Source organism: Bolinopsis microptera, chromosome 4 (assembly GCF_026151205.1).
Source record: "Bolinopsis microptera isolate Bmic1 chromosome 4, MBARI_Bmic_1.0, whole genome shotgun sequence".
Taxonomy (NCBI): Eukaryota; Metazoa; Ctenophora; class Tentaculata; order Lobata; family Bolinopsidae; genus Bolinopsis; species Bolinopsis microptera.
In genome coordinates this window covers 12,194,241-12,736,211 of record NC_087075.1, presented here as the reverse complement: position 1 = coordinate 12,736,211, position 541,971 = coordinate 12,194,241, and the positions used below count along the sequence as shown (strand labels likewise).

The following is a 541,971-nucleotide window of genomic DNA, read 5'->3' as shown; positions in this document are numbered from 1 at the left end:
CTCCGAAGCCATATTGTGGGCACCACTATCACTAGAGTTGGAGTTTTCTCTTGTTAGCGATCGATTCGGCCTTATTTTTGATTTGATCCTCTCCAACACTCCTAAAATTGCGTGGTGAGTCGAGTAATCAAGAAATACAACTCTTGCAGAAATTTCACATCATAGTAAAAAGTGGTTTCGGTAAAATTGATCAGATCTACCTGTGATGTGATTTTCAGCGATAGAAACTCCGTCAAACTCTGAGTTAGAAGTACAGAATCTCAGACTATCTTTATCTGTGTTATTATCAACAGCACGACTGCCTCTTCTCCCACGAGTGTAGATAGTTCTGAAGTGCCATGTACCTGACAGGGTGTGATTTGCAGAATCAGCAATAAAATTGGAATACATGTTCCAGTTTTCGGAGAAAATGTTAGAATTTGTAACAAATTAGGATCAGTCCCCTGATAATTATATATTCGTCAACTGCACCTACAGGGTTAAACAACAGGTTTATAGATTTAAAATAAACTTCCTGGCTCGCCACTCGCCAGTCCCTGTGCGCTCTTTTCAAGCTTCCTATAATACGTGAGAGAAGCGAGCAATAGACTAGACTAGCAAGTAGCAAGCAATAGACGAGCAAGCAATAGACGAGCAAGCAATAGACGAGCAAGCAATAGTTATAGACTAGCAAGCAATAGACTAGCAAGCTAAAGAATAAACATGCACCCGCGTACCTGTCATGTCCTGCCATATAAACTCTCCTTCGCTCTCCACCAGGTTCACCAGCTCTTCCGGTTCTAAAGGAAATAAGAAAGCTAAGAATTTGGATGATATTACAAATATACCTCAAATAAATATACAGTAAAACCTCAATTTACTGCGGAGTTTGGGAGAAAGAAAAATCCGCAGTAAATGATCGGGGATTTTAATTTTACACATGTTGATTGTTGAGGCATCGCTATTACTATTAGTATTACATGTATTGGGTAATACTAATAGATAGTTAATATATAACGTCAAATGCGGAATCCTATTCATTTCTGATTTTACCAATACCGGTGAAGATATCAATGTTAATGCTAGAAGCTGTAGAGATGCATCATTGAACACATTATTTCATTGATATTCAAGTTGAGAGTGCCGCTAATTATGATTAGCTGCAATAATTACTAATTTAGTAATAATTTCCTCGAGTGCCCCAGTGATCCAAAATTTGTTTTCCCAATTGCCTCAAAGTGGTGCCTCGGCCCTCGAGTGCCTCAATGCGCGTAACAACTACAAGGTCGTGTCCGGAAATGGCCGTTGTATATCGGGGTTTGCGGTAAATCGGGATTTACTTTACCGACTAATAATATAATTATAAGTTGTAACTTTGTAATAACTACTCACCACACGTGCTCAGATGGCTAGCCACACTGAGATCCAATCCAGACCCCCTGAACGAGTTCTCTGACATTCCTTTCATGGTATCATCTTCAAAATCAGGTATAGAGAACTCTGCAGCCACGGTGTCGAATTTATTTCCGATCCGCGAGAAAAATCCTGGGTCGATCACAGATCAGTTGGTAACTTGCGTAAAAATGACAGTTCAGAAGGACTTTATACCTATTAGTCTATGTAATAAGCGCCATGAGTTGGCACAGAATTTGTTGTCTCTGATTTTGATAAATTTGGTACCAAAAGTTGCCTTTAACTGTGAATAATGAAAATTCACCGTGTAGCACGATAACGTCGAGATGTATGTGGGCCTCCTGTGCATTGCAAAAGTGTACAAAGGACGAAAAATGGTTAATTTATTGCTTAAAATGCCTATTACTCCTAAAATATTGAATATTTTGAAATAATTCTTACAGGATCGTAATGAGCTTAATCAGACGCAACTTTTGGTACAAAAATTATAATATTTAAAGCACCAAATTTTTCGAAAATTTGTTCAACATTTTACACAAGGGGGGACCCTTGTGTTCAGATTTAAAACTTTTGAAAAAAAAATTCCTTTAAATCTTAAATTATTAGTACTAAAAGTTTTGTCTCAATGAGCTGATTACGATACCATAATAACTGTGTGATAATAATTGAAAATGTGAAAGTTATAGGCCAAAAACTAAAAATTTGCGCGAAAAAAGCACGCGCGGCGAACAAGCGCCGTGTAGCATTTTTTGCGAAAATTGCTACACGGTGGATTTATTTTATTCACATTTTAAGACAACTTTTGGTACCAAATTTATCGAAATCGGAGAAAAAAGTTCTGTGCTCGCGCTTGGCGCTTATTACACTGACTATATTTGTTTAGATAATACTTTTATTTGTTCTTAATCAATTTTATGTTTCAATCAAAATATCTATATCCGGACCTGTGTTACTAGTTTTAGAAGATATTTCTGATTTTTCCGTGTTACTTCCAAACAAGTAGTTGTATCGTGGGACGAAGCTTTGATCAAACTCGAAGTTCACCATATCTGATCCAAAAAAGTTACTGGATTCAGGGCTCTTCAATATACTACACCCACCTGAATTTTATATGTGTTTAGGTTGTGTGTTAAAAATGCTGGTGTATTATAGGTAGTGCGCCATCGACAGTGAGCCGCGCGTGCCGACTGTAGGATGGTTTTTTAGCGCTAATTTCGGCCAGCACAATTTTCTTCAAACAAATAAATATTGAGTATCCTTCCCGACCTCCGATTGCAACAAAAATTGGTAAGCTTACTCATAGACTTACAAGGAAGGTGTCCGAAAAATTTAAAGCATATCCAACCATCAGACATTATGTTACAGCTAAAAGCAGCGTATTTTGCCCCATTTTGATCACTATATCAACTCCGATATCCACCAAATTTTTGGGACAGTTGTGAAAGCCTTATTGGAAGGTCGTCGCCAATTTTCAGAATGATCCCATTCAATGAACTAAAGATATATCCAAATAATACGACAAAAATCAACGAATTTGGTCAAATTACGCGACTTTTACAGCTACTTTTGCTCCAAAAGCCGCGCACCATCAAATATGGCACCTAGGCGAAATTCAATGATCTTTCCAAAAAGGTATAACAAATTTGGTATTGTGAAAATTCTCACAGTCTCTAGAAAACAATGGTACAAAAATTTTTAAAATCCGAGCAAGTTTATTTTTATCGTGCACCCCCTAGGTGTAATCACGACCCAACCCTACTGCTTTACTGACTCTTGGCCCCTTGTCAGCAATATTACGTACCTACCTAATCAAAGCCAGACCCCTCAACAGTAAAATTTTTTGATAGGTTTACAATTTTACTGAAACGTTTTGACATTTCCGACCTTTGAAGTTTGAATAGATGGCAGATAATTTCCCGAAAAATTCCAATATCGAGCGCTTTTTATTCGACCCTGAGGTCCGAAGCTAAGGACCCAGTAATGGTATTGGTATGTAACTTAATAACACGACGCGCCATCAGATCCCAAGATTCATTCGGATTTCGGCCCTAACAATGTTAGGGCCGATGTTAGTAACATCCAAACATAATATAAGGCCCGGCTTGCTACACCTGGAAAAAAGGTATACAACGTGTAATTGTATTACTATTAACTTTAAAACCCGGCATGTTTGATGTTACTCAATCACTCGAAATCAAATTTCCGATAGTTATAAAACTGTTAATCAAACAGCTTTGAAATTTCCTGCTGATAATTTTTATAAACCGGATCACCGTAACTAAGTCTAAATATTGAATCCGGAACTGAATTCATCAAGACTAGTAATTAGCCGTCAGCATTTGAGAACATTTGAGAAGTGAGAAGTGAGAACTATAACCCTAAGATAAGTATAGTGGGGGTCACGATATGGGTGTGGTCAAAAAGGGCGAGATTCCGGAAAAAGTCCCACTCGTGAAAAAGTGTACCTACCCGAGTCAATTGTGTTATTTGGGGTCATATAATGTATAAGTCGGATTACAACGAGAAACTTAGCGCGAGTCCCAATGTGAGCGGGACTTTTTCCAGTTCCAGGATTAATATTATTAAGGTTTGACTATCATTTAAATACCCCACAAATTAGAAATGAACAAAAACCAAAACTAGGAGTTTAAAATACCTGATGTGGTCTGATCTGGATGGGTGTAAACAGAGAACTCCGTCAGCTCCTCCTCCCTCCCTAACACCAGGTACTCCCTCTCCTCCAACCCCCTAGCTCCAAGCAGCACGTACCGTAACTTGTCTACTCCCAGGTTGTACCTATGTTAATAAATCATGATCTGCAAGTTTTAGTTTTTAAAGTTTTGGTTTTTTTAAAATTTTACTGTTTTTAAAATTAATTAACGTAAAAGGTTACATCATAATTTTCAATTTTCATATTCGCGTATATTAAATAAAATTATATTGTTATGTATCATATGATTTTGTAAACATTGGCCGGTGTACCAAAAAAAGTGAAAGTGAAAGTGAAAGTGAAAGTGAAAGTGAAAGTGAAAGTGAAAGTGAAAGTGAAAGTGAAAGTGAAAGTGAAAGTGAAAGTGAAAGTGAAAGTGAAAGTGAAAGTGAAAGTGGAAGTGAAAGTGAAAGTGAAAGTGAAAGTGCTAAAGTGTACCAAACAAACAAACCTGGTATTCTCAGTCTCACGTGACATGAAGTGTTGAGCGCTGTCTAATGAGCAGGAAGGAGTGGTACAGAGTGGTTCTTTGAATGTCCTTATATGGGCAAGCTTCCTTATATGGGCAGGCTTCGTTGATTTGTTGATTTCTATTTCTTGGTTAAATCCCCAGACAGGTTGAGTCTGCAGAGGAACAGTTTCGGTACGGGAGTTCTGGATAAAGAAATCAGTGTCACCCTGTATTGAGTCAGTGGCTTCAATTTTATCCTTAAAACCCGAAATCTTTTCACGGATCCTCATGTAATCATTTGCAGTTCTTTGGTCTGAGTTATATGAATCTCCTTTCTCCGAGGAACAATGCAGACTCAGTGAATCATTCCTGTCCTCCAACTGGACTACCGTTATTTCTGCCCGTCTCAATTCAATGCCCAAATTAGAGAGATCTAGACTTTTTCTCGTATCTTTCTCATCATAATGGTCTTCCTTTAAATTTACCAGTGTCTGCTTATTATCCAAACAATTGAAACAAGAGAGATTAATATTTTTCTTTGAAGATTTATCGTCATGCTCTTCTAGCTCATCGTTATCTAAGTACTCATGTAAAAATGACTTTTCTGTTTTTGCCAAAGAATCCTCCGACCGTTGACTGGATAAAACTTCCTTTCTGACGTTCGAAATAGTTTGATGAGAATTACTAAGAGTTATTTCCTTGGCGTCTATTTCGTTCAGTTCTGTGTCCATGTCCTCGTGCCGGTGGCCTAGAAGGGTATCGTTTAACTTTTTAGAGAACTCCGTCTTTAATCTGTCGCAGTGTCTAGTTGTGAAGAGAAGACTGATAAAATCATTCATCTCAGGTTCGTCGCTAATGAACTCTTGGGAATACCAATCCACATCCTGGACTAGGGTTTCAAATAGGAAGTCATGATCAGGGTTGATATCTAACTGGAAAGGAAAAACTTCAGGAAATAATCCAAAATCCTTGACGAAATCGTCCAGTGTAAGGTGAAGTCCTTGTGCTTGGATCTTATCACCCTCTCTAGGAGCAGAAACAGTTTTTCCTTCATAGTGCTCTTCACCAGAATCATCTAATTCGCTCTTCGTAGCAAAGGAATGATAACTATCTTCCTTTATGAATGAAGAATTTGTGCCCATGCTCTCACTTTCTTCTTTCTTTATTTCATTTCGCTTCTCCGTTATCGTGCTGTCAGATTCAGTTGATTCCGATTGAATTTGCTGATGAATATCTCTGATGAAACCAATTACAGGTGCCTCGCTTTCTTGGTCACCATCATCTACAATAAAAAGCACATTCTTTGCCACTTTCATAAACTTTATTTGCTGAGCAGCGTGACCACCAGAGAGGTCTGTTGGAGAAACTTCCTGAAGATGAAACGTCTCCCTAAACCACTGATTGTCTCTTTTAGCCATTGAGATTATTGATGGAATTGTGCTTTGACTACTTTTTATAGAAGAATCTTCGTTTTCAATTTCGAGCTTATTTTCACTGTCACTTTCATCTTCATTTTCTTCATCTGATGACACTAACGAACTATCATCAGAAATTTCTTCTGCTGTCGTTTCGTCATCTGATTGCCCAACTTCGATGGTTTCCGCATCACTTGATTCATCAGTACGATCGGAATCAGAATATAAGGAATAATTTTCCGACTTCTTTGCTGATTTATCCTTCCGTTTTGAATCAATCGCGGACGGTTCGACTTCTTCAACGCCAGTTATCTTAAAAATCGTCTGCGCTCTTCCGATAATGCTTTGCTGTCTTTCTACCTGTTGTTTAGATAGTTCCAGTGGAGAAACGTTTTGTAGCTGGAAGGTTTCTTGGAACCATTGATTGTCAAGTTCTTCTTGTGAATCCATTCTGTCAACCGAAAAATGTTCTATTGTCGTGGTGATACTTTCAACTTCATCGAGTTGGCTTGATGAACCTGACTTTTCTTCAAAGTCGTTTATATTTGATCTTTCATCTCTTAGGGTCGTTTCGTCATCGGATTGACTGCTTGATTCTTGCGAGGAACTGACCTGACGATGCTTCTTTCTGATTGCTTTTATTGATTTTGTCAGGTATTTTGAATACGATTTTTCACGTACTGGGGTATTAGTGATAGCAAATTCTTCAGTAAACCACTTTTTATCTTGATCTTCTAAATCTTCTATTCTCAGAGTCCGATTGATATCTCGTCTCCTTTTCCTGTACTCAAATATGTCGGGCTTCTTTTCGATAGGTGACAACTCTTTTTCGAAAGGTGACCCAGTTGTAGACTCGAATTCAGTTGATGACTCATATTCACTTGAGGACTCGTACTCACTTGAGGATTCGTATTCACTTGAGGACTCGTATTCACTGGAGGAGTCATATTCACTCGAAGATTCTTCGTCAGATTCTTCTTCGCTTGATGATTCTTCCTCAGAGGAGGTTTCTTCTTTGCTTGAACTGTCTTCTTCACTTGTGCTCTCCTCTTCACTGTAACTTTGTACTTTAATTGCACTCTGTTCTTCTGTAACCTGATGAGTTTCTGGAGCGGCTTCTGATTTGGTCACCAACTCCTCCGAGATGTCACTACTTTCAGTCAGGCTACTAATTCCTGATATTGTTGTTAAACTGCTGACGTTGGAGTCTTCGGAGTCAGAATTCCTGGTGGGTCGTTTGGGAGGAGCGAACAGATTTTGGTCCTGGATCGTTTCTTTAGGTTTGTCTAGGAACACAACTTCAATTTTCACCAAACCTTGCAAATCTTTAGGGACAATATCCTTCACCAGCTCATTCACATCAATTTTCTTATTTTCATATGGAAGATCTTTCTGTAACTCCTGTTCTTCCTTCTGCTGTTTGTGCTTCTCAGTCAATCTATGTCTTTCCCTTCGCCATTTTCTCGTCCTTTTTCTACTCCCTGTTTTAATTGAGAGACCATCGTTCAACATGTCCTCAAAATCATCTTCCGCTCCCTCTCTCCAGACCTCATATATCTTTTTCTCCACCGTCTTCACTTTATCACGGATATCTTGATCAGAATCAGAATCTCCGGAAGAAGACTGGTCGATGATATCTGAAAGGTTGTCCTCTGCTTCTTGGCAGTATTTGAAGGACTTTTCTCGGTTTCTAGGAGCTTTTGTTTCAGTTTGGTCTTTTCTATTGTCTTCTAGTTCTGTTTCAGGTTTAGCAACATTCTGAGCAACATGACTATGAGTCTCAACTGAATCAGTTTTAATAATCGCCAGATCGTTTTGCTTATTGATGTTTTCTACAATGGACATATCTACAGAAATGGTATTTTCACTTTTTGTTAGGATATACGGAGACAAGTGATCAGTAGTACATTTGATCTCGTCCAAGGATACCATTGATTCCTTTTCTTCCTCGGATGTAGTTTCTTTAAACATTTTCTTGGCTGAAGTTATCAGCTTAGCAATCAGCTTTTCTTCCTTAGGTTCATCGACGGTTGGGATGCATTTTTCGTTCTCTGAAATACTTTGAACTTTATTCTCTTCCGGGAGAGTAACTTCTTTTTGTATCGAGGGAGGGTTAGAGTTAGATATCTTTGTTTTCTCTCTCTCAAGTTCCTCCTTCATTGTTTTATACTTGGATCGCACATCCATTCTTTGTTTTTGCCACTTTTTCTTCTTCTTGGACCTTGAAGATGACTTAGTTGATTTTATTTCATCAATGATATCCTTGTTTTCAGCCCTTTTTCCGTCCTTAAGAGCAACCAGGATTCGCTCTTCCAATTGGTCGAGATGTTTTGAATCACTGTCCTCTGAATCACTTATCAGCTTCCTATGAGCATGCTTTGTTGGTGGCATGATTTCATCAGCTCTCTCGGAATCCTCAACTCCATTATCAATCAGTTTAAAACATAAGGAAAAGTCGGGAAGAATTGAAGTGTCTTCTTTTGCTTTAGCACGGATATTGTATAGTTTATGGTTGAGCCTTTGAGCTCTCCAGTTTTCTTCGTCGTCATCAACAGTATTCGAATATTTGCCTGGTAAAGATGCTTCTTCATCATTCATTTTTTCCTGCAGCAAGTTCAACTTGGTGTTGATCATCCACTCCTCTTCAGATAAAATTACATTTTCTTCCGCTTTTCTCCGTTCTTTCTCCCTTGTTATCTCTTCTACAGCCACAATTCTTTGTTCCTTGAAATCACTGTATTTAAACTCAGAACTCTGCATATCTGTGTCTTCTCTGTTCCTGAAAGAATCTAAATTGAGATTCCCATTCTTTTGCCAGGCAGATGTGAGTTTCTTTTCCAACTTCTTAAATGTGCTCATGTTTGAGCTTTTGGTTCTCACTCGAATCTGTCTGAATGGTTTGGGCGGTGTTCGTGTTTCGTTGTAGTTCATCCGATAATTTTGTAGAACTTCGAATCGTTTAGCCCTCCAGAATTCTTTAGGTTTCACCTTTTTCGCCCGTTTTTTGCAACTTTTCAAGTTTCTTCCACGATTTTTCAGGCTCCCTTTGAGTATCCCCCAATAAGAATTCAATTTTCCGAATATCTTTTTCTAGAAGAGGAGAATCCAATTCCTTTTCTAAATATTGTCTCAATCTCCCTTTAGAAGATACGATTCGCGAAATGTTCATATCATTCTGACCAGTTTTTCTCAACAAAGAAACCAGCCCATCCGTTAACTCTTCCTTGTGCATTCCACTCTCATCAGCAATCAATTGTTCTGCATACCACTTCACTTTAAGGTTTCTATCCACAGACAGAATCATGTTGTCCACTGAGTCAAGAGGGGAAGCAATGTCCTCTTCCAAAATATGTGAGTAGATTGGAGGGTTTATTACACCTCGGTTTTCCAATCGCTTCGTCATGAAATCTGGACTTTCCCTTGTGTTCTCAAGTTCATCTTCGGCTATTCTTTTTATCCACTTGTTCGAGTTTAAACGTGATCCTTTTGCCCAGTTCTGCTGTAGGATCTTATCAAAGTGGAACAACTTAATGTCAAGTTCGTCTAACGAATCACTTGCATCAGAATCAAATTCATACTCTTCTCCTCCGATTGATTCGACATAAGTATGAGTTGGAGGTTCCAGATCTAACTCATCCTCTTCATTCTCGCGGTACCGGACCATTCTAATGCACTTTGGCTGTCTAGAACCTTCTTCCATATCAGACCAGATCATGTCTTTGACTCTCTGCTTAAACCTCTCCCAAGCTCCCTCTTCTTCTAGACTTTTTGTGTTGAGCGGCACTTCGATCAGGACGCTCTCGTATTGAAGAGGTTTCTTTAGATTTGTCATAGGTGGTGGTGTAGGTTTGACGTAAGGTTCTACTGTAAACGTTTTTCCATCTTTTGCCCCCGAAATATTTCGTTTTAAGAACCCTTTGTGGTCAAAGACTTCGCCGCTTTTAAGGCCGATAAGAAGTCTCTCTTCTAATGAGTCTATCTCCTCCACACCAGAGGCTTCAGATCTATCAGTGACATGGGAACTACCCGAGGAATATACGTTAAGTTTGTTATCATTCTCCATTGTGTCAGCACCCAAGAAGTCCAGTCTCATTACATTCATGTAGTCAATATCAGAAACATCTTCCTGCTCAGAGTTCACTTTGGTAGGCTGATCAGGACTGACTTCTATCATGTTTTTACTTTCCTCCGTCTTTGAGTCCTCTACAGTCTCGTCAGCATCTAATTGCGATGTTGCCTCCTTTTCTCTAGGAAGTTCTGATTGATCACTTTTATAAGCAACCGAGATTTCCGTCTCATTTTCCTCCTCGTCAACAACTTCTTTCGGCCGATCTATTCTTATACTCACGCTCCTCTCCAAGTCAAAATCTTGTTTCATCATTTCTTCAAAATCAATTTCTTTTGTGTCCGTTAAACATAAGGATTCAGAAGACTGCGAGTATAAAGTAACACTGTCCTGGTCCCAATTTTTCAGCACCCTCCTTTCTAACCGACTTACTTTCTCATCAACGTCTTCTCTCTGTTTCTTCTTTTCTTCTCTTTGTTTCTTCTTTGGCTTTCCTTTATTCCTCTCTGAAACTTTATTTTCTGACATCTCTGTTACGGGGGGTTGTACTTCTACTGCCGGTAGGTTTATAATTTGTTGTCGATACTTGTTAAGTTCCTCGTTAGTGATTTCCAAGTTTTGTACCGTCAAGGTCACGGCATCAGTCGCTACTTCTTTATTTTCTTGCAACGGAGTTGGAGCATCTGGAGTCGGTTTTGGGCTATCCAACGGCTCTATTTTCTTTGCGTCTGACTCTTGCAGTTCTTTCAATTTTTTGTCGAAATCGTCTGTCGACTTCTTAAACTTCTTTTTCTTTGTAAGGTCACTAGTATTTTGAGACTTCAACTCGGGTGTTATTAAATCTGGTTTAACATACTGAAATTCATAGCTCCTGTCTGATAAATCACGTGGTTCTGGTTCTTCTCTGACCGGGATCAGCCCTGTAATCTGCTCAACTGTAGGTTGGGTTATATCTCTTTCTCTTTCTCTTTCTCTTTTAGGGGGTGTCAGCATGTTATGGTATCTCACTTTTACCCTGTTCATAGTGTTGGACAGATTTGGATCACCAGGCTTCGTTTCTATCTTCGTGACCTTGTAAGTGGGTATGTCATCTTGATGCAATGCTGCTTCGAACCTTTTGAAAATAGTATTTTCAGTTGACTCAGGAAGTACCAAATGTTTGTCCTGTAGAAGTTTCCTCCTCTGTAGAGCGTACTGTGTATCAGGTGACCGTGTTTCTTCTTCTCTCTTTAGTAAATTAATTGTATTTAGATCTATTTCCATTTTTAGAGGTATTACTTCTGCCTGTTTGGTTGGTTTTAGACCCTTTGTGTTTAGAACCTTGAGTGATGGTGTTTTTGTGAGTTCATCCTCACTTGCCGTTTTCTCCTCTTCGTCATAAATATTTTCTCTTCTCTCTGCTTCCGTAGCATCTTCAGGATTAATTTTCCTCTGCTTTCCTCCTCTGGGAACTCCGTGCTGGAAGATGTTTCAAATTGTTGTTTTCTTGTTTAATCACAGAATCTTCGTGCGTTACAACTTGCGTTACTTCACATGGATCAGGTGACTTGAGCCAGTCTCTCAGCTCATCTTCCAACCCGTCATCACCAAACACGTTTGTTTTCCCTGATCCCATCATGTCTTTAATCCTCACACTATTCCTTGACCTTTTCTTTCTCTTTCCAGAAGTTTTCCTTGATCTCCCACTCATTTTGGAGTGATCATCCTTTTTATCGTCAACTTCTGAAGTGTGTTTCTTTGTCCTTTCTTTGCTTAATGATCTCGAATGTCTCACTTTACGCTTTGAATCTCGATCTCTTTCTGATATCTTTCCCCCGTCATCTTTACTGAAGTGGTCACTTGATTGTTTCACCGATCTATGTTTTACTGCTGCTGACTTGTTTTCTTTTGAAGATGCTTCTTTAGATTTAGAGGATCTTCTAGATCTCTTCTCAGTATTATTTTTACTTTCCCTCTCTTTATCTGAATGTCTTTTTGATCGGCTCTTGTCTGATGATTCCATTTTTGATCTTGATTTATGTGGTCCCTCTGACCTCTCCTTTGATTTTGAAGTTCCTGACTGTTCTCTTCTTTCTTTCGACTTTTTTGACCGCTCTGAATTTTCAACCCCTCCGGACTCGTCCTTTGATTTTGGTCTGTGCGATCTTTCTGACCTTTTTCTTGATTTTGATCGTTCTGATTCGTGTAATCTGTCAGAGTTACGGACATAGTGCTCTGACCTATGAGACTTGGTTAAGTTTTCACGACTTTTGTGGGATCTATCAGCTTCTTCTTCTGGCACAATCATTTTCCGTTCATTTTTAGAGTCTGACCTGCGAGATCTCTTAGATTTGGATCTGCGAGAACTTTTATCAGGTTCAGATTCATGTCTTGATCTGGTTCCTTGATTGGTGTAATCCTCCGCAGACTTTCTTGTTCTTCTAGAATGTTCACTTCTTGTTCTAGACCTGCCATCTTTACTTTTTCTTCTTGACCGGCCTGATTTTTCTGACGACTTTTCTGTTTTATTCGGTTTACTTTCAATCTGTTCGTCACTCTCCATGACTTTATACTGAAAGAGATGCGAGAAAATAATAGCCTTAAATATGTTTATATTAGCATGGAAGTTCAAATTCAGAAATAAATTTCAGATACAGATTTCGAATTGAAACTTTACAAAACGTGAAGCAGCTAAACTTAATGAGCTTAGGGAATAAAGTTCGGCTTAAAACCTAATATATTGTATCTTAGCCATTATATAACTACTATATATAATATATATAATTTATATATAATATAACTACTATATATAATATAACTACTATATAATATAACTACTATATAATATATAACTACTATATATTATATAACTACTATATATAATATAACTACTATATATTATATAACTACTATATATGATATAACTACTATATATAATATAACTACTATATATAATATATATAATTTATCTACACATCAACAAGAACAAACCGTGGTTAGCTAACTGTCTACTTTCCGCTGGTTCTCTGCTGAAATAGCACACATATCTTATTATCCGTATTCCGTCAGCAAATCAAGCTATTCTTACAAAATACACAAACTGCCTATATGTGCTATTATAGCCCACAGCATTTTATCCAATTATTATTAGGTATTTTAAACCCTTAGAGTGAGTAGACAGCCCCCTTATTAACATACACCGTACTATTTGTTGGAAATTAGGCCCTCTCTGAAGACAGTATAACAATACACTAGGATCCCATCAGAGTCAATTTATAGACAGAAGCAAATATAATTATTGACTTTATTTATATCTATTGTCATTTATTAATCAACCAAGATGATTTATCTATTTATTACCGCTTATTGCGGATATCCCTCCCCCTCCCTCGCTTATTGCAGAATCAGTCTGTACAACTTGTTAATTGTTATGTGTTAAGTAATCATCATTGTAAAAATAAATGATGTAATCGCCCTAAATCATCAAGATTCCTTTATTTAACAAATATGTCGGCTCATCAAGAATTTCAACTAATGGTAATTTAATGATTTAATGGCTTGCTACAATGAACAAAGAATAATTTGCTCGTAACATTTCGTAATCTATCAAGACGTATTGTTACTTGTTATCTATATCGTATTGTTACCTATCATATTGTATCAGTGTACCCTGTCAATCAGCTATATAACGTTCAATGAAGGGTTTCGTTACTTTGTTTTGACACGAGACAGTGAGCGAGGAATTTGCTTGATCCATTCCGCCACCTGATAATAGGATAATTACTAGATAATAGGATAATTACTAGATAATAGGGTAATTACTGTCTAGTTTAATGAAAAGAAGCGCCACACCCAGCGGGATTACCATGTATATAAGCAGAGTCAGCAGGGTCGAGTTCATTGGCTTATCATTGTAAATTAAGTGGTTTACTTAGTTTATTTAAGTTTAATTGCGCTTGAAATATTGACTATCAGTTTATTGAAGTCACACCGTGGTTTCATTATTTAGTGGAACCTTTATTTTATTTGGACACCCATGTCCCATGTCAGCGTTTTGATTATCGTTACTTAAGTTAAAAGAGCATTAGTGAACAAAATTAAGGAAATTTGACAAAAAATAAGATTTATTTTGATCAATCTCTTTCCATAATTACAGTTCACGTGAAAAATGAATATTAAATGGTTTTACAGTTCACATATTATATTGATAAAAATTAACATGTAACTTGTGTCACCACTTTTATTAACGTAATATTCAAGAAATGTATTGTTTTCTCATTTGCTCCTTTTAATTCTAAATTTAATTTTTAACACCATATTATAGGTTTAGGATACTACTGAAGATAACAATGAAGATTACTATAGTGCTCGTTCTTGCGTTTATTGGGTAACAGCACTTTTAATTTAATTGATGAAAATCATCTTCAATATGATCATACAACTATACAAACTACACGTTTATAAAAATATTACGAAGAAATGTTCAAAACAGACACTCGTTTGTTAGTTTGATTTACCATCAAATAGATAGATTAAAATCAAATACATTTCTCAAGTACATTTCTCAAAGTACATTTCTCAAAAGTACATTTCTCGAAAGTACATTTCTCAAAAGCACATTTCTTACAGGCTGGTAATGGTTGCTGAATCTAAGAACATACCCGAATACGCCGACGATTATTATCTCCAATCCGTTAAAAGGGCCGACGAGGAGATCGCTATGGCCGAGAGAGGGTAGGAATTGTTTTGTAAACTTTTATACTATTACCAGTATATTAATGCTTTTCATACAAAGTTACAACAAAGTCTTCATGTTATGTATCCTGGGTTTGGACAGGATATTACCCGCTTAAATATTTCCATCGCGTTACATAATACTAAATAAATGTAATAGATTCGTAGTGTTGTAATTAGTTTAAAATATATTACAGGTTATTGTGTAAAGTAATTGTCAGCTTTAGTAATCTCGCTACAGTTTACTTTACACAATAAATGAAATAGTATTAATTCAATTATAACGATCAATATTTACATTAAAAATTTGACGACGAAATTTATTTCAAACAAAATATATAATTGTAAAATATAATGCTTTTGGACACGAAGGGAAACACACACACGTAAGGCTTGAAATCTTCGTACAACTACATCGCTTAGAGCCTGTAAAAACATTTAACTTTAATTGTAAAATAGTTATCCACTGTAAAATAGTTTTTAACGAAATCGGAGCAAATATGAACATACAATTTATCAAATACTAAATAGGACTATAACTGATGAATCTGTGCTAAAGAACCTGAAACCTGTAATCTCAATACAGGTATACAGAAGAAATTGCAGCCTTGAAAAGAGATATTGAGAAGAGTGAACAAGTTAAAGAGGCTGAAGTCGAAGCTATCAAAAAAAGATGGTGCTATCCGATATTTACCTGCGGAGGGTAGAGGGAATAGAAAGAAAAATAGAAATGACTTTTTGAAGCTTTGGACTTATTATCATATCGTACCTTTAGCTCCTAAATTATGATTTTAATCGGTGTGTCTGACTTTTCTGGATAATATGTTGACTAGTTTTATAATTCTTGATCACAAAAAGTAAAAGGTTTATTCATTATACATGGGTAGAGTTAATATTACATGCTTTGTTCAATGCAATGTTAAAAATGAAAAATATCATTAACACAAAATTCAAACTGAAATCGTGTTTTTATTCGCCTAAATTTCTGCAATTGATAAAATCTAAAACATTTGTGAGCACATATCCATCTTTAAGGTAATAATTATAAGTAAAGAAGTTGAATACAACGAAAGTGGTATAACTGTAAACAAGCGGTTTCATATTATTTCGTTACACCTGTTTTTGACGAGTCAAGTTATTCAAAGTACAGCAAGGCCGACCAAGACAAAGCTACTTGTCTTTGTTACTGAAGGAAGTTGGGACAAACTCTAAAGAGGAACTGCGAACCCTGATGCGGGACAGGGATATATGGAGGGGGTTTTCTGGCGTAGATCGGACTTAGCTCCGACATAGTAGTAGTAGTAGTAGTTGATTTGAATTGGTAGTGGTCAAAGTAAATCGGTTGATAGTAAATCAGTTGAACTTGAAGGTTTTGGTTGATCATCATCCACTGGAATCAGGCCATCACCCCCTTTTGAGTGGAATAGTAACCATATCAACAGTTACGTAACCATAGCAACAGTTACGTAACCATAGCAACAGCATTGTTGCTGTCTCTAAGATGCTTTCTTAAGCGGATGCGCTTGTTTTGTTTCCTGTAGAGATTAGAATATAAAAATAGAGACAGATCAGTAATATAAAACTTCCCATTCAATAATTGCAATCAGGGTTCAGATAAAACCAAAATCGAGTACATCGACACAGCTTTGTTATTTGGCTATTTTAAGTTACGCAAATTACCTGATTTTCAGGAAAATCGAACTCAAGCCTCGGCTTGATACATGTTTCGTATTCAAATATCGCCTTCGCGCGCGAAAAGTGGCATGCAACGACCAACGTATGTCAAGCCTCGGCAAGCAACTTCTTAATCTCGTGAGCAGATTTCTCGGTTACCAACTGAAAAGTCTAGTTGTGACGTCATGTTATAACGTCACCACACGGTTCTATGACGTCATAGTGACGTCATGGTGATTAACCTAAAGTAAAGGTATATTTGCCATGCAGGGTGGTGTGAAATATATCCTTGTGTTTAACCTAAAGTAAAGGTATATTTGCCATGCAGGGTGGGAGTACCTTTACAAAACGAGTGCTGACACTGACAGTGTAATTCTGTGCTTTCTTTTCGTCATTAACTGCTATCAGATCGTTTAGAACTTTCTAAAATAACGCAGTTAACAACTCAACTATTAACGGGTGATACTCGTTAAATATTTGTTCCAAATATAAGGTTGTCATGCAGAGTCCTATCAACTATTAGTTAGGGATTTATGCAAAATGTCTGCGAACAAATTTGCGACAAGCAGTTTTCTGCAGGAATGTGTTGTCCATAGTGGAACCACAAAAAATATTCAATCTGGATCTGATGGGGAAAAAAGTTAGAGCAAATTTTTTCCAGGCGCCTAAGTCATCCTAAAAATCGCACTTAAAAAACTTGTAACTGTCGTTAAAAACTATAGGAGGTTAGGCGGGGTCATCTTATTGCAACTCAACAAACAGGCGGCCGATTCAGATGACAAAGAATTTGTGGCAACTTCTGTCGAGGGAAAGATAAGATTAGTCTTTGAAAATATATACCATAATCTGACTTATTGCACAATGGTAACACCACAAAACTGATAGTAATTTATAAGATATCATAAAAAATATGGGAAAGGTAGGTTTCTGGTAAACAAAGCAGGTATAACGGAATGAAATCGACCTGTCACAGTGATATAAAAACTAAATGTTACCTAAATGTTACCTAAATGTTACCTAAATGTTACCTAAATGTTACCTAAATGTTACCTAAATGTTACCTAAATGTTACCTAAATGTTACCTTAAGTTCCGGGTTCCTATTCGGGCTCCTCTTCCCCTTCAATAGTTCCAGAATAAAGACTATAACAGACAGTGCAACAACAGGCAGGATGATAGCCATAGTTCCTACTACGGAAAAGACTACATCACGTGTGTTACAGATAATACCTTATTTGGGCATCACGTGTGTTACAGTTATTACCTTATTTGGGCATCACGTGTGTTTCAGTTATTACCTTATTTGGGCATCATCTGATTTTTGGAGTGCTATAATTTTGCTTCACATAATCAATCAATACAGACTAATTATGAAATTATTTATAGTTTATAAACAATAATCTTATCTTGTAAGTATAAAGGCCCAGTCCCAGAGAGATTAACATCTCACTTCATTAGCGTACGGACGTCAGGACGTGTAATAATAATAAACACGCAGCAGTGGCGTAACGTTGCCTGTTGGCGCCACCCCCCCCCCCTGCTGAAAAAGCGCCCCCCTGTTGGCGCCCCCCCCCCCTTCCCCTTTTGGCACCGAAAATTGAACAAATTAGGTGATTTTATACGTACTTAGAGGATACGCCGATAAAATCTCTAAAAAAGTGTGTTTCTAGATATATATTCCTCCCTGTGACCACGGGTTTTCTAGTCTTCTTACTCTTTCTTATAATTCAAAAAATTATTTCTGTATAATGTAGAATGTACGACCGCCCACGTGCAAATTAGATAAAAAGCAAAAGGTTGCAAAGTAACCATGGTAACGGTGTTCAAAAGCGCACGTGCACGTGCAAAGATTTGCGAGCGACATTTTGATCGGTTTTGTGGTAATTACGTTGTGTTCAGTGTGATCAGCTACATTTTAATCGGCTGTATCTTCGGTTGTGACGGATGTTTTTTGAACTTACTAACAAAAAAAATTAATCGACCCTTTTTTTACAATTCGTAAGCCGTGAATGAATGGGAAAAGCGAGCGACCGATTTCATTTTCGGTATCATTTTGCATTTGCAGACGGTCAATCAAATTAATATCATTTCCTTTTGTTTGGGAAAAAGAGACACTGACGATTTATAAGGACAAACAATTAAAATCAAATGTCGTAGGCTATTTATTTCATTTCATTTTAAATTGCTGGCACTGGGTTTACTGTTTTATTAGAAATTTCTTTGAAACTTTGAAAGAATCATCTGCAGTTGAAATTGTAGTACGTTGTTTTTCATAAAGTAGAGAGCAATTGGAATTTGTGTTACCTGGACAATTAGATTACCAGTCTGTAGGACTGGTAATACTTATATTAATATACAGATATACTGATAAAGTCCTACTAGCTTGCACTCCTGCAGACTTGTAGGGACTTTTAATTGAATTATACAATCAAAAGTTCGGATGAGATCCAATTGCCTCGTAAAATTGCTTCTGCGGAACACTCCTGGCTTCTCAATACTCCTTCCCCGGAAAAATTGTTGTGACGGATATTTGATGATGCGATAAAAACTGACTATCAGAGAATATTATAGACCAAAACCCATAATCATGGGTAGAGTGGACCGCTGCCAGTGTCTCTCTTTCTCAAACAAAAGGAAATGATATTTATTTGATTGACCGTCTGCAATTAATGCAAAATGATACCGATAATGAAATCGGTCGCTCGCTTTTCCCATTCATTTACAATGAAATAATAATTGTAATAATAGTAATAGATTAAGAAGAACTACCCGAAGGCAGTTGTACTCGGTAATAAAGATTCAATAAACTTCAGCTAATTCACTAACTACCACCCTTATCCCGAAATACTAGGTATTGACCCGAACGCAACCCAAAGAGATTTTTACAGCATGTGATTGATGTAATTAATCAAAACTTTTTTTACAATTCGTAAGCCGTGAATGAATGGGAAAAGTGAGCGACCGATTTCATTCTCGGTATCATTTTGCATTTGCAGACGGTCAATCAAATTAATATCATTTCCTTTTGTTTGGGAAAGAGAGACACTGACGATTTCTAAGGCCAAACAATTAAAATCAAATGTCGTAACGCGATTTATTTGATTTCATTTTAAATTGTTGGCATGGCACTGAGTTTACTGTTTTATTAGAAATTTCTTTGAAAGAATCATCAGCAGTTGAAATTGTAGTACGTGTTTTTTTATAAAAGGAGAGAGCAGTTGGAATTTGTGTTACCTGGACAATTAGATTACCAGTCTTTAGGACTGGTAATACCTTAATACTTATACACCTTAATGTTATATACAGAATACAGATATACTGATATATTCCTACTCCTGCACTCCTGCAGACTGGTGGCTTATAATTGAATTCCACAATCAAAAGGTCGGATGAGATCTAATTGCCTCGTAATATTGCTTCTGCGGAACACTCCTGGCTTCTCAATACTCCTTCCCCGGAAAAATTAGTGGAACGAAAAGTCTAACTGATAGTGCTGATTACTGATTAGTGCACCGGTCCTGCTAAGTTCAAGCAGGAACTGTTACTTTCCTCCTTGAACTCATAGTTACCTCCTGAGGCATCCTGACGTGACCTCTTCGGTTATCTCCGATTCGTCGGGTTTCTGGTTATGGTTTGGATTGGGGTAAGGGTTTATGTAAAACAGTTTTTATCAACAGCTTCTTCATATTATTTTACTTTGACCGGGATTAGCCGGTACGCTATTATCAGACCCTTCTGTACGTTGGAAAATCGTACCATCTAATTGCAGCGCGGTTCCAGTCTTAAGTCAATTACCACCAGAAATAAAATCATGTTTTTCAATTAAAGTATCACGCGTTGCAAGGAACGTAGCCATCTATAAAACTGGCTACGTTGCAGGGTACGATGTCGATAGATTGAGAGTAATTTAGTATGGCTCCTGTCTTGCGGGCCATATTGCATGTTTCAAGTAATGCTTTAAATTCTTTCTGTTCGTCCTGTGTCTTTCCCCAACGTCTACTACAACCGACAATACTATTGTAAAGTTTTATGGTTTTAAGTTAAGATACAGTTATTACTATAAAAGTATAAGTAAAGAAGTAAAGCACCGCTACTGTGTCATACGCCCGTAATTGTAGAGCCAGATCGAACGCAAAAATATAGCTTGAATAAATTAAAACTTAACGGCCAGGTAGAGCAGTCGGTTAGAGCACCAGCTTTGCAATCGTGAGGTTGCGAGTTCGAATCCCGCTGTCTGCCTGATCGTGGGGTGAGCCTGAGCGCCGTCGACGTTCTGCTAAGGATTCAATAGAATCTATGCAGCCTCCCGGTCCACCCAGCCAAATGCTTGAGAAATTGTGTGTGACGGTTAAATGGGGAGCTGTGCAATGTAGTACAGCGAAAAGCAAAAACCTTCAATGGATGGTTAGGTACTGTAATGGGTGCCACATGCCTAGCATGAAATATTTACTTACTTGTACTTGTCTAGGTCTATAGAAGCATTAGTATCGGGCGTTGCCTGCTATAATAGGCTATCCCGAAACTAGAAGCTCGCTTTAATAAATTAAAACATAAGTTCAACAGTAAATTGTCTCAAAATCTGATGATTCTTGAGCCAACTTAGTAAACGTGTGATCTATTATAACCGCTAGTAATTTATTACGGATAATAAAGAAGCTGATTGCTCATGTGGACAACCAAACTTAAGCGCAGGTGTTTTAGTAATCTTCTCATCTTTTCTCCGCATTCTTCATGGAATTATGCAATTATTTTGCGCTCTGCTTTGATTCATTTTGGCGTCTACAATTGAGTTGTAAAATGGACTTGACATCACTTTTTTCGGATCTTTCTCCTGAAGCTGCCACGGAGAATTAAACCACTGTCATCCAAAACCGGCAGATTTGTATTGTTTTATCACAGTGAAGTGCCACAAGGACTTAGGACGTTGGCTTTAGCCAAGCAACTTTATAGTGTATACCCTTTATATCATCAGCAGAAAGTTTGTTTATATAGTTTTGGAATTTGCATACTTATCCTTCTTATCTTACTCGGCACTGGATGCACTTTGCTAGGCAACCAAACAAAAACACGTTACATGCCGACTTTCAAAGTAATCGGGAAATTCTAATTTGGAAAAATGCTAATTACACGTTTGGAATGAAGTGACACATATGAATTATGCTTAATGCTTTAGTAAACAACGCATAGACTATTATATAATCAAGAGGCTTACATATGAACATATGACATGGGTGTAGAGTTGAGCCTGTACGGAACCTAGTAGTTTCAGTTCCTTGTTTAACTTGCCGTACAGCAAGGACATTCACTACTTTAGCCCGGCGAGGCACATAGCTCACCCCACAACTCCGTGTCAAATGTTTCATATATACTAGCCAAGAACACAAGATATATCCTTGTTATAGCGTAAACGGCAAATTTGTATCCAAACTGACATCAATCAGTTAGTGTCAAAGCATACGATTAACCAATGCAAATGGGTAGATCCAAGTACGGCGAATATAAGTATAACAGTAACGTGATAAGAAGACATGGCAGAAAGGATCTCTTTGAATGCTGTAGTAATTCTTGCTGTAGTAATTCTTAACCAGTTGACTCAACTTGGTCCAGTTTTCGATAGATTGTTAGTTTAATTCAAAGATTCGTTTAAAAAATGTATCTGTTTATGTGGATAAAATATTTGTTGCCGATTATTAAAAGCCTATGACCGACCATAAACTGACGAATCTCTGATAATGCCTAATTATCTAATAATTATCTGATAATCATCTGATAATTATCGGATAATTATCTAATAATATAATATCTTTTCCCCGCATTTAAATTAATACTGTACTAATAGTATAATGTGGTAATTTAGTCACTATAATTTTAACAAAATAAGGAAGTTATGTTAGTCAAGATGCAGATGACGATGATGATGGCCCTGACAATGTTAGCTGGCATTGCTTTGGCTGACGCAGAGATCTTCTGTAAGTTAAAGTTCATACTATATAATTTATTGAAAGACGTTTCTTTGATGTATTTTATAAGTACATTTATTTTGTTCGCTTTTGAAATTCGTATGAAGAATTTATAGTGCTTCCGTATCCGTGTAATTTAATGATGACGTAATAATGATAAAGAAATTATTTTTTAAAAAGGAATCGGGAATTTGACGGACTTTTACATTCTGTTTGAACAATATCGATTAAACGACTTTAAACCGCGATTAATCTAGGAAACTGTTTTTTTTTCAAATCATCAGGTCTGTCAGAAGTTTTACAATACATTTACTGTAGTCTTTACAAAACAACTATTATAATATTGTTCCTCGCCAGCGGAAGAGATAGGGGAAAACTTAATTCTAACCCTGTCGTGTGATGATGGAGAACACCTAAAGATAGTGAAGGCAAAATACTGGGCACCTCATTCATGGTTCTGTAGTGATCAACATAATGCTTTTAGTGTAACTAGCGATTACTGCAATCATCAGGTTTGGAGACATTGAAGAAAATGTGTAATGAGCAGACATAAAACATTGAAACTAATGAGATCATAGACAATTTAATTAGGACTGGACGTGTGAAAAGTTTTGATTTTAAATTCTTCACGAATCAACATTCTTCTTAACTTCTAACTCCCAAAACGGTAAACCGTTTCGTCATCCTCACGACCTGCTGCTCTCACAGGAATCATGTTCGATAAACACGAGCCCGAATAGTTTATATGGTGATCCATGCTTTGGTGCGTGGAAGAAACTGGCAGTATCGTACACGTGCCAGACATGTGACGAGGGAAAACTGTTAGTTAAGGGGCCAGGGTGTATAGGTTAGTGATAATTAGTAAGGAAATAAGAGCAGCGCCTTATATATTATAAAGCAATGAAAGGCATTAGTTTGGTCAAATCAAACGGAACATATGCTATCAGACTTTCAACTGACTATGGCAGGGTTAAAACAGGGTTATGTCTTTTTACACAAAAATTGTATTTCGTATACGAAATACAATTTTTGTGTAAAAAGACAAGTTTATAAACAGATATTTATATTCAGATTGACGTTCTTATAATATGGGCAATAGAATCAGTGAACCTTACGACTTTTGTGGCCACTTTTGCTGACTGTGCTGTTATAGAAGAGTTATAAGACCATTATTTTTTCAACCTCAGATCCCTGTGAAGGTGGCAATTACATTGACCAAGAGAACGGATGTACACCATGTGAAGAAGGAACATACAGCCCTGGAGGAAGTGCTTCATCGTGTTCTAACTGTCCTTCTGGGAAAGAAGTGGCAATGGGTTATATTGGTACTTCAGAAAGTGACTGTTCTTTGAGTAAGTCTGATTATTTCATACACTTTATGTATCAACATTCCAGCTATATCAATTCAATATATGAAGTAAACAAATTTGATGATGTAATAATGATAAAGACATTATTTTTAAGTAATTTTTAAACGGAATCGGGAATTTGACAGACTTTTACATCCTGTTTGAACAATATCGATTTAATGACTTCAAACCGCGATTAATTTGGGACACTGTTTTTTATTCAAATCATCAGGTCTGTCAGAAGTTTTACAATACATTTACTGTAGTCTGTTATACAAAACAACTATTATAAAATTGTTCCACACCAGGGGAAGAGATAGGGGAAAACAAAATTCTAAACCTGTCGTGTGATGCTGGAGAATACCTAGAAATAGAGAACGCAAAATACTGGGCACCTTATTTTTCGTTATGTACTCCACTTGAAAATGCTTTTCCTAAAACTAGGGATCACTGCCGTTTTAAGGTTTGGAGACATTGAAGAAAATTTTTAATGAGACATAAATCATTGAAACTTATAGACAATTTTAGGACTGGACGTGAAAAGTATTGATTTTAAATTCTTCACGAATCAACTTCTAAACTTCTAACTCCCAAAACGGTAAATCGTTTCGTCATCCTCACGACCTGCTGCTCTCACAGGGATCATGTGAGCTAGACACGTCCCCGGATAGATTCTATGTTGAACCATGCTGGGGTCAGTGGAAGCAACTGGTAGTATGGTACAAATGCCAGGCATGTGACGCGGGAGAACTGTTAGTTGAGGGGGTAGGGTGTCAAGGTTAGTGATAATTAGTAAGGAAATAAGAGCAGCGCCTTACGAAAAAAACTTTTTGTGTAAAAAGAAAAGTTTATAAACTGATGTATTGAGATTGACGCTCTGATAATATGGGCAATAGAATCAATGAACCTTACGACTTTTGTGGCCACTTAATTTTTTAAAATAGTTTCAGAAGTTCCTGAAGTTCCCGAAGTTCCTGAAGAAGTTCCTGTAGTTTATAGAGACGACAATCGATGTGGTCCAAAGTTCCCCCTCGCCGATGGCTCTCTCAGTCAGTGTAACCCTGACGACCGAAAAGGTGCTGTTTGCTGTTCTAAGTGGGGACGGTGCTCAAAACAAAAGAAAAATTGTTCTTGTCCTACCTGCGTCAACTACGGCCGAAGTAAGTCTTATCATGAAAGGCAGAAACTATTTCTTGGTCGATTGTATGGTTGGTTGAGTATTTTTAGTAGAAGACCGACACTTTTCAACCAACTTTTCAATCAACCGATGCGAAGACACATGTACGCTAATTAGCTATAAATTTGATTGTTACCTTTTAAAAAGTGACTTCCTGGTCCGTTTATAAAAATCCGCTCAATTATGATCGCAACACTACACATCGATTTTTGCTCCCATTACAAGAACAAATGAATTTAACAATTATTTTTATTATTGCTTTATTACTTTATTAACATCCCCTCACCTCAGAATAGAATTTGAGAACATATCGTCGTCCAGAAAAACAGCAGATGGGTGTAAACGAATTTGAAGCATGATTTGGACAATTTCTCGTCGAGAAAGCAATAATATTTGGATATTTGTAGAGAGGTCAACCATATTTGTTTGATATATGACAGTGCTATTCTGGGTTTCATTATTCAATTATACTAGAAGCTTATTTGTAGTTATTCGCTGTCATCTGTCAGAAAACATGGATGTCATCCCATTAATAGTACCCAAATATATACAATGCATTGAAAAAATTTACAACATATATTTTAGTTTTGTGTATTTTTATTACTATTAATATCATAATTTCGAACTTGTTTTATTTCTGTTCCATTTTACAATTCACGTTAACGTTAAATAAAAGCTCAACGGAAAAAATGTGTTTTGTTGGCAAAGTTTTTAAGATCCCAAATTTTCGGATCAAGTTCGACAAACTAGTTTGTATCACCTTAAACTATAAAAGCATGGGCCTTACGGGTATTTTCTGTTACGTATTTTCTGCTACGCAAGGGAGTCAAGGACCGGCCATACTCACTTCACTTGGCGTATTTTTGACCGTAGAATGAATTGAAAGTATTCCTGAGATGTTCAAACTGAATTTACCCGGTTAAAAATTTTAACTACGTTATCGAAATTTGGTTTGATTAAGCTTAAGCCAAAAATTGATGAAAATTACATAACACGGCTGCTGTAAGCTCGAAATTAATATGAAATTCCATTGAAACTCTTGAAATTGATTAGAGGTCAGTTTTTTAGGTTTCTCTATATAATTTAGCGATTTTGTTCGTGCTTAGTGTTAAATGTTGTTTAGAGCACAAATGTGCAGAGACAAAAACACAAACGGATGATGCTGAGGTCATAAGAGTGAACAAGAAAACTAAAGTAGAATATGGAAAGGAGGAAATGATAGTCACACCATCCAAACGGTCTCAACAAACAGTGTAACAAGTGAAGTACAAACAAGATGTTCATACCTGTGCTAGGGTTCATACCTGTGCTAGATTCTAATGCTAGATTCCAATTCCTACTCTATAAATTACTCAAGTTCAGCAATTACCAAACCACAAAATATGCGACAAATACTCGTAATAACACTATAGACATTCCCCCTGAAGTAGATCAGTCGTGAAGACTCAGAAATCTGAAATATAATCACTGACCAAGTTTCGCTAATCCGAGTGGTCTTGAAAGCTGATGAGGAATATAAATCATCGCCACTCTGGTATACAACTTAGCCTTTGAACATAGGAGGAATTCTGGAGCGGTTTGAAAAAAGTGTAATTGAGCTGCAAATTTGGATTACTTTCTCACTCGCTTTTGGATAAGATTATCAATATTGATTTTTGTTTTTTAAAATATATTTTTTTGTATTTTAAATTCTTTGATAAAAGTAAAACACGCTAGTTAGAAAATTGAATCAAAATCTGATATTTCGAACACTAACAAGCTATCAAAACAAATGAATGAAAATTAAAAATATAAATGTAATTTAATCAAATGGGAATCAAAACAACACATCAGTCACATAATTGATTTAAAATTATAAGCTTGGAGTTAAACTATAACTTCAAAACTAAAAACGATTCTAATTCACCAAGTGAAAAAATTGCTATCGGATACTGCCTAAACGAAATGTCATAACTTAATATAAAACTTATTGCAACAGAAAGCAACTTGTCGCTAAATTAATTTATATTTTACTTAATAATTCACTTTGCCGCTCCGAACATGCCATGCAAATTTACTGAAGTTGTAATGATCGCTAAATTCTAATGACCACAGTTCAAATACTACTAAGTTGGTCATGAGCTACTGATTACGATAAGTACCAGAGATAATAGGTAAGTTTCATATGTACTGATACTTATAGTACTTATCTAAAGTTATAATACGTACTATTACTTATAGTTCGCACCTTATGTACATCAAGCGAATTGAAGAACAATTATTTACATAAGTAGTTCACAATTCCTATTATTCTTGACGGTTGCACTGAATTCGTACTCAACTATAACTCTCGAGTTGTACGTGATTCGTACTTAACTCTCGAGTTGTATAGTTACGTGATTCGCCACCTCACTTTACTATATATCGCACATCATTTTGGTTTCAGGAATCAAATGATAAACATGACATAAAATTCTCAATTTGAACCTCACAGTGCATTATTATCATTTGATCCGAGCAACCCGATAACTTCTCAATTACGTGGGCCATACACGTTTAAAATACGACAAAGCACAAATACTCAAATATAAGAATCCGTTGTACTATATAGCTCATCATGTGACCTATATAGCTCATCATGTGACCTATATAGTTCATTATGTGACCTATATAGTTCATTATGTGACCTATATAGTTCATCATATGACCTATATAGTTCATCACGTGACCTATATAGCTCATCATATGACCTATATAGTTCATTATGTGACCTATATAGTTTATCATGTGACCTATATAGTTCATTATGTGACCTATATAGTTCATTATGTGACCTATATAGTTCATCACGTGACCTATATAGCTCATCATATGACCTATATAGTTCATCACGTGACCTATATAGTTTATCATGTGACCTATATAGTTCATCATGTGACCTATATAGTTCATCATATGACCTATATAGTTCATCACGTGACCTCTAAAGTTGTCCGTGTGACCTATATAGTTCATCATGTGACCTCTAGAGTTGTCCATGTGACCTCTAGAGTTCTTCATGTGACCTATAGAGTTGTCCGTGTGACCTATATAGTTCATCATGTGACCTTTAGAGTTCATTACTTGACCTCTACAGTTCGTCATGTGACCCAGTACGGCATGTATCATTACACTCATGTTCAGCAGTTTTCTTTCTCCTCTTTGATATCTCCCTCTTCTTTCTGTCAGAGGTCAGGTACAAGCTCCTCTCTAACCCTCCTCTGTTTCCTTCGTCATATCTGAAGAGATTTGGCATCAGCACTATATCTTAAAAACATTTTTGTAATTCACTTCAGTATTTCTCCATAATCGGTGAATGTATTATAAATTTAAATTTTATTTATACATTGTGTTCACAAAACAATTATAAGTGTTACAAGCAGTTATTATAGTGTTTAAGTTTTCAGTTGTTATCATGAAATTCAAATTAATAAAGAGAATTTATAAAGCGAAACGATTTATTATAATTATATAGGTGCATCTGTTGCCATTTTACTGACGCCACAAAATCAACTTAAACTGGAAAAATCGTCAAAAAACGAGGTCCGAAATTTTCAAAATCGAAGAAAAAAAAAGGACTATCTTAAAATTCTGATAAAAAATGAATCTCCTAAATGGTCCTTAGAACATATCCTGAAAGTTTCAAGGTGATTGCTCAAAAAATGTAGGAGAAGATAGATTTTTAGACTTGAGTTTCTGGCGCTTCGCCTGAATTTCGAGGGTAAGGACAAAAGGAAATTACAGCATGTGCGGTATCGCGATTTATCACGTTTTTCGCGACAAATCTATATAAGGACGATACAGTTGATTTTATACGAAAAAAATTATACGAAATCGTTAATAGGTTAAATTTCGAAACAATGATAACCAATTAACCATTAGGAAGGTTTATAAAACCAAAACATATCCAAATAATTTTTGAACAAAGCTTATCTGACGTTCATAAGGCTAAATAACAACCAAACATTTTCAAGTTCCAACTCCACCGGGAAAGTCGATCACATGCCACGCCCATGTTTTTCACTGAACGAGGTCCGAAATTTTCAAAATCGAAGAAAAAAAAAGGACTATCTTAAAATTCTGATAAAAAATGAATCTCCTAAATGGTCCTTAGAACATATCCTGAAAGTTTCAAGGTGATTGCTCAAAAAATGTAGGAGAAGATAGATTTTTAGACTCGAGTTTCTGGCGCTTCGCCTGAATTTCGAGGGTAAGGACAAAAGGAAATTACAGCATGTGCGGTATCGCGATTTATTACGTTTTTCGCGACAAATCGCGATTTTTCAGATCCTGGCCTCACGACAAATCGCGATTTTTTCAGTTCTCCGCGTCAAATTGCGCATTTTCCTTTAAATCTGAGGACCAAATTCGCGTATTTTCCTTTAAACCTGTGGGCCAAATATCACGTTTTCTATAATTAGTATATGAAACCAATCAGTATCACATCCACAACCTTCCGAACAACAAACCGAAAAATATATTTTCGGCTCAGAATGATCAGGGTAGCATAAGCATGAAATTAAAATATGAACAAAAGTACTTTCCAAGAAAACTTTGAAAATTTTTGACTCCGAGTCATTTCGGTCCGAGTCATTCTCGATACGTACCTCTGAAAGCAGAGCTCCCGCTTCCGAGCTCGTATTGCGAAGGGGAGGCCTGCCTTCCGAGATCGCATTACAAAGGGGAACCCTCTAGTCCAAAATCGTATATCGAACTTAGAAAACCGAAAAAAATATTTTTGGCTCATAATGATCAGGGTAACATGAAACATGAACAAAAGTAGTTTCCAAGAAAACTTTTTTCCCCAAACATTTTTAGAAACCTAAATTAAAAAGTTGGCCCTTTTTGGCCCCTTGCCCAGATTTCATGGGGGGCGATGCCCCCCCCCTGCCCCCCCCCCGCTTCCTACACCCCTGCCGTACCCCCTGCCACCTTAATCTAGCATGTTCAGAAGTTCTGACCATTTGTTAACTATTATAGCTGCCCAATTAGCATTCCTTAGTCTAATATATAGTAGATTATTATAGGTCGATCTAACAATTATGATACAACATTGGTTTAAGGGCACGGATCAAGCGGTTATAAGACAGTATTTCGTCAATTTTGTCACACTCAGAATATGGTACCTCTTTTTTACTGTGAGGTGTCCCCAAAACCCTTTCAACTCATTATTTTATGGTTCTTCTACCGATCATAGCCATAAAATATGTTGTTCTGAAAAGTTAGCTAATACAGGCACTTGGTTATTGGGAAATGAGGTAAATTCTGTCACATGATATTATGGAATTTGAAATTTTCGGTGAATTGCCGAAATCATTTATATCTGATTTTGGTTTGAAAGGCGGGAAAACTCTATATAAGGACGATACAGTTGATTTTATACGAAAAAAATTGTACGAAATCGTTAATAGGTTAAATTTCGAAACAATGATAACCAATTAACCCTCTCCACTTGTGTAGACAAATACGTGAATAACAAAGGACAAAGACTTTATGCTTGTTTCGTGGACTTTCGCAAAGCTTTCGACTCCATCAGTCGTGAAGCTCTTCTGTATAAGCTCTCAACCCTTGGCATAGATGGAAAATTCCTTAAATGCATAGAACATATGTACAAGAATTCCAAAGCAAAGATCAAGCTGATCGCTAAAATATCAGACTCATTCGATATTCTAGCAGGCACGAAGCAGGGCCACCCAATGAGCCCCGAACTTTTCAAGACTTACATCCATGAACTTTCAGAACGTCTGAACAGTTTTCTAGACCTCTCAAGTCCATTGCTGAATAATACTGTCCTGACCCACCTCCTGTGGGCAGATGATCTTGTCCTCCTCGCACTCTCAAAAAAAAGTCTTCAGGTCATGATCGGTGAACTTGAGTCATTCTGCAGAGACTGGGGGCTCTCGGTGAACACCAAGAAAACTGCTATTATCTTATTATGATCTTCAATAAAAGTGGACGGCAACTCAAAGAAAGTTACAACTTTCAGTACATGGGGGCCACGATCCCGTCAGCGAAAACATATTGCTATCTAGGGATCACCTTCTCACTGTCGGGCAGCTTCAAGATAGCATTAAATCTTCTGCGACAAAAAGCTCTCCGGGCAAACTTTGGACTGAAAAGTGAGGTAGACCTTAACAATATATCCAAGGTCGCAGTACTCAAACTGCTTGACTCCCTCATCCTGCCAGTTGTGTCCTATGGAATAGAAGTCTGGATCAGTAGTAGCTCAGGAATAAAGGCGTTTGCCAGCACAACTGACAATCCGATGCAATCCCTACTGGCAGGCATTGCAGCTGACCCATTCGAAAGAATGCATCTCACCATCCTTAAATGGACCCTTGGAGTTGGCAAAACTACATCCAACGCAGCGGTTTGGGAGACTGCGGAAGAACCCCTATTGTAGTTCAATATGTCAAACAAGTCACTGATTTCCATAATCGACTTGCAAGACTTAACCTAGAAGACTCGCCAGCTCTGGCCAGGCACGCATTTGTGGAGCAGAAGAAACTTGACCTAGGATGGTTCAGAGCACTAGAATCGATGCTAATGATACTCGACGAGAACAAACTAGAACATCAACTTTACAACCCATTGCTGTGTCAAGAAAGGGCACACAATCGATTTATTAATCTATGGGAAAGAGAAAGAAAAAGCAATAAGAAGCTTACTTTCTACAATAAAGTTAAAGAGGCTTTCAAAGCAGAGCCGTACCTCACTCTACCGTCGAGAACTGGAAGCAACCTCGTGGCTAGGATCCGAATGAGTGGACATAAGCTCAACGTAGAAACAGGAAGATATGGGAGACGAACTGGTAGTCGTCATTATAGAATCTGTGAATTCTGCAGCGAGAAGCCCGTGATGGAGCTCCTCTTTAACCTTCCAGGTGTCGACCCGATCATAGAAGATGAAGAACACTTCCTTAGAACATGTCCCAGGTACCATTCCAGTAGGACTAACATGAAGGAGCCCACAAAGTCCTTGCTATTTCATGACATGAAGAGCCTCTTTCTCCCGGAACATATAGTGGAATTCACCAAGTTCGTCGCTCAGCTATGCAGAACACGATTTCCTGCGAAGAAGAAACACAAACACTAGTATCACAGTACGACACATCACCTTTACATCGCATCACCTTCATCTGCACTTTACATTTGCACTCCACTCCAACACAATCACATCGTCGACTACACAAACACACATCAAGCATCTTTATTTTTCACACTTCACTTTGATGTTGTTTTCCTGCTAGGGTTTGCGTGCTTTTCTCGCTCTTTTTGGTAGCTTCTATCTTGATCGATTTGCACTCGACTCTGGCTTCAGAGTGACAACAAGACATTTTGGTAATGGTTTTCTCTCCCATTTGGATTACGGAATTTGGATTTATTTTAGCAACGCCGATCTAACGTTATTATACTGTAATATATAGATCTATATTTGTAAACCTTGTAAACCTTGTAAACCTTGTAAACCTTGTTAGGAAGGTTAATAAAACCAAAACATATCCAAATAATTTTTGAACAAAGCTTATCTGACGTTCATAAGGCTAAATAACAACCAAACATTTTCAAGTTCCAACTCCACCGGGAAAGACGATCACATGCCACGCCCATGTTTTTCACTGATTTTTAACAGGTAAAAATTTCTAAATCGTCAATTTAGGCATGAAGGAGCATGGTTGGAGCTCTAACCTACCTAATAAGCATACCTTGATAAGAATTCAATATTCTTCCAGAAATTATGGGTAGGTTATTATTCAGCAAATTGGAACTCAAGTTTTAAAATGTTGAGGCTAATTTTGCTAAGATACCGAAATGTGACAAAATTCACTTTTCCTGCCCCAACAGTAAAAATTCAATGTGACAAAAATTGGCATGAGTTTCTATATAAATATTTCCTGTATAAATCAATTCAAACTATAATCAGAACAGCTCTTGATGTGAAAGAAAATGTATCTAACTTTTACAACAACTTATGTGACGAAATTTACATTTCTTGCCCCTGCCCCCTATTTTGAAGAATCAGATTAAAATACAATGTTACCTCACCATCACACCTATGTCGATAAATTAGTTATTTTGCCGACAAGGAGCAATTAATAGAGTTATAATTTGTTTTGTGACAAAATTGACATATTTTTACCATGTTGAGATGGTACATATAATTGTGCCAATGTTAACAAATTACTGCCACATAATATTTAATGTGACCGGTGAGCGGTGCGTGGTTGAAATAGTGTTGTTTGATCCATAGTGCTTAAGCTGGTAGTGGTATATCAATATTTGCCCAATTTTACACATGTTGAGATCAGAAATAACTATAAAATCGATTTCGAGAGAATTTTGATAGAGACCCCCCGGCCCCCTTAATGTACTTCAAGTTTTACAACTGTGACAGAAAGTTACAATTGTCAGTATTTTATAGAAGTAAAGAAAATCTGGTAGATCTTGCTCTCCTCTTTTAGAAAACGTCACAAAATCAATCCATAATCGAACCCCACACCGAAACAAGGTTCCGGTAAAGCAGCAGTACACAGTTTAAATTTATTGGTGATCTCCATGGTACCTAGAATGGGATGTGTAACTTGAATTTAAACGATCCACAGATTTTACTTGCCAGAGCTCAGAGTTGATATCATATTTGATGATGAATCAATAATTTCGAATTATTTGTACGTTTAGTTACATCTGATTGAAAGAGAAACAGAAAAATGAGGCGAATTGAATAATAATCTAAATATTTTGAAAAAATTTAAATTCCCGCAATCAGGAAGCTTTTCTCTCCGCAGGTGACGGTGAGTAGCTATAGGAGTCACTATGATGCAGTAACTGATGTGATTAGGGCATATTAATACAAAAGTCTTTCTCCTTTATCAAACTAATTATACAAGCCCTCTTAGAAACTCCTTCCGCTCTATTTCTTTTCTTGCATTGACCCTCATCTATCTCATCGAAGCACCATTTCAAGTCTCCGCACCAACCTTTTCTCTTGCATTTTCTGAAATTATCCTTGCACTTCTGTTTCTCGCATTTTATTGCTGCGACATTCAAAGTTTCAATCAATTTTTCATCGCTTACATCCTCATCCTCATCTAAATTACCCCAACCAGTATCGTCGTCTTCTTCGAATTCAGACTGCACCAGGAAGACGAGAGAGGAGACAAGGAGGATTAGTATCAGAGTGCGCTTCATCGCCAAGTTGTAGAGAAGTGTAGAGTGCTGAGTTGAGGAAGAGTGAGGGCGTAGAGTCCAGTATCCAGGAGGAGTAGCAGAAAAGTGAGTGGAGTGTCTAGGTTGGGTGGGAATACACCTCAGGTCGCGAACTAAACAGTAAACAGACACTTCCCTGGGAGGTGTAAACAACTCTCTGGGAGTTGTAAACAATAAAAAGTAGTTCAGGTAACTCTAGGATAGCTGTTTAAGTAAAATATACCCTGTCTTATTTTATTTCTTGTTAAACTACTACACGTTTATGCACTAACCTCGGTGTTTTATTTTTGCTCCGATGGGAATGATCAATGTTTATGGGTTAAACGTTAGCCACGGATGGGTAGCTAAGTTGAGTAATCAATAGTTACCAGGGTGCTGCGTTGGTCACGTGTTAAAAGGTTTGACAATAAGCATGGCTTTATGTTACCATAGTAACAGTGTTATCAACAGGTAGCAATACACTAAAACACGGACCATGTCTTTAAATACCCCACCACAAGTCTAGCTTAAAACTAACAATAGTAAGATAATATAATACAAGTTATAAAATAATATAGATATTATTTGAGATGATGGATCTGACCTGTACATTTGTCCCATTACAGCGCTTTTAACGACTGGGGGAGAAGTGTAGAATCTGTGTTCAGTACTGATACCTGTATTGTTTCTATGGTTATTGTTACTATTATATATGGTTGAAACTCTATCATGAAAAAGCAATCTTAATTTCATATTTTCATGATACATAATTTTACTAGATTAGTATTTACTAGATATCTTTATAACTATAAGAATAAGATGAACATATCCTTATGTACTTGTTACATCCACACTACACTATCATATTTAACATTGAAAAATGGTGAGTTAAATGATAAGTTGTGACGACATGACACATGTAAAAACTCAAGGAGTGCAAGAAAGTCTACACAGTTAGTTAACCTAACCATAGTTATGCAATTTAACCATGCCAATAAAATAACACAGCATCAAATTAATAACCCAAATACCTGAATATTCTCCAACACATCTACAATCTCATCTCTGTCAAAGTTGAGATGAGCCCCGATCAGTCTCATCTTATCCTCTCTGGCAAGTGAGGGTTTGAACAGCAGTGTGTACAAGTAGTCCTCCTCGTGTATCAGTCTGTGTATGATGCGTATTTCGTCTATCTGTCCTGTAGAGTTTAAATTTCGTCACCATGGTGATACCAAGTCGTAACCATGGTGATACAAAGTACGAGATACATGGTCAGTTGACGACATGGTGATAACATGACGACGACATGGCGTTTTGATTTTGGCCCCGAAAACAGTTGTTAAGGGGGCCGGGGGGGTCTTCATCAAAATTCTCTCAAAGTTGACTTTATAGTTGTTTCTGGTAGAAGGGAGTGATATCTACCAGCTGCTTTTGGTCCCATGGAAAAATATTGTTCCTAGCCGAAATTATCGCCGGTCTAAGGTCAGCGCTTATGTGTAATTGTATTGCGCGAGCGATTTTCAATCGCAAATTCTGAAAATCGAGTCTAAAAATCTATCTTCTCCTAAATTTTTTGAGCAATCACCCTGAAACTTTCAGGATATATTCTGGGACCATTTAAAAGAGATCGTTCAAGCCAAAATTTTGAGATAGGCCTTTAAACAATTTTTATTCAATTTTGAAAATCTTGAACCTCGTTTTTTTACGATTTTTTGAGGTCCAAGATTTTCAAAATTGAATAAAAATTGTTTAAAGGCCTATCTTAAAATTTTGGCTTAAACGATCTCTTCTAAATGGTCCCTAGAAAATATCCTGAAAGTCTCAGGGTGATTGCTCAAAAAATGTAGGAGAAGATAGATTTCTAGACTCGATTTTCAGAATTTGCGATTGAAAATCGCTTGCGCAATACAATTACACATAAGCGCTGACCTTAGACCGGCGATAATTTCGGCTAGGAACAATATTTTTCCATGGGACCAAAAGCAGCTGGTAGATATCACTCCCTTCTACTAGAAACAACTATAAAGTCAATTTTGAGAGAATTTTGATGAAGACCCCCCCGGCCCCCTTAACCGAAATAGAAAGAAACAAAACACCCTGGATTTTTATCACAAAACATTTCTGAAACATGTCTCCCGCTGGGGTCAAAAGCTTGACTAACCACTACAAAATATTTGTGTTTGAGTATTAATTACCCTTGAAGTACTGGTCCCCATCAGACCCCACAACTAACTCCTCACTGACCGGGCCCACATTAACAAACTCCTCACTCTCGACGTACTGTTTAGTTTCACCCATGTTGTGGTAGAGTCTGATGTTCTTATACTGCATATCGTACCTGTGATTATATAGTGGAGGTTATACCGTTAGCGAGGTGGAGGTTGCTATGGTTACTGTCGCAGTCAGGTACCACGGTTACTGATTGGTACTGCACGGTTACTGATTGGGACATAAGAATGAATTTGTGGTATCACGGTTACTGAACGGTACCTAATAACGAAGTAAAGCCAAGTGTCGAGAGTGACTTCTTCCTCAGATTCTACAGTAAACTCTGCGTACTCGCCAACCAGCTTAAGCTCTGAGAATAGGATTTATTTATCTACTTTATATACGAATATATTGTAAATTGTTACGGCTGAAAGTGAGAATCCAAAAATTTCCATCGTCAATCTCAGTTATCGAAAATTTCACAGATGATAAAAAGTTCAACAATTACGACTAAATGTGCACATTATTTTACCAGAAGTTATGGAAACGCAAAGAGTCTGTAGGTTTGTCTGTTTGTTTTTACAAATAATAGGATAACTTGTTCCGTTTTCTGGAGGTTGTGCGATCTTGAACCAAGCACTACAGGGAAGATTGGTCAAGATAGGGGCCATTCCAAAGGCCAGGGTCGTAATTCAAATTCCTTAATATATTCTTAATATCATTATCATCAATCTGATACGAAACACGAGCATTATAATTGTTACTAAATGACTAAAATTACACAAGTGAAGATAAACAGTGGATATTCTCCTAGCATATCTAATAACAAAACATACAATAATAAAAACCTGATCTGGAAGCTCCTACTGATGCCCAATCCAGACAACTCCCCTAAGTTTATCACGTGACTATTCCCGTTCAGATCAGCAGCGTAGTTCTGCGGAGTAAGACACCGGGCAGCTGTATTAGCGAAGGTAACGTTCCACTGACCAAACGAGTAGAGACCTGCCGTTGTGAGGTCAGTGTTATTACTGTTGAATTGGAGGTTCGTAGTAAGATATCTTTTAAGGTCCATTAAAAAGATATTTGATATTTTCGTCGCTTTTGAGTTTTGACCCTTTCATAGAATGTTTTATGTTGGAACATGCTAAACTATTTCTTTTTATTCTTACAATTTTGTAAATCAGATTTAATAAACTTACCGATCCTGCCTCCTCGTATCCTCTTATCGTATAGGTCGCCAGTATCTACAACTGAAGTGACTGTGTCTACACTGTCCACTTGTTGTACTGTCTTACTGTGTGTATAGAGAGGTGTATTCTACCAGTTGAGGGGTGGTGGTGTAGTCTCCATCTGGGTGGTAACCATGGTAACGGGGTGGTTATCATAGTAATAGGCTGGTTACCATATATGGTAAAGGGGTGGTTATCATAGTAACTTATAACTACAAAGCTACATGGCTAGAACTAGAAGTACCCGACTTACCCCCAATAGTTAATCATATTCATTATTTCTAGTACTGAATCAGTTATACTACTGATATCGACACAAGATGCTACCAAAGCCTCTCTCACGCTACTAAAATTTGGATTTTTTTAAACGGGTCGTCAGCATTTAAACGTGGAGTGCCTTACCAGCATTTCTAAACGCTTTTTGATCAAAGTGATTCGAAGCTTCTGAGTTCAGTTGGCCTTGCATATGTGAACCATGTGTGAACCACTCTGGCAGTGCTAAAGAAAATAACACGTGATACCGAGAGAGGGCTCACCGTAACAGAGAGAGTGGTTTTGTTGAGTAAATGATATAAAATGAGCAAGGTTACTACTTATCCCGCGCGGAGTTCAGGTGGTCTTCAGTATCGAAGTTTCCTCGCATAGCAGAAGAAAACTTACTTACTTTCATTGCTTGTGCGGCAATATTGGTTATTTTAACTCGTAATTTTTCTCTTTTCGCGCTTTAAAAATATTTCACTACTTCAGAGTACTTGAAAGAAAACTCAAGAATACATCGATTTAAGGAGTTTGTAAAATATAAAAAAACATAAATAACTATCGGCTATTATCCAGAGTTCGGCATAAAACTACAGTCACCGCGATAACTGACAATGGTACCCTACTTACTGCCTACTAGGCTATGGCTACCATGGTATCCCCTCCAGAACCAGCTAATTGTCGCCATGGTCACTATTATTTCCAGATGATACTAAAAAGTTGTGATTATTCCTGACCCGTAAAGGTCGACCAGTTTGCAATACTGAATACACCCTATTGACTCTGCGAGTGTGCAGGTACTTTTACTTGTTTATTTGTGCCAACACGAAGAGGTACAGGGGGTACAGTTACCTCTCCGTGCTCAATGTTATGGGTTCAACTGGAGCACAGTATAAACATATCCACCAATGATATGAACAAACCCTCAGGGATAATATGTTTTAATGGAGGCCAAATTGTGTATCTTATCAGCTCTGTTTGTTTTGTCTGTGCAAACAGCCTCAGTTTTAAAAGACACTAATCATCAGTGGATTGTTTACACATTGGAATCAGTCACTCCTCTAGGAGCAAAGAGTAGTGTTACAGCTCAACCTTTACGGGTTAAAATATTGTTAACATAAGCACTTCAGCAGACAGCTTGTATCAACTATAACAACTCATGAGGAGGGACCCTGCCAAGATATCTTGAATCTTATAAGCAGGGTAGTGGGCACCCTTCAGGCCTTCAGAACACATACTTTATAGTGAACTGTAGACAATAGTACCAAACTAAGCAAGCTGTAGCGCGTTACTAGTAAAACTAGCAGTCCTTCTGTTCCTCATAATCCTCTTTCTCACACTTTGTCTCTTTCTCTTACCCTCTAGTTCCATGGCCAATTTGTCACTGTATTAATACGCTCAAAAAATATATATCCGATTTTTTGGCTCTCTCTTAGTCAGTTTGCGGGGACTCTGGTGGGTGTCTGGTTACTACAGTAACAGGGTGGTTACTGGTTACTATAATAACAGGGTGGTTACTGGTTACCATAGTCCCTCTATAGTCTATAAGAACTGTATAAAACTAAGCAAGCTGTAGCGCGTTACTAGTAAAACTAGCAGTCCTTCTGTTCCTCATACTCCCCTTTCTCACACTTTGTCTCTTTCTCTTAGTCAGTCTCCGAAGACTGGCCCTGATAGCCCTACTAGACACCACATACAGAAAGGGGTTTGCAAAACACCCGATATAGTAGACAGAATACCCGATCATCTTGAGGTCTAGAGAACTGCTCGGGATCAGGATAATGATGGAGTAAGGGGTACAGGAGCAGAAGATGACCAGGCAGACCAGAGCTGCTCTGATGATGACAACGAGGTTGTTGGTGGTGTGGACCTCGCGGTGCTTGCCTGCTAGGATCTTGCTGATGATGAAGCCGTAGATGATGACGTCGAGGGTGATGGCGCATAGGAAGAAGATGATGAAGCGGGATAGTTGGAAGGGGAGGTGTAGAGGGGAGTCCGGGGTGAAGTCGCAGTAGTGGTAGTGGAGAGTAGGGTGGGTCAGGTTGGATACTAACGGTGTTTTTAGTCCCTGGAAGGAGAGTATCATTAGTATTATCGAGCCAAGTGACAAAAAATGAACTTATAAATTAATTAATCACTTAACCGTCTCGCCATACTAAGATACCCATTTTTATTTTAAAAAGATAATCTTCGCAAGATAACAAGATAAGTTACATGTTCAATAAATATCGAGGGTATACTTTCTACAGTAGCACTATTTTGTTAAGTTAGCTACTAGCGGACTCACCAAAGCAATAATAAAGACAAGGATAGTGTAGACGGCGGGTATTATCCAGCCAAGAGCCATTGCTGTTTGCAAAATGACGCAGTACCTCTTGTTTGCTATTCCTGACTTGTACCTGACATATTTGCAAGGTAAAACTATGGTATCGTAGCAGGAACAATAGTTTTTGATGATTACGATGGTTACAAAAACAATGTATGTGTAAAGAAAACAGAAAACTTATATATAAGTATATATACATATATATATGTTTACATTTATATGTACCTTACAAGACATATTTATGGCGGCCTAATTTGCGACGACCGAAATTTTGGCGGTCGAAAATATGGCGAAATTGAACAAAAACCGTCAAATTTCGGACGTCACAGAAAATAAGGGTATTTTTCATCATTTTTGGTGACAGTAAGCAGTAAGGAAATTTCTGAAATTCGGTAAAATCATGTTCAAACTTAGTCTGTATTAGGACTGTAAGACTTTCATGTTAGCACATACATGTATTTTAATGCAAATTTAAACTGTATTGCTTGACATTCAATTCGTCATTGGTGTGGTGATAATTTGTCTCAAGATGCCAGAATTTATTTATTTATTTTACTTGATATTACTTTTTAGAAACAAAATGAAGCAGTGAAGGCACAGTCATTGAAATAAGCTAAAAGATAATGCGACGGATTCTATTACGACGACCGAAATTTTGGCGGTCCGAAAATATGGCGAAATTTTCGGAAAACCGCCACATTTCGTACGTTATAAATATGTCTTGTAAGGTAGCCAAGCAAAATTAACTCTCACTCGAAAACCACCTAGGAATCCCACTATAAGTAATTTACGATTCAATTCAAACTAACAGATGTTAATTGAACTACAATATACATTACCTCATAGGCGAGTAAACCGCTACCAGTCTATCCACAGCGATAGGAAGAACAGAGGACAAGTTAACTGTGAACAGATAGCTCCCTATCAGTGGGATGGCGGTGCACATTACTCCTTCATCTCTACCGAAGAAGTAGTCTGGGGAGAGAGCGGTTTTAGATATCTTAACAAATGTTGAACGCCACCTTCACCAGACACCATATGCGATCTTTTTAAGGAGAATGGATACTTTATGAAGAAATTTATGGAAGAAAATTTATGGAAGAAATTTATGGAAAAAATTTCTAAAATATGAGGGAGGGGATTTTTTAGACGTTTTGAACTTTATAAATGCAGTTAAGCCCAACTTCCACTCCTCCCTTCCTCCGCAAGAGGTTAAACTGAGATCTAACCTCAACCTTTACTTACTAGGAGCGGTAAAAGCAACTCCCCACAATGAGAAGGCCAGATCACTGCAGGCTAAGTTGATGTAGGCTTGATGGTAGGACTTCTTATATCGGCCCTTGATACAGAACAGAGACACCAAACTAGCGTTTATCAGAACTGAACTACCTGCCGGAGTTGGAACATTTTGTTAGTTTATTTAATTTTAACAGGATGACCCAGTCTCCGCCCTTGAAAGGGAGCTTAATACTCTGATATAAGACTATATGGACCAGTTCCATTATTTCCTGGTATTGACTACTCTAACATGTTTAATACACCGGTAAATTCAGTTGTAATGCTTCCAAGAGAGTCCTTAAAACAGTTACAGTATTATATTACTTAAGTTATAATACACTTTACACTGAATGGAGCCTTACAACCTTTAGTAAAACCCTCGTATCTTATCAAAGATATTATTAGTTTTATGGTAATAAAATCACCCGGGTATTCAGCTGAAAGTTATAATGCAACTGCAAGGGTATTCTAGGACAATGTGAATCCTAGACAAAGGAATCCTAGACAAGGGGATCCTAGGACAATGTATTGAGTATGTAAAGCACCCTGATAAGCAATGCTGAGTAGTGTAGGTTTATTTAATGGCCTGGAAGTGCTAGGAATTGTTATTATATCATATAGTCGTAAGGAATTAAAACACAGAAGGCACAAACAAGTTTACTTTGTCACATAATCTTGATGATATCTGAACATGTGTGAAATTGAACAAATAATGATATACCAGCTTAAACCCCTTATATTATGTACTATGGATCAAACAACACTGCTAGTACCACGCACCAGTCACATAAGTCATTATCGGGTGGTAATATGTTAACAGTGTCACAATTAAAGTACTGCAACATGGTCAAAAATAGGGTTATTTCGTCACAAAAAAATTCTTATAACTCTGTTAGCTCCTTGCTGGCAAAATAAATAGTTCATTGATGATAAAGTTACATAGTATTCTAATAGAGGTATAGCTCTTCAAAATAGGGGCAAGACATGTTTACTTTGTCACATCAGTAATTATTATAGGAGTTAGGTAATTGTCATCAGATTAACAGATCTTTTTTTGTAGTTTGGATCGATTAATATAGGCAATTAAGCATCATATGTCAATTTTAACACACTATCTTGATATTGTTGGGGCAGGGAAAGTTAATTTTGTTACATTTTCAGTGTCTTTGACAAATTAATCTAAAATTGTTAAACTTGAGCTCTGATGTTCTGGACAATATTCTACCAATCGTTTCTGAAAGAATGCTGAATTCTAATAGAGTTATAGATCTTCAAAATAGGGGCAAGACATGTTTACTTTGTCACATCAGTTATTATTAGAGTTAGGTAATCGTCATCAGATTAACAGATCTTTTTCGTAGTTTGGATTGATTTATATAGGCAATAAAGCAGCCTTTGCTAATTTTTACACACTATCTTGAAATTGTTGGGGCAGGAAAAGTTAATTTTGTCACATTTTTAGTGACTTTGACAAATTTAACCTAAAATTGTTAAACTTGAGCTCTGATGTTCTGGACAATATTCTACCGATTTTTTTCTGGAAGAATGTTGAATTCTAATAGAGTCATAGAATATATAGATCTTCAAAATAGGGGCAAGACATGTTTACTTTGTCACATCAGTTATTATAATATATATAGTTATTATAAGAGTTATTATAAGAGACTATTTCATTCTATAATCATTGTTTTTAACCTATTTACGACATATCATTTTTTGTGACAATGTAAACATCAACTGATCTTAACTTGCATCAACTACATTGTCATCATATAAAGTTTTTCCGCCTTTCAAACCCAAATCAGATATAAATAATTCGCCCAAAATTTAAAATTCCATATATTGTGACAGAATTAACCTCATTTCCCAATAAATAAGTGCCTGTATTAGCTAACTATTCGAAACAAAATGTTTTAGGGCTATGATTGGTAGATCAACCATCAAATAATGAGTTAAAAGGTTTTTAAGGACACCTCACAGTAGAATAGAGGTATGGTATTCTGAGTGTGACAAAGTTACCCAAATATTGCCTTGTAACCGTTCGATCCGTGCCCTTTAACCAATGTTGTATCATAATTGTTAGATTGACCTAATCTACTATATTTCAGACCAAGGAATGATAATTAGACAACTGCAGTTAACTAAGTCACACAAAATGTGACATTTGAACCATTATAGTGCCTAACAACATTAAATTTTCTTTCTGAGCAGTGCATATGGGAGTATGGGTTACGTGGCTAATGTTCAGAACTTCTGAACGTGCTAGGTTAATATATGTCAAAATTAAGCCATTTTTTTGACATATTTTTTTAACGGCCAGGTAGCGCAGTTGGTTAGAACGCCTGTCTTACAATCGTTAGGTTGCGAGTTCGAAACCCACTGACTGCCTGGTCGTGGGGTGAGCGTCGTCGACGTTCAGCTAAGGATCATGACTGGTCTATGCAGCCCCCCGGTCTACTCAGCCGAATACTCGAGAAATCGGGTGTGAGGGTTAAATGAGGAGCTGCAGATTGCAGCAAAGTCTCGGACGAAGAAAGTATGGTACACACTACCTTAACCGTCACTGGCCAAGAAGATCCTTCGGCTTCCTGTAATTGGCTGGTTGCACTTGTGTAACATTGTGGCTGTTGGAATACACCGAAGTAAAATAAGTGTCTAGATAAAAAAAAAATCGTCGAAAACGCTATCATTTTTGTTTACCAATATCCTGAAACTCAACAACAATTGACCCCCCGATAATTGACCCCCGACAATTGACCCTATGTAATTACCATAACCATAACCATAACCATAACCATAACCATAACCATAACCATAACCATAACCATAACCATAACCATAACCATAACCATAACCATAACCATAACCATAACCATAACCATAACCATAACCATAACCATAACCATAACCATAACCATAACCATAACCATAACCATAACCATAACCATAACCATAACCATAACCATAACCATAACCATAACCATAACCATAACCATAACCATAACTAATTGTCATGCTAAGCCCTAGATTTCACAATTGACCCCAGTGTAATTACATAGGGTCAATTGTCGGGGGGTCAATTGTCGCGGTACCATCTGATCATTTGTCGACTTTCTCTACGCCCGCGATTTCTTATCTTTGCACCTGAACCTTGCACCTGAACCTTTCCAGTGTTTTTATGTAATAAGAAGACTCGTGCATTCTCTAGGGAGGCTCTGGGTCCATTGATTTCGTCCATTAGACAGAAGAGTACCATGTCAGGAATTGGAATAGTTGTTGATGATGGCAACTGATAATACTCCACCAAAAACGAACGACTTATATACCACATTTAAATCGTAATCATTTATATCATTGAGCAATATACTACGCTACAATCAATGCTATTCGTAACTAATTATATCTGAGAGACCACATTTGAATCGAAATCGATAGTTTGTTCCAGCAATTTACTACGCTACAATTAATGGCAAATTATGCTAGTCGTAAATTGCATCCAAGATACCATACATACCATTCAATTTCATAAAATTTGCGGTCATATGATCTGGTAACCAATCAACTATTCACGAACACCTGTTCGGAGAACAACTGTTCGGCGAACAGGGGTTGGGCTATCTGGATACTGCCTAGTATTGTTGAATAAGCGCTTCAAAAGTAAATGCATGGTTTTTAGCTAAGGCATCTAATTTTATACTTTTGTAAAAAAACATTTGAACAACGTTTTGATTGTAACTATAAATATAATACTACAACTTACAGCAATAAATCATTATATACTTACTCTTTATTGACTGACCTGGAATCTATTGTATTGATCATGGTTACTTTCTACAGAGCAAGCAGATCAATCTATTCAACAGCGAAGGAATCAAAATGAGATTAGATGGAGACCAAATTTTAGCTAAGGTAGCTTCCAACTAAATATACGTGCTAAAAATCTTTCATTTGGTATTTATCTTTACGATTGTATCGTCCGATTTGCAAGAATAACGCGTGTGCAATAAAATGCATTTGACTGGCATGGTTTTCTTGGCGCGATAGACAAATTGCTGGGTAATAATGGTGATCGCGCGCTTGAACCGCGCACACCGTGCGCGTATATTTGATGTTAGCCCGGCGAAAATTTTAGCCCGACGAATGTGCGGACACCTTAACCCGGCGAAAGGCTGCTTTCGCCTGGCGAGTTATCCCGGCGAAAATCTTCGTTCGCCGGCGAATGGGCTGACTGGGAGGGCGATCAATGCAGGCAAAGTAAGGAAATATTAGAGGTTAAAATGCAAATGTAAACACGATTATCTAATATAATAAGCTAATTTGACCAAAACCCATAATTATGGGTAGAGTGGACCGCTGCCGGTGTCTCTCTTTCCCAAACAAAAGTAAATGATATTAATTTGGATGACCGTCTGCAATTAATGCAAAATGATACGGAGAATAAAATCGGTCGCTCGCTTTTCCCATTCATTTACAATTGCAATTGTAATAGATTAAGCTAGAAGAACTTCCCGAAGGCAGCTGTACTCGGCAATAAAGATTCAATAAACTTCAGCTTATTCACTAACTACCACCCTTATCCCGAAATACTATAGGGTTCTCCTGAATCTCCATTACCGTTGCCAAGTGTCTCCGTCACTATCCGGAAGTGCGGCACACGTATTCCCGTGACAACTGTTCACACAACAACGGACTGTCTAAACAAGCGTGTGTCGCCTCCCTGACCCCTGTACTCCGACTAGACTCCGATATCTTATTATCCGCGGTTCCTCCTTCAGTTACTTACAAGCTCAACTTTGTTACGACCTAGAAATGTTTCTAGTATGTTGTATATTTTATAGCTTGTTCCAAGTGTTACCCGTGTGAGAAATATTGTTTTCTCCGCCTTGTTTTGAAAAATTGTAATTATCAAAAACCCTTTTTTTCTTTTCGTACATCCCACTTCCTCCGCCCTATTTTCATTGAAATTAAGCAACATTTTTATTTTTCTACAGTTGTTAGTAAGTAGACCTCAGCGGGTTTACATTGAGAGTGAGACCCGCCTTCCTTCCGACTAGACTACATAAATATCCAAAATTATTTCCCACTCATTCAACTCTTTTCACTGCTCTCATTAATTATTTAATCTTTACAATTGTCTTGTTAACAACAATACCGTCTCCACTAATTTCCGTTCCACTTCTTATCCTCGATCTTATTTTCATATTTTGTCCTCACGCCAGACACTTTAATTTGGCACATCACAATATCTTGTATTAGGTATCTGCCAAATCTAGTATCTACCTGAATAACCCGATCTAGTATAGTAGTATCTGCTCCAGTGAGCAGGTAAATTAAACTCCTGTCTCCAGCGCCGTAGTCTATTACAGTCCTCCAGAAAGTCTGTTCATGACCTAGATCTGGATGAGCATGAAAAGGAGAAGATGAAACTTCCTCGTGGAGTGAGGTACGGATATCGCGGGAGGTAGAGGTAGATACAGTGGTACTCAGTACTGTCTCCGTGAATCCTCCTGGAAGGAGAGAAGAAGTGAATCTGTTGAAGTACAAGGGAACTGTCTTCCCCGAACACCGGGCTTGAGTTGAGCTTGAGTTGAGCTTCAGTCACTTCATGTGGTGTGACGTCACGTGATATGGCGTCAGGGACGTAGCCAGGATTTTTCTTTGAGGGGGGCTGTCGGCGAGCGAAGCGAGCCGACGCGTCCAATCAAGGTGCGCAGCGAGCGAAGCGATCAAGCTGTGGCAGGGGTCTGGGGGCGCAGCCCCCAGCGGGGTCCAGGGGCGGAGCCCCTTGGCGGGGGCTAGGGGGGCGCAGCTCCCCGGAAATTTTTTGCGAAACAGGGTGTTTTAGACGACATTTGGCATTAAAGAAATTTGTAGGACAGCAATAAACTGGGATTGAAAAGAATCAAGTACTCACGTAAATTTGGTAACTTCACAACAGCAATCTGCATTCTCCAATCAGAATTTACGACTTACTCAGGCCTCATCGTCTTAAGATTTTTACATTTCCTACGGTCTAGGGGACACTATTGACTATAATTATAGAAGTCTTCAAGAATGTTTGCTTGGATTTAATGACATATATTTACTAATCCACAGTTCAAATCTTTGACTGACTGCAGTCATAAACACAGCCCAGTTACCAGGCGACCATGGGGACTAGGGGGCTTATCTTTTTTCTGGGGTTCGATTTTTTCCGGGGGGGGGCTGCCGCCCCCCTAGCCCCCCCCCCCCCTGGCTACGTGCCTGTATGGCGTCACAATGAGGAGTCCTCAGTCACATTCTAGAGTTCAGAAAAAGAGTAGAACAATTATTAAAAAATTACCAAAAATGTTCTCAATTTTTTGGGCGGTCATGAGCGTGAATAATTATTAAATTATTTCCGTGGAAGACTAACATTTTAACCGTTTGTGATCTTGAGTCTGGCTTCTTGGAACACTTTAAAACCTTAGACCTGTAACATAAGTCCCTAGAGAGTTATGGGCAAAAACTGTTTTGGTCACGTGACATGCTAGTAAAACACGTGAATTCGATTGTTTCGGGCTCGGATTAGGATAGGGTCTGGCCACTCCGGACGTTGGCCTTAACGGGCGATACCTACTCGTAAAATATTTGTTTCAAATAGACGACGAGTCAAATTACTCGACGAGTCCAACTTGGCGTTTACTGGGCGGCGCTCAGCCTGTCATTCCGCCTAATCTCTATTCATGTTTATGAACATGATAGCCTGAGATCCCCAGGTAACTTGGCGTGCGTCTTGGTAGGTTATACTTATAAACCTACAACGTTCGCTAAAATCTAGCATTTTTAGACCACCCCACTACACCCTTTCCTTGCCCGGGTTTGTCCCAATTTAAAAAACCCACATACCAAATACGGTGGTAAAGATTCTTAGTCTAGATTTGTATGGGATTTGACCTGTATTTCAGCTAATTAATGTTGTGCATTGTTCGTGGAGGTCGAAACTTTGGTTTTCTGATGGTTTTGGACAGGTACTACTTATTTAACATGAAACATGGGCCACCTACCCCGGAACACAAATCGCAAACGGGGGTAAAGATTCTCAGTCTGTATTTGACCTGAATCTCAGCTATTTGACCTGGATTTCAGCTAATTAAAGTTGTGCATTGTTCCTGGGCGTGGCTTGAATGGGCCAAACTTAATATTTCTGATGGTTTGGGATAGGTACTAGTAATTATTCAACCACCAAAACATTTGCTACTTACCCGGGAACATAAATCGCATACGGGGGTAAAGATTCTCAGTCTGGATTTGTATGGAATTTTCAGATATTTTGGGTTAGGCGTGGCCCCTGGAAGTGGCCTGAGTGGGTCTAGAGGTCAAAACTTTGTTTTTCTGATGGTTTGGGACAGGTACTACTTATTTACCCTCCGGAACACATGCCACCTACCCGGGAACACAAATCGCATACAGGGCCGAGTAAAGATTTATGACTTGAATTATAGCTTTTAAGACAAAGACAAAGACAAAGACAAAGACAAAGACAAAGACAAAGACAAAGACAAAGACAAAGACAAAGACAAAGACAAAGACAAAGACAAAGACAAAGACAAAGACAAAGACAAAGACAAAGACAAAGACAAAGACAAAGACAAAGACAAAGACAAAGACAAAGACAAAGACAAAGACAAAGACAAAGACAAAGACAAAGACAAAGACAAAGACAAAGACAAAGACAAAGACAAAGACAAAGACAAAGACAAAGACAAAGACAAAGACAAAGACAAAGACAAAGACAAAGACAAAGACAAAGACAAAGACAAAGACAAAGACAAAGACAAAGACAAAGACAAAGACAAAGACAAAGACAAAGACAAAGACAAAGACAAAGACAAAGACAAAGACAAAGACAAAGACAAAGACAAAGACAAAGACAAAGACAAAGACAAAGACAAAGACAAAGACAAAGACAAAGATCCTGTTCTTGATAAAGACTTCATCTTTGATAATTTCTCTGAGATAACAGCTGATGAACTCAAAGACCTGGTATCGAAGATGTCCAACAAGTTCTGCTGCTTGGATCCAATCCCAGCATTTCTCTTAAAAAACTGTGTCGCTGAACTGACACCTATTTTACTCCACGTCTTGAACTCATCCTTAAAGACTGGAATCTTTCCCTCAGATATGAAGAAAGCAGTCATCAAGCCGACTTTGAAGAAGGAAAATGCTGATGTTGATATTCTCAGTAACTATCGACCAGTCTCTAACCTCTCTGCCTTCTCCAAGATCCTAGAGAGAACTGTACTTAACCAGCTCAATGTCCATCTCACGACACATAGCCTTTACTCGGACGTCCAATCTGGATACCGCCCTAACCACAGCTGTGAAACATTACTTGTAAGAATGTGTGATGATCTTAACAAAGAAATTGAAGCTGGGAATGTTGTTATTGTTGTACTTCTCGACTTAAGTGCAGCGTTTGATACCATTGACCACACAGTCTTATTGGAAAAGCTTATGAAAGACTATGGAATTACTGGAAGTGCACTGCAATGGATAAAGTCCTACCTTGAGAAGAGACACTTCTGTGTGAATATTGACGATACTCTTTCTACTTTCTTGGAGCTTTTGTTTGGAGTTCCCCAGGGATCACTCTTGGGGCCTATTCTTTTCATCCTCTATATCAAAGCTCTCCAAAAAATTGCTGCCAAATATGGTCTTGATATACAGCTATATGCAGATGATTCCCAACTGTACATCTCGTTTCAACCAAACCATGTGGTACAGTTCACTGATGTCCAAGACAGGACAAACAAATGTCTTGCAGAGATCAAAACATGGATGGTGAACAATTACATGAAACTGAATGAAACAAAGACAGAACTACTGGTGTTAGGAAAGAGCCATGTTCTAAAAAAGTGTGAACTCAGTGTCAGACTACAATTCGGAAGCACTGAAATTCTACCTACGGAGTGCAAAGGAGACAGCTGGAAGAGTCTAGGTGTCAAATTTGATGAAACTTTAAACATGGAAAGACAAATAAATAATGTGAAAAGGAAATGTAGCTGGACAATGATGAACTTAAGAACTATTGGTCGTTACCTGGATGAAGGCATTAAATTGATGTTGGTGAAACAACTGGTTATATCTAAATTAGATTACTGTAATTCTCTGTACATGAATCTACCCAAGACCAGATTAAACAAACTCAGATCCACCCTTAATGGGGCAGTTCGTTTCATCTATAACATAGAAGACAGAACCACGGACTTGGTTCCCTTCTATAAGAAGGCCCACATACTCCCTATAGACCAACGAATCTTCTTTAAGGTTTGTCTTTTAACCCACAAATCAGTTCACGGTACTGCACCTGATTACCTAAAAGCATTACTAGATGTGGCTGTAGTGGATACAGAACTTTCAAACACCATGACCAGGTCGAAAAGATCTGGTGACCATCTCATGTTAAAGGTACCAAAGAATAAAAGGTCCAAAGTTGATGACAGACGTTTCTCAAGCCATGCACCGATTGCATGGAACTCTCTTCCAATGATGTTGAGATGTATTACTGATACCAACTGCTTCAAGCGAATGTTAAAGAACCATTTATATAATCAGTTTTGATGTTTTTTCTTCCCATTTGTCTTCACTTTGCAAGACACATTGGCTTTTATTTTTTACTGCACTCCATTTTATGTCTTGATCTCTACCTTTCTAGGATCTGTCTCTCTTTTTTGTTGATCATGTCACTGTATTATCATTTATAGTACCTACACGTATTGTATGGTTTCTGCTTCTTTTTTGTTTAGTGTGGTGTTTACAATAAAAGATGTTTTAATTTTGTCTTAAGCCTTTTTGAGTTATACTTTTGTTCATTTTACACATTTGCTCACATTACTCACAGTCAGCCGCTCTGACATGGTTAATCTCTTCCTTGTGTTGTTGGTTAATCATATGAGCGGGATATAAATACCTCATTTCATTTCATTTCATTTCATTTCATTTCTTCTTCGTAGGCTGTGGTCATTATCACTAATGGAAAGTTCGTGACCACTGTAAGATGTTATTCGTATCAAAGTCTTCATAAATACGAGCAGTTTAGGGAGACCTCTGAAAGCTTATTTTCGTAAATTTTACAAATATACGTACGTGCGGCGGGTAAAATGCATATTGCATACAAAATCGCATATACAATTCAAGGAAACGTCTTCTGTAATGGATCATCACGTAACGTGATCTGATCAGCTATAAGGTATGTTAGTTAGCACAATGTTATACTAAGTGGACAAAGACTCCTAGCTCCGACTTCAAACATCGCTTTGACTCCTCTCTCAATCCCTCCTTAACTCCTACCACGCCTCCTTAGACGTCCAATCCTTGTACACCTCCTGTGACATGCACCTTGCCCTCAAAACTGTCATCTCCTCCGTTGAACAGAATCCCTCTCGTCTTCCCTTCAATGTCACCACCACCACCAAAGGCTCCCTCATCAACTGACGGCTCCTTCTACTCCCAAGACGAAGGTGGTACAATGGGATCCCCCCTCATTGTTGAACTAGCTGAAATCCGCCTAGCTGAAATCGAGACCTTAGCTTTATCTTCATTTCCTGACCCTCCGAACACTTACTCCCATTTCGTCGACGACGGCCTTGGATCTTTCAGAGATAGAAACCACGCAGAATCCTTCCTTACATTCCTTAACTCCCTTACTGAAGACCTCAACTTTACCCAAGAACATCCCTCTACTATACCCTTCCTTGACGTTCTCATCCACCCTGACAAATCCACATCAGTCTACAGAAAACCCACCCACACCAACATCTACACCAAGTACTCCTCCTGCACCACCAACTCATCTAAGAACGCAGTCATCCGATCACTGACCAGAAGAGCCCACAACATCTGCTCACCCCAACACCTTGACGACGAACTCCAGACAGTACGACACGTTTGCCTCCAGAACGGCTTCCCTCCCCACCGCATCACCACCATCATGGACGAAGTACAACAGAAATTCACCAACCCCCCTCGCCACCAATCCCTAGCCACATTCAACCGACAGACCCGTGAACATTCCCTTAATGTTTCTCTTCTTTTCCATCCCTCCCTATCCAAACCCATCTCCAGTCACCCACTCCTTGGCTACCTCCCTCCGCAACCTCCTCACCAAAACGAAGACCACACCCCCCACTCATCTCACTCCCAACACCATCTACGAAATTTCCTGCTCACAGTGCCCCTCAAAATACACCGGACAGACTTACAGACCGGCTTGATTCACCGCATGAATGAACACGAACGATGTTACAGACTCAACAACGCCATTGCATTGACGAATCCACAGACAGAATCAAATCAGCCCCTGCACATCATGCCCTGACCACCGGCCACACCATCTCCTGGAACAACATCGAAGTCCTCAAATCCCTCACCTCACGCTCCCAACTTGACCTTACAGAACACACAGCTATACAAATACGACAACCAGCCATGAACAGAACAGACCACGCACCTAAATGTAGTTCCCTCTGGGACCCCATCCTTCCTAAAATTGTCAAATCCTTAAAGTCCAAACCATCTGGCATTTCCTTCTCAACCTCAACAGAAGCCTAAATTTGTATTAACATTGTACTGTAATTTTCACTTTCCCACCCATACCACCCCCACCCTCCATCCTTGACACCACTCCATCACATATAAGCATTGTCAACCCCATCACATTCAGCTGACGACGATTAACACATGTTTATTGAAAGTTTCTACAAGTTAAACCATCGTATCTCTTATATGATTCTAACCCAACTCCATTCAGTTTTAAGTGGACAAATAAAAGGCTATCGTGGTGTCCCAGGTAACTCGTACTCCGTTTTATAGATCTAGATTGTAAAATGTTACCTTAACATAAAGATTCGGCGGAATAACAGGCCGAGCGCCGCCCAAAATTGATAAAAAGATAAGGATCAAGTTGTCAACATAACATTGTTCATGAACTAATTTGTTCTGCACGATAAGTGCACTGTGTATAATTAAATTTAAAAGTAAGGACTTTTGTCAAATTCAATTTGTGATTAATGCGTACTCCATTTTACCGATTTATAAAAATTTCACATGAAACGAAATTAAATCACGATTCTAAATTTCATGTGCAACAGCATTACACATACGCGCTGACCTTCAGTACAGACCCACAATTTTGGGCAAGATCAATATTTTGAGGTAAAATTTAAGAATATGTCATGAGTTATAAAGCAATGAAAGGCATTAGTTTGGTCAAATCAAACGGAACATATGCTATCAGACTTTCAACTGACTAAGTCATATTTTGTGTCGGATGATATGATTTGAGATCAGTATCACATCATCCATCATCATGGGACATGAGCCGATCAAATTAAAGGGGAGCTGGTCGTTTAGCTCCGGACAGTCTACGCACGGTCCCTGCACGGTCCATGCAACAACAAAAGAACACTCCATGCACGGTCCCTGCACGGTCCCTGCACAATAAAAACTTGATGCACGGTCCCTGCACGGTCAGTCCCTGCACGGTCTATGCACAGTCCCTGCACACTCCCTGCACGGTCTATGCACGGTCCCTGCACAGTAACATATGAACACCGGCTACTAGCCACTTTTGTAATAACAGCTCCTCATTTTCACATTACCAAACCGGCTACTAACCAGCACTGAAAAAGTGGTCATTAGCCGGCTACTAACCGGCTACTAGCTGGCTAGCGACTACAAAGTGGCTAAGAACCGGCTACTAGGCGGTCACTAGCCGGCTATTAGCTGAGCTCTAAAGCATACCTACTTTCTCGAGGTTCCAAACCGGCTACTAGCCGGCACTTAACTAGCCGGCTACTAACCGGCTACTAACCGGCTAGTAGCCACCATGTGGCTACTAACCGGTCACTAGCCGGCTATTAGCTTGGCTCTAAAGCAGGCCTGCTTAGTAAGTCTGCCTAGTAGGTTAGTAGCCAGTAGGTCTGCTTTAAAGCTCAGCTAATAGCCGGCTAGTGACCGCCTAGTAGCCGGTTAGTAGCCACTTTGTGGTCACTAGCCGGTTAGTAGCCGGTTAGTAGCCGGTTAGTAGCCGGTTAGGTAATGTGAAGTTGAGGAGCTGTTATTACAACGGACGTACATATGGGTACTGCTCTAAATGACTGTGACTCATTTCCGGGTATTGACAGAGCCTTCCTTATTTCTAGCAACAAGAAGGAACTGCTGAAGTCCAGCTGTAAAGTCCCCGCTACACCTCAACAGAACTCCTTTGCGGATACGTGACGATCAAGTCGAGCTGTAAAGTCCCCGCTACACCTCAACAGAACTACTTTGCGGATACGTGACGATCAAGTCGAGCTGAATTTCATTTTTATCATATCATCATATCATACCATTAGCTAATAACAAACCATGGCGAAGTAACAAGTCACTAGGTTCCTTACTCTGCACTGAGAAGGACATTCAAAGAAGGAGAATCCTAGCTGAGATTGCTTTCAAGAACTTTGGAAAAGTATGGTTGTCCGGTAAGAAAATTTCCCTTGAAAGAAAGCTGAGGTTATATGATTCTCAAGTTGTATCTGTATTGATTTACAACTCAAAATAGTTGGAGTCCTAAGAAAGCAACCATGGAGAAAATGGACACACTTCATCGTAGACACCTCAGGTCCATTTTAAACATCAAATGGCCTAAAGGTATGATAAGCAACAAATCATTGTATGAACGGTGCAAAGTTGAAAAGTTATCCAAGCGTATTGAACACCAGCGGTGGAAGATGTTTGGACACATTCTCAGGAGTATGAAGAACACCCCAGCCCAAACGGCTCTCTCTTTTGCAATTGAATCAGATAATTTATTCATTGGTAGATTGGGGAGACCTAGAATGAACTTGTTATCGGTTTTAAGAAGTGATTTAAGTAGCAGAAATTTGCGAATGGACAACTTGCATGAATTGAACGAAATTAGAGATATAGCTGCATGCAAAAGATGTTGGGGGAATCTTTTTCAATGGTACAGTTTACCGCATTAAGGTATTTTTAAGAATCATTTTTGTCGGTAAGATCCTGTTTTATAATAATAATAATAATCCTATCATACTAATTCATATCATCATATCATATCATTATGGAACATGCTCATGGGAGGGAATTAAATTATTATATTCACACTTGTTTCTCTTTCGACAAAGATGTGACGACGTTAAATTTTAATGAATTTTTAAATTTTTGTTGTAAGAAGACTCTTGCACATTATTTATTTAGTCTCTATTGATGTATAGTCAAGACGGGAGTGGTTGGTCATGATGATGTGATACTGATCTCGAATCATATCATCCGCCACAAAATATGAAATAACTCATGACATGATCTTAAATTTTGCCATCAGCTATGTTCTTTACCTTAAAATATTGATCCTGCCTAAAATTGTGGGTCTATGAAGGTCAGCGCGTATGTGCAATACTGTTGCACACGCAATTTGAATTTAGAATCGTGAGGTTATCTTCATTGGTTCTTTGTAACATAATTATGCGACGCCAGAAATATTACTTTGATGAATTATTATTTTATGAATTATAAGTCGAACATATAATTGGGGTAACAAACTAATTTGTGAACAACTGTGGTGTCTCGGGAAATGAACGGTAACAAATGGTTTTTTATAAAATAATCAAAAACTTGTTCCTGTTTATATTATCAATGATTTCTCTTCGTGGTTATCTCAGTGCTAATTATCTGATAGTGATAATTCATCAAAGTAATATTTCTCGCGTCGCATAATTATATTACAAAGAACCAATGAAGTCTACCATGAGTGAGCTGAGTCATGCGTGGGGTGACTCAGGTGAGTATTCATATAAAATGATCTTTATTGCGAGTTTTCTCTTTGTGATTGTGTTCCAATGTATAACAATTGCGTTAAGTTACTTTCTTAGCTTATAGGAATGACTCGGATCACTCATTCAATTTGTTTTATTGCTCATTATGCTTCTAAATTCACTCATTTCGATCGAGCATCGCCCAAAGTCAAGTAAGTAAGTATGCTTCTCAAAGTCGTTACATAGAGCACTTTACATTTTTTCTGAGATTAATTGTAACTTTAATTCAATTCCCTTACTTTAAATTTAACTCTTCCAGTACGTTGCAGTTTGCACAAAATACTATTACACTCAGGTATATTTAAAGGGACATACACCAAAACCTTTTTTGCCGGGACCCGGGAATTGACTTCATATTATGAAAGTATAGATTACAACTGTAAGTTTTGAGGCATTGAAAACTTTTTTGAGAGTACGCACATTCGAAAACAAAATTCTTTTTCGAAAGTTTTGGAAATTTTGAGAAGTCTGTCACTGTAATACTGATATTTCAGTCATTTTACAAGTTTTTTGGCTCATTTTTAATAATTAAAGACACAACATTAATAATTAAAAACACAACATTTATAAAAATATGTGTAGCTAGAAAATTATTTATAACAATTTGTTTTCTATAAAAATAACCTATTTGGTAATAAAAGATTTGTCTTATTAATATAATATAAGCTGATTACGATTCGATCTGTAGAAATTATTTCAAAAAACTGATCCTTTTTGAATTATAGGCATTTTAAGCCTTAAATTTGCCATTTTTGGCCCTTTTTTACGATGAATTTTATTAAATACCAAGTCGTTTGAGCGGCCACATTTCATACCTTAAAATTAAAAATTGAGAGAGATCCTGTTTCAAAAAGTTGGATATGATCATCAGCTACACTCACAAGAATTTTTGAACTAGGAAATGCTCGATTACAAAAAAAGATATTCTCAAAATAATTTTGTTTGGTGTGGAAACGGTGCGCTAGCTAGGGTCACTGAACTGCCTATGAGGTCATTTGGGTTGGACATGTTTAGTGTATGCTCCCTTAAACCTGTCTTGACCATGCAACAATGAACGTGATACGACAAATAATAATATATCTAAAAATATTTAACACTGTTCACACGTAGTGACAGTACGTGTATATACCTGGCCAAAAATAACATCAGTTTTAAATATGCAGTAAAACCACTTGATATACAGTATAAAAACGAACGGCGTACGGTATAGAAAAAACCCCACGTACCGAACTGATAACCCCCCCCCCCCCCCCCCCTTAAAAGCCTATGACCAACCATAAACTGATGAATCTCTGATAATGCCTAATTATCTAATAATTATCTGATAATTATCTGATAATTATCTGATAATTATCTGTAAATTATCTGATAATTATCTAATAATATAATGTCCTTTCCCCGCATTTAAATTAATACTGTACTCCACTAGTATAATTTGGTTTATTTATTTTTAGTCACTATAATTTTAACAAAATAAGGAAGTTATGTTAGTCAAGATGCAGATGACGATGATGATGGTCCTGACAATGTTAGCTGGCATTGCTTTGGCTGACTCAGAGATCATGTGTATTGGTACTTCAGAAAGTGACTGCACTTTCAGTAAGTCTGATTATTTCATACACTTTATGTATCAACATTCCAGCTATATATCAATTCAATATATGAAGTAAACAAATTTGATGATATAATAATAATAAAGACATTATTTTTCAAGTAATTTTTAAAAGGAATCGGGAATTTGACGGACTTTTACATTCTGTTTGAACAATATCGATTAAACGACTTCAAACCGCGATTAATTTGGGACACTGTTTTTTTTTCTCCAAATCATCAGGTCTGTCAGAAGTTTTACAATACATTTACTGTAGTCTTTACAAAACAGCTATTATAATATTGTTCCTCGCCAGCGGAAGAGATAGGGGAAAATTTAATTCTAACCCTGTCGTGTGATGATGGGAGGCACCTAAAGATAGTGAGCGCAAAATACTGGGCACCTCATTCATGGACATGTACTGACCAACATGATGCTTTTAGTAAAACTAGCGATCACTGCAATCATAAGGTTTGTAGACATTGAAGAAAATGTGTAATGAGCAAACATAAAACATTGAAACTAATGAGATCATAGACAATTTAAGGACTGGACGTGTGAAAAGTTTTGATTTTAAATTCTTCACGAATCAACATTCTTCTAAATTTCTAACTCCCAAAACGGTAAACCATTTCGTCATCCTCACGACCTGCTGCTCTCACAGGAATCATGTTCGATAAACACGAGCCCGAATAGTTTCTATGGTGATCCATGCTGGGGTGCGGGGAAGAAACTGGCAGTATCGTACACGTGCCAGACATGTGACGAGGGAGAACTGTTAGTTGAGGGGCCAGGGTGTATAGGTTAGTGATAATTAGTAAGGAAATAAGAGCAGCGCCTTACGAAATACAATTTGTGTGTAAAAAGACAAGTTTATAAACAGATGTATTCAGATTGACGTTATCATAATATGGGCAATAGAATCAGTGAAACTTACAACTTTTGTGGCCACTTAATTTTTTTTTGCTGACTGTGCTGTTATAGAAGAGTTATAAGATCATAATTTTTTCAACTTCAGATCCCTGTGAAGGTGGCAATTACATTGACCAAGAGAACGGATGTACACCATGTGAAGAAGGAACATACAGCCCTGGAGGAAGTGCTTCATCGTGTTCTAACTGTCCTTCTGGGAAAGAAGTGGCACCTGGTTATATTGGTTCTTCAGAAAATGACTGTTCTTTCAGTAAGTCTGATTATTTCATACACTTTATGTATCAACATTACAGCTATATCGATTCAATATATGACGTAAACAAATTTGATGATGTAATAATGATAAAGACATTATTTTTCAGGTAATTTTTAAAAGGAATCGGGAATTTGACGGACTTTTATATTCTGTTTGAACAATATCGATTTAACGACTTCAAACCGCGATTAATTTGGGACACTGTTTTCTTTCTTCAAATCATCAGGTCTGTCAGAAGTTTTACAATACATTTACTGTAGTCTGTTATACAAAACAACTATTATGATATTGTTCCTCGCCAGCGGAAGAGATAGGGGAAAACTTAATTCTAACCCTGTCGTGTGATGATGGAGAACACCTAGAGATAGAGAACGCAAAATACTGGGCACCTCATTCATGGTTATGTACTGAACAACATGATGCTTTTCCTAAAACTTGGAATCACTGCAGTTATAAGGTTTGGAGACATTGAAGAAAATTTTTAATGAGACATAAAACATTGAAACTTAAGAGATCATACTCATAGACAATTTAAGGACTGGACGTGTGAAAAGTTTTAATTTTAAATTCTTCACGAATCAACATTCGTCTAAACTTCTAACTCCCAAAACGGTAAACCGTTTCGTTATCCTCACCACCTGCTGCTCTCACAGGAATCATGTTCGATAAACACGAGCCCGAATAGTTTCTATGGTGATCCATGCTGGGGTTCGTGGAAGAAACTTGCAGTATGGTACAAGTGCCAGACATGTGACGAGGGAGAACTGTTAGTTGAGGGGGTAGGGTGTAAAGGTTAGTGATAATTTGTAAGGAAATAAGAGCATGTACGAAATACAAGTTTTGTGTAAAAAGAAAAGTTTATAAACAGATGTATTGAGATTGACGTTCTGATAGTTTCAGAAGTTCCAGTGGACGGAGGCTGGTCTGAATTCTCGGAATGGTATGAGTGCTCGGCTGCATGCGGAGGAGGTTCTCAAATTAGGAGCAGAAGTTGTTCAAACCCTGCTCCAGAAAATGGAGGGGCTGATTGCGATGGAGACGGATTGGAATCTCAAGATTGCAATGCTGACCCGTGCCCTGTTGACGGAGGATGGTCTGACTTTTCTGATTGGTCTGATTGCTCGGTTGCATGCGGAGGAGGATCTCAAAGTAGAAGCAGAAGTTGTTCCAACCCTGCTCAAGAAAATGGAGGGGCTGGTTGCGATGAATACGATTCGGAATCTCAAGACTGCAACGCTGACCCTTGCCTTTGGAGAGACGACAATCGATGTGGTCCGACGTTCCCCCTCGCTAATGGCTCTCCCAGTCAGTGTAACCCTGACCACCCAAAAGGCGCTGTTTGCTGTTCTAAGTGGGGACGGTGCTCATCCCAAGAAAAATGGTGTACTTGTCATACCTGCGTCAACTACGGCCGAAGTTAGTCTTAACGCGAAAGGCAAAAACTCTTTCTCGGTCGATTGAATGGTTGGTTGAGTAGTTATAGTGGAAGACCGACACTTTTCAACCAACTTTTCAATCAACTGATGCGAAGACACATGTATGCTAATTAGTTATAAATTTGATTAGTTACCTTTTAAAAAGTGACTCACCTGGTCCGTTATACACGTCTTTAAAATCCCCTCAATTATGATCGCAATAAGAACATTTTACTTCACATCGCTTTTTGCTCCCATTTCAAGAACACTTGAATTTAACAGTTATTTTTTATTAATGTTTTATTAACATCCCTTCACCTCAGAAGAATTATCTCAAGACCTTTGGAGAGACGACAATCGATGTGGTGCGACGTTCCCCCTCGCGGATGGCTCTCCCAGTCAGTGTAACCCTGATCATCCAAAAGGCGCTGTTTGCTGTTCTAAGTGGGGACGGTGCTCATCCCAAGAAAAATGGTGTATTTGTCCTTCTTGCGTCAACTACGGTCGAAGTAAGTGTTAACATGGAAGGCAGAAACTCTTTCTTGGTCGATTGAATGGTTGGTTAAGTTCCTTATCGGACCTTATTTGAACGGACATTAATTAGTTAATTGAACGCTGGAAGTCCTAGCGTTCATGTTAATTTCCGTTCACTAATCACTATGAATGTCCGTTCATAATTATATCCGTTCATTTAATGTCCGGTCAAATAGTGTCCGATAAGGTAGTTATATAATAGAAGACCGACACTTTTCAACCAACTTTTCAATCAACCGATGCGAAGACACATGTACGCTAATTAGCTATAAATTTGATTGGTTACCTTTTAAAAAGTGACTCCCTGGTCCGTTATACACGTCTTTAAAATCCCCTCGATTATGAATTATGATCGCAATAAGAACATTTTACTTCACATCGCTTTTTGCTCCCTGCATTACAAGAACACTTGAATTTAACAATTATTCTTTATTAATTTTTTATTAAAATCCCTTCACCTCAGAATAGAATTTGAGAACATATCGTCAACTAGAAAAACAGCAGATGGGTGTGAACGAATTTGAAGCAGGATTTGGACAATTTCTCGTCGAGAGAGCACTAAGATTTGGATATTTGTAGAGCATAGAGAGGTCAACCATATTTGTTTGATATATGACAGTGCAATTCTGGGTTTCATTATTCAATATTGGAAGCTTATTTGTAGTTATTGATCGCTGTCATCTGTCAGAAAACATGGATGTTATCCCCATTAATAGTACCCAGATCTATACAACGCATTGAAAAAATGTACAACAAATATTTCCGTTTTGTGTATTTTTATTACTATTAATATCATAATTTCGAAAAAAATTGTTTTATTCATGTTCCAATTTACAATTCACGTTAATGTTAAATAAAAGCGCAACGGAAAAATGTGTTTTGTTGGCAAAGTTTTTTGAATCCCAAATTTTCGGATCAAGTTCGACAGACTAGTTTGTATCACCTAAAACTATAAAAGCAGGCTTTACGGGCATTTTCTGTTATGTATTTTCTGCTACGCAAGGGAGTCAGGGACCCCATGCTCACTTCATGTATTTTTTTCCCGATCCATGACTCAAAAGAGTCAAGGACAAGGGTTATCGAACGAAGTTTTTTTTTGTATATGGTAGCTTTGCAACCGTGCTTGCCTGCGAGTGTAGTGCGTACGTGCCCTATTAGTTATAACTTTGCGGAGTTTGTCACTCTGCAAAGTTATTGTTTGGGGAGTAAATCGTTAATTTCACCATAGTATCCAACTAGCTAGGCACTAATTGATAGCATATTATTTCGAGTTAGTATTACTAGCAGGAACTCGTTTAACCCTAAAATGATGTCATGACTCAAGACTCAAGAGACTAAAATAATTATTACCTATTTAATTCGCGTTTTTGACACCACGGTGGTCCAAATTTTGGGCTCTAAAATTCCTATTCCTTGGCCAATTTTTTATTTTTTCATGCTGATTTGGAGGGCATTAAAGCATTTGACCCAGTCAAAAAAGCGACGATTTTATTTTCGGTATCATTTTGCATTTGCAGACGGTCATTCAAATTATTATCATTTATTTTTGTTTGGGAAAGAGAGAAGGCAGCGGTCCACTCTACCCATGATTATAGGTTATGGTCAAATATCATATCTTTTTGATTATAATGTCAGGCCGGTACTTAAAAAAGTTGAAATGTAAACTCGTAACGGCAAGTTTCCATATAACTTCATTAAATTTATGATTTAAAAAGGAGGTAATTTCAATGATTTCGAACTTTTACCTTTGAAACATTTCCTTGTGTTCAGGTAAGCACATTTGTCGATCACTGACTGAATATGCTACTTTATACTCATTCAAGTTGGCATTAAATTAAAATATAATGCCATTTAACTGTCGTGGGAAAGCAAAATTTCAAATTTGTTCGAAATCAGGAATGAGCAAAATTCTCACCTTTCGCACGTGCAAAGTAAGTAACCATGTTAACGAGGGTTGTTTACAGTTACACGCACGTGCACGTGAAAAGATTGTTAGAAGAACGGCATTTTTATCGGTTTTGTTGATATTACAATGTGTTTAGTGCGAGCAACATTTTAATCGGCTGTATCTTCGGTTGTGTATAAGAGGTGTAGGATATTTTTTGACGCGATTTAAACTTACTAACAAAAAATATAATAAGCTTTCTCCCTCTGACCACGGGTTTTCTAGTCTATATTATAATCCAAAGAATTATTTATGTACGTATCACAATACTATAATTCAAAGAATTATTTCTGCTGTATAAAAATGTATAATGTACGACCACCCAGGCACCCACGTGCAAATTATAGGTAAAAAGCAAAAGGTTGCAAAGTAACCATGGTAACGAGGGTTGTTAGTGTTACACGCACGTACACGTGCAAATATTGATAGAACGGCATTTTTATCGGTTTTGTTGATATTACGTTCTTACGTTGTGTTTAGTGCGAGCAACATTTTAATCGGCTGTATCTTCGGTTGTGTAGGACCTTTTTTGACGGGATTTAAACTTACTTACAACTTTACAAAAAATACTATTAGAGTATTATCTTCCTCCCTGTGACCACGGGTTTTCTGTTTGTTTGTTTGTTTATAGAACCCGTCCCCAATCTCGTATCGGAAAATGACTAAACTCAGGTCTGAGTGTGAATACGGGTGGTACCTGCAAGAGTGTTCATTAAGCATTTAGAGTTCTGTAAAACTGCAGTTACAATTGTGCTAGAGTATTTTTAGTATATACGATTGGTATCAGATATATATCCCTACATGCTTCCAAAATTTGTAAAGCCGTAGTACATACATATCACATTACACCGGAGCCTACACAGTGCAATCTCCTCCAGTCGATCTGCGCCGCGTATGTTTATATAATTATAAGCGCGCGGCGCAGACTGGAGGAAACCACACTCTGCAAGTTCGATCTAGTGCAATGCTAAATGTACGTACTACGGCTTCATCTCCAACTTTCTGCACAATGTACTGGAATGTTTTGAAGGAAAAGAAAGAACAAAAAAAATGATATATATAAATAAAATCAGCGATTTAATGTTAGCCTTAGTATAGGAGGGTAACTTTAATTCCCTGGTTTCTAAAAACAGCTTTAAAAAAAAATAATAAAGTATGTAACGTCGATACCAAACCGATTATTGAGCGATAATAACTGAGTAGTTGATTCCTGGGTTGCGGAGTCATCCAGTTTTTTAATGTGGTTCTTGTTCAGTTCTTGACCAGAAGTGTCTAATGAAGTAAGTCAGACAAGCAAACTCTTCCTTAAATGCTGATATAAGTCGTCTCAATCCCAGAAATTATGAATGATGACCCAGTGTAAAAGTGCAGAAATCGGCCGAAAATAACAAAGACTAAAAATAGTTAAAAAGTGACAGGATTCAAACACAAGGAAAATTAATAACTTAGAGCGTAATAAGGAATATCTCCAAACGGAGTTTTCTGAGAGGGCGAGATGTTCTTTAATTAGAGCTAATGATTAAATGAGACCCACTAAAGGTACTAAATTAACCGGACTGCTAGCAAGGAATCGAGAGTGGGAATAAAAATAAAAGCGGAATAAATTTTAAGATAATGAAACAGAAACTGAAAGCTAAAATATATACCGTTCTAGAATGCCTCCGCAAACTATTGCTCCTTTGTAATGCCCACGTGTTAGTAAGTGTAGTAAAAAGATAAAAATAATAAAGCTATAAAAATGAACGGAGCGGTGAAAATCTGAGAGGGTGAGAGGTTCTTTAATTAGAGCTAATGATTAAATGAGACCCACTAAAGGTACTAAATTAACCGGACTGCTAGCAAGGAATCGAGAGTGGGAATAAAAATAAAAGCGGAATAAATTTTAAGATAATGAAACAGAAACTGAAAGCTAAAATATATACCGTTCTAGAATGCCTCCGCAAACTATTGCTCCTTTGTAATGCCCACGTGTTAGTAAGTGTAGTAAAAAGATAAAAATAATAAAGCTATAAAAATGAACGGAGCGGTGAAAATCTGAGAGGGTGAGAGGTTCTTTAATTAGAGCTAATGATTAAATGAGACCCACTAAAGGTACTAAATTAACCGGACTGCTAGCAAGGAATCGAGAGTGGGCCCACGGGTTTTCTAGTCTATATTATAATTCAAAGAATTATTTCTGCATAATAATGTATGTACGACCGCCCACGTGCAAATTAGACGAGAAATATGAAGTTGCAAAGTAACCACGGTAACGGTGTTCAAAAGTGCACGTGCACGTGCAAAGATTTGCGAGCGACATTTTGATCGGTTTTGAGGTAATTATACGTTGTGTTCAGGACCCTGTCAGTGTCTCTCTTTCCCAAACAAATGGAAATGATATTAATTTGATTGACCGTGTGCAAATGCAAAATGATACCGAGAATGAAATCGGTCGCTCGATTTTCCCAATCATTCACGGCTTACGAATTGTATTAAACAGTTTCGATTAATTACATCAATCAAATGCTGTAAAAATCTCTTTGGGTTGCGTTCGGGGCGATACTTAGTAGTAGTTTTTCTACAGACGGTCAATCAAATTGATATCATTTCCTTTTGTTTGAGAAAGAGAGACACTGGCAGCGGTCCACTCTACCCATGATTATGGGTTTTGGTCAAATACCCAATCGATTTCTCAGGACAAACAATTAAAATCAAATGTCGTAACGCGCTTTATTTGATTTCATTTTAAATTGTTGGCACTGAGGTTACTGTTTTATTAGAAATTTATTTGAGAGAATCATCAGCAGTTGAAATTGTAGTACGTGTTTTTTATAAAGGAGAGAGCAGTTGGAATTTGTGTTACCTGGACAATTAGATTACCAGTCTGTAGGACTGGTAATAGTCCTACTCCTGCACTCCTGCAGACTGGTAGAGGCTTTTAATTGAATTCCACAATCAAAAGGTCGGATGAGATCCAATTACCTCGTAATATTGCTTCTGCGGAACACTCCTGGCTTCTCAATACTCCTTCCCCAGAAAAATTAGTGAAACGAAAAGTCTAACTGATACTGATAGTGCTGATTACTGATTAGTGCACCGGTCCTGTTAGGTTCAAGCAGGAACTGTTACTTTCCTTCTTGAACTCATAGTTACCTCCTGAGGCATCCTGACGTGCAGACTTCTTCGGTTATCTCCGATCAAATGGTTGGGTACAACGCACAATGCTAATTGCAGCGCGGTGCCAGTCTTTGATCAATTACCACCAGAAATTTAATTTCATGCTTTTCAGTTAAAGGATCACGCGTTGCAAGGAACGTAGCCATCTATAAAACTGGCTACGTTGCAGGGTCGAGCATAGATTTAGAGCAATTTAGTATGGCTCCTGTTTTGCGAGTCATATTGCATGTTTTAAGTAATGCTTTAAATTCTTTCTGTTCGTCCTGTGTCTTTCCCCAACATCTACTAGAACGGACAGTACTGTTGTAAAGTTCTATGGTTTTAAGTTAAGATACAGTTATTAGGTACTAGTTAAGTACCGCTACTGTGTCATACGCCCGTTATTGTAGAGCCAGATCGAACGCAAAAATATAGCTTGAATAAATTAAAACTTAACGGCCAGGTAGCTAGCAGTCGGTTAGAGCACCAGCTTTGCAATCGTGAGGTTGCGAGTTCGAATCCCGCTGTCTGCCTGATCGTGGGGTGAACGTCGTCGACGTTCTGCTAAGGATCCAATAGGATCTATGCAGCCTCCCGGTTCACCCAGCCAAATGCTCGAGAAATCGTGTGACGGTTAAATGGGGAGCTGTGCAATGTAGTACAGCGAAAAGCAAAAACCTTCAAGTTCAATGGATGGTTACCGTGATGGGTGCCACATGCCTATATTGCCTGGCATGAAATATATATACCTACTTACTTGTACTTGTCTAGGTCTATATAAGCATTAGTATCGGGCGTTGCCTGCTATCCCGAAACTAGAAGCTGCTATTGTTTTATCACAGTGAAGTGCCACAAGGACTTAGGACGTTAGGACGTTGGCTTTAGCCAAGCAACTTTATAGTGTATACCCTTTATATCATCAGCAGAAAGTTTGTTTCTATAGCTTTTGGAATTTGCATACTTATCATTCTTATCTTACTCAGCACTCATGGATGCACTTTGCTAGGCAACCAAACAAAAACACGTTACATGTCGACTAATTACAAAGTAATCGGGTTATTGGAATTTGGAAAAATGTTAAATACACGTTAGGAATGAAGTGACACATATGAATTATGCTTAATGCTTTAGTAAACAACGCATAGACTATTATGGCGATCTCTTTGAATGCTGTACAAATTCTTGCTGTAGTAATTCTTAACCAGTTGACTCAACTCGGTCCAGTTTTCGATAGATTGTTAGAGCTTTTGATTCGTTTAAAAAATGTATCTGTTTATGTGGATAAAATATTTGTTGCCGAATATTAAAAGGATATTACCAACCATAAACTGATGAATCTCTGATAATGCCTAATTATCTAATAATTATCTGATAATTATTTGATAATTATCTGATGATTATCTGATAATTATCTGATAATTATCTGATAATTATCTGATAATTATCTGATAATTATCTGATAATTATCTGATAATTATCTGATAATTATATGATAATTATTTGATGATTATATGATAATTATCTGATAATTATCTGATATTTATCTAATAATATAATATCTTTTCCCCGCATTTAAATTAACTAGCAGGAACCCGTATAACCCTAAAATGGTGTCAAGACTCAAGAGACTAAAATAATTATACCTATTTAATTCGCGTTTTTGACACCACTTGGGGGTCCAAATTTTGGGCTCTAAAACTCCTATTCCTTGGCCAATTTTTTATTTTTTCATGCTGATTTGGAGGCCATTAAAGCATTTGACCCAGTCAAAAAAAGTTTCAGTTGTATATCTTTTACGGTTTTTGCGGAAAGTCGCGTTAAAGTTGATGCCGTGGTGTCAGTAAAATGGTACGGATAAACACATCCATAAACAGGATTAAACAGGATTAAACAGGATTAAACATAAATTTGTCAATGAGAGCCCTAACACTCACGTCTTGACTATACATCAATATGATAGAAATAAATAAATAAATAATGTGCAAGGGTTTTCTTAAAATAAAAATTTAAAAATCATAAAAATTTAACTTCGTCACATCTATATATATCGTCTCGCTTTATATATAGTAAGATACTGTACTAATAGTATAATGTGGTTATTTAGTCACTATAATTTTAACAAAATTAGGAATTTATGTTAGTCAAGATGCAGATGACGATGATGATGGCCCTGACAATGTTAGCTGGCATTGGTTTGACTGACGCAGCGTTGTGTAAGTTCAAGTTCATATTATATAATTTATTGGAAGAAGTTTCTTTGATGTATTTTATAAGTACATTTATTTTGTGTGCTTTTTGAATTCGTATGGAGATTTTTTAGTGCCTCCGTATTAGTGTAATTTAATGATGACGTAGTAATGATAAAGAAATCATTTTTCAAGTAGTTTTAAAAGGAATCGGAACTTGACAGACTTTTACATTCTGTTTGAACAATATTAATTTAGCGTCTTCAAACCGCAATTAATTGGGACACTGTTTTTTTTTCCAAATCATCAGGTCTGTCAGAAGATTTACAATACATTTACTGTAGTATGTACAAAACAACTATTATAGTATTATTCCACACCAGATAAAGAGATAGGGGAAAACTTAATTCTAAACCTGTCGTGTGATGATGGAGAATACCTAAGGATAGTGAACGCAAAATACTGGGCACCTCATTATTGGTTTTGTACTGTACAACATGATGCTTTACCTAAAACTCAGAATCACTGCGATTATAAGGTTTGGAGACATTGAAGAAAATGTGCAATGAGACATAAAACATTGAAAAAAACAATTTAAGGACTGGGCGTGTGAAACGTTTCGATTTTAAATTCTTCATGAATCAACATTCTTCTAAACTTCTAACTCCCAAAACGGTAAACCGTTTCGTCATCCTCACGACCTGCTGCTCTCACAGGGATCATGTTCGATAAACACGAGCCCGAATAGTTTCTATGGTGATCCATGCTGGGGTTCGTGGAAGAAACTGGCAGTATGGTACACGTGCCAGACATGTGACGAGGGAGAACTGTTAGTTGAGGGGGTAGGGTGTGAAGGTTAGTGATAATTAATAAGGAAATAAGAGCATGTAAGAAATAAAACATTATTGTGTAAAAAGAAAAGTTTATAAACAGATGTATTCAGATTGACGTTCTGATTGTTTCAGAAGTTCCAGTTGACGGAGGCTGGTCTGAATTCTCGGAATGGTCTGAGTGCTCGGCTGCATGCGGAGGAGGATCTCAAAGTAGAAGCAAAAGTTGTTCCAACCCTGCTCCAGAAAATGGAGGGGCTGATTGCGATGGAGACGATTCGGAATCTCAAAACTGCAACGCTGACCCTTGCCCCGTTGACGGAGGATGGTCTGACTTTTCTGATTGGTCTGAGTGCTCGGTTGCATGCGGAGGAGGATCTCAAAGTAGAAGCAAAAGTTGTTCCAACCCTGCTCCAGAAAATGGAGGGGCTGATTGCGATGGAGACGATTCGGAATCTCAAGACTGCAACGCTGACCCTTGCCCCGTTGACGGAGGATGGTCTGACTTTTCTGATTGGTCTGAGTGCTCGGTTGCATGCGGAGGAGGATCTCAAAGTAGAAGCAAAAGTTGTACCAACCCTGCTCCAGAAAATGGAGGGGCTGATTGCGATGGAGATGATTCGGAATCTCAAGACTGCAACGCTGACCCTTGCTCAGTTGACGGAGGTTGGTCTGAATTCGGGGAATGGTCGGAGTGCTCGGTTACATGCGGAGGAGGATCTCAAAGTAGAAGTAGAAGTTGTTCCAACCCTGCTCCAGAAAAAGGAGGGGCTCATTGCGATGGAGACGATTCGGAATCTCAAGCCTGCAACGCTGACCCTTGCCTTTGGAGAGACGACGGTAAATGTGGTCCGACGGTCCCCCTCGCGGATGGCTCTCCCAGTCAGTGTAACCCTGACCACCCATTAGGCGCTGTTTGCTGTTCTAAGTGGGGACGATGCACAAACAAACAAAAATGGTGTACTTGTCTTGCCTGCGTCAACTACGGCCGAAGTAAGTCTAAACATGAAAGGCAGAAACTCTTACTTGGCCGATTGAATAGTTGGTTAAGTAGTTATTCACTTATAGTTATAGTGGAAGGCCGATACTCTTCAACCAACTTTTCAATCAACCGATGCAAAGACACATGTACGCTAATTAGCTATCAATTTTCTTGGTTACCTTTTAAAAAGTGACTCCCCTGGTCCGTTATACACGTCTTTAAATAACCTCAATTATGATCGCAATAAGAACATTTTCTTCACATCACTTTTTGATCCCATTACAAGAACACTTGAATTTAACAGTAATTTTTTTATTAATGTTTCATTAACATCCCTTCACCTCAGAAGAATTAGCTCAAAACTTTTGGAGAGACGACAATCGATGTGGTTCGATGTTCCCCCTCCCGGATGGCTCTCCCAGTCAGTGCAACCCTGACCACCCAAAAGGCGCTGTTTGCTGTTCAAAGGGTGGACGGTGCTCATCCCAAGAAAAATGGTGTACTTGTCCTACCTGCGTCAACTACGGTCGAAGTAAGTGTTAACATGAAAGGCAGAAACTCTTTCTTTACTGTTTCTGTTTCTTTACGTCGATAGAATGGTTGGTTAAGTAGTAATACTTATAGTGGAAGGCCGACACTTTTCAATCAATTTTTCAATCAACCGATGCAAAGACACATGTACGCTAATTAGCTATAAATTTGTTTTGGTTACCTTTTAAAAAGTGACTCCCCTGGTATGTTATACACGTCTTTAAAATACCCACAATTATGATTGCAATAAGACCATTTTACTTCACATCGTTTTTTGCTCCCATTACAAGAACACTTGAATTTAACAGTTTTATTAACATCCCTTCACCTCAGAATAGAAGTTGAGAACATATCGTCGACTAGAAAAACAGCAGATGGGCGTAAACGAATTTGAAGCAGGATTTGGACAATTTCTCGTCGAGAGAGCACTAAGATTTTGATATTTGTAAAGAGGTCAACCATATTTGTTTGATATATGACACTAGTGCAATTCTGGGTTTGATCATTATTCAATACTGGAAGCTTATTTGTAGTTATTCGCTGTCATCTGTCACTGTCAGGAAATATGGATTTCATCCCCATTTATTATAGTAGTAGTACCCAGATCTGTACAATGCATTGAAAAAATGTACAACAAACATTTTCGTCTTGTGTATTTTTATCACTATTAATATCATAACTTATGTTAGTCAAGATGCAGATGACGATGATGATGGCCCTGACAATGTTAGCTGGCATTGGTTTGGCTGACGCAGAGATCTTCTGTAAGTTCAAGTTCATATTATATAATTTATTGAAAGACGTTTCTTTGATGTATTTTATAAGTACATTTATTTTGTTCGGTTTTGAAATTCGTATCGAGAATTTTTAGTGCTTCCGTATCAGTGTAATTTAATGATGACGTAATAATGATAAAGAAATTATTTTTTAAAAAGGAATCGGGAATTTGACGGATTTTTACATTCTGTTTGAACAATATCGATTAAACGACTTCAAACCGCGATTAATTTGGGACACTGTTTTTTTTCAAATCATCAGGTCTGTCAGAAGTTTTACAATACATTTACTGTAGTCTTTAAAAAACAACTATCATAATATTGTCCCTCACCAGCGGAAGAGATAGGGGAAAACTTAATTCTAACCCTGTCGTGTGATGATGGAGAACACCTAAAGATAGTGAGCGCAAAATACTGGGCACCTCATTCATGGTTCTGTAGTGATCAACATGATGCTTTTAGTGTAACTAGCGATTACTGCAATCATCAGGTTTGGAGACATTGAAGAAAATGTGTAATGAGACATAAAACATTGAAACTAATGAGATCATAGACAATTTAATTAGGACTGGACGTGTGAAAAGTTTTGATTTTAAATTCTTCACGAATCAACATTCTATTAAATTTCTAACTCCCAAAACGGTAAACCGTTTCGTCATCCTCACGACCTGCTGCTCTCACAGGAATCATGTTCGATAAACACGAGCCCGAATAGTTTATATGGTGATCCATGCTGGGGTGCGTGGAAGAAACTGGCAGTATCGTACACGTGCCAGACATGTGACGAGGGAAAACTGTTAGTTAAGGGGCCAGGGTGTATAGGTTAGTGATAATTAGTAAGGAAATAAGAGCAGCGCCTTACGAAATACAATATTTGTGTAAAAAGACAAGTTTATAAACAGATGTATTCAGATTGACGTTCTCATAATATGGGCAATAGAATCAGTGAACCTTACGACTTTTGTGGCCACTTAATTTTGTTTGCTGACAGTGCTGTTATAGTAGAGTTATGAGATAATAATTTGTTCAACCTCAGATCCCTGTGAAGGTGGAAATTACATTAACCAAGAGAACGGATGTACACCATGTGAAGAAGGAACATACAGCCCTGGAGGAAGTGCTTCATCGTGTTCTAACTGTCCTTCTGGGAAAGAAGTGGCACCTAGTTATATTGGTACTTCAGAAAGTGACTGTTCTTTCAGTAAGTAATTTTTAAAAGGAATCGGGAATTTGACGGACTTTTATATTTTTTTTGAACAATATCGATTTAACGACTTCAAACCGCGATTAATTTGGGACACTTTTTTTTCTTCAAATCATCAGGTCTGTCAGAAGTTTTACAATACATTTACTGTAGTCTGTTATACAAAACAACTATTATAATATTGTTCCACACCAGGGGAAGAGATAGGGGAAAACTTAATTCTAAACCTGTCGTGTGATGATGGAGAATACCTAGAGATAGAGAACGCAAAATACTGGGCACCTCATTTTTCGTTATGTACTATACTTGAAAATGCTTTTCCTCAAACTAGGGATCATTGCCGTTATAAGGTTTGGAGACATTAAAGAACATTTTTAATGAGACATAAATCATTGAAACTAATGAGATCATAGACAATTGAAGGACTGGACGTGAAAAGTATTGATTTTAAATTCTTCACGAATCAACATTCCTCTAAACTTCTAAATCCCAAAACGGTAAATCGTTTCATCATCCTCACGACCTGCTGCTCTCACAGGGATCATGTTCGCTAGACACGACCCCGGATAGATTCTATGTTGATCCATGCTGGGGTCAGTGGAAGAAACTGATAGTATGGTACAAGTGCCAGACATGTGACGAGGGAGAACTGTTACTTGAGGGGGCAGGGTGTGAAGGTTAGTGATAATTAATAAGGAAATAAGAGCATGTAAGAAATGAAACATTTTTGTGTAAAAAGAAAAGTTTATAAACAGATGTATTCAGATTGACGTTCTGATTGTTTCAGAAGTTCCAGTTGACGGAGGCTGGTCTGAATTCTCGGAATGGTCTGAGTGCTCGGCTGCATGCGGAGGAGGATCTCAAAGTAGAAGCAAAAGTTGTTCCAACCCTGCTCCAGAAAATGGAGGGGCTGATTGCGATGGAGACGATTCGGAATCTCAAGGCTGCAATGCTGACCCTTGCCCAGTTGACGGAGGATGGTCTGACTTTTCTGATTGGTCTGAGTGCTCGGTTGCATGCGGAGGAGGATCTCAAAGTAGAAGCAAAAGTTGTTCCAACCCTGCTCCAAAAAATGGAGGGGCTGATTGCGATGGAGACGATTCGGAATCTCAAGACTGCAACGCTGACCCTTGCCCCGTTGACGGAGGATGGTCTGACTTTTCTGATTGGTCTGATTGCTCGGTTGCATGCGGAGGAGGATCTCAAAGTAGAAGTAAAAGTTGTTCCAACCCTGCTCCAGAAAATGGAGGGGCTGATTGCGATGGAGACGATTCGGAATCTCAAGACTGCAATGCTGACCCTTGCCCAGTTGACGGAGGATGGTCTGACTTTTCTGATTGGTCTGAGTGCTCGGTTGCATGCGGAGGAGGATCTCAAAGTAGAAGCAAAAGTTGTTCCAACCCTGCTCCAGAAAATGGAGGGGCTGATTGCGATGGAGACGATTCGGAATCTCAAGACTGCAACGCTGACCCTTGCCCCGTTGACGGAGGATGGTCTGACTTTTCTGATTGGTCTGAGTGCTCGGTTGCATGCGGAGGAGGATCTCAAAGTAGAAGCAAAAGTTGTTCCAACCCTGCTCCAGAAAATGGAGGGGCTGATTGCGATGGAGATGATTCGGAATCTCAAGACTGCAACGCTGACCCTTGCTCAGTTGACGGAGGTTGGTCTGAATTCGGGGAATGGTCTGAGTGCTCGGTTACATGCGGAGGAGGATCTCAAAGTAGAAGTAGAAGTTGTTCCAACCCTGCTCCAGAAAAAGGAGGGGCTGATTGCGATGGAGACGATTCGGAATCTCAAGCCTGCAACGCTGACCCTTGCCTTTGGAGAGACGACAGTAAATGTGGTCCGACGGTCCCCCTCGCGGATGGCTCTCCCAGTCAGTGTAACCCTGACCACCCATTAGGCGCTGTTTGCTGTTCTAAGTGGGGACGATGCACAAACAAACAAAAATGGTGTACTTGTCTTACCTGCGTCAACTACGGCCGAAGTAAGTCTAAACATAAAAGGCAGAAACTCTTACTTGGTCGATTGAATAGTTGGTTAAGTAGTTATTCACTTATAGTGGAAGGCCGATACTCTTCAACCAACTTTTCAATCAACCGATGCGAAGACACATGTACGCTAGTTAGCTATCAATTTTCTTGGTTACCTTTTAAAAAGTGACTCCCCTGGTCCGTTATACACGTCTTTAAATAACCTCAATTATGATCGCAATAACAACATTTTCTTCACATCACTTTTTGATCCCATTACAAGAACACTTGAATTTAACAGTTATTTTTTATTAATGTTTCATTAACATCCCTTCACCTCAGAAGAATTATCTCAAAACCTTTGGAGAGACGACAATCGATGTGGTTCGATGTTCCCCCTCCCGGATGGCTCTCCCAGTCAGTGCAACCCTGACCACCCAAAAGGCGCTGTTTGCTGTTCAAAGGGTGGACGGTGCTCATCCCAAGAAAAATGGTGTACTTGTCCTACCTGCGTCAACTACGGTCGATGTAAGTGTTAACATGAAAGGCAGAAACTCTTTCTTTACGTCGATAGAATGGTTGGTTAAGTAGTAATACTTATAGTGGAAGGCCGACACTTTTCAAAGACATATGTACGCTAATTAGCTATAAATTTGTTTTGGTTACCTTTTAAAAAGTGACTCCCCTGGTATATTATACACGTCTTTAAAATACCCACAATTATGATTGCAATAAAGCAAAAAGACCATTTTATTTCACATCGTTTTTTTGCTCGCATTACAAGAACACTTGAATTCAACAGTTTTATTAACATCCCTTCACCTCAGAATAGAAGTTGAGAACATATCGTCGCTTAGAAAAACAGCAGATGGGCGTAAACGAATTTGAAGCAGGATTTGGACAATTTCTCGTCTAGAGAGCACTAAGATTTTGATATTTGTAAAGAGGTCAAACATATTTGTTTGATATATGACAGTGCAATTCTGAGTTTCATCATTATTCAATACTGGAAGCTTATTTGTAGTTATTCGCTGTCATCTGTCACTGTCAGGAAATATGGATTTCATCCCCATTTATTATAGTAGTAGTACCCAGATCTGTACAATGCATTGAAAATATTTACAACAAACATTTTCGTTTTGTGTATTTTTATTACTATTAATATCATAACTTCGAAAAACTTTTTTTATTTCTGTTCCATTTTATAATTCATGTTAATATTAAATAAAAGTTCAACGGAAAAATGTGTTTTGTTTTTTTTGTTTTATAGATCCCAAATTTTCGGATCAAGTTCGTCAGACTAGTTTTTATCACCTTAAACTATAAAAGCATGGGCCTTACGGGTATTTTCTGTTGCGTTTTTTTACCGTACAATGAATTGAAAATATTTGACCAAAACCCATAATAGGGCCGGTAAAGTGGACCACTGCCGGTGTCTCTCTTTCCCAAACAAAAGGAAATGATATTAATTGGAATGACCGTATGCAATTACAAAATGATACCGAGAATGAAATCGATCGCTCGCTTTTCCCATTCATTTACAATTGTAATAGATTAAGAAGAACTACCCGAAGGCAGCTGTACACTGTACAGTGTACTCGGTAATAAAGATTCAATAAACTTCAGCCAATTCACTAAATACTACTACTAGGTATTGACCCGAACGCAACCCAAAGATATTTTACAGCATGTGATTGATGTTAATTAATTACATTTTAATTAATTGCAACTTTTTACAATTTAACAGAAATTTAGAAGAAATTTAAACTTCCTGCAAAATTTCTCAAATATTTCCTCATCTGACTCTAATTTCGTTTAGGCGGACTCTAGATTTTCATTCACTACTGCAACTTTATATAGTTATAGTGAATGGTTATAGTGCGCCTGGTATAAGCTCTAATCAGCTCACTTCATAATAATAATATTAATAAATTATACTTTAACTAGCTTAGGGAAACATTTGAAATTAAATTTAATTGCTGTAGAACTTAACTTATTTAACGTATTTTAACGTATCTGTAATTGGTAATTCAAGAAATTCTAAGTAAAAGTAAACTTATGTTTTATACACGTCAGTAGACTATATAGTAGTAGTACGCGTGCCACGTACAAATTTGGCTCATTACCTAATACTATACATTACATAGCATATACTAGTAATAGTATACATTAAAATACAATTGCGCCGCGCATTCATTGAATGTACAGGCTAGCAGCCCGGTAGCTTTTTGACGGATGTTACTCGTCTAAATTTCTTCGAAGTAGCGCGTGCCGCTTTCTTCTCGAAATGGCCGAGGCAAGTACGTAGCCGTGCTACGAAGTAGCGCGCGCACCGGGCTAGTCCATTAACAATGATGGACAACTTGATTCACAATGTCAATCCTTCGCATCTCGGCGAGATGCGAAGGATTGACATCGTTAATCATTGATCATTGTTAATGATTTGGCCCAGCGCGCGCTACTTCGTAGCACTTGCCATCGAGAAGAAAGCGGCGCGCTACTTCGAAGAAATTTTGGACGAGTAACATCCGTCAACGTGAATCAACGCAAAACGCTAAAATCTAAATATGTCCTACCGTACCCGGGTACGTTCACATAGCCATGTGTATCGTACGCGTACTGCATGACGCGCTACTGCAAGCGAGAGGGCATTTGGTTAGAGCAACCGGGTACGGTAAGACATTCACATATTTTGTATAATTATATTTTAGCGTTTTGCGAACCAAATTTCGATGTTTTGCAGCTGAAGTCAGAACTTTTTTTTGAATGATCATTTAGCAAGGTCACTGAAGATGGTACAAGACAAAATTGAACTTGAGGAAATGAAAGTTCTATTCCCAAAGTAGGTAGTGCGCCATCGACAGCGAGCCGCGCGTGCCGACTGTAGGATGGTTTTTTAGCGATAATTTCGGCCAGCACAAAATTCTTGAAACAAATGCGTATTGAGTAACCTTCCCTTAATCCAATTTTAACAAAAATTGGTAAGCTTACTCATAGACTTACAGGGAAAGCTAAAGTGTCCGAAAAATTCCCAGCAAACTAAATAAAAGATCACAGCGTTTAAACTTTGCAAATTAATGTCGTTGTCATAACTACTAGTACTGGCTTTTACTAATTCGCTCGCCCAAAAATTTCACGTGACTTTGGTTTTTTCTTAAAATTTGGGCGAGCGATTTAGTAGGAGCGACTAGTACTAGGCTAAATGCAGCGTGCGAAAAGTAAACTTGATGTGACGCGCGACGACAAACGCGCTCCTACTAAATCGCTCGCCCAAATTTTAAGAAAATTCTTGTGAAAAGGCCCTTTAGGCATGAAAGTGATCTAAATCGGTGTATTTTTGGACGCTGATTCCGAATCTCCCCCCATGACGTAGGGTTAAAATGCTTCCCTGGAGAGTTATGGGCAAAAAACTGTTTTGGTCACGTGACAGGCTAGTAAAACGTGAATTCGGTTATTTAAGGCTCGGGTTAGGGTTGTCATACGTTGTATGACCCGCCGCGCACGAAGTGCGCGGCTCCCCCTGTAGCGTCGAAGACGCTACAGTGAAACGACGCTACAGTGAAACGACGCTATAGTGAAACGACCGTGGGGGTCACCACGTGATACAAGGTTAGGGTTGTAGTTAAGATTATGGATAGCTTCGGGGTTATGATTATGGTTAGGGTTAGGGTTGGGATTAGAGTTTATGTAAAACCGTTTTGCACGGCTGCAAAACCAAAAAAACCAAAGTGTCGTGAAATTTTTGGGCGAGCGATTTAGTTGACGGATGTTACTCGTCTAAATTTCTTCGAAGTAGCGCGCGCCGCTTTCTTCTCGAAATGGCCCGATGGCAAGTGCTACGAAGTAGCGCGCGCCGGGCCAGACCATTAACAATGGTCAAGCGATTTCGTAAAAGCCCCTCTGGCGAGCCCAGCAGGTGGTAAGGTTTTTTGGGTTTAAAGCATATCCAACCATCAAAAATTATGTTACAGCTAAAAGTAGCGTATTTTGCCCCATTTTCATCACTATATGATACATCAACTCCGATATCTTTGGATCACGTGGTGACCCCCACTGTCGCTTCACTATAGTGAGTTTCTACGATACAGGGGAGCCGCGCACTCGTGCGCGGCGGGTCATACAACGTATGACAACGATATCCACCAAATTTTTCGGACAGTTGTGAAAGCCCTATTGGAAGGTCGTCGCCAATTTTCAGAATGATCGAATTCAAGGAACTAAAGATATATCAGAATAATACGACAAAAATTAACGAATTTGGTCAAATTACGCGACTTTTACAGTTACTTTTGCTCCGAAAGCTGCGCACCATAAAATATGGCACCTAGGCGTCAGGCAAAACTCACTGATCTTTCCAAAAAGGTATAACAAGTTTTACCTGGGGACCTCACTCCTCAGTCTATCATGTTTATAAACATAGCCGAATAGAGATTAGGCGGAATGACGGGCTGAGCGCAGCCCAGTAAAACAAATTTGGTACTGTGAAAATTCTCATGCAGTCTCTACTTCTAGAAAACAATGGTAAAATTTTTAAAATCCGAGCAAGTTTATTTTTATCGTGCACCCCCTACCCAAAGAAAGCTTTGATAAACGGACAATCATCAAAACACAGAAAGGAAAATCAAAAAGAGATTTTGGATGATTTAAAAAAAAAAGCTTTTCTGCCGCGTGCCGTTTTGCGTTTCCTTGACCAAAATTTCGCAGTTTTGGCTGAATTTGTTACCAGTGACCAATCAGTGAGGTCAATGAAAGTGACACCTAGCAAGGTCACTGAGAACTAGCGTGCTAAAGATCACTCTACATACCAGGGACAAAAGGATTTCGCGATTATTTTGGCCAAAAATCGCGATACCGCGAAATTTAACAGGCTATACATTAAACTATACATGAAATTTGTCGCAAATAATGGGAAAAATCGCGATTCCGTGCATGCCGCGATTTCCTTTTGTCCCTGCTACATACAGTCGATCTTAACGAGATTGTTCTAAAAGGCCCCTCGACAGTTGAAACCAACTTTAATCGATGTATTTTTGGACGCTGATTCCCAATTACCCCCAATTGCCCATGCAATGACATAAGGTTAAAATTCTCCCCTGACGATTGACGAGATATTGCCAATAATAATATTATTGGCGAAAAAATGTCTCGATCACGTGATATGACCGTATAAGGAAGTTAGTCTAATTTCTCGTTAGAGTTATGGTTTCGGCATATGCGTTTGTTAAGGATTGGGTTAGGGTTTGACGGATGTTACTCGTCTAAATTTCTTCGAAGTAGCGCGCGCCGCTTTCTTCTCGACGGCACGAGCTACGAAGTAGCGCGCGCCGGGCCAGATCATTAACAATGGTCAAGTTAGGGTTAGAGTTGTGATCAGATTATAGAGGGTTAAGGTTTCGAATAATCGTTCAAGGCCAGCTAGAGAACGGGTTGAAAAAGTCACGTGACAGTTGAGTGTAGAGTGATTAATCATCATCCCACTGAGGATGACACAAGACAAAATTGAGGTAATGAAAGTTCTATTCCGAAAGGAAGCTTTGATAAACGGAAAATAATCAGAAAGGAAAAAGAGATTTTTGAAGAGACGCTTTTCTGCCGTTTCCTAATTCCTTGACCGAAATTTCGCGGTTTTGGCTGAATTTTTTACCAGTGACCAACCAAAGTGAGGTCGGTGAAGAGACGCTTTTCTGCCGTTCGGTGAGAGTAACACCTAGCAAGGTCACTGAGGATGGCACAAGACAAGATTGAGCAACTGAAAGTTGAAAGTTCTATTCCCAATCAAATTATTTATTCATAAATATGACTACCTTACTCGGGAACTATGACTGGGATAAAGTAGTGGATTTTGGAAAATTCCGCCATATTTTTCCCGGTCATTAATTTTCCCAGTCATAAATCAACCCGCTATAATATTCCCGAGTAAGGTAATTAATTCGTTGCATACCAATAATTAATTTATCCACACTTATGATAAATTCAGTCACAATTATGATTGATTGACGACAAGTAAAAGTATTAACTTATAAGAACCAGTAAATCAAATAAGTTTTAAAATATTTACATTGTCAAAAAAAACATTACAACACTGTTCAGAGGTATATAATCAGCAGATATATTCAAATTAACGCTGTTTTCTGTTAAAAGTAATTAACAGCCAGTATATCTATATTCGGCATTATGCATTATTATTATTCTACGTCAAAGTGTTGTTTCCAATCATGATAAGAAGGTTAAGAGCCTTGGATCACATAATTAAAAACAAGACTGCAGTTAAATTACAAAACTAATTTTTTATTAATTAAGGTAATTTAAGTAGAGAATTAGTTTTCTTTGTTATCTAATCGGAGTCTATCGTTCTGATTTAAACATCTAATATCTATTAGTATTAAATGCCAGCATGAAGATTATGGTTAATGACGTGAAAGTAATAACTAAAAGCAATATTAATTAATATGTCGAAATCACGATAGTATATTAATTATTAAAGCTATCTTGTATGCATCATAGAATGAAATAAGTCACATTTTTCATAACATATTCTCGTCGTCAAATATCAATAACCAATGGTAACTAGCAAAATTGCTATAGAAAAGTCCTTACCATTTACAGTGAAAAGTAAAAGAATAAATAAATAAAAATTATCATATAATATATCATTTTCAAGATAAAAATATTATACATGATTTCATTAAAACAGCAATTGCTACTGTGTTACACTTTATAAGCGATACATGCAGTTAGTGCAGGGCCAGCGTGTTTGACAAGCAGTTTGACTTACTATTAGTAAATCAAACTGCTTGTATTTACTGTAAATTACCCAAATTACTTATTTACGGTAAAACGCCGCAAACCGAACTTGGGAAAAATTCATGATCAGACCAGCTAAATTCACTTCAATCTAACATCGATTATTTATTTTTTGGGCAACTTATTTCATTTCCAGGTGAAATCTATATTTTCATGAAATAAAGCTGGTTTGTCGCTTGAGGTATCCTCGCAAATTAGCAGTGTTATTAAATTGATAACAAAAACGCCTCTTTTTGTATCAATATCATAGGCCCATATCAGGTGACGCACTCATGTGTCACGTGTGCGTCACGAGTGCGTCACGTGTGTAACACAGTAAACCAATCATTGTGCCTGTGGCGCGCTAGAGAAATAAATATATCAAGTCTCACATCCATGCTTAATTCTGGATTCAAATACAATCAAAATAAAGGTCAGAGAAATCATCACTCGTCATTCTACAGTGGCCCATTCGGGTGAGTTTGATAATCTAATCCTAAAGTTGTTTCGTCATTCAACTCCAGTCAAGGTAGATTCTAACAATGTGTATCCTATTAATTCCTATTAAATCTACCGGTCTCCCAAGTTTCGTGAGACATTTTCTCGAACGAGCAGTAGGATTTTACGAAATAGACGGGATTGTACGCAGCCGACACCTTTCAACTCAAAAGAAATCAGTATAGATAATCGGGCACTAAATAAAATCATCTCGTTTTCAGGTTGCGTAGGATGGTTTATTTGAGGCCATTTGATCGTTCTTACTTTTGTTATGTGAGCATACTGCACTGATTGCTACTGTAGGGGATTGTAAGGGTATGCTTACTTATACTACTGCGGCGTACAGACACGGCGTACAGACGCGGCGTACAGACGCGGCGTACAGACCTATAGTTATACTCGCTCGGAGTTTCTGTGATTGGGGCACGCCGATACCGACTTCTTGTGAATAGTTCCAGGTTGTAAATCAGAGCTCCTAATGACAGTTCTATTGTTGGGGTCCCGCGGGATATAAGGAGGAGGTTCTGATGACGTCATGTGGTGGAGTGATGACGTCATGTGGGGATGGTTGACACGTGAAGGGTCTGGGATGGGGTGGGTCACGGAGGCGGTGATGGGTTTTAGTTGGGTGTGGGAGTAAGGGGTCCCGTCACGGTATCGGAGTGATTCAATGCTGCTGAAATAAAAGAGTTGTCAGGACTGAAATGGAAAAGAGAAAGGAAGTCATGTTGAGATTTAGATCGTTAATTTGAAGATAATTCGAATACAATTTAGCAAACAATAAAAGGATGAACTTACCCGCTCTTGTATTTTCTGTAGTGATGCATGCTGATTACAAGGACAACAATAATCAGTAAGCACATAAAGATTACCACAATGATAATGTACATCGCATCTCCTGTAATAATAAAACATTCAAATAAAGATGGGCTACTACTAGTACTATATATTAGCCTTTTCCAGAACTTCCATTGCATTGGCGTTAAAATTGTATTTACATCAGTGTATAATAGATAACAAGCAATAATTGAATGACACGTGATCACATCACGTGACCTACCTTTGTACCAAGCCTGACCAGGGGGGGTCTTCTTACAGAGTTGACCACGTAGTTTACTATCTGATACAGTGTGATCCTCTGGACACTCACTCACGCACTTGTGCTCTTCTGTGTAGAAAGGGTTCTTTAATGTTGGGCAGGCTTGATATTTTTACAGTTTTTTTGTAGTTAACGTAATAGGGCAGGTGCGTAATGGGGCAGGTACGTAATGGGGCAGGTACGTAATGGGGCAGGTACGTAATGGGGCAGGTACGTAATGGGGCAGGTACGTAATGGGGCAGGTACGTAATGGGGCAGGTACGTAATGGGGCAGGTACGTAATGGGGCAGGTACGTAATGGGGCAGGTACGTAATGGGGCAGGTACGTAATGGGGCAGGTACGTAATGGGGCAGGTACGTAATGGGGCAGGTACGTAATGGGGCAGGTACGTAATGGGGCAGGTAAGTAATGGGGCAGGTACGTAATGGGGCAGGTACGTAATGGGGCAGGTACGTAATGGGGCAGGTACGTAATGGGGCAGGTACGTAATGGGGCAGGTACGTAATGGGGCAGGTACGTAATGGGGCAGGTACGTAATGGGGCAGGTACGTAATGGGGCAGATACGTAATGGCCAATGGGGCAGGTACGTAATGGGGCAGGTACGTAATGGGGCAGGTACGTAATGGGGCAGGTACGTAATGGGGCAGGTACGTAATGGGGCAGATACGTAATAGGGCAGGTGCGTAATGGGGCAGGTACGTAATGGGGCAGGTACGTAATGGGGCAGGTACGTAATGGGGCAGGTACGTAATGGGGCAGGTACGTAATGGGGCAGGTACGTAATGGGGCAGGTACGTAATGGGGCAGGTACGTAATGGGGCAGGTACGTAATGGGGCAGGTACGTAATGGGGCAGGTACGTAATGGGGCAGGTACGTAATGGGGCAGGTACGTAATGGGGCAGGTACGTAATGGGGCAGGTACGTAATGGGGCAGGTACGTAATGGGGCAGGTACGCAATGGGGCAGGTACGTAATGGGGCAGGTACGTAATGGGGCAGGTACGTAATGGGGCAGGTACTTAATGGGGCAGGTACGTAATGGCGCAGGTATACGTCTGATGTTAGATAAACCAATTCTTTAACCTGGTCCTAACAGTAAACTTAAAAACTCTGATTCTGACTCAAACCTCATAGTAAACATCACATCTCTACTCACATCACTCTCAAGAAGGACAATAATAGTAAAGATAAGATAATATATTAGAGATAGTAACCATAGTTACTATGGTTACTATGGTTACTACGGTAGTACTGACCGTAGTTAAGGAAGAGTTGATCAGGACAGCTAGTACAGACATTGTAGTCAGTACAGGAGGCACACGTCACGTGACAAGGCAGACACATTGTTTTGGAGGTGTAATACCCGAACTCAGGACACTCCTCTACACATGTCTTGGATCCCGTGTCGTCTGTGGAGTGAGGGGGAGTTGAGGAGGGTACTGTAGCCCGAGTTAACTTTCAAAATCGCACAATTTTATAATACAGTGCAATTTTACAATACAGTACAATTTTATAATACAGTGCAAAAGTCATATTTTTTGAGTTTCCTTGTTTCTAATCTGCTGTTTTGAAGAACCTCTAACATAAATACATAAATCTTACCTGATGAAATTAGGGAAAAGTGTTCACATTGCTGTGTAGAGTTGGTTGTGTACTTTGTTCCGTACAATATCAGTTCCACGTACGTTAGCTCACCTGCCAACAACAACTATCAGCAATCAAAATTAATCTCTGGAACAAAAGTTAAACATTCTGCGAACAAAATAAATCGAGTCAAAAGCAATGACTATCAACCAAACTTTTAAAAAAAAGAAAAAAAAGGGGAATATTCTCACCGTCGCCCTTGCTCTCGATGGTAAGAGTCCACTGCCCAGGTGCAACCTCTCCCCACATCTGCACGGAAAGGAAACTCCACTTGAAGAAACCCTGGTTATTTGTGTCAGACGGCCGTTCTGTGAGCAGAGCTGACTCTGTTCCGGCTGGAGATTCTAGGATTATCTTGAGGGAACCTGGAACATTGAATTAATATATTATTACGATCAGAATTATCTAAGAGTTTCGTTTAATAATTATTATAAACCCTGTGAAGTGGAAAAAGGTCAAATGTTACTAAAAGGATAATTACAGCAATACATCACATTTGATTTATCAGAAAGCTTATTAAAGAATGTTGATTAAAGAATGCTTAGTAATGAATTTATAAATTCGTTACTAAGCATTCTTTAAAAAATTCAAAATCGGTATCCATTGTATATTGTCTATTTCCAAACTGTCGTACTCCTGCAAATACCTCTAAAATCGTGGTTGACACTCAGGACAACTTGGACATGTTCCAACACAGCGACCTCACGTGAGCTCCCTTTACAAGCGTCAGTTGTTATCCGTACCTCCAACTTCTGTCCCTCTTGTTTCCTGATCTGAGCGTTCCTGACAGCACAAACACTAATTATTCATTAATTACTAATTAATTACTAATTAAGAGTCAATTGGTGCTTGCTATCAGTCGAGCACGGCTCCATTATTATAGGCCTCGTAGAGATAATCTTTCTAGCTAGTCCGTGAGTGTGATTAGAGCAAACAAAAATGAAAAATAAACTAGCGTTGTCAAAAACAGAAGACAATGTTTGGTGCTATACTATGTCTTGTACTGACTCGTGAGCGAGAGATTGTCGGTCTGATACAATGGAACAAACATGTTGTTCTCCCACGTTGATCCAAGTTTTTGCAGTTTCAACCATTCTCAACGAGTCTAGAATTCCGAAGCCTATCTTGTTGTTGACCCGCCTGGCAGTAACATTTGATAAGTGCGTGATATTGTCACGTGATATTGTCACGTGATATTGTAACGTGATATTGTCACGTGATATTGTCACGTGATATTGTGCGTGATATTGTGCGTGATATTGTGCGTGATATTGTGCGTGATATTGTGCGTGATATTGTGCGTGATATTGTCACGTGATATTGTGCGTGATATTGTGCGTGATATTGTGATATATATTGTGCGTGATATTGTGATGCATACCACGGTGTTTTGATAGGGATTCCGCCATGTTCAAAATCTAGAATAATCGTCACAATGATAATCCATTCTGCGACAATTTTAATTTCGATAGGAAATCGAGACAATGGCTGAATGGAATGTAATATGTATCGTCTGGCTTTAATAAGAATGGTGTGTCGCTTACCTGCCAGCACCGTTAACATCAGAGTTGTCGTGAGTAGGATGAGTTGAGCTCTCGACAATAATGTGCTGTACATCCCTCCACCCTAACTCCGGACTGAAGGCAGATAATTGGTTTAATTGCTAATTAATTAGGGTGATGAACATTTAGTGATTTTGAAAACAGGGAGGTGTTAATTGGTAAATTGGCTGTTAGCGTTGACTAACTTGGCACTGAGAGCGAGTGCGATGACTCCTGCAGCTAGGGGCGCTGCAGCAGATGTACCGCCGTGCTGTTCAGTGCAACCTGAGTTCAGATCCGTGGTGGCCTGACGAATGTAGTTTTAATTTGTTATATTGATCAAACTTCTCCGGGTTAATTTTCTACGTTATTGCTATGGAGAGGAAAGTAGTGATGGATGAAGAAATATAGACGAGGGTTCTAGATCTTATAATAAAGAAATGTGACAGCCAACACAGGAACAAATGGGAATTGTACATGTTAGCAACTATGTGTACTAAAAATAGTTTTCTAAGGTTTTTATGCAGGGGAGTTTTCAGGCACTCGCTACTTACAATCCTGCGCTCGTTGTTGGTACCGGAACTGTATGCTGCCGCCAATGTAGCACTACATTCCTCAACATAAGCCGGTATTTGGCCCTTATCGTTAACCGCACTGATACTGTAAGGTACTGTCGTTACTTCCTTTACACTTTCTCCCGTAACGAAAGTGTAATAACAAACCTTTTTAATTTTTAACTTTTTAACTCAATTCTAAATTTTATCTGTTTCGTCACAGATGTGAAACAGTTTATCGTCGCGGAGATTTACTGGTAAGGCGACTAACAAAACGATTAACCAAACTAAAAGGTATAGAAGTCCAACCTTATGGTGTAGATGGAGCTGCAGTAACATTTGATAAGTGCGTGATATTGTCACGTGATATTGTCACGTGATATTGTCACGTGATATTGTCACTAAAAGATATAGCAGTCCAACCTTATGGTGTAGATGGAGCTGCAGTAACCATCACAGTTACAGTTATCCTTGTTTAAACCACCATTGCCGCTAGCCCACACGTATATTGAACCTTTTCCTTCCCTTCCCTGATAAGTCAGTTCATTAATATGTAAAGTAATAACAAGTGCTCGCCTCTTGTTCCATGGTAAGACTCTAAACTTTAAGACTCTAAGTTTTAAGAATTATTTTAGAGTTTCAAAAGGATTGCTTAGATCATTAACAAATTAAACACATGTTTGTTATGCCTGGGGACAACGAACTCCCTCTAGCCAGTCTTAAGCTAGTCGCCCTGAATCCTGATGAAACAATGAGCTGTCTGTAACATGAATCAATTAAGAAATATCATTAACTTAACTTATGCAACTACTACATAGCTATTCCAGTACATACAAGATTACTATTAACTTTAAGACCGTTTAGGCGTTTACGTCAGCATGATGAATCAATTCGAGTAAGATGTTGTAATATGGTATTTAGAGATATCTTTTAGGATATCTTAGTTTTAGTATAACGTTTAAGGGACGTAGAATTTAGTATGTGTTTCCGGGTATATAATAACCAATGTTTTATTATGTTCGTATTTGGGAGTTACACATTTTGAGTGTAAGTCGGTTGGCTGGCAGACCTGCTGTCAGACCTACTGTCTGGAATGAGCCGTCTGCTCACCTTTGCACCTGACTTACAGCCAGGCCTGTGGTTGGTCCTCGCGGACGCAGGGTGACTGCTAGTGGAGTGCTCATTGGCGAGACGGCGTGTCACGTGGTGCAAGCAGATGCGTTGTGCCGTCACGCAGTGTGGCGTGACGAGTTTTGAGAGTATACCCGGAGAGCCGGATGTGGAGAGCTCACTTCTTAGTTGCCCCTTAATCATTTGAAGGGATTCTAATTGACGATAGCCAGTCTGACTGAGCACTATCTTTTGTGATTAGACACGTCGAGTGATCTATAATCACGTCAATTGACTAGAGCTTGACTAGCATACACTAAACACTAGGAGACCTGAGGAACGGAGACAACCTGATCGTCTAGGATACAACGTTAGACTAGTTACGGATCTCATAAAACTCTTCAACCAGTAGAAGACGAGGAGATGCCCGGATAGGGAAGTACACTTACTTTTGGAATCTAGTTTCAGAACAGTAATGTCTTACTCGCATAGATAGACTTTCTATTTAGTACCTTACTTAGGTATAACACGTGTATCTTTCAGAACAGTACTGATAGGGATATTAGGATCTTTACTCGCAACACGAACCGTTCAGGGCTGCTTTAGTGGCGGAAACGTAGAAACTTTCGAATTTATTTTGACTTCTCTGTTTGCTTGTCAAGGACGTTTTAGAGATTCCGATACATCTCTATTTAATGATGAAGACTCAACACCAAAGACTCTACAACTTGGTGCAAGAGGGAAGTATTTGAAAGTTTTGGAAAGTTTTGAAAGATTTGTGGAAGTCAATTTCAGTTTTAACTTTAGGATTTTGAGGATTTAAATTTAATGCACAGGGTTAGGGCCGTGTATTTTATTTTGAGACTTGACTTATTTTTAAGTATTGGACTTTTGATGCGTGGGAGCATTAAAATTTGATTTATTGAAAAGGGCGATTATTTTATTGTTTTAAAATATTCGAAAAAAATTTTTGGGTAGAGATGTTGTAATATGGTATTTAGAGATATCTTTTAGGATATCTTAGTTTTAGTATAACGTTTAAGGGACGTAGAATTTAGTATGTGTTTCCGGGTATATAATAACCAATGTTTTATTATGTTCGTATTTGGGAGTTACACATTTTGAGTGTAAGTCGGTTGGCTGGCAGACCTGCTGTCAGACCTACTGTCTGGAATGAGCCGTCTGCTCACCTTTGCACCTGACTTACAGCCAGGCCTGTGGTTGGTCCTCGCGGACGCAGGGTGACTGCTAGTGGAGTGCTCATTGGCGAGACGGCGTGTCACGTGGTGCAAGCAGATGCGTTGTGCCGTCACGCAGTGTGGCGTGACGAGTTTTGAGAGTATACCCGGAGAGCCGGATGTGGAGAGCTCACTTCTTAGTTGCCCCTTAATCATTTGAAGGGATTCTAATTGACGATAGCCAGTCTGACTGAGCACTATCTTTTGTGATTAGACACGTCGAGTGATCTATAATCACGTCAATTGACTAGAGCTTGACTAGCATACACTAAACACTAAGAGAACGCGGTTTTCTATAAAGAATCTTCGTCCAGGTCTAGCATAAATTATAAAACTTATTGTATGGTAACTCTGTGACGGCTCTCCACAACCCGGTTTCAGACACGGTAGTCAGATCTTGGGCCTTCCAGCCCTTATGCAAAATTAATAATAATACGGAAGCTAGACAGCGGTATATCAAATGACTCACATATCTGACGCCGTCCTCAAATGCTTTCTTCACCAGGAGCCCTGGGCCGTCCATCTTTTTACCATCATCCACTGGCCCCCAGCTAGAGCTGTAAATATCAATCTTTTCTGTTTTAAACCTTAAAGCTTGAGCCTCCATGGAGTCCTCGACTTTGTTTTTTAGCATTCTTATTCCTGGAGTAATTGTGAGTTGTGTTAGAAATAAATTGTGATCAACAAATTACCAACTCATCTATTTTTGGTCGACATTCTGACAATCTAAAATGACAAACAAGCATGCTTCTGTGAACAATAACAAGCTGCGCGCGCCGCGCGTAAATTGTGCTTGCAGTGAAAAACGTCAACAAGAATACACTTGGCGCGTTCCATTCTCAATGAAAAAGTGACCACACTCGTCCCACTTAGCACCTGCAATTTTAGCGTTGTAAGCCACTCCAACGCCACAAACATCGTTCTTGCTTGCAGCTACCTGACCAGCACATCTTGTACCATGACTGAAATAAATTCGAACGATTATATTCCCAGACCGGGTAACCATATCCTTTTATTCGATCAATTTAACAATTCCAAACCTTAGTTTATTGATAAAAAGAAACCGAATCTGTCTAATAATAACATATAATATATATATATATAATCTAATAACACAACTTTTGAACTTTCAACAACAGAAAAGTATTGATATTGAACATACTCTACATCTTTGTCAGCCTGCGAGGGTATGGGTGTTGGATCGTCATCGTCATCCAAGAAATCCCAACTAACACTACCTGCCTAGAGAAAATAATATTCAAAACGTAAATAAGTTGGAAAAAACGTAAAAATGATGAGTATCAAGAAAATGAACACAACGTAAGAAAATCAATGCATGGTAATTAGAAAGAACCCGCATGAAATTATCTGGAATACAAAAATCAGAATACCGTACCTAGGTGAAATATTTACCCTATTGAATACCCTATTGTTTGGATTTGCGGGCGTGTAATACAGTAATGTACGTGTATTGGGAGGTAATTCCTGGAGTTGATACTATATCTAGGAATGTAGCTATATTGTTCGTTTACAGCAGGCATTTAAGAGGCTGGAGGATCATTTAAGAGGGGTACAATTTCGGGGGTGTAGGCATGTAAGTATGCGGGGAGATTTGATACCTAAGAATGTATTGGGTTCAAATACGTGGTAATGACAAATGATTAGGTAAGTATCCCAAAATACGTTTAATGCTCCCCTTCAAAAATTGGGCCGTATTAGATAATAGCCGTACAAATTGTTAGCGGCTTTGATGTGAAAATGTCGCTCAAGACTGGTAAACTTAGTAATCGTCGGGACGTGACACGAGATTACACAGGGCTTCTGGTTGGTTGGGTTTAGGCACGTGAGTGGTGTAAGTGGCTGTGATTGGTTTACTCACATAGTTATCCTTGATGTCTGGATGCGTGTGTTCAACCCCTGGAGATAAATAGGTCACGCCAGTGTAACACCGCCACTCCTCACAGCGTGTTTTAACCATATAATATTGTGTGCAATACCCGTAATAAGACTTATATTATATACTCAATACTTATATACTTATAAAGGAAACAGACAACATCCTTTTAGAAAGACCACTTAGCGAGACCTTTTATTTCATTTTCATTTCATAACTGAGCTAGACGCCATAAAAACAGACACATCAACTGTAACCAATCAATAACCCCGACCACACACAGACACACTCGTATTATATGTAATATATATTTGTTATATAAATATTATTTACCATCGTCGAGGATAGCTACGATTACACCTTGCCCTGTTATATTGTTCGCCCAAACCGGCAGTACGTTCAGGTCCTTTCCGTACACTTCTCTGTTGTACTGCAAGATAAAGGGTGAAAGGATTTGAACTTTAAACAATTGTGGGTTAGTAATGAAACTTCTCCGTCAATATCAACTAAGATCAGACAATATGTTAATAAGAACTAGACTTTCATTGAACATGAGTTCGTTTTAGACAGAAATTTTGATACATTCCGAGTGATTTTAAAGAATGTAACCGACAATGTTGGTTACACTTCAACAATATTGCAAAGTACTGAATATTTAAAGTCATGTGCAAAACCGACTTGAACACACAGAAATATTCGGAAGACTTTGAAGAGCTCCCGGTTTAACTACTTCATATCACCTTGTTTTTAACCTAACCGCTGTCCTGAGATTGTGATTGGTTCGCATCATCACATTAAAACGTTACAACTAACCCTTGTGAGCATTCCAGCTCTCCAACCCTAATTCAGGACCCATTCTAAACCCTCTAAACCCTCGCTAAACTAAACACACCCACAGAGATTTTGAATAAATTAACTTTCCCCAAAGCTATAATTTGTAGGGCGTGATATCGGCGAGCTGCACATATGCTGACTTTATAAAGGAGTACAATAACAGCCGCTGGAGAGGGAGTTTAATAAGCTGGATACAAATTCAATACCAGTGACGTCATGAATAGAGTACATACGGGGGATATTCAATTTACAACTTTAATGATACTAATTACTGATATATATATATATATATACATATTTGTGTAGTAGTACACCTCCCCGCTGATGGATATAGACTATAGAGGTGTACTTACATTGTAGAGTTAGAGAGATACTCACTGGGTTCTCGCTGAGTAGCGTAGTAAGTTTTGTTAGTTTTAGTGTGATTATAGTGTGATTCCTTAAGTGATTATTAGTTTGATTATATTGTGATTATAGTGTGATTATAAGAATGATTATAGTGTTATGCATTAGTGTCTTAGTTAATGTTATGAGTACTATCAAGTATTTTATATTTACTGACGGTATCATTCAGTATTTTTTGTCAAGTATTTAAATAAGGTAAACAATTATAATACAGTAAAATCCCCTTTTTACCGCGGAGAGGCGGAGTTTGAGGGAAAGTAAACAGCCGCGGTAAATCGAGGTTTGCGGTAAATCGGGGTTACGGTAAATCGGGGTTACGTTTGTTCACATCATGTAAATTAAGCCCTATTTGGGGGAAGGAAAAGGAAGAAATCGGGCCGCAGTAAATCGTGGTTTTTCTACATATAATAAAACCTGTAAACCGAACATGACCCAAAGTCAAAATCGTGCATCACGATGCGAAATCCTTTTAAGAGGAAATATGTTAAGGGATGATATGACGGAAATAACGGGAACGACCGGCATATTTATTTAAACAATGATTCTGGGATTTGATTTATAACGTCAATACTAAGAGTGAAGGAGTACGTTAATTATAAGGTAAACATTAGAGAATACGCAGAAAATAATGTTTAAAATATATCAGTTCCACATATTAATTCTCGCTCATTTAACATTGATTCCCCACTGTTTATATCCATTTTGATTTCAGTACTAAGGCACCAACTTATGGTTAGGCAGATCACAACATGTTATTCTCTCGTGGGCTGTAGGCCCAACCCCTCCTTTTTCTTGAATAACAAATACTAAATACTTAGCAAATACTTACCAAATGCCATTGTCGAGTGAAGATGGGGTCGTTAAACGTCGCTGCCAGAGCGTTCAATCCCTGCACGTCAGCAGATCGTCTGTTACCGCTCGGTGGCTCCCTGGCTGAGCTGCCACCTCGTGGCTCCCTTGCCGAGCTGCCACCTCTTTTCACTCTTACTTTGGGGACTGATACCTCCGCTTCCAGCACCTGGAGTTGAAATATAGGTTATACATCAAACCAGGAAATTGAGGTGTTATAGTTTTTGAAAATGTGAAAAAAGTAAGAAATTCATAATCATTGAGGACAAGGAAGTTCTAGAATAAATTTAGCATTTAAATGCAGTATTCTACAGTAGAACCACGATTTACCGCGGAATTTTGGGAAAGGAAACAGACGCGGTAAATCAGGGTTTGCGGTAAATCGGGGTTTTACTGTACATTTATTTATGAGCACGAAAGAAATATTAAAGCTGCTATCCCTTTTTCTTGGTTTCTTAATTTATTGGTAGGTATATAATGTAACCTTGACACTCAGTTCATTACCATCATAAATATGTAACATGATTTCATATGTTTAATTTGTCAATATGTTAAATCTCATATTCAAGTCATGGGTTGGTGTTAACAGGGTCAAAAGATAACCATGACTAAAGCAAGCGTCATTCTAGAACTCTAGAAGAAACTGAGAAAGAAAGCTATGAGGGAATACAACATATTAATGGTAAAATGTAATTTCAATTCAACAGCCAAATTCTTATCTTAAAATCAGATTATTACATTATTTTTGAATAAGAACGATGATAAGCTGACAAATTTTGAGATTCCTAACAATATTGAATTACCCGAATACCATTGTTCCGGAATGAATGATGATTAAATTCTAAACCTAAACTGACATACCTATAAATACCTTACATTTCCTCCCAACATCATGTTACACATAAATTCTGCAAACAATTACACAAATCTTCAAGAAGGCCAAGGCTTAAAGTACTTCTAATTACCCCAAGCTATGCATATTAATTATGCATCATTACTCATTATGTATGCAACACACGGTCACGTACCATACCATATATCCCCCTAGACAACATTATTTCGTGAACTTATCCGAGTGTGGTGAAATTGAGCGCCTCAACAAAATACATGACTTAATACATTTGGATTTCAACACGTTAGAGGCTGAGCTCTGATGTATTATTATAACTGTATAGAATATATTATAAGAGTATTGCAGGACTGGGGAGTACGTAATGCAACATGGTATCATCTCCACACTGTAGTAGTATACAATACTGTGTATCCTACTACTACTGTTGTATCCTACAACTGTTGTATCCTACACCAAGTGTTGTAACTTGTATCCTACAACTATAGTATCCTACACATCTGTAATATACTACACCAAGTGTTGTAACTTGTATCCTACAACTAAAGTATCCTACACCAAGTGTTGTAACTTGTATCCTACAACTAAAGTATCCTACACCAAGTGTTGTATCCTACTACTACTGTTGTATCCTACAACTAAAGTATCCTACGACAGCTGCAGTATCCTACACCAAGTGTTGTATCCTACTACTACTGTTGTATCCTACAACTAAAGTATCCTACAACTATTATAGTATCCTACACCAAGTGTTGTATCCTACTGCTACTGTTGTATCCTACAACTATAGTATCCTACAACAGCTGCAGTATCCTACACCAAGTGTTGTATCCTACTACTACTGTTGTATCCAGTGTGATCCTACTACTACTGTTGTATCCTACAACTATAGTATCCTACAACAGCTGCAGTATCCTACACCAAGTGTTGTATCCTACTACTACTGTTGTATCCTACAACTAAAGTATCCTACAACAGCTGCAGTATCCTACACCAAGTGTTGTATCCTACAAATAAAAGACTGCAACGACTACACAGTACACACTGGTACATTACGCTAGTTGAGATAGCAGACGTTACAGGCCAGGACAGTGGTGTGATATTGGACGGTAGCTCTGCTTGATGTGGCGCGGAATGTGTGATATATGTGTGTGTGTGGTAATAGTTCAGGTCGTGCTCGTGGTGGAGTATTTGAAGTATGCAGAGAGAGAGAGAGAAGGAGAGAGGAGAGCAAGCTATCAGTTGGTGTAGAAACTTAAAATGTAGTATGCTCCTTTCTTCTGATGAATTATAAGATCATAGTTCGTTATTTGACAGGCTATTTGTAATTTGTCACTGTGACCATTATTACAGCACATCATATTGTAGAGACGGGTTCTGCTGAGAGAGCTTAGTAATTTAATTTAAACGGCCAGCCTGTAACCTGAGTATTTAATGAGTGAATAGTCAGTATTATATAATGAATAACTGAGTAACGTACTGAGTATCACCTCACCACATACCCCAAGCTGGCCCTTGAATTTCTGTTGAAAGCAAAAAATTTGGAGATTCTGATGGAAAAAAGTTGGTTTGGGCTACCAAGGTCAAGCTTCAAGGAGCGGCCATTAACAATCAGTTGGCTGAAATTCATGTCTAAGATGTCTCATTAATAAAAAATGCGTCCAAAACAAGCACGATATAAAGATACCGGAAAGCCGGCACGGTTTCCTATAGAGTCACCAATTAAACGCCATGTTTCTAGATCTTTCCATCGGTAGTTCTTGTAAAACGGAAAATACTTCGGATTCCTTATTGACATGACTCAATAATCAATATATGACTCAATATAATATGACTCAATGATAGACAATTTACAATTTTAATTCACGAAAATAAGCAAGTTTAAAGACTGTAATTTAGAATTGTTGAGTTTGTGGCAGCGTTATTCCGATAACTTGTCGGTTCATCACACACCCAGCAAACTTATAAATTATTCATTTAACCCCTATTACGTAAAGATGATGTTATTTAAAAGGCAAGTAAATAACAATATTAATGTACATCAGAGTGTCTGCTTTTCCCAGAACCCACCCCGATTCCCCGAAACCGCACAGTTTATCCTATATTTGAGATCAGTTATTTTCTTTGTAGATGTACCCACCATAACGGCTGTAAATTAACGTAAAAGGTAAGATTGGATGTTAGAAGCAGACTGTGTTCTGTGCTGCTTCATACAGTGCTTTGTAGACGAGATAACTCAGATATTACAGCAGATGACGGAATTACCGGGGATGGTCGTGGTGTTTTGGGATAGGATTTTGTGATATCTGTACTCTCAGATCTTACTGGCTGATACGACCAGAAAACATTCAGCTTTCTTTATTTTACCTTAATAATGAAGGAGTTATCCTCTTACATCATCCCAAATTATCTCACAATTTCAAAATATTTATAATTTAATAATGACGGTTTCAACATTTTTACTGTCTTGTTTACTGTCATTTCTGAGTTGTCTAGCCTACAAACAGAGGCAACATGTAAGTGCGGCGAAATTTATATATAAATATTATAAAAATATTATATAAATATTAAACATAATATATATTATATTTAGTCACGTTTTATCTTAAATTTCTTTGTCGGAAGATCTCAAATTTACTTGACACTAAAGTTTAATATTTTGACTACAATAGAATTGTCTGAATCTTTCATTCAGTATAGTCATGTTATGTATAGTCTTGTAATGTATAGTCAAGTTCAGTATAGTCAAGTTATGTATAATCACATGTATAGTCAAGTTAAATAACACTGACACTCAAACCAACATCGGCACAGTTTGCAGCGCTTGAGAAACGATTGTCATTATTTTAATATTTCTAAGGAGTCTAAGGCTCTAAGCTATTTTTAAGCCGCTCTTATGTTGTCTAATGATAGAGTCTATCACATTTTAGTATCTCATTGTAACAATTTTAGATACATAACGTTACACAGGCTAACAATAAATTCGCACGTGTATTTTTAATATTCTTATTAAACACTCGCGAATATTTTTATCTTTTATCAAAACCCGTTTGTATTTTTATCTCATATAATATATTTATTTTCCTCCCACACCGTACCAGTGACAAACGTGTGATTCCAGGATTAGGTAGGTAGAAAATAGAAAATCTCATTGTATCATCGTATTTTGTGGGGGTATAATGGCGTACAAACACACAAAGCTACCCTCCAGGCGAGTTATTATCCTCATTACAGCTACCCTCCTGTCGAGCTATTATCCTCATTGTAGCTTCATTAACGGCACTTATTGTGTAGCCTCTCCGAGCGGGAGAGTGGCGTTATTATCACGACCGCACCTCCCACCCTCTCTCATTGTTCATAACAAACCACTGACAAGAGTACAGTCACGTGGTGCATTATAGGTCACGTGGTATATTAACATATTATAGGTTATGTGCAGAATCAGATACGTGCAAGACGTTTGATTGGCTGGACGGTCTAACGCGTCAAATTGATTTGATTGAATGGTTTTTATAATCAGTCGATAAGATGTTAAATATTGAGTATGTGTTATACTGGTGTAAAGTAAAAATCAACACTGTCGCTGGTGGGTTTTGTTGGAGCCAAGTTAAAGCCAAGTTAAAGTCAAGTTAAAGCCAAGTTAAAGCCAAGTTAAAGCCAAGTAAAGTCGGTGAATATTGGATAGCTTTGTCTGCAAACACCCAATTTATTTAATGAACAGTATATTAGAACCTGAAAGAAACAAATGATAAACAGCCTCTCCCAACAAGAACTATAAGTCCTGTTGATGTTAACAGTCAACATTTTTGTCTATTACAACAAAACATTTCCTTCCCATACTACGGAAATCCACTGAAATATGTAGTAGTGTTGAAAGTTATAACCTGCTCAGGCTCAAGTAACTTTAATACTTAGCTTTTATTCAAGATATTTTATTTTTTTATTTATTCAAGATAATAAAATCTTTTAGATTTATGTCACTTATGATGGCTCCGGCTGAAAGTACTATGACTCATTTTATCTAGAAGATTGTAGTTTCATTGCTTCTGAAGTAGCTATCAGTTCGCCGGTCAATGTTGGGTATAATACTCTTATAATAAAATAAATATTATTCCCCATCTATTTGCTGTAAAATGTCGAGGATCATGCCAGAGTCTCCACAGTTCTATTAATAGCCGCGCTAGTGTCCCTGTCTCCACAGTTCTATTAATAGCCGCGCTAGTGTCCCTGTCTCCACAGTTCTATTAATAGCAGCGCTAGTGTCCCTGTCTCCACAGTTCTATTAATAGCCGCGCTAGTGTCCCTGTCTCCACAGTTCTATTAATAGCAGCGCTAGTGTCCCTGTCTCCACAGTAGCAGCGCTAGTGTCCCTGTCTCCACAGTTCTATTAATAGCAGCGCTAGTGTCCCTGTCTCCGCAGTTCTATTAATAGCAGCGCTAGTGTCCGTGTCTCCACAGTTCTATTAATAGCAGCGCTAGTGTCCCTGTCTCCACAGTTCTATTAATAGCAGCGCTAGTGTCCCTGTCTCCACAGTTCTATTAATAGCAGCGCTAGTGTCCCTGTCTCCACAGTTCTATTAATAGCAGCGCTAGTGTCCCTGTCTCCACAGTTCTATTAATAGCAGCGCTAGTGTCCCTGTCTCCACAGTTCTATTAATAGCCGCGCTAGTGTCCCTGTCTCCACAGTTCTATTAATAGCAGCGCTAGTGTCCCTGTCTCCAGGTAGACATCTCTCATATAATCATATGAGAAGCAATGCTGAATGCATGGTAGAGCGCAGCAAGGCCGACCGAGATGAAGCTATTTGTCTATGTTACTGAAGGAAGTTGGGACAAACTCTAAAGAGGAACTGCGAACCCTGATGCGGGACAGGGATATTTGGAGGGGTTATCTGGCGTAGATCGGACTTAGTTCTGACCTAGTAGTAGTAGTAGTAGTAGTAGTAGTAGTAGTAGTAGTAGTAGTAGTAGTAGTAGTAGTAGTAGTAGTAGTAGTAGTAGTAGTAGTAGTAGTAGAAGTAGTAGTAGTAGTAGTAGTAGTAGAAGTAGTAGTAGTAGTAGTAGTAGTAGTAGTAGTAGTAGTAGTAGTAGTAGTAGTAGTAGTAGTAGTAGTAGTAGTAGTAGTAGTAGTAGTAGTAGTAGTAGTAGTAGTAGTAGTAGTAGTAGTAGTAGTAGTAGTAGTAGTAGTAGTAGTAGTAGTAGTAGTAGTAGTAATAGTAGTAGTAGTAGTAGTAGTAGAAGTAATAGTAGTAGTAGTAGTAGTAACTAGTAGTAGTAGTAGTAGTAGAAGTAGTACTGTAGTAGTAGTACTTTTAATATTTTCCATCCTTGAATACAGAGAGTACTTTGTTGCTTTGAATCGCAGGAGTGGCTTTTCAAATCCTACGGACGTCTGCACTCTAACACTCTGCTTTAAGTAGTTAGCTAGTTTATACGATAGTAGTAGTAGTATAGTATATATAGTAGTAGTATACACACACATACACACATAAACCCGTTACTCGACACTACATATCAGCATTATCTCAATTTAACGCAAGACAATGGCTCACACCACACTCCACCACACTAGTGACATATCGGTAGTAAATATATTGTACATTAGATTATATAGATAGACAACAATAGGTACAGGTGACAAAGGAGAGTGGCGCTTCTTGCAAGGAAGATATTGTGATTTTGTGAAACCAGCTGCACTTCAAGAATTCTACTCAGATAATTTACATTTATATTTTAAATACCATGGGGGTGTGAGGGAGGATGTAAGCAGATTTGGTGGATTGATCTACAATTCTATAATTTATGGAGAGGTGGAAGATTGTCAACAAATGCCCCCACCGCTTCCCAGTTCCTCGAATAATACTAAAATATGTGCCGATAATGATGTCGGTGAAGATAAGTTACGTAATAGTGGGACATATTATAAACAATAGGGCTTCATAGTACTCCGCGACCATTCCCAGGCCATATTGTTGGTTGACAGATTCGTCAATTGTCTGTCAGATCTAATTGCAGATCCTAGTGCGAATTACGTAAATTAATATTTGAGTAGTGTGCCAAAAGAGAACGTAATTCGTGCCACTTTAATCGGTATGTTGAGCCTAATATTACACAGCAACATATTCCAACCATGACAATGTTTTCAGAGTGGGATGGTAAATGTTTATTTTACTTACAACATAACATACTAACTCGATAATCTGGCGTAATAATTTACCAGAGCCTTAGAGCCTACTTTAGAGCCTACTTTAGAGCCTACTTTAGAGCCTACCTTAGAACCTACTTTAGAGCCTACTTTAGAGCCTACTTTAGAGCCTACTTTAGAGCCTACCTTAGAGCCTACTTTAGAGCCTACTTTAGAGCCTACTTTAGAGCCTACTTAGAGCCTACTTTAGAGCCTACTTTAGAGCCTACTTTAGAGCCTACTTTAGAGCCTACTTTAGAGCCTACTTTAGAGCCTACTTTAGAGCCTACTTTAGAGCCTACTTTAGAGCCTACTTTAGAGCCTACTTTAGAGCCTACTTTAGAGCCTACTTTAGAGCCTACTTTAGAGCCTACTTTAGAGCCTACTTTAGAGCCTACTTTAGAGCCTACTTTAGAGCCTACTTTAGAGCCTACTTTAGAGCCTACTTTAGAGCCTACTTTAGAGCCTACTTTAGAGCCTACTTTAGAGCCTACTTTAGAGCCTACTTTAGAGCCTACTTTAGAGCCTACTTTAGAGCCTACTTTAGAGCCTACTTTAGAGCCTACTTTAGAGCCTACTTTAGAGCCTACTTTAGAGCCTACTTTAGAGCCTACTTTAGAGCCTACTTTAGAGCCTACTTTAGAGCCTACTTTAGAGCCTACTTTAGAGCCTACTTTAGAGCCTACTTTAGAGCCTACTTTAGAGCCTACTTTAGAGCCTACTTTAGAGCCTACTTTAGAGCCTACTTTAGAGCCTACTTTAGAGCCTACTTTAGAGCCTACTTTAGAGCCTACTTTAGAGCCTACTTTAGAGCCTACTTTAGAGCCTACTTTAGAGCCTACTTTAGAGCCTACTTTAGAGCCTACTTTAGAGCCTACTTTAGAGCCTACTTTAGAGCCTACTTTAGAGCCTACTTTAGAGCCTACTTTAGAGCCTACTTTAGAGCCTACTTTAGAGCCTACTTTAGAGCCTACTTTAGAGCCTACTTTAGAGCCTACTTTAGAGCCTACTTTAGAGCCTACTTTAGAGCCTACTTTAGAGCCTACTTTAGAGCCTACTTTAGAGCCTACTTTAGAGCCTACTTTAGAGCCTACTTTAGAGCCTACTTTAGAGCCTACTTTAGAGCCTACTTTAGAGCCTACTTTAGAGCCTACTTTAGAGCCTACTTTAGAGCCTACTTTAGAGCCTACTTTAGAGCCTACTTTAGAGCCTACTTTAGAGCCTACTTTAGAGCCTACTTTAGAGCCTACTTTAGAGCCTACTTTAGAGCCTACTTTGGAGCCTACTTTAGAGCCTACTTTGGAGCCTACATTAGAGCCTACTTTAGAGCCTACTTTAGAGCCTACTTTAGAGCCTACTTTAGAGCCTACTTCAGAGCCTACTTTGGAGCCTACTTTAGAGCCTACTTTGGAGCCTACTTTAGAGCCTACTTTGGAGCCTACTTTAGAGCCTACTTTGGAGCCTACTTTAGAGCCTACTTTGGAGCCTACTTTAGAGCCTACTTTAGAGCCTACTTTAGAGCCTACTTTAGAGCCTACTTTAGAGCCTACTTTAGAGCCTACTTTAGAGCCTACTTTAGAGCCTACTTTAGAGCCTACTTTAGAGCCTACTTTAGAGCCTACTTTAGAGCCTACTTTAGAGCCTACTTTAGAGCCTACTTTAGAGCCTACTTTAGAGCCTACTTTAGAGCCTACTTTAGAGCCTACTTTAGAGCCTACTTTAGAGCCTACTTTAGAGCCTACTTTAGAGCCTACTTTAGAGCCTACTTTAGAGCCTACTTTAGAGCCTACTTTAGAGCCTACTTTAGAGCCTACTTTAGAGCCTACTTTAGAGCCTACTTTAGAGCCTACTTTAGAGCCTACTTTAGAGCCTACTTTAGAGCCTACTTTAGAGCCTACTTTAGAGCCTACTTTAGAGCCTACTTTAGAGCCTACTTTAGAGCCTACTTTAGAGCCTACTTTAGAGCCTACTTTAGAGCCTACTTTAGAGCCTACTTTAGAGCCTACTTTAGAGCCTACTTTAGAGCCTACTTTAGAGCCTACTTTAGAGCCTACTTTAGAGCCTACTTTAGAGCCTACTTTAGAGCCTACTTTAGAGCCTACTTTAGAGCCTACTTTAGAGCCTACTTTAGAGCCTACTTTAGAGCCTACTTTAGAGCCTACTTTAGAGCCTACTTTAGAGCCTACTTTAGAGCCTACTTTAGAGCCTACTTTAGAGCCTACTTTAGAGCCTACTTTAGAGCCTACTTTAGAGCCTACTTTAGAGCCTACTTTAGAGCCTACTTTAGAGCCTACTTTAGAGCCTACTTTAGAGCCTACTTTAGAGCCTACTTTAGAGCCTACTTTAGAGCCTACTTTAGAGCCTACTTTAGAGCCTACTTTAGAGCCTACTTTAGAGCCTACTTTAGAGCCTACTTTAGAGCCTACTTTAGAGCCTACTTTAGAGCCTACTTTAGAGCCTACTTTAGAGCCTACTTTAGAGCCTACTTTAGAGCCTACTTTAGAGCCTACTTTAGAGCCTACTTTAGAGCCTACTTTACAGCCTACTTTAGAGCCTACTTTAGAGCCTACTTTAGAGCCTACTTTAGAGCCTACTTTAGAGCCTACTTTACAGCCTACTTTAGAGCCTACTTTAGAGCCTACTTTAGAGCCTACTTTTCATCTCCTAATTTATATAACATGGTCACCATAAAAAACCACCACGAGGCCTAGAGTCACAAATCACCATTTTTACACGCAGGATAACTGGTCGACATTGTAGTGTTTCTTTCACCAACTTACCGGTCGATTACCACATGACTGGTCGATTACCACGTGATTACCACGTGACTGGTTTCTGTTACAAGGTTTTCCGGGACGGCTTCCTTAAAGTGAGTTACTAAGTTAGTGACCTGTGACACATAATTAAAATACGGTGTATTTAGAGTTTAGACAATACACCCGTAGGTTGTAACGTTGAAGGGCACTGGTTACATGTTGCCTATCAACATGAGTTCATATGGTTGGTATTTCATATATTATGCAACCTCACAAAGAATATTTTGACTGTAAATTTCATTCTTAATAAATACGTACACCACCATTCTTAAATCAGTGTCAGATCCAATGAATAAGGACATTCCTTATCAAATTGAAGTAACTTGAAGTGCAAATTGATCACAGAGCTTTAAGTACAGGCTTACTTTGTCGCCCCTTACCTAATCACCTCCTAGTTCCAGTTTCACGGATAGTTCAGGGGATCTATTTACATTACCTGCCCGTGTCTTGTTATTTGGCTGACTGAGCAGATGAGATCATGACTAAAGTTTTAAGCTAGTCGAACCTACATACTGAATTGTTAACTGAACCTTCCATGCGTACTGAAAAGGAACCTTAAGAAATTAGGACGGGGAGAAAAGGTATTTCATATTGCTGATAGCTAATTAAATTGACTTACATTTAAAAAACTAAATCGCCAATGAAAATTAAAGACTGAAGACTCAATTTCGAGATTGTAACTTTGAATGACAGCTAGCCGCTAGGCTGTTCCAATGAATATTTATCAAACACTCGCAATGACAAACGTTATAAATAGTTATTATGCTTTTAGTGTTTATCGTCACTACTTTAACAAGAATTCTTAGCGTTATCAATTTACAGTAATGGGGCACAGCAGTGTCCAAAAGCGTTATACGTTCTAAATAGTGGAACATACGAACAACGTTATGGGTATTATCCGCACAGTTGGCGTATTATTATAGAGGTCAATTACTCATGAAGCAGGGTATAGGACACGAGGGCGGAAGTCACGAAGGCGGAGGACCTAAGGGACTTCCGCCCTCGTGACTGGTTACCATGAAGCAGTTTCAAAGCTTCGACTATAATTTGAAGTTCGCTTCATAAATTCACTAGATTTCAAGTTCAGGGAGTGACAACCTCACACAGAATATTGAACGATATTCACTGCATTGTACGATAATAATTATAATATCTACTTTAATTAATTAATGAATTACTAATACCACAACAGTATACAGCTAGTTTACACTTATAGCTGGTGTCTGCAGCTGACCCTCCTAATTTGCTAGGTACACTAATTAACTAATTAACTAATTAACTAATCAATTAATGAATTACTTAAAACACAACAGCTAGTTTACACTTTACAGGTGGTGTCTGCAGCTGACCCTCCTAATTTGGTAGGCAGACTGTCCACTTCCGTCCAAGTAACGGGGGCTTGTTATATTAACAGGTAATAAATATTACTCATACCGTACCAGGTACTACACTTGTATTGTACTACACAAGGTAACTAACGAAGGTTTGTTATATTAACAGGTAATAAATATTACTCATACCGTACCAGGTACTACACTTGTATTGTACTACACAAGGTAACTAACGAGGGTTTGCTATATTAACAGGTAATAAATATTACTCATACCGTACCAGGTACTACACTTGTATTGTACTACAGAAGGTAACTAACGAGGGTTTGCTATATTAACAGGTAATAAATATTACTCATACCGTACCAGGTACTACACTTGTATTGTACTACACAAGGTAACTAACGGGGGCTTGTTATATTAACAGGTAATAAATATCACTCATACTGTACCTGGTACTACACTTGTATTGTACTACACAAGGTAACTAACGAGGGTTTGCTATATTAACAGGTAATAAATATTACTCATACCGTACCAGGTACTACACTTGTATTGTACTACAGAAGGTAACTAACGAGGGTTTGCTATATTAACAGGTAATAAATATTACTCATACCGTACCAGGTACTACACTTGTATTGTACTACACAAGGTAACTAACGAGGGTTTGTTATATTAACAGGTAATAAATATTACTCATACCGTACCAGGTACTACACTTGTATTGTACTACACAAGGTAACTAACGAGGGTTTGTTATATTAACAGGTAATAAATATTACTCATACCGTACCAGGTACTACACTTGTATTGTACTACAGAAGGTAACTAACGAGCAGGGACAAAAGGATTTCGCGGCATGTACGAAACCGCGAAATTTCCCATTCTCCGCGACAAATCGCGATTTTTTACGTTTTCCGCGACAGATCGCGAAATTTCCCATTCTCCGCGACAAATCGCGATTTTTTCAGTCCTCCGCGAAAAATCGCGCATTTTCCTTTAAATCTGAAGACCAAATTTGTGCATTTTCCTTTAAATCTGAGGACCAAGTTTGCGTATTTCCATAAAATCTGCGGGCCAAATGTCACGTTTTCTACAAGTATTAAGTATAATATGAAACTAATCACATTTACAGCCTTCCGTGAGTTCCGATTGTAGGTACATTCTCGATACGTACCTCTTAGTCTTAAGGCGGAGCTTCCGAGCTTCCGGAGCTTCCGAGCTCGTATTGCGAAGGGAAGGCCTGCCTTCCGAGATCGCATTACAAGGGGAGCCCTCGAGTCCAAAATCGTGTATCGAAGCGTATGTGACCTTTGAAAACCGAAAAAAATATTTTCGGCTCATAATGATCAGGGTAGCATGAAACATGAACAAAACTAGTTTCCAGAAAAACTTTGAAAAATGTTGACTTAGAAAATTTTCTGTCCGAGTCATTCTCGATACGTACCTCTGAAGGCGGAGCTTCCGCTTCCGAGCTCGTATTGCGAAGGGGAGGCCTGCCTTCCGAGATCGCATTACAAGGTCCAAAATCGAGTCCAAAATCGTGTATCGAAGGGTATGTGTGACCTTTGAAAACCGAAAAAATATTTTCGGCTCATAATGATCAGGGTAGCATGAAACATGAACAAAAGTAGTTTCCAGAAAAACTTTGAAAAATTTTGACTTAGAAAATTTTCTGTCCGAGTCATTCTCGATACGTACCTCTGAAGGCGGAGCTGCCGCTTCCGAGCTCGTATTGCGAAGGCCAAGGGGAGGTCTGCCTTCCGAGATCTTATATCGAAGTTGACCAGTAGACATATAAAACTTGACCAGACGACATAAAGTTGACCAGTAGACATATAAAACTTGACCAGACGACATAAAGTTGACCAAACGACATATAAAACTTGACCAGACGACATAAAGTTGACCAGACGACATAAAGTTGACCAGTAGACATAAAAAACTTGACCAAACGACATAAAGTTGACCAGAAGACATACAATGGATTAAGAAATCGAACAGTATGTTATATCAGTGTTGTTATTGAATCGTCACTTGTCAGATATTTCGTCATAGTTATTCGCTTGGTATTGTATTCGCTTGTTATAATGCATGGACCGCTTTGTCAAACGGCCTGCCGACAAACCGGCTGGACCTTCGTCTAGCAAACGCTCGAAACAGGCTAAACAGGGCAATGTAACAGCTTCCACGAGAGTGGCTGAATTTGGCAAATCATCGTTTTATGCTGACAATGGGAAGCTATTTTGTAGAGCATGTAATCTCGTCGTAGACCACATAAGGAACAATCATGGGCTTCCCTCGGGATGTGGTTAGAACTTCTAAAAGGTTCGTGCAGGGGGCCGGGGTAAGGATGTCGTCCAGGTTGATGTAAGCTTCAAGGGGTAGAGGTTGGATACTAGATGGGGATAGACTAGGTAGGGATATGGGAATTGGGTTGAAAAGTTCGTAGTATTCCATTGCTATAGTTGTGAAGTGTAGATGGTCGTTCATGATGATGTCTCCTGTCGTCTGTTGAAAGTTATATAGTATCGATAACGAGATATGTCATACAGTACGTATGACATTGCAACATTTGAGATCATGTCAAAAGTTATGGCAGCTCTTGTTGTTATGGACCCCCATCAGCCTGTATCAGATCATATGATGAGATCACATCCTCATGGGACATGAGCCGATCAAATAGAATAGTCAAAGAATATGTGAACTCTAACTAAGCACTGTAAATACATTATTTTTTGCCGCGAATTCGCCGCGATTTTTCGATTTTTTGCCGCGAATATGGCGCGATTTTTGAAATTCCCGCCGCGAATTAGCCGCGAATTAGCCTAGTTTGGCTTGTCGCGGTGCCGCGATTTTTGGCCAAAATAACCGCGAAATCCTTTTGTCCCTGCTAACGAGGGTTTGTTATATTAACAGGTAATAAATATTACTCATACCGTACCAGGTACTACACTTGTATTGTACTACACAAGGTAACTAACGAGGGTTTGCTATATTAACAGGTAATAAATATTACTCATACCGTACCAGGTACTACACTTGTATTGTACTACACAAGGTAACTAACGAGGGTTTGCTATATTAACAGGTAATAAATATTACTCATACCGTACCAGGTACTACACTTGTATTGTACTAGACAAGGTAAGTAACGAGGGTTTGCTATATTAACAGGTAATAAATATTACTCATACCGTACCAGGTACTACACTTGTATTGTACTACACAAGGTAACTAACGAGGGTTTTTTATATTAACAGGTAATAAATATTACTCATACCGTACCAGGTACTACACTTGTATTGTACTACACAAGGTAACTAACGAAGGTTTGCTATATTAACAGGTAATAAATATTACTCATACTGTACCTGGTACTACACTTGTATTGTACTACACAAGGTAACTAACGAGGGTTTGCTATATTAACAGGTAATAAATATTACTCATACCGTACCAGGTACTACACTTGTATTGTACTACACAAGGTAACTAACGAGGGTTTGTTATATTAACAGGTAATAAATATTACTCATACCGTACCAGGTACTACACTTGTATTGTACTACACAAGGTAACTAACGAGGGTTTGCTATATTAACAGGTAATAAATATTACTCATACCGTACCAGGTACTACACTTGTATTGTACTACACAAGGTAACTAACGAGGGTTTGCTATATTAACAGGTAATAAATATCACTCATACCGTACCAGGTACTACACTTGTATTGTACTACACCAGATAGACTTGTATACTTTCTACTTAGACGGCTTGCAAGTAATGTGTGTGTAATGGCCAACATTTCAGGTACAAGTGTAACAACCCTCGACCTGATAAATCCCAATTATTACCGGAACAGTTCTGTAATTTGGCATTCAGAGTAAAATGCAGAATTTTGTTAGTCTCTAGAAAAGTTGTAGTTTTTAATGGAATTTAACTGATCCGGAGATTTAAGTTTCGCTGTAAAATCTGAATTTGATGGTTGAATCGCTGAAACTAGTTAACCGAACATATACCACTTATTTGGCAGAACCCGTGGTATTGAACTACCCGTAACATTTCACCTTATCAGCGCATCTTGATATGTATCATTACAGTAACTCCTCATAATCCCGTGGGAAGTGGTGGAAGATAACAATATTTATATAAACCCTTAATAACCATACAGTAGCCACACGTATCAAACTCTGTTTAAGTGGTTTAGATATATCATTGCAAGAGTTACACGGCTCATGTTTTGATTACTGAATCGGCTAAATGCAAGTTTTGAGCGACAGCCAATTTGGCTTCAGCGGAAACAGTAAATTTAGAATTATCTCGGCTGAAAATTACGTAATATATGTGCTAAAGTAATATGCTTCAGTTCTATAATTCCGAAATTTGTAGTAAGTGGTAAACTGTAATGCTTTTGGACACGAAGGGAAACACACAACATAAGGCTTGTGTAAACTTTCTTGTGATGGTGTCAGGTATAAAACACGCTTAAACCTGAACAAAATCAGAAATATAACATAATCAACCATATTTAATTTAGTCGGTGTTCCCATTAAAAATACCAGCGCAGGCTATAAATAAAACTTGGAAATTTCCCATATATATCAGACGCACGGGTTGCATTTTTCCATAAACAGTGCAGTTAAGCCGGTTAACGCCTAGCAATAACACTTATACCTGTTAAATTGTTCCGGTATTGACGTTAGCTAATTGTGTGATAATGAGTTAGCTAATTGTGAAGCCCAATTAATCGGAGCAGTGGAATATTCCCAGAATTTAAATTGGAGGAAACAATCTATTAAGATATACAAAGAAAAAAAGTCGTGACAAATAATAAATAATAAAGGGCTATTAGGGAGCTTACTGGGTGTTTTTACCTCACAAATTGCGCTGATAAAGTGATAATATGGCAGATTCCGAGAAATAAGATGTTAAAACGTTAAATGACAAATTCACAGTTTATTTAGTTTCAACGAGATAATAGACGTGTCACACGTCTAAGACGTGTATTATCCAATATCTTCAGCAAACATAATTGATATTTAGAGAATCGTACAGTTAGTATTGTAATACAGTAAGTATTGTAAGAGAATTGTAAGTTAATAAGTATAAGTTAACATATCTTATGATGCATACATCTTATTTTTGAATATTAAATCCAATATGACCAGTGGTGCATAAATCACTTTGATACAACCAAAAACATTAATATAATGTATCATACCTAATTTTGACAAAACATTGAAGTTGAAAAAGGTTTGTGATTTTTCACATTGGCAGAGTGGTTTTTGCTAGACCTTCCATATTTATATCTGACAATTAATTGTTTCCCCAGATACAGGGTGGGTCAGAAGCAACTACCCACACGCAACTCACGTAATTCGTATCAGAATTGCTTAAAAATTTCAAAGGATATAGATATGGGTCAAACTTAGATTTCCTGAAAATTTCGTAAAATTTCATCGATTACCATTACAGAGGGTGTGACACGCCACTCCCTCTTTTTCTTTATTGTCACCATAAAGTGAGAACGCTTTGAGTAAGGAACTCCAAAATTTCCAGACACATTTGGTTTGATAATTAAAGTGCGTTCCCAAAAGTTCAAGTTGGTTGTTTACAACTAAACCGAGTTTTGACCAATTTAAGATCTGGCGGATACATGATCCCGACACTTAATCTGTGATTTCTATTTTCTTCACTCAATCAATGGCCTGATTGGTTGGAACCTGCTCATTTGACAGTAACCGAAGCGCTATAACGAAAATTTCTTTGATTGTAAGGAGATTCACAATCAGTATTCACTTAAAGTGATCAGATCGTCATCCCCCATAATGCTTGGTACCGCATAATGAGGCGGAACCAAAATTTTCAGAAAATTTAAGTTTGATCCAGATCTATATTCTCTGAAATTTGTAAGTAATTCTGATACGAATTACGTGAGTTATTAAAGGGTTGTGTGTGGGTAGTTACTTCTGGGCCACCCTGTATATTATGTTCACCATAATAATTCAACCTAATGTAGTCAAGATGTGAACTTACCAATGGGTTTAAGCTCAAACTGCTCTCCACCAAATGTTCTTCTGTCTCAACATCGCGCGTACTACGACCTGTCTTCTCGAACAGAAAGCAGTTCCTTCCAACCTGCAGAATCATATCACAGTTTAAAGTAGAGTAACTTTGACTTCAATTTTAATTTGAAAACTAATTAGTAAGAGTAATTAAAAATGTTGAGAGCTATGTATCCCCATGTATCCCTATATTTAATCCAACATTATTAGATTATGATGTGGATTAATTTGTTAACTGATTTGTTACAGGAACAGTAAGTTTATTAGTCTAACTCATTAAGACTTTAATATAATATCAATACAACAAGCTTACATTTAATATAAAGATAAATGCTGCAATGACTGAATTTTTAAACCTAATTTAAGACCAAACGTTTAATCAGAATAATTTTATGTACCTGTTTTGTCACTGCGTAACCATTATCAAGAGCTAAATTCTTTGCGTCACTGTAGCTTGAACCAAGCTGAAGACAAACAGCTACTTTCTTGCTCTGAAATATAATAAAATAACAAAAATATAACATCAATTAGTTCATTAATTTAAGTAATTTAAAAAGTCCAAGGATTTGATTTAAATGATATAATATCAATGGAAGGTTGTGAGATTTCAAAGCAGATGAATGTGCTTAAGGATTTTACATACCTCTGCTGTATAGAAAAGCAATGAAATCAACAGCAATTTCAAGCTATGAGAGGGGCACCATTCCATATAAATAATTCTGAGTCACTTCTACAGTCTACACAGGACTATAATTGAGCAGAAACTCCACTTGCTTTACTTGACATTTCTTGCTTAGAAGAAATTTGAATTAAACATCATATTATAGCAACAAACCTAAAAGGGCATTACTAAGGTCCACAGTGTCACTTTAAAGAAAACATATTTATATTAAGAAATTGGATACAAATTGTCATCACTATAATTTATAAAACACTACACCAGGGTAGACACCTTAGGAGGGACCGAGAACAGAGAAAATTAACTAGATTTTATGAGCTGTGAGGTTTTGATTATTATAGGAGATAAATCTTGTTGAGTTCAATGAAACTAGATTAGTGCTAAACTAGTGCAATGATGGGATAATTCACAATGTTAGACATGTTTAACATAGAATAAGCTTAAGGGAGAGGATGTCTTTAGTTAACACTAAGACAATGAAATAGGCTGACAAAGCTAAGGTCCAGTTTCCGGTAGTGCACTATGTACATAAAATGTGGCCTGTGGTATCTACCTTGCAAGTTCTGGAGTGAAATAGTAGCCTCACATCACATGCCTTTCGATGGACAACAAAAGATTAGTACATTTACAACAGACAATTAACTTACAATAAATCTTTATAATAAATCTCAATAAACTGTCAAGTGTCACTAGCTTATAGCTAATAGTTTTTATTCATCTCTTTATTCCTCCTGTAACCCAGCATAATACTCTGAGTCTGACAATGGAATAAGCAGCATATGAAATCAGACCAGTCAGGATTATTTGTTGGTATTGCTGACTAGTGACTGCTGAGCGAGGGGTCCCAAGAAGTAATACATGGGCCTTAGTTTGATTTCTGCTAACATCCAAAAAATGTATCTGTATAGGTTAAATGCCACTGATGACAGTTTTCACTGATGACAGTTTTCACTGATGACAGTTTTTGCGCTCAGCCTGTCATTCCGCCGAATCTTTATTTATATGAACATTATAGCCTGGGGTCCCCAGGTAACTAAGGATTGGGGTAGGGTTAGGGTTGGGATCAGATTAAAGGGTTAGGGTTTCGAAGAGTCATTCAGGGCCACCTAGAGAACGTTTTAAAAAGTTACAGTACAGTCAAGTGTAGAGTGATAACTGATAAATCATTATTCGGTTATTTCGGCATTCACTTTTTTGCTTTGTGTCCTGTCTTCTGTTTAGTTTTCTTCCTGATTAAAAATAGCTCCCTTTAAGTGTTTTGTTGCTTGACAGGATAATTCTTGCCACATCTTACAGTTGACAATTTATTACTTTAAAAATCATTCGCTGTAACGTGTAATAATTACCCTTTTAAAGTAAAGTAAAACTAAAGTAAAGTAAAGTAAAATTTATGACATAACATTATCACACATGTCTACAAAATATCATCGCATTATGTGAAAAAATATAAAATTAATATTTCCCCACCAACATTAATTATTAAATTAAAAAATGTATCTAATAACATTATCCCATTTTGAAAACCAAATCAAACTTCCCAGTGGAATAAAGATTTATAAAACGTTTCTTCGCCACATAGGGATGAAACCACAGATAATCACGTTAAGTTCTTCTTTATTACTGACATAACTGGCTCCCTCAATTCTTACTAAAACTTCATTAGATACATTCCAAAAATAGCAATCATTTGTAATACTTTTAGAAATCATATCTTTCTTGAATCCTTCTAACTTAATTTTAAAGCCTTAAACTGTCACAGAGTTTTTGAGGTCAGGAGGGATTTTGTTCCAATATGGAATAACACGCTCCGCTTACTGACATAACTGGCTCCCTCAATTCTTACTAAAACTTCATTAGATACATTCCAAAAATAGCAATCATTTGTAATACTTTTAGAAATCATATCTTTCTTGAATCCTTCTAACTTAATTTTAAAGCCTTAAACTGTCACAGAGTTCTTGAGGTCAGGAGGGATTTTGTTCCAATATGGAATAACACGCTCCGGGGGCAATTACTTCTGGATATTCTTGATTTTAGTTAAACTTCTACTACATCTGTTGCTTGAAACAAGATTAAGACCGGATCTGCTAACATTTAACATCCCCGATCCATACACCTCAACAGAACTCCTCTGCAGATACGCGACGGTCAAGTCGAGCTTCATTTCATTTCATATCACGATCACCATATCATATCATTTCGGAACATGTTCATGAGAATTAAATTATTTTATTTGCACTTGTTTCTCTTTCAACAAAGATGTGACGAAGTTAAATTTTTATAATTTTTAAATTTTTATTTTAAGAACACTCTTGCACATTATTTATTTATGTATTTCTATTATATTGATGTATAGTCAAGACGTGAGTGTTAGGGCTCTCATTGACAAATTTATGTTTAATCCTGTTTAATCCTCTTTAATCGGTCAAACCACTTATTCCTTTAAAAGCTTCTATGAGGTCCCCGCGTATTCGCCGCTCTGCCAGCGTTGTCAAATTGAGGATTTCCAGTTTACGGCTGTAAGGTAGAGTACCCACCTCATCAATCAAATGGGTAAACCGCCTCTGGACGCTCTCCAGCTCCAAAACAGTCCCCCAACTTCCATGAGCCGCAGGCGGATTCCACAATTGGACAAAATACTCAAAATGAGGTCTTATCTTATTAAAGCTTTATATATCGCAATCATGACAACATTTTCTCTAATAACTAAATTCCTTACAATCCAACAGATAATACGATTTGCCTTAGAGATACACGCTTTGATCGATTCGTTACAAAGCAGGAAGCTGTGGGTAATAACCTTGACCATTGTTAATGGTCTGGCCCGGCGCGCGCTACTTCGTAACACTTGCCGTCGGGCATTTCGAGAAGAAAGCGGCGCGCGCTACTTCGAAGAAATTTAGACGAGTAACATCTGTCAAGTAATAACCTTGGAGGACTTCGCCGCTTCGACGCGCCGCGCAAACTAGCATTCTTGCACTTCAGTTAAACAAAAATTCAGTTAAACAAAAAATCAATTTTATGCCATTTATTACAGAGTAAACAAGTTTACAATAAATCAATTTGATATTTAAAGGAATCCTAATTCAATGTGTAGTATGGTTGTCACTCTTTAAATAGATTAGATATGGGTTGACGGGGCAAAGGAGTGTTCGTGCTGTTCGCTATTGCTCACACCAAACGGCAACCTAGTAAAATTTTTGTATGGACACCGGTCTCCATCACGATACAAAATTAGGATTGTAGAATTTATTGTATAACTTTTAGTGCAGTGGAGGAAGCGGTGTGGTGCATTAATAGAGTGACAGCCTACTGATTTAGAGTTGTTTTTACGTGAGCATAATGGGTATATTTTTGGACCTAAAGGCTTTACTATGGCAACTTTAAAATTGGTTCTTTTAATCATTTATTAAATATCACTTAAAAAATATATAAATCTGGAATCTGTTCACACTGTGAACCAGTCCTATAAAAAAAACCTCTTAAATCAAATATTTAAAACGTCTCAATAATGGAAATAGTCATACAATTAAGAAATTTACCAAATTCTTAATATCTACCTTAAGAGAAAAATACTTACCTAAGTCAATGTCTACCTGTAATACACTAAATATTAGGTTAAATACATCGGTGGTGGAGTCAGCACACATTTACCAAAATCAAAAATTTTTTAATAGGAGGAACCTGTGGGCCGAGAAGTGAGAACACTGGATTACATTTGTTGAAGGGGATTGTTTTCAAATGACAGCTGCATTATGTCATAATCGCTTGAAGTCCATGCTGAATCATTATAAGCATGTTGCAGCTTTAGAAGTGCCCTTTTCAGGCGACTTTTAGCAAGGCTAATCTTGTAGGAGTAGTCAAAAAGCTTAAGTTTAGGTGCAATTGTGCTCCAGATTTTTGTGGATCTTGATATGAAGTCATTAGATGGGAGTTGTGAAATGAGAGTGGTTTCCTTTCTAGAAGATGGCTGATAATGCTGTTGCAGTGATGCTGGGCATCTTAATTTCAGTATTTTAAAAACTTCCATAAAAGTGTGATATGTATATAAATTTTTGAAAGCCAGGATGTTTTGTTGCTTGAAAAGTGGTTTACAGTGCTCTAGTTGGAAGAATGTATGGTCAAGTGCCTGGCTGTCAAACTCTCTTGTTCTTGCACATGTTAGGAACTTGTTTAGGTATGCCTCTTTATCACCAAAGAGGACCCGTACGCAGTGCTTCTGAGACAACCAGATACTTGCTGTCCTAAAGAGTGCTGCATCACCCCAAACTGAGATACAATATGTAAGGTGGGATTCAAATAGTGTGTGGTATAGGTCTTTATGGAGTTCCTTCGGTACAGAGTCCCTAATTCTATTTAAGGTGGCAGAGGCATAGTTTAACTTTCGTTTAAGTGCTGTTATATGAGGCCCCCAGGAAAGCTGTTCATCAATAACAACTCCAAGAAACTTTGTTGCTTTGGTTTTTTTAATCGGAAAGCCATCAATATGGAGTTGAAGCGAATCTGGAAATTCTACTGGGTTACTAGCCTTTGGTTTAAAATGCATATAACAGCACTTTGACTTGTTGATGTGTAGTTTGTTAAGGATCATATACTTTTTTATACAGCTTAGCAATTTGTTGCCTTTCTCATAAGCTTCTTCTACAGTTTTGCCATTAATAAAAATGTTGGTGTCGTCGGCAAATAGTATGAAAGTTCCTAAATCTGAGGAATTGGAAATATCATTTATGTATAGAAGAAAAAGGAGCGGTCCCAAAACAGAGCCTTGTGGAACTCCATATTTAATGATGAGGTTTTCGGATTTTTCATTGAGGACTTCTGTGTACTGTGTTCTATTTGATAAGTAGCTTTTAATGAGACAGTTTGCATTGCCTCTTATTCCATACCTATCTAGTTTTGTTAGGAGTGTACTATGATCGATTGTATCAAATGCTTTACTCAAATCTATAAATATTCCTAGAACATGGTTTCGTTTTTTTATGCTCTCTTCAATAATCCTAACAGAGTAGTTAACAGCATGGCTAGTAGAATGGGACTTGCGGAAGCCAAATTGGTTTTCATCAAGGATATTTTGTGACAAAGCGAAACTATAGATACGGCTGTATATCACCTTTTCAAATATCTTACCAAATATGGGCAGAGTAGAGACAGGTCTGTAGTTTCCTACATCCTCTTCGTTTCCTTTCTTAAATATAGGAGTAACTTTCCCAACTTTCAATACATCGGGAAATACCCCGCTCATCATCAGTTTGTTGAAATGTTGGGCTAAAACAGGGCAGATTAGATGAGCTGACTTTTTGATCACACGGATTGGGATATCACTAGATTTGCCATTTTCCAACTTGGAAATTATTTCCATGAGCTCAGTATGTGAACAGTCAGTTAGAAATATAGAGTTGTTGTTGGATGGCAGGAGGTAGTCTTCAAATGTTGAAAATTCAGAAGCCTGTATAGGCAGGTCAGCTATTGATTCATTTAGAGTGGAGGCAATGGAGTTAAAGTATTTGTTGAACTCGTTTGCAATAACCCTTCTATCTGTTATTTTTCTGTTGTCGATTATAAATGAGGGTTTGATACTCTTTTTACACTTCCCTCTGAGTTCATTAATGATTTGCCATGTCTTCTTACGGTCGTGCTTATTTTCTATGATTTGGTTGCAAGAGTAAGTATTTTTTGCAGTGTTAATTACAGATTTGAGGATCCTTCGGTATACCTTGAAGGTTTGCTCGAGATCCTGGTTTCCATCAGGGTTTGCCTTAGTTTTAGATGTAATCCAGGCATCTTTTAATTCATGTTTTTTTTCAACGGCTGATGAAATACTATCTGTTATCCAGGGGTTATTGATAGGATTCCGTTTAGTAGTTTTTGGCTTTACAAGTTTGCATGTTGAATCAAGTACATGATCAAATAATTTAGTAAAATCCGAGAATTCATGAGAAGTGTGGAGCTTTGAGAGGTCAGTGTTCAGTAGGGTTAGGAATTTATTAAGGTTGGCATTGCTGAAGTCGTAGTACTGGACATGTTTTTCACTTTTTGGACCAACCTCGAATTCGATGTCAGTGAATTCAAATGTTGGAGCATGGTCACCAATTCTATCTGTTATACAACCTGAGAGAACACAGTTACCAGGGTCATTTGTGAGGATGTTGTCAATACAAGATGGTTTGCAATTTGGTCTCTCATGTGTAGGTATCGAAATAACAGGAGCGAAACCATTTCTAAATAAGCATTCTTCAAAAAGAGTATAGTTGCCATGACCAGCGTCACCATTCACTTTAAGAAGGTCAACATTAAAGTCCCCCATTATACGTACACCAGATTTAGGGAGGAGTTTACATATGTGATCAAATGACATAAGGAAATTATGAATGTCACCATTTGGAGGGCGATAGATGACCCCTGAGATGAGTGTGAGCTTGCTGGATGATTGAGTGATCCTAACAAAGATTGATTCAATATCAGGCGTGCAGTAGCCAAGATTTTCTATGACTTCTGCATTAAGGTGATTTGCTACATAGAGGGCAACACCAGTCCCTTTCAGCTTGTTTTCCTGAGTGACCTGATAAAAACTGTTGTATTGCGGTATTCTGTATAGTTCTTTAAGAGGTTCATCTGTGTTTGTTTCAGCGATACCAATTACAGAGAAATTTAGTTCAATTCGTTTGAGTTCAACGTTAAGACAATCGAAGTTGGTTTTGTTACCATCTAAGTTGACAAAGTAGGATGTGAATTTTGAGTGTGTGGATGAAAGGTTACATGAGTTTTGAAGCTCCTTGACTACCCTATTAAGATCAGCTGTGGAGTAGCTCTGACATTGGTCTAGAACATTCGAAATTTTTTGAATAGTTTCGTCATCACATCCACCTTCATCATCGTAGAATTTATCACCACCATCACTAATCATCCCAGAGAAGGGGTTGTAGCGTGGTATCACGTTCAGTGAACAAACCTTACATACCCATAGACCATTGGTGGTGCAGAAACCTGCTACTTTAAAACATTTAGTATGAATAGCTGTCCGACAGGCTTCACATTCTAGTAGGGGCTGCCCAATGTTGATGGGCCTTGAGCATGGCTTCGCATCGAAGCATCGTCGTCGATCGTCGTCGATCGATGTCAATCCGTCGAGATCGTTGCTCTGCGAAGCAAAGCAACGATCTCAACGGATTGACATCGTTAATCAAGTAATTAATTATTTGGTGAGGTCTCCCTGTTTCAATGGTAAGTATTTAAGGTTAAAGTGCACAAATTAGTACTTTAACTTTTTATATTATCACAATTAATTATTTTAATACCAAAAACTAATTCTAATCTTAAAGCATAAAAGTTGTATATTATTATGCGCGGCGCGCGGTTAAGTTTTAAAATTACACAAAATTATAAAAAATTGCATGTGGGTTTTTATTTGATATCTTTAAAAAACATCTTTTAAAATTGTTTAATTTGTAAAACATCGATCTTAAGTAAGTAAGTAAGTAAGTAAAGATTATGACATAACATCATCTTACCTGGGGAACCCAGGCTATTATTTTGATAATGATTTGGCGGAATGACAGGCTTATCACCGCGCAGTAAAACATCATCACAAGTGTCTACAAAATATCATTGCACTAAATAAAAAAATTTAAATAAGTAAAAGTAAAAGTAAAAGTAAAAATTATGACAGAACATCATCATTCATCAGTAATGTCTTCAAAATATCATTGCACTACATGGAAAAATATACAGTAACTATTCCTCATCAAATTTAAAAGTTATACTTTATCAAATATCAATCACGAATAACAAGGACATTAAACAATTTAATTTATTCATACATAAGGATGAAACCAAAGATAATCATTGTGTTTTTCCTTATTACTGACATAACTAGTACCTCTAATTTTTGTTAAAACTTCTTTCGAAACATTCCAAAAATGCAGAAGGTCATTTACATGTTAGATGTTAGATAAACATCCCATGACGTGTTTATTTACACAAAATGCAAAAGTAACAATCTTGGGGGTGACAGAAGAACTTCGCTGAGACTGTGCAGCCACCACAGTAAACTCAGTCATATGGTTTAGGATTGTCGAGGAAGGAACCTGCCAAAAAATTTTAATCGTGTGTGGCCTGGGAACCTCTTTCAGTCCACCTACTATAAGGGATACACATTTTTTACATCAACTGTCTTTTTCTTTAAAAAGGCAATAGATGTATAGAAGTGGAAGGATTTGAGAATGGGTATAGTGGGTAGGTAGCTTTTTCGTGTCACGTGAGTCATGAATCGTGTCACAAAGGAAAACATGCATTACCCTCCGCATACGTTATTTTAATGCATATTCTCTGCGCGCAGAGCAGTTATGGTGTAGTCGCCATGGTTACCCTCCGCATACGTTTGCACGATTTGACGATTGATCGAATTACACTTTCGATTGCGCGGCGCCAATTGATTTGTTTGTTTGTTTGTTTGTTTATAGAACCCGTCCCCAATCTCGTATCGGAAAATGACTAAACTCAGGTCTGAGTGTGAATACGGGCGGTACCTGCAAGAGTGTTCATTAAGCATTTAGAGTTCTGTAAAACTGCAGTTACAATTGTGCTAGAGTATTTTTAGTATATACGATTGGTATCAGATATATATATCCCTACATGCTTCCAAAATTTGTAAAGCCGTAGTACATACATATCACATTACACCGGAGCCTACACAGTGCAATCTCCTCCAGTCGATCTGCGCCGCATATGTTTATATAAGCGCGCGGCGCAGACTGCAGACTGGATGAAACCACACTCTGCAAGTTTGATCCAGTGCAATGCTACATGTACGTACTACGGCTTCATCTCCAACTTTCTGCACAATGTACTGGAATGTTTTGAAGGAAAAGAAAAAACAAAAAAAAAGTGATACATATAAATAAAATCAGCGATTTAATGTTACTGTTAGCCTTAGGAGGGTAACTTTAATTCCCTGGTTTCTAAAATCAGCTATTAAAAAAAAATAATAAAGTATGTAACGTCGATACCAAACCGATTATTGAGCGATAATAACTGAGTAGTTGATTCCTGGGTTGCGGAGTCATTCAGATGTTCCAGTTTTCGAATGTGGTTCTTGTTCAGTTCTTGACCAGAAGTGTCTAATGAAGTAAGTCAGACAAGCAAACTCTTCCTTAAATGCTGATATAAGTCGTCTCAATCCCAGAAATTATGAATGATGACCCAGTGTAAAAGTGCAGAAATCGGCCGAAAATAACAAAGACTAAAAACAGTTAAAAAGTGACAGGATTCAAACACAAGGAAAATTAATAACTTAGAGCGTGATAAGGAATATCTCCAAACGGAGTTTTCTGAGAGGGTGAGAGGTTCTTTAATAAGAGCTAAAGATTAAATGAGAGTTGAGACCCACTAAAGGTACTAAATTAACCGGACTGCTAGCAAGGAATCGAGAGTGGGAATAAAAATAAAAGCGGAATAAATTTTAAGATAATGAAACAGAAACTGAAAGCTAAAATATATACCGTTCTAGAATGCCTCCGCAAACTATTGCTCCTTTGTAATGTGCACGTGTTAGTAAGTGTAGTAAAAAGATAAAAATAATAAAGCTATAAAAATGAGCCAATTGATTTAGATAACAAGCGATTTCCCGGATGTGTTAAGTAGCTCACGCTTTTCTTCACTTGATCATTGATCATGATGCGGAACAACGTACTAACTTCTCGTTTTGTTGTGAGTGCTTGATTTGTTATACGAAATGGACCATAAATGTTATTATGAGTTGCATTACCTACTACGGATTTCACGACTTTTAACTGCATATCACCACACAGGCGCAGGCGCTACGGTGTCCGGTCATTTAGCTTTTTAAATTTGACTAATTGACAATGGCAACCCCTCCATTTTCTGTTCCGTAGCGCCCCAAGAATGGTGAATAAAGAACCATTATTTAATATTTTGACCAACATGAAACTATCGTTAATTTTAATTTTAAATTTTAAAAGGCATAGCAATCACTACGGTTGATGGAAATCTAGCGTCCGCTAACCGGCGCAATTCTTGTTTAAGGAATAAATATTTGAATTTTGATCTTTATTACAGATTATACACATAGTACAGTCAAATCCGTCTTTTTGTCGGACAAAATTCGCAACAAAGCGATTTTAACGGGATATGGTCGGGACAGGTCCCAGGATTCATTCCAGAGAGTTCCCAAAATCCTCGACTTCAGGAAAATCCACAATTACCACTTTTTTACCACCTTTTTACCACTTTGGTTTTCCGCAAATAAGTCACGTTCTGAATATCCTAGAAGATTCTAGTTTAAAGCATTGTGTTAAGAAAACAAAGAAGAACAACTTTTTCTTTAACAACTTTTTCAAAAATAAATTATTTATTTAATTAATTAAATAATTAATAAATTTTAAAATATTTCAAAAATACATTTTCATAAAAAATGTTCACAATTACATTCCACGAATATTGAACTAATTTTTATGAAAATTTTGAAAATTTTCACTTACAATATTTTGAACTTGTAAAATTTACGAAATTTGAGAAGAAAAACCACTATTTACCACTTTTTACCACATTGAATCTCCGCTAATAAAACGACTTCTGAATATCGTAGAAGGTTCTAGATTGAACTAATGTGTTCAAAATATAAAGAGAACAACGTTTTATCTGACAACCTTTGGATTAGATAATTAATTAATTAGTTAATTCGATTATTAAACAAATATCCAAAAATTATAAAAATTATTTTTGATCAAAATATTTTAAAATTACATATCACGAATAATTAACAAATTTCCATTAAATTAATCGGGAAATCGAAGTAGTACTTTATATAACCATATATATTAGATAAGAGTCTAACTTATGAGTCCTCAGCTGGCACATTGCTGCAATTGTCCTGACATTTGAGGCAGGTTGATCCACAATGTATTCCTGCTTTTCTGCATGAACAAGCATTGCCACAACCTGACTTTAAACATTTGCAACTGATTTTTTGAATGAGCTTTTTCGGAGCTGTACTCATAAGAGTGGTCACTGGTACATGTGTCCCATTGTTCATCTTCCATCCCCAGCTTATCGGATCTAGGTCATTCTCATCCCACGCCTGCAGCTGATGATAAACACGATAAGAATGTTGTTCAGCTGCCCCAGATGTTGGCGGGAGCTGTTCGCACTTGATGTCTGCTGTTGAAGATTGCGACTTCTGTTCAAGAACTGAAAGTCTAGCTTCATCTAGTGATCTCGATTTTTATGAAATCAGCTATTCTTAACCAATACAATGTTTTAATTTACCAGGCAAATGAGGAGTTAGTTTCGGTGAATAGCTTTAAGAGGGCGAATGATCGACAATGTAAATTTGCATGGAATGAAATATGGAAAGGGTTGCTGTCCTCAGGTACTATTTAAACTATTTATCTTTTAAGTAAGTGCACTAACTTTTAAACTATGCCCAGCAAATTTGAAACGGATACGTACAGTCCTATTCTTTATCCTGACGCCTCTCATACCTTGTATAAATAAAGAAATCAACGCACCACAGGTTGGATCAACAACCCCTGGTCACTGAACGAAATTAAACGGCAGTACAACGGCATGACTGATTCAGCTCTGAGTGACGTCTTGTGTGTATTATTGCAGACAGTGACCATAGACCAGTTCCAAAGATTCATATCTAGCCTAGCGGTTAGAGCATCCGCCTTCTGCGCAGAGGTTCAGGGTTCGAATCCCAGTGTCACCTAGTCTAGGGAGTAGCTAAGGATCCATTGGATCTAAGGGATCTCAACGGTCGACTCAACCGAATGATAGGAAACTTAATTGAGGTTTAAATGAAGCGGGGCACCTGTTAAAAGTTCAAGCAACTAGGATACCCCTTCAGTGCATACTGTAAACATAGTGCTATTAACTATTATATCGGCCAATGAAGAGGAGTTCGTTGTAACTGATCGTTCTGAATAGCCGATCCTTACCAACTCCGTGGATCCGACTGGTGGTGTCTGATCCAGTGAAAGCGTGGCACAGAAATCGTGCAGAAAGCCCAATTACGGTATCCTAGCACCCTGTCACGTGATAAGCGATTAGGTAATCATCGATAACCCAATCAATTTCGCTAACGAGATAAACAAATTGCTTGATAACTTCGTCATTTTCAATCCGTTTCGCACATCGTTTTGCAAATGTTTTGATTTGCAGAGAGGCAGTTCTGTGGTCTAATCCAGTTGATGTTTCTGTAATTGGTGATGATACTGATTTGCTTGTCATTTTACTGCACATGACAAAACACTTTGGATTTTACCACCAACTGTTTCTCACCACCAAAAGCTACATCTATGACATTGAGAAAATTCAAAGTACGCTCTCCACTGACATCAAACTTAAAAGTAAAACGGTAAAAACATAATATTACTATTATTGTATAATAGTTAACAGCTACTTACATAGAATCTGCACGCGTACAGTATCAGGCACACGATGTGTTCTTCTTTTGTCAAAATATTAACTATTTCGCGTGTGATTTTAGTCCTCGATTTTTAGCAGATTCAACTTTTTTACGAAGAGAAGTCAACATAAAGTAAAGTAAAGCTGAAGCTTACTCTTCCAAACAAACCAGTTTAACAATCTAGTTAAGCACAACACTAAGTCGAAAGATATGATGTGTAAATATTTATAAGCTATAATAGTATCGTACAAATTTGGATATTTTACCGTTTATTCCATTTATCTGAATTTTTAAATCTGTTATCTAATCTATGTGACGGTGTATGTTCTGTTATTCAAGTAAATTCATTTTACGTCACGGCAAATATTTTTGATAAAAAGTATATTTTGAAATTTTTAAAAATTTAATTATTATTTAATTAATAAATCAATTAATTATCTAATCCAAAGGTTGTCAGATAAAAAGTTGTTCTCTTTTATATTTTGAACACATTGGTTCAATCTAGAACTTTCTACGACATTCAGAAGTCGTTTTATTAGCGGAGATTCAATGTGGTAAAAAGTGATAAATAGTGGTTATTCTTTACGAATTTCGAAAATTTTACAAGTCCAAAATATTGAAAGTGAAAACTTTTATAAAAATTAGTTCATTGCACGTGGAATGTAATTGTGAACATTTTTTATGAAAATATATTTTTGAAATATTTGAAATTTTATAAATTATTTAATTTATTAATTAAATAATTTATTTTTGAAAAAGTTGTTTACGGAAAAGTTGTTCTTCTTTGTTTTCTAAACACAATGCTTTAAACTAGAATCTTCTAGGATATTCAGAACGTGACTTATTTGCAGAAAACCAAAGTGGTAAAAAGGTGGTAAAAAAGTGGTAATTGTGGATTTTCCTGAAGTCGAGGATTTTGGGAACTCTCTGGAATGATTCCTGGGACCTGTCCCGACCATATCCCGTTAAAAACGCTTTGTTGCGAATTTTGTCCGACAAAGGCTTAAATTAGGACGGATTTGACTGTACTAACATCATAGATAACCATAAATGCCGCACGTCGGCTGTTTGCCTCAATTTGGATTAATGATTACATAGGAGTGTAATCTAAATCATATCGATTTACGATTTACATTATGTAAGGACTTGACTCAAGCAATTGTAATCTCATCGCTTGACTACTGCGATGCGCTTTACTATGGTTGTAGTCAAGCCTCAATTACGCAGCTGCAGAACATTCAGAACTGAGCATACCGTCTAGTTTTTGGATTAAAGAAGAGAGACTCAGTCGAGGAGAAGCTCAAATCCCTTCATTGGCTCAAGGTGAAGGAGAGGATTGAGTTTAAGTTATGCTTACTGATTTTCAAAGCAGTCAATGGTGTTGCTCCTGCATATCTGTGTGATCTAGTAACATTTGTTAGTTCGAGTAGCAGAAGAACTTCCTCCTTTCACCTACCCGTTGGATCTACAAGATCGCACCCAAGAGCGTTTCAGACTGTTGCTCCGAAAATCTGGAACCAACTACCAATTGAAATTAAGACTTGTTCCGATGTTGATCTGTTCAAAACATTATTAAAAACTCACCTGTTTAAGAAAAGTTATGGCATGAGCGATTAATTGACAATATAACTTTATGTTATTTGCTTAAACTGTTTAGGATGCAACCTAATGTCATGATCTTTTTGAACTTATTAGCAATTAGACTGTTAGCTCGCTTCACAAGCATGTCATCTTCGTTCCAAACTTTTTATGTCCTATGCATACACTCCTTGATAGTATCTTTGTTTCACACAATAGAGCATAAGTTTTGTGGTTTATCCACTGGGCTTAGAGTTTGTGTTTAAGCTACCAAATTTTATTATTATTATTATTTATTATTTCAGATGTAGATTAGAATTATAATTAGAATTAAATTTACACAGCAATACAATAAGGATACAAATATTTTAAAGAAGCTTTAAACTGCTGTGCAGGGCATTCAAGTCAGTCAAGAACTGCAGAATACCCTACTAGATAGTTTTTATTTTGGCTTTGATGACGAAATTGTAAAGGATGTACAACTATCAGTATTTCAACTATCATTATTTTATCATGAGATTAATAAACAGCAAACTACTCCAACATTTGATGTACAAATTCTGTGTAAAAACCTAATCAGCGACAGCCAACCTCCTTACAATTTAAAATTTTATTTTTCCACTGTGTTAAGCTCACGGTTTCTAAATTTATGCCCTTCACGAAAAGATAATACAAGAACCAGCTATGAGATTTTTGGGCCTTGATTACTCAATCAATTCTCCCTTAATGCTATTTTATTTAGCCTGTTCATGGTATGATTTTGCAAGAAAACAACGATTTTTAAAACTCTCTAGCAGAAACCGGATGTTAATTAAGCTGACTAAAGATGTCAAGTGCATCTCGTTTCGTTGATGAGATGCACTATTTATTCAAAATAGAATTATTACGAAAGTGATTGCTGTTCCCCTGAGGTTTATAATTTCCTTACAGTAATATCGTTTTTTTTTACAGGTGATGTCTTTGAAAAGGAATGAGAGTAAATCAGAATCCTTTAGGCAGAAACCATCAGTCGAGGAAAATACTTATTTTGTTCACATGCCACTAACCTTGCAAGACAAATATGACATTGCCTGCAGCACCTCTAGAGACCAAGCTTTTATTCAGGAGTTCTTATACATCTATTTGATTGTGAAATATACTGGAAAAGTTCCCAGTGTTATGTATGAAGAATGGAAAGCATCACTTCTCAATTTGAAAATTGCAGTCGAAGTTAGTTCACAAGAAGAAAACCAGGACAGTTCTCGGGGTAGTGTAGATGGGATGGCTCATTGCAAGATTTATGCAGCAGAGAACAAGCATCCTGCACACAACAATCAAGATTATTTTACTCCCCAAGTGACTAGTGATGGTCATGTTCTTTTTCCCTTGTGCACAAGTCTTGGCAATCTATCTCCAAACAGCAAGAAGACAAAACTACTTTTTACAGGAATTCACAAGCAAGATGAAAACGTTGTTAATATCATTGATAGTTTTGTCAATGGTAGGAATATGAACAACTTGTTACGAAATCCTGTCGAATTTAAAGTTTATGTTGACATAAAGTTGGTCAATCCTTTGAATGTTTATTGCTCATTTTCAAAGACAACCAAAGATGACTTGATAAAAGTCATGGTCACCAACACTATTCAGATGCCAGTTATCATCAATCAAATTCAAATTTTTCCCAACAAAACAGGGATTGACTCAGACATGGACCAGGATTGCGTTATAAGACAGGTCACAAAGATGAAACTCCCTAAGATGATAGCTCCTCTTGAGCAGTTTGTTTTCATCTATAAGTACCTTCCTGGTAATACATGGTATACAAAGTTTTGCTCTCAGATCATATGGACTGCTGAACCGATCAAGTCTCGCGGGCAGTCTATAATGACATATTATGAGCTGCCAACTCACCAACCTGAATGAATTTGATTATTATAAAATTAGCCAACTTATGATTATGACCATTTTTTGAGACAATTTTGTATTTTTAATACTTTAATTAGAACTTTTGAAAGAGTTCATATTTTCCAAGTTATATCGTTACTTCATTTATGGACCAATGTGAACTGATTTTAATTGTTGTAAAATTGCTACATTGTTGTAGATTTAGTGTTGAATATTGAGGTAATTGATGTCAAGATGATAATATTATGTTAACTGTAAATAATGTTATGATGCAAGAAATTTGTGTGAAATGCAGTTTTTCACAGTATAAAAATCCCTTGATATATTTTTACTATTTCAGTAAATATTAAAACCAGGCTCTTCGAAATCCATTCCCAATGAATAGAAATATTTAAATCATAAAGGTTATATAGATACCCAATGTTAGAACGTTTATAGCTACAAATTCTCTCTAACCAACTATCCATTACATCTAATGAATCTCTCTTGACAGCTGTTTCCAACCATGGATACAGACAGCACGACAGCTGGAGCAAAAGCTGTGTCTGACAGCCATCCAGACAGTTTCAGAGAGTTTGACAAAGAAAATGCAGAACGCAGTGGAACAAACAAAGAAAATACCAAAAAGAAGAAACAAGCCTGGACAATTGATGACTTTGAAATAGGTTGGTTTCGAACTTCATCATTATTATAAGCTATTATCTTCTTGAACAATATTAAATTGATAATAGTAAATTAAGAAATATGTTTAAAACCAATAATTTATACTTAACGTTCGGTAATATCATTTAACAGATTAGCAATATTTCATAATAGATTTTTTTAAATGTACATGTTTATTCTTTGCAGGTAAACCACTAGGTAAAGGGAAGTTTGGCAAAGTGTACCTTGCCCGTGAGAAAAAGAGTCGGTTTGTCGTTGCCATCAAATGTCTCGATAAGGTGGATCTGGAGAGAAACGAGGTGATGCATCAGTTAAAACGGGAGTTGGAGATTCAGTGTAGACTCAGACATCCTAATATCATCCGATTGTATGGTTACTTTCACGATGCTGGTAAGTCAAACTAGTAAATCCCTTTTAATACTTTTGATTATAACCTGAAATATTGCCACTAAACTCATTTCTGTGGTGAAAATAGTTTACATTTTTCCTATTTTGTGGAAGAAATTTGTGTGCTTGTAATATTGCTCCAGTTTTGAGCAGGTGCCTGGTACTTCTTACTTCACCGGGTGTATTTTCCTACAATTTATCCCATAATTTTCCGAGACAAATTCTTATGATTTTTAAAATTCAATAATTTTTCAGCGAAAATATACATAGTGTTAGAATATGCGAGGGAAGGTGACATTTATCGTCATCTGAAGAAAATGGAACGGTTTGACGACAAGACTGCCGCAACTCTGGTAAAACAGCTGGCCAACGCCCTAGATTACATTCACAAACACAACGTTCTCCACCGAGACATCAAACCTGAGAACATACTACTCGGCACTGAGCCAGGTAGCTATACTTGTTAAGTTGAAAACTCTTGGTTACACATTTTACAGGGCAGCTTTCCTTTTTATTCTTAATTTTCCTCTGAGTATAACAGTCGTGTCCAAAATCAATCACAGTCGAAACTTATCACTGACAACAAAATATTATGTAGAAACCTAACTTCTAGAATGTAGATGGGTTACTATAAGCTATAACTGGGCAGAATGTGCGAACTTGGTGTCATCCTTTTGATAAATTTGCTGTAAAACTATGATTTTATTTGGGACTATATTTCGACTGGCAATATTTATGAAGACAAATTAATTAAATCAAAACAGAACACACCCTCCAGGTTCCAACGAGAACTTGCTGCTGAAGCTCGGAGACTTTGGTTGGTCAATCCATTCTCCCGACTCAAGAAGGACTACACTTTGTGGAACTGTTGATTACTTGCCTCCTGAGATGATAGACAATGTTCAGGTTAGAATGAGTTAGAAATTATAACTATACTGTATATATAATACATTGTTCAGGTTAGAATGAGTTAGAAATTATAACTATACTGTATATAATACATTGTTCAGGTTAGAATGATCAGAGATTATAACTACACTGTATATACAATGATTTTAGAATATTTTGAGAATACATAGATAATTTTTTCTGTTCAAATCAGAATTATAATCTCCGTTTTTCAGTACGATGAGAATGTTGATATTTGGTGTCTTGGTATTCTGACTTACGAGTTCTTGGTGGGAAAACCACCGTTTGAGTTGAAAACAACAGCTGAAACTATGTCTCACATTAAACATTGCAAGGTGATTTAAATGATGCAGAGGTTTCAGTTAGAAGATTTAATACATATAAACACATAGTGCAAGTGGTAAAATCATCCCAACTTAAATGAGGTATAATTTTGGAATTGGGACGCTTCAAAAACTCTCATTTAATGAAAAATAGCAAAATTATCAAAAACTAAGAACTTTTGAGATGTACCAACACCAGAGGTTAATTTTTGAAAATAAAACCGACTAACAGACTATTGTTTCAGTACTCAATTCCAGAATACGTAAACCCTGAAGCAGCCGAGCTAATTTCAAAGATTCTCGTATCAAATGCTAAACTGAGACCCTCGTTAAACGATATCATGAATCATCCATGGATTGTGAATAATGCGCAAGAGAAACTGAACTTTTTGAGGAGTTGAACGTCGAAACATTGAGTAACGTTTTTAGGATATATTCATTGATAGTATTTTGACTAAGCATCTCGAGTCTCGACTTAATTCTTTTTAATGTTTTATGGTCTGTTATAATGACTGTATAAATTTGTTAGAATCGGGTTCCTGGTGGGCTTCATTTTATTTGGTGACTTTTTTTGAGTTGTGAGTTCCTACGTTGGTTTTGGTGTAATTTAAGTGTTTGTATTCCATACGTCATAGTCATTTATAGTTTGTTTGAACGATAAATCTTATATTATGACATAATCTTATGACATTTTGAATATAAAAATGTAAATAATGATGGAATATATAGATTTAATAGTTTCGAGTTTTTTGACATTATGAATATAATAATATTCTAATATAATTAAATATTATATCAAATTTATTATTATATTATTTATAATATTCTATTGTTAAATCATACACTATGTTTACATTGTTCTATGATTGTAGAATTATTTATTTATCACTGATGTTAGATATCAATATTGTTCGTATCATATAATTTATTTTGCAAGAAAATAGAGCTATTCGTTTTATTTTATGTCAATTTGTAGTAAGACCGAACGACTGATTAAATTTATTCTTCGTATAATTCAACCTAATTTTTGTTTGAACATAGTCTATTAACGATAATTAGTAGTAAATGAACTTCCTTCTCCAGCTTACAGAATGATTACTTCACTATAAAGTTTGACTAGCTTTTCAAGACATCCTAGCGTTTCAACTTCTTTATAAAATCTTCTTGTCGTCCTGGAATCTCTTCACCTCAAATGATCCTTTTGCGGCACGTGTATCAGAAATAATATATCAAACCTATAAGACACCATGGACACGTCTACGTCCAAAGGGTCAATGTTTGATGGTCTTCAACTGTTCGGCAAAACCGACGCCAAATTCTCCATGACAAACTCCCTACAAAGCTACGGATCATCAAGCAGTCGTCCTCTCCACAACTCCAACTACCAGTTCGACAATTCCTCCTCCGTCCTCCTCCCCCCAGGTCCATCCCACGAGGGCACTTCTCTGCCGAGTAACCTGATCGAAGAAGAGGAACTTCCTCCAGACAGCTACCCTTTAGAACCTCACTCTCTTGATCCCCGCCAGATGGGTCCTCGGAGAGACATGACCCCTGGTAATCGACCAAGGAGCAGTTCAGGGGAGCGACAGATGTCACAAAGTGCAGCTTCTGGGTTACCAAAAACCTGGACCAGATCCAGTAAACCTGTGGTACGTGAGCATGGCAGTACTCCAGCAGTTAATAAAGCCTCTCAGGATGAGCTTGCTCCTTTACCAACAATTTCATTCAGAGGATCTGCACCTGCCTCTAGGGAGGTATCAAAAGAGAAACCACCAAACCTTCCCAGATTTTCACCGGAACCGATGAAAGAGTCTAACAAAACAACGTTCTTCTTTGATAGAGCCTCATCTGAGATCGAGCATTTTGAGCTTGATTTGAATGGTATAAAGATCGATCATGATTCTGGTAGCAGTGAGATATTAGAGGAGATGAAACTGTGTGAAGACACTATCAGAGCTAGTTCATTGTTGTCAATTCATAAACTGCTTAAGTTTGAGAAATCTGCCAGTCTGGTTAAGGAACTGCAGACAAAAATAAAAACAGCTATTGATACGAACTCATACGATGAGGCCGATAAACTGCAGAATTCTTTAGATGATGTCCTCAAAGACGTACAGCAATCTCAACTATTACAATTCCAGCCTCCCAGACAACTTGACTCAACTGAAGACAAGCTCAGAAGTCTGAATACAAAAAGGAAACATCACGTTGAGTCTTTGAAGAATTTCTGTGTTGGACTGGACGAACTATCAACGAGATTCAGATCAATAACAAAAAAGATAGAAGTTCAGTGTTCGTCCAAGATCGACAAACAAAAGCAGGAATTAGCTAGTGCTCAGAACGCTCTAGATTGTCGGATGAAACATCTTACAATTGACACGGACTATTTGGAGCAAAGGGAAACTAATTTATTGAATGAACTTCGAGTCAGTACAGACGACCATAATCTACAGGTAAGCACAGTATTATCACTCAATGCTATGTTACCTATTTCCATTTAGCAAGTACCATTCATATTTTTGTTATCGTGAATGAAATATTGTTTTCTTGGCATCAAATTTGTCGGTGTATCACAAATTATTCGTTGCTTACCCATTTTACTTTTCTTCTCGTTTTTGACCTTTTAATTAATCCCTGGTTATTTCAGATGCAATACCAAGATGAGCTGCTTGTAGGTGTACAATCTGAGATCAAAATTCTTGAAGAGCGACTTAGAAAACTCAAGTCGCAAGAAAATGCAATCCTTGAAGAAAAGAAGAAACTTATCGTCGACAAAGTTGAAGCTGAAAAACTACATCAACAAAAGCTGTTGGACATGAAAAAGGAAAAAGACAGTTGTCATATTAAATCAGTTTCCTTGGAGAATGATAAATCAAACCTTGCCAAGCAGACAGCCGATTTTGAAACCTACTCCTCAAAACTTGATAAAATAAACTCAATTCAGGACAGAGTGAACGACAACCTTACCGAACTGAAGACCAAAACATGCGATTCAATTTCTGCCAACGAAGGTTTAATAATCAACGAAGTGCACGTCTCAGTCTCTACTGACGTTTCTAATAAACTCTCTATCCCGGAGTCTCTGTCTGATATTATCAATGAAATATCTACTCAAGAAAAGCTCATTGAGTTGAAATCAAGTGATGTGTTTGACCATCAGCGGAAGATTTCTCAGTTGAAAAGTGATGAGCTCATGGCAAAGACAAATTTACAGAATTGTCAAGGTTTAAAGAGTGAAGCCATTAATAAAAAGCGTTTTCAGGACGCTGCTAAACTATCAAAAGAGGAAGCCGAAATCGATTCCCACCTAAATTCACTTACTGAAAACATTGCTGAAGTTGAAAAAACAAGGCAAGAAGACGAGTCAGAGCTGGAAAACTACTCCAAAGCATTAGGAGAACTCTTAGACAAAGCTGCGATACAACAATCGTTATTCGACAAAGAATGCTACAAAGCTTTAATATCAAACCTTATCTCCACTCTAACCTCTCTGAAGGCAATACCCTCCGACATCAGCACAATATCTCGATCTCTTCTAGAATACGATGCTTGCTACACCTACTCCTTCCTAAACATGGTTAAACGCAGGACTGTAGGAGTTGTTGAAGGAGCTGATGAGCTGAGTACTGAATGTGAGGAGAGTGTTGAGCTATTGCTGAGGAAAATAGGAGAGGAAACTAAGCTGTTTAACTCTGAGGTGGTCAGGTTGAAAAATGAGATTGATGAAGCTTTGAAGAATAACGATTTTGTGAAAGCTGAGAAGTTGAGTCCTAAGTATGATTTGATAGCAAATTTACATGGTTGTAAAGACTCTTAGCTGTCTGGCAAAGTTTTAAATTATAATATTATATTCTTTTGTTTAAGTCATGATTTAGTGACGGTGCGTTGTCAACTTTTACATATTGTGGCTTTTTGTTTTGGCATGGTATCTTATAAAATTATGTGGTATGCAGATTTTAATGTATGTAGATGGTTAATTTTAGGTGTTTTTGTATTCCGTTTATTAAGATAATCTTTGATATAATAACATATCCATTGTTTATTACAATAATCATGAATTAAACAAGTTAAACATGCTCTTCTTAAAATTTAGCATGATTAATATTTGTGTTTTAATTGACAATAAACTATGCTTATTGTTGTCTAATTATAATATTTTAAAAGTATAATTTAGTGTCGTAAAATACATACTTTAATAGATTTCTAAACTTACATATTATCCATTTTGCTGTCTGACTTTTGACTGCCGAGAAATTTTCATCACAAGACAGAATAACCGTTTATTTCAGCTGCGTTTCGTTATCTCAGCTGCTTTTCTTTCGTAAAAACTGGCCATCAAATTTATGCGATTCTTTTGCAAGAACGCCATTCTCATGATTAACTACAAACCTAAAACCTGTTAAAGGTATGCTTTAGTGACGGTGCATTTTCAACTTTTACATATTTTGGATTTTTGTTTAAACGGCATGGTATCTCATAAACTTATATGGTATGCTACATTGGGTACATTCCTAAAACACAACATACCTAAAACACGACATTCCTCTAGACCTATGTTGTTATGGGAGTTCCGAAGTTCTACCGCTGGATCTCAGAACGGTATCCTTGCCTCAGTCAGGTTATCAAGGAGTACCAGATCCCCGAGTTTGATAACATATACCTTGATATGAACGGTTAGTGAAACACAAGGAAATGTTTTAAATCGAACCATAGATGTGGAAATCTGGCAAATAGTAGAAATTATGGTTGTTGCAACCACTGCCTTCTAGAATGGTCTCCATCGTTAACGAGATACAATTTCAGGAATTATTCATCCCTGCTCACATCCGAATGACGAAGATGCGCACTTTAGAATATCAGAACAGGAAATATTTCAGAACATATTTAACTACATAGAGGTTTGTGTGACGTACTAACTGGTAAACTTACCAGTTTTATTCTTAAACTTCTCTTCTTGAGCACCCTTATTGAGATCTAATAGAATTAAATTAAGATATTTCAAGGACAAATAATTATAAACAAAGAAAATTTGTGATCAATATTAATGTTTTTGAGTTGATGAAAATTAAAACCTTGCAGTGCTTATTCCGACTGATAAAGCCCAAGAAGTTATTCTTCATGGCAGTTGATGGGGTCGCACCCAGAGCTAAAATGAACCAGCAAAGAGCCAGGAGATTCAGGTTTTTATAATTTGATACTTGTGAAGTTTGGATGATTTGTGATCTTATCCATCTACAATTTTAAAATGCTTCCTTTGTAAAAGAATTTGTAATCTTATCGCATGATAAGGGGTTTTAAGAGTTACAAAATAATATCTTTCCAGATCAGCAATGGATGTGGAGCAGCAAATGAAAGACGCAATAGCTAAGGGAGAAACACTTCCGTCCGAGGATAAGTTTGATTCAAACTGCATTACTCCTGGTGAGGGTCATATTTTTGTAGTCTATCATTTTGTTTTCATTTTAGGATCCAATTACTGATTGAAAGGATTTAAAATCTGCGTTCTTATCTGCCGATGAAGTTTTGATAGATACTGATAATGAGATGTAATAGTCAGGGATAATTAGATGTAATTATCAGGTACCGAGTTCATGTGCAAGTTACACGAACAATTGAAGTACTTTATCAATAAGAAGATGAGCAGTGACCCAGCTTGGCAGAAAGTTAAAGTTGTTCTCTCCGGTCACAACGTAAGTTACACATATAATCGATTCCCTGCATAAGTATGTTGGCAATAAGCCAGCAGTCTGATATTTCAGCAATTAATATTTCTTGACTTTTTGTTCTTGACTTTAAAATCGTGACTCTTAACTAGTACATGTGTTCAGGTTCCAGGTGAAGGTGAACACAAGATAATGGAGTACATCAGATACACCAAGCAGCAGCCTGACTATGACCCAGAGACCAGACATTGTCTGTACGGACTGGACGCTGATCTGGTGAGTTAGTGAGATAAGATAGTGAGATAAGATAGTGAGATAAGATAGTGGGTACCGGGTGTGGTGGAATTAATATTAGAGGGCTTCTGGGACTTAGGTGTTACTATCAGTTGCAAACGGTTTGGTGGATTGGAGTTATGGGTTCGTGCTAAAGACATTAAAAAAAATATACCGTTCTCTAAATCATAACCCTCGAAAATATTTCAGATTCTACTGGGTCTTGTGACTCACGAGGTGCACTTTTCCCTACTCCGAGAGGAAGTTAAGTTCGGGAAGGCCCAAAAAAGAATAACATCGGCCGACGAACAGTGTTTCCATCTCCTTCATTTATCTCTGTTCAGAGAGTACATCGATAAAGAGTTCCACTGTTTGAAGGTTTTTTAACACACCGCGACCGCCTGCATTCTGCATGCATGTAATTGCTTTAAGATTGCAATTCCGATTGATTGTGATAAGTACCATACCCATGATTTATATTTCTGAGATTCTACGATGATTGAAGGTAGTGCCGTAAATCTTATGTTTTAGAAAAAAAAATGTATTCCACTTTCCACTATCAATAAAACGTCTTCAACTAAACCAGGAAGCTCTGGGAGACGCGTACGATCTGGAAAGGATAATAGACGACTTTGTTCTGTTGACCTTCCTGGTGGGTAACGACTTTATACCTCATCTACCTGACTTTCACATTCACGCTGGATCTCTCCCCACCTTGTGGCAGACCTACAAGGATGTTAGACCTAGCCTTGATGGTAAGTGGTGGAGGATGTTTTAGCCTCAGATTTGATTAAGGGTCATTTTGAGGCAGAGTAATGTGTGAATTTTTTACTATCATTGGTATCTCATACTCGTTTTGTATGTTACACTAGATTTTTGTTGACTAACACTAAACGAGAATTTATTAAAAACTTGATAATAAACCATCATTAATTGATCAAGAAATTCTAGATTTATTTTTCGGCTTCTTAAAATTTACAATACTCAGAATATTAGCTTCTTAATTTCAGATTATCTGCATTTGAACGGTGAAATGAACATGAAGCACCTTGGTACCTATTTGGAGGTCCTTTCCAGGTATACCTTTAAATAATTAACAAATAAATTCTAACATTTATCACACGCTTCGCATTAAAAATATACCCAAAGAAGATGTATATTGAAGTAATTCAAGCGGGACTCAATATGAAAATAATAAAAGTATGCACTTCAAAAAAGTTCTCATTGACAACTATCCAATATCCATCTAGTACAATCACTGTGTACCCTAAAACAATGATAATATCTCCAGGTTTGATCTGGAAAGGTTTGAGGTACAGTACGAGGATTTGAAGTGGATGGCAGGTAAAGCTGAGGAGAGGAAGAGCAAGACTGACAAACAGTCTGAAACCGACAGGGTCAGTTAAATTAAATCTTACTTTGAAACAAGGAGTTTTAAATTAATAGATCGCTTTCTAGACTTGCACTGTTAAATTAACTTATATTATTATAATTAACTTATTAATAGTTGACTGGGGCGCTGCTTCGGAGTCGTATAGCGTATATATAATTTTTGTTAACTAATGTAACAGCTTATTTCATAATATAAAACTATTTATAATAATATAAAAGTTAAACAACAGCTTATAATTTCATAGAATAAAACTAATATATTATAGCAGCTTCTTTTTTTCACAGCTAAAGGAAAAGTTCGGAGCAATGATGATGGTTGATAGTGAGGGTGAAACAGAGGATAGCGAGGAGGAGGTTGACATGTTACAGAACGAATTTAAAACTCAGAAGAAAAGGTTAGTTCAACTAATTCTTCATTATAGTTTCATTGGATTTTCAAAAGCAGTCGATGGGGAATTACAGTTGATACTGAAACAATCGAAATATTTGGTGGACATTCATTACTGTTAAAGATAGAACATAATATACATAATGTGTGCACTGTGCGCGCCAGGCACAGTGCACACATTATAATACTATAATAGGTCGATACTGTACTGCTCTGCTATAATAATACGTCATAGCATTTTTATGCGACGACTCTAGTAATAAGAATTTAAATAAGAATAATTCCTTTCCTGATAAGAGCCTTTTCCTTGTCGCATCAAACGGGATCAATACAAATTTTACCCAAGAAACATTTTAACTATGCGACTCATAAACAATGTTCCGATCCGGATTTTACACTCTAATAATGCGACAATGGAATTCAGGTATTACATGGACAAGTTTGAGCTGACAGAGAAGGCAGTACCTGATTTTCAAAAGGAGATCGGGTTGAAGTACGTGGAAGGACTGAAGTGGATTCTCACGTATTATTATCAAGGCTGTCAGAGCTGGAGCTGGTGAGTTTTAAAATTGATAATATTTTAATTTATATATTTAATATATTATATTAGTCATAAGTTGAAAAACTTTATCAATAACTATTTTTGTCTTATCTGGTGTTTGATCTTTGCATAATACAGGGTGGGCCAAAAGTCAGTACCCATACGTTGGCCTTTATAGCTCAGTCACTGAGTGCCCAATTTAAATACTTCTTTCTGGTATGACTTAGTACCACCACTGGTTCGAGGAATTTGTCAACTCGAAAAATATTCGCGTTCATTTTTTTCAAATGGAGGTTCATTTTCACATTTATTTGATAGTTTGGATAGTCGGATCAAGCTAAATATTATTGAATTGTGTTTGGCCATTCGAATTACGTTTGTCCTGAAAGAATTAGAACTGTAGCTTCTCAGATGACCGAGATATGAAGCATAACGAGTTTATTCATTACGTGTGATCAGGTGAATGGTTTACCTAATCACGTGATAAGGTGCCCCCGTTTAATACCCCGTTAAACATTATGGGAATTGTTAAGGGTGCCCAATTAAGGTGTCGTGTCACGATGTCACATAATCACCCAGTCAATATTGTTAACGAGATACAGAAAATGCTTGGTAACTTCGTCATTTCTAATCCGGTTTGCCTCATATTTTCAGATCATATGCAACATTTAATAATTTACCGTCTCTGAAAAAATTAGGGGTTCAGCATGTTCAGAGAACACAATATAGGTGTTTTAATATTGAATGGGCGTGGTCTAAAATATTCGAATTTTCAAATTTTGACGACGGAATCCTCGAACCAGTAAGTACAGTATGCCAACTGCAAAGCAACAGCTCTCAAATATAAAACACGGCGGAGCTACTCAGGCCAACGTATGGGTACTGACTTTTGGCCCACCCTGTATGTTTAAAAGTACACTATTTTCTGGCTTTTGTATTGACGATATGTTTTCAAGCATAAGTTACTTTTCTTTACTTAGTTTTCATGTTATTTTCTGGGATGACTAGTTTAAAAACTGCTGAGTATAAGTTTTATCTTAAAAGCGGTGTTATTAAATTTCAATTTATTATTATTATAAGGAGGTTGCATATATAATTTGATGTTTTTAGTCGGTAGTCGCTGAACCTTTTGGCCTTTTCATTTTGACGTAAGTTCCAAAAAGCCCAGTTTATTCACTAAGTTTGTGTTTAACCTTATGTCTCATAATAGCGAAATTTACCAATTTACTAATTTACTAATTAATTAATTATACTAATTGTCAGGTTCTACCCATACCACTACGCACCTTACCTCTCTGACTTATCAAACGTAGCCGAAATGAACATAGATCTCGACCTATCAGAACCTTTTTGTCCCTTCCAACAACTGATGGCAGTGTTTCCTTACGGGAGCAGCAAGCTGTTACCTACCGCTCTTCAGGTTTGTAATTAGTTAATCAGTTAATTAGTTAATTATTTAATTGTGTGATTGTTGGAACCTTTCTGTCGTTATCAAAAATTCATGACATTTTGCCCTTTTGAGAAGAGCAAACATTTACCTACCACTATTCAGGCAGTCTGCATCGCCTCCCCCCTGCGCACGGCCTGTAGTCGATCAAGCCTTAATTCTTATTTTGTTAATGTTATTGATGATAATAATTTACTAAAATATCATTAATAACATTAATTGTACTGTGTTGAATGTGAGATCCCACAATTCTATTAGTTTATCAATAAGGCATGATTAGGTGTCAGCGCTATAGTTTACTTTACAGCAGAAAAACGTTTTAACTTTTTAATTTGAAAATAATTGACGTACATTATATAATATTATCTGCAAGACATGTTCAGATACTCACTTAATAGTCTCTCATTGAAACTTTTTATCCTATCTTTAAATTCTCAGCTTGGTGAGCGTAGCTTCTCTGTAGTAGCGAGTGGCTCCTAAGATGTACATTGTACAGTCGTCTTCCTGTTAACATATAATAATCTCATCGTCCCAATCTCTGGAATATTTTATAGATCTTCTTAAAACTTTCCTATTATAGCTTCACGAACTTGAGAAAATTTATTGATAAGTTATCTTGGTCATAATTGGTGTAACATCTTTTGTTATTTGGTTTCATACTATGCATCAGTATTATCGATATCTTTTCAAGCATGAGTGTCCAGTTCTTACCTAGTATATAATAGTAAGTAAATTTCTAGAATGTATAGATTAAATACTGTTGAGTAATATTTAAGTTTTATTTTAATAGTGAACAGTGGTTTTATGAAACTTCAATTATCTAATATGATTTATTACATAATATTATTATCACTGCTATTTATAAATATAATACAAATTTTTCATAAGAATTTATTTTAAGACCAAATCTTTAGGAGCTGTACCGAGAGGACTCTCCTATCGCAGATTTCTACCCAAGAACTTTCAAAACAGACTTGAACGGTAAAAAGCAAGAATGGGAAGCCGTTGTTCTTATCAGCTTTATCAATGAGGTTTGTCGCTGCAGTGATCTGGTTATCTATAAAATTCCTACTTGTTTTCCCAGTTTTGGGTTTAAAGGGACAAAGACCGAGACAGAAATTATGCAAATTTTTTGGTTATAAAGCGATGTACGAATTTCTAGTTATTATTACTTAAGAATAACTTTAAAATATCATCAAAGTATACTTTGATGATATTTTAAAGTTATTCTCCTGATTGTACGTGACCACTCTTATCAGGAACGGTTAGTAGATGCCATGTCCGCGCCCTTGTCCCGTATGACAGACGACGAGAAGGCCAGGAACAAGCACGGGGACTGTTTGATAGGAACGTTTGATCCTAACAACACTAGTCTCTACCCTTCATCTTATCCTGGTGTTTTTCCCGATCTCAAACCTTCTTATACAAAGTGAGTAACATTTATTCGGACCATGATTAGATATTGAGTTTCATTTCATTCAACTCAACATGATACGCAATTTCTTCTTTTTTTTTCTATTTTTGTTTGCACAAATAAACTCTGTAAACATCTCTTAGATGAAATATGGGCTGAATAATCCGTAGTTGTACTACCTCAGCCCTTGAGAATAAAGAGTGCCCCAGCACTTAAGTCTGATAATTAATTTCAGTTCAATTAGTTAATTATTCTATTGAGAAGCCTATTAATTTATCCGCCAATTCAAAAACTCATTAGCTAATCAGCCCAGTAATTATCCAGTAATTAACAAACTCATTAGCTAATCAGTCCAGTAATTACTAAAAAACCTCAGTATGGAGTTCAGAGACAAAGCCTGTTTCCTCATACCTCCCGATCAGTTGACCTGGATCTTCCCTGACAAGGCAGTTGATCCATTCAGAATGGGTTTCCCTACTTCCACTCATCTAAAACACGAGGTTTGCAGTTTTAATGTTATTTGGAAAATGCGCACTGAACAATTTTCAAACGTTAAATTTTCAACTTTGATAATTTAAATGTCATGGGGGCAAAGATCTTTCAGTGTTATTAGACCCAAAATTTACAACAATATACCACCATCAGTTAAATTGTGTTATACACTATACTATACACTATACAGTGGATATGTTTAAAATTAAGTATTATAGTGTTTAAAGTATAATTAGTGTCACTTAATAGTAATATAGTGTTTAAAACACCATCTATATAATTAATATTATCATTATTAAACTATGTTAAAATAACCATTACTCCCTTCAGATTGAGTTCGCACAAGCTGGGTGTAAGATATTCCAGTTTGGAAGCAAGGACAAGAACTGTATCCTCAACATAGACCCACAATCAGAGACACCTCTAGAGAGGTACACTGCACTGCTGGGGGAGGAGGTTTATGTTCAGTATCCTCACCTTGTAGAGGCTATGGTCGTAGGTAATTAGTTAATTAAATAATTAACTAATTAGTTAATTAACTTAATTAAATAAAAGTTCTAAACAAGGGATAGTTAAAAACAACGCCCAAGTCTAATCTTTTCCTAAAACAAATAACTAAATATCAAAACTTCATTGTAATTTCTGCCAATATATCTTGTCATTATTATAAGCTAAATTACGGAGATAATTAACTTATATAGTTATATCATGAAAAATTACTTGTTAAGTTACCCTTACTAGTCAATCAAAAACCCACAAGATCATAATAAGTGATCATTCTGTGTTGGTGATTATGAAGATTTAATTATACTAATTACCTACTAATTAATAATACCCAGGGGTGCACACGGAGGAACACGATTACGTGCTTGAAGACAGCTGTGTGAGTAAGAGTGCTGCTGTTCAGAACAAGAAGGATTGTTTCAAGCACTTGAAGAGTCGAGAGTGCATTGCGTAAGTCAACTTGTAATATTATGATTTTTTGTGGAATGTGGGTGGCATACTTCCTGATTGTCCTTCTCTCATCTCTCATAGGAGATTCCATCGTTCTAGCCGCATCAATCCAGCCAATGGTATAAAACTCAACAAGTTTATAGTCACTGTTATGCAACATATCGCGGTATCCGACCTATATACTACTTCCCTTTACATTATCCACACCGCAGATTAAAATCGCAGTGGGCTATTAAAGTTGAAAATTTGAGGATTGAAATAATACACCACGTGATGAAAACCACGTGTCACAAACCAACCAATCAGCACAAAGTATCAACACATTTTCCCCACAGGTTGAAATCACGTTGGGGTATTGAAGTAGGAGATGTGAGAGTGATGATCTGTGTCAGGAAGATAAGAGGTAAAGTTCCTTCTTTTAAATCTGAGGGAGATGTCACCATCATCAAGCACTGGTGTGAGGAGAAGTCTTATGTTCCTGCTCAACTTGTGCTTTCGGTTCGTTTTAATAATACGTGTTTGTTAACTTATAATACTATTTAAATATTTCTTATCTTTATATGGTTTTTAGATGATTATTTGTTTTGTTTTTCAATATCTTCGATTAGATGTGAAATAGGTGTTTCTCTTATTTTTTATATTATATATATATATCTTTTCTCTTTTATGGACACGTTCATTGAAGTTTGAGGATATTGGTAAATATTAGTGACCCTACTAAATGGCACGATGATGTAAAATGTGTCACACTATAAAACTATATAAACCCTCAATGGTTAGGATAATCGTTTCATCCTCTAGATAAACTTTGTCGCATAAAGATATCTTTATCAGACGATAAGATATCGCTTAAATGCGGCCGGCAGTGAGTTGTAAACTTTGTCACACTATAAAAATGTGACAGAGTTTATATGGACCCCTTGTTGCCGTGTTTGACCAAATTTTCGAATTTCAAATTTATAGGATAGTTGCATATGACTATTATCTACATATTTAGCGACTTTTTTCGTTAAATGGTAGCACCATGTAAACTCTGTCACACATTTAAGAAATTTATATGAGGGATGTTTATGACATCCTGACAAGAAATGCCGAATAGTCTAGCATTATTTTGTGAGCTGAATATGTTTGGAATTGTTCACATATTTCATTGTTATAGGCAAATACAATTAATACAGAAGGCAGAAATGGGTAAACTTTGTCACATACATTTGTATGATATCTCAACATGTGTGAAATTGAGTAAATAGTAGTATACCAACTTAAACACCATATATTACGTACTATGGATCAATTAACAATATTTCAACCACACACCGGTCATATAAATTATTATATGGCAGTGATATGTTAGCATTGGCAAAATTTCAACACCTGAACATGGTAAAAATTTGTAAATTTCGTCACAAAAAAATATGATAACTTTATTTGCTATTTGTTGGCAAAATAACTAGTTTATCGACATAGGTATGATGATAAAGTAAAATTATATCCTATTCGAGGTATGATTCTTCAAAATAGGGGGCAAGAAATGTAAATTTTGTCACATCAGCCCTTGCATTAGATTCAGTTAGATAGATTTTCTTTCGTATCAACAGTCCTTATTATAGTTAGAATGGATTTACACAGGAAATATAGAAACCCATGCCAATTTTTCATCACATTGATATTATACTGTTGGGGCAGGAAAAGTAAATTTCGTCACATTTCAGTAACTTAGTAAAATTAAACTCAGCATTGTTAAACTTGAGTTATAATTTGCTGAACAATAACCAACCAATAATTCCTGGAAGAAAATTGAATTTTAACTGAGGTATGGTTCTTTAAAATAGGGGCAAGAAATGTAAATTTCGTCACATACGTAATTTTAAAATTTAGATAGATTTTCTTTCATACCAATAGTCCTTATTATAATTAGAATGGATTTATACAGGAAATATAGAAACCCATGCCAATTTTTCATCACATTGAAATTATACTGTTGGGGCAGGAAAAGTAAATTTCGTCACATTTCAGTAACTTAGTAAAATTAAACTCAGCATTGTTAAACTTGAGTTCTAATTTGCTAAAGAATAACCAAGCAATAATTCCTGGAAGAACATTGAATTCTAACCGAGGTATGGTTCTTCAAAATAGGGTCAAGAAATGTAAATTTCGTCACATACGAGTACGTCATTGTAAAATTTAGATACAATTTCTTTCACGTGAACAGTCCTAATTACAGTCCGAAATAATTAATACAAAGATACAGGAAATATAAAAACCCCTGCCCATTTTATAATGTATTTATATTGGTAATATACTCAATGATGGGAGTATAGTGTATTGGCTATGCCCCGCTTACTAGTTTAGCTCTTTCTAGTCCCCTGCTACACGGCATGTAAACAGGGATTGGCTAGTTAGAGGCGGTCCGTGTAGGCCTTACACTGTGCTTTCAGCAATACTCGTATGTAATATGTTAATCACAGACTATTTCATTCTATAATCATTTTTTCCAAATTTTACCTATTTACGATGTCATTTTGTGACGATGTTTACATCAACTGCCCTATACTTGAATCAACTGTATCCGTGTATCGTCCTTATATAGAGTTTTCCCGCAAAATTTAACTTATTAACGATGTCGTATCATTTTGTGACGATGTTTACATCAACTGCCCTATACTTGAATCAACTGTATCCGTGTATCATCCTTATATATAGACTTATAGAGTTTTCCCGCAAAATGTAACCTATTTACAATGTCGTATCATTTTGTGACGATGTTTACATCAACTGCCCTATACTTGAATAAACTGTATCCGTGTATCGTCCTTATATAGACTTTCCCCGCAAAATGTAACCTATTTACGATGTCGTATCATTTTGTGACGATGTTTACATCAACTGCCCTATACTTGAATCAACTGTATCCGTGTATCGTCCTTATATAGAGTTTTCCCGCCCTTCCAATAGTACAGTCAAATCCGTCTTTTTGTCGGACAAAATTCGCAACAAAGCGATTTTAACGGGATATGGTCGGGACAGGTCCCAGGAATCATTCCAGAGAGTTCCCAAAATCCTCGACTTCAGGAAAATCCACAATTACCACTTTTTTACCACTTTTTACCACTTTGGTTTTCTGTAAATAAGTCACGTTCTGAATATCCTAGAAGACTCTAGTTTAAATCATTGTGTTAAGAAAACAAAAAAGAACAACTTTTTCTTTAACAACTTTTTCAAAAATAAATTATTTAATTAATTAATTAAATAATTAATAAATTTTCAAATATTTCAAAAATATATTTTCATAAAAAATGTTCACGATTACATTCCACGTATAATGAACTAATTTTTATAAAAATTTTCACTTTCAATATTTTGGACTTGTAAAATTTTCGTAATTTGTAAAGAAAAACCACTATTTACCACTTTTTACCACATCGAATCTCCGCTAATAAAACGACTTCTGAATTTCGTAGAAGGTTCTAGATTGAACCAATGTGTTCAAATTATAAAAGAGAACAACTTTTTATCTGACAACCTTTGGATTAGATAATTAATTAATTAGTTAATTCGATTATTAAACAAATATTCAAAAATTATACAAATTATTTTTGATCAAAATATTTTAAAATTACATATCACGAATAATTAACAAATTTTCATTAAATTAATCGGGAAATCGAAGTGGTACTTTATATAACCATGTATACTAGATAAGAGTCTAACTTATGAGTCCTCAGCTGGCACATAGGTGCAATTGTCCTGACATTTGAGGTTGATCCACAATGTATTCCTGCTTTTCTGCATGAACAAGCATTGCCACAACCTGACTTTAAACAGTTGCAACTGATTTTTTGAATGAGCTTTTTCGGAGCTGTACTCATAAGAGTGGTCACTGGTACATGCGCCCTATTGTTCATCTTCCATCCCCAGCTTATCGGATCTAGGTCATTCTTATCCCACGCCTGCAGCTGATGGTAAACACGATAAGAATGTTGTTCAGCTGCCCCAGATGTTGGCGGGAGCTGTTCTCACTTGATGTCTGCTGTTAAAGATTGCGACTTCTGTTCAAGAACTGAAAGTCTAGCTTCATCTAGTGATCTCGATTTTGATGAAATCGGCTGCAGCATCAAAAGTTCTTCGACATGCTTTATAGTAGCTGGTGTAGAATTTGCCGAATAAAAAGCATCTATTACACTTTCATCGATGGATGCGATCGTTCTGAAGAGCCTATCCTTACCAACTCCGTGGATCCGACTGGTGGTGTCTGATCCAGTGAAAGCGTGGCATGCAGCAGTATCATGTTTACGTACCTCCTACCTGTCGCACTTTGAATTTTCTCAATGTCATAGATGTAGCTTTTGGTGGTGAGAAACAGTTGGTGGTCAAATGCAAAGTGTTTTGTCATGTGCAGTAAAATGACAAGCAAATCAGTATCATCACAAATTACAGAAACATCAACTTGATTAGACCACTCAACTGCCTCTCTGCAAATCAAAACATCTGCAAAACGATGTGCGAAACGGATTGAAAATGACGAAGTTATCAAGCAATTTGTTTATCTCGTTAGCGAAATTGATTGGGTTATCAATAATTACCTAATCGCTTATCACGTGACAGGGTGCTAGGATACCGTAATTGGGCTTTCTGCACGATTTCTGTGCCACGCTTTCACTGGATCAGACACCACCAGTCGGATCCACGGAGTAGGTATGGATCGGCTATTCAGAACGATTCCGATAGTGGGAATCTAGTGCACTAAGCTACGGAGAAAGTCACGTGAAATTTTTGGGCGAGCGAATTAGTAACTTAATAAGAGCCTAACGTATGTGTACTATACCACCTCCCCCCTCCCCCGCACAATAACTTAGCATGTCTGTAATCCGGTTTGAGGATTTATCATTTGGTGCGATCTCTACGTTACAGTATGGACATTTGTTTAAACTGTGTTCGTGGACTAAAGATGGTCCTGACTCTGTTACAACGGACTCCTCTTCATTGGCCGATATAATAGTTAATAGCACTATGTTTACAGTATGCACTGAAGGGGTATCCTAGGAAGTTTCTTGAACTTTTAACAGGTACCCCTCCTCATTTAACCCTCAATTAAGTTTCCTATCATTCGGTTGAGTCGACCGTTGAGATCGCATAGATCCAATGGATCCTTAGATACTCCCTAGACTAGGTGACACTGGGATTCGAACCCTGAACCTTCTGCGCAGAAGGCTGATGCTCTAACCGCTAGGCTAGATATGAATCTTTGGAACTGGTCTATGGTCACTGTCTGCAATAATAAACACAAGACGTCACTCTGAGCTGAATCAGTCATGCCGTTGTACTGCCGTTTAATTTCGTTCAGTGACCAGGGGTTGTTGATCCAACCTGTGGTGCATTGATTTGTTTATTTATACAAGGTATGAGAGGCGTCAGGATAAAGAATACAGAATAGGACTGTACGTATCCGTTTCAAATTTGCTGGGCATAGTTTAAAAGTTAGTGTACTTACTTAAAAGATAAATAGTTTAAATAGTACCTGGGCCGGGAACAGCAACCCTTTCCATATTTCATTCCATACAAATTTACATTGTCGATCATTCGCCCTCTTAAAGCTATTCACCGAAACTAACTCCTCATTTGCCTGGTAAATTAAAACATTGTATTGGTTAAGAATGCCTCTAGTTGCGCTCTCCGCTGACATAAAACTTAAAAGTAAAACGGTAAAAACAGATTACTATTATTGTATATTAGTTGACAGCTACTTACATAGAATCTGCACGCGTACAGTATCAGGCACACGATGTGTTCTTCTTTTGTCAAAATATTAACTATTTCGTGTGATTTTAGTCCTCGATTTTTAGCAGATTCAACTTTTTTACGAAGAGAAGTCAACATAAAGTAAAGCTGAAGCTTCCAAACAAACCAGTTTAACAATCTAGTTAAGCACAACACTAAGTCGAGAGATATGTTGTGTAAATAGTTATAAGCTATAATAGTATCGTACAAATTTGGATATTTTACCATTTATTCCATTTATCTGGATTTTTTTAATCTGTTATCTAATCTATGTGACGGTGTATGTTCTGTTATTCAAGTAAATTCATTTTACGTTTTACGTCACGGCAAATATTTTTGATAAAAATTATATTTTGAAATTTTAAAAAAATTAATTATTATTTAATTGATAAATCAATTAATTATCTAATCCAAAGGTTGTCATATAAAAAGTAATTGTTTTCTTTTATATTTTGAACACATTGGTTCAATCTAGAACCTTCTACGAAATTCAGAAGTCGTTTTATTAGCGGAGATTCGATGTGGTAAAAAGTGGTAAATAGTGGTTTTTCTTTACAAATTTCGAAAATTTTACAAGTCCAAAATATTGAAAGTGAAAATTTTTATAAAAATTAGTTCATTATACGTGGGTCGTGGAATGTAATCGTGAACATTTTTTATGAAAATATATTTTTGAAATATTTGAAAATTTATTAATTATTTAATTAATTAATTAAATAATTTATTTTTGAAAAAGTTGTTAAAGAAAAAGTTGTTCTTCTTTGTTTTCTTAACACAATGCTTTAAACTAGAGTCTTCTAGGATATTCAGAACGTGACTTATTTACAGAAAACCAAAGTGGTAAAAAGGTGGTAAAAAAGTGGTAATTGTGGATTTTCCTGAAGTCGAGGATTTTGGGAACTCTCTGGAATGAGTCCTGGGACCTGTCTCGACCATATCCCGTTAAAATCGCTTTGTTGCGAATTTTGTCCGACAAAGGCTTAAATTAGGACGGATTTGACTGTACTACAAACCAAAATCAGATATAAATGATTTCGGAAATTCACCCAGAATTTCAAATTCCATATAATGTGACAGAATTTACATCATTTCCCAATAACCAAGTGCATGTATTTGCTAACTTTTCAAAACAACATATTTTAGGGCTATGATTGGCAGAAGAACCATCAAATAATGAGTTGAAAGGGTTTTGAGGACACCTCACAGTAGAAAAGAGGTCTCGTATTCTGAGTGTGACAAAGTGTACGAAATATTGCCTTAAAACCGTTCGATCCGTGCCCTTTAACCAATGTTGTATCATAATTGTTAGATTGACCTAATCTACTATATTTCAGACCAAGGAATGATAATTGGGCAGCTATGGTAAACAATGTCACAAAAATGTGACATTTTTTACATTATAGTGCCTAAAAGCAATACATTTTATTTCTGAGCAGTGCATATGGGAGTATGGGTCACGTGGCTAATGTTCAGAACTTATGAACACGCTAGATTAATAGATGCTAAAATTAAGCCACTATCGTCGAAAACGCTATTTTAGAAATTTACCAATATCCTCAAACTTCAATGAACGTGTCCTTATATACTTGACTGTGGGTAAATCATGTCTGTCTGTCTGTCTGGCTGTCTGTCTGTCTGTCTGTCTGTCTGTCTGTCTGTCTGTCTGTCTGTCTGTCTGTCTGTCTGTCTGTCTGTCTGTCTGCCTGTCTGTCTGTCTGTCTGTCTGTCTGTCTGTCTGTCTGTCTGTCTGTCTGTCTGTCTGTCTGTCTGTCTGTCTGTCTGTCTGTCTGTCTGACTTCACTCCTTCCTCAGAATCTGTCAACTCCTGTTCCAGTGCAAGAGAAATGTGAGAATCTTAGTCTATCAGGAGTATTCCCAAAAGATGCCAAGGTCTTCGTCGTATCAAATCCTGGTTAGTACTCTGCAAATCCTGGTTAGTACTCTGCAAATCCTTCATCTTTGCATTAGAACAACGTTCAGTTGTACCTTTACCATGCTCGGTTCAACTAGACAGATAATATAATATCAGTGTGATATTTGTCATTCATGTCGCCTGTTTTTTCTACGTTTCCCTCTATAGTTTGATATTCAATCTATATCGATAGCATTCTTAATCCCTGTTTTTGTGCAGGGTACGGTAGTCTTGGTACAGTAGAAGGATCTCAAGATAACAGAGTTAAAGTTAGGATAATACTGTCGGATGAACCAATGTTGGAGACTTTCAGAAAAACTATTGACAGTCATGACGAAGATTGGGTTAGTAATTAGATACTTGTGATAATTAATTAGCAGATAATTTGTTGATTAATTACGAATTTACTTATTACTTTATTAGCTTCACATTCAAACCATTAGATAATTCAATACTTTACTAGATAATAGATATTTTATGTTTATCGGAAAAATACATTGTGGATTAGGGACCAAAAATTAATAATACATTTGATAACATTATGCAGTACATGAAGTTTCGTCCTGATGAAATCGATCGCTAAATTCAAATCCTATAAAATTTAGTTTAGTAACTTATTAATTAGTCATGGAAAATAATAAAATACAATAATATACGTAAATTATATTATTGAAATCACTTAATTCCCACAATATAGCCAAAACTTAAGACCAGTGCAGTGTCCCATAACGAACTTCTATTTAGTTATTTCAGTCGTTTAATTCTCTATAATATTTTGATATTAGTAGCTTAGAAGATAAGGTAGACCAGGGATGTGATGAGTAGAGTTAGTGTAACTGACAATCCAGTAGCTGCTCCCAGACAATCCTCCTCACACAACGTAACCTAGAGAGAGAAAACATTCGTAGAGGAAATTGGTAGTACATTTGCTAATTATTAAGATCTTCAGTACTTGATAATAACTGATACTTGATACTTATTAAGACTATTTATCAACTCAAGTGTCCTGAAATTGCCCAATATCATGAGTATCAAAATTTGGGGACTGAGGGCAGCACCATCACCAGATTTGCAATTCACAAGAATTGTCTGGCAACAAAAAGTGAAATGACGACACCCCTGGCCCCTCTTCCCCTACTTCTAAGTTAACACGTGACCTATCAACAAGCACGTGACCTACCTGACCACAGGTAGCGTCCACATCAGACACAGTAAAAGGAGACCCCTTCTCCTTCTGAAACTCCTCCTCGAGAGAACTAGCCCACTCGTTGCAGTGAGAGGGTGGGACTGCTGTGTAGGTCTTGGGTCCGCAGAAGTTTATTGTGAATCCCATGTGTCCTGCAGAGGGGAAGTTGGTTTATTGGTGGCAGCTTATAGTGGTGACGTGGTACAAATACAATTTACCGCGGAGTATCATGAATTAGGAGTTTTAGAAAAGTTTAAGGAACCTACCTTCCTGAGATATTGTTGTTTGTTGTTGTTGTATGCCTCCCCCCTCAACGTCGCTATCAGGGTGTATCTCAATATCTGCACTTGCTGCCACGTCGTACGATAAACATACCTCCTTTTCCTCACATTCTGATATTTGGGCCGAAGTACAAGCCTCTGAAGAATTGGGTTTTGTTATATTCTGCTGATTTAGGGAAGTTGCTAGAGGCGCTAATTCTGTAAGTCTTGAGCCCTGCAGTTTAAGTTTGGGAAAGCCGATTTTACTGTGAATTTGAAACATGCTCTTTCTGATTTAGAAGAAATTTGAAGCCTTTCCAGATGACAGTCACGGCAGTTGTTATCTAATATTATGTTGTAATGTGAAACGTCACTTCGTCCTTGTGACTAGTGTAGTCAAAAAGTGTGCAAATGATATCCTTTACTTACTGTTTGTTGGTTTATAACCTACCAACCAAGACGCGCACCGAGTTGGACTCGTCGACGGTCAATATTTGGAACAAATATTTTACGAGTATCATCCGTGTCCGTTTACTTACTGTTCTTATCAGATACTCTGTCCATTAGCGAGTTCCTGGCCCAGTCATCAGGATCGTTACCGTACGAGAAAGAGGTGACTACATTACACTTGTCGTAACACTTTAGCCCAGAAAGAGCGAGATTTGGGAGGAGCGAGATGGTGAGGGAGAGGGTTACTAGGTGGTTCATATCTGAGTATGGGAGTGATCAGTTTTTGATCAGTTTCTTATCAGTTTTATCAAAATTAGTAAAAATTAAGAGGTAATTTTGTTACAAACGTCATGAGGTGGTCACATTAAATATTCTGAGATTTCCACATGCTCAACAATGTTAATAAACTTTCTATAGTTTTGTGGCCTTCCAGTACTACAAAACGTGTCAAGGAACATTCAACAGCGCGTCAAACAAGCAAAAAAGCATGCGTCAGAACCGTTCATTTCAAATTTACTAAATAATTGTCAATACCTAATACTCTAATACTGTGTCCGATGTGGACAATTCAAATTGTACTGCAATGTGTTATACTGTAAACTTGTAAAGAATATGATTGCATGAACGTACAACGAAACTTTATAAATACAATAGACGTCAGAAATGGATGTGGTGCAACTTTAGTAGACACGTGAGCCAGTCATTAGGGGTCGTTCACATAATACGTGATGACTTTTTCAACCTCCTCCCCCCCCTCCGTAATCAGTTTTACACATGGCTAATTTGACTATTGTGTTCAATTTACACTAGTGTAATCATTAATTAGAAATCCCCTCCCCCTCAATGATTACGTAATATATAAACGACCCCTTATAAAATTCTATTGGCCAATGCTGCTAGCTAACAGATACGAAACATTAACAGAACTTCAACAAAGCCAACCTATCAACTCGACAACTCAGCCCCCTTCCAAACTTCAATACATTCCACTCGACATGACGTGCTAGTGACTAGTCTCATGGAAAAAAGTGCAGACCGATATTTGACCCGTACCGGAAGAACACCGCACGGTTATAACTCCGATATAACTCTAATTAGTTCATACTTTTCTACTCCATCTGATGAAGTCCATCATGAGCTCATCATCGTGGGTTGGGGGGGAGGGGGTTGCAGCAGAAACTGGGTTGAAAGTAAGGGTTTGACTTGGTTCATGAGTCATGTTATTTATCAAATAATTCTAGAAGTAAAGCAGTGTCCGGCTTGTAGTTGAGGGAGTTAAGTGTGTAGTCTGATGTCTGGCAGTGTAAATTTATCACTCGCTGGGTTGGTGGTATATTATAGTGGTAAGTGTGGTGGTATATAATAGTGGTAAGTGTGGTGTAGTGTTTGTCATTGCCAAAGGACGAAGGAAGCGTACTCCTTTTTAATTCCCACTCCACTATTATATTATATTTTATAATATACAATTGTACAAGATACAAAAATACAATATAATGTATACATCGATATAGATCTTAGTGAGAGGTATAGAAAACATCGTAATAATTTGACTGTCCAACATAATTCATTGCTAAATATTTTAGTGAATTGTTAATTATTTGGAGGTAAGTTATCAAAATAAACACAATTAATTACCCATTATTAATTACCCATTATTAATTACCCATTATTAATTACCTACTAACCAGATATATCATTTCAGTACTTTCCGCGGGAAATGTGCAGTGAGTTACACATATCACCCCTCCTACTGAGCAAGATAACATCAGCTTTCAAGATTAACATTGCAAACAAGAAGTAAGTGTGTGAGATGTGTGAGGTCACGTGTTGTGTGAGGTCACGTGGTGTGTTGTGTGACGTCACGTTACGTAATATAACATGCAACTGTTTTCCTAATCAATTTCTAACCATCAGTGGAAGTGGAACGACCCCAATTAACATTGGTCTCAACATTAAGTATGCTAATAAGAGTCTCATGGCACCGGACTATGCCAGGAAAATAGATAACGGGTATGTCAATTAATGTCAATCAATAAAGACACATTTTTTGTCTATAATCTTATAATGTTCAGGTACTTCAAACTCCCGAAAATTGTAATCTTCGGAATTTTATAATTTCGTTTCCTCTCAACTAAACTCCCTGTTCTAAGAGGCTGGCAGTACTCAGAAGCACTGTACACGATAATAAAAGAGTACGTGGTTAAGTTCCCAGAACTGTTCAAGGAGTTAGAACACCATCTCAAGAAGGAGACTATCAACGCTTCAGAGATCGCTCAAAAACTCGGACCTGAGTTCAAGTATGCAGATTCTTATTTAATTGTGATTTATTTTATTAAGTTGTAATTTATTTAATCATAGTCCTGCTGGATCACATCCGATCAATTGTGCTTTACTTTTTTAAGCAGACCAGATTAATAGCGTAAAAAGTAAATTATTTATTATTTAATTAACTAAACTTATTTCAGCGTGAGACAGTATTTCGAGGACGTAAAGAAGTGGCTAAAGTCTCTGTCCACTCATAACAGTAAACTTGTGGGTGTGGGAAGTGAGATCATGTCAACTAAACACGTGGCACAGCTACTGGCTGATATTGCTGAGCACAAGGTATTTATCTTACTTTAATGCTTCATTAATGAATTATTTAGTGAATTAATAAATTATTTAGTTACTTGATGAATTAATTACTTAATTAGTTACCTGTCAGAGTCAACTAAACTACTAATGAATTAATTACTTAATTAGTTACCTGTCAGAGTCATACTAGCAGTATCTTATATTCTGATCAAGTTTCTACTTTGAATATATTTGGATAACTAGGGTGCTCCCCCATGGTTAAATGGTTATGTAATTGCCGCTCTCTTCCAAATTTATAAATCCTGCTTTATCAAGATGTGCAGTTGACCATCGTTTCCCTTAAATCAGAAAACAGTGTCAGTCCACGAACTTGTGGTTAAAGTAAAACCCAGAGTACTCTTCAATCCGAACTTCCAAAATGGTTAGTCGTTTTTTATTATTTGAATTTTATCATTACAGTATTAGATAACAAACAAACAACAACAAACAAACATTTAAAAACTTAAAATGTTCTTCCTTATTTCAAAAGTAGAACTGCTGGTCCTAATTATGAAAGTCTCTAATTACAAAGTTACAAGTTACAGCGACCTTTGCACTTAGTTTTACCCAACATTTTTAAGGAAACTAATAACCTTTTGTCAGGTGTATTGCCGCCGGACGCTAAGGCTGATTTCCAGCTGTGTGACCGAGTGGTGAATGTTTGCTCTAGTCACTGTGTACCTTTTGGTTACAAGGGCACAATCGTCGGTATCAAAAATGGTAGGTTACTGAAAATTTGAAAAGTGTACAAATCTAATATCTACTGACGACGATAATCAAATTAGTGTTTGTGGCCCAAATGATTATCGCGTCTTTGTTATGGAAGAGATCACGTGTTCAACTTAAATTCGGGTAGGGAGGAAAAGGGGAAACTTATACTTTACAATAACAAAGAATCATAACGTAACTTAATCACAGGGGAGATACAGTCGGCAGACGCTATTAAATACGAAGTGTTATTCGATGAGCCGTTTATTGGTGGGCTATCGTACGGAGAGTGCAACTCTCATCTCTACACTATGTTACCCTTCACTCTCATGAACTTTAGTTATGGAATGAGACTCACTCAGGTATTTTATGTTTCTGTTTCTGGTTCTGGTTCTCTTCCAATTTCTGTTTTTGTTTGAATATCTGGTTCCGCTACTTTCTGCTTTTGTTTCTGTTACTTTTACTGACTTTTTCTAATAATTAGTTTCTGCTGTTATAGAAAAATAAAAAAGCTTGTTACCCTTTTTGCTTTCTGTGGCCATTTTTTTGTTATTTCTCAATTCGTGATCGGTTGGTTATTAGACAGACATACACGGTAAAATCCCGATTTACCGTGCCCCTATTTACCTGGAATTTTAATTTCCCCAATTAAGTTCATCCACACGTGTTTTGTGTAAATCAAATCCACGATTAATTTTAGTTTTACCGTTTTTGTTGAATCCTCGGCTGTTCTAATTTATCGCCTGGAATGTTTTCATGTAAAAACACTCATTATTCGATCAACAATAGTCTTTACATTTTTCATATTGATCACCTTAATTATTACTTAAATCAATTGTTTATTCGATCAGGGAATGGAGAACTCTGTTGACCTCCTTTCATAATCTTTGTCAAATTTCAAGGAAATATTATATCCAGCTCAATATTGACGTTGAAGCTCTGTGCTCGCCTTTTATTTGGTGAAAATGATGATTAGCATTAAATATACATAATATAATAGGTGTGCGATGTGCACTATGCACTGTTCACTGTGCATTATTGGTTGTTGCACAAGAAGTTGCGTTATTTTTACTGGTTTATAAATACATAGTTTTTCAAATTCATAAAATAACTTTATTTCTAGGAGTCCGTCAAAGTCTAAAGCACGCATCACAAGCATGAAAAACCATCGAGTCCCAAAACAGAAGTGTTTTTGTTCTGTCAATGATTTTAGTTTCCGTTATTGCCTCTTATCTGTGCAAGTGTATTTTGTTGTTGGTCCATTTCTGGTCGTTATTGAATAGTTTTTGTTGTGTTGCTTGTGTTATTTTGTCCGCTGAAGATGAACTATTGACGATGTTTTCAGTTTGAGTGTAGCTCTGGGAATTTTATTGCAATTTTTTAATTTGTTATGTTGCGATAGCGTAAATACTTTCTTTGAATACTTTGAGTAGGTTTGGCTGGGATCGCTTCAGGACAATAGTATCAAGTACGTCCTCCTATCACTCCGCTGGGGTCTGTCAGTTTTGTTACGTTGAAATTTGGTTCCAAATAGTTTATTATGGTTTTTGTTGCGCGATGAGTTTAAGCTTGTATTTTGTAATACGTTTAAATTTACTTTTTGTTATTTTGGAAATGGATTGGGTTTTGTAAATTTCATAATTTTGATTTATTCAGTTATCATCCAGTTGTAATTATGATTAACATAATATTTAAGTTCTTTGTTCGTAACATTTCATCGGTCATAGTTACCACAAACATCGGATTATAACTTATCCCAATACTTTACTATACCCAGCTAAGGGCACTAAAAAGTTAGAGAAATTAAGCAGATAACTATAGAGACACGATAAAGTTAAAAGCAACATGGATCATTTTCACATTAAAAAATTAAACTACCTGTGAATCAATCAATAAAATTCAATCACACAATTAATTGCGCCATTTTCCCAGCCCCAGTCCGAGAGAACAATCCCAAAACCAAAGCGCAAAGAAGAACCGTACCACAACCAACGAGACAGAGGAGACAGAGGAGACAGACGTCCCCCCAACAAGTCTAACGAGAGGAAGGAAATATTAAGAAAGAACGACCACGACAAAGGAAGGAAGCCAGGACCAAGAGACAGAGACAGGGATAGTGGCCCTAAGAAACAGCAGGGACCGCCTCCCCCCAGGAAGGGAGCCCCACCGAGGAAGAAGAACGTCAGTGTTGATGATATGAGCGAGGATGATCATCTTAACTACAGGTTTCTATGAGACAACTTCACTTGATATAAATTTAAAAGTTAAGAGATAAAAACATTATGCTCGAAGTTCGCATGGTCAACTAAATCATGAAGAGTAGTTCGCGTTATCTTTACATATCTTACATAATTTGAGTCTTCTGATACCCATTGCTCTGAGGTTACTGAAAAAAATTAATTGATTACCTCACATAACCTCTTCCAATATTAAGTAGTTAATCAGTAATTAACACATATTCCCTCTTACTCCAGGGAGAACCAATGGGGAATGCCGCGTGTAAGAATGGGTCCAGACCCGTACGGTGCACCACCACCACCGCCTCCCCACGGAGCATTCTACGGTCAGCAGGCCTACAGTCCTGCATCCCCCACTTACCCTCCAAATTATCCTGCTGCTCCTGCGTTCTATGCTAACCCCAGGTGAATATAACCGAGGGTGCTGGAACGTTTTTAGAATACAGTCTCTGTCTAGATAATTATATGTACAATAGATTCTGTTATCGGTACAGTGATATATATAATACTGATTTACCGTTTAGAATATGCTGGGATCGTTGATTTACCAGAAGTATTTTACTTTCTCAATTAACCTCTTAGTACTTTTGATACTTAGAGTTTTTTTGATTAGATATTGTGACGTAATGATCCTACCTCAGAACGTCTCCATGAATAACTCATTAATTAACTAATTACCTAACCCCACCACCACCAGGTTACCTCAGCAGTACTCCTACCCCTCCTACCCTGGAGCTGTCCCCGCCTTCACCCCAGGTCCAACCAGCCCTTACGGCTACATTCCTGGCCACAGTCCTATGTACCCAGCATTCCCTCAGTCACCTGTTTACAACCCAGCAGGATTCCAGTATGGTACGTAATTGGGTTATTTGGGTCTGGGGTTATGTTTACTGGAGAAGGCGAATGCAAACTTCAGGGATAGTTATTTACAAATTTATGTATCCAAATATATATGTAAAATATCACGTTATAATATCGCTTATGTAATATCCTGTCCAAACCCAGGATACATAACATGAAGACTTTGTTGTAACTTTGTATGAAAAGCATTAATATGAATGATCCCTTATAACGATGGTAATGTTGATACCAACACTGTATGATTGATAGTTCCTCTCTCAGGAATGGGGTACAACCCCCACCAACCCGGACAATACTACCCCCCTCAACAAGGTGGTTACACTGCTAGTGGCAATGAACACTCTGACAGGGCCAACGGAAAGGTTGGTTAGTCAGTCAATTTGAGAGATTTTCCACACAGATATGCACATTTATTCGTGCACATGCATTCGTACACTATGCATAATGCACACACGTGCACATGCGCAATCTCTACTCGCGTGTTAAATAAAGTACAAACAATCAAATTACAAAACAAAGAATCTAGCCCCACAACCCCTTCTCCAGCCCCGAAACAAACAAGAGCGAAAGAAAGCAGACACTGAGTATGACGAGCAGTTCTACCATGGTGAGTTCTATCAGGCTTCCTCTGACACTGCTCCCAAACCCCCTAAATCAGGCGGAGATCCTCATCTTGAGCAACCGTAAGTTACATGTATAATGTTGTGAGCGGACGATTTGGTAGTTTGTCGATGATTTTGTTTTGAGAGAGCGACATTTCTTTTGGTTGTAGTAGCAAAATATTATTCTTAAAGGATGAGGGGACCTTAGAATTTACTTCCAAATATTCGCGTTTAAGTCCTGTGAAAGTGTGTAGAATCAAAAAATACGCCGGACTGTGAAATCGATAATTCGTGCAATATCACGCCGCGCTCCTATTGGCTGATAGCAATTTTGGGCTGTGACGTCACTTATGTGTTAAGACCAACGTGCGCGCGCACCTTTCGCTTGTGTCAGCATTTTGTTCTGTGCTGTTTTAATTACGTCGTGTTACCTTTGGCGTTTGCGAGAGCGGTATCTTTGGTTGCACTGAACTAGTCAAGATCTAAGTTACGAATAATTCTCCTTAATAGTTAAATGTAACTCAGAAAGGCTTTCTTGTAGTTGTAGTAGGTATTTCTATTTATAAATAGCTACTAAGATAAGTAGCATCCGCTAACTAAACCACAAACTGCTATTTTGTTTTGAATTGTTTGAAACCCGATATGGACACAATTAAAAATCGGCATATTTCTTCATACAAGAATAAAGATCTAACAAGATTGAATGTATGATGTAGTAGAAGACATTTTACTAGCTGGCCCTTGGCGCCTCTAGTCCTATCTGAGTGCGCACGTGCGGTTTGACAATGCGGCGTGTACCGGCCTTTAGTTGTACACTCATTTATAATTTACCGTTTTAGTTTGCTGTGACTTGAGTGTAAAGCGTAACGAATGTGGATGTGTTCGTCTGCTATGCTTGGTATAATATTGCTTGGTGTGATAGTTGCAAATCTTGCTTATAACGTTATAAGTAGTGTCACATAGTGAGTTAGAACTTAAAAGCTTGGTGCTTGTCCAACTGGAATGAAGACATGCATTTCATACCTACCCGATCCATTTTTATTAGGACCGTGTTGTGTTGATATGACATGTTGATATATCAACTGTGGTACGATACAGGGAGTTGCTAGGTGTTACGTTGGGAGCTATAAATATACATAATTTACATGCCTTTCTGTGTGACTTCAATCTTATTTCAGGTGTATCTCGGCTCATGGTTATCGTAGGGTGATAATTCTTTTTTCAACCGGTCATAAAAAGTCTCCTCTCCATTGGTTATAGGCTCGTTAGTATCGTAAATTGTTAATGCATTCTTAATTAGTAATTTAGTCGGCCTGCACGCTCATTTTACCTGTATTTCTATATGCGCGGATCAGAGCAACTCACATAATTGACGTCACAGGTTCAAATTGTTTTGGCTGGATATCTCGGCGCGCGAATGAAATACAACTTTGCGGATTTCACTAAAGTGGTTTATACGATTAATGTAATGAAAGGATTTGCACGAGAAAAAAACTTTTTCTAAGGTCCCCTCATCCTTTAAGTTAACTGGTTATATTTAGAAATTTATTAGGATTTATGTTGTGAATACTGTTTAAACGCTAGTGTTCATACAGTTTATTCACTTATTTTTGTTTTTCAGTGGAAAACCTAAACCTAAACAAAAATACAGTGTTTCACCAGGTAAGAATTAATTAGATTTCGTTAAAAGTTGCTACGTTAGAGTTTATCTTCAAAAACAGCAGTCAATTTCTTGAATTGATTGCATGGTGTACGCAAGTGTTTCCAAACTACAGTAAAACCCCGATTTACCGCGGCCATCTTCCCCCCAAATAGGGCTTAATATTGAGTGGAGTTGGGTTAAAAACATATAAGAGATACGATGATTTAACTTGTAGAAGCTTTCAGAAGGGCTTAATATGCATAATCTAAACAAACGATACCCCGATTTACTGCGGGTGTTTCTTTTCCCCAAATTCCGCGGTAAATCGGGGTTTTACTGTATAAAACTCGATTTTGAACTAAAATGGGAAATAAATTTCATAATTTCAGGGGGAACGCATTACTATCAGTGACCAGTGTGTGGAATATAAAATGATTGGAAACAAATGCGAATACTATTTAATGAACGATGATTGCCGGGGTTTTTCTAGCACTTTTTTCGTTGTATGATGTTAGATTTCAGATTTACAAAGTGGGCCAAAACTAATTTTCTAGCGAATTTTGCGTGAATTAAGATTCCTGCTGACATGCAAGATGCATTTTTCACAATTCCACCCTTTCAAAGTTCGATGACAAGATTATTTTGGACCATATTTTACGGTTTGCTTATGTTTGTAACTATAATAATTTCTTAGACGCGACCCTTCTAAGGATAAACTGGATATTGGATATTTGATGAATTGTGACCCTTTTATAAGTTTTAAGAACGAATGTACATATAACAGAGTTTATCTTAAAGTTAAAGTTCTAAATATTATGGAGGACCTTCTTGAATCTAGTATTAAATTATTTTGTATTGGAAATCGTTTCTGTGTTATTGTCGAATCCAGTCTATTTATATCTGTGTATTGTTTAGTACAAGTATGAATTCATAAGCAGCCAAAATCTGGGAACTTCTAGTTGTTGCTAGAAATTATTCACACGTACTCTTGGCAAAAATACCATACTGATTTTGTACGACGCGATGCAATTTCACTGGCAAAACTACGCTAAATGGCACTTCACGAGGTCACGTGATCGATAAAATAAAACAAATTCTGAGTGCGCGCATTGGGTTATCTCCGCATCTCCCTAGGCTAGGATTTGTCCCCTCCTCCTCAAATGATTTATCACGTACACTCAAAACTATTTATTTAGACGAGGTATCAACAAACGCCGTAAAATCCCTACTGGGCATGATGGGCCAACCAACCACCCCATCGAGACCTGACCAGCAATCCAGTGGAGTTCCAAGGAGCGCCCATCAGCAAGGTTACGTCCATACCTCTAGACAGAGGAGTACTGCCAGCACTAGCTCCGATAGAATCTTACTTGGGCAGGTAAACGCTTTGTAACGTTCCATGGAGCTTTCAAATCTGATTATTGTCGTGGTAATGCTAGGTTTTACAGTTTCAAGTTTGTAATAGACATGGAAAGCTGGAGCAAGTCTGTTTTGGCATGAGAAATTGTTGTTTTTATAACCTGCCGAGCAGCGTCTCGTTGTTTGAACCCCCATCACCATTTTAACCCACTTCCATTACTTTTCCATCTCTCATTTTATCAGACTACTGACAACATAGATTTCAGATAAACCCTTCCCTGAACACTGGACCAACTCCACCTGTTGGTTACGCCCCCGTGGATAGCTCCGTCGCTAAACGTTTCGCTATGTCCGCTCCATTTATCCCCACGCAGGTATTTAGTTTTACATGCTTATTTCATTCAATTGCTTTTCGATTGTTGACAACACACATAAGTTTGTAGCTTCCTGCATCCGGATATAAATACTGACACTAAAAAGGCATCTACTCCCAAGTTTTGATATCGTAAACCGACAGGTTATCTGTAAGGCGGCGGCTGCTAGCCAAGATCAACCAGCCTCCACCGAGGGATCAACCCTTGCTGCGGCCCTGAATGCTCTTCCTTCTCCACATGCTCCACATCCTAGACGGGATGACGTGCAGAAACACGACCATATCCCTCAAGAAACTGGACATTCAGCAGAAGTTTCAGCTCAAACTAAGACTGATCTGTTGAAGCAGATGCTTGCGCCCAAACCGGAGGAGGTTACTAAGTCACAGCCATCAAATAAGAACACTAAAAAACCTGCCCCAAAGAAGAAATCTTTGGGAATCGATTTCAGCAAGAGGCAGAAAAAGCGTGACTGAAATGTTATCGATAATTTAGAAGCCTTAGGCTTGATTAGTGAATTGGCCCAAAATAAAAGATGGAAGTTAACGTGACCTATAGACAAAGCTTTTAATGATAATTTAAACAATATTTAACTTATATTTGGGAATTTCACCTTTTTGGTACATATAAGGTTAAAGGAGCATCTTCGCTGTTCTTCTTACGTACGAATTTTGATGTAACCGTTGTTAATGTAGTACTATTATTCTTATATGTAATCCTTTTTAAAAATGTAACCCTTTTTGCACTTGTTAAAACAGCCATAAGATAGTAAGAAAGTTCCTGAGAATGATATTGACCAGCTCAACTCACAAACACTTAGTTGGTATTTTCTGGCGAGAATCCAATACCTGCAAAAATTATGATGCCCCAAATTATTAACTAATCACAACGCCTAGCAACCAATCTAGTGGTAGGTATAATGGGTGATACTGCAACTGGAGACAACGGCAGATGGTTATTCTTGACAGTTTTGATATTGTTATCGATTCTCGTACCTGGCCATATATGTTTCTGCGGTACCGTGCCTATTTGATTATTATTTCGGTGGTTATCACATCACAAGGCACGTTACTAAGATTGATAATGAAATGTGTATATCACACACAAGAATTCATCTCCACAGAGAAATGAATTCAGTAGCCCCTCCTATTTAGCGGACTGACCTACTAGGCTATTTATCATAACCACCCAATATCACGCAACTTATTTCCCGCCCAACTGCGTGATTAGGAAGATGTCAACTGTTACTCCTCACACTGTTATCTTCGTCACCCTTCAGTGGACACGAACAAGTCATAATTATACTCATATTATGATCATACTTATAGTCATTGGCGTATCATACACCTACTATGGCCCCATGACTCATGAGTGGTTTACATATATTTTATGAGCGGTCACATTTCCTTACAATCTTCAGTATCGTTATGGCTTGAAGGCCGCATCTTTGCCACATCTTACTCGAGCTATACTAATAGAAATGATGTCAGCCGTTAGGCTTCAGGCAAATTTCGTGGTATAACTTTAAGAGGCGGTGGTGGTAATAGATGCGTGACAGTCACGTGATAGTCATATTCCGCATATGATAGTCATATGAACGCGGAATATGTTAACTTTAGAACGGCCTCATTAATAAAGTCTTACACAAGTTCGGACCTATATTGGAACAATTGTTTTCTCTCCGATATAGAACTTGCTTATAAAAGATGATGTTAAGCTACTCGAATATCTCACCGTGTTTTGGAGCGGTGGTGGTTTTAGCTCCGTAAATTAATGTGAAATTTGTTTACTTTGAAGTCGGTCATTAATAATAACTTATAAAGTTCTAACTTTTCTCAGATCGCTGCAAATCATAAACAATATGTTTAACTTTAGGTCACAAAGACAAAATGTTGTTGATTTTATACTGGGCGGTGCTCAGCCTGTCATTCCGCCGAACCTTTATTATGTTTATGAACATAATAGCCTGGGGTCCCCAGGTAAGTTGTTGGTATGCATATTATCCTGCTATGTGCTAGATAAATATCTCATTGCTCATGTCATGCAATTCATTTTGTTTAGATGAGAACGTTTTTAGAACACCAGACGGCAAATGTTGCCTCGCCATAATTTCTGTGGGACAATCGATTGCTCCGTTTTTTTTAATCTAACACTTATTTTACTTCGGACATTCCAACAGCCATATAAGTTACACGGGTACGTAACCAGCCAATTACAGGAAGCCGAAGGGTTCAATTATTCTTATTTGGTTTATTTAACTTTGACTACAAAAATTAAATAGTGAACTTGAATTTCCAAACTAATAAACAAAAGTGGAACCCTGAAGGACGAAAAAATCGCCATTTTATCTACATAATCAGATCGAATCTAGAATCGTTGCAACCCCTCCGGTCCCCATATATTTTCAGGGTAATGTTGAGTTGTTGTTTAACTGTTGGACAGGACCCGAAAGTAATCTAATTAGGAAACGTCGGTATCAAGAATGAACTAATATGCTGTATATGAATGCATTATGTACAAAATATGTCAACCAATGACACTTCTTAATTCTAGTTAAACAACATTTCTTAAAAACTAACACAAGACACCCTATAATTATTAATATGTTGAAAAGAAATCTTTCTGCTATGAGTCATGTTCCTTAACATTGGCTAGGAGCGGAATTTTGTCGTTCAGATAACGTTGAGAGTTAAATATGCTGAATGGTTTAACTTTTAAAGCCATTACATTGCTGGGTATATTTTGTCTCTCTTTCGCACTACATTTGCTGGTCACCTCCATTTCCTTGGTTGCATGAGCTCTAAAATTTGAATGGGTTGTCTTGGCAAGATTGACATAATCAGCTGTTGTCCTTCATTTCTTTAATGTTTAAACTTTTTTCGCATCGTGTGACCTTTTCTGATTCTTGATCGCGATCCATTCTTTGTGATCTTGGACGATCATATTCATACACAATCAACACGTTATAAAACGCTTGTTTGACTTTGACACTACGTCACATAATTACATTTCAAGTGACATTAAAGTCGAATTAAGGTAAAATCATTAAATAAGTGGTTGATCCGGAAATTACCGTTTAAAACTGCTCAGTTTAGACGGGATCAACTTATGCTGATTTAGTGATTTGTTTCAAACTTATATGTTATAAATGTCACGTGATTGTAACGGGGATTGGACAATTTGAAACGCGTAATAGTGCTATGCTATCATTACGGTAAATATCGTAATCACGTAGCGTTGTAAAGTACTGGTACTACGTACTAGACGTACGTAGTAAAACCATTAATGGACCTTGCTGACGTCCACTATATAAATCCATAAATTATGTGCCCATGTTTAGGTGGATTGGTACGTGGGGTGTTTATATTTATATGTTGTAATTCTGTCTAGGTTTTTGTGCATATTTAACCTGGTTGCGACCATCTCTGCTCAATTTGACAAATTCAAAAGACTCCCGTCGAGAGCTATGGGATAATGCCGTATAACTATAACAATTGTGCGGCGATTATGGAATTAAATTTGAACAAGGAATTTATTTCTTTGGGGTGAAGATTCCACGGCTGTGCCGCTTTAACTTCAAATGAGTTAAATAAAACAATAATTTAATAAAACAATAGTGTGTTATGTGTAAGCACAGAACGCTGTGATTTGTTGCATTTGTATTGTTTATAAAAAAAGTACTAGTAGTACCGGTACAATAGCCTTTAGTTCATTTCGGGGGTTGTTTTTGAACAACTCCCGACATGGACTAAATATCATTTGAGGCCAAGCAATCGACAATTTTCCAGGTGTGGATCAAGATGTACGTTACCTTGCTATTATTGAGTTTCATGAGACGTTCCAATTACATTTACATGCAGTAGTCTCACCACTGCAATATCCGTTATATATAATGCGTCGGGTATAACTATATTGTCGTTGAACATTTTCTATTTAGCCAGTGTTAAAAACTTTAAAGTCATTTTGCTTCATTACAGTTTTTTTGGCACTCTATCGAATGAATCAGTTCCATATCTCTTACCGATTTTTTTATTAAGTCGCTCATAAATTCCCAATAATCATTTGCATTTTTATATCACAAAATAACCTGTTGGAGCATTATGCCTAGGAGTATAAAAGTTTCATGTTCAAATTTAGTTATAACCTCGCTTTTAATGATATGCGTTATGGATCACTGTGCATTCGTCCGAGTGTTAAGTCCGCATCCTCCATTTAATAGATTGACGCGACGTAACCCAATCATATACAATCATTTTAATTTGTTCATAAATTACGTAAAGTGAAAGTAACGTAATGTAAGTAAATTAGATTAACATATTATAATATGTTAAATGTTAATCAGAATCTAATTTGAGGTTGGATTAGAAGGGTGCTTGCTCTTAGTAGTACGACTGCCACTGCCGGGCTATATAATTATATATTATGTACGACGTCCGTTACTGAGTTACTTTTGAAAACTTTTTCAGCTTAAATATCATAGTTAGAGGCTGGCACATTAATTGACATTGCAAAGTATTGGTAAGGTTATCAGAGGCACATATTAGGTGCGGTAAAAAAATCTTAATTATGCGGTACCGCACCCGACTATAAAGGTAAAATGTGCGGTAAGGTGCGGTAAATTTTTACCAATTATGCGGCAAATGTGCAGCGATTATTTCGAAATTTGTGCGGGAATTGTGCGGTTTTCTTTTGCATTTTCTCAAGGACTTTGGAAATTCTAAACGTATAACCGCCGCTCTTATCAAAAATAGGTCTGTTTATGTGTTACTGAGGGTGTAGTTCTTTACTAGGTAGGGTGTAGTTCTTTAGGTAGGGTGTAGTTCTTTACTAGGTAGGTTCTTTACTAGGTAGGGCTTACTTACAGAACAGTTTCCCCCCAGATTCGTAAAAATGTGAACCAAACTCTTGAGCTCGCCATGCTGCTGAGATATCCCCTTGCTTTGCTGATGCAGGTATCTTCTGTTTCTTGTGTGGTGAGCTTGATGATGGGTCACTGTCTGTAGCTGTTCGTTTCTTTAGGAAACGGTCCATGACGTTGTGATGTGATATAGAGTAATCAGATGATGTGGTGAAGTTACGAATGATAACTGATACACTATAATCGAAGTACGGTAACGACGAGGGTTCCATAACGGCCTGGGTCACGGTCCCGAAAGGGCCTGGGTCACGGTCCCGAAAGGGCCTGGGTCACGTGGTAACCGGGTCACGTGGCCTAGGCATGAGTTCCAAAAGGGCCTGGGTCACGGTCCCGAAAGGGCCTGGGTCAGGGTCCCGAATGGGCCTGGGTCACGTGGCCTAGGTATGAGTTCCAAAAGGGCCTGGGTCACGGTCCCGAAAGGGCCTGGGTCAGGGTCCCGAAAGGGCCTGGGTCACGTGGTAACTGGGTCACGTGGCCTAAGTATGAGTTCCAAAAGGGCCTGGGTCACGGTCCCGAAAGGGCCTGGGTCAGGATTCCGAAAGGGCCTGGGTCACGTGGTAACTGGGTCACGTGGCCTAGGTAAGTTCCAAAAGGGCCTGGGTCACAGTCCCGAAAGGGCCTGGGTCAGGGTCCCGAAAGGGCCTGAGTCACGGTCCTAAAAGGGCCCGACTTTTAACATATTTTGGTTTTTACACTCGAAAAGCTTAACGCGAAAATTTCAAAATTATGCAAAATTACGCGGAAAATGCTAGATTATGCGGAAATATGCAGAAAATTACAAAATGTGCGGAAATGTGCGGAAAACAATAAATTATGCGGAAATGTGCGGAAAACGGTAAATTGTGCGATCCCGCACCCATCGCACCTAATATGTGCCTCTGAAGGTTATTGTTTAAGTTGCAAATATTATAGTTTTTCTGGGCGGCGCTCCACGATCAGCCAGTCATTCCGCCAAATTTCTAATCTCTATTTTTATGAGCATAATAGCCTGGGGTCCCCAGGTAAATATTAGTCTAGTTTATAGCGTTGAATTAATTGAAAGAGAATCGCAAAAAGCTAATATGTAGCCGTAGGCGTAGGTGACTCGTCCCTGAAGAAAAAATGCTATTCAATCTATTGTTCAAAAAATCCATTGTACTGTTTGGATTGACAATAAGAAGTATATTTCTGTCAATCACTTTGGATAATGAATTTAAGACATGGCCAAGAACTTCGACATTTGGAGCGTCATATACTAAACACGTCTGTTTGGCAGATGACGGGGATTGGCTTGAAAAATGCATCTGTCTAGTGTCTATTTGCTATTGAATCCGTTTAATGCATTGTCATTTCTACATTACTGGACGGCGTATTTAGTGGCAAGCCTCTCACTCTGCCATATCTTTGATAGATGTCTTCGATGTGTTTTTAAACTTAAAGTTAAACATTCTAGCTTTTGGTTCGAAATCTGAGCTGTAGAGAACATGGTACTGCTTGCTGCTACACTTTTAAAATCTCTTTTGACATCAAAAATATCATTACTTATCGTGCGTACGCAAGATAAATTGAAATAAATATATTGGTTGATATTGAAATATGATCGATATTGAAATAAGATCGATATTGAAATATTATCGATATCGAAATAAGCTTAAAACTTAGAGCTAGCTTTTCGCGGCTGTTTCATTTGGGGTCGTTCACACATATTATATTACGTTATCATTTTTTGGAACATTTTTACCATTTTAGATAATCTCCACAGCTCTCCCTCCACAGCTTTGTTAGCAGATTCTCGTACAAATTGTTCACTTCTTCTTGGTTGTACGCCATCTCCTTATCAATCGTTATTATGAAGTAATCATTTAACATATTGAACATGAAAAACTTTATCGATAACTATGATCAGTATGTTTGTCTTATTTGGTGTTTGTTACACCACTGCAGTGCTGTGGTCACAGTTCTTCCCCTGAATCACAAGGTCGTTGGTCTGAGACTGAATAGAGTTGCATCAATCTGGTTGCATAACAAGGTGAGGCTGTGGCGGTTAAACAACTAAACAAGCCGTGTCCGATATTTATTAACAAAGATAAGCTAAGCGATAACAGAGCTACAAGTTAGCAACGAATGTAAAAGTGTAATATCTGCACTGGAATATCAATACAAACATCAATCTTAATTCGTTTTAAACGACTTTTTTGTCTTAATGTTGTCTTAATGTTGTGTTAATGTTGTCTTAATGCTGTCTTAATATTGTCTTAATGTTGTCTTAATGTTGTCTTTTTGTTGTCTTAATGTTGTCTTATTGCTGCATCGGTGTTCGTTCTAGTGGCCGTGTTCTTCAATTTGATCGACTTTTCATGCGGTTTAAATTTTCTGAGGGATTCAAACATATCGTTTCCGCAACACTATGTGCAAAATAAAGACTTAATACTTCGAATTTTTCGTAGCCTCAAAGCTTTTTGGGGATTACACGACAATTTTTAAAACAACAAAAAAAGCGGTGCATTATAAAGGACCACGGTTAATATCAAGAACAGAATAAGCGAGTAAATGTCGTATAGTGTTACGTCAAATTTAATCATCTGGGGTCTGGGCCAGTTGGTTAGGAAAAAATTGTCTCAATATGAGAATGGTTTGGTAGTCAATGAATTTCACACGTGATAATGAGTAACTTGGTCACGTACTTGAAGTTGAGGAGAAGTGAAATAGTACAATTATTTTATTAACCTGTAATTGTCACTGGAAGGTCGGGAGCTGTCTACGTAAAACTTGAATTTGTGTAAACAGAAATTCTCAACGTACTGACTTATGTACGAGTCCAAATCCAAAGATGGGTCTGCTGTGACTAATTTGTTTAATAATTCTTTTGAAAACAGTTTAGAAATACAGGTAGATTAAATTGTATACAGAAACAATTAACAAAGACTATAATTAAACATAATGCAAGTATTGAGGGTGGGTTTCCTTAAGTTATAGAATAACAAAGTTGAGAACTCTTACCAAACATACAGGACTAGCCTTCACATCCATAGGTTCCATGATTTTAAACTTATAAATATAAACTAGTTATAGTAATTAGTTAATGATCGAAGTATACGACTTATATAAAGGTATTGTTTGTAGATGGCTATGAAAACGTAAAATTCATTTAAATTCTTGGAATAAAATTGAATCAGAGGAGTGTCTGTTGATAACTAATCCCTCGAGTCTATTCGGAGAAAACTACAAAAATAATTTTAATTCGACGAGTGCCAATGAAAAAGAACACAATTTCTCCAAATAAAAATCCACATATCATTATGAAGTATTTGATTTTACATATTGTTACTTGTACAGAATAGGATTGAGGGTCGGAAGATAACAGATAAAATTAATATATTCGGTAAATAACAACTTAACAGCAGAAACAACAGAAAATCTAATAATGTTGGAAATCTAGTAAAATGTAAAATGTAAAATGTAAAATGTAAAATGTGCTTATATTGAGGATCAGAAGATGATTCATACTATTAAGATCAGAGCCGCTATTACGTATCAATAGTCAATACACCAATGCAAGGGTTGCTGCCTCCAAACAACCTAAAATTCGTACTTGAAATATTTTTCGATCAACAACTTGTTTATAGTAACCAAAACAGCACTTGAAATAACCAAAAGTGCTCCAATACTATTCAAAATATTGGGGACGCTGTCAAAAAATACAATCTGAATTCCATAGGCAATAACAATATCAAAGTTTCGGATGAGAATTCCCGGTCCAGATTTTTCGAGAGTCAGTCCTCGATTAAGAAGAAGATGGTTGACAAACATACCAAATCCTCCCACGAACATAATCAACCTATCCATAAAACATTCAGGAAGTACAAATTTGTCACCACTTATAAACTGAAAGATAATTCCGAACACAACAGCTGTGGGAGAAATAATAACTGACACAAAAATTGGGCTAACTTCAGTTCCAACTTTTCTCATCAAGCTGTAGGCAAGCCCCAAAAAAATTCCCCCAGAAAGAGGAACCAACAAAAAAATGAAACTATATTTTTTCCTATTTTCTTCACTCGGAGCTCCAAATAGAAAAGTAGGTTTAGCTATTAAAACAACTCCGGACAATCCAATAAACAATGCCAATATCGTAAATATACTCAATTTTTCTTTCCAAAGAACCCTAGAAAAAATAGCAGCAAAGATAGGAACCAATGCAAACAGGGATACACTATCACCATAATCCATCACTTTAGCTGCCCATAACTTCAAAATATCTGCAAGTCCACCTAACAATGCTCGAGGAATTATATATTTGGCTTTTCCTTCAAAGCCTATGTTTTTTTCTTTCAAAAACAAGGCTTGGAGTAGAAACATGAACGGAAAGGAAAAAATTGTGGACGAAAACTGGCCAACAGCCAAAGTGGTACTATTTTTAACCAGTGAAAAAACACTGACACCGATAAATCCAGCTAGAAATATGAGCAGTTTTCCTTCAATCTGTTTGCAGACCGATTTACCGTCCGCCACAAGTTGTTGAGATGGTAGGTTTGAGGATTTTATGAGCAACCTTTCTCGTTCTTGAGACTCCGTCTGGACCGTCATCAGGATGAATGTACCTCCTACAATTATAAGGATATTATTATTATTTTGTTGAAACAAGCTTAATAAATTACCGAGTGATAAAATTCAGCAAATCAAAACAAACTAAATTATTAGTATTACATCAGCTGATAAACTCGTGGCCGATTGACACTGTTGGTTGACACTGAATGGTAAAAAGCGATTACATATTTAAGAACAGATGTTACTTTACATTTACATTCAAGAAGCAACTAAGATCAAGATTGCGTGTCTTACCGGACCGCAGTATAGAACCTTTTTAAGTTCAACAAGAATTTCGCCGCGGTATAACGCGGCGAAATTCTTGTTGAACTTAAAAAGGTTCTATACTGCGGTCGGTTGTAAGTGTAATGTAATATATTATATTGAGTGTTGAGTATTGAGATTAAGTTACCGTTGTAAAAGGTTTTAGTAACAATAAAATGTAAAAATAAAAATTGTACGTTGAACTTAAAACTGTTCTGTATATATTGTGGTTGGCTGCTGCAATGTAATATATTATTATTGAGTGTTGAGTATTGAGATGCTTATATTATATGCTATTGTATACAAAATGGATTTAAAGATAATTTGCTGGTATAAAAAAACGTCAAAAGAAATGAAAAAATTTCGGATTTTTGATGGTTTTGAATGCCTTCTAGCGTTCATATTAATGTCCGTTCATAATTATGTCCGTTCATTTAATGTCCGTCCAAATAAGGTCCGATAAGGTATGTATATATTTGACCAAAACCCATAATCATGGGTAAAGTGACCCGCTGCCTGTGTCTCTCTTTTCCAAACAAAAGGAAATCTTACTATGTATAAAGCGAGACGATATATATCTGTGCCATTTTACTGACACCACGGCATCAAATTTAACGCGACTTTCCGCAAAAACCGTAATGGATATACAACTGAAACTTTTTTGACTGGGTCAAATGCTTTAATGGCCTCCAATTCAGCATGAAAAAATAAAAATTGGCCAAGAATTAGTGATTTTAGAGCCCAAAATTTGGACTCCCAAGTGGTGTCAAAAACGCGAATTAAATGGGTAATAATTATTTTAGTCTCTTGAGTCTTGACACCGTTAAGGGTTATAATTATATTATACGGGTTCCTGCTAGTGATATTAATTTGAATAACCGTCTGCAAATGCAAATTGATACCGAAGGGAAATCGGTCGCTCGCTTTTCCCATTCAATAAGCTTTATCACAACTAGCAGGAACCCGTCTAATCCTAAAATGGTGTCAAGACTCGAGAGACTAAAATAATTATTACCTATTTAATTCGCGTTTTTGACACCACTTGGGGGTCCAAATTTTGGGCACTAAAATTCTTATTCCTTGGCCAATTTGTTATTTTTTCATGCTGATTTGAAGGCCATTATAAGGCATTTGACCCAGTCAAAAAAGTTTCAGTTTTATATCTTTTGCGGAACGTCGTGTTAAAGTTGATGCCGTGGTGTCAGTAAAATGGTACGGATATATATATATATATTTGAGACATTCAGTGAAACAGTAAACCACAAAATATTATATATATCGTCTCGCTTTATATATAGTAAGATTGCGGTAAGCCGTGAATGAATGGGAAAAGCGAGCGACCGATTTCCCTTCGGTATCAATTTGCATTTGCGGACGGTTATTCAAATTAATATCGTTTCCTTTTGTTTGGAAAAGAGAGACACAGGCAGCAGTTCACTCTACCCATGATTATGGGTTTTGGTCAAATATCATCTCTTTTTTATTAAATAATGTCAGGATAATTTACACAGTCGAAACTTCATTAATAATGGGAGGTAATTTCAACGATTTCGAAATTTTACCTTTGAAAACGTTTTCTTGTGTTTAGGTAGGCATATCTGTCGATAACAGACTGAATATGGCACTTTTTACTCATTCAAGTTGGTATTAAATTCACATATAATGCCATTTAAATATCGTGGGAAAGCAGAATATATTTGAATCACGAATGAGCAAAATTCTCACCTTTCGCACGTGCACACTTTGAGCGGACGTTGCGTGCGCATACAATATTGAATCAACGTAAATTTTTGCATGTTGATTTATTATATGATAAGCATGCAACTTTTCGATTTTTAACTTTAAAACTAGCCTATTACACAATTGAGTGGTAAAAATGACCTCAGATTTTGAATAAAATTACTCCTTAATGGTGTAAAATTGATTTGAAATGTTGTTTATATTTTGTCAAAAATCAAGTTTTAAAAACACCTAATTTGATGACGTCATCAAGTGTTGATGATGACGTTAAATTATTTTTTAATATAATGTAAACTGAAGTGTAAACGATTATCTTTAAAACCTGTGGTTCTAGATGACTGTATCGTTTATAATTTTGTATCTACGGACACTTGAATGTAAGCTACAATTGACTGCCAAAGCGTCTATACATACATATTATACTTCACGACAATCTGTTGTAAAACAGGGGTTCCAGAAAACCCACTTCCCGATACTCCTGAAACTTGAAATTTTTTGTACAGTCGATTTGGTCAACGTCTAGACGCCCTGCAAAATTTCAGATCTCTAACTCAATTTTAACATTGTTTTTAAGGCACCTATGAATATGGCGATTTTGGGTTTTTTACCTAATTTCGTATAACATGCTGTCTGGCCCGTATTTTGCGTAAATTTCTTAAAAACCTCCACGTAACTATTTCTTATACCTGTCATCTTTAACATTGAATTAGAATGTTTTGAACTTAAATATACCTGCTGAACTACTTTCGATGAGTCTTAATGCCTGAAAAACAATAAAGGGGGTAAATAGTATTTTTGAATATAATGGCAACGGTAATTCTTGCCAGCATTGTGATATACGCTTTGGCAGTCAATTGCAGTCCATTGTAGCCTACATTCAAGTGTCCGTAGATTCAAAAGCTTTAAAGATACAGCCATTTCAGACCACAGGTCTTGAAGATAATTGTTTAGACTTTAGTTTACGGTGTTTGAAAAAAATAATTCAACGTCATCATTACCTCTTGATGACGTCATCAAGTTAACCATTTTAAAAACTTGATTTTTAACAAAATATCAACTTTTAAAATCAATTTTATTCAAAATTTGAGGACATATTGAAGTTAAATAATTATTCAAGAATTCTGAAAATCTACCATCAAGTTTTCCTACCTTGCCCCTTTATAAAGATACTAGAAAACCCGTGGTCACAGGGAAGTGCGCTAATAGTATTTTTTGTTAGCAAGTTTAAATCGCATCAAAAAATATCCATCACAACCGAAGATACAGCTGATTAAAATGTTGCTCGCACTAAACAAACGTAAACACAACGTAATATCACCAAAACCGATAAAAATGTCGTTTTAACAATCTTTGCACGTGCACGTGCGTGTAACAACCCTCGTTGCCATGGTTACTTTGCAAGCTTTTGCTTCTTACCTTATTTGCACGTGGGCGGTCGTAAAGACAGACAAAAAGAATTCTCTGAATTATAAGTAAGAGACTAGAAAACCCGTGGTCACAGAGAGGAACCTAATAGTATTCTTTGGAAGTCAGTTTTAATCGTGTCAAAAAGTATTCATCCCCACCGAAGATACAGCCAAATAAAATGTAGCTCGCACTGAACACAACGTAATTACCACAAAACCGATCAAAATGACGCGACGTTAAAACAATCATTGCAAGTGCACGTGCGTGTAACAATCCTCGTTACTATGGTTATTATGCAACTACCTATTTTTTATCTATTTGCACGTGGGCGGTCGTACATACAGACAGGCAAAAACAATCTTTTGAATTATAGTAGAGATTTGCTATTGAAGTTAGTGCTTTTAAAAAAAATAATTTAAATAAAAATACAAAAGTTGTGATTTAGTATTCTCTGGTGTTGGGGCATCCCTTGGGTTGTGGAGCTTAGTTCTGCTTTTTATAGGTCTATATTGAGCATTAGGCTAGTCAAAAAATAGATTAACATCATCTTCACCACTTGATGACGTCATCAAATTAACCATTTTTGAAACTTGATTTTTTACAAAGTAACAACTTTTTAAATCAATTTAAAACCATTAAAGAATGATTAAATTTGTTATCAAAGGCATCAAGATAATTAGATAATTGTTCAAGCATTTTGAAAATTTACCGAAAAGGTTTCTTTGTTTGCTCCTTCACAAAAATATTTGTCATTAAAGTTAGTGCTTTTTAGTAGAATCTCTACTATAACTCAGAGAATTATTTATGTTGTACGACCGCCCACGTGCAAATTATACGAGAAATAAGAAGTTACATTATAACCATGGTAACGAGGGTTATTACACGCACGTGCACGTGCAAGGATTTGAGAGAGGCATTTTGATCGGTTTTTTGTTATTACGTGGTGTTAATTGCGAGCTATATTTTAATTGGCTGTATCTTCGGTTGAAATGGATATTTGTTGATGCTATGAAAACTGACTGCCAAATAAATAGAAAACTAGTAGCTTCATGAGTTCATCCCTGTTACCACGGGCTTTCTAGTTATTTAATAAAAACGTCAATTTTGCGATTTAGTATTCTCTGGTGTTGGGCCATACCTTGGGTTGTGGAGCTCAGTTCTGCTTCCTATAGATCTATATTGTGCATTAGGCTACTTTTAAAGTTGAAAATCGAAAAGTTGCAAACGTGGGGACACGCCCAAATTGATAGAAAATTGCTAAAATCGCTGAAAACTGCTATTTTCACCATTTTATGTCAACTTTGGAGTCCCGTTATGATCTAAGTCCTTTGTGAAATCTTTTGAACCTTTGCATGCTTATTAAACAATATATAATACACCAATATACAAAAATTTACGGCGATTCAATATTGCATGCGCACGCAGCATTTGCTCAAAGTTTGCACGTGCGCAAGGTGATAATTTTGCTCATTCGTGATTTCGAACAAATTTTGCAATCCCATGACAGTTAAATGGCATTATATATGAATTTAATGCCAACTTGAATGAGTAAAAAATGCCATATTCAGTCAGTTATCGACAAATATACCTACCTAACACAAGGAAATGTTTTCAAAGGTAAAATTTCGAAATCGTTGAAATTACCTCCTTATTAATATTAGTGAAGTTATGAGTTTACATTTCGACTTTGTACCCAGACATTATAATCAAAAAGAGATGATAAATTTGACCAAAACCCACAATCATGGGTAGAGTGGACCGCTTCCAGTGTCTCTCTTTCCCAAACGAAAGGAAATGATATTAATTTGAATTTAATGACCGTCCGCAAATGCAAACTGATACCGAGAATGAAATCGGTCGCTCGCTTTTCCCATTTATTTACAATTGTAATATCGTAGATTAAGAAGAACTACCCGAATTATTCGTAAGGTTTTGGTCAAATTACGTATTATTATTATCAAACTTTACACAAATCCAAAGTAGTTACTAAGAACATCCTAAAGACCTGATAAGTCTACTTAAAAGACTTGTAGAACTGAAAACTTACTATAAATACAAAAAATGGAACTTATATTTATTAATTACGTATATACAAATAAAAGTAAAACAGCAGCAAAAATGTGCCCCTAAATTTTGAGTTTATTTTTGTCGCCCCTGGAGTTTTTTGTTATAGTTTATACTTCAAATGTCTTTTTTTGCGTCAACCGAACGTTAAATCATAAGTTGGCCGGGATATGATACATTTTGCTGCCAAATCAGACGATTATTCGTAAAAAAAGACCTACAATTTGGGAAAAAAGCGCCCCCCTGGCCCCCTGGATATAGCGGGGTCTGCGGGGGCCCTTATTGTTACGCCACTGCCCCCAATCCAATGATTGGTATGATCATGATTGGTCGGTAACTATGTACGTGGGAGACATTCAAGTAATTACGTAATACTGATAGCACCGACGCGGGGGCCGGGGGATGTGCAAAATCACTTTATCCTGATCCAGCCTAACTTTCACTGCACATATGAGCTCACTGATTCTAATGGCTCCAGTTGCTGATCACTGCAGTTCCTGACCACGTGATCACAGTTACCGACCACGTGCAGTAATGATATAACCCCACGTGTTCTAATTTCTAGTCTTATTCTGTGATTAAGGAACTCGTAATCAGCTACTTGATCCTCGCTTTGGTGGCCCTGTTTCTCCCGTATTACTGCTTATACTTATAGGCGTTATATTACCGGTGTAATTATAGATTAAAGTGCAATTTACACCACGTGCATCGTGCATGATCAGATAAGAGTGTCATTAATACGGGGCATTGCCACTGCCATGTTTCTTATTGCCTCGTTATTATTATTGCTAATCGACAATATATTCATGTAAATTGTCAAGGTCAAGACAATAGGTAAATAAAACTTGGTAAATATCGCAGTACCCCACTAATGATTTTGTATGGTAAGGAATTAAGTTTTTGTGATCAGTGCTATGATGATTAGACGTTTGATGTTGCTCGATCGATTCGATTCTTCATCTCATCGGTAAGTTGTCTAGCCGCGGCGGTGGGGCCGGTGGATGCGAAGCCACGTACATTTACAATAATATGATAATTGTGCCGCGATTTGCTTTATTAAAATAGTCATTATTACTTTTATTATTACTTGCGGGATTTAAATATTCATATCGGAATTTTCCTACGATCCTGCAAGGTCCTGCAATTTAATAATTGCAATTTAATCATATTCGCTGTGGTCCAATAAGTGGTGTCCGCGACTGACAAGATAATAAGATTAACAAAACTGTTTTAGTTGTAACTTTAGTTGTGACTTAAGTTGTAATACTCTGTATAGTGATTTAAATTTAATAATTAACTTTAGAAGTAATATTTCCTCGTTACAGATATACTTATACTCGACATCTATGTTGACTGTTTAGTCGTGACGATATTTTCCTGGGGACAGTATTTAATGTCACACATGTTCGCTGTACTGTTCTGCCTGTCCTCAGGGTTTCTTTTTTGTACAGAAAACAGATTTTTTTTTTAAAACTTCCAAGTCTACAATACCAACTTGCAGTTGTTGGAGGAAGAATCACAATTTTCAGAATGAAGAATCATATTAATTATGATCATATTATAATGATCATTGATCATACGATCAGTTAATAAAGGTCCCTGTTGTATCAGAGGGAGTATCAAGTATCAAGTAAGTAAGTTGTATCAGATCCCCCTTATATAATCTTAATATGTACAAAGTAGTATGACAATTGACAGTAATAGTTTACTAATTGACATAAAAAGTGTGAATATCTGGGTGATTTCTATTTTCTGCAGCAGAGTCGCAGAAAGTCGCAAAGATGTGACGGGATCATGCATTGACATCTTAATTAAGACAGATGGCAGCTGCAGGTGTAATATTGAAAATAGCACTCCAGTATAATTGAAACTGCACTGTCAGATCAAGATCGCCTTGATATATCATTCTTCTTCGTAAAGTTGTTCGGTTTTAATATTAAATAAATTTGTAGAGGCGTACATCCAAGCATTTCAGGCTTTTTTTACTGTTCGATACGAAGCGATAGGGAGGGGCTGCAGTGCGCAGGCGAGACCCAGTCTAACAATTCAATAATGGGTATTGTTAAATGATTGTTTTTGTAGACAACTAGATCTTACATTTGTTTTGTCTGGTTTTTGAGAAGCAGACATGGTGCGTTTGTTCACGATCGCCGGAAGTCTAGGCAAGATATCAATTATCAAACTGCTAAAAGTTGCTATAATGTTCATTACTTTGACTCAGTAACATTAATGAGTCAGTTTTCAATAGTATTACATGTCAAAGATGAGGTGTAATTTCTGTTAACAACGATATCACCATAAATCATGGCAATTATTATTAACAATACCGAAATCAAATCTTTATCATTTGTTGCCCAGATTTTAGTTTTATGCCACTATGTCTTACCTGCATCTCCTTCATCAGGTGGCCTCTTCTTCTTATAATAGCCTTCATTTCGACTGAATTTCTCAGCAGATCAACTAAGCTGCTTTTTTGCGATAATTGTAAATCAATAACTAATTTTGAAAAATATTGACCATCTCCCCATACTACGATACTAAACATGTTACCTAACGTATCTTGAACCTTAAGTTAAAGCCCGACACCACTTATATTACAACAGGTGCAAGTACCAACCTCATGGGGTCTAAGCTCCTATCTTACCAGATCACCTTGAAGCTACGGACTGTAATAAAATGATTGTAAAAGTTATTAAGTTTGTGAGATGTTATTTTGTTGTTGCGTTAGGTCCGGGTATTTTGTTAGTTAAGTTTTTCGACATTTCGTTTGAGAGTTTGAGGCACGCAGGTGTAAAAATAAATCACCAGCCTGTAGCCGACCATCGCTTTATTGCATCCAAACATCTTATTTTTGTTCATGACCTGGTTATACTTATGGTAATGACTCGTGATCTATGGCATTTAAATTGAAATCCGAGAACGTTTTTTACTTGGTCAAGACGGTATTTTGGTCACGTGATAGTTAAGGTTAAGAGCTACCAGTACCACGTGGTTGCGATATTCAGGAGCTACCGGTTATTGAGGGTAATTTCAGCCTTCTGATGAACCTGCTTATGTTTTACTGGGCGGTTTGGTGAAGCTGAACAAGTAACTCGGGGCCGGGGGGGGGGGGGGGGGGGGGGGGGGGTCGTATTTTGCCAAGCTGTTAAAATATGCTTTTAAAAGAATTAATTTATCGATACCATCAACTTGTTTGAAAAGATTAAACTTGTTTCAGGTTGAAATAAGATAGGTTTCTATCCCCCAAAAAATATTGACCCCCCACCAGTTAAGTTATCTGGATTAACATGGAAGCTTATCTTCATTTGTAGCAGCCGGTATTTACTAAATATTACGTAGCTGTTACAGTAACTGAGAACTGAGAAGTAATGACCAGGGAGATTATTGTGTAGGGTGCGAACTAGCGTCTCTGATCTCACTTGAAGTATTATCACTGTCAGGTGCACCTCAGATCAGTTTATTAAATACAGTTACATAATATCGTTTCCGCATTTCGTTTAATCGTTTTTCAATAGGTTGTAAGACGTGGTTTATACTCCGATATTACATGAACATCACGCTCTACAAAGCAGAATTCTGTCAATGTATTCGATATCATTTCTTACATAAGATATGATAGGTAAATCTAACAGGGAATGAGCCCCGTGGTGTCTGCGGTTGCTGCTGCTGGTAAAAAGGCAGCCAATCTTATCAGTGCTATGAAAAAGCCTATTTGGGTAGGAAGCACGATTGAACTCACTGCTTATATTATCCTGGCCGAACATGGACGATAAAAATTTGATGTATCTTTTATCCCAATATCATTAAGTCCTATTTTTATTTGCAGGTTGCGATGGGGTGGTGGCCGGTGCAGCTTGTACCCACTAAACTTAATATTATGACCCGCAGCTTAGATTAAACATTATAATATGTTGTCATAAGTTATTTCTTTGGTTAGTAGTCAGTTTTGAATATTAAATATTGTAAGAGCTTTTAGTAATAGTATAAGTGGTATTACAATTTACAACGATCACTCCGCAGTTTATTTTCCTATCAGCTTTAAATTGTCCGGACAATTTTTTTATCCAGCGTAACCGTTCCAGGTTGCAAGCGTGACCGTTTCAGGTTACAATGGGGTGGTGGCCGGTGCAGCTTATCCACTAGACTTAGTATATATATCATGACCCGCCCCCACTATCGAATATACGAGCATCCCCTTTCCCATAGGTATTGTGATAAAACATTGAGCACTCCCCATGGCCATAGCATTAATATAATTTATTTTACAAAAATTTACCACATGGGTCATGGTATGTTACTAATCACTCAAAAAGCACACCTAGTTTCGTGTGAAATGACCGTGTTGCAGTGATGCACGCCGCCGCGTTTTGCAAAATCGGCGGCGACGAGGCCAAAACTTGGCGGCGTTCGTATATATCCTCTTCCACATCCCCCCTCCCCCCCCCCCCCCCCCCCCCCCCAAAGCCCTGGACATCACTCACATGACAGACCGCTTCATTTTATATCACTTGTCTTTGTCTACCAAAATCTTTCACATCGACTCTAGCTTCAATCTGCTGGTCTTCAATATCCAGTTTAAAATATTATACAGGGTGGGCAAAAAGTCACTGTGCAAACGTTTGGACTTGTACCTTTGCCGTGTTTTATATTTGATTTTGAAAGCTGTTGCTTTGCAGATGGCATACTGTACCTTCTTGTTCGAGGGTTCCGTCGCCAAAATGTGAAAATTCGAATATTTTAGACCACGCCTATTCAATAATAAACACCTATATTGTTCTCTCTGAGCTGAACATGCTGGACGCCTCATTTTTTCAGAGACGGTAGATTATTAAATGTTGTATCTGTTCTGAAAAAAATGAGGCAAAACGGATTAGAAATGACGACGTTATCAAGCATTTTGTGTATCTCGTTAACAAAATTGACTGGTTGATTATGTGACACCGTGAAATGGCACTTTAATTAGGCAGCCTTAACGATTCCCGTAATGTTTAACGGGGTGGTTAACGGGTCCACCTAATCACGTGATTAGGTGAACTAATCACCTGATCACACGTAATGAACAAACTCGTTATGCTTCGCGTATCTCGGTCATCTGAGAAGCTTTAGCTACAACTCTCATTTTTTCAGGACAAACGTAATTCGAATGGCCAATCACAATTCAATAAAATTTAGCTCGATCCGACTATACAAACTAACAAATAAATGCAAAAATGAACCTTCATTTGAAAAAAAATGAACACGAATATTTTTCGATTTGACAAATTCCTCGAACCAGTGGTGGCAGTAAGTCATACCGGAAAGAATTATTTCAATTGTGCACTCAGTAACTGAACTATTAAGACCAACGTTTTCACAGTGACTTTTGGCCAACCCTGTGTTTAGATATAACTCAAGTTTCTACGACTATTTTAGCTCGAGTTACCAACATTTTAAATTTCTTTAAAACGAAGCACTATTTGTGCCTCAGGGGTAACTTAGGTGCCAAGTAGTTTAACTATTTATATATTACTGAACCCCAACTTTCTCTTTAACGTCTTGAACCTCTTTAACTGTAGCGCCTCCCACCCTTTCTGTCAGAATTTCTTGTGATAAACTTAATTTATGAAATGTAATAACCATAATAAATAGCTCTCATAATAAATAGCAGATTGGGCGACTGAGAAAAAAGGGTTATTCGGACAATAGTTTATGTCGGATCCTACCGTACGATTTTCTTGAAACTTTCCATAAAGTATGGTGGTTATAGGGCAAATAATCTGTTTCAGTTTGAGCGGGATGATGATTAATCAACTCTACACTCGACTGTCACGTGACTTTTTCAACTTGTTCTCTAGCTGGTTCTGAACGACTTTTCGAAACCCTAACCCTCTAATCTGATCCCAACCCTAACCCTAACCCAATCCTTAACAAAAACATATGCTGAAACCCTAACCCTAACGAGAAATTAGACTAACTTCCTTATACATATATATATATATATCACGTGATCGAGACAGTTTTTCGCCAATATCTCGTCAGGGGAGCATTTTAACCCTATGTCATGGGGGGTGATTCGGAATCAGCGTCCGAAAATACATCGATTGAAGTTGGTTACAACCGTCGGGGGCCCTTTTAGAACAATCTCGAAGATCGACTGTAGAGTGATTTAGCACGCTCGGTTTGAGCGAGTTTATATGTGCCAAATTTGAGATATCACTTCAAACACAAGAAAATATCGCTGTCGTGTTACCTAAATAGCATCCCTCATTCTCTTGTCAAGGTAACTGCATGGTCACTCAGTCAGTCACAGCAACCTTTAAGCCAATTACAGATGGTGCCTGACTTAAGCTTTGTTGAAGGCTCCCCACCGATCATTATATTGGAAGATGTGACTGAGCTTCGTAGACTCGTGTCGGAGTTTGTCAGTTTGAGGAAGTTGTTTTTCTTAGGGGTCGTTCACATAATATTACGTAATCACTTTTTGGACAATTTTTAAACCCCCTCCCCCCTCCGTAATCAGTTTTACACATAGCTTTTGTGTCAAAATTACACTAGCGTAATCATTTAGAAACCCCCTGGCCTCCCCCCTTGGCTGATTACGTAATATGTGAACAACCCCTTATTTTTGTTTCCAAGCGATTCAGGGCGAGTGATTAGGTGGAAGTGACCTATATAAGCATATGTATCATTTCTAATTCTATAAAATATCTCATATTAATTATTAAACGATTGCTTTCAATGCGATGTGTAGAATTATCGGCAAATAGATACAATGCCGACTGCCTGTTAGTGTTAGAGGGCTGTTACTGTAACAGCTGCACTAGTCGGCATTGTACCTATTTGCCGGATTATCAATAGCTTTTATCATTCTGTTAGGAATAGGAGTAGATAACTACATCGTGGTTATTGTCGGGGAAAAAATATTACAAAAGAAGTCGCAATCAATTGGGATTCATTCATATCCACTTTAAGTCTCCGAAGCGCAAACTAATCAACATTCGGTGGATGAGAGCCACAACACTTAAAATCAAATTATGGTTAACTTCTTGTGCAATATTGGATTCATTTCCCCGATTAACTTAATCAACTTAACTAAATAAATTAAAAACCCCTGATTGAGTTTAAACATATGAAATTTGAAACAACCACCACTTAATTTAGTTTCTCCTGGACCCTCCAATTCCAGGGTAACTTTCCACCTAGTAACTCGTCCTTTGAGTTTTGACCGTTGTGATGCCGTTAAACTAGTTTGGGGAAGTTTTTGCAATTTCTATAAAAAGTAGAAGACTATTAGAGTGCATGTAACCAGAGGGTTTGAGTGTAAGCAGAAGGATTGACAATTGTGCGACCGGTCACGATTATGGCAGGGATCGTTAATTTATGATTCTGATAATATGCAATCTTCCATCCACTGTTACGTATCACAAAGGGTTTTCAGCACAGTTGAGCAGGTTAAGCTTCACTTTCCTAAGTTAGTTCTTACTTTTTTCGTGAACATCTTGGACTATCAAGATTTAAATTTTAGAATGGATGATAATGACATTATTTTCTGCGGTATCCTCTGATACTCTCTAATAGATCGTGAAGCTTACTGTACCTCTTCCAGGACAAACATAATTAGTCCTTCGTCTTATATGAATGAGATATTTAATACCAGGCTTGCAATTGAATTTACAATCCTCAGCAATTCATAGCACTTTGACAATGAAATTCTTTGCTACGGTATTTACTATTTTGTATCCGCACCCTTTTCATGTTCAATATTTGGTTTGATTTGCTGTTCTATGCTATAATTTTCAATTTACCTTAGCTTAGATACCAGCTCAGTTAATTTCTGAAACTGCATACAATACTCTCATGGGGATATCAGGCTTCAGTGTCACTCTATAAACAGTCTGAGCGCCACCCGGTAACACTTGTAGAACTAGATGAGTCTAGATTTAACTAACATTAGTGCCAGCTTCAGGCAGTAGTTTGTGCCCCCCGGCCCCTCCTCCCCACCCCCCCCCCCCCCCCCCCCGCCTACAGGATTTAGTTGGGTGCAAATATTCGTGATTATAAACATTTGTTATATACTCTGTAAAACCTTGTAAAAAGACTTGTACAATACAATTGTGTTCATGTTGGTTACAGGTTACGGTTCAACGTCCTCATGCAGTTATAAAAATGAATAATGACAAATAAGTGACCACATGACAAATAAGTGACCTCGTGAAATGTTTATTATCACTTAATGGACTGAGGAGTTGCTCTCCACATGTGCTCACATTGTAGAATGCCCCGACTCTATGAGAAACACCGTCTTTATACCGTACTTTATAGTCTCCGCTTAATAGTTAATAATGTATTGCTATACGGACTTTGTTTGTGTCTTTATACCGTACTTTATAGTCTCCGCTTAATAGTTAATAATGTATTGCTATACGGACTTTGTTTGTGTCTTTATACCGTACTTTATAGTCTCCGCTTAATAGTTAATAATGTATTGCTATACGGACTTTGTTTGTGTCTTTATACCGTACTTTATAAGTCCCCGCTTAATAGTTAATAATGTATTGCTATACGGACTTTGTTTGTGTCTTTATACCGTACTTTATAGTCTCCGCTTAATAGTTAATAATGTATTGCTATACGGACTTTGTTTGTGTCTTTATACCGTACTTTATAGTCTCCGCTTAATAGTTAATAATGTATTGCTATACGGACTTTGAGTGTGACTTTATACCGTACTTTATAGTCTCCGCTTAATAGTTAATAATGTATTGCTATACGGACTTTGTTTGTGTCTTTATACCGTACTTTATAGTCTCCGCTTAATAGTTAATAATGTATTGCTATACGGACTTTGTTTGTGTCTTTATACCGTACTTTATAGTCTCCGCTTAATAGTTAATAATGTATTGCTATATGGACTTTGTTTGTGTCTTTATACCGTACTTTATAGTCTCCGCTTAATAGTTAATAATGTATTGCTATACGGACTTTGTTTGTGTCTTTATACCGTACTTTATAGTCTCCGCTTAATAGTTAATAATGTATTGCTATACGGACTTTGTTTGTGTCTTTATACCGTACTTTATAGTCTCCGCTTAATAGTTAATAATGTATTGCTATACGGACTTTGTTTGTGTCTTTATACCGTACTTTATAGTCTCCGCTTAATAGTTAATAATGTATTGCTATACGGACTTTGTTTGTGTCTTTATACCGTACTTTGTAGTCTCCGCTTAATAGTTAATAATGTATTGCTATACGGACTTTGTTTGTGTCTTTATACCGTACTTTATAGTCTCCGCTTAATAGTTAATAATGTATTGCTATACGGACTTTGTTTGTGTCTTTATACCGTACTTTATAGTCTCCGCTTAATAGTTAATAATGTATTGCTATACGGACTTTGTTTGTGTCTTTATACCGTACTTTATAGTCTCCGCTTAATAGTTAATAATGTATTGCTATACGGACTTTGTTTGTGTCTTTATACCGTACTTTATAGTCTCCGCTTAATAGTTAATAATGTATTGCTATACGGACTTTGTTTGTGTCTTTATACCGTACTTTTTAGTCTCCGCTTAATAGTTAATAATGTATTGCTATACGGACTTTGTTTGTGTCTTTATACTGTACTTTATAGTCTCCGCTTAATAGTTAATAATGTATTGCTATACGGACTTTGTTTGTGTCTTTATACCGTACTTTATAGTCTCCGCTTAATAGTTAATAATGTATTGCTATACGGACTTTGTTTGTGTCTTTATACTGTACTTTATAGTCTCCGCTTAATAGTTAATAATGTATTGCTATACGGACTTTGTTTGTGTCTTTATACCGTACTTTATAGTCTCCGCTTAATAGTTAATAATGTATTGCTATACGGACTTTGTTTGTGTCTTTATACCGTACTTTATAGTCACCGCTTAATAGTTAATAATGTATTGATATACGGACTTTGTTTGTGTCTTTATACCGTACTTTATAGTCTCCGCTTAATAGTTAATAATGTATTGCTATACGGACTTTGTTTTTGTCTTTATACCGTACTTTATAGTCTCCGCTTAATAGTTAATAATGTATTGCTATACGGACTTTGTTTGTGTCTTTATACTGTACTTTATAGTCTCCGCTTAATAGTTAATAATGTATTGCTATACGGACTTTGTTTGTGTCTTTATACCGTACTTTATAAGTCCCCGCTTAATAGTTAATAATGTATTGCTATACGGACTTTGTTTGTGTCTTTATACTGTACTTTATAGTCTCCGCTTAATAGTTAATAATGTATTGCTATACGGACTTTGTTTGTGTCTTTATACCGTACTTTATAGTCTCCGCTTAATAGTTAATAATGTATTGCTATACGGACTTTGTTTGTGTCTTTATACCGTACTTTATAGTCACCGCTTAATAGTTAATAATGTATTGCTATACGGACTTTGTTTGTGTCTTTATACCGTACTTTATAGTCTCCGCTTAATAGTTAATAATGTATTGCTATACGGACTTTGTTTGTGTCTTTATACCGTACTTTGTAGTCTCCGCTTAATAGTTAATAATGTATTGCTATACGGACTTTGTTTGTGTCTTTATACCGTACTTTGTAGTCTCCGCTTAATAGTTAATAATGTATTGCTATACGGACTTTGTTTGTGTCTTTATACCGTACTTTATAGTCTCCGCTTAATAGTTAATAATGTATTGCTATACGGACTTTGTTTGTGTCTTTATACCGTACTTTATAGTCTCCGCTTAATAGTTAATAATGTATTGCTATACGGACTTTGAGTGTGTCTTTATACCGTACTTTATAGTCTCCGCTTAATAGTTAATAATGTATTGCTATACGGACTTTGTTTGTGTCTTTATACCGTACTTTATAGTCTCCGCTTAATAGTTAATAATGTATTGCTATACGGACTTTGTTTGTGTCTTTATACCGTACTTTATAGTCTCCGCTTAATAGTTAATAATGTATTGCTATACGGACTTTGTTTGTGTCTTTATACCGTACTTTATAGTCTCCGCTTAATAGTTAATAATGTATTGCTATACGGACTTTGTTTGTGTCTTTATACCGTACTTTATAGTCTCCGCTTAATAGTTAATAATGTATTACTATACGGACTTTGTTTGTGTCTTTATACCGTACTTTATAAGTCTCCGCTTAATAGTTAATAATGTATTGCTATACGGACTTTGAGTGTGTCTTTATACCGTACTTTATAGTCTCCGCTTAATAGTTAATAATGTATTGCTATACGGACTTTGTTTGTGTCTTTATACCGTACTTTATAGTCTCCGCTTAATAGTTAATAATGTATTGCTATACGGACTTTGAGTGTGTCTTTATACCGTACTTTATAGTCTCCGCTTAATAGTTAATAATGTATTGCTATACGGACTTTGAGTGTGTCTTTATACCGTACTTTATAGTCTCCGCTTAATAGTTAATAATGTATTGCTATACGGACTTTGTTTGTGTCTTTATACCGTACTTTATAAGTCTCCGCTTAATAGTTAATAATGTATTGCTATACGGACTTTGAGTGTGTCTTTATACCGTACTTTATAGTCTCCGCTTAATAGGTAGTTAATAATGTATTGCTATACGGACTTTGTTTGTGTCTTTATACCGTACTTTATAGTCTCCGCTTAATAGTTAATAATGTATTGCTATACGGACTTTGTTTGTGTCTTTATACCGTACTTTATAGTCTCCGCTTAATAGTTAATAATGTATTGCTATACGGACTTTGTTTGTGTCTTTATACCGTACTTTATAGTCTCCGCTTAATAGTTAATAATGTATTGCTATACGGACTTTGAGTGTGTCTTTATACCGTACTTTATAGTCTCCGCTTAATAGTTAATAATGTATTGCTATACGGACTTTGAGTGTGTCTTTATACCGTACTTTATAGTCTCCGCTTAATAGTTAATAATGTATTGCTATACGGACTTTGTTTGTGTCTTTATACCGTACTTTATAGTCTCCGCTTAATAGTTAATAATGTATTGCTATACGGACTTTGTTTGTGTCTTTATACCGTACTTTGTAGACTCCGCTTAATAGTTAATAATGTATTGCTATACGGACTTTGTTTGTGTCTTTATACCGTACTTTATAGTCTCCGCTTAATAGTTAATAATGTATTGCTATGCGGACTTTGTTTGTGTCTTTATACCGTACTTTATAGTCTCCGCTTAATAGTTAATAATGTATTGCTATACGGACTTTGTTTGTGTCTTTATACCGTACTTTATAGTCTCCGCTTAATAGTTAATAATGTATTGCTATACGGACTTTGTTTGTGTTGATCTTTATGCAGCATCTTATTGTTGAATAGAGTAAAACCCATGAACAATTGAGTTGCATCTCTGGCCAATATCCATTGCATCATGGGTATATTGACTTACATTTTTAACGGAATTTCCCGTTCTCTATCAATTTATCATGATTCAAGTGTAAGCAGTGGACACTTGCTTCCCGGTTCGAAGTTTATTTGCATTTAATTAAGGGTTTGGACAATGGAAACGAGCGTGATAATAAAGGGTAAACAAAATTAAACTATGAAACAACACAATGAATAATTCGACAACCTCTACTTCAAATCCTAATTAACCAGACTCGTATCGCCCATAAACGCCCAGCGATCTAGTGCTGCAACATAAAACACGGATAGCACGGTCAACTCGCCTTGACCGTGCCTAATCTAGGTGCCCTGAAACAACCACTGTTGCTCTGTTGGTTCTTCCTCTTGCTCTGATCTAGACGCCCTGAATCAACCATTGTCGATTCTAAACCTCTAACGACACGTTCCATCCGTGCTCACCAGGCCCCAACCATAACTGGTCCTGGTCCCTTACACTAGTCCGGTATCAACCATGACCCTCTATCGAATAGGGTGAGAATGCAAACAAGGGGTATAATAAAGGTGCCCAAGGTACTTAACTGGACAATGAATAATCGAATATTTGCTTAACCAACGCTTAGTCACTTAGACTCATATTGCCTCAAATACTATGCAACAAATTCCTAATTACTCCGATTCATACTGCCTCAAATATTACGCAACACACTTCCTGCCGTTAATCCTACCCTTAATCTAGCTTTACCTATCTGAGTCAACCATTGCTGACTATTCCTCCCGGGTTCTTACTCTTAGTCTAGCCTTATCTGTCTAAGTCAACCAGTGCTGACTATTTCTCCCGGGCTCTTACTCTTAGTCTAGCTTTATCTATCTAAGTCAACCAGTGCTGACTATTCCTCCCGGGCTCTTACTCTTAGTCTAGCCTTATCTGTCTAAGTCAACCAGTGCTGACTATTCCTCCCGGGCTCTCACTCTTAGTCTAGCTTTATCTATCTAAGTCAACCATTGCTGACTATTCCTCCCGGGCTCTTATTCTTAGTCTAGCTTTATCTATCTAAGTCAACCAGCGCTGACTATTTCTCCCGGGCTCCTACTCTTAGTCTAGCTTTACCTATCTGAGTCAACCATTGCTGACTCTCGCTCTGCCATCGAGCCCAGTGTTGTCAAGACATCCCCTGGTGTCGGACCAACCATTGTTGACCCCGGCCACAACCAAGCCTGATAATAGTAACTACGTAATGCTCCACTATTCTACGGCCGCCAATATTATACTTACCACTATAACCATCTACCTAACTAAACGACCTAACCTCAACAGGTTCTAGCTACAGAACCTGCCCGGTATCAAAATGACCCCCCTCTCGATCGGGTAAACTGGCACTCTTCTATCTCAAAAGGCTAACCCTATTTTCCTCCCGCCCCCGATAGTCCAAACAATCCACCACTTTCCGGGAACTGCAAACTGTCCTGTCGATAGCCACAACATTGTAACACTAGTATTCTGTAAACACTCCATAACTCAACCTCGTACTGACCCAAACATATGTTAAACTGACCTCTCTGCACTTAAACTGCAATAACTGTCGTATACTAATATATGCCCAAAATACTACCGTCACATACTGGACACCACGACCGCCTTATTATAATCATTACACTATCTACATATTACACAATATTACCCTAAATTCATCTCAATTAATCACTGCTTACACAAGCATTAATGAATCTTGAAGAGATGAGAGAAGTGCACGTTGGTTTGCTGGTTAATTGCGCTCATTCTTTCCTTTCAGTTTAAGGATTTGGAGCAATGGACTGATTATTACTACATTTTGTAGCTATAGTTTAAACAGGTGTGTGTTAATATAGAGAAGAGCTAATACATATAAATTAATATAGTATGTGATCGTTCTTGTATAATATACTAGAACGATCACATACTGCACTAAAATTGATCTGTAAGAATGATCACAATACTCCCGTGCATTCTGTTGAATTAATGGCAATTTTATCAGAGCACGTGAGCCTCACTTCATTAAGGAATGACTATGAGACACAGCCTTATACGTTAGGCAGCCAGGGTTTGAGGGTTTGAACTGGCTATAATATTGTTTTTCTTAGGTTTGTGGGGGCCAGAGTAATAGCTAAACGTGAGTCGCTTCAAAGATTTGACTGAGGGCCAGGGTTTGAACTGACTGTAATATTTTTTTTTTAGGTTTGTGGGGGCCAGAGTAATAACTAATCTGAGGAACGTGTGTCGCTTCAAAGATTTGACTGAGCACCCCGCCAACTCCTCTATGCCACTTCCCTCTATGCCACTTTTATTTGCTGGCTCCTAGGCTCTGTCATTGAGTTTTATACTTAAAGCGGTTTTAACAGCACAAGTCATGATTCATGATCTTGACGAATTTTGCAAAATCTATAAAAGTCTGGGTAACACGACATCTGTCCGACAGCGACATCTGTCCGACAGCACTATTTTCTTGTGTTTGAAGTGATATCTCAAATTTGGCACATAGAAATTCACCCAAACTTGCAAAAATTGTTTGTCTTAAAGCTATCTTACTATCTAGAAAGTTTTAAGAAAATCGTATCGTTGGATCTCCAGATATATGCCTTGGTACCACTGCAAACCACCGAATTGGAGATATTTTTTGTGTTTAAGGTGATATCTCAAATTTGGCAAATAGAAACTCGCTCAAACTTACACAGATTATCCGTCCTATAACTACCATACAAAGTTTCAAGAAAATCGCACGGTAGGATCCGACATAAACTATTGTCCGAATAACCTATTTTCTGGGTCGGACCGATGTCGCTGTCAGACAGATGTCGTCCAATCAAAAGTCTGAACTGGCAATTCATATTCAAGGCAAATCACTAACCCTGCAACCACTAGATCACAACAAGATAGTATAAAATGGCAAGTACTACAGCTGCAGGGAACAGCACCATAGCTGCTACAACCTCTACTTCCACCTCTCCTCTTCCTGACATCACCACAAATGATCCCAGACCTGACATTGGTGAGTTTTAACTGACTATTCAGGTGGGCTATGGTGGGGAAGTAGTACACGTTTGATTCGAGTCTGTGCTTGTACTAGCCACTTACAGGAAGCCATATCAAGCTGAATTGCATTTAGATATGAAAAATTGAGGCGTCCCTGATGTTTAGCATTGATTCATCATTCATGGATAAAATACTTGCATGATCAATCAAACTCGAAGACAAACAATTAGCTGATCTGTAAACAGAATTATCAACGACGAATTATTCTTTTGTGATTTACTTATGTTTTTTCTTTTGTGATTTACTTATTGATGCTTTTCATACAAACAAGTTAAAACAAATTCTTTATGCCGTGCATCCTGGGTTTGGACAGGATATGCCCGCTTAAAATACTTCCATCGCGTTACACTACATAATTCTCAATAAATGTAATAGATTTGTAGTGTTGTAATTAGTTTATTCTTTCGTGATGAAGTATCGTTTCAGCGGAGCAGATAAAGATGACGGTAGATGATCTGGTGGTCGCTGGAGACTTACTGGGTGTCGTGGTCATGATATCTATTATCATGAACATCTATACGATATTTGTAGTGAGCAAAAACTGGAAAAACTTCGTTCAGGTAAAAATTAGTTATTTAAAGTATGGATAATGATAATTTGCTTTTTCCTCAAACACTTAAGCAATTTAACCCCCATTCTCTCAGTCTAACAAAATCTGCACCCTCTTCCCTCTGGGAATAAACATTCTGGATCAGTCTAAATTATTATGCTTTTGTCACCATGCCAGCCAATTTGACGTGGGCAATTTTTATTTTTCCATAATATTGGTCGTTAATATAAGCGGGATATAAATGCGATATTTCATTTCCTTTCATTTCATAACTCTAAAACATTTCAGTTCCCATTTTCACAGTCCAACATAATCTGCATGTTCCTCTCCTTCGCTGACTTGCTGCTGGGTCTGTTACTTGGCCTCCCCACCGCTATACACATGAGATTTGCGGACTACTTCAGCGAACAGCATCCCAAAGTCATGGTGCACTATTCAAGGTTTGTCACAAGAATCAAGGATTATCATGATAATAATTTTGATCTTAATTGAGGTTGCAATTAGAAAACAAATTTTATTTTAATGTGTCAGCGATTGATCATCAGCTTGCTGCATCAACCAATCGAATTGCAGAATTATTGTCAAGAGTTAAATCAAATTACTGCAAACTCCTCACGCGATTCTCCACAGTTTCTTCGAATGAAAGTCCCGCCTTTTTAGTTTTTAAACATTCAAATTTCTCAAAAGATACTAAATTTTCTCCCAGAGTTGCCGGTTACTTTCTGCTGGATTACATGTTTCTCTTCCGATCAATCATCATAGCTATCATCTGTATTGATCGCTGTGTCCACATCTTACGACCCTTAGGCTACAAGATTTGGGTCTCAAATCGTGAGTAATTAGGAATTGTGTTCGTGTTTTATAGCGAGAAAGAATATACAACGTAAACAATATTTATGTTATTACGACAGAGTTTATCGACACGTAAATCAAGTGGTTATAACGACATAACGTGCACGAAAACTACCAAATCGTATGCAATTCTGACCTGTGACCATGCTTAAATTCAACCACAAAATTAATACCGTCGAAACGAAAACGAAACGAAACACTGTATTTACTACCCCGCTACTATGCGACAAAGATATTGTATAAAGAAACTAAATAATTTACACAATACGGTGCCCATGTCTGAGCGGCTCTCCTCAAATAACTTTCTCTCCTCCTCGGAGCAGAAAGTTAAAAACAAAACACGGGTCTCATAAATCAAAAAATACTAAATAGTGTTAAAGAGATAATATCAGATTAACTGTCGCAAAAAATGGTTAAAGTATACATATTACATAATTGATTTTATTGACACACCGATAAAAACCAGAAAAACAAGAAGTGGATACTCGGAAAACAAAAAATAACACAAAAAAGACTAGAAGCCACAAAAAATAGCTTAACCAGGCTATAGCTGATCATACAAATAGTTCTTTAACTTACCCTTAAAAGAGATAATATTATCGATGTTACGGACATTAAGAGGGAGAGAATTCCATGATTCAGGTGCATAGTTGCTGAACCGCCTGCTAGTTGCCTTCAATTTAGAGAACTATCAAGAGTTTAAATTCCCAAATAGTCAGACTGAGCAGGTTGAGCTGTAGTAAAACACAGTACTGAGGTGTTAAAACATTTTCATTACTATCTTCAGTAACATCCTGAATCAGAAACTCGGTTAATATCAGTTCCTACAAAGTGTAACATTGGAAATGAAATGACACAACTAAAAACGATACCTATGAATATTTTTAAAAACATAACTTTTGTGCCCCAATGCAATGGAAAAACTTTTAAGATAAATCCAATAATGGAATCCCAAACGGGTCCACGGCATTGAGCCCCAATGGACGTATAGTTCTTAGTTTCTGAATATAACGGTGTTCATCTACTTCTAGAGTTCTTGGACTACTATTACTGAGAATTGACACTTTATAAGCCTGGTTGAAATTGTCACGTTGTTTCATGTTATGAACTTCTACAAGGTGTTTACCCAAGCTGAATCCGTCGTCGTTTTCTTCAGGGACAAACGTATTGTCCGAAATGAGTTTGTAGTAATGGGCGCGATGTTCGTTTACTCGTGCCCTTAGGGGCTGCACCGTTCTTCCTACATAACACATATTACAAAGTTGGCAACTGAAGATGTATACAACATTGTAGCTGACACATGTACCAGACACTGCTTTGGCTCGCTGTCCATTGACTGTTATTGATGGATGTGGAGATATGATGTTACAGGTACCGCAGTGTCTGCCCCCACATGGTCTTGTGTGAGGTTGGGTTAAGTCATCCGCAAACTGTTTTGCTTTGACTAACTTCCTTCTAAATGATGTTCCAGTACGTCTGACGAATTTGAAGATAGGGCGTGATGTACCGGCTCTAGATGATATTGGGGAGCCTGGGGTGTTTCCACTTGTATGGGAACCAGATAATCCTGAGAAGCTCCTGGTTCTACTGAGTTCTGGTTCCAATCTTTTTACCGATTCTACTAACTCTTGATCGCTGCCAAATGTTGAAATAACGCGGACTGCTGGTTCTGGAGACTTTGGGACCAGGATACTGCTGTTTGAGTTGTCCAGTGGTTTGAGGCATCTTTCAAAGCCTTTGACTTTTTCACTGATGTTATCTACCATAGTTTTAGGGTAGTTGGATTGGAAGAAAAAGGTTTTTAATTCATCAATTTGTTTTCGGAGTCTGTCGTTATCATTGATGATTCGCCGGAGTCTCAGGCATGCACTATAGACTATGCTGCTGAATGTATGGTTCGGGTGGTGGGAACCGAAGTACAGGTAAGAGCGAGCATCAGTCTCTTTAACATGGAGGTCTGTCTGAAGATCACCTGCGGTGTCGAAACAAAATTTTATGTCTAAGAACGCCACATAAACATTGTTATCTTCTATGATGTTCTCATCAATGTGGAGGCCAAGTTCTGCTAGCCTTGTATTGACAGTCGCGATGAATTTTGAAAACTGTCTTTTCGTACCATGGAATACTCCACAGCCGTCGTCTATGTATCTCTTGACCGATTTTACAGGTTCCATTAGTTCCGTGTCTGAATAGACTTGCTCACGCATGACATGGTATACTGCTATGTTTGCAAGTTGTACACAGATACTGCCTCCTGTCGGTACTCCTCGTTTTTGTCTGTACCACTCTCCGTTAAATTTGCCTATAGACGACTCATAGCTGAGTTCAACACTTCTTATCAACCACTCCTTAAATTTGGCGGACCATTCTGGTCTCTTTTCTTCCATGGCCACCTTCAAAGCTTGGAGTGTGAGGTGGGGACTCAATGAATCATATAAAGCTTTGTAATCAAATGTGAATGCTTTAATGTTGCTTTTGAGTTCTGTGTCCAGGGTATTGTTGATGTTGTCGAGCCAGACTAAGGCGTCTCTATTATCAATAAGAAGGTCTTCGCAATAATCCCTTTCTAGTTGACGTAGGTATTTATCAGCTAGGAAGACATCCGGTCGTCTGCTGGCTCCTTCGTGGAAATTCGTGGAATTTAGAGAACTTAGGTATCTTCATAAGAAGGTTGCATGCTGTTTTTGTTCTGGTTTCTTTGACAGCCTTATCATCTCTGTTCATTTGAACCAACTCTTGGAGGTACATTGGTGCCAATCCATGGGCCACTTTGAAACAGATGAGGCACACTTTGAAAAATATCCTCTTTTCAACAGGGAGGATATGAGCTTTCTTGTAGAAAGGAGACAAGTCAGTATTTCTGTCATAGATGTCATAAATGAAACGTATCCCTGCATTTAGAACAGATTGCAGCTTCTTCACTCTAGTCTTTGAAAGATTCATGTAAAGGGCATTACAATAGTCCAGCTTTGATATGATCAGTTGTTTGACCAGCATGAGCTTAACTCTCTCATCTAGATACTTTCTGATAGTTCTTAGATTATTCATTGTCCAGCAACAGTTCTTCCTAACGTTGTTTATCTGCCTTTCCATGTTGAGAGATTCATCTAGTAACACTCCAAGACTCTTCCAGGTATCGTTTTTACATACAGTTGGTGTAATGATGGTGTCACCAAACTTTATTGTTATTTCAAGGTCAAACTTCTTCAGTACCAAAGGCTTTCCAATGACTAACAATTCTGTCTTGCTCTCATTCAGTTTCATGAAATTATTAACCATCCATACTTTGATTTCAGACAGACAGTCATTGATCCTACTAGTGACATTCTGCAGCTCCATGGGTCTCATCGGGTGGAAAGCTATATAAAGTTGTGAGTCATCTGCATAAAGCTGTATATCGAGACCATACTTCCTAGCTATTTCCTGGAGCAGCTTAATGTATAAGATGAACAGGATAGGTCCCAATAGAGAGCCCTGGGGTACCCCAAACAACAGACACAGGAAGTCAGATAATGAGTCATCTAACTTAACCTTGAAAAACCTGCCTGAGAGGTATGAACTAAACCATTTCAATGCAGAGTCCTTAATGCCAAAATCTTTTGCCAGCTTCTTAAGAAGGATTGTATGATCAATCGTGTCGAAAGCAGCAGAGAGATCAAGTAGGACTACAATCACAATGTTGTTCTTCTGCACTTCCTTAAGAATATCGTCTGCCATCCTGACCATCAGGGTTTCACAACTGTGGTTCGCTCTGTATCCAGACTGAACCGGGCAATGCAGACTGTTCAAATGTAAATGATTGTTCAACTGCTCAAGTACAATTTTTTCAATCAGTTTAGACATAACTGCAAGATTTGAGACTGGTCTGTAATTCTTCAGAATATCTGGATCAGCGTTCTTCTTCTTGATTGTGGGCTTGACCAGTGCAGTCTTCATCTCGGCTGGAAACACACCTTGCAACATAGAACCGTTTATTATGTGCAGGAGGATCGGTGCCAACTCCTGAGAGCATTTCTTCAACATGAAAGTTGGAATAGGGTCAAGACTACAAAACTTGTTAGACATCTTAGAAATGGTGTGTAACAGGTGCTGCCTAGTGATGGAGTGAAATTTATCAAATGATGGCCCTGAATAGGTGCTTTCAAGATTCTCTGACGATGACAAGTTCCCTCCGATATGACTTCCTTCTTCTTCTATCCCAAGTCTGATATCATTCACTTTATCAGCAAAGAAAACTTTAAAACTTTCTGCAAGTTTTTTAGTGTCATTACCATGTGGCCTTTCTTGGGTAGTTTCACCCGTGAGTCTATCAACTTTCTTGTACAGAGCCTTCGTATCTCCCGCAGAGGCTAAGAGGGCTTTTCTATTGTAAGTAATCCTCTTCTGTCGCTCAATGACAGTAAATTTGTTCCTGAGGTTGACAAAAATATCCTTCTGTCCCTTGCCTTTCCTCCAGGCTCTCTCAGCTGCTCTTCTCTGCCTCTGTAAAGCTTTCAGATCCTGATCCATCCAAGGTTTGGTCACAGGACAATGCTTGTCCATAAGTTCCAATAGAATACTATTGTACATCTTAACTGAATCATCAAGACTCTCAGAGCACCAAGCATCTCTTTTACAGAGATCAGAAACCAAAATATCTGCTTTAAAATCCTCAACCACAATACTTTTAAAATCACGGTAGTTCATCACCCTAGTATCATTCAAAGAGGTCTTCAGGCTCACAGACACTACAAATTTAACAAGAAAATGATCTGATCTAGTCCCAGATTTCACAATGTTGATAGAAGTTATAGAGTCTTTGAAGACTTTGGTCGTTATCACGAGGTCAAGAGTTCCTCCTTGGTTGTGAGTTCTTTCTAGTGGTACACATTGGATGAAACCAAGCTGATCAAGAAGGGAAAGAAACTTTGCGGGGTAAAGATCTTTAGGTCTTTCAACATGTAAATTAAAATCCCCTGCAATCACCGGGGTTCCTGGCTTACCGGACAAATCACACAGGTATTCACTGAATTCTTCCAAGAAGTGGCACTCAGTGTACCTGGCCTTTTTGGTGTAAGGCGGTCTATACACATCAATAAGTCTGATTATCCCACTATTTGTTTCAAGTACAACTTCCATGACTTGGTAAGACTTGTACTTCTTGACTCTACCGTTGCTTTTCAACTTAAGGTTCTTATTGAAAATCATACCTCTTCCTCCACCACTACGATGCTTCCTTGGGTTGGATAAAATACCCCAACCATAATCTCGTATCTCTTGTAGCTTTGCAGTATCTGCTTCCTTAAGAAAAGTCTCCTGAAGAAAACAGATATCAACCCCCTCATCAGTTAGATGCTCAAGAACCTCTACTGTCTTGTTCACTAGACGATTAACATTAAACGTGGCTAAGACTAGTTTATCCCAAGCTCTCTTTGTCGAATCTTTGCCCACTGGAGATAAGAGTTTTTTGATGTTTCACATCCGCTCGTTCTGGCCATGATATAACTCTGCTCTCTCACATAAGATGGGCATAATCTGTCAGCTGCAGAATGTGTCTTGCATTTATCTTTGACATTCTTGTCTTTACTGTTGCTACAGTTCGGACACCTGATACTAGATCTTTGGCCCGCCGTTTTCTTCTCACAATCTTTCGATTTGTGGGCACCTGCACAGTAGAAGCACACTGGGTCGGCATTATACTTCTTACACTTACAGTAATCACTGCCACTCATGTGTCCGAAGCTCTGACAGTCAAAGCACTGGATTACATGATACCTATCCTTAACTTTATACTGTCCAAGATCAGCGTGTACAAAGTCACCTGACTCCCTTATAGACTGCCTGATTTTCACTGACACTTGTAGGCATGCCCAGGTCTTGTTTTTCTCCAGGAAAATAACCTTGAAAGTGTTGTTCTCATCTTCAACTAAACTCTTAATGGAACTGTTCTTATCAAGGATGCTCTGGCGCAATTCTTCAGATGACTCAAAATCTCCCTTGAGATCATACATAGTAAGCTTAGGTTCAAGCATTGTCACGGTGTGGGATTTTGCAGACACTTTGTAGTCCACACTAAGAGCATCTTTAGCTTTCTCCATAAGTTCCTTGTTCTTGAATATTAACCTTGCTGTGCCTTCTTTGACACCTGAGACCCCCTTAATAGGGATGCTGGGCAGTATTGATGCAACATGTTTCTTCCCCTTTGAGGACCAGAGTTCTTCTGTTATCTTATCTGCCTCATTCTGCCCTTCCAGAGTTAAAGTATGAGTCTCACTGGGTCCGAGATTGGTCTTAATCTCAGGTATAATATCTGGACCACCTTTATTGTGCTCAATGAGAATTTGTCTAAATTGTGCTAGCTCCTTTCTCACTATATCTAGTGCCTCGGTAGCTGTCCCTTCCTGTGGTGCAGGTGTGTCTAGTATAGACTTGGTTTTCAGTAGTGACAGGGCCCTCTTACTGTAACTGTATAGTTCCTTTATAACTTCAAACATATCCGGCTTGTTATTCCCTGTGGGTAAGTCTAAAGAATCCGCAATTATAGTATCCAACTTCTTCTTACCTTTTAAACTGTCGTTTAACGTTTCTAACTCCTTTTCCATCTTGTCATAGACATCAGTGATAACCATTGCTGTAAAGGATTTGAGACCTCTCTACTTTAACTCAAACCAAGTAAATATAGTGGTAAGTGCTGAAAAGTACTTGATAAACCCACTAAAAGCTGTTGGTCGTCGTTTAAAACGCAGTAAAAACCTCAAATTATTTGTTATATAGTAGTGTTGAAAGTATTAAAACTGTGCATAGTTCGAACCGAATTTTAACCAAATACCGATATACACTATACAGTCATTGCAAATGTCAGCATGAGTTGAAGAAAACAAATTTCCGTGTATTCCACCCTTGTTTCATTTCAAATATCCATTTTTCAGGTTTGACCATAGGAATCATTGCCGGGATGACAATCTTTCCTTTGCTAGCTCGAGTCGCCCCACAAATTATATTTCTCAATGTTGGTTAGTACCAATTAATATCGTTAATGCATGTTGTTGAATTTGTGCTAATTTCATAATTCATTTTTGACTAAACGAAAATATAGATATTCTTTAAAGTTTCTTGTTACTAAAACTTCACTGTTTGCACCGTATTGAAAAGCAAAGCTGAAGCATCAACGATACCATGAAAATACTAAATTTGAGCGACTGTTGAAATGTGGATACAAGTTTTGAAACACCCTGTATTCAGATAAACTAATACTTTATAATATGTATATAAATTAGGATAAAATGAGCAAGGACTTTAAAAGTGATTTCCATCAGGAGGACAAATGATATCGCACATATCCTGTTCATCATTCAGGAACCCGGACCCAGATGAAGGCGCCGTGATATCAACATTTGATTCGATCAATTTTACTTTGCCTCTTTCCTGTAGCATTAACATCTGGTTGGACGGAGTGAAAACTGGTCTAGGAGCTGACAAAACTAAGGTACTGCTTGTGTATTGCTTGTGTACTGCTTGTGTATTGCTTGTGTTGAATTAAAACAGCACCTGCTCAATAATTGACATGGAGGCGTTAGCAATAGCACAATCTTTTTAATTAGTGGTACTCAAACGATTATCACAATCCGGGTTCACGCGTACTCAATGAAAAATGTGACAATTTAGTAATTGTTGAACTTCTCAGTCTCACCCCATGATATATAGTGTTATTTTCACCACAATTATCATTTAACCCACTTATCACTAATTCCCCAGGCAAGCTGGCCTGGCCGAGTAGCGGTTGCTGAAGTGGTGTTGTACACTTGTAGTGTGGTCTTCACCTTCCTGTCTATTGTTATCGGCAACATCATCATATTGGTTGTCATCATTCGTAGGTTCAGAGCAAGACAGGCACTCACCTGTCATACAAATCAGGATCCAAACGTGATGAAGAGGTATAATAAAAGAAAGTAGTAGAAATTAACTGTGATCAAATTATTCCTGATTTCGAAACGCTGAAAAATTGGACGAGAAATGGGATGGTCCATTTTCTGACCATAATTAGCATAAGTCTCCAAATTTATAGATGGTGTTGAATAATGAATAGTATGTGTTAACAAATTTTCATTACATTTACCCCACTACCTCAGTAAAGTGAAGCAAAGCATACAAAAGAATCTGATGGCGACGTCGATCATGGCATTGGTCTTTCTAATCTCGAATGGACCATTTGTCGTGATTGGGGTGGTGGATTATATGGTGAATTTCCTGGTTAAGCTTGACATTGGCATAGCATGGAGGGTAAGCTAGAATTAAATTATTAATTTGTTAAGCTTTTTACTTTTTTTAAATATACATTATCGTTAAACTTAATCAGCTTCAAGAAATTTAGCATTATATTAGCTCTCGCTTTGATATATTAAATTATCAGCCTCCACAAATAGATTAGCTTAGGCATTAAAAAGCTGTTATAAACTAATTAGCTAACAATTAGCAGACTAATTAACAGTCAATTAACAAACGTTTAACACTCAATTAACAGACGGGTGATGACAAGATGAGGCTCTATCTTACCATGTGTATGTTTCTCTCTCTCCTCGTCAACCCATGGCTTTATCCGCTCAGGATGGAAACTATCCGAAAGTAACACTTTAATCTATTTATTAATCTATTTAATAATCAATAATTCATAAATAAATTTGTCCATCGATTGATTTTTTGGTCAAAAACAAATGATTGATGAGTTATTTAACAGTGATCGTAATATTTAAGGATTTGCTCGGATGATGCTCCAAATCCCAAGTTTAACCCCAAATTTATTGTCAGGTTCTTCCCCTGTTTGAAACGTCCTCTCAGTACCACCCTCCGTGATACAAGAACTCAGATTTTCTCTAGTAAGTTTGATTATTAAATAATCCAATTTGAGTTTTGTTTTCCGAATTATGTGATTTATTATTATTTCAGGGCCACAATTTCACAATACAATAATTCTTCAATATGTAAGCTTTAATTTAGTCTTAAATTAAGGTATAAAACTCAGTTTTTTTTTCTTTCAAGTGTTATAAGTATAACGGAATTTTCCCACTGAGCATGTTTATTGACCTTGTAAGTTTTATATGTGCTGTATCATGAATGTTGATTTTGATTTTGGTATGATCGGTATTACACTGTCTAAACCCAGTTAGTCGTGCTGTAACTGTATATAAATCTGTGATCAAAGCGACGGTCTAAAAACGCTGATGTAAAATTATAAAACATGACCATTTATCGTTTTATTGATATTGCAACTGTTGTTAGTTTATTAACTAGATTTGTATGTTGCATGTTTTTGATGTTTCACGCTTTACATTTAGACACTAGCATAAGGACCGAGGAAGAGCATGCTTTTACGATAAGAAAAATTAATAGCTCTTTCCTGTCGACTGGATTTCTTTACAATTAATAATACATTCAACAAAAACGATGCTCGATTCTCAATTAATTTGCATCGATTGTAATTGCTACTTTTGTTGATTTTTACCACTTTATACGCTACTCCTATGTTAGAACGGGTGTCCAACTCAGCGCTCCAGCTGTTTCAAAGAATGTCTTCCACTCTAGGAGCAAACCGATCTGTATCTACTGGCTCTATTGACCAACCCGCTCTATTGACCCCCTCTATTGACCAACCCGATAGTAAAATCTCGGGAGTCACTGACCAATGCCCTGATCGCATGGACAGCAAAATGTAAAAATGAGCATGCAAATGAGGTGGTTTTTTTTGTGAGTGAAGATTGCAATTTGATTTGGTTTGATGAGATTCTTGCTGAGAGTGATTAAAGCATGCGGGTTTGAAGTGCAGCACGTGGGATAGTTATTACAGCACACTTTATTACATCACAGTAACACAAAAGTTAAATTTATATTCTTTTTATTAAGTTAAATTCTTATAGAGCTGCCCATTCACTGCACACGTGGTACACACGTGGTACACACGTGGTACACACGTGGTACACACGTGGTACACACGTGGTACACACGTGGTACACACGTGATACACACGTGGTACACACGTGATACACACGTGGTACACACGTGGTACACACGTGGTACACACGTGGTACACACGTGGTACACACATAGTACAGTTTAAGTTTAAGCTACTCAAATTGGAGATCTGCCGAAAAAGTCCAGCTTATTTACAATTTTTTAACTTCGAATTGTATTCAAACATTTGACTTCTACAGCAGCCCAATCCTTCGGTCGTACGATGACGTGAGTGTAGCATGAACCGTCTTATTACACATCTTATTTTTGTGGGTTCCTGATCACAACGTATAACAGTTGTTTTCTGTGGGGTCTTGCTCACTACTGCTACCTTTTTAAAACTGAAATTCTTTAGTCATTCGTATCATCGATTATTCCTTTTTCTGGTTTTTAAGTTTTCTTTTCTTCTTTTCAATCGATTCATTTGCATTCTTCGGGTATTTTTAGCTATTTGGTTTAAGCATGAAATCCTGTACTTCTACTGTCTAGAAGAACCTTCATGTACCTTCATGTATATGAAGGATTGTTGAATTTGTAATGCTTCCAGGAATATGAAATTATAAGGGTCAAATAATCTTTGTTAGCTTATAATATTGGAAATACAGTGCACCAATAACTAATGTAATAAATAAACAATCGGTATCCCACTAAAACCAAAACTTAAGATTAATAAAAATATCAACAGGTATTCCAGGACTATCTCGAAAGCTGAACTCTCCGAAGACGGGAAAGAAGATCAACCTGTGTAATCCTTATCAAAAGAGTGGGTATAAATCCCCCGTTGAAACTGTTCCACTACCTAACCTTAAAGAAGATTCCGTTGTTGTGTCGAACTCAAAAACTATCACGAAGAATTCAAAAACTATCATGACGAACCCAGAATTCCCCTCACCGTCGTTAAGCCTTAAAGTAACATTGCTTTCTTCACCTACTGAGGTGATAGAATTAGAACAGATAGAATTAAAACAGAAATGTGTTAGTGAGACTGGAGATAATTCTACGGAAAACGGATTTTCTCCGACACGTTCTGCAGTTGTCGCAAATATTTATGCCACTGAAATGGAGATTTAAAATGGCTGTTTTAAGCAGAAAATTTAAGTTTTGTTTTTGTTTTTGGTTAAAGTTTTGAAATTTGACTGTTCTTAAACTTAAATAATGATATTGACAAATATTTAGAATCTATTTCTGTGTTATACCGTAAAATGAACGGAGTTATCAATGCTGAAATTTTGTTTGAGAAAACGCGAAAAGAGTGTTTTAGACCTAATCTTAACCGACATTTCAACGTCATGCTCATATTTTGAATTAGTATTAATTCGATCATATTATAATTCATAACGATCAATATTTACATTAAAAATTTGACGACGAAATTTATTTCAAACAAAATATATAACTGTAAAATAGTTATCCACTGTAAAATAGTTTTTAACGAAATGAATGACTATGACCGATGAGTCTAAATAAGTTTTCAATCAAAATTGTAACCGCATTAACGTTTTATGAAGCAAATCCGTTTATAGGCCGGTCATTAAAATATAATCGCTATTGTGTATTGGCGGTGAATGGTGATGTGAGTGCATACCGAGTAAGTGCATATCAAGCTGTATTCCAGTGCAAAACTACACTTGATATGTTATTTGAGAGGTTAAGGATACTGGGGATTAGGATCATGGAACTTTTTTGAGAGCATTTTTCGTTTCTCCCGATAAGCCCGGTTTTAAGAGTTTCACTGTATAAGTTTATACACCGTGTATTACACGTTACCTACTCTAATACAGTTGCAATCAACATAAAGTATAAAAATAAAACTCTTCCGAAGCTATCGACAACCAAAAATACAGCCGAAAAAGTTTTATACTCTAATACGAGGTTCACCTTGATTAAAATCTTTAACCATGATTCTTTGTTAATGTCTGGCTACACTGCAGCCAGACATCCCTTCTATGATCAAAGCCGTGTATGCTGAAGCTAGCACTACAGTCTGAGATTTTCTTATCATCTTCGTCATACTCCACATAAGTCGTTACGGTAGCCCCGTACATCGTTCAAATCTAACCAACTCCTTTAACATTAATTAAGTTAATCTATCAGATTTGATACACTTTCAAAATCATGTCGTTCGCTGTCCTCAAATTTCTGATAATCATGGTAACTTATCTAAAAACTTACTTAGGAACATATTTGTAGCTCAGACTACCCCAAGAGCTCCCGCTTTAACAAAGTATCCCAATATGTTCTGACAGAATAGACGAGTAGTATGCACGTTGTAATGATAATCACACACTGTCCCTCTCTTCCTTCTCCAGTTTGTTTGTTAACGAGTGTAACATACAACAGTCCTTCGTCTCCAGACGGAGCTACAGTTCCGTTATCATGTTGTCGAACTAGAATCGCGCCCTTAAACTCCCAATCTGAAACAGTACTGAGTACATGTTTATCATTTGTGCGAAGTTTTCCAAATGTGTTATACGTAAAATGCCCAAAACCCAGGTTTATGGTGCTCTACTTGTAGCTAGTGGTCTCCTGAACATTTATATGAAATTTCATCAAGATTGGAAAAAAATGACTGAGTTATGAGCCAAAAACCATATGCCCATATTTGGGCATACGCACCAAATTTGGTAGATTTCGTCCCATAAATTGGTCAAATATCAATATTTTTGGATGAGACTAACTTTATATGAAAGGTATGCCTAAACTACATATTCTCTGTAAGTTATAGCTTTATATCTGTTTAAATGTGGATACTAAGGCGAAAATACCCCAAAAAATGAACAAAATTGCCCGTATCTTCGTTCGCGATAAATTCGCGGAATTGATTTCATCAATTTGGAAATAACTCAATCAGTTTTCAAAATTTTTGCATCGACTCTAAATCGCATTTCCACCTTATTCTAGGAAACCGATTTTTAATTTAGGCCTCCAAAAAAATTTGGCGGCCAAATTCTGAATTTTGCCATGCAAATTTTTGAATTTGGCCGCCAAATTTTTTTGACCAATCTTGATTAAATTTCATATACAAGTTCAGGAGACCACTAGCTACAAGTAAAGCACCATAAACCTGGGTTTTGGGCATGTTCAGGGTATTTGGCTAAATTGGGCCTAATTTGGACCAAATCATGGGCGTGGCTGCCAGGCCCGCGGGCACTGTTTGGCGGTTGGGGTCCGGGACCCCCTCAAAAGTTCGGTCACTATTTCGAAATTAAGTTTCACAAAAAACCCATGCCCCCCCCCCCCCCCCACCTACAAGTACTTTAGTTAAGTTTTCGAAATTGTCCCACATTCAAACGACGATTTGCCGCCCCCCCCCCCCCCCCCCCCCCCCCTAACACGGCGTTGACTCTAACATTGTTGAACTTGACTATTTTATTGTTCCTAATACTATTACAAAGAAACTTGTTGCTCTGCAGTACCGTTTTCTTGATTAAACCGTCTGGAAATTTCCCACACACACACACACACACACACACACACACACACACACACACACACACACACACACACACACACACACACACACACACACACACACACACACACACACACACACACACACACACACACACACACACACACACACACACACACACACACACACACACACACACACACACACACACACACACACACACACACACACACACACACACACACACACACACACACACACACACACACACACACACACACACACACACACACACACACACACACACACACACACACACACACACACACACACACACACACACACACACACACACACACACACACACACACACACACACACACACACACACACACACACACACACACACACACACACACACACACACACACACACACACACACACACACACACACACACACACACACACACACACACACACACACACACACACACACACACACACACACACACACACACACACACACACACACACACACACACACACACACACACACACACACACACACACACACACACACACACACACACACACACACACACACACACACACACACACACACACACACACACACACACACACACACACACACACACACACACACACACACACACACACCACACACACACACACACACACACACACACACACACACACACACACACACACTACACAGACACACTACACAGACAGACACACATTTTGGGATAATTAGTATTGATCTTGTGGCTAACCTAATTATGATTCATGTACCAACGCTACATAATATGCAGTAACAGGAGAGAGAACGAGGAGGAGAAAAGAGAGCCATTTTATGTCACATTTGTGGTACAAAACCATCAATTAAACCACTGACCAATTTGAAAAACCTTATTCATTTGGCTTCGTCAGAGTTTTGTCGAAACTTATATATATACCGAAAAAAAAAACAGTCCCGTAACTCTTATCGTTTTCTTGATTAAGCACTCGGAAATTAAACACGCACGCACATATACAGACAGACACACATACACATATATTATGATATTATTATGTGTGTATTATGTGTATTGTGTACGGATAATTGATAAACAAACTAAACAAATATTAGTATGATCAAACAAAGTGAGAACCGAATAAAAGAACAAATGAATGTGAACTATATTGTACTTTCATCTAAATTTTACAGTCTGACATAAATTGGATGATTACAGATCAAAGTATTGTACTGACGGCTGAGAGCCAACATTCTTTATAATGGAAAGTATTTGTATATTATGCAGAAATTTCACTTATCATGATAATAGTTGATTGCTATCATGGCAGGTTACCGAGGATTGGGTACTTAGTTTGAACCTAAATATTTGTTGCAGAGAACCGCTTAAACCCTATAGATCCCGGATCCGCCTTGTGTCTGGTTTGGCACCGTTCCAATTTCGAACTCAATACAGAAGGAACAATATCTGGTCGAGCACATGGGTCCAGCAAATAATTTGCGATAAGACAAAGAAAAGGAGTAGTGATTTGATAAATCAATAGTTGTAGCGAACTTTAAGGAGACTGTATATGAATAACTCGATCATCTCTTTTTAAGGCTGGGTACGTAGAACTTATTATTTTATTATTGAATTAAATATTATATAATTATATTATTTACCGCGCGCCAACCAACTCATGCAATCCTCTGATTTTCATCATCACATTTTCGGCGCGCGTTCCGTATTAGTGGTCCGTACTTTTGTGGATTTCTGTAAACGAGAAGCGATTGCATTGGTACTCGATATTTTATCACACACTTATGCGTGTCTATAAGCCTGAAAAGAGAGTTGACGGCTTATTTTGTAGTTTAAAATTTTCCATTAAATTTCACTTAACAGCGCTTAGCCATTCACACTTATTTGTATTCAACAAAATGATACTCAATCATGAATAAGCAGTAACGAATAAATCAATTCAAATATAGTACATTTTAATTATACACGGTAAAATAGAATAAGAAAAGAGAATCTTCATTAAAAAAGATAAAAAGATCTATCAGTTATTACATACATACAGCATTGTCATCATCCCAAATGGAGGATAACCAGAAAATACCAAGTCCAGGAGAGAGAAAGGTAATTACGGGCTTTCTAAATAGGGCAATTATGGAAACAAGAAGCAGGTGATCGGAGCACGTGTAGTGCCACATGTATTCATTACATCAGGTTCACGTGCACATTCGGCACATTTACTTCATGTCTTAGTTCAGCTAATTTCGATTGGCGCCAAATCAATGGATAGGTTATGATGAGAAAGGTCAAATTGCTTTTATTTAATCTTGAATTAACTTGATAGTGTGAGAATGTTTTATTCTTGGTCTGACAGTTGGGCAAAGCACTGGCTGCTTGACAATACATGTTTTAAATTTGATGTGGGATTTAGGGAATATTGTCGGGTGAGGCTGAATCTTGGTATCTTCTTTCTAGTTTAAGGTAGTTATACACTAAGCGTATCAGAAAATACTCAAACACAAAAATGCGAAATATGCAGTTAACCCTACACGAGCGCCCAAATATGTGCTTAAAATAATCGCAATGCATGTCTATAACGAAAGCATATTTTAGACCCCATTCAGTCGAATTTGCTCCAAACAATAATTCAAGTCCGTTGCTGTGCAGTAATTCTCTTAGCAGTTTCTATATTGTATAACAAAATATAGTTTAAACCTAACATAATTGAATTTTTTCGCAATGTTAAGAATAATTTACTAAATAAATATTCACAACCCCTCCTCCCCCTTACGCTTTTAAAAACAGCACGAAAAATAAAATAACTCGAATTTAAGGTCTGAAAGTTTGCACAAAGTCTATTTATAAGATAACAGAAGAAGATAAGATATATCTGTGAACTAAAGGAACATAATTGCCTTTTGGATTCTTTCGATAATAAGGAATTTGATGTCACTCGAATCATCATCATTACAATATATCATAGCGCTGCCAAAATAACATATATACATACGAAGTTGACATCAATTCGCATATATTTATTACACATATCATTGCACAATAAAGATATATGATGAATACCGTGAAGTTCGTACACAAATAGCAATGCTCTTACACTCTTAGACTCACATTAGCTGGCAAGTTGTATAAAAACGGAAGCAGAATCGACAGGACGTGTAAAAGTAATACACGTATCTATATAGTTTATATGTTTTAAGTGACAACGTCTGTAGGGATGTGGAATGTGGGACTAATGTTCATGTTAATATTTAAGGATTGCAGGCCCTCGCGAAATAGCATGCCAAGACATATTATGTTATTTCTTTGTTGAGAGACTGGGTTATCTGTGTACGATCTTACTATTTTAAACAAGCACCAAAGCAGTGTCCAATAAGTATAACACAAACCATGAAGTTGGACATTTGTTATCTTTTCATTGATAGTGTGAACTTCTTGGACAATACCGATACCATATCATTGTTTAACTTATTGAACATTTTACATTCAAAACTTTTAGAAGGCTATAGTTATCCAGCAGATACCTTATTTTAATGATAAAATGAATAAAGTAAGTAGTTGAGGCATGCAATATTATGTGGTAAAATAATAGATATCATAGGTATCCAATTATTTATAGCCCTTTTTAGAAAACAACAAAATATTTAGAGCTCTTACATTTCTGCCTTAATATGTATTTTCTGGGTTACAGTGAAAAAAAGGGCTCATATCATTAGACCAACTCGGCCAAATTAGACCAACTCGGCCAAAATCCATCTAAAACGCATGGTATTAGATCATATATTTTAACATGTACATTGTACATTTTCGGAAAAAAATGAAATTATCAAATGCACACGAAACATCAACATAACAAACTCGTATATTTAGTAATATTAATAGTTGGACGAGTTTATCATACATAAATCTGATGGTGGGATAGTTATGATGGTACATCACGGATTTTACATCCATATAAACCCAACTCGAGGCATCCAGATATCGTAATTTGATACCCATTTAAAACATTCAAATGCAGGTTAAGTCAAAGGTTATCAAGATAAAAAGGCACAAAATTTAAAACAGCCGAAAAATTCGTAGTAATTATCCGGGTAATAAGAAACCCTTTGCCTTGAGGGCGACATTAGTGAAACCCATACAGGCGAAAACATTAAAACGGAAAAATCAAACCAATCTGAAATGAAAAAGGGCAATTTAATAACCCATAATAACACACAACACTCACACGAAACCATTCATAGTGACATCACCAGATACCACTAGAGATATCCTGAGATATCCTGAGATATCCTGAGATATCTAGAGATATCACTGGCGACATTCTTAGATATCACTAGAGATATAACTCGACATATCTAGATAAATCACTTGACATATCCTGTGATATCATGAGATATCACCAGATACCACTAGATATATCCTGAGATATCTAGAGATATCTTGAGATATCAGTAGCGACATAGAGATATCACTTGAGATACCCAGAGGTATCACCGGACAATGTAGACATCCTCAGATATCACTAGAGATATCACTAAAGATATCTAGTGATATCCGGAGATACCTAGAGATATCACTAGAGATATCCGGAGATACCTAGAGATATCACTAGAGATATAACTAGAGATACCACTAGAGATATCCGGAGATATCAACTCAATAAAATCACAACCCTCGGCCTCGTCAGACACACTTAATTTATACAAACACGCACCTCGACCCACACACAATTCTCATCACACCGTGTGATATAACGTGCTATCCAATGTTTGATCACACAACGTGATTAAAAAGTGATCACACGGTGAGACAATTAGCGTGATATCTGTAAAATCACTCCGTTTTAGCCCGTTTTCCGTCACCAGCCGACCCCCCGCCTCCTGTATCGTCCCAGCCTTTCCTTTTGTCCCGTGCGCGCTTGTTCTGGAACCACAACATTATCGTGTCGTGTGTCAGCCCCGTCTCTCTGATGAGCTCGGGGAGCCCGTTGTCCGGCCGCGCGTACCGGCTGATATTTGTGTAGTAGCGCTCCATCGCCGCGACTTGCTCGTCGTTAAAGCGCGTGCGGTGGCGCCGGAAGGGCTTGTTCCGAGAGTTGGTACAGTTGTAGCCCATAATGTTGAGGAGGGTGTTGTTCTGCTTGTAGACGTTGAGTTGGGGGAATGTTTCTGTGTTGTTGGCGAGGACAAGTTGGGCGGGAGAGAAGGAGGTGTCTAACGGGTTCGGACGGGGAGGTGAGCCTGAAATTAGAGAGGAGTTAGAGATGTTACGTCACGTGATATTTCACGAGTTAGAGATGTTACGTCACGTGATATTTCAAGAGTTAGAGATATTACGTCACGTGATAATTTATCATTTTCTGCGACGTCAAATGATATTTAGTATGAAATAACTAGACATTCAGCGGGAATTTTAGGACATCGTGACTTTCAGAAGAGGGATTTTAATCACGATATATGCGGTTTTGCCTATGTCATGGCCCAACTTACAGCTTTACAGTCTTACACCATGTAGGCCATGGAATTTAGTAATTAACACTAGATAACAAATAATACGCTCGTCCTGCCAAGTCAAGATAAGTGAGTTCAATATTCCTTAACTAACACAGTGGTACAGAAATATGAAACTAGTAAATTATCACTCCGCCCCCCTGATACATGATTATTAACCTGGAATTACTCTGGTAGTCGGTTTTGTAAAAGAATGTTATTTGATCCACAAAAGTACCGATAAAAATTGTGAAATTTTACCACCTCTTTTGGATCAGGCCTCGCGGTTTTACCGCCTTGGTAGATGCTCCTTCATAAAATTTAAACATAACAATGCTACACACACGCACTTCTCTAACCGAATCAAAGTTATAGTTTAAACAAATATAATTCACACACACACACACACCAAACCTCCAGTGTAGCTTCTTCAAAACACAATTTAACATAATTACATTTCTCTCTTATTTAATTCATATTATAGCAGTTTGGTAAGCACGTTATTTACTAATTCGCCCTCCGTGGTGTGTGTAATGTAGAGAATGTAAGAAACTTCATGAGCAATACAAATAATCCCAGTGTTATGCAGCTCCTGCCTCCTAGCAAGCAAAATCATCTTTAATCTTATTAAATTGTTTGAACAGTTTTGTCAGATTCTCCGTAATTTAATTTCCAAACAGTGATTGAGCTGAATATTTTATAAGAGTTTTATTACAAGATGAAATTATGGGTTATATTAATGTAAACAAATATTTTATCCGTCCCGGTGTGTGAAACTTAATTACCACAAAACATAAATTGTTGGAAATTTGTTGCGCGTGTCAGTGTGCATATCAAAGAAAAATGCCATATCCTCCTCCCCCCGACATAAGGTCACCACTTTAAATAACACTTGGGAAGTAAAGCTGTGGCCAAACAAACTTCACTTTATCCCTCCTCTATTATGACAGGAGAGGAGTATATTATATTATATATATCATATTCAACTTACTTCTATATAATATATACTTACTTCTATACCAGTTAGCTAGCTTTACAAGTTATCAATTACACGTCAAATTATTCCATATAAGGGCACAGTTAGAACACAGCTAGTATCGCATTACAGGGGACCCGGCCCGCATATAACAGTATCACGCGGCCCTTATCTGATTGGCGGGATATTGACACGTGGGCGGAATCCCTGGTCGTGATTGGTCTGTACTTGTCACGTGGGCGGATTAGACGTTTCCTATTGGTTGCATGATCGGTTTGTCCTGATGAGTGATTGGGTGGCGGGCGGTGTCTACAGTGTCTAATTGGTACCTTTGTATTATATAAGAGCAGTCAATCATATGTAACAGAGAGCTGGTGTACACTGTGCCATGGGTTACTGTATATAACATTAATTTATTACAACTAATTGAGTAGCATCCTATTGGTCATCCCGCTGTCACGTGATACAAATGGAAGCCCGCTATTGGTTGCCATGGGGATATGCTCAACACTGATTGGCTGACATAGCAGCACGTGGTGAGGCTTGTTCCTGCTAAAGTTTAATAAGTTTTACATTATTGTTAATATTTTGTTATATATAAAGCCGAGATATATGTGGAGTGTGTGCAATAATAACGCCGAGCTGTGACACACTGTTGTGCAAAGTAAATTCAGGATATTTCCCTTTCTTTTGAAAATATATCCAATATAACATGTTCAACTGTTCAAGTGTTCAACATGTGCACTTAATCAAATCTATCCCTTTTCATTGACTTTTTCTTTTTGAACAATTACTAATCCTAGAGTCGTGTCATTAGACCATATCCCTGATGACAGACACCACTCATAATTCCCTGTAATCAACAGACAGATTCTGTTCCAATTAAATTTCCAGACGGACAAGTGGTATAACTTAAAATTTTGCTAAATAAAGTAAATATTTGGTTCACATTACCGGTAATCCAACCCGATAAAAGGTGCTATCAAATTGGTATAATTGAGCAAATCAAATTGATATTTAATACCATCTGTTAGTGAGTTCAAAGTAAATCGAGCCTTTTGATTGGTTAATAAATAGCCACGTGACCCTTGAATTTTTCTATAATTGGTCAGAACCCAGAAGTAAGTCACGTGACTTTATAATTTAAGGGAGGTCACTGGGTTCATAAGGATATTTTGTTACCGCGAAATTAAAAAAACCATGAAATTAAAAAACTCCATAACTGTCTTAATTTCATGAACCTTAACTAATTAACTATCTGTTTTTTAATTCAATTTCCCTGAATGTTTCTTAACTTCCCGACTATTAACTTCTTAATCTTACAACTGCCATACAATATTATGTACAGATAAAAGTAATATTACGAGCAACATGTTTCCTGGCACTTCCAGCACACTAACCATCGAAACATCAGTTCCACAGAAAATAAAACCAGGGAAATATCATCTGCAAGCTGTATGATAAGTTATAGCTACTTATTTAAAGCTTATTTAAAGCTTTGATGTTGGTCTAGATTTAAATGTAAGATACTAGGTTACTGGGAATTACCCAACAATAGCTTTACTTAATTATACCATTTTAACCGCATTTATTCTGCTTTACATATCCACAGTTCATTTTAACCAGTCGCTCTGCTGGGTATACAATGAAATAATAAGCAGAAACAATAAAAATACGGATGACAATTTAAGTAGAATCTTACTGTTGCTGAATGCTGGACGTGGTTACTGGTTTTTGGACTTAATCAAAGTGAGATAAGATACAGCTACAGCTACAGACACGTACACACAGAGATGATTGCGCTCTCTCTCCGAACATCATCCACGCTGTGACCATTTTATTTAAATCACGCTTGCTAGAGAAGAATCACAGGAATTAAACTGCACACAACTCAGTTCATTTAAAGTACACAGTCAATTTCATCATTATAGGTATTCAAATCACACAATATCACACAATACCACAGCGATAATATCTACATATACTGTCTTCATCACCTAAGTCTCAGCTGTTGACTGATGATGAGATTGCACTGTTAGCTACACGAGTTTAACTCTTCAAACTACAAGAGAACAGTTGTTGTCTATATGTGCGTAACTTCAATAGCTTCAGTACAGTTGTTCAGTCTATTTCAGAGTTTTAAAAGCCTGGATAGAACAAAGAAATGACTTGAAGACTGAAGTTGAACAAAGATATTATTATATATATATTACATTGATATAGATAATGTTGTAATTGTGATATATAATATATATTGATGTGCTACGCTGATGGAGGATAAATTGGATAACTAACAGTTGATGACAAGTATGGCTGAAGTAAATGTACACTGGTACAGCTGTTTATACCAGTGTTCTTGTAGGTAAATTATTAATATGTGTAATGGAATTTAGCCTTTGTCGATCGGACGAATGTTACAGTACTTCTAGAAGGAATGTTATTTCCGAACCAACGGATTAATGTTGATCTCTTGCGATGCCAATTAAGTTACTCATAATGTTAATTAATTAAGTTATTCATAATATTGTAAAGTTTCAGATCGAAATGTGAAAGTCAAAGCTATATTTAATGAGATACTTTTCCCTTTGACAACTCCCGCCACTTAACTAAGTTTACTTGTAACTTTATGATTATAAATAAGGTTGAGATGCGGATATCGCAATAAAATTTACAATACAATTTACTCCCGTTGCGATCGGGAGAAAAATACCGAAGAGACAGCGTGGCGACTATTTATAAGGGTTAAATTATAAAGTTTTAAGACGTCAAGTAGCTGGTGACAGGCTCGCAAATTTAATGCTGGATTCAACGACTGTAAACAAATATGCTCTAGTTAATATGTTAAGCTTAGACATTGGACATATTTCGGAGACTTTTAAAAACCGGTTGAGGCTAAGTTTTATAAATTTTCATGGGTATGGGGATCAATACACAGTCGGGTATCTGAAGTGTTGTATATAAAGTTTTATTTAACATAATATATTATAACGATTTTATTGTAGCGGAAAACAAAACCTCTCTAGATATTTTAAAAGTTACAATGAGTACCAGAATCGTGCGAAAGCCGTTAAATATTGTAAGAATACGTGAAGTCTGCGTCGTTCACGAGATACCGGCGATGTACATACTTGGAAAATAAAAATTATTGTATCGAGCTTTTAAAATTGTTTTAAAACTTCAAGTCTTGCTAGATTATTCATCAGTAAGAGTTGCTTTTTTGTTGATCATGATGACACGTCATGTTGGATTTATAGATAAATTCACCACGTATAGCTTTTGTCAGAGCAAAAGGTTTCGTAAGGTCGTTCGTGAGGTTTTAACATTGTAGTGTTCAGTAGAGATTGGAGAGCATCACAGCTCTCGACGGACAAAGTGAAACAAGGCAAATGACTGGTAAAAACTAAATGAAATAATCGATGTTTCGGCACTCATAGTCATTGGTAATCTTGGTAAAAGGCCAATGCCAATGAGTGCCGAAACGTGCCGAAACGTTGATTATTTCATTTCAGTCATTTCAGTCATTTGCCTTGTTTCACTTTGTCTGTCGAGAGTCGTATTGTTCCCTACTGAACAATACTGAAGGGCTATTTGATATTACAATAAAACGGTTTAATTGATCGTGGTCATTCCAATACAGAATTCTCAAGAACCCGTTCTGAACCGGGGGGGGGGGGGGGGGGATCAGGTACCAAGTGCCGGACATCACGTCGACTAAGTGTAGTTTTGGATATTTTTCACTAGACCCACCCACCCCCTTTGCGGTACTAACTGTTTTTTTGGATAATACGTAAGATACCCACCCAGAAATTGCTTTTTTTTTAAAAGAGCTCAATTAAATTTTAAAGGAAGACTTTACAAAATTTTAAAAATTTAAAAAAAACCCAAAAAAAAACTTTAAAAAACCTCAAAACCCATTCCCAAAATTGAAATTTGAGGTAAAATGGGTTTTTTTGGGGTTAGACACCCCCTTTAGTACCATGTACTAACTGTTTTTCTGGAAAATGGGCAGTAGACCCACCAGTTAGTACCATGTACTAACTGTGTTTTTAGAAGAAAAAATGACCCACCCACCAACGTGATGTCCGGTACTAAGTGTATGATCTCCCCCCGTCTGAACTCAAAATGTCGAGGTACCGCCACTTCATTATACAACTGCTAGTGATATGATGAAATGATCGGGATATGTCATATGAACAAGATAAATGACGTCACACCACGTGATACCACGTGATGTGACGTTACAACACGCAATATGGGCGGGATTGTTTTTGCCTGAATTGTAAAGCAAGTAATCGTTGTCCTCGATTTTCTTAAAGAAAGGAATCTCGAAAGTCGCGAAAACTTAACCCTTAATATTTCATACCGATGATAAAATTAATCTTTATGATTATATGAATTGCCACAATATTTCATTGAACAAATATTTGCCGCACAACAAATCCGTTAATTACCGGTGTGGTAGAAGAGAAAAGGCCTCATGATAAACTACATAATTTACATTTCAATATTTCAAAGATTATCTAGTTTAGCTTTACTGCCTCTTAAACCATGTAACGATTACAGCTCAGCTACAGGTATTAACTAACAGTTAACTAACATTTTAAACCAATATCATCGCCAGCACACACATCACATCTATAATATAACATTTGCTCAATAAATATATTAAATTTATTGAGCAGGAAGCAACAAGCTATACAGTACAGCCTGCTGCAAGCGTGTAAATAAAATACAAAATACAGTATTTTATATTCTTACATAACGTAGCGATATACACATCGTACATTTGCAACAATTTAATAAAATATGTAGAAAGAGATCAGCTGTTGTGCATGTAAATTGAGATGGAAATGTTATGATGCGTTTGCAGTTTGCACCTTGCGATGAACGTACACTCAAAACATGTTAAATTTTACAGCATTTTACATGTTCCGTTACTTTTTAATGAATAGTTAAATAGTGGCGAACATTGAATTTATTCTCTTTAATTATGTGCACTTCCTTCTTATTACACTCAGATGAATTAGCCTTTTATTTAAAAAAGAGAGCGCAAAGAAAATCCGTTAATTTTCTTGATTCAACGTAAGTAATTTAAATTCAACATAAAAGCTTACAAGCTAATCATAGTGTGGCTCTATTTATATTAGTAGATTTACAGATTGGGTAGTTGCTCTATTTAACACATAATATTAACAATATTCATACTTTTCTCATGTCAATAGCCCGATTACAAAACCTTATATAACCGTCTGTCAACTTATGTAACTGTCTCTTAAACCATTTAATCTGTTAACCCACGCTTGGAAGGCTTTGAAACTTTAAATTCTAAAACTTTCGTAATACATACTGTTGTAAGTCGGAGTTATACATGTAAGAATTTATTAACTAATTTATTATGTAAATCAGTTCAATCTTTACTGCTGCGGAAGCAGGTAGCTCAGTAACTTAAATCATCACATCGATCGTAACGAAGAGACATAGATTATTTATAACAAACTTGAAATATTGCAGTGTCAACATATTAGTCAACTAGTGGTAACCTTTATCTAATATTTATCTAATATTATTAATACTTAATAGTGCTGTAAAAGTACGGGTTTACTGCGACTCACTAACAAATCCAATACCATGAGAAAAACGAGCAACAAACCGTTTGGAATGTTGTTCTTAATGTGCTCCTTACTCTTCCGAACGTTTTCTTCAGAACTAGTGGTTTGCAGCAAATTACTAATTAATACTAATTAGCCCTTACAAATTTTCAACATCACAGCAAAAATACGTCCTCACAAATTCTGATACATCACTCAGTTTAGACTTTAAAGCGGATGACTTGTATGAGGTGTATAATTGGAAAGAATTAAATTAGTTAATGGCTGTCTCAATTAGTCAAATGCACTGCCAATAGCCTAGGTTATCTATTCCGTACAAGTACTTTGTTTTATTAGAAGGCTTTTATCTACTCAGAGACAATAAAACATCTAACCACGAACGAAATATTTATAATATCAAACATCATGGCTATTGGCTACGTTATATGACCTTATAATATAAGGTCATGCAATTAGCCATGATGTTTAATCTAAATAATATAATATTATAATAATATCGTCACATATAAATTAAAAGGGCCTAATTCAAAAAAGCGTGTTTCTGTCCACATATATGGTAATGAGGCATGTTCTTGTGCAAATCCATAGTGACTGAACCTAGCTGAGGTGACTTACAGCATAACATTCTCACACTAACTTTGGCTAATTTAAAAATCTACTTAAATCTCGGCTAAGGCCCTTTTAAAACATAGTTTAGAACGTATTATGCATGTACATGCATAGGCCCAGGGCCTTTTCATAATACGTTCTAAACTATTTTTTAATTAATTTCAAAGCTTTCCAGGCCTTTTAAACTTTAATACCAAAAGAGTCCACAGTACTTTGTTTTCGAGCATAAGTTACTTTTCTAAACTTAGTATTCATGTTATTTTCTGGGATGACTAGTTTAAACACTGCTGAGTATAAGTTTTATCTTAATAGCGGTGTTATTAAATTTCAATTTATTATTATTATTACTATATTCAGGTTCCTAAAATATGTTAATATCAATATCATTATTTTCTTGCTAGAACCTGGACAGGTCTTACAGTCCACTGACTAGATGTTTGTTATAACGTTACATATCTATAAATAACTGGGGCCAACTCTTTGGGTATTAACATTTAAAAGGCCTGGAAAGCTTTAAAATTAATTAAAAAATAGTCTGTTGACATCTAGGACCTTTCTAATTATCAAAAATCCAGAATATGAAGATTCAAAAGACCTATGTCGACATGGCCATAGGCCCAATTAGTTTGTATATAATATTTCCTATGATAAATTTAAATAAAAAGGCCGAAGTCGACATAAGCCGCTTCTAAAGTTCTAAAAGATTCAAATTTCATCAGATTACTTCCATATTTTGGGACAATGTAGTCGACTTAGGCCCTTTTCATTTGTAGGTATTAGGTAACGATATAATCATGAAATATAAATTATTTTGTAACGAAAGTACTTTATCTGGTAACTTACTTTTGTCACTCCCGTCAATGAATTCCTCTTTAGTGGGACTCGTTACAGAAGCTACAGGTGGGACGTTGTAAAGGTTGTTGTTTTCACCTGTTGCAGATGAAATGTCGTCGTTGAACACTGTGTTACCCTGAGTAAAATTGTGATTACCAAAACATTTGTTGTGAGCTTGATAAAATGATTGATATCCTCTTGCTTAATTTAGGGAATGAGCATGGAATGATGATCCATTTAGGAATTTTCAAACATTAAACGTAGCACAATAATCCCAATAAATAATCAGGACAATGAAAAAAAAGAACTAAAATAACAAAATTATTCAATTAACCTGAACAAGACTTTCAACAAGAGACTGCGTCAACTCCGTAATCTCATTAATCTCGCTGATAGAGGTGATATTGGAGAGGTTGTTGATCAGGTTCTGTGTAGCCTCATCAGCAGAGGCAGGAGTAGTCTCCGCGGCACTGCCTATCAGTGGGGTACTGAGTGCACTGTTGCTGAGTGGGGTACCAGGAACTGGTTCTGGAGAGAGGACGTCTTGATCGTAGGGTTCTACTTTAACATCTGCAGGTTCAATCTTAACGTTGTCTCCTTGTTTAGGGCTGTTGTCAGCAACTTTAGAGGTCACTTCCTGCACTGCAGCATTGCAGATCTCTTCCAGTTCTTTTGAGAGTTGTGATTGGATTGATTCCTCTTCTTCTAAAGCGAGGACGTGTGCCGGTTGTTGTGTGGTTGTGTTGACGTGGTTGTCTCCTCCGTTGGATTGATTTAACAGTACCATTGGAGCAACTGGAGGCGCTGATTCTGTTGGGTGGATTTTACAGTTTTATATTTCTGGTTATTAAGTTAGCTGAAGAAAGGAAACGAGTTAAAGATAGAAGAAAGAACGAAAACGAGTAACAAGATAGAAGAAAGAAGAACGAAAACGAGTAAGGGTCGACATTCCAGTGTTTCGTTACAACATACTCAATAATCACGTACTTAACAAAACTTAATTATTAGTCGTAGTAAGGAGTTGTAACCTGTTGTGGTGGGGTATAAGGAGGGAGGGCCTGAGTGAAGGCGTTTCCGTGTCAAACTGTTCAGATTGGACAGGGACGTGGGTGGCGAGGGCGGCGTGAGGGGCTTTGCTAAAATGGGGAGACGTTAGATTGATTTGGATTATCTCACAAGATAATATTATAATATATCTTGAAGAATCTTGAAGATATATTATTATGTATATTTTGATATATAAAAGATATTATCAAAACGGTAGTAAAACAGAATATAATAATAGTAATGATCTAATAACCAGTAAGAGACAACTGATAGTTAATTTAATTAATATAAGATGTACAAATCTCACCATTGCTCTGTTTATTGCTAAGATAGTCAGCCACATCACTCAGACTCAGCAGACAGGCAGACAGGATACTGCTCAGTCTGTTACTTGGTATCACGTGACCTGGGGATGAAACGGGAATATTATTACAAATAGTATTATATTTAACGGTTATATTATTATGGGAATCGGGAGGTGTGTCGAATTTGGAACAAATAGGTCACATGATTTAGCGTGGATCAAACTCTAATAGTTTATGATTAATGGGTCAGACTTGTGGACAAATAGGTCATCAATGTCAGGTACAATAAATTGGTCGAACTATAAAATAAATTAATTAGAACTTTTAAAATAAACGTTCGACCAATGAAATAAGAAAGATAAAAATATAAAACTGTTGTAGTGAAATCTCACCTGCAGTGTCAAGGACACTCATCTCGAGTTTCATTGCTGCCTCCATGTGCCCATCACTGTAGAGCTGACTGAAAAACATGTGATTAGCTAATAGAAAATATGTGACCAGCTACTAGAAAACATGTGACCAGCTTCTAGAAAACATGTGATTAGCTACTAGAAAACATGTGACCAGCTACTAGAAAACATGTGACCAGCTACTAGAAAACATGTGACCTGCTACTAGAAAACATGTGACCAGCTACTAGAAAACATGTGACCAGCTACTAGAAAACATGTGACCTGCTACTAGAAAACATGTGACCTGCTACTAGAAAACATGTGACCAGCTACTAGAAAACATGTGACCAGCTACTAGAAAACATGTGACCTGCTACTAGAAAACATGTGACCTGCTACTAGAAAACATGTGATTAGCTACTAGAAAACATGTGACCAGCTACTAGAAAACATGTGACCTGCTACTAGAAAACATGTGACCTGCTACTAGAAAACATGTGATTAGCTACTAGAAAACATGTGACCTGCTACTAGAAAACATGTGACCTGCTACTAGAAAACATGTGACCAGCTACTAGAAAACATGTGACCTGCTACTAGAAAACATGTGACCTGCTACTAGAAAACATGTGACCTGCTACTAGAAAACATGTGACCAGATAATAGAAAACATGTGACCTGCTACTAGAAAACAAGTGACCTGCTACTAGAAAACATGTGACCTGCTACTAGAAAACATGTGACCAGATAATAGAAAACATGTGACCTGCTACTAGAAAACATGTGACCTGCTACTAGAAAACATGTGACCTGCTACTAGAAAACATGTGACCTGCTACTAGAAAACATGTGACCAGATAATAGAAAACATGTGACCTGCTACTAGAAAATATGTGACCAGCTACTAGAAAACATGTGACCAGATAATAGAAAACATGTGACCTGCTACTAGAAAACATGTGACCTGCTACTAGAAAACATGTGACCTGCTACTAGAAAACATGTGACCTGCTACTAGAAAACATGTGACCTGCTACTAGAAAACATACATGACCAGCTACTAGAAAACATGTGACCTGCTACTAGAAAATATGTGACCTGCTACTAGAAAACATGTGACCTGCTACTAGAAAACATGTGACCTGCTACTAGAAAACATGTGACCTGCTACTAGAAAACAAGTGACCTGCTACTAGAAAACAAGTGACCTGCTACTAAAAAACATGTGACCAGCTACTAGAAAACATGTGACCTGCTACTAGAAAACATGTGACCTGCTACTAGAAAACAAGTGACCTGCTACTAGAAAACATGTGACCTGCTACTAGAAAACATGTGACCTGCTACTAGAAAACATGTGACCTGCTACTAGAAAACATGTGACCAGCTACTAAAAAAATGTGAGGATCACTGTCAAATTAATTAAAAACTACATATTTTGATGTTTTAATCTTGAAATGATTTGTGCGACAAATTATTCAAAAAAGATTATATTGATAAATCATACTGTACAGAAGAAATAAAAACAAACGTGACGTAATCACAAGATATTTAATAAATAACTTAATTACCTGATAATAAGATAGTATAGGTACTGCTTGTCCGTAGGTAACGACACCGATTCGAGCTTCATAATTACATCTCAAGCTCACCTACTGCCTTCCTAAAAGGAAATGTTCGGTATTTTTAACCCTCTGTTGTCAGAAACATCATTTATTCGGCATTTCCATGAGAAATTATACGAATTCATTTCATAGACATGAAGTTGAAAATTGTGTTACCAGAAAATGTTCTACAGAAAAAGTACAAGGAGACAACTTAGAGAAAACAATGAAAAACACGGGCTTGTATCAAATATAATAAAAATGTAGCGTAATATAATATCATATATCATCAGTATATTTTAAATCTAGATATATTCTGTATAAGTTAAACTCATACATAACGATTTGATATTATATAACTTATGACCTCAACTGTTGTCGTATATAACACAATCGGCCACAGTGTAGACTTCAGCCTTGATCTCACTTATGAAGTTATGATATGAAGATATTTTTTAATAACAATTTGGTGATAAGTGGAATCCTTGATAGGTCCCAATTTCTGCTCTTTATAAGTAGAAAATTAGTATGAAGTCGGTAATATTGAGATCAATATGGCGTATTCACAGGAGGTGGTCCAGAATTAACGCAACTCGTCATAGATGAGGTTGTGTTCAACTAGACGCTATTCCCTTGCATTGCAAGTGCTTACATTGCGTTGTTTCTGGCCCACCAGCCTGTATAACATTTAGTTAAATTTGGAACGAATCTAGTTTTGGAAGAAGTGGAATGTCAATTTTTGGGATGAATTTAAAATGGAAAATTTGTTTGGAAGTCTACACGTAACGTGGCCATAGGATCTCAAACTTAGGATGAACAAAACACAACTTCACAAATTATAGACATTTCATTACTAATGCAGTAGATAAGCTGGTAAAGCAGTTTGGTGAAAGAGGTTACAGAATAGTTTCGTATAGTGCAGATCAATTAAATTTTACCAATTAACTAATTAAATATCCACAAGTCAACAATTGCAGCTTTTCAAGGATTTCTTGTTGTTATTGGAGGTATTTCATATTGTTTTAGAAGGGAAAACCAGGTAACAGGGGAGAAACCAGGTAACACGCACAGTATCAGATGAAGTTGGTCTCTGAAATCACTGAAAATCACACCCTCCTCTCATTTTATTCATTTTTTCATGTCACGTGATTTTATTAAAACACACAGGTCTAATTCTCATGACGTCACAGGACCAACTTCACTTGACAACACAAAGTAGGGAGGGGCAAAACAACACAGTTGACTTGTAAATACTTTAAACACGTGGTGATATCTCGTAACCATCATCCTCTCCGGGGTTGCTAATAAAATATTCGATTGAAAGCCTTCCCAAGCCATGAAGAAGTAGAGCGTACCAGTAATATGGTTCACTCAATCTTCAGGTGACAGTTATTTAAAACTCACTGTCTCTTTAAAACCACATCTCCGCACCACAATGACTCGCACCACAAGTCATTGAAACAAACTCGGGAGAGTGCTAAGATGATGTTGCGCTTTTACGCACGTGCAGTATATGATGTTGCGCTTTTACGCACGTGCAGTATATGATGTTGCACTTTTATGCAGTGGATGATGCTGGATACGTACCAAACATATCTTTAAAATGCTGCTTTGGCCGGCACTGCACGTAGCGTGCAGAATTTAAGTAGTTTGAATTGTTGCGCCACGACGTTATAAAATGAGCTGCAAATCATAGACATGGTCATGGGTAATCTTGGGCAGGTAACACCGCTCTTCCACTGACAAAATGGCCAATGGAGGAGATGAGAATTTATGTTAACTCCCTACTCGTCTATGATCTGCTTCAGAAGCGCAAAATTTCGTCGCAACACAAATTTGAAGCACCAGCATCATCTTAAGCACAACGTGCCGTAATCAGTGTCACGTGGTGTGACGTCACACCACGTGACATGACGTCACAACGTGTAGCCTAATTAAAACGTTAATCAACCATGTAGGTGATGTTGTTGCACAGTCCAAGATGTTATATTATCAAAATAAAGTAAATACTGCTCGTAAAAAGGCATGCCAAAAAAACTCTAAATATAACCACAACATAATTTTATACACTCATCGTTCGTTATAGTAACTAAATAAGTTTTAGATTTGAAGTGCAACAGAAATGAAGAAGACAGAGGTTAGATCAAAGATAATATCAAACTTAAGATTGTGGCGTGATTAATGTCACGTGGTGTGACGTCACACCACGTGGCATGACGTCACACCACGCGATTAGTCACGTGATTAGTGGACTTAATATAAACAGAGATGTAAACAGACGTGTTTGATGAATTGCGGAGGTGGGGAAACACTGGTTGTAATAAGGTATCTGGTATATCATAGAATAATCACATAATTACATGACCGCATAAGTAAATAATTATGCGGCCGCATGCGGATAATTATACAATTATCTTGTTACATTTGGTTGTTTTTGTTTCACCGATAAATCAAGTTACAATACCAATGCGTCCCTTCTCTCCGCCCCATCAAACACATGTTTTAACTGCTAAGTACAATAAGTCTTATAACGGGTATAAATTTTAAACTTCTAAACACGTGAATAACATACATATATTGGGTAGAAAAGTGGAACAGTTTACATTTCATAGACTTCACTACAATTGGGGAGGCAGGGGGAGGGGGTCTGTGGCACATAACAGCGCTACAAGTAGGCGGTCACCATGGTGACGGGTTGGTGATTCGTTAAAATTGTGAAAAGCTATCACGTGTGAAAGCACATCTTCCCCACCAACCCAGTTGTGGTAAAGTCTATTTTAAATTTCATATCGGATTAACTATTTACACTAGTAAAAAAGTATACTCTTCATCATGGATTATTATAAACGATTTCTTATAACAAAAATTTCTTAAGTTTCACGAAAAAATATGTTAGGATTAGCGAGTTTAAGGCTTTTTGTATAAGAATTTAACGCGAGAATTTTACAAAACTTAATGTGTTCAATTATCTTATTAAATTCCATTTATGCTGTGTTAACTCCCCGGTCTTAAAAAATACTCCTAATATTTCGAACATAAAACTACATTGAATAGAAAGTGAGTTAAGAGACATATTATTGTTGTTATTATAACTATCATACTATAAATCATAATTGTTAATATAAATTACCAATCAGAATCGTGACAATTAATTCGCTTTTTTATGCAGAATTGATAAAGCTATTTTAATTCGTTATCTATTTTGAGACGTATCATAATATAATATACTATATAGAGAGAGAGAAGTAAATTTAGATTTGATGTAACATAATAGACTATACTAGCACTAATTGATAAATTAAGTGGGCTTTACCAATCAATCCCAATGTTATAATAGTACTAAGAAGGAGGTTTAGTAAGTACTCGGATTGCAATCAATTATAAAATCATCTTCATGCATAACCTATTATAATATATTATATCAATATACCATAATTGAAATCAAATAGCAAATAAGTTATAGAACGATTGCTCAAAGAGATAACAATGAATGAGGAAAATGAAGAAGAAGGAATCTCGCAAGATTCGCATCAGGAGGTTTACAGTATTGCATGAGATGTGGTGAAGTGAAAGAAATGTTAACTTTGTGTTAATAAAGAAATGTTAACTTTGTGTTAATAAGCTTATTATAATTAAAGATCACACAAAATCCTTATAAAATGTAATAAAAATCCTACGTCCACTGCACCGCCATTAAACTAACAGATATACGAAGAAAGGGTCACACTATTGGAAGAATAGGTCAAGTAAGTTGTCAACTTAGATAAAATAACCACATTAAACCAGTTCCTAAATTAAAACTGGTCAACGTGAAACCGGTCTTATCTCCCACATTATTTAATAGGGTAGGATATGACGTGGCGCGACGCCATGGGACTCAGCATAATGGCGATGCAAATGAACTCAACACATCCAATATCATATAAGCAAACATATTTAAATGCATCTGCGGTGTTGATATACAGACACAGTATTTCTCAGGTATATAAAGAATCAAATCAATATTATAGCAATAACTTATAACTTAAATCTAGGCAATAATCTGTTAGGAAATTTCGTTAGGGATGGTATTGGGGGTAATACAATTATATTATATGACATCTGTGGGTCGTCTGTCACCGTTCGATTCGTTTGTCGTTTTACCTAATAGTAGCCGTATCCGGTCCGTAGCCATCGAGTTTATTAACACTGTATTCATGATCCAAGCTCTCAAGGTCTTAGATCATACTTTCACTTAAAATAGTCCTTATATAAATCAATCATAACGGGTCGTGAGATTAAAAACCTGACGTGTCCTTCCGGACTAGTGTCTTCCGGGTTCTGAAGCGATCAGCTCAGATTCCATCCTCCGGGGTCCATTAAAATACGCAATCCAACCAGTCTCTTTCGCGATTTTGGAGTTCAACCAAGATCAATCATCATGCACCATCACACATTCACACATTCACACATTCACACACACACACTCACACACAAGCTATAGATGAAGCACAACTACTGCTGAACAACATCTTGTACACCCTCCTGCTGCTCCACCATCGGCATCATCACTCCCTCCGGGGTGTTTCCCTCCTCAACAGCAGAGGAAGAATTTCCCATGAAAGACTCGTTCATCTCCCCCTCACTTATAATCAAGCTCTCGTCAGCAGGACTTGGTGCAGTGTACTCCGAGTTAAACGAAGCATTGTACGCCATGGTAACCGGATATGGGTTGAACATGTCAACATTATTCTCCTCGTAAGGTAGCGGATATTTCCTCTTGCGGCCACGACGTGAGTTGAAGATGTGCTGGTTCTGGTTAGGATGACGGTGCTTCACGTGCGACTTCAAGTTGCTCTGCTGCGCGGTGTCGTACGAACAGTACGGACACTTGTACGGACGCTCCCCAGTATGCTTCCTCTGGTGAATAGTGAGCTGTCCCTTGGTCACACAGCGGTAACTGCACACTGTGCAGCTGAAGGGCTTCTCGTCACTGTGCTTGTACTTCATATGGGTGTCGAGGGTGTTCTTGAGACCTGCGCGGTAGTCACACAAAGTGCACTGGTACGGGCGCTCGTCAGACACATGGACATCGTAGTGGGAGTTCAGCTCCTCGCGGGTGCTGCAGTGGAACTCGCACCGCTTGCAGTGGAAGAACCCGTCGACTGGAGTTGGGTCAGCGTGTTTGCGGAGCATGTGGGTCTTGAGGTTACCCCTCCACTGGGAACTGTAGCTGCACAGTGTGCACTTGTGCTCTGGAGGATCAGACCTTGATCTGTCCATCATCTCTGGATGCTTGTCGAACATGTGAGACCGGAGACTCCCAACCCAAACACACCGGAAATCACAGCTCTTGCAGTGGTATCGTTTCTCAGGCTCCTCCAAGTTCTTGATGCTAGCGTCGTCTTTGTGGGACTGGTTAATGTGTAGGGACAGCTGCATCTTGGAGGTTGTTTTGAAGTCACAGAGGTTACAGGAGTGGATGTTGTCCATGGTTCTAGCGTGTCTGAACTCGATGTGCTTCTTTAGATTACCCTTCTGAGCGGTCCGGTAGTCACAGTATGGACAAGGGTGAGGTTTCTCCCCGGTGTGAGTACGTACGTGGAGTGTGAGCTGGATTCTGGAGGGGGCCCGGTATTTGCATAACTTACAAGCATAAGGACGGATAACAAGCTTGTTTCCGCTGTAGTTATGTTTGGTGAATGATATCCTATCTCCCTTCCTAACAGGACTGTCGTTATGACTACGAAGATGCAGGGTGAAGGCTCGTTTGCTGAAGGTCAGGTAGTCACACTTGCTACATCGCAGTTGTTTGTCTGCCAGAGAGAACGGCTTCACAACTCCAAAATCCACCGACTCATTAAGACTGAAGTCTCCGGAGGAATTTAACCGTTCGACCAAATTAAAGTCCTGGTTCTCAACCAGCCCCAGCATGTTTGGTGTGCCTGTCAGCGAGTTGGGTAGGGTTGCCAGTGCGTTCTCGTCTCCACTCATGGCTGTCACTCCGTTCAAGGTCTGCTGTAACGTCTGCAACGCCCGGTTGATATGGTCTGGGTCATCCGGGTTGGGAGGTTCTGAAGGTTCTTCCTTGATGGGTGTTCCGTTGAGCTTGGAGAGGTTGTTGATAAGCTGGAACACCTCAGTGATGGAGTCTTTGGAAAGTACGTTTCCTGACGCACCTGGATTGTTGGCTTCATTGCTGAGCAACTCCACACACGACTGAAGAGATTCTTGCAGAGCTTGCTGGGACGACGGATTAACCTGATTTACCGGATTAACCGGAACGAGTACCCTCGAATTCTCGTAATCATTAGCAGAATCCTCTATATTATCTCCCCTATTATTACTGGGCATTACACCAGAACTAGACGGCGACAACCCAGAATCACGGGTGGGTGATACCCCTAACTTGGAATAAGAAGACCCAGATCCAGATGGAGACATCCCCGGGTCCGAGGAGGCGGAGGAGTTTTGGTTGCTCTCTGGAGTGGACTGGTGAACAGGTCGCACTGCTGGTGGACCAACTCGAATAGAGGCTGGACGATCTCGAATAGAGGCTGGACCATCTCGAATAGAGGCTGGACCATCTCGAATAGAGGCAGGACCATCTCGTATTATAGAGGCTGGGTGCGGGGAGGAAGCTTTCACTGGTTCGTTATCTGGAGGGGGAATTATGTAGAACGAGTGATAAGTTTGACAGACAATTACGACATAAATGTAAATAGCTGAAAATACTTTCATTTAAGATATTGTGACTATTAATAGCGCTGCCTACTCAACAAAATTATTTGCGATTGAATAAATAAATCCATATACAGCTGTGAGATTTCATCATAGTGTAGAAATATGAATAAAGTACCGTAGTTAATTTGCTCAAATAATTACTCAGTACTCATAAAAACTATTTAATACACTCGATTGCTTCAGCGAGATCTGTAATTCACGATAAAGTAGGTCACGATTATTATCATAGCCGTACAACAAAAACTATCACAAAAAGACTCAAACCGTGGATTTGAGAACAAGATGAGGCAATCAGACGCCACAGATCGAGAAAATAGAACAATCTGACAAATGGGAGACCTCCCTGCGAATCACGTGATTCCTCAACCAATCAAAAGCGCGGAGCATCCCTGACATTTGATTGGTCCAAACATTACGTGACTTAGAGCAGGAAGAAAACACGACGTAACCTACCTCCTGGACTGAAGAAGCTGGTGACCTCGTTAACGCTGAGGAGGCAGGACGCAAAGAGTGATCCAAGTTTGTTACTGGCCCTAACGGACCCAGAACTCTGCAGGGTTTCCAACTCAAGTTGGAGCGCTTGTTGGACATACCCGTCGTGATGCAACTGACTGTGGAGATATGTGATCATTAGTTAATGAGATAATTAGTTAATTTAATAATTATGAGGTGACGTTGTTGTAATGTGATTATGATATTATGCGTGGTTGTAAGACACGTACTGGAGAGAAATGCTGCTGAGACAATGAGTATGATTTCAAATGATTTTATTGTAATCAGATGCCATCTTGGGGTTAATATCATAAATACACTAGGCGATTTGGTTATTTTAAAGTTTTATTCCTGAAGCGGATTATAATTATATGGTTACTAAATTTAGTTTGAATCGTTAACGGAGGATAGGGGCGGGGCCGGGGGATCGACCCTATCGATATACGATACCCACTTGAGCAAAAGTCGAGGAATAAACGGACAATTTTAATTTTACTAACCTGACAATAAGATAATAAAGATACTTCTTTTCTAACTGCTCGATTACCATCGCATCATCTTTCTTTCATCCGCTAAATTAATTAATGAATTAGTTAACAAGTTAATGATAAAGAAATTTAAGTTAAAAATGCTATTAATTTGTTAGGCTGATCTGTGTTAATTGTTCATCTGGCCTTTAAGTGAACTACTATTAACATATTTTCACCTTAAATGCTCTGTTTCGTAGTTTAACGTATTCAAAGGCTTCTTATCGACATAACATACATATTATCATATCATTAAATCATTCTACCAATGTTAGACGTAAATGCTGGAATTTAACAAAATTCTATTTCTAACTCAAAACTTTACACAGCAATTTACACAAACTACAAAGCTTATATACCTACTGTAATGATAATTGAATAGAACTTGTTCGTTATAGAAGGAGGATGAACAATTCATACCGATAGGAATAAATAATTCCTCTAACAACCTAACAAAGGATAAAGAGTCTTAGTTGATTAGATCAACATATGAGTCTATAATTGCCATCATGTCATTAGCCATTTGTGTATGTGAACTAAATGTCAATTGAGTTAGTACTTAGTTTATGTAAACATACTGACTTTCCTGGTAAAGCATTCGAGAACTCGTTATAATACGCTGGTAAAAGTTGCCTTTGTAAATCATGGCATCCTGTAAATAAGCGGATAATCATAATATAAGGGCGTAAAGAAATGGATCGTATCTTAGTCACGTGACTAAATACTAGCCTGGTGATTAGGTATGCTCCTAATTGTGTGGCGAAATAAGGACATTTTGTTTTCGTATATTATGATTAAATCATATCGGGGGCGCGGACTCACAATGAGAATTGACACAGGGTTAACTATAAAATACACAGCAATTATATTTACATTTCCCTTATAAATAAACTTCCCTTATAAATATAATAATATGTAACGAATCATAATAAAATGAATAAACCATCACTACATAACCCCCTGGTTTTCATTCCTCTAATATTCCTGACGACTCTTATCAAGTTTCGCTAAACTTCACGGAACAACGTATGAAGTTAGAGCGCGACTACGAAAGTATACCGGAAATACTAGAAAACGAGTACGTGGGGAAACCAATCAAACTCAACAAACTTAACATAACTTCAACAACAACCAAACCTCCCGGGTTGTCTAACAAGAATTGTATAACATATTTACACAGAACTATTATATAGTATAACAGGAAACCCTTAAAATTTACCTATATATATTGAATTAAAATTTGCTGCTGTTGAACCCGACTGCACGGTGCTTCGAATGCTTCTATCAACTTCTATCAACGCCTGCTGAACAACGTAAGTACTGTAAATGTGAGCAGCTTCAAAAAGCGGTCCAGTCCTGGCAGATTTACTTATACTAAACTACTTTACTGCTAAAACACATATATATCTGCGTATATATATCGCCCAATTAACTGTTTATATCATCGAGTCCATTTCAACAAAGCGATATATAATACGGCAATGCGTTGGCACAGTCTACAAATTGAAACGACAATTCATACACCTCCCTAGTAAACTGAAGTTTTAGTAAAACCTGGGAAGCTATAGGAAAAGACGTGGAACAAAGATTATTTAAAAATTCTCAGTGCTACTCAACAAACTCAACAAACACGCACATACAGAGTGCTGCTCTCCGCTACAACTACCTCTGCATCAACCGTATTATTAATAAGTTATAACTTATAAGCATCAATCGACAAGCTTAATAAGCTATATTGTTTAAAACAAAGCAGAGAGAGAGAGAAGTCAGATCCATTAAATTGGTGTATAATGTAACGTAAACTAATTGCGGACTAGCGTACGTGTGTCTGTGTGTGTGTGTGTGAGTTTAGCGGTTGTGATGGATACTAGTAGGGCTGATTCTGTGGAATTCAGGGATCAGGTTGTGTAAACTAATTACCGTGTAAAATAATTATAATTACCGTATAATTACAGTATAATAAATAATTATAGTGTATTTAGCCGTTAGGAGCAGGGGGCATGGTATTAATTAGAGACTGCCCAATTAATTACCTTTATTTCAACAATAACTGAGGTGGCCCCGTATTACTATTTACACTCAAATATGGCATTGGGGACACCAACATAAACACGACTGAGGTGGCCAAATTTCTCAATTTATATTTCAAAAAGATAGCGCCAATTCAATGGTGGATGGTGATAGGTAACCATTCAACCAGCGGACAATATCAGACACAAATTATAAAAATGAATACGAGTGTACTACCAAAATATTAAAGCTTGGTCAATAGACAACCAAACTAGCGAAATATAAAGTAACATAAAGTAGGCACATATAATATTATAAAAGCGGAAATAACACGGAATAAAATCAAGAATGTGAGAGCAACAATATTTCACCCGGATCACGTACAACTCCCCGTAACGTTACTCACACTCACACACACGCTGAACCGAACTAGCCAGGATCAGAGTAAATGGTGAAGAGAGAGCATGTGGTGTGCAGTAGTGCAAACTATAAGAGAAAACAAAAGTATTTAGAGATTGGTAGACTCCCAACAGATCGTAGTTTACCGGATGTAATGTACGAAAAAAACAACCAAACGACGGGAATAAGTATAATATATAATAGTTATAATAGAGATTCAGAGCTGGAGAAGAGGGTATCAATTAGATTAAATAAACATATCATTTAGATAAACAAATTAAAGAACCCTGGCACAAAGACAGGTATTTACTCTCCTCGGTGTGTAAGGAAAGTAAATACCTTATTCCACCAGAAATTAGGTAAGTCTCTTTTTCATATAATCATTTTCGTGTAACTCTAGGTTTGGGAAATAGAAAATTAGGAAACATGGAAAAGAGACTAGCTAATTAGAATGAGATATTTACAATAATGACGTAGCACGAAATAGGGTTAAGGAACTTTTAACAATATTTTTTCTTTGTACGTGGTTTCTCAACTTGGTGGTACATACCGTAACTGGTAACATCAACAGTCAACACCAAGCACAAATCAACCAAAATAAGCAAAGCATATTCAAGAAAACGAGCAGGAAAAGAGTCAACTCTTATCGTAATAACAGCGACTTAAAGAGTAAAGGGAACCCGGAACAACCGTGAACTCCATGTAAACTATCAGTATAGTTCTAGTAAAAAGGAAGAAAGCTCAGCCTAATGTGCGGTAACTCCAGTTATCATTGATATGTAAGGAAATACCAGTGCAACAGCAGACTAGGCAATGTTAATGTTAAAACATATTATATATCCCGTGTGTGTGGGGGGTGTAATGTGCCGAGTTGTTGAGTTAGTTAAATATTATGTCTAGTTACAAAACAAGCGTATTATTATAATATTATGCTAAACTTTTGTAATATTATAATAAACTTTTGTGTTTAACTTAATTAATTTATCGGTGTGCTGGTGCAGTGGTTATGATGTTTAGTGTGGGATATGTTAGTTGCATATTTTATCGGACATGTGCCAAGGGATGATTAATGTGGATAAACATAATATGAGACACAAATTATTATAACTAAATAGCATTATCGTGTCTGACCTTCAATCGGACCGTATAAGTAGGATAATAAGTATAACATCTAAATCCACGCATGATAAGAGGCGGCTGTAACTGTCGAAGAGTTACCAGGGCCAAACGGACTGTCATTTGGGCGGGAAAATTGAGATGATGGGTTGAACAATAAAGAGTTAACTGAGGAGTGGACGTATTACAAAACGGATAAGTAACGTGACGTTGACAACGATGATTTAAACTAAAATCAAATTATTGATAGTAACGTACACGCTGAAAAACACATCATTAAGCTATTTAAAACTCAACATCCCCTCGACAGTTAACGCAATTCAATCACAAAGAAAAATAAATAAATAAAGTTATTTCTACCGAGAGATTTCTTTTCAAAGGATTCCAACAAAAAATTAGCACCGCAAATTCCGAAGCACCAAAAATAAATTAAGATCGCATATAATATCGAGTGTAGCTGAGAAGATGAATGATCGAGTCGGTAAAGAATACGATTCATTACAATTTACACGCATTGTCCAATGCTATTCACAATTACCGTGTCAAAGAAACCTATGTAATTCAAAACACCAATATCAAATCAATCAGACTTATTTATGACAAAGAAACGTACATGGATAATGCAGACATAGTGGATAATAAACGTGGGTATATTCACTGGACACGTACAAGTGTAATCCAGTAAGCTGATTGGTCGAGCGTGCAACCTGATTGGTCGAGATACTGATCGCTGATTGGCCGATACTGATTTGCTGGAAGCTGATTGGTTAATCGCACAAAGAATCACGCAGACACACAGGATGTGACCACGAGAACTGTAGATAACAAACCTGCTGCTAGGGTTAAGTGATTTAAGAGTGAAGTAATAATATGTATCCGCAGAAGAAATGTGATACTGCCGCTAAATTTTACGTTACAATTAGTACAAATTTATTTATATATTTGTGTATTGTTTGATGGTGATCTAGGGTGTTGTCAAGTTTTCCGGAAAACTTTGTTGTTTTAAACACGATCAACAATAAAAGATACAGAAAAACGAGGACGTGAAAATATCCCCCCTGATATCAGTACATTTAAACAAAGTTGTGACTTACAGCTACAATCTACTGATTGAATGACATCACACAGGACACACCAAATTAAGTCATGTGCTATAACAGCCTCCTATTTTATATAATATCAGGAGATAGATGATGACTTACAGTTTGTTAAATAATAACCAGTACTGTAGCAACGCCTAGTTAAGATATTATATAGTCCATCTATATAGTGTAGTTATACTGTAGTAGTGTAGTTATACTGTAGTAGTGTAGTTATACTGTAGTAGTGTAGTTATACTGTAGTAGTGTAGTTATACTGTAGTAGTGTATCATAATGTTAGCTAGTGTATCATAATGTTAGCTAGTGTACCAGAATGTTAGCGTGTGTATCAGAATGTTAGCGTGTGTATCAGAATGTTAGCTGGTGTACTACAATGTTAGCTAGTGTACCAGAATGTTAGCTAGTGTATCAGAATGTTAGCTAGTGTACTACAATGTTAGCTATTGTATTAGAATGTTAGCTAGTGTACCAGAATGTTAGCTAGTGTACCAGAATGTTAGCTAGTGTATCAGAATGTTAGCTAGTGTACCAGAATGTTAGCTAGTGTATCAGAATGTTAGCTAGTGTACCAGAATGTTAGCTAGTGTATCAGAATGTTAGCTAGTGTATCAGAATGTTAGCTAGTGTATCAGAATGTTAGCTAGTGTACCAGAATGTTAGCTAGTGTATCAGAATGTTAGCTAGTGTATCAGAATGTTAGCTAGTGTATCAGAATGTTAGCTAGTGTATCAGAATGTTAGCTAGTGTATCAGAATGTTAGCTAGTGTACCAGAATGTTAGCTAGTGTATCAGAATGTTAGCTAGTGTATCAGAATGTTAGCTAGTGTATCAGAATGTTAGCTAGTGTATCAGAATGTTAGCTAGTGTATCAGAATGTTAGCTAGTGTACCAGAATGTTAGCTAGTGTATCAGAATGTTAGCTAGTGTATCAGAATGTTAGCTAGTGTACCAGAATGTTAGCTAGTGTATCAGAATGTTAGCTAGTGTATCAGAATGTTAGCTATTGTATTAGAATGTTAGCTAGTGTATCAGAATGTTAGCTAGTGTATCAGAATGTTAGCTAGTGTATCAGAATGTTAGCTAGTGTATCAGAATGTTAGCTAGTGTATCAGAATGTTAGCTAGTGTATCAGAATGTTAGCTAGTGTATCAGAATGTTAGCTAGTGTACCAGAATGTTAGCTAGTGTATCAGAATGTTAGCTAGTGTATCAGAATGTTAGCTAGTGTATCAGAATGTTAGCTAGTGTATCAGAATGTTAGCTAGTGTATCAGAATGTTAGCTAGTGTATCAGAATGTTAGCTAGTGTATCAGAATGTTAGCTAGTGTATCAGAATGTTAGCTAGTGTATCAGAATGTTAGCTAGTGTATCAGAATGTTAGCTAGTGTATCAGAATGTTAGCTAGTGTATCAGAATGTTAGCTAGTGTATCAGAATGTTAGCTAGTGTACCAGAATGTTAGCTAGTGTATCAGAATGTTAGCTAGTGTATCAGAATGTTAGCTAGTGTATCAGAATGTTAGCTAGTGTACCAGAATGTTAGCTAGTGTATCAGAATGTTAGCTAGTGTATCAGAATGTTAGCTAGTGTATCAGAATGTTAGCTAGTGTATCAGAATGTTAGCTAGTGTATCAGAATGTTAGCTAGTGTATCAGAATGTTAGCTAGTGTATCAGAATGTTAGCTAGTGTATCAGAATGTTAGCTAGTGTATCAGAATGTTAGCTAGTGTACCAGAATGTTAGCTAGTGTACCAGAATGTTAGCTAGTGTATCAGAATGTTAGCTAGTGTACCAGAATGTTAGCTAGTGTATCAGAATGTTAGCTAGTGTACCAGAATGTTAGCTAGTGTACCAGAATGTTAGCTAGTGTATCAGAATGTTAGCTAGTGTACCAGAATGTTAGCTAGTGTATCAGAATGTTAGCTAGTGTATATCAGAATGTTAGCTAGTGTATCAGAATGTTAGCTAGTGTATCAGAATGTTAGCTAGTGTACCAGAATGTTAGCTAGTGTACCAGAATGTTAGCTAGTGTATCAGAATGTTAGCTAGTGTACCAGAATGTTAGCTAGTGTACCAGAATGTTAGCTAGTGTATCAGAATGTTAGCTAGTGTATCAGAATGTTAGCTAGTGTATCAGAATGTTAGCTAGTGTATCAGAATGTTAGCTAGTGTATCAGAATGTTAGCTAGTGTACCAGAATGTTAGCTAGTGTATCAGAATGTTAGCTAGTGTATCAGAATGTTAGCTAGTGTATCAGAATGTTAGCTAGTGTATCAGAATGTTAGCTAGTGTATCAGAATGTTAGCTAGTGTATCAGAATGTTAGCTAGTGTATCAGAATGTTAGCTAGTGTATCAGAATGTTAGCTAGTGTATCAGAATGTTAGCTAGTGTATCAGAATGTTAGCTAGTGTATCAGAATGTTAGCTAGTGTACCAGAATGTTAGCTAGTGTACCAGAATGTTAGCTAGTGTATCAGAATGTTAGCGTGTGTATCAGAATGTTAGCTAGTGTATCAGAATGTTAGCTAGTGTATCAGAATGTAAGCTAGTGTATCAGAATGTTAGCTAGTGTACCAGAATGTTAGCTAGTGTACCAGAATGTTAGCTAGTGTACCAGAATGTTAGCTAGTGTACCAGAATGTTAGCTAGTGTACCAGAATGTTAGCTAGTGTATCAGAATGTTAGCTAGTGTATCAGAATGTTAGCTAGTGTACCAGAATGTTACTGTTAGCTAGTGTATCAGAATGTTAGCTAGTGTACCAGAATGTTAGCTAGTGTATCAGAATGTTAGCTAGTGTACTACAATGTTAGCTATTGTATTAGAATGTTAGCTAGTGTATCAGAATGTTAGCTAGTGTATCAGAATGTTAGTTAGTGTATCAGAATGTTAGCTAGTGTATCAGAATGTTAGCTAGTGTATCAGAATGTTAGCTAGTGTATTAGAATGTTAGCTAGTGTATCAGAATGTTAGCTAGTGTATATCAGAATGTTAGCTAGTGTATCAGAATGTTAGCTGGTGTATCAGAATGTTAGCTAGTGTATCAGAATGTTAGCTAGTGTACTACAATGTTAGCTAGTGTATATCAGAATGTTAGCTAGTGTATCAGAATGTTAGCTAGTGTATCAGAATGTTAGCTAGTGTATCAGAATGTTAGCTAGTGTATCAGAATGTTAGCGTGTGTATATCAGAATACTAGACACTACGGAAAGTGATCTGTTCTCAGTCTGTCTCAACTGTAGGTATTCAGAAAACAGACAGTGTGGAGTTCTTTGTATCAGGTTGGTGTGTACACGTGTAGGTATTGTTACTTGTCATAATGTGTGATAATGTGTAATAATGTGCGTGTGATTATGTAATTATGTAATTATGTAATCACGTGTAAGATTCACATTATTAGCATTTTTCCTTTAAATCGGCAAAACCCTGGCCCTGGTCCCTGCTCCTTCGTATAATAACTAATATTAGAAATCTATGGTGGAATGGAATTCGATTTTGCTAGTGCTGTTAGAGCTAAATGAGCATTATCAAAGTGAGGATGTGTCTACAGATGATCTGATCTATTAGATTAAATCTGGCACCCCTCTACTCAATTACTGATATTCATACACGTACATATTATCATACTGTACTGGAATGTGTCCAAAAGCGGGTATGACACAAGTCAGGTGTACGAAACTGAATTGGATTCCGGGGATAATTTGACAGGAGGGGTCGAATTCAGGAGACCCCAAAATAGCTCCTTCACAGTTCATTTGCTCTTTACAGGAAACCCAATCTAGGATTGTTTCATCTAAATTATCTGATAATATTCTCCTCATAGTTTCCACGGCCAAGGAACCACGCAAGTTAAATACTAAAGATTGAATAACAATAACGGTAAGTCTAGACTTAGATACACTATATTCTGGGAACTGTAGAACTAGAACAACCAACAAATAAGACTGACTCATATACACATAACACAACTGCAGTGTACCGACTTTTCACGTTATTAAAACATATACAGAAAACACAGATTAAACTGCACTAATTGGAAGTATGGTTAAATTCCGCATCTGTTTCTTATTGTTTCTATGGTCCCCCCTCATCGGATACTGAAGCAGTAACTTAGGCTTTCTTCTCGTCTAGCAAACAATTATTAAACAATGTTAAATGTAATTAGTATAATATATCCGATCTGTAAGTAAGTAACTAACGTCTGTATCTTCTTTCATGTTGAAATAGCATTGTCATTGTTAGTAAACTTTTATTCTGTAGCTGCTGCTGTAGCCAATTTAGTATATACTAAATGTTATATAACATTATCATTTAATCACTTATTCTTTTTGTGTGTAGGAATGCTGGATTAGCTCTCAAAGTACGAACTAACTTTCCAGTGAACTGAGTAAACATGAACTGGTCGGTATGTACACTAAAACATGGATTGCTTGCGGAGTACGGATTGCAAGTACAACGCCGCTGTAAAGCCATGAAACAGCAGAACAACTTATATAATATATATATATACAGTTATTATAATATGCTAATAAGTCTTAACGTAGGTAAATCACGCAGCAATATTATGTGTATTTGCAAAACATACTAAGTAAGATGCCCTCTGATTGCATATTATATTTCAAGTTGATTGAGCAAATTATATCATGACAGTTTCTTGTATTGCTAGTCATAAGCTTATTCCAACATGTTATAATGTATAAAATTTCCATAGGCTTAAATTATTCAAATTTCTGAACAACCGTGAACCGATACCTGTTTTATGGAATTTTGTTCTTTAGGACTATGTAATAGTAAACGTCTGGACTTTAACATTATACTTAAACTAGTTAACTGAAGATAACGATGATGATGTTTAAAATCTAGACAAAACTGAGCCGTAAATTTGTTTAATTATTTCCAAGTCTGTAAAATTTAAAGTCTAGAATTAAACGGTATTATCGGCATTGCGTTGTGTATCAGGTTTCAATCTATAATTATTATAATCGATACATTTGAAGTATTTACTATAATCGGCCAATAAAGACTTTAAGTAAATGATAACATCTGGCACACAAGGCACACTCTCACGAAACAACAGTGTAAGTTGAAGAAGTACCTTTTCTGACGACCTTTTAAAACGATATTTTACCATTTCCTTGGGATGATAAATGTCGGTTATCATAGGGAGGCGACACTGTACTGTCGGCACAGAAACGAGATAAGACAACAGATAAGCAGTCGGCACTCGGCAGCAAACAATGGCAAAAACACCACAACTTACCTTAAAAACAGGCTCAAAAACAGAACTTATAATGAAAACGAATACTGTGAAGAGCTAGGAATGTAAACGAATAGAACACAAAGTTTCACATTTCAGTAAGACATCCTGTGTTATCAGTAACCATCCTGAAAACAGTGGACACAGCACACCATGCCACTAAAACAGTGCCACTGGAATAGCCGGCCATTCAATAGTACCACGTGATGACCTACCTTGAAATATAAGGTATGCTTGAAAAAAATGGCAAATATGACCCAAGCTTAATTTTCTCAGCTCATTGTACTAGCAACCAATGTTAATATCTCGTGTACAGAATCATTACTGCCCAGGTAAATTTGTCCCCGTCAATAATTAGCACTTTGCTCAGCCATAACTCATCTACATAGCCACCAGGTTGGTATAATCTATCTCTCATCATCATGGGAACAGTTACTTAGTAACCATTGGTTACTTGGTAACCATTGGTTACTTAGTAACCATCTCATCTAGCTATAGGAGCTCGGTTGCGAGGGGTGAAGACCGTGGCGGGGTACTTAGACACAGTTTCCAGTATTTCATCGTCTCCTTTTGTTAGAAGATGGTTTATTACATCCTGAAAAGTAATGTTTGGTTATCATTATGATTAAGTATTTATAAACATTTTAAACAAATGTGAGGTTTGTTTCCAGCAAATAATTCGCCCATGTAAACCAGAGCGATATTAAATTATAAAGTTGAGTAACTGACCAGCTCTTTTTGTTCGACGTTGTGCACATTTTCTTGCATGTCTTTCACTACTGCTAATCTGAAATTTAATGTTATTTATCCCGTGATTATGTTTATTTAAATCCTCCACCTGACTTTCCAAAATAACATCTTTCCCTCAGCCTCTTGAAGGATTTTACCAAGATACGGACATTCATGACGCACACAAAAATAAAGATGTATCAACCGTGTCAACAGAATCTAAATCCTGAGTCCTCGTTCAATAATGTTCGTAAGCAGCTGTAACACCACAAAGACCAAAAGCCAAGGGGTATTTTGGGGTATTATGGGGGACCTTATTAGTTTTTATGGGGGACCTTACAATTAAATTCATTCCAAAACCAATTAAAGCATTCCCATATACCCCACCCCCCCCCCGCCCCCCACAAAATACTATCACATTTACCTGGACAGATTGTAGAGGCTGGGTATGTTACTGGACAGATCCAGTAGTTCTATACTCTCTTCCACTGTTAGACTGGTTGTTATCGCATCGTAGGCCCACTGGGGGATGTTCCGTCCTGTTACCAGGAGTCTGGGGGAGATATTGGGTTAGAAAGAGGTATATAATCACGTGATCATGGCCATGGGGCGGATGAGATAGACCTTGGGGAACATACATGGGAGGGAAAGGAGCTAGTTTAGATAGTGAGGGGTATAACATGGGTGAAGCTAGAGGTAGGATTAAGGAGTAAGGAGTAAGGAGTAAGGAGTAAGGAGTAAGGAGGTAGGAGTAAGGAGTAAGGAGTAAGGAGTAAGGAGTAAGTAGTAAGGAGTAAGGAGTAAGTAGTAAGGAGTAAGGAGGTAGGAGTAAGGAGTAAGGAGGTAGGAGTAAGGAGTAAGAAGTAAGGAGTAAAGAGTAAGGAGTAAGGAGTAAGGAGTAAGGAGTAAGGAGTAAGGAGGTAGGAGTAAGGAGTAAGGAGGTAGGAGTAAGGAGTAAGGAGTAAGGAGTAAGGAGTAAGGAGTAAGGATGCGTAAGAAAATGGCATTGCATATAAAAGAAAACAAATGAAAATGGGTCATGTTCTAGTACAGTTACGTAATATTCTCGCACAAATAGCGACCAAATACATCAGGCCGCATACCAATTAACATGTCCTCACAATTCTGTTCTTCTGTAAGATGGGCAAAGGAAAACCAGCCCATGTCCAAACCTACTAGCGGTGCACAAGTGAAACAAAAGTAGTTCGGCACGTACTGAAGTAGAGAAGAGAACTGCGAAAGGATATTCATTTAGATAAAATTTGTAATTTAGTTCGACAGGGATGAAAATTTGGAGAACTTAAGTTGTCGAACTACATTACGTGTCGAACTACAGTACGTACGAGAATCAGACAGGTAACGTGCGTGTAAAACAAACCTAGTAGCGGGCCACAAATAAAGAAATAAAACAAACCTATTCTGTACAAGGGGTAATGGGGTGTGCATATGTAAAACAGATTCCAGTTGAACTAACAAAAGCTAAAGACTACACAACAGACAATGTGGTTTCAGAGCCGAATCTCCCTCTTGTCTCAAAACGAACTAGACAGCGAGGGTTGAATCACCCAAATTAGCGCCACTATGACGCACAATAAATCCAAATTTTCACGTGACAAACCTAAATTTTCACGTGATTTAGACCCTGGGAGAAGCTGATCCTAAAATTAGCTCATTCTCCACCACATAAAGTTCAACCTATGCAAATGCCTAAAACGCCCGAATGTAAACCTTACGTGTTGCGACCGTTATCCTAATGATGTTACACAATAGAAAGAATATATAATACTCTTGAAGATCTCCCCTCGGCCTCCCCCCTCTCGCTCTCTCTCTCTGACTCCCTCCCCTCTCTCTCTCCCTCTCTCTGTTATGTCTTTGTCCAGTGTAAGAACAGTTTTACTAATTGAGCCGCCTCTTGTGGCAGTGTAATTGGGGAGGCATGTAGTGGTCTTTTAGTGAGAGATGGAGGGAATGGCTGGTTGAGACGATGTCATGTGACGGAGACGAGATGTCATGTGATAGATCACACCCAATCATAGTCCAGGTATCAGGGAGGTGTACATGTTACACGTGGATGGATACTGTATGTATTAAATAATTATGCGGTGAATATTCAGTAGCTATCTATCAAGAATTGACACAGCAAACTATACAGTGTACTTTTCAATGTCAAAGGGTTCTACATTTAAACCATCTAGACTTTGAACTTAGATAATTTTCTGAGTTGAAGTATAATGTAAAATAGCTAATATGAAGTAGAATTTACTATAAGTGGGGAGGTGAAGCATATTTGCTGACACGTGACACCTAATTGCTATTTGCTGCTTGAAGCTTATTGGCAAATCGTTGACACGTGTCATAAAGCATGCCCAATCTAATACTCTAATAGTAACATTTATAATCAAGTTTTTAGTAAGATAAGATATATCTGTCCAACCTACTTGATGATTTCTGTGTTTTTCGACTCTATAGCGATGGAGAGGGCTGACCTCCCATGTCTGTTTTTGTGGTATACGTCAGCTCCGTAGTGGAGTAACAGTGCTATAATGTGTAGGTTTGTGTTTCCTTGTTCTAACGCTGTGGTATTGTCGTAATAACAATCTGTTAGAAAAATAGATTCGATCTAATTACGTTAGAATGCCTATTTGTTCAACTCGTGTCATTTGATTAAATCAAGTAATTTCTGCGAACTTGAACATTTCTTAGCATTACTTCTACCAGATCAATTGTTCTATTAATCAAATTTATAATTTTATATTTACGGAGCTCAATATCATCCCAAGATTCACAGAGCTCAATATCATCCCATTTCGAACCTGCGATAAGTGGAGTATCTCCGTCCTCATTAGCAATGTTGACATCAGCAAACTTGGACAGGAGAATGTTCGCACAAATAAGCTTGTTCTGAGTATCGCTGTAGTTGGTAACGGCTGCTGCTCGTGCCATTCCTTCGCACTTCGCAAGCTATTAATGTTGGAGTTAATAAAGCTATTAATTGCGTGTTAGAATCTTGTTGATTGCGTGTTAGACTTGAATAACTTGATTTAAATGTTCATTCAATAATTATTAATTATTGTATTCTTCAGAAATTTGAATGAAGATGTCGTGAATAATTCATTGTAAAACGATTCAAGAGTAAAACGATTTTATTTAAGATACGATTTAAATAAGTAAACTTAAAAATGGCAGTTCAACCTTCTGCTCAAAAATCTGTTTGTAGATAAAAGAAATAAATAGTAGAACAGTCAAAGAGAACAGAAACACTTATTGAGAAAAATAATGGGGTTCACACTATTTTCTGTAAAGATTATTATTACTTTACAAATACAACTTCTCGATAAACTTTTCATAAAAAACACTTGAATATTAATAATAATGATGATTACAACAAATCCATTAGAACAAGTCAGGTGAAAAATACTTAGTAACATGCAAATTTGAAGAATGCATGTAAACAGTGTAAGCAATTATTATGCACACTTCTACAAAATTGACACAAAAATTAAGTATTAATTCTATGCTTACTGCGCATATTACTTTAAAATTACGGAAATAAATAAGTTGCAGCAAAATAACCTTATTTACGAGCGTAGATGCAACGACCAATGCCACTAATCCTCCACTGTGGTGTCACCATGGCACCAGCCAATAATGGCATCATGGTGGCTTTGGTCATTGCACCTAAGCCCTTATTTGCTGCTAAAATACGATAACTATGGACTAAACAAAAATGCAACATGGCCGTCTTGCGTGGCAAGTAACACGAGGACACATAATACCGCTAAAATAAATTAATAAGTTACACTAAGTTTGCTCCAGCAACGCATCAGAGGCCGCATGCAGTGCGTCGGACAGTGATGTTGGACTTTTAAACGGCTCTTTTTCCGGATCATTTTCCGTGTTGCTCCCTCCAGGGCCAGGGGTTTCTTCAGCAAATATTTCTGAAGGAAAGTCCGTGTCAGACGAAGCATTGGATCTTTCTCCTGCGGTAGAGGAGCGTTTTTTGGTTCCTGTTTCCGGTATTGAGTATTTCTGGTCGTCTGTTGGTTCACACTGTACACAGGCTATTTGGGGCTGGGTTGGTCCTGACTCCTCGGTCTTAACCTCCGCTGTTTCATCAGCAGTTGAACTCCTTGATGATTCAGATGCAGGTTCTTTCAGAGAGGGACTAGGAGAACCTTCCGAAGGGTTTGGAGACTTTAGACCGTTAGTTTGTGATTGATTAGAATCACTAGCAGGTTGAGGAGATGGCTGGGCAGATCCACTCTTTGGAGGACTCATAGCAGAAGGTGACGAAGGGACAGACAGTGGGGAGTTTCTAGTAGGAGGAGATTCAGGGACAGGCAGGTGGGATAGAGCGGGAACAGGGGAGGATGGAGCAGATCGTGCTGGAACAGGACTGGAGGGACCTTTAGCTGGCTGACGGGACGGCTGCAAACCAAGGGCACTTAAAGTAGCCGACACGTTGATGGGTTGGGAGGGGTTGGGAGGTGTGCTCAATGAGGAGGTTGTTGTTGTTGGTGCTATCTGACTGGTTGGAGGTTGGGAGGTCAGTTCGGGAGCCAACGACCTCCTTTGAAGTGAGGTTGTTACCAGGGTAGAGGTGGGCACACTTGTCGTTTTAACAGGACTGGGACCATCTATCACGACCACTTGTGGGGGTGATTTCGATTTCTGTTGAGAAATGGTGGGCGGCATTGGCCTTTTTTGGATGGACAACACTGGCCTTTTGGATATCTTGTTAACTAGCGATTTGAGAGCCGATGCATTGGTGTTTCCAACAGTGAGAACAGGTTTAATGTGGGAGCTGCCTATCTGGAGAGGGTACTGTTGTTGTGGTTTTGTTAGGGCTTGTGGCTTCGGTAGAGGAATACCTTGGGCCGATTGTAGTGGAGCAGATCTAGGCTGGGTCAACTGCAGACCACTTGCATTCGATGATTTAGAGGTTGACGGAGCCTCAACATCAATTATTACAGGGTCGTTGGTTTTAGTAACTCTAACAACAGCAGCGGAGTCTGACGTCATGCGTTGTTGCTGAAGTATTTGAGCGGTGACAGATCGAGGGCTCACTGGCTGAATGGGAGATTTTCCACTTGCTGACTGAGGAGCGTTGTATGGTGTTACCGATGGTAGCTTAGAGGTCTTAAACAGACTTATTCCTTTCAAAAACGAATTAGACACAGTCGGCACGGTTCTTGGGTTGTTGCTGGATAAAGGAGCTTTGGATGATGATGGATTGGAAAAAAGCTGGCGAGCTGCAGGACTTTTCTGCAGTTTGGAATTATTCAAGGCACTCCTTTGAACCATCTGTTTAGGTGAGAGGGCTCCTGATTTTGACAGGGGACTTGGTCCGGGAGATATTGAACTTATATCCGATGTTGCTTTTTGCAGGTCATTTGTTACCAACTTGACACATTTCTTGATCGAATCTTGGAATATGCTGGTTGAATCAATGGTACCTGCAGTGCGCCTTCGTTTTGCTAGGTTTGCAAGGTTGGCTGCTCTTATATTAGCCCCGGACATATTGTGCCTTTTTCGGCCACTTACAGTCAAGGTAGTACCTGAAAGGATTCGTCTGTTGGTACTTTGTAAGAATCTTAGACTATTTTAGAAAATAATTTTCCAGTTGATTATAAATATAATACAGGGTGGGCCAAAAGTCAGTGTGCAAACGTTGGGTCTTATACCTCCGCCGTGTTTTATATTTGAGAGCTGTTGCTTTGCAGATGGCATACAGTACTTACTGTACATACTGTACTTACTGGTTCGAGGATTCCGTCGTCAAAATTTGAAAATTCGAATATTTTAGACCACGTCCATTCAATATTAAAACACCTATATTGTTTTCTCTGAACATGCTGAACGCCTAATTTTTTCAGAGACGGTAGATTATCAAATGTTGCATATGATCTGAAAACATGAGGCAAAACGGATTAGAAATGACGAAGTTATCAAGCATTTTGAGTATCTCGTTAACAAAATTGACTGGGTGATTATGTGACACCGTGACACGACACCTTAATTGGGCACCCTTAACAATTCCCATAATGTTTAACGGGGTAGTTAACGGGGTCACCTTATCACGTGATTAGGTAAACCAATCACCTGATCACACGTAATGAATAAACTCGTTATGCTTCATATCTCGGTCATCTGAGAAGCTACAGTTCTAATTCTTTCAGGACAAACGTAATTCTAATGGCCAAACACTATTCAATAACATTTAGCTTGATCCGACTATCCAAACTATCAAATAAATGTGAAGATGAACCTCCATTTGAAAAAAATGAACGCGAATATTTTTCGAGTTGACAAATTCCTCGAACCAGTGGTGGTACTAAGTCATACCAGAAGGAAGTATTTCAATTGGGCACTCAGTGACTGAGCTATTAAGGCCAACGTTTGCACACTGACTTTTGGCCCACCCCGTATAATAGATCATTTTGAAGATGTTTTACTTCAACTTGCTACATAATATTGAATATTGGTATTAAAACAAAATCTAAGTTGAAGTCAGATCATTCGAATCAGTGCTAAACTTTAAGCTACAGGCAGGGGGTAAAACTTGCATGTTACTTTTTTCGAGCCAGAGTAAAATAAATCTCACCTTTATTGGAACTGAAATGAGCAGTTGCCTCAGTAACGCTTGATAAACATGAGGAGAATAAGCGGCTTAGCTTGTCACTTGCTTTGACAGCACCAGAACTATGGATTGTGGAGACTTCAAGCTGAAGAGCTTGTTGAGTATATCCATCTTCGTGCAACTGGCTGAAAATTGGCTTGATAATTATATCAAATAAAATGATTTTAAAAACCATATTATAAGTGCATAATTTTCAATAATATTTAGCTACTGCCAAACTGAATCGTTGATAACTTATCAATAAAACTGAACAGTTGTAATTCCACATTTTAAAAATAGTGTCACACCATGCCAGCGTTACACCAGTGTTACACCAGTGTCACACCAGTGTCACACCAGTGTCACACCATTTTTATACCAGTGTCACACCAGTGTCACACCAGTGTCACACTGCACCAGTGTTACACCACTTTAATACTTTCAACACTACTATATTACAAATAATTTGAGCCTGAAGATGGCGTTGACGCCGAAAATTTGCCCTTACTCCTAACTTCCTTGTTTCACTTGTCCTTGTCTCTTCCAACCGGATAATATCCAGATATCAGTATTTCAATCATGAGACTAATAAACAGCGAACTACTCCGTTATTTGATAGAGTGTTACACCAGTTTTACACCAGTTTTACACTCACCTTATCATCAGGTAGTAGAGATATTTCTTCTCTGGAGAGAGTATCCGCATGTTGACATACAAGCAATTACCTTAACTGAATTAAATATAATGTAAGTTTTGAATATATATAATGTAAGCTTCATAACATCGAAGTAAATCAGCTTTCGATCACAAGACTCAGTTATAAATTTGGATAATATTTGCCCTAATTGACTTATATAAGCCAACCCTTAATGCCAATTTTGATTAAAATAGTGATATAAATCTTCATTAAATTTAAATGAAAATTACCACTATTATTATATACTATACTAGCCATAATTATAAAGAATCATATTTTATCATTTAAATGTACATTCTTCATTGAATAAATAGAAAGTTAATTAACGTTATGGATTAATTGTACTGGCTTACAGATTTGTACCTTTCCCCCTTGATAATTTTTATTCATTCTTTTGAAAATATCATCATAATTACAGCATGACCTTTATATATCTTGCAAAAGATTCAATAAAAATGTCCAAGGGGGAAAGGTTCAAATTTGTAAGCCAGTAAAATTAAAGCCAGTACAATTAAATTCAATGAGGCAAGCTTTCTGTAACATTCACACAATAGCTATGTTGAAAATGGTGTATGTAAAATGTGAATGACTTGTAATTGTCATTCACATTTTAATGCAACAAGCATTCTGTAAGTTTCACACGATAGCTTTGTGGAAAATGGCACTGTACGTAAAATGTAAATGACAAGTCATGCATTGAAAATGAATATGGGGCACATGATTCCAATCTTATATTTGAGCTGAAAGGTTGTTCAATGTCATTAATCAAAAATATGGGTCACTTTCCAAGAAATATCTGAGCCTTATTAGTTACTACTGCAGTATTCAGAAAACTGTTTAATGTTACTGAACTATATTTTAAGAATTTAATAAATAAAAATAGGTTTAATTAATTGGATGTCATAAGATGAAATTTTAATGTTAAAAAGGTAAAATAATTTAATAATGTCATAAAAATTCAACTGTGTAATGTGTAATATCACAAGTCAAATAAAAAACTCGTTTGGTTCGCAACCATAACGAAAATTGCTTACAATCTAGTCTATAGTCTTTACAAACTTATTCGTGTACAATTTCAAAATCTTGAATAAATTTTTTTACTCCTGGTCTCTCTTTTACCAGTAACTGTTTTCTTTTGTGCATTTTCGACCTGAACTTTTCTTTTTTCTTTAGCTGCAAGATAAGCCTGATATTGAGGAGACTGAAGGTATACTGCAGAAGCTTTGCGATACTCTACCCTTTCAGCTTCATATGGATCGATATATTTTTGTTTTTCTTCATCATCCAAACTTGTCCATTTCTGTCCGATCATCTTACCAATCTCACCAAACTTTAATTTAGGATTATCCTCCTTCATTGCTTTCCAAGCTTGATTGCAGAATCTCAAATAAGGCATCTTTGGCCTCTCAGGAGGTATTGGTAGCTGTAACTATGTGTATGACATCCTAGGATGACAACTGGATATTATCATCATGGTACATGGATTGAACTTTCCATTTGCAAATTTAATTTACAATTCTTGATGTAGGTAAAATGTGTGTATAATTTTCCATGAGCTGGATTGTAATTCCTCAGATTGAAATTAAGTCACTTTAGATTGTACACACAATGTGTTTCAATGTGAACAATGTGCTGTAAATTATTTGAAGAATATTTGGTCTCAATTATGCTCATCGCCAGCTCAACTAGCCCCAGTCATTCTGCCTATCTCATTGTAATTTAATTTAATGTATAAATCAATAGAATTGCCCTCATAGAAGGTTTCAACCTACATTTTCAATAGTCACGAAACTCAACATTATTTGTGTAAGGCAACGTTATTATATACTGTTGTTAATTGCGCTATACATAATGATTTTTTTTTTTGATTTTAAACTTTCACAAAATAGCAAAATATATACAAATGTACAGCAAATCGAACAAACATATAAAATGGGCCGAAATGTATAAATTATGCTATAAAGCGTGGGTCAGTGAAACAAGTACTGAAGACAACTTACAAAACACAAGTTTTATGGCTATAAGGTCATGGCCTGAACTTTAATAGTCAAGTGATGCTAAAGCAGAGCACAAATATGTAATAAGTTAATAGATAAAAATACTGATTCAATGATTAAAATTATAGCTGTGAGTGTCAGGATGTTACTGTTGCAGACCGTATCACTTGCACTGCTCTGTTGTACAGCTGCACTGTAGTTCTGAATCCCAGACTCCACCGTTGTTTGCACTGTCATGTCTCCTTAACCGATGTCTTAAACAACTGTAGTTCTTTGTCCTTCTGCACAAGCAGCTGGCTCTGCAGCCTGATCACCTTATCGTTGTCTGCTAGCGCTTCCGCTAGCAGACTGATTATCAGGGAAAAATCTGTGATGATATCCATTTACAAAGCTTTGATAAGACCCCATTTAGAGTATTGTGGTCAATTGTCGAGTCCGGTTGCGGCTCATGGAAGTTGGGGGATCATCTTGGAGCTGGAGAGCGTCCAGTGTAGAGGCGGTTTACCCGTCTGATTGACGAGGTGGGTACTCTTCCATACAGTCGTCGACTGGAAATCCTCAATTTAACAACGCTGGCAGAGCAGGGAATACGTGGGGATCTCATTGAATCTTATAAAATGATAAGTGGTTTGGTCAAACAGTAGATACAGTAAAAGTAGCAGTAAAATAAAGAAAGTCCACAGTTCTTTTCTTCCGGAGAGGGTGAGACCATATTGGAACAAACTCCCCTCGGATGTCAAGAATTGTGGGACTGTGTTAAGTTTTAAAATAAGATTAGAGGCTTTCAAAAAAGAGACTATTTTAAACGGATCTGTAAATGATAGTCATTTTTGGCATGTTTCGGACGAAGTATTAGGAAAGATCGAGGGATTAAATTATGCTACTAATAAAGAGAAGCACAATGAATATCTTGTGTGGAATCCTCATGTTGCTAAAAAACGTATGTAAATTAGATTCATTTTAACTTGGTTGTTTAGGCCAATAGATTTAAGATAGTTTTTAAACTTTAGTAGATATATTTTTGATGATTAGATGTGCGATGATGTTTGTGTCATTATATTTTGATTTGATTTTATTTTGATTTCCGTCTTCAAGAAATATATGATCTCTTCCATTTCAGCAATCTGGCATTCATGCGGTCGAACGAGGTCTATTGCTTCCACAAGCCGGAGTGCCAGATGCTTTTTATAAACAGTTGGAGCCATAAATATTTCGCTGTCCATTTCTCCACAAATATCATCGTTGATGATGTTCAGTTCTTTTCCCACAACGTTGTCAGACCTCAGCAGATGGTTTGTCTCCTCTCTTATTTCTTTTTTTTGTCCCCCTGCATCATTTCCTTTTCCTTTGCTTCCCCCTCTTTTCATCTTGTTACATTTCAGCTTATGTTAAGATGCCACTGCAAACGCAAGGGCTCTGAATAAAGCAAGCGCGCTACTGCAAGCGAAAAGGCTCTGGTTAGAGCAAGCGAAAAAATAAATAATAAATAAATAAAATATAGATAACGTCAATTTTTTTAAAAAGCTGCAATGAAATTTTCAATTTTACAACTTATCGATAGTTTACTTTGTACTTTGTTTAATAGTTTATTTTAAAAGAAAAAGCCCATGGCCGAAAATTTCCGCGCAAGTCAGGGATGGGCGCTTGTTTCACCTAACCATGTGCTTTCGCTTGCTCTAACCAGAGCCCTCTCGCTTGCAGTAGCGCGTGACCGCCGGAGGCGGCAAAGATCTATCCTACTTGTGAAACAAGCGCGTCACGCAGTACGCGTAGGCACTTGGCTATGTGAATGCTTTCGCGCCACTGCGGGCGCGTTTGTTTCACAAGTCAAGAAAATGCTATTGAAAACAATCATATCTTGGCAACCCTAAAAATATGAAATGCAATGACCAAGGACAAAGGTGGTAGCTCAGTTTAAAATCTTTTGGAGTATAGTATAAAAAATCAAATCAAATCAAAACATAATGACACAAACATCATCACACATCATCAAAAATATATCTACTAAAGTTTTAAAAATATTTTAAATCTATTGGCCTAAACAACCAACATAAAATGAATTTAATTTACATACAAGTGCGCGTTACACGTTACTCCATAGCACTTTTTAGCGCAAATTCTTTGATTAAAGCTATATATATATAAAATACGCACCTGGTTAATCCCGCTTCACTTCGCACTTCGACAAATAAATATAATGCCAAATGGTTGTATGTAGCGCGAAGCGTTAACTGTGCCGCGCCGCGCACTCAATGAGGCTTCTTTCGCTAGATCGGCAAAATGCGCTTTTGTGCCTCGCCGAGCTGCGAAGAATTGACATCGTCAATTAACCAAATGGTTGCTTATGCAAAGCAATGATTTGAAAGGGTTGGCATCGTAAATCAAATAATTGACTAAAATGTAAATGTTTTTAAGAATATTTTGAACATTTTTATTTGAAAATTATGCATAAGACGCAATAGCACTCAGATATAACTTGAACCTAAGGATTGCCCTAAAACATGTACGTGTGGCCAGAAATATTCAGCAAACCATGCGCTCATCTGCAAACTTGGTGGATATGTGTCACTGCGGCACAACTCGTTGAGAGACACTTTTGCAGAACTAATGAGAACTGTGAAATGCAAGGATGTGCAGACTGAGCCAAGAAAACAACAATTTCAAGAAAACAACAATTTTATTTAGTATCAATTAAAGCAAACATAAATATATTTTATATATAACTAGCAGGACCTTTTTACCAGATATCTTAGGGGACTTGGAGTAGCAAGAGAATGGATAGAAGGTATATACCTAATACAAAAATACGTCAAAAAGAATCCAGGGTGATACAGGATCGGAGAGTGCAGACCGTAAAGTTTACGCACCCACCCTTGACTCCTAAATTCTTGGTTGGGTAGGCATTTATGCGAACTTGGTCGTTTATACTCCAAGTCCCTTTGTTAAAAAATTAATAAAATTTATCTCAGGAGTTAACTTCATTCAACAATAATAATATCAATATCAATTTATCGCATAAATTTAACTATCGAATACAGGTTTGATTATCGAATATAGGTTCGATTATCAAATATAGGTTCGATCTGATATAAATTTGTAAAATAAAATATTTAATTATTAAAAACATTACATCAAGTGGTTAAAAATGGATCTGAAAGCTTATCAGCTTATAGTTCAATCATGATAGTAATATTAGGTGTGTGCTGCTGCATGTGCAATTTAATTACTGCAATTTAAAATTGGTTGGAGTCCAGGTATCTTTTAAGTCAGCTGCCTGTGATTGTACTAATAGTGCTTTGGTTCTCAATTTTATCAAGTTAATGGAAGTTTCTAGGCAATTGCTTGAAGTTAAAATTTTTTTATGAACTGTGTTCCAAAGCTTGGCTGCATTAAACAAAAAGGTATTTGATTTATTTAGAAGAATAACAGTTAGACTCGTTGCACGGTTTGAAATGTTGATGGCCTCATAAAGGGAGTAGGGGCAGTGGTACTTGATAATCTTAGAGAATTCTAAAATGCAGTGATATTTGTACAAGTTTTGAGCCGTTAGAATTTTTAGTCTATTAAAAATGGGTTTTGTATGCTCCTTTTCAAAGTGTTTATGGTCTAATTTTTGCATACCATACGGTCTAGTACAGCCAGTTCTTCTTCCAGTTGATGGTCTAGAGTTGCCAAGGGGAACAGTCCTAGGAGACCAAGCTAGGCTGGACATTTCTGCAAGATCGATTTGGAATGCTTCAGAGAGGGCATATTTTGATGTAAGGGTATTCCATGCCCCAGCCCCCTCCAATGCAAGCAAATCGATCCCTGCAATGTACCAGTTTCATGAAAATGAGAAAAAACGATGTTACAACTCAAGAGTTCTCGAAGTGGAGAAAGGAAGCTTCACACCGTTAATTTTCTCGACGTTTGGTGGAATGGGTGGTGAAGCTGAAAGACTAGTGAAGAAGCTGGCTAGTAAGATGGAGTACCACACAGGTCAAAGGTATGCAGATGCTGTGGGATATATTAGGAAGCGCCTTCGGTTTGAAATCTTGAGAACAACGGTGATTTCTCTCCGGGGAGACAGAGGGGCAAGAAAGAACTTTGTCAATATAGACAGTTTAGATTTGAACTTGGAGCCGCAAGGCCAAGGGTGATTTTCAAAACTTTGAGTTGTTGAAGGGTTTAGTTTTTTCTTTTTATATAGGGTCATTGTGACATTGTATGTGGACACGTTCATTTGAGTTTGAGGATATTGGTAAATATAAGTGACCCTATTAAAAGGCACAGTGTAGTTGACTTTGTCACACTATGAAATTACATAAACCCTTGATGGTTAGGATAATCGTCTCATCCTTCAGGGCTAACTTTGTCACATAACGATATCTTAATCAGGTGATAAGATATCGCTTAAATACGGCCGGCACGGAAATGGTTACATTGTCACACTATAAACATGTGACGGAGTAAATATGGACCCCTTGCCGCCGTTTATGACCAAATTTTGGGTGTCCAGTTGATTGGATGGGTACATATGACCATTACCTACATATTTGACGAGTTTTTTTCGTTAGATGGTGCACTCAGGTTTACTCTGTCACACATTAAAGAAAATATGTGATGAATGTTTAGGGCACCCTCATAAGCAATGCTGAGTAATGTAGGTTTATTTGATGGCCTGGAAGTGCTGGGAATTGTTATTATATCATATTGTCGTAAAGAATTGAAACACAGAAGGCACAACCAAGTTTACTTTGTCACATAATCTTTATGATATCTGAACATGTGTGAAATTGAACAAATAATGATATACCAGCTTAAACCCCTTATATTGCGTACTATCGATCAAACAACACTGCTAGTACCATGCACCAGTCACATAAATCATTATCAGGTGGTAATATGTACAGTGTCACAATTAAACTACCGCAACATGGTCAAAAATAGGGTAATTTCGTCACAAACAAAATTATTATAACTCTGTTACTCTGTTAGCTCCTTGGTGGCAAAATAACTAGTTTATCGAAATTTTTTTGATGATAAGTTACATAGTATTCTAATAGAGGTATAGATCTTCAAAATAGGGTCAAGACATGTTTACTTTGTCACATTAGTTATTATAAGAGTTAGGTAATCGTCATCAGATTAACAGATCTTTTTCGTAGTTTGGATCAATTAATATCGGCAATAAAGCATCATATGCCAATTTTAACACACTATCTTGATATTGTTGGGGCAGGGAAAGTTAATTTTGTCACATTTTCAGTTTCTTTGACAATTTAATCTAAAATTGTTAAATTGAGCTCTGATGTTCTGGACAATATTCTTCCAATCGTTTTTGAAAGAATGTTGAATTCTAATGGAGTTATAGATCTTCAAAATAGGGGCAAGACATGTTCACTTTGTCACATCAGTTATTATAAGAGTTAGGTAATCGTCATCACATTAACATATATTTTTTTGTAGTTTGGATTGATCTATATAGATAATAAAGCAGCCTATGCTAATTTTTACACTATCTTGAAATTGTTAGGGCAGGAAAAGTTAATTTTGACACATTTTAGTGACTTTGACGAATTTAACCTAAAATTGTCAAACTTAAGCTCTGATATTCTGGGACAATATTCTACCAATTTTTTCTGAAAGAATGTTGAATTCTAATAGAGTTATAGAATATAGATCTTCAAAATAGGGGCAAGACATGTTTACTTTGTCACATCAGTTATTATAAGAATTATTATAAGAGACTGTTTTATTCTATATTCATGTTTTTTTAACTTATTTACGATTTCGTATCAATTTTGTGACAATGTAAACATCAACTGATCTTAACTTGCATCAACTACATTGTCATCATATAAAGTTTTCCCGCCTTTCAAACCAAATCAGATATAAATAATCCGCAAAAATGTAAAATTCCATATATTGTGACAGAATTAACCTCATTTCCCAATAACCAAGTGCCTATTATATTAGCTAACTATTCAAAACAACATATTTTAGGGCTATGATTGGTAGATCAACCATCAGATAATGAGTTTAAGGGTTTTTTAGGACACCTCACAGTAGAATAGAGGTATATTATTCTGAGTGTGACAAAGTTACCCAAATATTGCCTTGTAACCGTTCGATCCGTGCCCTTTAACCAATGTTGTATCATAATGTTAAATTGACCTAATCTACTATATTTTAGACCAAGGAATGATAATTAGACAACTGCAGTTAACTAAGTCACACAAAATGTGACATTTGAAGCATTATAGTACCTAACAACAATAGATTTTCTTTCTGAGCAGTGCATATGGGAGTATGGGTTACGTGGCTAATGTTCAGAACTTCTGAACGTGCTAGGTTAATAGATGTCAAAATTAAGCCGCTATCGTCGAAAACGCTATTATTTTTGTTTACCAATATCCTCAAACTCAAATGAACGTGTCCATGTATATTGTTTGAATAATTTATTAAAAAATAAAATTATGCATAATGAAAATATTGTTTGATTTTATAAAATGTTTGTTTTTTTGTACAAATTAAGATTGTATAATGTACGTATGGCTCATTTAAACATTGTTATGATTTGAGTATGGTGCTTGTCCTTAAAAACATTTCAACAGCTGGATCCGAATTGTTGAAAAACGAAACAATCTTTTTGTGTGCTGCGCACTTAAAATCTTCAAAAGAATCGAGCGCTATTATATTTAAGTAAGCTGCAAGCTGAAGCATTATTATGACACTTTATAGGTGTGGATTCTCATGGGGAGGTGAGGTACATTTGTTTACTTTGATAGTTAGTACCCTTGTAACACTTGTAACTCCTTCTTATTACCCCCCTTTGCACAGGGAGACTAAAGTGCAAAGAAGCTGCTGCTAACTGCTGCTAACTGCTGCTGACTGCTGCTAACTGCTGCTGTCGCGTCAGCAGCAGTTAGCAGTAATTGCGCGCGGTGTGTGCTGCGCAGTAAAGACACGCATAAAATTGCTGCTAACTGCTGCAAATGGCGCGCGCGACAGCAGAAGTTAGCAGCAGTCAGCAGCAGTTAGTAGCAGTAAGCAGCAGTTAGCAGCAGTTAGCAGCAGTTAGCAGCAGTTTCTTTGCACTTTAGTCTCCCTGTGTTTGAAGGTCCCGAATTATATTCTGAACGAAAGCTTAAAAATGTCCGATAAATCGACCTTGATATTAACTCATAATTTTTATGACTGTTCTTGATCTAAAATTGCACGCGAAATCGTGCAACCTTTGCTTCCTTCTTCCTTTCAGTATCAAGCCTGTATTGTGGAAATATATTATCTGAAATTTGAAGTTGAGTATTTGTAATGAGAAATATTGACTGTAAATACTGCTTATCTTATCAACCTGATACTATTCTGCTTTTAGGAAGTTAGAATGTCTGGATATGATTTGAGTAGATGAGTATTATATGTACACAGAATACTGATATCCATGGCAGACATAGGTGTTCTTATCGATGATGACTACGTTGGAATCAATGATGAAGATTGCCAGACTATTCCAAGTCAGTGCTATACAACAATATCCAAAGGAAAAGGTAAGAGAATATTAAACAGTTCTTGGTTTTATGTCACTGCATTGATATCTCCTGACCTTAAATGAAAACACTGTTAAATAACAATATGTAATCTGTTGATTGATAGCATTGATTGATAGCATTGATTTAAGTCTTAATATCTATAAATCACAATAATCTTGCTTATATTTCAGTTCAACAGACAGATTCTAAATGTGCATACTGTTGTTGGAAAATCACTGAGATCCTAAAAGCGTTTGTCCTTCCTTTGATCTACACATTAGTAGTAGCAGGTATATCATGTTTCCATTTATGAAACCCTGCACAGACCCCTTGGCCTTACATAAACATATAATATATGGATTATTTATTGTAATCCGTAGTTAAGATATGCTTGCAATTTGTTCCATCATTAAATTACTTTATCTTGCCACTGTATAAAATAATTGTCATCCCCGCCCTTTATCATATGTGATACAGTTCACATCTAACTTATTCTATTGTCAAGGTTGTGGGGTTTACTGTTGGCAGATCTTATCTAATTACAGCCACTCTCTTCGACATCCCATAGAAACTTTGTCATATGTTTATGTGAGTAACCATAGTACTGTGCTGTTAATACTCACTTAATTTATAATTATAATAATCATTGAGTTTTAAACTATTTTCACAACTACAATTAAATACATTTATTGAGATTATGTGACTGATTAAATGCTGAAGATAAAAGAAATATATTCATTTTGCTAAGATTATGTTTGCGTTTCATTGCTCAACAGCTGTTCGAAGGATCAAATATAAGATAATAATCATTCATTAGGGAATGTCAACTTTATTTGAGCTTGCTCCAAATTAAAGAATGGTGTAACAAGCCTTAATTGAAATTGGTCTTGAATTTCAGACAGAAAAATATGAGCCCCCGGGAATTGCAGTGTTTATGTTTGACAATGCTACCTTTGTTAAATGTGAGAAGAGCTTCTATTACGATACTGAAAAATTGTGAGTAAAATTACTTCTCCTATTTCAGTTTTATTGTATAGTGTATACATTATACTTGATTTAAATAAAATACTGTTTAAATTTGAAGTAAATTTTAAAATTTAATGACCTACTCTATATCAGGAAAAAAGGACAGAAGCAAGATAGATGGAAAAGGGATCGGAAAGGCAGAGGACAGACAAGTTTGTCTTCTTTAATGAGATTTAACAAGGATATAGAAACTCAGCCTTGCTTGGTAAGCAAGTTTCATCGACAACGCCGATCTTAGGGTCATGGTTCACCGTTAAAAATAACACTATATATAATGAAGAAATTTTAATTTTGTTCTTCTTTTAATTATAATGTATTGAGGTACTGTAGTTACTTGCTAAACTTGAATATTCACCACTGTTTCAGTTCTCAACAATATCGGACTACGAGAGTATCATGGCTCGTCAGAACACGAGTATGATGGTATTTCAGGGTCCTGGTAATGTTATGAGACGAGAGCACATGAAAATACATTTCAAGTACGTTAGTTTCAACCTTGTTAACTTTACATTTTGTTAGAAGAATTTATATTTTCTTAGTAGAGTTTCATAACCAGTGCAGTGAGTAGCGATGGTTACCTGAGGTTACTTATTAAAAATGCTTGTTATAGTACATTATGATATAAATTCTTCTTTTGGCAGAGGAATGCTTGTCTCGTGCAACATTCTAAGATATCCAGTGAATCCACGTGTTTTGATATGCTGGAATTAAAACAAGATACATTTACAAATACGTCTTGTTGCAGGGTAGATCAGCAAAAAATAGACCCTGATATAGGTTTTCTGGAGTATTTTCCTTTTGCTAACTTCTCCGAGTGGACTAACGATTTTAACTCTTCCCAAACTTACTTACAGGTATGATATCAGGCGGTTTTAGAGATTTAGTTGAATGAATGTTATTTATTTATTTACTCATAAAAGCACCTACGATAAGTTAATATTAATAATATAATATTACTGCATTTTACCGCATTTTGTAACCTGAACCAACTTTCTGAATCTATATGATAAATTGATAATAATTAACTGTTCAAATCAAGTACTTTACTGTAGGATCGAGAGCGATTACAAGACATTTGGCCGCTAGCTATGGGGTTCACAACCTACTCTCGCCTTTCAATACGAGTGTTCAAAAGTATGGATATTGATCATCTTTCAGGTAATATGGTGTTTTCACTTATCATTACTAATTGCGTAAATCGGTAAATTTCTGCCGCCTGCCATAGGTAAAAAATACATGAATTATTGAAAAAACCCTAAAAAATTTAATCTTAGGAATTCTCTAGATCATGGTTTTCAGTCCAGAATATCCACACTATCAAAGAGAAGCTTAGCCGAGCCCCAAATATGTAACTAGTAAGATATTTATTAGTGATAAACATTAAACAAACAACAATAATTTGTATTATTTATATAATGTTAATATTTCAGGTAACAATACATCAGCCTCCACAAACAGACTAAATGACCACAGAACTATCTTCAACCCAGTTAATGACATAGTCAAGTTCCTGCCCCCCGATACTGCTAATTACACGCCACATTATGAGAATATGTTCGCTATATTCGAGTGGAGGGACAGTGAATATGAAGTACGTATATCTGTCTGTCTGTCTGTCTGTCTGTCTGTCTGTCTGTCTGTCTGTCTGTCTGTCTGTCTGTCTGTCTGTCTGTCTGTCTGTCTGTCTGTCTGTCTGTCTGTCTGTCTGTCTGTCTGTCTGTCTGTCTGTCTGTCTGTCTGCCTGCCTGCCTGTCTGTCTGTCTGTCTGTCTGTCTGTCTGTCTGTCTGTCTGTCTGTCTGTCTGTCTGTCTGTCTGTCTGTCTGTCAAAGTGTCTGTTTACATTTGTCTGTTTATGTGTATTGTGTACATGTGTGTGTCTGACGCATGTGTGTACGTATGTCTGTGTGTATGTATATCTGCTGGTTATTAAAGCTTTAAAGGTGGTCTCAAATTGAACATTTAGTATCTAATTACATGGCAGTTGTTGTGTAGTCATAATTATATCAGATTCCGTATGTGACCCCATGCGCTGTCGTGACTACCGTATTGTATTTCAGTGCTATTTTGAGTGCACTCTTTAGTAATACAAAAATGGTAGTGAATTATTTAGTTATCAGTTCTTAGTTCACGTGAATCTAAAAGCAAAAGTCCTGACTGTAAGGTAAAGACTAAAGGGGTGATATTATGATTAATGACTTCTGTTATTCAAAACTACATTGTTTTTCAGGTTATTGAAGATGTTGTTACAATGAATCTAGTAACTACAATCGGTTTAATGGTTACTGCAGTCCTAACTTTACTCAGAATGATGGATCTTACCAAGGTATGTTTCTCATTAATAGTGTCACGTGATATGACGTCACACTACAATCGGTTTAATGGTTACAGCAGTCCTAACTTTACTGAGAATGATGGATCTCACAAAGGTTAAAAAATCAACTTTTATAGTGTGAATCTAAAATGTAAATCCCCTCATTTGTCAGTTATGTGAACTTAATATAATGTATACATAATGTGACATAAAAAACAAAAGCGATTTGAGAAATATTTCACGCACTTCTGAATGGAATGCTGATTGCTCTTGTGACATTCGTGTTATGGTACAACCGTTACCTATCTCTTAGGTATTGTTACACAACATGGGCTAGGTTCACTTGAGGCATACAGTTCACGTACCAGAGTAGCACTTCCAAGTCACGTACCAGAGTAGCACTTTCAAGTCACGTACCAGAGCAGCACTTCCAAGTCACGTACCAGAGTAGCACTTTCAAGTCACGTACCAGAGTAGCACTTTCAAGTCACGTACCAGAGCAGCACTTTCAAGTCACGTACCAGGGTAGCACTTTCAAGTCACGTACCAGAGTAGCACTTCCAAGTCACGTACCAGAGTAGCACTTTCAAGTCACGTACCAGAGTAGCACTTTCAAGTCACGTACCAGAGTAGCACTTTCAAGTCACGTACCAGAGTAGCACTTCCAAGTCACGCACCGAATACCGAAGTAGTACTGCCAATTCTAGGCATGTAAAAAGTTATCGTATGGTATAGTTGTCAGTGTGGCCGTTCTGAGATCAAAGTTACAGTCACGTGATGCGCTATGCTGTTTTTTTGTTGGTACGAGTTTGAAATCTTAACACGAAGACTTTTCTTATTTTAGGAACTTTGACGAAGCGAAATATCTTAATAGATTATAGTAGAGTCGGGTTTGGAGAATAGATATTATAGCATTGTAAGGAAAATCACTTGCTGGCGTTTCTCTGCATTAGTAACTATGAGAAAATGAGAAAAGTTTTGGGAATTAGAGGACCAAAGCATTGGACCAAAGCATACTACCATGAAAAGAACAGGGCCATGGCCCGGCCTCACAGGGCCATGGTCCGGCCTCGACGCTTCCTACATATCCGCTGCAAATACACGTACAAACATTACGTATTGCCAATGTTGGTCATGATTTTGCAAACAGTCCTTAAGGCGCAGAAAATGTTTACAAATTTTGTGATATGTCTCGCGCTGCACATCCTATATTCGCGCGCGCGCGACCAGATCACGTGCATCCATGGAATTAGAAACATTGGGATGGAGGGCCATTTCTCGAATTTCAATCTTGCAATGATAAATAAACGTGGGCGAAGCTTTTCTTGTATATGGCACGATATTAGTTTTATAAACATTAGAATTTGGTCTTATCTACACTACTTTGGTGAATAGTTCAAGGGGGCTATATTTATGAGTCGCATTTGAACTTGATTTCTCTCGGAGAATTTCTCTTTAGACTCTTAACTTGCGAACAAATTGAAGCAGCAAACTTTAGGCTAGAAACTTTATTGAATTGAAATAATCATTCCACGTAACAACGTCTTCTTCAGTTCTCAAATTATTTGTTATATAGTAGTGTTGAAAGTATTAAATTAATACTTTCAACACTACTATATAACAAATAATTTGAGAACTGAAGAAGACGTTGTTACGTGGAATGATTATTTCAATTCAATAAAGTTTCTAGCCTAAAGTTTGCTGCTTCAATTTGTTCGCAAGTTAAGAGTCTAAAGAGAAATTCTCCGAGAGAAATCTACTTTGGTGAACATAGGAATTAATAAAGAAACCGTATTAAATCACGAAATAAGCAGTTTCTGATATGATTATTTTCAGGTTATATTGCGAAGACAACGTATCCGATACAACCAGAACAGACTCAGTTTTTACAGCATTTGCACGTGCTGCAAGAAAAATTGAAACTCAGCACAGTCTAACCTGTTCGTTAGTCAGCTTATCAGAACAAGTTTAAGACTATTTCAGATATCAGATGACCGATTCCAAGACTCTGCCTTTAAGTGATCCGTCGGCGGGTCTTTACCACTTGGTACCTTATATTAAGTCAAAAGAGTCCAATAGAGAACAAAATAACCGATCTTACATATTCTTGTGTTTTTTGTTATTCAATTAATCAAAAACATGTGGTGGCCATTTTAAAATTCTGGACTCCGGATTTGTGAGAGCCAACAGTACAATTTCTACTTAATTTAATGTAAATAAAGTTTCTCGGTTCTTATTGTGTCCATGCAGCGTATAACTATTCAGTTTATTATTGGTGTGCAGCGTGAAGCATGTATTCTTTTTTTCTTATTAGAACTCTATTTATGTTGTGGTTTATCGTTCCCGATTGACCTCTTTTAATTTTTTTACGGGATTTTCATTTTCAGTAATTAAGTGATTTATTATTCGTTAAAAAGATGCTATACAGTATGGTGTTTGAAATTATTATGATAGTGAAATGCGCACCTCTTATTTGTTTTCTATTGCAATAATTATGCTGTTTATTGACTTGATCATATCAATTGCTTATACTTAGCTTGTACAATCAATAAAGATTAAATCTTAAATACTGTGACCCTCGGCCTCAACTAAAAACTCATATTGTGTAGTGTTATTTTCAGTAAAAACGTTCTTTTGTTTGCTATTACGACATTAAGAGGCTTGCGAGCGCAAATTTCTCACTTTTTACTAACTGCCTGGAGATTGAATTTCGCAAAATTGAGCACCAGGACATTCTCTAAAGTAACAGTTAATTATATGTTTTATTAGTCATTTTACATAATATGCTTTCAAATTTGAAACGATTGAATGCACATACTTGTAATACTTTATGGAAAGTGCGTAGGGATAATACTTGATGGGAAGTGTGATAAGGCAAGAATCAAGATATGGCCCTTTCTAGTATTCAATATAATCCACCAAAGTTTTTTATAAAGTTTCTAGCCTCTTTGGCTGTACAATTGGCTGTACAATTATATACTTATGTTTTACTGGTTTAGGAAACCTGTTAGTCGAAGAGAGGCAAACGGATTCTCAAATTATTGATGTCTTAATCTCTTCCTTGTTATTCTCCACAGTGAACAGGAATCAGTTCTCTGTACAGAATGTACACTGTACTAAGTACATGTGGTACAAGTACATGTGGCCTACTAAACACAGATGCATCACATCTCCTTATGGTGATACCTGTGCAGTTTGCCTCATAATTCCTTGGTAGCAATCTAGCATCAGCAAAACTATGCTCGATTTTAGAGGTAATTATTATGCCCACGTTTATAAATAACGATAATCGCTTGTAAGCTTAGCACGTGCAACTCTTCCTGGATTGGTCCTGCGGGGTCTCGTGACCATGGCAACGGCACATGATTGGTTAGCTCGCAAATCACGTGCCCAGTAACCCGCAAATAGTACACATACACCAAGGTAATTGCTGAAGATTGGTGTGTATATTTTGTGGAATGTGGAAGATTGCAATGTTACATGTACTTGGTAACTGAAGTGTACATTGTATCTTTTCCAAAGAGCTTGAACAGCTTATTTCAAATTTTAAAACTAATTAAAGTAGTCATTTTCTTAATTTTTTCTTTGATAAAGTCGTTAATTAGGTTTGTTTTCGAATTATTGTCGTCCGCTTTGCAATATTTTTTTGTTGTGATTTTTCAAAAGGATATTACTTAAATACAGCTATAAGACAGCCAATATTGTGTATTATACTTGTTGAAGTTTTAATCTCATCATGAAAATTAGGGGTCCATAACTAATTGAATAATTATTAATTAACCATTAATTAATTACGACCACAAGAAGTTTAAAAATACCTTATCGTTGTAATGTTAATACTTAATAATTTATTAATTTATTTATTAAGCTGAAATAATCATATCCAGGTTATTCTTCAGAAATTAACCCTGACTTAATCTTTAATGGCACCGTCTAAATAAATATCGCTGTTATAAAACCATTGCGTAAAACACTCTTATTCTTTTACTAAAACAGGGATAATTACTTACCATATCAGGCTTTACATCCAAATAAGGAATAATCGGTCAATCCTAGGACGGTTTAACTTCTTAACATCATCATGGAAAAGATTAGGCGGATGAAAGCTCTTGGTATATAGTTATACTATGTATACCCTTACCTAAAACTTAGTGCTGCTTCGTCTATATTGTTGTAATACCTTTGGTTTAGTAAATCTTGTCTGCTCCTAATTTTCTAAGTAGAGCTCTATAGTGAAAGATATAAATACCATTTTATAAGCAGCTTTTAGTTTGCAGAAAGACTTAGCAGTATTGCGATGTGCAGTTTAATTGTACGTGGGAACTGATAGTGATAACTTATATTAGTGGTGTAAATTTCAATAAATGGAAGATATTAATTAATGATTCGGTGTGTTGCGTTGACTTTTGAAGAATGTAGCGGGATTAATGAAGTAGCTACTAAAGGTTAAACTCCGTGAAACAATTTAAAGTTATGAGGATTGGTCCAATTTCATGTTTCACCTGGACACGCCCCTTTTATTGTTTTACAGTTTTACGTACCTTCTTGCTGCATTGATAATACTTGCAACAATTTCCATCCAATTTCATATTATAACAGTGTCCATTGACGCTAAGCTGAGTTAAAGCAAGTACTTATAGTTATCTGATTGGAAATAAACGTTTAAAAGCGTGAGACTGTCATGAAAACCTAGTTCCGTAACAAATTCGTCACAAATCACAATAAACCGGATCTTTCTCAAAGATCAGCAGCATGTGAAACTACCCTCCCGGCTCTCATGTCAGAATCACTATCAGTAGTCCCGATATTCAGGGCCCTGGGGCCCCTGGAGACTTACCTCAGTGAGCTTTATACCCACAACTTTGGGACGATAGGATGTGCCATCTGGGTCGATACTGACGTGGGTTTCTATAATATTATTTCTATTTTTAGTCCGTAGGGAGGTTTCATCCCACCTAGAACTCCTTGTTTACTGTTCAGTCGATAACGAAGATGGTGATGTCTTCAGTTTTATTCATTCAATGAGAGCATCAATCCTCCTGAATTTTTACTACATTCCCCTGATATTAGTCTTTAGAAATATGAAATAGAAATCTCCATATCCCAGGAACCCTTATCAATAGAGAAAGTGCACCGAGCACTAGAGTTCATCCAAACCACCATACCACACCTCCAACTATGTATCAGACAGAATGAATGGAAGGAGCTTGTGTTTAGCAAGATGCCCGAGATTGTTATTGATTTCAGCTGTGTTCGTGCGGGAGACTGGAGCCCGATCTATCATGATCTTTTCAAGTACAACTTCAACGTCGAAAATGGTAACCAATATACAGAAATGCTTGCCAGTGTTATAAACTGTCACAATTAAATTGCTATCTAACTTACATTACCGTTATTGTTTCATAATGTTGACAACTTTTTCGTCTCATTTAACAGAAATTTGTTTGAGAGAAATTGAAACGCAGCATTATTTCGGTAGAAATATATACGGATGGATGAACTAACTTCATTCTCGGTGTATTTCAGGGCCACTGTGGTGTTGCAAGCTAGTGACCCTGCCTCCTCTCGGGAACACTCATAAAAACGTGGTGATGTTCGGATTCCATCATGCCATAACGGATAACATGAGCATGTTGATACTCTGTGACAAGTAAGTCATTCTAGAGTTTAATAACCCTAAAGTACCCCCAAAAGTGATAAAATTCATTGACTTTGGTATTTGGTTGATTTAACTTATTGCTGCTCATTTAAATTTAATAGACCTGACTGAGGGTGAATAAGTTTATTATTGTGACATCAATATTTTGATCCCATCAACACAATACATTTAACATCTGCAGGTTCTTAAAATCACTCAGAGATCTGATCAAAGAAAACCCAATATCTGACAGCTACGAATATGCTATCTTACCCGGTAAGTTTGTTATGTACAAATAATTTGAATCGTTAGCTGATTATAAAATCAACCAGCCAGCTATCTACTTCACTGATTATTCAAATATTTAAAATCTGTTCAGCTGATGCGATAATTTAATAAATATAATGACCGACTTAAATTATTTAAAATTGCAGCTTTCGAGAAGTTGATAAAAAGGAGCGACATTTCCACTCAAATTGGGGATATAATTCCAGGACTTTCTTACACGTGGCGTGGTAGCATTGTGTTCAAGAACAGGTCAGTCGTCAGATTTAGCTGTGTTCAAGTATCTTGATCTCTTAATTTAGCCTAGAGCAGTTTAGATTAGGTTCCTAGAAATTCCTCCACTGGTTTGTTACCTAGGGACCTCAGGCTTCTGTATTATATATTGATAAACACAAGATTGAAGATTGAAGATATGGTGGAATGACATGTCACAGGCTGAGCGCGGCCCAGTAATTGGTTTGTAATTGGCCACACAATCAAAGTGTAACCATGTCTCTGCAGGTATTTCAGTGTATATCCGCCTCTTCTTGATGTCCTACCCACGTTGAGGACCTGTCCACTGGAACTCAGCGACGAACTCACTAAAAAGGTTTACATCAAGTTGAATTTTGAAACCAGAATGATTATCTTGTCTAAATTGACTTTTTCAGAAACGTATCCGAAATTGAATTATGAAACAAGGCTATTTCAGATCGTTTCATTTTACGAGCAAAGTTTTAGCATTTCCATCCATGTTATCTACCTTGTAACTATAAAATTACTAAGTAATCTAATAACTTATAACTTTTATCTTAAGCTATTCAAACACTGTGTAAAACAAGGAGTTTCGTTAGAGAGCGTGTTCTGCACCGCCTCAGCGATAGCGATGTACGAACTGATAACCACAGAATCTTGGATACAACAGGTATGAAATCAGCCTTTATTGTGCCATCAGTCGTGCATGTCCACTGTCCATCAGTCGTGCATGTCCACTGTCTGTACTTACCTGTCCACTTACCAGTCCACTTAACTGTTCATTATTCAAGTATGATACCAGGATATTTAATAAACAAAAGAATCTGGAATTGAGCTCTTGATATTGTCCGAAAGTAAAAATAGTAAAGTCTTAATTAACCGTACTTGTGTTACTAAAAGTGAACGTATAAAATATTTCCTTGCGTTTAAAATCTTCTAAACACCTCTCTCAGATAGTTCCATTCATTGACACCTCGTCGGTGGACATCACATTCTCGGTGCTGCCCAACTGTCGACGGTACTGCAACAACAGAACAACCAACATCTTCGGCTGCTTCCTAGGTTTCATTTTCATTTCTTGGCTGACAAATATAATATGAGTTTCCGCCTCTGGCATTTCTGTTTTTGTTCTTTAACTGTTGAACTATAATTATTTCCGTACGACTCTGATTAAGGATGATGATGTTTCACATTCTTATCATAATTGTGAACTTTAAATTCCCTTGCTTTTGTAAAATTCTTTACGATCACAGGTTATATCGATTGCGAGATAAGAGTGTCAGAGGAGTCTAAAAATAACTTCTGGGAGATAGCGAGAGAGATAAAAGATATGATAAACACTCAGTTAGAGGAAAAGAAGCCCCTTCAATACAACCGGTTCCTCAGTAAGATCGATGTTAAGAAGTTTGCAGATCTGGCGTCCAAGAATAACAGTGTCTTGAGGTATGAAGTTGGTTTAGTTCTCAAAATATGTATACTTTCGTTTGAATCGTTTTAAATACCGATCGGAAACTGATCTTTAATCGCGCCTGAAAGATTAACATACTATAACAAAACAAATTCAGATGAAGAACCAAAATACATTATCCATAAATTATAAGCTTTTTCCACCTCAGATATTTTTGCGTGAGTAACCTTGGTAACATAGAGAACATGAGCACTGGATCACGTGGTGACATCATTGCAACTAAGATTCTGAGATCTTCAAACATATTTCCTTACAGAGAGGCTCCCTTCAACCACAACTTACAACTTTTCAGAGGTAAAATCTCATTTTTGCTTATGAAGGTAGTTTTAATTTAAATCAATCGTAATTTATCATAACTTATCACAATTCAATAGTCCACTATTATGACTGAAGCCATAGGTAAAGATACCAGAGAGTTACAGTAAAAACTTGATACAGTAAAACCCCCATTTACAGCGGAATTTGGGGGAAGGAAATGGCCGCGGCAAATCGGGGTTTTACTATACCTTTGGCCTGGGGGCTGATCGATCCACCGAGCAAGTTATCTTATAATCAATTATTATCGTAATAATTTTCAGGTAAGCTAATGTACAATCTGGACTACCTCAACAATCTGTCCACAGACCAGTTCGCCAGGGACTATGTAACAAGGGTGTTCGGTGTAATGACTGACATGGTCGATAGACTTCCTCAGACTGCTAATTAACTAATCATTTCAGTTACCATTTTTAAGGTAATATAGTTCGTTTCTAATTGGGTATTTCGATAATTGATTAATTGCTTTGTATTATAGCTCCCTAGTCCCTGTCTTAGATTGGGCTTTAATCTTAAGTGGCGGGAAAATTTCTTAGGGTTAGTTTATTGTTCATGAACTATAGAGTTTTCCAACTATTTAATATTTATATCATATTTGTGAGGACCATCAACCAAAACACCACGATACTCACTGTCAAGCCGCTTTTTCATGTTATATAAATTTAATTTATTTTGTAATTGAAGAAGTAAAACGCGATATCTAATAATCTAACATTACATGCATAGATATAATTAATAAAGATATTGAAGATTTTTAGTTTATTAAGTATAAACTAAAAATAAATAAAAGATAAAAGATAAATCTCTTAAATTATCTCTTAAATCTCTTAAATACCATACCGTAGTATGGAAATTTAACTTATTTTGTAAATCATACATGTACTGTATAATATTTATGTTATAAGTGTAAAATTAAACAATCTAATGCAATATCAATCCTTATTCATTTTGATTCTGTCCGTTTCAACCATCTGAAATCTCAAAATCTATGTAATCGAATCCAAGTTCTAATTTGAAATTTCAATAACATTCAAGTTGACGCTCCGAGCGTTCTCTTTTGCTTTTTCTTCCCACCATTCAAATGTCTTTTTCTTGAGGGAACACGTCTTTCGGTCATTCAGATAAGTCAACGAGAGACAATCTTGTGTGTCCCTGCACATTCTGAAGCAAGTCTCCATATCATCAAGAACAAGACTCCTAATTTGTTTTCCTGGGAAGTCGGTTTCATCTTTAGCAGAGTTCAGGTCAACTTTGGTGTTATCACACTCCATGTTCATACTATTGTATGCGGCCGATACTGTAGGTCCATTTGCACCACCACGCTTTGATTTGAGGTAGCATTGCCGATTTGTTACTCTGAAAGCGAAGCCTACACATTCTTCAGTGTCTCTACAATGCTTTACACATTCTTCTTCATCCGCCACTTTGAGATTTCTTAAAGCAGCTCCAGCAAAGTTGAATCCTTCTCTCAAACAACCCAAATTGGTGATTGGACTGTTATCACATTTCATGTTCATGCTGTTGTATGCGGCCGATACTGTAGGTCCATTCGTACCACCACGCTTTGATTTGAGGTAGCATTGCCGATTGTTCACCTTGAAAGCGAAGCCTACACATTCTTCAGTGTCTCTACAATGCCTTACACATTCTTCTTCATCCGCCACTTTGAGACTTCTTAAAGCAGCTCCAGCAAAGTTGAATCCTTCTCTTAAACAGCCCAAATTGGTGATTGGACTGTTATCACATTTCATGTTCATGCTGTTGTATGCGGCCGATACTGTAGGTCCATTCGTACCACCACGCTTTGATTTGAGGTAGCATTGCCGATTGTTCACCTTGAAAGCGAAGCCTACACATTCTTCAGTGTCTCTACAATGCCTTACACATTCTTCCTCATCCGCCACTTTGAGACTTCTTAAAGCAGCTCCAGCAAAGTTGAATCCTTCTCTCAAACAGCCCAAATTGGTGATGGGACTGTTATCACATTTCATGTTCATGCTGTTGTATGCGGCCGATACTGTAGGTCCATTCGTACCACCACGCTTTGATTTGAGGTAGCATTGCCGATTCTTTACCCCGAAAGCGAAGCCTACACATTCTTCAGTGTCTCTACAATGCTTTACACATTCTTCTTCATCCGCCACTTTGAGACTTCTTAAAGCAGCTCCAGCAAAGTTGAATCCTTCTCTCAAACAACCCAAATTGGTGATTGGACTGTTATCACACTCCATGTTCATACTATTGTATCCGGCCGATACTGTAGGTCCATTTGCGCCACCACGCTTTGATTTGAGGTAGCATTGCCGATTTTTTACTCTGAAAGCGAAGCCTACACATTCTTCAGTGTCTCTACAATGCTTTACACATTCTTCTTCATCCGCCACTTGAGATTTCTTAAAGCAGCTCCAGCAAAGTTGAATCCTTCTCTCAAACAACCCAAATTGGTGATTGGACTGTTATCACATTTCATGTTCATGCTGTTGTATGCAGCCGATACTGTAGGTCCATTCTTACCACCACGCTTTGATTTGAGGTAGCATTGCCGATTCTTTACCCCGAAAGCGAAGCCTACACATTCTTCAGTGTCTCTACAATGCTTTACACATTCTTCTTCATCCGCCACTTTGAGACTTCTTAAAGCAGCTCCAGCAAAGTTGAATCCTTCTCTCAAACAACCCAAATTGGAGACTGGACTGTTATCACATTTCATGTTCATGCTGTTGTATGCGGCCGATACTGTAGGTCCATTCGTACCACCACACTTTGATTTAAGATAGCACATGTTATTGCTTTCTCTGAACGAAAAAGCTTTGCAATCTTCTGTGTCTCGACAGAAAATTGTGCACTCTTCCATGTCTTTCGCAACCAAACTCGAAAGGGCGGCTCCAGGAAAGTTGAAGCCCTCTCTTTTGCAACTCAAATTAACCGGTTCCCTGTCACACTCCATATTAATACTCATGTAACGAGCATTTACTGTAGGACCCTTAGCTCCCCCAGATTTAGACTTAAAGTAGCAAGTTCCGCTAGACGTTATGTACGCAATTGACTTGCAGTCTTTCGTTCTGAGACAGTCATCAGCACAGGCGCCAATTCTTTCGTATATTTTATTGAACATGCTAGGTCCACTAAACATTGTCTCTTGATGTGCACACTTTGTTATAAGTAGCTCAGACTGAGTCAGTTTTGGCTCTGGTTCAGGTTCAGGTTTTGCTTCAAGTACTGGTTCAGGATCTGGCTCAGGTTTTGGTTCAGGTTTTGGTTCCGGTTTAAGTTCAGGTTTTGGTTCAAGTACTGGTTCAGGTAGTGGTACTGGTTCAGGATTTGGTTCAGGTTTTGGTTCCGGTTTTGGTTCAAGTACTGGTTCAGGTAGTGGTTCTGGCTCAGGATTTGGTTCAGGTTTTGGTTCCGGTTTTGGTTCAAGTACTGGTTCAGGTAGTGGTACTGGTTCAGGTAGTGGTACTGGTTCAGGTTTAGGTTCAGGTTTTGCTTCAAGTACTGGTTCAGGTATTGGTTCAGGGAGTGGTTCTGGCTCAGGTTTTGGTTCAGGTTTTGGTTCAGGTTTTGCTTCAAGTACTGGTTCTGGTTTTGGCTCAGGTTTTGGTTCAGGTTTTGGCTCAGGTTTAGGTTCAGGTTTCGCTTCAAGTACTGGTTCTGGTTTTGGCTCAGGTTTAGGTTCAGGTTTTGGCTCAGGTTTAGGTTCAGGTTTTGCTTCAAGTCCTGGTTCTGGTTTGGCTCAGGTTTTGGTTCAGGTTTTGGGTCAGGTTTTGGTTCAGGTTTTGATTCAAGTACTGGTTCTGGTTTTGGCTCAGGTTTAGGTTCAGGTTTTGCTTCAAGTACTGGTTCTGGTTTTGGCTCAGGTTTTGGTTCAGGTTTTGGTTCAAGTACTGGTTCAGGTTCCGGTTCAGGTATTGGCTCAGGTTCTTGTTGATCATCATCAAGCATTGTAAATGTATCGGGTGCGAATAGGAAAAATTGTGATTCTTGTGGCACGCTCTTTACCAACACTCGCAATCCCACGGATAATTCAATACCCTCAACCGAAACCATTAGGACTAGGAGTAGGACGCCTAATACCTGGCTTCCCATGGCCATATTATCTCTGATCTTCGCTAAACGTTCGATATGTAACCTAATGGATTAGTAAAATAAAAACTGATCGTTGAGTCAATTTAAGTATAATTTCATGAATGGAAAACTTAAAGTTATGAATATGATTTACAAATATTTACATCTATTGTCAGGCTTATGAGCACAACAATGAACAAGCAATATAGGGATTGGGTCTTGGGAACTGAAATATTTATTTTAAAACTTAGCCAAACAAATATCAATAATTATATTTCATTTGAACATTAAGGTATCACAATAAATACATACTACATAATATATATTACGGAAAACGGTAAGATTGATCGCTGCACAACGGTCAGATAGTGATGATTAGGCTGAATGTCATTATATCATTACAATAAATATTTTCTTATGAAACTTTATTGCTATCATTTCTAATATCACCAATCACAAACAAAAGACTAGACTAGAAGCTCATTTGAAAACACAAACAGTACAGTTAAATTTTGAAAGTTATTGAATGTTGAGAGGTAACTTTTGAGATTTAAATATTGAGAGCTCTAAATGTTTAATTGTGTATTGAGACCCCCAAATTTCAGTGCTTAAACTGTAAATGTTTGATGTGTGATAAGGATTAAACAATATTTAAATTGAGGTCGGGCGGGGTGCACTGAGCAGACGAGCAGTGTCTGCCATGCTGGTAGTGGTTTCATGCCACATGCAGCGAATAGTAATTTAATAGTTGGTCGTGAAAGGTTTACCTTTAAGAATATCTAGTTTCAATATATCATTATTGATTATAATTTGTATATGATAGTGAAAAAAACGAAATGCGGGAATTGAGCAGGACACCAAGAACAGCCACCAAAACGATGACCCATGTTTGTATTGGAGCTGATTCTTAGCGTATTTCTTGTTTTTCTTCCTCTCACGTGGGTCCGGAGGAACCGGTACGAGAAGGAAACTTTGACGAAGGTTTAGGTTCCACATGATATTCCTGAATACCTATGAGTTTGATAAAGGGAGGGAGGGAACGAAGGAGTGAGGGAGCTGGAGGGAAGGAGGGAGAGATTACTGGGCGGCGCTCATGGCTCAGTCTGACATTCCGCCGCAGCTTCAACATTCAATCTGTTTATGAACAGAGAAAGCCTGAGGCCCCCATGTAAGAGAGGGAGGGAGGGAGGGAGGGAGGGAGGGAGGGAGGGAGGGAGGGAGAGAGGGAGGGAGGGAGGGAGGGAGGGAGGGAGGGAGGGAGGGAGGGAGGGAGGGAGGGAGGGAGGGGAGGGAGGGAGGGAGGGAGGGAGGGAGGGAGGGAGGGAGGGAGGGATGTTAAGGACGGTGTTTATATGATTGAATATCCATGCTGTAACTGTAAGTCTCTTCATAAAACACTGGAGAGAACAAGAGAAATATCAATATTTAATTAATTATTAATAAATTTAACATAAATAAGTTAACAAACCTTAGCTGAGGTCTCGTGATAGGGCGGTGCTCTATCAGTAATGCTTATCTGCAGCATGTATTCAGGATTCACCTTGTAGTCTAGTCCTCCTATCACCACCAGCTCACCTGAACAAACAGTCCTTTAACTAAGATAGGAGATACATGGTTTCAGCAACAATATCGACTACATGCATGATTTCAACAAGAAGGTCAGGGGTTTCATCAAGCTGGCAGATGTTAACTGCTAATATATGTTACAGTATTGTATCTAATCAAGGCTTCATATAGATAGGTTTCTATTGAAGACAGCATGCCACCCTTATCTTACTGTTATCTTAGAAAATATAACAGTTATATGCAGAGTATATGCCGACAAGAATCCGGATAATGTCTTACAGGGAAGTAGTACAGACAGTCAGCAACTCAACTAGAGCCCTCGTTAGTGCCTAGTTCCAACTTCCCCTACAAATGTTGCATTATCACGAGATTAACAGATAAGACAGTCACGTGATTAGGTGATCTCGTGATAATATAATGCTGATCTCAGATCAGTAAAGTCATATTTTCGAACATCGATAGCATTTTCCCGGTGTTCCATTTTCTTTTCCTTCATGAATTGTTCGGTTGATTTGCGACAAAGCAAGCGAATCATGAGCAGTGCCAGTAGTATAAATTGCAGTACATTCTAAATGAAACATAATTTATAATCTTAGAGTAGTACAATTTTCGCTATTCTCTTTTAGTTTAATATATATCATCGATCATGTTTATAACTTAAACTCTAGTTTCAACCGTTACAACTTACACTACAATATAAGTAGCCACATAATAATAATGTACCACTTTAAGTTTGATAGCTAATAACAGCACCAAGATGAAAGAAGCCCTACTTCTGACACTACTCACTCTACTACTGCACGCTACTAGTGGGGACCGTTTCAATGCTCTCAAGTTCGGACAGACGGATAAGGATTACATACTGTACCAGCCTAACATGCAGCCATTTGAGACCGGGTTTACGACGTGTGCGTGGATCCGGAAACTTCGAACTAGTGGTAGCGTCGAGCCAACCTGGTTCTCATACGCTGTGAGTGATCAAGCCTACGAGATTGAGATAACAGATATGGGTGAACGCACCAGGATATTCGGAGACAACTCTGATCTAGAAAGTCTATATACCGTGAACCACGGTACGTGGTTTCATAATTGTTTAGGTTGGGACGCAACCAGCCAAACAAGGACCGTTTACATTAATGGTGCACCAGTTGACAGCAAGGCTACACCTGCAGGGAGGACTCTGGGGCAAGGAGGGTACCTCGTGCTGGGTAACGAGCAACAAAGGCTAGGTACAGGAATGGATACCAACAATATGTTTAATGGAGAAATGTTTAATCTAAATATGTTCAGTAAGAAGTTGAGTAATGAAGAGATCAAGGAAATGGCAAGGGACATGTGTTCTGGAGTTGAGGAGACACACGGTGAAGTAAGAGTTATGAAGTGGGAAGACGTTCTCCTAAAAACAAGGACTGGTAACATCACAGAGATTGACACTAGGTGCAAGATCGTGCATCTGCAGGTCAAACTGCAACAAACAGAAGAGAAGTTAAATGAGACACTCACAGAACTAGAGCAGAGCAAGGAAGAAACAAGTACCTGTAATTCTGAACTGGAGAGCAAATCACAGCAACTAAATGAGACACTGGGGGAGCTCGCTCAAACCAAAGAAGATAAGGAAACATACCGAAGAGGTTTAGAGAACAAATCACAGCAACTGAATGCCACCGAGACAGAGAAGGAGACGACAATCAAAGAGCTGGACACGGTGACCCAGGAACTCAACATCACTAATACAGCTTTGAACCAGACTCAAGTAGAGCTCAAACAGGTCAAAGATTTACTTGAAAAGGCGAAGGATTGTCCACTCAACACGACCATTAGCAGCTACTGGGATCTCCTTTATTCAACAGAGTTCTTTGGTGCAGTCATAACTTCCCACAAACTTGAAGTTCTAACCAAGAGCATTGAGAAACTTGGTAATTTAATTCAGATATTTATATATTATTCATCATAGAGACCTATTATTTACATATACATGTATAGTTTGTCTGTTTAGACATACCTCACATGCACTAAATTTATTATACTCGTATGTTACTGTGGTAACAAACAAACCAACATTTCAGAATACTTCGAAGGGACCCGAATAACTGAAGGAATAATCCAGTTTTTGAAAATGTTTCACGATGGGGATGATCAGTGCCTCAGCTTGAGCTAAGTAAATACAGGTATCTTACTATATAAAAAGCGAGACGATATATGTGTATATATCCGTGCCATTTTACTGACACCACGGCATCAACTTTAACACGACATTCCGCAAAAACCGTAAAAGATATAAAACTAAAACTTTTTTAACTGGGTCAAATGCTTTAATGGCCTCCAAATCAGCATGAAAAAATAAAAAATAGGCCAAGGAATAGGAATTTCAGTGCCCAAAATTTGGATCGCCAAGTGGTGTCAAAAACGCGAATTAAATAGGTAATAATTATTTTAGTCTCTTGAGTCTTGACACCATTTTAGGGTTATATGGGTTCCTGCTAGTATATTGAAATACTTGCTCGATTACAAGGCCAAGGTTAATGTTATCGTTACAAATACAATGTACAAATAATCGTACTTTTGATTTTGAACGATCGCTAATTCAAACAAAGGTATCATCGTTTGTTAACGGTACTCTGAGTCTGGATTTGGAACAACGTTTGAACTATTGAATCACCATCAGTATCACTTATTCAAACAAACGTATTATTGTTTATTAATAGTAATAGTATATTAGTAGCGATGAAATGTCTAAACTCCTCATTTTCAGACATGGCGGGATAACTTTAAGAGTGACAGAGGAACAATTCATACAGCAGTTCTACCGCTAGCAATTTATGACGTACGAGATTCTTGTGCTGATAGGGTAAATGAACTCAACTCTGCTATCTCAGCTATTTAAGTTTACTCTTGACGGATGTTACTCGTCTAAATTTCTTCGAAGTAGCGCGCGCCGCTTTCTTCTCGCGACGGGCCAGATCATTATTGTAGGTTTACAACCTACCAGGACGCGCGCCGAGTTGGACTCGTCGACGGTCCTGTAAGTGTATGGAACAGATATTTTACGAGTATCACCCGTTAAGATCATTAACAATGGTCAAAGTTTACTCCTCCCGGAGTTAAAAAATGAACAAAAAGTTTGGCTCTTAATTATTAAATGATTCAGGCATTGGTATTGGTAAACTAATATTTACTGAATATACATTAATTTAAATTTGTAACTTTTCGCTTAAAAACTTTTGACGAGCAGGTCCATTTCAAAAAAATATATACTTTTTCGTACAAGTTCTATTAAATCAGTGTGTATTTTCGCTAGTGACAGTGTATACGTAAGGATATGGCTGAAATGATAAAACCTGATTGTTAAGAAAAATCGGTTCAATTGTAGTGCAATCATGCAATGTCAAATGTGGGGTGTAATTCTTAATCCTTCTTTTAAATATAATCATATTGTGCAAACTTTTTTATCATTTTTTAGATACCTTACAAAACATATTTATGTGGATCATAATTAGCGGGGATCGAAATTATGGGAGCGAAAATATGGGGATTTTTTTCAGAAATACAGTAACTCAGTACGAAATTTCAGAAATTCAGTACGAAAATATGGGGATTTTTTCCCATTTTTTCCAAAAATCCCCAAATTTCGTACCATATAAATATGTCTCGTAAGGTATTCAAATGTTATAGGTCATTGAAAATGGTTCGTTCAGTTTTCAACTTGCCACTTTGGTCGATATTGTTCTTTTTGATAATTACATCAATACTTTCGATAAGATTTAGAAAGCCTGATTTATAAAATTGTTCTCATTTGTCCTTGCTCATCATTTTTAAAATTTGAAAATTACAAATGATTCATGAACTGGCTGTTGATTTTACATAAATTTCAATGCCAGTTACTGGCATTGAAATTGATGTAAAATCATATAACCTTTTTATTTTGACTGAATTCATTTATAATTATGCTTTTTACTTTTTTAGCTCCCGGTCCCTGGAATCAGTATGCTTCTCCATCTTCTTAGGATTACAAAAGAAAACGAACGTATTTTTTGTTTAGTACAAAGTATTCTTATAAATATTTCAAGCAATTTCGGAATAAACTTATTTCACATAGCTAATAGCTGATATCCGTTTATCAATAATAAAAGTTAAACACAATATAAAACTTAAAGTTAAACTAAAAATTCAATATTTAATGTGGCCTTTGATTTAGGAGTAGTGTAGAAGTAACAGGAACCCAAACTGAAAGTGAACGTAACCTATGTCTGAAATTCATGCAAAATACAAACAAAATTATATCGCACCCATTACCGTGCACGGGATTTTTATTCGATTGGTCACTAGTTGGATGGTCACTGAAATTTAAATGTGTGCAGCTCAGGGGGGGGGGGGGGGGGGGGGGGGGGGGGGGGGGGGGGGGGGGGGGGGGGGGGGGGGGGGGGGGGGGGGGGGGGGGGGGGGGGGGGGGGGGGGGGGGGGGGGGGGGGGGGGGGGGGGGGGGGGGGGGGGGGGGGGGGGGGGGGGGGGGGGGGGGGGGGGGGGGGGGGGGGGGGGGGGGGGGGGGGGGGGGGGGGGGGGGGGGGGGGGGGGGGGGGGGGGGGGGGGGGGGGGGGGGGGGGGGGGGGGGGGGGGGGGGGGGGGGGGGGGGGGGGGGGGGGGGGGGGGGGGGGGGGGGGGGGGGGGGGGGGGGGGGGGGGGGGGGGGGGGGGGGGGGGGGGGGGGGGGGGGGGGGGGGGGGGGGGGGGGGGGGGGGGGGGGGGGGGGGGGGGGGGGGGGGGGGGGGGGGGGGGGGGGGGGGGGGGGGGGGGGGGGGGGGGGGGGGGGGGGGGGGGGGGGGGGGGGGGGGGGGGGGGGGGGGGGGGGGGGGGGGGGGGGGGGGGGGGGGGGGGGGGGGGGGGGGGGGGGGGGGGGGGGGGGGGGGGGGGGGGGGGGGGGGGGGGGGGGGGGGGGGGGGGGGGGGGGGGGGGGGGGGGGGGGGGGGGGGGGGGGGGGGGGGGGGGGGGGGGGGGGGGGGGGGGGGGGGGGGGGGGGGGGGGGGGGGGGGGGGGGGGGGGGGGGGGGGGGGGGGGGGGGGGGGGGGGGGGGGGGGGGGGGGGGGGGGGGGGGGGGGGGGGGGGGGGGGGGGGGGGGGGGGGGGGGGGGGGGGGGGGGGGGGGGGGGGGGGGGGGGGGGGGGGGGGGGGGGGGGGGGGGGGGGTTTTTTTTTTTTTTTTTTTTTTTTTTTTTTTTTTTTTTTTTTTTTTTTTTTTTTTTTTTTTTTTTTTTTTTTTTTTTTTTTTTTTTTTTTTTTTTTTTTTTTTTTTTTTTTTTTTTTTTTTTTTTTTTTTTTTTTTTTTTTTTTTTTTTTTTTTTTTTTTTTTTTTTTTTTTTTTTTTTTTTTTTTTTTTTTTTTTTTTTTTTTTTTTTTTTTTTTTTTTTTTTTTTTTTTTTTTTTTTTTTTTTTTTTTTTTTTTTTTTTTTTTTTTTTTTTTTTTTTTTTTTTTTTTTTTTTTTTTTTTTTTTTTTTTTTTTTTTTTTTTTTTTTTTTTTTTTTTTTTTTTTTTTTTTTTTTTTTTTTTTTTTTTTTTTTTTTTTTTTTTTTTTTTTTTTTTTTTTTTTTTTTTTTTTTTTTTTTTTTTTTTTTTTTTTTTTTTTTTTTTTTTTTTTTTTTTTTTTTTTTTTTTTTTTTTTTTTTTTTTTTTTTTTTTTTTTTTTTTTTTTTTTTTTTTTTTTTTTTTTTTTTTTTTTTTTTTTTTTTTTTTTTTTTTTTTTTTTTTTTTTTTTTTTTTTTTTTTTTTTTTTTTTTTTTTTTTTTTTTTTTTTTTTTTTTTTTTTTTTTTTTTTTTTTTTTTTTTTTTTTTTTTTTTTTTTTTTTTTTTTTTTTTTTTTTTTTTTTTTTTTTTTTTTTTTTTTTTTTTTTTTTTTTTTTTTTTTTTTTTTTTTTTTTTTTTTTTTTTTTTTTTTTTTTTTTTTTTTTTTTTTTTTTTTTTTTTTTTTTTTTTTTTTTTTTTTTTTTTTTTTTTTTTTTTTTTTTTTTTTTTTTTTTTTTTTTTTTTTTTTTTTTTTTTTTTTTTTTTTTTTTTTTTTTTTTTTTTTTTTTTTTTTTTTTTTTTTTTTTTTTTTTTTTTTTTTTTTTTTTTTTTTTTTTTTTTTTTTTTTTTTTTTTTTTTTTTTTTTTTTTTTTTTTTTTTTTTTTTTTTTTTTTTTTTTTTTTTTTTTTTTTTTTTTTTTTTTTTTTTTTTTTTTTTTTTTTTTTTTTTTTTTTTTTTTTTTTTTTTTTTTTTTTTTTTTTTTTTTTTTTTTTTTTTTTTTTTTTTTTTTTTTTTCTGTTTTTATACTGTGGTAACAAACAAACCAACATTTCAGAATACTTTGAAGGGACCCGAATAACTGACGGAATAATCCAGTTTTTTAAAATGTTTCACGATGGGGAAGATCAGTGCCTCAGCTAAGTAAATACAGGTAAAACTAAATATTGAAATACTTGCTCGATTACAAGGTTATCGTTACAATGCACAAATAATCGTACTTTTGATTTTGAACGACCGCTAAGGTATCATCGTTTGTTAATGGTATTATACAAAATACAGGTTGCAGGTATAGATGTCAAAATATAGTTATACTTGTATGTTATTCTTTACTTTAACTATGATCTAAGAGTTTAGAATTCGGCCACTATTCTCCTAACGCGATTTACATATAAATGATTCGTATTTCGTGACGAGGTTTTCGTTACAAATTGAAATAATCGTACTCTGAGTCTGGATTTGGAACAACATTTGAACGTTTGAATCACCATCACTTATTCAAACAAACGTAGCATTGTTTATTAATAGTATATTACTATTAGTAGCGATGAAATGTCTAAACTCCTCATTTTCAGACATGGCGGGGTAACTGTAAAAGTGACAGAGGAACAATTCATACAGCAGTTCTACCGCTAGATTCTTGTGCTGATAGGGTAAATGAACTCAACTCTGCTATCTTAGCCATTTAAGTTTACTCCTCCCGGAGTTATAAAATGAACAAAAAGTTTGGATCTTAATTATTAAATGATTCAGGCATTGGTAAACTAATATTTACTAAATATACATTAATTTAAATTTGTAACTTTTCGTTTAAAAACTTTTGACGAACTGGTCCATTTCAAAAAAATATATACTTTTTCGTAAATTAAATCAGTGTGTATTTTCGCTAGTGTATACGTAAGGATATGGCTGATAAAACCTGATTGCTAAGAAAAATCGGTTCAATTGTAGTGCAATGTCAAATGTGTGGTGTAATTCTTAATCCTTATATTAAATATAATCATAGTGTGCAAACTTTTAATTATTTTTTAGATATTCAAATGTTATAGGTCATTGAAAATGGTTCGTTCAGTTTTCAACTTGCCAATTTGGTCGATATTGTTCTTTTTGATAATTAATAATTACATCAATACTTTCGATAAGATTAAGAAAGCCTGATTTATAAAATTGTTCTCATTTGTCATTGCTCATCATTTTTAAAATTTGAAAATTACAAATGATTCATGAACTTGCATTGAAATTGATGTAAAATCATACAACCTTTTTATTTCGACTGAATTCATTAATGCTTTTTACTTTTTTAGATCATAGATACACTCCCGGTCCCTGGAATCAGTATGCTTCTCCACTCTTAGAATAACGAAAGAAAATGAACATTGTTTTGTTTAGTACAAAGTATTCTTATAAATATTTCAAGCAATTTCGGAATAAACTTATTTCACATAGCTGATAGCTGATATCCGTTTATCAATAATAAAAGTTAAACACAATATAAAACTTAAAGTTAAACTAAAAATTCAATATTTAATGTGGCCTTTGATTTAGGATTAGTGTAGAAGTAACGGGAACCCAAACTGCAAACTGAAAGTGAAAGTAACCTATGTCTGAAATTCATGCAAAATGCAAAAATATTATATCACATCCTTTACCGTGCACGGGATTTTTATTCGATTGGTCACTAGCTGGGTGGTCACTGAAATTAAAATGTGTGCATGCTCATCGAAGACCCTAATTTTATTTAGAAAACATTCTGAAAAAAGTGAGATAAAAATAATAAAGCACATTTCATACTACCGTTAAAATCATTTGGGTATCAAACGCTTAAAAATTTCTAGTAAATTCTCTAGTTTTATAAATCTGCATGAATAATGAGTACCTATTAAAAGCAGCTCTAATAAATAAATCTCCAGTCAAATATACGGCGGTTAATAACACTGCACATTATTTAGCACACTTGAAGATAATATACCGACTAAATACATATCAAGGAATTTTCAATAAAATTTTAAAATTTTATTGAATTCAGTTTACAAATAAAATGAAATTTCACAAAGCTGACTCAATCATAAGTTCATGATGAATCATTATTTTTTAATTAGACAAATTGAAATTACCTTCTATGTGAGAAACTGTCGGGATATCCTCAATAATGAAATTACACGCATTTCTAGATACTTTATTCTTCAGATAATATATTTTTATCAAATGTCAAACTGTTTATACAACTAATATATCTTTTGGTAAACACTACATTAAATTTATAAACAATTTATCTTCAGCCACATATATATCAAGTAAATTTAGCTCTTATCATAATCATCATTAAAATGCTAGTAAAGAAATATTTCTTAGATGCGATAGATATAGCTGTCATGGCCGAAAATGCAGCACTTTGCTGCCACTCCTCGGACGAATATAGGCCGTTTTTAGACCTTACCTAAACGCTCACTGCACTTGCTCAATAATATAATCTCTCTAATCTTATCTTATCTTATCTTATCTTATCACAGCTTGATCTCGTTATCTAAAGTGGCTGTTGATAACTGGGATAGTTCGCTCATCTGCACCATATTTCCTGGGGTCGGTGTAACCGGACCATGGCCCGGATATTGTCTATATTGAAACATGTTATTGTTATAAGTCTGAAGTTTGTCTGGGTAAAAGTGTGGGGATTGTACTGGTTGTTGATAGTAGGGGTGTAGAGGGGTCCCGCCCCCTTGAGGTGGGATCTCCCGGTATTTGGTTTCCGGGTAGCATTTCTTCCTGCACAGGACTATGAGGAGGATGACAATGAAAAGTAAGACACCAAGAACAGCCACCAGAACGATGACCCATGTTTGTATTGGAGCTGATACTGAGCGTATTTCCTGTTCTTCTTCCTCGCACGTGGGCCCGGAGAAACCGGTGTAGCACGTGCAAACTCCGTCCCAACAATTCCCGTTGTTGCACGTGCTGCAATCTATCTCCTCACAAGTTGGTCCGGTCCAGATCTTATTACAATCACACTTCACGTACGAGTCTCCCTTTGCTGGACCTTTACACTTGCCGTGGACACACGGATCAAAGTCACATGATCTGGGGAGCTGACAGAGATCGCCTCCCCAACTAGAAGTGCATGTACAACCAAACTTTCCTTCCCCGTACTCCGTACAAGTTCCCTGGTGTAAACAAGGATTGTCTTTACAGGGTGTCCTGTCTATCTCACATGTTGTTCCCGTATACCTGGGGGATAAAATCAAGATAGTGAGGGAGGGAGGGAGGGAGAGAGGGAGGGAGGGAGGGAGGGAGGGAGGGAGGGAGGGAGGGAGGGAGGGAGGGAGGGAGGGAGGGAGGGAGGGAGGGAGGGAGGGAGGGAGGGAGGGAAAAAGATAAACGCATGATGTTTACAGTACCTGATTGAATTACACCGACACTCGAATCCATTGACGAGATCGACACACGTGCCATCGTTTGTGCAGGGTAAGTCCGCACATTCGTTTATATCTACGTCACAGTTCATGCCCGCGTAGCCTGGCTTACACTCGCAAGAATACCTACGATAACTTAAATTAAAATATTTCTTCGAAGTTCTCAAGTTTACCAAACTAGACTAATGTTTATGTTAAAATCAACTAAACATAAATTTTGGAACTTTCCAACCATCAACAATAAAGCCGGTATTGTTCAAATCAATATAATAGTAAATAGTAATAGTAGAGACATCGTATAATAGTATACGATGTACTCCTTTTGCCGCCGAGGGCTCTGGTTAGATCAAGTACCCACTGACTCAATAATTTGCTAAAAAATAATTGATTTTTTATTTCATAATTACTAACTATTTAATCAGTAACTAACCCATTGAGCTTATCAGTGCAAGAGAGGGAGTGAACGCAAGGGTCAGGTTCACATTCGTTAATTTCATACTGACATTGGTTCCCAGTGTAGCCAGCAGTACAGTCGCAAGTTGGACCTTGGAAGAAGATCGTTATTATTTCCATCGTCAATATTAGTTGTTGGGGCAACATGCACATTGTTCAAATGTTGCAGCATAACATTTTGAACTTTAAAATAACTAACCAGAAAATCCGTCCGGACAATCGCACTGATAGTCGCCCCAAATATCCTGGCACCTGTGTGTAGCCGGGCACGTGGAGTGAACGCACGTGGGCGGCACTTCACAGCCTAACTTCACGTCCCCTCCTACCCTCAGATCAAATATATCAACCTCACTATTACCAACTCTTACGTCCCTGATATAGTGATGCTTATTAGTTAATCTAATAATAACAATTGTAAAGAAGGAATTTTGAAAGGAATTTAGAAGGAAATTTCAAAATTTCCCATTCAGACATACCTGACACATCCAATAACTCCGGACCTGACCCTCTCTTTAACGCTGACTCCGCCGGACACTCCACCTACACTCAGAACAGTCCGGGAACTGGTCCGGAATTGAGTGTGTCCGTCCCTGGTCCGGTTAACAGCAGAGTGTAGCTCGTCTAACTGTAGCTGGATTTGGTCCAGAACCTGGGGTGTTTGGTAAGGATATCATGATTTATGTTTTGTTGTAAAGCGGACATGATATGTTTACTTATTATTTATTATGTTGCTGAGAGATCTTGCAAGGCAGAACAAGATACCAGGTATATTCTATATGTTACATTTTCTTATTTAATATCTTATATTATATAGTATTACTATAACATTTCATTGTTAGCTTTGTGAATCTCTCGCGGCATCTACTTAATACTACTTAGGTATTTGATCAGAAAAAAGAGAACACAAACCTTATTAAACAACACAGTGTGCCACACACCATCATTAACTTTAGTTCCGTACATGGTTAACTGAGTGGTTGTTCCTGTGTTAAGTGTAACTGTGGGCTGTCCTTCCGTCAATCCAACAATCAGGTAATCCTGACCATCTCCGGCTGATCCGAACACGTAGAGTAAACAATCCGGAATTCTGGTCCGGAACTGGATTGATATCATGAGGGTTGCTGAGTTGAGGAAGAGGTTGGAAGTGAGGGAGAGAGTGAGGGGGATTCCTTCAGAGAGGGTGATGGAGGGGGAGGTGGCGGAACAGTCCCCGGTTTTACCCCAGGGACATTGACATGTCACAACTCCGCCGTGCATTGTGCAGACCTGCCCAGGAAATTTAAAAATAGTTGGACATTTTGGATGCTGTAGGTTTAAAAAAAGTAAAGTAGTTATTTGAACTGGCTTTCTCATTCACGGTTTGTCGTCTAACATTGACAATGAATTTATTGCTACACATTAGATCATGCTTAGTCAGATTTCAAGTTACCAATCGAAAAAACTTTCCAATAACCATAAATTGTGATAAATCTTGTCTAAAAACTAAATAACCAATATTTGATTATCAATCTAAATTTGCATGTAATTTCATCAAACCTTCTGTCCGGAGCAGCTAGTTTTACAATCTTGTTCCATACAACCAACATAGTGACGTGAAGAGGGTACAGTGTTGGAGAAATCTACCAGCTTGTCCCCTGATTTATTTTCATCAAATAAATGTTAATATAAAATAATTTGAATAAAGATAGTTAGACATTAAATTAAGTTCCGATTACCCTAATTACGTGTAAATAATATGTGAAGAAGAGGATTACCAATGTAGAGATCCTTGATACAGCCATGGTAGGTAGAGGCAGGAAGGAAGGAGTAACTGTAGTCAACTCCACCCAGGTAAAGTGGGGTGTTCGTGTCTAGAGAATAATACGCTCCTGAAAGTGAAAGTGAAAGTGAAATAAATGTGAAAGATAATCATGAGGAGGGTGAAAATAAGTGTTAATGCGACATCATTCATCATTGCTGGACTTGGTAAAATAAGTGAAAACAGAGTAAAATAGTTACGAAAATGTGTAGATAAGAATAGTTTAAGCTAGAGTAAAACAGTTTGAAATAGAGTAAAAAACCTGAAACAGTTGCGGAAGCAGAACAGGAAGATTTCACTCTATCATGGCACTCATCAACAAGTACTGCTACCTGTTTACTGTTTACCTTAACAGTAATTATGTGCCATTTTCTGTCGAGACGCTTTTGTTGAGGACGAGTCGAGCTTGTTGGTCACTCCCTACACTGAATCTCACAACTATATTCTCGTTTACTAGTTGCACTATTAGATAGTCTCTACCTCCACCGTACCTGTAACGTGAAGTGAGGTCAAGTTGAGGTAGAAAGAAGTTAGGAATAATATCTATAAAGAATTCATATTCAAATTGCATTCATGCTGTTATTACTTTATTATATCATCAGGAATTGTCTTTGTTTACAGTCTACCTTGAGTTTCTGTTACTATTCCCAAGCGGGAACAGCATGGTTAGTATTCGAACAGCAATTCAGAAAACCTGACAGAGAAACTTACCTCCCAGCGTACATGAGGAGACCATCACTGGACCTGGTCCTGATCTTAAAGGAAATAGTGCTGTATTTGAGAGAAGGAGAAGGGACAGCCACGTGACCGCCCTCCAAAACCCCGACCTCTACCAGCTGGCACTCTGGACCCTGGTACCCGACAGGACACTGACATCTGTACCCTCCTACCCCCTCTACACAGCTGCCCCCGTTTAGGCAGGTGTCAGGGGTACAGTAATGGTACCTGCAATTTGGGAGTATTTATTTGAACTTGGAGACGAAGGATGTTTTTTAATGAAAAGGGTAATTTTGACACTATCACGTCATTAAATCATAAAACTGTGGATATAGAGTTTCGAGAAGATTCACCTCGGTATTATGACCTCACTCAAAATGCAGCTCAGTAATCATGAGAAATATGTAGTAGTTAATACTGAAGTTACATTAATTATAATCAGCGTCTTTAATTTATTTTACCTGTACTGACAGTACTCCCCATGATAGTCCGCCTTGCAAGAACAATCCAAACTACCATCACTCCTAACACCGCACATTCCACCATTCCTACAGTGGTTTTCCGGACAGTAACTCAGCCTCTCCTCACAGTTCCTCCCGGAGAAGGAGGACCTGCACTGACAAACATAAGAATCTTCCAGACTGTAACATTTCCCGCTATTTCTACAAGGGAGTGAGAGACAGGGATCTTCAGTGACCTGACAGTTTCTACCGCTGAATCCCGACTGACAGAGACACTCGTATGTGTTTGTGCGGTCTGTGCACGTGCCTCCGTTGAGGCAGATGTCCGGTGTGCATTCGTTGATGTTTTCCTCACAGTTGAACCCGCGGAAGCCTGGTTCACATTGGCACGTGTAAGGAAGGTAACTTCCGGCTTGGGACTGAGAGACGCAAGTTCCACCGTTAATGCAAGGGTTCAGATCACAATCACTCGCACTGCGGTCGGATATCTCGCAGTTCTTACCGCGCCATGTTAGAGAGCACGTGCACGTGTAACCAAGGAGACCAGACGTGCAATAATCCGCGTGCTCCGTGCACGGGGAGGCGTCGCAGTAACCCGGGGAGACAAGGGGGATATCGCACGTTTCACCGACGTAACCTGGCGCGCAGTGGCACAAATACTCCCCGGATAAGTTGTAGCAGAAACCACCGTTTTGACAGGGGTTTGAGTCACATGGTTGCGCCGTGTGTTGGCAATTCTTGCCACTGTAACCGTCTTTACACTCACAAACATGACCATCAATCCCATCTATACAGGTTCCCCCGTGAAGACAAGAAATTCCAGAACATTCGTTAATATTCTCCTCACAGTTACTGCCTCTAAACCCTGGTGAGCACTCACAACTGAACTCATCACTGGATGCAGCTACACATTTCCCACCGTGTTCACAAGGATTGCTTGCGCAGGGATCCGTTAGACTCTCACTAACGTACGTGCAGAATCTACCGGCCCACCCGTCCGTGCATGTGCACGTGACGTCATCACGGCCGGAGGTGCACGTGGAGTGTCTGCTGCAAGATGCACGTGCGCAAAGGTCCTCAGCAAGGATTACAACCTCACAGTTCTGTCCTTTATAACCGTTCTGACACGTGCATGTGTACCTGACAAGGTTTATAAATTTAGTAGTAATTTTAGTGTGTCGTGACTCGTGGATATTTAATTAAAATATTGTATTTGATTTAGAGATCATAATATGAAATATGAATCATGATCTTAGAATGGGGTCAAAATTTCTGTAAGTAAAGATTAAATTAATTGATAACAATATGATTGCCATTTAAAAGAAGGACCTCTGAAATTGTCAACTATATTTCAAGAATCAGTCTAAAAATCAGCATGATCAAGGAACGTACCCGACAATCTCGTCTCTGCAGGAACCACTATTGAGACAGGGGTGACTGAGACAATGTCTGATGGGTATATCACAGCGTGCCCCGCTCCAGTTCTCATTACATTCACATTTCTCAGATTCCTCTACCACGTGGCATGTCCCTGTGTTGCAGGGGCTTGTGAAACATGGTACCTGGGGTGGGAGTAGTCGGTAAGGTTCACTTATTGTAGCTGATATGATAAGTTATAATTACAAATAAATAGTAGAACTTTAACTTGAACAGTTTAACTTTTAACTTGAAGATATTTTACATTATTTGTTTCCTTATAAAGTGATATATTCTCACCTTGACATCACACCGACTGCCCTTTAATCCGTCAGCACATTTACACTGTGGTGTGGTGGTGGAAGTGATCCGGTCGTTTACCTGAAGTTTTTGTTTTAATAAAATTGCACTTAATTTTCACCTGACTATGCTTCTAGGAACTGTTTTTAAATCTTCTAAAGTATTAAGATCTAGTGCAATGGTTCTCGCCAATGAACCGAAATTAATAAACGAAATTTTCATTCAAAATCTGTATTTCAGATCTACATCTCTAAATATAATTCTAACCAGAGTATAGGATGTGCGAGAAGTACAGGTGGAGGACATGGGACAAGGCTCCCGGAGACAAGGGTCCAGATCTATTGTATCCAGTATGTATCTGAGGGAGAGTTGTGATTGGTCAATGGGCTAGAGTTTGAACTATACGATAAATGTGCTCTTAAAATTTTGAAAAGTGGTTTGTAGGGAATCCGAAACATTGATACTTATATTGAATTATTGATATCATATCGGGTGATTAATTTCCCGAATAAGAAGCTAATAATCCCTTATTTTTAACACGTACCCGGTACTATCCTGGAAGAGTGTCTGATCACGTGACAGCAGCCTCTTCATATCATCAACAGACATGTACTCTCCGTCAGCTGATCTAGCTATCAGGGTAACCTCCAGAGTTTGTTGTGCTGATCGCTTCCTGGATTTGTCTTCAGCGCTCAGCACGATCACCTGATGTGTGGTTTTGTCAGAATTTGTCTTTTGAGTTCGTCTCATATTCAGTATTCACTATTCAGTATGTTCAGTGCTGTTATGAAGTTATTTGTGGAATCCTGGCCCTATCTCATTCAAGGAGCTATTCTTTAAATTTTACTCTTTTGATCCTAAAAATCGAGGCTTTAGCCTAAATTATGGTAAAACTCTCGATACAACATCTTACTACCAAAGTTATAACTAATAGCTCAATATGAACAGCTAAGTTAAAGTACAAATAACTAAATCGATAATTCACCTCGCTAGGGCTCGTTCTAAGGATCTCCCCTAAGATAGAAACAAAGAGCTCCTGATTGAAGGACCGCTCATTAACCGCATCTAACCGCACTGTGAGCGGATTAGCGGCTGCCGGGGAGTTTAACGAGTAAACCTGCACCGTAATAGTTGATATCTCTCTGTGTTTACCATCACTGATGTAAACTGTGAGTCTGTGTGTTCCTATGGTGGGTTGTTGTGACGTCATCAGCGTTCCGTTAGGAAACATCCAGAATTCAGAGTCAGGTTCTGAGAGGGAGTAGACAAGGGTCGTGCCCGGGTCACTGTCCTGGGCGGAATATTCCAGAACAGTTTGGCAGGTTACTCCGCTGTCGAAGAGAGGGAGGTTAACTTGGACGGGGGTTGCTATTGGTGGGTAGTTGTTGGTTGTTAGAACGGAGATAACAACATCAGCTGAGGAGGTTAGTGGAGGGGTCCCCGAGTCGGACACCTGGATCGTCAGGGTGTAATCTGTACCAGGGGTCAGCGTCTTCGGCTTCAGGACCCTGGATGAGGTCGTGTTAGTGTCATATCACATGTTTTGATATTTAAGTTACCTAGAACTTTAGATGGCTGCCTGAAAATTTGTAGGCCAATTTCCATGAACTTACATGATTTTCAATAAATGTGCCACCGACGATTTTAAGTTCTAACATAAATTGAAGCTGGTTTTTAATGAAATTAAGAAAAGAAGGGCTTAGAACTTTAAAATTTTAGAAGAGCATGAAAATGAAGGGTTCAGAAGGGCTGAGGTAAAAATAAGGGGGAATTAAAGCCAGGGGCGTTTGCACAAATTTATTACAATTTTTATATTTCTATCTTTAGGCAGAAAAGCCTTAGACAACCCTTCCACAGGCTCCTTTAAAGCTTTAACAAGACGTTTAATTCTAAAAGGAACCAATAAAGTTCCAAAAGTAACGACTTTTGGATTCCAAAGCTCGGAATTTCGCCAAAAAGGCTTCTTATCTGACAGCAAATCCATATAACTTTAACTCCGTTTGCCTTTATGTTTTATGTAACAGACTAATAAGTATTACTTAGTTCAGTTAAGTTCTTTAAATGCTTATATTCTAGTTAAAATATCCACGTGAAAGAATTTTTCTTGAATCATTCTAAATGTGCGAGACAGCTCACGCAAGTTTTAAGTCTTACTAAGCGTTTAAGGATCCTTATTTATACCCCTCATATTTTTCATAAAATTATTTTTTCTTAATGTATTGTAAACTATCAAGTTGTATGCTAAGCAGCTAATAGATATAGCAATCTCGTTTCCTTGTCGTTGAAATATCGAAACAATTTTCTAAATATTTTATTCTTATCCTAGTTTTATCTTACTTTAGGACATTATTTTCAATTCCGAAAGCTTCCTTGCCAACTCCGGACATTATGACCGCTGTGAAGGGAGCACCATTTCCAGGTCCGTCTAGATCTCTGATAGGCAACGTTAGTAGATCCGTCCCTGAAGTGAAAAGGATGTTACTATTCGTTTAGAAATTTAAACCGTTCGCGTTGTAGTTCGATTATAATCTAAATATTACATACTCAAACTTGAAATGATAGGCTACGCCCAGGCTACGTCTAAAAGCCAGCGCAGCTTGTGGTATAAAACAAATAGGGCAAAATGAGGGACATTTACCTGGTGCAGTGTCAACAGAAGTGCTGAGGGAGAATTCAGTTAGCATTAGTTCAGGAAGATTGTCATTAACATCCGTTACAGTGAGAGTAAGTGTAGTGGTTGAGGAGAGGATTGGATCTCCGTCATCTGATACCATCTGATCAGGGGATCAAGTGTTTGGTTAAAAACTGTTTCGCAATTCATTAATTACTCACGAATCCTCTGCAGTCTCTGTTCTACTACAAATAGCAATAACAACGTAAAAAAGTGCCCTTGTGATTATAACAATTCTACTGAAAACACGCACGCTTGGGTGATAATAATAATCATATCTTGATAATCTAACAGTGTGTCAGAGATTGTTTTCTATCCATTAGTAACCTAATTGGTTAATTATATAATCACATAATAACCCACTCACCACAGTAAGAAGGAACTCTCCCCGCCCCTCTCTGTCTAAACTCTTCATCAGGACCACGTCCCCCTGGTTGTCCATTCTGAAGGTGTCTTCGAATGTGTCTTCCAGGGCGAAGGTCAGAGTCTGGTTGGAGTCGTCGTCTGTCGCGGAGATGGTAAGGATAGTCGTACCTGCGGAGGTGATGGTGTTAATTAGGAGCATACCTGTTGGGCTGTGGAGGTGATGGTGTTAGTGCATAAGTGGGGCAGTAGGTTTAGATATGTTTTAAGTTTTTAGTAATAATTGGAATATTATCCCGAACTACTCCAAAATGTAATTTATCACGATCTTCAGACAGTAGAAATAGATTTACATTACCTGGAGTGTAATTTTCTGGAATATCTGTGGTATAGCTCTCTTCATCAAACACTGGAGGGTTATCATTAGCGTCAATCAGTTTCACCTGGACCTGTGGGAAATTCTGTTAGATAAAATAAATTCTCAACAAATAAAAAACACAAGGAAATATAAGTCTTTCTACAGATTCTGTTGTACAGTAAAACCACGATTTACCGCGGAGTTTGGGGGAAAGGAAACATCCGCAGTAAATCGGGGTTCGCGGTAAATCGGGGCGCGGTAAATCGGGGTTTTACTGTATAGTGTATACTAGGAAATTAATTTTCCAGACATATCAATATTCCATATTTTGTTTATTAATAAATTTAACACAAATAAGTTAACAAACCTTAGCTGAGGTCTCGTGATAGGGCGGTGCTCTGTCAGTAACGCTTATCTGCAGCATGTACTCAGGATTCACCTTGTAGTCTAGTCCTCCTATCACCACCAACTCACCTGAACAAACAGTCCTTTAACTAAGATAGGAGATACATGGTTTCAGCAACAATATCGACTTAATGCATGATTTTGACCAGAAGGTCAAGGGTTAACATCAAGCTGGTAAATGTTAACTGCTAATATATGTTACAGTATTGTATCTAATCAAGGCTTCATATAGATAAGTTTCCATTGAAGACAGTATGTCACCGGCCTAATCTTATTGCTATCTACGAAAACATGACGGATATATGCAGAAAAGAATCCGGAGGTGTAGACACTGACAGTCAGCAACCCACCCCTACAAATGGCATATTATCACGTGATTTGCAGATAACACAATCACGTGATTAAAAGTGATAATATTTAATTCAATATAAGGTTGATCTGAGATCAGTAGAGTCATACTACACTATGAAATAACTCATAGTTTCTGAAATCAATAGTATTTCCCGATGTTACCGACTTTCTATTTACTTTTCCTTCGTGAGTTGTTCAATATGCCTACGATGGTTTTTAGATCGATCGATTATTCTTTTGATTATTTTTCTACTTCTTTTGATAATGTAAGACTGATCCGAGATCAGTAGAGCCATATTTTAAGTTTTTTCCTCCGTGAATTGTTCGATTTACATAGCGTAAATGTCACGTTTTAAGTAGCCACAAAATAATATGTACCACTTTAATAGCTAATACCAGCACCAAGATGAAAGAAGCCCTACTCCTGACACTATTCACTCTACTTCTGCACGCTTCTAGTGGGGACCGTTTTAATGCTCTCAAGTTCGGACAGACGCAGAATGACTACATACTGTACAAGCCTAACATGCAGCCATTTGAGACCGGGTTTACAACGTGTGCGTGGATTAGAAAGTTGTATAGTACAAACCCAACCTGGTTCTCATACGCTACGAGCGTGACAGCGCAAGAGATTCAGATAGGAGACGATGGATATCAAACCCGCATATTCGGTAGTACTGCACGTCTACAGAGCCATTACACCGTGACCCCCGGCACATGGTTTCACAACTGCCTTAGCTGGGATGCAACAAGCAATGCTCGTAACGTGTACATCAATGGTGTACTAGTTGACACAGCTAGTACAACTGCCGGGAGGACTCTGGAGCAAGAAGGATATCTCGTGCTGGGAAACGAGCAACATGGGCCTGGTACAGGAATGGATTACGCAGATATATTTGGCGGAGAAATGTTTAATCTAAACATGTTCAGTAAGAAGTTGAGTGATGAAGAGATCAAGGAGATGGCAAGGGACATGTGTTCTGAAGTTGAGGAAACGTACGGTGAGGTTAGAGCCATTAAATGGAAAAACATTCTCCTAAAAACAAGGACCGGGACTGTGACAGAAATTCGAAGTGGGTGTAGTGCAGGTGCCATCAGCAGGCTTTTGAATTCCTTCGAAAAAATTATCAATGAAACCGAAACAGAAGTTGAACAGATTAAATCACAACATGGAGCCTGTCAAGCTAATTTGAAGAGCAAGGTAAACCAATTAAATACTACAGAGATACAACTCAACAGAATCGAAGAAGGGATGCAGATATGTCAAAAGAATTTAGAGAACAGAACAAACCTGCTCAATGAAACATATGTTGAACTTGAGCAAATCAAAGAAGAGACGGAAACCTGCAGAAGAGATCTAGGGAACAAAACACAGCAACTGAATGCCACCGAGACACAAAAGCAGACGATAATCGAAGAACTGGACACGGTGACCCAGGAACTCAACCGTACTACTACAGCTCTGAACCAGACTCAAGTAGAGTTCCAACACGTCAAAGGTCTACTGGGAGAGTCTGCCAATGCTACCATGGATTGTCTCCTAAATATGACCATAACTAACCACTGGGATCTGCTACAGTCGGAGGAGTTTTTTGAAGCAGTGATCACCGGCAACAAACTTGAAGTTCTACGCAAGAGCATGCAAACCTTGGTAATTTTGTTAATGTGATAAAATAATCATTTAAAGTTTAGTTCTACCAATGTTTAATTGTCCATTATTTCATTAATTTCTTCAATATGGGTCCTTAAATAATAGGTATAATTGAACTTTTATCATGTCTGTATTATATAATCATCGTGAAAAATATTTCAGAATTCACTGAAGGGATCAAAATAACGGATGGAATGATAAGGTTCACAAACAGTTCAACGACGGCGAAGATCAGTGTTCTAAACTAACACAACTCAGGTACATTCGCAGTAACAACTTGTTTGTAAATTATTGAAGAATTCGTATGATCTTAGAATTTTGTTACTGTAATTTTCGTTAACATATAAAATTTCATTTAAATTAGTTAGAAGGATGATATATAATCATTTCAGGGTGCGAAAAGAGGGCCGAAGTAGTTAGATACGGGTAACACAGACGAAGAGAGCAATTTAGCTCTAAGACGACGTTTGAGAAGCTGACGAAGCTGAGATTTTTCAGACACGAACTTTTCAATCAAATTAAATGAAACTTAAATTCCATAACTCCATTAGCCAAAGAGATTTTTGATTTAACGGTTTCGGAAGTATTATCTTATTATGATTATAATATATTTGTTTTTTAATTTACCTGCACTGAAGAGTGATGATATATAAAATATTTACAAAGTTTGGTATCAGTTTACGCTGTACAGGAAAAAATGTCTCGGGTCTTATTTTGTTCAGTTAATATTCTGAATATTTTGTTAACTTTTTTAGTTCGAATTTTTCGATTCACGGTTGTTACATTAACGAGAGTGCTTTGAATTTGTATCATTCTTAGACACTTTTGGATTGTTTGAATAATTCTTCAAGTAAACGGACTTACACTCGTAATTACGTCGACCAATATAATATGAATTGTGAAATATGAAATAATATGAATTGTGAAATTGATCAATTACCTATAACTTTGTTTGAAATATCCTTTCTTATCTTACTTATCTTACTTTGTCCAATAATAAAACTATCATGATAAAACATTTATTCATCTGAAATAGCTAGGCAATATCTGAATATCTGCTACAGTACATCAAATTATCTTATTTCTAAACGTATAACAACTAAAACATTACACCTACCAAGTAACCAATTATAACCACGTCGTTATTTCTATTAAAAACTAGATTAACTTATGTAAGGAATACTGATAAGTATTGTCATACGTTTTATGACCCGCCGCGCACGAGTGCGCGGCTCCCCCTGTATCGTCACTATAGTGAAACGACCGTGGGGGTCACGACGTGATACAAGATAAGTACTGACCAGTTCTAGAGTTGATATCGAATACAGGTGGTAAGTTTCCTCCAGATATTGTGTAATCTAGTTCTCCATTCACTCCAGAATCCTCATCTTCACATTCAAGCCTGAAAGGATTAGATTTGTAATACCTATCAAATATAAAGGATTGAAATAATTAAATAAATAAATTAAATAATTAAATAAATTAAGCACTGCATGCAGCGGTAAAGAAGTTCATCACAATGGGTTAGCACAGATTAAGTAACGATGGGGAGGCGCTGTGAGCTTGTTTTGACACAGGAATTGGTTGAGGCTACCAGCTGATCAGTTAAAATCAGTCACGGGTTAAATCATGCACCACCAGCCACCTCCCCACGTTTATCGTTGAAGGACTAGTAGACATGGGCGCCACCGTAAAACTCATAGGCGGCGTGGGTTATTTCACAGCGACGGCGGCGTATGACCGGCGGCGCCCATGTCTGAGGGCTTGTAGTTACCTGAAGAAAACAGTTCCAGTTTCCACTAATTCTGACAGGTCTACACTGTACGCTAGCTGTGTGAATACTGGAGAGTTGTCGTTCTCATCTTCTACCTGGCAGATTTATTAACTGATTAGTAATTAACTGGTTAGTTAATCTGTAGGCTAATTAATTGAATGGTAGCGGTAAAATCAATCGATGATTTTTAATAATGAGTGATATTTTGGTAACTTCTCATAAAATATTGGTTGATTGCTCATTTTCAGTTAAAGGGAGCCATGAACTCACCTTGATAATATAAGTGCACTCTGAAGCGAGCTGTACGTTCCTGCCACTGTCACTGACTTCAACTACCAGGGTCACTTCAGGGGTCTCTTCCCTGTCAACTGGGGCTAGGACCGTTATCTCTCCAGTTGTGGAGTTTATTGTGAATATTTCCTGATGTGATAGCAGCCTGGGGAGATGGGTGTTTAGTTAATTACTTCAAATTGATATGTTAATGAGCTTCTAATTTATAGATTGGTATGTTACGGAGTTTTCCCTCAAAATCTCGAATAACGAGTTAGACTCGAGTTATTCGAGTCTACTACACTGGAAAATAAAAAAGCAAACGAATATTTAAAGTACCTGAAAGACAGCTGAGCGTTTTCCTCCGTATCATAATCAGTAGCATTAACTGTAAGAACGGAGGTACCTTCTACTGAGTTCTCTGGAACTGAACCGGAAACGGGAGGTAGACAGATCGGGGCGTTGTCGTTTATATCTTGTACTGTTATTATGACCTGTGAATAAGTGGGTAAAAAGGCGAGCTAACATTCACAATCGTCTTTGTGACGTGTAAATTGTGGTTGTAGATATTTAATGAATCCATCAATCCCGTCAGACAAATGCAATTAATACAATAAATCAGCACAAAAGTATTCCCAGTATAAAGTATCCTTACGTAATAACTTGCTAATTGAGCAATTAACAAATTAGCTGAGATTTACCTGAACGAAAGCGGCTAATCCTCCCTTATCAGTAGCAGATACTTGTATATCGTAACTATCAGTTTCTTCACGGTTCAAGGACGAACTGAGATTGGGGTTAGTTAGGTTTTCGAACAGAAAACAAGTTAATTTAATGATACAGCGACTGATTTGGACTAATTTCGACTACGGCAAATCGGCGATGATTGTTTCTCCTCTTTATTATTCAACCTCAAATCATTCAAATCAACGTTAGTATATCAAATTTGCTGGTATTCAAGGACTTGGTAATGATTTTTCGTAGTCAAAATTAGCCGTCACATCACCCCGGCAACAAATAAATTGAAATCAAAACCTTCAAGATAAGAGCCCCATTAATTCAAAAAACTGATAGAATAGGTTTTTTAACACAAGAAAATATTTTATTCAGAACCTGACGGAAAACCAGCCCTCTATTGGGTCGATACTGAAGGGGACATCATCAGTAATATCCGGGTATATTATCTTGTATCTGATTGCTTGGTCCGAGCCTGTATCTCCATCGGTTGCAGCTGTGGGGCAAGATGTTTGATATGTGGTTGATATGGGAAATACCTTTATACCTTGTAAAGTGTAGACCTAGAAAAATGATGTAACGAGAATTATTAATTAATTACTAATTATTAAGTAGAATCACTAACCTAGCTACTCAATTATGATAGTGTAAAATTAACAAAATTGTGACCTGTTTTGTCAAGGACGTACATAATTTATTCAGATCAGAGCGAGCATTCATTTCATTTTAATGACTGCATGCGTCATCAACAAACTAATCGACCTTATCCGATGTATTGTTACATTGACTAATTGGTAAAATTGGCAATTTAATAAATGAAAAGAACGAGAAAAAATTAAATGATTAATGTTTTAATTTCTATAATCAAGCGAGCAACACGTCATACAATAGCCAATGCTAAAATTACAGAAGCAATAGGCATTATAGATCTTTCGAACTGGGTCCGCAAGGATGCCTAGAATTATTTAAAAGTTCTGTTATCAATGAAACTGTTCAATGAAATTTTTTAAATGCAAAAATCAATCTTAGAGAAACGTAGTTTAAAAAAACTATCTTTGAACATGAACGGAATTGATATAGCAATGGTAGTATCTGATGGCTTGATGTAAATAAATCTGTCAATATAAGACACTAACTAAATGAGTAATTTGATAACCAATTATTTAAATAATAACTAACTGATTTGAACGAGATCTGTTCCCGGCTTGATATCTTCTCTGATAGTAATAGGATACTCGGTATTACCAAACTGGGGCGTGTGATCGTTAACATCTTCCAGTTTTATCACCAACTCTGCTTCGTCAAAAAACTTGCCTGGAAAATAAAAACAGATTACCGTGTAGGCTCACCTTGAGAGGAAAATAGAAATCAGAGCTAAGAGAACAAAATAACGGACAGCTCGATTTAAGTTACGACAGATTCTTTTAGACTTCAGTTAAATATCGTATTACTCCAGTAGCAGGGGGGTGTTGAGTGTGCACTTCGATGTATAGAGTTTTTTGCTATTGAATCGGGTTAAATAGGTCATTGGTAACTCAAATCACCGAGGGGGGAATTTTGTGTCGCTAGCCCCAACCCTGTGGAGCCACGCCCATATTTCATATCAGGTGCGTATATGGGAAATATGTATCTCAGCTTCTGAAGGTCTTAGAGACTCAAATTTGAGTTTAAAATGACCGCAATGCACATGTTTATATTAGTACTATGAAGGTCATGAAAGCCCAAAATGCTTATTTTTGGAAAAAATTCAGAAAAACCGATATTCACTTGAGCGTGAGTAAAAAAATCTACTCTAGAAATTTAGTGAAAATCGAGTAAGCAGTTCAGTGTCTACAAGATTTCTAAACACAGGGTCCTCTGTTAGGTCATTCTGAATTAGAATTGATAAAGTAAGCAAATTCTATAAGTAGTTTCAACCCTGTGGAGCCACGCCCATATTTCATATCAGGTGCGTATATGGGAAATATGTATCTCAGCTTCTGAAGGTCTTAGAGACTCAAACTTGAGTTTAAAATGACCGCAATGACCATGTTTATGTTAGTACTATGAAGGTCATGAAAGCCCAAAATGCTTATTTTTGGAAAAAATTCAGAAAAACTGATTTTCACAAGCAAAAAATCTACTCTAGAAGTTAAGTGAAATCGAGTGTAAAGTTCAGTGTCTACAACGTTTCTAAACATAGGATCCTTTGTAAGATCATTCTGAATCAGAATTGATTAGGTATGCAAATTCTATTAGTAGTTTTAACCCTAGGGTGCAAAACTCCTAAATTACCCCCAGGCGCAAATATATGACTTTTCTATCTCGGCTTCTGAACGTTGTAGGGGCCTCTCTTTGAGCTCAAACTAACTACAATGGCCACATTTATATACCGACTATAAAGCACAAAGCAACTTAGGGTCTATACAGCTTAGTTTTTAGAAATTCATTAAAAACTTTTTTAACCTTCATGCATCATCCCTAGTCTCTACCCAGCTACCACCAGTGCGTTATGATTTTAGATCTTTCTAGCAACCTCTGATATGAATGCTACCTCTTCCTCTATCCAGCTACTATACCACCAATTCCAGCTGTTTTCACCTACTTCGGCTACTATCTCTTTAGCTACCACCAAGGTTCCTCCAACTTCTGCTATTTCTAGCAATCTTAGCTTAGGTTAGTGGACTACTTCTTGCCCTATCTAGCAACCATCAGAAAAATGTCCTCTTCCTTAATGAGCTGGAAATTGTTGGATGCAGCGGAGGTAGCACTCATATCAGAGGTTATAAGATCTAAAATTATAACGTATGGTGGTAGCTGGGTAGAGTTGACCTGGAGTTAGCAGAAGGCAGCTAGAAGTAGATTCTGCTACATGAGGTTGGATTCAAGTTGATTAGCCATAAAAGCCGAGCAGTACTGGAGAGAGCCCCAGAGAGGGAGCTGAAGGCAGCCTTCTGAAACTGAGTATTTTCGCAGTTATACCAAAATTAAAGTTAGGTGGTATGTGCTGCTCCATAAATGTTATCCTAATGTGTTTATGTTGAACGTTTTACTGTGCTGCAAATATCTTTTTAGCCCGAGATATCATTATTAAGTACATGTTTGATCATATTACTATTTTATGATGCATGAAGGTTAAAACAGTCTTTAATGAATTTCTATAAACTAAGCTATATAGACCCTATGTTGCTTTATAGTCGGTATATAAATGTGGCCATTGTAGTTAGTTTGAGCTCAAAGAGAGGCCCCTACAACGTTCAGAAACCGAGATAGAAAAGTCATATATTTGCGCCTGGGGGTAATTTAGGAGTTTTGCACCCTAGGGTTAAAACTACTAATAGAATTTGCATACCTTATCAATTCTGATTCAGAATGATCTTACAAAGGATCCTATGTTTAGAAACGTTGTAGACACTGAACTTCACACTCGATTTCACTTAACTTCTAGAGTAGATTTTTTGCTTGTGAAAATCAGTTTTTCTGAATTTTTTCCAAAAATAAGCATTTTGGGCTTTCATGACCTTCATAGTACTAATATAAACATGTGTATTACGGTCATTTTAAACTCAAATTTGAGTCTCTAAGACCTTCAGAAGCTGAGATGCATATTTCCCATATACGCACCTGATATGAAATATGGGCGTGGCTCCACAGGGTTGAAACTACTTATAGAATTTGCTTACTTTATCAATTCTAATTCAGAATGACCTAACAGAGGACCCTGTGTTTAGAAATCTTGTAGACACTGAACTGCTTACTCGATTTTCACTAAATTTCTAGAGTAGATTTTTTTACTCACGCTCAAGTGAAAATCGGTTTTTCTGAATTTTTTCCAAAAATAAGCATTTTGGGCTTTCATGACCTTCATAGTACTAATATAAACATGTGTATTACGGTCATTTTAAACTCAAGTTTGAGTCTCTAAGACCTTCAGAAGCTGAGATACATATTTCCCATATACGCACCTGATATGAAATATGGGCGTGGCTCCACAGGGTTGGGGCTAGCGACACAAAATTCCCCCCTCGGTGATTTGAGTTACCAATGACCTATTTAACCCGATTCAATAGCAAAAAACTCTATACATCGAAGTGCACACTCAACACCTCCCTGCTACTGGAGTATATAGGCTACTTTTATGTATTGGAAAATACAGAAACTGTGTTTTATCAAATCGAGTTAAAACACAACTTGGATATTTTTTGAAAACCCACCATCAGTAGCTTGTACTCTGATACGGTATTCTTGTTGAGTTTCGTAATCAAGTTCAGTGTTAACACGGACTATTCCGGTGCCAGGGTCCAAAGTAAACTCTGTTGTGTCACCTGAAATAGACAGATTTCAAACACAAGGATACAATTTCTAACACAATTTTGGAGGAGGCTTTGGGAGATTTGATAAGGTTTGACTAACCACTCCATTCGTCATAACTTCAATGATATAATATTTTCTTTGCAGGTGGGTGAGATTTAATTCAGAAGTACTACAGAATACATGTTTGTTGAAACACAAGGAAATATAATTCTTACCGCTGATAAAAGCGTAAGAGACAGCAGCGTTTTGATCCTCGTCTTGATCGAGACTAGTTAGAGTAGTGACCAGGTCCCCAACTCTAGCATCCTCACCCACATACACCTCCATAACCGGACTACGGAACACTGGCTTACAGTCGTTTACATCCAACACGCTCACCTGTAACGGGGCTCTGTTGAAACACAAGGAAAGTTTTGCACGTAGAAGATAATCATAAAAGTTAACTGTGCGAAACGAAAACTTCTTTAAGTATAACAAACGTGAGAACGTACGAGAGATAAAGGATTTGTCCAGAGGAAAGAATAAATTGAGGTCCTACCTCGACTCTAGTCCCTGAGTATTGGGGGACTGCTCCCTTGTCCGTCGCTACCACGAAAAACAAATAAGAGCTCTTTTTCTCCCGATCTAGCGGACTGCCGGAATAAATGTGTCCTGAAACACAAGGATATATTTTAAGTCTTCAAATCAATGAATCTGAATGTTGGTTGCTGATGTAATAAAATTTACCATTTTCTGATCAACCCATCTCTCTTACCTAACACACTATCGATCCGGAAGCCGTCTCTATCACCACTACCAAAGCTGTAGGTTATTTCCCCGTTTACTCCGGAATCTTGGTCCGTAGCAGTCACAGTCGTTATGTAGCTTCCGGACGGGACGTTTTCTAGCACCTGAATGTTAGGTACGTTCAGTAACAAAAAATCATTTCATTGTCTCTTATTTTAAATTAAATTTTGATTAATCATTAAATTATATATGTATATAATTGTAAAGATTAATCATTTACCGAAGCTTCGTATTTGGTCTGACTGAAAACCGGCACATTGTCGTTAACGTCGTCCAGGGCTACCATAACCTGAACATCATCATTATTGTTAAGCGTGCAAATTGGATATGCGTAAAAATGTCCATATTAAATTATCTGTTGTGTAATGGGTATTGTACAGACTATTTGGAAAGTTTTCAGGTATAGTACGAGTCTATGATTCTCTTCGTCGCTGTGTCTTAGGAGTTTCTCATATGACGAATCATAAACCCCCGACTCCCCATAAACCCCCGACTCCCCACTGCAACAAAGCAAATACCTCTGCGTAGTCCTCGTAAGATGGAAGTTGGGTTGTCCGTACTTTAATTAGGAGGTGGTAAACTGGCGTGTCACCGTCGTAGTCCAACATACAGTATCTATTGGGATCACCTGATCCTGCGATTTATTGGCGTTTAAAATCTGTAGAGTTTTTATTTTAATTTGGCACCTGGGTTCGAACAGAACTTTCTTTGTAAAGCGATTTCAGCAGCGAACTTTTGGTTACAACAAACTGCACTAAAATACTACCTGTGGAGTGTGGACCAGATAACTGAATTTTGGAACTTTATAGTTGATCTTGAGGAATGAGATAAATTGGATTGAAACATCAAAAGAATATTGATCTCAATCGTGTACAAACAAAAAATTTCCTGTGTTTCACCTACCAGAGGTTGGATCAATATCGAAACATCTGGGACTGTTCTGGGCGGGAGTAGAACCCTGGATGATAGAGTATTGAAGAGGAGAGTAGGGGAGTGCTTTTACTTTGATTACTTGTCTGCCGGATCGCCTGAAATTAGGGGATTCTTTAATCATCTAATTAATTAATTAATAGCGCGAGTGAGAAAGTTAATGGTAGGTCAAAAGAAAAGGAAACGTGAAGGAAAAAAAACTATTCCAATCACCCACTTACCCCAGTTCAGCGATCCTAGCACTGTAACTCCTCTGAACAAATCTAGGGGGAGCTGCCCCCGGTATAGTGGTGTTTTGAACAAACACCGTCACTGTGACGTTTGATGCTAGAGGCTGGGTTCCTCTGTCATGCGCTTCTATTACGAAGGAGTAAGCCGCCTGAACAAAGTGAGTTTAGCTTTGTTGAAAGGGAAAACGATCAACATGGATTGAAAGCTAGGTTTGCCACGAGGGACGCTAAAATTGTACACAAACTAAAGCAGAAAAAAACCTTTTCGTGAAGACTGTTGGTGATGGCGATCTCCCCCGAATCATCATCCACATTGAAATTGTTGCTATCACCACCCTCAACAACACTGTAAGATATTTGTCCGAATATCCCCGAGTCTGCATCTACAGCGAGTACTGTTCCTATATCCGAACCTGGTAGGAGATTGTCTTGTTATTCAACAGTCAGATTCTTGGAGACCAGGTTTTATTTTGAACTGTGATTAAAATAAAGATAAAGATTTTGATGCTGTTCTTGTCCCTATTTCTATAATTTACTTCTTCCAACAAACAGAAAAACAAACAAACCAACCTATAGGGGTCCTGTCCAGAACGCTAATTAAATATTCGTCTCGTACAAAAGTTGGGTATTCGTCATTCGCATCCTCAACATTCAGTATTACCTATTAAATGTTTTAGCTCAGCTTTTAGTTTGTTCATTGTTTTAATTTAGCTGAAATTACTGGAGCATAGAGTAAAATATTTGTGAGTTTGGGAGGGTCTGACGTTGTTGACCAACAAATTCCTCCTCCCACATTTCTGCTGTTATGCAGATACTAAACTGGTGTCACCAGCAACATAAGCCTCACAAACCCCCAGTTTCCTCCTTGAGCAACTAACCTCAGTAACAGCTCGCTCGTAACTATCACTCTCAGCTAATACTGAGATACGTATCACTCTGCTCTCCTCGTAGTTTAGTGTTGATACCAGGTTAATAGTGCCGGTTGAGGGGTTTATCTCAAACCTGCTGCTTCCTGAAAGTGAAAATAAGGGTTTTTGGTATCTTGATTTAATTCGTTTACATGGTCTGGTAGTTGGTGGAATCTGAACAAGATAAGAATCTAATCGATTAACCAATTAACTAATTATTTACCGAATGAGTTTCTGATAAGAGAATAAGTAACAGTTCTCGTGTAGTCCTCGCTGTAAGAAGCAGATACAACCATAATGTGAGCTCCACTGGGCATATCTTCAGGATAAGAATCCTCGTATCTGTAAAAACAACATATCATGTTTTTGTGAACTATATCATTGTTTTGATAATAAGGCATAACGTGTTGAAACCTCGTAGATACTCCTATTATAATAGCACAATTCAGCTTTTCGCGGCAATTCTATAGTAAGTTAGAGTCATTTGGTAATAAAGGCTAAAGTCATTGGGTTATGATTAAAAAACTTACGGATTCTGATCGAACTGAAGACGCTGCGAGCTCTGTCTCTTATTTCTGATCTCCGTTGGATAGCTAGATTTTACCGAACAAGGTCCATCACCTTTTAAATCGATAACCAAGCATGGACAATCTTCGTGCCGCTGAAAACAAAAAGGTCACGTGACGAAATTTTTCCGCGCAATGAAACTAAATGCGAGCCATGAAAACTGGACAATAAAATATTCACCGCGCGCTCCGTAAAAATGTGGCAATTTAAAAAATGTACGCCCTTTTCCGAATTTTCTCCGGATTTCACGATTACATCACATCGTGAATCATCACGTCATATGTATCAGATTTTAGACACCACGCAATAGCTACTTCACGGAGACAAAAACGTGAGCCGAATTGAACTAAAAAGATCAAAGGCCCCTCACAAGCTGTGAAGAGTTAGGGTCAAAGAAAATGTTAACTTCTTATTTCCTCGTTGTTTAAGACGTAACCCTTTTATTTTAACCCTAACCTTTATACAAGCGTTTGTTGCTAATTATCGTTCATTACCGAACGTCAGAAGGTAAGCCTTTACCCAGCATCCCAGAATATTTTAGGTAGGGCTGCCGCTAAAGTCTGTCTCGCATTTAAAATTCTTCGTACTTTCTTGTTAGGGATTCAAATGCCTTGACAACAGCGGCCTAATTCACGCGACGAAGCCTCAAAATCTCTTAAAGTTGAGAATATGCCACAGTAGCAACGTGCTTAGTAGCACTTTGAATTTCAAAACGTAAAAACCAACCCATACATGTACAACCTGAAAACTTACCTTCAGAAAATGCGGAGTATTCTTGTAGCCAATCACTTGCAGGCTTTTAGAATCTCTGAAAAAGTAATAAAATCAGATTCCAACACTTGAAAATATCTCACCAACAATTGTGGAAGTTTTAAATATGGGTTCAAAAAGTGAAATTAATTTGATGATCTAAGGAATTGGATAAGATCATATTAATATTATGTCAAAATCTAAGTTTTCATACTTTAATGTTGAACTTGTACGTCATGTGCATATGCCTTTTAAGAGTTGTATTTTGTTTGGTTTATTCTCAATGTTATCACCAAATTTGGTATATCAATCCATTGAGAGAATGTTTCGGTTAAAATCATCATCTTTCTAATTATCAAAGACACCATAAAAATATTTGATCTTCATAGTTCCTATCATAATCAGCCACTAATGATGTAAAATAATCGTAACTGCTAAATCGATGAATATCTGGTTTAAGGTTACATACTAATCCTAGGAGACACAACAGACTATTCATGAATAACCAGACGCAAAGTAAGGTCATTGAATACACTAAGATTAAAAGTTACATTATCTTAATTAATTATGTGCATATCTAAATGATCAATAGAACCGATAACAACTCTAGAGATAATCTCAAAAAGACATTACAAAAAAAAACATTACAAAAACACACAGAGATAAGTGACTCCTACCTTCTTAGGGTATCACTGACACTGATTTGTATACCATTTTCGATCCTCTGCACAGAAACGTCCTCCTGAAATTCATCTTCGTAAACAAATTAATTTCACGCGATTTAATCAAATAAACATTAGATATTTTAATCGAATATTAGGTCTGTGTGTTGAGTTTTCAATCACTAGCGAAGAGTTAAAAATAGTGGGAATTTAAAAATAGCGGCTAAGTTTCAAAAAGAAGTTGTAATTGGACACGATATTCGATAATAGGAATTGTGGACCGAAGGGCGGGTATTTGACATGATATCTTGGGAAAAAGTTTCGAAATCATGACCCAGTCCTGTGCTTCATCGTCATAGTTTGTTTTGTCAAACGATTGGGGCAAAATCAAGCGGCTGATGGGTTCTAGGGCAGGATTTAATGTTATTATTATTATAGAAGTTAATAATCTTAAATGTAATTTGTGCGAAGTGATAACCGCAGTATGATGAACTCTTAATTCAGATTAAAGTCTACTCGGAAAATTGAAAGATACATGTGACATATTCCTAATGCTTCAAGCTCTCTATTTTAACTAAAGAATTTTGATTTGGATTACAGAATCTATATTAAATGATTGGGCGTTCGGATCTAGACTTGAAAACAATGACCTAGGCTAGAAACACTCGTGTTTAACTGGTAAATTATAGTACTACAGTGATAGGACGTAGAAAATTGAAATTTAACTATAGGTAAACTATGTTTCTACGTGAAGTTCTGCGAGATTCGTTGAAAAATCTCGCCTATTGCGTTTGTATCGCGTGAATACAACTAAATTATTCACCGTGTTATGATCCACTATTATAATTTCATTACTGGGGAATAATGAAAATATTGTCTGAAACTTTCTGCTTTTGAAACTACAACCGCGGAGTGAAAGATCATTACCTAATATGGGTATCACGTGGTTACTTTACAAAGACCACAAGCCTGAAGCGTCGCTCATCAATAATAAACATTGAAATTTAATTGTAATTTGATTCAATCTATTTCTCGGTGCAGTAGCCGCTATTTTATCACATACCAGTTTATTAAGTAATGTCTATATTTGGGCAAGTTCACTGTTATTTCGATGGGTAAGGTGGTTAATGACGGACTGTAATTGTTACACTTCCTTATCATTCAGCATCTGTCATACAATGACAAATGTGAACAGCAAAATAACAAATTTCGGGGAAAGTCCTGTGAGATACCGTACTTGTAACGCTAAAAAACTTTGCGGAATCCGCTGCTTCACAACAAGTGTAATATTATAACAGAAATTAGATCAGACTTGATTTTGGCACGGAAAAGACTGTAACTCGGACTCCAAATTTATAAGATACGGGATATTACGTGATGTGAGCCTTGGGGTTTCCTTTTACCCTCAGATTCATTGTTCATTCATTCATGAACAGACAATGAACTCCAGCCCCGTAATCAAATGAAACCTGCTAACGATCTCCAAGTAACCGCGAAGATTTCATCCTGTCTAGATCCTGGCATTATAATCACAGTGTGGATAATTATATGCATATTACGATTCACACCGCATGTATCATTACATCAGGTTAGTCTAGTGACTAGTATGTTTACAATTACTGAGGGGTGTATAATTTTACATCTAGGTATATATTGTAATCTAATTAAAGATTGTACTAAATCCGAACATTACATGATCGTGATCGTTGAAGCTTACCGAGATATTAGCACTCTAAAGTTACACCTTAGGTTTTGAAGTAAGCCGTAAGATTTCAGACAAAACCCCAAATTCGTAACCACCAAATAGTGTGATATCTAACCACTGCTTAGACAAAAGCCTACATTCTGAGTCTGGTATCTAAACACTATCCCGCTGAGCTTTGCAGCACAGAAAGTTACACCAAAGAATGCTGTTCAGACAAGAATTGAATGTTGTTCAGACAATAGGGCCCGTATGTAAATCTTTGTTTGAAATATTTTGTAACCTTGATTACATCATGAATAATGCTACTTGTGAAATGATTGGAACCCCCTACCCTCAACGTTTACATCCTAAACATTTACACCATCATTGTCTGTATTTACAGTACTAAGTACACAAGGTTTATCATAACGTGAAGTATTATATGAGGTTAAACATTACGTAATCTCACTGTTGACAAGCCTAATCACATATTAATTTGAAGCTCCTAGTTCAAGCCAGGATTACCGGTGTTCCGGCCGAATCCACTCCTACAGTCGAGTATTTAATTCAGATTCGGTGTAAATATTGGTTTTTAGTGTAGTGTTTGATAATAGGCTCAGTGGAGATGTGAGCCAGTAGCTACATGGCTTTACATCTAAATAAGCCATAATGGGTTTAACGTGGCACGAATATAATATATATTATATACACCAGGGTTCAGTTAGGAGGTTAGGTATCAAGGATTTGTTTGTAGATGATAGATCAAGAACTCGGTGTCAGTTTTCACCATTTCAATCACCCCAGTCAGTACCCACATAACTAACTTGCTCTCTTGTAATAATAAAGTTGTAATAAGGAGATCAGATCACATGGGTGTTGTCATGTCACCCTGTTTGTACTTCGTACGGTGAATTAGAACGTAAACGGTGTCAGTTTTCATATTATTACAAGGGCCGGAAGAGAGGGGGAAGGTGTCTTGGGAATTGTTATTAAAGATTACCTGATTTGGAGCCAAATTTAAATTCCCCTCGTTCTATGAATTTTTCTAATAAAATATGCTTTCAAAAAGCTATTTTCAGAACAATGATTATCATCGATAATATGCATGCGATTCATCAATTTATACACACAGTGCCTTAAACACGTCATATTATACGACAAAATTCATCTGTGTTCGGCCACAGACATATAGCCCTGATTTTATATGGGTACATGAGCTGCTGCGGTTATGTATTTGGAAATAAAACCCGACAGTGTTATGATGTCCATTGGGATTATAATGACATTCATGACAATACAGTATTGTCTAAGAAAGTGAAATTCTGAGTTTATCGCAGTGTAGCTGTGCTCGTCAACAGATGTTAGCAAACGATATTCCTGGTGTATTATGTGCTGTAAGAACCATCTGCTGAGAGCAATGGTGACTGCCATTATGCATGCTTAACCCAGGTACCCCAGGTTAATACTCAGTCATAATGCTAACATATTTTGTTGTCATAAAATATCAGTAATAACGAACTTGTAATGCCACTTGGTAATCTTACTAGGGCCTTACTATCATCAGTAATTCCGAGGATTACTAATCCTGAGTCACTGCTCAATACTGGAGCTCCGAGCATCTAGTCTTAATGTAAGACTATAAAATATTTGCGATATGCAGGTTTGAAACGTTATATACAAGCTTGGTTTGGCAAATGGAGAACAATAGACTTGTTGTACACACACATTTAATCATCTTTATAACGTATGTGTTACAATATAATTATAATTACTCGTGTAGGTAAGCTGCTTGCTTTAACTGCAAAACGTTCTATAGCGACTTGTTCTTATGTACAGTGTACACAACTACAGAACTGTTGTTTACAGGTCACATTTTACATATTTCACGTGTTTTACATATTTCACGTGTTTTAACCGCCAGGAAAATACTATTTCAGACTCTTCAAGTGGGGAATTGCTTCCTGTTTCTAAACTACCAGACACAGAACGTAAACTTTACTTAACTATTACTGTAACTTTTCTTAACTGTTAAATGTTTTTTAAAGGAGAACTTGGTTATTTTAACTTGGTATTTCAACTTGAACTCTGTTTTAGTTATTAAAACCTTGAACACAAAACTCTAATGTATCATGTCAGTCTAATGTCTCTCATGTCATCTCTCATAAACTAAGCTTGAATTTCGGAAATTTTAGGGGTTTATTAGATCAAGACAGTTCCCCTCCATGAACACCATTTCGCAGCACTACATCACGAGTATCCCACGTGCACACATAGTGTCGCTACCTAGTAAGATGATACAGTAAAACTAACTGTAAGAGATTCAGGCTAGCTATTATTATAGCAGTGACGTAACGAAACAGCGCTACTGCAGCACAAAGCACCCGATACACATGTAATTAAAGGTAGTTTCAAGAACAGTGACGTCACCAGTAACCCTTTCTAGCGGAAACTTGTTGAAGGGTTTAACAAAACATGATCTCAGAGCGTGCGGTGAAGAAAGTGAGCCGCGCAGTAAACCGTGTTAATCTGCTACTAATTAAACTCTCGTGTTATAAATAAATAAATAAATTCTATTATTCATTTACAACATACAGGGTAGCCCAGAAGTAACTGCCCATACGCAACCCTTTAATAACTCACGTAATTCTTCTTAGAATTGCACAGAAATTTCAGAGATTTTAGATATGGGTCAAACTTAGATTTACTATGGTGTTATTGGTGCAGATCTGGTATGTTTAAAAGCTTCAATATGGTAAATAATGGACTGTAAAGTTCTGGAACATGCGGTAATATGCGGTAATGTGCGGTAATGTGTTACTTTCATACTTACTTAGTGAGTGATTTTAGTAAAAGGTTAATGTTGTCCGGAGGGCATTAATGTAATGTGTTTAATACGACGAGCAGGTCTCAAAGTCGAGCCGTATTCATTACTATTTTTACACTATCTTGTGTCTAATTATTAACTGTTGATATTTTGATTAGATGTCATTGTTATTAATGTTATGCATAATTATTAAGAGCCTTACTGTCTCTCAGAAAGTTCTGGAACATAAAAAGCCAGTCTAAACGTCGCAGCTAGAAGATTATGTGTGCACTAGGTTAGGAGAGATCATGTATACATTTCGTGTACATCTTTTGTACATGTGACCAACGTAAATCATGCATGATTGACATTTCATCGTACTCGAATGACATGTGTTATGTTTTAACATTTCTCGCAAGATCCACAGACCACATCTAAATATTCGAAACTCTGCTCGGCTGGTTTTTAACAAGGACCTTCTTGGAATGGGAACAAAATATTTGTTTAAAAAATTCCAAACATTTAATTATAACAAATCAAACCCCAATATACCAACATACCAGGAAATGTTAAATAAACAGATATTTAACTGTTATTCAACGTACCGTTAGGAGCGTTGTTCCGGAGTCTGTAACCACTTTAGTCACGTAGTGAACATTAGGATCAGGTGCTGTTCCTGTTGTTAACACTAGATCTTTATCCAGTGAGTCCAACCTGGAAATATCAGTATAGTAAAAACTATTCAATTCGTGCTAAATTACTGAAAATCAGCATTTAAATTATTCAAAGTTAATCATATTAAATAAATACTGTAACTACTATTACCGGCTCATACTGTCAAAGAAATACCGATGCGTAATTGGAAAGTGATGTGTGGTGAACTAAGAGCATGATAGTGACAAGCAATGACAATTATATAGGTTATTAAAGATCTGTGATTTTAGTACTGGCCCATTTGTTGACATTTAATCTAATAATACTCCTTAGTCCTTAGTTTCAATTTGCTGACTTGGGTTTCTTCCAACAAATGCAAACAGTTTAAATAAATATAAACAACATAGTTTAATATGTAAGTCCGCTTGTTAAAAACAACCAGCGGTTATACATCTTCCATCGTCGATTAGACAAAGGCCACTCAAGTACCTCTACACAATTTTAATAATTTATTAAATCTAATACGGCCATTCACGTCTAAACAGGCCTTACAGCGAATGTAAAGAAATGTTAGATTACTTTTGTGTGATCGATCTTATCAAATCCACAAACACATTAAGTCACGTAACCAAGGTGTGATTTGCACATAACCAAGGTGTGATTTGCACATGAATAATTAATATTTGGGAGGTTACCAAGCCACATTTATAATCATAAGTTGAGCACTGAGTACTGAGAAGTATATAACTATAGTTCTTCACACTGCAATTCAATACAGCGTCACGTGTTATTGTACTAGCGTACTAAAGCTTATTAGTACTAAAGCGTATTAGCGTACTAAAGCTTATTAGCGTACTAAAGCGTATTAGCGTACTAAAGCTTATTAGCGTACTTGAGCGTATTGGCGTACTTGAGCGTACTTGAGTAGGATCGAAGGTGCACGATAATGACATATCATTATTTTTTGTTGGTGTTAGTGGTGTAGTTAAAATGCACAAATTACGCTCAATTATGTTCAATTAGTACTATCTATGATCAAATAATGCTCAATTATGAGTTCTTAAATTTTGTGATTTTTGTAATATCTGTTTCTAATCATGTGACAGTGATTAACCAATCAGCTTTCAGCATCGACCTATCAAATGTCATTAATATCAAAACACACGTGCACCACCTCCCCCACATAACCCACATCAACTGTTATTCATTACTTCTTAACTTCATTGTTTACGTGTAACGACAATGCCAGCTCTCGGATATTCATTATTCATAAAAGAACATAAAAACATTGCATGATCTTGAAGATACAGCTATTTGCAACCCTAGTAAGTCTTGTAACTCTCGTAAAGTAATTGTAAGTCTTGTTATTCGTAAATATGATGAAAGGAAAACTCTCAACCTTTCAATGAAGACTTAAATCTTTTTGACGTTTCAACCCACAAATTTACACTCCAACGCGGTGTTGAAATATATATAATAGAATGAGTTGAGATTGGTAAAGTTTATGTTCATCCTGAAAATTAGAGCTGATTACTCCTAGCTTCTACTGGAGTTGACTGAGTGCTGTGTGTACTAAGCACGAGTGTTCAGCAACCTATTCGAAACTATACACCTAGATCACTGTGAGAAAACACTCCTGATTGGTTTGTTTTAAGCCACGTGATCTACATGAAGGTCACGTGATCACTATGAGGTGATCAGATTGGCTGGTAGCCGGTTTACGGTACTGCAGTTTAACCCCCCTGGGACACGACAAGCAGAGCTACTGATCTGACCCCCAGTGGACTCTGCATTCTCTGCTCTTATTGGTTCGTTTTAGTCACGTGGTACAAATAATGTACGCTGATTGGTTGGTTTGGGTGACGTGGTGGTGGTTCCGTATGCTGATTGGTTATGCCCCACTTGGAGCTAAACGTTTTCTACACAGGTTCATCAATTATTACCAACTTAAACTTAAATCCATAAAGCAGACAGTAATTAGTAATCAGATAAATACATATCAATTAATGATTTATAACACATAATCACAATTTAATGATTTTGACGTGAATGAAAGACCCGTCTAATGCCAATGATGAGAAAGTGGGTTAATTTCGTTCCAAAATGGAATATTAGAAACCTTAATGCCATGTACCATTAGTCTAGTTTATCACTTCAGCTTCTAGGCTTAACCTTACGCTACCTGCTGCACAACACGTAATATTAGACTAAGAATTCGTTAAAATACGCGGGGTTGACGCCAACACTACACAATATGTCAAACTAGCCAATCAGAGTTAAAACATGTTCAAGTTGGGGGAACTGAAGCAAGTTGGGGGAACTGAAGCAAGTTCCAGTTTTCTTCCGCACGTGGGGAGGCCGCGTGTGGAGGCGTTATGTGGGTCAAGATAAATCACAATTCTTCCGGGTTTTTAAGTTAACATCACGTTTATTTAGAATTATGAATATAATGGCTGTTCGTCATTTTATTTTAGTCATGTTCACTAAAATTGTAAATTTTATTCATTTCTATTTCTCCTGTCAAATATTTGGCACAGCCGTGTCAAGGAGCTAAAGTTAACTGTATTCCAAGTTTGTTACATTCAGGTTACGAATCTTTAACCTGTAGTCCGAGACGAAAGGGAAACTCGTTAGCTTTTTGTGTTAAAAGCGATTTCTCGACGGTTATCACCTCTCTAGATGATGCTTAAAACATTTTGACTCTATTGCATTTTTGTACTAAATGCAATACGGGCGTTTTCGGCCACACCCTTTTTCAGGGTTTCGCGGTCACTCGAATTTTTGTATTTCAGCCCAGAAACGTCGTAGAGACTATTCCCATCCCTCCCATACACCAAAATGTGCCTAATAGCCATATTTATGTACAACTTACAAGGAATACAAGGAATACAAATTTCAAATCTTAAGTTATAACAGCAACTGTCAAGACAAATATAATAATATTATAACTCGCCCCTCTCCATAATGATAATACTAATATTCACAAATATAAATAGAATTTGACTATATTAAATCTTTTATTTGATAAACTTTGTTATTATATCGCCAGTTGCATAGGGTACCCTTGCTCGATGAGTGTAGCTTTGTAGGCAACGGTGCTCGAAGAGTAATGTTGAAAAATGTTGTAGATTTACGTTTATGGCGCGGAACGTTGGTTACGTGTTACGTCAAGAATCGACGTTTATTGACTCCAAGAACTTTTTACGGTTGTTGAAACAGTTGGTGATATACCTGGCGACAATAATTCTCGAAAGATGTATCTGGCACTCGTAACTCAGTAGGCCACTTTATAATTATTATTGACTTCGCTGCTTCGACCAATATTTGTCTCTAATCCCTGGATTGAGATCTGTTGGCCGCAATTGAATTTAACTCATAATTTACCATAATAGTAATACCGCAAAAAGAATATGGAATCATTCTGAAGTGATGAACCTGTGTAGAAAACGTTTAGCGCCAAGTGGGGCATAACCAATCAGCATACGGAACCACGTCACCCAAACCAACCAATCAGCCTACATTATTTGTACCACGTGACTAAAACGAACCAATAAGAGCAGAGAATGCAGAGTCCACTGGGGGTCAGATCAGTATCTCCCAGATTGAGATCTGTTGGCTGCAGTTAAACTTAAATTTAGCTAATTTCCTGTAAAACCGCAGTGGTTTGGTTCCCACTTCAGAATGACCCCATATTCTTTTTGCGGTATTACTACATTAGTCAGTGGCCGAATTATTTTAGGTCCGGTATTCTTAGTACATGTCATAGTTTCATGGAATGAATAAATTAAAAGGTGAATTTTTGTCATTATATTTTGGCTAAATTGGTGCCAATGAAAATTTGTTGGAGTTTTCATAAGTCATGCAGTAATGAAGAGTATGATTTGAGCACAACAAATGAAGAGTATGATTTGAGCACAACAAATGAAGAGTATGATTTGAGCACAACAAATGAAGAGTATGATTTGAGCACAACAAATGAAGAGTATGATTTGAGCACAACAAATGAAGAGTATGATTTGAGCACAACAAATGAAGAGTATGATTTGAGCACAACAAATGAAGAGTATGATTTGAGCACAACAAATGAAGAGTATGATTTGAGCACAACAAATGAAGAGTATGATTTGAGCACAACAAATGAAGAGTATGATTTGAGCACAACAAATGAAGAGTATGATTTGAGCACAACAAATGAAGAGTATGATTTGAGCACAACAAATGAAGAGTATGTTTTGAGCACAACAAATGAAGAGTATGATTTGAGCACAACAAATGAAGAGTATGATTTGAGCACAACAAATGAAGAGTATGATTTGAGCACAACAAATGAAGAGTATGATTTGAGCACAACAAATGAAGAGTATGATTTGAGCACAACAAATGAAGAGTATGATTTGAGCACAACAAATGAAGAGTATGATTTGAGCACAACAAATGAAGAGTATGATTTGAGCACAACAAATAGTGTGTAATCAGTGTAGCTTGTGTTGCAAATATCGAGCTCTCTTATCTTTTGTAAATTTGCAATAAGTTCAGTTTGCTGCTACCGTGTAGTTTACCTTTGCGTGTGTACTTGTACATTACTATACAAGTACACTATGGGGGATGACCCAACTTTGACCCGATCCCAGGAGTTGATTAAGGAGTTCAACTATGATCAACAGGAAGATGTGGAAGGCTGTGTTGCTCGCTGGTCCGATAAGTTAGAAAAAGACCTGCATATGGACTACCGTGAAATTGACTACGAAAGTCGTGAAAAGATCAAGACTAAGGATAAACAGACTCTGTCTGGCTGGATTGTGGATGCAGTGGACCTTGTTCGTCGGCAGAATAGTCAGATGTATCTCTTGAAGGAGATCATCGAGTGCTTCAAGACGGAAGCACTAGCAGACAAAGAAAAGGTGATCAGACTGCAGGGCCAGCTGCTGATGCAGAAGGACGAACAACTACAGTTGCTTAAGACGTCTGTTGAGGAGACAGTCCAAACAACGGTGGAGTCAGGGATTCAGAACTATAGTGCAGCTGTTCAACAGAACAGTGCAAGTGGTACGGTCTGCAACAGTAAAATCCTGAAGAAGGTGATGAAGAGTGTGGCTGCAGAGGAGGACAGGAGCAAGAACCTGATCGTGTTTGGGCTGAAAGAAGAGGAGGAAGAACAGCTTCCAGCGCTAGTTACCGCAGTTTTGGAGGAGATCGGGGAGAAACCTCACTTCGAAGCGACTAGAGTCGGTTGGAAGAGGCCAGGTAGTACGGCTATCCGACCAGTCAAGATCACCGTCCCAAGCTCAACAGCGGTTCATCAGATTCTGATGAAAACAGGGAGACTGAGGGAGAAGCACAAAGATGTATGGATATGTCCAGACAGATCCAGCGAAGAACGAGCAACAAGGAAGCATCTGGTCACTGACCTGAAGAAGAAGAGGGCGGAACAGACTCATCTCGACCACTACATCCGGTACGGGAAGGTATGTAGCCGTGATAAGAAGTCATCATGAGTTACACTCTCGGACACTGATCAGTATATATGAAGGAGTGATGATTATTTTAAGAATTTTCAGACGTTATCTGTATTTAAGAGACAACTATATATTTTGAATATTTTATTATTTGATTGTTTCACACTTTTCATATTTCATAATTTTATTACTAGGTGGAGGTGATGTTATTGAGACTTTGGGCGGCCATAAAACTCCTGTTTTGAAAGTTGTCCTCTGTACTTGTTTCACTGACCCACGCTTTATAGCATTTATACATTTCGGCCCATTTTATATGTTTGTTCGACTTGCTGTACATTTGTATATTTGCTATTTTGTAAAAGTTTCAAAAAAAAAAAAAAAAAAAAAAAAAATGAAGAGTATGATTTGAGCACAACAAATGAAGAGTATGATTTGAGCACAACAAATGAAGAGTATGATTTGAGCACAGCACAGTTAGGACATCACAAAACGTTTCAACATTCTCTTCTTAAGTTCTTAGTTGTCAGGAAGTCTTATCGACGCGACTCAAGGTAAAATATGTCTACTGTCTAGTTCCCCGTTTTAACGAGAATATTTCTCAATTCTCACTGTGTGAAACAGGCCCCCCAATAGTAGCTTTCACATTTTCAGGATAAAAAAGAAACGTTTTTAAAGTTTATGTCGCGGTGGTTGGGATGGTAACGGAATATTGTTTTAACATTTCGATCTTGTTGAAGTTTTGCAAACCTGTGCACTGTATTACATTACATTTATGTATTGTATAATATATATATATACTCTGCAGTTCTGATGTCTAGACTTACTGAAATATCTACATTCGTCTGTCTCAGGCTCACATTTTGTTATTTGAAGTGAATAAAAAAGGGACATTTTGAACATGAAGCTTCTAGATTAGGTTTAAACTTTAAAGTAAGAGTACACATTCGGGTGTACTGTAGAGGCACAGAAAGCAACCCAAGATACCACATCCGCAGTTGGGGGCCAGGGTGCCAACCGGAAGCAAACCAACCAATCACAACACAGCGTTTTGACCACGTGACACCAGCCGTCCAATCAGAGCGCTCTATTCCTGTCTGAGCATGTTGGGCTGGAAGAAGACGCCTAGACCAGACAGACAAAAGTTCCGCCACCAGAATACAGTCGGGATTATACACAAGACAGCAGCTGACTGGTCGGTTTGTGTCACGTGACAGGATTGCAGCTCTGTGATTGAACAGTTGTGATGTGTCGTTATCTGACTGGTGGACGGTCACTTCCTTGATTGCGCGGAAGAGTACGCAGCTGTAGTTAGAGCTCTCTGTGAAGCAGCAGATACACCAGCGTTATTACAATGGTACTATATACACAGCTCAGTGTCATTGTGCAGCATAATTAATGTAAATCTTTACTTATAATTACAAACAACATCACCATAACACAGCATGCTTTGTTATACAGAATGATTTTAAAGTAAGGTTAACATTTGCTTCCACCCCTCCTCTACCACAACACCCCTCCCCCACCCTTAGTAGCATGTACCTTTAGTAGTCCTTTCAATTACCCAACTGTAAGCATGTGTATAAGCTGTGCATGTAACGTTCACGAGGATGCACTTCCGATCCACCTCTTCCAAATCACGGAAAAAGCTCTTGTCACGTGTTAAAACGGAGCAATCTCATTGGCTGGTATCTGTCACGTGTTTGAGAAGGTGGGCTCTGATAGGTTGATCTGTGTCAAGAGGCCGGGATATGAACCAATTAGAATTGGTGTGCCAGGTAGCGCTAATGTGAAAAGTGTTGTACGGTGTAGAACGCTACGTAATGGATATCAGCACCTTTTTAACTCAACTAATTGGTGGATACTGGATACTATAGGGTTGGAAGTTTATGTTAAGCAAACTTGAGGGGTTCTGACTGGACAAACGGTAAATGGGGGGGGGGGGGGGGGGTATCACTATTTTCGCCACAAAATTTTCAGAACTAAAGGACCCCCCATATCAGGGTTAATGCCAGTACTCCATTTAACACATGCGCCTGTGACTACTGTTCGTGGACCACTGTGCACGTGCGGCAGAAATTATTGCTCCTATGAATAGAGTGCATGGTGTTAATGGATGATGGGTGTTTTATAACGGTTAGTGTTATATGGAGAGTCGGCGTGTTTGAATGTTGGTTCTTTTCTCAATGTAAACCTTGGGGAGGTTAAATGTGACTATTTGCCTTAATCAAGGGTCAATCGTGATGAAGAGAGAACAAGTGAAATAACTGTTTTTCTTCCCGTAATGTAAATAATTTAAAACGTTAAATCGCAAAATCCTCATATTACGGTATACTGAGTTCTGCTAATGTAATACTGACTATTTAACATTATTACACTGTATTACACTGTAGCTGGACGCTATATTACAACTTGATAAAATGTGGGTTATAATTCTCTGCACTCTAATACCACAGACTAGTCTACACAGATTACACAGACTAGTCTACACAGATTACACAGACTAGTCTACACAGATTACACAGACTAGTCTACACAGATTACACAGACTAGTCAGACTGGTCTACTACTACTACTTCACTAGATCAGGTAAGTTTGTACTGGTATTCATACTCACGCCAAAATATTATAATCCATGTAAATATTATGTTAACCACAAGACTTGATTTTTACATAATTTTTGTGTTTGTACTTGCGGTCAGCTCATCATACTTCAAACTGTCAAGTTTCAACATGTTTAAAAAAGGATTTGGATTATGCTAAAGTTGAAGAAGCGTCTCTTTACCAATGAGACTTTGGGCATCGTCCCAAGATTTGCAGTGCTGCAATTTTAAAGGGCCTATGGCGACTTAAGATCTTTTCATTTGTGAGTGACGAATTGAGAAAAACTACCAAACTCAAATTATTGGACAACGGGTTGTGTGAAAAAAAGTGTAGATTGTCTGCTTTACAATTTACATGAGTTGGTCTCCCAACTGAGTTTGTGGCTTACTCTACAACTGAATCTTAGATTTTAAACTCCATAAAACGAGTCAACCAGTTGAACTCAGCATTATAACACGTGATATACATCATCTAATCAGCGAACAGTATTACGGATTCAAAACATGATGTAATAAGGACGAGTGTCATTGAATTTGTACACCTGATCTAGTGAAATGAATTAGAATTGGGGAAACAGGGCCGAATTTCATGGTTGAATGACGCACCATGTGGTAATGTGGTATTATCACGTGGTCTTTCACTTTGTCACGTGATGCGTTTAATTTAGTTATGTTATAATTGGATAAACTACACAAGAAACATGACTCACCCGAATTCAAGGATTGATGTTCAATGAGGAGAATTTTGAAGTACAGTTTTAGGCCAACAAATTTGATAAGCAACTTATAATTCTTTCATGGAAAGGTTTAAAGCCGTTTAAAGTTTTAAAACATACCATTTACATAACACGGTATATATGGCAAAACGTTTTATTTTGCACAAAAACCCATTCTATTCCAGTTTATTAGATTAAACAGTTGCAAACTACACATTATGTTAAACCCCCGCCAACAGATCCCATTCAAGCGCGGTAACCTGATCCCAAACATAGGTCCGTATACCCTGAACCTGCAGAGTTACAACACATGAGGGTTATTTTGGCTGCAAATATGCGGTCACTAGTAATTGTGGGGGAGCATTGTGTGGTAAGATCCAGAAATATCGTGCCCTTCAATAACGTTAACCAGTGTTATAAGACATACTGGTATTTTGAATGGTGGACTATGAAGGGTGAAGGTTTAAGAGATCGCGATCGGTCAAATATTTTGCGCACAAAACACGAAGTATGATGATATGAAGGTGTTTAAATTAAGGTAGACGCCATATTATCATCATGTACATTGTACAAAGTAATTACATTTCACACATTATTTAAACTCAATTTTACACGTTTATTTGAGATCCACATAATCTATTATACACATAATCTATTATACAATGTTCCCGCTTACAATAGATGTAATACTCCCCCGCGTTTTTCAGTATTTAGATCATGTTTTAAACGAGTATTTTAGATCTCTGATCTAATGAGATGCTAAGACACTGAGATTGTTGAAGCGAGCACAATTATTTTTGAAGGTGAAGAAAGATAGTTCAAAATGATGATTATTGAACATTTTGTTTGTTTTTATAGCTAAATAAGAATTTACGATTTAAATTTAAGTATTTACTATTTAGGCGTATTTTCCCCATTGGTTTCGATTTTTAGTTCACACAACTTATTTTATCAAATAGCATTCATTCAGATATCTATGCGTAATAAAAGACCGGACCATTATTCAAGTCTTTTGGAGGATGAAGCTTTTTTTACGTTGTAGCCACAATAGCCGTAATAGCGCGCCCATAACGGACAATAAATAATATTGATAAAACCTTGATCCAATTTGGAATTCAATATTCATGAATGTAATTTTTTTCAACTTTTTAGAGCTGAAAGTGTCCATCGTTTGATTGTCTAACACCCACTTTAGAAATAATATGTAAATGTGTTTCATCTGTCGGATCTACAAAACGTGAATATAAGACCAGATGTTTATTCATGATTATTACACAGTCAGCACCATTCACAGAACAATAAAGTGACGGTGTTATAACTTGACAATATTCCATGAATATTCAACTAAAATAGTCGAGAATACAGACAGTAGTGAACTAATTGGTGTATATAGCTGTACAGTTTAGCCTTGTGGTGCCCTGAACAATGAGATATTCTTGTACACCAAATCTAGATTCCTTATTTCATTCCGCGGTATCCTCTTTAATGTTAGACTTGGCGCATTTGCAGCTTTAGGACGATAACTTTTAAAAAGGTTAACTGCAGTTAAGTAAAGTATGGGCTTGTCATTGTAGAGTTGAGATTATAATTCTCGGTTATAGAGTGATTGGACAACGCAAACATTTATTTTACAATATGAATGAGCAGCTACATGAATGAAAAAATTCCAGCTCCTTTGATAAAATATTTCCTTGTGTTTGCAGTACCTTATAACTGGAGAAGAGTACACTCTCGTCACCTCATTCTCCCGCACAGAGTAGAGAGTGCCCGGTATCTCAGAACACTCCGAGTGAACTGTCACGTGACTAGCGTTGTATTCTACCGTGATTCTGTGACATGCGGGATCCTGAGGAGTTAATTAGATAATCATGTAATTAACTAATGATTAATTGATCACAAAAGTGAGGGATCTCCATTAAGTTCTGCGACTAAGTTATTCGTCACGATATAGAATCCTAATTCTTAGAAAGAATATTTTTGAATTTAAATTTAAAATTGGCACTCTTTCAGCTATATGTGACAAGAGAAACGCCGTTTTCGGGCGCGAGGAGGATTAGGACTCCTCGGACTGTATTAAATCAATTCCTTCTGTAACGTCCTCAATAAATCTAATAGATTTATAGTGTTGTAATAAGTTTAAAACTATATATAGTTGGAAGAGTTTCGGTTTTAGAGAGCTAGAAGTCAAGTGTTACTTTACACATACAGGGTCTCCTTAGGTATTGTACCCCGTCCCTTTAAGAAGTTTACCGCTTTAATCGGCGGTTCCAACTGTTCTAGAAACTAACGATGATATAATGGCCATGCGAACAATAGGAATACTGTCAAACGAACGCGAACGGTCCGATTGAAGCAAGAATTTGGACAATAGCTGTACAGTGTACATTATGGATTCTAGTTCGATACCTCAGTTGTTCTTAAACGTGTCTTCTTAGAATTCTAGTACTTTCTAGAACTTCTCGTCTGACTATTGTTCATGGAGAATCACACTGATGGTCCTATGACAACTAATCACGGTGCGGAACAACAAAAATATTGTTTGATAAAACTGACAACTTTATCAACTTAATTGGTCGAGCCACCACAAATTTGAGTAAATAATGTCAACATTTTGAGAATTTCTGAACAAAATCACCCCTTTCAGGATTCACAAATTCGCCGGCAGTTGACACAGTATTCGGCTGTATCTACGTGATATGTAGTCTAGTTGGTGTCACAGGAAACATAGCTGTGTTCTGTTACTTCTGGGCTCGCTCAGATAAAGATCTCTCAACCTGCCTTCACCTCTGCACTTCCATCAATGATGCCACCTTTTCTTCCATGGTGATATTCGTTGCTGCCTCCTTTTTCAACAATAGATCACACACCCTGTTCAGGTCGGATACAGTATGCTTCCTGTGGGGTTTTGTGTACCGTATAATACAAAAGATGGCCATGTTCCTCACCGGAACTCTCAGTGTCACCAGGACCCTAAGTTTGGTGTTCCCCTTGATGACGATCAAGAGGAAGCTTGTTCTGATAGTGATAGGGGCTTATCTGGGGCTAACACTAATTTACGATATAACTATGACAGGTTTGTTACTGAAGTTTTTGCAATTCACTGTTTTATATGCGGTTTGAAAGCCATTTTATAACAGTTAACATTGCATTATCACCACATCGCTTTATATTTATCAGTCTTGCTGTTATATAACTCTCCGTCTCTTTCAGGAATGTCTATTTTTAAGTCTGCGTATACTAGATCGGATGTCTACTGTTACCTTATTAACAATGAAGAACATGCGCTGTTTCCTACTCTAGACCTGATTGACAACATTCTCTACATTGCTCAAATAGCGCTGCCAACACTCGTGGTAATGATCAGCTGCCTGATCTCGATCCTTAGCGTAAGAAACTCAAAACACAGCGTTACAAATGCCAGTGCAGACAGGGCATCACAGGCTATCAAGCGCAAAGCGACGGTTACAATCATCATAATTACAACACTCCATATAATACTCAGCATGCCAATGGTTGTCAACTACATATTTTGGACCATTACACGACTCAAATACGAATGGCCTGGTCCTTTTTACTCATCAAGCATTATGTACTACTATTCTTGGAGTTTCAGTGATATCATGTGTCTCGCTCTAAACGCGATGATAAACCCAATAATTCTCCTGACTCGAGTGGAATCATACAAAGTCTGGGTCGCAAAGAGTACAAGAGAAACAATCCGACAGGGGGAGGATAAGATAATAGGGATGACAGAACTAGTGGATGAAGAACTGAGCATAATAAATAGAAGGATGGATAGAGTAATTATAGAAACGGAATGTCGACTGGATGAGGGAATGCAGAAATTATCCAAGAAAGTTGCTGAACACAATCCTCTGGCAGATGAAAGTGGTCCAAACAGAAAATCAAGCATTGCTTGTATGATTCAAACCAATGGCATGGCTGCGTTTCAGCTAAATTTGGTGCCTGAAGATACTTAAAGATCCTAAAAGTTAGAGGTTAAAATGAAAAATGATAGATATTCATAAGTTTCACTAACCGATGAGGTTAGGCCAGGAATAACAATAGCAACATTCTCTCCGGCCCAGGATTCCTGAAATTGTTTCAACGTACTAGTAAACCAAGAAGCATATAAGACAATGAACATCATTATCAGGAAACTTGTTGCGTAACAAATCCACGGAAAAACTCTTCCCAAAAAAACAACTTACGGGTGTGTTAGAGATGAAATCGTTAATTGAAAGTGAGATAGCAGTAGGAACGCTGAAATAGAAAAGTCTGTTTTTATTCAAGACAAACAATTCAGATTGAAAAACTTTCAAGTTGAGGTTACACTATAACTAGCTCAAAGTTTGGACAAAAATAGGTCCCAAGGTAAATATAAGACGTTCGATTTATAGTTTGGCTTATTCACAAAGAGTTTAATTTTTACTCACATGTAGAGGAAAAATAGAAATAAGATATGACTCATCCCAGAATGGTTTTTATCTCAGGTTCATTCTGCTGTGAAAAGGAATTTGGTTATAGAATCGCTATCAGCTTTGCATGTTTGTTAACATATATCATGTACATTTATTCATTGCAGTGACTGTCTTGAAATTTTCATCTTAAGATATAGGACTTCATTTATTGTTTTCATTATACGGCATATAAATAATAAAAAACCAAATGAGAACAAAATTATGTATGGATGATACCAGAAAAAGTATAGTGTATGTTTGCAATAGGTACATAACATAATTGACAGTCATAAATATGGAATAAAATAGTAAATTGCATGATTAGTGCCTAGTTTAAAACCAAGACATAGCCACTTCATGTGTAGTGATTATACGAGAGGGCTGATTTCCAATTCATATTGTATATTATTATCAAATAGTCATCACTGCTGTATCCGGGAAAATCATATCACACATAATATATCATAGTAATAATTAATTTCTAAATTGTCTAGCGCCATGAATCTTACAATATAATTAAATCTTTAAAAATATGCTATTTTCATAGTCCCAACGTGCAAAGTTGGCACTAATACCAAAGAATCAATTTGTTTCCATTGGAGTTTCAGCTGACTTCCCATCACTGGATGATTTCAATTCTTCAAAGAAATCATTTTTCTCCACATCACACTTCTTTCTCAGATCCTCCATTTGGGAAAGAAAACTATCATTGCTTTCATCATACTTTTGCTTCTTCTCTCTGTAAGATTTATCTATCGACTGCAGTTCTTCCTCCAGCTGACTTTGATGAGAGACAAGACTCTGTACTTGCTTTTGAAGAATGAGCATCCTTTGCTTGGTAACAACAGTTCGCACATCAGGAACGCTGCCTTCTTGAAAGAGTTCAGCAATGTAAGCATGGTTACGATGGTAACGTTGTGTGGCTATATGTTTCTCGCTATATCCGTCATCACCATCATCTTCTTCGGCATAAAACATCTTGTGATTCTCTTGTTCTTGAAACGATATCTGTGCTGCTTTCTCTTTAACTTTCTGTTCTTGGTGTTTTTGTTGTTCTTTAGCTGCAAGATATGCTTGATATGCAGGGGACTGCTGATATATTGCCGTAGCTCTGTGATATTCTGCTTTTTCTGATTCATACTGATCGAGGTACTTTTGTTTTTCATCATCAGCCATATTCCTCCATCTCTGTCCAATCATCTTACCAATCTCTCCAAGCTTTAGTTCAGGATTGTCTTGTTTGATGGTTTCCCAAACATGCTTACAAAATCGCATGTAAGGCATCAATGGCCTCTCTGGAGGCTTTGGTGGCTTCAACTCGTTGTTCAACATCCTGAGATTAAATCTGATTAGAATTATAAAATGAAATGAACAGAAAATTATGTGCTTATAAACTGCCCATTTAAGGAATAAGGATAGGTTCAAAACAAAGTGGTGAAAGTATTCAGCAACAAACAACTAATAAACACTTAATCAACCTTGTATGATGATTACATGCTAGTTTAACCCTATAGTACTTTACTGTATTATTTTCTCAAAATAGTCTCCGAACATGATTGAATCATGGAAATTTCCTGTTTCATTAATATACCATTTTCCTGTTGGAAATTAAAGTTTTTGATCTCTACTATTTATTGTTAATAAAATGCTCATTGTAGCCAGTTATTTTAAAAGATATTCATCATCATAATGTGCCAAAGGAAGTTATAAGGAGTACAAATTTTGAGGAATACAAATACCTCTCTACAATGGGTTGAACTTTTAAACGTCAGTTAAAACTTTTTATAGGGGAATAGAAGGTAATAAGTTCATACAGATAAAACATACATGTTTATGCAGTATCTTGGTTGTGTGCAGATAAGGTTAAGACAAGTAAACATAAGCATATAAGGTTTAGATAAGTAAACATGGAAATTAAATTTGGTTCTGAAAGCTACAGGAAAGTACTGTGGGTAATGACAAGAGTGATTGCATGGTTTTCATCTTCCAAATTTAGGACTAGCATGGGCTATAACATGTAATCGTAGGGATTTAATTGTAAGGACTTAATTGGGGCCTATACAGCCCCAAAGCTCAAGGTCGAGTCGGCCAAATGGTCACAAAGCTGTGAGTGAAGGTTTAAAAAGAGGAATCCAGATTCTTGTAAGGGTCCCGTTCAACGAGCGCAGTTATTAATTCTACACTGGAACTTGTGATTTATCATCATCCCCATTCAGTGCATATACAGTTAACTATACTATTATGAAAAATCGGTTAGGGATTTATTTGTTTAAGCCTGAGCTACCAGAGTAGTATGCACATAATTTGTCTTTGTGTTTCTATGTCTGCCACTTGCAATGTAAAGTACAAATTCAAACAGTATACACAAATAAATCGAGCAAAGATAACTGTCTAAGGCACGGTTGAGGATCGAGTACCCTTTGTTTAGTAGCGACCAGAAAAGTCTCACACTGAGGCATAGTCTTGCAATATTTTGTCAATTGGTCCTATTGATAACTGGCTAAAAAATTATATCAATCTGCTTGCTTGTGTTAATTACACAAACTTTAATCACTCACAACTCAACAAGTTTTAGCTCGTTTAGGCTAAAAATATAACATGATGTGCTTTTACTAATAAATAACAATACAACATCTGCATTAATAACTATTTTAATCCATGGCAATTATTACGGACGACACAATTGGGTCACAAATAATTGTTCATGTTATTACAATTATAACTTCGCTTATTAGTTTAATTAATTGTTAGTCATTATTTTAACGAGTGTAACTTAATTGACGATGTCAATTTTTCGAAGCTCAGCAAAGCCCAATAGCGCATTTTGCCAATCTAACAAAAATATAATCCTTTTAAAGTAATGACCGATCCTGAAGTTAATGACTGTGACCCATGTCTCCAAAAGATGTCTGATGTTTTGGAAAACTGTAGATCCTATACAATTAAGGACTTTAACACACATATCAAACCGTGTTTTGCAAGCAACTGCTCCATGATTTTCCAGAACATAGATGGCAATAAAACAAATTTTGATGCCTTTAGCATGGAACTAGACCTAATAGCCGAAAAATTTAAAATTATTGGACTTGCTGAAACCAATATTGGAATAGAGGAAAGCACTGTTTACCATCTAGAGGGATACAATTGTTTCTACCAAGATAAACATATCAATAAAGCGAAGGGAAGTGGAGTAGCATTGTACTTAAAGGACGAACTTAATGGAGTTGTAAACGAAGAATTATCATGGGTAACCAAAAATCTTGAAACCCTATTTATTACCATTCAACATGATGAACCTCTACATGTAGGAGTTCTGTACCGTCCTCCTAGTGGGAACGCCTCAGAGGCACTAAATGAACTTAGAAAAATGATTGAATCATGCTCAAAAAAGAATGTTTACATACTAGGAGACTTCCACATTAATCTCCATGATGAAAACAGTAAACTCGTTCAAGACTTTGAAAACCTTATTCTAGGCCTAGGTTTATCACCACTTATTTCTACGTCTACGCATCATAAACCAGGATGTAACCAATCATGCATTGACAACATACTCACCACCAACATCGAAAACTCTATCTGCTCTGGAACGATTAGTACCTGCATCAGTCACCATCATGCTGTATTTAACATATTCAACTCACCCCTAGTCAGTGCTGAGGATCATGAACAAAAGCACTTCCAGTACTATGACTACTGTGCAACTAATGTGAACAAATTTGTCGAAGTACTAGACAATGAATTAACAAGTGATCCACCAGAAGATTTCAGTACTTTTTTCACTCTATTCAATCATCAACTAGACAACGCATGTAAACTAGACCAGCCTAAGTGTTCTAAACGTACTGCTAAAAACAACCCATGGATTACATCTGGCCTAATTGCCTCTATAAATAGAAAACATGAGCTTTATGACCTATGGAAAAAGGCAGTTAAGAAGAAATGCCTCAGCAACTCTTCACCTAGCCATGCAGACTGTCTTACTCTTTGTTATAATTGTACAAATAAGGTAACACGTCATGAAGAATTTAAGGCACACCGGAAGTTATTAAACCACCTTATCAATTCTGCAAAACGTAAGTATCATGGTGTTAAGATTACAGAATGCGCTGGAGATAGTAAGAAAACCTGGCAGATAATCAACGAACTACGTGGTAAGAAAAGACGTGAGATCAAGCCGAACTTCGTGATAAATAATGAACGTGTGATTAATCGTCGTATAATTGCAAATGAGTTCAATAAATACTTTGCCTCTATTGCAGCTAACCTGAACGAAGCATACTCTGGTGACTATTTGAGAATAAATTCGCTGCCTTCATTTACTGACTACCTGCCAACATCAATTACGTCCAGTATTTATCTTTGGGATTCTGACTGTACTGAGATTAATAATAATTTATAATAATTACAACTTTTATAAACCGCCTTATAGCTAAATCATATAACTCGATATAATTTAATCCTGGAGATAAACTCCAGTGCTTTCTAAAGCGGCTCTTACATTAACTGAGCTTAGTTTAATTGAAAATTAGACATGACAAGTTCATTTTACCTATGTAAATGCAAAATCAATCAAATGCTAGAGAAAAGAAGTATGTTTTAAGTTTGGTCTTGAAAGATGTAACTGACTCAGCTGATCTTATGTCGTATGGCAAGGAATTAAATACTTTAACTGCACAGTGACTAAAAGCTTTCTCTGTGTTTACATAGTTAGGAGAGGGCGGAAAACTAAGGTAAAAATAATCATTATCAAGACGTACATTTTTAAAACTTTGCTGCCTAGGAGATATCAACTCTTTTAAGTAAGGAGGAGCTATATTATTTAAACACTTGTAGGCAAGTAGGGCAATCTTAAAATCTATTCTAAATCTAACTGGTAGAAAATGAACTTTCTTAAGTAGTGGAGTAGTGTGTGCCTTTCTTCCTCTCCCGAAAATAAATCTTACAGCAGAATTTTGCACCTTCTGTAAACGACTTAAATCATAAGAGCTCAGTCCAAAATATACGCTATTGCAATAATCAATTCTAGAGAGTACTAGAGCATGAACAAGCTGAATCTTAAGGTTAAAAGACAGTTTTGATGCAATAAACCACAAATTTCTGATCTGAATATTACATGCTTGAACCACTGACGTAATCTGATCACTCATTGAAAGATAACTGTCCAAATACAGCCCAAGACTCTTCACAGTTCCACTAACAACATGTGGCTCTTGATCATTAACAATCTGTAGAGAGGCTGGAATATTTTTTGAGTCAAATTTAGAGGATATAACGATGACTTCAGTCTTAGAAGAATTCAGTTGAAGGAAATTCTTTGTCATCCATTTCTTGATATCAGACATACAGTGTTCCATATTGTGCTCTAGCTGTGATGGGTCATCAGAATCAAGAGTGAAATACAGCTGGGTGTCATCAGCATACAAATGAATATAGCACCCATGCATACTTGCAATGTTCTCAAGATCTTTGGTGTACAATATGAATAGCAGGGGGCCAAGGATTGAACCTTGTGGCACACCTATCTCAAGAACAGTTGATGAGGAAGACGAATCCTGGACTTTGACACAAAATGAACGGTTAGCCAAGTAGGACCTGATCCATGTAAGAGCAATGCCTGTAATGCCATAAGCAGATCTTAGCTTCTTGATTAATCTTGGGTGATTGACAGTATCAAAGGCAGCACTCAAATCTAGAAGTAAAAGAACAACTTTAGTTTTCTTGTCAATAGTTATCAAGATGTCGTTATGGATTCTGGTTGTTGCAGTTTCACAGCTATGAAACTTCCTATAGCCGGACTGAACTTTAGAAAGCAAGTTGTTATCCTCAAGATAACTGGTGAGCTGTATAGATACACACTTCTCAATGATTTTTGACAAGAATGAGAGATTGCTAATAGGCCTATAGTTAGATAGAGATTCACCGTCAAGGCCACGTTTCTTCAAACTTGGACGAATGAGAGCCTCCTTAAGTTTTATAGGAAACTCACCTTTAACTAATGATTCATTGACTATAAATGAGATCAGAGGAAGGAGTTCTGGGAGACACTTGATGAGAATCTTTGTAGGTATGGGGTCAAGATCACAGAATTTGTTGGACATATTCTTTATGATGCTTACTAGTTCCTCATCAGACACATGACGGAATTGTACTATCTTTGGGCTATTAGAAAGAGGAACAGATTCATCTGAGTTAGGAGAATCTTCAAGGGATTGTTGTTCTAAATAAATGTTGTTGTATATGTTGTCGACCTTTGATTTAAAGAACTGTGCAAAGTTGTTAGCACTCTCAAGATTTGAAGAGCAAGAAGGTGTAGTAGTACTAACTTTTTCTTTATTGAGCAACTTATTAACGATGGAATAAGTCTTTTTAGCATCACCTGCACTATCTTGTAACCTTGTTTTGTAGAAGTGATCTCTTGTGGATACAATGACTGAGGATGCTCTCTCTGATGCTTTCCTGTACAGTCGTTTATAATCTGGGCAATCATGATTCTTTTGATACAGTCTCTCAATCTTTCTTCTCATTGCTTTTGCTTGTTGACAGTGTGTAGACCACCATTCAGCGTTATGATCTTTTCTTGGGATGAAAGTTTTTTCTTTAGCATGCTTGTCCAAAATACTGCTCAACTCAGACTCATAGATATCAACTGCACTATCGAGGTCATTGAAGCAATCAGTGTCACATAGTTTTGACTTAAGAATGTCCTCAACAAAAGCATCTAGGTCTATGCAAGCAATGTTTCTGTAAGTAATTGGTTCTAGAGTGCCTATGGGTGCTGGAGATACATTGCAATTAAAAGCAACAAAGTAGTGGTCAGACGATGTGCCAGAATCAGTAATGACAGGATCTAGAACTTCAATGCAATCGTGAGTAAAAGAACCATCCCTGGTAATTACAAGATCTAATATGCCCCCATCTCTGTGTGTTGCAGCTGAAATTTGTTGCACCCACCCACAAGACTTAAGTAGTGAATTAAACCTTTGTGCAACTGAATCATTTTCGTCTTCAATGTGGATATTAAAATCACCCATGATCAAGGGCTTTCCAGGTTTGTCTACTAAATCAACCAAGAGTTGCTCAAAGTCAGTTAGAAATTGGGGGATGTTAGCACTCTGAGATGTGGAGGTGCCAGAACGGTAAATTGAAACAATTCGTAGTATATCTCCAGAAGATGATTTGAAGGTACATTCACAAGACTCAAACGTTTTGAATCGCTTGCACTTCTGAGGAGTCACTTTAAGACTTTTCTTATATAGAACAGCAACACCTCCTCCCCGCCCAGCTCTTGGCTGGCTATGAATGGAATATCCAAGTTCTTTCATCTCAGAAAACTTAGCATTGTCATCTTTTCTCAGCCAAGTTTCTGTAGCACAGCAAATATCAGTATCAAAGTCTTCAAGCAATTGCATGACTCCAGCAGTTTTATTGCATATGGATCTGCAATTGAACAGGGCAAAGTTCATACTCTGACATTCTGACTTAGAGTTTGTAGCTAGTTTTTTGAAGTAAGGATGTTTTGTTTATACCGATTCAATGCCTGTTGCATGATGGGACACTGCTCTGAGCTGGAATGGTGAGTGTTACAGTGAGATGAGACTCTTGGATCTTTTGACAGACTGCAATTGCGACATCTATGTCTGCTAGGGTCTTCCTTGTAATGACAGTCTGATGTTCTATGCCTACCGCTGCAATACATACAAACCAGAGTTTCTTTCTCAGGACAATTTTGGGAAATATGGTGGAGCTTCTGACAATTATAGCACTGCTTGATGATGAATCTATCCTTAACAGGACAAGCACTATTCAGAATGAATATTTTGCCGTCTCCTGTCAATAGGTTCCTAATCTGAGGGGAGACCTTGATCTCAGCAGTAGTGTACCTTAGTCCAACATTTATGTACACAATTTCAAAGAAATGCTCATTATCTAGCAAGTGTTTAAGTCCAGGATTTTTCAAGGGAATAATATCTAGAAGAGCTTTTTTAGTCTGTAACCGGAAATCTTCAGCGGGTAAACCAGAGCGTTCAATGGTTTCGAATATCTGACTGGGAATATTAGACACAGTGACTTTAGGGAGAGCTTTCTGGGAAAGAGTGATGTGAAAACCAAGTAATTTAATGACATCAGAGTTTTCAATAAGACTTTTAGCCTTCAGCCTATCAGATGAAGATGGAAAAACTAGCGTTATCTTCTTGTGTGAATCTAGTAGGCTAGTTTTCATAGCAATCAATCAAATTAAAGAGACCATAAGCGAACTAAAAAACGGGAAATCCAGTGACATACCTATTCATGTGATCAAGAAGTCATGCCAAATTACTGCACCGTACTTAGCTAGATACTTTAACAAATGCATGCAAGAAGGCCACTTCCCCGATAAATTGAAGACTGGGAGAATCAGCCCCATTTACAAAAAAGAAGATGAACAGCTATTAGAAAACTATAGACCAGTATCAACTCTACCTGTATTCGGGAAAATTCTAGAAAAGTTAATTTACAAGAGGCTCTATAGTTTCCTTACTTCCAAGGGGATAATACATGAAAACCAGTTCGGCTTTAGGAAAGGACACTCCACCAGCCATGCACTGAACTACTCTGTAGAACATATAGAATCGTTAATTAGTAAAAAGCAACATGTCCTAGGGGTCTTCATCGATCTCTCAAAAGCCTTTGACACTCTAGATCACTGTAAACTAACTACTAAATTAAAAAACTACGGTATAAGAGGGAATGCTCTGAATCTTATCTCTAGTTACTTGTCTAATAGGAAACAATTTGTAAATGTTCTAGATACCAAATCTGATGAATTACCGGTCGAATTTGGAGTCCCTCAGGGTAGTGTATTAGGACCTCTACTTTTCCTACTGTATATCAATGATATTTGCAATATAACTAATAAGGGTAAATTTGTCTTATTTGCAGACGATACTAATATATTTGTCGCTGCCAATTCGAAAAATAAAGCATACGAATTGGCTAATGAAGTACTACAGGCCGTAAACAAGTATGTGGGAGTTAACCTACTGCACATTAATGTAAAGAAGTGTTGTTATATGTACTTTTCTCCCTCTAAACGTGATAATAGCGAATTAAATGCAGATATAGATAGCCAAAACTTGTCCATAAATAACAAAATAATTAAACGTGTAAGTCAGACAAAATTTCTTGGAGTAATCATTGATGATAAACTAAGCTGGAAACCACACATATTATCTCTCAATAAGAAACTAAGTAGTGCTTGTGGACGTATCTACCGTATTAAGAAATGCTTGCCAGAATCACTATATAAGCAAATATATCATTCCCTCTTTGAATCACACCTAGGTTATGCTATTTCTGTCTGGGGAGGTATTCCCAATAATCAGTTGAAACCGCTATTTATTACTCAAAAGAAGTGTATCAGGATTCTCTTTGGAGACTTTGAAGCCTATGTAGACAAGTTCAAGACATGTGCTAGAGCAAGACCAATTAATTCTCAACGTCTAGGATCTGAATTCTATGTTAAAGAGTCCACCAAACCTCTATTCACAAAACACGAACTACTTGCTATAGAGAACCTATACAGATACCGTTGTTTAATGGAATTGTTTAAGATCATTAAGTCACGAGTACCAATTTCGTTATACTACCTATTCGGCTTATCAAATAGGAAAGATAATTTGTTAATCACGCCCTCTCCAACTAATCAATTTATGTACAAATCTGCATGGCTGTGGAACGAATTTCGTAAAGTTGGGCCGATGAATTTCACCTCCCCTTGCAGCTCTGTCAAGAATTTGCTTAAACAGTCACTTCTAAGAGCTCAAAACAGGTATGGAACTGATTGGTGTGACAAAAATTTCACTGAATTCTGAGTGAGAAGTGATACTTGCCTGTTATTCCCACTTACTGACTGATAATCTTATCTATGGATACCATGCTTGAATTTAGGTAAACAACATAGCACTTCCTCACCAGTCACGTTGAACGCGATCGCCGAATGATAAAACAATATGGGAATGAACGCGCACAGCATTGCGCGCTGATACTCTAAATACTGTGCGCGTTTCGTCCGGAACCTGGGGGAGTTCCCGCTCTAATATATCTGACGACAGTGATCACTCATTATGAGAACTAATCCCGACCACTTTCCCGGTCGAACAGTACCCAAATCAAACTAATTTATGAACCACGTGTATAGCCAACGTCCTTGCGGTGCTGAGCCGATGTAAAACTCTTCTGTCTCTTGTTAATATTTTAGTTGAACTGTGCATAAAAGTGTGTAGTGACAAGTGTGTAGTGGTAATGTATATTATTTATTATGACGACGCGATATTTATAATGCAGAATTAAAAGCTGCTTTCGATATGACTGGTGGTGGGCTCTCTCCGGCGGGACATAGATCTATATAGGGGGTACCCGGGGTACGAGTTAACGAACAGTGTTCGTGTCCTTCCACAACCCCCTGTTACCTGTGTTTCTGTCGGGGTAGCCTAATTCATCCGTTAGAATCGCAGAGTTAGCGGAGCTCATGATATCTCGCGACGTATGCTGCATGAACGGTGCAAGACTTGCGCCGTTTGTTTCAGCATCCAGTTGCGAGTGCTTGCCCATCGAAAACATGATTAGTGATTGTGGATTTTATTGATATTACTGATTATCCATCATATTCAGTATTAATGTTATCCATTATTTATTTATTGACATCCTTCAGTCTCCAAAACGAGGTGTGAAGGTAAATTAACTTTGAGCCTTGTTTTGGCGACTGCTTAATCGATGGGCAAGTAGGTATTTGTTTTTTAGCAGTGTTGAACATTGAAACAATTATAAAATGTTTATTTTTATCTTATATAACGTATAATATGAATGACATATGCTATAGTGACGTAACATATATAGTGCAAAGAATTAGTAACTTGCGAGATGTGATTTAGTGATAATCGACGTTAACATTTTGCAGTTTACAGTTGCACAATGTTGACGTCGATTGTTACTGACATTTGTCTGAATTTAATACAAGTACATGTCACATATAAATTGGGTAGCTGAATGAAACTCGTGCCTCAAAATTTTCCGTTATTAGCATCGCAGTGTCCACGCCCTGTACTGCGTTAACGACCGAAATTTTCCCAATATGCAATTATTATTTTGCTTCTAAAATTCTCTGATAATTAATAATATATCGTGACATGTAATTGTAAAATAACAAACCTCACGCGCGCGGTGCTTACATCTGCACCTGAGAATCTCTCAGCAATGTGTGGTTGTCTGCGCGGCGGGCTGTGTATTGTGTATATAGCTGAATTTAAATTTAGATTTATTTGTAAATGTATAATAATATTAAATATGTATTGATTGTTTTGTGGTAAATAAAAATTTTGTTTTACTAAAATTTTGTTTTACTAACAAAGTGGTTGCGATAATTGCATTATTGGCTGCGCGGCTCGGCCCAGTAACATATCGTGCTACAAGGTTGACGGATGTTAATTGTCTAAATTTCTTCGAAGTAGCGCGCGCCGCTTTTTTCTCGAAGTAGCACACGCCGGGCCAAATCATTGACATACGTTGCATGCCACTTTTCGCGCGCGAAGCCGAAGGCGGAATACGAAACATGTATCAACCAAATCATTAACAATGGTCTGCAAGCTATAAGAGTATGACCAAAGTCATTGCAGAAGCGCGCGCACCCGCCAAAGCAATAGTTATTATTATATTATATATTTACAACCCAATTGTGCTTCGCTATAATTGTTTATTTAATGGATTGACCCGGTGCAGTTTGCGTTGGGTAATTTATTTTTAGTATATTATTGATTATACTATCAATTTTGCCTTTTTTACAATGATCCGACAAGATTGAGCTGCGCGCACGTAAAGTAAAAACAAACATAAAACTTCGAAACTTGTTTGTAGCGATCACTGGTCAGATTTCTGAAACGCACACCGCGCGGGCTGTGATTGTTTAGCAATGCATAACGAGGCCGGTGGGGACACATAATTGCCATTAAGGTAGTGGTGCAAAAGCACACGGTTAATTGAATTTGCAAAATAACCTTCAGATTTATTCGAAGCAAATTCAAGAAAACAACAATTTCAAGAAAACAACAATTTTATTTAGTATCAGTTAAAGCAGACAAAAACATATTTTATCTTACTATCTTACTATATATAAAGCGAGACGATATATATATATATATCTGTGCCATTTTACTGACACCACGGCATCAACTTTAACGTGACTTTCCGCAAAAACCGTAAAAGATATACAACTGAAACTTTTTTAGCTGGTTCAAATGCTTAAATGGCCTCCAAATCAGTATGAAAAAATAAAAAATTGGCCAAGGAATAATGATTTTAATGCCAAAAATTTGGACCCCCAAGTGGTGTCAAAAACGCCAATTAAATAAGTAATAATTATTTTAGTTTCTTGAGTCTTGACACCATTTTAGGGTTATATCATACGGGTTCCTGCTAGTATATAAAGCGAGACGATATATATGGATGGATCCGTGCCATTTTACTGACACCACGGCATCAACTTTAACGCGACTTTCCGCAAAAACCGTAAAAGATATACAACTGAAACTTTTTTGACTGGGTCAAATGCCTTTATGGCCTTCAAATCAGCATAAAAAAATAAAATATTGGCCAAGGAATAAGAATTTTAGTACCCAAAATTTGGACCCCCAAGTGGTGTCAAAAACGCGAATTAAATAGATATTAATTATTTTAGTCTCTTGAGTCTTGACACCACTTTAGGGTTAGACGGGTTCCTGCTAGTATATATAACTAGTGCAAACTTTAGACCATATATCTTAGGGGACTTGGAGTAGCAAGAGAGTGACCAGAAAGTATATGTATACTTTTACCAAAAATACGTCGAAATGAATCCAGGGTGATACAGGATCTGAGAGTGCAGACCATAAAGTTTACGCACCCACCCTTGCCTCCTGAATTCTTGGTTGGAAAGACAATTATGCAAAATTGGTCGTTTATACTCCAAGTCCCTTTGTTAATAGAAGTAGTATTATTTATGTCTGGAATTAGCTTCATTCAATAATAACAATATCAATATAATCAATATTAATATCAATATCAGACTAAACTATCAAATAAATAAATAAATTATCAAATATCAATTATTAATTCACTCTGATTAAAAAGTTATAAATTAGGATATCTAATATTTAAGAATTACAAATACAAGTTGTTAAAAACGCCCAAAATAGATCTGAGATATTTTCAGTCTGTAGTACAATAATGATAGCAATAGTTTAAATTATGTTATGTGCTGCTGCAATTAGATTAAATTACTGTAACTTAAAATTGTTTGGAGTCCAAGTCTCTTTTAAGTCAGCAGCCTGTGATTGTATTAATAGTGCTTTCGTTCTCAATTTTATCAAGTTAATGGAAGTTTCTAGACAACAAAATACATAATATTTTTTGTCGCATTGTTTAATGATATTCTTTTGTTTTGTTGTTTGTGTTCTGGTCAAGAGTTTAATTGACGATGTCAATTCAGGGCAGCTCGGCGCGGCACAGTAGCGCATTTCGCCGATCTAGCGCATCTCGCCGATCTAGCGTATCGCGCTACAAGTCAAGAGTTTAAAATTAAAAGTACGTAAGTGTGTGCTAACAACAATTTTTCATGAATTTTGTATTGAAGTGTAATGACTATTTTGATAGCGGAATTTTTTATTGTAATATATTCCCTAAATTATGAATCGACCCTCTTTTAGAAATGAAGAGTTGCAATAAAACTGAAAACGTTTCCTTTTATGCTTGCTATCATGATAATGATACCTAAATTTGCATTGCTTGTTGTGCACTGTTGCCTCTATCCCGAGTTTAATCTTAGCATGTCTTTCAGTCCTTAGTGCAAAATACACACACATCAACCTTTTATTCGACTACAATCAGTCTGATTTATAATGTGGAATGTTTATCATGTTTTTTCGTGCAGATGAAATTGTATGTTTTTCTATATATGTTGATTGTGTTAAATTATGGCTCCCTTTTTAAAGCTTTGAGCCCACGTTGGATAATGAGGTTCCTATATAGATTAATTGTGTGAGCTATTTGATCACATTGGCTAATTGCTCTTCCAAAACGATTTTCACCATGCCTGTATTGATTGCTTTTACAATACATACCTCGGCCATTGAGTCACTGGCCACACAATCAGCGCCCAACATTTTCAGAAGTTCCAGCACCGTCCAAAGGGACATTCCACTTTTCAGGCACCCATGTACTTTGGCTTCGACAGTGGCGTGATAAAGGGCCCTGCTAACCCTGCTGTCCGGGATGGGGTGGGGGAGCATCTTAGGGGGTGCCAAATCATTTTTCGAATGTGGGACAATTTTGAAAAACTGAACTGAGGTACTAATGCAAGCAAATCGATACCAGCAATGTACCTGTCCCATGAAAATGAGAAAAAGCGATGTTACAATGCAAGGGTTCTTGAAGTGGAGAAAGGAAGCTTCACACCTTTAGTGTTCTCGACTTCTGGTGGAATGGGTGGTGAAGCTGAGAGACTGGTCAAGAAACTGGCCAGTAAGATGGAGTACCACACTGGCCAGAGGTACTCAGACGCTGTAGGATACATCAGAAAGCGCCTTTGCTTTGAAATCCTTAGAACAACAGTGATATCTCTCCGTGGGGACAGAGGTGCGAGAAAAAACATTGTTGATATAAACAGTCTAGATCTTAACTTGGAGCCACAAGGCCAAGGGTAATTTTTGATTGTTAAGGGAATTTTTTGAATTCTTAAAGGGTTGATTTTATATAGGGTCATTGCTATATTATGTGTATATTGTTTGAATAATTTTATATTTTTACTGAGGTACTAGCAATACTGTGTATTTTGCTCTAGAAACACACTTTTTTGAGATTCTATCGGTGTATCCTCTAAAATCACCTACTTTTTTCAATTTTAGGGAGGCACCAAAAGGGGAGGGGGCACCAAAAGGAGAGGGGGCACCATTAGGGGGGCGCTTTTTCGGCAGGGGGGGGGGGGGGGGGTGCCAACAGGCAACGTTACGCCAGTGGGCTTAGACACGAAATTCTTCTACATCGTACTTGTATTTAATTAAATTTTTTCGAATGCAAGAGTTTCTGTTTTACAATTGTTCATGTGTAGTATAATTCCCCTTGAAACAAATTATCAATTATTGTTACACTAGTCCGCATTCTATGAAAGCCTCTAGTTGTGCATGCAAAATCAAATTGTGTCTTGCTTAATCACAATTTATCTTAGATAGCTGTTCAAATATATCAGGTTTCTATATAGAGTGCTTGTGTGAGCCATTTGATCACTTTGGCTAATTGATCTTCCGAAAAGCGATTTGCACCATGGCTGTATTGATTGCTTATAATGCATGCCTCAGCCATTTAAAGTCACTATCCACACAGTCAGTGCCCATTTCAGAAGTACCATCACTGTCCTCCAAGGGAAATTCCACTTTTCAGGCACCCATGTACTTTAGCTTCGACACAAAATTCTCCTACATCATACTTGTATTTAATTAAGGAGTTTTTGTTTTACAATTGCTCATGTGTAGTATAATTCCCCTCAACCTCTCTAAATTTTTTTGTTCTTCTTATTTGCAAAATTAAACAAAATATCAATTATTGTTACGTTAGTCCGCATTCTATGAAAGCCTCTAGTAGTGCATATTGTAAAATCAAATTGTGTCTTACTTAATCATCATTCATCTTAGATAGCTGTACAAACATGGCTGCTGAAAATGTCCAAGCTGTTGATCTGGCTCAACTTCCAGTGCCTCAGTTAAATCAGCTGCGCACACAATTCGAAGAGGAGGAGCAAATGCTTACTCAGTCACTTGCTCAACTGAAAGGTGTTCAGTCCCGCTTCATGGAATCTCAAGAGAGTGTCCTAAAGCTTTCCAAGAAAGAAGTTGGTAAAGATGTCTTGGTGCCCCTGACAAGTTCAATGTATGTACCTGGTCAGCTTGCTAACATTGAAAAAGTTTTAATTGACATTGGTACTGGCTATCATGTTAAAATGACCATTCCTGAAGCCAAAGGGTATTTCACAAGAATTACTGAATACATTACAAAGAAGATGGAAGTTGTTCAAAAGAATTTGATTGAAAAGGACAAGCTGAGACAGGTTACCACCGAAATCCTGCAGTTGAAGATACAAGCTCAGGCTCAGCAACAAACTGCACAGCAGGCATAAGTAGCTGAATGATTTGGTTTTGTAAACTGGAGGTGTTTATATTTTGTTTATTTGTGTTGTAAGTTGTACACTATGCGGAACAATAACTTCGCCGCAAGTGGGGTGTAAATATTGACAGCTATTTATCTAAAAAACTGATATTTTATACCATTCACAAAAGTTTAGCTTTTTATTGTGTCCATTAAACTGATAGATATATTTGTTTCTTATCATTACATTAATACTAATTTTAAGTATTTTAAAATTGCCTTGGAAGTGTGTAATTATGACAAATTTCATCTATACTAACATCTTAAATATATCATCATAAAAAACTTTAAATAGCCAAAAAGAAGGGAATCTATTGGAGTGCTTAATAAGCTTTTAAAATGCACAGCATACGGAGGCCTCTGCAAATGGTAAGATCATAAATATTTCAGTTATATCTGAGCTCAGATGAATTATTGAAACAGATTTGTAAAATTTAATTAGGTTTAATTCTCACTCATTTCATGTTCCTCATGAAACTTTGATTGCAGGGTTACGAAGACGGTACGTCAGACGATGAGAGTGGGGAATGTTGGCGTCTGAGCAGTCTCTCACAGCCCAACACACCACACTTTTGTAGAAGCTGCATGTTAGGGTTCAGAGATAGGATACTGTTAAACAACCATCTTAAACAGCATTACATGGAGAATAGAGCCGCTACTTCTCAGGTATAGATTTAAGATTTTACCTACCTTACTCGGGAACATTATAGCGCGAGCGGGTTAATTTATGACTGGGAAAATTAATGACCGGGAAAAATATGGCGGAATTTTCCAAAACCCACCACTTTATCCCAGTCATAATATTCCCGAGCAATGTTCATAATACTGTATACTGCTTAAGGATTGTTAATTAAAGTCAGAATCAATCATGATCCAAACAATGTTAAACAAATAATATTTCAGGGACAAACGGAAACTGAGCCGGCCGCTAAAGCCACCTCACAAGACCCCATGTTCAGATGTCTCAATTGCAAGGAAACATTTCTCTCTCCTAACCAACTAAAATTACACTGGTTAGTCAAAACTTGATGTACAATTTTCATCAATACAAAGTTACAAAACCAGCTTTGATCATGCCAAAAAAATGGGAATTACTACTATTCACCATTTATCTAAGAATTGGATGACAATGTGATGATCCCCTTTCCATATTTATCTAACTCAAGCACTCTGCAGTGAGGTGTGTCAGCCGGAAGACTCAGCATGGCAATGCGAAGTGTGCGAGGAACTGTTTGAAGATAAGATGCAGCTCAATGCACATTTCATCAGTATGCACGGGGAACAGAACATGCTGCGCAACAGAGGGTTTGAGTGCCCACACTGTCGGCTTGTCTTTGAGAGCCAGCAGGGTCAGTAAACTTACTTGTGTTAAATGTGTAGTCAATCGTGCGATGTTGAAGCAAAAAAACGTTTTTTACATACATTATGAAAGTTAGTGAATAGCATAGGAGTTGGAACACCAGATAAATTAATTTATGAATTAATAAAACCCTTTTCCTAGAACTGAAAGTACACATCGAGATTGACCATGAAATGCAAGTTTCCCCCGTTAAAAAGCCCGGTGGTCCACTTGCTGGAAACAAGAGGAACGAGATGTATATAACTGTGGCTTGCGAGTGTGGTAAAGTTTTTGTGAACGAACTGGACTATCAGGTACTTTATTTCGAATATTTCGAAACAGATTTTATAAATTATATTATTTTAATTTCATTTATATGCTCTAAGACCTCTTCTCAAACTTATAGCCTAAGTAGGAAAAACTAAAAACCGTGTCAATTCAGTTGTTTTTATTTTATTCTGACATACCTTCAGGAGCACATATTAGAACAGCATCCTGGCACCGAACCACTCAAGTGGCCTAAGGACATATCAGAGCTGAAAAAACGGAAAAGGTCAGCGCTGATGGCAAAGCGCAACATGTCAGACTACCAAGCAAAGCGCTCTAGGAAACCTCCCCGGTATAACCCGAACTCGCGCATCAACAATCAGGGACACAAATACTTTGACGGTTCTGAAGAAGGTAATGGTAAATATTTTACTCTTTTTATTTCTTTTAATTTTCTTTAATATCATGACTGTCTATTAATTATGATGATACCATATTTGAAAGTGACGTGAGCTGTTATGAATTTTAAACCCTCATTTGAATTATCTAGAAATCATCGTAATCATCTAATTAATTATCGTAATTATCTGACAAAGCAGGTGGTGTCTGTGTTGAATGTGGGGAGACGTTTGCTCAAGCGGTGGAACTGAAGCGGCACATGCAGAGTGATCACATTCATCTCAAACCGTACGCCTGCAGTATCTGTGGTAAGACGCTAACTAATACAGCTGTTGGCACCTGTGATTAACGTTAGGGTGATGAAGATTATTCATTCGTCTGATTAAATAATTATATTAATTATACAGTTATAATAGACTAGTCGCTTATCTCTTGTCTATTATCTCTTGTCTGTTATCTCTTTTCTGTTATCTCTTATCTCGTTGTTCTATTATCTTATTCCCACAGGAAGGAGGTTTACACGAAAGTCAGACGTAAAGAGACACATAGAAACAATACACGGCCAGGCGGTGTCCAAGGAGGATATGGAGAGAATACAAGCCATCAGACCCTTCAGATGTGCTAAATGTGGCAACCCCTTCGGTAATTACTCTAATTAGTAGTACATAGTATAGTTGTTAATTCAATTTCATTTGAAAAAGGCTCGTCCCATGCAATATTTTATTTGCACTAACCAATTAAAATACATACTGAACTTGCCAGATACAAATGTATTGTGTAAATGTGTAATGTGCATCGCCATTTTACTATTAGCAACTCGGTTTTTTGCATGTATCATTAACGGCTGTTTTAAAAGTTAAGAAAATATAATATATAATATGCATTATATACAGCAGAATGCCACCACCGTACCGAATAAATGCGGAGCCATGTTACTTAAGCACGCTCTTCACAATAGAGAATGTACATAACTATCGCAATATTTGATAGTTCATGCTACACGCTATACACGTTACACATCAAGTAACACGCTATACACACTGCAACTGTGTACATTGTACATTGTACAACTATACATTTACATAATATTCACTCTGCTAATCCACTAAATTTGACGGAGAGTTCTAATGCGTGTCACCTTCAGAGGGTTCCTAAAATGGCAAATATTATCGGGAACTTGTACTTTAACACTCTATAATAATATGTCGAATAATCCTGACAAAAATACTGTTTTTACCATTCTTATTTCGTTAATACCAGATCCTTTTAATTGAACAACAGGCTAATTGTTCAGATAATAACCGCTATTTTCCCCTAATTATATAATTGAACCCCAGGTCGATACAGCGACATCAAGAAACACATAGAAGTACACCACGGTCTTCCCTTCTCTCCTGACACATACGTTTATCAGGTGAGTCCACTATCACGTGACTATCACGTGACTATCACGTGACTATCACATGCTGGTCACGTGATCACACGTGGTGTTGTGTGAAGGTAGCCCCCTTTACAGCTGGCCCTTGGTTCTAACCTTCTTTACGAAAATGTCATGCTTTTACCGCACACATTATGTTCCAAATAATTAATTAATAAGCTAATTGACTAATTAATGAATTAATCAGCTGGAACACATGGAAGAGGCAGGGTTGAGTATCGGTAGCAGCGGGGAGGTGGTGAACGTTAGGACCTACGATTGTGGGCTCTGCAAGAGGAAGTAAGTAGATTCTAATTTTTTAAATTATCAAAAATTAGTCAGGTAACAAAAATTAACTTAACAGCAAAGAGCCATTGAAACGCCATTGATTTATGATCCACCTAATTGACCAATTAACTGATTAGCTACTAATTAATCACGTGATCAGGTACAGAAACAAGACGACAGTCCGACATCACATCCGGAAGGACCACAACCAGGAGGATCCTGACGCGTTTATCACACGCTCACATTTCAACCACAGTGAACAAGAATGCCAGTTCTGTGGGGACGTCTTTAATTGTTAGTTAATTTATAAATAGCTAATTGGTTATTTTAGTGTGGTAAATAATTGATAGTGTGTAACATATAAAAGCGAACTTTAAGTTTCACGTGATAACACCATCAGCGATGTATTCGTATACCGCTCCTACTCTACTGTACTGTATAATTCTCTTAACAAATATCTAGATAATATCTGATGACTAATAGATAATATCTGATGACTAATAGATAATATCTGATGACTAATAGATAATATCTGATGACTATAATTAACGATGATATTAAGCAATAACAGTACTACTTCCAAAACAAGGTATAGAGGACAAGATGGAACATGTGCAAAACATTCACCAGACAATGGTTGAAGATGATAGCTTAGTAGACACCCCGCTCTCAACTGTACTGCAGCATGAACAGGTAATTAGCTAATTAGCTAATTAGTTAAATGAATAATTATTTTAAAGCAGCCAGGTTGAATACAAATTATTGATAATTGCTTGCTTATCTTTCTGATGAGAAAACCAACAGTCTAAAAGTTTACTTGATCTTTCTTCTCTCTTAGACGCTTTGCTGCCTATCTCTTCTAATATGACTGACTGGCTCTGCTATTAAATAACTAACTCATTAACTAATTACCTTACTAATTAACAACCTCATCAACCTCAGGAGATGGTTCACGACGAAGGAGAAGACTGCGAGAACTTCATGCCAGTAAAAGACGTCAGCACGCCAGAAAAACTCCGCTACAACTCTAAAAACCAAATAGTAATCCTGAAACAGGAACTAGTGAACAATAACAACAACAACAGCCCTGCCCCTCCTGAGTTACGAGTTGAGAAAAAGGAGGGAGGTACATGGAGTAACACTCTTATCAATGACATTGTGTCAGAGCAACAGAGAAGCAAGTCTACATACGATTGCCCGGAATGTTCTAGAAGCTTTACCCGACCTAAAGCCCTGCAGAGTCACATTCTCAAGATGCACTCCAAGAAGAACGATGACTTTGAGTGTGATTTGTGTGGGAGGAGTTACAAGGAACAGAAACAGTTCGTGAAGCATCTGGAGGTGGCACATCCTGAGATAAGGGCTGATAAAACTGCTAATAATGGTAAGAAAGATAAGAACAATTCGGGAGATATAGACGGTCTGTTCTTTAACTGTGCTACGTGTGGGAAATCGTTCCAAGAAGAAGTTGATCTGAAAACTCACATTGAATTCGCGCACGCGCATGCAGCAGCAGCACCACGCAAATCCAACGCCATAAAGGAGTCAGCAGTTCAACAAGTTGTATCCACCCAGTCAGTGTCTGTTGATGATATGCCTCTGATGGAATACTACACGTGTAACGTGTGTGGGGCCATGTTCAGCAGCACTGAGAGTCTCACCAGGCACATGAACCTCAAACACAAGGATATATCTATACTCGGGAGGAAGACTGTGCTGGGAGGATTACAGGTAGAGGACGACAGACAAGAAGAAGATGAGGATGATGAAGATGAGGAAGAAGAGGTTATTACTACTGTGAGTAAAGATGTAGAGATGCAGAATGTTGAGATGCAGAATGTGAGCGTGGAGTACACGTGATAACACGTGATTAGAGATTATGGATTGTTTAGAGAGCATCCAGTGTTAGCAAATCTTATCAGTCGCAAGTCTTATCAGCTGAGATCCTTATCAGTCGTTTGTCTTATCAGTCGCGTTTCTAAAATCAAATGTCAGATAGCTAGATAACTTTATACCGGAACTTACCAATAAAAGCCTGTTGTATTGGACACGAACTGGATTGCGGTATGTTGAGTATTGTGGAATGTGGAGCAAGATCCTAAAAGCTGTCCCGATACAGAATACTGAGTCACTGAATGACACGGTGAGCGCTGAACTGAGATATTACCTGAACCGTCGTCCGAGTCTACTTTTTGTGTATACTTGGAACTTTGAAACAGTTTAACATCATGATGACTGGAAACTTGTTTAGAATGAACTTGTTTAGAATGAACAATTCTTTTTTATATTTCTAGAGGGTTGCCTTCAGAACACTTAGACTGTTCCTTAAATTGCGAATTTGAAGGAATTAGTTATTATTTCGTGAGCTTTAAACCTTAAAATATAAGAGTTATTCTCGTTGAATCTTTGTTTCTGTGATAAAATGTGGAGAATTTAATAATTATTGATAGAGATGATTCAAGTTACCAAATCAGGGTACAGTCTTTTGTCACAATTTACTTGCACAATACATTGCCATTATCGATAAGATATGAAATAATCCGGATTCGATTAATTATCGTTAAGTAGAACCATAAATACATTAAGACGAATAGCAATGTCTCAGCATTAAATAAAATGAAATCTTAAGTGTGAATTTTTGTGAATTGTTACAATTTGTAGAACTGCTAATGTTGTGATATCAATTATCAATCACTGTGTTACAAAAATAATGGAAAATGTGTAACTGTAGCTCTGTCCATATCAGTTTTCAAAGGTTAATTTTATCTTTTTACAGCATTTTGTCTATATCAAGTTTCAAAATTATCTCTATTCAAATGTGAATTCGAATCAATTGAACAACGGAAAATTATTCTGTTTACATAATTTGAATGCAACTACAATAATAATATTAGTTTATGGTAGTAATTGGTTTTAATTGATTACAGTAATGAATAATTATTCCAATAACAAGTTGTATCGAAAACTCGGTGATAAATAAATAGCATACCAAAGATTTTCACTGTCATAAGATGTTAAGATTTACGATAATTAATTCAGCTAGATGCTTAAAATTTTTATGATAAGTCCCAGTTGGTTAATCAAACTAATAATTTACATTACAAAGCGGCTTTGTTTCATTGTGAAAGTGATTAAATTTCACGGTTATTTGGTATTCAGTCGGCTATAAGATATATACGGCCCACCAAAACATCGTTCCTGATGATATGGTTTCCACATGACACAACCTGTCATATTTTAAAAACTATTTTACTTTATTCGTGGTATTTAAATCATAATTAAAATAACGCGTGGTCATTAACATCGTCTTACTTTGCAGGAGATATGTAATCAATGACAAACCAATAACAATCCACCAACTACTGTCCCTGAAAACCAGAAGGCGGTGCACCTAACTTCCTACCAGAAGATTCTAGATTCTAGAAGCGAACAACTATTTCAGTTTGTAATTGTAAGTGAGAGAATGTTCCAAATAAGGAGGTTGCTACAACTCTCAAACAGAGTATGTACGAGAAACCTTTACTACATCGTCCAACAGGACACTGCTAAGACCATCCCCACTAATGATATCTTCATCAGAACCTCTGACACAGCTCCCGCTCTAGCTTGTCACAACTACCAGGAGATCCAGCAGATTCTCAGCTCTGTGGACCAGTCTGAGCTTGTTTCTGGTACTTTTGTAGTGAACGCTATGATGGAGGGAGCAGCCAAGAAGTTAAGGAAGGAGCGGGGCGTGGCTACCTTCGCATCCAAAGTCAGAGACACTAGCATTCTTGCTGTTTGTGGGGCAGATGTGCATGGAGATGCGTATTCCGACGGTGCGACCAAGTGTATTGAACCAGGAGATATAGATGAGATACAGGCATGTGTGGATGAATATGACGTAGTGGTGTGTACAACACGTGCGCTACAAGCTCTCAGACCTTTAGGTAGGATCCTGAAGACGAAGATGCCTCACGAGAGACGTGGAACAGCAGCTGCTACGATACAAAGTGCAGTGAGACGAGCACAGCTGAACATGGAATGGGAGATGATTGACTCCGCAAACAATCCCTCGTACTACAACATAACACTTCCTCTGCTCAGGAGTGATTTCCCTGTTAACACGATTAGAGATCACGTGGGTATCATGTTTAAAGAGATCACTAACTTCTGCCCTGCTAAAACTCCTAAAGATAAGTTTATCGAGCGACTTGAGTTGAGCTGGTCACGTGAGCCTATACATGTGGATATTCGGGAACATAATGATAAGTTGAAGTCTACAGAGGTTACAGTGCTGAAGAAGAGATATAGTCGGGAGGAAACTTGGGCACTGAGAGAGTCCGCTAAAAATAAGGAGGATTTCTTGGAGGATGAGAGAGCTAAGATTGGAGAATTTTTGGAGCAGCGGTGGGATAAGGTTCTGAAGGAATGATAGAGGGTGAACGGTTAATGTATGAGATGCTTTTTATTGAATCGGATATAAGATCCATAACATGTATGAGATTCCGGGAAGTTTCATGTATTTATTTTGATTACAGTTTGATATAGAACCATGAAAACTTTCTTACTTAAGATGAATTTCAATGCTGTGACCCAATTCTGTTTACTGTTAATTTTATGATAAAATTTACCACGTTTTTTACATCAAAAAACACTTTTTTCATTTAGAGTATTTGAAAATCCCTCTGAACTTAGAAATCACCTATACGTGACGTAGTTAGATAACATTTTTCAATGGTTTTTAGCTCACTTTATATTCCATGCCTATGCCTGAATTTGAATTTATCAAATGAAACCAACTAACAAACTCAATTGTAAACTCAGTACAAGCAGCCATGTACCGTCTCTTGGCCGTGGTAGCTATCCTAGGACTGTATCTGCAACCAGCAAATGCTGGTCCATGGCAGACTACAAACTGCACTACTTTCTCTCACAACGGAAAGGACTTGTTCGTTACTGACGAGGCAACTTGTAGGACTGCTTGTGAAGGAATGGGACACACTAAGGTTCGTGATAAATCCATATTTTGTGATTTTGAAATTTTGATCGAAGGCGACATTTTTAAAGATAATTAACAGTTTTAACAGTTGATGTCCTCATCATGATGAATAACTCTAGTATTTGTCACGTGACTAACTTCAATTCACTCGATGTCATGTGAGCTGATTTGAAATCAGCGTCAGGTAAGTTCATGCCTCTAGCATTACCTGCGATTTAAAAAGTGATTCTATGTTTTTAGCACCATAAATTTAGAATAATATATCTTGATAGAATATCCTATCTCAATAGAATATCCTAGATAATAATAATAAAAAAGGTTTTTTGAATAATTACTCTAAAACTTTATCTAAAAAGGAGTACAAAGGAAGACTACCTGATTACAAGAAGAAATGTGAAGGATCGGAATGTCAATGTCTTATTGGAGAGAACTCTTACGCGGGGGTGTGCAGAGATTCTACTTATTGTAATGGCGGAAATAGCATGGTGTTCTCTGGAGTTGTTCTTGCTTCTTGTCTCGTTTATTGGTTCATGTAAATGGAGTGGGATTTTGTTAAATAATGGTGAAAATATACCGGTTAATATTTTATTAAGCCATCTTCACCATTACATTACCTCCCTCCATCTGTGGACTAGGTTCAGTTTGTGGCTATGATCAAAATGTTTTTGTGAGATATTTTGACCTGTTGACCTTCAGTTTTAAATCAGAATAAGTTTCTCACTTGTGGGATAACGTTCTGAAACTTTATCCGAAATTGTAAACTTTAAATGTTCATCACGCGTATAAATAGGCTTAGAAGTGAATAATTGTGTTAAGAAGTGTTTTTAGAAGTTTATTACGTGAGCCACACTTTTATTACTTATCGTACATATTTTATTAAATTAAAAAAAGCGAACATTTTTTATCAGTATGTTTATTGTTTATTAGTTTATTGTTTGTGTGTTAGATTTATTGACGTTTCCACATTTTACAGATGTATGTAGTATTTTAGGTTACTCTATATGTATTTATAAACAATTTTGATTGGAGAATTCCATAATTTTCTTTGGCTCAAAGTCGCTCATTCCTAAAAAATCAAACTCTACAGGACTGAATGTGCATATTTTAAATAACATTTGTACATCCAAATATGTTTGACCCAATCTGAAGTTGTATCGGGTCGCTTCTTCTAATTAATTTGATTTATCGACTAATTATACTTAGTAGATTAAGTAATTAACTAATTGCCCATTATTCCATAGCAAAGTAAAAAAATGACGATAACTCACCAGAATTCAACAACAGATGGACCCCAGTTTGTTGGTATTAAATTCTGTCCCGAATGCAATAACATGTTGTATCCTAAAGAAGACAAACAAAATAAAAAGTGGGTAAACACTAAATATCTCATTTCGCTGTTTCTTTGACGCGTTACAATGTCTTTTTTATATCACCTAATATCAACATCTCCGCCCTCTATCTCCATTAAAAGTTTCACATCAACAGGCTGATGTATCATTGTCAGAACTGTGAGCACGTGGAGCGAGCTGATAACAATTGTATCTACGTCAACAAGATAACTCACGAGATTGACGAGTTACAGAATATTGTGGGAGATGTTATCACTGATCCTACCCTTCCCAGAACACAGGTATTGTCGTTATTTGACTTATTTCTTCTTCCGTAAAACACATAAAATTATAGTAGGGGTAGTAGGGTATTTCGTCACGCTAATATACCCGAAATTTGCCCTAGGTTCTGGGGAAAATGTGGTCCCTTGCAATCCCACTCCCAGAAGAATGTTGGCCAATCCAGATACCAGACTGATCCCTGTCAAAAGTTTCATATCGGACGGTTCACTGAACTTCTATCAAATTTTTGTATTTTCCCATCGCCATCGCAAGAGACATGTTTCGCCAGAGTAGTACGATCGATTGCATATCTACTTGCATACTGCACTAAGTTTAGGTTTAGGGTTCTAGATTATGTTTGATGTATTTACACTCCTCTGGGCTCTGTACGTGATGAGAATGTATTGTGATGTGCTCGAATCGGCAAACCGTTATGCGTTTGTTTCCATTGAAACGTTATGGCACACAAATCGGTCACTGTTTTACGTGTATGTATGCGATACGGAAGGCGCGATTGAAATTTGGGTTGGCAGAGCGCGCTTCAGTCAAAAAATCGCGCGCAAACTTTAAGTGCGCGCGATTTAAAACCTGTCTTGTCGCGCGCGAAAAAGTGGGGCACCGGGTTGGGTATTTCACTGTCACCCACGTCCGCTCTGATGCGCGGATCTTTGCAAAACTCTACTTTCATCCCCGAAAAGCACCCCTAGACCATGATTGTTGAGACTATTTAACTCAATATAGTCAGAACTTATGATTTTTTCTTTCAGGATCATCCGTGTCCGCGCTGCAGTCAGTGTCTAGCAGTCTTCTTCCAAGCTCAGAGCAGTATTGCAGATCAGGGTATGCGACTGTATTATGTATGTTGTAATCAACAGTGTAATCACAAGTGGACTGAATGATGTCTGATACTTTATATCATGCATCGAGAATAGCTGCAGATTTACATCGAACCGTGTCTCAACAGACGACAATGAGACAGCTTTCAGAGATATGACGAGTAAATAATACTTGTTAAAATAAACTGAACATGTGGATTCTAATATTGAAATAAAATTGACCCGATCTCATTGTAGATTTTTTATTTTAATTCATTTTATTATTCAGGACTTCTATGTCTGGTCTTTCAATGGTATTTCTACTAATTCTATTTATTTTATACACTGAAAACTTTTCTCAGCAAATCTTGCTGCATTAAAAAAAGATTAATTGCAAAATGTGTTGGATTGATAGCTGTTCAAAAGGACTTTCAATTTTTTCACTGTCTGATAACAACTTTTCTTGTGCATAGTTTCCAGGGTACCATCCTTTTGTGCCATATTACACTGTACCTATTCAATAATCTTCCTTCGCGATAAAACTTCCTTTGTGTCAATTTACGTTTGTGCTGTGGTTTAAACCCTTGTTGTCTTCCATAAATTTATGGAGAAGTTACCATTCATGTAAAAGTTACCATTATTTCAATAGTTATGTACTAATTAAAGTCTACACCTAGTCGATGCATGGTTTACTAAATGCGATATACGGTACACTCTTCACATGGGGTCTAACAGCACTAGGAGCAGCCTGTGTGCTCATAGTCCCCGGCAAAAGACGTGATGTTCTCGACATTAGTTTAGGTTAGTCCAACTGGAATTAACGTCCAGTGTAAACTTTTATAGTTATTTCAGTTTATTTTTGACCGGTAATTCAAGGTTTCAATATGATATGGTAAAAAACAAAGTAGTAAATTATCATTTTATTTTACAGGGTTTTCTGGAGGTGTGATGCTGGCTGCATCCTACTGGTCACTCCTGTGCCCGGCCCTGGATCTAGCTGAAAAACAAGGCTGGGGTAAGCCGGATAATAGACTGTTTTATTTCAACAACATCCCAAATGGAAGCACCCTAATTGTAAAGTTACTAAACTAATAATGATTTAACTATATTGATATAATCACAGAATCTCATATTTTCGTTGCTTAACAATACCTAGAGTGTCCCCTCCACAATCTTAATGTTATACTAACACCCCCAGGTAAAGGGAGCTGTATACCCGTTTCTATAGGTCTGATTCTCGGGGCTGGTTTTGTGCTGTTAGCTGATCTCCTGCTCCCTGATACTGTGAGCAAGTTGTTTTGTAAACAAATTTTTGTTTTTTTTTTAATTTGCTTACCTTGAGTACCTTACAAGACATTTTTATAACGTACGAAATGCGACGGTTTTCCCGAAATTTCGCCATATTTTCGGACCGCCAAAATTTCGGTCGTCGTAATAGAATCCGTCGCATTATTTTTAGCTTATTCCAATAATTGTGGCTTCATCGATTCATTTTGTTCTTGAAAAGTTAGTGATATGATGGTGGGACAAATAAACACAATATTCCATGATGAATTTAATGTCAAGTAATACGCTTATCCGAGAATCTTACTCCTGGGAGTACACTGGAGAACAGCGTGAAACTGGAAGAGTCGAGCCGGACCCCTTAAGTATAGAGGAAGATGAAGAAATCGATTTATAAGTTTCATTTTGTTTCAACATGATTTTACCGATTTTTAGAAAATTTTGAGTCAGAAAACAAAATGATGAAAAATACCCTTATTTTCTGTGACGTCCGAAATGTGACGGTTTTTGTTCAATTTCGCCATATTTTCGGACCGCCAAAATTTCGGTCGTCGCAAATTGGTCCGCCACAAAAATGTCTTGTAAGGTAAGTTTTTTGTTAATTTGGGAGCTGGAATTTGGGGGGATAATGCCAAATCCGTACTTGCTTTCTCTACAGTCCTTAGTTAATGATTGATACTCCTCGTTGTTCCTTTAAAATGGAAAAAATATCTTGTCACTGGCCACTGTATCTCCTGAAACAGGATTAAAATTATCACCGGTCCCAAAACATAAGTCCTAATTTTCTCCACTCATAAAACAATTTTCAGGTTACACTGATGTCAAATAAAACAGCGGTTGAGAAGAAGTTTGACAGCGAACCAGAAGATTCCATCACGATAGAATCACGTGACAGTGACATGGCACGTGATAGTGAGGTCAGACATCGCAAACCTAACCTTACTGCTAATAGTGATACCTCATCAGACAATAGGTGAGATTGTTGGTTGTAATATGAATTTATTGGGCTTGTTTTCTTAGCCCAAGTTCTCGAAGTTTGATCTTATCGTCTAATTGATAGAAACGAGATCTGGTCTTGAAAAGATAAGGAAAAAGCTCTTATATTATTAAAATAACAATTAATCTTCAGTGTGATAGACGAGAAGCTCAGAAAGGTTCAACTACGGAGACTAGTTTTACTGATAGTAGCCATCACAGTGCACAACTTCCCTGAGGGTCTTGCTGTAGGTGTAGGGTACGCTTCTGTTGGACGACCTGGTAAGATATATCCTCAAGTTTGACACTTGATTCTTCAACAGAGACTGGATTTTCCACTCCAGCAATATTAGACTAAGTACAGAACAATTCTTATTACCATTAAACGTAACAATTCTTATTAACCATTAAGTCTTTTCTACAGGTGTTGATCTACAACAAGCACACAACCTTGCCATTGGCATTGGACTACAGAACTTTCCCGAAGGTTTACTTTTGATTTATAGTTAATTTCTGGTATCTAACTTTTCAAACACAAGGAAAGTTCTTGTTCACAACACTCCCTTAAGTGTTTGTAATTCTACGTTTTACCGTTTAAAATATAAAAAAGGCCTAAATTTTAATTTAATGAAATAACCAGATATTTGTAAAAATAAAATAAAATCCCCTCCTAGGTTTAGCCGTAAGTGTTCCTCTAAAAGCAGCTGGTTTCTCAACTTTTGACAGTTTCTTTTGGGGACAAGCCAGTGGCATGGTGGAACCCATCGCTGGAATCATCGGTTTGTTTATTTTACTTTTATTATTAATACAAGGATCATGTTAATTTATTATATCCCACAAATTCCATATTTTGTTTGACTCTTCGTGGTGAGCGCATGCGGTGATGTAACATGTGTGATAAACAGTAATATTATGTACAGATGACGTCATAACATCACGTGACATCAGCAAATGTAAGTGATTAAGCAATTAATTAAGTGATTAACTGTTCTTACATTTCAGGTGTAATTTGTGTGACACTTGTAGAACAGATCCTATCGATCGCACTCTCATTCGCTGCTGGAGCCATGATATGGGTTGTGTGTAACGACATAGTACCTGAAGCTTCAGCTTATAATCACACTAGACTCTGTAGTATTGGTGTTATCGTGGGATTTGTGGTTATGATGTGCTTAGACACTGCTCTCGCATGATGTGATGACGTCACGTGATGTGATGACGTCACGTGATGTTATGACGTCACGTGATGTGATGACGTCACGTGATGTGATGACGTCACGTGATGTTATGGAGTCGTGTGATGTGATGACGTAACGTGATGTTATGGAGTCGTGTGATGTGATGACGTAACGTGATGTTATGGAGTCGTGTGATGTTATGACGTCACGTGATGTTACGTTTGGACTGACGTATATACGCGGGGACTATCATGAAGCATGATAACATTTGGTATTACGCGCAATTGTCTTAAAATACCTTGCTGATGGATTGACCATTTAATTTTCTTACAATTAGTGATTTGTCAGATGAATTTGCTTTAGTTTTTAAATGTATCTTTATTTTTAATTGATTTTATTGTTCGGGTTTTGTGCTTTTTAAAGGAATACATATATTATGTTAACACTTAAAATTGATAATTGCTGATTATTTACATTCTGTGTTACGTAGATTTCATTTTCCAGCTTCGACTTAAAGTTAAAGCTGTGTCCAACCGATTGTGTTTGACCATTTTGTTTTCTGACAACTTTAAAAAATCTATCATGCCCCACAAAAACCTTTTTAACGTCCTACGTACACTAAAAACCCGATTCACCGTACAGTTAGCGGGAAAAGAAAATATTAAATTAGGGTTTTACAGTACGCATGGTATCGAGAAAAACGAAATCGTCATGAACCTGTTCAGACTCAGAGCGTGACGTCATGGTCGATATTGCGAAATCATTATTAGAGGCCATTTTACTGCGCGGGGTTGACTATTAAATTTCTACAAAGGAGGTGGTTGGCAGAACCACCTGTATTTAATTGCTATTCTTAAAATAGTATTCTACCTATTCACAAACTTTATAATGTCTTTTTATTTAAATATCACTGATTTTAGCTAATTCACAAGCACTTACCTGGGGACCACAGGCTATAATTAACAATGAACAAGCACCTGCTCAAAATCCCTTTTAAATCCGATAAATAAATTTATCCAGTGATTTGCCTCCTAACAGCAGACTAGGCAAAATAATTAGTGCCATATATTTGATTTTGTTGCCATCACAAATACATAACACACGAAAATTTGGCGGAGTTACAGGTTGTACTGAGCACTGTCCGGTAATATATTTCGTGATCTGAAATCTCGCTTAATTAAAAGTCTCATGTAGCAAATTATTTCCAGCTGACAAAGCTATATTAATGAACAAGGATTAATGAACACACCTGGCTCAGATTTCTAATCGTTGACAATAAAAAGCGTAATTTTTTTGCCAATAGTAATACATATTGTGTACATGTTGATGTGGTAAGCCAGTTTCTGTGCATTTCGAAATTGCATCGATTAATATTATATTTTTTGTTATTTTTTAGAGAGTCCCGAGACCGTTTTTAGCAAAAATTAAGTAAGTCTTGGAATTTTGTTGACACCATTATCAACAAATCACCGAAGCGATAACAAGGTTAATGGTATAAGTTATGGTTTTGACTTTGTCTGACGAGGCACAATTCCATTTTTTCGAGACTTGCACAGCACTTAATTAGTGCTTCATATTTAAATTTAATCCATCTAGATATGCGTGGTTGTATTCAATATTTTTTCCCTTTAGTTTGAACTTTCGAAACGAATATATTTAATCCATAATCCAAGCAATAAAAGATTTTATAAACCATAAATTAATCGACATAATTTATCTCTTAAGGATAAAGAGTATAATGGTGGACCTTACTTTGCCCTTGGGAAACATGTCCGTACACCAGCTATACAAAGCTAAATATGCACCTTGGACTGACTACATAAACATTGAAGCCGAAAGATATGCAGCGATCACATACTACTCCCTAGCCCTGCTCCTTGCTCTTGCAGGCAACACAATCATTCTTGTTGCTACAACCAAGTACAATGCAATCAAACTTAACAAGGTAACCATCACCATTATTCAGCATTTAGCTGTCTCTGACATAGGAAATGCAACTGTTGGCATAATTCCTTCCCTGGTTACCTTGATTGCTGATAGATGGACTTTTGGGTCTGTTCTTTGTCATGTTCTGACCTACATCAGGATGAGTTTTTACTATTCGAGTGTGTTCCTGGTGTGTGCTTTAAACACATTCAAGCTGTGCATGCTTTTGTTTCCATTCCAAGTGAGGCAATGGTCGAAGAGAAGAGGCCATCTTGTAGCAGCAGTTGCTTGGTCCATCTACATTCTGTTCCAAAGTGTTGCCCTGATATGTGGAAAATTCTCGCCTATATTCTTTGAGTATAGAATCATGTCGTGTTGGTATGTTGCACCAGACCTTGGAATAGGCTTAGGATTTTCAGTGTTGATTTTCATGGGTCTGCTAGGGTATGCTCCAATATTGATTGTTCTTGGCACCACCACTGGGCTACTTGGTGTTGCATTTAAAATTGCTAAGCGAGGGAGAGATTCAGTTCAATGGCAGGGAGTAGTCACAGTTCTTTCAATTACTGGAATCTACTGTCTGACATACCTTCCCTTCATTGTTTATCACACCATTTATAATAACCTCCCAGACCAATCAGGGATGTCACTCAAGACAAAAGCTATATTCTACCTTCAACTGTTCACCATAACCCATGCCATTGCATATTTGAATAACTTTGCCAATATATTCATCTATTACATTTCCATAGCAAGCTTCAAGAGATTTGTTCATGCCAAACTTCCACGTGCACTTCAGGCTCAGCCCCAACAGGAGAGGAACATCTCAGACTCTAATTTGCCGAGTGGCACTGGACCCACCCAGCAGTCAACGCTATGAGTCTATGATGAACACAGCAACACCGAAAACAATATCAAGAAATGCTAACTAATTGCTGTGAAGGGACTGATCTTAAAGATTCTACATGAGTATAACTATATGGAAGTCATAAATTGTTCGTAAAATTGATAACTGCTGCAGGACTCACAGCTAGGAGTGCAGGTTATAATCTCATGAATTTGTCAGATTTTGTCCATTTTCTGTGTTCTGGCGTGGAGTACCTAATTGCTTATACCTATATTTATTTTGTAAAACTACTCGTGTTCTCTATCAAATCCTCTAATCTTCTCTGATCTCCAATTGTTCAATTGATTGGCAAGTAAATTTAATACACTTATAGAAACAGTAATTATACTTATAGTGGTTGCTAATAAATCTACAGTCGGTTATTAATGTTCACTTATAGTCCACAGAATATATTAATTGAGCTTCTAAAACAGAGAAGAACAACAAAGTTACCTGGGGACTCCAGGCTATTATATTTTAATTTATGTTCATAATCATAGAGATTAGGCGGAATGACGCTGACAGGCTGATATGATCAGCGCCCCCCAGTAACAAAAAAGCTGTTACATTTTTTGAGGTGCACAAAATTATGATGTATAGTGAACTCTATCTTACAGATCAGTGAGCTGTGAGAGCCTTATATTTGAGGGGTTCTTAAAGGCCGAATGCCGATCACCGAGAAAAATATATTCCTTTATACCACTTTCATCTTTATACTGACTTTCTAAAAACAAGATTGAGCCAGCAATAAAATGAAATTGGTCGAAATTAACTTCTTATCTATCTTCACAACTTTATAAATTTCAGTCAGTAATAATGATTCCGTGTCTTTGTGAAGTAAAGCTCAACTTCACAGTTATACGCCATGATTATGTTTCAAGTTCAACAAGTCTGAATGTAATTTATTTTCTCTTTGGCTATATCTCGTCCTTCCCCTCATTTGGTTTTACTCTCTTTTCCTCGCCTTTGAGCAAGTTCAACTTGTCGAGATCTATGTTATTTTTTATCATACTGGCACTGTCTGTAACTATCTTAGCTCCGTCTTGTATTCTTTGTGCAGCGCTGAAATGCAGGTTTTAAGGGTCACATTATAAAATCACCTGCCAGTAACACGACAAACCGGCTTGGCATAGCATGAGACTGGAGGTGAACACTATTTCTTCTAATTATGAACTAGGTCCAGTGTCCAAAATTCAATATATTATCGGACTTTATTTGAACGGACATTAGTTGGACGCTAGAGGCCCCAGCGTTCATTTTAATGTCCGTTCAAATTAAGTCCGTATCAGTGTATGTAGTATACCTATCTCGTAGGTTGGTAGCACCATCCTGCACTATCTTCGCTCCGTCTTGTATCGACTGTGCTATTCCACTAGTCAACCCATCCATCCCTTGTTTTAACTGATTCAGATCAGTAATCTGATCACTGTACTGCAATAGTTCCCTGGTTAATATTTCAAAATGTCCGGAAGATGTTACTGATTATCTGATTTTGATATCAAATTCGGCTTTTTACCTTTCTGAGATTCTTCTCGAATTCTGGATCGTCGAGAAACTTTTGGGAGTCCTTAATCAAGTTTATAGACTTTTCTACTCCTTCTATCAAATACCTGAAACCAATCGCCATGGTCAATATAGTTATTGCATACATATTTTCCTCACATGACATTTGTCTACAGATTAATCAGCGACCGTATGGCCAGAATAAACAGCAATTCTCTAACGTTAGGCTTGGAATTTACCATTTGATAAAGATTGCGAGGACAAAGTATAACACAAACATAAGTAACTGGTACTCAATAGTCTTGATCGTGCCAACTAGCTGATAGTTTCCCTTCGCTTTCAGTTCGTCCACGTTCGTGATCCTTTTCCGATTTGATTCTGATTAAATATAATGTTTATTTGTCATGCTGTTATGACAAAAGCGGGATACTGTTTAGAATATACTTATAGAATATAGATCCTGGTTACAAATAAATAATTATATACCAAGAAACCCGACCAGTCCACGCATAATTATTTCAGGCTTCTTGGATAGTGCTTAATATATTTAGTAGCAGTAGAAAGATTAGGTTACAAGTTAACATTAAATATGCAGTATCACCGATGATCATAAACTTTCTGAAATGCTCCTACCAATAGTGTCCAGAACAGATTTGCTCATTGCTTCGAGTCCCCCTACTCCTGCTTGAAGTCCGTCCAGTCCTACCTTGCTCATCGCCTCCAGTCCCCCTACTCCTGCCTGAAGACCATCAAATCCTGCCTTGCTCATCGCCTCTAGATTTTCAAGAGAGGCCATATCTTGCACCTTCTGCTGCATGTTCGTCAGGTTCGATGTGAGGTTACCCATGTTCATGTTGGAGGTGAGGTTGTTCATGTTGGAAGTTAGGTTACCAATGTTCATGTTGGAAGTGAGGTTGTTCATGTTGGAAGTGAGGTTACCAATGTTCATGTTAGATTTCAGGCTGTTCATGTTGGAGGTCAGGGTGTTCATGTTACCAACTCCAAGCCTGAAATATAGAATTGGTAGCAATTTGCAGACAGTAATAGTATAACGATAAGGAATAAGAACGTGCTTTCATTGAACTTCGTTCATATTAGAATGGTGATGCAAATGTCAATTCAATGAATCGTACATTTTTAATTGAAACGCGAATGTTTTCTGATCGGTACAAATTCATTAACAGGATGTTTGCTCATTAGTAGAAAACAATAAGATTGCTGATGCGATGGAGATTTATTAAAAAAATTCACATATGAAATGTTCCGATACAACTTTACGACCGCGGTATTTCTCTACAGACGAGCACTTCCCGGGAAATTGCACTTACTTTATTCGATCCGACAAACGAAGTATTCACAACAACAAACAAACTGACAAGGCATTTTTCTCGGCTGCGTGCAATTTTATAACGATTAATCAATTACCAAATCCTCCAAGGCGTCAAGAACAACACATTTGGTTGAAAGCACATACTGGTTAAAAAGTGTACATGGCCTCGTCTTTGGTTTTGCGGAGTGAGAAGAATAAATTGCTCTAAAAGTTGACTCTAAGTAAGTTGTCCTACTGCATGCCCCTCTAATACTGCTCATTACTCGCCCCACTATACAGGACCCTCTAACTTAGACGCAAGGTATTTTGATGTTGAACAACTGTTTAGGCAAAAACAACTCAACAAGTCTGATCTAATACGTATAATTGTTTAACTTTAAGCAAATACTTACCGGCATAAAGCAGTATAAAACACAATCGCTATACAGTGTTAGAAGTGCTAGATTGTAGCCACCAAGTTGCAAAATATGTGGATTTTAGCGACACAAAAACAGAAGTTCGGCACCAAATAGAACTAATTAGCACTGATAAGGCACTGATTATCGCTGATTATGTGATATTGACAGTTGACGGTGGACCATAGGACAGTACATTCAGAAAATTAAACTTCAGACATTACTTTATTGTTAGACAATTAAATAAGTATAGCTGCATTAGCATAGACATAGTAAGATAGTGATTCTGATGGGTTACAGTTATTAAGTTACAATTATTAAGTTATAGTTATTAAGTTACAGTTATTAAGTTACAGTTATTTAGTTACAGTTATTAAGTTACAGTTATTAAGTTACAGTTATTAAGTTACAGGTATTAAGTTACAGTTATTTGTCGATAATTTGTTGCATTTCTATTTTTCTGCTTTACAGTCTTACGACCAATTGATGGCTTGGAATTGGCTCATTCTTGCTTGGTGTGATCCACATACATTTTCACTGTTTCTATATAAGTAAAATATTAGTAAATAAATTATAAAACGTCACAAATTACATAGAGAGAGAGGGCACACACAGAGTTTAACTTGTTGGGTATAAGCTTCTCCAGGCTCATAGACCGGTTTTTATAACACATGTGCAGTGTTCAACAACAAAACTCAAGCAAACAAGATGCATTAGAATAATCATGATAATGATAACAGACGTTCTGATTAATGAGAATATTGATGAACAGAATAGCTTTCGAATCCTAAACAATATGAACAGTGAACACTCAACATTGGTCAAATATTAGTCTGTTACAGTGTTAGAGTGTTAGAGTGTTAGAGTGTTAGAGTGTTAGAGTGTTACAGTGTTACAGTGTTACAGCAAACCTACCTTGAAGTGGCATCCCCGATCATGCTCCCTGTATTCTTTATCTTGCTTGCAAAGCTGGAGAAAGAAAAGCTGTTTTCTTCCCCCATTTTTCCTGTGGTTTCTGCTGATCCAAGTGTCGAGGGTTTTTCTTGTTCTTCTCTGCTGCACAGTGCAGAAATCACATGTCTTTTGGCGACTGAGTAAGTATTAATTAAAACATGGAATTCAAAGAAAAGAATACAAATATGAGAAGAATGTGAGTACGAATTGCACTAACAACAGGTCATGAGTGACGATCTTCTCGGTCACGGAAATCCTGCTTAGAAATAACATGATCGCAAGAAAAGAGTATTTAGTACGACATATGCGGGATAATTTATTTGTTCCATTGTCAATTATTATTTTGCACCAACTTCTGCTCGCAGTCTTTATCGTTTTCTAACTTGTAGATCATGTACGTTAAAAGGTTAAAGATGCCAATTTGTGCAATTTAGATCTGTATTTCCTGTTACCCGACAGCTCGGCAAGTGAAATCAAGAATCAGTTTATTTAATCGATTGCATCTGATCATTGAATTTCACTTTCTCCTTAAAGATGTTTTTTCATCAGTAAACAATGATTTTGAGTGTCGCGGTCGTTACTCGTTAATTACTTATTGAATCTTCTTTACTGGATCTTATTGAAAACTATAAAACTATGAGAAATTCTGGCTAGAAATAAGATAAAATATGACAATGAGCCAGTATTACGGTAACTTCTAGTTAAAGGCTATTTGAATGCTCAGGAACTGTTGGTGCTTTGCACTTTGCAGGTGAACGTTTATACCTACATATTACAATTTATCAGCTGCAAGAACAATTTATTCTTCTAAATTGCTTGGTAATTGTTATGATATTTCATACATTAATTTTAAAGAACGTGCTGATTATTTGCCAACACTGTCATGTTACTAACAGTTACCTTACTCGGGATTATTATGACCGGGATAAAGTGGCGGGTTTAGGGTAATTTCGCCATTTTTTCCCGAACCACATTTTCACCGGTCGTTAATAAACCCGCCGTCTCAGCTTTTAGGGTTCCCAAGGGGTATGGGTGCTCATATTTTAATCGTTGCCTTATATTCACTAAAGAAGACTATTGGGACACTTGTTGTAGGTTTTTTGACTTCATTTGGCTAAAATTGCAAAAAATTCCATTTTTTTCCCAAGTCTTGTCATATATCCTTATTGTCAAAGTTGATTTAAATAGGCCAATTCTTAATTTCTTAGGTATTGACTATCTCTACATAATGAAATAGGACTCAAAGTACAACTTATTGGAAGACTAAACAGCTCTCCCTTTATCTTAATATCGATCTGGTTGTTACGCTTCTAATGTTTAAAATTATTTTTCCATCTAGTTTAATTAACCACGAGTCATTATTTCTGTCTACTTTCAACAATTATTGATAATTCGACTTGTTTCACAAGTTTTAGCAATGCGAAAATTTCTAAACTTGCTTATCTCTAATGAGGAAATTTACATCTGAGACAAAATTTTTGAATCTAAAATTGAAAGGTTGGACACCGGTAAAATGGCGACCGGGAAAATGTGGTGGGTTTTGAGCAATTTCGCCATATTTTTCCCGAACCATATAATTTTAACCGGTCGTTAATAAACCCGTCGTAATAATCCCGAGTAAGGTATATAATTTTAACAAAGTTAAAAATTTCAAAGTATCTGCGAACACAAATACAATTACAAAAATGTTTGTGTATAAATATAATGAATGTATTCATTGTTCATGACCATGTGATGCATTAAAACTTAAAAGTGTCCAGTTGACATAACTGCAATAAATTCAGGTTAAAATCGATGCAAGTAAGTTTCGGTGAATGTTAATAATAACACATTTTTGGAAAATACACAGTGTAAATGTGTATAAACAAACAATCATCGTATAAACCACTTGTATCACGTCAAAAATATGTAAGTTCGGCATTAAGTACAAGAAAATGGAAACTTATGCATGGTTTGCATTGTGAACACATCGTAGTCATTGGTAATTTATTGCGAACTTTAGGCAAGCTGAACGGAGGAGATCCTTTGTATGAATCACGGTTTTTCAAGTAAAAAATGGAAACTTGTATAATTGTGAACAGATATTTAAGCTTAGTCATGTATTGCTATTTGTAGGCAAGCTGAGATCCTTTGTATAAATCGCGCTCGAAATGTTCGAATCAAAGAAGCGTTTAACATATTTTATGAAAATTAGGAAAGTTTGACCATTGCCAACATTGTCATTGCTGAAATTTCTATATCCTTTACCGTTTTACATAAATAATGCATGACATTGCACATTAGGTACAGACTCACGCATCTTACTCTTAATAAGCTAAACACTAAACTCTTAATCTAGAATAACGCGTATCTTAACGAAAGTATCTGTCTAATTCTATATAATTATATAAGGTGTACAATTTACGGTACCAAATGGTGATGTAGACTATAAATCGATAAACAATGATGATATCGACAAACATTCACCAGTAATTAACTGAACATTCAAGAATTTAGAGCAACACTTGCAACAATTCAATCTGAAGGCGAAGAACAATACCCCCCGCTCTGCTACCTCACCATACCTTAACAGTTAACAGTTAATAACACAAAACACGATACACTGGTCTCCCTGTTCACGGTTTCCATGAGATTAAAACATTTGATGTAGATTGGAATTTTGATGATGTACATTTGAAATACTACAAGTACAATCTCAGTGCCATTTTGAGAAAATGACCTGTTAGAAATCAAGCATTTCCTTGGGAACATAGTATGAATATACTATTAATATACTATAAACAGTGCACTATGTTGTATATTAAATATTTACATGTTATTAATACGAAGAGAAGTCTCGAATATGCACTGTGTTCGGAAAGAAGTTTACCGGAATCCAATTACTAATGATGCAGTTAGATAAAATTTTAAAGGACTTTTGTGAAAATTTCCAAGGCTTTTTCATCACCCGACAGAATTATCATACCTAGTTAAACGGCACTTATCAGGGTTATAAATAAACGATCGCACATCACACGTTTGAGGTATATAAGCGAAGCTTGTTAGGCAGACTAGAAGTTTAACATTTTATGTTATTAATATTATGTGACATATTAACCCTTGTTAATGTTACATAACCGTTGTAGTTCTCATCTGGTAAAGGATTGTAGCTTTTCCGTTCTTTTGAGGCAGGTTTATGTAATGTAGGTCTAGAGTTTCATATCAAATTGAAGCGTAAGCTATTGTAGAAGCTATTGTAGAAATTGTATTGTACTCGCGTGTTATTGAGCCTCTGTAGATGCCGATAGAAATTAAACCTTGAATTTCACAACTAAAACAATTCAGAATATCACAGAACAGCATTGCAGTTAATTCAACAGAATAATTTACTAAAAATGAGATGTAAACAATTATACCAATTCCGTCGTGCACAAATAATACCCGAACAGGACGTCACTCAGCGTAAATGTGACGGTATGTAATGCATAAACATTCCCGGTGTACCCAAATAATTAAATTATTGAAGGTAAAACTAATTAATTATCTGTTCTAGAGGGGGAAAAAAGTGATCACCATGAATAAATATGGGACAAAGCACCCGCGTTGATGATCAATCACGATTAACTTGGGTTAACCTATATACTAGCTATAGTTAACCTTGAAACTACAGATCTGTGATAGGAGTGTTTAGTGTTTACGGTATAATCGTATAATGTTTGAATCCAAGTGTTATTTCAATTAATCAATTAGCCAATTAATTATGATAATCTGGGAGATCTGGAGTGTTGCTCTCCCTCTCTACTCCGTCTGGAGGACATGTTGGTGAGAATAGAGGACGTTTGACGCATCACAGCTTTTACCTGAAACAGCAAATTGTTAATTAATTTGTTAATTGATTTTTTCATTAACAGCAGATCAAATATATTTTAAATTGAATGGTAATAAAGATTTGGTATTTCAAAATGTATATTTATAATTTATTATGTGTCTAGTGACAGAATAATTTGGGTTTTAAACTAAAACGAGGAGAGATGATTGCATGGAATTTATGATTTGTTGTTGATCAGACAAAACTTTCTTTGAGAGAAAATGTTCGTTTTATTTCTTTAATTATATTGGTAATCATGCAAGAAAGCGTATTGCGAATTGCTGAAGAACATCTGTTCTATCCTTAAATGAAACAGACCGATTGAATCTGCAAAACATCTCAAAGTATCTAATAAATTTAGAAACAATAACTAAAGTAAGTCATAGATATATGATCATTGTTTTATGTGAATTCAGAATTCAGAATAAGCACAATTATTGTAAGATTATTGTCGTGTTCCAGGAATCTGCTTATAATCCTTAATAAAACTATTGAGAAAAAATCTTAAAACCCTATTATCAGGTAAAGTTAATTGTAAATATAAAGGTTGTTTTAAGTGGATCATGCGATATTCCGATTAGCTTGGAACATATAACGGAGCAATTAGGACAATTAGCCAGTTAAGACAATTAGCTAATTATTACAATTAGCTAATTAGACAATTAGCAGATGAATGCCATGCGAACATTTAGGTGATAACAAAGTCTTACTTTTTACAGCCTCCCAATCGACTACAATTGTTCAGTGATTTTCGAAATCTTGAACCACAATACAGCGCTAACTGGTGAGAAAATAATTTTGGAAACCCCGAACAAAAAGGACTAATTGACTAATCGATACTGATTGATTGTGAACCTATTAATCATGATACATGATACATGATACATTATACATGATACATTATACATATATGTCGCTGATTTGAACAGGTGAATGGTAAGCTCTACTAGCATGAACAATGAACAATGAACTGTTGCTCATTTAGTGACCTAGTCAAACATCAGAATTACAATAATACATTCCACAGGTCTCATTTTACAACCGATGATTTTCAGGAAAACCTTTGAACACTGTTCAAGATCAAGGCAGACCCCTTGGCTATGTTATAAATTAACCTTTTCTGAGGGTTTTCAAAGTGATATGACGTGTAAAATGTGAAGATAATGAGGTAATGAGGTGACAACAGATCGCACATGCACTAAAACGTCACAGTTTAGTTTCATGATCTAAGATGAGAAGTACGGACTCGTTTAGGGGGAAAAGTACGTACTTGTACGCAACTTTGAAAAGTTCGACTCATACGACGTACGATACAGATAGAATTTTTTTGTTTTTGAATTATTATCATCGGGGCCGTTGTAAAATGTAATTGTTTGCCGATGTTAGAGAAAATATACCGTTCGCGAACAAATTAAACACACAATTCTTAGGTCAGGCAAGCATTTAAAAGTAAAACAAAAATTCTAAAAAATTACTAGACAATTTACTTATTTAAACAGCTTGTTTCTCTTAAAGTAAAACTTTAAGTTAATCGACGATTGGAATATATAGAAACGCAAGTTTTTGAAAACGCTCAATATTAGTCCGTAACATGCGATTTAGAACTCTTCCATCGATTTCTAGAAGGAGAACTTTTCAGTAGAATTGAAAAGTACGTACGATACGAGTAAATTGAAAAGTTCGACGCATTCGTACTTCTCATCTCTTCCGTAGTGCATTTTGTTTTAGTGTTAAAAAGGAAGCCAGAAATTTGAAAAACTTCACTGAAACAGTAATCCAGATGCCTTGATATTATCAGGAGAAATAGTCTCAATTATTTGATTTGTACGACTGTTTCATAACAGTGTAATAAACAAGAATGCTATAAGCTCACCTCTTTTCTCATGCGGCCGGATCTAGAGAGGTATATGATAGGGTTGAGTAGAGAGTTACAGAACGTTATTATCAAACCTGGGGAGGTTACAAGGTTAAAACCGGAGGGATAACCGGGGAATATGCAGGTTATTTCAAGGTGGAAATGGGGCCCGAACACGTTTACGATACTGAATAACAACATTGAAGCAACATGAATCTCACTAAAAGGTTATCTGAATCTGTATTTTTTTATTGAAATCTTTCAAATCAGTCAATTACATACAAGTTTACACAATGAATTAGTTAAATATAATATTGTCCTCTAAGCATGGATTGTCAAAGTTGAAATTGTCTCGGACAAAATGTATGTAACCAAAGGACCTGAGGGTCACCAAAACACAGATATTGAGTGCAAATGCAGCTCCTGCACAAGCATGGGCCCTTAAAAAAATGTATATAAATCCTGAATTAATCAGGACTAAAACAGAGAAATCAAACTTACAATACATGGGCCAAGATTCATGCATCAAACTCTCTTTAGATTTGTGTCGTTTGTTCCAAATTATAAAAGCTATTGTGTAGGGCAGAACACAAGCGAAGTACGCTCCAACAATTAGCAGAGTCGTAACGCATGCTTCCCTTATCCTGTGAGAGTTACAGTTGTTAGCGTTACAGTTGTTAGCGTTACAGTTGTTAGCGTTACAGTTGTTAGCGTTACAGTTGTTAGCGTTACAGTTGTTAGCGTTACAGTTGTTATGGTTACAATTGTTAATGTTATGGTTATAGAACACTGGAAATTGGAATACAGTTGTAAAAGTAACAGTTGTTACGCCTCAACAGCTTCAAATAAGTAATTAACTAATCGTGATAATAAATTCATAATGATTTTTAATAAATAATGATTATAACGGCTTTTACCTTTGAAGTTGAGCAGATAATTTAGGTTTCCTCAACAGGATAATGACAATAGCTGATCCAGCAGCCACAACAGTTATAAGAGGAACCACCACACACAGCGCGAAGAAGGAGATGCTGAACGGGTTGGTCTTGTCGCGCCCTATCTTCTTGTTGCACGTGCACGTGACGGGGTTAAATCTGAGGGGAGGGAACTTTTATAGAGGGTACTTTTATCTGCAGATTCAAATAATGACAGATAGACAATGTATTTCCATGAATTGAACCATGAATTTAAAGGCGAAAGTGAAAGTGAAAGTGAAAGTGAAAGTGAAAGTGAAAGTACCTGTAACCCCCGAACTGAGGGAGAAGTGGTATGACACTGAAGAGGATTGCTTCAACCCAGACAATACCAGTAATAAGGTGGATCCTGACTCTACTGCAGATTCTGGGATAACGGACTGGAAACTTAACTGCGATAAACCTGAGAGAGATTAGATTATTTAATTGATTATTAAACAGTTATGATTAAGATTTGAGAATCTTGAATGGGGATAAACTTTCTAAAAGCTTGAGGTAAAATTATATAGATATCTGGCGATGACGATGAATTTATTTCTAAAAAGGGAGATGATAAATTTGTTATTTTCACTCATCTATCAACTAAAAAATTAACTTTTAATTAATAATTACCTGTCGACAGTAAGACACATGACAATAAGAACGCTCATAGTAACTGTTACTGACGTCACCACACCGGATACAGCACAGAAGCTTTGCGGTATTTCAATCTGAAAAGAGGGTTTTATCAGCATCTCCATTATATTGGAACATGGACAAAGTCTATTAGCAGTTAGCACAAAGTGCTTTCAGGAAGCTCTCATGTTTTACTAATGTTATATAATATGGAAAATCATTTTACTTCATTTTTACTTCATTTTGCTTCCAGTTAGCTCGCTATATAAAGATATAATGAAAAACAAGGGCACTAAGAAATGCACAAAACACCATGTAACGTGGAGTGTACACGTGCAATATGCACGCAATAACGTGCACGACTCACAAACCTGTCGTTTAGTGAATAGTGAGGGTAGAGTGCTGGGTATGACAAATATTCCCACCAACATGTCGTTTACTGCTAACCAGAACACAAGGGTGTGGGTGTTCAGCTTGCGTGCTCTCTGTCTCCAAAGTGCTATCATCAACAGTGCGTTACTGAAATAAAAAACCTTTAAATACAAAAACGTATATCTTTCGCCATTCACGCCAAATTTGATGAAGAAAATTGCAACCGAAATTTCGCAGTTTTGATCGTTTTAATAATTTTACCCAGTATAATTTTAAAATGGCGATAAACCCCACGGTAATTCTTATTATCAAAAATACGGGGTAAAAGTATTCTAGGTCTAGATGATTTTCGGTGCCTCTTGTAGCTCATACACCGCAACAATTAGATATAAATTAGAGAGTTTAGGTTTTTTCACTGTTTGTTTGTAGCCGACAGAGGAATCAAGTCATGCAGTCCAATATCCGATAGATTAAGAGGACTGGTGAAGAGGGGTTATTTAGCCTGAAGGTTAATCAAATCTCTCATGAATCACAATTCCACATTAGAAGTGTAACGAAAGTTATCAATTCCTACATGGCGGCACTTTCAGTAACTCTAAGAAGGGTTGTTATACTTATAGAGATTAAACCTCCTCCGCGATCTGCCATAACACATACTAAACAAGCCGCCTGCCAGTTGCTCAAATCCATTAAAACACGTATTATTATACCGGGCCAGCTATTCCAGCAAAGACCCTGGTATTCCGTGAATGCTAAGTCGGATTTCCTCGTATTTGACTACGTGATGAGAGAGGGAATGTGACGTCACGTAATGAGAGAGGGAATGTGACGTCACGTGATGAGAGAGGGAATGTGACGTCACGTGATGAGAGAGTGAATGTGACGTCACGTGATGAGAGAAGGAATGTGACGTCACGTGATGAGAGAGGGAATGTGACGTCACGTGATGAGAGAGGGAATGTGACGTCACGTGATGAGAGAGGGAATGTGACGTCACGTAATGAGAGAGGGAATGTGACGTCACGTGATGAGAGAGGGAATGTGACGTCACGTAATAAGAGAAGGAATGTGACAGGAGATTTACTAGATCCTAGATTCTACTACTGGGGTTAGAACTTAGTAGCCCTGCTGTAATTTGTGGCACGGAGCGTTGTAATTGTTGTAACGACTAAAGACAGGAAGTATAGTAGAAAATACTGAAGTTTGGCTCGTATTTAGGTTTTATTAGGGTTTGAGGTCTGATCACGGGTGATGGTGTGTTTCCTAATAACTTCCACACCAGCCTACTTGCAAATTAACCTTGCAAGGTTAAGCTGCAAGCAAGGCCTTGTGAAAAATAATTCATCGAGTAAAATAAAACTGGGATTAGTTGTAATGAACAATAAGTTTGAAATACCAAAATCTGTGCCACATGCCGACGACTACAGGGTGATTCAAAAAGAATGTTGGGATTTTAAGAAATGTACATATTGAAACTTTGACTCACCTCATAACGATGAAGATAGCAAGTACCAAACACATCATTCCAATATAAAGATCATTTTTCACCAAATCTTCGTCCAGGGTAAATCTCGGCCTCTGGACTTCGTACGATAAGTTGCTGTTCTGATTCAACATTTCTCTGAATTATGCTGTGTTATCATTGAGTTTTGCCTTAACTTGGGGACTCGATATTTTGATGGTTTTTATTAAAGTTTTACTCCATTTAATTTGACAGCTTCGTTATTTCAATGGAGCTAATAAATGAAAGCCAGGACAAACAACACAACGAGTTTTTAATCAACAAAAATGTTAAATTATTCGACTGGATTCTGAAAAATTATAATAATGATAGAGTAGATAACCACGAATTAAAACATATTAACGACAAAGTACAAATTTTAAAATATGAAGCATCCCAACAAAATGGAGCTCAACATTTTATTGATGAGTAATAAATTAAACAAAAACTCGATATTAATTATAGCGTTATCAGGAAAAGGAACGTGTTCAAACATCATTAGTTGACATCCAATTTTTAAAGTTAAACCTCGCCAGCTTTCCCAGTAGCATGATTGTTGATCAATGAGCCATTACAATAAATTTGTAGTTAACCAATAATGAAAAAACAATCCAAACATTCTCTAAATCTAACAAAATTGAATCCTCAAACAAAGAACCATTGCACGGCTTGTGAACACATCTGTGATATGTCCATTCAATCAATTGCAACGGTCAAAAACCATGTAGGAGGGGCAAATGACCGGATTGAATTCATTATGCACCCCGATAAATTCAGGGAGACATAACCCTGCTGCTGAGTGTGAAGCAACAGGTACTTAGTCCACTATCTAATGATAAAGTGGTAAAAATAACGGCAATTTAAGTTACAATGCCAGGATCACACGCTAAATAAGTAAATATGTACCATATCAACTTCGCACCACCCTACAAAATCCTATCGCAAAATGTTTCATATTTAGTTCGATGATAAGAGTTGTTATGTTGGATATTTCACCTAAAAGGGGTTTGAACTTTGACGCAGACTGTGCTTTCCGTTCAATACTTTAATTTAATACATTCGCAGACTAACGGTCTCCGATTGCAAACCCGGGCTTTTTACCAAAGTCTCTTGTTGAAAAGACCAGGCTGATAAAGCTTACTTATGCTCTGATGTGTTTCAGAGTGTAATAAGAAATGCACTCGACTAAAGCAAAAACATATTTATTACTCCTAATTGAGTGTGCATATGAATATAAATATAATGCTCTGGAATTGAATGCAGAATGACATTGGGAATTTGTATGGAATTTCTCGGTGCATGACAATGAGTAGGAATCAGGAGTAAATCAGGAATCTAGGGCAGTTTAATTTCCGCTTCTCAAGGCGGGTGTCAGGTAATCCTATGAACGCCTCTGAAACAGCCGAAATAGAATTACGATACAGAGAATTAAAGTCAAGACCTGTCAGCCTACAGAAGAGTCACATGATTTTTTGTTGCTATGGTGAGAAATTTGTCCCGCCTAGAACCTATAGAATTATTGAATTTATCGGCTGATGAAGGAGGGAGGGAGGGAGGAGGGAATGTGTGAAGAGAATCTGACATGGACACAAAGTTAAATATTATTATGAGCGACTGGGCTAACATAAGTTAAATATTCAGTCCACAATATAGCACATAAACTATTGGCAGTCACGTGACGTGAACATGTACAGGTGTTAAGTAATGAGACTGGAGACGGAGTGCACTGTCGGAGCAAAGAAAAAGCAAGGTTTCAGTCTCAGACTTACCTGGGGACCTCGCGCTTTTTCTGTTCATAAACAGATTGAAGCTGCGGCGGAATCGGGAATGACAGGCTGAACGCCGCCCAGTAATCCCAGACAAGTTTCAGTTCCAGACGAGCCTGCAGCACTTGTGAATCAAAATAGCTAACACAACCGAACACTAACAGTTAAATTTATCCAATCAGAAGCTGAGAATCGTACCAATTGTCCAATCACAAAGTGTTATCAAATCAAACCCGACACTGAAGCTGTTCCGGTGGGTCCTAGATTTTCAGCCTATAGTTGTAACCCGAGTTCGACTTCAAGTTCAAGCTTTACAGTAAGTTTTATAGCTAATATAGGTCAACCCATCAAACTGCTAACTTATCAGTCTTTAATCTAAGACGATTGAAAACCCTAGCGTTATCGTACAGGAGATCAGCATAAAATGAAACCTCCGTAAAAACCATTCATCAGCACTGGCCGTCATCGGGTGATTTAGTTTGAGTTTTGTACCAAATATTACGTCTCTGGCTTCGCTCAGGCTGCTCTAATACAGCAGTAATACCACTTGAATTTGCTAAAATTCGAGGTTAATTCTCTTTGAAGTTGGTTACCGATGACAGAGTGTCAGATTGAAAGATGGAGAGTTAACTAAACTCAGTTACGATCCCCCACCACTTTGGAGCCAAACATCTACTCAAACAAATACTTCAAAATGCTCGTGTCAAGCGGAGAATTCTTCAAAATGTTCGCATATTTTGAATTTACTGATCTGTTGTCGACTTGATCTGGGAAAAGCTAGCAAAAAGTAAATCTCTATCACGTTTATAAGTCACGATCAATGTTATAGTCATACTCGACGCTATACTAACAAAAAGGCTTCGAAGAGAAGAAAGCACTACAACTTAAACTTACAAACTACTACAGCTACAATCAACATGACATGAAAACAACGCTATGAGTATGACATTATCATACGTGCTTTCAAACTTGCATTTTCATGAACGGAGGGGGACCCGGGACTCCAGACTAGGCAAACCAATAAATTGAGCCCCTTCCTCCATGTTAATTAACAAAGAAAGGGACTATGGACTGGTAAAAATTAATATTGGGCCCCTAAACCCACTTGGCCCCCCATCTAATAACGTCTTTCATTCGTTCATCTGCAGTGTCAAAACAATTACAAGTACCAGACTTACAGTCTGTTTATCTAAGATTTACGGCTCATTTCAAACCGTGTCCTACGACATCAAATTCTTGAAACATAAGCTTAAACGTCAAAACATAAGCTTAAACGTCAAAACAATACTGTTACAGCACGCTGTAACAGTGTCAGTACACCTTGTACCACTTGTCAAAGGATCGTGCTGTAACAGGCGCTTTAATATTATTATGTTGACGTGTCTAGATTACTAATAATTATCCTTTTAAATATGTACTTTAACCCTGAAGTTGAGTTTTAGGTGTTTCCAAGGTAACGTTAATCAGGAAAGTTTCTGAGATTGATGATTGTTGTGATTTGAGGCTATGTCGGTCTATACTGAGGGAATTATGATCTCGCGAATAGGAGGATTGTCGGTGTTTGATGTTTGAGTGCTGGTTGTGATTCCAGGAATAATAGGAGGATTCTTAGTCTTACAACAAATTTCTGAACAGTTAGTAGCAAACAGTTTATTCAACAATTGAATGTGATCAACAGTTTTATGATTGCACATTCTGACCAGAAACTATTTCAAAGTTCCGAACACCCGAGCTCGATCAATGATCTCTAAACCTCATAATTCCAACATTAAACATATTAATTCACGTTCCTTGAATCATCTCCTCTTCTTCCTCCTCCTTTTCCTCCTCTTTTTCCATCTTAATCAGCTCCTCGATCGCTTCACACCTCTCCAACAACCCCCTCTTCTCCTCCCTCAGCTCCTCCCCTCTCCTCACCACCACTTCATGGCTGTAATTCTTCTTACTTCCTGTTATCTTCCCTCGTACCTCATTCATCCTGTTACTGTAATCATCCTCTAACGTCCTCTGTTCGTCCCGCACTTCCAACATCTCTCTGTCCAGGGAGTCTACTTTGTTTTGGCACTCTCTGTTGTCTGTTTCTAAAGCAGATGCCTGGTCGATGAGATCCTGGATTTTCTCCATCAGGATACGCCGGCGGTCGGAGTGGGAGTTGAATTTTTGGATTGTTTGAGCTTGTTTTTCTACATAGTCTTGGACGGCGACTTTGAGGGTGTTGGTGATTTTAATCTGAGATTTAAGTTCAGCTTCGTGGGATTGCTTGAGTTTGGAGAGGGAGGGGAGGGAGTTTGTGATGACGTCACTTGAGGACGGTTTTGTTGTTGTCATTGTGACGTAGTTTGGTGGCGTGGGTGTTTCTTAAAGCTAGAGTGAGTGTTTTGGTGAGTGGAGGTAAAGTAAGGACAAATACCAAGGTAATCATCATTTAGATTATTTTATATTAGATCATTTTATGAAGATTTCAGTTAATAAACTCATTTTCAGAATTATATGATAGGGAATGCAAATGTTCTCGAAATTTAGAAATAAGTATACTATTTAGGTTGGAACTTGGATTCAATAAGATCGCTGAAAAGCACGAACAGAAATAAAACAAGTTGGGTGAATAGGTTGATAACTTTTAAGCGTACAAATCCTTAGAGAAGGAAAAAATCAAGACTACATCAGGTATGTTTAGTTTACTGAAAATACAAAAGGCAATCACAATAAAATAAAGTAATTATAAGATCTACAGTACTCAATTATACACTTTTAAGAGCTAAAACTTAGAGCAAGACTAAACTTCACATAATTCAGCATATTAAACAATCTAATCAATCTTAGTTAATATAATAATTAAGGAATTCATCCAACTAAAGTCGACCTAAAATTTACATACATTAATGCTAGGTCTAACAAAGAACATCATCAATATAATAAGCGCAGAATTTTGCAGAAAATTACTGAATCGTGTATTCCACGTTAAACTTTAAGTTAAAGTTCTAAGTAAAAGCACTAAAGCGATACAATCCGCTACTACAAAATATTCATATAAATAGTACTCAACAAAGTTTAACACTTGACAACCAACCTCCTTTCTACAAAAAATTTCTGAATTTCTGACCGAAAACTGACAAGTTCATTGATTTGTTCATATATTAGTGATGTCCCAATTAAAACGATATGTTATATCTAGTCTAGAATGATATATTTAAAGACTTAAATGTAAATATAATAAAGCCATTTACGGATATTATCCACGAATTATAAAAGTTGACGGTTTGTTAACCATTTGATATAGTCGGTTATTCAGAAGTTGTTAGAATAAGAATGGGGCCTATTTTAACGTTGTTATCATGGTAGTTATCACCTGTTTAGATCAGCAATGGAGCATAAAGTATGAATTTAACTACGTTCTGGAGAAATGTAGAAACCTTGATATTCTAGTTCTACAACCAGGGTGGGTCGGCTAAGGATGGAGAATTTGTTTTGACACGTGGTTGGAATAATAGTTTGTCATTGGTTATACGAGGTATCACGGGTGAAAGCGAACCTTTGCCAAGTTTGTCACCGGGATATATATAGGTGACACATCATGTAATTAAATAGCAGTGACTCAATGACGGAACGTGGATTAGTATTACGACACTCCTACTACCACTTCTAGTTATAGTTCCTGTATAATGCACGTTCAGCTAATGACCTTAAACTCCTGTTGAGAGATGACGTTTCTGAAGAAAAGTTACATAACCTCCCACCAGTACTCAAGAATAAGAACCACAGATTTCCGATTTATCTAGGATAAACCTGTGACCTGGGTAGGTAGTACTACGCTTATTTACAGATAGGTAAGGCCTCTTTTCTAAACTATCTCGATTAAGAAGCTGATCCTGTGGAATCTTTTCTAGGATAGCAAAGAAATTGCTTCGAGACATATACGGATTACGGAGAGATGGGCGTTGCAATAATGCAGAGCGGGATTTCAATACAGAACAAAAAGCAAAATCAGAGAAGCAAAACATCAATATCAATTATAAGGACGGATATCTCAGTACTATATCCAGCTCAATATTTCCCATACCTTATTTAAAACCTCGGTATCAACAAACTTCAACCCAGCACAAAACTAGACCTCAGACCTCAGCCTGACACTCAAACTTCATCACCCCTACTCAGGTGAAACCCCCCTTATATACCCCCTCGCTCACCACCACAAATGAAGTTGAAATGGTCCGGAAACAGCACATAATTTAAGTTTCCGTTCCAAGAAATAGCAGTAAAGTTATTCGGTAGATGGTGTTAAAGATCCTGATTCCGGTCGTTTAAATACTCGGCTAATTATTCTTCACACACTAAGTCCCACCACGTGACACCTCTCTCATTATATCAGAACAACAAGTTTAACACTATTGTACTTTTATTGAGCGTGAATTATAACGGGAGGTTAAACAGGCTGATCTGTTCTTATGATTACAATGATTGGTGATGTGGCAGAGTAATAATGTGACCTGTGTTTAACAGATATTATCACTGCTCCCGATATAGGTTTATCAGTTCCTTACCACCTCATTTCCGTGCCCATTATAGCTGATGCAGTATCAGTGATGCTGTACTACCCCCTTGATAATAATAATAACATTACATTCCACTGATTAATGTAGAGTTTTGTGAGATGTTATCTATACAGATAGGTATTTATCAATCAGAGAGCTGTTAACTAGTCCCATGACGAAAACTAACCAATCAGAGAGCGGTGTTCTGGTCACGTGACTAGAATTAACCAACAACAAGTATCGTGAGGAACGATTAGATACAAAACGTGATCAGATCGAGCAGAGATTATCACTAAAAACGTGATGATAGAAACTGAGAAGATGATGATAACTGAAAACACGATATACCCTCTAGGACCAAGATTCAAGTGTCGACTGAACAGTCAACAGAATTAAATGCCGGATACGCAACAGAATCATCAACACAAATATCTTGTTTTAGTCTGGACCCTCTGAAACACTACCTAGACCTGGGATAATGCTCAGAATTTAGAGTATTTGCCAGTTTGTAACACCAACACGCAACACATCTAATTCCCACGTTAGATTTAGGTTTCTACAGATTCTCATGGTTTCGGTGAAAACCTAAAAGGATGCAGCATCTTACAAAAATACCGTCAAGTGAAGTCACATCCTGCATGGCACCGGAAACCGTATCTCTTGTCGCTGATAAACAGTTCGATAAATAGATTAATGGCAGACAGGATGTATCGAATTAATTTAACTTAAAGTTTAAGTTCCTTATAAGAAACTTAAACTTTAAGTTTCACTGCTTGTGGGTAACAAAGAAGCTTTCCAAAGTAAAGTAAAACCTATAAGAGCACTATTCCTGTCACATTAAATGTAGCGACTGGAGCCGAGTAAACTCGGGGTAGATCTTCTGAATCAATCACTACTTGTTAGCAGAACAGGCAGCTGAAAATGAAACAACAAATTCTGTAAGCTCTCAAATTAGTAAACAAGGGTTTTCATTTTGCTGACTCGGGTCTCTATTTAAATAGTAAGCAGCAGTATCTAACACAGTGCAAGCTTCAATATTGGTCAAGGAGGACCCATAACATAACACCAGAATGAATATAATAAACAACTCAAGAGTAACGTTTAAATGACATATGAGATATTTTAATCCGATCCTCAATCCTCATTCACCTCCAATAAAATATTTGATAAATAGCCACCAATGAACATAAAGTGAATATGATAATGGAACCGGCATTCAGTTTTAACAATCGTCTTAAGGGGGCCGGGGGGGGTCTTCATCAAAATTCTCTCGAAATTGATTTTATAGTTGTTTCTGATAGAGGGGAGTGATATCTATCAGCTGCTTTTGGTCCCATGGAAAAAATATTGTTCCTAGCCAAAATTATCGCCAGTCAAAGGTCAGCGCTTATGTGTAATTGTATTGCGCGAGCGATTTTCAATCGCACGCCCTGAAAATCGAGTCTAAAAATCTATCTTCTCCTACATTTTTTGAGCAATCACCCTGAAACTTTCAGGATATGTTCTAGGGATCATTTAGAAGATATCTGTCGAGCCGAATTTTGAGATAGGCCTTAGAAGATTTTGTATTCAATTTTGAAAATCTTGGACCTGGAAAAATCGTAAAAAAATGAGGTCCAAGATTTTCAAAATTGAATAAAAAATCTTCTAAGGCCTATCTCAAAATTCGGCTCGACAGATATCTTCTAAATGATCCATAGAACATATCCTGAAAGTTTCAGGGTGATTGCTCAAAAAATGTAGGAGAAGATAGATTTTTAGACTCGATTTTCAGGGCGCGCGATTGAAAATCGCTCGCGCAATACAATTATACATAAGCGCTGACCTTTGACTGGCGATAATTTTGGCTAGGAACAATATTTTTCCATGGGACCAAAAGCAGCTGATAGATATCACTCCCCTCTATCAGAAACAACTATAAAATCAATTTCGAGAGAATTTTGATGAAGACCCCCCCCCCCCCCCCCCCCCCCCCCCCCCCCGGCCCCCTTAAAGGCTGCAAAACTCCCATGATCATCATTTATGTTAAAAAATGACTGATAAAATGAATGACCCTAAAAACGAACCAAAGAAATTAGACCAAATCATGTCTAGAATATAATCACAGATTTAAAGATATCTTTATCTTAAAGTTTACGCCCAAACGCCGGAAACTAAACGCAAAACCAGACAACTTCTAATAGAATACAACCAATACAGCGTATGTGAGACAAGAGAAACGCCATCTTAGGACGCGAGGAGAGTATTATGCCATATTATATGCAAGCTCTATTATATTGAACACCAGACTCACCAATGATCACCGATCAGCAGCCAGTGTCAAACTAGGGCCCAATAAAATACCCCCATGAAGGCTCACCACGTATTGGAAGTTAATGTTGTACACATTTACAGGACCTTGTTCCAATAATGTGCAATCTGACGCCCCAAACTACTGTCAGTGACGACTTCATAAGTGCCGTTAACTGTGACACGTCCAGAAGTCCCCGTTTGATCGACAGGTTGCACGAGGTTTGGAGAGGCCGGCTTAGTGGGAGACGGGAGACGGACATTATGACGGACAATATGATGGACAATATATAATATCACGTACATTTAAGGGTTTTATTGGCGAGTCTCGTCAAGTTCTGACAAATAACTCAGTGACTGTGGAACGTAATGACTTACAATAAAACATGGTTTATTTGGGAGATTGTAACTAGAATTAAGATTTAGCTAATCTTGTATTATTGAAACCGCAGCTATTAAACGTACTAGTGAGTTTACAATAAACACTGCGCATCCATCACTGATTACTGTATTGGCCGACTAGACAAAATTCTTTACAGAAATTCCATCACTCTCGAATGGAGGACTCGACCTTTATATAAAAGAGGATGCGCTGGGAACGGTTTTTTGGGGTGCAAGAGTTTTGACAATAGCAGACATTACTCAACGAGCTCTTAGTTTATTTGTTTGACCACATGGTTACTTCTATAATCCGCAAACCTCTGAATTAACGACAACTTTGATCACCTGCTATAACGGTTATTTGCCAATATCTTTGATAATCCGGGATAATATCGTACTACGGTAACTCGGTAATCTGCCGATGCACATCTGGGGCACACCTCGGGCACACCTGGGGCACAAACTCGGGCACACCTGCCCCAGATGTGCATCGGTAGATTACCGAGTTACCCGTACTTCCTTAGGTTTCTGTAGTACAGTTGTATCATGATGCAGGTTGTGTTATTTGCAGTGGTGTGAGGAACTTTAAGCCTAATTAAAATATTTATTACGGAGTTTAAGAGGGAGGTATTTACTAATTCTTATGTAGGAGGTTGGTTACAGGGTAAAATGTCTATAATAATTATAGTTATAATTTCTGCCTTATATATTGATAGCTATTCCTACCACAATCTAGTTTGAACTATAACTGTAACTATACAATTCAAGCTATAAAACCCTATAAATACATAAAATTCATAACTCATATCAAAAGACAAAATCCCAATACAACCATTAAGTATCTACGCGACGGGACATAAAAGTTAAATAAATTGTAACTATACAAATCTAAAGATAGTCAAATGATAGTCCTAGTCACAGAGGAGAAGAGAATTCAACAAATTAATTTTGTGAATTGAAATTCATTTAATCTTTCTTGGGGAATTAATATTTTGAAGTTACTATCGTAACTGAGTAGCTCGCAGTTGAATATGTTTCTGTTAGTTGACTGGAGTTTTGAAGAGAGATGACGTCACGTTACAGTGTATGACGTCACGTTGCAGTGTATGACGTCACGTTACAGTGTATGACGTCACGTTGCAGTGTATGACGTCACGTTACAGTGTATGACGTCACGTTACAGTGTATGACGTCACGTTGCAGTGTATGACGTCACGTTGCAGCGTATGCAACTTCTTAGGAATGACTATCGATAATCCCTTTCTAAGAATTTGGTACTACTAATATAGAACCAAATATATATCTGAAAGTAATGAAAAGTATCAAAAAATGACATTTATATTTTATAATGAAATGAAAACATTGATTTTAAAACAAAAAAATTCGGTAAAGATTTCAGTAAATCAATAGGAACTCTCATTCTCCTATAATGATCTCTCGAAATATCGACAACAAACAACCAGTAATCACCACTTCATTAAAAAGAACACTTCAAACACAAACCTAATTCTATTGAGATTTAAGCTTCCCATTCTGTTCCTCTTTCTTAGGTTTATTAAGGTAGTTCATGATGTAGAAATTAGAGAAGAGAACGAGGAATGAACCAGCGTAACATATACACGTGTACTGCATCCAACTAGGGAAAGGACAATCTACGTAGAGGGACACCGCGCAGTGTAGCATACCCCATACGAACTGTATCTGAAGATATACATAATATACTTATTATACATTATACGTAATATCAATACATAATACATTTATACATATAATTAATAAGGGTATATAACTGTATAAATCTCAGATTATTGGAGGCAAGCAAACGTCCACAAGGCTCCTAGTAAAGAAAGCAAAGTGAGCGGTCGCGGTAGGGTGCCAAAATGTCACCATAATTTCGACGATTAGTGTCAATAGTTGAATTTCAACAACACACTTAGAAAAGGTATCTGGACTTCAAGATTTCTAAACTTGAAACAAAAAAACAAAAAAACCTACCAGCTGATAGTGGGTTATGTGTTTTTTCCACCACAGGTGTTTCTGCATTTCAGGTCCCATAGCAGCGAGACCGTAGTAGGTGTACATTATCACGTGCACTGACGAGTTCACCATCGCTCCGAAAAACGATTGACCGCCTGGGAGAGTGTGATGTCACGTGAGGGGCGGTGTGACGTCACGTGAGGGGCGGTGTGACGTCACGTGAGGGGGATTTGAACTCACCCGAGGGACACAGCTGATTTTAGGAAAATCAGCGCGGTAACATTAAATTCCAGAGCGATAGAACTGAGGTGTCCCTCCTGTTTTCATTGACATTTCTGGCGGACCCAGAAATATGAAGTCCTGAATGCGAATAGATTTAATAGAATCGACAGTTAACTTTCGTTCATTGGAAACCCTTCAAAACAAAAATGATCTTTCATACAGTAAGAATTTCAAAACTATACAATTTTAATACATTATCCTTTCAAATATTTTCCGTTTTAAATCAACGTTTAGTTCTTGAAAACTACCACATTAACAATCTGCAGCTTAGCAATTTCTACAAATGCTATTATCGTTTTGTCCCGGAGGTTCTAATAATTTACAATATTGGATTCCTTTGAAAGTTATAAACATTCATATCAGGTCAAAATATGAATATATCTTACTTCTTGACATTTAGCCAAGGTCGAAATGTCAACAGACCAAGAAATAATGGGAAATTAGGTACTCTCGAAACATTGAGATCACTGTTTGGAAACAAATTACATATTATTTAATATTCATATTATGTATATTGTATTTTATTTTATTTGTTATAACAAAGAAAATGGAAAATGAAGAAAAAAAACAGTTCTCAACCATGTTATGTTTAAGCATATTACGCTTGTGCAGGACGATTCAGTACATCCCAATCATTTAATGAAAGATAAAACTGAAAATCCTCCTGAAATCGTTTTTGCAGTTTCTATTTGCATTATCATCAGAAAGAATGTATCATTTCACAGATCCCACAGTTTCTTGTCAGAGTCTTTTAGTCAAGGTATAAATTACCAATGACGCGTCGTATCTGGTAGCATATCATACTTTGTGTAGGTAGTCCTCGCTCTTCCGTCGTCGGGTTCCATCTTACTGTGCAGGGCTCCCTGCCATGCACTTCTAGAGACTGTCTTTTCTGCATTTCTTCTGCTAATAGATCATCGGGATCATCCTCGACATCCCAATCATCCTCAACATCCCAATCATCCTCAACATCCCAATCATCCTCAACATCCCAATCATCCTCGACATCCCAATCATCCTCAACATCCCAATCATCCTCAACATCCCAATCATCAATAGGGATTTCGTCATCTTGTTGCCAAAATGGGACTGCTGCGGGTTGTTTTGCTGCTGCTACAGTTTGTTTTGGCACTACTGTGGGCTGCTTAAAAACTATGCCATGTTGTTGCCGATATGGGACTGCTGCGGGTTGTATTGCTGCTGCTGCAGGTTGTTTTGGCACTACTGTGGGCTGCTTAAAAACTATGCCATGTTGTTGCCGATATGGGACTGCTGCGGGTTGTCTTGCTGCAGCTGCAGTTTGTTTTGGCACTACTGTGGGCTGCTTAAAAACTATGCCATGTTGTTGCCGATATGGGACTGCTGCGGGTTGTATTGCTGCTGCTGCAGGTTGTTTTGGCACTACTGAGGGCTGCTTAGGAACTTTGTCATATTGTTGCCGATATGGGACTGCTGCGGGTTGTTTTGCTGCAGCTGCAGGTTGTTTTGGCACTACTGAGGGCTGCTTAGGAACTTTGCCATATTGTTGCCGACATGGGACTGCTGCGGGTTGTTTTGCTGCAGCTGCAGGTTGTTTTAGCAAATACAATACGCGTGCTTTTACATCATCATCAAAAGGAATTTCATCATATTGTTGCCAAAATGGGTCTGCTGCGGGTTGTCTTGCTGCTGCAGTTTGTTTTGGCACTACTGAAGGCTGCTTAGGAATTTCGACATATTGTTGCCAAAATGGGTCTGTTGCGGGTTGTCTTGCTGCAGCTGCAGTTTGTTTTGGCACTACTGTGGGCTGTTTATATACTATGTCATATTGTTGCCGATATGGGTCTGCTGCGGGTTGTATTGCTGCTGCTACAGTTTGTTTTGACACTACTGTGGGCTGTTTATATACTATGTCATATTGTTGCCGATATGGGTCTGCTGCGGGTTGTCTTGCTGCTGCTACAGTTTGTTTTGACACTACTGTGGGCTGTTTAAATACTATGTCATATTGTTGCCTATATGGGTCTGCTGCGGGTTGTATTGCTGCAGCTACAATTTGTTTTGGCACTACTGTGGGCTGCTTGAATACTATGTCATATTGTTGCCGATATGGGTCTGCTGCGGGTTGTATTGCTGCAGCTACAGTTTGTTTTGACACTACTGTGGGCTGTTTATATACTATGTCATATTGTTGCCGATATGGGTCTGCTGCGGGTTGTATTGCTGCAGCTACAGTTTGTTTTGGCACTACTGTGGGCTGTTTAGGAACTTTGTCATATTGTTGCCGATATGGGACTGCTGCGGGTTGTTTTGCTGCTGCAGTTTGTTTTGGCACTACCGTGGGCTGTTTAGGAACTTGGTCATATTGTTGCCGATATGGGACTGCTGCGGGTTGTTTTGCTGCTGCAGGTTGTTTTGGCACTACCGTGGGCTGTTTAGGAACTTGGTCATATTGTTGCCGATATGGGACTGCTGCGGGTTGTTTTGCTGCTGCAGGTTGTTTTGGCACTACCGTGGGCTGTTTAGGAACTTGGTCATATTGTTGCCGATATGGGACTGCTGCGGGTTGTTTTGCTGCTGCAGGTTGTTTTGGCACTACCGTGGGCTGTTTAGGAACTTGGTCATATTGTTGCCGATATGGGACTGCTGCGGGTTGTTTTGCTGCTACAGGTTGTTTTGGCACTACTGAGGGCTGCTTAGGAACTTTGCCATATTGTTGCCGACATGGGACTGCTGCGGGTTGTTTTGCTGCAGGTTGTTTTAGCAAATACAATACGCGTGCTTTTACATCATCATCAAAAGGAATTTCATCATATTGTTGCCGATATGGGTCTGCTGCGGGTTGTCTTGCTGCTGCAGTTTGTTTTGACACTACCGTGGGCTGTTTAGGAACTTTGTCATATGGAACAGCTGCGGTTTGTCTTGCCGTGGGTTGTTTTAGCACTGGTGCAGGATTTCTAAGCGCTACTTCGTGTTGTCGTTTTGGCGCTGCCATGGGTTTCCATACTGACACTCTTTTAGGACGTTTTTGCTTCAATACAGTAGGACGTCCTGGTGGAACATGCTGTTTTATTTGATAAAGTTCCTTGAGGATAGCAACTTTGTTCATGATGATGAATTCTCCATCTTTGGAGATTTCTGCGACCACATTGCACTTCTTTTCATTAGTTAAGCAGTATTCCATAAAGTCGGTTGTAATGCCTGACCATGGAGGATGAACACCAACTGTTCCATGCAACCTTGTAATTATAATCGTATCATAGATTCCTGTAGCTGTAGATCTTTTGGGAGGTCCTAGATTAACCCTACACTCTAAAACAGACCAATTGTTAGGATTTTTAACGTGTGCTATTTTCAGAGCATGATCCCGATTATCAACAAAGTATATCCCTCGACCTAGCCTGCCATTTGGACTGCATTTAAGCCCCTCAATTGTGATCTTTTTTGCTGCATCGGCTGTAGTTCCATGGTAAAGTGCACTTGCATGAGGGCAGTTTCTCGAAAGATGATCCGAGTTATTTTCATCGCACAGTCGACAAAAATGTTTGGAGTGATTTTCTATGCACCCATCTGACTTAGCCCTGCATCTGCGGAGTTGCCTATTTCTCATCTGAGGATAGATTCAACTGAGCTATGACACAATTTTATCATTACTGAAATTACCTCTAAAAGCTACAAAGCATCAAGGATGATAGGCAATAAAACGTTTAAACAACTTTAGTTCTCGGTAAAACAGTTGAAAGTATTGCTAGACTTTTTTGCGCAAAATTATCGAAAAATAAACGAAAAATAAACTGAAAAATAACTGAGAAATAACTGAAACTTAGTAGATAGATGTAGGCGATAAAAGGAGAGACGACTCAAAACATTCATTCGGGATCTTTATTATTTTTGATGTATACAAACAATGCAACGACAGTTCATAGCACCTGTTGAAGAACATATTTAACCTCACTATCACTTAAATAAAGTAACAAAATCTAATGCTTTCGGACACGAAGGAAAACACACAACGTAAGGCTTGAAATCTTCGTAAAACTACATCATTAGAACCTGTAGAAACATTTAACTTTAAGATAAGTAACAAGATAAGTAACAAAATCTAGTATTCAGACAATACGATAAGAAACAGGATAATTATAAAGTTATAATAAGAATACAATTTCAACTGGAAAAATGTGGGACATACAAATGCCACCACCAAACAATAACGGGTAGAAGGGATGTGTACTTTAATAATTTACTAGAATTGTAGATTTTTGCCAGCCAAACGGGATTTCCATAAATATAACTCGTATATGTTACGTATATGTACTCAAAATTCATATACACACTTACACACTACCAATTACCATTGCATTAAACCTTATATGACATTATTATCTTGCTTAAATTATCAAAACGACATCGTAATAATATGTTAATATTAAATTACAATTCATGTATATTCTCATTCAATCTCATCGCTAGTGTAAGCTTCTTGAAACGTAATAAGTGAACGACCCCTAAGCGCATCGTGAAATCAGACCTCATCTGTAGTTACACGATCACAATCTTTGAGCATTTTATGATTTTACTGGAAATTGTGCGTGCAGACGCTCAGTGTATGTTGCTCAGAGAAAATCATTTCGGATCTTTTAGTTTATTACCGGATCAAACCACTTATTTCCTAATTTGTTAGTTTTCAATTCTTTTAGGTACATTTTTTCTATTTAAAATTTGAAATTTAAATGTAAAAGTAATGTAAATGTAAACCAACCTGCGACCCATTTGATTCCGATCCACCACAACAGCGGCATTGTCACGTGATGATACACGTGCAGGAATGTAACTTGTCGAGTCTTTTTTCTCAAGATAAACATTATCTGAAAATGCAGAACATTAGGATTACTTATAACCTTGACACCTTCAGCTTGTTTTATTTGCGTTAACTGTTAATCTGTTGATAACGATAATAAATGTCTCTCTGGTAAAATCTAGAGTAATCAATAGAACCAAAAAAATAAAAGAATTAAGTACCGTATCAAAGAATTCTATTGGTTTGGAAATGTAGTACCACCACAGGCCAGCTGCCATCTGAAATATTGTTGTTAAAATAAACAATAAACAATAAGTCTTTTAGCCGTTACCGGTTTACCGCACATTTTCTCGTGTTTCCCGGCTAACGGGCTTAAATCAGTTTTTTTAGCATGTATGTTCAGGGCAAACTTGTTTGTATGACCATCAATACAATAAATTATTATGGCCACCTGTAATTGTGTGTGACGTAAAACGGAACATTTATTGTCACGCGATATAAAACGGAAAAACTAAAATACGTCTATTATAATATGATGGTCCATCGTCACGTCCGTTCGTAAATTGGTAAGCCATTTCAAATTTTCCCACGCCGCGCATTAAACCGGCTGCTCAAGAACTCTGGGCAAACTTTTCATACCTAAAACATATTCGGAGATCGCGCGTTACATACACGCGATAGAACTGAAACTTCCCGCCACGTAGGAAATTGAAGTGAAATTAAACTAACGCTAGTTTGCTATATGTATACATCGGATAACGAATTTAACACGTTTAACCAATTTTATTTCCTAACGTTAACCAGCTGAAATTAAGTTATCAACAACTTCCTTATCGAGAATGATCGCTATTTAACTAAACAAGTTAAATGTAGAACATTATATGGGGGATGGAATGTGTTTAGGAATTTATGGTTTACATTGCTTTGTTAGCAGCGTGACAGTGATCTGGACACAGTGTACAGAAGCTTGTGTTGATTGTCTAGAGCATTCTTGTGGTCAGAGTACTGGCTAACCATATAATTTGATTCTATACACGACAAATAGTTTACACAAAATAGTTCATAAAATACAAAAAGGATTCCTAAAACTAATACCGACAGAGAATGTTTATTTCATTGGTATTACGTCACAGACGTGATCGAACGTATATTGCATTACCACATGCTATTATATTATTCGCATAGAAATAACGTAAAATAACCACATTTTATCGCTGCAACGAGACATTACTTACGACATCTCCGATAGTACCGAGTAATGACACCTATATGCCAGACACTTCAAAAATCAAGTGTTAATAAAAGCAATGTAAGCATGAAACATGAGCAGGATAATTAGTTGGGAAGATTTGTAAAATGTAAGAAATTTTCAATTACCCTGAGAGCGAGAGGGTCGTTTGAGTAGTCCACTGGAGTACACACCCAATTGTAGTTAGACTTCAGGGCAGATGTCAGCAGCTGGGTGATAATTAGATTTTAATTAACCATTATTATATATATATATATATACAACTGGTTTTCTTCTCTTATAGAAAAAGGGCTCTACTAGCTGTAGCTAGGAGCATGAAATATCGGTACAAAGCAAACTATGCAATTGTCAAACTATAAGTTTCATGTTTGAAAAGCAATCTTCAGTGACATAATTAACATAAAAATGGCAAACATAATACAACACAGTGCTCCTTTATCAAATTTTATAATTAACAATTAACAATTACTCAATACTACTAAACCTATATAAATAACTACAAATCCTAATAACTAATAGTAGTAGTAGTAGTAAATCTTTCAAAGTACGAAATATCTCTTTAAAAGAGCATCCTAGGCACCTTATAGATATCAAAACGCATAAAAAAGAAAACAAAAACATCAACCATCTTCTAACTTCTTCCATTCCTCCCTATCTAAAGCCAAAAATCTAAGGTCTTCGAAATCAGTCAAATTCTTAAGTCTAATATCAAGATTTCTACTAGTCAAGTCTTTTCTAATAACATCTAATAAGTTTAAACATGGTCTACCCCGTCTCCCTTCCATAAAAATATCAGAATTTATAGCAAATAACATAGAGGTGTATGCTGGTGAGTCTTCCTGTCCTCTTAAGATATGTCCTAACATTCTCCATCGAAACTTAGAGACTCTCACAGACAAGGGAGTGACATAACAACGAGCATAGAGTGCCTCATTAGAAATAACCCCAGTAGGCCATCTGATGTTGAGGATTCTTCGGAGGTGTTTGCGATGAGCAATATCAAGTTCATTCAACGAAGCTAGTGGTGCAGCCCAGGAGTTGCAGTTGTAGAGTAGAATAAAGACTACTTGTGCCTCGTAGATTTTGATCTTCCTTTGGACTGAAATCTTGCTCTTCATCCAAACTTTCTGAAATTTACTAAAGGCAACATTACCAAGGAATATTCGATTCTTGATATCCTTAACAGTGCACATCAACGATCCTAAAGTTTTGTTAGAGCGCCACTCTTCATCACCTCTATACACTTTTCCAACAATCACCTTGCGTTTAACAGTGGGTTTAGGATCTGCTAAATAAAAATGGACAAATTCAGTCTTGGAAGAATTGATATGAAGGTCCCACTGCTGGAATATATCTTTAGCGATAGGAAGCATTTCTTTGAGTGGAGCAAGTTCAGTGTTATTAAAGTCAATATCATCAGAGTATCCTGTTTCGAGTGGCATGAATTCTTCTGAGATAGGAGGATTAGGGATTGGATGATTTACTGGGTAAGGTGTTGAGGATACTTGGGAGAGTACAGATCTGAGGTGAATAAGTGCAGCGGCTTCAACAACAGTAAATAGATTACCTGATAGTGCATCTCCTTGAAATGCTCCATAATGCTCTAATAACTAATAAATACTAACTAAGTATGTCTAACTAAGAATTTCCTAGAGTGCCTACATTTAGAAATAATTTCTGATCTTTTATTAATAATGCCTGGGGTTTTAAGTATGTATAGTTTCTCGTCTAAGCAGAGGCCACAATGCCCTGCTCCAGCCTTATATTTCTTCGATTTAGTAATAATCTTCCAGTCTATGCTATATTCAATCATCTTTTCCTTGAGGTCCCATATCAATTTTGATAACTCAGTACTCAGTCTGTGCTTAGAATTCTTAAAACTTTGTCGATGATTGTACCACCGTGTCTTAAAACTGTTTTCAGTCAATCCAATATAGGCCGTTTCCTTGTTAGATGCCGTTTTAACGGTTGCTTGGTATACTATGCATTTGGCCAGACATTGTCCTTTGAGGGGGCACTTCGAGGCGTCTCTGCAATTACACTCTTTTTCTGGAGCTTTTTTCTTTTCAGATTGTTTCTCTAGGACTGATTTGTTGTCCCCTTTGAGTATCCTTCCCAAACTGGGCATGCAGCAATAGCTTATTTTCACGGTATTCCTATTGATGATCATCTGGCGAAGAACCACCAAATTTAGATGTCAACAACCAAAATGAAAATTACGGATTCAAGTCCAGTAATACACCACCACAACACCCTGATCTTTTAAAATTCGAAGCGGACATGTATGAAATGATCAGCAATGTCAAATTCCAAAATGCCAACAGCAAATTTCAGAGCGAAATGCAGAATGATCTCAAGAAACTAAAATCAGGCGGGAAAGTTGTTGTAGAGGCAGATAAAACATCAAATCTGTACCAATTAGACCCAGAGAAATATAACCAACTGCTTCACGAGAACATCACAAAGGACTACAAAGTCGCACCTAACGGAACAAAAGAAGACATTGATAGAAGAACTAACATACTAGCTAGAAAACTTAAAATCGACGACAAGATGGAGTGCTACACAGAAACTCCATGCTTCATCACACTGAAAGACCACAAAGATAATTTTACAAGCAACACTAAATGCAGATTAATTAACCCCGCTAAATCCAATTTAGGAAGTGTCAGTAAGAAAATCCTAGAAAAACTGATCTCTGCAATAAAACTCGAAACAGGGGACAATTTATGGAAGAGCACCACAGAAGTTTTAACATGGTTTAAAGACTTGAAAGACCTAAAAATGGCACGATTTCTAAAGTTCGACATACAGGAATTCTACCCATCAATCACGGCAGATCTCCTAGACCGTGCATTAAAATACGCTTCTACGATAGTACACATCCCTGAAGATGAACAAGAGATTATTACACTCAGTAAGGAATCCCTTCTAATGAACAGCAACAAATGTTGGGTAAAGAAATCCGACACAAACTTTGACGTCACAATGGGAAGCTTGGACGGAGCTGAAACATCAGAAATAATCGGACTTTACCTTCTAAGCAAAATAAAAAAGATCATTCCGCAGCAGTACCTAGGATTATACCGTGATGACGGACTTGCAGTAATTAATAAAACCAACGGCCAGCGTCTTGATAAAATTAGGAAGCAACTACACTCACTATTCCAAAAAGAAGGCCTAAAAATAACGGTGGATCTCTGTCAGCATTCGGTTGATTTCTTAGATGTCGTGCTCGACCTAACAGACAAGTCATACAGACCTTATAGGAAACCAAATGATACACCATTGTACATTAAGGCAGAATCCAATCATCCTCCAATCATATTGAAGAACTTACCCTCAATGATAGAATCACGATTGATAAGCATATCCAGCAACAAGACATGCCTAAATGAAGCCAAAAGCGATTATGAGAAGGCACTTAGAGATAGCGGATATAGTCACACCATCGATTATAAAACACCACCGCCTAAAAAGAGAAAGAGATCGCGGAAGAGGAACATCCTATGGTACAATCCCCCATTCAGTGCAAACGTTTCAACCAACATCGGAAGAAAGTTCTTCGCTCTTATCGATAAGCATTTCCCGAAAAACCTACCGTTACATAAAATCATCAATAGGAATACCGTGAAAATAAGCTATTGCTGCATGCCCAGTTTGGGAAGGATACTCAAAGGGCACAACAAATCAGTCCTAGAGAAACAATCTGAAAAGAAAAAAGCTCCAGAAAAAGAGTGTAATTGCAGAGACGCCTCGAAGTGCCCCCTCAAAGGACAATGTCTGGCCAAATGCATAGTATACCAAGCAACCGTTAAAACGGCATCTAACAAGGAAACGGCCTATATTGGATTGACTGAAAACAGTTTTAAGACACGGTGGTACAATCATCGACAAAGTTTTAAGAATTCTAAGCACAGACTGAGTACCGAGTTATCAAAATTGATATGGGACCTCAAGGAAAAGATGATTGAATATAGCATAGACTGGAAGATTATTACTAAATCGAAGAAATATAAGGCTGGAGCAGGGCATTGTGGCCTCTGCTTAGACGAGAAACTATACATACTTAAAACCCCAGGCATTATTAATAAAAGATCAGAAATTATTTCTAAATGTAGGCACTCTAGGAAATTCTTAGTTAGACATACTTAGTTAGTATTTATTAGTTATTAGTTATTAGGATTTGTAGTTATTTATATAGGTTTAGTAGTATTGAGTAATTGTTAATTGTTAATTATAAAATTTGATAAAGGAGCACTGTGTTGTATTATGTTTGCCATTTTTATGTTAATTATGTCACTGAAGATTGCTTTTCAAACATGAAACTTATAGTTTGACAATTGCATAGTTTGCTTTGTACCGATATATATATATATATATATATATCTAATTAGATGGATGACAGCTTTTTAGATGTAGTTAATTGTTTTCAAAAGTAGAGTCTTTTAGTAAAATAGAAACTGCAAGTAGTGAACTTCTGAAGAAATTTGCTGCATGTAATTTGTGGTCTACATAGTAATTCGGAAGGTAAATCATTTGATTCCAGTCAAAATTATCCAGAAAGAATATCATAAGGTTGTTAGTCAAGTCTCACGGTGTAGATTAAGATTCTCAGGTCAACGAAGCACGTGATTTACAATTGTAAGTTCAACGTTTTAAGTGTAATTGAAACCTCAACACCAACTCAATGCCTTGTTATGGGAATCAGAAAACCGTTTCGGGAATTGCTACGTTTAACAGACTCAGCTTTGAAACTGAAACCAATATTAATTGTACTGCAGAATATAGATTAGTCACGTTGCTATGACACTATTGCCTGGAGATGGCTCCCTTGATGGCTCGTACATGAGGTTTCAAGATTTACAGTACCAAGTCTCCGATCCTTCGTCGCGTATTATACTATGAAGCTGCATCTAACGGCTTATTTATTCCTTGAAAGTTCATTTACCCGATACTAAATCCTAAGAAGCTCGATAATATGGTTATTTTTAGTTTTAGTCATCGAAAAACTTCTCAAAAAGTGGTTTAATAACATGGTTGTGTCAAAAATCATCTCTAGGTTCATTCAGGCATATACTAAGTATTTCATTTCACTAATTCTCTAATTCTCTAATTCTGTAACTTTCAGTCCTGCCTCTAACACCACTGTAGTCTGGCCCATCAAATCAGATTTATGTGTCTGCACTGATTTAGTGGCTCCTATAAAACAGCTGTTCTGTACGTTTTGATCCAGCTGTACGGTTGAAAGAAAATGTGTTCTTCTTGTTTTCTTTGAGGGTTTGATACGATTTGCAGGGTCAACGGATTAATCTCATTGATTATTTCCAGTTAAGCTGAGATCTATCAAGTTTCACTATGACAGCTACAGCAAGGTATGTTACTACATTTTATTGTCACTTGATAGATTTTTGGGAGATCATCGCTATTTCCAGCATTGCTTTTTGGACATCAATCAGATATTGACCCATTTTTAAATTGCGTAATGCCTTATATCACGATGGAGATAATAGCGAGATATTGAAATTTCCCCGAATAATTAACAAACCAATTTTCAGATTCTGCCTTCTAGTCTCTGTGTTGGAGCTAGGATTGTTGATGACAACAAGCAGGAGCACTGTAAAACTGGACCACGATAATAACCACCCACTTCCTCCACTTCCTCCAAGCAGGAGCACTGTAAAACTGGACCACGATAATAACCACCCACTTCCTCCACTTCCTCCAACCCTTGTAGCTGCAGCTCCAAACATCCCACTTCCACTGTTCCCTGATGCTGTAGTCCCGGTGATCATGCCCAATAGCGGGGACTCGCATGACGATCAAGCCACCCCATGCTCCAACATTTACATAAACTTTCTCAACAAAAGGGACGAAAACGATGACGACAATTTGAGTCTGCCGCAACGATGTGATATTATCATGATGGTGCTCGATTATATCGAGGATTTGGAGTTCGAGCAGTCTTGTGGACTAACAAGCGAGCTGAAGGTTAAGCAAGAAATTGCTCTTAGCCACAGGTCAGCTCAGTGTAGGTTCTTTATTGGGAGCTTTTGCCAGTTTTTTGGCTTTCCCAAACATTGCACATGTGATCCAAACAGTACAGATTGTGTTTAAATGTGATCCAAACAGTACAGATTGTGTTTAAATGTGATCCAAACAGTACAGATTGTGTTTAAATGTAATCCAAACAGTACAGATTGTGTTTAAATGTGACCGTTGTTGTTTTGTGGGTTAATTTTCTTTTTTGGGTAAACAAACTTGATTGCATTATATAATCAGAGCGTTTATTTTGAAACTCCATAGTTCGGGACAGCAATCCAACAACAACAAATCAAAAATATAAACTGAATAACAAAGTTCCCAAAAATTTTAAGTTGAATGAAAGAATACCAACCTCGACAAATATGTAAAGGTTGAGTGCCACCATGGCGAAGTTGTAGATTAACAGTGCAGTTCTCGACTCTAACGGCTTTCTCTTAGCCATGATCTGAAAATATTAAATTACTTATTATTATTATAAAACAGGATCTTACCGACAAAAATGATTCTTAAAAATACCTTAATGCGGTAAACTGTACCCTTGAAAAAGATTTTCCCAACATCTGTTGCATAACTTGTTATTAAAAATTTAATCATGTTATAATCCCTTGACACCATGAGGAGCAGAGGATGCTGCTGCTGATTACGATTAGATTATGTTATCTATTCGTAATTTACAATCTAAATACTATGACTCATTTTTGATTTTGCAGTAAAACAACTGTCAGAAATTATCGTCATCTATTAGTTATTACATAGCACGAAAAGGAAGAAGGACAGATTTCAGAATAACCAGCTAATAAGTTTCAGTGATTGGACGATAACAGGCCACATGACGAGATACCTAGCTAGTAATCGGACAATAACGGGTCACATGACATGATTGCTAGCTTATTATTGGACAATAACGGCTCCTGAAACCACACGTTTCTATTAAGATCATAAGTGTCTCCTATTGTGAACTCTAGACATGATGTACACAGTGCCAAGAGGTTTAAACTGCACTGTAAGCTCATGAACAATGTAAATACATTAAGTATTAGTATGTACAATGTACATTGTATAGAATAGCGGTAAACTCGAAGTTTCACACGATGGTGTTCACGAGGAACGCACTTCCTAATTATATGAACTAAACATTAACTAAATATGTAACTATGCGAATATACAAATATGTAACCATGTAAATATGTAAATATGTAAATTTGGTTAATGTGGTGTCTGTGATCTGTGATAAGTACTTCATTAAGCTCACCTGAGGGACGACTGCCACAAATACAAGATAAGCAACACACAAGTAGATAGTGTACATGGGCGAGCTCATCAGCGGCCAGTCTGCTACACGCTTATCTGAAACATACACATCATTGATAATTCGTAAAGTTGCAGTAATACAGTTTATATAAACCATTATAAGGTCGTTTAATTTCAAATCACGGATTTAAAAAGTTCATTGAGAATTATATGTTGTTTTAGAGTTTTAGTTTACTGCAGCTAGTGGTCTGAATTTACCAAATAATGATACATCATGATGAAATCAGTTCTATCACATGAAACGTTATATCAAAGTATACTCTTACCTGCAAAAGAGAGGCAGTGACTGTAGAAATTCTGGAACTGGCGGTAATAGTCCCATGCCAGTTCAGAGGGTGTGTGAACAACCATCCTACTTCACTGTGCACTTCACTGTGCACAACTGTAGTGATTTATAGTTAGAAATAATAAAATCAAGTTTTTTTTAGTATATTATAGTGAGCTGGAATTAACACAATGTCACATACACAGTTCTTCGGGGATCTTTACAGACAACTTCAAACAGTCCCACGATGATCGTCTAGACAGTCTGAATATCTAGACAGGTTTCAAATAATTGGATAACAAATGTTTTGTATAAGACAGCTGGCGACCTCCGAATTAAACAAGCAAGATTGAGTGCAAACAGTGTCGTGCTTCATTTATCAACAAGCTTAGAATTACACAAAACTTACCACTAAAAGTGAAATGATGACCTGTATGCTTATTGTTATTGGAAAGTATTCAGTAATTCAGAAATCAGAAAGTATCATATTAGTAATAAATATTATTATCCTGTAGCTGTATTTTAAGCTATAACGTATCATTGCATCATCATTATAGTAAAATGGGGCAAATTTTAGAACCTTGACTGATCTGGTTTCATACTAATAAGTCCTGTATTGCAATTGGTCCAGTGTGTTGTGTTTAACTGTAACGTTTCTTCATACAATAAACATGTATATTAAACAAATATTGTGTGCAACATTGCACACAGTGCACCATGTGAAAGACACAAGATAAACAATAAACATAGTACTTCAGAGAAAGATACAAGTGTAATTTCGTTTGATGTACTTAATACACTTCCCCTATCGTGTGCAACTAGCTAATGTATTTTGATTAATTACATCCTTTTATCATGAGTGCTTCTTGTGGTTTCACTTAAGCACCAGCAGTGTATTTCCCATAAATGGAGGGAAGTGAGAATATATACAGTGTTTACTAAGGAAGTGCAAGTGTCCCAGATTTCAGCTCCACAGTCTGGAAGTACTCTGTTAATGAGTGGGAGATATGATATAAGTACTTCCTTGAATTGTGTTTGATGCACTACAAATTAGATGTGAAAGGAGTATACAGTCTGTTATGCAAAGTTCAGATTTATAATGTGCCTTAATAAAAGTTTATTCGACAAAGAAAAGGTGTATACTGTGAAAAATACCTTAATAATAAACATATATATATATATATATATATAATAAACATATATATAAACTAATCTTTAATAGATTAGATAAAATGTACGCAGCCATTCTTTTCGTTTGATTATTACTCAGTATATTTTAGTTTTGTACCGTTTTAAGTCACATAGTTTTGTACGTCTTCCTAAGACTTGTTTTCCTTTCCTAGTTTGTAAGTTATTTTAAAGATTTGTGAATATTCCAGTTGCTTTTAGAACAATTTTATCTCAGATAACGATGTTTAATAAAATGATGCAAAGACTTATTTCGAAGATCTAATCAACACCGACTTTTAATGTGTAGGAGTACAGCTACAAAATATATATATATATAACTCTAAAACTCTGGTCACAAGAGCAACTGCCTAAACGTGCAGAAGTGAAAACAAATACATAAAATACTAGCAATCCTTTAAATTCGCAATAAATAAGTTCGTTCAATGTCATTATATAATTCTTAAAACCGCATATATATGTGACCGGTAAATAATTTAATTGGTCTATAGACTACTGTATAAAATTCTCAATATAAACTTTTTAACAATAATAAATTAATTAAAAACACACAACAACCTTTGGTGTGTAAGAATGATTAAACAGCCTCATTTTGACACAAAATATCTTCATAATATTATAGTATATGCTATAATATTAGAACTGTTAAGTTGAGTTCAGGTAACAGAATTTAACTGTAATAGAACCTCTGCTGTGTTATCCACTGTTGAGATGTAGCCATATTTTCGTCCGGTCTAACATTGACCCCGGCTCATGAAATATATGCTTCGTCCGGTCTAACATTGAACCCGGCTCACTAATCATAGGGATGGTGTAGTTATGGTAGTTGGAATATAATCAACTGTTTAAAGTTTTATCTCTATTCGAAGGAATTCTTCTGCATCCTTTGTTATTTCCAGTGCTAGATCAAAGAACTCACGAAGTCTGCTCCATGATATCAACATTGAGTTCCCACCATAACCTTGGTTTTTGATGTTGTGGAAAGGGTGTCTTTCAAGAAGCTCACTCATTTTGTTCCTTTTATCTGCTTGTACATCAGGACAGTCAGTAAGCAGGTGAAGTGAATTTTGAGCCCCTCGCCTACAATCACACAGTGGAGAATCAAATTTACTGCTTTTGAAAAGGTGTATACTGTGAAAAATACCTTAATAATAAACAACCAAAACAGTTTCACAGCAAAGCTATATTGTATATATAATAATAGCAACTTGTTACGGGTAAGCCCCCCCCCCCCCCCCCCCCCTAAAACGTCACCTGTTTTTTGGGCCCAGATTGCCGAGTTAGGGCTAAATTTACAGGGTTCTGAAGTGTCTAGGAATAATATCAAGCGCATCCTACATCTGTTGGCCCAGTGGCGTAACGAAGGGCCCTGCTGACCCTGCTGTGCAGGGGGGCGCCGTCTTAGGGGGGCGCCAAATCGTCGTTTGAATGTGGGACAATTTCGAAAACTTAACTAAAGTACTAGCAAAACTGCGCGTTTTGCTCTAGATACACACTTTTTTAGAGATTTTATCTGTGCATCCTCTAAAATCACCTAATTTGTTCAATTTTAGGGAGGGGCACCAAAAGGGGAGGGGGCGCCAACAGGTGGGCGCCTTTTCGGCAGGGGGGCGCCAACAGGCAACGTTACGCCACTGTGTTAGCCTAGCTCAATATCTAACAAGGCCCTCTACGCTCGTACCCAGACCAGTGCAGGCCCCTTTCCGAGAGAGTGGAAAAGGCTCGGTGGACAATGCTAGGTCATGTTCTACGCAGTGACAACGACACGCCTGCCTACCAGTCTCTGATATTTGCAACACTAGGATGTCAAACACTAAAGGGACGAGTGGGTAGACACAGGACTAATTTGTATGATATTATTGTGAAAAAGGACCTATTTAAGAGACAAATTTATTTGAAAAATGAAAATGATTTTACCAACTTACTGAACTTAGCAAGAGATAGAGAAGGATGGAGGAGTTTATTTACTTTGAGACATATTGAACGAATGAGTCTTCGTAAGCGTAAATAGGCCAGCACTTTGCTGAGCCTCTTTAGGCGCTCCTACTAAATCGCTCGCCCAAATTTTAAGAAAATTCTTGTGAAAAGGCCCTTTAGGCATGAAACTGATCTAAATCGGTGTATTTTTGGACGCTGATTCCGAATCATCCCCCATGTTAAAATGCTTCCCTGGAGAGTTATGGGCAAAAAACCGTTTTGGTCACGTGACAGGCTATTAAAACGTGAATTCGATTATTAAGGGCTCGGGTTAGGGTTAGGGTTGTGGTTAAGATTATGGATAGCTTCGGGGTTATGGTTAGGGTTAGGGTTGGGATTAGGGTTTATGTAAAACCGTTTTGTACGGCTGCAAAACCAAAAAAACCAAAGTCACGAGAAATTTTTGGGCGAGCGATTTAGTAAGAGCCCTCTTTAGGTGCTCGAGATTATTATTATCCATAGTCGACGAGTGCAACTCGGCGCGCGTCCTGGTATGTTGTAAACCTACAATTTTCTATCCTGATCCTGGTTTTTAATAATATTTCCACAATTGAATTTTTATTAAATTGTAAATTACATTTATTGTTCACATAGCCATGTGTTTACGCGTACTGCGTGACGCGCTTGTCACTTGTTTCCCTGGCCGCCTCTGGCGGTCGCACTACTGCAAGCGAGAGGGCTCTGATCAGAGCAACATTTATTGTATTGATGGTTTACATTTGATATTCATTTTGGAGGGTTTATATTTCCAATTTAACCATTTTAAATCGATGAAATTGTTTGTTTATATTTTTGAATTATAATTTTCATTGAAGCACTGCATTACCTAATCGTTTCAACGGGTGATACTCGTAAAATATTTGTTCCATATATTTATAGGACCGTCGACGAGTCCAAATCGGCGCGCGTCCTGGTAGATTATAAACTTACAACTAACCGTTTAACAAATGATATTTGTGATTTGTGCGTCATGGTAGTGTATAAATTTAAACAATTACATGTTAGCGCTTTTCACAACCAACACTTCGGTAGATCGGCAAAATGAACCAATGAGCCTCTCTTCACATAGCCATGTGTCTACGCGTACGGTAGTCGCGCTCTACTGCAAGCGAGAGGGCTCTGGTTAGAGCAAAGCCTCTCTGAGCTGCTAAGGATTGACATTGTGAATCAAGTTAGCTCGGCGTTCATCAAGAGCACGATTTTCCGCCGCGCACTTATCATGTGCATGAAAACATGGAATCGAAGATAAAAATCGAGCGCTACATTTACTGGGCCGCGCTCAGCCTGTCATTCCGCCAAATCTTTATTGTTGTTAATGAACATAATAGCCTGGGGTCCTCAGGTAAGCGCTACATTAGATATTAGTGTTACGTCAATTTGATTTATTTGGTAGCATTCGCTTTCACGATCACATGGTCCACTTGTGCAATGTTAAACGGCTGCCGGACTACTTGGCCCCTGAGATTTAATTACCAAGACAATAAACAAAGGTAAAGGTACTCAGATGCTGTGGGATACATTAGGAAGCGCCTTCGTTTCGAAATCTTAAGAACGACGGTAATTTCTCTCCAGGGAGACAGAGGGGCGAGAAAGAACTTTGTCAATATAGACAGTTTAGATTTGAACTTGGAGCCGCAAGGCCAAGGGTGATTTTCAAAAGATTGAGTTTTTGAAGGGTTATTTTTATATAGGGTCATTGTGACATTATGTGTATACTGTTTGAAACAATTTATATATAAAAAATAAGACAATAAACAAACAGGCCATTCAGTGGCTGATCGGTCTGACACGTATTGGCTAGAATCGACTAGAATTTTGACAACTTGGCCCTCGGTTTTCATATCTGAAGATTACTGTTTAACTAGTGGTTTCGATCAGAAAATTTTATGATGTGAGATTCTGAAAGAGATCTTAAACAATATGTCAACAACTTATCACATTAGAATTATAATTAGAATCAAATTTACATTCAGAGAAACTCTCAGTCTAACTACAGCAACACATTTCCTATGAAACAAATAACCTCTGCTCAGTGGTGTAACAAAGGGCCCGCCAACCCTGCTGTTCATCGGGTGGCGTCAAATCGTTGTTTGAATGTAGGAAAATTTTGAAAAACTTAACTTACTGCGCGTTTTGCTCTAGAAACACACTTTTTTATAGATTTTACCGGCTTTCGATACAAATAACACTCCAAATTTTGGCAGAGCATGAATTCAATCAGACGATCTAAAACATGGCAGATTTCCGCTGTCATATCTGATATTCTGAGGGAAGACGAAAGATATGTCAAGAATGTAGAAACATTGCTGCGCTCTGACCATACTTTACCGTTCATTGCCAGGTAACATTTAAACCATTTTGTTCCATAAATGACTGATTAACCTTGGCCAGACAATGTCTAGTCAATTTCATCATTTATGGTTGTATGCCGTTCAAAAAATAAACTTTTACCCAAGTATGCTACTTGAAATGAGAACCCAAGATCAAAACAATATGCCACAAAATAAATGGTCTCATTCAGGTACCGGAAAGAAATGACTGGTGACATGAGCACTGAAAAATTGTACAAGATAAAAGAGCAAGTTAATCGGCTAGACAATTTAAGTATGTTTCAGAATCATTGTTTAATTTTCAGGATAATTTTTAATTTTCAAAGTTTTGAGCTGTCTGAGCATGATTTTTCATCAAACAATATCCTTTCACACACTTCGAATCCCTCTCTTTAATATTATATTTTGGCCACTATAACGATCTTATGGAAGTCTTTCAGGTAAAAAGATTGAGAAGTCCATTACCGATATCGAGAAGCTTGGCAGTCTTACTCCTCAGCTAAGTCAAGCAATCAGTTCATGTACATCTACTGCTATGTTGGAACAAGGTTAGGATTTTGTAGACAACGTTAACCCAATGCCATATACCTAGAATAACATGATGATATAATATTAATCTTTAGGGGATCCAGAAACATTTTTCCATCTTGAAAACCTCTCCCTTGTGCCAGCAAATATCAGCTTCAAGTAACCCTTTTAGTTGTATCATTAATACCCTAACCCTAATCATCTCAAGACCCTAATATGCAAAGAATCGTTTAGTATAAGTGCCTTATTAGGATCTAGGAATTAAATGCAGTTTTTTTTCAGTTACTGCAGCATATAAGCCTGATAAGAAGAAATCAAAAGCAGAACAAGCTAAAAATGCTGGACTGGGATCTGTTGCAGAACAGCTTATAAATGGATATCAAATAGATTTCAAATCCTTAGTGGGAACTCATGCAAATCTCAAGTCCGTGAAGAATGTTGTGGAAGGAACAAAAGATATTCTGATCGATATTGTAAGGACCAATAAATTCGTTTTAGAATGGTGTGAGCGTGTCAGCAAAGCTAAAGATAATTTCATTGAATGCTCTATGTCTAAATCAAAACAAGAAAGTGATGATAAAAAAGATAAATTCGACCAGTACTTTGATTTCAAAAGAAACACTGGCAGTCTCAAACATTTTCAAGTCATGGCCATCAATCGAGGAGAAAAGCTAAAAGCCTTGTCAGTGAAAATCAATATTGCAAATCATGCTGAAAATGTCATAAAAAGGGAGTGCATGAAGGTTCTAAGCAAAGTTTGTGACAATAATTTGAGGAATGAAACAGTAAACGATGCATGCTCAAGACTTATATTTCCTATGGTTTGTCGAAGAATTCGATCTTCATTGACAGAAGGAGCTGTTGAAAGCTCTATAGATGTGTTTGCAGATAATCTGAAGCACTTACTCCTCACCAGACCAGTTAAGGGAATCAGTATTATGGCACTTGATCCAGGTAGGAATTTAATCTATTTAATACAAAACTGACATCCTTTACACCCCTGGCAGAGTTTCAATTTATTTTGAAATAGCATAATTTCTGGTGGTCTTGTGCAAATAATAATCTCAATTTATTATATCCACTTTATTACAGGGTACAAACACGGATGCAAAGTAGCTGTTTTAGACAAACAGGGGAATGTTTTAAAAACAGAGGTTGTCTATCTTCAACTTTCTGGATCTGTCACTAAAAAGGTACAGCAAGTAGAGTTTCATTGAAGATTAGAAATAATGTTTTGCACCCTTTACTTAGATTACCAGTTTATTTTTTTGCTGTATTCCTTTAAAAATTCCAATCATACACAAACATTTAATCTCAGGCTTCCAGATTTAGGAACCAAGATGAAGCTAAACTTCAGAAGCTCCAAGCTGAGTTAGGATTCAAAACAATAGCTATAGGAAACGGTACAGCTTGTCGGGAAACTGAAACTACAATTGCGAGAATGATTAAAGAGAAGATGTTGCGCGAAGGAACAAAGTACACAGTGGTAGATGAGCGTGGTGCTTCTGTTTACAGTGTCACTCCCCTGGCTCAGCAAGAACTACCAAATCTTGATACCAACCTACAGAGCGCTGTCAGTTTAGGTAACTTGATTAATAATTATTTGATAAAGTGATTTTTTAAGTTAACGAATGCTTTTATTTCAATTTTATCATGTTATCTTGTTTGTACTATGCATTTAGATAAATTTTCAATAAAAATCATAGATTTTTAGAAATTTTCAATAAAAATCATATAGAAGTACAAAATAACAACACTGTGTTTTTTAATAGCTTCTCTCTAACCATACCCTGACCCCAGGTCAAGATTCATGCGAGATGGCGAGACAGGCTCATCGCACAAAATCTTAAAATAAACACAGAAAAAAAACTAACAACAAAATGTGTGAGAAAATAGAAAAAATGTAATTTAAAAGTTTTAAGCGACACAAAAATGTACTTTATATTTTGTGAATTCGGAACTTAGTGCGGTGTGAGATCACGTGGTTAAAGTATAACAACTTTGAGCCGCGCAATTAGTGCGAGATTTTGACGAGTTTAGTATAAATCTCACCCCAATATCGCGAGTCTAGCTGCGAGATTTCGGCACCCTCTTTCAGCACTACATATTCGGTCGCGCGCAACGGCCCCATCATACTATTCTTTAACTTGCTGGCCTTTTCGTCTTCATCATCAAGCCGACTTTTCATGGTCATTGAACTTTTGGTATTGATTGTTTTGAATTATTACTGGTTGTGTTACTCTGACGGCTTACTTTTCTGTACTGTCTAAGACTAAGTCTTAAAGGATACTAGTTGTTGTCGATATTAATCGGTTTATAAGATCAAGATTCACAGTGGTTACTATAGTTACCATGGTTACCATTAAAGGAGGTCCGGTAATGGTCGAAATCTCAAGGTACTATTCCTGGCTACAGTCGACTCATCGAATAAGTCGACTTTCTCAGAATAATGAATATACTTGACACTACCATAGGCACAGTGGATATTTCTTCATTAAAAGTTTGAAAAAGGGTCTCTTCAACTGTAGACCTGACTTATTAATCCTAGCAGGTAAGTAACTCTGGATCCTCATCACATTGATTCCATTCTAAATTCTAGCCATAAACAAAACAAATATTACCAGATAACTCCGTTCACCATAATTTGATATGTTCCAGTATGAACGAGGCCTTCCCCGGACAAATCCTTAAATGCCAGTCTTCTCTAGCTGAAGTACGAACTGTATAATTTATCAGATAAAGTATATTACAAGATGCTCTGGTGATAATTTTAGTAAAATAATTAATAATTGCCAAAAGATTGACCGTCGACGGGCCTCGAACCCGAGATCAGCTGCTTAGCGGCCGTTCCCTAAACTGGGGCGCTACGTGAGGCATATTAGATTTTCAATATGTAACATTATATACTTCATAAAAATACACACGTAAATTTTTCGTTATGTATTGATCCAAATTACAGCGGCATACTTACAATTCTGAGAAATAAACATCGAGCGACATACTTACAATTTCGCTTACAAAGGGACATCTTTTTAAATACAAAGTAATTTGTGGGGCAAGAAATCTTGCAGTCTGGGGGGGGGGGGGGGGGGAAATCGCATTTTTAGTCTCAAAATCCAATCTCATCGCACTTTTTTTAGAATCTTGATAGGGGACCCTGACAGGTAGGCGTGTGTTGGAGCCATTGTCAGAGTATGTGAAAATAGAACCCCAACATCTAGGAGTGGGACAATACCAACACGACATAGCACAAAAGAAACTGAGCACTAGATTAGAGGACACTGTCAGCGAGGCTGTAAGCTTTACTGGTTAGTCGTCCAGAAACTTAAATGTGGTTTTGCTTGGTTTTGAAAAAGGATCCTGAGGCTAGCTCTTATTTTCTGCTGAGTGAACTTATCAACTTAATGGTCATAGGTCCATGAGTGTTAGAAAAGTACGTCAGCTTCTATAATCTATAATCTATACTCTATAATCTATAGCTATATGGCTGCTGATACAACAGCTTAAGAGAATAAATTTGATTGGAAATGTGATATAATAATTCTGTTCAGGTCTTGATATCAATACATGTAGCTTACACATGTTACAAAAGATAGCAGGTCTTACCAAAGCTCGTGCTCAGGCTATACTCGATACCAGGTCTTCTATCGGACACTTTCACAATCGTGAACAGGTAATCTTAGTTTAGTTCCGGCTTTTTAACTGCTTGTTAATAATTAATTGTTAGACAAGTTTTGCTGGGCTTACTTTTGGTTCCATCATCATCATTCTCCAAAAATTTTAAGCGATTAAAAATAGGCAATAACATGAGGTTATTCATGTTTCAGATAAAATCGATCAAAGGGATTGGACCAAAAAGTTATGAACAGTGTATTGGTTTCCTCAGAATCTACCCTGATCAGCTGACAGGAAGTTCTAATGACAAGAATGGAAGTAAGTTTGCTGCACTAATTTTGGAAACTTACTTACTTACTTACTCTTACAACAAAATGTATTGTTGTTTATTTAGAAACGTCACAATTAAAAACAGCTGGTAATGTTAACTTTAACCAGTTTGCTTAAATTAGTGGTAAATAAGTCCTGAAATAAACAAACAAATATAAGTTCTCATACATGAATTATTTAATGATAAACGGATTTATTCAGATGAAGAAGCAGGTGCAGCAGTAAAAGGTAAAACTGGTAAAAGAAAGCTCACAAGCTCCAGCACAGGAACCAAGTCTAAGCTTCAGAAGCTGGACGTCAGCTTCTTGGATCAGACTTCAGTTCATCCTGAGAGTTACCATATTGCACGTGAGTGTGATTCTTTATACATATTTTCAATAATTTAAAATTTTGATTTAATTTGACTGCCTGGTACTATGGTGTAACTTCTGGCTTGGTTAATCGTTTGAATTATTCAGCCAATCTCAACGTCATGACATGTGTTTTATAACTATTGTTTCAGGTACACTACTAAGAGAGCAAGGTTTGAGACAAGAAGAAATTGGCAGTGAAGCATTTGTGGCCGCTATGAAACAGTTGAAACCAGGTATAATATAATAATATTATGTAATAATTGTATTGAGATTGTTTGCCGCAGAAATTTGTGGTATCACCCGAACACCGAATACCAATAATGAGAAATAATATCTCAATCTTGCAACTTAAATGAACATCAAACAACATTTTTGATATTTACTGTCTCAAAAATCTAACTATGTTGATGCCGAAGTTCAAGTCAGCCTAGGTCAATTTGACCTTACAACACCACTGATCCAGGTGACATAACAGAAGAATGTGACGAAGGAACTAAACACTGTATCCTAACTGCGCTCTCACAAAGAACAGATACAGACTACAGAGACCAGTTTGCGCGCCCTATCTTCAAATCTAACGTGCTCTGCGCGGAGTCCCTCACTGTCGGCACAGAGTTGGAGGGGCGCGTTAGTAATGTCACACATTTCGGTGCTTTTGTGGACGTTGGCCTTGAAAGGGATGGGCTGATTCACATTAGTAAAATGAACCGAATGACTGTGTGTCTGGGGAATAGGGTGAAAGTAAGGGTTGAGAAGAAGGATCATAAGGGTATTGGTCTTTATCTGCTGGAGATCTTAGGATAGATATGGTAGGAGGTACTGCAGATTTGGGGCCTTGTTTGTTTATCAAGAAGATACGTTCATTGTTTTAGCAAAGTTCAAAGCTTTATTTTTATAATTATTTATTTTTATTAATGTTTCGTTTGGTTATTCCTTGTTTACTTTCATATCAACCATATTTAAATTAAGTTATATTGTACTGATAACAGTTTGATAGTTTTAATTTATTTAATCACAAGTATCTAATACTTCATTTCTTGAAGATTCTATGTTTAATCGTATGGGTGAATTTTGTTTTTATGATAAAGGTGTGCTGCACTGTTTAACTTATTACCGATTACAATAATTGACACGCTGTTTAAAAAAACGAATGACTCTCAGTCACTGCTAGGATACAAGGATACAAGGATACAAGGATACAAATCTGCTATGTTCATGCTACTAATACCGAATCAGTTATGAATGAAGGTGGTTTTTTAACGATCAATGCCTTATACCCAATTTAAAATGGGCACGAGCAGAAATTATCCTCACCAAACAGAAACATTTCTACGTTGAAAATGTTATTACGTTGAAAATATTATTACATGTAACATGAGTTTTATCCCAGGATGGCTGTACTGATGAGCATAACCCTCCACAGAAGATGAATGAAAAGATGGAGACAACAGAGCCCCCTGAAATAAACTTAGATCCAGAAGCTGTTATCGTGTTACTATTTCTCATAGTTTGGGTCGCTTTGATTTCTCAAAACTTTTTTAGTCTCATTGTTCGTTGGTTGAGAAATGAAGGCGACTCCCCGTCTTCCCCTGTTGTGCAGTGCAGAGGGGGTAAGCTCTTGGAAGTGGTTATCTTATCACTGTTTCTCCTATTCTGGATTCCTAATCTGATTCATTATTTTATGGTTGCAGCAACTCTGGGCTATCAAATGGAGCTGGAAACACCCGGGAGTCCTCCCCCAGATATAGATGTCTGTCCTGTCACCTGGACAGTTCAGCTCACTAAGCAGAATTATGAACATGCTATGCGAGGAAACATCCAAGATTACGAAGCAGCAACTCTGAAGAGTATTAGCGTTTACCGGTCCCCCTTGACTGCTCCATTTAGCAGTTCCAAGCCACCTGTCAGAAGTGTTATGCAGAGACAGTACTTTGATATTGACTTCCACGCGTTTGTGGTTTTTGAAACAAGCGATGGAGGGTGTTGGGCACTGGATAAAATGGTGAATGGTATATTCTTGAGTTTTGGAACCAGCCTTGCTTCAGTTCCATTTTGTTTCGAGAAAAACCTCCGTGCAAACCCAGTGAACCTGCTTGTTAAGGATGAATCAAATCGCTCGGTTAGTGACCTTGCTCTACTTTTAAGAGAGATGTTGAAGTCTAATGAATATGACCCGATAGCAAAAAACTGTATAGCTTTTTCGCGGCAAATATTTGATAATTTTGCAATGGAATATAGCTGGGTGTTTCCTATACCTTCGGTTACATTTATATTATACAGTTTCTTTCTTATCTACGAAATGAATCTTCTACTTAAACTGAGCAGACAGGAAGATTCGTATCATTATCGGTATATTGTGTACATCGTACTGATAGTATCCTCTGTACTGTTGTTCCTCAATGATATGGAAATATTTAGAGAATTTCGAAGATATGTTTTTGGTGCACTATTTGTTATTGTCCCAGTAGAAGCTGTATTGTATTCGTTTCTTTGTAGCGCTAGAAAGCGAGCAGCACATCATCTTCAGATTTGCAAGTCAGGAACTGGCTCTAGAAATTTTGTCAATATATTATTTCGGTTTTTTGGGTATTATGGATTGGTTTTTGCACTAATTCACTATATTTTTCTTGTATGGCTACCGTCTTGTTCACTTTATCATTTCCTAACTACACATGAAAACTCGGTTTTATCTCCTTTACTAAGTATTGTAACTTTGTTTTTCTATATCTGCAACAGTTCTTTAGGACTGTATATAATCGTATCTCCAACTGTTATGTGTCTTATCTTTTTTACCTCTTAATGAATTGTTGAAAAACTAATGTTTTTATTATATTATGTTATATATTCTATTTATACATGTGTTTATTCGTATGATTTATTTGTTGCATGTAATTTCTGTGAAATCAAAATAATTGTTATCGATATTCGTTAGTCAAGATTGTCTTATTCTAGAAACTAAATGCTGAAGAAGTATGGCTTATCGTTTGTTTTTTAACAACGCATTCTGACTCAGTTCCAAGATGTTTTCCTTAATCTCGAATTTATGTTTTTTAAATGTAGGCTCCAGCATTAATAGACATATTGCATATTTTCAAAGCAGACTAAATTATTCTTGAAACACAGATCATTAATATTATAAGCATAACGTTACATGCTAATAAGCATAACTTCTTCTTATAACTCCCTTTCTTATCTAGGTATGTTGAGGTCCTTGTGTCGGATAGTTCCCAAGTGCAACACAGTACTCTGTCAAAAAGCACAGTCCAGAGCACTCAGTCATGATAACAAAAGATCTGGATTTGGCGACATCATGATTGAGTATGAGCCTTTCAAGGTATTTTATCCCCTAATATTTAATTAATCAATTAATTAGTTAATTCTCTATTGACGTTTAGGTATGTTAAGATCCCTGGTGGGTCGCATCGCACCAAAATGTAGCAGTTCTATCTCTCAAGCTGTGAAGATAAGGGCCTTAAGTTCTGGGGACAAGAAAACCAGGGATGTAACAACAATGTTTGGGGATATTGTTGTGGAGTGTGAGCCACATAGGGTGAGACTTGTGGTTGTTGGTGTTTTGAGGTCCTTGCTAGTTGCTGTCACACGTAATTGGGTTTGGTAACTTGGTCGTTTAGCTCCGGACAGTCTATGCAACGTCTATGCAACGTCCATGCAACAACAAAAGAACCGTCTATGCAACGTCTATGCAACGTCCCTGCACAATGAACACTCTATGCACACTCCCTGCACGGTCAGTCTATGCAACGTCTATGCAACGTCTATGCAACGTCTATGCAACGTCTATGCAACGTCTATGCAACGTCCCTGCACAGTACCATATGAACACCGGCTACTAGCCGGCTACTAGCCGGCTACTAGCCGGCTAGTAGCCACTTTTGTAATAACAGCTCCTCAACTTCACATTAACAACCGGCTACTAACCGGCACTTGAAAAGTGGTCACTAGCCGGCTACTAACCGGCTACTAGCCGGCTAGTGACCACAAAGTGGCTACTAACCGGCTACTAAGCGGTCACTAGCCGGCTATTAGCCGGGCTAGTAGGTCCGCTTAAGAGCCGGCTAGTGACCGGTTAGTAGCCGGTTAGTAGCCACTTGGTGGTTACTAGCCGGTTAGTAGCCGGTTAGTAGCCGGCTAGTGACCGCTTTTCAAGTGCCGGCTAGTAGCCGGTTTAGAACCGGCTACTAATAGGTCTGCTTTAGAGCTCGGCTACTAGCCGGCTAGTGACCACAAAGTGGCTACTAACCGGCTACTAAGCGGTCACTAGCCGGCTATTAGCCGAGCTACTAATAGGTCTGCTTTAGAGCCGGCTAGTGACCGGTTAGTAGCCGGTTAGTAGCCACTTGGTGGTTACTAGCCGGTTAGTAGCCGGTTAGTAGCCGGCTAGTGACCGCTTTTCAAGTGCCGGCTAGTAGCCGGTTTAGAACCGGCTACTAATAGGTCTGCTTTAGAGCTCGGCTACTAGCCGGCTAGTGACCACAAAGTGGCTACTAACCGGCTACTAAGCGGTCACTAGCCGGCTATTAGCCGAGCTACTAATAGGTCTGCTTTAGAGCCGGCTAGTGACCGGTTAGTAGCCGGTTAGTAGCCACTTGGTGGTTACTAGCCGGTTAGTAGCCGGTTAGTAGCCGGCTAGTGACCGCTTTTCAAGTGCCGGCTAGTAGCCGGTTTAGAACCGGCTACTAATAGGTCTGCTTTAGAGCTCGGCTAATAGCCGGCTAGTGACCGCTTAGTAGCCGGTTTGTAGCCACTTTGTGGTCACTAGCCGGCTAGTAGCCGGTTAGTAGCCGGCTAGTGACCACTTTTCAAGTGCCGGTTAGTAGCCGGTTGTTAATGTGAAGTTGAGGAGCTGTTATTACAAAAGTGGCTACTAGCCGGCTAGTAGCCGGCTAGTAGCCGGTGTTCATATGGTACTGTGCAGGGACGTTGCATAGACGTTGCATAGACGTTGCATAGACTGACCGTGCAGGGAGTGTGCATAGAGTGTTCATTGTGCAGGGACGTTGCATAGACGTTGCATAGACGGTTCTTTTGTTGTTGCACGGACGTTGCATAGACGTTGCATAGACTGTCCGGAGCTAAACGACCAACTTCCCTTGGGTTTTTAAGTGTTTGTTCACTCTAAGGTGCACACTAAATATCTCTTCTTTACTCATAATGTGATTAGGAGTGACAATAAAAGCTAAACTTAATATTTCAGGATGACACAGAGTTCACAGTGCCTAGCTACCCTGCTAGAATCAACGAAGCAGAAGAATCTCTACGGGCCAGACTGATATGGCAGAGTAGGAAACGTGGCATTGCAGAGAACTGTCTCATCCTCAGGTCAGTCTTTATTAACAGAGAGAGACTCTTCAGGAGACTCTTCAAAGAATTGATCGAAATAACAGTTGTATTAAATCTTTTCTCACTTGCCAGAACAATGGCTGAATGTCATATATAATTATCAATAGTTTCAGAATGACTGATTATTGCATTTCAAGAATAACTTGCCTGGACCGTATCATACTGATTCTCAAATCACAATGGATAACCAAGTTTTAAACTTTTTCTCAGCACATTTTTCTCTGAACATGGCCCGAGTCTGCCCCGCAAGATAGTAGAACAGTTTGATATTCTGATAAACACAGTGGACTCTGACTGGGATCTCTACTACTGGATGACAGGGAAGGAACAACCACCTCCTCCCTATGATAACGAGGTAAGGGGTCACACTAAGGCTAGGGGGTCACACCTCCTCCCTATGATAACGAGGTAAGGGGTCACACTAAGGCTAGGGGGTCACACCTCCTCCTTATGATAACGAGGTAAGGGGTCACACTAAGGAGTTTAACAACCACCTCCTCCTTATGATAACGAGGTAAGGGGTCACACTAAGGAGTTTAAAAACCACCTCCTCCTTATGATAACGAGGTAAGGGGTCACACTAAGGCTAGGGGGTCACACCTCCTCCCTATGATAACGAGGTAAGGGGTCACAATAAGGAGTTTAACAACCACCTCCTCCTTATGATAACGAGGTAAGGGGTCACACTAAGGAGTTTAACAACCACCTCCTCCTTATGATAACGAGGTAAGGGGTCACACTAAGGAGTTTAACAACCACCTCCTCCTTATGATAACGAGGTAAGGGGTCACACTAAGGAGTTTAACAACCACCTCCTCCTTATGATAACGAGGTAAGGGGTCACACTAAGGCTAGGGGGTCACACCTCCTCCCTATGATAACGAGGTAAGGGGTCACACTAAGGCTAGGGGGTCACACCTCCTCCTTATGATAACGAGGTAAGGGGTCACACTAAGGCTAGGGGGTCACACCTCCTCCTTATGATAACGAGGTAAGGGGTCACACTAAGGCTAGGGGGTCACACCTCCTACTTATGATAACGAGGTAAGGGGTCACACTAAGGCTAGGGGGTCACACCTCCTCCCTATGATAACGAGGTAAGGAGTCACACTAAGGAGTTTAACAACCACCTCCTCCTTATGATAACGAGGTAAGGAGTCAAACTAAGGAGTTTAACAACCACCTCCTCCTTATGATAACGAGGTAAGGGGTCACACTAAGGAGTTTAACAACCACCTCCTCCTTATGATAACGAGGTAAGGGGTCACACTAAGGAGTTTAACAACCACCTCCTCCTTATGATAACGAGGTAAGGGGTCACACTAAGGAGTTTAACAACCACCTCCTCCTTATGATAACGAGGTAAGGGGTCACAATAAGGAGTTTAACAACCACCTCCTCCTTATGATAACGAGGTAAGGGGTCACACTAACGAGTTTAACAACCACCTCCTCCTTATGATAACGAGGTAAGGGGTCACACTAACGAGTTTAACAACCACCTCCTCCTTATGATAACGAGGTAAGGGGTCACACTAAGGAGTTTAACAACCACCTCCTCCTTATGATAACGAGGTAAGGGGTCACACTAAGGCTAGGGGGTCACACCTCCTCCTTATGATAACGAGGTAAGGGGTCACACTAAGGAGTTTAACAACCACCTCCTCCTTATGATAACGAGGTAAGGGGTCACACTAAGGAGTTTAACAACCACCTCCTCCTTATGATAACGAGGTAAGGGGTCACACTAAGGCTAGGGGGTCACACCTCCTCCTTATGATAACGAGGTAAGGGGTCACACTAAGGAGTTTAACAACCACCTCCTCCTTATGATAACGAGGTAAGGGGTCACACTAAGGAGTTTAACAACCACCTCCTCCTTATGATAACGAGGTAAGGGGTCACACTAAGGCTAGGGGGTCACACCTCCTCCCTATGATAACGAGGTAAGGGGTCACACTAAGGAGTTTAACAACCACCTCCTCCTTATGATAACGAGGTAAGGGGTCACACTAAGGCTAGGGGGTCACACCTCCTCCTTATGATAACGAGGTAAGGGGTCACACTAAGGAGTTTAACAACCACCTCCTCCTTATGATAACGAGGTAAGGGGTCACACTAACGAGTTTAACAACCACCTCCTCCTTATGATAACGAGGTAAGGGGTCACACTAAGGCTAGGGGGTCACACCTCCTCCCTATGATAACGAGGTAAGGGGTCACAATAAGGAGTTTAACAACCACCTCCTCCTTATGATAACGAGGTAAGGGGTCACACTAAGGAGTTTAACAACCACCTCCTCCTTATGATAACGAGGTAAGGGGTCACACTAAGGAGTTTAACAACCACCTCCTCCTTATGATAACGAGGTAAGGGGTCACACTAAGGCTAGGGGGTCACACCTCCTCCCTATGATAACGAGGTAAGGGGTCACAATAAGGAGTTTAACAACCACCTCCTCCTTATGATAACGAGGTAAGGGGTCACACTAAGGAGTTTAACAACCACCTCCTCCTTATGATAACGAGGTAAGGGGTCACACTAAGGCTAGGGGGTCACACCTCCTCCCTATGATAACGAGGTAAGGGGTCACACTAAGGAGTTTAACAACCACCTCCTCCTTATGATAACGAGGTAAGGGGTCACACTAAGGCTAGGGGGTCACACCTCCTCCTTATGATAACGAGGTAAGGGGTCACACTAAGGAGTTTAACAACCACCTCCTCCTTATGATAACGAGGTAAGGGGTCACACTAAGGAGTTTAACAACCACCTCCTCCTTATGATAACGAGGTAAGGGGTCACACTAAGGCTAGGGGGTCACACCTCCTCCTTATGATAACGAGGTAAGGGGTCACACTAAGGAGTTTAACAACCACCTCCTCCTTATGATAACGAGGTAAGGGGTCACACTAAGGAGTTTAACAACCACCTCCTCCTTATGATAACGAGGTAAGGGGTCACACTAAGGCTAGGGGGTCACACCTCCTCCCTATGATAACGAGGTAAGGGGTCACACTAAGGAGTTTAACAACCACCTCCTCCTTATGATAACGAGGTAAGGGGTCACACTAAGGCTAGGGGGTCACACCTCCTCCTTATGATAACGAGGTAAGGGGTCACACTAAGGCTAGGGGGTCACACCTCCTCCCTATGATAACGAGGTAAGGGGTCACAATAAGGAGTTTAACAACCACCTCCTCCTTATGATAACGAGGTAAGGGGTCACACTAAGGAGTTTAACAACCACCTCCTCCTTATGATAACGAGGTAAGGGGTCACACTAAGGAGTTTAACAACCACCTCCTCCTTATGATAACGAGGTAAGGGGTCACACTAAGGCTAGGGGGTCACACCTCCTCCCTATGATAACGAGGTAAGGGGTCACAATAAGGAGTTTAACAACCACCTCCTCCTTATGATAACGAGGTAAGGGGTCACACTAAGGAGTTTAACAACCACCTCCTCCTTATGATAACGAGGTAAGGGGTCACACTAAGGCTAGGGGGTCACACCTCCTCCCTATGATAACGAGGTAAGGGGTCACACTAAGGAGTTTAACAACCACCTCCTCCTTATGATAACGAGGTAAGGGGTCACACTAAGGCTAGGGGGTCACACCTCCTCCCTATGATAACGAGGTAAGGGGTCACACTAAGGAGTTTAACAACCACCTCCTCCCTATGATAACGAGGTAAGGGGTCACACTAAGGAGTTTAACAACCACCTCCTCCTTATGATAACGAGGTAAGGGGTCACACTAAGGCTAGGGGGTCACACCTCCTCCCTATGATAACGAGGTAAGGGGTCACACTAAGGAGTTTAACAACCACCTCCTCCTTATGATAACGAGGTAAGGGGTCACACTAAGGCTAGGGGGTCACACCTCCTCCCTATGATAACGAGGTAAGGGGTCACACTAAGGAGTTTAACAACCACCTCCTCCCTATGATAACGAGGTAAGGGGTCACACTAAGGAGTTTAACAACCACCTCCTCCTTATGATAACGAGGTAAGGGGTCACACTAAGGAGTTTAACAACCACCTCCTCCCTATGATAACGAGGTAAGGGGTCACACTAACGAGTTTAACAACCACCTCCTCCTTATGATAACGAGGTAAGGGGTCACACTAAGGAGTTTAACAACCACCTCCTCCTTATGATAACGAGGTAAGGGGTCACACTAACGAGTTTAACAACCACCTCCTCCTTATGATAACGAGGTAAGGGGTCACACTAAGGAGTTTAACAACCACCTCCTCCTTATGATAACGAGGTAAGGGGTCACACTAAGGAGTTTAACAACCACCTCCTCCTTATGATAACGAGGTAAGGGGTCACAATAAGGAGTTTAACAACCACCTCCTCCTTATGATAACGAGGTAAGGGGTCACACTAAGGAGTTTAACAACCACCTCCTCCTTATGATAACGAGGTAAGGGGTCACACTAAGGAGGCCACACCTCCTCCTTATAATAACGAGGTAAGGGGTCACACTAAGGAGTTTAACAACCACCTCCTCCTTATGATAACGAGGTAAGGGGTCACAATAAGGAGTTTAACAACCACCTCCTCCTTATAATAACGAGGTAAGGGGTCACACTAAGGAGTTTAACAACCACCTCCTCCTTATGATAACGAGGTAAAGGGTCACACTAAGGAGTTTAAAAACCACCTCCTCCTTATGATAACGAGGTAAAGGGTCACACTAAGGAGTTTAACAACCACCTCCTCCTTATGATAACGAGGTAAGGGGTCACAATAAGGAAGGAACAACCACCTCCTCCTTATGATAACGAGGTAAGGGGTCACAATAAGGAGTTTAATTAAGACGAGATGGTCACAGACACAGTGTAATATTATGTGCATGAAAGGAAGAACCCTTGAAATCCAAAATCAGAATGCTTGAAATTGCTAGTGATTCCGATGATCCAAATTTTTAAAGTTTTGTTAAGTTTCGCAAAAGTGATTGATTATGTTGCTTTTTCAGGTGATGAAGATGCTCATTGAGTTCACGCAGAACAAGGAAATGAAGGATAGGACACAACAGCCTGAACTCAAATAAGATGGAGTTAAAAGAGCTGAAAAAGTTTCCATGAATAATACTCATAGCTAACGTCCTGATCTGTTTAATTACCGTGACCCTTGAGTACCAAGACTCTTCATCAAATGAGTGCAACTATTTGGAATTGAAACAACAGCTGCCCATTGAAAAATGGTGATCGAGCGTTATTTTATTAAATGCAAATTGCGATATTTATGAGAAAATCTTATTTGTAGTTTATTTGTAAATAAAATCAGGATTATTATGCAAGATATAATTTTACCGTGATGCACTATCAATATTATTGAGTTCTGTCAGAATCAAGTTGTTGGAGTGACCCTCTTCTATTTACTTGATCAGTTTAATAATACAACAAATCAATTTTTTTGTTTAGGAAATATATCGTTTTACTGATTACTAAAATAAGTGTAAAGATCGCAATTAAATAATTAATGATAATATGTCGCAGTAGTACCTCCTCTACACAACCGAAATGTGGGGTCCCATTCACAGCCTCATATCACAATATACCACAAGTTGCACAGCCTCATATCACAATACACCACAAGTTTCACAGCCTCATATCACAATACACCACAAGTTTCACAGCCTCATATCACAATACACCACAAGTTTCACAGCCTCATATCACAATACACCACAAGTTTCACAGCCTCATATCACAATACACCACAAGTTTCACAGCCTCATATCACAATACACCACAAGTTTCACAGCCTCATATCACAATACACCACAAGTTTCACAGCCTCATATCACAATACACCACAAGTTTCACAGCCTCATATCACAATACACCACAAGTTTCACAGCCTCATATCACAATACACCACAAGTTTCACAGCCTCATATCACAATACACCACAAGTTTCACAGCCTCATATCACAATGGGGGGGGGGGGTGTCACGTCCGTCTATGTCCGCTTGTCTCATAGAATCCAAAAAGGACAGGACATAGGCGGACATAGGCGGACATAGACGGACATAGGCGGACATAGACGGACATAGGCGGACATAGGCGGACATTAATGGACACCTAAATTGCTTAATAAAATGTTCAATTTTTGCTGTTATAGGGGGATCATGTTTTTTGTCCGTTCGGTACCCTATATTTTAAAAACGGACAAAAAATAGAGCGGACAAAAACGGACAAAAATGGACAAAAACGGACAAAAATGGAAGTAACATTTAGATGCTTCCTCCTCCTACTCTTCCTCCTCCTCCCCCTGGGTCTTCCTGATCTTCCTCAGTCCTCTTCCTCCTCCCCTCCTCAGTCCTCCTCCTACTCCTCCTCCTCGTCCTCAGTCCTCCTCATCAGTCCTCCTCCTCCCCAGTCCTCCTCCTCCTCCTGAGTCCTCCTCCTGGGTCCTCCTCCTGGGTCCTCCTCCTCCTCTTCATCCTCTTCCTCCTCAGTCCTCAGTCCTCCTTAGTCCTCCTCCTCATCCTTCTCCTCAGTCCTCCATCCTCCTCCTCAGTCCTCCCCCAGTCCCCCTCCTCCTCCTCCTATTCAGTCCTCCTCCTCCTCCTCCTCCTTCTCAGTCCTCCTCAGTCCTCCTCCTCCTCCTCCTCCTCTTCCCTCTCAGTCATCCTCCTCAGCCATCCTCCTCAGTCCTCCTCAGTCCTCCTCCTCAGTCCTCCTCCTCCTGGGTCCTCCTCCTCCTCTTCATCCTCCTCCTCTTCCTCCTCGGTCCTCAGTCCTCCTCCTCCTGGGTCCTCCTCCTCATCCTTCTCATCAGTCCTCCTCCTCCCCAGTCCTCTCCCAGTCCCCCTCCTTCTCCTCCTCCTATTCAGTCCTCCTCCTCCTCCTCCTCAGTTCTCCTCAGTCCTCCTTCTCATTTCTCCTAAGTCCTCCTCCTGAGTCCTCCTCTTCCTTCTGAGTCCTCCTCCTGAGTCCTCCTCCCTCTCAGTCATCCTCCTCAGTCATCCTCCTCAGCCATCCTCCCCAGCCATCCTCCTCAGCCATCCTCCTCAGTACTCCTCAGTCCTCCTCCTTCTCAGTCATCGTCAGTCCTCCTCCTCAGTCCTCCTCAGTCCTCCTCCTCCTCCTGGGTCCTCCTCCTCCTCCTCCTCCTGGGTCCCCCTGGGTCTTCCTGATCCTCCCCAGTCCTCTTCCTCCTCCCCTCCTCAGTCCTCCTCCTACTCTTCCTCCTCGTCCTCAGTCCTCCTCCTCCTGGGTCCTCCTCCTCATCCTTCTCATCAGTCCTCCTCCTCCCCAGTCCTCTCCCAGTCCCCCTCCTTCTCCTCCTCCTATTCAGTCCTCCTCCTCCTCCTCCTCAGTTCTCCTCAGTCCTCCTTCTCATTTCTCCTAAGTCCTCCTCCTGAGTCCTCCTCTTCCTTCTGAGTCCTCCTCCTGAGTCCTCCTCCCTCTCAGTCATCCTCCTCAGTCATCCTCCTCAGCCATCCTCCCCAGCCATCCTCCTCAGCCATCCTCCTCAGTACTCCTCAGTCCTCCTCCTTCTCAGTCATCGTCAGTCCTCCTCCTCAGTCCTCCTCAGTCCTCCTCCTCCTCCTGGGTCCTCCTCCTCCTCCTCCTCCTGGGTCCCCCTGGGTCTTCCTGATCCTCCCCAGTCCTCTTCCTCCTCCCCTCCTCAGTCCTCCTCCTACTCTTCCTCCTCGTCCTCAGTCCTCCTCATCAGTCCTCAACAGTTCTCCTCCTCCCCGGTCCTCCTCCTCCTCCTGGGGCCTTTTCCTGGGTCCTCCTCCTGGGTCCTCCTCCTCCTGGGTCCTCCTCCTCCTGGGTCCTCCTTCTCCTCCTCAGTCCTTCTCCTCCTCCTCCTCAGTCCTCTTCCTCCTCTTCCTCCTCTTCCTCCTTCTCCTCCCTCTCAGTCATCCTCCTCAGCCATCCTCCTCAGGCATCCTCCTCAGTCCTCCTCCTTCTCAGTCCTCCTCAGTCCTCCTCCTGAGTCCTCCTCCTCCTGAGTCATCCTCCTCAGTTCTCCTCCTCCTCCTCCTAGGTCCTCCTTCTGGGTCCTCCTCCTCCTCCTCCTCCTGGGTCTTCCTGATCCTTCTCCTCCCTCTCAGTCATCCTCCTCAGTCATCCTCCTCAGTCATCCTCCTCAGCCATCCTCCTCAGCCATCCTTCTCAGCCATCCTTCTCAGTCATCCTCCTCAGTACTCTTCAGTACTCTTCAGTCCTCAAAATGTTTGTCTGCTAATGTCCACCAATGTCCGCTAATGTCCACCAATGTCCATCCATGTCCGTCCGGGTCCGCCAATGTCCGTCCGAGTCCGCCAATGTCCGTCCGAGTCCGCCAATGTCCGTCCGAGTCCGCCAATGTCCGTCCGAGTCCGCCAATGTCCGTCCGTGTCCGCCAATGTCCCAAAAAACACGTCCGTTGTCTCATAGAATCCAAAAAGGACAGGACATAGGCGGACATAGACGGACATGACACCCCCCCACAATACACCACAAGTTTCACAGCCTCATATCACAATACACCACAAGTTTCACAGCCTCATATCACAATACACCACAAGTTTGATCCTCCGGAACTCTGTTACTTCCCCCCAACTAATCTTCCCTCTTCTAACAACTGGTCTATCACACCAAGTCACATGCCTATTCAGTAGTTTGTTGCCACGGTAACTGTCCCATTCTTTTACGAACAGATGTAGTTTTTCTGCTGGTACCTGGGATTCTTTCGTGTCATTCAACTTGATTTCAAAGTTTCTATCGTTATCAAATGGTTGAACGTCCAGTGAAAATCTTCCCGCTCCAAATCTAGCGGGAAGCTGAAACTGGACAGTCGCTCCTTTTGTTACCAGATCATGGAGAGTTGTAAAGTTTTTAGATTCAAGTTGCAAACAGTCTCTAGTTGAGCAGAGTGCTAGAGTTTTCTTGATCTGTTGTACTAGCTGCGTGTGGGGGTGTCTTGCAAAACTTTCCAGAAACTTGGGAGGTATTCGTGCCCAATTATGCTCCTTTGTAGCGGATTTTAGGAGATCTATGGCTTGATATGTCGAGATGTTGGGTAAGAATGTCAGAGCTTCAATCACCATGAAAAGGCTTGACACATTCTTGGTGTTCAGAACTGTCTTTAAAGCAATGATTCCGTGAAATGAAAGCTTTTGTAGGGACTTGCCTGAATGAAACAAGTTATTAATAGTTGTTGGAACTTTTGGCGGGTCTGAAAACTTTGTGTCTACGGTAGAGACATTGCTTATTATGGAAATATCACTTGCTACGGTAGAAACATTGCTCATTATAGAAAAGTCACTTGCTATGGTAGAAGCATTGCTTATTATAGAAATTTCACTCGCTGTCACTGGAAGAGCTGGTAAACAACTGCTTTGCTTCTAGCTGTGTCCTCAGGTACAGGACTGATTCGTACACTACCTGCTGACTCAAGACGTGAAATAACTGGTAAGCTATCAACCGAGTCTGATCGCGTTGAACAGCTCGACACGGCACTTTGTCGAGATCCTGTGTCACTGTTCTGTCCTTTCCAGGAAGCTTCTTTGCAAGACGTCATGTAAGCTCCGAATGTGGACTTGTGCAGCGTCACTATGAGTTTCAAATCATCGAATGATAAGTTAACGACTTTTTCAAAGAGAAGGTCGAACAAACAATCGTAATGAACTTTGTCACTCAAAAGGCAACTCAAAAGATCCAAATTAGTCAATATGTATTCCGTAGCGTCATCAAACATGAGACTATTTGCTTCAATGTGTTGTATTACAATTTTCACTAATATAGCCGGATCATCTCTTGTCACATTGATCATGAGCTCAAGCTGAGATTTGGACAAAGTCTCATAATCTGCCATGTATCGGGTCACAAAATCAGTTTTTGTTCTGTGAGACCGTGTGATCTTCTCCATAAGCTCATTAAGAAGTGATTTGTGTGTTGTCATCTCCACTATACATCTCGCCTCTTCAAACAAGTAAAATAGACTGTTGTAATCATCTCCGTCCACATGGCAGACCAACCTTCCCAAATAACTTTCACAACGTCTCTGGAGCCAAGCTACCTTGTAAACATAGGCTATCTTGTGCACATCTCTAACTAAAACTGTGTCCAGTGTTACTTTCCCAGTGTATATAGCTTCAATGAACATTTGAACAGCTGCACTGCTATACTCACTCAGATCTAACTCGGGCACTGGGTCCACCTCCGCAAACATTCCTTCAAATATCGGACTGTTTAGGGAGAGTATGACAGAGTTAGCCCGCAGTTGTTTTCCTCCTGCAAGAGAGATGAGGACATTGCCGTGGAGCCTGCTTTTAAGTTTGTTGAGTCCGAAATCTGCTGGAACCAGGAAACTAGACATAGCCCGTCAATTCTGAGGGCCTGTTAATTGTAAGAAGTTTAGATTGGTTACACGAATACATCTGGATGTTTTTGAATTAAATAGTAAAAACCTCTTTAGTTTTTAAACAATATGAACGTGGCCACAATGATTAAAATAAAAAATACCCTCTACAAGCTTTCAATACTAAATTTGCTAAGAAATTGGAGCAGCAAACAAACGCTTACAAAGTACAAACACAACATGTCATTCGATACAAGTTGGTATGGAGGTATGGCTCTTATCTCTGGACTGCCTTTAAATCTACGTAATGTTATTTCTCTGCAAAGTTGCCAGACATATGATATGGCCAGCCTGCTTGATTTTATGATAAATTCTAAGTAATCGATTATTGGTATATTATTACGAAAGTGACAAGCAAGATGTGACGCCAAATTATATTTCTTCAATTTTATAATCCAATTGTCCCCACATACCAAGTTGTTAATATCAGACTCTGTTACAGTTGACGCCCATTTTTAACACTTTTAAATTACGTAATGCAGTAATAAAGTAATAATATTAGTAGGATGTAGCAAGAGGTCCACCTCTTTAATATATCACCCCATGTCAAATGGAACCAGCTGATAAGGAGTTTTCCTGGGAGACTCCCGAGGATGCAAGTGAGGTAGAGTTCAGTTACAATGACATCTTCACACTCTACCCAAGAGCTAGGCTGTAAGTGTCTGCAAGCAACAGATTCTTTGGATAACTATAATTGTTTTTTATAATCTGCATAAAAGTGTTATGAAGATAAATTCATAATGTCTTATTGTAATGGTCACAATGGGTGCTAACGCTAAGTAGCCCTCCATTTATATCATCTAATCAGTAACTAAATTTAATCAGGGAAAGAAGCTGCACTCCCAAGTTTGACAAAAGTGACCGCAACAGAGAATTAACTTTTACTACCCCTCTTAAAACTCAGAGAAGTAGCTGTTTGAAGTCACCCTTTTCTTTGTCTTCTCTCGGTGTAAGTCCGTAATTAGAAAGTAGAGTACATTATATCATGAAAATAATTTCATAAATCTTTAATCTCGGGGCTTTAGCACTTTAGTAATGTCCATGTCGCAATCAACAGTAGATGATTTTCTTCGTTGAATTATGAATCAGAACTTACAAGCAATCATGTGATTACAATACCTGACATCTCTATTTTCAGGAGAGTCCCTGGTCCTCCCCCCAATCCAGCACGCCTATCTCTGGAGACATTAGCAGGGATGTTAGTATCGCTAAGTCATTTGAAACTCCCTCCTTTCATTCACCTATTATTTTATCTGGTGACAGCAGGTATCACGGAGGTAAGAAAACTGAAGTAAGATATTTGTTATTTATATATTATTGTTGATGCAGTTGTATCTCAAGTATGAAACTTCTCTCTCGTAAAAACCTGAGATATTTTGAAGAAACCTTCCCCGAATAACTACAATCTGATACTGATAAACCTTAAGGTGACAGTATAAGAGCAGAAAAGATGACCTCAGACACTGTATTAACATGGGAAACAAACATGGAAACCCCTTCCCAGCACTTGAGTATATCAACTGATAAAGTCCCGTCTGTTGGGGGAGGGTTTTCTACTCCTCCTCGTCCTTTAAAGAGTTCGCAGGTTGGAAATTTATTGCTACTTTCGAAATATCAATTTTTTTCTCGTCACGTGGGCATACAGTACCAAAATACAAAAGTTTTTCCAAAATTAAAGAACGATTCCAGAAAGTTGTATTGGGTGAATGAGAGTTCACAAAAATTATTTGGAGCCCTACTCCAAAATTTTAGGGTTTCTCTCGCGTTTCCATGGTTACGGCCCGGCCTACCACGACGGTGTGTGGACCCATAAATGCCATAACATGAGAACTATAACACCTAGACAGTAAATAGTAAGCTAACAGTAATAGTTTAACGCGCCCCGATTTACATTTTCCACCCCGGTAAGACGATAAAAAAACACTATGAATCAATCAGAGAGCAGTGCACAGAACTCTCAGACAGGAAGAAACATGAGTTTTTCGAGTCGAATTCATAAAGCATTCCTATTCTTCTAAGAGTCTTTTTAGATTTGTGGACACCTTTCTTGATCGGCATAAAAGCATTGTGTTGCCTTCGTCGGAGTCTCTCAAGGACACAGTCGAAAACTTTAACGTATATTTTCAGGAGAAAATAAAGGCAATACGAAATAACTTTGATCATGTGGAGTCTGACGATCAAACGCCCTCTTACTGCGGAGAAAAACTAGCTGAGTTCTCTCCAACTACTCTAGAAGAACTAGAGGAGATAATCAAGGCATCTGAGATCAAGTCTTCTTCAATTGACCCTCTACCTGCAAACATCTTTAAAGAAAACCTTGAGGTTCTACTACCCGTCTTAGTTGACACAGTAAATGCTTCATTATCTTCTGGCAGTATTGATGGCGCTAAACTAGCTCATATCACACCCCTGATCAAGGGCCAGGGATTAGATAGTGATAATCTCAAGAATTATAGACCAATATCTAACCTTAGTTTTGTGGGCAAGTTGATAGAAAGAGTAGTGCTCAGGCGTCTAAATGAACATCTAGAAAACAACAACCTGAACATCCCACAGCAGTCTGGATACAAATCAAAACACAGCACCGAGACTCTGCTTGTGAGAGTTGTTAACGATCTACTCATTGCATCTACAGAAAGCAAGGCAACTGTTGTTCTTCTCCTAGATCTCAGCGCAGCTTTTGATACAGTTGACCACTGCAAACTACTGAACATCCTCAGAAATGAGTTGGGAATAACAGGGACAGCTTGGAAATGGTTCAGCAGCTTCCTCACAGGTAGATGTCAAACGATTAAAGTTGGAAATGAGGAATCTTATGAGATAGTGATTAAGTTTGGAGTCCCACAGGGCTCTGTGCTGGGTCCGGTCCTGTTCAACATCTACATTCGCTCTTTGTACTCAGCAGCACATGATTTGAACTTCTCCATCCAGGGTTACGCCGACGATCATCAGCTGTATAAAAGTTTCAAGCCAAACGAGGAGCCCACCGTCCTTATCAACGATGTTCCCAAATGTTTCCAAGAAATTAATGACTGGATGAAAAAACATTATCTACAGCTCAATGCAGGAAAAACTGAGATTCTTGTCTTTGGGACACCGCTTGTTCTCCAGCAGCTGTCTATAGGGGGCGTGTTTGTTAACTCTGAGACGTGTGTCAGGCTGTCACCTGTTGCAAAGAACCTCGGATTTCGTCTCGACTCTCAACTAAACTTTGGTGAGCAAATCAAGCAACTTAAAACATCGTGTTTTCTGAAACTAAGAGACCTTGCTAAGATGAAAACATTCCTAACAACCAAACAGATGGGAACACTGACTCAAGCAATTGTAATCTCATCGCTTGACTACTGCAATGCACTTTACTATGGTTGTAGTCAAGCCTCAATTACGCAGCTGCAGAACATTCAGAACCGAGCATGCCGTCGGGTTTTTGGATTAAAGAAGAGAGACTCAGTCGAGGAGAAGCTCAAATCCCTTCATTGGCTCAAGGTGAAGGAGAGGATTGAGTTTAAGTTATGCTTACTGATTTTCAAAGCAGTCAATGGTGTTGCTCCTGCATATCTGTGTGATCTAGTAACATTTGTTAGTTCGAGTAGCAGAAGAATTTCCTCCTTACACCTACCCGTCGGATCTACAAGATCACACCCAAGAGCGTTTCAGACTGTTGCTCCGAAAATCTGGAACCAACTACCAATTGAAATTAAGACTTGTTCCGATGTTGATCTGTTCAAAACATTATTAAAAACTCACCTGTTTAAGAAAAGTTATGGCATGACTGCATGAGCGATTAATTGACAATATAATAACTTTATGTTATTTGCTTAAACTGTTTAGGATGCAACCTAATGTCATGATCTTTTTGAACTTATTAGCAATTAGACTGTTAGCTCGCTTCACAAGCATGTCATCTTCGTTCCAAAACTTTTTATGTCCTATGCATACACTCCTTGATAGTTATCTTGATCTAGTATCTTTGTTTCACACAATAGAGCATAAGTTTTGTGGTTTATCCACTGGGCTTAGAGTTTGTGTTTAAGCTACCAAATTTTATTATTTATTTATTATAAGAAGCATAACATAACGTTATATTATCCATGAGGTAATGACATTAGATATCTGCAGCTACTCACAATTCATGTATAGAAACAACGATTAAGTTACGCAGGCTCTATTCGGCAGTATAAAGTTTGCAAAGTTCTCCTTAAAACACGTCAGGATGGCCGAGTGGTTAAGGCGCCAGATTCAAACTCTGGTCCATGAATGTGGGCGTGGGTTCAAATCCCACTTCTGACAACTTTTATTTTTTGGAAATTGATATATAATTCAATCTAGCTACTATTATTATATACTAAAAACCCGCTAGTCGAAAGCTTTGTTCGAGGAAATTTAAAAAATCAGTCATGTTATAATTTCTCTTCGTCATCTAGCTCTGTAGTGATTAATAAGTTGAATATAAACATGCACATTCCGCATCTTTTAAGCTATTATTCGACTGTCTAGGTGCTATAGTTCTCATGTTATGGCATTTATGGGTCCATACGCCGTCGCGGAAACGCAAGAGCAACCCTAACATTTTGAAGTAAGGCTCCAATATTTTGTGAACTCTCAGTCACCCGATACAACTTTCTGGAATCGTTCTTTAATTTTGGATAAACTCTTTTATTTTTGACAAACTCTTTCATTTTGGTACAGCCACTGGGCAGTGGGCAATGGGCATTTACTTTAGAATTTTCTTCGTTGTGAACATTAAGTCTCGATATCCCATAAATCTTGCCGTCTTCTATGGCATATTATATTCATTTTTATTGTTAACGATATTTTTTTTTCGCAGAAGGCTACGAAGAAGTTATTTGTTAGTCCTGATACACGATCAGATGCAAAACTTTCAATTTCGTCAGAGCAAAACTACCATTTGACCGAAAATTTGTCTCCAAAAGGAACTAATGGGCCTGAAACGCCTGAATCTGCTGTAAATCTTGAAGTATCTGAAAATGAACTTGATTCAAAGGACTTTTCACTTTTCTCTAACCAAGATGATTCACTTAAAGAACCTGATAGTTTAACTTCCGGAAATAATTCAGAAAAAATCTCTTCTCTTCTTAATCAGATGCGGGTACCATATGATGCATCTGAAGATGAACAACCTGTCACTGACCTTTCAGAGATGGCAGAAAAGAAAGATTCCTCAGACACGAAGATTTCCTCTCTAGAGAATAATGTGACGAATGAGATTTCAGATGCTGTTCAAGGGGAGGTATTAATTGAAAAGTTAAAACCTGACAACGACTCTCAGCCTAGTTTTATTCGTCCTGTTTCTTTGGACAATGCCGAACCTTTGTCTTTTACATGTAACATTAACTCTCTGGACAAATCGCCAGTTCCAAAGGAGAAAAGAAACTTCCAGTACCCTACCGCTACTCAGAACGATACTCAGTTTCAGCTTGATAATCAGAGGGACTCAGATAGTTTGGGGTTCAGTCAGTGGCCCAACGAAGTTTATGAGCATGCCAACAAAGTTCTATCAAAAATTGATGAGGGTGAAGTTGTTTCTAAGAAACAAAATGATGACAATAATCTTGCTCCTGCAAAATTGAATTCTAAGGACAACCTTTCAGATGGTAACCAAGATTCGTTGGCATTTAGTCAGTGGCCAAACGACGTTTACGATCACTTGGATAAAGCTATTTCTGTCTTAGATAACAAGGAGAATTTCCGTATTTCACACTCGATTAAACAGGAAATTCCGCACGAAAAAGTTGATGAAAAGACAAAAGGGAAAGAAAAACAAATGCCTCTATCGATGGCAAACGAATCTAACGAAGATGAGCATGTAACACACAAAGCGACTCCCCAAAATCAATTCAAAGGCTTTACCTCTGCGTCCAATAACGCTGCAGCCTTGTTTGTCAAGGAGGACTTTTCTGATTTAAAAAAATCCAAAAATAACCAAGGTGAATCTTCAAAGAAAAGTGTAAACTTTTTTGGCGAAGATTTCTCTGATTTAGATACGTCAAAAGTATCAACTTTCACCAAGGCTTCTATTCCTGTCAATAAACCAGATCCCAAAACTAAAGATCCCATTAGTTTTTTCGGAGAAGACCTTTCTGATCTTGATCAGACTAATCTCAATAAATGTGGATTCAAGACGGCCTCAAAGGTTATTACTACCGTTACTACTAATAAGCCAAAACCGTCCACATCTGGTACAAAAGTACCAACTTTCACCAAGGCCTCTTTAGTCAATGAACCTGCTCCTAAAGCTAAAGATCCCATTAGTTTCTTTGGAGAGGACCTTTCTGATCTTGATCAGACTAATCTCGGTAATTGTGGATTCCAGACGGCCTCAAAGGTTATTACTACCGTTACTACTAATAAGCCAAAACCGTCCACTTCTAGTCCAAAAGTACCAACTTTAACCAAGGCCTCTTCAGTCAATGAACCAGCACTCAAAGCTAAAGATCCCATTAGTTTCTTTGGAGAGGACTTTTCTGATCTTGATCAGACTAATCTCAATGATGGTGGTTTCAAGCCTGCCTCAAAGGTTATAACCACCGTTACTACCTGATAAGCAAGAACCATCCAATAATAGTCATCCCAGTTTTAAGTTTGCAGGATTTTCAACTGCATCAGGGAGAGACGTTGAATTTTCAGCCAAATCTTTAGATTTTGTTAGATTGTCCCAAGTTTCAGCAGTTAAGAAAACTGGCGGAAAGCAGGTATCTTTTACCGGCATTCCAGACGCTATAGATGAAACTGGATCAAAACCATTGAACTTAGAAGTACCGGATAAGGAATCTTCCGCAACTGAATCTTCAGCTGAGAATTCATCTTCTGGATCAAAACCATCACACTCTCCCCATATAATTCCCTTAAAGCCGGCAACTATGACTGGTTTCTCGACAGCAAGCGGGGCGCCAGTCAGGGTCTCAGAAAACTCGTTAAATCATATCAGGTCATCTCAAGTACCGAATAAAAAAGCTCTCACTGGTTTTTCAACTGCAAGCGGAGTCCCTGTCAATATTGCAGAAGATTCATTATCTGCTGTCAGATGCTCACAGGCACCAGCAAAAGTCACCCTAAGCTCAGGGTTCTCAACAGCAGGTGGTGCTCCGGCTAAGATCCAAGAAGATGATTTAGATCACATAAGATCCTCACAAGTGCCAAAACCTTCTGGGGTGGCAACTGGGTTTTCCACTGCGAGCGGTAAAGGTGTTTCAGTGTGCCAAAAATCTTTCGATCTGATTAGATCCTCTCAAGCTACTCCTGCCAGTGTTGATCATAACAAACCTCGACTACCCTCCTCGGCTTCACATTCCTCTAAACCACGTCTCAAAATAAGGAGCTCTGAAAGTATCACACCTAAACCTATCACTCCGATATTCAAAACTGGGTCTAAACCAAGTTTGTCTCTAGCACAAAATCCCAAGCGTGCCAGAGAGACGGATCAGACTAAAAGGGAGGATACCCCATCAGATAAAGTAAGGAGGAGACAACTCAGTGCATCAGAAGAGAGTGTTATTAGTCGGGTTAGAAGAGAGAGTACTGATGATCCTTCTACTCCGATACAATACCTCAACAAACGCAGGTTTACTTAAAAGTGGAGTTTCATTGAACACTTATTTCTAATAGGCTGCAACTTTATCGCGTTTGTTTTTTTTTTCTAAATAATTATATGTCAAAGTTTATGTTTTTTTCTATCACCACTATTATAATATCACACCAATTAAAACACTGATTGTCCTATTTGTTACAGGCGCATTTCCAGACGGTCTGGCTTCAACAGCCCTGTTACAGACAAAACAAGATCACGTGCTGTTGTGTCCTCTCCTGTGAGTCACAGAATAAGACCTGGTTTCTCTCCTCTTATCAGTTCTCCTAAACTTGAGAGGTTGTTATTTTGCGATTTTAAACTCTTCTGAATTGTTTGGCAATCTACTGAATCTAGATAACGACCGGTTGAGAGTTTGCTTCTTTCATATTTTTGCGATATTAACTATAGTTAAAATGTTAATTTTGACACAACTTACTATACAACTTACTACACAACTTACTACACAACTTACTATGCAAAATTAATTGGAAGAACTATTTTCAGCACCATTGAAGAATGTCCAGCAGAGGGAACATCATTTATAACCCCCTACAGTAAAACATGTCCCTCAACCCAACCCCTACCTAAAAAGGAAGTCCCCTCCAGCATGCTGTGGAAACAACCCACCACCCTCCCCACATCTAGCAAACTCATTAAACCTGGTCCACTGTGCTCCGCCCGTCAATCCATGTCATCACTCCCTCCACCCCGGTATTATGAATCAGAGGAGTTGTTTGAGATGGGCGTGTCCTGTGGGGTTGAGGAGGTCACTGCACAATCAGCACAGGAATTTAGATTCACTAAACCTGACTATTTCTTAGAGAATGATGGGGAGGAAGTGATGTTATCAGGATGTGGGATCAATCTTAAGTTACGAGATGGTAAATCAGCAGGGTACACTGAATTCCGCCAAGCCCTTCTTAAAGCTCCAAAAATCAAACAGCAGTTCATATCCGAGAAGTGGGTTTTAAATCATTACCGTCTCATTGTATGGAAATGTGCTGGATTGGAGCGCTGCCAGCCAGGTGTGTACGCTGGCTGCGTGCTCACTCCTGAGAACATCATGTCACAACTCCTCCTGCGCTACTCTGTTGAGGTAGATGAAGGGAGAAGGTCAGCTCTGAGGAGGGTCACGGAGAAGGATGACAGTCCTGCTAAACCAATGACACTGGTTGTGTCTGGGATTGGGGGTAAGACTATTGAGGTGTCTGATGGTTGGTATTGTTTGGAATGTGTTCTGGATAATCCTCTCTCTGTCCTTATTCAGAGTCGGGTAAGCCTGATTTACTGTAATTACTGTAATAACTGTAATTACTTTAATTACTGTAATTACTGTAATTACTGTAATTACTGTAATTAACTTATTACTGGGGTTATTTGGCAATTAGCCATGATTATTGCTCATTAGATTGAAAGAACTCAATGGTAGTTATTGTTGTTAATAAAGTTGTTAATGAAATTAACGTCTTTACAGTAATTATGTACTTAGAGAAAAGTTGCTTGATCCTTAATAACATTATTGTAAATTTGTATTTAAGTCTTACAAATCGTTCAGGCGATAAAAGTTGGTTCGAAGATAGTGAGCTTCTCTTCCTCTATAACCGGGCCTCACGCGGATGGAATTCCTCCATTGCAAGCTAAAGCAACTCTAAAACTTAAACTAAACTATAATTGTGTCCGACCTGCTAAATGGAGTGCCAAGCTCGGATACACTGGTTTGTTTTAATTATTCAAGCGTTTTAGAATCGGCGTTTTTGCTACTGAGCTACTGACAAATATCACTTAATCAAGATTACTATATAATGAATCATTCAATTGAAATTTCGCTCCAACCACCTTGCTATGATTGTTTAGTTTATCTGCTAATCACATCTTAAATGTTGGTTTGAAATTTTGGTTCTGCTCGCCCTATATTCCTTAAAAACTCCTTGCAACTGATATGAGATGGAACACAATATCATAGCAATGGTTTTATTAGCAATAATCATGTTGCAATCTACCTATTTCCTCTTAAAACCACTAAAATGATTTTCAGATGTGAACACGATGCCTTCTCTACCAATCAGCGTGCTAGCTCCTGACGGGGGTACTTGTGCGTGTATGGAAGTAGTTGTTATCAGACGGTACCCTGTGCAGTTCTTGGAAACTTTACCTTGTGGTTAGAATTTTGTTTGTAAGAAGTTAAGGAAGCTTTCTGGATTTTTATCATCTTTTGAATTATCTCATCTATATTCTATCATACAATAGATTTCGATGGATGACTTTTGATTCGGCTTATGAAATCTAGAAATTTGTCAGGCAAGAAAATGTTTCGGTCGGAAAAGGACGAGAGAAAAAGACAAGAAGAATATGGCCGAACGAGGGATAAGATAATTGAGGATATAACCCACAAATTATTAAAAAGTGAAAAGGCTAAAAGAAGCAAGAGTATCAGTAATGAAGCGGTAAAACGTATCGATTCTGGTCAGGAACTGTATGAGCTCATTAAAAATCATCCCGACCCCAGTTCTCTACAAAGTCTACTTAACCCGTCACAGCGTGAAATGCTTGCGGAGTATTCTGAAAAAGAGCGTTCTAGACAAGAGGTTCAGCACAATAAACAACTTATGGAAGAACTTAAAGAACGATGTCCCCCTCGAAAAGTTATCTCCCTGGTGAAGCATAGAATACATTGTGCCCTGCAGCCTAACACAAAACCGTACTTCCTGACTATTTGGCGTGCAGAACAACAAGTACCACTGAAAGAAGGGCGCTGTTATAAAATGTATAACATATCCTGTAGTTCGTTCCGAGGAAGCAGTCTGACTCTTTCCTCCTCGAAATTAAGCCTTTTTCGTGAAACAAAGGGAGATTACACCCACATGTCAGCTAAACCTATCTGCACTGTCTCCTCTGTGCCAGTGAGTGTGTCGGAGTGTGATCTTGTTGGGAAGGTGCTACAAACAGACAAACAGACTGACAGCCGGACAGTGGTGGTGATAGGTGATACTGAGACTGCAGGGGAGGTTGTTGTGTATAGTGCTGGTGAGGAGGTCAAAGTTGGTGGTGTGGTCTGCTTTGTTAACTTGCAGGTTACCAAGACTGGCGCCCTGATTTGCAATGAGAAGTCTACTTTAAGGTGAGTTATTTAGTTGTAAGGTATAATAATACTGTAAGGTGGGTTATTTAGGTGGGTGGATTCTGTCAAGGTTTAATATCACTTGTAATTTCTTTATAACCTCTTGCAGTTTTTTCAATAAAAAAAGCACTTTTTGATGATAAAACGTTGATAGAATTTACCAATTTCAGTTCGAGCCCAAAAGACAAGACACTGTCAGAAAAACTTAGCGAATTCCGTAAATTAATCGCAGATAAACCCCAAACCTTCTGGGACGCTCTGCTCTCCACACATTCCACAACAGAAACAACCGAACCAGATCACTGGGACGAGGTTCCTGACAACATACCTTGGGAGCAGTTTGAGATGCACACAAACAAACAGACAAACAAACATACAGAAAAACAAGCCAACAATCAGGACGGAACCAGTGTACCACTGTTTAGTACCATGTCTGAGCTGGAAAATGAAGAGTTACTGGGGTGTAGCAATCGAGCTAAATCTGATTATGTAACTCCGGTAAAACCAGCTGACTATGAATCCATATTCGGGTAATTAAAATTAATTTATTCATATTATAGGAGATTGTTTTTAAACGTGTATTAATTTATTTCATGGTTTGTTTTGTATTATTTTACTTCGTTAATGTAATCAAAAGCCGTAATGTAAACGTAATGAAGGCTGCAGTTTTTAAAATCTGAATGACAGTCTGAATTGACCTGCTATCCTACATAATGGAAATTGTTTTTTATTTTGGTTGAAAGTTTCACAGTGGCAGGAGTTTGTTTTACAGTGAAACTGTTAACAATGATTTTTAATATTTATATTATACATTTAAGCAAATATAATGGAATATAGTGAAACGAAATGTTTTATCTTCTTAATCTGTATTTTAAAAATTTTTTCAGACATAATTTGATATTAAACTTGATGATGTATTATTTTGTCCGTATTTGAACCACTTTGAATTGAGGTTTGCTCCCTCTTGAAAAAAATAAAATTGCAACGCATGCTTGATATTTGACTTTAAAAGTTAAAATTATTTGGATTTAATCTGTAGAATTGAAATCAATTAAACCTATTTTATTTCTAGCGGTTTGTTTAAATAAAGCATATGGCAGAAAGACAAACGAAACGTAAATGGCTCAGAGATAAAGGAAAAAGACTCGAACGTACTGATTTTCAACATAAAAAGTCGCATCTTTCTAGTACAATTTCCTCCATGATGGTGCGACTATATGGAACTGATCCAGCAATAGTTAACTATGATCAAGCACGGAACCAACTTGTAACACAGAATTATGTTACTTCAAAATACTCGAGTTATAAAGTTATAAGAATAAACTTCTCCAGGCATCGGTGTTCTTGGGTCTACCTGAGGAATTGCAAATTATGATCTTTTCATTTCTGCCTCATTCAGATATCAGTACGATGGCAGCAACCTGTAAATCTATTGCTGAGTTTGTTAGTAGAAACTTTGTCCTAAGTTTAATCCTTCCTATATCTCCTCATAACCTCAGAAAACTTGATGGAAGATATGTTCTATCTCTCAAGTCAACCTACAATATCATGATCCTGCAGAAATACAAAAAGGGCGAATATCTCAAGAACTTGGAAAGTGTTCGACTGGAACGACTTCAAAAACTTGTTTTTGTCTTATATAAATTAAAATGCAGCATTGAAGATCGTTCTCCTTACAAGGAGATAGTGTTCCTTCCACCCTTATACAAAGACATCCTAAACGAATACCTATCCAAGTCAAAAGAACTGATCCATCTTCAATCTTCATGTTGCAATATATATAATAGATAGATCTAAGGAAACGTTTGACATGATCGATGTTATTGCTACGACACTGCCACACCTAACTAAAGTTATTCTACAGGCAACTGATACTCCTGGCAATGTCCCATTTGTTAACTTTGATAATGAAAATACTTTCGAATACCTCCTTCATATAAGTCACTGGTATTGAATGTTTTACTGGGAAGGCTTTTGAAAAACACCACTATAAGGTCTCTAGAAATTATAGGTTTAGACATGTGTCACACCTGGGACAGGGACTACGCAGGTCAATATTTACATGCACATGTATATCCTCTTGAAATTTACTCCCGCAATCTTCGACACCTCAGAATTGTACAAGATGCGTTTTGTTACATCAGCAAGATTGTATGTCCAGAACTGCCGGAGTTCAAATATGTTGATTTTGGTGCAGAAGATTTGGAATGTCTTGTCCTTCACAAGATGTTTAAAATAGAATTTGATAATTGTGTTGATTTACGGTCGATGGTTTACAGTTGTTCAAAACTAGAGCGGATTAATGAAATTGATATCAAAGCAGTCAGGAGTCGTTTGTTGAATCAATATTGTTACGACGAGTGGATTGATTATTTTATGGAAATCTGCCCCTGTAAAACAGCTGATGATGAAGATGACGAATATGAGTCCTAACACAATAAAACTTGTTATACATTTTTAACTGATACCACTGTCGTGCATGCGCTTATATAAAGGTAAAATATTTTTCTTATTTTCTAGCATGATGCATGAATTAAAATCGTTTTCAATGTATAATTATTTGCTTTTGTCTCATTAGGAACCGGCTCGAAATGTATTGCCAATCCTTGATTACCAATTATTTTGTTACCTGATAATACCATAAAAAGGTTTAAAAGTTTAAAAACTGATTTGTTATCCAAATTCCAAATTGTTTTCATTTAATGCTATTCTTTTTAAATTTTTGTTATATATAAAAGATTACATTCTCATAGGTTTATGAAGGTATTAAATCAAGATAGCTGATTGCACTGTACTCAATTCAAACCAATACATGTCATAATGGGAAAAGACAAGAGGAACAGAAAAATGAAGCACCATGCAAAGGTGGGAGAGTGGGTAAGATTTGAAAATAGGCTTGAACGTCTCGTTGACATAAGGGAAGAATTCATAAAGCAACATCAGGTCACTCCCAAAGATCTGACTTATGAAACTAAACATCACCAAACTGCATACTATTCTGGTGTACCTGAAGAGATAATGATGATGATTTTTGAATATTTGTCCTATTCGGATATTGTAACCATGTCAACAACATGTCGAACCATGGCCGAGCTTGTATACAGAAACTTTCTACCTTCAATTGTGCTTCCTCTTTCACCTTGCAATCTCACAAAACTTGGCAGGAGACGTATCTTGTCTCTGATATCTACTTTCAACATCATGATCCTCGATCAGTGCAGAAATGGTGAATATTTAGCAAACGTTAAAGAATTGAATCTCAGTAAACTACAGAAACTTGTTTTTGTTTTGTTTGAGTACAGCCCCGAGCACATATACCCTTATGTTCATATTCTTCCACCTCTATATAAAGATATCTTGAGCTATTATCTGTCCCAATCAAAACTGCTGACTCATCTTCATATTTCAATAGATAGATCTAGAAAAACGTTTGACATAATAGACATTATCGCTGACTCCTTGCCTTGTCTTTATAAGATTGTTCTTCAAGCAACTAATGACACAGATAATGCCTTTTGCAGCCCCATCGAGTGCCAAATTTCCGAGGAAATGAGAGAAGAATCCAGGCTGTTAGAGAGTGACAAATCTTGCTTTACATTTAACAATTTGCTAGTGAGGCTACTCAAAAGCACATCCATACGATCTCTTGAAATCATTAATCTGAAATTATATCAGAGATGGGAAAAGCGAAATCTATGTAATTACATTAATATTGAATCAGCTAGCCTGCGATATCTTAGAATTGAACAAGATGGTTTCGGTAAAATTCTTGATATGGACTGTCCACAACTTCTGGAATTCAAGCATTTGGACCTGAATATTGGCAGGGAATTCACCTGTCTTTTACACGAAACCGAAGATGTGTTTGTCGGAGCTGGAGGTTACAATGTAATTCTACAGTGGTGTCCCGTTATCGAGCGTATCAACAGCATTGATGTAGCTTCACTACGGAATGGATTTTATGACAGAAAGGAATACGAGTTTAGGGATATCGACGAATCTTGGGGGGATTTACTTAAGAAAGTCTGTCCTTGTGAACCTAATTCAGAATCAGAATAAAAAGATACGTTAATAGGGTGACACTATAATAATATTGTGCATGATTCAGTATACTAATACGTAACTTACTTTGTATTATTACTTAGCATTATAAGAGTGACTTAACTAGTACTAAATACATTATAATAAGACGTTAAACTGTTCATACCATTAAACTTAATATCCTAGTGGCAACGAGAGAGTATTATAGTTACAGATTTGTTCAGAATTTATTGCCATACAAAATGAAGTCTCCATATCAAATTGTAGCGATACTTAAAAGCAACGTGTTCATTGTGTTTTAATTATACTGAGCCTTTAAGTACGAAACTGGAAATTTGAGCTGGTAATAATTCATTTTTATTTAGATTGGTCGAAATGATTTGTTATTTGATAGATTATTTTAAATTCCATACTGTTGGGAATGTTTAATTTTATTCTATTTTTCCAGATTTACACCCATTCATACAGATCAATGCGAATAAATTTTGACTTTTAGGGGCGTTCATATATTACATTAATCAGCCGAGGTGGGAATGGGGTTTCCAAATGATTAAGCTAGTATAATTTTGACACAGTAGCTATGTGTAAAACTGATTACGGAGGGGGAGGGGGGTTAAAAATTGGCCATATAGTGATTACGTAATATTATGTGAACGGTCCCTTACCAGAAAAAATCAAGGCAACTTAATCCTTTTGATATTTCTTAACAAGTATCTTGTAATCAACAATAGATAGTGTTATTCTGTGGTGTTTATGTAACTATGAGTACTATATACGTCTATATTAGTATAATAATTATAAAAGGATTCTATTTTGATTTCATATAATGTACTTTTTAACATGTTTAACTCAATATCACTTTTGTTTTTAAAACTTTTTTATGAAAAATGAGATTATGAAATATTATTTTTGATTATCATAGGTCTACTGTAAGTACATTATTTTTCCTATTTCAGCTTTTTTCATAACTATGTTTATAATACCATTTCTAATAACATGATATAAGCCGATAATGTTTTATATTATTACAATCACGGAATTCGGTTAATTCTAATTTTTGATACCTTAAACCGCTATTTGTCAATTTATGAGCCTATGTTATAAAGAAAATTTGGTACACACTATTTTCCATGCATTCATTCGTTTCATTCTGACTCTTCAGTCTATGTCTCCTTATTAGTTTATTATTCTAATTATAATTTTATTCTTTAGCATACCATATTTCATCTTATGATCTTCAGATGATGAAGATGAAGAAGATTAGCTCTAAAAGAATAAAACTTCTTATAACTTTTGTCTTTTTAACTAATACCATTTTTTTGCATGCACTAACATAAAATTAAATATTTTTCGAGCACGATGCATGAATTCAAATTATTTTATTTATGTTTAATTATTTGTTTTTGTCTCATTAGGAACCGGCTCAAAATGTATTGCCAATCCTTGATTACCAATTATTTTGTTCGACCTGATAGTAGTATAGTAAGGGGTCGTTCACATAATATTACGTAATCACGTTTTGGACAATTTTTAACCCCCATCCCCCAATCAGGATAGCTGATTGCACTGTACTAAATTCACCAATACATGCCATAATGGGAAAAGACAAGAAGAAGAGAGAAATTAAGCACCATGCAAAGGTGGGAGATTGGGTAAGATTTGAAAAGAGGCTTGAACGTCTCGTTGACATAAGGGAAGAATTCATAAAGCAACATCAGGTCACTCCCAAAGATCTGACTTATGAAACTAAACATCACCAAACTGCATACTATTCTGGTGTACCTGAAGAGGTAATGATGATGATTTTTGAATATTTGTCCTATTCGGATATTGTAACCATGTCAATAACATGTCGAACCATGGCTGAGTTTGTATACAGGAACTTTCTACCTTCAATTGTGCTCCCTCTTTCACCTTGCAATCTCGCAAAACTTGGCAGGAGACGTATCTTGTCTCTGGTATCTACTTTCAACATCATGATCCTCGATAAGTGCAGAAATGGTGAATATCTAGCAAATATCAAAGAATTGAATCTCAGTAAACTACAGAAACTCGTTTTTGTTTTGTTTGAGTACAGCCCGAGCACATATACCCTTATGTTCATATTCTTCCACCTCTATATAAAGATATCTTGAGCTATTATCTGTCCCAATCAAAACTGCTGACTCATCTTCATATTTCGATAGATAGATCTAGAAAAACGTTTGACATAATAGACATTATCGCTGATTCCTTGCCTTGTCTTTACAAAGTTATTCTTCATAACACTGATATTCACTTTTTCAAGCCCATCGAGTGCCCAGTTACCGAGGAAATCAGAGAGTGTGACGAATCTTTTTTTACATATAACAATTTGCTAGCGAGGCTACTCAAAAACACATCCATACGATCTCTCGAAATCATTAATCTGAAATTACTTCAACAGAAATGGTTAAGACAATAATTATGTATATTATTATATTAAAATTGAATCAGTTAGCCTGCAATATCTTAGAATTGAACAGGATTCTTTTGGTCGAATTCTTCATATTGACTGTCCACAACTTCTGGAATTCAAGCAGATGAACCTTAATTTTGGTCCTTTACGCGGGGTAGTCACCTGTTTTTTACATGAATCTGAAGATGTGTTTGTCGGAGGCTACAACGATAACATTCTGCAGTGGTGTCCTCTTATCGAGTGTATCAACAGCATTGATGTAGCTTCACTACGGAAAGGATTTTATGACAGAAAGGAACACGAGTTTAGAGATATCAAGGACTCTTGGGGAGATTTACTTAAAGAAGTCTGTCCTTGCAAACGTGAATCAGAATCTGGAGATTAAAAAGACAGGTAAATATGGTGACACTATGGGTCCATGATTCAGTGTACCAATACGTTACTTAGTATTAGAAGAGTGACTTAGTACTAAATACAATATTATGATTATAAGTTCAACTGCTCATAATCTAATAACCTGGATAACAGACAGGATTGTTCTACAGATTTCTACAGATTTCTACAGAATTTTTAAAGGTCAGCATAGCGATACCAAGAAGCAACTTGTCCATTTTCTTTTAATTAAGCTGAGAATTTGTGGCTGGCAATAATTCATTTTTATTTAAATCGTTCAAAATAAGTTTGTTTAATCTTTTAATGAATATGATATTAAGTAATTTAAAATTCCATAATGTTTAGTTGGGAATATTACATTAGTAGTTGGGAATATTACATTAGTAGATTTATTTTGTTTTTCCAGATTTACATTCATTTACAAAGATCGATACTCAATTCAAATAAATGTTGATGGTTACATAAACAAAATCATGTGAACTTAGTCCTTTTGATATTCCTTTAAGATGCATGAATTTAAATAATTTTAAATGTATATTTATTTGTTTTTGCCTCATAACGAAACAGCTTTAAATGCCAATCCTTGAAATTACAATTATTTTGTTTGACTCAACATAAAAATAGTATAACATGTCAATAGTAAACTGATTTGTTATCAAAATTGTTTTTAGCTACGTAATGTTATTGTTTTTATATTTTTGTAATAATAATATAATATTATAAGAAATGAAATAAAATGTTCACAGTTCTATGAAGGTATAAAATCAGGATATAGCTAATTGTACTGTACTTTTAATTCACACTGTAAAATCGATGCATATTTTAAGGATCACATAATTTCTGGACTGTCAATTAAAATAAATCTTGAAATGAGCCGAAATGAGTCCAACTGAAATCACATGCTTGATTCGTGAAAGTGAATTACAAATATATATTTTAATAGTTAGACAAAGATACTGATCGTCTAAATCTATGGGGAAAGAGAAGAAAAAACGAGGTGTTCGACGACCAGCTGGCCCAAAAGAATGGTCCAGAGCTCACGGAAAGCGACTTGAGCGAACTGCAGTGACACATAAAATGGTTCAAATCAGTGCCTTCAGTGGGTCGACCTTTTACAAGTTGCCGAACCGTGACTATGATGCTGAGATAGTTGACTATGATCAAATGCGGGATCAGCTCGTATCACAGGATTCTGTTACTTCAAAGTATAGAAGTTATAAGAACAAACATCACCAAACATCAGCTTTTATTAGTCTACCCGAGGAATTGATTATGATCATATTTTCATTTCTGCCTCATTCTGATATCAGTACAATGGCTGTAACCTGTAAATCTATTGCTGAGTTTGTTAGTAGAAACTTTGTCCTAAGTTTAATCCTTCCTCTTTGTCCTCATAACCTCAGAAAACTTGATGGAAGATATGTTCTATCTCTCAAGTCAACCTACAATATCATGATCCTGCAGAAATATAAAAAGGGCGAATATATCAAAAACTTAGAAAGGGTTCGCCTTACACGGCTTCAGAAACTCGTTTTTGTGTTATATGAGTACAGCAGCGAAAATCTTTTTCCTTATGACCACATTCTTCCACCCCTATACAAAGACATTCTAAGCAAATACTTATCCAAGTCAAAAGAACTGACCCATCTTCATGTTGCCATAGATAGATCTAAAGAGACGTTTGATATGATCAATGTTATTGCTACGACTCTGCCACACCTAACTAAAGTTGTTCTTCAGGCAACTAATACTCCTAACAACGTCCCATATCCTATTGAATGTGAAACTACACAAGAAATCAAGGATTATGCACGAGACCTCCAAATGAGTCATTTATCTAACTCATTGACATTGAATGAGTTGCTGAGGAGGCTGTTACAAAACACTGCTATAAGGTCTCTAGAGATTCTTGGGCTATATCTTGCTCAGAACTGGGATGGTCGCTTGGCAGTTGGGGAGTTTTACCCTCTTGAAATTTGCTCCGACAACTTGCAAAAATTAAGAATTGAACAGGATGCGCTTTGTTTCATTGACAATTTAGAATGTCCTGAACTTATAGAGTTCAGGTATGTTGATTACGGCGCAGAAAATTTCCAGGTTTTGGAGTGTCTTATACACCACCAGATATTTGATGGAGGATTCAAAACAATGCTATGTTATAGTTGTCCTAAACTAGAGCGCATCAACAACATTGATCTTAAATCTCTGAGAAGTCGACTGGACTGTTCAGTGGACGATCCTTTTATTCAATGGTATCATCTATTAAAGAGCATTTGTCACTGTGAGCCTGATGATGAAGATATTATGGAAGAGCTGCAAAGAGAAGAGCAATAACTTAGGGAGGCATGAGATTGGAATTTTGTAAATCACATAAACTTATTTGAATTGTCAGCCGATATTGGATAATCTAGGGACTTGTCATCAAAGGGATAATCACGTTTATTCATTTTTTCTAATTTGACTTTTAATCTATGCTGGAGCACACTCAATCCCAATATTTGTTTTATTATGACATTAAGTTTAAAATGAAGAATGTTGATTTTATAACGTTTTGAAATTATTTCGTTATGTTCGTTTTTACTCGAAGTCTTTTTTGAGAGCTGTGAAATATATTTTTTTACTTTAGAAGTCTTGTCTGAGAGTAATAGATATAAATTTAGATACAAAATATTTGTGGAATTTTTCCGTATTTTTCGTACTTAACTTCTTAAAATTGTACAGCGTTTTTGAAAGGACGAAATAAAACGTAAATTTCAACTCTGTCTTATCACCAGCTAGGTATCATGTAAAATGGGAGAACACGAATTCGGTTAGTTTGTAGACCAAATAATTGCGTCAGCACAGAACTAGATGCTGGATACAAGATAATATCCAGTAAAATGATAAGGTATCTTCCTCGTCATACATACAATGTTTTGAGACGTTACCTTACCTCTCAGCATTCCTTAGAGGTCCCAAAACCTGTGGAGAACAGAGCGGTTAACAATAAACCTCTTTATGGTATGTGTTAACTGTTAAGTGAACAAGTTTCTTCTTCAACTCATTCCATAATATTTTGTTGTTTCATTCTGGATGAGGCCAACGACAGTCATCTTAACACTCAAAAATATATCAAGAGTTGCACCTGATTTCATTCTCATGCTTATAACTTCTTTCAGACACTCTGGTTGTTAGATCTCCAGCCAATACAGATATTGAGGATATTTTGAACAAGAAGCAGCAGATTTCTGTAAACGGTATAGTGCTAGCACTTCTAATTTCGTTCAAAATTTAATCGCTCAATCATCTTTACATCACCACTATTCGACATGTCTGATTTCGATGGTTGTGTAACAAATTTTCATACTTTTACTCCTAGATGAAGTGAATTGTGGTCTTTTCGGGCTTGATAGGACAGATCTTGAAGATCATTTTACTTTAGTTACCAGTAAATGTGACGATTTACTCCATCAGGTATAGGATTTCATATCTTTTTACTTTTTTGTTTAATGCCATTTTATAATTATTCTTTTATGATAAATTGTTCAACTTCTGAATCTATCTCAGTCAGTTACCCCTAGCAACACCTATTAAAACCTAGTAGAATTAGGTAAGCCATAGTTACAGTAACACTAATTAACACCTAGTAACACTTATTAATACCTAGTAACACCTACTATGTTTTAAGAAGGGCATCAATAACTGCCCTTGCTGACATAATAACAAAAAAACGGCTGCGTTGGTTTGGACATGTCAGTAGAATGCCTGAAGATCGGTTGCCCAACTTTTTACTTGAATGGAAACCCAAGCATGGGAAGAGATCAAGAGGCAGGCCTAGGAAGAGCTTAAATGATGTATTCATTGAGGATGCTAAGCAGAGATTGGATCGTAATGGACTCACGATTGATTGTATGAGAAGATTAGCTGCAGACCGAAAGGGATGGAGAAATGTTACCCGCCGAAGTTGTATAATACAAAGTAATGACGCAGTCGACGCAGACTAATCCTTTTGGATGGAGATCTCGCCATGTAACATGTATGTATGTAACACCTACTAACACCCACCCCACTGCAGTTAGAAACTAGCAGTACAGATGAAACACTAGAACTGGCAGATGACCTGGTGAGAAACATTGTCTCTGTTGGTGACATGGCGCTCTTCTTAGCACAATCTACCAGGTTTCCTACCTTTCTTTAGAAATTTGTGTCCCTGGTACATAATTGAAATCTAGTTTTAACATTTCGTTAAATACCTTTTATTTAATCAGCTTTATTTAGGCACCTTTATTAAGAGGTGTACCAAATATGACTACATCTGCAAAGCTAGTGCTAATCCAGTGTATCTCTTATTAATGTTAAATGCTACTCAGCGATAAGAGAGACGAAGGTCGTGAACTACTGAAACAAGCTGAAGTATACATGAACAAGTTGAATAACAGTTCTGTTATCTTCTCAGCTCTTAAACGACTGGTGGAAGACACGGAAACTTGGGAACAGGTTAATCTTTAGCTACTGTCTAGTTTTAGCTTAGTTGAATCCTTTTTTTTCATCTGGGTTGGCCAGCATGGTCACAATCATGCAGCTCACTTAATCAAGGCAGTAAGGTAGTACGTTTTGTGAAAGGTCGGGGTGAGATGTGCCGAGAGCGGGAATTGAACCCAGGACCTCCCGATAACCAATCAGGTGCTATAACTATGTAGCTGTCTCGCCTTGATTGCTTTGTAGTATTTTAACTACTGCTTTTATTAGTTTGAGTTAAAGTTAGATGCTGTAATTTCGAAGTTTGTAACACTAAATATAAATTAGGTTCTACTTAACATGAAGCTTCCGGTTAAGTCTCAATTATTCCTCAAGATGGAGGGTGAATCCCGGAGAGCAGTGTTGATGTTGTTGGTGGACTGTAAAAATAACGGCTCTGACCAGATACCTGAGAAACACACTGAAATACAGACCCTTATAAAACAGGTGAATATATTCACATAATATGTGAATCTTAAATAAAACTAAACCACATATATATTATGTGGTTTAGTTTTTAGTTTTGTTGGGTTTTTATTTAAAGTTATGAAACTAAATTTGAGTTAGAATATAAAGTATTTGAGGTTATAAAGGAATGAATATTAATTTTCTATAACTGATGCAGATGATCAGTTAGATATTGTTAACTATTAATGTTATTATATTGTTAGGTAGGAAAAGAGGGAATATCGTTTGTTAAGGAGACAGTTGTTCCAGTCAGAATTCCAATAGAGGAATGTCATGATTCTCTTCTCAGTTTACCAGAACAGGTACGTCCGGTATGTGTTAAGTCATTTTACCTGTCTTTGAAACTGTGCTGAAACAGTTGCAGGAGAGTGGGAAAGGACTAAAGCGAAAATATGAGTAATGATAATTTTTTGCAAACAGAATCTTTTTAAATCATTTGTTAAATCGTCTTCAGCTAGGAATGATACAAAGACTTCAAAGCTTTAAAACAACAAATATTTCAATTCATCATTAATTATCTAATTGATTAATAAACAGGACAATAAGATAGTACTATCGGATTGGGCAGACGAGAGCACCTCTGATGCGATCAGAGAGCATGCATGGAGAAACTACTACAAACACGACCCCAAAAAAGAGGCTTTATTACACAACCTGCTGAAAAAACGACACAAACTGGCCCAAGCTACAGGTAGGTTTCAGCTTGTTGGTCAGCCAATTTCAGTTGTGATGCATGTTCAAACTATGTCTGTTGGTTTATAGTCGACCTAAACGCTAAAGATACTTGTCCCCTTACTCCTGTCGGCTATCCAGACTCTAGTTTGTGTGATACAATACCAAGCAAGTGTTCATTCAAATTTTAAACTAGTTACACCGCTACAAATCTATCACATTTATTGAGAAACGATGAGATATTTTAATGTTGCTACGGGCTGGCAAATCCACATTCCGATAGTTTCAATGCATCCTAATATAACTCAAATTACAAATTACAGGTTACAATAACTATGCGGAGAGGGTACTACAGGGCAGTATGGCGGGTTCTCCTGCTGTTGTGAAAGAGTTCATTGAAGAAACACACGAGCAGATCAGACCAGCCGCCAGGGACGAGATGTATGAAATGGAAAAGATCAAGGTATTTTCCATTTTACCAGCCTTACAATGTATATCAAGCTGTATCATCCATTCAAAAGCTCAGAGTATAGAAATCAATGACAAGAAAAAACTATTCTTACTCTGTTTAACCTCATTGTTTAACGTCAGTTTAACCTCATTTAACTTCCCGTTATTTCAGTACATGCAAAGCAGTCACTTCTACAACAAAGGATACCACGCGGTCAGTGAAGTGGTGGTCAGTCCGTGGGACACAGGATACATAGCAGAGGACTACAGGAAGCTGTATATCAAGGAGGAGTCCAGGATAATTGTGCCACACTTGGCGGACTTTCTGTCCGTGGGATCAGTAGTGGAGCAGATCGGAGTGGTAAGTGTGGTTTTGTTATGTTAATTGTCATGAAGTAAGTTACAGTAAGTTATGGTGTAGAGTACAAGTCATGTATAATGCAACTATCTTTATTCCCCGTGCTTTAGATGTTGAATTATATGGAAATCAGTCCCTATGCTGAGTCTAACTCAATCTCTACCAAAACGGTGAGATTGGTAATTTTTTCATGACCATCCCATGGTCATCTATAAGAGTTAAGCGAAATGAAGATACATAGAGGCCTCAAGACGATGAGTATTCATTTTCGTCCACTGTACGTTACTTTGTTACTTTATTTATGCACTAATCGTTTCAGTGGATGGAAGATACATTTGGTGTGACGCTAGTCGCGGAGCAGCCTATTAAAGGTGAACTTTGGCATTCTGACGTCATCAAACTAGCTGTCGAACACGAAAAGGAGGGACTCTCGGTGAGTACCTCCATTTACATGGCTTAAATCGCTTTTTTCGGCATAGCTGTTTGTAACACATGGTTGGCTGTCATTGTTACGACGCGCGGTAAACTGTCATTGCTTTTATTGTGGCGCGAATTGGAAGTATTGTGCACTTTTTTCATTGATGGCATTTGAGAAATAGTACCATTACGCGCGCGTGTAGATCTGATTGTCATGTTATTTTTTACAACCCTCATTTTTCATCATTGGAGCGAATCGACTCAAGTTATGTAGTAGACTAGATGTATCATGAATCGGAGTTCATCAGGATCCTTGAGTATGATGAAGCTGTATATGATGATATCTTTGATGTTAAGGAATTGGCTTCTTGGCATTTGGAAAGAAATAAGAAATAATCCGAACTAAATGGAACTTGCGTTCTTAACTTAATGATATCATGAAATATTTGAGGTACCAATAATAGTATAATAGTACCATTTTGGCCATTTATATTGATTTCTAAACTCTTAACAATTTTCAAAGCACTTTGCCTGATTTCAGCGATTTATAAACCAGGTTTTCGCAATTTTTCTAATGACTCCGTGGCGCAACGGTAGCGCGTCTGACTCCAGATCAGAAGGTTGCGTGTTCAAATCACGTCGGGGTCAGTGTTCTTTTGTCCCCAATTCCTCTGTCTTCCATAACTATTTAACCTAATAACCAGTTTAGATTCAGGCGAACTTTTAAAATCTCAACAGGTGCATTAATTACTTCGGTTAAAGTATTCGAAGATAAGACTATCTCTACCTGATTAATTATTAATTTGACGTCTAATCATCTAGGTTACATTTCATAACGTTTCATGACTCCGTGGCGCAACGGTAGCGCGTCTGACTCCAGATCAGAAGGTTGCGTGTTCAAATCACGTCGGGGTCACTGATCTTTTTGTCCACAATTCCCTTTAAAGTCTCCAATTTTACTTATTCTAATCAAATGGTCAACGGCTTAAATTCAGCTAAAGATTTTAGATCGTAACAACAGCAAAAGCCCAGAGCCCTCATTCCTCCGATTTGGATATTTATTCACATCACGACGCCTTAGCCTGAAAAAGATCAACACACTACCTACATTTCATTGTAACATTTCAGGCCTTTCATCGATATGACTCCGTGGCGCAACGGTAGCGCGTCTGACTCCAGATCAGAAGGTTGCGTGTTCAAATCACGTCGGGGTCACAGTTATTTTTGTTTCCGACTCTCCATTTCTTCATGCAATCGTTTGCCTAAGAATTATTACGCGCAGTCACTGAATCAATCACATTTATTCGATGCGATTGGATTTTCAATGACAAAATGATCAACCACAACATTTCAGGATTGCTGTATCTGGATTTCTACACGTCAGACAAGAAGAGATCCCCACCCTGTAATCACGTGATCCGGTCACGTACAAACAAGCAGCTTCCTATCAGCGTTGTCGAGTGTAATTACACGCTGGGTAATGGGTACAGACCTCCCCACCTTAACGTCAGCACTTTTGAGAAACTGTTCAGGGAATTGGGATCTGCTATTCATATCATGCTTGGTTGGTGGAGTTATTTGTTATGCTTGAAACCCAAAAATCCCGTACTTAGGTCACACTTTATGTTTGCTGGAACTAAATTTGGTGAATCAATAGTAAGCAATAGTTTCTATATCGTTGTTCAAAAATGAACGACTAGAATTAAGATTAAAAATTATTTGAATTGTAAAATGTGCAGGTCGAAACAAGCATCATCAGACAAGTGCAAGTTGTTTGTCCCCGGACATGAAGCTGATATCTGGTTATCTACATCAGAATCTAGCACAGAGCCCCACGGTTCTCAATCATATCATGAAACATCATACTAGAACCGGTGAGTGTTAATTTATTCCAACTTTTATTGTTTCTAACTTTTATTATTTCTAACTTTTATTATTTCTAACTTTTATTATTTCTAACTTTTATTATTTCTAACTTTTATTATTTCTAACTTTATTATTCTAACTTTATTATTTCTAACTTTTATTATTTCTAACTTTTATTATTTCTAATAATTTTTTAATTTCGTATTAATAATATACATTTCAAAACAGTATTAAGTTACCACATGGAAAACCTCCCAGGCGTGCTACCCAGAGTAAACCCGGTATCAGTACAAGCAATAACTAACGCTCAGCTAGTATTCCGTGCCCACGAGGTTGAACAGCAACTGGCCATGTCTGCAGTGGATCTTAGTCTGCACACTGATTTCCCTTTCTCGGACGGTTAGATTTCATCTGATGACTTTCGTTAACAGATATTTTTCAGTTTTACACTTTTAATGACGTATCACTAGGTTATGAATCTCAGGTATTGGTTAATTCTTTAATTATATCTCTAATTTTATCCTTCTTGAATTTCAGGTTCAGTAATAATTATTTCTCATTGAAGCACTGCTATTTCTCATGAAAATTGCTGAACTAGTTACCAGGATCACGTAGCTGGTGTAGCAGTGTAGCTACTAATCCCTCCGTTTTCAGGACGAAGCAGTACAGATGTGTACTCATGGAACTGTGAAAAGTACACGCATTTACCCTACATAGAGGACACTGCGCCCCATCTCCGCTCACACCAGCTGTACACACAGGTTGGTAGTTCACAGAATACAGCACATGGTATTCTGTATAATAGACTACATTGCACCATCCTCGTATACCTGAGACATTCTTCCAGCTACAGTTAGTTTGTTGGACAGTGCCGGAATATATCTGATGTTTGGCGCAACGGTAGCACGGTAGTACGGTAGCACGGTAGCACGGTAGCACGGTAGCACGGTAGCACGGTAGCACGGTAGCACGGTAGCACGGACTCCAGATCAGATGCTTGTTCGAATCGCGGCGGGATCATCGACATTTTCGCCCTCATTTCCAATGCAGGCTCATAGTCAAACCAATCGCTCCAAGTGTGATCACCGGCTTGAATTAAAGCAACTTTTATTAAGCTATTAACAAAAGAATGTGTTCTAATCTTCTCCAAAGTCAAATTCAAATATAAAATGACACCTGGGCCTAAATTTACTTAACTAATTATAATGTTAACCATTCTCATTTGTTTATGACTCCGTGGCGCAACGGTAGCGCGTCTGACTCCAGATCAGAAGGTTGCGTGTTCAAATCACGTCGGGGTCATTATAACTTTTGTATATATGTCAACTCAATTGTTTATGAGTTCATGCGAAAGTACAACAGAATTGTTCTTGCTCTTTAAACTTGATAGCCATTGCCGTCTTTCCGTATGAAAGATACATAACAATATGATCATTTCCATTCTACACTTAACAAAATTTTTAAAAACGGCTTAAATGTAAAAAGGGTAAGATGACGGCATCGATGAATTATGGATGAATGATCTTTATGATTCTTATTAAATGCAATTCTGCATTTTTACACATGGTAGTTGAGAGAAGTTAGGGCATCCGTCAGGCCTCTCAGTTACAAAACTTAAAAACTAAACAAGTTTTACATTTAAACGTTCGATAAATTAAGATGCAAACAAATTACAATAACACAAATAAGATAGATGATTTTCTTAGAAATAAAACGGTCGTACCACAACAAGCTGACTCAATTATTCTGACCAATTCCAATTTTTACACAAAAAGATACTAAAAAGGTTGAATATAATATGATCTCAATTACCGAGTCATCCGTTTTTAACATCTAATCAACGGTCGTAATATAAGACACAAATTTCTACATAGACAGAAGTATTTATGTATATTCTGGTAACAAATATGATTTACAGATAAGTTCTCCTATTTAAATTTCTGTGCACCTCGTATTCATATACTTTTCTGTTCAAATTCTACAGAAATCGATGTTGTCCTGGAGTTCGTTTATAAAAAAGTTACAGGATGCCGGTGGATCCATCTGTTCAGCCGGTTGTTCTTATTACCGGTCAGTAATTACACTCATTCTGCCTGCTTGTTATCGTTAGCAGCCTGTTGAGTGGTTCACGAACCCTAGTTCGACGCGCACCGTAGTTCGAAAGGGGTGATTTCTGGTGAACGTTGATTTTTGAACTAGAATGCGTGAATCTGAGCACCGCCGACCCAATTTATAACTTAAAAAATTCGGAATTTTCCAAAGTCCTGAGGAACAAAGCTTAAGGACAGCCCTTCCAGTTTTTGGATTCCATTAATGTAAGTAAGGGCGGACTATCCTCTCCAGTTGATTATTGTAGAACTCCTGGCGGGTCGCTTACTTGGTATTATAGCGCTGAATAACCGTTACTCTTCCTTTCTTGATTCTGTCTCAAAGACCAAAGTACGTGTCATCATCAGAACTTGACTCGTTTCTCTTGGATCACTTTGGGAGACGTTAGGCTTAAACATTGGCTGCTACCGGATTCTCCACAATTAAAATTGCCGACATCTCGGCTTGTTTAGCTAAGTATTGAGATCTGTCATGACGCCATTTCAAATAAGTTATGAGAGCTATGTAGATTAGCAGCAAAAAAGTGAGGGGTACAAAAATTGATAAAGCAATCACTTCAACTGTGCCAATACTCCAGGGTTCTGAGTATCTTGTGGTTCGTGATCTTGATGGGCTTGCTTTAACATGGCCCCTGGCCTTGTCCATGAGTGTTATTGTCATAAGAGTTGCTGCCCGCACTGATTGTGCAGTTATCCTCATTCTACACTCGACTACTCGACTAAACAGCTGGATATCCTGATCAGTTCCTCCGAGGTTGGTATTTTTTAGACAACTTCCCTATTCCTTGCAAAAGCAAAAGTGTTATTATTAAAATAAAATAAGTTAACAGCAAACAAAGTTTGAACGACTATCAAGAAACGTTAGAAGTTACCGTAGAAACACACAGAAGTGAAAGCAAGCTCTTCGTTACATCAAAAATGTGTAAATTAAACAATAGAAATTTTTAAGCAAGTTATGATCAACACTTGCTGTTCCTGGCATCTGAGGAACGTAAAGAAAGAGGGCGCTCGTATTATAAACGGAGTCACTAACACGGGCTATAAAGACTTTTGAATAACCTGGTTACATAGATCGGATTATATGTGACGTAATAGCGTTTCTCATTCGCAGATTTATGACTTTTTATGTTCGATCGGCTTTGATTCAATTTTCTTATATTCTGTCTCTAGGCCTATCAGAGTGTCAGGGCCTGTTTAGCACAAGTCTAATTGTTAGAGCCGGTATACTAGTGTCACCGACAGCAAGTAAAAATGTCATAACAATTGTTCTCGGTTCAATATTGTTACGTTGACGACATTAATCACGGATCACGCTGCATGACCGATCATCCTAGAAAAGGCCAAAGCAATTTATAATATTGATCCAGGCAATTGTTGCCATGCTACCACGACAACAAACATCATCTATTTATAAGTATTATATCAGAGTATCAATATCTAGCAAACATATTTAATCTGACGATATGTAAATGTAATGGACAAAATTAAAGATAATTAATACGGAATTCGGGTCCTTACACACAGTCCACACTACATCACGGAGCATGTAAACATATCACAAGTTGTGGCCTTGGAATAAATAACTTTAAAGGGTCTGTTGCGGAAACAGAACAGAATCCATTATATTCCCAAGCGGTAGTGGAACTAAGATAGAAATCATGACGCACGGACTAATCTCCCACCTCTAAGTTGACTAATTGACTTGTCACAATTTTCAAAATCCCACGTTTGTTAAACACATATAACTCCAATCCCACATGCTTACTACTTAACCTGCAATAAAATTGTACATATCTTATAAATAAAGTAACCAGCCTGAAAGGGGTTGTTTTAAACATAATATGTATAATAAGTGATATGAAATGTCAATTAAGCAGGAACTTTAAAAATACATGTGTAAATCGTCTTCAGGTTCACCCTCAATCGTCTTCAGGTTCACCCTAAAATCTAAATCGTCTTCAGGTTCACCATAAATCGTCTTCAAGTTCACCCTAAATCGTCTTCAAGTTCACCATAAATCGTCTTCAAGTTCACCCTAAATCGTCTTCAGGTTCACCCTAAGCCAACTTTTTTCCCAGGGAGGACAAGTTTACTCGCACCTTTGGTGTAAAGCGATAGCTAACATCCTACACAAGGAACTCTTTGTCATAGACCCCTTCTCCAGACACGCTGGCGAGTACTTCAGGGAGCATTTCCTTCAACACGGGGCTGGCAAGCGCCCCAGGGAAATGGTAGAGTATCTCACTGGTGAGTGGCGTGTTTCTTTTACACTGTTTTTTCTTATATTTTAAGCTTTCTGCTCCCTGAAATCTATAAAATACAAGTGGGATGTCTCACTTCAACTATCAACACTAGATGGATGTTCAGTACGGTGGTGAAGCAGACGTTCCTGCAGACCACAATGTTTGATGCGGGGAGCTAAGACTTAGAGGGAATTTCTTTGTCGAAAGTTGACTCCTTTACACCGATAAGGTTCGAGTTACTAATTTATCTTGTTCCAGGAACTAAGTTGACAGCAGATAGGCTGGCGAATGCTCTCGTAGCTCCGATAGAGCATGCTTCCAAAGTTGCTGCAGGATTCAAGGTCTTCGGAGACGGAATGGGAGGTGAGTTGTGCTGCTGCTGGACCTTACCAATAAATATCAAATTGCAGTTACGTATTACGGGGTAGTCTAAAATTATATTACTTATTACAGTGCACCCAACTCACCCTCCCAATAAAACCCAGTACCCACCCTCCCCACTAAAACCCACCCTCCTCGGCTAAAACCCACCCTCCCCACTAAAACCCACCCTCCCCACTAAAACCCACCCTCCCCACTAAAACCCACCCTCCCCACTAAAACCCACCCTCTTCGGCTAAAACCCACCTTCCTCGGCTAAAACCAACCCTTCCCACTAAAACCCACCCTCCTCGGCTAAAACTCACCCTCCCCGGCTAAAACCCACCCTCCCCGGCTAAAACCCACCCTCCCCACTAAAACCCACCCTCCTCGGCTAAAGCCCACCCTCCTCGGCTAAAACCCACCCTCCCCACTAAAACCCACCCTCCCCGGCTAAAACCCACCCTCCCCACTAAAACCCACCCTCCCCGGCTAAAACCCACCCTTCCCACTAAAACCCACCCTCCTCGGCTAAAGCCCACCCTCCTCGGCTAAAACCCACCCTCCCCACTAAAACCCACCCTCCCCGGCTAAAACCCACCCTCCTCGGCTAAAATCCACCCTCCTCGGCTAAAACCCACCCTCCCCACTAAAACCCACCCTCCTCGGCTAAAATCCACCCTCCTCGGCTAAAACCCACCCTCCCCACTAAAACCCACCCTCCTCAGCTAAAGCCCACCCTCCTCGGCTTAAACCCACCCTCCCCACTAAAACCCACCCTCCTCGGCTAAAGCCCACCCTTCTCGGCTAAAACCAACCCTCCCCACTAAAACCCACCCTCCTCGGCTAAAGCCCACCCTCCTCGGCTAAAGCCCACCCTCCTCGGCTAAAACCCACCCTCCCCACTAAAGCCCACCCTCCCCGCTAAAACCCACCCTCCCCACTAAAACCCACCCTCCCCGCTAAAACCCACCCTCCTCGGCTAAAACCCACCCTCCCCACTAAAACCCACCCTCCCCGCTAAAACCCACCCTTCCCGCTAAAACCCACCCTCCCCACTAAAACCCACCCTCCCCGCTAAAATCCACCCTCCCCACTAAAACCCACCCTCCTCACTAAAACCCACCCTTCCCAGGAAAACAATGGTGGCACCGTGACGTGTCCGGCTCCCCAGACTCAGCCCTCTTTTCCCGTCTCTCCTCCACTCACCCTCACTTAGTGGGCCCTGAGGGTAACCTCAAGGTTCCACCACCCTTCGACCGAGAAGGAATGGTGAGGTTGAGGGAGCAGACCGGTAGGGTGGCAGTAGAGGATGAGACCGGTAAGGTTAATCAGCAGATAGCAGACAGCTAGGAAGTAATTATACCTTATTTGGAGAAGAAGGCTGGTCATGGTCACGCCATATTTGGTTAACTGACTTCGGGACTGATTTGAAAGATTTGTTCAAGTTCCTTTATTACAATTTTTAAACGAAACGAATTGTGTGTTGTTGAAACTTATTACAAGTCTTAGCCCTTAGGTTATATTAACATCAGGCTGTTGACGTTTCATTCACCCGGTTTTGATAAGCGCAGTTTTATACTTTCAAGGTTTTTCATGTAACTTATTTTGTAATTTATTAACCCATTCAAAAATACCGAGAAACTTCTTATTGAGTCGGTTGTATTATTTATAGCGTCAAAAGCTAGCGATTGAGCTGCTTGGCCCGATCATAATCTGGTATTTTGCCAGATTATTATTATACTATCAATATTGGCACAGTGACTTTTTAACAACACACCTCTGTGTATTGGTTTACATATGGTATACCTGTAAATTATATATGTAATATGCGCGTATGCAATCCATTAATACATCTTTAAAATAGATAGTTATAGTTTGAAATTGCATAATGAGTCGTAACGTGTAGTCGAGTCTTCTGTATTTCCATTTTATTTGCTCCAAATATTCACCATATATCCACTATATATCCACTATAATACACATGCTGTAGACTACAAGGATCAGTGGTGGCCGGTTCAGAGACTATTCAATCATCTAATCGTTGTACTACATATCGCTCGTTTAGTTTTACTTAGCCTTCCCATACGCTTATTTGGTCATATAATTTCTCTTAAGCTCTTGTTTGTAACTTGCATTCTTTTACCGGTCTGATTTGTTCAGTTCCATGTTGGATATCAGTTGTGAGAGAGCTAATTTTGTGTAATATTCATTAGAGATTTTGAATGTGTAACTCCCTTTATATTATATCGGAACAAAGACGTATTCCATATATTATACCCTGCGGTATATGTTCCTCTAAATTGTAAGGAAACTAACCAAGCTCCCAATAAACTAGCTGATTTGTAAGGAAACTAACCAAGCTCCCAATAAACTAGCTGATTTGTAAGGAAACTAACCAAGCTCCCAATAAACTAGCTGATTTGTAAGGAAACTAACCAAGCTCCCAATAAACTAGCTGATTTGTAAGGAAACTAACCAAGCTCCCAATAAACTAGCTGATTTGTAAGGAAACTAACCAAGCTCCCAATAAACTAGCTGATTTGTAAGGAAACTAACCAAGCTCCCAATAAACTAGCTGATTTGTAAGGAAACTGACCAAGCTCCCAATAAACTAGCTGATTTGTAAGGAAACTAACCAAGCTCCCAATAAACTAGCTGATTTGTAAGGAAACTAACCAAGCTCCCAATATACTAGCCGATTTAAGGAAACTAACCAAGCTCCCAATAAACTAGCTGATGGGAGCGCTGTAACGATGGATAAAATGGAAGATGAGGAAGATGAGCAGTTCCTGCTGGTGGAGGATGATCGGATGGAGGATGTGATTATACTGTCAGAACCTAGCTCTGATACTGAGTTTAATGAGTAAGTTGAGGGTATTTTGAGCGGTGAGGAATGTGGCAGCAACTCCAATCTGGTCATGTGAATGTAGCAAAAGCAAAATATCTGTCCCATCAGGTTGTTATATCGAACAATAACAGTACGTGTGTTTTGTTTGCCTAGTACCTGTTAGCTGTTAGCTGTGTATACAGAGAAGTGTAAACTACTGTATTCCGGTGTGGTCACAAGTTAGTATTATTAAGGGCTTATACCTTGCACTACAGTTCATACACGTTTATTATCTTAGTGTGACGTTTGTTTTTGGCAAGCTCCTGTTCTGAGTGTATTTGAGTGTATTTGAGTGTATTTGAGTGTATTTGAGTGTATTTGAACTTGTTGTTCTGAGTGTATTTGAAGGTTCTCTAGAGTGATATCCTCCTTATTCATCGGTTATGAGTGAGGATGAATCACTCACTGAGGATGAGTCACCAGAAGTAATAAGGTGTGTTATTTTGTCATTACACTAGCTGTACCACTCTACTTGTGTATTCCGTCTGTGTAATAAATGTTGTTGGTTGGTTGGGGGTTGGTTCAATAAAACCCCTAATCTGATTTGAACTGTGAGCACTATTTTCAATGTTCTGTCTGCATACCATCCGCATTCCGCACCTCCCTGCTTCTTGCGAACTTCTGTTTTTTATACTTAGAAACTCTGTCATTAGTTTTCACATTGGGCTACCATGAGATTTTTGGGGAGACACTTCTTCGTGTAAGAAGCTTGCTAAAATAAAGTTATATCGATCTAATAGTTACCTTAAACTACTGTCTTCATGATGTAGAAGCTACTTTTATACAAACCTCCTACATTGATTAACCTCCCACTTTACCATCCACTTTACCACCCACTTTACCACCCACTTTACCACCCACTTTACCACCCACTTTACCACCCACTTTACCACCCACTTTACCACACACTTTACCATCCACTTTACCACCCACTTTACCACCCACTTTACCATCCACTTTACCACCCACTTTACCACCCACTTTACCACCCACTTTACCACCCACTTTACCACCCACTTTACCACCCACTTTACCACCCACTTTACCACCCACTTTACCATCCACTTAACCACCCACTTTACCACCCACTTTACCACCCACTTTACCACCCACTTTACCAACCACTTTACCAACCACTTTACCATCCACTTTACCACCCACTTTACCACCCATTTTACCACCCACTTTACCACCCACTTTATCACCCACTTAACCACCCACTTTACCACCCACTTTACCACCCACTTAACCACCCACTTTACCGCCCACTTTACCACCCACTTTACCACTCACTTTACCACCCACTTTACCACCCACTTTACCACCCACTTTACCACTCACTTTACCACCCACTTTACCACCCACTTTACCACCCACTTTACCACCCACTTTACCACCCACTTTACCACCCACTTTACCCACCCACTTTACCCACCCACTTTACCCACCCAATTTACTACTTTACCACCCACTTTACCACCCACTTTCTCCTTCAGAGAGCAAGATCTCGTGTCGACTGACCGAGCTGCTATAATCGGCACCCTGGAACTGACCAGTGATCCTGTTAAAATAGACTACCCTGAATCTGATCACGTGATCGAGGAATGGAGTGAGGACCATGATATCAGTGCTCCTAATCAGAGAGGTAATGTCACGTTATGCCCTTATAAGGGAGTCTTTCACTCTTTCTGTGACTGTTGAGTTTTAAATTGATGGATTATAAATAGATAATAATTGAAGTTTGTTAAATTTATGACTTTGTTCTTTTTCAGGTCAAGAGGATAGGTTGAATAGGTCGACATCTGAATCGAGCGGTTAGTTTTCCGTAGTTATTGGTGTTTTTTGTCTTCTTTTGTTTGATCTCAAACCAAAAATGGAAATAAGAAAGCTTTAAAGTATTAACAATTACGACAGAGAAGACTTTGATTTACAATTAACTTGTAAGCGTCTGCAGTTTTACCTTCTCCAGGAATTTATTAATGGTATGAACAAATATTAAGTTATTTTAAATAGACTTAAATCAAAAATTGAAATAAGAAAGCTTTAAAGTATTAACAATAACGGCAAAGAAGACTTTGATTTACAATTTACTTTTAATAGTGTCAGCAGTTTTACCTACTCCAGGAATTTATCAATGGTATTAACAAACATTTAGTTATTTTAAAAATTGAAAAAATAAAAGCTTTAAAGTATTAACAATCGTGACAAAGAAGACTTTGATTTACAAATAAATTGTAAGCGTCTGCAGTTTTACCTACCACAGGAATTTATCAATGGTATTAACAAATACTTAGTTATTTTCAACAGACAATATCCCACTTTAACATGAACATATCCCACTTTAACATGAACTCTATTCAGTGGACACGGGGTGCCAAACTGAAGAAGCCAGATCTTACACGGAAGCTATTGTGGAGAATGTCGTCCAGGTACGGAGTCCTTCCTAGAGTTGAGCGGGTTTTGGCTTAAGTGATTTAGAGTTGTCCTCTGAGATAGCACTACACATATTAGTACATGTGTTCAAAGTTAGAAAAATGAGAGTCCCATGGCAGGCACTTTAACTAAAAGTTAAAATAGTTTGTTTAAAAAAAGTAAGGTATCAAATACTAATAATATAAATATAATGGAAGACACGCATTATCGTACGTAGTGAACATAAAGGAAAGCAATATCATCAAATGAAAGTGCAAAGTCAGTTAGCAGTAGTAATGAACTATTCTTCAACTAAAATATTCATCAGCTTATGAAAGGCGGTTAGCGCCCATTTACGATATTGGTATGAAAACGGTTTCTTTATAGTTGAGACACAGTTAATATACTGCGGAGTGAATGAAATGCTATTATTGCTTGCGGAGTGACTAAATTCTATACAGCAAGAACAGTAGCCAACCAAACATTTTCCGTGATATATCTTAAAAGGATTAATAATATTACTAATATGATTAGATAATTAATAATATTATTAAATAATTAATAATATTGCTTACGTTTCAGGGAACATATGCTGGAGGGATGTGCATTCTTGATGGTGGTTCCAATATTCTTAAATCGTTAAATATTGGAACAGCTCCCGGGAATTGTTAGTTAAATTTATGATATTCATAGTTCAACAACATAATTAATATCACCATTTTAATTGTGATTAACTAATGTCCTTGTAATTAAAGATGTTGATTCAAAATATGGTCTTTTTTGTTTAGAGTATGTCCTTGGAAGATCATCAACAGATAACTGAATTTTTCTTTGCAGTGTGCTCAATCCGTGAATTTAATTAAGGTTAAAACAATTTTAAATAAGTTTATTCGTCACGTGACTAAAACCTCCCCCTCGTCACGTGACTAAAACCTCCCTCTCGTCACGTGACTAAAACCTCCCTCTCGTCACGTGACTAAAACCTCCCTCTCGTCACGTGACTAAAACCTCCCTCTCGTCACGTGACTAAAACCTCCCCCTCGTCACGTGACTTAAACCTCCCCCTCGCAGTCACAGGCACACTAAAAGAAGATATAACACAGACAGCGACTCACTGGTACGGTGTAATAAAACACTACGGCAAAGAACTCTCCTTGGAGAGGATCAAGTACAAATTGTTTATGTAGTTCCCCAAGAATTGGCAGATCTTATTGTGCTGATAATAGAATGAGTCAGATTGGATTGTGTTTACGGTCGCCCTATTGTTTGGAAGTTGGCATTCATATTGTGTCCATGCGCGACGAACATAATTGTATTTTGATATTGATAGTCTCGGCGGATATACATTAGAGAATGTTTATTTTTTGCCAAGCCCTGCTTGGAGAATTTAGTTTGTTTCTAAATTTTAAGTTGATCACTAATAGCATGATGGATAGAGATTAAGTTATTAAAATGTTGATATTTTCCTTTGCTTTTCCTTTCGCGACAGGAAAATGTTAATTAATGAAATATCATTAATTACATATTGTACAGAAATTTGTTAAGATATTCTACGCAGACAAACATTGAGATATTATTCAATAGTATCGTGATTTTATGAAAATTGAATATGAACTGATTACATGTTTTTTATTGTCTTACCGAATTTAATATTAGTTCAGAAAAATTCAACTGTAAGACCTTATATTGAGGGAAGTCTTATAAACATTTTGAAATTTAGGTACAACTCAGCAAATTTATGCGGGAATTCGTACAGCTAAACTAAAATGCAAGGTGATTCATTCCATACGTGACCTTAAAACTCTATCGAATTATATGACTAAATGCGTATGTGAAATTCATGTTCATTAGGCGTCCTCTGACAATTCCCCAGCACAAATATTTAATAGACCTCCGACTAGGTTCCAAGCATGTCGTTCCTGGATAAGATACTGGAGTCTAGCGATGTGGACGAAAAGGCAGTGAGTGACATGCAGCAGAGCTTGCAAAGTGACCTCTTTACCAGCCAGGTGAGGGCTAGAGCCTGGAATTATTGGTCATTAACACAGTCGATCCGGTAGTTTTGACTTATAATCCAGCTGGAAATTATAGGATTGGATTTCGCATCCCATCTCCCAGCGATTCCTAAATATGTAAGATTTCTTGTCGAGATCCACATTCCACATACTATACACTATACAGCAAACACTCTCATCGGACCAAATTTTCGTGATCAAATATAGTGCCTTAATTTTGTGGACTCAACACAACCCCCCTCAGCGGTTCTAGATAGTGCAAGATTGCTTATGGAAATAGAATCCTAACATTTTGTAGCCATTTACGCATAGCAAACACTCTCATTGCACAAACTTTTCGTGATCAAACATGTTTTGTCCAAAAGTTTAAGTGCCCTAATCTTTGCGACCTTAACAGTTAACACGTTCCCCCCATCAGCCGGATATGACCTCTGGGAACATGCAGTCCTACATCCCTCCGCCACCCCCAAGAAGTAACTACGATCCTAGTATCAAGCCTGAACCTAGCTCCTTCAACATACACAGGTTAAAGATAAATCTGAAAGTGTTTTGTATAATTATATTTCTATATTCTATACTCACTAGCAGGAACCCGTCTAACCCTAAAGTGGTGTCACAACTCAAGAGACTAAATTAATTATTGCCTATTTAATTCGCGTTTTTGACACCACTTGGGGGTCCAAATTTTGGGCACTAAAATTCTTATTCCTTGGCCATTTTTTTATTTTTTCGTGCTGATTTGAAGGCCATTAAAGCATTTGAATCAGTCAACAAATTTTAGGTTGTATATCTTTTACGGTAAGTCTTGTTAAAGTTGATGCCGTGGTGTCAGTAAAATGGTACGGATATATAATATATATATATACAGGGTGAGTTGAAAATAGTGTGTGGATTTTCAATGGCTCTAATTTATGAGATAAAATTAAAAAATCACTCTATTTTTGCATATTTAATTTTAGGTCATAAAAATATACGAAAATTAGAATAACACAATAGAAATACCTTATAATCAATAATTTGCTCAATCCAGCGTCCCTTAGGCCTTATTAGTGAGCACCTTTTTATTAAAATTAAATCCAATATAGTCATTACTGGAGCCGGAGGTACCAAAGTGAAGAGCAGTGTACTGCTTATCATCAGAGGCAGCAGCAAGAAAGTCGATGACGACGATCAACAAGAGGAACATAACTGCAGTTTGCGAGCGGGAATTGAAGCTGATATTATTTAGTCAGAGTATGCGGAGGTGTCACACAAAAGTTGGAACTTTAGAAAGCAGAGCTGATTTGTTTTAATATGAACCTACCAGTACCTCGAACCGCTAAGGTTTAACGCTAGATAATGTAATTGTAACGGGGTGGCACGATTCACGAAAACCGTCATAAAGGTAGCAGTCTAGAAGTTGATAATTTATCATTCATATTTTTACGATTAGGCGAGGATTCGCCCCAAGTTCAGAAATCTAATCATGGTATAAAGCATAAAGTTATTCATAACTTCATAAGGGGTCGTTCACATATTACGTAATCAATTTTTGGATAATTTTAAACCCCCCTCCGTTATCAGTTTTACACATAGCTATTGTGTCAAAATTACACTAGCGTATTATCTTTTGGAACCCCCCTCCCCGTCGGCTAATTATGTAATAATATGTGAACGATCTCAAAAGCCAAATTTTTAGCTATTTAACTTTTAGTTTTAAGGACCCAATGGCAATACCAAGTCACGTTCACCAACATTGGCCGAAGTAACATAGAGAAAAAAAAGTACAAAGAGATATGTTTAAAAAGTGTATTTGAAATATTATATATAAATATTATATCGTCTTGCTTTATAAACAGTAAGATTTCGTATATTCTTCAAATATCTATTTTATGTATCTAAACCCCTAAGCTAAGGGGTCGTTCACATATCACGTAATCGGCCGAGGAGGGGGTTTTCCAAATGATTTAACTTGTTCAAAAAGTTATAACGTAATATATGAACGACCCCTTATAACAAGTATCTGCAACTAGGACTGAGAACCAGATGCCGAAACCTGATCAACAGATACCGACTATCACCTCCTTTAACTCTATAAAACAGGAACCTGCTCCAGGCTTCCACGTGCTCCCCACCACTGTTATAAAGTCCGAACCTCCAGGTAACCAAACATTCTTTTTTTTTTATTGAAATCTTTCAATTATTATCATCAGAATTTATTACAATATCAATGTTGTATAGAATTTCTAAAAATGGACTAGAGAAACCAAAAAATGCCTTAACAAGTGTACAGCGATGATAACAATCAGGGGACACCAATACACCCAAATAACCAAACAAAAGGCCTCGAGAGACCTGATGAAAAGTCGAGCAATTACATTGGGCCTCAAGTGCAGAAGGAGAAAAATGGGCAAATAATATGAGCTGTGAACTTAGGAGGCATTTCTAGGTTTTTAAGAATAATTGCCACAACCCAAAAATTCTCAATTACAATTGGCTGATTTGTAATATTTCCAATGGAATGAAGTTTTAACGATAAAATTTAAATAATTGAATATAAAAGACTAAATCAAAATTGTATCCGAATAAAACAAAAATGCGTGATGAGTACCTCAAAAAAAATTTTTTTAAAAATAATAGAGAAATACACTACCCGTAGTCTGGAGAAAAAGAATTGTCAGGATCTGAACTAGGGTCAATATCTACAGATGCAGTACAAACATGTTCCTTCCAGATGTGTTTAATAAGTTCTGTTTTAAACACACCTGGTCTGATAATCTCTCGAAGGGAAAGAGGAAGTCGGTTCCAAGTGAGATGAGCTCGATAAAAGTAAGATTTAGATATAGCTGAGCCAGGTGGAATTGAAGATATTACTGATAAGTGATCAAGATGTGAGCTTCTCAGTCGGCTTGACCCGGAGAAAAAAGTAAGGTACTGAGGCAGAGTGGTGCATGGGTGGTATTGATGCACTAGGGAATGAAAGAACTTGAGATCATGGTAATCAAACCTGTACTTTAGGGGCAGAATATTTAACTGTTTACAATGGCCATTATAGATTTCCTCTACACTATAGCTTACACCGTAATCATTACGAATCCATTTGAGGGCCCTTTTCTGCAATCCTTCAAGCCTATTGATAGTGCTACTGGACGCTGGTCGCCAAATGATGGGACAGTGTTCGAATATTGAGCGTACAAGAGTAAGATACAAGACTCTTCTCTTGTTCAGATCATTAATAAAATGACAATTTCTCTTAAGCATGCCAAATTTTTGGTTAGCTTTACCATATAGAGCATCGGCCTGGCTATTAAAATTTAGATTAGACGTCATGATTATGCCTAAATCTTTTTCAGAATCTGTATAATCAAGAAGAGTTTGGCCCATAGAGTAAGTGTAACGTGTAAATGGTATAATGCCATCTAAGGGAGACCACCTCTTAAGTATAGCTAAGACCTTACATTTATCAGGATGAAACTTCATCTTATTAGTTCTTGCCCATGTCATGAGATAATTAATATCGCTTTGAAGTATATGGTGGTCTTCCTCTTGGGATATCTCTCTCCACATTTTAGTATCATCAGCGTATAAAAGGATATTAGTGCCCTGAGAAAGTCCAGAATATATATCATTTATGAAAAGAACAAAAAGTGTTGGTCCGATTATTGACCCTTGAGGAACACCTGACAACACCGGTAGGGTTGCAGAGATAGCCCCATTAACAACTACACATTGCTGACGTCCGGAGAGGTAACTTTTCATAAATTGGAGAAGCATTCCATCGATTTTTTTTATTAAATACTTTTCAAACTTTACAGAGTACAGCAATTACAACGAATGAAATAAACTCGAATAAAATATTGCCCCCGTCTGTAAAATCTGTCGGGAGACCAAACACGGTACTGCACAGTAAAACGTGCCCGCAATTACATGGCCCCGATATGATTTTTTAAAATGTGAAACAAAATTGTGATAAAATAAATGTGTGGTGAAGAATGTGAAACAGTTCAAATTTCTTCAGACGAGGCTGATACACTGTTCTTATCAGAGCTGACAATCTTATTGTTCCTTATGAAATGAACTCTGTTAGGCTCTGCTTTCCTCTTCTCTTTCAATTCCTCCCAGAGCTTCTTGTAAGCTCTCCTTTCTTCCACTGATCTGTCTGGGCAAATGTAGATACTTTTATAGCCCTCTTTTGTGCGTAGTAGTTTCGCTTTTCGCAGCACCTGATTAACCATGTCAGAGCTATTTAGAGATAGTTTAGTTGGTCGTATTAATGTGCCCACTCTCTTCAGACCAACTCTACAACAGTCACGAAAAGAAGGTTTCTCGTTTATCTCACCAAGAACTTCAGCAACTTTGTTTTCTAACTTCTCGCCGTCGGATTCACTTATTCCGTAGATTACGACGTTTCTGCTTCTTTCATCCTTTTCAGCTATTGTCTTAACTGCAGTACAGATCTTCTTTGGCGTAAGAGCAGCTGCACAAGTCTTTTTCAGGGCAGAAGAATATGATTTCATTTCTGTCTGCACAGTTGTTTGAACAGACTTGAGTTCTTCGTCCTTCTTTTCAATGAGCTGCTTCTGCAAATCAATGACAGTTTTCTGCTCCGCGATTACTGAAATGTTCTGTTTATCTACTCTCTCCGCAGCCATTTGCAAATGAGGAGCCGCATAACGATTCAAAATGAAACAAACAGTTTGCAGCCAATCACACAGTTTTTCTTTCGAAACTGATCGCTTGTTCAGGTTTTTCAATACTAGATCTCCGTATTCCTTAACATCCAGTTCATGGCACATTTCATTAAAAACACTGTTTGTAGCTCTCGCTACCTGATCTGCATGTCTGGCACTAAACAGATCATCATTATCGGGGTCATCGACCAAATGCTTCGTATGTTCATGGTATGAGTACTGCATCGTGTATATTCCAATGTACAGTTCTTGTATACAGGCTACACAACGATCACACTAAAAGACAAGCACTTCTTATCGCAAGTTACAACAGCTGATAACAGAGCTCGCTATTTGCAACCAAATGTAAAACGACTACACACTGAATTGTTATAATAAAATTTTAGCTTGTATAGTATTAAGTCGTGGTTAACGGAATCGAATGCTTTGGCAAAATCGAAGTAAACAATATCAGATCTAATGTTCTTGTTAAGAGAGAGGGATAGGCTATCGCAGAATTCAACCATCTGAGTTGCACAAGATTTGTGAGGCAGGAAACCATGTTGACGAGGATCAATTTTATCATAACATCTACTCAAAAGTTCATCTCGAATAATTCTTTCCATGACTTTCATAACTAAGCTAGACAAAGATATTGGCCTATAATTCTTAATGTCATTCTTGGAGCCTTTCTTGTGTACTGGAACAACAATTGCATATTTCCAATTTGAAGGTAGGAAGCCGGATACATAGCACTTTGTGAAAAGAATCTCCAGTGCTGGGGCTAACGTAAAGGCACATTTTTTAAGAACTTCACCATGGATTTTATCCGGTCCCATAGCTTTTCTAGTATTCAAATTCTTGAGAATATCTACTATCCTAGACGAACTGAAAAGGGTAGATACATAATCAATATCATCCTGTGTGAGTGTGTTATCAACATGTACATCATAATCACTAGGCGATGAGAACTGTTGATGAAAAAAGGTATTAAATAGGTTTGCTTGGTCAGAATGATCACTTTTGTGTACATCTTCTAGGTGAATTTGTTCAGGTATGCGAGTATTCTTAGATGTTGCTTTTACATAGGACCAGAATTTCTTTGTAATTAGATTCGAATCATCCTCGTCCTCAAAGCTAGATGCCATCTTGTTGGAGGCAATTTTCTTAAAATCGCTTCTGCTTTTAGAGAACTTAAAGTACTTCTCAGCCTTGCAGGAAGGGTCCGTGGTTTCTTTATAACTTTTGTGTAGCCTTTCTTTTTCTAGGCAGGCCTGATGAGACTCAGCGTCAAACCAAGGAGGTTGAGCCCTGCCTCCAATTTTAATCTTTGGAATATGTTCATTGGTTCTTTGCTCTAAAACTTCCTTAAACTTGTTCCATGATGTTTCCATATTACCAGTGAACTCTGCCTGCCAGTCAATATCTGCAAGGTCTGCATTAAGTGCATCCCAATTTGCTCTTTTAAAATTTAAAGATTCCCTCTTTTGCGATTTGATGCGCTTCACCTTTGATTTCAAAGTAAAGGAGACTGCAAAATGGTCGGACTTACTTGGAATATTATGTTCTGAAATTTCGTTAGACACTTTTTTTATATTTTTTAAAATAATAATTTTATAGTTTTAGACACTTTAATGTTCTGAAATATCTTTTTTGTGTACTGTGCATGCATATTATACTAGAAACCTGCTGGTCGAAATGGTGACTAATCTTGTGTAGCGCGCGCATTCATTTTACTTCAGAGAGAGACATTTTGGTTGTATGTTCAGAAAAGAAATGATAGTTTCGAGATCTTGTAATGATTTCATTAGTTATGATTTAAATTGTAGTGTGACAGAATTAAGCTAACTAACTAAAAGTTTGGGAGAAAGGAGAGGCCCAGTGGCCAGTAGATAGAGGTACCCAGTATAGAGAGGCACGGTATATGCGACAAGAGAAACAGCGTCTTAGGACGCAGGGAGAGCTAGGACTCCTCGGATATTATATTATTATTATTATAAAAATAAATACAGCAAAAACGAGAAATGCATCAATTGGCCGAGTAGTCACGCATTCTTCATACTACCTCATACTACTCTGTTATGGGCCATGTGAACCAGATTGTCAAAATCAGCCAATTTTAAGACTTTATTACTAATAAATTTTCTCTTTAAAAGGTCTTTTATTAATACATCATATATTAATCTGAATGATAGGTAGGCAGGGGTGCTTTCACCACTCCTAAGTACGTGCCCAGCCATTTTCCATCTAGCCTCCGCGATCCTCTCCGTCAGTAGTGTCACTTTACACCGTTTACCTTACTCGGGAATATTATGACTGGGATAAAGTGGTAGGTTTTGGAAAATTCCGCCATATTTTTCCCGGTCATTAATTTTCCCAGTCATAAATTAACCGGCTATAATGTTCCCGAGTAAGGTAAACTAATAGTAATACATTTTGATGCTTGGTGGGTTTTGGAAAATTCCAGTCATAAATTAACCCGCTATAATATTCCCGAGTAAGGTATTCAAGTTCTCGTTACTGATGACATTGGGCGACTGTATAGTTCGACTGTATAGTTTATGTAATAAAACAATAAGCAAAACCTCACGAAAATCTGGTTATACTTATAGCACTCGTACAAGCTTGCTAAATGCTAACAAGACACTCTGAAGAAAGTCACTGTCTTGTTAGCATAAGACAGTGTTCGGGGGATTCTGGGAAATCTGGTTACCGTAATCAATAATCATTCCCATTGCTAGTTATGTCAAGGTCGTAAGGCTTTTTTGTCACGTAATAAAGATAATCCAATCTTTTGAGGTTGCTAAGCATTTTTCTAATTCTAACATCTATTTTCCTTCATTTCTGACGTTGTTTACAAGAATTTAAAACCCAAATCTAATTCTAAAAATTCTATCTTATCTGCATTTCTTCTTTATTTCTTTATACATCCTTGCTAAAAATCACAAGTTTTCAACTCCATTTGCTAAAATTGGTTCTCGCGGAAGGTCACGTTTTGGTAAATTTTCTGTGCTTTTATGCCGTTGCGGAGGAATTTCGTCGGAAGGTTAAAATATAATATAGATATCAGATATATTCACCTATTTTGTTTGGTTTTGCGAAACATAAAATAATCAGCTGTGCTCCTAAATAATATGGTGACTTGTATTCTCACCCAAATTCCTCCCCTCTTGTAAGTTGTCCCTAAAACTGTAACACATTCCTAAACTGTAACACGTTACTGTAACACATTCTTGTCCCTTCAGGCCAGATGTTAACAATGTTACAACCCATGCAGCAGCACGGTCCAGGAACACCGCCCTTAGTTCAGTCGGCCAACACCCACCAACAACCTATCGGGTAAGACTCCTAACTACAGTTTTACTCCGATAAAGTAAAGTTTAAAGTTAAGAATATGTAATTAGACACTTTTGGGTAGTTTGATATCAGGGCCCGGGTCCTGTTTTCAAAGTTCAAACTACCCAAAAGTGTCTAGTCACATGTTTTAAATTTAAACTCCTGGTTTATCATTACTAGTTCAAATTTGAATTCCTTTAAAATTCCTGTTAATTCGGGATATTAATTTTAATGTGTAAACAGAATGAGTAATCTTTTCAGGGTTTTTATTTTCAAATAAATTACTCCTCATCAGTAATAGCCATTAATTAATTGATCAATTAATTAATTAATTAATTAATTAATTAATTAATTAACTAATTAATGAGAACATTTGCTAAATAAATCCCCCCGTTGTTCAGAGTGCCAGTAGCAACCAACCAACAACCTCAACAAGCCATATTAACGTCAGTCCAACAGCTACACTCTCAACAAACTACCTACACGTCATCCATTAATACCGGTATTTTCATCTCAAATCTTATATTTCGATATAATGGTTTCCTTTTCTAAGCTGCTAAATACAATTTTGAAAACAACATATGTTTTCGTGTATCATGATCATCTTTTTAATCGTGAAAAGCGGTGCAATTTGGTTTATAAGCTCTCTGAATTACCCCAACTCTTTTAAATTTTTCTTGCTATTATTATCTGAATAACTTTATATTTTTGGTCAAATTACATTTTATTTATGCATAATTATTGTTGGTCCCTATCGTGTTTCGTTTTTACTTTATTTTGGTTCTGATCATCGGCAAAATGATCAGCTGAGACGAATAATTTCTGGCTAATCATACTTTTCCATTAGCTAATCATTCTTCGTTAGATCTTTTTAGATTATATAATATTCTAACATCACCAACTGTCATACTTTCAGTGTTTTTAATTTGTTATTCATTTATTTTCCCGAATGGTGTATAACACTCGCTGTTACGTTTTAGGAGCGATATCAAGTGCTAGCATAGTTCCCACTGCTGTTATTACTCCACAACGAGTCAACGCTCCAATGGGACCGCAGGTACTACAACTATTACTCCTTCGCAACAAAACTGTTAAATGTGACGAATATATTATATATGTCCCCATACTGTACCAATTATTATTGGGTTATATTCTAAGCTGTCAAGTACACCTTTCTCGTTTATTGATCCACTCAGTTGTACGCTAAAAATAAATATTCAAGGGGATAAATATCGAATTTGTCATATATTATGTCGACCACAAAGCAAGAGCAATATGTTAACCACAAAGCAACAGTTTACAGAGCTTTCCCCAGAAAATGGTTCCTCCCTGATCTTACAACATATTGCACTCTAAGATAAAAACGTTTTCAAATTACAACCTGGTGTGTCTGAATCCATCACGTGACGTCACGTGACTCAGTCTTTGACATACCCCTTTTATGAACACATATGATGCAATGTGCGATTATGTAAAGTATTCCTCGAAACAGATGGTTGTTGCGCATTTTAGCGCAGTTTAGCGCACTTTGGGTACAGTAGTAGGGTGTCTGGTGACTGGTGTAATCCCTCTGTGGGGTTCAGTTACTTAGTGGCTAGATAGATTGTGTTTAGTTGAGATTTCAAATTGGTTTAAACCATTCATGTAGCACAGGACGTTTGGGGTTACTTTAAGTTATGTTATAGCTTTTTACTAGCGTCAGTTCGATCATATATTTAACTTTCTGGAACGATATCCTTGACTTAAAGATACGATCGCTAAAGATTAGTTTTACTTTCTTTGCAAACGTCGAACACTATGAAGTATTAATTACATCGTGTATTTGTTAACATGTTGTTCCATAAATCTAACAGATGAAAGCTAATAAACAGGTAACTGTTACAGGTAATAAACAGGTAACTGTTACAGGTAATAAACAGGTAACTGTTACAGGTAATACACAGGTAACTGTTACAGGTAATAAACAGGTGAATGTTACAGGTAATAAACAGGTAATAAATAGGTAACCGTTACAGGTAACTCTTACAGGTAATAAATAATTAATAAACAGGTAACTGTTACAGGTAATAGCGGTAAGTTCCTCAGTAATGGTACCCATGTTACAGGTATATATAGGTAAGTTCCTCAGTAATGGTACCCATGTTACAGGTAATAGCGGTAAGCTCCTCAGTAATGGTACCCATGTTACAGGTAATAGCGGTAAGTTCCTCAGTAATGGTACCCATGTTACAGGTAATAGCGGTAAGCTCCTCAGTAATGGTACCCATGTTACAGGTAATAGCGGTAAGCTCCTCAGTAATGGTACCCATGTTACAGGTAATAGCGGTAAGCTCCTCAGTAATGGTACCCATGTTACAGGTAATAGCGGTAAGCTCCTCAGTAATGGTACCCATGTTACAGGTTATAGCGGTAAGTTCCTCAGTAATGGTACCCATGTTACAGGTAATAGCGGTAAGTTCCTCAGTAATGGTACCCATGTTACAGGTAATAGCGGTAAGCTCCTCGGTAATGGTACCCATGTTACAGGTAATAGCGGTAAGTTCCTCAGTAATGGTACCCATGTTACAGGTAATAGCGGTAAGCTCCTCAGTAATGGTACCCATGTTACAGGTAATAGCGGTAAGCTCCTCAGTAATGGTACCCATGTTACAGGTAATAGCAGTAAGCTCCTCAGTAATGGTACCCATGACTGGAGGACCCTTTGCAGTGTACACCGCTGCCTCTTCTCAATCTCCACAAACTATCATGGTCTCCGCTACACCTCACTCCTCCGTCCCCCAGGTAAAAAAATATTTTCCAAATGTCATGAAGATTTTAATTGGAAGTTTAACACTCATATCAGTAGGTTGCATTTTATAAAGTAGGTTGCATTTTATGAGTAGGTTGCATTTTATAAAGGAAAAAAACAAAAAAAAAGAAAAAAAAAAACACTCATATCATTCGTTCTCTGATCGAAGAAAACATTGACTCTAGACGTTCCTTATTTTTATGAATCTCCATCTTCATCGATGACGACTAGAAATACAAAAATGCTTTTTATCTTAGATGACATTCACCATCTAGCATTTATCTTCTCCTAGAAACTGTATTGAAAATATTATAATTTCAGCTTGTAGCTGGAGTACGGCCGAGTATGATAACCCAACCTATAAGATCTATCCAGAGTAAACCTATGGTGGTTCCTATTCAGCCTCTTGTTCAGGTACAGTATCTAAATTTGACGATAAACATCCTTATTCCTTATCATTTGTAATGTACGCTAGCTGAACCTCTATCAACAAATGTCGAAACTACAAATGTGCCGTATCGTTCTTTGCTGATTATGATTTAACCTTTACGTTCCGTCGCCAGATTTGATAAGAAATATTTTAAATTTTTATTAATTTTCTCTTCTTTTCTCCCAGGTAAAAAGTCAGCCGATATCACTTCAGAATCAACCTATTCCAATACAGCCAGCAATCAGGCCCCAACAACAGCAGCAGCAGCAGCAGCCTCAACAACCTAAATCAGAGCAGAAGACAGCAGCCATCCTCTCCAGCATGAGTACCCGGGAGAGTGTGCAGAAGCTCAAGGCTTTCCTTACCAACCTCCTTAACATTTCCAACAAACAGGTAAATGTTGTTGCAGATTTATAAATTTATTTACAATCAATGAAAAACCTCTTTTTTTGAAGTGAGCCTGTCTTAAAGAACTATGGACCTTTGTTAAGCAAATAGCTAATGAATATTTAACCCTGTTAAATGAGTGAACTAGATATTCTATAATTAGTGCCAACTTTCCGATCAATCATCAAGTAAGTTTCATCTCCAGGACGCCTCTACTGGACAAACCGTTAAGGATCTGATAGGAAAAGTGATGACAGCGAATATAGACGAGGAAACGTTTCTGAATGAACTCCAAGTTGCCCTCAAGTCACCTCCTCAGCCTCACCTTTTAGTGTTTCTCAAACAGAGTGTTCCTGTCTTGAGAAACGAGATGCAGGTTAATTTTATGAAAGTGTATCTGATATTATTATAACCTCGGATTTCAGTCGATAGTTTTAGAAACTAATGGTTCCCTCGCTCGAGAAGTGAAGCCAAGTAAAGCCCCTCAACAAGTACAACACTTGAAATTAGCTTCAAATTGTAACAACTTTGTTGTCCCCCCTATGTTTAGCTAGGGTCGTTATTTTAGATTGCTACGTGGGTGAGTTGGAAGAAACGAGAAGTTAATAGTAGATATCCCGGACGCGGGATTTCGGATGAACTTCCTAATCCGGAGTGTTCAGACATTACGACAAAATTTAGAATTTCTTACCGTTTAATTTCATGTTAATTAATAAATGGTCCTAAAATAAATCTATAGTAACTGAAAATTCAATTTGATTGGGGTTTATCTGGCGTGGTTCTAAAATTCACTTTCAGTCCCGGCAGAGAAGTATGCAGAGTATGCAGGGAAAACAGCCGCCTCCCCAAACCGGAGGAGTGTCTTCCCACACTCCATTTCCGGGTCTTGCTCCGGTCCAGACCTCTAAACTTATACCACTCTCTGCTCCCCTGCCTGCCAACTCTATTGGACATCAGTGTGAGTTAACAGATACAGTAGTAGTATCTTTATAGTTTATATTACTAAGGAACACTTTCCAATTTCCGTTTGGTTAACACCGGTAATATAGTGGCCTGACGTGTAATGCGTATCATGTCTGGCTCCATAATATGAAGGACTTCTTTTAATTCTAAATGAAAAGCTCGAATATATAGATTATAGAGGCCATATAGATTATAGAGGCCATATTACCGTGGCATAATCTACCCATTTCCCTCAGTCGGTAGTGCAGTAGGAGGAGGATCACACTATCACCCCGCTCCAACATTCTCCGTTCCACAGCGAACTTTCGCAGACAAGTACAAAAAGAAGTATACTTTATCTAAGGATGATAATGAGATCAACGATGTAGCTTCAATGGCAGGTAAATAACGGGTTGGTAGGAATAGTTTGTGGTGTGTTTATTTATTGATTGATTTTAATGGCAGGTAAAGAAGTTTGAAGAAATGGAATAAAGACATAGAAGTTTATTGAAAAATATCCGTGAGCACAGAGCTCTGTACAGAGTTATGAAGCAGGAGAATTCAAAGTATTTCCATTATCGCAGAATTCCCTGTTTTTCGAATGGTGGCTGGACCTGAAGTCGGTGAAAAGGAACGGTGGATCAGATTGAAATAGCCAATGAGACCTCCGGATTAACAATATATTGACCAATGAGAGCTTATAAACCACTGACCACTACACGACTATAGATCTGGTCAGAAAATGTAGTTCATCGATCAATATTCAGTGATGAAAAAGATTTCAGCCGAATGTTTCAGTAGAGCTGACGAATTGGTTGTATGCTGTTCCGCAAAATATTCATTATTCAAAAAATCTTGTGACGTCTCCAGTACTCACCTATTTATTAGAACATATTTATAACAATTTTATGTCTTTCAATTTAATCAAAGAAATGATATTTGGTATTTCGGAAGTTCGGAGTAAAATGCATGAAGTTAATAAATCAGAAAATTGTCTCTTTTTTGATTTTCTAACTTTTTGAAGTGTATAAATAGTAAATACTTACACAATGATTTGATTTGATTTTTAATCTTATGATTTTATAATCTTATGTTTAGTTGTTAAATTGTGATTTTCAGAAAAGTTTATGAAAATTAGATTTTTAGCAATCTATGAAACTCTATCCTCTGTGATTTTTTTGTGAACTCAGATACACTACCTGCTCAGACTACAAACTGTTACTCTGAAAATGGAAAAATACCATATTCCAAACTGAAATTTTCCAGAATAATTTAAATCTCCGAACAATATTCAACCAACGTTACCAAAATATTGCTACCGTTTTCCTTCACGAATGTATTTATATAGTGTTCAGTAATAACGGCAAGATATCTTTACCACTTAGTTTCTGTAACTTTTCCTGTTTCCAGGAGTTAACCTGACTGAAGAAGCCGCTAAGATCAGTACACAAGATCAAGTGTCACAGGAGCAAAGGAGCACTGCTGACGTCACCATGGTTACCACTGAATCAATCGGCAACAAAATATCCCGCATTTGTGACAGGTTTGAGATTTTCTGGCGATTAAAAACTGGAGAGTTAAAATCATCTCAGCTATTGAAAAGTAACCCAGCTATTTTAAAAAAACTTACATAAACAACGATTTAGTTTATTAAGAAATTAAGAATTCTCGAAATAAAAACAACTTTTAGACACGGAGTAAGTTCCTGTTCCCCCGATGTTAAACAGATGCTGTCTCACGCGCTGGAGGCTAGAATGAAGGACCTGATGGAGAGACTGGTGTCCATTAACCACCACAGACTGGATCTCAGGAAACAGGACGACCAGGTTAAAACCTTGTCACAATTCTTAAATAAACATATTTTGAAATTGATCAGGCCCCTGATTAATTTTCAAATTGGTTTGATAACAAACTTACACCTTCACAGGTGATAACGATAAATGATGTAAAGTCGCAGTTAAAAGTGTTGCAACAGATCCAGCTAGAAGAGACGAAAAGAAGAACAGAAAGAGAGAGAGCCCAGCTGCTTAAAGAGGCCAAGTCGAGGAGCAAGCAAACCAACTCCGAGGCGAAGGCGAAAGCTAAACAGGTAAATTTTACATTTCAAGAAACTCCTTACTCCTTATTATGACAGGATAGATTGACGAAACATTTTAAAACAGTGTTTTTGCCGTATTTTATAAATTACAGCTCAGAAAGCAGTACTTTATTTCTCATTTGCTCTCCTCTAGGTGGCACTAGAAGAAGAACAACTGATCAGACAGCGTGAAGCTAACGAGACAGCCCTAGCAGCTATCGGGGCCAGGAAGCGCCCTAAATCAGAGTTAGCGGACAACATGAACACCTCCGCTCCTACTAACCCCAGATTCAGAAGTCACAGGATTAATATGAGGGATGTGGTGTTTCTTTGTGAGAATGATACTTTTCTGAAACAGAGCAAGTTGCTGTTTAAACTCCATGTAAAGTGAGGGCTGTATGGAATTAGGTGTGAATATGAGACGCTGAAATCTACGAAGTTTTGGAGAGATTAAAGGTACAAGAAAATGTTTCAGGGAGCTACGGAGCGTTATTGACTGTGATTTGGACCTACGGTTAAGATTGTGAAAATCACTCAATAGTTGTTGATTTCGAGTTTTATATATCAGAGATATATCAGCTTCATGTCTGTATTAAGGGAGCTGAAGACTTCTTTACCGCTTGCCATTTCTGCTCCAACCGGAGGAAACGGGCGTAAATTTGGGTAGTTAAAGTTTTCAAGCTTATTTATGATTAACAATAGATCTGGATCCTGGTGAACCATATTTTTTCTGACACGTGACATCGATAAACCCATAAGCTTCCAGCATTGACCAATGAAAAATCGAATCACTGTCATCATTAAAAATATTACTATTCACTTCCCGACCAGCATCCAGACCTGTCTTTATTGAAATCTTCTAAGATCGTTTTTTAAAGCGCTAATATATAAATTTACATTATTCGAATTCTGCCGCTTACTATTTTGCTATATATGTAATGATTCCATGCCCCATAACGTGACCCATAACGTGACCCATACGTCTAGAGTCTAGACTGGTAGGCTGCTGTCAACTCAGGAATCTGTTTATTATTACTCCTGGTATTGAAAGATAATGTTTATTAGTATCCTCACAACCCTTCATCGCACGGTTATACTCAGACAATCTTGCTATGTTGGTTAGTTGTTGAAGAGATAAGCGCAATCTCATATCATTTAAATAAAGGTAGACGCTGTGTAACTATGCGGTCAAGATAACAGGCTTACATCCCTCCATTATCCGTGTATTAAGAGATAAGAGCACCCCTCAGGTCTCGGCTTGTACCAATGAGGCGGTGCCGAGTGTGTCACGTGGGCGCTGTGTGTGTCACGTGGGCGCTGTGTGTGTCACGTGATGTGTGTCACGTGATGCGCCTCGACTGTCGGCCAATCAGAATGCAGCAGCAGTGACCAGGAGTGAGGGCAACCAATCAGAATGCAGCAGATAACAGAATAGTGTTCCGGCACACTTGTTGTTTCTGGTACACTTGTATCTCTGCCGAAGAAGCTGAATTAGTTGTCTTGTGGTATTTATTAAGGGTTTATTTAAGTATTTACTCTTTATTAAGGGTATATTTACTATTAAATTGTTTTGGTCCCTAACCAGTCGAGTGCATCCCTGTACAACAAGGAGTTTTGGGGTTTTGGGGTCATTGGTTTATTTTAAGGTTAATTAATTGTGTTCTTTTGAACGCTTCCTTATATTTAGTTATCACATGTAATACACTGTATAAATTTTACAATTTCCCACCACCACGTGGTTTTATTACGGGCAAATTTCGGATAATAGCAGGAAAATGGGGCAAGTTTGTATACGTAGCTTAATAGCTATTTACCTAGCTTACTAGTCTATTGCTCGCTCCACTCACGTATAGCTTCATGTACAGGAAGCTTGAAAAGAGCGCCGCGCACAGGGACTGGTGTGCCAGGTAAAATAGCTATCAGCCCAGTGATTCAGGGATTTCTTTACCTTAAACTGATTGGTTAAATACTGTCTATCGTCGAAACAAACTTAGACGGCCTCGCCAATATTCTATCACCGTCGTCTATTGCCTGTGTCTCTTATATTGTAGTTGACTATATTAAATAATCGCATAATTTCTATTAAACTAATGAAACCATTTAAATCTGACCCTTTCTCTTTTATAGCAATGCCCAGAGTTTCGTTCTTCTCCAAACCGGTGATACCGGGACAACTAAAATACAGGCTGGAGAGAATGCCTCTAGCTATGTACAAGGAGCGAGGTGCTCATAAGCAGAGCTCGGCGTACAGGCTTCTCAAGAGGTCTGAGGTTCTTGGGTATACCCGGGTTAGTTAGCTAATAGGTTGAATTATAAATAATTATAAACTAAAGTTATTCAGACTGATACATATTTGAGTCTCATTTCAAGATCTCATAAACCAACATTTCGATCAGTTAACATGGCATCGTTGTTTTTTATGAGAGTGATCTTATGCCAGGCGTGTTAAGATTTCATTTATCAAATCTCCGGTAACGATAGGGTAGGCTCGTAGATAACACGTACTGACATAGCTTCAAAGTGTAATTTGCATAATTAGAACTGCAAAAGTGATTGGTGCTGTAGAGATAGTAGCAAAATAACGGCACGATTAGGGTGCGCGTTAGGGTCTAGTTTGTAATATTTTTTGTTTAATGGTAATCGTCCGTGGCAGTCAGTTCCGAACGCGGACAGTGTCCGAGACCTCAGGCGTCAGGATGTACAGAGTACGATCACTGTTCTCGTGAATACCTCGTCACTTAATACAGACCAATGCCCTGCCCTCAGTAGTTCATGTGTCTACTGCTTGAATCTTCACACTATCTTACTTTACTAATGCTACAGTGAAACCTCTACATACCGGGCCTCTCGGGGAAACGAAGATATGTACTCAAATCACTACCAAATGTGATGCGAGCTATGAAAACACATTTCTTGCACAAACCGAGCTCATTAACTGAAAGTTTGGGGAATGGAAGAGGTCCGGTATATCGAGGTACCCGGTATATCGAGGTACGGGATATAGAATTAGAAGTTTGACTGCAGTGGGTACCCTCCCATCCTGCATTAGTGTACGGAGGGAACCAGGATCGAGGGGATAGAGTACTTCAGAAACATCACAACAATATTATGACTAATAACTTAATAAACAATATTCCTATCCAGAAATTACACAGTGCACTTGTAGCTGGTTGAAGAAATTTCCTTTCCCTCATCAGTCATCACTACTCACTAGTGATGAAAAGCAGATGGTTTCTGGTCAAAACCTTGATGATAAGACAATACAAGTGGTATCTTATTTCTGCTTTGATCTTAGAGAAATCTCTTCCCTTTTCCTCTTATATAGACAAAGAAAGATTAATCGACGAGGAGATCAAAAAACTGTGGGCCTATTTCATATCTGCGGCAAACACTTGTGACATCAGTATACTTCTTTTTTAATTATATAAAGGAGTGGGTGAAACGGCACGGTTAATCAGGGTGCCGTTAATCAGGGTTTTATCATATTATTATCAATCATTAAAAAGAAGTTTTTTCATACCTCATCTTATTATGTATTCTTCATCTTATTGTTAAAATGTTCATACTTCATCTTATTATGCATACTTCATCTTATTGTTAAAATGTTCATACTTCATCTTCTTTTTATATCGTACAGGGATATACGGACAGTGCTAAACAAAGCTGGCGCATGGCGCTGTTCCGCTACAAATACGCAATGAAGGGGGAGAAGATTAAGAGGCATGTCAGAAGAGCTAACTTGACTCAGGTACTTAAACACAAAGAAATATTTTATATCCTTTTTAAAGACAAGGAAATGTTTTATATCCTTTTTTATATCTTTTTTTTATATCTCATTTAATAAATTTTTTAAGCTTAATGCATTTTGATACTAGGAATCGATTCTTGACAACGAGTAACAAAATATTTAGGAAAATATTAAGGAAATTAATTTAATCATCAACATTCAACAATATAACAAAATAAATACAAAACAAAGAAAAGAGCTACTGCGACAGTATCTTATGCCAACCTTCAGCCGTCATTGGTGATCTCTCTTCTTATCTTATCTTATGAGGATTCGTTGCGACGCAACAAGGCCATCGAATGAGTCGACCACCTTTGTTATTTTACTTCGGCATTACCTGCATTACAATGTAAACCAGCACTTTCAAGGAAGAGCTTTACAAGAAGCCGAAGGATCGTTCCTAAGGCCAGCAACGGTTAAGGCACTATGCCACACTTTCTTCGCCCGAGGCTTCGCTGTGTTGATCAAGCACAGCTCCTCATTTAACCCTCACACCCGATTTCTCGAGCATTCGGCTGAGTGAACCGTGGGGCTACATAGACCACTCGGGATCCTTAGCAGAGCGTCAACGACGCTCACCCCACGACTAGGCAGGCAGTGGGATTCGAACTCGCAATCTTACGATTACAAATCCGATGATCAACCAACTACGCTACCTGGCCGTTAGATATAGTAAATTTCCAGATAATGCGAGGCCAGTAATAATAATTTATCTTTCATCGGCAGTGGTCGACATTAAATAGTACAGTAACCCCAGCTCATAAATACTAATTATTCTAAGTCTAACTGCAAGCGTCAACAATTCTCAGCAATACAGCTTTTATAATAGAAATACGGATAATTCTCACGGCCCTAGTTATCAAGCTTTAGGTTTTCACTCAGGACGAAGGCTGATAAAGCCAGCGCACAAAATCTGTTTATCCAGTCACTGTAGATGGACGTAAGATTCGGATTTTAAACAAGAATTTTCTGGATATCGACTTTTATTAAAACCTTGCATCAATAAAATCCTTCAGAGTTCAATCTTTATTCTTCGATTTCTGTCTATACTAGTCCAGGTGCCATCCATATCGGCGTGGTGCAAGTTTTCTGCGTCTTTCTCAGAAACTTTAGTTTCACTATGAACATATCTGTCTTTTATACAGTGCTTACTTTCAGAATTGAGGGCATTGCCCTAATCAGTCTAATAATCATCTGGTAATACTCCTCCTGACTGGCAATCTCTTTCTCTTCTCTATCGCCTCCGATTTTGCAGTCTTTTCCTCTGCCATTGCTGCCAGTCTACTCGGGTCAAGCGGGTCCAGCAGTCCAAACTTTTGTCTGTAGTTAACTATGCTGGTGCAGTTGGGCATACTGTTCCTCCTTTCGGTGATGTGCCTAAAAGCAAACCGGTACTTGGCGCCGTCCAGTAGTGCACAGTCCTCACTGGCTTTAAAGGTGACTTCCCCCAGTTCCGGAATGTTCTGGAACTTCTCCCGGAATTCCCTCACCCGTAGTAGCTGCTGTGGTTTGGGGGACACTTCGAATCTCTGCCTCTTGAGGAGGGTCAGGGCCCATTCCACACTCACGTTGTAGCGGAACATCAGATAACAGAGCACCGTACTGGCACTTCTACCCCGCCCTGCTTTGCAGTGTACGTACGTTCGGTACCTGGGATTGGTGGAATTTAGGAGAAAACCACGGATAGGGCACACGACTTGTTATTTTAATATCGTAATGTGGTGCCCGGGCAGTTATCTTATTGTAATGTTAGGATTATCGCTATATTTAACGTTAAGGCACTAAGTCATGAGAGTCAAGAGATCGTGGTGTCGGGTGGTGTATCGATCATCAGCAGATTTTCGTCTCTGACCCTTTGTCCAACTAAACAGTTATTATTCGTCAGAACTGAGATGAGTTTAATTACCCGCTCTTTTCAGTTTCTGATATGCTCTTCATTATTTCAACCAAGTCCTTGATTTCTGGTGCACCGAATACGTCTGGTATCGAAAATCTGAAATATACGATTTTTGTCACAAGGTTGTCATTCGATGTATCCAAACGTAGAGTTAGATGAATTACGGAATGTTGCCTGTAGACTACCAATTTCGATGATAAGGATATAAAATCGTGTATGTGACTCAACTTCAACTTATGTTATTCGTAACTTAATTTATGACGACTGTTGTAAATTTTAGATCGTCAAGAAAAATACGGAGTCACGGATATGTTAGATTGCCACAATTGTTGCACGAAAAAATTGTAGCCGCTAGGAAGGGATCGCATCATCAACCTAAACTTGCCAGTGCAAAAATGAATTATGACCCGATTTTCAAGCATGAACTTACTGATAATTTTATAAACCCCGTTTGTTTATTCAGTGGCCTCACAATTAAGGTGGAGGCTCCCGAATAATCATTATTTCGACAAATCACAAAAACTAGTAATCTACAGAGGAATTTTGAAGAATTTTGTTTACTTTTCTGGTGTTACAAACTAAGTTGTATTCTAAAATTAAGACTGAAATAAAAACTGTTTCTAGTCGGCTGCCAATTTCAGTTGATTAACAATAACGATTTTGTAGATACACTTTGAGAACTTAAATGGGCTTTGAAACCCTAGGTTTTGAGTCAGACCTGTCTACAATCTCCCAACATCTATAAAGACTAGCAGGAACCCGTCTAACCCTAAAGTGGTGTCAAGACTCGAGAGACTAAAATAATTATTACCTATTTAATTCGCGTTTTTGACACCACTTGAGAGTCCAAATTTTGGGCACTAAAATTATTATTCCTTGGCCAATTTTTTATTTTTTCATGCTGATTTGAAGGCCATTAAAGCATTTGACCCAGTCAAAAAAGTTTCAGTTGTATATGTTTTACGGTTTTTGCGGAAAGTCGCGTTAAAGTTGATGCCGTGGTGTCAGTAAAATGGCACGGATATATACACATATATATCGTCTCGCTTTATATATAGTAAGATGGCATACTAAAAATTTTTGGAATTTGTTTTAAATCAAAGATGCGGAAATATTTTGTTTTAACTCAATTATGTGGCGACGACATGATGAACGGCGGCTCGTAGTTTGTCTGAACTCTTAAGGGCTGCTTGCAAATTGTTAAGTCATTTCTATATTTCCGAGCAACTACTAAGTGCATTTCAATTGGTTGGTAGGTATTTTTTAGGTAAGTATGTGCTTTTCCGTTGCACCTGAAATATGATTTATTCCATAACTTGCATTTTTACCGACGATCTTAAAATCCCTAAAATGTAAGAACATACCGTTTATTAACGAAGCCCATGTCCTTGAATTCCTGCTCTGTATAGATGGGTTCCAGTTCGAATGGTTCGCAAAGGGTGATGATGAGTTTAACTTTGGCTCGCTTCAGACTGGGAACATTTTCAGGGATGGGGAGAGCTCCAAGTATCACAGTCTTATCAACCTCACTGTACCTGCAAACATGATACAACCTTTAATAAAACCGAATGAATTTTTAGTAACTTGGAATATTGCTATTAGTTGGATTTAAGTCTTTTTATAGAAGACAAAAGGGAGGAGAACAAAACCTCCCGATTAATTATACCACATATTCAAGGAGTTAATAAAGAACTCAACCCACCATGAGTATCCGTTCATGAACTTGATTCTGAAGCTGACGAGGGACCATGCTATGTAGCGGTGTACCAGTCTTCTTACCACTAAGCTTCTCATCGACAACCTGTATCAGTGTTCTTGTTAAATAAGTTATTGTGTGCTTCTAAGCTACTTAGTTTGAGTTAACTCAATAGTAGTTTATGTTGATTCAATATGTACATATTACCAGCATAACTTTCAATAAACTCAAGTTACCTGAGTACAATATACATTATACACCATAATATCAGCAATGGTCATTGTCCAGATATAAGGTTGGACACCCCAAAAATAACGACACTAGTTTAAATTCGCTTTTTGCACCACTATAAGTCAAATTGGCTAAAATTAACCTGCAATTTATTTTTCATTTGAAGCATAAAGCATTGACCATCGTTTCAGTTTATATTTTTCGGTTTTGGAAGTCCGTTGATCCTTTCAGTAAATCACAATTACACAACTCTCGCTTATATTAAATCATACATTTTTGAAGTTTAAATAAGCGAAATTTTGTTTTCCATTGGGAGATGATAACGCGGTGTGTTTTGAACTCTTAACTGCTTCAAATTGTAAGATCATATTTGAGCAACTACTAGTATTTCAATTGTTTAGATTTTAGTATATTCTTTTCTCACCTGAATATATTTTTCTAATTATTTTTACGACGATCTAAATCCCAAATGTAAGCCTTTATTACGAACCATTCTTGATTTTTAGTTTTTATGTTCAATGATGAAGTTTAATCGTTCAGACTCATTTTAGGAAATAATTACACAAATCAGACCAATGTAATTATAAACCAATACAATAATTGCACTAAAAACGGTAGAAAATGTAAAACCAAGGTTACCCGAGTATGTGATGAATGTTGGATAGAGTAAGGAGCAGTAACACTATTCCAAACAAGACCCGCGTTGAGAACTGCAGGGTGAAGTGTAACAGTCCTAAAACAGTCACCAGCACAAGACTTCTTATTTCACTTGGTAGCCCTGACATGTTCTGAGAGGGGGCGAGTTAGTTACAGAAAATAAGGAAATAAGGAAATATTTAGAAGGAATGTCGAATTTTAAACAGATAAATCTTAAACAAACGAATTTTAAACAAATAAAAGGCAAATACTTCATACTAATAATTGTATCTGATAAAGTGTTGTAGCGTCTGCACTTATATGCAAAGGTTTACAATTAGTTTTCAAAGGGATTGATTTTATCACAAATAAGTCACCACAGGGAGTGGTAAAATAAATAACAAGTCATATCTGCAGAAAACAGTTATATATAGCTTTCGAATTTATTCGAAGGCTGTTATTAAATTATAAATTATTACTATTCGTTGTTAAGTTTACCGGAAACAAAAAGATCAAGAACGACGTTCGACAAATTTTACTGATTAGCAATGCACAAACAACAAATTTGAAAACAATCAGCCGCTGCTGATAAATATACTTATAGCATAATATCTGCAACATAAAGTAAGTAATTAGAATCTATAAGATGAAAACGTTCCGCAAGCTCAAGCCGACTCAAAAGTTAATGAAAAATATGACTTAGGCTTATGCCATATCTGACTTTATAGGCTTATGCCATATCTCACGGTTATAAATATAAAGGAGTGGCTGATGAAGGAATTCATAGGTATGTGTGCGTACTGCGTGGATTCCACAATATGGAATTTGCAGTTAATCGTAGACCTTAAACACGGAACGGTTTTAAAAAGATTATTGGATATCTGTACCTCAGTACCTGGTGTCTTAATTATTTCTATATTTCCGGGCAACTACTGAGTGCATTTCATTTGGTTGGTAGGTACTTTTTAGGTAAGTAGGCGCTTTTCCGTGATTTTTTTATGATTTATTTCATAACTCGCATTTTACCGACGAAGGCCCTGATTTAACAAGATCTAATTTTTATGAAATCTAATTAGGATCCTGGGGTAAGAATAATGCTTGGTGCCTGTCCCTTTTTTGTGACGTAGTTTTACTATTAGGTAAGCAATACTTTTCTTGGTGCCCATTTGATCATCCTTAAAGGCTTATGGGCCATATTCATCAAAAATTGGATTATTTGAGAGTGAGAATCAATTTTAAGAATACCCATCGCCATGACCTTGTATTTGTTTTGAAAATGAACAGTTGGGATTATCGTGGAAAGTAAAGATAAGTGTGATCTCGTTTATTGCAAATGTTTCATTTGCTAATGACCTACCTTCTACTTAAACGTTGTTAAAGGGAGTGGTTAAATCGTAAAGAAATTCGTATAATCATGATATCAACCATTATGATGCCCACAAAATACATGTCATATCTATTTTTATCGCAAAATCGTTATTGCAGAATTTGACAAATTTCAGTTTTGTAAAGTCTAATAGCCTCTAGTCGTCGGGAAATTGTCAGACAATAGGTTTAAAATCAGCACAGAATTATCGCTGAGCGTCTTCGAGAAAAGCGATGAAATACAGCTCGCCGGCATCACCTAGTCGCTCCGAACGATCTATTATCAAAAATTCTCCGTATGTGTGGGCCTTAGACAAATCTAAATTTCTGTATATCGACAGTCGACACGGATTAACACGCAAAAAAGTTCGGCACAGTTAAATACCGCAAGACCAGTTTCGCTACCCCGAAATTTTGGACGATGCAGTGATTTTGACCATTGAAAACTAAGAGCTAGTTGAACCAGCTCTAATTCTTGCACCTTTATCTGCCTGTTACGGTATCCGTCCAGCGGAGCTAGTAATATTAATATTCACTATCAGATGACTTATTTGTTGGATATCTGACGGCTCGGGCCCGACACTTTTATCTCTCGACAGAAGGGGGAAACACAGATCTATATCTGCTACCTGCGGTCAAGTCTCTTGTAAATTGTAGCTAGTCCCTATACGAATAAATATAATAACATGATAAATATAAATAAAGTGGTCACTCAAACTTCTAATTTGTATCCGTTGGTGACGTTAGAGAGAACTAAAATCTAGAACTACTAGAAAATTAATTGCAGCACTAGTCAGAGTAGTAACTTTCAAAAACCTAGCGCAAATCGAATTAATATTATAATATAACGGTGAAATCTCTTGGCCGTGAGCACTGAGCAGGTACAAGTTAGTATTACTCTCACAGACCTTAATCATATTGCTCTGGCTCGGCATATTCCCCCTTGTGGCCGCGTTAATAATTTAATATATTCCTTTGAGATATGATCCGAGAACCAAACGACATGAATTTTAAGTTAAATCTGCTTTGAGTTGTAGACCGTGAATGGTAATACAATCGTTTTTTTATGTTGTTAGGATAAGACTGTTAACATTCAGTTGTAAGGTCAGACATGAAACAAGTATTGAAGTTGGTTTGTAGGAATGGTATTATACTCGCATGGCTAAGGTCTTGCGAGCATATGGCACTTTTATGTAAATTATATTGGTTTCTGTTTGCAATCAGATCATTATCAGTTCGTGAAGATCACCAATAAAATACTGAAATAGATGTATGTGATGAGATCGAAATTTGATATTCTGTATAGACTGTTCCATTCACCTTCCTAGATTTTGAGCCGAGATAACCGAATTATTAAAATTATATTTTTTCCCAGATGAATCAGACGAGGACAGAGGCTGCAGCTGCAGAACATGGCCTATCTTTGCTGAACCTCAAACTAGGCCTTGCAAAGGTACGTTGTGCAAGTAAGCGAGTTGATCCTATATAAAAAAAACTTGAATCAAACAAAATGTGTGCGATTTTCTATTTACCGACAGATGGGAAAGGCGCAGTCATTCCTTGTCAATTGTCCACTAATTGGCCAGCCCAGCATCTGAAGGAATATCAACTCATAAAAACAAAAGAGTAAAACGATATTCCGCGAGGAGGGCACAGATTGATTTACATACAAATGGAAAAAATGTAACTCGCAAATCGCAATAACAAAGATTTAATTACATCTACTTTGACATTCTGATCACTGTTATTAGCAATTCGAACTATTCATTTCAGGTTTAAACTATTCAATTTCTGTTGTTTAAAAGTTCGTAATAAAATAAACTTTTGTCCCGACTAGAATATTTCGCGTCCTCTTTCAACTTTTTAATAGAATTACAGACCATTGGTACCTACGTAATGGTTGGTAGTTAGGTTAGGGTTGGGGTTTTAAAGAAACATGGCTTTGTTGTGGTAGTATTTTATCCATTTTAATGGAACTAATTGCATTGGCTGAGACAGGGCTGATTGAAAGTGGAATTTGTGGCGCTTAACTTTAACTTTAAAGTTCCTCATGTTGAAATTTCCTCCGAAAAGCAACGTGAGGAGGTGAAACCGTGCTTGCTACTGCCATGAAGCCTCCCGGAATACTAAGCTGTCAGAACTGTGCGACATTGTAATCAATTTTGTTCTACTGTCGAGTAGAGAGTGACCTCTCATCTCAGATTATCAGCCATGAAAAGGTTGGGGGGGGGGGGGGGGGGGGGTCCAACCCGATGTCCGATATGAGGGTTGATGAGGCCAAAATCGGAATCGGAAAAATCGGAAAAATCGGAAAATTGAGAAATTTTAGAGAATCGATCTCTAAAACCTCTCAGAAGTGAGGAAGTGATAAAAAACCCTACATATGCTATATTGTTATGAGAAAACGAACTAATTGGACATTCCAATAGTATGTTTTATGTGTTTTTCCACTGCAGGGGCTAGTATGCTCACTACTAGTTGGAGTTGTCATGTACTCCCAGACCCGAGTGCTTTGGCCTCTTGACGTGAGATCGATTGTTTCTGCTCATTAATTTTATCCCTGTTACTTGTTATTATGTATTAGTACAACACTAGGGTTATATTTTGTGGTCCGGTCTTTAAACATACCATAATATCACTAGTACACTGCACCTTAAATGTATAGTCAAGTACATTTGTATCGTAACACATGCTTGGCTGGGGGATCATGTTTTGTGTCCGTTCGGTACCCTGTATTTTCAAAACGGACAAAAAGTAGGGCGGACAAAAACAGACAAAACATTTAGATGTCCTCCTCCTCCTCCTCCTAAGTCTTCCTCCTCCTGAGTCCTTCTCCTCCTCAGTCCTCTTCAGTCCTCTTCCTGACTCCTCGTCCTCGTCCTTGTCCTTCTCCTCAGTCCTCCTCACCCTCCTCCTCAATCCCCTTCTCCTCCTCAGTCCTACTCCCAGTCCTCCTCCTTCTCCTTCTCCTTCTCCTTCTCCTTCTCCTCCTCCTCATCCTCATTTCTCCTCCTGATCCTCCTTCTCCTCCCCATCAGTTCTCCTTAGTCCTCCTCATAGTCGTCCTCCTCCTCCTGAGTCCTTCTCATCCTCCTCCACCTCCTGAGTCCACCTCCTGAGTCCTCCTCCTCAGTCCTCATCCTCCTCCTCAGTCATCATCCTCTTCCTCCTGAGTCCTCCCCCAGTCCTCCTCCTCCTTCTCCTCCTCATCCTCCTCCTCCTTCTCCTCCTCATCAGTCCTCATCCTCTGTCCTCCTCATAATCGTCCTCGTCCTCATCCTCGTCCTTAGTCCTCCTCCTCCTCAGTCCTCCCCCAGTCCTAATCCTCCTCCTTCTCCTCCTCCTCCTACTCCTCCTCCTCCTTCTCCTCTTTCTTCTCCTCCTAATCATTCCTCCTCCTCAGTCGTCCTCCGCCTCCTCCTCGTCCTTAGTCCTCGTCCTCTTCAGTATTCCTCCTCAGTCCTCCTCAGTCCTCGTCCTCCTCATCCTCCTCCTCCTCCTCAGTCCTCCTCCTCATCCTCCTCCTCCTTCTCCTCTTCCTTCTCCTCCTAATCAGTCCTCCTCCTCAGTCGTCCTCCTCCTCTTCATTAGCCCTTGTCCTCATCCTCCTAGTCCTCGTCTTTAGTCCTCGTCCTCATCCTCCTCAGTCTTCCTCCTCAGTCCTCATCAGTCTCATCGTCCTCATCCTCCTCCCCAAGTCCTCCTCTTCCTCAGTCCTCCCCCAGTCCTCCTTCTCATCCTCCTCATCCTCTTCAGTCGTCATCTTGTTCCTCCTCAGTCCTCCTCTTCCTCCTACTCGTCAGTCCTCCTCCTCCTCCTTCTCCTCAGTCATCCTCCTCCTCCGCAGTCCTTCTCCTCCTCGTCAGTCCTCCTCCTCGCCAGTCCTCCTTCTCCTTCTTCTCCTACTCCTAAGTCCTCCTCCTCCTCCTCAGTCCTCGTCCTTCTCCTTTTTAACAGTCCTCCTCCTCAGTCTTCCTCCTCGTCCTCGCTCTCGTCCTCCTCCTTCTCGTCTTCCTCCACACCAATCCTGCTCCTCTTCCTCAGTCCTCCCTCTCCTCTTCAGTCCTCCTCCTCCTCGGTCCTCCTCTTTCTCCTCAGTCTTCCTCCTTTTCCTCCTCCTCCTCATTTCTCTTCCTCATCCTCCTCCTCCTTCTTCTCTTCCTTCTCCTCCTAATCAGTCCTCCTCCTAATCAGTCCTCCTCCTCAGTCGTCCTCGTCCTTAGTCCTCGTCCTCATCGTCCTTAGTCCTCGTCCTCATCCTCCTAGTCCTCGTCCTCATCCTCCTAGTGCTCGTCCTGGTCCTCCTCAGTCTTCCTCCTCTGTCCTCCTCAGTCCTCCTTCTCCTCAGTCCTCCTCCTCCTCATCAGTTTACACAATTTATTGTTACTAAAATGTTTTTAAACGCATTTGAGTCTGTAACATATTGACATGTTACTGTTACTGACTCAAAATGTGCCCGAGAATTTTTTTGTTTAACAGAGTTTTACTCTCCAGTACTATGGAAAAGTTGTTACATGATAAATAAAGATTTTGATAAATAAAGTGATTTTCATCCCTTTTAATGTTATTGAAAATTGTGTAGACTATTCTTTGTATCTAACTGAGGATTGGAAGTTTGAGAAAGGACCATAGTCATTAACCGTGCTACCCATTTCTGCAGATAGCCTGTTACAAATTGTGGAGACAATTTAAATCAAAAGTTACTAAAGCGTTCGCTATTTGTTACGATTGTTATTACCAACCGTATCTCTTTCAATTGTGGACCGGGGTGGATGTTTCTGTCAAACAAGAGTTGGTACGACATTGTGTTGTTTTTCGGACGAAACGATTCTTGTTTGGAACAAGATACCATTTTGGAGTTCTGGGACCACCACCAATCGATTTCTTGTCATATTTAAGTACAGAAATAGCTACCTATATCGCCTAGAAACCTCAGAGGGAAGATTTAAATTTTCCCGATTTTTCCGATATGAGGGTTGATGAGGCCAAAATCGGGATCGGAATGATCGGAATTGATCGGGTTGGACCCCCCCCCAAAGGTTTTCATAAAAACGGGAACGCTAACAGAGCTCGAATAAAAGCAAGAACTAATTTAATAGGTACTTATAACAGTAAATATAGATGTGAGATAGACTAGTTCCGACCAACACAACCGCGACCTAGGTATATTTCATATAAAAGCAGACGTTACACCGATAAGAAGACGAGATGTTGTTCTCGAAACTGTTTAGACTCTAGACAGACACCGTTTTACTATCTTTTAAAAGGCTTTATCGGTTCTTCTTTGTCAAACTTGTCTATATTTTGGCCACTTCAAAAAATAAGTTGAGGAATGTAATTCAAAATTATAGTCGAATATGCATTATGTTCCTTCCTTTTAAAATCTCAAAAGGATTAGTTCATCGAATTTTAAACTTTTAAAGTACTTTAAGATTTAAAATTTGTATCGGACTTTAGATATAACTCGGCAAAAGGATCTATAGGCAACGAAAACTGTAAAAAGACCTAGAAAAAGAGTTATATTCGATTTTACCGTACAATTGCTTATTATATTATATTATAGAATTGTAAAATGAAATAAGCATCACTAATAATGTACTCGGTAACTCATTCTACGCACAACATGTACCGTTTTATCAGTAGCACGCACAATTAACTGATAAAATAAAACAACTAGAGTAATAAATGTACAACTGCAGTGTGACTATCAATCAATCTGACGTGTTAGATAAATAATGCATAAATATGTGAATACATTATGTTTTGTGTGGGGTCCCAGTCAGGAAAATTGTATATTTCGTAAAGAGCGGGAAAAATAGACTTGATTGGAAATCGCCCTCGAATTTATAAGAAACCAGAAAATTACCTAAAATTAGCCATATAGCGTTTGTTTATTTTGAAATAATTTAATTATAATTATTTAAAAATTGATAGATTACTGGGGACGAATTGAGAGCCTCATTTCGTGGCCAGTAATTCATCATGATCGAAACACTAAAGAGAGCAAAAAACGAAACAAATTATTATAATTATTAGTGCAGTTATTGATGTCCGAACATGATATACAGTCCAACCTCTTCCATTATTAAATAGGAATAATCGAACTTAATTTAATTTATTGCAATCTAGGTAAACTATAGGTAAAAATATAATATTAATCATAAGCTAAAATGTACTAATCTTTGTATTCTAAATGGGGAAAAAGAAGAAACATTGTCAGTCAGTCAACTTACACCATAATTTACTGCAAACTATTTACAACATAATCTATTGCAACTGACATTATAAAAAGATCTGGGAATCCAGAAAAAGACTTTAGGGTTGAATCATCAATGACAATTACTTTTACTGTGACAATGACAAATGTGTTGTCACTTATCACCCATCCCTCCTCGTGAATAGCACTTATGTATTGTAATAAGTAAGATTGACGAATGTGCACTATACTTTTCACTGTCCCATGTTAAATTAACATAATATGTTACCAGATTTATCAGTTATACTAACTGTGTTACCACGTCGAATTCAAAAACAAAAGTCTCGCATTGTTAAAGTGAAGTTAGGCTCGAATTGGGGGAAGTGCGGATATAATATGAAGCATCAAATTGTCCAAAATATTACATACGAAGCCCACTGTGTAGTATGTTTACAATCAATCTGATTTCACTAAAGCTTCCCTAAGTGAACTATCTGTGTGGTGGTGGGTTGAGCCGATTATTGTGATTTGTTTGCTGACGTAGAATCTACTTCGTGCAAGCTTTTAAACAAGAGATAAGATCATTAATTTCACACTCAAACAATATCTTTCGTTTGTTTCACGAAATACTAGCAAACCCGTCGGGTGAATACCAGTGATAAGATATTGCAAACTCAAACCATTTATATGGCCGCTCATACCAGACAATAATCTACTATTTAAACCGTTGAAATCTGAAAAATGCACAATTTAGATTCTAAGTTTTGCTTGTAAGCGACAATCTATCTCTATTCGCATAAATGATATATTTATATCTTTCAACTTACGAATCGCTACAAAGTGATACAGCGGATCTGTCCGACTAAAACAATTTAATTTAGAAGAACACTTTGTTGGAAAAGAAACACACATATCGATATCTTTCCACTTTTAACAATATCTTTCAACTTATAACAATATCTTTTAACTAATAACGGTTAATGACATTAAACAACTTAATTACTTAAAAGTGAGTTATCGTAACACTTTATATCCATGTATTTCTTGTCAGTCAAGTCAGATAATAAGTGGTAATAAACAGTTTGACTCCTTTACTGTTATAAGTTTAAAATATTGTTATGTTAAAAATATTGTTTTATATTATGCGAATAAAACCCTTAAAAATGACACCCTCATTAATGATTAGATGATATCACAGAAAACGATGAAAACAAGGTGCCTTAAGCATCTTTAGAAATATTAATTCAACGATCAAATAAAAAAATTTTGAAGGGTTCAAAAGCAAAGATTATAAATTATCATTCTGATAATTTTATAATATTCCAACGATACGACTGGTGACCCACAACTTAGACCACAATAGAAAATTGTAGCTCGCAGATATGGTGAGAAGAATTTAGAACGAGTATATTTTGGGTGTTCTGGGGGTAACAGGAGAAAGTCTGCGGAGTAACGGGAGAAAGTCTGTGGTAATGAAGGCTCGCCACCTGCCAAAACCACAAATAGCCCTCAACATATTTAGTAAATTACTCTTACCGTTTCAACTTTATCCGCCAGAAATAGTTGTGGATAGGGAAAGTGTCCCGTTACAGGAAGAACGTGAGGAATTATCATTTACACAAAAATGAAGTACGTAGTTAAAACAATAAACATCTTAAAGATCTGATAAGTCTACAGCGAAGATCGGTAAAACATATTAGATGGCAATAGCATAAATAGATGGCAATAACTTAAATACTAAAACACAGCTTTAATTAATATTAGCACATGTGACGATCTGCTTTTTAAGTGACGACACTGGTTTAATCAGCTGCATTAAAGTACCCATAACATTATGTAAGAAAGGTTACCACCCTTTAAAAAGGAAATAGCATTTTCCTGTTCTCTGAGATAAACAAAGATTGTTAGCAAAATGAGCAATAAGCATGGACGAAGAGCATTCGCTGAGGATATGATGTCAGCCGGTGACTCCTCTAAAAGTCGAAATGTATATTGTATCAGCGTATTTTGTATGTGACTTTTAAAAGGACGAGACAACCGAATACAGACGGATTCTATGAAAACTATTTAAGAGCAGCCCTAGACAACTCTAAAGAACTACAAGTGAAAAGTTCGGAAACCACAAAGAAACCATAAATAACACGTGATGTCACAGACCTGCAATGCTGATGAAGTTATTTTACTTCAAACTACCGAAATATGGTCTGCAGTGGGGCCGCAACTGTACATTAAATTAGATTAAATACTTTAAACTGATTAAGTTGTGGTCCCCATAGAAACGTCATGTTGGACCCTGAGACCGCGATATTTTAGACAATGATTGTTTTTCAAGACAATGATTGTTTATCGTGGTCACAAATTTCTTGACAAATCAACTAACAATAGGATATAACATTTCGTTGTTATGACAGGTTCAAATGAGGTCTTCATGACGTCATAAAGTGAGATTTATTGTATTTGGCAAATTCAGAACTCAAGTTGGGACTTAACGATTAAAATGCCGTATGACAATCACTGTCGATGAAAAGTTTAACGAATTTAATTTTAAGCATAGCTGACTGGCTTATTCAATAATAACTTAGAGCGATAAAAATGAATAAAATACCTCGTTGGTCAAAAGTTTATTAAGGCTTGCAGTTGTCGAAAGCACTACTGGGGATATTATTACAGGACATGTCTCAAATACTCCTTTATAAATACTCCTCCCTGCTTTGTTTAAACTGACACGAACTACTCATAACATTCCTACATAGTATAAGGAGTAATTATCACAACTACAAAGCTTAAAGTAGTGTCGCCTTTAGTCAAAGTAGTGTCGCCCTGTAAATTTTCAGTGACTGGGAAACTTTGTCATTAAGTTTTAAGTATGGCCTCTATAGGTTTGGCTACCGTGCAGCTTCGATGTGGCAACCGTACGGACACCGAATACCAAATTACACAATTTGAATTAGACTGTGACTGTCATATATTTCAGTAATAAAGTGCGGGTCAACAGTGAACGTGTCCCTTTTCCAAGTATATGATAAAGCTGCAGAACCATATTCGCACGGTGGCTTCAATGTAACGGTTACGACTTTCTTAAGAACCGCGCTGAAATAATGAAGAAAGAAGGTCGTTAGAACAAGAAAATAATCGCAAAACCAAGAAGCACATTTTTAACAAGAAGTACCTTAAATTTTTGTTACGGCAAGTAGCCTGTAACAGTCTACATGGATCCCATAAAACTACATACTGAGATTTGATAAGCCGAACAAATTCCATCTCGCTAATTTAAGTTCAGATTTCCTCAGCTTCTCGTGGAATGTTTGCAATATCTGAGGAAAGACGAATCAAAGAAGACAGCTTAGGTAGACAAATCTATACTGCAAGGACCGCATACTGTAAACAAATATAATAGTAGATGTAGAGACTGGTACAGCAGGACTCTTAAAGAAATACTATCCTATCGGGAAAAGCAAGGTAAGTAGCGTGGATAAAACCACATCGGATATCTACTACATCTTGCCGGTTTTCAGTGTGAAATTAGAATGTTACTTTCACACTGCTGGTATGTTAATGAGTGAAATCTTCGAGGTTAGCGGGACTTTGTGTTTTCGGAGGATAGCTAAGGCTTTTTAGGTAGTTTATATAATATTCTTGTTATATTCTGAATGCCTATATCGGTTTAGTACTTAAGTAGTTAGTAGCAAACGGGTCCGGGACTATACGGCGTAAGAATCTACGGCGTAAGAATCTACGGCGTAAGACTCTAACCCTAACCCGCCGTAGAGTCTTACGCCGTAGAGTCCGGATCCCGTAGCAAACGACAACGACAAACATTGTGAATATGTCAGTATTACAACCCTACGATTACAATACTACAATCGTGAAACTCATCTATAGTCACAACAAGTGCATTTATGCCATGTTTGAATGACCTATAATTGTCAACCCAGCTTTGAAAGAGAGCTTGACCATACATAAAACCTCGTACAGCACATGATATTACGATACTATTTCCGAACCATACTCGCATTGTGGCATTCAAGAGAATCCCGCGATCATTACTTGGCGCGGCGCCAGTCTCTCACTCCACCGACCTTCCGATCGTAATAGTTGGTAATAACGAAGTCTGAGGTCTTCAGGAATCAGCAACATTCCACTGCCATGCCGGAAGAAGCTGTGATCTTTATAGCACTGTGTGAAAATTACTGTTTGACAGATTTTGATGAAGTTTTGACAGGTTCCACTGACGTTTTGACGCTCCCTTGCCTTGGTATTTCAATGAATAATCGCGAATAACTGCGAACATCTGCTGCTGTATTCACATCCAACTGCTACCCTCGTATCATAAAAAATCAACAGAAAAACGATTAAGGTATAGTTACAGTAGAGCAGAAATACAATACTCTGCTCGAACCAAGGGCCCGACTTTTGTCAAGTCACAACACCCTAGGTAACGTCAAACGTAGCCAGATTTTTAATTATCCTTGTCCTAAAAATACCAAGGAGCTGGAAATGAACAATAAACAATGGATCTTACTAAAGACAATGGGACTGTTAACGGCACTATCAATTAAGGAAAGATCTAGTGAGTCTTCTGAGAATTAAACATAATCAAAGATCTGGTATTATGGCAACATTCCCTTCGAAAAAAATACCGTCCCGAGGTTTGAGGGTCATAGAAACTAATTTGGCTGGGTTAGATTTTCTGGGTATGTGGAATTCTGCGCAATTTATCACGCCCATTTCGGCGCTTTTGCAACATCTTTCACTTAAATAGCTCTACTTCTGATCGGAGTAAGGAGCTTCAATGGGTTATGAAAATGTTCGGAATTATCACATTAAGGGGGATATAGCCTGGTTTTAAAGTCTTCAGACTTCAGGTTGCTAATTTATTACGCCACACCCAATTTTTGCGATTAGTTGAGTAGCTATAATTACTGCATTTATAACCATATATCTCTGTTTCTGATTGAGAACGGAGAAAAATATCAGAATCGTAGCGTTAAAAGGGGTAGAACTTGTAATGATCACACATGGCATTTTAAATAACCCGATTCATCTATCTTAATGGATACAGAAACAAAGGTATGGATGTGAATGGACAGTGGTGCTGGGAGGAGGCTCATCCCAATTCCCACTTCATCACTTACAAATACCAGACTATTGGTACTTGGATCCTGTCCATACTGGCACAAGATGTGACATTCTTCCGAGATAGGTACTAAATTGGCACCATTTAATGCTATTCAATCTCTTGAATGTTCTTTTAAGACTTCGGTAAAGGAGAACTTGTGGAATGTGGACCCATGCACCAAAACAGGGTTTAGTGTTGTCCAGCCCAAATGAATTCACAGGAAGTACAGTGATCACAGATCAAGAAATGCAAGGGGTACCAGGTAAAGTGGTCAAAGACCTCAAGCTTAAAACAGAATGTGTCAAATTTGAGCAAATTAATATGGAAACGATGATTCGGCTGCCGCCAAGATCGTATTCTGTAATCTGTTGTAAAAGTTCAATCCCCAGGGCCCAGATGGTACTGGCAATATCTCGTAAAAGATCAGTCTAAACCGAAAACACGTGCGCTTAGATCCTTTGTGAGTATAAATGGTGAATCATGCCAGTCAAAATGTCCTTCCTCTTGAAAAACTCACGGTTACTTTGCAAAAACAAAGGTTCTACCAAAAGATGTGATGGGGGGTTAAAATTCTCATAGAAAATGTGCTTTGCAACGATTATTGATATTGTGTCAGACGGAAGATTTGTTGCAACATGTCCACCTAAAATAAATCAGCAAGTATCTACTCGTGTAAAGACAAATTAAGATTAAATTTCGTTTACTGCTATGCTACAAATATTTTGAACATGTCCTAAAATTATACCTAATCATCAGGAAAAGAGAAGTGTCGCCAAATTCGAACAGTAATCAGTATTATAGGAGCTTTAGAATCTGTAATTACCATGCTCTACCCCCTTAATTAATCTTATAACTTTACAGGGTGAGTTGAAAATAGTGTATAAGTATAATTCTTAACATTCTCATGCTCTTACTCCAATCAGAAGCTGAGATATCTTGTTATCAATAACTACTTGCGAGAGCGAAGTATACTACTTGCGAGAGCGAAAAAAAAGGTACGGCCTAATAACTTGACAACCCAAAGTCTAGGCACTCTAAAACCATGCACTTAGCTCCCATCAGAAGCCGACACGGACATATCTTGTACCAAATACGTTAATCGCAAGAGCGCAAAAATTGGATGTAGCTTAATAACTCAACAACCTAAAGTCTACGGATTTTGTAACAATTCTCCCCCCCCCCCCCCCCCCCCCCCCCCTAAATAAGATAATATTGAACATTTGTATGCCCAAGATGAGCATTTTCCTCCCGCCAGAAGCTGAGATATCTTGTAAAAAGTGTGAAATTGGTACTCGCGAAAGCATTAAAAAAATGTGGCCACATAGCTGAACAACCCGAAATATGGGACTTAAAAACCATGATTTATAAACTTTATAAAAGCAATTAGATCGGAACGGGTTAATATTTTCCCAACGGTTCAAACCAAGATGAACATACCAACAACTAGTGAACACTATGTAACACTAAAGAGTAGGGGGTGACCCTACGCTATAGCGTGTCGATAATCACTTGTTGACTTCCGTTACAATTACCTAACTATATTTAGCAATAACTCGGAGGAAAACAAAATATTTGTACGGTGCCTCCCCACTTATAGCTCTGAAACTTGGCATAACTAGGTTTCTATCAGCACTAGTTTCCATCATCACTGACGGTGTAGTAAAATTCTTAGGTGTATTTGTTGGGGGAGTTGGGCATCAATATGGTCGTCTTGTGGGCAAAGTAGTGTTTAAAATAGTTGTGATGAGGTTATAATATGACCGACAGACTCTGATATGTTTGGAATTAACTGTGGTTGATTATAAAAGTTGATTGTTATTTGTTTGCTATGAGGGGATGAGAGATTATGTTTATTGTGGGATGATGAGTAATGGTACGTTGTGTCACTCTTGTGTGGTGGTTATGCGGAGTAATAGTACGTTGTGTGGTGGGAGGTAATAACGTGACGTCACGTGACGTTAGTAGCTGAGTAGAAACACGTTGCTCGGTACGCGTGATCTTCTTGATACTGAACTTGGTACAATACCAAATGCAGTGTTCGGTTGATTGTGAATAAGTATAAGTGACCGATTGTTGGACTTCAAATTAATCGTTAGTTACTGGTGTCCAATGTAAATTCAAGGGTAATACGATTAGCAGAATCGGATAAAATATGCTACAAATCAGTAAATGAGATCTTTGGTTTCTGAAATCGAATTCATACATGGTTCATTGGGTCGGTACCTGGCCAGGATGAATATCCTCTGGTTTTCATCCCTTCTCGGGTTGTGGGCAGTATCATTTAAAAATACTCAATTCTATAATACGATAATAATCTAAGATATAAAATAATTATTTTATATTTTCAGAGCGACGTACAATTGAACAATAAAATGCTTGCGGAGCTCTCAATTTACGAGCCAAAGACATTTGAGGTAAAAACTATTCGAAGGATTTTATAAATGTTTCTTTAATTTGAAAATCTTAAATGAATACAAATCGAGTTAAATTTCTGTTAAAGATAAGGTAAATAAGTAAAATGCCGATTACGACTAATAGCTGGTCGTCATTGTACCTATTTGCCAAAGGTAGTCCACGACTAATGTCACAGTAAAGTAGAGGTAAAAGTGAAACTTTATTTATTTCAAAGAAACCCAATGGGGTGTTAACATTCCAAAGATAATGAGTTAATCTGAACTAATTTAGAACTTGAAAAATAAGACACGCTATTAAACTTGACTCTGTTAACAAATATATCCATTCAACACTCTTATTAATAAACTTCCAGTCGTTGACGGAGGTAGCAAAACAAAAACTGAACGACCCTGGGAAAGGTCTAGAATGTATTCTGAGACCAGACAAACCTGGGATAGTCCACCGAACTGGTCTTGTACCCAATCACGCAACATTCTGTGAGTAGGACAATCTTTCTGAACATAGATAACTGCTGTATGCGTGTCTTAATTTAATCTGCAACCAATAAATTCTGTTAAATTAAACGCCTCTTTAAACTATTAATACTGCAGGTACTGGTTTAACGAAGCCAGAGTATGCTCAGGAGATCAGTGAACAAGTTCCCAGACAATCTGAGATTCCACCTCCCCACGGCTGGAGAATCACAGGTCTGTCTGTTTGTCAGTTTGTCTGTTTGTCTGTTTATTGTCCTCTGGGTCATACATCAGTGTACCGACGGCAGTACGGCGGCAGTACGGCGGCAGTACGGCGGCAGTACGGCGGCAGCACGGCGGCAGTACGGCGGCAGTACGGCGGCAGCACGGCGGCAGTACGGCGGCAGTACGGCGGCAGTGCCACGGCAGTGCCACGGCAGTGCCACGGCAGTATAGTGACAACACTTATATCAGACTTTTGATCCAATTATTTCATGAGTTTGATGATTAGTTCACATTGATTTGTCAATTTAAGAGACGATTTTGATGATTTGTCAATTAAAAACATATTTGGATAAATCAATATTAGTTGTAAATAAGTTCATACAATATCATTATAAATCAGTAACTGTCACCCTGGAGCAATAAAATAATTTACATTTAGAGAATCTTTCCAGCAGCAATTGCGAGTCGTTTCTTCTCCAGAAAGTCACTCTGCTTGAGGATAGCCCCACATCGGGCAGAGAGAATCTGCTGGTTGATCCTGTCAGTCCGCTCCTCCTTGAGAATCTGTTTGATGAGACTGGCGAATCGTGGTCTATCAAGGATAATCAGCTCTGCTATCTTCTTCTTGCGGTAGAAGGATCTTTCAGGGATTCGTTTCTGTTTCAGGAACTTTTAGAGGCTGATGGAGGTATCAGGACGGTTGGCAAAGTCAAAGAACGAGTCCGCGACTTCCTCAAAAAGATCGACAACATGGTTAACGCAGGAGCTTCTCTAGATGACGCTGTGAGTTACATGGGTATCACATCAGAGAAATACAAAAGATACCAGAAGTACCTGCAATGAATCTGAATTATTTTAATACTTTATTGCTCCAGGGTGACAGTTACTGATTTAAAGTTATGATATTGTATGAACTTATTTACAACTTATTGATTTCTCGAAATATGTTTTTAATTCGCAAATCAATGTGAACTAATCATCAAAATCATGGAATAATTGGATCAAAATTCTGATATAAGTGTTGTCACTATACTGCCGTGGCACTGCCGTGGCACTGCCGCCGTACTGCCGCCGTACTGCCGCCGTACTGCCGCCGTACTGCCGCCGTACTGCCGCTGTACTGCCGCCGTACTGCCGCCGTACTGCCGCCGTGCTGCCGCCGTACTGCCGCCGTACTGCCGCCGTACTGCCGTCGGTACACTGATGTATGACCGTCCTCTGTAGCTATTATTAGTTTGCATGATACGTACAACACCTGACGGACAAGCCAAGTATAGTTGATCCGAAGAATGCGTATAAAGGTATAATGAATCTGACACGGGGCCCTAGTACAGTGCCCTAGATGCCAACCCGGCCCCCCCTGCTCTAGTACACCTCCAGCTCTAACTCTCTCCCTCCAGGACAATACCCTGGAAAGAACCTGGTGCGTGCTGAAAGATACCACCTCAACCAACGCCCCAAAGCTCTGGACTACAAATACCTGCCTACCCCACTTAAAGAGAGAGAGGAGGGAGGGGAGGTCTTCCCTGATAATAAACAGGGCAAGAATTTCAAGTACTCTTGGAGGAAACAGCTTTCTGATCCCAAAGTTTACCAGAAGAAGCCTTGGCTTCCTGTTAAGTAGGGCTTACTCCTAGTCTAAGATATTCGGATGATATCGTCATTAAAGAGAAACTGTCACTAGGCTTTCGAATTTTTATTGAGGTAATCACTTTTTATATCATGTACGTGTTATACAATTGAAAAAGAAAGAAAGCTCAAGAAAGTACTAAGGTTATTGTAAGTAAATTAAGAAATGATTTATAAAATCATTCATCGTTTATTTAGAAGGCGCGTTATCTCGCCGGTCATAATAACCAAATTATGAAAATGGTGGCATCAGGCAAGGTTCATTCATAGCCTGGGCAGTGGGCAGTGGGCCTAACTTGATCAAATATTTAAAAGAGAAAAACCATGCACCTTATCTGTGTTTTTTGTTACAAACAACGGTCATAGGTCATGACGTATGACATAAATACGATAGGCAGTTATCGAAAAGTTTAGCTTTCTGGACGACTTTCGTACCTTTATGTTAGCTTCGTGTTGGTTCTTGTATGTGGATTTTGAGAAGTCTGACTGAGTTGTTTGTTAAAACATATGGCACTTTTAGTCCAGTCATTTATGTGTTTATTCTTTTTTTGATACGGAACTTTTAGTTTAAATGGTGAATCTATATTCTATAAGTTTGATATTTATGAACTTCAGTTTTATAAATTTAATTTATTTACCGCTACATTTTTGAGATCACAGCTTTTATTTTCTTGTTCAGCCTCATATCGGCAACTATTTCGCAGCGAAACCAACCAAACCCTCGGTTGATTTATTATGATTCTCCCCCTCCCAGACCCGGCCCGGGGCATGCAAGTACAACTATGTACAACGTTCCATCGTATATTCGCGTGACTTGACCATCCAGCCACAAACATTAACTGGCTCTGTGGAGTGCGGACCAATCACAACAAAAGCTTTTTCCAGTTGGATAGGTGTTAAAAAGCTGGGCAGTACGTGTAACAAAATGGAACAAGTAATGAAGGAAACAAGACTCTGAAAATCTTAGCTTTAGTTAATTGCACCAAGCGCTTTACTAATCAATTAGTTTCTGATAACATTGTGGTAATATAATTTCCCGAAGCTGCAAGATATTGCAGTTTTTAATTCCCGGGTGCAGATAATTATATAGACTTAAAATAGAATTAAAGTCGATGTACCAAGCGCTTAAAGGGCCGTTGCAATATATAAATCAATTTTATATTGGAAAAACCATTTAGTCTCGTCTAATAGACAATGTCCTTGGCAACACGATTTACCGTAATATATGTAGAGGCTGGAACAAGTTTGTAATGTTGGCGGGGACTAGCTCATGAACTATGTTGTTAAGTGCCATAATTTCGTTGACTTTTTCCGCAAAGTGCCCCTTGAAAACATCATATACTAGTAGAGTTTTCTGTGCCTCCGGCAGACCAAGGAGAACCTTTCCGTCGTTATAACTTACGGCAAAATAAAGTTCTCATAGTTGTCATGTTCTGGACAAAAAGTTCGAATTTTTGAAAAAAAATTCAACGGACTTAAACTTGGACGGACCTTAAATGAACGGACTTTATTTGAACGGACATTAAGACGAACGTTGAGGCCTCCAGCGTTCAATTAATGTCTGTCCAAATAAGGTCCGATAAGGTAGGTTAAGTTGAAAACGACATGTATTCAGCATGTATCTATGTGAAGAGCAAGCAGCCGTTTTCATTCGGGGTTTAAATCTCCAGTTTAACATTAAACGGTCGATACAATTACAAACCAATTTAATTTCAGTTTTCGTAAAGCTATCCAAATAGTAATACAATTATTTACATGGTCTGATTACAATAGCTAATTCCAATTTTATAAATCTATCCCTCCCACAGGTTACTACAACACTGGTTCCCTGCACTGTAAACTGATTGCTTACCTGACTCTCCTCGGGCTGTGGATAGTGCACTGGTTTTGCCAGGAATGCTGTAATGGTACCGACCCTTCCTGTTCACATTCTAAAGAATTCTGCCACAACGTTACTTTCACCACTTGTTTCCTGACATTGCCCTCCTTCCTTGTGTTTCATGGCACTGATTGTTTGGATTTCATAAAGTTGAGATGTGCTGTTAAGGTACCGAGGTTGTTCAATAATAAAGGGTACAGTGCTCTTCATGCTCAGACAGAATGAAGCTGAAGATGATATCAATGACAATACATAGAGCCGGTAGCTACCTTACCGAACTTTATTTGAACGGATATCAATTGGACGCTGGAGGCATCTATTTTAATGCATAATGTCCGTTGTCCAAGTCATGGTCCGTTGAAATTTTTTCAAAACCAATACCATGCACTACGAACTTATTGTCAAGAATATGATTATAACTACTTTTTATTTCTGTAAATTTTAACTTCTATTAATATTATGCCTATGCGGGACTAAATTATATAAACATTTTAACTGCTTAAAGTTAACGTTAACGACTACTTTCCTTGTTATCTGCTTTAACATTTGACTGACGGTGTCAACCCATCGATATCGTTGCTAGCTCTGCACTGCTGACTGCGAAGCAGAGCAACGATCGACGATGCGAAGCAAGAATGCTAGTTTGCGCGGCACGTCGAAGCGGCGAAGTCCTCCAACTTTAACATTTGATTGAAAAAAGCTCCAAAAGATGGCAAAACTCCTGATTTGTAATGGACAATGGTTTTTACTGGGCGGCGCTCAGCCTGTCATTCCGCCGAATCTTTATTCGGTTTATGTTTATAAACATAATACATAATAGCCTGGGGTCCCAGGTAACAATGGTTTAAGCGTTCATAATTTTATTGTCCGTTCATTTTATTGTCCGTTCAAACTTATTGTCATACGTTGTATGACCCGCTGCGCACGAGTGCGCGGCTCCCCCTGTATCTTAGAAACTAGAAACACTATATATACTTAATACTTATAGTTATAGTGAAACGGCGATGGGGGTCACGACGTGATACAACAAACTTACAGTTATTGCTTATGTCCGGTAAAAAACGTACGATAAAGTGAATGGAAATGGACATATTTAGTATTTACTGTTTAAAGTATTTAAGTTAAGATCTATCTGTCTATTGTTTGTTAATAATAATGACCTACCAAAACGCACACCTAATCTCTAACTCTCTAACTGAATTACATATTATATGCTGAAACTCTAACCCTAGGGGCCATCTACTTAGGATGTCCGGAAAATAGGGAGGGGGAGTGGTTTTGGAATTTCGGACAGGGGAGGGGGTTTTTGAAAATCCGGACGTCCAGAAAATTTGGCGGAATAAAAGAAAAAGTCCCATTTATTTCAACTCTTTGAATTTTATTTCAAGTTCAACTTTTAAAATTTTATTTCAACTCTTTGAATTTTATTTCGACTCTTTGAATTTTGTTAACAATGAATTTTAGTTGGTTTTATTTGTACCCTTAACACTTAAAAGTAGCTGGAAATCCGGACGTACCCGGGGGAGGGTTAATTAAAGATGTCATAACCCGGCCATCGAGATCTTTGCGCGTGGCAAGTTAATTGTTAATTGACGATGTCAATTCATGGCGGCGCGGCACAGTAGCGCATTTAGCACAGTAGCGCATCTCTGATCTCGCTGTGAGAAGCCTCATTGAGTGCGCGGCACAGTAACGCATCGCGCTACAACGTGGCAAGTGACCATGAAATGATATTGTCTATTGTTAATGGAATATCCTGGCGCGCGCTACTTGATCCTATAAGCAGTGAGCACTTGCCTCGGCAATTTATAGACGATTAACATCCGGGTAAAGTTTATATCCGAACCTACCAAGACGCGCGCCAAATTGGATTTGTCAATTAAATAGTCTTGTATATATATATATATATATATATTATATTTGGAACAAATATTTTACGAGTATCACCCGTTAATGATGTAATAAAAAGTTTAATTTTGGTTTTCAAAGAAACCATTACAGTTTACGAATCCATTGAAAAACATGATGCAACTTTGGAGGACTTCGACGCGCCGCGTAAACTAGCATTCTTGCTTTGCATCGACGCAGATCAACGATCTCGATGGGTTCAAGCATCAGGGTTGTCGAAGTCCTCCAAAGTTGCAGCATGTTTTTCAAGCAATGGTTGACATCATCAATCAAGCTGCAAATCTTTTATGATTTACGATTTAGTTAGCAGCAGTTTCGTTGCACTTAGGTCTTAGTTCCTTTTGTGTCTTTGACTCCATTTCACAATGGATGATATTCTTAGGGTACATGCTAAATATTTGTTTCTAAATTCAACATCCTCTCAGAAATTCTTATCACTGCTAGAAAACTATTGTGCTTTGTCATAAAGAAAGTAAATGAAAGGCATAACTAAATCAACTGGCAAATGGCGAAATGTACCCGTGTGCCGCTCCCACGTTATAGTTAATTTTTCTGAAGTCATGGAGTGCTTCTTGGATGGGGGTCTAAACTGCTTTTTGTTGTGATGTGAATTTGTTATATATTATTGCAAAGGGTTTTTATTTTTACCTCAGTTTTTAAAATTTGTACCATTTTTGAAGAATTTTTATATAGGGTCATTGCTATATTATGGTATATTGTTTGAATAATTTTTCCCAATTTGAAATAACAAAAGTTAAGTTTTTCTTGAGGACGCCCTCAACAGCCGCCTCTGCAATACCTCTCCTTCCTCCTTATTACTTACTTATTTACTTACTTACTATCATTTTTACTTCGAATCGAAGAGAGATAGTTGCTTTGTTAATTTGACGAGCAACGATCTGGAAAGGTTGACATCGTCAATCAAACAAACTGCTTACACTCTTTAGTCATTTACACTACTTTGGTCATTCCTCCAGATGTGAGAAATACAGCCGGGGTGAAGGAAGCCTCCTCTAGTAGATACGTCAAGCCGAGCTTGGTCACCTAGTATAGTCTTGGGGTTGAGATAAGACAGTCACCCTCGTTTACCTTCTGTAGCTGGGGTTCAACTTTCACATCATGACATACCTCACTCAGGAGATTGGTCATTGTGTCTCTCATGTGATTGTGGGTCATTATCACGTAGCCCCCTAGCTGCTACATTCACTTCAATCCGTCACGTACAGCTACTGATAATGAGGCAGATAACGAATCAGAATATATACTAACTCTAAATAATACGGTAATAAAGCAAGTTAAAGAGACCAAGTTTTTAGGTGTTATTATTGACGAAAAGCTAAAATGGGATGTTCAAATAAGAGCCCTCAACTCGAAACTTAGGTGTGAGATCGGAAGACTCAGTAGAATACGACACGTTATCCCGAAAAAACACCATAAAGAATTGTACCACACGTTATTTGAGTCACACCTAAGATTTGGAATATCGGTATGGGGTGGGTCGAGTAATAATATGCTTCAACCTATCTTCATCACTCAGAAAAAATGTATCAGAATACTATTTGGTGACCTTGAAGCATATCTAGATAAATTTAGAACATGTGCCAGAACACGTTGTATAGATGAACAAATCCTAGGAAGAGAATTCTTTGAAAAAGAGCATACAAAGCCGTTGTTTAACAAGAACGGCCTTCTTACCGTCCACAACCTGTACAAATACACATGTCTATTAGAACTGTTCAAAATTGTCAGATTAGAATCTCCAATCTCACTCCTATCTTTACTCCACAGATCACCATCACAAAGACGTTCAGACCAGTTCATCACCCCGAACCCATCCTCCTCTTTCATTTATCAATCAACAAAAATGTGGAACGACTGTCGAAAAATTGACAGTTTGATAAGCTTTACTAAGTCAACGAACTTAGTTTAAGTAACACTGAAAAGTGAGCTACTCAAGATACAGTCCAGGTACGAAGAATTAGAATGGACAGAATTAAACTTTGATAAGAATGAGCTTGTATTTTAAAACAGAGTCCTTTGACTTTATTATTTTGAAATTGAAGAATCGTCTGGCCATAACTCATTTCGTTCGCATTACAGATTCACATTCACTTTCATTTTCACTATCACGCACAGTACAGGGTCATACCTCAATACCAAATTATTATAGGGCACAAGAACAAATTTGTTTACAATTATCAAAATTTGTTGAGCCCAGCAGCTTACTTCCTATCCTCTCTTCCCCCGTCGTCTGGAGCGTGTGATTTTTGTTGATATCAGAGCTCTTGTTTTTATCTTTTGGTTAACTTTCTGTGATTGGACTCGGTATTTTCGTCCCCGCCGAGTGGGACGATGCTTGCTCGCCAGTTAAGCTATACTTTAGATGACACTAATTTCTACAAACCACAAAATATTAAATATAAAATGTGTCCAGTATGGCGCAAATGCATAATTTGATAATTTCTCGACGCTGTCGTCGGGGTGAGAGTTATCTGAACCAACTGCATGCCCCTACGATTGCGTCACCACTGGTGAGCAAGCATTTGTTTGTTGTTTAGTTGTGTTGGAAGGGAACATTACTTGATTAATTCATCCATTAGGATTTTAATAACGATGAGCTAAGATATACCGTTCATCTTAGACTATTGGATCAATCTTATTATATGATTAGATTTTATAAACGAACCTGGCATACAAAAGATTGTAATGCGGAGGTTGGCTGGCTCTTCTATAATAAATACGACACTCCAACTTACAGAATGCTTGCTAGAGATAAAACAAAATATTATCAGACTATACATGCAGCATGAGTAACTGGTGGATAAGCCTTCGGTAAAAACGGATCCGGAAAAGTCAATGCGGCACTCGGGTCCTTGGTATTGTCGTCGGTATATTGTCCATTATTTACGTTCTGCTTTCATAGTTCAAACAATAGTGAGCTCTAAATATACAGCTTTAAACCGATTAAGTATGAATGAATGAAATACCTGACAATCCGCACGCCTATAATTCAAAAGCATGAGTAACTCGTAGTGATGTACGATTTCTAGAAAGTTTAAATTAAATTTGGTGCTCACAGGTCCTCGTGATCATGTGATCGCCGCATAATGTTCTGTAAATGCGCAGGGCACCTTCAAGCTTAAATTATTCACCATACTGAGGCAGTCAACCAACGCGCGGCTTTATTTTTATGATATGATATGTTTTGATTGTTATTAATAAATACCAAAATTTAAATTTGTTTTACTAAAATTTGTTTTACTTGCAGGTGAGAAGGTGGTCAAGGTCACTTGTTTTTCCACATCTACAGGTGATGGGAGTGTTTGGTATCCACCAGCTGTAGGCAGACACTGTCACGAAACTCCTCTTTGTTCAGAGTGTAGCCATACTTCTGAAGTGACAGTGTCTTGGGACAACCTCTTCCCTTGCTGCTAGTAGAACTCTTTTGAAAGAGGTGCCACATCTTTCAGCTATATATCGTCATACTTGACTTGGAGCTTGGAATTCTTTGATTTCTTAATTTGATTCCTTCCCCGAGTTGGTGAGGCTACTTGATGCAGTGTATACTTCCTCTTGGCCCACTATTGCCTTTGTCAGCAATATGCTCAGAAGACCTAGAATTCGGAAAAATTCTGTTCCTTCAGGCGGTCATTACGCTACTGGAAGCCAACATTCATTATCCAACTGCACAATTGGTTGGTTTGATACTAAATCCCATACACTTTAATTTAGTCTGCAACACCATGATCATGATATCAGTGGCATAACGTTGGATGTTGGCGCTTCTAGCCGTAAGCGTCCCTCTGTTCATACGTCAGTAAATACTCTAAAAAAGTGTGTTTATAGAGCAAAACACGTAGTTTTGCTAGTACTTTAATAAAGCTTTTTCTAGATTGTCCCACATTCAAACACCGATTTTCCCATCCCCAGGTATCTTAGAAAAATGTCTACTTTACAGTTGGCAATGTTGAGTGGCAAGACCAAAACGCTTTGGGCTAACAATGCCCATTAACAAACCACTTCAGACATGGCAATGATGTCCTTCATGCTAAATTTGTCTGAAACTGACCCTACTGCATTTCTAACGTTCTAACAAATTTCTTGGCTGAAATACTTATTAGGTATAATAATGATGCATGATATTAGCTTAACTGATCATCAAACTTGTGGCCCAATCAATTGTGGACATCTGGTACATGATGATATGTACGTTTTTTATTATTTACTTATGTTACTTATCTTACTTAGGTTTTTCCACAGGAACCAAAGGTATATTTACAATTAGGCCAGTGATAGGCCTAGGTAAGGTAGTGTAAATTCCATGCATTCCTCATCCAAGGCTTCACAGGGCAGTTACTCATTTAACCCTCAATCACGGTTTCCCATTCATTTGCTTATTTTTGTGCAGAATTTTCACTTCTGTCAAAATATTACTTTTTTGATAAATGTTCATATCTACTGTTTTATATATTAGATACAATATAAATGCTACTTTAGGACTCCTTTGACTACATTTATGTAAGAACAGAATATGTTTTCTATCTAAATTATAAATTATCTCACCATCTTCTTAATTTGTGCTTTTCATCACAAGGTCCAACATGTCTGGGTGGTTGTGGGGAAAACCTAAACCTAAGAACTTTGAGGAAGTTCTTCAAAAAGAAGGTGAGTTAATTGAGATCAATTAGTAAAGTAATAATTGATTATTAATGACTGTTACCATGTCTATTGTCTAGTGCTGTATCTATTATTGATTTTAAATCATCTTTATATTAGTGCAAGAATAATTTCTTGTCGTGCCTTGATGTCTCTCTTGAATTTTAAATTGTATCCCCTGAATACCTGTCGATTATCTTCTTTTATACACTTAACCAGTTCAAAATATCAAAAATGAACTAGATGAATTGGCCAAATATGGGTTCGCAGGATAGGGATAATTTCGAAATATATTTGCAATACAATCATGGAAAACAACCTCATTTCAGCCGAAGAAGCAAAAGCTTCTGATATGATGCCTGACAACAACCAAGGTAAGATATTTACAAAATACTTAAGAGAATACCATCCAGTAATGTAGCTTATGTTTTACTCAGAAGCTGTCAAAATACTGTACTATGAAATATCTAGGATATAATCTTGTTAATTTATTCATCTACTGCGAATTTTTGCTTTTTGGCAATTACTCGTAGATTAATTAAAAGTCAAATAACTAAGACTCTTATTTGGCCGGCCTAAGTGCATCATGTCTTACTCGATATTCTGAAAGAAACTTCAGGATCCAAGCATATGAATGATTAAGTTCATTAAGGATCTAATTTTAACAGTTAATCACTATCGAATGTCTACTCACGATCCCAACACTTCAGGTGATGCCCCCACTACATCCAGAGTACAAGTCCAGCAATCGCCTCCCCCTCCAAGGGAGGTAAGATTCTCTGGGTTTGATGCTACAGCTTACGAGCGGGCTGCTAAGGCTATGAAGGAAATCGACAAGTCTAGTGAGTTAACTAAGTTTAAAAAATCCATTTCCTCCGCATTGCACATAATGAAACATCTCAGCTCTTTTGATTTAAAATGGTTTTAAGTTGAAGTAGTAAGTTCTTCAAATCCATTATTGACGGCATGTAAAATGTTGAGTCAAAACATTTGCTTAATTGAACAGAATGGTTATTTCTGATGATTTGCACGATTCAGGTAAACTAATGTTCATTCTGATGCTGTGCTCATTAATTTTTGTATTGAATTACATCTTAATAAGAAATTGTGGGAAGATAGCGGTAAGTAATATATTATATAATCTAAGCTAACCAGAACTAGAGGCGAAACTAGAGGTGAAACATTATAACTTTTCCTCTACAGAAAATGCAAAGGAAGCACTAGAGCTGACGCTCAAACAAGAGGAAACGAAGAAAGCTGAGATGGAAGCCAACAAAAAACAGATTGAACTTCAACTCCAGCAAGAGAATACCAACAGGGCCAGGTAGAAAAAGTGAAAACTACCAGTTTATAGCCCTTCAACGACCTTTTTTTATTAACCCTTATTTTCAAAGCGTATTATGGAATATTCTTCAAATGCTCTTTATAGTTATCACTTTTCAACACACAGGGTTATGGAGGAAGAAAAAAGGAAAACGTTGAAAGACCAACAACGGTTCAACCAGCAAAACGAACAGTACAAAGATAGGCTAGCTAGAAAGCGTCATGATGATCAATTGGGTAAATTAGTCAATAAATATGTAATTAGGTAATTTCATAGATTTCATTTCAAATGGATTTTTTTCATTCGATTTAGTTCGAATAATAGCGATGCAAAAGGTTTGTCATTTTCTGTCTGAATCAGAGAACTAAGCGTGCTATTTATTATTTCTCCTGACGAAAAATACCGAGTTTCACAAAAATAATATCGATGACAATTAGTGATTTAAAAATTTAAATCTAGATCAAGACAAAAGGAACAACGAGGAGATTATGAGACGACAGGAAGAGTCAGTGAAGCAACAAGAAATGATGAGACGAGAGACAGTGGAGTATCAGGAGAAACTGAGGCACGAGAACGAAATGAAGAGCATTGAAGCGAAGATGAGGGGCAAGTAAGTTTAAAAAATGCTGTTGATTTTTATGATTTATTGGTGAAAGGAACTGTGTCACTAGGTATCTTATCATGTGTCACTAGGTATCTTATCATATGTCACTAGGTATCTTATCATGTGTCACTAGGTATCTTATCATGTGTCACTAGGAATTGTAGGAATTGTGCCAAATTTACCGACAGATAAAATGTATTTCTTTTAGAGCAAAAGTTGAACGAGATAATCACGACCTTAATAAAGAGAAGATTAAGCTAGAAAGTAAAGAGAAAAGGAGAACGATATTAGAGGCAGTCAGCTCTGTTGGCAATATGATTGGAACTGGTAAGCTACAGGCTATGCTGAACATAAAGTTTTGCTCGCTCTGGGATGCTAGAGAAGATAGCACATTTAGTAATTCTTGAATATTTTGAATCTCAACATTTTGCACTCAATACCTAGCAAATTCGCACAACTTTAGGTATCGACACACTGATATCAAACAAAGAAAAGGCGATGGGGGCTGGAGGTGCCATGTTGGCTCTGGCTGGTGGATTCTTCATAGCAAAGCACGGAACTGTTACAGTTGCTAGGTTCATTGAGAATAGACTTGGAAAACCAACTTTAGTCCGTGAGACGTCCAGAGCAAATTACAAGGTAACTGCGTTGACGTGAGAACATTCAGGAATACTAGACAAAACTGCTAGATTGTTCTACAGTAGGAGGGAACGCGCGTTGTATATATATTCATGGAAAGTTTTTTCAGCAGCATAAAACGTGGTTTTGGCGCCGCGCGCGCGTACACGTGCGTCCGCCCCGGCTCATTCAAATTCTTCACTTTGCCCCATCCCTAGTGGAAATAGCACTTCTAAGAGATAAGAGAACATTCACGACCGACGACGAGTCCAAATATCAATATTGTATCCTAAATCTCCTCCCAGGACGTATTCAAGCACCCAATAACTACCGCTGTTAGAATGTGGCAAGGCAGGAACGGCTTAGACCAGGCCCTGAAAGGAGTCGTCACAAGCCCTTCTCTTGATAGTCGTCTGAAAGTGGTCAGTAGTTTGCCTCAGCAGCAACAACGTATTATATTTCGTGTATTATATTTCGTGCTTACGATTTTCTTTATTTTCACTAAAATCACTGCTGAGTCACTACGAAAAAAAAAACAGTTGCTTTTATTGAAATGAATCCGATATTGTGAGTTTTAGTATACACAGAACTATAGAAATGATATTTTATACCATGTTTATGTTCAATAAACACAGCTATGATAACACAATAATTTTTTCAGTTGGTCGCATCTACGTTCTTCACTAAACAGAACGGCGGAACCTACCGAAATCTTCTTATGTACGGTCCTCCCGGAACAGGGAAAACGCTCTTTGCGAAGGTTCGGAGATTGTAGGAATTGTAATAATAATCAGAAATTCGAAATCTTTACTTTTTTTTTTGGTAGTGACGATCAATTTCGATTGCGACTTAGTTAGCTTTCCCAGGTTAGTTAATCCATCGTTACTCAGTTCACTCTGTCCCCATTATTGCCAGTTTGAAGTGTTGTACTAGTATTGGTATTAGTGGTTAACCTCTCAATCTCTACTTGAACCTTGTCTGAGACACCTAACCACCTTTAAGCATGTAATGAGTTGGTGGGGCGTCCTAGTTGGGCGTCCTAGTGGGGCGTGCTAGTATATTCCTATCCAGGCCTTCCGAATACTGTACAGTCCATTTAATCAGCTATATAACAGCTTTATTTCTCGTAAATATTCTCAGTCTCTGTTTCTTTACTTTAGAATATAACATATCTGATTATTACCTTCGAGGTCAAGTCAGAGTTTGGTCTCTTTAATTTTCTTCGATATACTTTCGGATTACTTTCGCCGAAAGTTCGAAATCAAAATCTTCCGCCTTCTTTCTTTTTTAGAGGGGCTTGACTTAACTGAGTCAATTAGTTCTTCTCTTCGTTGAGGAGAAGAACTAATAGACTCTCTTAATAGCTTGCATAGAGGAGAGGCTATCAGTCCATATGATGATGTGTGAAATAATTTTAGCGGTGTTTGCCAGTTTCTCTGATGGCCGTGGTGAGCTCTGTCTAATATACTTTAGGCAGGAGGCTTGAATAATTTTTTCCTTTGGAGTAATATTATTATTGTGGTGATGTGCCTTCTCGTTGAGCATGAGGATAGCTTGCATAGAGGAGACACTATTTTTTAAATTTTTAATTTGAAAATTCAATTAATTATCATATATATATAAATCAAGCGTTACATTCCAGCCATGCAAAATTACAATGACATATTTTGATATACTAAATGATAAATGGTACTGCAATATAAGTTGCTTAATGTTTGGCCGGATGACAACTAACTAAAAGAGAAAAATAAACTTGATTACATAATAATTAATTCGGCTGAACCAACACATAGCAAGAGCCACATTAACGTTGGGGCCGTCAAAAAATCAGTCCATATGATGATGTGTGAAATAAGTTGAGCGGTGTTTGCCAGTTTCTCTGATGGCTGTGGCGACCTCTTTCTAATATACTATAGGCAGGAGGCTTGAATAGGAGGCTTGAATACTTTTTCCTTTGGAGTAATATTATTATTGTGGTGATGTGCCTTCTGCTCTTCTGTGTTTTTTCGTCTCGTAAATTAGTCTTGCAGCTACTCAAAGGGTGCCAAGAATATTCTGTGTAAAATAAGTAGGCCCCTCCCCCTAATTACATCTACCAACAAGATAAAACCTGCAACACTTGTGACTCACCAGCACACCGAAATAGTTTGTCCGGCAATTTTAAATCTTACACAATTTTCCCACTTCAGAAGCTGGCCACGTCTTCAGGAATGGACTACGCTATTATAACCGGGGGTGACATAGCTCCTATGGGTAAAGAGGGCGTCACGGCGCTGCACAAAGTCTTCGATTGGGGTGCCACATCTAAGAAAGGGTTGGTTTATACTTTTTACTGATATACTCCAGAAATATAGTTTTATTTCCTCTAAAAATGATTTATATATTGGTCACATGATATGTATTAACATACCCTGATAGGTATATTACTAGTATATACTTGATATTATACGGATATTAAATAAAGGTCGTAGGTTCTAGAATACTCTTTAACTACTACATACCAATTTCCTGTTCCGCTATTAGTTTTCCCGTACACCACGCGAGATCGGCTTTCTGCAGAAACGGAGTTGCTACCCTGATCATTAGAGCCGAAAATATTTGTTCGGTTTTCTGAAGTCCGTACCTAAATACGGAAGACTATGGATGTGATTGGTTTCATATACTTATCTAGAAAACGTGATATTTGGCCCGCAGATTTGAAGGAAAATACGCGAATTTGGTCGTCAGATTTAAAGGAATATGCGCAATTTGTCGCGGAGAACTGAAAAAATCGCGATTTGTCGCGAGGCCAGGATCTGAGAAAATCGAGATTTGTCGAGGAGAATGGGACAAATCGAGATTCTGCACATGCTGCAATTTCCTTTTGTCCCCCCCCCCCCCCCCCCCCCCCCCATGAAGAAATTCCTACACCCCTGATAAAACTCCTCCTGTAGCACCCAAACTTGTCCCCGTTTAACTACGCATTTTAATTAGTTCCGTCTCAATTGTTACAAGCTTCCGCACAATAGCTGATTAACTACACCAAGAATTCGGCAATTCGGTTTATATCTCAAGCATTATTTTATGCGATTTTTGCTTCAAATTCCATTAAATTTCAATCCGAGTATTCACATATGTCTGGGATTTAATGAGATATGATCGGTGAATTTATTACACCACCTCGCAAAATCCCGCCAACCGCTAGAAAGGAGGTCTACATTACTGAAATTTACCCTAAATTGATTAATCATAGGGTGGTTGTAAGTTCTTAGTAACTATTCTGACTTCTCTGAAATATACTTCGAATCACAGATACGATAATGAGATAAAAAGGATCCTTTGGTGGAAATCATTTTGATTTAAGAAGCGAGGCTCTGAATTTTGCTGGATCATTACCAAATCAGTAATCATTAAAATTTTTGAAAAATTAGTGCTACCGATAACTGCCGTTTTTTGACAAATTCGCGACCCGTACGTGTAAGGAAATCTTCTTGGTATTAAACCAATATTAGTAAATAAATTGAGTTCGGGGATTACTTTAACATTTCCCCTAAATGATGATCACGTTAAAAAAGATCCCATAATCTCTATGACACGAAATAGTTCCAATAGAAAAGCACGTGTTAAACTGATAGACGTTTTGCTAGTTTTACCATTACCAAGATCACAAGTAGGGAATCAATGCCCAGGGAAGTAGTTAAAACACGAAAACTTTATGGTTATCCTTCATAACTATGATACGGGTGGGGATGAAGGCAGAGAGGTTAGAGTATTACATAATTATAGTGTGACTTAATTGTTAAGTGTTTTAAAAGGAAACCAACCTCCGTCTCCTGTACACAGGAGTGGTGATTTAAACCAGAGAATAAGAGAATTGGTAAAAGTATATAATTTAAATGTTGAATTTTAAAATTATGGGTTTGCTCCTCCGAGTTGCAGCTCCGATTTTACCCTTGACGGTCCTTTATAAATGTCTATCGGAGCTTTTACAAAATAGGTTAATAAGAGTTGTTATGGAAAACATTGTAGATCGAGAAAAAAAAACAAATTATCTTGTTGGTATGGTATGTTTCCCAGTGAGTACGATAATGATGCTTACAGTCCAGATATTCATGAATGAAACTGAGATGAACTTGAATACGTATTTTGTGAAAACAGACGGTTCCCAAACATCTACAGTTGCGATAATCTATCGGCTTACGATAAACATGATACATTTCGCGATTATATCATTGTGTTGCAAATTCGCAACATTGCGAGGTCTAGGTGGTCGCAACATTGCGAGGTGGTCGCAACATTGCGAGGTGGTCGCAACATTGCGAGGTGGTCGCAACATTGCGAGGTGGTCGCAACATTGCGAGGTGGTCGCAACATTGCGAGGTGGTCGCAACATTGCGAGGAGGGCCACGCCCAAAGTGTTTACTCAAGAAAACAACCTCACGGGTCAGGGAAAGGTCCTCCGCTGTCTTGTGTCACACAGCTTCCTGTTCCAGATACTATTAACTATCAGATACTATCTACGTTACTCCCTACTATTCCGTCATATCCACTATCGTCTTACTCAACAGTCAACAGCTCTGATAAAAACTTTTTCTTAAAAGTAATCTGTCTGCGTGTCAATAAAAAGTGTTTGGTAATCATAATGTTTGCAATTATGATAGTGAATTTTTATCGAAAGACAAAAATACTATATGTCAGCAATTCAACGATAAGATTAAGTTAGACTAAACAGTAAGCATGCATCATACACCAACATGACTATAAGTATAATTAAATTATGGATCAGAGATTCTTATAACAAATGATCGGTTTTTATTTCTATTTTAAAATATTAATTTTAACCACTTTATTGCTCGCGTTTACACAAAAAAAATTGTTAAACCCTTTGGTGAAACTATAACTTGTCTCGCTTACCACCCTTGCTAAAAGATATTTAATTTCAATCATGTGTTCATCGATTGGATTTACCAAACTAGAGGAAGTCTGGGTTTGCTCAATAAATGTTTAAGATGTTTAAGCATTTTTGACGTCCTTGTGCGCCGAGAGGAAGTTGTTATATTCACATTAAATTTAATAGTTCTAGTTTGTAGTCAGGACACAGGATCAAATTACTTGACGTCTTGTCTCGGTTGGGTACAAGCACACATGTTATGAGATTTACAAAATAACCCTAAGTGAGAGAATTGTGAAGCGGGTTACACCACTAAATAATGGCCGGGTGAAAGAATGATGTTTTGTCATTGTCATCACCAATGTTCGTATATGGACACTTCATTTGAATTTGAGGATATCAGTAAACAAACAAAAAATTAGCGTTTGGCGATAGCCGCTTAATGCGATACCTCGTTTTTACTGTAAGGTGTTTTCAAAACCTTTTAAAAACTCATTATTTGATGGTTCTTCTACCAATTATAGCCCTCAAATATGTTGATTTGAATGGTTAGCTAATACAGTCACTACTCACTTATTGAGAAATTAGGTTAATTCTATCACATTATATGAAATTTTCAATTTGATTGTATTGCCCAAATAATTTATCTAGGCGGAAAAACTCAATATCACTGTATACGGTGAGGACGATACAGTTAATTCAAGTTAAGGGCTGTTGATGTTAACACTGTCACAAAATTGATACAAAATCGTATATAGGTTAAGTTGTGATAAACGATTATTTAACTCTTATAAATAATTAGTGCAGTTTTGTTACGTGTTGATGATATTAGCTCTCTTAAAGAAAACTCATTGGAGCGCTATCTATAATGGTGATTTTCTTCATCAATATATAAAACATATATATATGGGAAACGCTTCTGCAGAGGTGATTTTGTTGGCCAACTGGGAAATTGGACAAAGCTTCTTTGGGAGCCCAAGAGACCTTTGTTGTGGACACAATAACGTCAGCTGTATTCTCATACATATAATGAAGATTTAAGTTAACAGAGTTTACTTCAGTGCACAGTTGATTAGTTAAGTTCTGCCCCCCCTACCGGGAGGGGCATTAAGACATGGCTGCTGAGTTACATGGTTACTTAGTTACCTGGTTACTTAGTTACCTGGTTACTTAGTTACCTGGTTACTTAGTTACCTGGTTACTTAGTTACCTGGTTACTTAGTTACCTGGTTACTTAGTTACCTGGTTACTTAGTTACCTGGTTACTTAGTTACCTGGTTACTTAGTTACCTGGCTGCTGAGTTACCTGGTTACTTAGTTACCTGGTTACTTAGTTACCTGGTTACTTAGTTACCTGGTTACTTAGTTACCTGGTTACTTAGTTACCTGGTTACTTAGTTACCTGGTTACTTAGTTACCTGGTTACTTAGTTACCTGGTTACTTAGTTACCTGGTTACTTAGTTACCTGGTTACTTAGTTACCTGGCTGCTGAGTTACATGGTTACTTAGTTACCTGGTTACTTAGTTACCTGGTTACTTAGTTACCTGGTTACTTAGTTACCTGGTTACTTAGTTACCTGGTTACTTAGTTACCTGGTTACTTAGTTACCTGGTTACTTAGTTACCTGGTTACTTAGTTACCTGGTTACTTAGTTACCTGGTTACTTAGTTACTTAGTTACCTGGTTACTCAGTTACCTGGTTACTTGGCACTGAGCACCTCGGTAAGGTAGTGTTTAGATCATAGGTCATAGCATCTTCCGCGTGACAAATCTCACATAGTAGACACATACATTTAAAACATCATTAGAATGGACCATCACATTTTACGTCCTGTCAAAATTCCCACTATTTTAACTTGGTGGATCCAATAATATTCTGAGTCCTGACCAGTTTAAATTTGATAGTTCCACGTCTCCGGGCCCCTAGTAAAATGAAAATAGCCACAATATGACTGCCATATAAAATTAACCTAAAATAGTGACATTTCCTCCCCACTCGTGCCTTGTTCATCGATTAAATGCTTTGGATATCAGAATAGTTAACGTAACGAGAGACAGACTTGGTCACATGTGTAATATATATTATATACCCACTGCTAATATAATAGGTTACCTGCAGGGGTGTAGGAATGATTTTCTTCATGGGGGGGCCAAATTCTAAATATTTTTTGGCGCTTCGCGCCAAAGCCTGAATTTCGAGTTTTCAGATCCTGGCCTCACGACAAATTGCGATTTTTTCAGTTTTCCGCATCAAATTGCGCATTTTCCTTTAAATCTGAGGGCCAAATATCACGTTTTCTATAATTAGTATATGAAACCAATCAGTATCACATCCACAACCTTCCGTCCATAGACATCCATAGACTTCAAAAAAACCAAAAATATATTTTCGGCTCAGAATGAAACATGAACAAAAGTAATTTCCAGAAAAACTTTTTTTGACTTAGAAAATGTTCGGTCCGAGTCATTCTCGATACGTACCTCTGAAAGCAGAGCTCACGCTCACGCTTCCGAGCTCGTATTGCGAAAGGGAGGCCTGCCTTCCGAGATCGCATTACAAAGGGGAACCCTCGAGTCCAAAATCGTATATTGAACTTCGAAAACCGAAAAAAAAATATTTTCGGCTCAGAATGATCAGGGTAGCATGAAACATGAACAAAAGTAGTTTCCAGAAAAAATTTGGAAGTTTTTGACTTAGAAAATTTTCGGTCCGAGTCATTCTCGATACGTACCTCTGAAAGCAGAGCTCCCGCTTCGGAGCTCGTATTGCGAAAGGGAGGCCTGCCTTCCGAGATCGCATTACAAAGGGGAACCCTCGAGTCCAAAATCGTATGTTGAACTTCGAAAACCGAAAAAAATATTTTCGGCTCAGAATGATCAGGGTAGCATGAAACATGAACAAAAGTAGTTTCCAGAAAAAATTTGGAAGTTTTTGACTTAGAAAATTTTCGGTCCGAGTCATTCTCGATACGTACCTCTGAAAGCAGAGCTCCTGCTTCGGAGCTCGTATTGCGAAAGGGAGGCCTGCCTTCCGAGATCGCATTACAAAGGGGAACCCTCGAGTCCAAAATCGTATGTTGAACTTCGAAAACCGAAAAAAATATTTTCGGCTCAGAATGATCAGGGTAGCATGAAACATGAACAAAAGTAGTTTCCAGAAAAAATTTGGAAGTTTTTGACTTAGAAAATTTTCGGTCCGAGTCATTCTCGATACGTACCTCTGAAAGCAGAGCTCCCGCTTCGGAGCTCGTATTGCGAAAGGGAGGCCTGCCTTCCGAGATCGCATTACAAAGGGGAACCCTCGAGTCCAAAATCGTATGTTGAACTTCGAAAACCGAAAAAAATATTTTCGGCTCAGAATGATCAGGGTAGCATAAAACATGAACAAAAGTAGTTTCCAGAAAAAATTTGGAAGTTTTTGACTTAGAAAATTTTCGGTCCGAGTCATTCTCGATACGTACCTCTGAAAGCAGAGCTCCCGCTTCGGAGCTCGTATTGCGAAAGGGAGGCCTGCCTTCCGAGATCGCATTACAAAGGGGAACCCTCGAGTCCAAAATCGTATATTGAATTTCGAAAACCGAAAAAAATATTTTTAGGTCATAATGATCAGGGTAGCATGAAACACGAACAAAAGTATTTTGTTCAAAGTTTCAAGAAAACTTTGAAAATTTATGACTCAGAAAATTTTTGACTTATAAATTTTTGACTTAAAAAATTTTTTCCCAAAAATTTTTAGAAACCTAAATTAAAAAGTTGGCCCTTTTTGGCCCCTTGCCCAGATTTCATGGGGGGGCGATGGCCCCCCCCTGCCCCCCCCCGCTTCCTACACCCCTGGTTACCTGCCACCTACTTAGTAATTTCCTTTTTGGGGATGGATTCAATTCCACTCGGAGTTGACTCCAGTTATATTACTTCTATTTCATCCTTATGTTCGCCCCACGGTATGAATATTTCGCGAAGAAATTGGAATATTTTACGGATAGTGATAGCCTGGTACACGTCATTAATATATCGTGTCTGGGCCTTGTAATATACGATCACGAGGAATCGATCATGAGGAAGTTACTTACTTGGGAGGGACAGAGGAAGTGTAATGGAATTGGTAGAACATCTAAGGAAGGTTCTAGCATATAATCAATATATTAGGGGTTGTTAAACCCTAAGATCCTTCTCTCTGAGGCCCAATGGTATTGAGATGTGCGGATCATGATCAATCAGGCCCATTGTCACTCGGGTCTTTATTCCTTGAGCACATCACCAATCACCATGGCCTAGGGTAGAACTTCACTAAAGTAAAAAGTAAAAATATGGGGCACAAGGTTCTGTAGCGAGACAACGTCAATCGGAAGTTTTACTGCACGTTCAGTATTGATTTAAGACGTCTAAGTTACTTGGCTAAGATCTATCTGGGCCAAGAGTTAAAGAAATATTTATCCCAGCCACCACATGACATTTTATTGTTTTGAACTCTATTGCCTATGGCAGGTGCTACAGGATCGTTTCAAAACCATAGAATGGAACATAACGCCCTACCCAACACCTTTTCCCCTTTATTTGTTGTTTTAACACCAACTCTTTACTCTACCTACATCGAGGCTACGTCATACACGTTTAATGGGGTCCCTCCATTGTAGAACACATGTTCACCTTACTATCCCAGAAAGTTCTTACTGCACCTACCTACAACTACAAACCGCGTCTTGAACATTTTAGCGTGAAAGTTCGCCACAAAAAGACCAAACAAATTACAGTAAAAAAGTTTTCGTGAAGGAAACACCAGCGGACCGCGGTAAATCGGGATTGCGGTAAATCGGTGTTTTGATTGTTCACATTATGCATATTAAATATTGTGCAGTAAATCGGGGGATCGGGTTTTTACTGTACTAACTTTATCATTTATACTGCTTGTAGCCAAAATAACTGATTTTTTGATAATATCTCTACAAATGTAAGGCCATATTATGATTGATAAGTCGTGAATAAATGTGGAACATTTTCCAACATTGGAAAAGTTTTTGCGACATTAAGTGCACACTCTACTACACTCTGCTACTAAATTATATTACTCGCTGAAACATTCACAATTCCTAAATTTAGTTTCTGCGTGATAACAGGTTAGTTTAAATACGTGGAGGCCAATGAAAATTGCGGATTAAAGAGTTATTTAATGCGAAAGTTATGAAATTCAATAAATATACTTTAACCGACAAGTTATGTAATTCAATAAATATATTTCAAACGACAATATAAGAAACAACCTTTGCGCTATGTTCCTAAATTTTTTAACCTCAAATATACGGGTTAAGTTAAGTAGTTGAGTAGTGGTTCAAAGAATTTCCAGGAAAGAAATTGTAAGAACCTCTTTAAGTATTTTAACTATTTACTAGCCGTAAATTGGAACGTGGAAAATTCTATGATTGGTGATCCTTATTGGGAATTTACAAATTGTTTCTGATTGATGTTTATGAAATTAGCAAAGGCAGTTAATTATTATTCTGGCATAATCACAGGTTGATACTGTTCGTGGACGAAGCGGACGCTTTTCTGAGGAAACGAACCGAAACTCAGATGTCGGAGGATATGAGGAGTTGTTTGAACGCATTCTTGTACCGAACCGGGGAATCCAGTAAAAGGTATGTCCAGTTTGTAATGATAGCCTGCTTACAATAGCGTTCATGAAGATATTTTCAATTCTTGTAGAGGATTGGAAGTGTCAAAATGTTGAAAGATCAATTGGTAACTTTCGTGATGTGTCCCTCCAAGGTCTTAATTCAGGTACTTAATTCTAGAGAATAACACGGTTTCTCATTTCAGTATGATGTTGGTGATGGCTAGTAATCGACCTGATCATTTGGACTGGGCCATCAATGACAGGTGAGTCGAGTGAACCAACACTCAATAGGTACCTCATCAATTATTTGAATATGTTTATTAATCAAGGGTGGGGGGGGGGGGGGGTGGGGAGGGTAAAGTTTCAGTGTCATCTGGATTAGAGATGGGTGTTTAAGTAGCTGTGAATGTTTTTAAGGTTTGGGTATCTCTATTTAAACATGCCAAATTACTAGAAATTAAATCAGCATTTTGAACCTTTACTTACTCATCAATCAATCAAAAAACTTCCACATTTATATTTAAATGTACAGCGTACCAATAGTGAATAGATTTACCCAATTTGTTGTTTTGATAGTGCTAATCCTCGAAATTAATCCATTTGGAAATGAAGGTTTTGCAGATGGTCATGAACCACAGTGATCATGTCACGTTTCTCCCCCGCGATTATCTATATCTCATTTGATCATATATATTTTTTTGTAGTTGGTATTTTAAACACATGCCATATATGGCATGTGTTTAAAATATCAACTACAAAACTATGAAATATTCTGAAAAACCCTTTGTGTCCACTGATTGATGCGATGTCATGAAAAAATATTTCAACCACTTAACAATTAACATACACGAATTGTGCTGAAAATTGGTGTTTCAAAAATGATTGCACTGCAGTCAACTATTCCTGAATGGCGCAATCGGCAATACGTGGGTAGTTGGTGCTGAGTATAATATGGTAAAACCCCGATTTATCGCGGAGTTGGGAAAGGAAACAGCCGCGGTAGATCGGGGCGCGGTAAATCAGGGTTTGTTAGTATACATTGTGCATGTTAAGCCCTATTTGAGGGAAGGAAATGGCCGCGGTAAATCGGGGCGCGGTAAATCAGGGTTTTACTGTACTATAATATGGTATGTGATTGGAATCCCAGCTATGAAATCAATATTATTATATAAGTGGTGAAATAAAATATTTCAACCACTTACCAGACAAGAATTGCGCTGAACAGTGAACATAGGTGGTGTAATGATCTACTTTTCAATGCGTGGGTTAAACACAGCTAGAGAAGGTTGCGCAATGGGTCAGGGTGATCGTCGCAGGTTCTCGAATCTTCTCGACCACTATAATTTCCACCGAGATACGATTAGATAGGAATAGAAGGATTCACAATTCTCAAACCAGTTGACATCTTGGCAGCACATCATCCCCAACCATAGTATCATACTCTCATAGTCTAGGATTATTGGATCTATCATCATCGTCAGAATATAGTATATAAATCTTCTTATTATAATCTTAAAACCTGACAGACAAAAGTGGTTAGTACCAACTAATATCACAGCTTTGGCCGAGACTCTATCAGTATTTTTGGGCTACCAGTTTCCTTGTTAAGATAGCTAAGTGACTGGGTGAACTTCGTGGGTGGGTAGTGAAAACGTGGGTGATAAATGCGTGGGTGCTGAATCGAGGTGGGTGGGTTGGTGAAACTGATAACTAGAGATCACTATATTTAAACTTTCATTTTAGGGTGGGGCGCTTAAACCCACGAAGGAAAAAGCGGTTATAGTGTCCTAGTGAACAATTTGGCAATCACCACCCAGAATGTTCACCGGAACATGCTGTGAATTATTGTATGAAGTATTACAATCTTTTAAAACTAATAACTTTGTCATCTATATCGTTAGAAGGTTAAGCTTCAAAAATCAACCATCTTCAGTCGTTAAATTGAGTGCAATAGTTTATTTCTTTATTTCGCATTAGCGGTATTAATCGTTAATCTTCTTAGTCGCTATTATATATGGAAATTGGGTGATTCCAACTTCTATTGTGTGAAATAAAAACGCGACATTTGTCAGTTTTTAGAAGTTGCTGCTAAACTCAGTAATTTGGGAGAGAAAATGGGTAAAATCAAAAAGATATCAAAAACTTAGACTAATCAAGAAATTTAAATATTTGAATTGGAATTTATCACAAATTATTTAAATTCCAAGAAATTGTTTAACTCCATATTATATCTTCTAACTTTTGTAATATAAAATATAGTAGTAGTAGTAGTAGTAGTAGTAGTAGTAGTAGTAGTAGTATATTTATCATATCTAAATATTATGTGCATAGCAAGATCATCCAAATTATATAAAATCTATTATCTAGATAATTTTGAAATCCTATCTGCTTATCTAGATAAACAACCAAGGAGATAAACTGCCAACCCTAGGTACAACGATGTTTCACCCAAAGATCGGTTCACAGTATAGTTAGGGCAATTTGTAGTTTTAATTGGCTGAGAGACAAGACTAAGGATACAAGTCGGACGAGGTATAATTATCCACCACCATGATGATTCAGTCCCTTAAGATATACTTTAAGATATGTTCACTGGCAAAGTTTAAGTTTCCAACTAATTGATAATTATTTATCAATTTTTCTGGGCAGCGGGATGTGAAGACAAACGTACTGACTACGAACCCAAAATAATTTGCCGGAACTTTTTTTGGATCGCACAGCCTTTCAGCCACTGGGCACTGAGCCACTGGCAATAGATGATTATCTGAGAAAATGTCCTTTAGTTCAATATTGGAATTATCATTGTTAATTCACGTTTAGCGATTAAATTAATGAACAATTACAAATCAGCCAATTAATCAGTATGATAATTGCCCAATTAACTGGCAGGTTGGATGAGATGGTTGAGTTTCCGTTACCTGGCCTGGAAGAAAGAGAGCAACTCCTCCAGCTATACTACAAGATTTATGTGGCCGATCTAGCTGAGAAGGGGTGAGTTTTTTATGTTTCTATAGGATTCTGATTGGTTAATTTATAACCTACAAGTTATAATGAATGTCGGTGAAAGTATTTTACCCCTACGACATCATTTCTCAGAAGCTTGTAAATCATTGATACCGATCTCGGCCAAATACCGGGAAAACGCAGCTATTTAAATGAGGATTTTAAATAAAATTCTAATATGATTGTAAATTTGCAATTCATTTTCAGAGATATACAGATTGAGGAATTCGACTCAGACTCAGTTTTAAGTGATATAGCTGCTCGAAGCGAAGGTTTCAGTGGTCGAGAAATCTCCAAACTCGGAATTGCGCTTCAGGTATTTATTTATTGTGGATTTATTTCATTTGTCGTAATATAATGCCTTATTCTGGCATTCAATTGGTGCAATTTAAACAACTAAACCTGTTGTAAATACCAGAACTATCAAGAAAATTTGATCAGCCACCCTGTTGATCAAATTTTGGCATGCTTGATTAAATTTCATTAATTTAAAAATGCAATATGTAGATCACACAATGGAACAATTAACACTGGGGGAAGGGGGGGGGGGGGGGGGGGGCTGACCATATCACAGTGCTGGCAAGCACGACTGTGCCTCTTATACTCACTATACTATTTACCCCCTTCACTATTATACCCCCTTTACTATTTGCCCCCTTTACTATTTACCCCCTATACTATTATACACCCTTTATTGTTTTTCAGGCATTAAGACTCATCGAAAGTAGTTCAGCAGGCATATTTTATGTTCAAAACATTCTAATTGAATGTCAAAGATGACAGGAATAAGAATTAGTTATATATGGAGATTTTTTAAGAATTTTGCATAAAATACGCGCCAGCACTTTTATACGAAATTCGCTAAAAAACCCAAAATCGCCATATTCAGGTGCCTTAAAAACCATCAAATAACGGAGTAGTTCGCTGTTTATTAGTCTCATGATTGAAATACTGATAGTTGGATAATATTCTGTTGGAAGAGACAAGGACAAGTGAAACAAGGAAGTTAGGAGTAAGGGCAAATTTTCGGCGTCAACGCCATCTTCAGGCTCAAATTATTTGTTATATAACAAATAATTTGAGCCTGAAGATGGCGTTGACGCCGAAAATTTGCCCTTACTCCTAACTTCCTTGTTTCACTTTTCCTTGTCTCTTCCAACCTTAAAAACCATGTTAAAACAGTTAGAGATCTGAAATTTTGCAGAGCGTCTAGATGTTGACCAAATCGACAGCAAAAAAAGTTTTAAGTTTCAGGAGCATCGGGAAGTGTGTTTTCCAGAACCCCTGTTTTACGACAGATTGTCGTGATACATATATATTCAGGGATAGACGCTTTGCCAGTCAAATGTAGTCAATTGTAGCCTGAATTTAAGTGTCCGTAGATTCAAAAGTATAAAAGATACAGCCATTTCCGACCACAGGTCTTAAAGATAATTGTTTACACTTTAGTTTAAATTATATGATTTAACGTCATTATCACCACTTGATGACGTCATCAAGTTAACCGTTTTTAAAACTTTATTTTTGACAAAGTAACAACTTTTCAAATCGATTTTACACCAACTTTGAGGGCATACTAAAGTTAGATAATTGTTCAAGCATTCTGAAAATCTACCGGAAAGTTTTTCTAGCTTGCTCCTTCATAAGGGTATTCGGCATTCGCTATTGGAGTTAGTGCTTTTTTGAAGAAAAATTATATAAAACTATAAAAACGCTAATTTTACGATCTAGTATACTCTGGTGTTGGGCCATCCCTTAGGTTGTGTAGCTCAGTTCTGCTTCCTAAAGGTCTAGATTGTGTCATATAGGCTAGTTTTAAAGTTGAAAATCAAAAAGTTGCACACATGAGGACAAATTGCACATAATATCTCGGTTCGGGATACTAGCCAAAATGACTTCATTAAAATTGAAATAACTCCATCAATTTTCAATATTTTTGCTCGAAATTTTCGAAATCGATTGATAATTGCATTTCAAGCTTATTGTGGGCAGCGATTTTTGATTTATTAATATAGGTATATAGGTATATTAAGGTCAGCCCCCCCCCCCCCCCACTGGATTAATTCTTCGTTAAAAAAATCTATTTTTATACTATTTAACTTTAAATGTAGCGATTAATTCTATTGATTCCATTTGACATTGTTATTATATAACGTGAATATAATGTAAGTATTATAATTCTTACAAGAACTATAATGAAAGTAACCAATATTAAGAACCTGATTTGCTGTCAACTTCTGGAGTCTGGACTCCACTCTTGTTTCCAACAATTACCACTTTAACAATTTCACAATCCCCAGATTAAACTTTGCCATTTGACAATTCATCCCTTAACAGTTACAATTTACCATCACTATATCACAATTCACATTCTCGTATTTATAACCTTCAACTTTACAGTTATCATTAACAATTTCACTCTCTATTTTGCAATTTACCTGCACGATTCAACATGGTTAACCAATGAAAGCTGAAGTGAATATCATCATTATCCGGGCGGGTTCTGACGTTGGTCTTAGTTGGTGGTGATCCCACTAAATTAATAGCTCTAAACCATGTTAAGCCATTTAACTGTCTGACAACTTGTTGAATTGCAGACTAATCTACTTTCAAGTATTTGAGATCATAGTCACGTAAATTCACGTCAATCTCCACGAACCAGATTCGAAAATGGTTAAACCAGTCACTTGCAGCGACCGAGGAATTGACAATGTCTGCAATCACACCCATGAAACATAGTCTATAATAATAGTCTATAATTTTTAGAAAGCCCTGCTCACGGCCAAAAAAGGCGAATTTAAGGCCACAGCGCATTTCACCATAAAACCACGTGACGATAAACCAAAAAAAAAAACACGTCACATTTCAAAACACGTGCGAGATTCTACTGAACTCTCCATCACAGGCGTCAGCGTACGCGTCTCCAGACAAGACGTTCCGGCCGGAAATGTTACTGGAGAGATTAGCCGAAAGTCTGGCAGCCAACAAGCAGAAATCAGTGTGGAAGAAGCATGAGGGTATAGAGGGACTTGTAGGGACATGATAACAGTGTTCAGTCTAATTCTAATAGGTTCAATTGGGTGGGACCGTGACACTTGAGATACAGAGATATCCCCGCCCTTCACAAGTATTGTTCGTGAACAAAGCTCAGATCAACCTTAGGCTGTTAAGCATTTATTTTTGTTGTTTCTATTTAGAGAATTGAAGTGGGTTGATTATTTCGGTTCCTTTTTGAACCACGGCCTTCCAGACAAGTCCCAACAAACGGACCCTACCAGTGTTGAATGTTACCATGGTTACCATGGTTACGCTGGCCAATCAGCAGGCTTGCTACAGGTCACCTGACTCTTACCAGCCAATAAGAGTGCTAGCTGTAAATCATGTGGTTTGGAAGCTGGCCAAGTGACCGAGAGCAGGTCTCCTGCTTGGTCAAACTGTACACTTTTGATAATATGCAAGACAGGAATTTATAGGTTTTGATAAGTTCGTATTATTTGTCAGTTTATATTTTCTGGAGTTATAATTTATTTTATGACAGTCACGCTATATTGAATCAAGACATATATATGTGTACATTAATTTATTGTTTTTACAATCTCAATGTATTTCTTCTTTAATCTAAATAGTGTTCAATGAAAAATCAAAACTCAAGTTTTGGGCAAAAAAAAACAGTAAATTCGAAAGTAGTATTTACAATTTACAGCATAAATAAATCCTGGACAGTAAGCAAGTAGAGCTGAGCTCGGAATCTCTCAAAGTGAGTTATCAGAATTAAGAAATTGAATTCACCGAACGTTATGTATATATTTTATTTGGTCAACATATGATCAAATAGATAGATTATTCAAATAGATTCAGGTCATAAGGGTAGACACGATACTTAGCTCATCAATTTCACTACAAGTTAAAAAACAAAAATTTCATAAAATTACATAGAACGAACATACGAAAAGACGACAACAATTTGCAAACTAAATGAATTAAATTATTTCCTATTGAGCTAGAGTCAAGATCAAATCATCCGGGATAATTCAATTGTTGTGTCGAAACAGTACCAGACCTAAGGTCTGAGTCCTTCAATGAACCCCGAAAGTGTGAAACTCCTTCAGAAAATTCCTTTTATCCTCGCAAATGAGGAGGGAATTATTCTGCGGATCTTTTGACTCCTCTGAAATCAGGTGCATTCTCCGCCGATCGTTTGACTCCTCTGAAATCAGGAGCATCTTCCGCGGATCTTTTGACTCCTCTAAAATCAGGAGCATCATTTGCAGATCTTTTGACTCCTCTAAAATCAGGAGCATCATTCGCAGATCTCTTGGCTCCTCTTAGATTTGGAATACCTTCCGCCGATCGTTTGACTCCTCTGAAATCAGGAGCATCTTCCGCGGATCTTTTGACTCCTCTAAAATCAGGAGCATCTTCCGCGGATCTTTTGACTCCTCTAAAATCAGCAGCATCATTCGCAGATCTTTTGGCTCCTCTTAGATTTGGAATATCTTCCGCCGATCGTTTGACTCCTCTTAAATTGGGAACATCTTCCGCAGATCTTTTTACTCCTCTGAAATTAGGAGCATCTTCCTCAGATCTTTTAACTCCTCTTAAACTGGGAGCATTATTCGCAGATCTTTTTACTCCTCTGAACTCTTCTGAGCCAAACCCAGCCCTGAAATTTGGGGCTTCATCTATTTTAAAGAGTGTACCTCCAGACCGTTTCTTCAAGACACCACATTCTCCCTCAGCTATCAGACAGATCATGATCACCAAAAGTTTGCTCGTCATGATGAGATTCCTCAAACAGTTCCTGAAACACTGAGGGTTAGACAGATACTTCTCCCAGTTATATCCTAGGTCTTGTCAAGTCACATGTCAAGTCACATGTCATGTCACATGTACTTGTTGGAGTCTGTCAACGGTTATATTTGGTTTTTGGCACGAGACTGTAGACAGAATGATCTGTTGGTAATCCTGAGATCCCGCAGACCTGTCACCAGATCGTGAGTCGACAAAACGTGCTCAGTACGAGAATACGATTCTCGTCTTCTCTCCAAGTCTTAAATCCAGTTTTTTGGGCCGTGCTTCACTAACCACTAGTCTGTCTTTGACAAAGTGCCACTCAAATTTTGAAATAAACGATTTTTTTCCGATCAGGTGTGACACCAAGCGGGCAAGTCATTGTTAATCGACCAACGTCTATCTGCAGCAGGTGGCTCTGTGCAAAAATTTGCGAGTGACTGGGAGCTTTGCTGCTTTCGGAGGAAAAGTTTCCAAGAAAGTCGAAATTCGCACCTATAATTTGAACACCAAGTTTGATTTTAGGAGATAATTTGTGCCCCTGCAAAATGGTAAGCGAGGACAGGCGATAAGAAATTCCAAAATTGTAAATACTAAACATTGGGTCAGTTCAAACCAACGAGCTGAAGTAAATTTGTTTGATTAATTCTTTTATAAAAATAAAATTTGGGGAAATTTTCGATCAAACATAGAATTAGAATCTCTTTCGTATTTAAAGCAATGCAAGGTCGTGTTAATGTTTCAAAAAGTCCGTCAAAATATGTAGTAAAATAGGTCAATAAAATTTGTTGTCTCCATACATCATATTATTTCAAAATCATTCGAATTGAATGTATTTTCATCATCGGTATTGTAAACCATAATAAAAATCCACGTTTCGAAAGAGATAATCAACTTACCAATTGAAATGAGAAGTGTACAGAGGAAATAAAGGTTACTTCAGAGAAGCTGCGAAGCTGACTTCAGAAACAGTAAACTACGGTCCTAATAAAGTTGGAACAGTTAGCAGGTTGAACTTGAATTATATTTAAGGTTTATATAGTATTCGGCTGACTACCGCGAGTTCAATTAAGACTTCTAATTCAAATTGGATGGACACAGGTTATTGAGTTATGAGTTACATGTTTTACCTAATTGTAAAAAGGTTCCGACGAAAAATTTCGCGTAAGTCAGGTTAAGTAAAGTTAATAGCCTTTTAAAAATTTTGTAAATCAAAACCTTTTTAAAATCTATAAAATCTGGACTCTTTGGATTAGGGTTACAAAATATTTTAGATAGTTGGTTATAAATGACGACTTAAATAGTCTGCAATTAACATGGGCAAATTAGCGCAGCTGATTATAAAGACATAATCGTAATCAGGACTCTTGAAGTAAAGACAGAACCGCTAAATTCTGGTTTAGGGGTCGGCAATCACTTTAACTACGTTACAGTACAGCTCTATTTTAAAGTCTGTTAACGGATGGTTATTTGAAAGTGTCTGAGCAGTTTATTAGATGCCACTAAGACACTAAGAGTTACCAAAGGGTTTCACAAAGTTTCGAAGGAAGCTCACCCGGAATATAGGAACTGATCCCGCTTTGATCAGTGCGAGAATTTATAAACGCGTATATTAGCGTCGCGTTACTGGCTCTCTCTCCCTCCCTCCCTCTCTCTCTCTCTCTCTCTCTCTCTCTCTCTCTCTCTCTCTCTCTCTCTCTCTCTCTCTCTCTCTCTCTCTCTCTCTCTCTCTCTCTCTCTCTCTCTCTCTCTCTCACTCACTCTCTCTCTCTCTCTCTCTCTCTCTCTCTCTCTCTCTCTCTCTCTCTCTCTCTCTCTCTCTCTCTCTCTCTCTCTCTCTCTCTCTCTCTCTCTCTCTCTCTCTCTCTCTCTCTCTCTCTCTCTCTCTCTCTCTCTCTCTCTCTCTCTCTCTCTCTCTCTCTCTCTCTCACTCTCTCTCTCTCTCTCTCTCTCGATATGATACTAGGCTTGCAAGTCGAGGTCAAGAAACAAGAATCACGCGGTTACCAGTTAGTGGACTTCATAATGTGTGAGGAGGTCGGTGGTTGAGCCAGTCGTAATCGTGGTGATCAGGCTCCTACTAAGCGGTAATACTAATATGTTCTCGGCTGGGTTTAAATTTAATCGCAATCAATTTTGAAAAACGGGGTATTTATATGATTAGAGGAATGATAAACAATGAAGTGGAAGCACGTACGTAAAAGTAAAACATGACCGGTAGATAAAGTTGTTTTGAAACTGGGTTTATTTTACAGTCATGTAAAAGATAAGTATGTTATATTATGACAGATTATTTTAAGCTGTCATACTCGTATAATATTCTGTCATTTGCATTTGTCATTATTTAATCTGACATACGTATCAAACTATCATTGACAATTGAAATATTGATATACAGTCAATGACAGATTATATTATAATGGATTGAACAAATTTATCCAACAATTTTTAATTTCTAAGATGTGAGAGCACTAATCACTATTTACTTATTTAGCACTTTATCTACTTATCTAAGCACTTTCTAAAAATAGTGGATAGTCATAACATAACTTCTCAACTTGTCAAATTTTATATAAACGCTTACGTCCAGGTAAAATGATGTCTGATTGAAATTAAATTAAAGATACACTTACAGCGAGAAAGTGAAAGATATCCGACTAAAATATTAACTGATAAAAGTATTCACCTCGTACGTATTATAAAATAAGTAGATATATAGTAAAAAGTAAAACGACGCTATAAGAGCATATAACTATAAGAGAGCTAGATATAGTTGACAACCGACGGTATCATAAAGTGAACCTTTAGGGTCTGCCCACACTACGCCATGTGGCGACGGGCCACATGGCCCGATTAACCTAAACACACTGTGCCACTTGGCGTGGATTTAGGAAATCTGCGCCTCTATTCAGAGGCACGGATTTCCTGCCCACACTACGCCATGTTGCGACGGGCCACATGGCGTGGGTCAAAAGTCACAGTGTGTTAAGGGGCCGGCTCCCTCTAAGAATCCACTATAGTATTGTCACACTGGCAGACAACGCCCTTGTCACCTCCAGATCATTGTTTATTGTTCATTTTTCATTATTTACACAGGGCCAGAAAGCGGGAAAGCAAGCTCAGTAGTTTATATTATTGCAAAGTTCCGAACTGTACATTATCCGGGGTTATCCGGGGTTATCCGGGGTTATCCGGGGTTATCCGGGGTTATGCGGATGTAATAAATAGCGACGGCAAGGATCTGCTGGAAGCTGGCTCTGCAGCTAGAGCCCGTCTGCATCAATCAGTATAGGTTTTTAGGAGTCCTGCTATGACCATAATGATATGATGAATTGATCCTGATACAAAGTAAAGATTAATGAAGCTGAGGAAGCTTTACAATCCTGGTTTACCCGAGATTTCGCCACAGATATAGCAGCGTCCAATTTAGAAATTAAACATGTAAAAGTAATACTAATGGCAGATGCAGGAGAAAAATCTTTTTGAGTTTGACCACAATTTCTTGTATAACGGATATACTCATATAGAAAAGTCTACGTTGCGGTTAAATAGAAATTTCCAACACCGCAAAATAACGTCCACTCGTCCAGCTCCTCTAGATAAAGACGTCCAGTGCTAGTACTTCAACTTGTAGTTGTACTTGTAGGTAGAAATGTCCAGAGCTGCTAAATATTAGAAACGTCCAGCATTGCTAGTACTTTATTTAACTATATAGAAAAATCCAGTACTGCCAAATTAAAACGTCCAGCTCTGTTAGTGCTTACAAAAACTTCCAAAACTGTCAAAATTTAAAAAATGCCCAGCTCTACCATCTAGAAGTAGAAGTAGAAACGTCCAGTACTACTTCATGGACACGTAATCCAGGCAAACTCGTAAACTGGTAACTTAAAGCAAGCTGGACAACCAGGTGGTAATCCGACGTTGTCTGCCCAATAATTTACTTGATGAAATAAAATTATTGGGAGAGGCTGTGTGAAACGGTTCACGACCAGGCCAGGTGGTAGAAGGGTGATAATACCGCACAACCCTGTTTAGTGTTTATAAGCTGGTGGCGCAGCTTTTGGCGGTACGCGCACCACAATGTTGAAATGGTAATTTAATAAATATTGCCCATTTTGCGATTGTAATTACATCTCCTGTTCACCCCCTGTCACGTGACCTCGAGGGGTGTAATAGCTTGCAGGGTTATTACACGTGACAATGACTTGTATCTTGTATCTTAGTAATAGTACAGTTTCTAGCGGTCACTGGCATTACCATGGCTATCAATAGTGATGATGGATCTAAACTTCAATTGTCCTCGCCTGATAAGATTGAATTGACATATCAGTGCTCTGTGTTTTTGGCGGTGCAGTTCGATTTACGAAAATTGTTTACCTCTGCATGGATAAATCATTATCACGTGAATAACAATATCTGTATCTAAAATTATGTAAATATCATCGGACAAACAAGAATGGTGTAATCAGGAAATGAAAATATTTTCTGTTCATTGTCGGTCAACTTAAAATTTGCGACGTTGGCTTGAGCAGCTCATTTATACTGAATACTACGTTTATTCTTCTTGTTCTAATCTTTTCTTCTAAACACTAAGAGCACAAATAACAAACACTTGAAAACACGAAAACTCTATGGAGGTCAAAACTGAAATGTCCAGTTTGTTTCTCAAACAAAAAAGCCCAACTTAGTTGGATCGAAGTTGGCAGATTTAGGAAAATTTAAAATCTCGCTGTCTATTGTCAAATTTTCCCACACCAGTTTCGGCAACCATATATTTTTACAGGCTCTACTTAGTAAAAGAGTTAGTCTGTTGAATTGTGTAAATGATGAATGTAAGTTAAACAATTTTCTGGATTTTTCATGGCTTGATCAGGTGAACCTAGTGATTGTATTGAAAAGTTCCTCCTGGCAAGACAGGAGGGTAAGACCCCTAAAAATTAATACTACTAATTTTAATTGGTAATAAGCATGTAAGTGAGAAAGAAGGGCGTAAACTCAAGCCATCTTGGTCTGTGCAATCCTCATGGTCGCCCATGAGAACTGTTAAAACAGAAGATGAACTGCCTTAATATAAGTTTATATACAGCCATGTGAACCTAAATACTTAAATAGTCGGTTTTCAACTTCTCTACCAATTCTAGATCTAACGACATATAAATCCAGCAGTCGGCACAATGACGCAAGGTAAAATACACAATTCCACGCCCTAGACCCCGGTTATTGCTCAACCAATGTTAGAAAAGGGTAACGACCTGGCAAAGCTGAGACCCACAACCTGGCTATCTTATCCCCACTGTTTTCCTGCCCCTACTCCGCCCCATTGTTCCCCCTATTGTGGAGGATCAGGCAAGGACAAACCCACACTAAGATGCTGAGTACAACGACAGGAGCAAGGGACAATGGGGTTTATAGTGTTTACCTTGATTAAAGTTTTTAGGGGAGCAGCAGTGATCTTTAGCTTTACAAATACAAGCATAATGTTGCAGTTTCAGGTATTTGACCATGATATCAACACGTGAATGATGCCGTTTAAAGATAAAGTAATGATCCCTCTACAAGGATCATTATTTACCCCCTGAATAGTGGATAGGTCGAATACTCTGGAATACAAATAACCTTTGTAGTGTTTGTCTAATATGATTCGGTTTAGACTTAGAGAGAAGTTAATTTAACTTACAATAGAAGTAAACACATAAAAATTATAAGCTTTTTGCATTCTTGAAAACGCTGCTTTTTAGAAGCAATTCTATTGTAAGATCGTGCCAAGGGACGATATCATTATCAAAAAACTGCACTGAGTCGAACTCTTTGACTAATTATTGTTCCATGCCCAATGGACGATCTGAACGAGGATGCACACGAGGATATGATTTCCATAATTTCGTCGAAATTTCATATAGGTATCCTCGCGGTATCCTCACGGTGATGGAAATGTCCATCATCGTGCACAATTTCCCACGAGGATGATTTCCTCGCGATGAAATTATTGGACATTTTCATCACCGCCGCGAGGATACCTATATGAAATTTCGACGAAATTATGGAAATCATATCCTCGTGTGCATCCTCGTTCAGATCGTCCATTGGGCATGGAACAGGGGTGTTAGACCGCGAATAGATGGACGGGTTCTGAAATCGTATACTTATATCTAGGAACTTTAAACAAGCATTCGATAACCCGAGTCCCACGTGCAGGCAATATTTTCTCGTAAACCATAATATTAATTATGGTCGAGAAGACATTTTTTTGATAACTGCAACTCTTTGATGTCGTACAACCCTACCCAAGGCCAAATAGATTGGGAATATGATGTTTATTGACCTGAAAATCCTCATTTCCAAGTGAATAAACATACATATAATAAACATATGATGGTAGTTAATTAAAAAGTTAAAAGCCGAGCTGGTTACATATGATATTAATACTGAGCTACTGGTTACATATAAATACTATTACTGGTTACATATATCTATAAATATAATACTGCAAGACACATCGGGTTATCAGGAAAACGGGGTTATTTATATATCTAGATATGAAGCCGATCATACGATATTTTCTTCTTGACTGAACAAATGTAAACCCGTCAACTTTATAATCATCATTACATGTGACACCCCTGGAGATTCAGGTCAACTCCTGATTGCGGTAAATTCAACCCTCCTACAGGCCTGGTTTGTAATCTAATTCGGTATGGTTTACCTTTTAATAATATCAATAACTTATTATTCGAATTTCATTGGTCAATATCCCATAAAATAGTGTAATTTCATAGAGTTTATGGTGATTTGGTAAGATTAAGTTAGCATAGTATTAGTTACGCCATATAATAGGATTCATGCCCATGATTGAGGCTTGAGGCTGAGCCACTGTAATGAATATTGCAACCGTATTTCTTAATATCAATTAGTACTCACTAAACTTCTCTGTTGGGTTTCAACAAAACAGTTGAGAGGTTAAAGTCATTTACTCCGACCCACCCTTTAATTTTGATCCTGGACCTATGTGGCAAGTTTGCTTCCTAACCAGCTAAACCAAAACCAAAACCAAACCGACCAACAATTAGCACAATGGATGAAAGTCATCGAGTCATCCGATCCCAGCTACAAAGCTACAAGTAGCTAATTGTTATCATAATTAAGGATCTATAGATAATGAGGCCACTAACATTTTTAGATGCTGTAGTTAGGAGTGCCGGCGTGCAGTTAGACGATCTCCGTTCTGTGCGACAGCGAAGTTTAGAGGAAGGTAGTGAACGGGATTTCGAGTCACTCGACTCCATCTACAAGTAGCTAATTATCAGAATAAAGGATTTATAGTAGTCATAGATAACCCAGTTCAAGTTAATTCAGAATTTATTCCCTCAAGCCAGTTTTCCTGGATCCTAAAACTCCGCTTCCGTCTAAACTGTCGTCCAATTAGTATCTGTTGCAGCAATTATAATTCGGCTACTCACAATATTATATCAAGGATCTAGTCGTACTTTTACTCTGCTATTATACAATATGATCTCAGGACGAAAGGGCCAGAAATCTGTATTCTCCTAAATTTTAGGACCATCCGTTGGATTATAAACCAACGGTATCAACCATTTTTATGTGTGCTATCCATTATCCATATTTTAGAGCAAGGCTAAGGACATGAACCGGAAATAAACGATTAGTCGCAATCATAATTTAATTGTGATGGGGCTCACAAAAATCAGGAAGAAATTAGTCACAAGTTAAGAAAGTCCATAATATTAACTCGAATCAAATGGTCTCCCAGTCTCATCACCAGAGAGAGCAATATTAGTTACGAGTTTCAAAGTCTAAACCTTCACTAAAGCTGTCCAAATTGTACCCTTCCCGAGATATACAAAGCCCTTATTTAAAGTCATGGTCCTTGTGAAATAGTGCGTCAGAATGGTTGATCTATAATGTCAAACTGAGTTTCACCCTTAAAAATTAAGAGTGACACTTAATAGAGAATTTGCAGTTAAACTTATTTTTAAGTGCAACCTCCTCCTTAAACTGCTGTTTAAGTATGACCTAAAGATTGGTCAATTAAAATACGGCCCTAAATGCTTATTTCTGGGTGGATAATAGACATTGTCTTGTAATTCGACCTCAATGTGGTTTAAAATCAAAGGTTGCTTGTCATATTAAGTTGAAATCGATCAGACAAATCTCATGCTCGAACAGTTCCAGGTTAATTTTCTGATCGAATTGGCAGCGGCATGTTATTAATGACAATACAAGTACCTAAGTCTAAACCTTCAATGCGTGTGAAATGTTGCGTCAGAATGATTGAAGTATAGTCTTATAAGCTTATAGTATGTTATACTTATAGAGATATAAACATTGTAAAAGACGGTTGAGTGAATGTGTTTGCATGTCTTACTTTTAAGGGGAAGTAAACTCTGCCCTACTTTACATACGGCAAAGATCTTTAAGTTCAGGTGGATTACCTAATTTTGGACAGTAATTTACTAGACATAGGTTTACGAAGTTTCTTTTTTAAAGCATAAAGTGACTAGACAGCAAGTTTAACGGTCACTTTTTATCGGGGCATGCAAATTTTGCGTCACAAAATTTCCAATTAATTGCTGATTGTGTGTGACAAACGAGGAAGTGGGAGATGGTGAAAGTGTTCTACACCCACTGACGACGCCACTGTTCTCAATTTCTGGAATCCGAATTATTATTTTTACAATAAAAATATTGAATAATAAGCTGAGTGAAGATACGTATCACGTATCTGCAAGATCTTTAAAGGGTCATAACTCGGTCAAATTGTGAACAACCAACTTGAAATTTTGGGAAAGCAGACTTCAATAGTTCAATTATCAAGCAAAATGTGTCTAGAAACTTTGAAGTTCTTAGCTGAAAGCGTTCTCACTTTATGGTGACAATAATAAAAAGAGGGAGTGGCGTGTCACACCCACTGGAATTAGTTGAATTTGACGAAACTTTCAGGGAAATCTAAGTTTGACCCATATCTATTATTTCTGAAATTTCTGTGCAATTCTAAAAAGAATTACGTGAGTTATTAAAGGGTTGCGTGTGGGCGATTACTTCTGGGCCACCCTGTATCAGCAATGACCATGGTGAAACCCCATATTCCCAGACTTCACACCCCCAAACTCCAGACTTTTAAACGTGATTAATTTAATCAACGGCGGCTTCTACAGTTTTATTCACAAACTACTTAACGATATCAATCAAAGATTATCATTTAATCTTATCACCTATCGTAATGCAGTTCTATGGGAGAATTTCGTAATAAACCTCTCGAGAGATCTGGTAATTGACATAAAAAGTGTTCCAATATAGAAGATGCTACAGCAATAGTAAATAGCTATATAAATAACTAATAATAGTTGATAATAATAATAGTAAATAACTAATAATAATTGCTCAAAAGTTATCCCGGTTTAGGGGTGCTCCGAAAATAAAGCTCATCGAATTATTTGCCCTTCAAAAACCTGATTTTGGTCAAACTCGAAAAATTTCGAAACAGAAAAAAAATGTGATTTTTGCTAAATCACAAAACGCCCGTTTTGGGTATTTCCATATTGCCTGA

At 37.7% G+C, this 541,971-nt stretch overlaps 37 protein-coding genes, 2 long non-coding RNA genes and 5 other non-coding genes across 58 annotated transcripts; 29 read left to right on the top strand and 15 right to left on the bottom strand.

Annotated features, from left to right (window-relative positions):
- Window positions 1–8,945: 8,945 nt before the first annotated feature.
- On the bottom strand, window positions 8,946–12,679 carry LOC134813821 (zinc finger CCCH domain-containing protein 13-like). The gene is made up of 2 exons (XM_063821700.1): window positions 11,809–12,679; window positions 8,946–11,492 (listed from the first exon to the last, which is right to left on the bottom strand). Exons 1-2 carry the CDS (start codon window positions 12,574–12,576, stop codon window positions 8,946–8,948), a joined length of 3,315 nt encoding a protein of 1,104 aa, XP_063677770.1. The 5' UTR covers window positions 12,577–12,679.
- A 1,516-nt stretch (window positions 12,680–14,195) lies between these two features.
- Window positions 14,196–15,708, top strand: LOC134814204 (uncharacterized). Its single transcript, XR_010160119.1, has 3 exons — window positions 14,196–14,400; window positions 14,643–14,747; window positions 15,334–15,708. It is a non-coding gene; the product is annotated as an uncharacterized LOC134814204 (long non-coding RNA).
- Window positions 15,709–22,285: 6,577 nt separating this feature from the next.
- Window positions 22,286–25,531, top strand: LOC134813898 (major surface-labeled trophozoite antigen 417-like). The gene is made up of 8 exons (XM_063821829.1): window positions 22,286–22,389; window positions 22,738–22,892; window positions 23,089–23,227; window positions 23,568–23,732; window positions 24,038–24,192; window positions 24,369–24,507; window positions 24,674–24,889; window positions 25,198–25,531. Exons 1-8 carry the CDS (start codon window positions 22,308–22,310, stop codon window positions 25,200–25,202), a joined length of 1,056 nt encoding a protein of 351 aa, XP_063677899.1. The 5' UTR covers window positions 22,286–22,307; the 3' UTR covers window positions 25,203–25,531.
- Window positions 25,532–38,331: 12,800 nt separating this feature from the next.
- Window positions 38,332–44,667, bottom strand: LOC134813820 (neuropeptides capa receptor-like). Its single transcript, XM_063821699.1, has 5 exons — window positions 44,562–44,667; window positions 41,379–41,522; window positions 40,973–41,108; window positions 40,095–40,206; window positions 38,332–39,875 (listed from the first exon to the last, which is right to left on the bottom strand). Exons 1-5 carry the CDS (start codon window positions 44,665–44,667, stop codon window positions 39,369–39,371), a joined length of 1,005 nt encoding a protein of 334 aa, XP_063677769.1. The 3' UTR covers window positions 38,332–39,368.
- Window positions 44,668–57,704: 13,037 nt separating this feature from the next.
- On the top strand, window positions 57,705–75,679 carry LOC134813818 (SCO-spondin-like). Its single transcript, XM_063821698.1, has 17 exons — window positions 57,705–57,841; window positions 58,150–58,304; window positions 58,498–58,636; window positions 58,852–59,016; window positions 68,621–68,775; window positions 68,954–69,092; window positions 69,203–70,060; window positions 70,396–70,581; window positions 71,261–71,344; window positions 71,692–71,846; window positions 72,040–72,178; window positions 72,393–72,557; window positions 72,756–72,910; window positions 73,099–73,237; window positions 73,348–74,547; window positions 74,876–75,061; window positions 75,361–75,679. Coding segments are annotated over exons 1-17 (4,137 nt in total). The 5' UTR covers window positions 57,705–57,726; the 3' UTR covers window positions 75,363–75,679.
- Window positions 75,680–82,085: 6,406 nt separating this feature from the next.
- LOC134813715 (furin-like protease kpc-1) lies at window positions 82,086–111,025 on the bottom strand. Of its 2 annotated transcripts, none has more exons than XM_063821573.1 (21): window positions 110,881–111,025; window positions 110,636–110,728; window positions 110,209–110,310; window positions 92,965–93,153; window positions 91,230–91,326; window positions 90,882–90,919; window positions 90,165–90,244; window positions 89,879–89,964; window positions 89,472–89,644; window positions 87,078–87,184; window positions 86,655–86,760; window positions 86,307–86,407; window positions 86,104–86,196; window positions 85,568–85,699; window positions 85,206–85,342; window positions 84,751–84,924; window positions 84,518–84,610; window positions 84,172–84,324; window positions 82,875–82,982; window positions 82,613–82,712; window positions 82,086–82,490 (listed from the first exon to the last, which is right to left on the bottom strand). In XM_063821573.1, exons 1-21 carry the CDS (start codon window positions 110,944–110,946, stop codon window positions 82,208–82,210), a joined length of 2,511 nt encoding a protein of 836 aa, XP_063677643.1. In that variant the 5' UTR covers window positions 110,947–111,025; the 3' UTR covers window positions 82,086–82,207. The 2 variants fall into 2 exon arrangements, with proteins under 2 accessions (XP_063677643.1, XP_063677644.1); XM_063821574.1 differs by having other exon boundaries at window positions 82,113–82,487.
- Window positions 111,026–127,063: 16,038 nt separating this feature from the next.
- Window positions 127,064–129,749, top strand: LOC134813865 (aurora kinase A-like). The gene is made up of 6 exons (XM_063821751.1): window positions 127,064–127,473; window positions 127,658–127,861; window positions 128,114–128,308; window positions 128,637–128,764; window positions 128,983–129,102; window positions 129,336–129,749. Exons 1-6 carry the CDS (start codon window positions 127,314–127,316, stop codon window positions 129,489–129,491), a joined length of 963 nt encoding a protein of 320 aa, XP_063677821.1. The 5' UTR covers window positions 127,064–127,313; the 3' UTR covers window positions 129,492–129,749.
- A 392-nt stretch (window positions 129,750–130,141) lies between these two features.
- Window positions 130,142–133,391, top strand: LOC134813864 (uncharacterized). The gene is made up of 2 exons (XM_063821750.1): window positions 130,142–131,543; window positions 131,738–133,391. The coding sequence occupies exons 1-2, from the start codon at window positions 130,338–130,340 to the stop codon at window positions 132,905–132,907; spliced, it is 2,376 nt and encodes a 791-aa protein (XP_063677820.1). The 5' UTR covers window positions 130,142–130,337; the 3' UTR covers window positions 132,908–133,391.
- Window positions 133,392–133,633: 242 nt separating this feature from the next.
- On the top strand, window positions 133,634–162,366 carry LOC134813714 (5'-3' exoribonuclease 1-like). 2 transcript variants are annotated; one of them, XM_063821571.1, is made up of 37 exons: window positions 133,634–133,763; window positions 133,894–133,988; window positions 134,170–134,270; window positions 134,414–134,511; window positions 134,671–134,780; window positions 134,919–135,029; window positions 135,237–135,404; window positions 135,613–135,781; window positions 136,037–136,103; window positions 136,318–136,423; window positions 136,704–136,813; window positions 137,231–137,362; window positions 138,611–138,767; window positions 139,709–139,825; window positions 140,054–140,223; window positions 140,585–140,708; window positions 141,031–141,199; window positions 141,540–141,654; window positions 141,990–142,152; window positions 149,245–149,344; window positions 149,564–149,688; window positions 152,943–153,037; window positions 153,155–153,250; window positions 153,391–153,537; window positions 153,706–153,844; window positions 154,163–154,235; window positions 154,457–154,573; window positions 154,772–154,923; window positions 156,494–156,786; window positions 157,036–157,203; window positions 157,496–157,650; window positions 157,921–158,021; window positions 158,206–158,342; window positions 159,883–159,923; window positions 161,100–161,281; window positions 161,529–161,636; window positions 161,780–162,366. In XM_063821571.1, the coding sequence occupies exons 1-37, from the start codon at window positions 133,652–133,654 to the stop codon at window positions 162,107–162,109; spliced, it is 4,953 nt and encodes a 1,650-aa protein (XP_063677641.1). In that variant the 5' UTR covers window positions 133,634–133,651; the 3' UTR covers window positions 162,110–162,366. The 2 variants fall into 2 exon arrangements, with proteins under 2 accessions (XP_063677641.1, XP_063677642.1); XM_063821572.1 differs by lacking the exons at window positions 161,100–161,281; window positions 161,529–161,636; window positions 161,780–162,366 and adding an exon at window positions 160,293–160,800.
- On the bottom strand, window positions 150,027–200,169 carry LOC134813717 (uncharacterized). The gene is made up of 5 exons (XM_063821578.1): window positions 200,144–200,169; window positions 151,330–151,500; window positions 150,797–150,949; window positions 150,525–150,682; window positions 150,027–150,229 (listed from the first exon to the last, which is right to left on the bottom strand). Exons 2-5 carry the CDS (start codon window positions 151,496–151,498, stop codon window positions 150,134–150,136), a joined length of 576 nt encoding a protein of 191 aa, XP_063677648.1. The 5' UTR covers window positions 151,499–151,500; window positions 200,144–200,169; the 3' UTR covers window positions 150,027–150,133.
- LOC134813716 (uncharacterized) lies at window positions 191,837–204,762 on the top strand. Of its 3 annotated transcripts, none has more exons than XM_063821576.1 (12): window positions 191,837–191,965; window positions 192,436–192,569; window positions 192,848–192,999; window positions 193,266–193,390; window positions 200,320–200,403; window positions 200,707–200,876; window positions 201,146–201,324; window positions 201,520–201,670; window positions 201,912–202,012; window positions 202,196–202,263; window positions 203,596–203,623; window positions 204,081–204,762. In XM_063821576.1, the coding sequence occupies exons 1-12, from the start codon at window positions 191,860–191,862 to the stop codon at window positions 204,142–204,144; spliced, it is 1,362 nt and encodes a 453-aa protein (XP_063677646.1). In that variant the 5' UTR covers window positions 191,837–191,859; the 3' UTR covers window positions 204,145–204,762. The 3 variants fall into 3 exon arrangements, with proteins under 3 accessions (XP_063677646.1, XP_063677647.1, XP_063677645.1); XM_063821577.1 differs by lacking the exon at window positions 203,596–203,623 and adding an exon at window positions 202,427–202,474 and having other exon boundaries at window positions 204,081–204,136; XM_063821575.1 differs by lacking the exon at window positions 203,596–203,623 and having other exon boundaries at window positions 204,081–204,558.
- A 4,011-nt stretch (window positions 204,763–208,773) lies between these two features.
- LOC134814232 (zinc finger and SCAN domain-containing protein 2-like) lies at window positions 208,774–263,809 on the bottom strand. Of its 2 annotated transcripts, XM_063822308.1 has the most exons (8): window positions 263,786–263,809; window positions 223,685–223,778; window positions 222,114–222,181; window positions 221,724–221,822; window positions 221,398–221,505; window positions 220,704–221,179; window positions 220,379–220,505; window positions 208,774–212,092 (listed from the first exon to the last, which is right to left on the bottom strand). In XM_063822308.1, exons 2-8 carry the CDS (start codon window positions 223,744–223,746, stop codon window positions 211,686–211,688), a joined length of 1,347 nt encoding a protein of 448 aa, XP_063678378.1. In that variant the 5' UTR covers window positions 223,747–223,778; window positions 263,786–263,809; the 3' UTR covers window positions 208,774–211,685. The 2 variants fall into 2 exon arrangements, with proteins under 2 accessions (XP_063678378.1, XP_063678377.1); XM_063822307.1 differs by lacking the exons at window positions 208,774–212,092; window positions 220,379–220,505; window positions 220,704–221,179; ... (2 more) ...; window positions 222,114–222,181; window positions 223,685–223,778 and adding exons at window positions 226,672–230,355; window positions 230,894–231,051; window positions 231,433–231,506.
- LOC134814125 (cortactin-binding protein 2-like) lies at window positions 240,857–245,023 on the bottom strand. The gene is made up of 5 exons (XM_063822160.1): window positions 244,880–245,023; window positions 244,505–244,640; window positions 242,491–242,619; window positions 242,067–242,124; window positions 240,857–241,932 (listed from the first exon to the last, which is right to left on the bottom strand). The coding sequence occupies exons 1-5, from the start codon at window positions 245,007–245,009 to the stop codon at window positions 241,822–241,824; spliced, it is 564 nt and encodes a 187-aa protein (XP_063678230.1). The 5' UTR covers window positions 245,010–245,023; the 3' UTR covers window positions 240,857–241,821.
- On the bottom strand, window positions 245,168–249,447 carry LOC134814547 (uncharacterized). Its single transcript, XM_063822712.1, has 3 exons — window positions 249,341–249,447; window positions 248,671–248,831; window positions 245,168–247,624 (listed from the first exon to the last, which is right to left on the bottom strand). The coding sequence occupies exons 1-3, from the start codon at window positions 249,388–249,390 to the stop codon at window positions 245,868–245,870; spliced, it is 1,968 nt and encodes a 655-aa protein (XP_063678782.1). The 5' UTR covers window positions 249,391–249,447; the 3' UTR covers window positions 245,168–245,867.
- On the top strand, window positions 258,737–264,623 carry LOC134814233 (proton-activated chloride channel-like). Its single transcript, XM_063822309.1, has 11 exons — window positions 258,737–258,908; window positions 259,082–259,180; window positions 259,396–259,478; window positions 259,789–259,886; window positions 260,010–260,121; window positions 260,283–260,395; window positions 260,662–260,770; window positions 260,969–261,074; window positions 261,347–261,507; window positions 262,145–262,240; window positions 264,065–264,623. Exons 1-11 carry the CDS (start codon window positions 258,803–258,805, stop codon window positions 264,146–264,148), a joined length of 1,167 nt encoding a protein of 388 aa, XP_063678379.1. The 5' UTR covers window positions 258,737–258,802; the 3' UTR covers window positions 264,149–264,623.
- LOC134814235 (DNA-directed RNA polymerase II subunit RPB9-like) lies at window positions 259,567–354,563 on the top strand. The gene is made up of 4 exons (XM_063822311.1): window positions 259,567–259,589; window positions 352,843–352,962; window positions 353,082–353,226; window positions 353,974–354,563. The coding sequence occupies exons 2-4, from the start codon at window positions 352,850–352,852 to the stop codon at window positions 354,103–354,105; spliced, it is 390 nt and encodes a 129-aa protein (XP_063678381.1). The 5' UTR covers window positions 259,567–259,589; window positions 352,843–352,849; the 3' UTR covers window positions 354,106–354,563.
- On the top strand, window positions 263,832–357,991 carry LOC134814234 (zinc transporter ZIP11-like). Its single transcript, XM_063822310.1, has 9 exons — window positions 263,832–263,862; window positions 354,699–354,822; window positions 354,953–355,036; window positions 355,220–355,305; window positions 356,115–356,278; window positions 356,435–356,562; window positions 356,705–356,767; window positions 356,955–357,059; window positions 357,283–357,991. Exons 2-9 carry the CDS (start codon window positions 354,702–354,704, stop codon window positions 357,471–357,473), a joined length of 942 nt encoding a protein of 313 aa, XP_063678380.1. The 5' UTR covers window positions 263,832–263,862; window positions 354,699–354,701; the 3' UTR covers window positions 357,474–357,991.
- Window positions 266,976–271,200, top strand: LOC134813858 (uncharacterized). Its single transcript, XM_063821741.1, has 11 exons — window positions 266,976–267,128; window positions 267,336–267,546; window positions 267,755–267,878; window positions 268,069–268,142; window positions 268,301–268,403; window positions 268,653–268,740; window positions 268,948–269,055; window positions 269,339–269,447; window positions 269,639–269,828; window positions 270,002–270,147; window positions 270,432–271,200. The coding sequence occupies exons 1-11, from the start codon at window positions 267,006–267,008 to the stop codon at window positions 270,557–270,559; spliced, it is 1,404 nt and encodes a 467-aa protein (XP_063677811.1). The 5' UTR covers window positions 266,976–267,005; the 3' UTR covers window positions 270,560–271,200.
- LOC134813936 (kinesin-like protein KIF11) lies at window positions 276,910–283,348 on the top strand. 2 transcript variants are annotated; one of them, XR_010160069.1, is made up of 4 exons: window positions 276,910–277,715; window positions 277,866–277,967; window positions 278,552–278,700; window positions 278,901–279,098. XR_010160069.1 is itself a non-coding variant. In XM_063821876.1 (3 exons), exons 1-2 carry the CDS (start codon window positions 277,037–277,039, stop codon window positions 282,209–282,211), a joined length of 765 nt encoding a protein of 254 aa, XP_063677946.1. In that variant the 5' UTR covers window positions 276,910–277,036; the 3' UTR covers window positions 282,212–282,221; window positions 282,643–283,348. The 2 variants fall into 2 exon arrangements, 1 of the variants encoding a protein (XP_063677946.1); XM_063821876.1 differs by lacking the exons at window positions 277,866–277,967; window positions 278,552–278,700; window positions 278,901–279,098 and adding exons at window positions 282,126–282,221; window positions 282,643–283,348.
- Window positions 283,455–326,741, bottom strand: LOC134813817 (cadherin EGF LAG seven-pass G-type receptor 2-like). Its single transcript, XM_063821697.1, has 49 exons — window positions 326,673–326,741; window positions 326,448–326,499; window positions 326,276–326,329; window positions 323,943–324,082; window positions 313,416–313,524; window positions 308,339–308,403; window positions 307,665–307,719; window positions 306,875–307,005; window positions 306,568–306,686; window positions 306,315–306,448; window positions 306,007–306,097; window positions 305,698–305,849; window positions 305,428–305,585; window positions 305,180–305,304; window positions 304,795–304,910; window positions 304,497–304,565; window positions 304,245–304,380; window positions 304,029–304,141; window positions 303,706–303,868; window positions 303,391–303,501; window positions 300,377–300,511; window positions 299,576–299,693; window positions 299,164–299,248; window positions 298,802–298,956; window positions 298,463–298,628; window positions 298,193–298,287; window positions 297,720–297,820; window positions 294,379–294,485; window positions 294,012–294,102; window positions 293,658–293,824; window positions 293,258–293,393; window positions 292,957–293,080; window positions 291,605–292,127; window positions 291,164–291,324; window positions 290,887–290,977; window positions 290,620–290,700; window positions 290,296–290,465; window positions 288,904–290,043; window positions 288,437–288,670; window positions 288,096–288,216; window positions 287,988–288,063; window positions 287,682–287,795; window positions 287,464–287,561; window positions 286,837–287,193; window positions 286,404–286,576; window positions 286,127–286,299; window positions 285,905–286,019; window positions 285,460–285,600; window positions 283,455–285,289 (listed from the first exon to the last, which is right to left on the bottom strand). Exons 1-49 carry the CDS (start codon window positions 326,705–326,707, stop codon window positions 284,572–284,574), a joined length of 8,094 nt encoding a protein of 2,697 aa, XP_063677767.1. The 5' UTR covers window positions 326,708–326,741; the 3' UTR covers window positions 283,455–284,571.
- Window positions 326,906–328,037, bottom strand: LOC134813860 (SWI/SNF-related matrix-associated actin-dependent regulator of chromatin subfamily E member 1-like). Its single transcript, XM_063821743.1, has one exon. The coding sequence runs from the start codon at window positions 328,026–328,028 to the stop codon at window positions 327,279–327,281; it is 750 nt and encodes a 249-aa protein (XP_063677813.1). The 5' UTR covers window positions 328,029–328,037; the 3' UTR covers window positions 326,906–327,278.
- LOC134813816 (prefoldin subunit 5-like) lies at window positions 342,409–342,876 on the top strand. Its single transcript, XM_063821696.1, has one exon. The coding sequence runs from the start codon at window positions 342,409–342,411 to the stop codon at window positions 342,874–342,876; it is 468 nt and encodes a 155-aa protein (XP_063677766.1).
- LOC134814543 (zinc finger protein 354A-like) lies at window positions 343,192–349,720 on the top strand. Of its 4 annotated transcripts, none has more exons than XM_063822710.1 (13): window positions 343,192–343,274; window positions 343,395–343,571; window positions 343,809–343,918; window positions 344,082–344,254; window positions 344,407–344,558; window positions 344,718–344,925; window positions 345,111–345,218; window positions 345,418–345,552; window positions 346,248–346,324; window positions 346,536–346,627; window positions 346,776–346,909; window positions 347,205–347,308; window positions 347,558–349,720. In XM_063822710.1, the coding sequence occupies exons 1-13, from the start codon at window positions 343,245–343,247 to the stop codon at window positions 348,473–348,475; spliced, it is 2,418 nt and encodes an 805-aa protein (XP_063678780.1). In that variant the 5' UTR covers window positions 343,192–343,244; the 3' UTR covers window positions 348,476–349,720. The 4 variants fall into 4 exon arrangements, with proteins under 4 accessions (XP_063678780.1, XP_063678779.1, XP_063678778.1 ...); XM_063822709.1 differs by having other exon boundaries at window positions 345,108–345,218; XM_063822708.1 differs by having other exon boundaries at window positions 344,718–344,931.
- On the top strand, window positions 349,934–351,041 carry LOC134814542 (uncharacterized). Its single transcript, XM_063822706.1, has one exon. The coding sequence runs from the start codon at window positions 350,079–350,081 to the stop codon at window positions 351,027–351,029; it is 951 nt and encodes a 316-aa protein (XP_063678776.1). The 5' UTR covers window positions 349,934–350,078; the 3' UTR covers window positions 351,030–351,041.
- A 3,027-nt stretch (window positions 357,992–361,018) lies between the features above and the next one.
- Window positions 361,019–364,584, bottom strand: LOC134814174 (uncharacterized). Its single transcript, XM_063822223.1, has 6 exons — window positions 364,414–364,584; window positions 362,407–362,780; window positions 362,013–362,151; window positions 361,787–361,880; window positions 361,574–361,701; window positions 361,019–361,332 (listed from the first exon to the last, which is right to left on the bottom strand). Exons 1-6 carry the CDS (start codon window positions 364,497–364,499, stop codon window positions 361,188–361,190), a joined length of 966 nt encoding a protein of 321 aa, XP_063678293.1. The 5' UTR covers window positions 364,500–364,584; the 3' UTR covers window positions 361,019–361,187.
- A 3,193-nt stretch (window positions 364,585–367,777) lies between these two features.
- LOC134814159 (histamine H2 receptor-like) lies at window positions 367,778–373,739 on the bottom strand. Its single transcript, XM_063822197.1, has 8 exons — window positions 373,602–373,739; window positions 372,115–372,262; window positions 371,741–371,838; window positions 371,394–371,531; window positions 371,072–371,248; window positions 370,656–370,798; window positions 370,173–370,249; window positions 367,778–368,291 (listed from the first exon to the last, which is right to left on the bottom strand). Exons 1-8 carry the CDS (start codon window positions 373,730–373,732, stop codon window positions 368,190–368,192), a joined length of 1,014 nt encoding a protein of 337 aa, XP_063678267.1. The 5' UTR covers window positions 373,733–373,739; the 3' UTR covers window positions 367,778–368,189.
- Window positions 373,740–377,164: 3,425 nt separating this feature from the next.
- Window positions 377,165–377,710, bottom strand: LOC134813815 (mRNA export factor GLE1-like). The gene has a single exon (XM_063821695.1). It carries the CDS (start codon window positions 377,708–377,710, stop codon window positions 377,165–377,167), a length of 546 nt encoding a protein of 181 aa, XP_063677765.1.
- A 5,609-nt stretch (window positions 377,711–383,319) lies between these two features.
- LOC134814410 (very long chain fatty acid elongase 4-like) lies at window positions 383,320–398,644 on the bottom strand. The gene is made up of 9 exons (XM_063822504.1): window positions 398,492–398,644; window positions 398,167–398,261; window positions 397,267–397,359; window positions 390,998–391,078; window positions 389,842–389,898; window positions 389,582–389,687; window positions 384,580–384,716; window positions 384,088–384,285; window positions 383,320–383,887 (listed from the first exon to the last, which is right to left on the bottom strand). The coding sequence occupies exons 1-8, from the start codon at window positions 398,574–398,576 to the stop codon at window positions 384,094–384,096; spliced, it is 846 nt and encodes a 281-aa protein (XP_063678574.1). The 5' UTR covers window positions 398,577–398,644; the 3' UTR covers window positions 383,320–383,887; window positions 384,088–384,093.
- Window positions 398,645–403,852: 5,208 nt separating this feature from the next.
- Window positions 403,853–410,076, top strand: LOC134813878 (S1 RNA-binding domain-containing protein 1-like). The gene is made up of 12 exons (XM_063821772.1): window positions 403,853–403,996; window positions 404,177–404,259; window positions 404,426–404,533; window positions 404,796–405,467; window positions 405,606–405,706; window positions 405,832–406,096; window positions 407,678–407,821; window positions 408,065–408,186; window positions 408,341–408,446; window positions 408,660–408,806; window positions 408,961–409,044; window positions 409,275–410,076. Exons 1-12 carry the CDS (start codon window positions 403,863–403,865, stop codon window positions 409,613–409,615), a joined length of 2,307 nt encoding a protein of 768 aa, XP_063677842.1. The 5' UTR covers window positions 403,853–403,862; the 3' UTR covers window positions 409,616–410,076.
- Window positions 410,077–412,006: 1,930 nt separating this feature from the next.
- Window positions 412,007–419,615, top strand: LOC134813877 (succinate dehydrogenase assembly factor 2-B, mitochondrial-like). 2 transcript variants are annotated; one of them, XM_063821770.1, is made up of 4 exons: window positions 412,007–412,145; window positions 414,027–414,151; window positions 414,383–414,527; window positions 419,164–419,615. In XM_063821770.1, the coding sequence occupies exons 1-4, from the start codon at window positions 412,011–412,013 to the stop codon at window positions 419,236–419,238; spliced, it is 480 nt and encodes a 159-aa protein (XP_063677840.1). In that variant the 5' UTR covers window positions 412,007–412,010; the 3' UTR covers window positions 419,239–419,615. The 2 variants fall into 2 exon arrangements, with proteins under 2 accessions (XP_063677840.1, XP_063677839.1); XM_063821769.1 differs by lacking the exon at window positions 412,007–412,145 and adding an exon at window positions 412,208–412,361.
- A 5,426-nt stretch (window positions 419,616–425,041) lies between these two features.
- LOC134813920 (uncharacterized) lies at window positions 425,042–432,113 on the top strand. Its single transcript, XM_063821853.1, has 5 exons — window positions 425,042–425,204; window positions 425,376–425,499; window positions 425,689–425,827; window positions 425,978–426,135; window positions 429,379–432,113. The coding sequence occupies exons 1-5, from the start codon at window positions 425,101–425,103 to the stop codon at window positions 431,110–431,112; spliced, it is 2,259 nt and encodes a 752-aa protein (XP_063677923.1). The 5' UTR covers window positions 425,042–425,100; the 3' UTR covers window positions 431,113–432,113.
- Window positions 428,758–428,840, top strand: Trnal-caa (transfer RNA leucine (anticodon CAA)). The gene has a single exon. It is a non-coding gene; the product is annotated as a tRNA-Leu (tRNA).
- LOC134813919 (breast cancer type 2 susceptibility protein homolog) lies at window positions 429,667–436,164 on the top strand. Its single transcript, XM_063821852.1, has 7 exons — window positions 429,667–432,132; window positions 432,301–432,435; window positions 432,643–433,411; window positions 433,694–433,853; window positions 434,174–434,296; window positions 434,437–435,256; window positions 435,427–436,164. The coding sequence occupies exons 1-7, from the start codon at window positions 431,432–431,434 to the stop codon at window positions 435,788–435,790; spliced, it is 3,072 nt and encodes a 1,023-aa protein (XP_063677922.1). The 5' UTR covers window positions 429,667–431,431; the 3' UTR covers window positions 435,791–436,164.
- An 8,735-nt stretch (window positions 436,165–444,899) lies between these two features.
- LOC134814409 (mitochondrial intermediate peptidase-like) lies at window positions 444,900–457,706 on the top strand. The gene is made up of 18 exons (XM_063822503.1): window positions 444,900–445,127; window positions 445,286–445,363; window positions 445,486–445,580; window positions 446,182–446,285; window positions 446,477–446,603; window positions 446,961–447,071; window positions 447,296–447,394; window positions 447,630–447,783; window positions 448,088–448,227; window positions 448,387–448,575; window positions 448,892–448,999; window positions 450,337–450,553; window positions 450,729–450,863; window positions 451,114–451,254; window positions 451,510–451,616; window positions 455,042–455,210; window positions 455,465–455,569; window positions 456,702–457,706. The coding sequence occupies exons 1-18, from the start codon at window positions 445,007–445,009 to the stop codon at window positions 456,917–456,919; spliced, it is 2,418 nt and encodes an 805-aa protein (XP_063678573.1). The 5' UTR covers window positions 444,900–445,006; the 3' UTR covers window positions 456,920–457,706.
- On the top strand, window positions 449,566–449,637 carry Trnaw-cca (transfer RNA tryptophan (anticodon CCA)). The gene has a single exon. It is a non-coding gene; the product is annotated as a tRNA-Trp (tRNA).
- Window positions 449,834–449,905, top strand: Trnaw-cca (transfer RNA tryptophan (anticodon CCA)). Its single transcript has one exon. It is a non-coding gene; the product is annotated as a tRNA-Trp (tRNA).
- Trnaw-cca (transfer RNA tryptophan (anticodon CCA)) lies at window positions 450,133–450,204 on the top strand. The gene has a single exon. It is a non-coding gene; the product is annotated as a tRNA-Trp (tRNA).
- Trnaw-cca (transfer RNA tryptophan (anticodon CCA)) lies at window positions 452,086–452,157 on the top strand. Its single transcript has one exon. It is a non-coding gene; the product is annotated as a tRNA-Trp (tRNA).
- A 600-nt stretch (window positions 457,707–458,306) lies between the features above and the next one.
- Window positions 458,307–462,486, top strand: LOC134814408 (uncharacterized). Of its 2 annotated transcripts, none has more exons than XM_063822501.1 (6): window positions 458,307–458,432; window positions 459,953–460,101; window positions 460,229–460,270; window positions 460,818–460,885; window positions 461,451–461,535; window positions 461,940–462,486. In XM_063822501.1, exons 1-6 carry the CDS (start codon window positions 458,323–458,325, stop codon window positions 462,053–462,055), a joined length of 570 nt encoding a protein of 189 aa, XP_063678571.1. In that variant the 5' UTR covers window positions 458,307–458,322; the 3' UTR covers window positions 462,056–462,486. The 2 variants fall into 2 exon arrangements, with proteins under 2 accessions (XP_063678571.1, XP_063678572.1); XM_063822502.1 differs by lacking the exon at window positions 458,307–458,432 and adding an exon at window positions 458,746–458,889 and having other exon boundaries at window positions 461,940–462,148.
- Window positions 462,487–462,742: 256 nt separating this feature from the next.
- LOC134813963 (transcription initiation factor TFIID subunit 4-like) lies at window positions 462,743–479,223 on the top strand. 4 transcript variants are annotated; one of them, XM_063821916.1, is made up of 16 exons: window positions 462,743–462,877; window positions 463,302–463,408; window positions 464,896–465,023; window positions 470,778–470,871; window positions 471,270–471,370; window positions 471,849–471,925; window positions 473,521–473,649; window positions 473,978–474,070; window positions 474,273–474,479; window positions 474,679–474,849; window positions 475,272–475,431; window positions 475,673–475,816; window positions 476,826–476,958; window positions 477,106–477,241; window positions 477,343–477,504; window positions 477,647–479,223. In XM_063821916.1, the coding sequence occupies exons 1-16, from the start codon at window positions 462,779–462,781 to the stop codon at window positions 477,881–477,883; spliced, it is 2,178 nt and encodes a 725-aa protein (XP_063677986.1). In that variant the 5' UTR covers window positions 462,743–462,778; the 3' UTR covers window positions 477,884–479,223. The 4 variants fall into 4 exon arrangements, with proteins under 4 accessions (XP_063677986.1, XP_063677987.1, XP_063677985.1 ...); XM_063821917.1 differs by having other exon boundaries at window positions 462,768–462,877; window positions 475,281–475,431; window positions 477,647–479,222; XM_063821915.1 differs by having other exon boundaries at window positions 462,768–462,877; window positions 473,479–473,649; window positions 475,281–475,431; window positions 477,647–479,222.
- A 395-nt stretch (window positions 479,224–479,618) lies between these two features.
- LOC134814470 (uncharacterized) lies at window positions 479,619–503,793 on the top strand. The gene is made up of 7 exons (XM_063822596.1): window positions 479,619–479,780; window positions 481,130–481,240; window positions 488,480–488,557; window positions 500,768–500,833; window positions 501,187–501,310; window positions 501,425–501,520; window positions 502,912–503,793. The coding sequence occupies exons 1-7, from the start codon at window positions 479,622–479,624 to the stop codon at window positions 503,133–503,135; spliced, it is 858 nt and encodes a 285-aa protein (XP_063678666.1). The 5' UTR covers window positions 479,619–479,621; the 3' UTR covers window positions 503,136–503,793.
- LOC134813991 (phosphatidylglycerophosphatase and protein-tyrosine phosphatase 1-like) lies at window positions 481,950–487,373 on the bottom strand. The gene is made up of 5 exons (XM_063821945.1): window positions 485,743–487,373; window positions 484,879–484,977; window positions 484,541–484,711; window positions 483,186–483,272; window positions 481,950–482,929 (listed from the first exon to the last, which is right to left on the bottom strand). Exons 1-5 carry the CDS (start codon window positions 485,886–485,888, stop codon window positions 482,470–482,472), a joined length of 963 nt encoding a protein of 320 aa, XP_063678015.1. The 5' UTR covers window positions 485,889–487,373; the 3' UTR covers window positions 481,950–482,469.
- A 7,732-nt stretch (window positions 503,794–511,525) lies between the features above and the next one.
- Window positions 511,526–531,235, top strand: LOC134814469 (ATPase family AAA domain-containing protein 3-A-like). Its single transcript, XM_063822595.1, has 16 exons — window positions 511,526–511,592; window positions 511,913–511,957; window positions 512,294–512,425; window positions 512,787–512,907; window positions 513,034–513,143; window positions 513,367–513,517; window positions 513,720–513,838; window positions 513,975–514,150; window positions 514,435–514,551; window positions 514,791–514,889; window positions 516,319–516,443; window positions 524,512–524,634; window positions 524,816–524,875; window positions 527,502–527,603; window positions 527,823–527,931; window positions 530,521–531,235. Exons 1-16 carry the CDS (start codon window positions 511,529–511,531, stop codon window positions 530,656–530,658), a joined length of 1,791 nt encoding a protein of 596 aa, XP_063678665.1. The 5' UTR covers window positions 511,526–511,528; the 3' UTR covers window positions 530,659–531,235.
- Window positions 531,236–531,291: 56 nt separating this feature from the next.
- On the bottom strand, window positions 531,292–533,392 carry LOC134814091 (uncharacterized). Its single transcript, XR_010160094.1, has 2 exons — window positions 533,306–533,392; window positions 531,292–532,416 (listed from the first exon to the last, which is right to left on the bottom strand). It is a non-coding gene; the product is annotated as an uncharacterized LOC134814091 (long non-coding RNA).
- Between the last annotated feature and the right edge of the window lie 8,579 nt (window positions 533,393–541,971).

Bases quoted from the DNA above. Each gene is read 5' to 3' on its own strand.
- LOC134813821 (XM_063821700.1), bottom strand. From the start codon at position 12,576: ATGGAGAGTGACGAACAGATTGAAAGTAAACCGAATAAAACAGAAAAG. The intron at 11,493-11,808 runs GTGAGACATTCG...AACATCTTCCAG, and splicing joins ATCGAGATTCAAAGCGTAAA to CACGGAGTTCCCAGAGGAGG.
- LOC134813898 (XM_063821829.1), top strand. From the start codon at position 22,308: ATGTTAGTCAAGATGCAGATGACGATGATGATGGCCCTGACAATGTTA. The intron at 23,228-23,567 runs GTTAGTGATAAT...TTTCAACCTCAG, and splicing joins TAAGGGGCCAGGGTGTATAG to ATCCCTGTGAAGGTGGCAAT. The intron at 23,733-24,037 runs GTAAGTCTGATT...GTTCCACACCAG, and splicing joins AGAAAGTGACTGTTCTTTGA to GGGAAGAGATAGGGGAAAAC.
- LOC134813820 (XM_063821699.1), bottom strand. From the start codon at position 44,667: ATGGTACTCTTCTGTCTAATGGACGAAATCAATGGACCCAGAGCCTCC. The intron at 40,207-40,972 runs GTAATGTATATT...CAAATATGTCAG, and splicing joins GCGGTTTACTCGCCTATGAG to GTACAAGTCAGGAATAGCAA. The intron at 39,876-40,094 runs GTGAGTCCGCTA...CTCTCCTTCCAG, and splicing joins TTGTCTTTATTATTGCTTTG to GGACTAAAAACACCGTTAGT.
- LOC134813818 (XM_063821698.1), top strand. From the start codon at position 57,727: ATGTTAGTCAAGATGCAGATGACGATGATGATGGTCCTGACAATGTTA. The intron at 59,017-68,620 runs GTAAGTCTGATT...ATTCCACACCAG, and splicing joins AGAAAATGACTGTTCTTTCA to ATAAAGAGATAGGGGAAAAC. The intron at 72,558-72,755 runs GTAAGTAATTTT...GTTCCACACCAG, and splicing joins AGAAAGTGACTGTTCTTTCA to GGGAAGAGATAGGGGAAAAC.
- LOC134813715 (XM_063821573.1), bottom strand. From the start codon at position 110,946: ATGGAATGGTGCCCCTCTCATAGCTTGAAATTGCTGTTGATTTCATTG. The intron at 91,327-92,964 runs GTAAGTATTTGC...TTTATCTTGCAG, and splicing joins TCACTCGACAATGGCATTTG to TACAACAGAGAAGTGTACGG. The intron at 90,920-91,229 runs GTAAATAATATT...ATTTATCTCCAG, and splicing joins CGTAGCTATCCTCGACGATG to GGGTTGAACACACGCATCCA.
- LOC134813865 (XM_063821751.1), top strand. From the start codon at position 127,314: ATGGATACAGACAGCACGACAGCTGGAGCAAAAGCTGTGTCTGACAGC. The intron at 128,309-128,636 runs GTAGCTATACTT...CACACCCTCCAG, and splicing joins ACTACTCGGCACTGAGCCAG to GTTCCAACGAGAACTTGCTG. The intron at 129,103-129,335 runs GTGATTTAAATG...CTATTGTTTCAG, and splicing joins CTCACATTAAACATTGCAAG to TACTCAATTCCAGAATACGT.
- LOC134813864 (XM_063821750.1), top strand. From the start codon at position 130,338: ATGGACACGTCTACGTCCAAAGGGTCAATGTTTGATGGTCTTCAACTG. The intron at 131,544-131,737 runs GTAAGCACAGTA...TGGTTATTTCAG, and splicing joins CAGACGACCATAATCTACAG to ATGCAATACCAAGATGAGCT.
- LOC134813714 (XM_063821571.1), top strand. From the start codon at position 133,652: ATGGGAGTTCCGAAGTTCTACCGCTGGATCTCAGAACGGTATCCTTGC. The intron at 153,038-153,154 runs GTAAGTGTGTGA...TCTAACCATCAG, and splicing joins ATTAACATTGCAAACAAGAA to TGGAAGTGGAACGACCCCAA. The intron at 156,787-157,035 runs GTTTCTATGAGA...CTCTTACTCCAG, and splicing joins GATGATCATCTTAACTACAG to GGAGAACCAATGGGGAATGC.
- LOC134813717 (XM_063821578.1), bottom strand. From the start codon at position 151,498: ATGAACCACCTAGTAACCCTCTCCCTCACCATCTCGCTCCTCCCAAAT. The intron at 150,683-150,796 runs GTAGGTTCCTTA...TCCCCTCTGCAG, and splicing joins AACAACAATATCTCAGGAAG to GACACATGGGATTCACAATA. The intron at 150,230-150,524 runs GTAGGTCACGTG...TTCTCTCTCTAG, and splicing joins TGGACGCTACCTGTGGTCAG to GTTACGTTGTGTGAGGAGGA.
- LOC134813716 (XM_063821575.1), top strand. From the start codon at position 191,860: ATGGCAAGTACTACAGCTGCAGGGAACAGCACCATAGCTGCTACAACC. The intron at 200,877-201,145 runs GTACTGCTTGTG...CTAATTCCCCAG, and splicing joins TAGGAGCTGACAAAACTAAG to GCAAGCTGGCCTGGCCGAGT. The intron at 202,264-204,080 runs GTAAGTTTGATT...AAATATCAACAG, and splicing joins AAGAACTCAGATTTTCTCTA to GTATTCCAGGACTATCTCGA.
- LOC134814232 (XM_063822307.1), bottom strand. From the start codon at position 231,482: ATGGTAATCGAGCAGTTAGAAAAGAAGTATCTTTATTATCTTATTGTC. The intron at 231,052-231,432 runs GTTAGTAAAATT...ATATCTCCACAG, and splicing joins CTTTATTATCTTATTGTCAG to TCAGTTGCATCACGACGGGT. The intron at 230,356-230,893 runs GTAGGTTACGTC...TTCCCCCTCCAG, and splicing joins CAGCTTCTTCAGTCCAGGAG to ATAACGAACCAGTGAAAGCT.
- LOC134814125 (XM_063822160.1), bottom strand. From the start codon at position 245,009: ATGGCACGAGCAGCAGCCGTTACCAACTACAGCGATACTCAGAACAAG. The intron at 242,125-242,490 runs GTAAATGTGATA...ATTAAATTTCAG, and splicing joins AGCCTCTACAATCTGTCCAG to ATTAGCAGTAGTGAAAGACA. The intron at 241,933-242,066 runs GTCAGTTACTCA...ATTACTTTTCAG, and splicing joins ACGTCGAACAAAAAGAGCTG to GATGTAATAAACCATCTTCT.
- LOC134814547 (XM_063822712.1), bottom strand. From the start codon at position 249,390: ATGCGGATACTCTCTCCAGAGAAGAAATATCTCTACTACCTGATGATA. The intron at 248,832-249,340 runs GTGAGTGTAAAA...GCCAATTTTCAG, and splicing joins CTCTACTACCTGATGATAAG to CCAGTTGCACGAAGATGGAT. The intron at 247,625-248,670 runs GTGAGATTTATT...GAATCCTTTCAG, and splicing joins TCATTTCAGTTCCAATAAAG to GTACTACCTTGACTGTAAGT.
- LOC134814233 (XM_063822309.1), top strand. From the start codon at position 258,803: ATGGCAGACATAGGTGTTCTTATCGATGATGACTACGTTGGAATCAAT. The intron at 258,909-259,081 runs GTAAGAGAATAT...CTTATATTTCAG, and splicing joins AACAATATCCAAAGGAAAAG to TTCAACAGACAGATTCTAAA. The intron at 261,508-262,144 runs GTACGTATATCT...ATTGTTTTTCAG, and splicing joins GGAGGGACAGTGAATATGAA to GTTATTGAAGATGTTGTTAC.
- LOC134813858 (XM_063821741.1), top strand. From the start codon at position 267,006: ATGTCAGAATCACTATCAGTAGTCCCGATATTCAGGGCCCTGGGGCCC. The intron at 267,129-267,335 runs GTGGGTTTCTAT...TCCATATCCCAG, and splicing joins CCATCTGGGTCGATACTGAC to GAACCCTTATCAATAGAGAA. The intron at 270,148-270,431 runs GTAAAATCTCAT...AATAATTTTCAG, and splicing joins CAACTTACAACTTTTCAGAG to GTAAGCTAATGTACAATCTG.
- LOC134813936 (XM_063821876.1), top strand. From the start codon at position 277,037: ATGGATACCAACAATATGTTTAATGGAGAAATGTTTAATCTAAATATG. The intron at 277,716-282,125 runs GTAATTTAATTC...CCAACATTTCAG, and splicing joins CAAGAGCATTGAGAAACTTG to AATACTTTGAAGGGACCCGA.
- LOC134813817 (XM_063821697.1), bottom strand. From the start codon at position 326,707: ATGAGTCATATCTTATTTCTATTTTTCCTCTACAT. The intron at 307,720-308,338 runs GTAGGAGTCACT...TTACTTTTTCAG, and splicing joins GTCAGTGATACCCTAAGAAG to AGATTCTAAAAGCCTGCAAG. The intron at 298,629-298,801 runs GTACTTTAAATA...CCATCTCCCCAG, and splicing joins AACGCTCAGCTGTCTTTCAG to GCTGCTATCACATCAGGAAA.
- LOC134813860 (XM_063821743.1), bottom strand. From the start codon at position 328,028: ATGTTGAACAACGAGTTGAAGCCACCAAAGCCTCCAGAGAGGCCATTG.
- LOC134813816 (XM_063821696.1), top strand. From the start codon at position 342,409: ATGGCTGCTGAAAATGTCCAAGCTGTTGATCTGGCTCAACTTCCAGTG.
- LOC134814543 (XM_063822707.1), top strand. From the start codon at position 343,245: ATGCACAGCATACGGAGGCCTCTGCAAATG. The intron at 343,275-343,394 runs GTAAGATCATAA...CTTTGATTGCAG, and splicing joins TACGGAGGCCTCTGCAAATG to GGTTACGAAGACGGTACGTC. The intron at 344,932-345,107 runs GTAAATATTTTA...TATCTGACAAAG, and splicing joins CGGTTCTGAAGAAGGTAATG to CAGGTGGTGTCTGTGTTGAA.
- LOC134814542 (XM_063822706.1), top strand. From the start codon at position 350,079: ATGTTCCAAATAAGGAGGTTGCTACAACTCTCAAACAGAGTATGTACG.
- LOC134814235 (XM_063822311.1), top strand. From the start codon at position 352,850: ATGACGATAACTCACCAGAATTCAACAACAGATGGACCCCAGTTTGTT. The intron at 352,963-353,081 runs GTGGGTAAACAC...TCACATCAACAG, and splicing joins GAAGACAAACAAAATAAAAA to GCTGATGTATCATTGTCAGA. The intron at 353,227-353,973 runs GTATTGTCGTTA...TTTTTCTTTCAG, and splicing joins CTACCCTTCCCAGAACACAG to GATCATCCGTGTCCGCGCTG.
- LOC134814234 (XM_063822310.1), top strand. From the start codon at position 354,702: ATGCATGGTTTACTAAATGCGATATACGGTACACTCTTCACATGGGGT. The intron at 355,037-355,219 runs GTAAGCCGGATA...TAACACCCCCAG, and splicing joins AGCTGAAAAACAAGGCTGGG to GTAAAGGGAGCTGTATACCC. The intron at 356,768-356,954 runs GTTTACTTTTGA...ATCCCCTCCTAG, and splicing joins ACTACAGAACTTTCCCGAAG to GTTTAGCCGTAAGTGTTCCT.
- LOC134814174 (XM_063822223.1), bottom strand. From the start codon at position 364,499: ATGGGGGAAGAAAACAGCTTTTCTTTCTCCAGCTTTGCAAGCAAGATA. The intron at 362,152-362,406 runs GTAGGAGCATTT...ATATTTAATCAG, and splicing joins ATCTGTTCTGGACACTATTG to AATCAAATCGGAAAAGGATC. The intron at 361,333-361,573 runs GTATACTACATA...CCTGCATTTCAG, and splicing joins GCTACCAACCTACGAGATAG to CGCTGCACAAAGAATACAAG.
- LOC134814159 (XM_063822197.1), bottom strand. From the start codon at position 373,732: ATGTTGAATCAGAACAGCAACTTATCGTACGAAGTCCAGAGGCCGAGA. The intron at 371,839-372,114 runs GTTTGTGAGTCG...CCCTCTTTTCAG, and splicing joins CACTATTCACTAAACGACAG to ATTGAAATACCGCAAAGCTT. The intron at 370,250-370,655 runs GTAAGTTTGATT...TAACCTCCCCAG, and splicing joins TGAATCTTGGCCCATGTATT to GTTTGATAATAACGTTCTGT.
- LOC134813815 (XM_063821695.1), bottom strand. From the start codon at position 377,710: ATGACAACAACAAAACCGTCCTCAAGTGACGTCATCACAAACTCCCTC.
- LOC134814410 (XM_063822504.1), bottom strand. From the start codon at position 398,576: ATGGTTGTTCACACACCCTCTGAACTGGCATGGGACTATTACCGCCAG. The intron at 391,079-397,266 runs GTTGGTATTCTT...ATTATCACCCAG, and splicing joins ACCTTTACATATTTGTCGAG to CTGCTGACATCTGCCCTGAA. The intron at 384,286-384,579 runs GTAGGTTTTTTT...GTATATCTTCAG, and splicing joins ACATAACCCACTATCAGCTG to ATACAGTTCGTATGGGGTAT.
- LOC134813878 (XM_063821772.1), top strand. From the start codon at position 403,863: ATGAATTCAATCAGACGATCTAAAACATGGCAGATTTCCGCTGTCATA. The intron at 404,260-404,425 runs GTATGTTTCAGA...GAAGTCTTTCAG, and splicing joins TAATCGGCTAGACAATTTAA to GTAAAAAGATTGAGAAGTCC. The intron at 408,447-408,659 runs GTAAGTTTGCTG...GGATTTATTCAG, and splicing joins TTCTAATGACAAGAATGGAA to ATGAAGAAGCAGGTGCAGCA.
- LOC134813877 (XM_063821769.1), top strand. From the start codon at position 412,209: ATGTTAAGATCCCTGGTGGGTCGCATCGCACCAAAATGTAGCAGTTCT. The intron at 414,152-414,382 runs GTCAGTCTTTAT...ACTTTTTCTCAG, and splicing joins GAGAACTGTCTCATCCTCAG to CACATTTTTCTCTGAACATG. The intron at 414,528-419,163 runs GTAAGGGGTCAC...TTGCTTTTTCAG, and splicing joins CTCCTCCCTATGATAACGAG to GTGATGAAGATGCTCATTGA.
- LOC134813920 (XM_063821853.1), top strand. From the start codon at position 425,101: ATGGAACCAGCTGATAAGGAGTTTTCCTGGGAGACTCCCGAGGATGCA. The intron at 425,500-425,688 runs GTAAGTCCGTAA...CTCTATTTTCAG, and splicing joins TTTCTTTGTCTTCTCTCGGT to GAGAGTCCCTGGTCCTCCCC. The intron at 426,136-429,378 runs GTTGGAAATTTA...TTTTTTTCGCAG, and splicing joins GTCCTTTAAAGAGTTCGCAG to AAGGCTACGAAGAAGTTATT.
- LOC134813919 (XM_063821852.1), top strand. From the start codon at position 431,432: ATGACTGGTTTCTCGACAGCAAGCGGGGCGCCAGTCAGGGTCTCAGAA. The intron at 433,854-434,173 runs GTTTGTTTTAAT...AATGATTTTCAG, and splicing joins TGCCAAGCTCGGATACACTG to ATGTGAACACGATGCCTTCT. The intron at 435,257-435,426 runs GTGAGTTATTTA...TACCAATTTCAG, and splicing joins AATGAGAAGTCTACTTTAAG to TTCGAGCCCAAAAGACAAGA.
- LOC134814409 (XM_063822503.1), top strand. From the start codon at position 445,007: ATGATAAGGTATCTTCCTCGTCATACATACAATGTTTTGAGACGTTAC. The intron at 445,581-446,181 runs GTATAGGATTTC...ACCCCACTGCAG, and splicing joins GTGACGATTTACTCCATCAG to TTAGAAACTAGCAGTACAGA. The intron at 447,784-448,087 runs GTAGGTTTCAGC...TACAAATTACAG, and splicing joins CAAACTGGCCCAAGCTACAG to GTTACAATAACTATGCGGAG.
- LOC134814408 (XM_063822501.1), top strand. From the start codon at position 458,323: ATGGATAAAATGGAAGATGAGGAAGATGAGCAGTTCCTGCTGGTGGAG. The intron at 460,886-461,450 runs GTACGGAGTCCT...CTTACGTTTCAG, and splicing joins TTGTGGAGAATGTCGTCCAG to GGAACATATGCTGGAGGGAT. The intron at 461,536-461,939 runs GTTAGTTAAATT...TCCCCCTCGCAG, and splicing joins TGGAACAGCTCCCGGGAATT to TCACAGGCACACTAAAAGAA.
- LOC134813963 (XM_063821914.1), top strand. From the start codon at position 462,779: ATGTCGTTCCTGGATAAGATACTGGAGTCTAGCGATGTGGACGAAAAG. The intron at 473,650-473,977 runs GTAAAAAAATAT...TTATAATTTCAG, and splicing joins CTCACTCCTCCGTCCCCCAG to CTTGTAGCTGGAGTACGGCC. The intron at 476,959-477,105 runs GTTTGAGATTTT...AACAACTTTTAG, and splicing joins ATATCCCGCATTTGTGACAG to ACACGGAGTAAGTTCCTGTT.
- LOC134814470 (XM_063822596.1), top strand. From the start codon at position 479,622: ATGCCCAGAGTTTCGTTCTTCTCCAAACCGGTGATACCGGGACAACTA. The intron at 488,558-500,767 runs GTACGTTGTGCA...TTATATTTTCAG, and splicing joins TCAAACTAGGCCTTGCAAAG to AGCGACGTACAATTGAACAA. The intron at 501,521-502,911 runs GTCTGTCTGTTT...CTCTCCCTCCAG, and splicing joins CCACGGCTGGAGAATCACAG to GACAATACCCTGGAAAGAAC.
- LOC134813991 (XM_063821945.1), bottom strand. From the start codon at position 485,888: ATGTCAGGGCTACCAAGTGAAATAAGAAGTCTTGTGCTGGTGACTGTT. The intron at 484,978-485,742 runs GTAACCTTGGTT...ACACTGATACAG, and splicing joins AACATTCATCACATACTCGG to GTTGTCGATGAGAAGCTTAG. The intron at 482,930-483,185 runs GTAATTAAACTC...CACCAATCCCAG, and splicing joins TCAGAAACTGAAAAGAGCGG to GTACCGAACGTACGTACACT.
- LOC134814469 (XM_063822595.1), top strand. From the start codon at position 511,529: ATGTCTGGGTGGTTGTGGGGAAAACCTAAACCTAAGAACTTTGAGGAA. The intron at 512,908-513,033 runs GTAGAAAAAGTG...TTCAACACACAG, and splicing joins GAGAATACCAACAGGGCCAG to GGTTATGGAGGAAGAAAAAA. The intron at 524,876-527,501 runs GTGAGTCGAGTG...ATTAACTGGCAG, and splicing joins GACTGGGCCATCAATGACAG to GTTGGATGAGATGGTTGAGT.